Below are 576,716 nucleotides of genomic sequence, written 5' to 3'. Positions count from 1 at the left end.
TCCCTCTGTTAAAAGAATCTGCTTTTTAATTTTTAAAGGATAATGTGCACTCATCTGGTTGTTTTAAACAAGGTCACAGCTTTATTAGCATAAAAGAGTGTTGGCCCAGCATGGGAGAGGGAGCCTGGGAGCCTGGGAGCCTGGAACCCTGAAAACCCTGACCACAGTGGCACCCTGGGAATGACCTGGTTTCACCCCTGGGAACACAGGTCCCCTTGCTGTCCATGGGAGGTGTACCGAACTGGGTTGTCAAAGAGAGGCAGAGACCTATTTTGGACCCATCCCAGGCCACTTGGCCCTGTGAGTCCATTTGCCTTCCCCTGAAAGATTGGCCCTGCTCACAGCCAGTTGCCTCTTATGGAGGCCCCTAAACATGGGGAGTTTGATACCCCTGTCTGAACTTGCCCCCAAAACTGTCTCCCCAAGCTGTAATGGATTCACAGGTGGTTGAGAGGCCAGCAGCAGATCAGCATTTTTGGAGAAAATTTCAGCCCTGGATCCATACCAGTTGGGCTTCCATCCTGGCCACAGGACGGAGACTGCACTGGTTGCCTTGATTGATGATATCTGATGCCAGCTGAACTGGGGCACTTAGGCCATTCTTGTACTTTTAGACCTGTTGGCCACATTTGATGTGGTCGATCATGAGATATTGGCCCATCACTCAACAGGACCAGAATTAAGGAGACTGCACTGAAATGGCTGGTCTCCTTTTTCTGGAATGGGAGTTGCAGTAAGAAAGGAGTTATCTGACTTGTGGTCATATGGAATACCTCAAGGGGCAATACTCTCCCCCTGTCTCTTTAACATTTATATGTACCCTCTAGCCCAGCTGGTTTGTGGTTTTGGGCAGGGTTGTCATCAAGATGCGGATGACGCCCAGCTCTAGATGGCCAGCTAGACTCCCTTCCAGAAACATTTGCCAGTTGTTTGGAAGCAGTGGCTGGATGCCTCAGGCAGAGCCATCTAAAACGCAGGCCCTCCATGATGGAGGGTATCTGTGGCTAGATAGAATGGGGCAGGATCAGGAAGTGTGTCTCCCCTGTCTGGGTGGGGTGCAACTGACAACAGCAGCAACCACCAGGAATTGGGGAGTGATCTTTGATGCCTCCCTTTCAATGGAGGCTCAGATCAATGGTAGACCAAACATTATTTCCATCTTTGCCAAGCATGGCTACTAGCGCCCTACTTGTCCTTGGTTCAACTGGCTACGGTGATCCATGCAATAGTCACTTTCAGACTAGACTTCTGTAACTCACTCTACATGGGCCTACCCTTGTCCTTGACCTAGAAATTGCAACTGGTACAAAATGTAGCTGCTAGGGTCCTCACTAAGACATCTTAGGGGGCCCACATTCAGCCGGTGCTGCAGCTCACTCCATTCTGTCCATAGCATTTTCTATCAACTATAGCTTTCAGGCAGACTTCAAGGGAAGCAGAATATAGATGTTACCAAGGTGTACACCAAAGTGGTAAGAATTTTACATACAGAAAGAAATGCTTCTGAAATTTGTAGGTGATCATCATCATCATCATCATCATCATCATCATCATCATCATCATCATCATCATCATCATCATCATTACTTTGATTTATAGTCCACCACTCCCCTAAGGCTCATGCTTGATAACAACATGTAAAAACCCATAAAACCCCTAATACATAGAAACATCCTACAAAAACAAATACATCGTCCAACCCAACCAACCCGACAGTGGCGGCATTACCAGGGAGGAGACCAGGGAGCACTGCATATATAGCCCTGAGAGGGGAAGGGGGGCCCGATCTTACAAGGAGGCACCGGCCTCAACCATAGGCCTGGTGGAAGAGCTGTTTTGCAAGCCCTGTGGAAAGCTGATAAATCCTGCAGGGCCTGCAGCCCTTCTGGGAGCTCATTCCACCATGTTGGTTCCCTGACATTTTGGTGTCATTTGCTTGAAAAACAACCATTACACCCCCCAAACAGAGAATAATGGATTCAAAACAATCCAGAACTTGGGGAAGGGGGAGCCTGAATCTGAATATCAAAACATTACTGGGACCCAATTATCTCAGAATACCAATATTTATTGGATTCCCCAAATTTATATATTATATATTGTATATATATATAGAAGAAGAGTTGGTTCTTATATGCTGCTTTTCCCTACCCGAAGGAGGCTCAAAGCGGCTTACAGTCGCCTTCCCATTCCTCTTCCCACAACAGACACCCTGTGGGGTGGGTGAGGCTGAGAGAGCCCTGATATCACTGCTCGGTCAGAACAGTTTTATCAGTGCCATGGCGAGCCCAAGGTCACCCAGCTGCTTCCATGTGGGGGAGTGCAGAATCGAACCTGGCATGTCAGATTAGAAGTCCGCAGTCCTAACCACTACACCAAACCACTACACCATATATATCTCTGAAAAGAAAGATATATATATATATATATATATATATATATATATATATATCTTTCTTTTCAGTTTTGAGATACATATTCCTTTAAAGGTTTTTATAAGGATTGAAATGGGATGTGAAAAACTGAAAGGAATTTTTTTCAGTTCAACACAACAATGTTGAGGAATTCAAACATACTCAGCTCTGTGTTTCTCACTAGTTCTGAATACACTCCAGGCACATCATTAGAAAAGAACCCCATATGGACAAAAACACCTGCTTTGCTATTCTTCCTCTTTATTATCAGCCCTTAGTAGACAAGCAGCTTTGTAGATTCCAGTAGTCTATATTTGGAGTGTGTTTCTGGATAACAAGAGTACAGACACAGACTATCGCCCTAAGATAAAATTTCAAATTACAGTAACTATAAAGTGGTAGCCATTTAAAAAATGCCAAACATGTGGAAGAACAGCTTTCAAGTTCATGTCTCTGAAATGTTGTTTGTCCAATAACAGGAAAATTCTTATGAAAGCCTTGGGCAACACTTTACTGGATTTTTTTTTTGACAGATGTATTACTTGTACATCTGTCCTTCAGATATTCTCATGCAGTTAAATGTGTATAAACTGTATTATAAAATATGTCAACAGCTCATTGCTTCTTTAGAAGTCTGGTGTAAGTTCAATTAAAGGTATAATTTAGGAAACACCTTTAGCAAGGAGAAGATAAAACAATTAGACTAAAGATCTTTCTGTGAAAGAAATGGCTGATAGCACACTCATCGTGACATTGTAAGTTAGCAAACAGATATAGCAAGTGGCAGATACAACAATTAGCTGAAAACTCTTTTGTGAGAGTAATAGATACAAAAACAATTCAACTAAAACCAATCTTTTACTTTTCACATGCAAGGTTTAGTTCAATGTATGTACCGTATTTGCCGGAGTATAAGATGACTGGGCGTATAAGATGACCCCCCAACATTTCCACTCAAAATTTAGAGTTTGTTACATTACATTACAGTACCTGTCATTGTCACCATTGTATGGTTGCAGTGCAACCACAGAGCCTCTGGCCCACCCCTACATCTCCTATGACTGGCACTAGTGCGCAAGAGCGCATGTGCGAGCTCTGCGTAGACAAGGGGCGGGCCGGAGCGCCGCGCTGAGCAGAACGGGCCTGTCATGCCAAAAAGGCTGGCACCCCTGTCTCGCTGCTGATGCTCACTGCAGCCACGTTGATGACCCGCCGCGGCCGCACTGGATACCACGCGATACTGGATGGTATGTAGAATGAGGTGGGCAAGCATCGGGAGGCCACTATGGGCAGCTATGTCTATCCCAACTGAAGTGCACCTGGCATATAGGATGACCCCCCCCCCACTTGGAGGCATGTTTTTCAGGGGGGGAAAGTAGTCTTATACACCAGCAAATGCTGTAAGTATGTTAGTCTAGTAGCAACAAGGCCATAGTACTCAGTGTATCTATTGTGCCTGAGCAAGAAAGCTAATACATTTCTGTCTTAAACGAATGCATCATGACCAGCTGGTGGGCACTGTATGTAACCTTTGACAACATTTTGTCTGGTTTCTGTGACTGACTTTATCTAAAAAGATAAAAAATAAAAAAGCACAAAAATTCTAATGTGGTCCGAGTTGTTTCAAATGTAGTCTGAGTTGAGAGTTAGCAAGGTCTAGTAGTTAAGAGCGGTGGACTGTAATCTGGAGAATTGGGTTTGACTCCCCACTCCTACACATGAAGCCAGCTGGGTGACCTTGAGTTAGTCACAGTTCTTTCAGAATTCCCTCAGCCCCACCTACCTGAAAGGGGATCTGTTGTGGGGAGAGGAAAGGAAGGTAATTATAACATGTGTTCAGACTCCTTTGAGTAAAGAAAAAGAAATGTGTGTTAAGGTGGTGTGAACATTACTTACCCCAAACACCTAATTGAGAAGTATATTGTCAGTTTATCTATATACTGTACTTGTTGACTTTAAATCAGCATTTGTTTCCATTTCCAGATCCTGGTTGTGGGCCAAATTGTAATCATCCTCTATTGACAAGGGGCTTATTTTCTTATTTGTGCCCTCCTTCAGAAACAAAGCATGGCCTATAGGAGGGGAAAAAGTAGAACAGGTTGAATGGTTCCAGTACTTGGGGGAGATTGTTTAGTCCTCTGGATCCAGTCGAGAACACTGTAGACAAGTTGCTACCGTAGGGGAGAGGTCCTCACATAATATAGCAAATTTTTTCTGATCAAAGGGAACCTTTTTTGTTCTAACTGCTCTTAGTTTATTCCAGGCAAAAACAATTGCACAGATGTTGTATGGAACATTTCTTGGTTCCCCTGCTTCAGGCATCTCCTTGTTAGAGCTGTGTTACAAGTCCCTAAATGCATCTCTAACTCTATGATTTGCTTAGAAACTGGCACGCAGAAGGTCGACACCAGGACTGGCTTTTCATCTATTATGATTTGGCTCAAGGCCCACTACTCCCCGAATAGCCTGCTACCTTTAATTATTAAAGATAATTTTAAATCTAGATGGCAGCAGCATACGGAAGGAAGAATCTTAAACCTTGGATTCTCTACTCACGCTATATTGGAGCTGGGCAACAACTAAGCAAGGCAAATCATTAAAGAAACAATTAGGACACAGAGGGCCAAGCTAGACCTGTCAATATCACCCAAGTTTATTCCCCACCCCCCAACAGATATATTCGGAAACCAGCAGCTTTCCTGTCCTTTCTGGAGATTAAGAACCACAGGAGGGCATTTACTCTTGTGAGGTGCTCTCCTTTACAATTTGAGTGAGGGAACTGATAAAAAGACTCCAAAAGCAGAGAAAATCTGTATCTGTGGTAGGAGCAATTGGAGACCATCAGGTATGTCATTTTCAGATGCTCACTTTATGTGGGAATTTATAATAAAATAATCTTCCCTTGTCTTGCCCTGGATATCTGGTGACCCTGAGGAAGGCATAATTAAGAACTTTCTCTCCAGGGGAAATACTGAAGTCATCAAACAAATAGCAAAATACACGGCATGCAAAGAATGACAAAACTGTGTTATTGGAAACTTGCCTTAGGTAATCCTGACATGTTTTTATAGTTTTATAATATTTTTAATGTTTGACTTATAAGTGTTGTTGGGCATTTGCTGGATTATGGTTTTGTAAATTGTGTGGGTTTTGTAACTGGCTTGGAGCTGTTATTTCAATAAATCTAATCTAATCTATGGTGATGTGTACAACTGAGCCTCTTTTTTTGCCATTTGCAACAAACACTAGTACCAGTGCAAGCTCTAGTACCAGTGTACATGTTCACATTAGATGCTGCATTATTGTGATTATGATGGTTTTTCACTTAATCTAAGGGAGAGTGTATACACTCGAAAGCTTATATCTTCAATAAATCTTTGTTGGTCATAAAGGTGCTATTGGACTCTATTTTTGTTGTATTTTGGATCATGACTCAGAACTTTCCAGTAATGTATATTTTTAATGAACTTTCAGCAGATTGGTAACTTTAGTCAAAAAACTATTTTCTGAAAGTACCACCCTGAAAAGTGAGAAGCAAATCAGACATCCCACTCCTAGATAGGGATATAAATACCGAAATACCTGAGACGGGGACATACCTTTATTCTAGTTATGCTGTAGCCCAGGGATTCTCAACCAGGGTTCTGAGGTCTGGGTGGCTGTTGGCATCGCTAGGCATCACTGGAGCCCTCTTCTCCTGTTGCTCTACTGGTCTAGTCTCTTTCTCCACAATGGAAAAGTTGTAAATTATCCACTGATTGATTGGCAGGCTCCCACAACTTACTTCTGTGCCCAATTTCTTCAAAACATATGCTACCTCAAAGCCTGAGAAATATTTCAGGGGTTCTTCCACGGTCAAAAGACTGAAAAAGCTGGTAGCCTTTCAGATTCCCTTCCTAGGTTTCCTAGGTTTCTCATGGTGGCATGAGACAAGACAAGAAGCATCATCAACTGCCCTGGTATGATGTATTGGTGTCTTGTTGTTACATGCCACTGAAATGATCAGATTGGTGATCATAGAGACCTTGATAGATGTAGTGAGGAGTGAGAATAAACTCCCATATAAAATGTATCAGTTTACCTTTTGTTAGTGATAACACGGTGATTTATGAACCTTTTTGCTTCTTTCCTTTGTACTGAACACCTACAAACTTAATTTGTATTAGGTATATTGTGAATTATATTCCGTTTACCTACTTGGATTTGTTTAGTCATGTAGAGATGTTGTTGCACTATCTGGGGAAAAACAGTCACTATGACCATTTACACACTGCAGGTTTCATGCCAGGGTGCAGGCTGGAGTTTTAGACATGACAGGTTGCCCCACCTCTTCCTGTACCCACATGGGGGAGTGTTTGGCCTGGTGCACCTCATCCGCCCCCGATTTGTGTTCCTGTATGGGAGCCGAGACAGTGAAGTTCCCAGTAATAAACAGCATAAACAGTCTCTCTTGATCCTATTTTTCGTCTTATCACCAACACCCTTAGGAAAAATTCAGCCCTACCTCTCTCTCTCATGGAATCACAGGGGAATATCTTGTTAAAATGCCAAGTAGCTAAGACAGGTGGGTAAGAAAATGTACAGACTCTCTTAATTAAACAACTTTATTTCTAAGGCACAAATTCATGGTAGTACAAGACATAACTAGGCAAAACAAGCTAAAAACGAAGCAAAACAAATGAAAGGAAAGTTACTAACTGGATACCTACAATCTATAGCATATCTGGGTTTTGTTGCTCCCATTCCCAGGTGCATCTGCGAACACCTTCAATGTCATTCCCTTTTGTCATCCTCTATTGCAAGAGAGACAGCCCCCAAAAGGACCACCCAAAAGCTACTCTGATGACCCCCCCCCCCCCAAAAAAAAAGGAATCTCTCCTTTTCAGACCTCTTTTTCCCATGGCCTAAGACAATTCTGGATCCTGGGGCTCAAACTTGTCTGAACATGGATCCTCTATTCAAGAGGTGTTAATGCATCACAGATAAATCCAGGTTCACAGCACTTTGAGGTTTAAAAGAGGCAATCTTTACTGCATGATTATTTACAAAAATATATTATATTCATCTGCTCCAGTATCCTTACTAAAGCAGAGTACAAGAGCTTAAAAGATAAGTTAAAAGAAAGCACATTTCAGGCCCCTTTGACTGGCTCAAGCAGACTACATACCTACACATCTGCACATGGAGAAAGCAGAGAGCCTAAATGGAAGATGCTCCTTGTTTCAGCAAAAGACACACACACCGATTGGCTCTTTCTCTTCCTGAAGGAACAGGAATTGGGTGGGAGACCACCTTAAACAAAGGAATCTCCAGGACATATAATTGGGGTTTTCCCATTGTAAACTTACTCGTGACCACTTGATGCACTAGTGAGTACACAGGTACAGCTCAGATGCTTTAACAGCTGAAAAACAGCTCTTCAAGGCTGACTTCACCAAATTATGTGCCAATTGCAATTCCAACATATGACAATGCACTAATTTTGATTATGATAAACATTGCGCAGGGGGTTGGACTAGATGACCCTGGATATACCTTCCAACTCTGTGATTCTATGATTTTTGTCCTTTGCCTGTGCCTGTAAATGGGTCTTTACCCATAGACTCTGATGTGCCATTTGTATTAGAATCACTTAGTTCCATGAAACTCAGCAGGATTAAACTGATGATTTCCCCCAACAGCTTTGGGTAAAATATTGAAGATGGGACAAAACCTGTGACATCTCTGGTCACTTTGGCACTACTGATACCTCTCGACATAATTGACAAGAATGCTAAGAGATGGCTTATTTCCTGCTTAAGGATGTCCTGTCAGTGCAGGAATGGCAATATACACAACATTTTCTGAGATAAAAACCAAACAAGACTGTTCTGGGATGACAAATAAAGATGTTGCATCACAAACATAGCCTCTGAGTTGAGATGGAAAGTACATTGTCCTACTAATCAGAGTTCAGAGGTTGGGTCATTATGGGAGTAAGGGTTGGGTTTGAAAAGGGAGGCTTTGATACTTTGCCTGAAGAAAAGCTCTAATTGATAGCAGTGAAAATAGAAGTGGGAAAAGATAAGCAGGAGATATAGACTGGAGAAAGAAAAAATTCCTCCCCTCCATACCCATTAAATGGGTAATAATTGGAAATGAGGCGTAGTTAAGATGAGCCTGAAAAAATTTCACACACCTAATGGTGACAAGAAAAATATATGCAACCGATTTTGATTGCAGCTCTTCCATAGGTGAGTTCCTAAGATCAACAGATGTTTTCTTCATTGTACTGAAATAGTGGAATATTATGAACAGGAGAGGGCAATATAGAAGGTGAACGGGGGGAAAATTTAGTCTAGCTTGTTTTTCGGCTACTTTCTGCACCAAGGAAAAAGGTAAGATCCAATACAGGACAAGAGTTTGATGCCCCAACCTAGTAAATGTGATATAAGAGAAATGAAGACCAGACAGAATGATATTTCTAAATCAAGAGAGAAAATAAATGTATTTTCTATCACATGAAATTCATTGAGACATCTGAATTCTTAAGACGTGAGAAATTTTTCATGCCTACACTTTATCTTTTCTATTGTTTAGCTTTGTTTCTCCCTTTCAAGCTTGATGTATAGGATCTGGGCACACTCTTGAGATATTGGTGAAGTGGAATCTATGAATGTGAAAGCCCAAGGGACAGTGACTCAGTGCTGTAGCACTGAATTACAGTCCCTAGCCGCTGTTATAGAATAATACTAGCTACTAGCTACACCAGATCCCTTTAAACATTCCTTCCTAGCTTAGCAAGGCAGGGAGGGACTGATGGAATGGATTGGAACCCACAGGTGTGCTGCAGCCCATTCCTTTAAGCAGTCCCTCCCAGCCTAGCAGGGCAGGGAAGGACTTCTTTAATGGATTGGGGCCCTGTATAAACACTGCAAGTCCCTTCCTTGCTTGAATGGAGAGGGGTCACCTGAATTAGAGGTAAGGTGACAGCGCAGCTGGGCTGTCATAGTCAGCTGTAAGGTGGCAGCCTATGTCCATTTAAAGGCTCTGCCCCCTGCCTGCCAAGGCAGGACAGAGAGGAAAGTTTTCTAAGGCAGCAGGAGTGCTGACCTTCAAGGTGAGGTGATAGCAAAGCTGCACTGTCAGAGTCAACTGTAAGGTGGGCATCCTTGATCAGTGGTCCCTTACCTTCTCCATCCCTCTTTCCTGATGGGAGTCCTGAATGTTCTAAAGTCTCCTGGCAAGTGGGACTCATTCTTGGAGGGTTTAGAATGTTCAGCCCATCATTTGGGACCACATTCATTATTTTATTGATAACTAGTAATCAAGCCCATTGCAGTTCGAAATGCAATGGGCGCTAGCAGTGAGAGTGGGTGTGTGTGGGCTTTGAAAGGGGAGAAGGGGGAAGGGTAAGGGAGATGCTCCCCCCCCCGAAAAGCGGCGCCGCGGTCACGCTTCTCAGCTGTTTGTCTTCGGCGGGCGCTAGCAGGGGTTTGGAGGGTGAGGGGGGGCTGTCGACGGGCACGGGTCAAGGGGGTGGACTCTCCGTAATGGCAGAGGCGGCGCAGCTTACCCAGAGCTGGCGGTGGGGCTTCCATTGTCTTCGATTCTCGCTGGCGGTTCCCTCGGGCGCGGCTCCCTCGGCGGCGATTCCGGCGGTGGCTCCCTCGGCGTCGGCTCCGTGGGCCGCGTCTCCCTCGGCGGCGATTCCGGCGGCGGCTCCCTCGGCGGCGGGTCCGTGGGCGGCGGTTCCCTCGGCGGCGGTTCCCTCGGCGTCGGCTCCTTGGGCGGCGGCTCCCTCGGCGGCGGTTCCTTCGGCGGTGGCTCGAGTCAGGCGGCGGTGTGACCCAGGCAGCGGCGGCTCCTTCGGCGGCGGCTTCCTCGGGTGGCGGTTCCCTCGGCGGCGGTGTGACTTGGGCGGTGGTTCCCTCGGCGGCGGCGTGATTCGGCCGGCGGCTCCCTCGGGTTGGTGGGACCCTGGCCGGCTCCTGGCTCCGTGGCCGGTTGTTTGTTGACGGCTTGCAGGAGTCCTGGGGTTCCCTGCCCGGCGGCCTGATGCGGCGAGAGGCGCAAAGCGCCTCTCGCCGAGTCAGGCCGCCGGGCAGGGAACCCCCGGCAGCCATGCGCCGCGTCAGGCCAGGAGCAACTGCGAGCCGCGCTGCGAGCCGCGCTGCGTGCGGCTCGCTGTTCCTGGGGCTGGGAATCAGAGGGACCAATCGGCAGCCGCTTCGCGCCTGCCGATTGGTCCCTCCGATTGTCTGTCATGAGGATTGTCTGTCATGATTGGTCCCTCCGATTGTCTGTCATGACATTGTCTGTCATGAGATTGTCTGTCAATCTGGACCCTTCCTCATCCCGGACTCATCCCGCCCCACAACCACTTACTGTTTTATTTAGTCCGTGGCACCCGCGGCGCCACGGGCGGTTTACAGATGATCAGTATGTAAGTTAGGCTGAATGTCTACAGTTGGCACAAAGACATGCAACAAGTTTCCATGGCAGTGTGGGATTCAAGCATCAGTCACCCAGATAGTCATCTTTCTAAGTGCAATACCATACTACCTGTTTTGCTAGCAGTTGCATAGGGCCATGTGATAATGTCTGGCACAAGCCTTGCTCATTTTCCTTCTGTCATACTGCCCGTCCCAGCAGTGCTGCTAGCAAAATTACTTAGCAATCCAGTATTTGGCACACGTGCTAGGCTTGTCTGCATGGGCATGCACAAACTCCCATTAGTTTAGCTCATGTCCTGCTTGTGAGTTGCAAGTAGAAAGCTGATTGATTGGCATGCTGTTCAAATGTGTCCAATTAAATTTGGGTTTGTCTATTTCATGATATTACCGGTTTTTCATAGGATTTAGGGCTTGTCTGCTTTTGTCATAACTCTCCATTTTTATATACCACATTATAAAGTGGGGTTTAACAAAAATATATTCATCTCCTGAATATCAGATGGGAAGTTCTTGGAAGCTACTGAGCAAGAGGAAACAAAATCTCCACTTATGTGTAACAAGTTGTTCCTGCCAGAAAAATTCATATAGAGGCCAAATTTGAAATAAAATAATGTTACTTAAAAAATAAATCCCTAACACACTTGTACACAATATGGGATATAAGACTGATGCTGGGATATAGGAGACCAGCCCTTCAATGGCTGATCTACTTTCTCTGGGATCGCGGATAGAGGGTAGCAATAGGAGAGAGATCATCAAGCCATCAGCAGCTTCCATGCAGAGTCCCTCAGGGAGAAGTCCTCTCTCCAGTCCCATTTAACAGCTTAATGTGCCCTCTTGCTCAACTGGTGCAAAAGTTCAGACTGGGATGCCACCAATATGTTAATGACACCCAGCTCTTCTTCCTAATGGATGGTCACCCTGATTATCCTCCAGAAGTACTGGCCAGCTACATGGAAAGTGTGATCAGATAGCTCAAGCAAAGTCATCTGAAACTCAGTCCTTCAAAAACAGAGGTCCTATGGCTGGGCAGGAAGCGGCCAAGCAAAGAAGCATGCCTACCCAACCTGGATGGGAAGCTGCTATCAGTGGCTCATTCCGCCAAGAACCTGGACATGATCCTCTCTCTCAGAAGCTCATATCATGATAGTAGCATGGCTGGCATTCTATCACCTTCACCAAGCACCCTGCTTGGCACCGGAATACTTAGTCACAGCGATCCATACAACTGTCACCTTTATCCATACAACTGTCACCTTTATCCTCCAGTGTGGACCATTTCCACACTGGAGATTTTGTGCTGGGCTGCAGGCTGGAGTTTAAATTGGAGTAGGTTGCCCCACTTCTTCCTGCTCCTGCACGAGGGAGCATTTGGCCCAGTGTACCTCAACAACTCTGGATTTGTGCTCCCCCATGGGAGCTGGGGCAGCAAAATTCCCAGTGCAGAAACAGTCCTGGACTTCTGCAACTTACTGAATGTAGGCTTGTCCTTAATCTTGATTCAGAAACTGTAATTGGTCAAGAATGCTGTGGCCAGGATCCTCAGAACAACACCATGGAGGTCCCACATTTGGCCCATTCTCCAACAACTAGTCTGGTTAGCGGTTGAATTCCAGATTAGATTTAAGGTTCTGGTAATCACCTTTAAGGCCATACACAGTCTGGGCCCTGTGTACCTCAGGAACTGCCACCCTGCCTACACCCCACAAAGAACTTTACACTCTGCCACCTTCACCTGGCCCAAAGGAAGCTCACTTGACCTCAAGCAGGGCTGGAGCTTTCTCTGTCTTGGCCCCCACCTGGTGGGATGAGCTTCCAGAGGAGATCAGAGCCCTAATGCTCACTCCTTTTTAAAGAAAAGGTAGATTTTTTGAACAAAGGGAGGGGGAGGGAGGGAGGGACAGGGAGGATGGCAACAAGGACTCAAATGATGGATGCAGGGAAAAACCCAATTGCACACATTTCTGCATTGGGCAGCCCCAAATGAGACCTTGTTAGATCCCACTTGAAAAGATGAAATCTGGTTTTCTGAGGATTCCTTTGCTGTGGAGCAATTAAGGGGCAATTCAGGACTGCACCTGAAGAAGCCAATTTTAGTTCAATCCATAGTAAAAGGCAAAATATTTATGTGATCTGAAGAGAAACAAGAGTACAATTTAGTGTGGAAACAGGCAAAAAAATTGAGCCTTAAAAAATTGCAAATCCAAAGGATATTGCTAGTGGAGAAACTATCAAAGGAAAGATCAGTGGAAGAGGCCCCTCGTGGAATCAGTAATGTTGCTTTATATTACTCCAGAGGCCTTCCAGAGAGATGTGGCATCCAACTATAGAATGTATATTATGTTTGCTGCATGGGTGCAAACACGGCTGGATCTGCTTCTGGGTATAAGTACATTTCTGGCCAATTGATGAGTTCCTTAAGAGATGCAGGCAACCTTGTCCAAAGGGTGGTTTGCAAGCAAACTTCCTCTTTTCCCATGGAGTAGTCCAGGCCCTAATGGGTGTGTGTGTATAAGAGAAAGATTATTAATTTAAATACTACTTAAGAGGCTCTGTGTGCTCTCATGGACTCAACTAATCTTGTAATCCATTGTTGCAATAACTTCTCAGTAGAAGTTACTGGCAGAATGGGTCAAAAGGCAGGAAGCTAATATCTAGCTAATATTACTCATTTAAAGGATGCATTGTTACCATTCACTATTAGGTGTGTTAGATGCTTTTGAAGAGAGAATGTTGGTTACAATTTAAAATTAACAAATAAGTAATTGCAGAAAATGTAACAAAATAATATGAAACATATTTCATATTACATGTGAAATATTACATGTGCTTTTTTTCTGACGCACATGAGATACACTATTATATAATAGCGAAGAGTGGTGACCCTAGGAGGTGGTCTCCATAAAGGATAACATTTACATATATTAGTTGGAGCCATAATTTACAGATCTCATTCAACCACTCAGTTACACTTTATAATGAGTTGGTATAGGTGGAGAGACTGTCTGTCAGATACACTGGGCCTTGAAGGTAAGAACCAAAACCTTAAGCCTGATCCAGAATTCAATTCAGAGCCAGCTGAGTTGTTGAAGTATAGCCCAGATGTAAGATCTCCACAGCGTATTGGTGAGAATCCTTGCCGCTGCGTTCTGAACCAACTGCAGTTTCTGGGTAAACGATAAGGGTAGGCTTGCATAGAGTGAGTTGCAGAAGTCCAGTCTAGAGGTGACCATCACATGGATCACTGTGGCTAGGTGTGCTGGTGCCAAGTAGGGTGCTAGTAGCTTGGCTTGGCATAGGTGGTGGAAGGCCTGCCACACTACTCTTGTGACCTGCGCTTCCATGGAGAGGGAAGCATCAAGGATCATGCCCAGTTTTCTGGTGGAGTGGGCTACTGCTGTGAGGGGTCATGCAACAGGGCTGTCATGAGACAATTAGTATACATTCAGGAAATAACAGTTACTCATTCTGAGTCATCAGCCTAACAAAATAATGGTCAATGAGTATCCACATATAATACAGTCAAATAAAATAATTTGTATAAAACAGTCAGCTGTATGTTCTACCTTGTCTCTGCCATGCCACAAAATAAGCTCTTTCACAAAGAAAATACATCCATAAACCTTTGGCAGCTTCTAATGCTCCCTAGCTGCTATTTATATTCCCAGCTGCAACATTTCTCCCATTGCATTTGAACAGCCTTTGTTAGAACAGCGTAAGCACATTTTACAATTCCCATATCACATATTTGCAAGCCAAAAAGGCCTTTGATTTGAAATTCAGATGAAAATTCTGGGATATCAAACAAGTCAGATTCTTCCACAACCATGCCAAAGTCTTGTGTTTAAAATATGTTTGCTTATATCCTGGGGTACTTAGTTGCTTCTTAGCTTTTTCTGGAGGCCATTTGTAATCCCCACTTAACTCTCTCCTACAGTGGATCATTCCTGCAAGAGCAGACAGATTCTTCCCTCAAGCAGCAACATCCTCATCTTTTTCATGCAGACAAGGCAGCTTTATGTTCAGCCCAGAATAAAATATGTAATCCCTTCTCTAATCCATTAACTCAAAGTGGCCAGCAGGACTTGGAAAGCCATCTGGGTTTTTCTCTATGGGGAATGGCTACATTTCTAACTACTTTTAACACAGAAATATCATCTTTCCTTCTGACCAACAGAATATGGTCCTAAATAGTGTAGGATATCAACTATTTCATGACTTATGTCTTGATCTCTGGATACAGTATTAACTTAATCTAATCAGAGATGCCATGCTTTATTCCAACCAAGCCTTTGTGAGTTTGGCAACTAAAGAAACCTTAGGAATCTTTACGATACCATGGATGCATTATAGTATCAGCATGCAAAACAATATTGTCACACTGTGACTGAATATCCCTTTAAGCTGAACTAATGGAACAGCTGCTTCTATCGAAAGAGAGTAATAGAAAACCTGGGTGCAAACCGAGAAATAAGCTATGCTGAATTCCCACTAAAAGGCATGGAGCTTAAATGCACAGTTAAACATTTTTACAACACAATCTTATGCAGAGTTACCATGGTCTAAGCCCTGGAGCTGAATAAAAGTTGTGCCAATTTTTTTCCTGTATTTAATAACTTCAATATTTCATGCTAATATATTTCCCTAAACTTCAACATCTCATTAAATTGCATGTTAGATTAAATCTAGTTACAGTCAACTATTTCTCTTTTAGCCATACTAGATTTGGTTTAGGGTTTCTTTTCAGTTACTTTGACTGAGGATTACAAATCATTGGCCATGCCTTCAGAAGTAAGATTTCAATATATTCATGTCTGAATATTATAAACCATTTTAAAGTGAATTTAAATTCGGAAACCAGAAATGAAATGCGAGCAATTATTCCAGCTACAATGGTGAAAAGCATATTTAGAGAGAATTGTAAAACTGTATAGCAGGGATTCCCAACTGGTGTTCTGTGGAACACTGGGGTTCTGAGAGAGTTCCCCAGGGGTACCACAGCCTTTCCTGGAAGTTAAGACAACTGCTAACATCAGTAGATGTCATTGGAGCCCACTTTGCAGCCATGGGGTTGTGTAGTTGGGCAGGAAGAACCCTTATTCTCCTGCTGTGGCATAGTTGAGTGGAGGCCAGCAGCCTCCTTCATTGCCTGCTCACTAGAGTCTAACTTGTCCCTGGAAGAGGGCTGGTCTAGTACATCACAGAACAAAGATGGCCTTGAGATGGGAGGTGGGAGGAGATGTGGGGAAGCAGCCAAACTTACTCTGTGTGTCACAGTAGAAGAACCGTTTAAAACAAGTGTTGAATCACCATGCCACATGTAGTGGGCCACAAAGTTCAGCATTAGCTGTCAGCTGGGCTGTTTGTTGCAGATCCACTGTATCAACATGCCTGGCAGGCAGCCGTCAAGTATGGGTAATTTGTCCTCTCACACCATTCTTCAAGATCTAAACTATTATTTAGTATTTTATTTATTTAAAGTTGTAGGATGCATTCTCTGCTGAAGACTCATGGTGGTAGGCAACATATGTTTGGCAATACACTTTAAAACATATTTAACAGTTTTAAAATCAATTCTATTTGTCTCCCTGTCTCTCTCTGAAGCCTTTAACATCACAAAAACAGAGGTTAAGCAGGTCAACAAAGATTGAGAGTCAGCTTGGTATAGTGGTTAGGAGTGTGGACTTCTAATCTGGAAAGCTGGGGTTGATTCCGCATTCCCCCTCAGGCAACCAGCTGGTTGACCTTGGTCTTGCCACAGCACTGATAAAACTGTTCTGACAAAGCACAATAAAATCAGAGTCCAGTAGCACCTTTAAGACCAACAAAGATTTATTCAAGGCATGAGCTTTCGAGTGCAAGCACCCTTTGTCAGACTAGGAACTGACCATCATGACAGTGGCTCTCTCAGTCTCACCTACCTCACAGGGTGTCTGTTGTAGGGAGAGGAAAGGGAAGGCCATTGTAAGCTGCTTTGAGACTCCTTCAGGTAGAGAAAAGCGGCATATAAGAACCAACTCTTTTTCTTTTTCTTCTTCACACTGTGTTCAACCAGCTAGACATAAACATCTCAAAAGCTTTTCCCATTTACAGCTACTGTAAAGGCTGCTGTGTAGGAAGCCAAGGTCTGCTATATGCAAAGGAAATAATGGCACCCTTTCCTGTAGATCTCTTTGAGGATGACAATACAGGAACACTCACATAGGAATGCAAAGAATGATACTGAAGACTTAGGCTTAGAAATTCATTAATGGTCATTGAGGCCAGAGGATGCTGTTGTCACAGCTCCATCTAAATAAAATAAATTACATGGCATGGATTGGCTAGGAAAGAGATTGGTTGTCTATAGATTGGGAGCGCTTGATACTTGTAAGTTTGGCTAAATAAAACCAACAATTAGTTTCTTTTCTTGGCGCCAGGGGAGGTATTGACTAAGGTTGCCAGCTCTGGGTTGGGAGATTTGGGAGTGAAACCTGGAGAAGGTAAGTTTTTGGGAGGGAATGAACTTCAGCAGGGTATAATGGCATAGAGCCCACCCTCCAAAGCAGCCATTTTCTCCAGGAGAACTGATTTCTGTAGATTGGAGATCAATTGTAATTCTAGAAGATCTTCAGGCCCCACATGGAATTTGAGTCCCTATGTTGTTCAAAAGATAATAACCACAAGACAGCCTAATACAGAGTGTTCTTATATCAAGGGAATAGACTATGACATAGATCAGCCATCTATGTAATCAGTTCAATATAAGTTTGCTTATCTTGTGTCTTCTTCAGGCAGGGATGCTGCAGGCAAACCACTTTTGACAGTCTCTTATTACAAGCATCTAAAGAAACTTCAATCATTAGTGCACAGAATGAATCCTTTTGTGTACCAATAATGAGTTTTAAAGCATGACAAACTGAATAGGAATAAAAAGGATTTGCTATGAAGATAACTAAACATTCCCCCTCCCCCAAAAGATCCTCATTGTGGCTGGGGTATATTTTGTTTTTCATATGCTAGCAAATAAAAAGGGCCAACCTCCCTCTTTAGATGTCAGCAATTTCTTCCCTCTTCTAATTTCCCCCCTTCTTCTGTTTGCCATCCATTGATTATCACTAATATCCACATAGACTTATGTTGGGAAAGAAGTTTCTAATTCCACTGAGTTCTTCCAGATCAAAATCATAAATAAAATCAACAATAAACACGTATTTTTGTTACACTCTAAGCATTAGGAAAAACAAATATTAAACTATTACAGTTAGAGATAATACATATTCATTTATACCAATAATCTTAGACTAGCAATATAAGGATTAGCTTTAATTAATTAATTAATTAATTAGTTAGTTAATTAATGTGCTGACCTACCCTGAGGCTCAGGGCGGTTTGCATGGAACATAAAAAACAATACATGGAACTTAGGTTTATTTCCATAACATGTAAATAACTACAATAGCAATATTAACATTGATAACTATAACAGAGGTAACAGGCTATAAAATTGCAAACAGGCCCAGGGGAGAATGCATGAATGGATTTATGGGAGGGATGATCCTGTGTGGAGCAGGGGGTTGGACTAGATGGCCTGTATGGCCCCTTCCAACTCTATGATTCTATGATTCTATGATTTCACTTGGTCTCAACTAGGGTTGGGCGCTTCAGCCAAAGTGGCCATTTGATCCCAATGCAGCCAACGGTGTGCCATGGGGGGGAGGGGAGGCACGAGCATTGGCACGCCGGTGGGTGCACACATGCAGGCATGGAGGATGCACCCCCAATGGCTCCCCACAGAAAAAGGGGTTTAGGGGCCTCCATAAGAGATGGCATGTATGTGAGCAGGCATCATTTTGGCTGGGCTGGCAGGTGAGCTCACATTGCCAGGTGGCCTGGGGTGAACCAAATTAGGTCTATGTCATTTGTTTCCCCACACAGGCGACTTCCTGAGGGGGGATCCCAGCTGGCAAGGGGATTAGTGTTCCAGGTATGGGACATGTGTGGAATCTCCAGGACACCTCTGGGGTTTGGGTTCTTTCAGTCAGTAGACTGCAAATCGCTCTCCCATGGGAAAAATAAAAGGTGGCCTTGTTTAAGCACTTGTGTCCTGTCCTCCTTGGACCCAGCATGCCCTCCTGCTAGTCAGTAAATATAAGTGTATCTCTCTTCTAAATTTGCATCCTTCCACAATTATTTTAAAATATTATGATCATTTATCCAGTTATTTTCATTCTTTTAGATTAATGTTCTTATTCTACTCCTCAAAACTCCCATCCTTAGTCTTACCAAATTTTGAGTGGCTTCATAACTATGGCATTTTCCTTCAATGTCCTTTCAAAACCCCTGCAGTCACCCCCTTTCTCCTAAATCGTTCCCTTTGAAATCTCCTTCAAAAGTCCCCAAATTTCACAAAAACAATAGCAGCAAATACTTATTAGGGTTCCTTTATTAGGGAATCCTTGGGGTTCTTTCCCACCAATCTTCCCTCTTAAATAAGATTTAGGGCCTGTTGTTGGGAGAATGTTGTTTTCCATGATGTTTGATGTTAATTCCAGCTGTGAGTTTTGATATAGGATAGTCTTTGCACACTTATTTAATTGTCACAACCTAGCATGGAAGTATCAACATATCCATTTTAGGGGGAAAAAATAAACATCTCCAGGGTTGCCAGGGTTACCCATGATCCCAGTGGCAGGGGAAACCACACAGTTATCTCATGGTTCCCACAAACAGACATGCACACACACACCAGCAGGCAGGCTGGGGTGGGCTGGAATTTATCAACCTGCAGGTGAGTCAGTTGATGCCGGGATCCATTGGCCCAATGTTGTGCCAAGGTTTCAGTGATTGGCTTCACTTTTAAAATGCTTAGAAGTGCTATATAAACAGTGTGAAGAGTATTTGCAGAAAGTGTACTGAAGTGTTTAGAACAAAAAACTCTCAATGTAAAGATTTAAGTCACTGTGAAAAGCTTTAAGGAACTCTCATTAGCCTGAAACATAAGAAGCCCCGGAGACTTACCGAAGGGGCCATTGCTGCCACGGGGAAGAGAGCGGCCAGAAGAACAGGCCGGGGGCGGGAACTACAAGCCCCAACATTCATCGGGGCAGGACTGCGCACAGGCGCAGTTGAAGAGGAGCGGGGCTGAGCAGGCGCCTTTTAAGGAGCCGTTTGTCTCGGCTCAGCCTCTTCCCGCTCAGACAGCCCCAGGAGCGCGTAGCCCACCCTCCCTCCCTGTTGTTGAAGTTTGAAGTTATTTGCATTAATGTATTTAATTGTCACAGCCTGCGGAATTTGAGCAAGGGGAGGGTCAATTGCGGGGCGGCCAAGCTTGCTCGCTGGCCTCCCCTAGTGTTGGGGGTCCCCATAAGGGACAGTGTGCATGTGGAGCCTGATTGAAGGCTCCCATTTCCGAGGGGCCGGATGACCCAACAGAGGCGGATGCCCAATAGGGTTACTCCACAGGCATCCTCCCATTTTCCCATCCTGCCTTTATGTCCGGGTTTATATGGGCTGTACAGCCAGGAGGACCCGTTGAGGGGCAGGATGCGAGCAAGCTAACTGGCGGTCGGCTGACCACCAGTGGGCAGACCCTCTCCCATGCTAGCCATGCTCAATTGTTGATTAAAGGTTGTGGCCAAAATTTATGCCAATCAGTTGTATGTGTTCTTATTAAGCGATATTATTCACCTGCAAAGCAAGGACATTTTTTCACCCTTCTTTGATCCAGTGATCCCGAGCAGCAAATAAAAAAGTCTATTTCAGTAAGGAAAATATGTTGGAAAGATACTTGGCCACTGCTAATGTAATTCTTGGGTATCTAGCCACCAACAATTAGTGGACTATGTTGTCTTTTATTATAGCCAAAGATAGGTCAGTTAAAATAGGGGAAATCCATAAGTTACAATAGGAGTTACAGTGAGGGCATTCCAATATCATATAAACTAGGGAATCAACCTTTTTCAAATTAAATTAAGAAAGCCTATATGATGATTAAAGCAGGTTACAATATTTTTCATATGAGACTACCAAAGGGGCAACGTTTAGGCATGCAAGCATAAATGCTCTACAATAGTGAGGGACTGTCAAATTTCTAACATAAGCTGGGATAATTGGGGATGGAAGCATGCCAAAGAACTGGGTAAAGCATACCTTTTTGAGCTTGTATAATTGAGCTGGTATAATCTATGTCTTTTATGCATTTCTTAATAATTAATAGAGATTCACTTTCCCCAAGTCTTAATAAATCACCCTTTGCTAAGCCAAGCTAAGTAATTTCTTATCTAATTCTTGTATCCAGTGAGAGTAAAGCTAGTCTGAGCTGAGTTCATAAAGCAGGCTGTCCTTCTTTGTTGAAAAGATAACCTTTATCTTAGGTGTGAATGCTTGTAGCCATGCTTTGGCTATGATAGAGCCCTGGTATAGTTCTAACCTGAAAGTTATCCCAGCTATACATCTTGGGGTTACAAAGTGACAAAGAAAAGGCCTAAATTCTCACTGGCTTGGAGGATCCATATAGGAGCTGCAGAAAAAAAGTTCATATTAAACACTTGCAACCACACTATAATATATTTTCCTCTCAAAGAAAAGAAAAAGTGTTCAATCACTGCCCGTTCAAAGCCCATTCCTAAGAACGGGCCTTGAAAGGGCCCCTGGTCCATGGCCAGGCAGCTTAAGGTGGCTTTGGGCCGCATGTCACTGCTGGATCAAGTGGGGTGGGTGGGGGCTGGCCAGCTCGTTAGCAGGCCTGGGACAGAGCTCCTTAGTAGGCAGTCCGCAAGCCGGGAAACCCTTGTAAGCAGGCCCTGCACCACGACCCTTTGCCCAGAGCCCTCTCCCCTTACCTGCTGCTGGCTCCAGGCACTGAGGCATGTCTGAGAGCAAAGAGGCTATAGTCCAGGGATGGAGCTGCAGGGGCAGGGCCAATCAGGGTGCACCAATTTTGCTGGCTTCACCCTAATTGGCCATATTCCAACTTGGACAGCCGGACACCTTCCACCCCCCAGGCTGTTTCACAAATATATAGAGGAACCATGGATAAGGATTTGTGATGGGGCTGCCAGTTAAGATTAGTCAAAGATCACATTCAAGTATTTATACATATACTTGTTCTAGTTCCAGCATTTTTCCATGTCATAGAGGTAGTTTTCTTAGCTATAGAGAAGACCATAAACCTTTGGTTTTGAATTATTCATCTCAAGTTCTTCAAATTTAGTTTATTTTGAAAAGTGGCTTAATAATCTTCTCAGTCTGACCTGAGTACAGGACATAAAAATGCCATCATCTGCATAAAGGATTAATGCCTTTTAGGATAAATATGGAAGAAGAATTTTTGCTGAGGAGAGAGTAGTTGCAAGATCATTAAAAAATGGATTGAAAAGTAAGTATGCCAAGTGACAACCTTGCTTCACTCCTCTATCAAGATGAAAACATTCTGTAAGTTCTCCCTTATCTCCACTGTGCACTTGAGCTACGCAAGAGGAATAAAGGGGTTGTACTAGCCAAAGCAGTTGTTTCTCACTGTACACTTCAATTTTCTCCATGGTCTACTTCTGTGTGATAGCAAAAGCTCTTTTAAGGTCTATAAATGCAACATACAATTTACCTCTAGATGTGAAAGTACTGCAGACAGGGTTGGGTGGAGGGACTTTTGTTCATAAAGTCACTAAAAGGGGAGGTATATTTTTTTACTAAATGGGTTAAGATTAAACAATGATCTTGAAGAGCAAAGCCCTTCCAGAAACCAATATTATTAGAGGTTATCAATTCCTCTAATCTGAGACATAAGTATGAAGTAGATAGCTTTGTCACTGATGAGAAAAGGTTAATGGGTTAGTGGTTTCCTGGATCTGCCTTAAAACCTATCTTGAAAATTGGGATGATCCAAATTTGTAAAATCTTCCCTCAAAAACTTAATCTCAGAAAAGATAGAATCATAGTCCATCATGCTGGATTAGCCTTGAATAAGTTATTAGGCATTAAATTCAGACCTGGAGTTTTCCCTGAGTGTAGATGCTTAATCATTAAAGTAACTTCCTGCCATATGGAGAGATGAGTAGAGCTTGATTCACAAAATGGGCTATTTTATGAAGAAAATATTTTCTTAAATTATGGCACACATTCAGGTGCAGGAATACAGAATGTGTAGAATAGTCTGTTGTTCATATTTATAGAGGTCAATGGTAAGGAAATGCTGGAGTCTTTGATATTAATTGCAGAAATCAGAAGGCTCTGTACAATTCCTCTCTTTTAAAATGTATTTCTATATTGATCTTTGAGGGTCAACAATTCCCTGGGGAATGTCAATATGACATTCTTTGTAAACTGACAATGTTTGCAATACATCACTTTCTATAGGAATTTGTATTTGCTGTCAAATCAACTATCGAGTCTTTTGACTTCCTGGGGACATGGCTTAACATATGAAGTTTGAATATATAGAACAAAGAATATAAGAGGGTAATAAAATTGTTCTTGAAATTACTTGAGAGGAGTCTTCTCTGAGTTAGGCGTCAAACAGTTTAATTACTGCATCTTGAATACCATCATCAGATTTGGTATGTAAATGTTAGGTGAGGCAAATGCTTGTGAACAGGTGACCTTTCATAAAAATGTAAAAGCTAAGGCAGATTAGGAGATGGCCCCCTCCTATTATTCTTTCACCTTAAACTTTCTCAACTAAATGGAGGTAATCGGTTGCTATGATAAAATAATCAATCAAACTGTTCCTCTTAAACCCCCCATCCCTTTTTGTTCATTCAAAATAACCGCCCCTCTTTGCATAGAGAACAAAAAGTTTAAGGCCTACAGCATTGTCTTATCTTTTGAGAATGTGCTATACAAGTAGGGGGAGTTTTGGGCCATGGCTTTTGCTGGCAAAGTCCCTGAAAAAAGATGATCAGAGAAATGGCAACAGAATGCTGAAGATGAGAAGATTACAGTAACCAAATGGAAGATGACCAGAATGATTCAGAATTTTTCCTATGGGGCTGAGAAGGAAAACAGTATTTTTTGCTGTGTTATACAGGGAGAAATAATATGATTTGGAGGAGGGGGAATTTGGACTGGAGCAAAGGGAAGGGAAAATAAATATTGAAGGCAAGGATTCATGGATTATGATCAGACATTAACATCAGACAGGATGGTGTTAGCAGTGGTGTGATATATGGATGGAAGGTTAAATGAGGTGCCATTTCAGTTATACATATGAATGAGCTGAAAGGTTCTTGAAGTACCTGAGAGAAGTAGTGTGGATATATTTCTTTGTAAACCAGGGCTGAAACTGCACTTACTTTGTTTTTTTCGGTGTGGATCCTGATGAATTCAGATCGATTTGAACTCGGGTCTTCCTCTTCCCCCCCCCTCCCCATTGAAACAGAAGAGTGTTCTGCACTTGATTGGGAAACTCAGAAGGGGAGGGGGGAGCCAAGCCCAGAGAGAGCCTATTTCTTTATTTTAATTTCTTGAATGGGGGGGGGGGGATTGAAGACAACAGAGAAGGGAGGAAAAAGAACCACGAGGCTAATCTCTATCCACAGAAGTGAGGGCTTCTGTAGTTTCTACAGAAAGAAAATTAGGGCTTCCTCTTTAAGAAAAGCTACCAGCCTTGGCTGGCTTCGCAGGTTTGGCCAATCAGAACTGCGCTACCATGGAGTCAGCTGGCCAATCAGAACTGCTCTACCATGGAGTGCTTTCTCATGCTTTTTGAACCGCAATATTCCAATATCGAGGATTAAAAGTACTCCTGGATATGGCGAAGAAATGGTAGGGTCACTCTGGATCAATCCTGCTTGGTGCAGAGGGAAAATTAAAATTGCCCAAAATCAAAACAGAAATCGCATTCTGTGTAGACGGTAGGGACTGAATTGTCCTGGGATTAGAATAAAAGCTCCGTGCAGTTTATACCCAGGTGAATTAACAAATATATGGGAAGAGATCCAGGTGAAAAAAATATTCAGAAATCTATGTAATAACAGAGTCATGCCAGATTGACTTATCAACTGTAACACAAGAGAGGTCAAGGAAGATAAGAACAGACTAGAAGGCTTTTGAGTTTTGCTAGACTTCCTTTTAATGTTGATTGAAGGTTGTTTAATAATGTACAAATGTTTCTTAGACCAATTGTAGGGAGTCTGAGGAACAGATCCATTCATATTCTAGTCTCTGTCATTATTTGTTACAAGAATGTCAACATGCAGAATGTGATGTGCTCATGGTTACTAATATAGGGAATGCTGGGGAAAATCAAGCTTGCATGATCTGCAAAGTTCTCATGAGCCAAAGGGAATGTATTAATACCGGGAATAACAGATGGTTCTTTATGAAGTTTCTACCACTATTTACTTACTTTTTAAAGTATTTTACCCTTCTTCTCTTGCCAACTGAGACTTATTGTACACAATTTTTTAAAAGCACAATCATGTGCAGATATTGTGCAGTTACTGCAGATTCTGCAGATATTGTGCAGATATTGTGCAGATACTGCAGATATTGTGCAGATACTCCCCCCCCCCACCTCCAACAATGATAGAAATACAAACCACAAAATGTGAAAATCCCTATTGGACTGCTCAGTGCATACCACACAGATTATGTTTGATGCAAAGCGCATTTCAACCAAGGAAGGACATAGATCTCCTTATGGAATCTGCTCTGGTGGGATTCTACACAAACATTTACACACAGTATGGTGTGTGCACACATACACAGTATGGTGTGCGCACACATACACATACACAGAAGCACACAAAGCACTCTAAAGAGAGCAACAGTGGCCATGTTTTGACCAACTGACTTTCCTCATGCACTCTGCCACCCTACACTGGATAGGAAGCATGTACACATCTTAAATCAAGATAAAGGACATCCCAACTATTGTATTGCTAACTGGCAGATTTCTTAGAAATTCTAGCCCCCCTTTCTGTCTCCACCATCATGCCAGTCTGCCAAGAGTTCAATTACTCGGTTAGATATTAGAATTTCAACCCAAAACCTTTGAGACACTTCCCATTTTCCCCCAAAGATCCCTCTAGTACACTTTGATCCTCACCATCCTAGGATGATCAAATATTTTTGTTATACCAATCAGAGGGCAATCATACTTTTTTGTCGAAAGGCTAGGAAAAGGGTATAAAAACCTTTTACCTGGGTATCCCAAATCACTTCTCTGGTGAACCTGGTTCCCACCAGATACCCAACTCTAATGCCAGCTCATTTGCATTGCTGTGCTCCTTCTTCCAGCACCTTTCTGAAAATTAGCTCTTTTCTTCCTTATTTCTCTTTGCACAAATGTGTTAGTGTAATTGCATACAGACTATTATTTTTCTTGTTTTTTTTTCTTTAATAAAACTGCTGTCTTGATTTTTAATATATTGGTAGTCTGCCTTGGATTCCTAAAAGGGAACAATAACCTTGTAAACGTAGACAAACACCTTCACTAGTAACACCCTTTTGCATAGGCAATTCCCCAACTTTAAGAATATTTTGAGTGAAAACACAAACAGAGAGAGAGAGAGAGAGAGAGAGAGAGAGAGTTGTTCCTCATCCTGACTATGTTTTTTGCAGAACCAAACCTATACAGGAAATGAAAGACATAAGGTGTTTTTGTTTAACATTTTTATTGATATACCTTAGCTGCCCGCTGGAAACTTAATGGCATAATGGCTCACCTGCTTTCTTTCAAAGATTCATAATATTTCAAGTGAGTGCATTCTGATTAATTTGGAAAATTCACTCTTGTCTGTAGATGAGATGATATGAAAAATGTACATATGTTCAAGAATGGCATCAATGACTCTACATAGTTTAGATAAGCTTTTTAAAAATGTGAATAACTCCAGTAACAGTTCAGATTTTATTTCAGGCAGCAGAGTAGTTGCAAATTCATATATTTAGTTCAATGCAATTGGATATGCAACTTGGCATATGTTAAAATGACCTGAAAGACACCAAATGATAGTAATTATAAAAAAAATCCTGCACAGCTACAGCTATAGATACAGCAATAGAAGAAGAAGAAGAAGAAGAAGAGTTGGTTCTTATATGCCGCTTTTCTCTACACGAAGGAGGCTCAAAGCGGCTTACAGTCGCCTTCCCTTTTTTTCTCCCCACAACAGACACCCTGTGGGGTGGGTGAGGCTGAGAGAGCCCTGATATCACTGCTCGGTCAGAACAGTTTTATCAGTGCTGTGGCGAGCCCAAGGTCACCCAGGAGGCTGCATGTAGGAGAGTGCAGAATCGAACCCGGCATGCCAGATTAGAAGTCCGCACTCCTAACCACTACCCAAACTGGCTCTCTTATTTATAAACATATAAATTACATGAACTACACATGAGATTGTAGGTTGTTTGTTAGTTTTAATGAGTGTTTATTAAAATATTAAGTAAAAGCTCCTGGATCAAGTTACTATCACTTGCTATAGGAGACACTAGACACTATCAGCTACTGTTTTTGGTCTATTTCTATATACCATTCTTTAAGAACATGGTGAAATGCAGCTGGGGTGACAGCAGAGGCAGCCAAAGGGCCAGGCTTTCAGGTAAGTAGACTGTGCATGCACAGTCAACATCCTGTATGTCCAGCTGGCTTATTAAGGTGATCAAGTATGTTCACATTGCTCAATCATGAATCTGTCAAATATTTGGCAGTGCTAATCACTCTATTTGTCTTATTAGATCAGAACAGTTAGGGCACCAGGTAATAGAGAATCCTTGTTCCCAATCATCAAATCTGCATGGCTTAGTGTACCAATAGTATGGCACAATGAAAACCCTGAGAAATGTGTCTCTAATTCTTGCTGCAGCACAACTGAAAATAGTGGGAGGCATTCTCAGTACCCTCCCAGTATGAAACCAATGCACAAGACAGGCTGAGGTTAGCAACAATCAGGGAGCTGAAACATGTATTAAATAATATCAGCAGTGAAGTTCTGAATGCAAGTCAGATAAATAGGATTAGTCATGGGAGCTGAGAGACTCTGCCATTCTAAATCTATCCCTTGTAAGGCTGTGATGCTTTTGATGGAAACAGCATGCATGTGGATTTAACTCAACAGCATGTTCATACAAAACCAAGCATTTTAAAAACGTGCATGAACATGCCCAGTGAAAACAATTTATGAGAAAACCAGCTGGAATTCTAACAAAAAACACACACCCCCTCCATGAGACAATACAGTATCTTATTTTACTGATAGTTTCTTCTGCAGTGATCAATCCAATTTCTTGTTCATATTAAACTAGTCAAAATCTCATCACATTATCATCTTCTGATGCCTGTATTGTTACTTCATAGTATTCTTGTAAGAGATTTACTGCATTTTCTCCAATACAAAATATTTTTAGATTCCTCACTAGCTGGGTAGATAGTACGTCATAAAAAATTTAATTAACATAAAATCACATTATTTTGTCTACTGAGAGATATGCAACACTGAAAGGGGAGCTGTAAGCCTCACATATACAAGTAGAAGCCAGTATGCATGTTGAACGAAGGGATTCCAGTCATCATCAGATCACTTTGAAATTATTCTAATTAGCCCTCTCTTTTATATCTATATTTTATACTTGTTCACTTAAGCCTGCTTAGCAGTAATTATGAACAATATTTTTACTGCATATAAAATCAAAACCTAAAAGTTATTTTGAAGTATGGGAATGTTATTGATGGGATAAGATAGTTAGAAAGCATGTAATTTGAAAAGAGCTGTTTGGGAAATGTAAGTTAAAATGCACACATATTAAAATATGCTCATTTTGCTTCTTGTATAAGCTACTGTCCAGTTTGGAACTGAATTTATTATATAATTATCCCATCTTTCAGTTCCGTGTAAGACAAGGCAATTCACAATAAAATCATTTTGGAAAAACAAAACTAATGATAGCAGCAGTAAAATAATAAATAATATTTCTGGTAAGGGCTTGGAGGAGGAACTGGTCTCATGGCTTCAGTGCCACTCAGCACTTAACACCTTCTCAGCGTAGTTGTCCCACCCCTGAGTGCCTCCTCCTCCAACCGGCTTGCCTTTCTGTACAGTGACCGGCCAATCACCTTCCATTCCCCACCCTTGACCCCCCCCTCCTCCAGTTCCCTCCGAGGCTTGGAGGCTGCAGATCCCTACTGCATGAGAGCCTCCCCCTGCTGGTGAATTCCCTTCCTGGAGGCTTCCAACCTGCAACCTTTCCAAGGGGAGAAGGAAAAGGCCATCCACAAAATTATTTTACCCACTCCCTATCTAGCACCCATTGTACTCCTGAATACAACAGGCTTTGCCCCTAGTAATTTATAAATTCTTAATCAACCATCTATAACCCAGCAATATCAACATGCAAGATTCACCCAAGAATCAGGAAACGGCCCAGAAAAAAATTGATACCACATTTATATCCTTGGAGGGGCATTCAGAATGGACTCCCCACAAGAAATAACTGAAATCAAGATTATTCAGAAAAAGACCTCTAATGCTTACGTAACTGTATGGTCAAGCAGTCAGCTGGGTGACCTTGGGCTAGACACAGTCCTGTTAGAGCTGTTATCTCAGAGGAGGAGGAAGAGGAGGAGAGTTGGTACTTGTGTATCACTTTTCTCTACCCGGAGGAGTCTCAAAGTAGCTTACAATCGCCTTCCCTTTCCTCTACCTACAACAGACACTCTGTGAAGTAGGTGAGTGTGAGAGAATCCTGATATTACTGCTCAGTCAGAACAGCTTTATCAGTGCTGTAGTGAACCCAGGTCATTCAGCTGGCTACATGTAGAGGACTGGGGAATCAAACCCAGATTTCCAGATTAGAAGTCAGTGCACCTAACCATTACATGAAGTCCTTTCAGTGCTCTCAGCCCCGCTTACCTCACAGGGTATCTGTTGTAGGGAGAAGCCACTCTGAGACTTCTTCAAGTAGTGAAAAGCAGTATATAAAAACCAACTCTTCTTCTGTGTGCATAGGGGCTTATAGCCCTGGATCTGGAGGGGGGAATCATCATTTTGATAAGGTTACCCATGATGTTCTGATGGATAAATTGAAGGACTGCAATCTGGATTTTCAGATAGCTAAGTGGATAGGGAATTGGTTAGAGAACCACACTCAAGGGGTTGTTGTCAAAGGTGTTTCATCAGACTGGAGGGAGGTGAGTAGCGGGGTACCTCAGGGCTCGGTGCTCGGCCCGGTACTTTTTAACATATTTATTAATGATCTAGATGAGGAAGTGCAGGGACCACTCATCAAGTTTGCAGATGACACCAAATTGGGAGGACTGGCAAATACTCCAGAAGATATAGACAGAGTTCAATGAGATCTGAACACAATGGAAAAATGGGCAAATGAGAACAAGATGCAATTTAATAAAGATAAGTGTAAAGTTCTGCATCTGGGTCAGAAAAATAAAAAGCATGCCTACTGGATGGGGGATATGCTTCTAGGTAACACTGTGTGTGAACGAGACCTTGGGGTACTTGTGGATTGTAAACTAAACATGAGCAGGCAGTGTGATGCAGCAGTAAAAAAGGCAAATGCCATTTTGGGCTGTATCAACAGGGGCATCACATCAACATCACAAGATGTCATAGTCCCATTGTATACGGCACTGGTCAGACCACACCTGGAGTACTGTGTGCAGTTCTGGAGGCCTCACTTCAAGAAGGACGTAGATAAAATTGAAAGGGTACAGAAAAGAGTGACGAGGATGATCTGGGGCCAAGGGACCAAGCCCTATGAAGATAGGTTGAGGGACTTGGGAATGTTCAGCCTGGAGAAAAGGAGGTTGAGAGGGGACATAATAGCTCTCTTTAAGTATTTGAAAGGTTGTCATTTGGAGGAGGGCAGGATGCTGTTCCCATTAGCTGCAGAGGAAAGGACACACAGTAATGGGTTTAAACTACAAGTACAACGATATAGGCTAGATATCAGGAAAAAGATTTCACAGTCAGAGTAGTTCAGCAGTGGAATAGGCTGCCTAAGGAGGTGGTGAGCTCCCCCTCACTGGCAGTCTTCAAGCAAAGGCTGGATACACACTTTTCTTGGATGCTTTAGGATGCTTAGGGCTGATCCTGCGTAGAGCAGGGGGTTGATGGCCTGTATGGCTCCTTCCAACTCTATGATTCTATGATTATATGATCATCAGCAGCATTGTTATTTATAAATATATGTGTGTTAAATATATAAATTCAGACCTTAAATGCTATTTCTGATTTTTAATTTCAAATATGTTCAACTTGTGAGATCAAATGATAGACTGAGATGGGTAGGCAATCAGCTGGACAGCAAGAGGACTTATTCACATTGGGGGAAACCCTAGTCCAGCATGGCAACAACATCACAGATGATGCAGTGATATTAACTCTTGTGGACACTGGAAATTGTGTCATCACATCACCGGGATGCTCTGATATTTAGGCAAAAACTCTATAGTAAAAATAACTTATATAATAGGGTTTTTGCCCCATTAACCAGAGCTTCCCATATTGCCAGAGACACAATGACATCACTTTCATGGCATGTGGGAAGTGATGTCACTGCACTGTTGTTAACATTGCTACACTGCCATGCTAGGTCTCTCCCACACTTATTTCTTGTATGACATGAAAGTCTTGTTTGGATTCTGAGTAAACCTGCCTAGTGTTGCTGTACAATGTAATTAGCATCATGAAGAGTATGAGAAATATTTTCCAGAAATTGTCCAAAAATATTTTCCAAAAATTGTCCACAACACAACTTATTTTGTTAAAAAAAAGTTAGTGTAACCCAACTGAGAAGATAAAGAATAAGTAAAGCATATTGCACACAATATTTAAAATAATTTATGCCACTTATCACTGCATGGCATAAATTATGCAGCCTCCATGAAAAAATTGTGATGCAAATCTAAAATGGTTTTCTTTATTATTCTCTTCAGTCTTAAAGCACCTTTTCTCAAGCACAGAACCATTTGAAATAGGAAGAAAACAATCCTTTGTCCGTTGTGTATTCATAAATCACAACCAATGTAAGCCTCTTTCCAAATATCAGGCAGGTGGGAGAATGTCTTTCCGTTCTAGAAACAATAAATAGTATCCTAGGAAGTTTCTCCAAGCCTAAAGCATCTTCCCCTAAATTAGTCTTGAAGAACTTTGCTTAGTATAGTGGCAGAAAAGAGACCGATGACAGGAAAAACACATTTACAACACTTACCTTTCCCCTTTCCCCAATTAGGATGAAATTCTCATGGATTATTGCTCCCCTATCAAAGGATCTTCCACAGTACTTTTTGGATGTATGAATTAAGAGCATTAAAAATATAAAAAATTCCAGGCTTTTAAATGGATTGATGACAGGCTATAATAAGGGGAATTTCAGTGCTAAATCAGCTCAGCTGCCAAAATTGTCTCTCTGTGTGTATATATAACAATTTGTATTGCCCAATAAGCCAGTTGCGAAAATGAGATCTTGCCTAACAAGAGACAGGATGTGTGAAATGAAAGCAAGATATAATGCCGGCAATATAAGTCGGTCATGTTTTCCTTACAATAATGGATAAACGGTATTTCACAGAATGGAATGCTTTGCACTCGTGATAATTTATCTGGGTGTCAGCTGCAATTCAGTTAGGCTCTGTTTTAATGGCACATCGGACAATGGAATTTAAGCTATATTGTACAAATTGATGATTTTCTGTTTGTCTTGAAAACTTAATATATTGATGGCTTCTGAGAACTGAAACAATAAATAGAGCTATATGAAACAAGGTGGTTTAACTAGCTGACACTTGTGCTGCTTCCTCTGGTGATTTGGAAAGATCTATTATTCTTAGAATGCCAAGACTAGGTTACCTTGACAACCAAAGATGATGCATGACTACACTATAGATCATACTATGCTGATTCTCCAAACGTTTTCGTTGAGACTTAGATCTTCTTTGTTTATCAAACCAGACACTCAAAACATCTGTTTCAGGGGGGAAAGATTTTTGAAAATTACTTCTGAAACTATTTTCGTCATAGGATTAGCTCAAGGCAATTTCACACTAATGGAAAATCCAAAATGCCCCCACCTGTCCTCAGAGTGCGCAAACCACTCACTATAGCTCGGCTAATAATTCAATCTTTTATAATGCATTTGTAGACAAAATCATGGCTGTTTAAAAAGGAGAAGGGTGTGGAATTTGTATCTTTCAGTCCATAGATACAAATGATGTGGATTCTGTTCTTTGATAATGATTGTGCATGAAGAACCATGAGTGCATGAAGGGTTGTTCTAGATAAATACAAATGGATTTGATCCAGCTGCCACTCGACTTCTGTATAATAGTGCCTGATAAAACTGCCATTCCAATTTATCATTTCAAACCTTGGCAAACAGAAGACAATCCTTGGAAAGTGTTTGAAAATCAGATTAAAAATAATAATTTTAAAAATCTATGAAAAGTACTGAACAAAAAAATAATCATCCACAGCATTTTTTGAGTTTCCTTTTTACTGTGGTATCAAAATAACAGAAAAATATAAACTCAAAATGCAGACACAGTTAAGAAAGAAAATTCAGCAACAACTCTGTACTAATTAATTAGACCTCAACTGAGGTATTATTCATACAGTATAATACTTTCATCTAATGTGTATCTAATATCTCAGTATCTCCTCTTTTTTTATACGTATTTAGTCCTTGACCTTATCAATGCAATTCTTTTATTTTTAAGTACAGTATTTGCTGGCTTATAAGACTACTTTCCCCCCCTGAAAAACATGCCTCCAAGTGGGGGGGTCATCCTATATGCCGGGTGCACTTCAGTTGGGATAGACATAGCTGCCCATAGTGGCCAATAGTACTGTATTTTGACTGGAAATGTTGGGGGGTCATCTTATACGTCCAGTTGTCTTATACTCCGGCAAATACGATAATTATTTCCTGTTTATAGACTTTTGTATAAACCATTATACCTGCAGTAAATATATGCAGCACAATTGTTTCCTGGTTGCTTGGGATCAATGCACTACAATTAAATAGAAATAATGAAAATCAGATTGAGCAAGTGGGAACGCACAAGGGCTTGTGGAAGGCAATTCACTTCCCCCTTCTTCACTGTTTTCTTTCTCTTTCCTGAAAGCATGCAGGGGCTCCCTACTTTTCTTGCTTCCTTATCTGCTTTTAAGACTGCCAAACTCCAGATGAGGCCTGGGAATGCCCTGGAACATATCACCTAACAATAGAGATTAATTCCTCCTTAAAGGTATCAGCTCTTGACTGCGAAATTCCTGGATATGTGTGTGTGTGTGTGTGTGTGGAGGGGGGGAGGATGTTTGGATAAGGAAGCAACCTCAGCAGAGTATAAGGCCATTTTCTCCAGGGGATGACATTTTCTCTCTTTCGCCTAGAGAGGAGATTTAATTGGGTGATCTCTAGCTCCCACATGGAGGCTGACAACCCTACTTTACATGGAGGAAATAGTTGCTTTGGAGGCTGGAGTCATTATGTCATTATACCCTACAAAGATGCTTCCCCTCCTCAAACACAGCCCTTTCCAGATATTTCCTAACCTGGAATTGGTAAACTTATCTCCTTCCCACTCAACAACTAGCTTATCTTCCCTCTGTCTTAAGCCCCTCTCAAGGAAAACTCTAACTAGGATAAATATTGTCCAGTTGTATTGGATGAGTGTACATGCAGGGAACCTTCAAGAATTTGTGGAGTGGCACCTTACTTTGCCCTGTATCTCCCTCCCTGCACTATTTCCTCTTTCTGTCTTCCTTGTTGTTGTTAGTTGCAAAGTCATGTCCAACCCATCGCAACCCCATGGACAATGATCCTCCAGGCCTTCCTGTCCTCTACCATTCCCCGGAGTCCATTTAAGTTTGCACCTACTGCTTCAGTGGCTCCATCCAGCCACCTCATTCTCTGTCATTCTCTAGCACAAATCGGGGTTGGATGAAGGGCACCAGACGAAATGCTCCCCCATGTGGGTGCAGGAAGAGGTGGGGCAACCTGCCACAACTAAAACTACAGCCTGCAGCCCGGCATAAAACCTCCAGTGCGTAAATGGTCAATGTCTCTCAGTCTTCAACTAGCCTTTTATCTGCCTCCCATCTTCACCTATATTTGTTCTTGATTTTCTTCATTTATACCCACACCATTCTCCACAATGCAAACTGAAGCTGTTTGCCTTAGTCTCCTCTCCTACATTTCATTGAGACAACAACTCTGTGAGTTAAGTTAGGCACAAAGTAGGTGACTAGTCAAAAATCACAGGAAGATGGAGTCTGGAATCCTGGTCCCACAGGCTCTAATAGGCACGTGCAAAAAATAACAATAATAATTTGGACCATTTCAGATTTGGCCTGAATTGATTATACCCAAATCCAAAGCACTCTTCTCAGTCTCCAATTCAGATTAGATAGAATATGAAGAGGGCTGGGTTTAGGGAGGGGAGAAAGCCAAATATCATGCCATAGACTCCACCCTCCAAGAACAGCCATTTCCTCCAGGTGGACAGATCTGTGACTTCTAGAGCAGGGGTAGTCAACCTGTGGTCCTCCAGATGTCCATGGACTACAATTCCCATGAGCCCCTGCTAGCAATGCAGGGGCCCATGGAAGTCACGCATAGCTATGCTCCAAATTTTGTGTCTCTCAGTCCCCCCCCCTCCCCCAGACAACAGAATAGATGGGAAAGGAAAATGTTCATCTCTTTGAACTGCGTGATCTTGAATGGACGAATTACACCAAAATTGTGGCTTGTTGCTTTGGCCAAGGCCAATTCAGGAAGTTAAACTAAAGGGGAAGTGTGATTCAAACCAGATTTGCCCAAAAAGTCTCTGAATCACTATTGATTCAGGTATTTTTAGGACTATCTGAAATGAATTGCATATGCTTAGACTCTGCTTTTAAGCTCTAACTACACTATCGCTTTGGCTTTTATAGGGTGGCTGCTGTTGAAAAGTAGAAAACAGCCAGGCCTAGTTGAGTCATCCAAGCTGGATGGTATTAAGTCATGCAAAAGCTGCTTCCAGGCCTAGGCTTGCTAACCTTCAGTTGTACCCTGAGATCTTCCAGAAATACTGTATTTTAGAAGACACAGATTTGTCCATCTGGAGGAAATGGCTGCTCTAGAGGGTGGAGTCTGTAACATTATATTTGGCTTCCTATCTTCCCCAAACCCTGCCCTCTTCATATTCTAAAAAATCTGAATTAGAGTCTGGAGAGGATGTACTGGATGCCTCAGATTCAGGTTGCATCAATTCAGGCTGAATCCAAAAAGGTCTAAATTATTGGGGAGAGGATTGCACATGCCTAGAGAACCTGTGAGATCCAGAACCTGTGAGATCCAGCCATCTTCCTGTGATTTTGGATCAAGCCACTTCCTCTTTTCCTGCTGCCTTCAACTTTGTTCAAACATTATTGTCTTTTCCGGTAACTTTATCTTTTCATAATGTGACCAAAGCATAGTTGAAAAATGTTACTAGTATAACATCTTGCAGATGTCTTACCTCAAGGTAAGACAAATTAAAAAGTCGAACCAGTTGTCCTTTTATTTTTGACTAGCAGTAGAGCCAGTTGCATCCACAAATGCAACAGGCACTAGTTGTGGGTTTCGATTGTATGATATGTAGTAATGCAATTGTTATGTGTATAGTTTGTGGAAGCGTTAGCAGGAATCCAAGAGATGTGGACTACCTTCCAAGCTGTGAGCATGGTGTTTGTTGAAAGGTATGGAGAGAGTGTCCAGCACAGAGGTGTTCTATGGTGTTCTATGGTGTATGTCATGGTTGCGAATGCTATATTTGTGAATTTGTAGTGTTGGATTTGTGAGTCTGTGGTGTTCTTGTATAGTAGACTATGTTGTGGCTTGGGGCATTACTTTTAAAAACAGAAATGCAGACATGAATGGAAGTGTCTGTGTGTGCCTGTGAGTTGTTTTTCTGTGATTGTGTTTTTCTGTGTTCCAGTGCTTAGGATTTGTCCCATCTTGGAAGAGTGCCTTCCATACAGGTATATTATGTCCCCCCCCCCCCATAGTGTAAGTGGATATTGTACTGTGACATTCATTGTGGTCATGGAGCACCATGTCTTGAAGCTCAGGTCCTTGAGTAATGCATTGTGTTCATGTTTAGTGAGTGATGTTATATATATCATAGTAATGGGCTGGTATTTGTTTGGTTTGGTCCATGTATTATGTTACCTGAAAGGAAAAGTAGTTTGAGTTCTGTTTTGTGATTGCATGTATAAGTTTGGCTAGGAGAAGTAAATGAGCAGATATGCTGTCACAATGAATGTTGTAATTAGTGAAAGTAGGTGATGTTGACCACATTATATTGTTGAGTGGTTAATGCATTGTCTATCATGTGGTGTTTGTGGATGAATCTGAATATTGTCATTGTGAATGTTGTTATGTGACTGCACTGTCATGTGTGTGATGTTATATGGGCCATTGTTTATGAGTTTGTCTTTCATTGCTGGCTGGTGGATACCAATGCCAGCTTGCAGTGGGATTTCATCTGATGAGGACAGAGAACAATTCCCCATAAGTAAATGGATGCTGTTTTATCAGCGGACTTTGTCCTGTAGGAGTGCAGTGAGGTTGTGTTTTCCATGCATGAGTATAGAATCTTTCTAGATTTGTGAAAATGGATGTAGCATCCTTTCTTCTCCTATTCCATTGCATTTGCCAAATCGGTCTAATTGAAACTATGTATATAAATGGACATTTGTGAGTATGTGTATGTTATTTGGGAGAGGACTGCGATCATTGCTTAGAATGCATGTTTTGATGTAGTCGTCTTTTGAAATAGCTTCATGTGTTCACTCATACCTCCCATCTCCAGCGTTTTCTGACTTTCTGAGGGCGGATGTACTTGAACCCTTTCACCCACCTTTGTGTGTGTGTGTGTGTGTGATGCTGGCATCTTGATGTCCCCTTGTGGGGAAGGCACCTCTTGGCACATGTAATTTATGAAGTTTTAGGTTTTTTAGTATTCTGTTTGTTGGGTTGGTAGTCTGCTCTCTCATCTGTCAGTCAATGGTCCTGTATCCTGTATAGAGTGAGGTGGCATAGTTGAATTTGGTGGGTACTTGCACATTAAGGTTCCATGCAGATAAAAACTGCTGAGATGTTGCAGTCAGCCTTTAATCTCTGGGTTCTCAAAGAAAGCAAAATACTGAAAGATAATTATTCACACCTGTCATCAGAAGTCAATCATCCAATTTTGCAACTTTATTTATTTATTTATTTATTTATTTATTTATTTATTTATTTATTTATTTATTTATTTATTTATTTTGATTTATATACCACCGCTTTTCCTAAGAACCCATGGTGGTTCACAGAATAAAATGTCAAAAACCAGTAAGACCCCGTTAAAACCCCACTTTAATAAATAAATAACTAAATTAAACTAAATAAATAACTAAATAAATAACTAAATAACTAATAAATAAATAAATTTAATAAATAACAAGCGGCGACAGCTTCTAATTGTTTGTTCTGCTGGAGGCAAAGTCTTCTTCCACCGGGGAGTGGGTACAGATCTACTAAACCATGGGAAGGCGTCCTAGTTGGAATGTCGGGGTTCTCCCCTGGCCTCAACCATATGCCTGGCAGAAGAGCTCCATCTTGCAGGCCATGTGGAAAGCTGACAAATCCAGCAGGGCCCTTAGCTCTCCTGGGAGCTCATTCCACCAGGTTGGGACCAGGACCGAAAAGGCCCTGGCCCAGGTTGAGGCCAGGAAAACTTCCTGGGGGCCCGGGACAACAAATTAATACGCACAGAGCAAAGAGCCCTGCGGGGTGGGACATAAGCAACCAAACAGACCCACAGGTAAGTAGGACCCAAGCCACATATGGCTTTAAAGGTTAATACCAAAACCCTGAACTTTATGCAGAAACAGACTGGTAACCAGTGCACACGGTGAAGCACCGTCTTGAATATGGGTTAGGAATTGACAGGGAGGCATCCATTGACAGGATCACTACCAAATCCCTGGCAACTGCTACAGCTGTTAATTGCACCACATTCACGCATGGGAGACATGTTTCCTGATTCTGCCCCCTTTTGCCCAGCCACAGGACCTCTGTCTTGGAGGGGTTAAATTTCAGATGTCTCTGTCTGAGCCATCCAGCCACTGCTTCCAAATGTATCCAAAGGGAACTCTGTCCATCAGGAGGTAGAGCTAGGTGTCATCTTCATTATGGTGACAACCCAGCCCAAAGCCCCAGACCAGCTGGGCTAGAGAATGCATGCAGATGTTAAAGAGTGTAGGGGAGAGTGTTGCCCCTTGAGGTACTCCACTCCATGACCTGGATGGAAACCAGACTGGTATAGATCTAGAGCCAAAGCTTCCTCAAAAAATGCTAGGAGCTGATCTGCCGGGCGATCTGCCGGGTGAAACCGGGCGATAGTTGGGGGGGGGGTCTTGTGGGTCTAGCAATGTTTTGTTTTTTCAGAAGAGGGCATACCAGTGCCTCCTTCAGCCCCTCAGGGAACCGACATCAGGGAGAGATTAACAATCTCCCTTAAAGGGCCTTCTAAGAGGAGCCTCCTGAGTGGTGCTGAGAGGAGAATTTCCTAAGGCAAGCTTGACAAGATTCACATAACTGGAGTCAGAATTCCCACAAAGTTCAGAGAAAAAAAATCACATGAAGTGGGGTGGACTAACTCATTGTTATAAACCAAGAATTTATCAAGCCAAGCTTGACAGGACTCTCACAACTGGATGCACAATTCCTGCAAAGAGAAAGGAAAGAATTAGAGAAATGGGCGGGGTTTAAACAGAGAAGAGCTGAGGGGAGAAATCACCAAGCAAGCTTGAAAGGACTCTCATAACTGGATTCACAATTTCTGCAAAGATAAGGAAAGAATCAGGGGGGGGGGGTATCCATCATTTTAAACAGACAGGAGTTGTGTTAACACAGTATCCGTGACTAGTTTTACAGGACTCACAGAACTGGACTCAAAAGTCCTGCAAAGATAAGAGAAAGGGGCCAGGAATAGATTTGCAGGGAAGCCTCTGAAAAGGGAGGGGAAACGTAGGCACCCAGGCCAGAGTTAGTGATCCCTAGGGGCAGTGTGGCAGGTGAAGCTTTTGAAGAGAAGCACAGTCTGGAATCTATGCTGGGACAGGCTGGCCATGCCATCTCTGAAAGCCCTCTACTGAGGAGGCAATACCATACGAACCAAGCAGAGGACAGGAACAAAGAGCCTCTTCATCAGCAACAATGCTAGGCATGAGTACTGAGTATGTGTCTTAAATGGCTATAACTCAGGAACATGGGAAAAGATGTTGTGCAAATATCAATGGAAGGGGCAGTGCTCCCGGTCTTCCCTTTCTCTTGGCTAACAGCAAAGAGAGGCCCAAACTGCCTTGCTCCCTCCTGGCCCCTCCCAACCACTTGCAGCTCATACCTCAGCTGAGCTTCAAGGAGCCAAGGTGACTGTTCGGGCTTGCCACCAGTTAAATAGAGCAGGATCTTGACAGCCCTGGCTCTCCTGATCTGGTCTAAGGTGCAAAGTGTGGGCTGGGAAGTCTGGGGGTTGAGGAGCACTCCTGGACTTTCCTGTCATAGATCCCCTGGTTCTTGCCCAGCTCCCTATCAGAGCTCCAGGTCTTCCCTCCTTCCCACTTGTAGCTCGTGCCTCAGCTAGACTTTGAGAAGTCAAAGGGATTTTCAGGGCTTGCTATCAGTTAAAGAGGACTGGATCATGATAGCCCTGGCCCTCCTGATATGGTGTAATAGGCTGGAGCTATCCCTTTATCTACCCACCCCTCCTTCCAATGCAAAGTTCTGGCAGGGAAGGTTGAGGTATGTGTGCTCCAGGCTCCTGCTCATCTCCCTCCCAGTGTTCCCGGTCTTTCCCTTCCACTTCCAGCTTGTTTAGAATGTTCAATGTTTTGTTGGGATGTATGAATCCAATTTTATGCAATATTGAGAATATTTCCAAATTGTAGTTGATAGGATGATTCTCTCTTGGAACTGGGAATTTAATTGGCAACTCCAATGTTATCTTAATTGCATTATTAATAAAATCTGAACTAGTGGGGAAGGCAGGATATAATAATACTGGAGGGCTATTTCTTTTGTTAAAGGCTTGAAGATTAACAGCAGAATGGGGAGGATATTGAATAATGGTTAAATCATCTAATTCCGGGTAAGACAAGGCATATATCTGTAACACACATTTTACTGTGATACAAGATATAATACCATTATTTCTGATGTCTGTCTTTTCCTGTAATAGTGGCTAGGACCCAGTTTCTTATCATTATGCTATTTACAAGTCTTTAGTTATGCCCCGTAAGCTATTTTGAGTCATGAAAATAGGTGAGATATAAAGGTCTTAAAATAAAATAAATATTTTTCAAAAATATCATTTCAAAACAAGATCTGGCCAGGATGCAGAATAAGAGAAAAACAAACCAGAATGGTCAATATGTTTTAACAATAAAATAGCTGGAGAGTGGTAAATAAATAAATTAACAAAGAAACAAACAAATAAATGTCTTTGCTCTTCCCAATTGAAATCTGAAATGATACTGCAAGTAACACCATATTTTGTGCTTGAAATGTCCTCAAGAAATACACAGAAACATCAAACAAAAGGGTCATACATAGGAACCCCTGGCATGGACACTGCCATCAAACCAGCTGCTGAACAGTTCCTGACAATGGGCAGTTGATGGCTTGCCTCATCTGAGCTTAGTGGAATCTTACCTCCAGCCAAGATGACCTGGAAGGGCTAAGGTACACACAGGGATCAGAGCTATGTCCTCATGACGATGATGACAATGGCAACAACAATAATGATGATAATGATTGAGCTGGATGTCAAAAAATGAATAGGTGGGGAGACTGGTGACAGGGGCAGGGGACAATGTGAGAACAATTTGCCTGATACTGGGGTGCCATGCCCTCAAACTTCAAGGCTGGGACATTGGCATCCTGGGCTTGGTTCTTCCACAGCCCCTTTTAACAAGAGCTAAACCAAAGACAGTGGGGATTCTGACTGGCAGTGAGGTGGCTACAACCACAGGAGTCAGAGAAAGTGCAATGTGGAGCAACCATCTACATTCTGAGGGCTTGGGAGTTCTGAGGAATTGGGCATCCTGGTAGAAGACCAGAGAAGTTGTCACATGCACTAATTGTAAAAAAAAAGGTTTTAAATAGTTTGAAAAATTGAATTCTTGGTATACAGTATAATCAATAAAGCAAAATGTTCAAAAGACCTCATTTGTATTTAAATATATTTTGCAATGAAATATATTTCCCACTCCCACAAAAAGCAGAGGTAGCGATTGAACTAATGTTTAAACTTTAATTATTTAGAGCATAATTCCATGTTTTATCCCCATGCTCAAAAAAGCATCATATTTCAGTACATTTTGATCTTCCTTGAAAAGGGGTGTAGAGACTGAGTTCACTTTTGATCATGTTATGTAAAACTGTATCTTGAACATGCACATCAATGGTTATTCTGATATCTAAGTCAAAAGTAAATACTGCTTTGCGATTAGAATTCCTGTCATTTATTGTTAATGTAGGATTGCTCTTGAATTCCATTTTACTACCAAAATATCTGGAATTAGTAAAGTTGAAAACAGAGCACACATACACAGAGCAACCTGAAAGATTCCTAGTGTATTAGATACAACTCAGTAATGGGATGAGATAATTTGGAACTCTAAAATCCATTAAGAAATTGGGAGGAAGAGAATTCTGGAAGGCCCCATAATTGTAATTATTTATACTTCCCCTAACCACCTGTTCTGCAGTACAACAGGTATTTAAAACAAGGAACTTATGAATATGTTTAAAAAATATTTGTCATATGCTGATTTTCGTCTATATTCAAGTCACAAAAACATATATTATTGTTCTTAACAAGTATCCATTCAAATATTTCACAGTTCAATTAATTTATGTTTATAAAGGTAAAGGTAAAGGTGTCCTGAGTCATCCTGAGTACCCTTGGGGTGACGCCCTCTAGCGTTTTCTTGGCAGACTTAATACAGGGTGGTTTGCCATTCCCTTCCCCAGTCATTACAATTTTACCCCCCAACAAGCTGGGTACTCATTTTACCGAACCTTGGAAGGATGGAAGGCTGAGTCAACCTTGAGCCGGCTGCTAGGATCGAACTTCCAACCTCATGGTCAGAGCTTTAGACAGCATGTCAGCTGCCTTACCACCCTGCGCCACAAGGGGCTCATTATGTTTATACACACACAAATACCTCCATCTTACAATGTCCCCAAAGATAGGTCAAGCCAAAGGACACACTTTGCTCAGACAACATATTCAGCAAAAAGAAGTATATGCATAATATGGAAAGGTAAAATATCTCTGTTTTTCTTCTACCAGTCATTCTACCTTTAACTATTGTAATTCACAGTGACTGAAAGCAAATCCTGAGCCGTCATGGGAACCAGGATGAAAAGGCCTTTGCAGTTACAATGCTTGCAAAGAGCAGCAAAGCAATCAGCACCAACAAAGTGTGCTAATGAGGATTGGCACTGCAATTAGTAGCATTGCAGAGTGTCCCTCTCATCTTATTGTCCTGATTTGCCACTTGACTTTTTGTTGACCTATTTTAAATAAAGCTGATGTTGGTTTCTTACATAGAAGTAACTGGCCGTTGAAGTGTGATCCTTTTAGCAATGGGGCATAACGTCATTAGAACTGAAGTCAACACAAATAGAATGTGATGTTTCAACTTTACCTGCTGCACACAGACACATGCAAAGCAGGGATCACATACTGTAATGCCTGTAATACATATTGCTAGCAACTCATTCTGCCACCCACGTTCTAAGAAAAATGCCTGCTTTTCCAGAACTACAATGCCACTATTTCTATAATTGCAACTAGTATTGATATTAAAGCCTGAACTCAGTGTACAAATGTGATTAGAATAATGTAATAATTTGTTTGTTGGATTAAAAAAACCTTTATATCCACACTGCTTTGCCCAGAAAACTCTTATACTTTATTTAAATTGTTAAATAGAAATTATTTAAAACAATGTACAGCAACTTTTATTCATTATTTTTTAAATTTAAAACTTGAAAATTTAAAAGAAAATTATTAGAATCCAGTCTTATATAGTAGTTTAAAGGACTTTATATACAGGTATAATCTCTGAGCATATACAAGCTATGTATATGTCCCTGTTCCTTAGAGACAGTGTATAGTAATAATACTATAGGTTGTGATACAGCTATTTATTTATTTTATTCTACACAATTTATATCTCGCCTTTATGACCTCTTAAGGACCATCAAGGCTGCTAATAAATGAAAATATGCACAATAAAACCACATTTCAGAACCATAAGAAAAATGAAACCAAAATGAAAACACATACAAAGACATAAAAACAACAATTTAAAACAGTGTGTAGAAAGGAGGGATCACTAAAGGAACAACAAATGAAACAAGCAAACAAAAAAGCCTTCACTTGGAGGCAAGAAATTACTCTCCCTTACCAAAGAGTTCCAGCACCATAACCAAGAAGTCCCCCTCCTGGGCTACCACCTTTCTAACCTCAGAAGGTGAAGGATATCCAAAGCAGGACCTCCAAAGAGTGGATGGGTAGGGTCAATCTTTTCAATTATGTTAAAATGTTTGTTTGTTTTTTACTTCATGGTACCTTTCTGTTGTTGAGCAGAGTACTATGACAACAGAGAAGTGAGACTATCTTCAATTATTTCTAGAATGCAGGTCAGTTTTACAAAAAAAGCTTCAAAATCAATAGTCTTTAGTTACTGCCCACTTTCTTTATATTTACCTTTTTATTTTCTTTTACTGTTTACTTTTACTTCATACTGACCAATTTGTGTCTTTCTCAGAATCCTTCAAACTACATCAGTTATTCATTTGACTACATGACTTAATTGGGCCCGGCTGCTTGCTACTGTTCAACAGCTACCCCAGGAAAGCTAGTGTGGTATAGTGGTCAGATTTTCAAAGAGATCCAGGTTTTAATTCCCATCTTTCTGTGAAACCTCAGTGGATGATTTGGAGCCAGTCACATACTTTCAGCCTAATCTACTTTACATGGAAGGGCTACTCTCAGCCTAATCTATCTCAACAGGGACAGGCTGTGGCTCAGTGGTTGAGCTTCTGTTCAACTTTTACATCATTATACTATGACTGCACTTCTCTTCTTGTCTAGTTCTACCTGGGTTTTCCTGCAGAGTTTTTATATTTCAAAAATTCTCTCATGTTAAAAATAAAATTAGTATTTAAAAAAAATTGCCCCATCATGAAATGAGAAGATCTGTCTGACTCCCAGAAGCAATTTTTTTGCTGCCTCCATTATTCCTATTAATTTAACCTATGTTTGTCAATACTAGCAGGTACATATTGGAGTCTAGAAAATGAAACTACCATTCAAAAATACTTAACACAAATTTTTAGCTGCTTATGAGCCTTTTATATAGTTGCAATGGCTTAATTAGAAGCTGGTAGCTAGAAGTTCAAAGTACAGACAAGCTGATTTTTCTTTCATTTCTAGACACCTTTGAAATTCTAATCTATAGGCAAGTCTGTGCTCTTGTGGCAATTGGGGTCTAGGCATGCCAGAAATAATTATCAGATTTTCCCCCCAGGAGTGGAGAGAGAACTATTGCTGTTATTCAGCTGCCAGGTGCCTGTTTGTCTACTCAAGTTGGAGAAAGAAGCACTTCATTATTGTTGTGCCTCTCCTGTGCTGCACAGTTGCATTTCCACTCCATCAACCATCAAGTGTAAAATGACTGGAAGGAGGTGAAGGAAGGCAAATAGCCATAACGAAGATACATGACAGTTGTTCTTCAGTGGGCTTCTTTTGTACCTTCTTATCTCCCAAATAGTATTTTTGGAGGGCCACTATGCAACTTTAAATATGCCAGCTACGAGTATCACAAGATTATTTTTGTGCAAGTGTCAACAACACTTCTCCATCAGAGGAGTTTTAAACTCCCTCTCCCCTCCCCCCAAAAAACCCTCTGAAAAGAGGTCAGGTTTCAGTTAATAAAAGCTGGGGCAAGGAAGATAAGGCATAAGACAGGGCTCAAGATTACTTTGGTACTCGTGGATGTTATCCAACTGTACTGTAGTCAGTCTAAGATACTGTGCACTATCTTTGGACCCTTTACCTCATACTTTGCTAACAGTTTCTGTTAAAAGAAATATGTGGAAATATGTAATCAGTCCTCAGTTTCTTCACAGAGAGAACTACCTGAGAAGAGGAGATATATTTCAGTTGGAGGTGATGAGTGGTGATAAAGGAAATGATTATAACCTTCTACTTGATTGTACAGTTATTAGAAATGAACTTTAGTTCCATATTGGAGGCCAAGGTCTGATTTCTCTTTCTGTATTAAGAAAAGTTGTTTGCCATATAACCTTTTACCTGCAATGGAACATAGGGAACATGGTTTGTATAACTACTAAGACATTATGTTTTGGGGGGGAGAGAAATATGGCTTCTTGAGCAGTTCACTATCCATTGAACTCTGGGACCTGACAGGGGTCGATTTGCAGCTGCTATCGGCAGAAATGAAACTGAAAGAGGCAAGGTGCGCAAACCTCCCCAATTTTCTACTCAGGAAGTTCTTGGGAACTCATGGGGCCAATACTGATCCTTAGGGAGATTTATCTCCCTGGATATCAAGCTGTTTGTGTTTCGGGCCACGAAGAAGCCATTCGCCATCTTTGAACTTTTCTATCTTCTTATATTATTTTTTTTTAAAGACTGTTTTTCTTCTCCCTGAGCTGCCTGGAAGAGTCTTCAGAATTTTCATAGAGATTAATCTCTGACTACAAACATCTAAGAGTGAGTAATTCTCCAGTGACTTTAAATTGTTTTCACACACCTCCCCCTGCTCTGTTATCAAGAAGTGGCAGTGAAGTTACCTCTTACAAAGCCTTTCCTGCCAGTTCTTTTTTTCCTCTTTTAACTTCAGGGGGAAGGTGAGATATACTAATAACACTGAAAAACAAGAAAGCATTAAACCAGTCTGTTTATTATTTAATGGAGATTATTTCCTTGATAAGGCATTCATGCAATACCTTTCCTGAAGCTCCATGACTTTCTAAACAACATCGTCAAAACCCTTTGAGGGAGGACCTCTCCTGGCTATTTGCAATATTGTCTGAGCTTGGCTGGTGACTTATAAGTCTAAAACATGTCTATGTTAAAAAGAATGTCCCATCTATTAGAGAAACAAAGCCAAGATTTCAAAGTTTTTACAGAAGATTTGCTTAAGAATATTTTCAAGGAGATCCAAGACAGCAAGGAAGAAGTTTTTAACAGGATTGATGGACCAAAAATAGTGGTTGATGACAGCACTAAACAAGGTTGGAAATCATCAGCAGAAGAAAAATCTGAAATTTTGGAGATGGAAAAGAGGGTGTTGGAGCCCCTCAGAAAACTTGACTCCACAGATAAGGACACCCTTTTTAAAAAGGCATACAGCTATTTCACAGCAACAGTACACAAGAATCAACCAAAAGATAAATGGATGTGTTTTGAAAGTACTCCATTTAAAGGAGCTTCTCAGGAAAAAAATCGTACTGATACATTGTGGATTGGAGTCCAGGAGGTGCAACTGCCTCAAGATTTATCGGTGAATATTCTATGGAAAAGAGTACAACTGCACTTTCTACACCAAAGTCTAATTGGACAGAATATAAGTCTATGGGAACAACAAGGTGCAGCAAGCCTCGATATGAGATCCCCTTAAGAAGATTGGGGAAGGGAAAGGAGAAGCAAAGAGAAGAGGGAACAATGTGTTTGAAATCTTTTCTTTATTCTTTTTCTGTACACTTTTAAGGCAATATAATTGTAAGTGCTGGAAATGTCATGATAAAGTGGGGCGGTTTCCCCCCCCCCTCTCTCTTTTTTTATTAGTGTATACTTATAGGGCCACAGTTCACACTGTTCTACAAGAAATGTTCAAAAGTATTTAATTTAAACCTGGAAATATGGTGTTGAATATCTGTCAGGAAGGCTCTTTGATTGTGTTAAAAACCTAATTTTCTATGCAATCACTGCAACAAGGTTACATTTATAGCCAACAGAAAATTAGCTGAAGAATCTCAAGAACTGTGGAATTCTTATGTGAGAAAATTTATAAATTTTGGGCTAAGGTCAAGACATCATCTTGGAGAAAGAGTAGGCTTTTCCTTTTTTCCTTTAAAAAATAAATACTTCATTTCTTTTTTATAAATACTGGGTTAAAGTTCATTTTGTTTTATAAGCAACATTTAATGTTAAGTACCTAAGAATATGATATTATGAACAAGTGCAGGAGCCAGTTGATTTCCTAGCTTAAGGCTAGGCCTTGGTTCAAGTTGAAGGGTAATTTTTGTAATACCCAAGGTTGATTGTAAGTGTTGGAAATATTATGTAAAAGTGGGCTTCTTTTGTTGTTGCTTTGTTTTTATATTTACAGGCAACAGATATATTTGGAATATTTGGCAAATAAAATGTCAAGCTTGGTACAAGCAGGCACCAGGAGTTTTGTGTTGTTTATAGGATATGCTTTGGTTAGTATAAGCTTGAAATAAATGCTGACCTAGTAACCCCATGCCATGTTAGGAGCTTCCGCGCTTGCCTCGAGACTTTGGGGTGGTCCTGGAGACTCTGAAGGAGTGGCATTATTGCATTGGTCCAGGCATCTGGCATGAGAGAAATGCATAAAACACTCTGTAAACTTCTATTTTTTCACAAGTTTTGATGAACAAAAGTTCCCAGTGACTTTTTCTTTTCACTGCAGCTAATTTTTTTTTTTACAAAAAAAATCGTAATAAAGGTTGTCCAGTCTGAAGTGATTTGGAGTAACTCATACTAGGGAAGGATGCTTGGTCAAAGGCCAACAGGGGGAGCAGAAGCAACCAGGACCTCATCTGCTAGAAATTGTATTGTATAATTTGACCCCGAGTTCATGTGTATATCTCTGACCAATTATGCACGAGGAAGAAGCCCATTTTACCAGCCAACTGGTAACAGGACAAATTCCTGATTATGCATAATGTTTGGTGTTAAGGAACTGCGAATAGTTTCTGCTTTCCTTTTTTTCCCTGCAGGCACCATCAGCACTATCAGCAGTCATTGGGGGAAAGCTTCCCATTCATACATGGAACTGTCAGGGCATGCTGCCCGATGCAAAAAAGCAGTGCTGGACTAGGGTGGCTGCCACCATGCATAAGTCTCTGTCTCTTTTCTCTAGGGTTGGAATTGACCAAGGATACAGTGTATTCCTCACCTTTCAATTGCTGAAACCTTAATGGTTCACCCCTTTCTCACCCAGGAAAAAAAAGTAGAACATCTGTCATTGCAAAAGAAAGGCAGCCCATACCATCTTTGTTATTCTGTAATAAGCAAAGTCACAAAGCAGCAATGGGGAATGGAGTCAGAAACCAGAGGGGAAAGTGAGCTGTGCAAAACATTCTCATGAGGTTCTTGTAGGTTCTCACTTGAAGCAGCATGATGAGGGGCCAGACTTGTAGAACCACAGTATCTTACAAAATCTGGAACAGCTTTGCTGTAAAATATAAAAAGATAAGGCTGAGGTGGGCGGAAAGTGAGCGAGGCCAGTCCGATCTTTCCACCAATCAGAATGTGCTTTGTAGACTTTGAACTATGGGATATTGCCAGCCCTTACTAGCAGCTGTTTATATTCTGGGGTGTAGAAAGACAGACAGACAGACCAGCATCAGTCCTGCAAGTCTGGAAAGTGCAGGAAGATCCTAATGAAGAATATTTACAGCCTGAAAATGTAAATGGTGAACAAGTAAATGGCTAGAGAGACATGGGAAGTGAAGTGATTTTTTTTCAAGCTTGGCCTGGTATATAAAAAACAGTGTTTGCCAGGAAGGTCCTATGAACTCAAATGCATAAGTGGCCCAGAATTTGAAGTGGAGTTAGCTTTACAGGAGAGTAGACAGTGAGACTTTGGAGACACTAGGTGATCCACTTTTATTAGGCAGTGACTTGGCCTTGCAGACAACAACAGGGACTGCAGTTGCCAGCAGTGATCTTCACGCTTCAGAAGGGCAGATATCACCGGCCAAGCAACCAAGGGGATTCTGGGGCCACATGCATTCCTTTTGAACGGATGCATGTGATTCCTGGAGATGAGCTCAGTGCTACACAGTCACCCCTCCAAAGCAGCCATTTTTGCCTGGAGAGCTTATTTTTATAGTCTGGAGAAAAGTAGAAATGCCAGGAGATCTCCAGGCCCTACCTGGAGGTTGGCTGTCCCTGGTCTAAACATATTCCTTGAAGTCTGGAAGTAGGGCCTCAAAAGTGTGTAATGCCACTGCAGCCACCTAGCACCCTCTGACCTATTTCCAGTCAAGAAAATATTGTAGAGAGGAGGCAAGGTAGGTTCATATTCTGGAATTCCATACCACCTAGTTGTAGGCATAAACCTGACTAAGGTCAAGACTGCTGTGTACAGAGAGACCTTCTCTTAGGGTTGCCATCTTCCAAGTGAGGCTCTCTACCCCGCCTCCATAAGGGGAGAGGAAGGGAAGGTGATTGTTAACTCCTTTGAGACATCTGAGGCATGCTGGCCATTCCTATTTCTCTCATCCATCACAGGTTATCTATTGTGAGACAAAGGGAAAAGTTATTTGTAAACCGCTTTGAGACTCATTTGGGTAGTAAACAGCAGGGTAAAAAAATCCTGCTCTTCTTCTTCTAAGGAGCAACTGTGAAAGAAGCATGTGGGCACATAACATTTTACCATAGTAAAATAAATGGATACAGAAGGAGCACAGTGGACACCAGTGTACTGTGACTACCCCATGTTTGTTAGGGCAGGGTGACATTTTGGTCTGTGGCCTAATTCACAATTCCCAACGGTCAGTCCTCTCCCATACTCAACAAACATTCCAATCCACAGGTTCTTGACACCCATCTCTCCACACCCATGCCCTCATTTGTCACCATGTCACCACAACCTCCCACACAACACACACATTCAACTTCATGCCCTTACAGACTGGACAACTCCTACCCTTCCTCTTCTCACTACCAAACTCTTGCTGGCTAATAGATGGTCAACCAGAAAAACAGGGCTGGTAGTTCTGAATTTACAGCAAGTCTTTCTCTCCTGATTTTGTGAGCAGAGTTCGCTTAAAAGGAGACAACATATTTACCCTTCAGAAAACAAAGAAACAAAACAAAAATAGCCAGGGCAGGTATCATAACTCTATTTGAAACAGCAAAAACCTAAGCACATTCAATATACTTTAAGGTTACCTAATTTATTAACTTAAATTGAAATTGATTTTCCATTCTACTTGCCCAAGTGCTCATATAGGTCCGATACTGTAGCATGATTACTGCCTTTTATTTTATTCACAGCATTGTCCAGTGTAGTCTTATCTTACTAAACAATTATTGTGCCTCAAAAACAAAGTCACGATGTCACTAGTGCCAATAACGCTGTTTCATTCAGTTATATGAGAGGTCTCTAAGCAGTTGGAGGAATAATAATGTTAAAGTGAAAATATGTAATCCTCAATTCCTTAACAAAAGAAGCCATTTGAGAAGGTCAGATTTTGGTTAAGGAAAGGTAAGAGGATAAAGAAAGAAATATTAGTATAGTAAACTAGTATGGTACTGGAGAATATTATCCAATTGTATCTCATTTTATGATAAAGTATACTTTCTTTGGAAACATTTGATAACTAGAATTAAAGCCCATTTTATAATGAAATAAAATGGATGCTAGGCCCCCCTCCCTGGGGAAGCCTTCGCAGGGCAAAGGCTTCCTGGGGGCTGGTGCGGCGCGGCCCCCCGCCCGCGACCTGGGGCATTCTCCCGGCCTCTGCGATGCGGTGAGGCTGCTCCCGGGGTGGGAGAAGGGCGCCTCCCTCCCGGCAACGATCCAGAGCCTTCTCCCGGCCCCAGGAGTAGCCATGCCACGTCTGCGATGCAGCGAGGCTGCTCTTGGGGCCGGGAGAAGGCTGCCACCCACCCCCCACCCCCCAGCAGCGACCTGGAGCCTTCTCCCAGCCCCAGGAGAAACCTTGCTTCACAGTTCCTAATTCGCCCCCCCGAGTTTTTATCCCGGACAGGGCCCGCCCTAACTCCTCCCCAGGAGCCCTTAGCCTTTTATTTAATCCGCTCCACAGGAGAGGTTAAAGATTATTTCTATTTTTAAAAGTTTTAAAAGGCTAAAATGTATAGAGATCTATGAATTCATAGAAAGTTTGATCAGAGAAAGTATATGTTAATGTGTTTTTGAAGTATAAGATAAAAATAAAGGCAAAAGGAAAATTACTTAGTTCTTTTGTAAAATAGTAAATAGTGCATGTGTGTATCTATGATTCAGTATGGCCTTTCTCAATGTGTTTTACCAATGTAAAACCCCTGAATCATTCTTCAGGCTTCAAGAAACCCCAGAAGTGGCGTGATCATGCAGAATATGGTTAGAAATCATAGCTATATATGTGCCCACTATGGCCCTTCCAGCCATTTTGGGAGGGCAGCAGATTGACATGACTATATTTGGCCACATCACCCAATACTTGTTAACAAATATTTATGTGTATATATTTAACTCCTGCCCTTTCAGTAAACCCTTTCAGTGCTGTCAAGAAACCCCAGGGTTTCTTGCACTAGCTCTATCTAAACCCATCTTTGCCTTGTTCCTGGGTGGGTCATGGGCTGCTGGATTGTTGTTGTTATTGTTGTTGTTGTTGCCTTGTACCCATCTCATCTTTTGCCGCTGCTTTGCTGAAGTGTACACCATTGGAGCAGTCTGCTTTGGGAGCTGACCTTTTTGGGAGCCGGCTCTGCCTTGTTTCTTCCTCTCCCCCCCGCTGCCACCCCCAAGCATGTCAGACATGGTCATGGATACCAGCTCTGAGATCTCTACCAAGGACTTGAAAGAGAAGAAGGAGATGCTGGAAGTGACAGAAAATGGCAGAGATGCACCAGCCAATGAAATGATGAATGTGGAAAATGGGGAGCAGGAAGTAGACAACGAGGTGCAGGAGGCTTGTCTTGGCAGTAGCATGTGTGTAAAGGATCTAGGAGTTTTAGTAGACCATACATTGAATATGAGTCAGCAGTATGACTTCCGAGGTCGGTAAAATGAGTACCCAGCTGGTCGGTAAAATGAGTACCCAGGGGGTAAACGGTAATGACTGGGGAAGGCACTGGCAAACCACCCCATATTGAGTCTGCCATGAAAACGCTAGAGGGCATCATCCCAAGGGTTAGACATGACCCAGTGCTTGCACCGGGGATACCTTTACCTTTACCTTTATGTAAAGCCAGCTTGGTGGAGTGCTGACTTCTAATTTGGCAAACTGAGTTTGATTCCTTGCTCCTCCACATGCAGCCAGCTGGGTGACTTTGGGCTCACCACAGCACTCATAGGGCTGTTCTGACCAAACAGTAAGATCAGATCTCTCTCAGCCTCACCCACCTCACAGGATGTCTGTTTTGGGAAGAGGAAAGGGAAGGAGATCCTTCAGTTAGAGAAAAGCTGCATATAAGAACCAACTCTTCTTCTTCTTCTTCTTCTTCTTCTTCTTCTTCTTCTTCTTCTTCTTCTTCTTCTTCTTCTTCTTCTTCTTCTTCTTCTTCTTCTTCTTCTTCTTCTTCTTCTTCACACTGTGTTCAACCAAGTAGCCATAAAAATCTCCCAAGCTTTCCCCAATTACAGCCTTTGGACATGAAAGTTCCATTTAAAAGTTAATAGTCAAATACATTTTTTTTGTGAAATTCTCTAATTCAATTTTTAAAGTGACCTATGCTGGTAGTCATGTGTACATTCTGTGACAGTGTGTTCCCCACATTGTGTAGAAAAATATTTTCTTTGTCTGTTCTTAATCTAGTACTTTAGTAGTACAAACCATCAAGGAAGATGAATGGAACAATGGGGAAAATATTCTGTCTTCTTTGTTAGTTCCCAATAGAAAAAAAACCTGATATTTTTGTGCTTCTATTATATCCCCAATCACACATTTTTAAGAATAACTACAGAAGAAAGGGGATTTTTCATATTGTATCAATAGCAACAGCTTCTGGGGGACAAAAACGAAAAACAGCCTCTAAATTCAGTCTGTTTTGAATTCCAAATATATTCAGATGTGTGACTTAATAATTTCTATAGTGGGACTATTTGTGGATTAAAAAATAATTTAGTTTATGGAACTGGGTTTTACACTTCAGGAAATTCATTACCTCAGGGAATATCTTGTTAACTGTGCTAAATTATTTTGCTGTGAAAATGCTGGAAGAAATCCTGATGAAAATATGGGTTTATTTAAATACTTCCCTCATTTTCAGACTTCTATATAGAATAGTGTTGGCAGTTCATCCATCTATAGAAACAGTAGTGGACTATAGGGGGGGATCTTATAAATGGTAAGGAATCATGGCTAAAACTGAGTACTTCTCGTACAACCCATGGTGTGTTAATTGATTATAGAAAATGTCAGTCAGATATATGGAACTGGAGTGGTTTCTCTTTGCTACCAAAACACCTGATAGGGTCAATTAGAGATTATCCTTCTAACATGAATGCACTTGAATAGGATCACATTTACATCATAGTTCCTTAAACAAGATTCCTGAAATGTATGTTTTGGATTCTATCTGCCTAAGCTATGCAGTGATCAGTATCTGACCATCATCCATATTACATTCTTCTTTTATCATTTATTTTAGTGTGAATAAAATATTTTTTTTCTCATGTAAAAAGTAAGTGGTGCTTAAAAAACACAATCCTGCACTGCAACTGAAATTAAGAAGTTGTTATTTATAGTGCAGCTGAACTGGAACAGTTTCCTCATTTCAAAAGTGCAAGTCTTCATAATTAAAACAAAATTGCTGATTACTTTAGTGCTCAATTCAGGAAAAAATGGCTGCAATTGTTTTCAATTAACTAATGGAAATAGTCTGAAGCACTTATCAGAGCTGTTGCAATATTCAAGATTTGTGAAGTGTGTAGCTAGTGAAAGAAGCAGAGACAGTAGGTCTTTTGGAATAATTGTCCAGCTAACCCAAAGGACAGGTTGGGAATAGCAGACTATAAGTTTAATAATAAAGAAAAAAAATAATAAATATACAGAAGTGCCTATTCTTAGGACAAGATAGGGTTTTATAGCACATTATTCCTTAAAGTGTCAGCATTCATATTCCACAGTATTGACATGCAGGTGAGCATGCTAGCTGGAAGGAGACGCGACATGATGAATTCTGGCTTTTAACAGGGCCATATAAACACTGGCTTGTTCCAGGAGGTCATTGTCAAGAGACTGGTTAGTTGCTACCTCCGTAGTTTCTTGGATAGTATGCCACTGTGACTGCTTCCACACTAGCAAAATCATTCAGATTTGCATTTTAAAGGTTTGCATTTTCCCTCCATTTTCACACTAAAATTTCAACGCAGTAACAACCTAAAGCATCTATAATATGCATCTGTCCAGCCACTGCTTGAAGACCATCAGTGAGGGAGAGCTCACTACTTTCTTAGGCAGCCAATTTCTCTGCTGAAGTACTCTGACAGTGATTTTTTTTCTCTCCCTGATATCTAGCCAGTACCATTACTGAGGGTCCGATCCTTTTCTGCCAACTGGAACATGTGAGGAGGTGCAGGTTCAAGGCACTTAAAAGGTGCCATGTGCACAGAGCCTGGCCTCTTCTCCCGCAGCAGTCAAGCCAAGAGCTTCTGGCCAACACAGCCTGTTATAATGATGTTGTTCTGGTTGTTGTTAAAGTTATTGTTAAGTAGAATGGTTAAAATGTGGTTGCTACTAAAAAACTGTCAGAGCTGGCAGGGATGACAAAGGGAGAAGGGGCAATGGATGCCTCAGATTAACGGCCTTTTAAAGAGGCAGCAGCTTTGAGTGGGGTGAACCTGGCTTGGGAGGCAAAAGGACTCACAGTGCCAGATGACCTGGGATGGGCCAATCGAGGTCTATGCCTCCTGAGGCACCCCAGCTATTTACCTCCCTGATTAGAATACCCAGTGGCAAGGAGACCCATGGGCTTGGTAGGGGACCAGGACAGGATCCCCAGGGGCACCACTAGGGTAGGGTGAAAAGGTTCAGACAACCCAAAAAATTGCAGGCTCTCTCTCCTACCAGCCAACACTTTGATGTTGACATGTTTAATAAAAACCATTGCCTTGTTAAGCTAAAACCTGTGTGTGAGCATTGTCCTTCAGCTCAAAATGCCCTTCTGCAAACCAATAGCAGTGATGGCTAATCCAGACTGCAGCAGTAATCATACCGTTAGTCAATTATGGTGACCAGCAATAACCATATTTGCTTCTGTGCCCAGAGGACTGCATGTATACTCTACAAACATAAGTTCATGGCTTATTCTGAGGTTATATAATGTAGGCGTTTGAAGAGTATGGCGATGAAAGGTAGATGGAATGTTATGTGTCGTCCATGGGGTTTGAACACTTATCTTTGCTCTGGGAACAAATGCCTCAGAATTCTTCAAATGCTACTCATAATCATTCCTACCACTTTCCCCCACTTTAGAATTAGTCCTAAGACAGTTGGACAAATTGCAGATCTCTTCACTAGAGATAAAAGGCCACTTTCCATAAAAGGGATACTTGTCTTCACTATCAATTCCCATTCTGTGAGGCGGCAGGGAGAGACAGCCCTTATATATAGGTTATCACCCACAAAGCCTTTCACTTTTACTAAAATATTTAATATAATAAATTTCTAGATTAAAAAAATCTCAAAGGACATTATTAAAAGGAAGACAGGATAAAAGAACATATCTGAGCAATAGGAAACACCATATTTGCTCAACTGAAAACTTCAACTGGGCTTGTTGTGGAGGTAGATACAATGGAAGTCTGCCATTTATTTAATTCACATATACTACAGCTTTTTCTCCAACAGGGACATCATTCTATTCTCCATTTTATTCTCATCACAATCCTGTGAGGTAGATTAGACTGAGAGATTGTGACTGGCCCAATGTCACCTGTGAGTTCCATGGTATGAGTACACTACACCAATCCCCGTGGTCTTTCCCCCAGATTGACTGGGGTTCCTGAGGTACAAGGTGGTTGACCCCTCTGCCACTGCTCATGAGAAAGGCATCAGGCAATGGGGCAGGGCCATCAGGACATGGGCAGGTGTTTTTCTTGCATAGCTATGGGGTTTGGGTTGCCCATCCCCATGTCACCAAGTCCTGCTCTGAGCACAAAATCAGCTAGGTATACTACTGACTACACAGGGCTGGTATGTCAAGCCATATAGCCACTTCTGTTGTTCTTCAAGATAGACTCCTGCCCATTTCCAAAATGAGGTACCATCTCAGATGTAACAACATGTTAGGAGAATTGCAACCCTGAAGAGCATCTTCAGGATATAAGTCCACGTAAATGCAGACATAATAAGTTTTTTTTTTCACTTACATGGAAAAGAGAACAATAACTGCAGTGGAAATTTTAAATAGTTTAATGGTTGTAGGTCTTAATCGGGAGGCTGATATAAAATTTAACAGATTTCATTTTTCAACATGATTTGGGTCACTTGTAGTGGAAATTTAACTGCAGTGGAAATTTAAAATGCTTTCATGATTGCAGGACTGATTGGGATGCTAGTATTTCATTTTCCAACAGGATTTGGGTCATTTTCTGGTATTCTCACATGATAAATCAAGTGTGCCTGATGAAATACATAATATCAAAAAGAGAGAGATGAAATGCTATATTTGTGATCAAGTTTTCCTATATGTGATGAGACTCAAGGTGTGATTTAACTGTATATCCAGAATACATATGCCTTAATTAAACATCATCATATGCATGCAGATTGTTGTTCTTAATAGTATGCTCCTAATAGTATTACGATTATATAAGTACATGCAGAAATATATTCTACATTATTATTAAGAGATTACCTTGTTTTCTACACATTTCTTCCCCTCAGAAATAAGTTACATACATTTTTCTGACAAGATCAAAATATTAGCCTTAGCTTCCCCCCCCCCAAAAAAAACAGAATGATCAATTCAGTTGCATTTTTTGGCATAAAATATTGCTTGGTGCTACTTAGAGGGAAACAATAAATTCACCAAGGTGCCACATTAATCAACACATCCCTGGCAGCTTGTGTATATATCTTTTTAAGTGAAACTCATTGCTTTTACAGGTGCATAATTTGATCCCTCTTTCATCCTTAAAATTCATTCTTAAGGCTCTACAGGAGATGTGGATGTCACAATTGAACTTCATACTAAATATTCATTGAGTTCCTGTAGAAATTTTCAAAAAGTATTCTTGCACAAGGCACTGGTAGGGAAAGATTAACTGGTTTCATAAAAAAAAGCCTTATATAAAAAAGATGTGAATAATCAGAGATTTAATTTGCTACTGACTCAAGGGACAATTAAACACAGTACAGTGCCCTGAACAAATTGGAGATGGTAAAGAAGCATGAAGGGCTAGTTCTTTCCAAATCTAAATATGATTACTTGGGTTTTCTGGAAATTACCTGTGTGCAGAATTTTTCAAGTAACTCCGTTATCATCCCAAAACAGTTGGCATGTGAATAAGAAAATCAGAAAAGGAAAATTCACTTGTATATAATTCTGTCCCATTCGTTCTGGCAACAAATACCCAATACAGCTTTTGTCATATAAGTCACAGAAAAATTAATAGAACATAAAAACATAAGAAGAATCTTGGTAGATCAGATCAATAGTCAATTTAGTCCAGCATCCTGTCTCACACAATGGCCAACCAGGGCATAGAAGTCAAGGCATTCCTCTGATATGGCCTTCTGGCTCTAGGAATAAAGGGGTTCAGTTCCTCTGAATGTGGAGGTTCCTCTCAGTCACAAGTAGTAGCTATTGGTAGACATCCCCCATAAAGATATCTAGTGTTCTTTTACAACTATTTATTACTGTGGTCATCACTACAACCTCTGGCAGTGAATTCCATATTTTAATCATTCCCTGTGTAAAGTAGTATTTCATTTTGTCCATTCTGAGCCTGCTGCCCATCAGCATCATTGAATTCCCTTGAATATTTTGGGAAAGGGAGAAAAAGATCTATTTGTCAATTCTCTCCACCAGAAGCATCATTTTATAAATTTCTATTATGCCCACTGCAGTACTGGGGGGGGGGGGGGGGAGAGAACCTGATGACTCTCTCTGTAGGCCTGGTGGACCATCTATGCACTGGAGATTTCACGCCAGGCTGCAAGCTGGAGTTTTAGTCATGGCAGGTTGCCCCACCTCTTCCTGCACTCACACGGGGGAGCATTTGGCCTGGTGCGCCTCATCTGCCCCTGATTTTTGCTCCTGCACAAGAGCTGAGGCAGTGAAGTTCCCAGTGCATAAATGGTCGTAGTGGGTCGTAGCATGCCTCTGAAGGCTTTTGAGGAATGGGGAGCAAATCAATTGCTTAACACTATGAGAAAGGTCTCGGGAAGAGGAAACAGGCATATCTTGAAAGACAGGAAGGGAGATGGATGAGAGAAAACTATAGCTGAGTTTTCCTTGCAAAAAAAAAAACTAACCCTCTAGAAACCTGGATCTTCTGGCAAAGATCATTTTAAAGCAGTATTCAGGGTAAAGGTAAAGGTATCCCTGTGTAAGCACTGGACCATGTCTTACCCTTGGGGTGATGCCCTCTAGCGTTTTCAGGGCAGACTCAAAATGGGGTGGTTTGCCAGTGCCTTCCCCAGTCATTACTGTTTAACCCCAGCAAGCTGGGTACTCATTTTACTGACCTCAGCAGGATGGAAGGCTGAGTCAAACTTGAGCCGGCTGCTGGGATTGAACTCCCAGCCTCATGGGCAGAGCTTCAGACTGCATGTCTGTTGACTTACCACTCTGTGCCACAGGAGGCTCTTAAAGCAGTATTAGATTGAGGCAAAGGTGGAACACATACCAAAATGTCATCCCCCCCCCCCCCCCACTTCTGGAAGTTTTTTCCAATGCTGTAGGACTGGGTGGCTGGCCTCCAGTAGGTGAAAGTGGTGGGGAGCAGGGAGAATATATCCAATGGAATAATTCTTCTTTGGAAAATCTCTTCTTAATGTCAAATTTATAGAAAAAATGAGCCAACACCACTCTTAAATAAATAGCAAACTGAATGTGTGCTGATCCCTAAATGGTGGGGAAAGAATGCAGAAGGCGGTAGGAGGAGGCAAACATCTGCTCTAAAATAGATAAATACATTTTAAAAACAACTGTGAAACTGCAACTTATCATGGGTACAGAAAATTCCAGGCTTGCTGTTTTGGGCTCGTTAGAGGAAGGGTACTGTGAAGAATGCATTAAACAAATAATAAAAGAATATATTAAACTATCTAGAAATCTTCTCAGAGAAAACTGACACTCTGTGAAGCATCCACATTTTATATAAACTCATATAAGTGTCATTTTATATGATCTATATCTACTGCAGTTTTCTTGTCAGAGTTCAGGACAGTTGAGCACGCTGGAGTGGATAAGTTGTTTTCCTGAAATATTTCTATGGCATCGACTTTCTTCTCATCTCCTTTGTAAATATTGTTCCATCTTCTGGTTCTAAATAATTCTTTTGTATCCAGGCAAGGGCAGAGCTTCAAATGATTAAAATTGATGATTCAAATGTTAATTATTTTAAAAGTAAGCCAAATATAAACCATGTATACATATTTTATTTTGAAAATTATGTTGCAGGAGTCACAATAACTATAATTTTGTTTGTTTATTTTCTTAAGATTTTCATACCATCCTCCCATACAGCCTAGGGCAGTTTACATGGAATGTCATGGAATAAATAGATCATCATATATTAAATAACAGTCATAACCCAACAATCAGTAACAATTCTAACAGTAAATATAAATTTAACAGATTACCATAATTAATTCATTGAACAATTTTATTTCTTTATTTTATTTTATTTCTATACCGCCCTTCCATATGGCTCAGGGCGGTTTACATACAACATCATAGGAATGAGTCAACATACAACATAGTCAATATACAACAATAACAACCCACCTGGTGAGAGTCAGTTTAGTGCAGTGGATAGAAGTGCAGATTTCTAATTTGGTGAACCAGGTTTGATTCTGTGCTCCCCCACATGCCACCAGCTGGGTGACCTTGGGCTCATCACAGCACTGATAAAGCTGTTCTGACAGCGCAGTAATATCAGGGCTCTCTTAATGTAACCTACCTCACAGGGTCTCTGTCCTTGGGAGAGGAAAGGGAAGGTGTATGTAAACCACTTTGAGACTCCTTCAGGTAGAGAAAAGCAGCATATAAGAACCAACTCTTCTTTTTTTCTAGGTTAAGGTGACCAGATTGTCCCACTTTTGGAGGGACATCTGGGGGTACCTGGCAAATTGTACTTATGTTGAAATTTAATATATATATATATTTCAATACTATTTTTGTGTTCTATGAGTTATATGAAACTTTTTGTTGCTCCATATAGGCCAAATTTTTAATCAAGAACCCGCCCTGTCAATGGTATCCCACTTTACAAATGATAAATTCTGGTCACCTTATTCTAGGTGCATTCTGCCAGAGGTAATGACACTGTATTTACATCATATTATTCAAAGGAATTAATGACCTGCTCTTATCATTCTTCATTTTTTTAAATGTAGCTTTTAAATAGCATTTAAAATATACCAAATTTGGGTTCTAAGTAAAGAATACTGTGTACATAACACCTTAGCAACAACTTTACAAGTGAAGAAAGATTTCTTTAAGAAATTGAATCTGTATTCCATGCTGGCAACATCCCTCTATTACATCTCTGTATATTCCATCTTTTATGATAGCTTGGAGTGCTTTGGGAAGCTGAGCAGCATTTGGATAAGTGACTATTACATTCACACTTAAAATATTGATGAAGCAATTGAATATTATAAGAGGATTCTCCACCAAAGCTCTCATGCACAACTATCTTTCTTGTGTCTCTGAGAAATATTTTTGAAGCCTGCACTGCTAATGTGATCCCCCCCCCACAACAGATTATATTTATTTATTATTCACTGAACTCATATGCTTAGATTATTGATTGGAAGTGATTACTGAAAGTGACACTTTTAATTCTGCTTACATGTTCTACCAGGTCTGGTTATGTGTTCTACACATGCGTCTTGCCTTTATGGATGTATAATACAAAGACATAAAATAACTTTGAAATATAGATAAATACCTTAATGCATGTCTAAATTCTGAAATTTGGTTTATTCTTTATTCTCTTTTTCTCTGTGCTCCCTGCAGAATCAGTATATCGTTAATCTACCATTGTTTCAAGGCAAATATATTAAACATATGGATTTCAAGCAAGCTACCTGGAGAAAGACTTAACTCATCATCTATTTTAATCAAGACTCATGACAAGTATTTGTGTCACATGTCACATCAACATCCAGGAAGAGAGATGCAGAGGCAGGCTGGGGATACTGCACAAACCCAACCTATCCACACGTGTGACTGCCAGCAGATGCCCCCAAAGTAGCAACCAACTGAGGTGACAAGCCAGTCAATGGAAGGAGCACCTATGCAGTGCCCAGAGACCACAACCCTGTGCATTGGGACTTTGTAGACAGGACCAAACTCCAGATTCTGGGAACAGCAAAGAAACATTCGTGTTCAAATTTGAGAAGCCCACCCTGCCATTTTTCTGTGGTCCCCCTCTTGCCAGGAATCAACAGACAGAGCTCCCTACCGGATGAGTGGTCACCTAGAAGAAGGGAGCAGTGGCTCTCACTGGGAGATCTGGGATTGTGCCATCAGTTGCCGGGGTGAAGCAAGGGGAGAAGAAGAAGAAGAAGAGGAAGAGTTGGTTCTTATATGCCGCTTTTCCCTACCCAAAGTGGCTTACAGTCGCCTTCCCATTCCTCTCCCCACAACAGACACCCTGTGGGGTGGGTGAGGCTAAGAGAGCCCTGATATCACTGCCCGGTCAGAACAGTTTGATCAGTACCGTGGTGAGCCCAAGGTCACCCAGCTGGCTGCATGTGGGGGAGCGCAGAATCGAACCTGTCTTGCCAGATTAGAAGTCCGCACTCCTAACCACTACACCAAACTGGCTCTCAGTCAGAAGGACTCTCCAGTGATCTCAGAGGAATTTATTGGGAGAAGCTGCAAGTGGAGGCAACAGGGCCATCTAGTGGTGGCTCTCAGAACTGTAGCCACTGAGGGAATTACAGTGGTCCCCAGCCTTTTTCAGGCCAGGGACCGTGGGGGAGGGTTTGCTAGTGGGTGCAAACACGCAGGCGTGGCAGCTCCTGCATTAGAGTAGCAACAAACATGATGAAAACTATGTCATATCTCAATGCAAAGTCCTTTGCATGCAGCAGCAAAGCTGAGCATCTTTGGATGGCAACCTATCTAGCCGTAAATCTAGCCTTCCCCTGATAACTTGCCCAAATAACATTCATGAAATGGTCCTGAAAAGATATAAATATTTCAAATGGAGTAAAGAATTCTGCCTTAAGTATTGGATGGAAGATTCTACAAAAAAGGAGCTATGCATTTAGGAAACAGAAAACTGAATCCATATGTTTACTTTTCAGTAATTTGTCATTCAAAGTTCCCCATCCAAACAGCTAAAGTAAAAAAAAAATGTTCTACCCTAACTTTATGCACTTAATTTTGCTTGATGCATGTCTATAGGGTGTAAGTGAAATTCCTGGCCTTGATGATCTGATGACTCAACTCAGGATACTGTATTGCTACATAAAATAAAATCCCAGTTACAAAATCTCAAGACAGTTTCAGCAATCAGTTTCCTTAACACCAATTTAAGAGTTAAAATAATTAAGCTCTAATCATATGCCAACAATAGAGCCATCCTCTGGCTCCTAATGTGCTAACTGCTCTGGAGCAAAACTTGCATATAAACGCAAAAATACATTGATGTTTTAATTGCTAAGGGAGTAATAGATGAGGAGGTGTGTCCTGTAGTAAGAACAAGTATTATGAATATGTTTTTGAGTACTTAGGCTGTGCAATATGAATGCAAAGAATGATGGTGATAAATTCCTACATTAATACAATTACAGATGTATGTCTTTAGGTGGATAATTTGTTTATTTTTTATTGCACTGAGTCTGGGCAGCACAGTTTTAGTACCATCACAGGACATGTGCACTCCTTTTCATTGTATAGTGTTCTTCAAAATCAATGAAACTACAGAGGAAACAGTGTGCTTCCTTTGGAGTATAATGTGACGGGTCCAAAACCACATCCTAGAGCAGCCACTATTCATGCATCATTCTTGATTAGTGTCAATTTCTTCTAATTTCTAATAAAAATGATTAATAATGACAGATAATCCTTGGAGGTGATAGATGGAATATGTCATGCTACTTCCTAATTCATAATGCATTCTGGCATTTCATTTTCCATTCTTTTTGATGAAAGTTACTTTACCTATCATATAGCAGAAACATGTTAAGAAAAAATATGAATGAAGGTTAAATGGAGCGAGTGTGGCGGAAGACTCGCGACGAAGCTACGAGAACATCTCATCGCACGCTTATGAGGGCGTATGAGATGGGGTGAAAGCGGCAAAACGGGGATTTTTTGCCGCGGAAATCGCGTCCGCAAGCTCTCGCCCGGCCCAACTATTTAGGACAGTTAGATCTCTTACCGCCCTTGAGGGGCGCCAAAATAGTAGAAAATTAGAACTAGGCTGTGAGGCTTTAATGAGCCATTTTGTGGACAAAGTCTCATCACTCCGCCGCGCTCTTCCCGCCACAGTTAATACAGTAAATGAACTGGAGACCCGTTGGCCGCCTTTGGGGGTGACGTTCGATGGCTTCAGGCGGCTCTCTTTACCCAAAGTGGACAAGTTGCTAGGTTCGGTTAAGGCGACCACTTGCCCCCTCTATCCCTGTCCATCATGGCTCCTCAAGGGAGGTGGCCAGAGGATAGGAGGCCAGCTCAGGGATATCATCAACCTCTCCCTGGATTCCGGAGAGTTCCATGGGCAGCTGAAGGGAGCAGTGGTCCACCCTCTCCTGAAAAGACCCACGCTGGACCCGCGGAACCCAGACAGCTACTGCCCGGTATTGCATTTGGCGTTCCTGGGCAAGGTGGTTGAAAGGGCCGCGGCAGACCAGCTCCTGGCATTCTTGGAAGAAACTTCGGCACTCGATCCATATCAGTCTGGCTTCCGACCTGGCCACGGGGTGGAGACGGTGTTGGTCACCCTGTTGGATGACCTCCGCCGCCAGCTGGATAGGAGCGGGTCGGCAGTGCTGGTTCTTCTGGACCTGTCGGCTGCTTTTGACACCGTGGACCACGAATTGTTGGTCCACCGCCTCGCCAAAACGGGGATACGGGGCACAGCTTTACGCTGGATACGCTCCTTTCTCCAGGACAGGACCCAGAGGGTAGCAGTGGGGGATGAGCTCTTGCGCTCCTACAGACTTCCATGTGGAGTCCCACAGGGCGCGGTCCTCTCCCCCACACTGTTTAATGACTTTATGTGCCCTCTGGCCCAGCTGGTACGGAGTTTTGGGCTGGGTTGCCACCAGTACGCTGATGAAACCCAGCTCTATCTCCTCATGGACGACCACCCGGACTCCCCCCCGGAACCATTTGCCAGATGTTTGGAAGCGGTGACAGAATAGTTCGAGCAGAGTCGCCTGAAACTCAACCCCTCCAAGACGGAGGTCCTGTGGCTGGGACGTAGGGGGCGGGAGCAAGAAGTACGCTTACCCACCTTACCATTGCGTCCCAGGCCAGGAATTTGGGTGTGATCATTGATGCCTCCCTGACTTTGGAGGCACAGGTCAAAAGAGTAGCGGGCCAGGCATTTTTCCAGCTTCACCAGGCCCGACTACTAGCGCCCTACCTGTCCCCCAAACACCTAGCCACAGTGATCCATGCAACGGTCACCTCCAGAATAGATTTCTGTAACTCGTTCTACGCGGGCCTTCCCTTGTCCTTGATCCGGAAACTTCAGCTAGTGCAAAGTGCAGCTGCTAGGGTCCTGACTGGTACACCTTGGAGGACCCACATCCAGACAGTGCTGAGGCAGCTGCACTGGTTGCCAATCGCTGCCCGGATCCGGTTCAAGGTTTTGGTTTTAACCTTCAAGGCTTTACGCGAGTTGGGACCCACATACCTGAGGGAACGCCTATTGCCCTATGCCCCCCACAGAGCCTTACGTTCTGCGGGAGAAAATCTGTTGGTCATTCCTGGCCCTAGGGAGGCACGCCTGGCCTCGACCAGGACCAGGGCCTTTTCGGTCCTGGCCCCTGCCTGGTGGAATGAGCTCCTGGGAGAGCTGCGGGCCCTGCGAGATCTTCCATCATTCCGCAGGGCCTGCAAGACGGAGCTTTTCTGCCAGGTTTATGGTTGAGGCCAAGGCTAACATCTATGCCCCCCCCTGGGACCTGGGATTAGGATTGGGGATGGGACCATCGGTATCCCCTCTCCACCTGCTAGTAGGGGGAGGGAGAAGTTGATTAGCCGATCTTGCCATGTTAGCTTGCTAACTAATAATTGGGGGATTGTAGTTATCGTTAATGGATTTTAATGGATTTTATGGGGTTTTAGAATGTTGTAACCCGCCACGAGCCGCAGGGGAGTGGCGGGCAATAAATCGCATAATAATAATAATAATAATAATAATAATAAAATAATAGTATAACATTCTCCAAATATAAAGAATTCAGATTCTATACAGAACTCTTAGGCATAGACAATACAAACTATATTGTTAATAGATCGGGAGCCAAGTGAAGCCGGGGGCAGCATCCAATGCTGCCATTGAGTTCGTGACCGAGACTGGAGTACTGAAATCATTTCAGTGATGGGTTTGGATGGATTCGACACAGATGTCTCAAGCTTGAATGCTCCTACATCAGCTGCACATCCTTCAAGAGGGCAGGAAATGTCAAATTTCAAGAGGGTGTTTGGTTGAGGCTGGGTCAGGTTGATCAGCTCCCTCCCCACACGGGCCCATGGGAAAGCTGTTGGCCTGGATACTCTCGGAAGCTACCACCTGGAGGGAACAACCTTTGTTCGGGGGGGGGGGGGGAATGAAGGAGTATCCTGTAAATAGTGTTTTTTCCACCGTCTGGGATTTTTCAAAATTTGGCTGGGTATTGTTTTATATGGGGTTTTAAATGGATGTAAACTGCCATGAGCTGGCTGTGCCAGGAGTAATATAATATAACTAGGGGAGAAAGCCTCTTGCATGTAAGGATACAACAGGAGCTAGGATCTCCTGATGGAGGAAGGGACAGAGGAAGGGAGCAAGGGAGGGTGGAAAGACAGAAGGAAGAAGGAAGAAGGAAGTGCAGCAGTGCAGGGGCTTTGCGAAGGGGCGGGTTAAAGCTTCTTTTGCCTGGGTCTTTGGAGCAAACAAAGGGCATCCAAAGGAGAAGGGTGGGCTGGAGACCCACTGCGTGTCTGAATAGATGCCAGCCCCAAAATGTGAAACTCCAGCACCTCCACCCTCATCTCCCAGGGCCAGGCAGCAGAACCTGGTCATTGCTTCCACCAAGGTTTTTCCATGTTACCAATGGAAGAGCAAACACTTAAGAACTATGTGTAGGAAGCAGAGGATATGAACATCCTGCGCATGGCCTATAGTGGCTCTTTTAACAGACAGGAGTCTCCAAAGTCAGGTCATGAACCTCCAGGTGGTAGCTAAAGATCTCCTTGCATTACAAGCGATCTACAGGCGATAGAGATCCATTCAGCTCTTTGGCATCCTCCCCCACTGAAGGCCCTTCCTCCACCAAACTCTGACCTCCTCAGGCTCTGGCTCCCAAATCTTCAGGTATTTAGCAACCAGGAGCTGGCAACCGTCTTCCAAACTCTCTGCCACAAAGGAAGTGATCAGGCTGTACAGCAGAAATAGCACCTAAACCTACATAATTGGAATGGGCATGAATCTCGCTCCTAGTCATGCCACGCTCCTCTTCCCTCCCTGGTGTGGTCAATTTTAGACTGTAGCCTCCTCATGAAACACTGGTTTAGAAAGACTGATCAAAATCAGTACTTTTGCCTGGATCCAACAACCTAAATCTTGTGTTATAATATGAGCTTACTTTGAGCTATTTCCTGCCTCAGACCCAAACTTAGAACTGAAAGCCTTGACTAGGAAAATGTCTAGATGTTGCCACTACACCCCATCTTGGACTCTTCTCTCTCTCTCTCTCTCTCTCTCTCTCTCTCTCTCTCTCTCTCTCTCTTTTTGATATTTGAAGAAAAATAAATAACCTCTCTTCCTGTGAGGTTCAGGACAAGTAACATCAGACAATAAATACAACAACAATAACAATCACTACTAGTAGTAGCAGTAGCAGCAGCAGCAGTAGCAGCAGCAGCAGCAGCAGTTGCAGTAATAGTAGTAGTAGTAGTAGTAGTAGTAGTAGTAGTAGTAGTAGTAGTAGTAGTAGTAGTAGTAGTAGTAGTAATATACCACCACTCCCAGCAATGCTGGCTCGTTGTGGTTTACATATAATAGATGAAAACTTCATAACATTCTAAAACAGCATAAAACATTCCAACCAATAAAACCGTAATCCCAGCTAATTAATACTTCTAATCTATAACAATGGCAGTATAATAACATTCCCCATAAAACTTTACTGAGCCTGATTTCCGTAAAACACAGCCTACCAATGCTGCTGATTTCAAAAAAGAGAGGGACAGAGTATTAAAAGGGGGCAGACATAGTCTAATAGAGCGGCCTGCAACCTTTTCCCAGTTGCAGACTGCTAGGAGGGGTGGGGGAGAGAGGGTGGCCTGGAGCGCCACACATATGTGTCAGCCTCGCGCAAATGCCATGCGCGGACCTACCACACATGCGTGTTCACGCCCCCGGTCTAATACATAGTTCTGACCTCAGGGGAAGGGAGCAGCCTGATCTTATCACCCTGGTCATTCTACTTCCCAGGGCTCCAGGACTATCAGCAGATTCATACCTGCTGAGCAAAGTACCCGGCGGGGAACATAAGGAGACAGGTGGTCCCTCAGGTAAGTAGGACCCAAGCTGCAGATCTTGAATTTGATCCAGAAGCAAATTGGCAACCAATGCAGCTGTTTCAGCAATGGCTGGTCCCTCTAAGATGACTTAGCGAGGAAACATGCAGCTGCATTCTGAACCAGCTGCAATTTCGAGGTCAGAGACAAGGGTAAAGGTAAAGGTAAAAGTATCCCCTGTGCAAGCACCGAGTCATGTCTGACCCTTGGGGTGATGCCCTCTAACGTTTTCATGGCAGACTCAATATGGGGTGGCCTTGCCAGTGCCTTCCCCAGTCATTACCGTTTACCCCCCAGCAAGCTGGGTACTCATTTTACCGACCTCGGAAGGATGGAAGGCTGAGTCAACCTTGAGCCGGCTGCTGGGACTGAATTTCCAATCTCATGGGCAGAGCTTTCAGACTGCATTTCTGCTGCCTTATCACTCTGCGCCACAAGAGGCTCAAAAAATAATATTTTGCATTAGAAAAACCACATTAGAAAAACCACATTTCAGTATCCTAGCACATCTGCCGAACTAATCGAGTACTAAGGAGGGTATAATTTTTGATCAAGTGAAATTACCCTTGGTATTTCAGTGGATAATTCCTCAGAAAAATATATTAAATGTGATATTGTTAGCTGCTTGCTATTATTTGAGTGTGTGATATTATTTTTCGGTCAAGATATTTGCATTATTTCTCATTGTCAACTATTTCTCTTAATTCTGTCCAGTTTCTCATTATTGTTTCAAAAAATATAAAAGGGTAGTGAAGGTCAATTAGATTCCCACTGTCATTGTATGGACAGTATTTAAAAGAAAAAAAAATATACATACATACATACATACATACATACATACATACATACATACATACATACATACATACATACATACATACATACATACATACACACACTGCTTATATTTTTCTTTTAAATACTGTCCATACAATGACAGTGGGAATATATAGTTTGTTTTTGATCATATTAATAAATCTGATCTGATTAGATGTTGAATAGTGATGAATCTAATCTATTTGCTATCATACAGAGTGGACTACACAGAAGTTCAAACAATATTACTTGCACTTATCTTAATGAATTTGCTATCTTGCAACAAAGGCAAATACATTAAAAGTTTGAGTCTCAAAACAACATGCAATATAATTGAAACAACTATACAGTCTATGATAACTCCAAGTTCAAAACTCTGGCTGACATTGCCAGACATCCAACAGCCGCAAGCAATTAGACTTGTCAGTATTCCCCTCAGGAAGAACCTTTTGTGTTAGCCCGGATAATTACTAGTAGGCAGCTGTGCCCCTGGAACATAAAGATTTTATTATTACTGTTGCACACTTTTTCAATGATACAATAAGCAAAAGAATAAGCAGGTAAGTTACCCTTCACAATGACAACAGAAAATTATGGATAAAAAAGAACTTAAGGTGATTTTGTAGCATAAAAAACTAGTATGTCAGTGTTAAAACCCAATTAAAATTAACACTGACAAACACAAGCATGGAAGTAAAAACAAGCCTTGTCTCACTAAGGAGTGGCTCCCCTGCTGGGGGGACAGGGCAACATCTGCTGGCCACCACTGAATGAACAAAACATCTTCCTTAGGGGGGCCCATCCTGGACCTGGCCTCACCCATAGACCTGGTAGAAGAGGTCCATCTTGCAGGGTGAGCGGAATGCCAGAAGCTCCTGCAGGGGACCATAGCACTTCTGGCTGCTCATTCCACCAGGTTGGGGCCAGGACTGAAAGGACCCTGGTCCTCATGAAGGCCAGGCATGCTCCCCTGGTGCTGGAAATGACCGATAAGTTGGTACTCACAGAGTGCCCTGTGGGTACATTGGGCAACAGGTGGTCCTGCAGATATGTACATCCCCAACTATGAATGGCCTTAAAGGTCAAAACCAGAACCTGATCTGAGCCACAACTGGCAACCAATGGAGATGCCTCAGCACAGGCTGGATATGGACCCTCCAAGATGTTCCTGTGACAACCCTAGCAGCTACATTTTGCACCAGTAGCAATTTTTGGGTCAAAGACAATGGCAGGCCCATGTACAGCAAGTTACGCAAGATAATTCTGGAGGTGACTGTCACATGGATCACCATGGCTAAGTGCTCAGAAGTGCTCAGAAGACTAGTAGCCTCGCCTGATGAAGATGGAAAAACACCTAGTGGGCTACCTTCTTGACCTGTGCCTCACTGTGACAATGAGGCATCCAAGGTCACCCCAAAATTCCTGGCAGGGGTGCAGTGGTTGGTTGTATCTCTGCCAGGATGAGTAAATGCACTTCCTGTTTTGCCCCCTTCCTACCAATCTTGGAGGTTTCAGGCAACTCTGCTCTAGCCATCCAGCCATGGCTTCCAAACATCTGGCAAATGGTTCCAGAGCTGCTGTCCAGGCAGCTGTCCATGAGGAGATAGAGCTGGGTGTCATTGGCATATTTATGACAACCCAGCCCCAAACTTAAGACCAGCTGAACCAGATGTTGAACAAAGTGGGGGAGAGCACCACTCCCTGAGGAACTCCACAAGGAAGCCAATAGGGAAGTGACAGCTTATTCCCCACTGCCACACTCTGGATCTTTGGAGAAAGGAACATAGCCAACCAGAGGCTGTATCCCATATCCTCATCACAGCAAGGTTGTGGGCAAATAATTCATGGTTGACCATATCAAAGGAGGCCAATTTATATAACATGACAAGAATGTCTGACCTGATCCTGTTGGCACTGGAGATCATCTGTCAGGGCCACCAATGCCATCTCCACCAGAACAGAAGCCTGAATGATATTCAACAAGAGTAGAAGCTTCTTCCAAGAATGCAAGGAGCTGGTCCACAGCAGCCCTTTTGACAACCTTACCAAAAAATGCAAGATGTAAGACCGGGCGATAGCTGGACCTGTGGGTCCAATGATTTTTTTTTTAAGTAGAGGGTGGATCACCACCCCCATCAGTAGCCACTGGCCAATTCCTTGGAGAAGCCAAAATGGGCAGGGATCAAGGGGACAAATAGCAGCCCTCACTGACTCCAGCAACTTGTCCACTTCAGGCAAAGAGAGCTGCCTGAAGCCATCAAATTGATGCCAGGCTGAGTACCCAGGTGAGGCTAGTTCTTGCAGGGCCACTGTTTCATCTTCCTGAATCCAGGGCAGAGTCTGCACTTACTTTGTTTATTCCATTGTCAATCCTGTTGAATTCAGACCGCTTTGAACTTGGGTCTTCTTCTCCCCCCCCCCCATTGAAACAGGAAAGTCTTCTGCACATGGTTAGGGTAGCTCAGAAGGGGGGGGAGGCAAGCCTCTTTCTTTCTTTTCTTGAAGGGTGGGGGGAGAGGAGCCAAGCAGAGAGCCTCTTTCTTTTCTTGGAGGGGTGGGGGAGAGGATCGAAAAAAGCAGAGGAGGGAGGAAGAATCCAGGACCGACAGAAGTTGAGAGAAATTAGGGGCTTCTCCTTTAAGGCAAGCGTGTCACATATCCAGGTGTAGGCTATCAGAGGTTCTCTACCACGGAGCTTTCTTTCCCAAATGGATATTGAGGATTAAAAGCAGTCTGAGATATCGCACAATAAAGGTAGGGTCACTCCGGATCAATCCTTCTCGCTGCAGAAGGAAAATTTAAATCGCCCAAAATCCAAACCGAAATTGCATTCTGTGTAGAGGGCAGGGACTGAATCAATCTGGGGTTGGAATAAAAGCTCCGTGCAGTTTACACCCAGGTCTCAGTCACACAAGCAAGGTCTGCCCTCAACTCTGCACAAAAGCGTTGCAGAGTCGAGGCCTTGCTGTTTATTGACCTTGTATTGCAAAGCACAAAATCTGATCCTCCCTAGCCTCCACCCTTACACATCTGAGGATGGAATGGTTGTTAGAACAGGAGCAAGCATGCCCAGAGCCATGGCTGTGTCTCCACGCCCAGGCCACATGTGGGTTTGCAATGCTCCCAGTTTGTCCAACTCCCATCCCCCACGGTATTGCCCCTGGCCCATTATGATCAGAAACCCAGCCCCAGCAAGGGCCCCCTCACCCAGTCTCAAAGTGGCTTACAAGCCTTCCCTTTCCTCTCCCCACAACAGACACCCTGTGAGGTAGGTGAGGCTGAGAGAGCCCTGATATTACTGCTCAGTCAGAAGAGCTTAATCAGTGCTGCGGCGAGCCCAAGATCAACCAGCTGGTTGCTTGTGGGGGAGTGCAGATTCAAACCCGGCTCACCAGATTAGAATTCTGCACTCCTAACCACCACACCAAACTTATGCCTATTATCCAGTTTCATCCAAGTCTGTGGATCAACAAATCTACTTATTATGATTTCTAGAGAACTTGTAGATGTTTCTGAAAATCTTGGGCATTTGAGAAAAATATAAAAGAGGAGGAATAAGTATTAAACTCCAAAAGTCTAAAAAGCAATGTATATATTCAGCCATTGCAAAACAAAGACATTCAGGGGTGGATAGTGCCCAATCAGAGTTGATTTGTTTGGAAAGTGCCAGGAAAAATACTCTGCAGCATGATTTTCTGAAGGAGTGATGAAGCTACTCGGGCCATTGCTATATTGCAGTGGTGATGTTTGGCTCCTCTAAAGCCCTTCCACATTGCTAGGTGATTGGTGGTAGTTAGAGCATGTGCTTTCAGCTTAAAACCCATTCCCCCATTAGCAGTTTTGGAATAGCTAGGAAACCTGGATGGAAATGGGGAGAGTCTGTGTAGGCTGAATGGAGTAGGGAAGGATTAAAAGATTTGCTAAAGGGGCCAAAAAAGATAGGTGGGCCTCCATAGAATCATAGAACGATAGAGTTGGAAGGGACTTCATGGGTCATCCAGTCCAACCTCCTGCCCTATGCAGGACACTCACAACCCTATTGCTCATCCACTGTAACCTGCTACCCCTTAAGCCTTCACAGAATCAGCCTCTGTGTCAGATGGCTATCCAGCCTCTGTTTAAAAATTTCCAAAGATGGAGAACCCACCACTTCTGAGGAAGCCTGTTCCACTGAGAAACCTCTCTAACTGTCAAGAACTTCTTCTGGATGTTGAGATGGAATTTCTTTTGTATTAATTTCATCCCATTTGTTCTGGTCCATCCCTCCGGGGCAAGAGAGAACAATTCTGCTCCATCCTTTATATGGCAGCCTTTTAAATACTTGAAGATGGTTATCAAATCCCCTCTCAGTTATCTCCTCTCCAGGCTAAACAGACCAAGCTCCCCCAACCTTTCTTCATATCTCTTGGTCTCCAAACCCCTCACCATCTTTGTTGCCCTCCTCTGGACATACTCCAGTTTGTCAACATCCCTCTTCAACTGGGGTGCCCAAAACTGTACTCCAAATGAGGTTGAACCAGAGCAGAGTAAAGTGGTACCATCACCTCCCATGATCTGGACATCATACAGCCCAAAATCCATTTGCCTTTTTAGCCACTGAGTCACAGTGCTGACTCATGTTCAATGTGTGGTCTACTAAGACTCCTAGATCCTTTTTGCACATTCTACTGCCACGATTATCTCCCCCATCCTATATTGGTGTATTCGGTTTTTCCTACCTACCTAAATGAAGAACTTTACATTTATCCCTACTGAACATTTATTCAGTTTAACCCACTTCTCAAGACTATCAAGATCATCCTGTATTCTGTTTTCGGTTGTGTTTGCTACCCTCCCTGTTTAGTATCATCTACAAATTTAATAAGTATCTCCTCTAAACCCTCACCCCAATTATTTATAAATATGTTGAATAACACAGGCCCCAGCACATATCCCTGGGGCAGTCCACTTGTCACTCTTCTTCAAGAGGATGCTGAACCATTAACAAGTGCCCTTTGGTTACGATCTATCAACCAGTTATCGATCCACCTGACAGAATAAGGATCCATACCTCATTTTACCAACTTGTCAACAAGAATACCATGTGGAACCTTATCAAACACTCTACTGAAATCCAGATAAACTATGTCCACAGCATTTCCCTGGTACAGCAAAGCAGTCACTTTCTCAAAAAAAGAGATAATGTTGGTCTCCAGAGGTTGATCAGTGCTTTGGTCTCAGCCAGCTGTACAGCCTGTACCCCAATCCCCAGAGGTCTCCTCAAGACCAAGACTCCCTGTTCCCCCCCCCCTCATCTCCACCCAGACTCCCAGCTCCCTCCCACATCACTTTCTTCTTTCCTTTGTGGCAGCATTGGCCCACCCAGACTCAGTGCTGCCTCACAATGTGTCCAGGCCTTGTGTGGAGCAGCACTGGCCCTCCCAGCCACCACACTGCCCTACTTCCCAGGGCTCCTCAGGCATCACGGCAGTGGCCTGGCCTGGCCTGGCCTCCTTCCGCAATGGCCCATACTGGCCTAGCTAGCCACCTGCTGTGGCACCCTGGGGCAGGGCTATGGATGTCACATCCATACCCATTTCTGTCCCAGGGGCCATACCAGAAGATGTGCTCCACATCAAAAAATGGGGTCTACCAAGGGTGAAAATTCAAAACTCAAAGCAAACACGGATTAGAAAGAAAATCAGTATGGGCAATTAGATTTTCCATTTCTGTGAGTCATCATGGAACTCACACTTGTGTTTCAATGTTGTTTTACTTCCCTTAAATAAACCCTATCATGAAACTGGTGAAGCACTGTCTGAAATGAGAATCTATAGGGTAGATTTTCCCTTTTTACTATTTGGATAAAGTCTGTTAACCACACCACTGCTTTACTAATTTGTTCTGGAATTCATTACCTAAAGAGCACAAGTTTGAGATTAATTCCCCCATGACATCAAAGCTTTTCCTAATAAGGCTAGAACTGTGGCTGCACTTTTACGATCTAAGCAAAAATGATCTACATAACTGTTGTCTTATTTTTGCAAGACAAAATTAAAATATCTAAATCACAGTAAAGTTTATCATTGTTGCCCGCTCAATTAATATCTTCTGCTTGAAGTTATGCAATATTTGCATTTCACTTTGTTGGTATTACATCATTTTAATGCTGAGCACAGCATAAACACAGTGCTATTAACCATGAGAAGAAATATTATTTGGTAGTTGTGGTTTTTAAATTGCTTCAGTGGTATTATTCTACTTAATAATAGCTTTTTCATAGCAATTTAAGAGGCAATTCATCTTGTTGTTATAGTAATAAAATGTAACTGTGTATAATAAAAGAAGGCTTTTGCAAACCAATGATTTAATTATATTGTGTAACTTTGAAGGGAACTAGTTTTCTAATTTTGTATTTTCATTGTGCTTTCATTTTGGTGTGGGACATATATATATGGATATAGCCATGGCATTATAGACGCACATGCATATGTACCACTCTAATGGCACTGCATGGATATTAGCATTTACAACATATTTTATTTCAGATGTTAGAAGCAGTTTAAATGCACTTAGGATTTCCATTTTCCTACCTAATAACTAATGTGAAGGCACTATAATTTCCATGCAAAATGTATATCTTATAAATAGCTTTGGCCTTATAGTGTGAATTATTTTAGAAATTCAGTGGAAAAGATAAGCATACATTCAGCTTTTATAGCACTCTCTACTAACATTCTATTTTGTGTATCAGTCATGGGGATGGGTTGTGCTTTCATACTTGGCATACCTGGTTTCTGATTCATTTCTCAGCTAGTCATATACAGAATTAAATAAGTTTTTGGCTGTTAAAACATTTTGTTTCCAGGTGATTTCAGCCTTTGTTACAATTTCATCAGAAAAAGCTAAGTAGTTTCTTAACCATTTGACACTAAGAACATTATGTTAGAATGTTTAAATATGTCTGGATTGCATCATATATAAGAAATTCCTTGTCTCCTTACTATACCCCTGAGATAGGCGGGATCTCACCCCTACAGTGCTGCCCACCTCTCCAGCTGTTAGATTAGGGTGGGGGAGGGGGGGAGGGTGGTGACAGAGTTAGTGGGGTCGGGAGGGTTAGGGAGGGTTAGTGCAGCTGGGGAGGAGGCGGGACTTAGCATAGGAGTTAGGATTGACGTCCTCTCTCGAGGGGGGCACATGGAGAGGGAGGGTCGCCTGGGAGAGATGGCAGATGCTGGGGCCGGGATCCAAACGATCATGGGCCAGGGGCGCTATGGCTGGGGGAGGAGGTTGGACAAGAGAAGGGGTGGGAGCACTGGTGTCCCGCATAGGACCTGGCGGTGGAGACACGGCCGGCGCCCTGGGTGTGCTCGATCCCCTTCTAACCTCCGTCCCATCCCCAGGGCTGTGAGGGTGGAGGCTAGGGAGGGTCCGATCTTGGTCCTGTGCAATGCAAGGTCGATTAAGAACAAGACCTCCACTCTGCAGCACTTCTTTGCAGAGTCGGGGGCGGACCTTGCTTGCGTGACCGAGACCTGGGTGAGGGAGGGGGAGTCGGTGGCCTTGAAAGAACTGGCCCCCCCAGGATTCTCGGTCCTACACCAATCTCGGACCCATAAGAGGGGAGGGGGGGTGGCAATCCTGGCCCGGGAGACTCTTGCCTGCAGGGCTCTCCCGGTGCCGGAAATCAGTGGAGTGGAGTGTGTCGGTATTGGGTGGGACTCGGTCGAGAGCGCGGCCATCTGGCTGGTATACCGTCCGCCCAACGCGCCACCAGATGCCCTGCCCCGCCTGCTGGAGGCGGCGGCCGCCTGGGCGTTGCAGTTCCCTAGGCTCTTAATCCTGGGTGACTTCAATGTCCATGTGGACTCGCCCACTTCAGGACTTGGTGGGGACCTGGTGTCATCCATGGCGACACTAGGGCTCTCGCAATTTGTTGCCGGTCCCACTCATCACGCCGGCCACACGCTTGACTTGATTTTCGGTGCCGGGATAGAGGTGGTTCTGGAGCCAGCTTTGGCCGTGCCATGGTCAGACCACTATGCCCTGCGGGCCCGGCTTGGGATGCCACCCCCTCCCCAGTTGGGCGGCGGGCGCACTTTTGCCCGCCCGCGGAGACTCATGGATCCAATTGGTTTCCGGAATGCTCTGCGGGGCCCGATGCCTCCTGGCAACTCACTGGCGGCGTTAGTAGAGGACTGGCAGTCCCGTCTGACAGCCGCTATAGATGAGATTGCCCCTAAGCGTCCTCTCTGCCCTCGACTCAAACGGGCCCCCTGGTACACGGGGGTGCTCCGGGAAAAGAAGAGGGAGGTGAGACAACTAGAGCGAGTGTGGCGGAAGACTCGCGATGAAGCTGCAAGAACATCTTATCGCACGCTTATGAGGGCGTATGAGATGGCGGTGAAAGTGGCGAAGCGAGAGTTCTTCGCCACGGAAATCGCGTCCGCAAGCTCTCGCCCGGCCCAATTATTTAGGGTAGTTAGATCCCTTACCGCCCTTCAGGGGCGCCAAAATATTAGTCAATTGGCACTTGGCTGTGAGGCATTAGCGAGCTTTTTTGCGGATAAAGTCTTGTCGCTTCGCCATGACCTTCCTGTCACAATTAATACAGTAAATGAACTGGAGACCTGTTGGCCGTCTTTGGCAGCGAGGTTTGATGGCTTCAGACGGCTCTCTTCTTCCGAAGTGGACAAGTTGCTGGGGTCGGTCAGGGCGACCACCTGCCCCCTTGATCCCTGTCCCTCTTGGCTTCTCAAGGGGAGCGGAGAGGGGATAGGAGGCCAACTCAGGGATATTATCAACCTTTCCCTGAGTTCCGGGGAATTCCCCGAGCGGCTGAAGGAGGCAGTGGTTCGCCCTCTCCTGAAAAAATCAACGCTGGACCCGCAGGACCCTGCCAACTACCGCCCGGTGTCGCACCTAGCGTTCCTGGGCAAGGTGGTGGAAAGGGCTGCGGCGGACCAGCTCCTAGCTTTCTTGGATGAAACTTCGGCACTCGATCCATATCAGTCTGGCTTCCGCCCTGGCCACGGGGTGGAGACGGTGTTGGTCGCTTTGCTGGATGATCTCCGTCGCCAGCTGGATAGAGGCGGGTCAGCCATGCTGGTCCTTCTGGATCTGTCGGCTGCTTTCGACACCGTGGACCATGAGATATTGGGCCACCGCCTCGCCGGTACGGGGATACGGGGTACAGCCTTGCGCTGGATACGCTCCTTCCTCCAGAACCGGACCCAGAGGGTTGCAGTGGGGGATGAGCTCTCGCGCCCTTATGGACTCCCTTGTGGGGTCCCACAGGGCGCGGTTCTCTCCCCCACACTATTTAACATCTTCATGCGCCCTCTGGCCCAGCTGGTACGGAGTTTTGGGTTGGGCTGCCATCAGTACGCTGATGACACCCAGCTCTATCTCCTCATGGACGGCCACCCAGACTCCCCCCCGGAACCATTCGCCAGATGTTTGGAAGCAGTGACAGAATGGTTTGAGCAGAGTCGCCTGAAACTCAACCCCTCCAAGACGGAGGTCCTGTGGCTGGGAAGTAGGGGGCGGGAACAGGAAGCGCATTTACCCACCCTGGCAGGGGCGCATCTTACCATCGCGTCCCAGGCCAGAAACTTGGGTGTGACCATTGATGCCTCCCTGACTATGGAGGCGCAGGTCAGGAAAGTAGCCGGCCAGGCATTTTTCCATCTTCACCAAGCCCGGCTACTAGCGCCCTACCTGTCCCCCGAACACCTGGCCACTGTGATCCATGCAACGGTCACCTCCAGATTAGATTTCTGTAACTCGCTCTACGCGGGCCTATCCCTGTCTCTGATCCGGAAACTCCAGCTGGTACAAAATGCAGCCGCTAGGGTCCTCACCGGCACACCTTGGAGGGCCCACATCCAGCCTGTGCTGAGGCAGCTGCACTGGTTACCAATTGCTGTCCGGATCCGGTTCAAGGTTCTGGTTCTAACCTTTAAGGCTTTACGCGGGCTGGGACCCACATACCTGAGGGACCGCCTAGTGCCCTATGCCCCCCGCAGGGCTCTGCGCTCTGCGAGTGAGAATCTTCTGGTCGTTCCCGGCCCTAGGGAAGCACGCCTAGCCTCGACCAGGGCCAGGGCCTTTTCGGTCCTGGCCCCCACCTGGTGGAATGAGCTCCCGGGTGAGCTGCGGGCCCTGCGGGACCCTTTAACATTCCGCAGGGCCTGCAAGACGGAGCTCTTCCGCCAGGTCTATGGTTGAGGCTGGGGCTGCCGGGGTACATCGACTGCTCTCCCCCGGGCTTCTTGAACATCGTTGACCTCCTTCTCCTCCACCCCCCCTTTTTTAGGAATGGGGGTAAGAAGGGGATCTTATTATTGTGCTGCCATGTTGTGACATTTTAAAGTCTTTTAATGGGAGTTTTAATGGGTTTTTAAGATATTGTAACCCGCCGCGAGCCATTTGGGAGTGGCGGGAAATAAATCGAAATAATAATAATAATAATAATACCTATGTTATTTGCTCAACAAACTTCACACATGATCTTATATGATAAAGGTGTGATTTTTCTACTTTACAACTAGAACCAGCTTCTATCGATCCGGGCCAGGGCCTTTTCGGTCCTGGCCCCAACCTGGTGGAATGAGCTCCCGGAAGAGCTTAGGGCCCTGCCAGAGTTGTCAACTTTCTGCCGGGCCTGTAAGATGGAGCTCTTCCGCCAGGCATATGGTTGAGGCCAGGGTGGATTCCCGTCATACAATCTGGGAAACCCCAATCTCCATCTCCATTGTGTCCAGGTTCCCACTCTAGTCAGTAGGATGGCAAGACTGTGGCCTGGCTGGTCGAGGGGATAAATTGATTTATTAGTGCTGCCATCTTTTAGTTTAATAACTTTAACAATATAATCAGGGTATTTAAGGGGTCTTATTGTATTTTTACTCTTTTATTTAGTAAACTACCATGAGCCAGAACAGGAATGGTGGTATATAAATTCAAGTAATAAATAAATAAATAAGAATTCCAGGCATACATAAGGATTAACAACGTGTGTGTAATCTTGTACTCGGCACAAATCCTGTGAAAATATTCTGTTGAATACTTGAAAATATTAGATGGGCATTTATGTATTCAACTGAAAAAAGCACACATACATTTGTACACAGAGTACCTTAATCCTTCAGTACAAGTTATCTGCCTCCCAATCAATAACTCTTGCATCTTTGAATGGTGGGAAAGCAGTGTGCTATGGGAAATATGTCTTTAAATAGAGGAAGTAATCCAAGTAAGGCCTGTGAATTACTTGTTTCCAATCTTTCCTAATCTGACTTGCTGCTTGGCTTTTTTCTTTTTTTAATTGTAATTTTTTACAGTTTTTTGCATCAAATATGAAAGCTGAGGTGGGGACAGGTTCCAAATCTGCCATCTACCCAGTGAATTCTGAGCATTCCAACAGTAGACGCCATACAATTACTTGTATAATGAGTAAAGTCACCAGACCTCCCCCACCCAGTGGAGGCAGGGGTTGCCTACCACCAGGCACTATTGATCAACTGGGCAGTGGGAAACATACCAGTAGAAAGATGGCCTAGATCACATCACTGGCATCATACAGGAAGTGATGTCATCAAACCAGTGGCTTCTGGGCAATGCACTGGTATTTGGGTAAAAACTATGATAGAAACTGGTTTTATCAGAGTTTTTGCCCGAATACTGGAAGTCACTGGCATGTTGAAATCACTTCCTATGTGATACTGACAAGGGGGCCTAGGCCTTCTCCTTTGTACTGGTCCTTCCCCCATCCCCTGCTGGTTGGGAGGGCCTGTGAATGCCACAGCTTTGTCCATACTGTGGTGAGCCCAAGGTAACCCAGTTGGATGCATGTGGAAGACTAGGGAATCAAACCTGGCTTGCCAGAATAGAAGTCAGTGCTCCTAACCAAAGTTCACTGAACTACAGGCTATCCCACCACTCACGTAAAAGTGGTAAAAGTGGTAAAAGTAAATTCTGTTCAGTTACACCCTTTCCTGTGCATGTTCTTACCACATCGTCTTAAAGACAGGAAAGGCTTAAGCAACATTTTAGCAATTCCTAACTACTCCTGTTAAAACCACCTGCCCCCTTGATCCCTGTCCGTCTTGGCTCCTTAAGGGGAGGGATGGACGGATAGGTGAGCAGCTCAGGGATATTGTTAACTGCTCTCTCCAGTTGGGGGAGTTTCCTGAGGTGCTGAAGGAGGCGATGGTGTGCCCTCTCCTCAAGAAGCCATCCCTGGACCCACATGACCCTGCAAGCTACTGCCCAGTAGCGCATCTAGCATTCCTGGGTAAGGTGGTGGAAAGGGCTGCGGCGGACCAGCTCCTAGCGTTCCTGGAAGATACTTCGGCACTCGATCCATACCAGTCTGGCTTCCGCCCTGGTCATGGGGTGGAGACTGTGTTGGTCTCCTTGTTGGATGACCTCCGTCGCCAGCTTGACCGAGGTGGCTCTGCTGTGCTAGTTCTTTTAGATCTGTCGGCCACGTTTGACGTGGTCGATGATGAGCTGCTAGCGAGCCGCCTTGCCGGTACGGGGATAAGGGGTACAGCGTTACGCTGGATACGCTCCGTCCTCCAAAACCGGACATAGAGGGTAGCCATGGTAGAGGAAGAATCGGGCCCTTACCCTTGTGGTGTCCCACAGAGCTCGGTGCTCTCTCCTACATTATTTAACATCTTTATGCACCCTCTGGCTCAACTGGTACGGAGCTATGGGCTGGGTTGCCACCAGTATGCTGATGACACCCAGCTCTTTCTCCTCATGGATGGCCACCTGGACTCCCCCCCAGGTCCATTTGCCAGATGTTTGGAAGCCGTAACTGGATGGCTCGAGCAGAGTCGCCTGAAACTCAACCCCTCCAAGATGGAGGTTCTGTGGTTGGGCCGTAGGGGGGCAGATCAGGAAGTGCACTTACCCTTTCTGGCCGGGACGCAACTTAATATCGCATCTCAGGCCAGGAATTTAGGGGTGACCATCGATGCCTCACTAACACTCGAGGCACAGGTTAAACAGGTAGCTAGCCGGGCATTTTTCCATCTTCGCCAGGCTCGGCTACTAGCGCCCTATCTGTCCTCTGAACACCTGGCCACAGTGATCCATGCGACGGTCACCTCTAGACTAGATTTCTGTAACTCGCTCTACACCAGCCTGCCTCTGGGCTTGATCCGGAAACTGCAACTCGTCCAAAATGCGGCCGCTAGAGTCCTCACAGCTACACCATGGAGGGCTCACATCCAGCCAGTTCTGAGGCAGCTGCATTGGTTACCGGTCGCCTTCCGGATCAGGTTCAAGGTTTTGGTTTTGACCTTCAAGGCCATCCGTGGTCTAGGCCCAGCATATATGAGGGACCGCCTTTTGCCCTATATCCCCCGCAGGGCTTTACGCTCTGCGGGGGCTAACCTACTGGTCGTTCCCGGCCCCAAGGAAGCCCGCCTGGCCTCGACTAGGGCCAGGGCCAGGGCCTTTTCGGTCCTGGCCCCAACCTGGTGGAATGAGCTCTTGGAAGAGCTGAGGGCCCTGCGGGAATTACCAGCATTCCGCAGGGCCTGTAAGACAGAGCTCTTCCGCCAGGCTTATAACTGAGGCCGGGCAGAAAGAAGATCAGCCCCCCCCTCACAAACTGGCGGTAGAGAGCATCACTCCCCGCCGTAGATGAGGATGCGGTGAGCAAATGAGTAGATTACGCCATCGCTGTTACAATTACTGTAAATCATTGGTTTTTATTGTCATTTTATGGTTTTAGGGGACGGGGTTATGTAAGCCGCCTCGAGCCTTCGGGGGGAGGCGGGGTATAAATATAAATATAATAATAACAACAACAACAACAACAACAACAACAACAACAACAATAATAATAATAATAATAATAATAATAATAAAAAATGGTTACATTCAGTTTTTAACTAAAAGTTATCCATTACTTTCTCTTTTGGTAATAGGGTTGCCAGCCTCCAGATGATGCTTGGTGCTCTCCTAGAATTCCAAGTGATCTCCAGACCATATAAATCACGTCCCCTGGACAAGATGGCTTCTTTAGAGGGTGAAAGATTATATCTGACTGAGGTCTCTTACTACTCCACAGAGGGGGATGAGCCATCATCAGGCTTCATCCTCAAATCCCCAGGTGTTTCTCAACCAGGACTTGCCGACCCTAGCTGGTAGACCTCATTTTTATAGCTACAAATCTTCCATTTTGTTTCTTATTTATTTATTACATTTATATCCCACCACCCATGGTAAGCCGTCTCATGGTGGATCACAGCGTTAAAATCCAAATAACACATAAAAACACTGTATCCCATTAAAACCCCCTAACAATACAACAAAAATTTGGTGGTAAAAAAATCTCATCCCTCTCCACAAATGGAATGACTGTGTTATTGCGCACCAGATGGTATACACTTGCCAGCAGCCACAAGTGCAATGGCCTGCAGATGAGGGGGCAGTATCTTCCAGGAGGGCCCAACAATCTACCATGCTCCAGCCTCAATCATAGACCTGGCAGAAGAGCCCCAATTTACAGGCCCTGCAGAATGCTGGTAATTCCTGCAGGACCCACAGCTCTTCCAGGAGCTCATTCCACCAGGTGGGGGTCAGGACCAAAAAGGCCCTGGCCCTGGTCAAGGCCATGCAAACATCCCAGGGGGCCTGGCGCTACCAACAAATTGGTACTTGCAGAGTGTAAAGTCCTGCAGGGGGCACAGCGTGATAGGCAGTCCTTAAGATATTTGGACCTCAGACCATGAAGGGCCTTTAAGGTCAAAACCCAAACCTTGAACCTCATCTGGGCTGCAACTAGCAACCAATGCAGCTGCCTCAGCACTGGCTGGATATGGGCCCTCCAAGGTGTTTCTGTAAGGATCCTAGCAGCTGCATTTTGTACCAGCTGCAATTTCCGAGTGAGAGACAAGGGCAGACCCACATACAGTGAATTACAGTAATCGATTCTAGAGGTGACTGTCATATAGATCACCATGGCTAGGTGTTCCAAAGAAAGGTAGGGCAGTAGTAGCTACTTCTGGCGAAGGTGGTAAAAGGCCTTGCAGGCTACCTTTGTGACCTGTGCCTCCTCCTGACCATTTTAGTCCGTAAGTTCTGAGAATTCTGGGATAGGAATGGGGTTCTTGAATTCTAAATTCCCAGTACAGTACAGTCAGCATTTGAACCCGGAGTACCTGAATTCTTGTCCAACATCTAACTACTTCACCATATGACTTAATAATGCTCTGACCTAAAGGCAATGGCCTATTTGGTACTATAGCCTTGCTTTTAGGCTTGGTTTTGTTCCTTGCATTTTTTCATAGCATTATTTTTGAAGTCTTAACTTCCAACACACTTCTTTGGTTAGTTCCAATTTGCCAAGGATTTCAGAATCAGGTCTTTTCCCAAACAACCTGATTCTGACATTAAAAAAAAGACTTATCAGAAAATGAAATGTGGATCAGATAGCTTCTTTCTATTACATGAAATTGAGAAATTAGGAAACATTCAGCTTTATGTAATGATGCTTTCATTATTTTCTACTGAGCAAAGGATTGTATGAACATTAGCAAAGCATCTATTTTACAATGCATTAGAGGCTTTTTCATGATACTTGGTAAATAACGAATGCTACTGTTGTAAATAGTGCAGCTTTACTCAAGATGATATCTCACACTTTATTTTGTCAACATACTATAGACTAATCCATGTCATGCTACAATATACAATGAGGAAAAAAGAAACTGTTCTAGAAAGGGTGTTTTTGCTTATGATACAAGTCAAGTGGGTGGAAAACACAGATTTCTTGCATGTGGCAAGAAAATAATGGTTGTTGAAATAAAAGCTTGTATAAAGGAAGATTTGTATAAAGGAAGATTTATTTTCCATCTGGCATGATATCAAACTGAAACTGTTTTAGAACAAAGGATATATATATATACACCCAAAGCAGATGTTTGGGAAGCATTGATGTTATTTACAGCAATAAAGTGAGTAGCCATGTTGGTCTGAAGCAGCAGAACACATTTAGATGCAATTTATCTGAGGAAGCGTGTGCGCACACAAAAGCTCACACCTTGAATAAAACTTTGTTGGTCTTAAAGGTGCCACTGGACTCTAAATCACTAGAAATGGTTTTGATATAAAACACATGATATCCAAACAACTCCAAACTAGAATCTTTTCGCTCTCCTGGTGTGCAGATACTGCTGTGGCTTCTCCTTTTTCAGAAATGCAGAGAGAGCTGTTTGCGGCCACTGTGGTCCAAGGGTTTCCCAACTAGATGCCACTTTTCCTGCTGTTTAGACTTGTCCTTTTTCTCTCACTGAGTGGCAGCAGCAGCTAGTCCTAGACACCATTATGAGTCAGTTAACGGGGGATAAGGAGTAGATGGCCAATAGACGTTCTTGTGCTGTTTTGCTTTCCTCTATACGTTTCTCCACACCCACAGATCTGGGAATCCACTGTATAAAGACCTCCCAGAGAGGACCCAATATAGTTTATACATACACTACACACACACACACACTCAAAATCACTTCACATATTTGTAAATGTATATGAGGATACATGAATAGTGATTCATAGTTCACAAATATGATGAATATGCTTGTGCACAATATAATTCTCTATTAACATTAAAAGAAAGAAATGTGAGGGTGAGATTTACCACAGCTTGTATGTGAATGTTGCCGATCTTCTGACCTCTTGTGAACTTGCTCATCCCATTGGGTATCCATGTGACAATGAAGCCTGCCACTGAATAGAGCAGAGTTGACATTGAGGCATGAGAGTGTTGAGTGAAGTAGCATGTGCACAGTTCCTGTTCTCTAGCCATCCATCATGTCAAGGATCATAAAAACACATCATCAGTAAACAGAAGGGTTTCACTGACAGCATAGTCAGGATTGAGTGGGGAGGTTGTGACCAAATATAAGTTTTGTAGCACAAAGATTTTGGGGGGGGGATTGCCGAGGGGGAAATAGGTATTCCCTAGCAATAAGAATAAAAAGGTAAAGGTATCCCCTGTGCAAGCACCGAGTCATGTCTGACCCTTGGGGTGACGCCCTCTAGCGTTTTCATGGCAGACTCAATACGGGGTGGTTTGCCAGTGCCTTCCCCAGTCATTACCGTTTACCCCCAGCAAGCTGGGTACTCATTTTACCGACCTCGGAAGGATGGAAGGCTGAGTCAACCTTGAGCCGGCTGCTGGGATTGAACTCCCAACCTCATGGGCAGACAGATTCAGACAGCATGTCGCTGCCTTACCACTCTGCGCCACAAGAGGCTCTCAGCAATAAGAATATGCTTTCATTAAACACAGAAACAAACTTGATTGGCAGGAAGGCATATGGGCCAGGAAAGATGCGACTCGGATTGGCAGTAACAAGGCCACGGCGTTTATTAAATAACCACAAGCCTCCAGCTGGAGGGCTGGCCTGCCACAAGGAGATAGAGCCCCCCAAATCTGTCTAGAGTTCAATAAGATCTGAACACAATGGAAAAATTGGCAAATGGGAACAAGATGCAATTTAATAAAGATAAGACTAAAGTTCTGCATCTGGGTCAGAAAAATAAAAAGCATGCCTACTGGATGGGGGATACGCTTCTAGGTAACACTGTGTGTGAACGAGACCTTGGGGTACTTGTGGATTGTACACTAAACATGAGCAGGCAGTGTGATGCAGCGGTAAAAAAGGCAAATGCCATTTTGGGCTGTATCAACAGGGGCATCACATCAAAATCACAAGATGTCATAGTCCCATTGTATACGGCACTGGTCAGACCACACCTGGAGTACTGTGTGCAGTTCTGGAGGCTTCACTTCTAGAAGGACGTGGATAAAATTGAAAGGGTACAGAAGAGAGCGACGAGGATGATCTGGGGCCAAGGAACCAAGCCTTATGAAGATAGGTTGAGGGACTTGGGAATGTTCAGCTTGGAGCAAAGGAGGTTGAGAGGGGACATTATAACCTTCTTTAAGTATTTGAAAGGTTGTCACTTGGAGGAGGGCAGGACACTGTTCCCGTTGGCTGCAAAGGAAAGGACGCGCAGTAATGGGTTTAAACCAGTGGTCCCCAACCTGCGGGCCGCGGCCCGGCGCCGGGCCGCAAAGGCCATGGCGTCGGGCCGCGGCTCCCTCTCACCGCCCCCCCCCGCAGTAAAAAACTTCCCAGGCCGCAAGCTTGCAGCCCGGGAAGCTTCTTACTGCGGGTAGGGCGGGGAGAAGGAATCAGTGCCGGGCCGGGCCGGGCCACGGGTGCGGCCTGCGGGCGCGGCCGGGTGCAGCTCGCGGGCGTGGCCCGCGCGGTCCCTGCCGGCGCGGCCCAATGCCCTGCCGGTCCCCAGCCTAATAAAGGTTGGGGACCACTGGTTTAAACTACAAGTACGATATAGGCTAGATATCAGGAAAACATTTTCACATTCAGAGTAGTTCAGCAGTGGAATAGGCTGCCTAAGGAGGTGGTGAGCTCCCCCTCACTGGCAGTCTTCAAGCAAAGGCTGGATACACACTTTTCTTGGATGCTTTAGGATGCTTAGGGCTGATCCTGCGTTGAGCAGGGGGTTGGACTCGATGGCCTGTATGGCCCCTTCCAACTCTATGATTCTATGAAATCAGCTATCCGCCTGCTCATTGCTGGCTCTTGGGGCACCCTGGTACCACACGCCCTCCCAGCCGGGAGGGCAGGTCTCTTGCCCCCAGAGTCCTGTTCCCAGGAGGCAGCTAGCAGATGGCCAACGGGCACCCACCTCATTCAGCCACCCAACACCTGGCGCAGGGCCCCTAGCCCACCCAGCCAGGTAGACTGTGCTCATACGAGCCGGTCTCTTATGGAGACCTCCCCCCATTTTCATGGCTCCAGTACGCAAACTGGAGCCCTGACACCAGTGCCTCCTTAAATTGCTGTGACGAAGAGGAAAAACACATGGGGAAAAAAAACCCTGAAACATAGGGCGGGTGGGTAGAAAGGTCTCTATGCAGCATCCAATGGCAGAGAGGCAGGGCCCTTACATGTGACACCTTAAATAGGCACCTGCTGACCCCGCCCCTGCCGCTGCATGTGCCTCCCGGCACGTGTCCTGCCACTAGGCTTCTGTGCAGCCGCTTCTGGCTGACCTGCCCTCCACGACATCAACTGGCAGCCAGGGTAAGTTGTGGCCAGGCTTTTCTGTTGAATTAGTATTTGGGTGAAGGAGAACTTTTAGAACCTTTAGAACTTTTGTGCCAAGAAATGATGGAGCCTACCTCTTTTCAAAATTTAAAAATCCTTTCTTTCAGGGCATCCCAATGTACTCAGTTCTCAGTACTCAGTAAATGATGAGTGCCATACACAGGAGTACTCAGAATCCCGCTCAAATATACTCAATGAGTAAGGTGACCAGATTGTCCCACTTTTGGAGGGACATCCCTCCCTTTTTGGAGGGATCTGGCAAATTGTACTTATGTAATATATTTTCTTCTTCTTCTTCTTCTTCTTCTTCTTCTTCTTCTTCTTCTTCTTCTTCTTCTTCTTCTTCAAATATCTATATCTATATCTATATCTATATCTATATCTATCTGTCTGTCTGTCTGTCTGTCTGTCTGTCTATCTATCTATCTATCTATCTGTCTGTCTGTCTGTCTGTCTGTCTGTCTGTCTGTCTATCTGTCTGTCTGTCTGTCTGTCTGTCTGTCTGTCTGTCTGTCTGTCTGTCTGTCTGTCTGTCTGTCTATCTATCTATCTATCTATCTATCTATCTATCTATCTATCTATCTATATCTATATCTATCTATCTATCTATCTATCTATCTATCTATCTATATCTATATCTATATCTATCTATCTATATCTATATCTATATCTATATATATATTACAATACTATTTTTGCATTCTATGAAACTTTTTGTTGCTCCATATAGACCAAAATTTTAATGACCCCCCCCAGTCAATGGTGTCCCCCTTTACCAATGTTAAAATCTGGCCACCTTACTCAATGAGTATACTCCTGGTGACAGTATCCTTAGGACTGTTCCAGTTGCTGCTTACTGTTTTCTCCTCTCTTGTTTCTTTTGTAAAATATTGTCCTTTTAATTATCTGAAAATTGAAAGTGAAGATTTACAAGACAAGACTAGCCGAGAATGAACATATAGCATGATATAGTATGAATATATGATGATGTAAGGGGTCAAAATGAAAGGGGTCCAGGACAGTCAAATTAGTATTCCAGATTGTCTCAGGAAGTGGTTATATATCTGCATAAGGCCTTAGACTTGATAGAAAAAGCTTCACTATGAGGGAAAATGCAGTAATCTACATTTACTCATTGGATATAAAAAGTTTTTCGGTCTAGCATAAAGCTTCTGGAGAATACCCTCCTGTGTTATAAATTAAAGCTTTAATTGCAGTCTCATCATCTTCCCTTATTGTGTGTTGATGGATTTACAGTTCCCTCTGTGCATTTGAAGCAAACCATGCAGACCTAATAATACCAGGTGGAATAACATTCTGGTGCAGGACAAATGAAAGACACCTCAGTTAAGGAGCTTCCCTATGTTTTCTATCAACTAAGCCGAGAAGTACTTTAGCAATGAAAGCATCACTTAAGGCAGTGAAAATCATTCCTTTATATTCCAAAAGAGAGAGTGAGAGAATATGATGATGTAACTCTTATTAATGTCTACTATTGTCACTTAGCCAAAAGTGAAAATATACAGATAGACTCCAATTAACTATTTAGATTGCATTCATTCATTTGTTTATATACAAAATTTACATCTCACCTTTCTGCCCTTACAAAACAATTAAAATTCATACAAAACATTACAACAATTGGTTAGGTAGGAAAGATTGAGGGAATGCCAGACAAAACAAAACAAAACCTTCACTTACTCTCAGAAGACGGTAATAGAAGGGGATAAATTAACTTCCCTGGGGAGAGAGTTCCAGAGTTTAGGTGCCATGATAAAGAAGGCCCTTTCTTGGGTTGCCATCCACCTAATCTCAGAAAGCAGTGATATCCAAATAAGGACATTCAAAGATTACCATAAGGGTCAACTAGTTTCAGAAGCGATTAGACAGTCATTGAGATATGTTGTCCCCAAACAATATAGGGCAGGAGTGGCCAGACTGTGGCTCTTCAGATATAAATTGATTGCAATTTCCATGAGCCCCTGCCAGCATGCTTCTGGCAGGGTCTTATAGGAATTATTATCCATGGATGTTTGGAGAACCACAGTTTGGCCACTGCTGATATAGGACTTTGAATGTCAAGGTTAGCATAGAAACAAACTGGGAGCCAGTGTAGGTAGGTGAAGACTATTTATTTATTTATTTATTATATTTCTATACGGCCCTCCCTGGAGGCTCAGGGCGGTTTACATTAAACTTATAAACAATACATGGAACAGTCTTCATTAATAATCATACAATAATAACAGTGGTTGTAACAGAATAACAGTATAGTAAACAGTATAACAATAATAATAATAATATAACAGTATAACAATGCAACCATGCAAATGGCACAACAGGTCCAGAGCACTCTGGTGGAGTTCTGGGAGGAAGGGGGGGGGAGAGCAGGGGCCCTTCATTCATTGTTGGTTGTGCCTGGTCTCAACCAAATGCCTGGCGAAAGAGCCCCTTTTTGCAGACCCTGCGGAACTGTTTAAGCTCTGTCAGGGCCCTGATCTCTTCTGGGAGCTCATTCCACCAGGTGGGGGCCAGGACGGAGAATGCTCTGACCCTGGTCAAGACCAGGCGGACTTCTTTAGGGCCAGGGACCATTAGTCAGTTGGTGGCGGTGGAGCACAGAGCTCTTTTGGGAGCATAGGCAGGGAGGCGGTCCCTCAGGTACACTGGGCCCTGACCACGAATGGCCTTAAAGGTAATTACCAGAACCTTTAGTCTGATCCGGAATTCAACTGGCAGCCACTGCAGTTGGTGGAGAATGGGCCGTATGTGGGACCTCCACGGTGTTGCTGTGAGGATCCTGGCCGCTGCGTTTTGGACCAGCTGTAGTTTCCGGGTCAAGGCTAAGGGCAGGCCTGCTAGAATGATTACTCTCTGCAACCTACTCAGTCAACATCCTGGCTGCAGTGTTTGGTACCAACTGGAGTTTCTGAATGTTCTTCAACTACTGCAACACATAAAGGGCAATCTGATTGTGAAGTAATCTAATTGTGAAGTAACCAGGGTGGATTCACAGTGGCCAATTCTTTTCTGTTTAGGAAAGACTGTAGCTGGCTATCCAGTCAAAGCTGGTAAAGGCACTTTTAGCCACACCTGTAATCTGTTTATCCAATGGTAGGTCTGGGTCCAGGAGCACCCTTAGACCATCAGCCTGTTCTTCTAAGTGGAGTGCAACCCCATACAGAATGGGTGAAACCTTAAATCACAAGTCAAATCACCAGCCAGTAGCATTTCCATCTTGTTGAGATAAAACTTTTGTTTATTATTTATCTACTTATTTATATATTGCATTCATATACTGCCCTTCCCTGAGGCTCAGGGCAGTTCACAAAGAAATAAGCAAAACAATACATCTTACTCAGTTATTATAATGAGGGGATTAGCTAGACATGCAAAATAAAGTTGAGAGTCTATTACATCCTGGTGACAAGTCAGCCCAAATCTCCTGTTGACCTCATCCAGCTTTGGAATTCTGACACAAAATGATAGGCACAGTCATAAAATGGTCACTGCAGGAGGTGGAAAAATCCAAAAATGGCTGCAAAAAGGAAATATCATCAACCATCTTATCAGAAAGGGAGGTTATGTATAAATCTAATAGTAACTCTTCAGACTGATGATCACAGAGTTGGAAGGGATCTCCAGGGTCATCTAATCCAACCCCCTTCACAATGTAGGGACATGATACCTATTAAAATAGTAAACAGAAAATGGTTTTAATGTTTTACTATTTTAATATTTCTTAAGGTTGTTACCCATCTTGAGTATTGGAATAATGATGATGATGATGATGATGATGATGATGATGATGATGAACATACTGATTTTCAGGCACCAGTTGGATTGAAGGAAGGAAGGAAGGAAGGAAGGAAGGAAGGAAGGAAGGAAGGAAGGAAGGAAGGAAGGAAAGAGGCTGGCTATGGACTCATCAAGGGCCATGCCAGATTCCTGTTCATCCACAATTCACCTGGAGGACCCCGCTGACCTACCTGAAGGGCCACCAGATACAGCCAGTGGAGCTCCTCTGCAGCGCCAGCACAGGTCCCCACTTTGCCAAAGCTTTCAGCTCTGGGCAGGGCAGGGATTATCTTGTGGTAGCCCAATGGCCCCAGTCCCTGTCAGAGACTCACAGAGATTCAGCTGTCAAGCCCAAAGATGCCGTGGAGTAACCACACCCTGGAGGGGGCAACAAAGGAGAGTAGGAAGAAGAGCCTACCCCCTCATAAGAGGGGCATGGGAGAGGCAGGATGGAAGATAAAATGGTGGGAAGTGGAGGGAATAAGAGAAGGCAGCAGCTGGGGCAAAGGAAGATGGATCACTAAAGCTCGCAGTGGCCCACATGTGGCTGGGAAGGTAGGCTTTTGTGCATGAACTACTCCTTCTTCAGTCACTACAGCCTACCCCTGGTGCACCCTACTGAGCCCCGCACTAGCAGGAAAGACAGGTTAAGGATCCCTTGAGACTACCCTCAAACCCCTCCTGAGGATGGAGCTCTGCAGCACCAGCAGCCATTGCACTTCAGGGAAACCACCGAGTGATAGGAACCATCTCACTGAATACTGCCATTACTACCACGTGCCTGCTAATAGACTCGCACCTGCTCTTTTCTGAGACTCCAGAGGCAGTGGAATCGCCAGTGTGTGTGTGTGTGTGTGTGTGTGTGGAGGGGGAGATATAAGTGGTGTTGCCAAGCACAGTATTTCTCCCATGTCTATTGATTACCTCAAATGAAGCAGCAAGAAAGCTCTCTAAATTAAGGGAAGCCGGCAACTCATTTCCACCTCTTTTCTGTTGTTACACCTCCTCCTTGCCTCTTCCTTTCCCCTCATGCTGAGGCAGCGAGCATCCTCAGGTTTGGTGACTCTCCTCTCACTCTGCTGCTCAAGTGGGTAGGGGTGCAGGGAAAGTGCAACGTCACATACGTAGACTTCCCTTGCACTTCTCACAACCCTGGCTAGAGATGCTCCCACTTCAGCTTTGGGACTTTCAAAACTGCAAGTCCCACCACTAGCCTTCATATTTCACTGGTGCTATATTCCAGTCCCCTTCCTACACCCTTTTAAAGGAAATATTATAGGATAGGATGGTTGCTAGGTGGTCTAGCAGTAATTTTTGGAATTTCATCCTGAAATTCATTCTTTGTGGGAGGGGGCAGGGGTTTGCTCTACATTGTTTTATAGGAAAACACTTAACTGGCTTGGTAATTGCTTCTGCTGGTAAGGCAGTGTGGGTTATAGGGCAGAACATATGGTTTATGGATGCACCAGAGGCTCTAAAAGGATATAAAGAAATAACTCAACCACTTAAAACAGATTGGCCAGAGAGGGGATTCTCTTCAGTCAGAGAATCATTGCTGAACATTATGACTGACTGATCAATCAGGAAAGGGCCTTGTTGCTTCCCAGTCTTTTGAACATATCTTAATGTGCAGATAGTGAAAGGTGAAGTGAAGACATGGCTTGTAATTGAGGGAAGTTGAGTTTGTTCAGCATTCAAAACCATTGGAGAGATATTGTACCACCCTAAGCAGAGTTTTCCCTTTTTCTCATTTAATTCAATGCACTTAGAATGATCTACATGGGGTGACTCTGTTAATTTCTTTGGCAGCCATTTTAAGACTACCCACACTGGCATTTTAGAAGAAGGCTATAAAATATATTTTGTTGCTGCAGATCAGCTGTTAATAAGAGTTGTTTCCCTATCTCACCGTGCTCAATGTGCTAAGACATAAATCTTTAATTTGCTTTCTTGTTTCTGTCATTAGAACATGTTTTTAAATTTGCAGAGAAAACTAAGCCATGTTCATGTTTTGGATATCTTTAATGTATCCGTTGTTTAATACAGAAAGCAAGAATATAATCAAGAGGGCTGCTAATGAAAAAGAATTTTCATTCTGTATATTTTATTAGTGTTCTGAAGGGGGAAAGAAATCATTCTTTGTATGGTTTGATAATCATTTTCAGTTTCAGAGTGTTGAATTGTGAGGTTTTGGTTTCTGCTCAGTATATCACTATGGAGCACGGTAAAATATTCTAATGAAATGAATCCCATCTTGAGCAAGTGCAGCTATATAAGTGCAAGTTATCATTTTCTTGTGGCCAAGCAAAAAAGGATTTTGGAAATTACTGTAAATTACATATATATTGTGTTAACAGAACAAGCATGACTGTCTATTCTAAAACCTTTTCTATATTCTAGCATACATATATCTAAAATTATTAATACTATAAACTTTATGACATTTTGAAGTAACAAATGTTTGCTCATTCTTTTATTTTCATTTCAGTTATTAAATTCTATTAAATACATTAAATGTAATTCTGTTTTATTTAATAAGTACATAAAATCTCTTATCAGATCTGTTCTACCAACTATAGTCATTCCTCAAAAACTGTGATCTGGGAATAGTAATCTATGCACTGTTTACATCCAAGTAAGATTACTGTAATGTGCCCTACATGAGGCTGTGTATTCAAACTGCAGTGACCAGGTACTGTATCACCCCTAAGTTGAAAGATCTTCACTGACTACCCAATCTTTTTCTGGGCACAATTCAAAGTGTTGGTTCTTATCTTTCAATTCCTACATGGCTTTGGGACACAGTACCTGGAGGACTATCTCCTATCTTACTATCTAGCCCAACAGTTAAAATTTGCTTCTCAAGCAAAACTCCCTGTGCCCCCACATTATTATTATTATTATTATTATTATTATTATTGTTGTTGTTGTTGTTGTTGTTGTTGTTATTATTATATTGGATTTATATCCTGTCATTCACTGCAAGATGTCTCATGGCGGGTTACATGATAAAAACCCCACATAAAACACACAATATATCCATTAAAATATCCCCATTAAATCCCGACATCAAAACTTTCTCCCATCCCCACAGCCAATAGCAGCTGTGTGTCGGTGTGCCGAGGGGAATACACATGCTGAAAACCACCAGCAGCAATGATGTAGCCTGGTATCTTCCACGGGGCCCCATCTGATCTTCCATGCCCTGGCCTCATCTGTAGACTTGGTGGAAGACCTCTGTCTTGCAAGCTCTGTGGAATGCAGAAAGTTCCTGCCGGGCCCTCAGCTCTTCTGGGAGCCAATTCCACAAGGTTCAGGCCCGGACTGAAAAGGCCCTGGCCCTGGTCAAGGCTAGGCAAACTCCCTTGGGGCTGGGAATGACAAGTAAGTTGGTACCCACAGAGCATAAAGTCCTGGGGGGGTGGTGTAGAGCAACAGGCAGTCCTTCAGATATGTGGTTCCCAGACTGCAAAAGGCCTTAAAGGTAAAAACTAGATATTTGAACATGATACAGGCTGCAACCAGTAACTGATGCAGCTGCCTCAGCACTGGCTGGATATGGGCTCTCCAAGGTGTTTCTATAAGGACCCTAGCAGCTGCATTTTGTACCAGCTGCAATTTCCCAGCCAGAGACAAGGGCAGGCCCAAATACAGCAAGTTACAGAAGTCATTTCTGGAGATGACCATCGCATGGTGTTCTGAAGATAGGTAGGGTGCTTGTCTGACAAAGATGGCTGAAAGATCTAACATGGCTGAACCACTCCAAACTAGCTGGCAGTGGAGATCATCCATCCACCCTGTGGCCACCCTGTGGCCAGGATGGAAGCACAACTGTTATGGGTGAAGTGCTGATGTTTTCTCCAAGAATGCCAGGAGCTGGTCCACGGTAGTCCTTTCAACCACCTTGCCCAGAAACACAAGATGCGAGACCGGGCACTAGCTGGCTAGGTCTCACAGATCCAGCAATGGTTTCTTAAGGAGAGGGTGAACCACTGTCCTCTTCAGCATCTCAGGAAACTCCCCAGTAGACAAGGAGAGATTAATAATATCCCTAAGCTGATCTCCTATCCATTGGCCACCCCCTTTGAGCAGCCAAGACAGACAGAGATCAAGGGGACAAGTGGTTGCCCTCACCAACCCCAGGAACTTGTCTACTTAGAACAATGAGAGCCATCTGAAGCCATCAAACATTACCTCCAAAGGCGGCCAACAGGCCTCCAGTTCCTTATCTGTATCAACTGTGGTGGGAAGGTCCTGGCAGAGTGACAAGACTTTATCCATGTAAAAGTTCACTAATGCCTGACAGCTGAGATCCAATTTGCTAACATTTTGGCACCCTCCTTGAGGGCAGTAAAATATCGAATTACCTTAAACAATTGTGCTGGGCAAGAGCTCACGGATGCCATTTCCATGACAAAGAAATCCCATTTTGCCATTTTCACTGCTATCTCATATGCCCAAATAAGTGTGTGATAGGGTGTTTTTGCCACTTCATCGTGAATCTTCCTCCACACTCACTCTCATTGTCTCACTTCCCTCTTCCTCTCCTGGAGCTCGCTGGTATTCCAAGTAGCCTGTTTATTGCAAGGACAGAAAGGACATCTAGGGGTGATCCCTCTATGGACACCGACATGAGAGGCAACCAGAAACAGGGTATTTTCTTGGTGGCACCTTGCCTTGGGAATGTCCTCATCCTTGAGGCTTTCCCTGCATCTACTTTTCTTTCTTTTGGGTGTCATCTTTTTAGTTCAGGTTTTGAATTAAGGGCTTCATCTTATCAGTTTGTTAAAGCTCTCATCTGTTTTATGGAAAGTTTAGAGACAGTTTTTTATGTCACTTACATCAAATGACTTTTTAAGATACTTTAAAAAATGTTAAGCCACCTTGAGCAAGATTCTGAAGAGGTGACAGAAATATTCTAAATAAACATGTACTATACTGCCTAGCCTCTTGTGGCGCAGAGTGGTAAGGCAGCCGTCTGAAAGCTTTGCCCATGAGGCTGGGAGTTCGATCCCAGCAGCCGGCTCAAGGTTGACTCAGCCTTCCATCCTTCCGAGGTCGGTAAAATGAGTACCCAGCTTGCTGGAGGGTAAACGGTAATGACTGGGGAAGGCACTGGCAAACCACCCCGTATTGAGTCTGCCAAGAAAATGCTGGAGGGCGTCACCCCAAGGGTCAGACATGACTCGGTGCTTGCACAGGGCTCAAAATATTTGTATAAAGATTTAAACATCAACATCCTCAAATATCTCTCCAACCTTCTATTTTCCTAGGCACCCTTCAAAGAACAACACTAAACAACAGGATGGGTTTAACTAGTTGATTGAAATTGCTGATCTGTATGCTATCTGAAGAAAAATCAGATCTGTATGTTATAATTAATGAAATACACAAACATGGCTGCCTATGTTGGGCAGATCAACATGGCTTCAGACCTGACCAGCACTCCTACCGCCTTGTTTATCTTTGGAATATGGAATGTTTTGAAAGATAGCAAGCAACTCCCTCCCAAATGTGACAAAGCTGCTCACACCTAACTAATCCAGCCATAAGGATATGACCCTCTATCATGCCCAATGTCTCAAGGTGCTTGCCAATTAGCACTACCTATTGTGAGCAACCTACCCTGTTGCTGCCAACTAGTTATGGTTTAACCAATCAAATATTAGGCCTAATTAACTCTCCTTTAGTGACAATATGAAACAGGCCAAGAAAGGCACCTACAACATCCAATATAGGGTATCCAAAGATTCATGCTTGGCTTTTTACCAGTGACCAATTAATCCTACATTATTCTACAGGAGAGTGAGTTGATCAAAAGAATGCAGAAAATGCCTGCTTGGGAGAAGCATAATTTGTTTAACTAGCTAACCTGCCAACCCTCCCCTTTGGTTAGAACATTTCCAGCCCTGTCTAATGCTGGCCCATGCCTTGGGACAAAGTAAAATGGCTCAGGGCAAATCAACCCATTACTGCTAATGCCACAAATGCCCCTTCTTTTTCCATCTTCTTTTCACGCTCATAGATATCTGCAACCAGGTGTTGATGCAAGGGTTATCTTATATTCCCATTTCTACAACAGTCCATTTGGGTCTTGGGAAAGTTGGTCCCCTGACAAGTGGTATCGGCTCTTGACCAGTCTGGCTTCCAACCTGGCCATGGGATGGAAACAGCTCTGTTCACCCTCACAGATGATCTAGTGAGTTGGCATTGCTGTTGCAGTTAGGTCTCAGAGCCACCATTGACACAGTAGATCACAGGCCCACTACCTAGCCATTGTGGGAGTCCAGGATGCTGCCCTTATAATGACTGCAAGTAACTGATATTATTCCTTCTTCCTTTTATACATTCGTGAGCTATTTGGTTACTGCCTTTCACTTGTGTTTGCCACCTTATATTTTTCTCTCTCCTGCAGTGGCTTATTGAGGAATTGAGGCATTGGCACTGTCATTCCTTCTTTGGAAAGCTGACTGAAATTTCTGTGAGTCTGAATTAGTTATATTAGATTGATGATGTGATCCTGGGGATTAGCAATGTAGAATCTGACATCTTGTGTCGGCATCATTTCCTTAATTCAATCAATTATTCTTTTTCAGCCTGTTTTTTCCCCCCTTAACTTGAAATCAAAGAATGCTTCTTCAAAATTCCTGAAAGCAGAAAGCACAAGGGCTTTAGGAGGAAATCTGCTCTCAGCATAACAATGTGCTTTATGACAGCATTCTCATCATGGATGCATGACTGGCATCACTGTGAAACTGAACAAGAATCTTACCACTTTCAGGAAAGCATTATTTAACTATACACTTCTTTAAAAATAGCAGTGTGATCTATGCATAGATTCTGCAGTATAATGTGGGGGCTGGAATGTTCTTGTCAGATGTTTGTATCAAGGTGTCAGACATAAGACCTGTGGGTTGGAACTGGCCCATCCAGAGTTCTTATCCATCTGGTGAGCAACCTGTGCAAAGGAAGAAAGGCAGGATGTGTGTGTGGCTGAAGCTGTCAACAAATAGAAAGGAAATAGCTAGAGGATGAGGATAAGAGGTTGAAGTGAAATAGTGGGTGGGTAAAAATAAAGGCAGAGAAAAGGTAGGTGTTTTTTATCTCCCACTTCCTTCACCTGAAGCTCAGTAAAGATTGGCAAAGCCACTGCACAGGGCAGCAGAGCTGAGTGGCAGGCACTGCCATCACTGCACCAATGGGCTTCACTTTTTTTCTTCAAATACTGAATGTGAGGAGGTTGGCAAAAGCCATGAGATGTGGAGAGGTGGTTTGCCAATGAAGGGGGAGACTCAGCAGGGAGGAAAGTGGAGGCAAAGAGCCAGCATGTGGATTGAGAGGCAATTGGGTCGTTTTGTGTGTGCCACTCTAAAGGGAAAGACATCCGGGCTTTGGAAGAGCAACGGCAAAAAGGCAACTGATGTTGCCACCACATGTCTGAACAACCACAAAACTAGAAGGCTGAGTGAAAGGGTGGGGGAACCACAGTGTCCCCCTTCCCCCACCTGTTCCCAGTCTGTGAGGAAAAACAGGCTGCAAAAGGACGAAACAGCCTGTCAGGCCTTCACCTCAACTTTGAGAGGAGATTTGACAAAAGAAAGTCTGTGAGATAATATCCTGAACATTGGGCCAGCCCAGGTAGGGCTCCATCCACCATATAGGAAAGCTCACACCCTTTTTATTTTCTGTCCCATCCCTAGAAATGCTGGAAGAGATGCTAAGGGTTGTTCCCCATTCCCAGCAGTGATGTTATGCAATGCCAGGTCAAATGCCAGCTGACAAATCCTCATCTCTACAAGCTTATTTTGTGGAGCATGAGGGTAACCTGGCTTGCATGACCAAGACCGGGATGAGGGAGGGTGAAATTATCACCCTGAAAGAACTACCCCTCCCCCCAGGTTTCTCTGTCCTCCATCAGTCTCAGATTACAAGCCAGGGAGGAGGGGTGGCTACACTTATCCAGGAGGTTTTCTACTTTAGGGATCACCCTGCACCAGAGTTTTTAGGGATGGGGTATGTGGGCCTGGGCTGGGAAATGACCAAGAGCTTGGCTATTTGGCTGGTGTACTGGTCACTCAATGCACCAGCCTATAGCCTGCCAGGCTTGTTCTAAGTGGCTGCCACTTGGGTGTCACAGTACCCCAAAGCTTATTATATTGAGTGACTTCAACATCCATGTAGATGAGCCAGCATCCAAAATGAACCCAAGTCTATCCTGTCATGTAGTACAACAGATCCTTATCACCCAGGCTCCCATGGGGGAGCACAAATCTAGGGCAAATAAGGTTATATCCCAAATATTGAAATACCCAAAATACATAATTTTTCTGTGCTAGCAAGGGGATGTCATTGCAGGATTAGAAATTAAAATACATTAACGCCAATTCATACCCAGTGCCACTATAAACCTGGCCATTAAGATATCCAGTTACTGGCCAAGCAAGGTTGATGGGGATGTCGATGAAGGGGGTTCAGCTGGGGGCTCCACTAGGTGGTGATGATGATCCCTGGCCTCCACCAAATGCCTGATGGAAGAGTGCCATCTTGCAAGCCCTTTGGAACTTTGAAAGGCTGGAATCAGGACCAAAAAGGCCCTGGCTCTCGTCAAGGCCAAACACACCTCTCTGAGGTCAGGGATCAGAAGCCAGTTGGAATTAGCTGAACAGAGAAGCCCGCTGGGGGGCGTATTAATGGGGGCAGTCCATCAGGTATGCAGGTCCCAGGCCATGTAAGGGCCTTAAAGGTATGAGATAATGACTTCTGTAAAGTAACTCATTCCATATGAATAGTGTGTGCACATTATGTCTTACTGGCAAGTACTGAATTTAAAAGTATAAACATAATACTTGACTAAAAGCATTTTTTTCATCTACATTACTTTAACATACTGTTCAAAGGTCTTCATCTAAGATCTCCAAACCAAATATTTTGAATTTATATTGTTTTTTCCCTGTGAATCTAGAATTCATCCATTAATGCTTATAGTATTTTAAGTGCTTCCTTTCTTGATCATTAATTTCCCAGAAAAATGTTTAAAACCTTTTACTCAACTAGGGAAGGAAGATGGGCTACATTTTACTGTTTCTGATGTAGGAGCAGATCTGCATTCAAATCAATTCAATTTGCCTAGAAGGGATATATTGCTGATATAAAAATAGTCAGTAGAGTTCTCAGTGGATTAGCAGTGTATCATGATGAAGAGATTAGTACTATGTGTTTTGCATTCATAATACAGAAAGGTGAGAGAGACAATCATGACTTGAAAAGCAATGGATTATAAAGAATGCCTGAAGCATCAGTTCTAGAAAGTGTAATAGATAAGGTCAGTTAGTGATGTAAGGTCCAGGAATTATATGACACAAAACGTTTTTGTCTTATGAAACCCAATTAGATTTCCCGATGAGCCCATCAGATATTTCAGCAACGTTTGTCACTCCTTTCTTTCTGAGAGGAAAAAATAACTTAGATTTTTTAAAATTTTAAACTGTGCAAAATGAAATGAAAATTCAATTTTATATTGAACTATTAAGCAGATGCACATCAATTCCTATCCACACTGGATCAATTTGCACACCGAGCAACCAGCAAAATTTATACCACAGAAGGGAATAAAAATAGCCCCTCAGTAAAATAACAACCTCCCCTGCGAAAAGATGAAGAACAAATACAGAAAAGAACAACAACTTGCAGGTCTAGTCTCTGGGATATAATTAGGTGATAGTGAAGAACTTAGATACAGGGTTTTTCCACAGTGGGTTTTTAATGTAGCTTGGCTTCTTAATGGCGTCACCTTTTCCCCTCCTTTCAGAAAACTAACATTTGACTTCTCCCCTGCTTTTTTCTTTTTAAGTTGCCTTATTTTACTTCCAAACCACCACAAATGTAGTTTGAAGAAATAAAGGGAAGAGAGAGCAGCAACTGTCAACTGTATTGTCTGTAAGAAAAAGGAAAAGAACCTGAGCTGTATCAAAAAACCTGGTGGGCAAAAGCTCCATAGAAAAGAGAAAGGAAGTAGTGAGCCAAAAGTAAAATACAAATCTGTTATTAAGTTGCAACCAATCTTTGTGACATTCCTCTGATATTGTGCTTGCCCATGGCCACCAAGTTCCAACTAAATATTATGAGGGGCACAGAGGAACTAAGCCTGCTGAGAGAATATCTACATAGCTTCTGTAAAAAGAAGTTTTGCCTCACCAAATTTTGCAGTTCATCAAGAAAGTGAATAAACATTAAGGTAACAGTAGACTTTAAAAAACTTTTGATAAGGTACCTCCCCAAGACTTCTAAGTAAGAAGAGGAATTGGTTTTTATACCCCAGTTTTCTCTACCCTAAAACATCTCAAAGACCATTTACACACTAGGAACTTCACTTACCCAGCTCCCATGCAGGACCACAAATTGGGGGTGGATGAGGCGCACTGGGCCAAATGCTCCCCCGTGTGGGTGCAGGAAGAGGTGAGGCAACTATGAAGATAGGTTGAGGGACTTGGGAATGTTCAGCCTGGAGAAAAGGAGGTTGAGAGGGGACATGATAGCCCTCTTTAAGTATTTGAAACGTTGTCACTTGGAGGAGGGCAGGATGCTGTTCTGTTGGCTGCAGAGGAGAGGACACGTAGCAATGGGTTTAAACTTCAAGTACAACGATATAGGCTAGATATCAGGAAAAAAATTTTCACAGTCAGAGTAGTTCAGCAGTGGAATAGGCTGCCTAAGGAGGTGGTGAGCTCCCCCTCACTGGCAGTCTTCAAGCAAAGGTTGGATACACACTTTTCTTGGATGCTTTAGGATGCTTAGGGCTAGTCCTGCATTGAGCAGGGGGTTGGACTAGATGGCCTGTATGGCCCCTTCCAACTCTATGATTCTATGATTCTATGATCTATGCACTGGAGGTCTCATGCCGGGCTGCAGGCTGGAGTTTTAGTCGTGGTAGGTTGCCTCACCTCTTCCTGCACCCACACGGGGGAGCATTTGGCCCAGTGCACCTCATCCACCCCAAATTAGTGGTCTGACCAGTGCTGTATACAATGGGACTATGACATCTTGTGATTTTGATGTGATGCCCCTGTTGATACAGCCCAAAAAGACATTTGCCTTTTTTACCGCTGCATCACACTGCCTGCTCATGTTTAGTTTACAATCCACAAGTACCCCAAGATCTTGTTCACACACAGTGTTACCTAGAAGCATATCCCCCATCCAGTAGGCATGGTCAAAGTGGCTCACAATTTCCTTTCCTTTCTCTCCCCAAAACAGGGACCTAGTGAGGTAGGTGAAAGAATTCAAAGACAACTGTGACTGCCCCAATGCCACCCAAAGAAGCTTCATCTGAAGGAGTTGGAAATCAGTTCTCCAGATAGAGTCTGCCACTTTTAACTATTATGCCATGCAGGCTCTTCAGCTTAGCAGTAAGGGGATCCAAGGACACAAATTATTATGTATAAAAATTGGTTAAATGACAGGAAACCGAGAGTAGGAATAAAAAGACAGTTCTTGCAATGGATGGAAGAAAGCAGAGGGGCCACCATCAGCAATGGTATTGAGACCAGAGGGGTTTTTGTTTGTTTGTTTGTTTGTCTGGGTTTTTTTTTGTTTGTTTTTTTTTACAAATCATATGGAACTGGGAATGAGCAGTGTTGTGACCAAGTTTGTAGATAGCAAAACATTATTTGGGATGGTGAAAACCAAGGCTGACTGAAGAGGTTTGGGATGATCTCCACAGACAGGGTAAGTAAGCAACTATGTGAAAAATTAAGATAAGAGTAGATAAGTATGGGGGATTAATCCTAATTTAAGTGTATCCCAGTGGGGCATGTACTTGCTTTGATAGGGTGGAGGTTAAATCTTATGTCCTCCTGTTGGAATTTCAAACAGCAAGTAATTTGGTGAACTCAGCTCTGAAGTATTGTTGCAGTAAAATTGTTATATCACAATAAAATTACAACACGAAAAAAAGAAGGTTCACAATGGAAAATCAACAGAAAAACAAAGAACCTTTCCAAATTCCACATTACTACTTGTGATAATGTATATATTGAATTCCAATACAATTTATTTTACAATTTCTTTTACATATAAGAAGAAACAACCATAACAGTTTCTAGATAATTTCAATTTTCAGTGACTTCTTCAGTGGTTGAGTCCTCCAAATATCAGTTTGTTGTAACAAAAATGGAAAAATCCTACCACCTTTCCTTATATTACTGTTTTAGTATCAAGAGGCCATTGGCTCAAAGGTACCAGGGAATGTTAGTCAAAGAATCTATCTCTAAAAAGGACACCTCAGAGCTGCAACAGGACAGAAGAGGGCAATGAAGCACTTGAAGCACGTTTCCTATGAGAAAGGCTAAAGTGTCTTTATGGAGATTTCATATAGAAAAGAGAATACTCAGGGCCATTCCGCACTGGGATCCATGTTGCAAATTGTTTGTGGAATGAAAAATCGCCATTTTAAATAGTGGAATTCGTCATTATGCATACCTGCCTTTGTAGTGGAATCCAGTTGCGTTTCTATCGTTTCCCACAGGGTTCCGGTCTCGGCAAAAATTGCTAGCCAGGAAGCGCTATTGCTGAGCTGTATCCCACCCCTGGCCATCAAGCAGCCAATGGGCGGCTGTTATCATGCTCCCAAACAGCCCCTATCCCTTTAAGGAAGGTTTAAAAAAAAAACCCGTTGCAACGAATATGCGTTGATTCGTTGCAACGGAGAGACCCATCCAGCTAGCAGGTGGTGTTTGAGCTGCCATTTCATTGTTGCCATGCTCCCCCCAAGTGAAAAAAAAAATCCCCCCCCTCACGGGCACGATTTTCGGCCAAAAACAGTGTGAAAAATAAAGGGAAAATAAACCAGCAAACGGGCCTCTGTGTTGCTTGTGCTTGGTGACTTTAAACAGAGGGACTGCAGCTGGGGAAGCCTCGCTGGGTAAACGAAGGCTTGCCGGTGCATTGATCTCCGCTCGCTCGGAGAAAAAAAATGGCGATCGCTTCGCCGGAAGATCAGAGGAGAGAGCCAGGGGGCAGGACTTTGCAGAAACCGCAACAATGGTAGTGTTAGTGTTGCAGATTCCCGCTAGTGTTGCAGATTGGTTGCAGGAGTGTAGCGCTTTCCGGAGGGTGAATCCACTTTTTGGGATTTCCCTGAAAGCGCTACAACGAAGCGCTTTTTGTGGATCGGTTTCAGGAGTGTTGCAGATTGTCAGCGACGTTGTGCATAACGGCAAAACTGTAGCGATTTCAATTAGCAACCATTGTGCTATTTTGGACGAATGCGGAACGGCCCTCAGGCATGCTAAAGGTTTATATATGGGATACAGAGTGTGGAAAGAAAATGGCACCCAACAAAGTTGATAGGCAGTAGGGATGTGCACCTCAGCTTGGCTTGGCTTGGCTGCCTCGATGATCACCAAAGCCTGAGATGGTGTGTAGGAGGTCAGTGCCACAATGCGGAGAGCAGGGGTGGTGGCATCACACCAGCTGGTGGCCACACTCAGGCACATAGCTCTGAGCCTGCATGTGGCTACTGGCTGGTGTGCCACTGCTGCCCCTCCTCACCGCATCATGGCGCTCACCTCCTGTGTGCCACCTCAGACTTTGGTGATCGCTGAGGCTGCCGGGCCAGTCCGAGCCGAGCCAAGGCGCACATCCCTAATAGGCAGGAGAATCAGTACAGATAGAAGGACTTCTTTACCTGTCAGTGATTTAAATAAATAATTTACTATCAAAAGATGTAGTAATGGCTCACACATGCAGATCTGAAAGAAGATTAGCCATGATGAACAAAAGGGAGGCTCCAAAGGCAGTAAAATTTTTGATTATCAGTGCCAGGAGACAACACTGAGGAAACACCTTAGCCCAGGGGTAGTCAAACTGCGGCCCTCCACATGTCCATGGACTACATTTCCCATGAGCCCCTGCCAGCAAATGCTAGCAGGGGCTCCTGGGAATTGTAGTCCATAGACATCTGGAGGGCTGCAGTTTGACTACCCCTGCCTTAGCCTCAATGCCCTGATGTTGGTCCCCCAGAGTGACTAGTTGTCCACTGTGTGATACAGGATGCTGAATTAGGAAGGCCATTTGTCTGATCCAGCAGGCTGTTCTTATATTCTTATTTATTCCATTTAGGTTCAATAAAATAATTCCCAAGCACTATACAATAATAAGTTATTAATAAAACAATATTCTAAATCTTTCAAGTATTAATATTCCAAACATAAACGTATTCATACTAGCCAGTCATTGTGCACCAAGTAAGCAATATATCATCATAAGTCTATTTCTGCATGATACATTACCTTTTGCCATTACTGTGACAGAAATACATTAAAGGTGTTTCATCTTAAATTGAAAAAAGAAGAAAGGGAAAAATCTCCTTTATACTTGAAAAACAGGAATGAACTGACCTGAACAGACCTGGCAGGCAGGAAGTTTAAGTGGTTTTCATGTACGTTTCTCATGAGCATGTCAGATGATCAATATACTTAAAATCTATGATGATGCAAACCTGTGAAAATTAGACAGCCTGTAAACATGAATAGCTGAAATGTCACATTATATCACCCCAATTAGTATAAACTGAAAGAAAATTCAGTGAGGCTATTCATAAAGTGTGGACATTTTCTCAAAACCACATGCTGCTGAATGTACCCTGAGGTGACTCTGACCAGAAAACTGAAGATCACTGCAGGGTCTTTTAAAATAATCTTTCACTTTCTGTTCTGACAGGTGCCTGAAGATAGCCCTATGAAGATAGGTTGAGGGACTTGGGGATGTTCAGCCTGGAGAAAAGGAGGTTGAGAGGGGACATGATAGCCCTTTTTAAGTATTTGAAAGGTTGTCATCAAGATTTTCCCAGTTCAATGTCCACCTCCAGAAAACCCATCAAGTCATTGTTTTGGGGGCTAATTAATAAGACAGTCCAAATAAGAATTTTGAAAATGTATTATTTAAACTTTCATTCTACCCTTTTTCTGAAGAGTCATTTTGTCCTATAAAATATGGTATCTTGCTCCATGGCAGTATGTGCATACACCTGGATTTGTGTGTAGATTTCAGTACTCATTTTGCTTCTGTTTCTATGAGCCTTTTGTCTTCAAGACTAAGAACTTTAAGCCTTCCCTAAAACTACTATCTTTCTACTTCTCCCCAATTTCCTCTTTTGCCTTGTATGTGCTTTCAGTGTATTTGCATGCATATTTTAGTATTTTTCTTTTAAAGTAAAATCCTTTTCAGTATACCTAGCCTGGTTTATTAGAGAGTTGTCTTAAGTGAACTATCCCAGTAAACAGTGGTGGAGAATCCCAGTTACCCTCTCTTGCTTTGTCTCCTTTAAAGTTAACTTCTCCAACCAATTGAGAGCCAGCTTAGGGTGGTGGTAAGGGCTCACCACAGCACTGATAAAGCTGTTCTGATGGAGCAGTAATATCAGGATTCTCTTAGCCTCACCTACCTCACAGGGTATCTGTTGTGGGGAGAGGGAAGGGAATACAAATATAAACCTCTTTGAGACTCCTTTGGGTAGAGAAAAGCAGCATATAAGAACCAACTCTTCTTCTTCAATAAGGAGACTGCCTCTTTGTGTAACGGCACAGCACTCCACAGTACAGCTATATTTAACCTGAATAATTTCCTATTAGTATTTCATAGAATCATAGAATCATAGAGGTGGAAGGAGCCATGCAGGCCACCTAGTCCAACCCCATGCTCAATGCAGGATCAGCCCAAAGCATCCTAAAGCATCCAAGAAAAGTGTGTATCCAGCCTTTGCTTGAAGACTGCCAGTGAGGTGGAGCTCACCACCTCCTTAGGCAGCCTATTCCACTGCTGAACTACTCTGACTGTGAAATTCCCCCCCCCCCTGATATCTAGCCTATATCGTTGTACTATATCGTTGTACTATAACGTTGTACTTGTCTTTGGTTGTACACACAGTATAATTATGTAATATATTATCAAATGCCATGTCAAACATTTTCTCTTAAAAGGTACTGCTTATGAAACAAATATAGATTCAAAAGAATACCTTATAGATTCCAAATGTTGACTTAGAGAAATATTTGGATAGATTCAAAATTATCTTTGAAATATTATGCACCTTTTCTTCTTGTAAAATCAAAAGGATCCATTTGGGCATTGTAGCAAGTGGGATGTGCTTTCATTTCTTTTAAAATGGAGAAATATCTATGTATATCTTAAAAATTCTTTGATACTGAGATTCTTCTACATTTGAAAACAATATAAAAATAGGTGCTGATTGTGGCTTGAACTTCATGAATTCTCTGTCTTTTTAAAAGTGAGTAGTGTTGATATTTGTTATAGAAAGTAATTGTATTTCTCTTGCTAATAAATTGTTGCATGAGCTGCATTTGTAATTGACTGAAGGGAACTAAGATAAGAGAAGATTGATTTAACCAAGATATATTGATTTTCAGAATAATTCTACAGTTAATATTTGTAGAACAAAGAATTCAGATCTTGAAAGAAATAAGAAAAATAAGAAAAAATGTGTTAAAAATAGGACCTTTCTCCTGTGCATTATTTCATAACTATGCTTTTTGCTGCAGTTACAAAAGATCCCAATTTTAAAAAATGCACATCTTTTTTGAGGATGTCTTTAAAGTAGGTAGAATCATAAAATCATAGAATCATAGAGTTGCAAGTGACCTCCAGGGTCGTAGTCCAACCCCAGCACAATCCAAGAGCTCACAACTACCTGCCCACCCACAATGACCCCAATTTCATGCCCCAGTGATCCCCCACCAAAAATCTCTAGAATCCAGCCTGGCCTAGAGAAAATTCACCTACTATTCCATAGTGGCGATCAGCAATTCCCTGGGTATGTAAGGAAGGGCCACAAGATACAAACACTGACATATTACTTCCTGCCCACCCACTCACAAACTGCTTAAGTTCATAAAATAAACATTTCTGCAAGATGATTATCTAGCCTCTGCTTAAAAACTTCCAAAGAAGGAGAACTCACCACCTCCTGAGGAAGCCTGTTCCACTGAGGAACTGCTCTGTGAAGAACTTCTTCTGGATGTTTTGGTGTTTTTGTTTGTTCAGTATATAGGATCTTTCGCTCTCTGTTTTACATAATGACAAATGAGTATATGTTTATTTATATATATGAATCCTAATTATAATATTAAAAAATCTACATACTTATGGGAAAGAGTTCATTCTGCAGTTCACATAGCTTTAGACCTAGCTGTAGATATTGGGCAAAATGACAACTGGCGGCCTCTTCATAAATGTGTTGTCATACAACTGTTATAATTCCACTTTTGTACAACAGTGTTGTACATGAGTCAAGGCAAGCAGGACGTGGTTAAACAAGAGATGACATTTTAGGAATCAGTGAACTAAAATGGGCAGAAATGGGTGAATTTAATTCAGATAACCATCAGGTATACTACTGTGGACAATAATCTCACCGAAGAAATGGAGTAGCCTTCATAATCAAAAAGAGAGTAGGAAAAGCAATCTTGGGATACAATCCCCAAAATGACAGAATGATCTCAGTTCGAATCCAAGGCAAACCATTCAACATCACAGTTAACTAGGTCTATGCCCCAACCACTGCTGCTGAGGAGGATGAAGTTGACCAGTTCTATGAAGCCCTACAACACCTTCTAGAAGCAATGCCAAAAAATGATGTGCTTATCATCATGGGCGAATGGAATGCTAAAATAGGAAGCCAAAAGATAACCGGGATAACAGGCAAGTTTGGCCTTGGAGTACAAAATGAAGCAGGGCACAGGCTGGTAGGGAAAAGCACTAGGCCACTCAGGTATGAACTAAATCATATCCCCGACGATTATACAGTAGAGGTGACAAATAGATTTAAGGAATTAGAACTGATAGACAGAGTGCCTGAAGAACTATGGACGGAGGTTCGCAACATTGTACAAGAGGTAGCAACTAAAACAATCCCAGAGAAAAAAGAAATGCAAGAAATCAAAATGGCTGTCTGAGGAAGCTTTACAAACAGCTAAGGAGAGAAGGGAAGTGAAAGGCAAGGGAGAAAGAGAAAGATACATCCAATTGAATACAGAATTCCAGAGAAAAGCTAGAAGAGATAAGAATGCTTTCTTAAATGAACAGTGCAAACAAATAGAAGAAAACAATAGAATGGGGAGGACCAGATAACTTTTCAAGAAAATTGGAGATATGAAGAGAACGTTTCATGCAAAAATGGTATGATAAGGGACCAAAATGGTAGGGACCTTACAGAAGCAGAATAGATTTTTAAAAAGGTGGCAAAATTATACAGAAGAACTATACAAGAGTGAGCTTAACATCCCTGATAACCACAATGGCGTAGTTACTAACCTGGAGCCAGACATCCTGGAATGTGAAGTCAAATGGGCCTTAAGAAGTCTGAGCAACAATAAAGCTAGTAGTGGTGACAGCATTCCAGTTGAACTCCAGTTCCAGAAGAGACATTGGGCATGGTAGAGGGTCATATCCTTATGGCTGGATTGGTTAGGTGTGAGCAGCTTTGTCACATTTGGGAGGGAGTTGCTTGTTAGCAAATTGGATCTCAGCTGTCAGGCATTAGTGAACTCTTACATGGATAAAGTCTTGTCACTCTGCCAGGACCTTCCCACCATAGTTGATACAGATAAGGAACTGGAGGCCTGTTGGCCGCCTTTGAACTATTCAAAATCTTAAAGGACGATGCAGTAAAAGTGCTACACTCAATATGTCAGCAAATTTGGAAAACTCAACAATGGCCACAGGATTGGAAAAGGTCAGTTTACATTCCAATCCCAAAGAAGGGCAATACCAAGGAATGTTCAAACTACTGCATCATTGCACTCATTTCTCATGCTAGCAAAGTTATGCTCAATATTTTACAAGCTAGGCTCCAGCAACATGTGGACTGAGAACTTCCAGAAGTACAGGCAGGATTTCGAAGAGGCAGAAGAACTAGAGATCAAATTGCCAACATATGCTGGATCATGGAGAAAGCTAGGGAGTTCCAGAAGAACATCTACTTATGCTTCATTGACTATGCTAAAGCCTTTGATTGTGTGGAACACAACAAATTGAGCAAGTTCTTAAAGAGATGGGGATATCAGAGCATCTTATTTGTCTCTTGAGAAACTTATATGCAGGTCAAGAATCAGCAATGAGAACTGAACATGGAATCACTGATTGGTTCAAAATTGAGAAAGGAGTACGGCAAGGCTGTATACTGTCGCTTTGCCTATTTAACTTGTATGCGGAGCACATCATGAGAAAGGCGGGATTAGAGGAGTCACAAATTGGGATCAAGATTGTAGGGAGAAATATCAACAACCTCAGATATGCAGATGATATCACTCTAATGGCAGAAAGCAAAGAGGAACTAAAGAGCCTTTTGATGCGGATGAAGGAGGAGCGTGCAAAAGTTTGCATGAATCTCAACATCAAGAAAACGAAGATCATGGCATCTGGCCCTCTCAATTCCTTTCAAATAGATGGGGAAGAAATGGAGATAGTGACACATTGGGAGCGATCGAGGGCAAAAGAAGAAGGGGACGAATGAGGTGGCTGGATGGAGTAACTGAAGCAGTAGATGCAAACTATAATGGAATCCGGAGAATGGTAGAGGACAGGAAGGCCTGGAGGATCATTGTCCATGGGGTCACGATGGGTCGGACACAACTTCACACCTAACAACAACAACAACTGTGTACAAACATATACTCTGCCCCTCCTGTAGGAGTAACTTGTCAGTGTCCATTTCATGTTTCTTAAAGCCCTTTTGTGGCACCAAAGCTACAAGCTGAATGAAAAAATAGTAGTCTACTCCTTTCACCACCCACCAGCATGAATGAGATTCTGAAGAGGTCTTGAAGGCAACTTTTCCTTTCATGTGGTATGGATGCCTTGGAAGGCCTTTCAATGCAACTCTGTTATCCTCATTCTACTCTTGTTGCCACCTTTCTTCAGAATCATAGAATCATAGAGTTGGAAGGGGCCATACAGGCCATCTAGTCCAACCCCCTGCTCAACGCAGGATCAGCCCTAACCATCCTAAAGTATCCAAGAAAAGTGTGTATCCAGCCTTTGCTTGAAGACTGCCAGTGAGGGGAAGTTCACCACCTCCTTAGGCAGCCTATTCCACTGCTGAACTACTCCGACTGTGAATTTCCCCCCCCCCCTGATATTTAGCCTATATTGTTGTACTTGAAGTTTAAACCCATTACTGCGTGTCCTCTCCTCTGCAGCCAACAGAAACAGCATCCTGCCCTCCTCCAAGTGACATTCCCAAGTCCCTCAACCTATCTTCATAGGGCTTGGTCCCTTGGCCCCAGATCATCCTCGTTGCTCTCCTCTGTACCCTTTCAATTTTATCTACATCCTTCTTGAAGTGAGTAAGGGTATTTATGGTTTTCTATTTACAAAGTGCCCCACCAATGGATTAACCAAAACAAAGAGGCTTTTACTCACTGCCATTTTATTGCTACTTCCAAAGAGCTCCAACTAAGTCCCTCGCTCCAAGATGGAGAGTAATAGATCTTTGCTGGATGGGGGTGAGGGGAGTGGGTTATATATTTATTATCTGCCATCGTGATATTGTATTTTAATTATGTTTTAATGGTTTTTATAGGATTTTATTGTTCTTATGAATTTCTGTAAATCACCGTGAGACATTTGTGAGTGGCAGTATATAAATAAATAAATAAATAAATAAATAAATAAATACATACATACATACATACATACATACATACATACATACATACATACATACATACATAAATATTCACTATTAAAAAATCTGCCTCTGAAAGAAATCTTCCAGAACAACTTCTGATGCAGTGTAAAGAAGTGCAGAAACCTGACTCGTATTTTGGGAAGTGCTGAAGACCATGTTGATTAACAGTTTAAAGATATTCTAGGAATAAAATATTATTTGATGATATATGTAATAGGAGACAGATACAACATTTACTGTGAATGAACACTAAACGTAATATTAAAAATTATTTTTGAGCAACACACAAGTCTCTTCATATATATTTTAAAATATGCAATATAGATGATAGCATGTTATCCTAAGTAATCTTTGGGGTGTTTCGTATTACATAGATAGTATGTTAATAGTCAATGTACTAGGTTCTTTTTTTTCCACTTCAATAAATTTAATTGCAATATTGCCAGATTTCCAATGTTATTACTAAGCCCATATTTCCCGCACTAACGTTTTATCCTAATAAAAGAAACTGTGTTAAAGATAGATGTTGCAATCTACCTCATATTGGCATATTAAAGCTATCCAAATTAGCCATCAAATTTACTCTACCGGAAATTAAATGTTCCACAAACTCTAAAGAAAAGCAGCTCCTAAGTTATTTATGGTCTAGATTCTTCAATATTTTCAAATGATATAGGAGATTTTTTGTCTCTATAAAACAAGATATGGATGTGGAATGGTATGGTAAAGCCTGGTCTTGACAAATATCAGAAGTTATTTTCAAGTAGTGGTTGGACAAACATTGTCAGGATGTCTTGATTGTCAGGATCCTTGATGAATGTTGACAAGATCCTGGGCGCTGAAGCCACTATTTGTGCACCAGGTATTTGCCAATCTTGACCACTAAAACCATGTAAGGACTTCATTAATGAGTCCTTGATGACTATCAAATGTGAGTCACTAAATCCTTTTTTTCTCCCTCTCACAGAGGCAGTTATCCATCCACTACTTCAAAAACATCCCTATATAAAAATGATGTGGCCAATTATCTTCCAGGCTCTTATCTGTCCTTTCTATGGCCCATTATGCACAGCGGCAGCTACACTGCACTGCTGCCGTGCCATTGCAGTGGGGCTGGATGCCCCGCCGTTCCCTGTGTACGCGTGGAGACGAGGCATACGGGGCTGCCCCAGCATAGCACGTGCACACGCGCTTTATGCCAGGGACAGGAAGCCCAGGATACTGCCAAGCAGGTAAGTGTCTCTTCTGCCCTCCTTGCAACAGGAGGAAAATATACCTGTTATTTGACCCAAAATCTTATTCCTCTTTCTCACCTGATAATCCCTTTACTTTCATCTGTATGATTGTGTTTAAATTAAATTGTATGTTATGTTGCTAGGGATGTATTCTATTTGTTTCAACAACATTTATTTTTATTAATTTTTAGAGCTGCCGCTGTTTAGGATTTTTGACTAGATACTATCTTAATATATATATAGGTGGAGTATCTCGCTTATTGCCCCTCCTGCATTGCTTGTCTCCGAGAATTGCTAATCCCCACATCATAAATTCAGGAGACAGGACTATTTCAGATAACAGCAGAAATAACAAAAAAAATCATCAATAAACCTTATAAAACCCAAACTGAGTGCTCATCCACAATCTGATTGACCCTTATTCAGGAATGGCCCACCCAGGTAGCTCAGCGAGGAAGGGCTTAATAAGGGATCAGGTCTCCATGTCCAACTTCCTGCTGGTTTTAAGCTCTTTCCTCCAGTGGTGGGGATACTGTCCTTTAGGTGAGACCTGGAGATCCTACTTCTGGGGTTTCTCAAAGCCTGAATTATATTTCAGGGGTCTCTCAATGGTAAAAAATGTTGAGAAAAGCTGAGATCCAATGTTATCATGTTTGATTGCAACATACAACTGGTTTTGATTTTCTTTGACAAATGAACTGAACTGACGAACTTACAGACTGAAAGTTTTTTCAGTTCTTCTACCAAATTTTGCTATAAAATTTCATTGAAGGAAGAAGCTGTGATGAGTTTATTAATTATTTTATATTTATTGTTATTAGCAATTACTGCCACCCAGCATTTCTTTGTTTTCCACCTGGAGCCTGGCGTCCGGGCACCTCCATGGGATCCAAAGCCAGGGTTTTCTCCAGGGGAACTGATCTCTGTTGCCTGGAAATTACCTGCAATTACAGCAAATCCCCAGGTCCCAACCTCTCCCATCCTGCAATCTCTCTGTCACAGAGCTCCCCCTCCCAATCAAGCCCTTTCACCTCCAGGAGCCTGGAGATGAGTTGTCATTGTAGAGCCCCCCCCCCCTCCAAAACAGCCATTTTCCCTTTTGGAGCTGATCTCTATAGTCCAATTCCAGGAGATTTCCAGGCTGCAGCTGGAAGTTAGTCACCCCTGGGTCAAAAATGTTCCTTGAGGGTTGGAAGCGGGCCTCAGGAGTCCAAGAGTGGAGAGGAGCTTTTGCCATGTAGCCAGCCTCCAGGAAGGCCACAGTGCAAGTGTGCATCCTAGTGCTCATTGTATTCTGGGGTACAATGGGCTTTGCCTCTAGTTGTTTAGATAAATCAGGATCTCAGGCTTTCTGACTTTATATAACTTATTGGATTTGGCCTTAGTTGATTTCTCTCTTGCTCTGATTTAATTATCATAGGGTAAACTCATTAAAACCACATGGAAGACTTTTTTTTTTGCTGGACATAAAGGGAAAGGTTGGCATGTGCCTCTATTCCCATTACTTAATCTTTAGTGCTGCCTGCCTATATGCAACCAAATGATTTGCTTCTGTCTAGTTTATGATAGGTACTGGTGTTTGTGAGCAGGTGGGGTGACACCTTGCAAAGTCTTTAGAGCTATGAATGAAAGAAAAATGGCATAATGGAATCTGGAATGCACAAAATCCTGATATGCTTCTCACAAACTACTAAATGGCTCACTAACAGCTAAAATTCATCCTCATCCAAAAGAACCATCTGACAATATGCTGGAAATTGCCACAAACCAAGATGAGTAGTCTCTGAGAGTTAGGAATAATTATTGTGGATTACACAATATAAGCAAGCTGTGAACATTAAAGGAAGACATAAAACTGGAGACCATACTTAACAGCTTATGAAAAAAGATAAGTATATTCTTGAGTTGTTACATCTGTAAACTGAGCACAAAATTAATTTAATATCAGAAAATTACTGTTTTTAGCAAGTTATACAAGGCACAGAACCATATAATTGCCCTGGTCTTGAAATATGCTCTCTTTCAAATAGAAGTAATGAAGTTAGTTGAAGGTGCAGTACATGAAAAAAAAGCTCATGTCTTATCTGTTCAATGACTTGTTCTTTACAGGTGGTTGGCTGGAAAATTAGCAGTCATTATTCTCAGCAGCAATAAATCCTAATATTTGAAGAATGCAAGAACAGATGGATTGCGAGATCATTGCTACTTGCCACAGTACAATGAAGATTAATCTTTATGATGAGCAATTCAGTCTTTATGCAACTATTCCAGTGGCAATTTAATATTGTGTCATCATTTTATTTTTATGTGGATTGTATGTAGAGTTGAAATTAACTGCAAATAAAATTCAGAAATATGAACCTAGTAACAAAATTTTACTTTCTATTTTAAAAAGTTCAGTTATTTTATAAGTACACATTTTATTGTCTAAATAACTCACTAGATACTATTGGATTTTATTTTTTATTAATTTTATTGTTTAAAATTCAAGCTTCCATTTTCTTAAAATTTTTCACAAATGTATATTATAGTATGACATATGTTCATTTATATTGTAGTAACAAATATTGAATGTCTACTTAATCAAACAATTGAATAGCCCCATCAAAAATGATTTTGCAAGATTATGTTACTTTAAATGTAATTTTAAAAATGTACAGTATTTGCTGGCGTATAAGACTACTTTTCCTCCCTGAAAAACAAGCCTCCAAGTGGGGGGGTCGTCCTATACGCCGGGTGCACTTCAGTTGGGATAGACATAGCTGCCCATAGTGGCTTCCCGATGCCCGCCCACCTCATTCTACATACCATCCAGTATCGTGCGGTATCCAGTGTGGCCAAGGCGGGTCATCAGCGTGGCTGCGGCAAGCATCAGCAGCGAAACAGGGGTGCCAGCCTTTTCGGCGTGACCGGCCTGTTCTGCTTGGTAGGAAGCAGCGGTGCTCTGGCCTGCTCCTTGTCTACGCAGAGCTCGCACATGCGCTCTTGCGCACTAGTGCCGGTCACAGGGAGATGCAGGGGCGGGCTGGAGGCGCTGCGGTTGCGCTGCAGCCGTACAATGGTGACAATGACAGGTACTGTTCTGTAATGTAACAAACTCTATATTTTGAGTGGAAATGTTGGGGGGTCATCTTATACGCCCAGTCGTCTTATACCCCGGCAAATATGGTATATCCAAATTAAAAAGTAGTAATTATTCTATTATTTTATTAATTTCATTCAGCCTTGAACAGCTGATTACAAAAATCAGTGAAGAAATCAATACATTTGGTATTTTCTTAAACACTAAAAAGAAAGAAAAATACCACTGCAAAAAAACAGACATGTCACAATAGGAATTCATGATGGAGAAATCAAATGCATTCAAGGATTCATTTTTTTTATCCCAAATGAATCAGACTGATGGTTGCAGTGTGGAAATCAAATTTCAAATTGCTCTGGGTCACTCAGCAATGATAAACTTGAACTGAGCATGGAAAAGCAAGGACATAAAACTGATTACCAAATTACCAAATGTAGATTAGTTTGAGCTATCATATTTCCAGTAACCATTTATGACTGTGAAAGCTGGACAATGAAGAAATCAGACAGGAGGAGAGTTGATTCATTTGAACTCTGGTGCTGGAGAAGTCTTTTGTTGGTTCCATGGACAGTAAAAGTCATGAACAAGGAAACACTAAAGCACATAAAGCCTGATATATCCCTGGAAGGCAAAGTCATGAAACTCCAGTTCATTTAGATTGTTTCAGTACTAACAATACTATTTGCATTTGCATTTTTAAAGGGACTTTTTTGTCCATTTCTGCATTAAAATTTTATTCTTCAGGCACAGCCCTTTATTGCCCCCTCACTTGCCCCACAGCAAAGGGCCCCCCAGAAAACCATCTAATTTGGTGTTGCCCAATGTAGAAATGAGCCACTTGTGGCGCAGAGTGGTAGGGCAGCAGACATGCAGTCTGAAAGCTCTGCCCATGAGGCTGGGAGTTCAATCCCAGCAGACGGTCGGTAAAATAAGTACCCAGCTTGCTGGGGGGTAAATGGTAATGACTGGGGAAGGCAAACCACCCCGTATTGAGTCTGCCATGAAAACGCTAGAGGGCGTCACCCCAAGGGTCAGGCATGACCCGGTGCTTGCACAGGGGATACCTTTACCTTTTTAATGTAGAAATGTATGCAATAGGGTTTTCCCCCCACACCTGCCATTCTGAATCATTTGGGGATGCCCTTTCCTCATTACTCTCTTCCATCTTCCCTCCATTCCTCCCACACCCTCCCTCTCTCCCAAAAAATCTGCCTTTAAAAAAAAAGGGTCATCATGTTACAACACTGTTTCTACATTTTTAAAAAAGAAAGTAGCCTTGTACAGCAGTGTTATTCTAGCTGAGGCTTTTTGTAAAAATATTACATTCATGACACTTTGGAGGGAGGGGTAATTAAGGGCACAGAATTGTAGGATTAAGGGGTGTAATAAAAAAAGTGTAAGCAGGCACCATTTTGCAAAAAAAAAAACACCTCTTGAAAAAGGAAAGGGTGTAAAGCATGATGGGAGACTGCCTCCATCAGACTCAGTGTGGAAAGGATGTTGCGAATTTCAGCCCCGGTAATAAGAGAAGGAAAGCCCAAATGTGGAAATGCTGGACTCAACTCACAGCATCCAGAAGAAATCTAAAGCAAGAGTAAAAAGTATGTATCCCAATATGGATATGGTGTTATTTTGGCCATATCATGCAATTCAACTCAATGTAGGTGATTATGCTAGGACTGGTCAATGGTAAAAGGAAGCCAGGCATGGTGGTTATATATATTTTGGGCTACTTAGCATATTACTCTGCTATTCCACACAAAACACTTTCTGAAGCCACTCCTTTTTTTCAGCTGCAAAAATAAATTATTTTAACTATGACTGAATTCAGTTCAACCTTTCTCAACTCAGTTTTTGTGAAACCCATGGTTTCTTGATGGCCCTGGAAAGGTTTCCTGAATGGGTAGGAGTTAATTAAAGTTTTTTTTTTTTTTAAGTATTGGGTGACATGACCGCATATGGTCATATTGATTTGCCCACTTTACCATAATGGCTAATGATGGATCTGGAGGGGCTGGGTTGTTGTTCCAGTTACAGCCTCCAAAATCTCAGGGTAGCTCTAGGCGGCTCTTCCCTAACCCACCTCCAAATTTCACAAAGATTGGACCATGGGGTCAACAACCAGGGGTTTCAAAAGCGGGTGCCCCCATCCGCTCCATTATATCCAATGGGACAGATTGGATAGAATTAAGAGATGGGAGCACCCTCTTTCGGAACCAATTGTTTGATGATTTGGTCTTACATTTTGCCAGCTATAGACATCACACTGATTGGTTGGTAGTTACCCGGATTCTCCTTTTTCTCCTTCTTGAAGATGGAGACAACATTTGCCCACCTCTAATCTTCTGGCACTTCACCTGTACTGATAAGCTGGTGACTGAAAACACAGTTCTTAGGAAAAAACAAAAACTCAACCAAAGTAGAAGAGCTTAGTAATTTTTCCTTTCTTTTAAGCTGAAAGTATCAGAGAAAATATGCCTTTAGAAAAGCATGAGTACATGTCCTGTATTTTCTACCAGTATCTTAAGAGAACCATTTAGCAGCTTATAAATCCAAGAATGAAATGAAAAGTTTCTATTTTGGAATTTTGTTGGTTACCCAACAGAGGAATAAGAAGATGGAATCCTTATACCATGTGCCAAACTTGACTCTTCCAACTCTAAGGTCATCACCAGGCACCCATCTCCAATCACACAAGTAGGGCAAGTATTTTCAGTCCCTAAATGATAGCCATTATAACTCATGCTTTGGAATTCTCAGTCAAATGAGGAAAGGCAAGCCAAGCATTTTTGCCATTGCCTCTTAACTGCTGTTCATACCTGTTAATGCACCCTTGTCATCTCAAGAAATTTACCTAGCGAAACAAGCAGGAAAGCAATGACAAATGAAAGTGAATAAAAGCTTCTGTGAGATTAACCCATGCAATGAGTCACCTTTTGCTTCTCACTTCCCACTGTAATTCACAGTTGTCTTAGCTGAAATTTCTTGACATTCAGTGTGTGATACTAAAAATTGGTTTGTGGTTCTCCTGGGTCCACTCTACCAGTTTTCTAATTTCAGTATGCATGAGAATTCAAATTACTTCAAGAGCAAGATGGATAAAAGAAAAAGCGGAAAATCTAAATTAATCTGAAACACTCATACAAAAGGTATTTAAACAACATATTTCAAAGACCTCACACAAATGTATTAGTCGTGTAAAGATTTTGTCATTTAAAAATCTCAATTCCTTTCTATAGCTTGAATGTTTGACAGGATGACTAAAAATAAATGTGATATAAATGTGTACCCACTAATGGCTACTAGCCCTCTAAATGTATTACTATGGGAACTTCCAGAAACAGAGGCATTAAGGTAGATGCAGAAAGGCTACAGATGCCAGGAGGCAGCATCAGGAAAGGCCTTGCTCTTTATCCCTTGTTTGTTGGCTCTCCAGAGTAATTGGTTGATCACAGTGTGAAATTGGATACTGATCTGGATTGCGAGCAAGGCTCTTCAAATGTTTTTATGGTGGAGTTTGCAGAGGAAAGGAAATTAAAACAAAATGGCTAATGTTCCTTCATCCCAAGATATATAAAGAGCCTCACACCATTCTCTTTTCCTCTGTCGAGTGAAGGTTTTGTGGGTGTGGGGGATATTAAAATACATTGTCCATTTGGTTTTTATTTTCAAGACTCAAGACACCTTTATTCATATAACTCAAGACTCAAGGGTCATATTCAGCTTAAAATAAATAAAATATAAATATAGCTTAACTTTTTATATCATCAAAAAAGACTCGGACACTCCAAGGATCCTTCTACATAATTAGATTGATATACTTGTTCACTGCTTAGAGTTGATTGTTTTCTGTAAAGGATGCATTTCTGTAGCCTTCTTGTAAATCTAAACAGCATATCATTTTCTAAGCATTGAATATGTTACATTTTTTATCTCAAAATAAGGCCCAGATTTGGGAAAGGGCAGGGCATCAGGAGGGGGTAAAATATAGGTGCTTCTAGTCCACAGACTGGTTTCTCCCCAGTTGCTTGCAGCCCAGATACGAGCAGTAGATGGGCCAGTTCTGGCCCCCAGGCCACATGTTTGACATATCTGCTGCAGAACAACTATGAACGAAGAAAATTTTCAGAATATTAAATATTACAGGTTATTTAGATCTACTTTGTTAAGATCATATTTCACACTAAGTTATAGTTCAGACTTAGGCATATTCTGTTTCTTTTCATTTAATCTCATGTTTATGTGCTGTACGATTGGCATACTTTAAGAATGAAGCTACAGTAAGGGTAGTTAATGAGCACAAAATTCTCATTCTGGGAGCATAAAAATATGCTATAGGGTAAGACCCACACGTACACTGTTTGGATGGTTGAGTTGTACTCATGCTTACTTTACTGTACTTAATGCTTCTTACACTGTTACTACTCCGTATGTGTGTTACTTCTGATTTATGACCCTACTAGATTTAAAGCCCATTGTACTTGTAAAGACAACGGGTGCTAGAAAGGGTGGATGGGCCTTCTCCCTGGGCCAGAAGGAGGCCAGGGAGGAATTCACAAGAATTAATAGTTCTGAGATGCTACACTTGAGATGGATCATTGGGTACAGGACTGAGCCCATGGGGATAAATTTTCACCACCAAAAAAGGTCCTTGCAGAGATCCCAAGTGGAGAATGGGGTGGCAAACAACCCCTTTCAAAATGGTAGGTGGGAATCTAGAGGCACTGGGCACCCCAAAGGTACCTCAAGAGCAAATTGTCCAGTTCCACACCCAAGGCATCCATATTGACAGCATTCAAAGCATGCAAAGAATGCAGAGATACCCTTCAGTTCCCACATCTTTTGCAAGGTGATCTGCTATGAATAAGAAAACAGGATGCTCTCCCTGACGTCAGCATTAATTTGGTGTGGCCAAGGATGGTAGGGGAGGGACCCAAACAGAGTGCAATTGGGGGGGGGGGGCAATGCTTTTTTCTTTTTAAGTTCACATGTATTCATTCAGTTATTCTACCATCCCTCCCCAAAACCAGGCTATGGGAGCTTTGCATAACAGCCATTAAATAATATTAAAATGCAATAAACACATTAAAACATGCTAAAGCCATTGGGGTCCCCTTGCATGGTTATGCATATGCCGTCATTGGTGGATCCCCCTGATAAAACTGTGGGAAACAGTGGCACATCATGATTCCCTGGGACCCAATATAATTTACATGACAAAATCAGGTAAAAGGGAGTTTGTAAATATGAGAAATTGGTTTCCCAAGGAATAAAATTTAGGAGAATCCAATGAGACAGAAGCAGAGGGGGACGGGGAGCGAGAGAGAGAGAGAAGGGGAAGAGTTCAAGGAGATTCTCTCCAGGCTAAAATGCATAGCAGCCCATAAAGCAGTCCCAAAGCCCCAACACAGAGGAAAGCCCCATAAAAAATGCAATGGGGTGTGTAGTGAGATGGGGGGGGCAGTACTGTAATCCAGGAAGGGCTGCTCCAAAAAGAAAAAGTTGGAGGAGAGGAACAAGAGGACGCCACTCCTTACTCCAATTAGAAAAGTGGGTTTGTTTGCTTTTTAACAGAATTAAAATCCAGGGAAGAGAAATTGGAGTTGTTTCCCAAGAAAAATTTGAAAGAATGCAAGGGGAGGGGGTCTGTGAGATGGGAGGAGGACCCACTGGGAAGCAGCTGCCCAGCAAAGTGGGGCCACCCCCAAAACCAAAGCTACTGGGGGGGTTGGCCAGAGAGGAAAGCGACTGTATTTTCCAGGAAGAGTTTGCAAGGCAGAGGGAAGGACACGGGAGGGGGGATATATCCCTGCCCCAACCCGCCACCACTCACTTATTCCCACTTGATGAACTTGCTGCCCTTGAGCAGGGCCTCTTCTGCATGATGGTTAAGCTGATGAAAACTCACATTGTTGTTTTTCTGATCTCTGCACAGAAGAGTGAATTTACTCCACACAACTGAGGGGCGAGGCGGGGACTGGTGCAGGGGTGAGTCCTGGCCGGGCAGAGACATTTAAAGGGACAGCCAGACTTCTCCCTGGATGGCAGGCAGAGCCACGCTGGGACAGGCAGGCACAGGCGGAAGTCTTCCAGCAGGTGGCTGCTGTAATTGGGAGTAAGGCCCCATTGGGGTTGCCAGGACTGGTCTTCCGAGTAGGGTGCAGCCGCAGTCTTTCGAGCGGTGGTCAGACTGCTTAGGGAGATTGCAAACAGTGCTCCCAAAGTATGAATGGTATTCTTCCCCCCCTCCCCCCAGCTGTGATGTGGCCTTCTCCCCAGGCCCAGAAGGCCCACACACCATCCCTGCCAGCGAGCCTGCGGCTCTCCCGGGGAGACCCCCGTGGGCCCTGCAGAAGTCATCCCCGGCCCCCTCCGATGGCACTAACCCGACGTGCTCCTCACCGAGCAGGCAAGAGCAAAGTACTTAAAATGTACTTTTATTTTAATATTAAATATTTGTATTTTTGAAGGCAAAGGAGTAAAGTTTTATAAACATTAGAAATGTCTTAGAAGGTTTGCAAGGCTATTTAGTAATGTAAAGTTTCAAAAGCTCTACATGGTGTTCCATCTCATCTGAAAGTCATTTCATATCACAGTATATTTATATGTGAAGTTTCAAAGGTGTTTTCTTATAGCTCACAAAATGCCAGGAGACACTTATCAGCCATTGTATATCTAGCATGAAATATTCAGTTCAAAATGTAGTTTTTAAGATGTTCCAATATATGAAACTTCAAATTGTGTAGCTCAGGTTGCTCCCATGAATATAGTATTAGAAGGGAGAAAAAGCTAAGTTAGAAGTAGAGAGAAAGGATTCTCATATCTCAATACAATTTTTCACTTCCATTTTCAAAGTTCAGTTCTTGTGAGCACTCACTATAAAAAGATGTGACATTTCCCTGCAGATTATTACTTGTACACTTAAGCTTTAGCATTATAATATTTTGGCTCTTGACTAACAATGCAACACTTTCAAATATTTTCAGCAACTTGCCCTATAACTTCACCATTCTAACAAGCTGAAATCCTCCATTGCTCGGTTTTATTATACTGGAGGCAAAGCCCAGTGCATCCATGAAAGCGCCAGGCACTTGGAGGCATGCCTGGATTGTGGCCTTTGTGGGTGCTGGCCACATGTCAAGAGCATAAATCATAGTTTCAACATCCTCTTTCCCCTGCTTTCCACTTGATCATAAGATTCAATGTGGTGTAGTGGTTAAAGACTGATAGACTCTAATCTCATGATCTGAATTAGATGCCGCCTCCATGTGCTGCCAACTGGGTTGCCAATTTCCAGGGGAGCTGAAAAAAACAAATCAATAATTGGCTGTGTAATAAAGTCTATTTTGAATAGACAGGTCTTTGTTTTTGAACCTCATGCGGAGGTCTGGAGATATTAAGGGATTACAACTAGTCTCCAGGCAGCAGTCCCCATGGAGAAAATAGGTGCATTTGAGTGTGAGCCTTCTTTCTCCCTGGTGAAATCATCCAAATCCATGGCTGCTGAGAACCGCTATGGGCTCCCAGACAAAGATACCGTCTGCTTCTCATGTAACCCTAATCTGTACCATGTAATTTATCATAATAAAGAAATTACAAGATTTGCTGTTACAATGAATCTATAACAAGAAGAGGATCTGTCAGTCTGTGGAAAGCATAACATCAGAAATTAAATCTAGGAAACTCAAAAATGCCAGGTTCAGAATGATTGAGGAAACTCCAGAGCTAGAAATTAAGGGAGTCAGAATATCTGTCCTAAATTATCACTAGAACCCCTCTAAGAATTAGTAGTAGTAGTAGTAGTAGTAGTAGTAGTAGTAGTAGTAGTAGAAGTAGTAGTAGAAGAAGAAGAAGAAGAAGAAGAAGAACTTTTGAGTCCAGTATCACCTTTAAGACCAACAAAGTTTTATTCAAGGTATGAGCTTTTATAAATAAAATATTTATCTCTTAATTTGAATAATTGATTTAAACAAGTAGTGTTTGTTTTCCTTTTTATCTATGGAATCTGTTAACCATTTACATTATGCTGTATGTTAATTTACTCTCACACTTTGCTTATAAGTATGAATTGCTTACTTACATTGTATCTGATGAAGTGTGCATGTACACAAAAGCTCATGTCTTGAATAAAAACTTTGGTCTTAAAAATTCTACTGGACTCAAAATTTATTCGGCTTCTTCAGACCAACATGGATACCTGCTTTAATCTATCTTCAGTAGTAGTAGTTGTTTTTTAATATCTTACTTTTCACTACCCTAAGGAATCTCAATTTGGCTTACAATCACCTTCCCTTTCTTTCTCCACAACAGACACCCTATGAGGTAGGTGGGGTTGAGAGAGCTTTGAGAATACTGTGACTGATCTAAAATCACCCAGCTGGCTTCATATGAAGAAATGGGAAATCAAAACCAGCTCTCCAGATTAGAATCTGCTGCTCTTAACCACTATACCAAACTGGCTCTCTAGCAAATCATATACTGAGAAGAATATTGGAACAGAACAAGGGAAATCAATACAATACTACATATCGGATTTATATACTAATATGCTATGTATCTCTATCCAGGATGGAATAACACTACTGATGGAATGGCATTAAAAGCATTTAGTCTTACAGTCTTACTCCACCATCTGAACATTCATATCTTTACCACTAGTAAATATTTGCTTATAGCCCTACCTCATTAGAAAATAATTCAGGATTTTGTACAAAAACCTTCATACCATTATTATAATGCTACACAGGTATTGTATATCATACCAACATGTAGTATTTTCTCTATCTTGTAGAAAGCAACCATATACCCTAGTCTCACTTCTTATTGTGCAGAGCTACTATGAAGCCCATAAATAATCATTAAAACAGAGCCTGGTGGAAGCAAGATATGTGTTGAATAGTTGACAAATTACCAGCATATTGTCCTAAGGGCATTAGTGTCACATGGGAGCATCTGTGTCAGCAGACCCCTGTTTGCATGATTTATGATAGTAAGCAGTTTCAGTGTTGCATCAATATATCTCATGGTGTGAAGCAATATTTTATCACCAATTATTTGGTCTATGTATTGGTTTCATATATTACAATTTACCAAAGAAGACATATTTTCATTTACTTTGAGATCTGAACAGAGACAGTGTTCTAGATCTTGCATATTCTTGCAATGGGTCATTTGTTAGATTAAGGTTTTAACATTTTGTCATCATCATGATACTTGAACTCTAAAGTTGTTCGTGGTTTCTCTTCCTCAGAGACAATATTTCTGTGTCATTTTTATAAAGTATTCAAGGAAGACAGGAGAAAAGGGAGATTTAACTAAATGTAAAGTGTTAATCCATAATATCAGGTGCAAAAAAACCCCACTCATTACACTCGGATGTTTTATAGCAGGATTTACTGCTTGTTTGTACTATTTACCTAGGCAAGGGTCCTCCCTCCAAACTTTCAGGGAGATAAAAGAATGTTTCCAGTTCTAATTGCTTTCCCACCCCCCCCCAAATTTAGAGCACACACCTAACCATGCATTAGTATAGAAGTAAGTTTCTTTCTCCTGTTCTCAAATCCTCAAATGTGTCTCTTTGGATATATTTTGAAACAACAACAGAATACAGAGATGATAGGAGTAAATTCCTGTCATTCCTGCCTTGCTGTACCCACAGCTTTGAGGAGTTTTCCCTTAGCCCAGTTTCAATGACCAACATTAGTTAAGCTGGACAGAAATGCTGAACATACCAGGATAAGGCATGGAATGGAGATTGCCAAACATCCTTGAACTACACACACCACATTAGTTTAATAAGAGTTTCCTTTCACTATGACTGTGCATCTCAGAACTCTTGTACGTTAAATATGCATGAAAAAGGTAGTTTCAGGTTGTTCCCATGATTTCTAGAACAATAAAACACAAATCTGGGCTTCTTGGGCATTACAAAAAAATCCCACTCCCCCCAAATCTGTGTTTATCATGTTCAGGTGCTTATCACTGTCACCACCATTATTATTATTACTAGTAATCAAGCTCGCCTGGAGAGCTGGGAAGGCCTGGGAACTGGAAAGATGCCACAGTTGCCAGTGGAGGGAGAAAAAACTACTGCTGCAACAGGTAATAATGGGTGTGGGGGGTTGTGGATGGGTGTGGGAGGAACCAGGAAGGAGAGGTAGGTGGAAGAAGCAAGGTGTGGGGGGAGGGATTGAGAGAGAGGGACCGGGAAGGACAGGTAGGTAGGATAGGTAAGAGGGGAGGAGGAAGCTGAATAATTTCTGTGTGTGTCAGAGAAGGAGGGGGCCAGGATCATGGAGTCCCACAGCAGGTATGTGTTTCACATACCCTATGATAGTGGTGCTCTCACAACAATTTTTTGAAATTACATAGAAGTTACTGACCATAAAAGCTTGTATTGATAAACATTTCAATAACACTACATTATTGTTAATATTTTGACAAAAAATTCTCATGGAGATCTACCTAGATGATAAAACAATGACCTTTTCACAGACTCACTATGGCCTCTTATGCACGGTGGCAGCTACTGTGCGCTGCCGCCATCCCATTGCGCCGGGCCAGGATGCCCTGCCATTCCCTGTGTATGCACGGGGGTGGAGCATGCTGGGCTGCCCCGGTGTAGCCTGTGCACGCAGGCTAAACGCCCAGGGCCAGAAGGTAAACCAGCGTGGCGGGGGTGGGGGGAGGTTTGGACAGCCCAGGGAGGGAGTGGGGGGGCAGGCCCCCTCTGCAAGCCCAGGTGGGGTAGGGGGTCACCCCTGCCAGCTCCGGGACTCCACGGAGCCCGCAGGGGGACACAATATTCCTACAGGGACACATAGGATCAGGGCTGGGCGGGCTGACAAGCCTGGCATTTGTAATTATGTACAGCACCAGCCCGCCGCAGCCCCAGCTTACCCAGGAAGCTGTGGAAGATCCCGCAGTCGCTTACTGCAGGCCTTCCGTAGCCCTGGGCCAGGAGGCACCCGCACTGGCGGTGGCAGCGAGAGTTATCGGTAATTTTAACTGAAGCTCTCCTGCCGCCAGCTCGGGCATTCTGGCCCATGCATAAGAGGCCTATGACTTAAAGTAGCTGAACAACATCTTTCTTGAAATAGACTAAAATGTCATGTTTAGATTGGTACGTGTAAATTGAGGTGCACAAAGTTTTAATGATTTGACAATCTTAAATCATTAAATTTGTATTCATAACCACCACTAAGATATGAAACAGATAATAGTTTACTTACAGTGTGATACACCAATATTAAACCTACAGTATTATAAAAATAAGAACATTTTATTTATGTGGGTAAACTTAACTGCAACAGGTTTCCTGAAACCTATTTTTGCCCCACAAATCTACTCACAGGTGGATTCTTGCTTTTAACAATCACTATGCCCACCTACAATGTTTTCTATAAGTGCCGGAGAAATCTCATACCGCAGACAATCTCATTCCTTATGAATTTGACATTTCAAATGAGATACATTGCAAGGTTCCTTTGAAGGAAAATCACCTGTGCTCCATGAAAGGGAAGATACACCACTCAGAATAATCTGTCCTGTTATAAACACATGAAAATGTGTGCTGCATTCTCAATTATGCACAGTGTTCCTTTGAGCACTGATATTGGTGCTTCTTCTGCTGTGTGTGAGAAGCTATTAACTATACCAATTACATTGTGTGAATATTATTTCTGCATACTTGATGCTGTTTCTAGATCAGTGAGAAAGCAAGGAAGCACAATAACCTTAAATGCAATTTCTGAGATGCTGCCCTGTGAATCCTAATGGTTGAGCAGAGGGCACTGCATGAAATATTAAGTGCAAAGGAGTCATTGTGTTCTGGCTCACAGTGAAAACTGACAAGACCTGGGGGAAACAAAGACAAAAACTGTTCCAGCCCTTTCCTTCCCACTCACTGATTTCATTCTGCTGAGGAAACAATATTTGTTTGCAGAAAAGGAATTCTGTAGAACCTGAAAACATATGCCTTCCCAGGCATAAACTTGTTCCATTATACTTTGTTTTTAGGCACTATATGGCTCTTACAAGACAGGTCTTGTCACCTGGTCTTTGATCTCATGCACTAGTTAAACACAGCAAAATAAATTAAGAAGCCAAGCAGAAGTTATCAAGTATGGCTGATTTATTTGTTAGATCAGATTTGTCTTATAATGCTTCATATTAAGCCAAGACTTGACAATACACTTCTTTTATCTGGTTGGCCTCTCTCCAGCAACAGCTGCTGCTCAGATCTTAATGAAAGAGATGTTCATGCAGCTGAATTTTGTATAAGCTGTCTCTGAAAGTGAATAACATAATGGGTCATTTGAACATAGGTCAAGAAGTCAAAGTCTTATACATTCTATCAGTGGCAAAACAGCACAGGCAGTTATTTGGGCTGATTTACTTTTTGTTCCAAAAGAACAGGAAACTGTGGATGGTGATGGTAGTAATGCTGATCAGCCAGAAAATATTGTGGAATGGTTTGGCTGTATTATATTGCTTGTGTGTAGAGATAAATCACCAAGTGTTTCTGTAGGCTTAACACTTTCTTCTTCATTGTCTAGCTTCTATATGTAATTTTTTGCACAAATGAATCATCTAATAATTCTAAGGTATATATAATTGTTAATAACTTGCTGGGAGATTTTGTCACTCACTGAAAGATGTGTTTTATTTCAATTTTGTATTTGCAGAAGATGGATTCATCCTTACTCATTCTCCTCAAGTCATGCTCAATTTCACCTGTTGGATGAATTCTCCCTCACCACCACAGGAAACATTGACAGCTGATGGATATGATAGAGATGCACACCTAAGGAGGATATGAACTCTCTGTGTAGTAAGTTTAAGTTGCTCTTTTAATGGGATCTCTCCTAATTCCCATTTCAATCTAATAAAACAGATTCAAACAAATTCAAACAGAACTTCAGCATCATGTATAGTTTGATATCTCCAAGCGGCTAGAAGTTTGGGGATGTAGAAATATGGTTCAGTACCACAGTGCTAAGGTATGGATGTGTAACTCCTCCTTACTATGCTATTGCTTCCTAAAGTGCCTTAAGATAAGGAAGAAATACAGGGACATTTCTCTACCAGGAATTTGACCCAATTTATCGCTTGTCTGGTGGCAGGGCAAATTCCCATTTCTGCTTGATGTCGGTGCCAGCCCAGTGCTGCCCCAGGCCTGGCCTGACTCAGGCCGTCATTTGCCCCATGGCAAGGGAATATGGATATATCCACATTCTCTTTTTTGCCCCAGGTGGCAATGGGGCCTATGTCAGGCCAGGGCTAGGGTTTGGCACTTCAGCACCCCATCCATGCCTGCATGTGTGCACTCGCCGGCACATTGATGCCTGCACCTCCCCTCCACCCCCACAGCTTGGTGCTGGCTGTGGCAGGAGCAAACGGCTACTTCGGGCGCCAAAGCGCCCAACCCTAGACAGGGCCATCTGGAAGAAGAGAATTCGGCTGTCCTGGCCCATTTCCTCTCCACACTTGCCTGGGTATAGACATCCAGGAAGGCACAAGAAATGCCCCAGGCAGCTCTGACACATTGCATGACAGAGCCACCTGGGGCATTTGGTTGTTTTTTTAAGAACACAGTTTAAGAAACAAACAACAAAATAGATCCATGCTGCCCCACAACATGGTGGAACCACACTGCTCCAGCTGCCATGTGGGAATCCAAATCCAGGGCGGATGAGGTGCAATGGACCAAATGCTCCCCTATGCAGAATAGGAAAGAGCCAGGGCAACCTCCCTCAGCTCAAACACCAGGAGGCAGCCGGGGGTGGAAGCTCCCATGCAGTAAAGGTCGGGGAAAATATAGGAAATGTAATGGGGATGGACTTAATCCTTCTGTTACTCGGTGCCAAAGAACTGATTGATAGCATCCACCCATTTTTTCTCTATAGGTTTAAATAACAAATTTAGAATTCCAAGCATAAGTTTCAACATTACATTATAGCCTTTATTAGGAAAGTCACACAAGTGGGGTATAGTCACTGAATTTCATCTACATCAGTGGTCCCCAACCTTTTTATCACCAGGGACCACTCAATGCCGGGGACCACTCACTGGGGACGACTCAATGCCTTTTACTGAGCCCCGGTGGGGGGGAGTAGTTTACTCCTCTACTCTGAACCACTGCCCTAACGCTCTCTGATCGCTATGGTAATGTTTAAACATCCCTTCAAAATAAGATACAGACACGCCACAACAATGAACATAAGGAACATTATTTTCATGGAAACTTTAACTCATGACAATGACAAATCAATGGGTACCCTGAGCTTGTTTCTCTGCAACGAGATAGTCCCATCTGGGAGTGATGGGAGACAATGACACCCGAAGTGTGTTGTAAAGGGCCGGGGGGGATGAAGTAAAGGGCCAGGGGGGGAGAAGGCGTCCTTCAGGGCCCACCTCCAATTAGTCGAAGGACCACATGTGGTCCGTGGCCCACAGGTTGGGGATCGCTAATCTACATCAAAGTTTTCAATTCAAGACAAATAACAGATTTCCCTACTTAGCTAAAACAATACTTGAAATTTCATAGGAAATTAAAATAATTTTGATCTCTACAATTTCAGTCCAGTATGGAGATTCTTACCCTTTGCAAACGGTTAAAATATCATATTAACAACATTATATTAGATAATTACCTTTAATCTGAATTTATTTATTAATGTACCTATAACAGTACATAAAAAGAGCCTCTTGTGGCGCAGTGTGGTAAGGCAGCAGAAATGCAGTCAGAAAGCTCTGCCCATGGGGCTGAGAGTTCAATCCCAGTAGCCGGCTCAAGGTTGTCTCAGCCTTCCATCCTTCTGAGATTGGTAAAATGAGTATGCAACTTGCTGGGGGGTAAACGGTAATGACTGGGGAAGGCACTGGCAAACCACCCCATATTGAGTCTGCCATGAAAACACTAGAGGGCGTCACCCCAAGGGTCAGACATGACCCAGTGCTTGCACAGGTGATACCTTTACCTTTAATAGTACATAAATACGGTTGTCAAAACTTAAATTTCTCACAATATCAAGAGTAAAATGCATAAAACTGGGGAGCAAATCCTCATTGCAAACCTGGGTAGCAAACCACCATCAGTCCGGAGGGCTGCAAGGGGGCCCGCCATTGCACGGGCCATGCTAGCGCTCATTGTATCAAAATATATAATGAGCTTTTAATGAAATAAAACCATATGAAACAACCCAATAACAAAACAATCCCTCTTGGCCTTAATAACAAAAAGTATAGTAATGAAGCAAACTCTCACATACAAGTCTATTAGCGATCATTAATTCTGGCCCAGTTAATACATTATTTCGTGACTTTCATCCAAATCCTAGATTTAGAATTCATGCAAGAGATGTTTTTGAATGTCTCATTCCTTCTGTTTCCACCACAAAATACGTTTCTTTGATTTAGTTACTCCCTTAGACCAGTGGTCCCCAACCTGTGGGCCGCGGCCCGGTGCCGGGCCGCGAAGGCCATGGCGCCGGGCTGCAGCTCCCTCTCCCCGCCCCCCCCACAGTAAAAGCTTGCGGCCCGGGAAGCTTCTTACTGTGGGAGGGCGGGGAGAGGGAATCAGGGCCGGCCGCGCCCGTACGGGCGTGGCCCGCAGGTGCGGCCTGATGCGTGGGCGCGGCCCGCGGGCGCAGCCTGATGCACAGGCGCGGGCAATCCGTGGGCGTGGCCCGCGCGGGCCGCGGGACGCGCCCCGATGCCCTGCCGGTCCCCAACCTCAGAAAGGTTGGGGACCACTGCCTTAGACCGATAATACCCAAGATTCTATATTTTCACATAATTTTCTCTTTCCTCACTTTAACTTTTCCCTATACATGTTAGTTGTACATTAAGAAATCAATACTATAGTTATATGTATAAATAATATATATTGTAATGTTACCAAAGTGAAGCCTCTGAAATATTCTTCAGGCTACAACAGACCACAGAAGTGGAATGAACAGAGATTGTTTGGGGTGTGGTGGGGTAGTTATTAACATTAGTAATGGTTTTATTGATGCTTTTTTGAATTTAGTGGTGTTTTTACTGATGTTTTAATTATATTGTAAACTACCCTACCTGATCTCAGAGAGGGGCAGTATAAAAATCTAATTCTAAATAAATAAATAACAAAATGGATGCCAGTCAGGAACAAAGCTAGACGTAGTCTGAGTAAGAGCAGCTGACTATCTACTGTCCCCTCCATGTCCCAGAAAGATGTCTATTTTGGAACAATGAATCTCTTAGGATCTATTGATTCACACCAATCAACACCCAATATTACTTCACTTGCACACATTTACCTTAAAGAAGCAGCAGGTAATCAATGCTAAATTCTATTCACCTAACCTACTAGTCCTTTCTGCCTGGTATGTAAAGGGTCTTTAAGACCCATTATGCACGGGGGGAATAACACACATTTGGGGTGGAATGGCGGTAACTAAAATCACCGATAACGCACGGAGCCGGCTGCAACCGGCCACAGCTTCGGTGCACGCTGCCGATAAAGCTGCGTCAGTGAAACGCGGAAGAAAGCGCAGCTTCCAGGTGACCGGGGTGCAACCAAAAATGGCGCCCGGATCGCCGTGTGCATAATCGGTTACTCTGGGTTTTGCCGCCGTTGCACCCCGCCCGTGCATAACCGGTGTGTGTTGCGTCTTCCCCCTCCACGTTTTCCATGTGACCCGAAATCGCCGTTTCGGTGGCCGTGCATAATGGGCCTAAATGTCTCCCACATCATTTTCCACCGCAGGAAAGCTCATTAAGTTATTGTTTTGGGGCATCAGATCACTGGAGAGTATATTTCACCCTAAAACTCTGGTAACTTGCCTCCCAGCAGTGAATGTGTTATGCAACCACATTCATCCCCACTATTTGGGTTTATTGATGTGGAACACATCTTCTGATGTGCCCCCTGGAATGGAAATAGGTACTGATGTGATATCCTTAGCCACCGTGGCACCTGGCTGACCAGGCCTGCCCTGCTCTCCGGAGAGTGGTGGAGGCCAGAGAAGCTACACTTCCATGGCTCCTGACCTCCCATGCCTGTCCCAACCTACACAGAGCAGGGCAGATCAGGAAATCTCTGCCACGGTGGCACCAAGCATCCCTGCCTGTCCCACCCTCCAGAAAAGTGGGGCAGCCCAAGAAAGCTCCACCTCAGTGGCACCCATCATCCCCAGCCTTTCCAACATTTACATTACATTTGGCTATAGTGGAGATAGAAGATAAAAATGTGTTGATTTACTATTAGTGTTGCCCCATAAACATTGGCAGCAAAGCTTGTGATAATGACAATTATTACACAAGAAACATGATGAGGAGATTAAAAGCCTCTCTAGCACCAAGGAATTTTCTGACCATGGCTTGAAGGATTGATAGGTATGATGAGCCATTTTAACATGGAAAATGGCTCAAAGCACCAGACATATAAAAATGGTTCAGTGAAATAAAATTCTTCCCAACGGAAATCAAATGTTTCAAACCTATGAATGCTGATGACCCTTAAGAATTTCCCCTATTATTTAAAGTCTTTGGGATTGTTCTTATTTGGTTCCCTACATTAAATGAGATATTGTGAGACTTTGAGTAGATGTTCTCTGTAACAGTACTAAAGTTCTGGAATCAACTTCCATTTGCCTAGTCAGGCCAGCTCTCTCTTGGAGTTCAAGAACAGCATATTAAATTTATATCTACTATTTAAACAGCTGTTTTTAAAACTCCTATGGACATCCAGTAATCTTTTTATGTATTATTTTTCCTTAGAAATTCCTGAGTTCACCAGTACAAAGGTGTAAAACAAGACTACATTCACACATTATTGGCTATTGTCCTAATGTTGCACTATTGCAATTATTCTCCACCCAGATTATCTTGTCCATAGAGGAAAACCTAATTGCAAATGATAATTACAGCAGAGCATGAGTACAACAATGATTGCAACACAAGAGTGCATTGAGGTTTAAAATGTTATATCTTTTGTAATCATGTGAAGAAAATATTTGGCTGGGGAGGGGGCACCATCCACACAACAGCTTTGGAGGGTAGATCAAGATAGAGCATTAATCTTTCAGGAGCAGTGGAAAAGAGTAAGATCGGCATGGTGGGACAAGAGGCAGAACTGAACTGAGAAACCCCGGGGGGGGGGAATACACTCATGAACAATTGATCTTCACACCATCGATCAATTTCAGTTTAATTTCTGTTAAAGAACACGTGCATAATTTTATGGTTGGGGGTCACCACAACATGAGGAACTGTATTAAAGGGTCACGGCATCAGGAAGGGTGAGAACCACTGGTCTTGCTAAAGATAATGGGATAATTCCTCCCCCCCCCCCCTTTCAAGGAGAGAATAGAGACCTATTGGAGTTGAATACTAGAAATTTCAGGAAGGAATTACTGAAGAATCTCCTGGAAAAGATGTGATAAAGGCGTCACTTGTGCTGAGTCCATCAGAGCATACATAACTTTTAACTGGAGAAGGTGGCTACTAGTCATTTGTTGGCCTGGACAGTTGAAGGTCATGGAAACTCTGTAAAAATATATAAATTTCTAAGCAAAGGAGCCTATGCTATATTTTAACAACTAAGTGCATGTAAAGAGACAGGGACAGAGGAACGCTGTTTTACACATATCTTTTGAATCCCTTGATCAAACCAGTACTGTGTTAAAAGTATGCTTATGATCATTTTTTTTAAACTTTGGATGCTGGCAGTGATTCTCTGTACCACATATATCTCCACTGTCTTGGACATGGTGTGATAAGCCAACTTGGTGTAGCTGTTAGGAGTGTTGACTTCTAATCTGGTGAGCCAGGTTTGATTCCCTGCTCCTCCACATGCAGCCAGCTGGGTGATCTTGAGCTTGCCACAGCAGTGATAAAGCTGTTCTGACCGAGCAGGAATTTCAGGGCTCTCTCAGCCTCACCTACCTCACAGCGTATCTGTTTTGGGGAGAGGAAAGGGAAGGGGAATGTAAACCGCTTTGAGACTCCTTCAGGGAGAGAAAAGCAGCATATAACCAGCACTTCTTCTTCTAAAAGGAGCACCAGGGGGGAAGCCAGGAACAGCAAGTGGCTGTTCCTCCAGGAGTAAACAAGGCAGCAAACTGTCCCTGTGGTGACTCAGACATTGGGCAGCAGAAGATACTGAGGCAAGGCCTCAGAACTTGGAAGGGAAGCTGGGAGTCCTGGGTGTAAACTGCACGGAGCTTTTATTCCAACCCCAGGTCGATTCAGTCCCTGCTCTCTACACAGAATGCAATTTCTGTTTTGATTTGGGGTGATTTAAATTTTCCTTCTGCCGCAAGAAGGATTGATCCGGAGTGACCCTACCTTTATTGTGCAATATCTTAGAGTGCTTTCAATGCTCAATATATTTTTTAATCACATTGTTTTGAATCTGGGCTCTCCTCCACGGTAGAAAACCCATGATTGGCCACATGTGGTCATGTGACAAACTTGCCTCAAAGGAGAAGCCCCTAATTTCTCTCAACTTCTGTTGGTCCTGGATTTTTTTCCTGCCTTCTTCGATCCTCCCCCCCCCTTCAAGAAAAGAAAGGATTTTTTCCTCCCTCCTCTGACTTCTTGGATCCTCTCCCCCCTTCAAGAAAACAAAGAAAGAGTCTCCATTTGCCTCCCCCCCCTCTTCTGAGCCTCCCTAACCACGTGCAGAAGACTTTCCTGTTTCAATGGGGAGGAGGGGAGGAAGACTCGAGTTCAAATCGATCTGAATTCAACAGGATTGACAATGGAATAAACAAAGTAAGTGCACACTCTGCCCTGATTATCCTAGTGGGCAATTCCTGCAAAGGTCACATAGTGGTGAATTACTCCAGAGAGAGAGAAAATCTTCTTCAGGTGCTGGGAAAAACGTCGAGTGGAACATGGTAGAACATAACCTGCATGCCATGGCAGGCTTGTTCTGCTATAATTTGGTGATACAGTAGGCTAAGGACCAACAAAGATCTTTATTGACCAGGGATTTTGAATTGGCATACAGAGAGAGAGAGAGAGAGAGAGAGAACAATAAAAGTCCCCTCCCCAGTCAACTGTAGTAGGTTCAGATCACTCTAATTAGGAGGTAGTTAGCTGAGCAAGTGAGGATACTGAAGCTGACAAAGCAAAAATGCAGGGAGAATGCCAGAAGCAGTGGAAAGATTGTGAGAACAAAACTGCCGATGAGATGAAAGCTCTCCTGCTGTGGCAATTCAATTGGGGGGGGGGGGGGCTGCAGATGAGTGCCCAAACCAGCAGGACAAGCTCCGGTTCAAGGAGATAGAGCAGGAGAAATTGCATTTGCAGGCAATGGAGATAGAGATCCAGAAATCAAAGATGTGAGGAGCAGCAGAAGCTTAAGATAAAGGTAAAGGTAAAGGTATCCCCTGTGCAAGCACCGAGTCATGTCTGACCCTTGGGGTGACGCCCTCCAGCGTTTTCATGGCAGACTCAATACGGGGTGGTTTGCCAGTGCCTTCCCCAGTCATTACCGTTTACCCCCCAGCAAGCTGGGTGCTCATTTTACCGACCTCGGAAGGATGGAAGGCTGAGTCAACCTCGAGCCGGCTGCTGGGATTGAACTCCCAACCTCATGGGCAGACAGATTCAGACAGCATATCGCTGCCTTACCACTCTGCGCCACAAGAGGCTCATCTTAAGAAGCTTAAGATAGAGGGAGGAAAATGCATCCAAACTGAGGAACTAGTGGCTCTCTGTACTCTCTGTACCACTTAAACCTCCACCATCTTAGCCAAACTATTGTACAAGGTTCCAGGGGGAAGAGCAGAAGTTGGCAACTGACTATTCCTCCAGGGATGCACAAGGCAATAAATTGTCCCTGTGGTGATCAGGCGCTTGGCAGCAGGAGACACAGAAGCAAGGCCTCATAATTGGGAAAGGGAAGATGAAAGTCTTGACTTCCCAGTGGGCAATTCCTGAAATGGTCAAGTGATGGTGACGGGTTACCAGAGAGAGAGAAAAGCCTTTCCAGGTGTTGGGAAAACCTTGGAGGGCAGGATGGAATAGGACCTGCAGGCCAGAGTAGACACATTCCACCACAAATCACAGTATATGGCACGTATATTTTCTGAATTATTTATTTTGAATTTTTATAGAGGTATGAAAAGCATATTAGTGAATGTGCTATGTCACAAACTATATAGTCTGTAAAGAAGTATTCTTTTGATAAATAATATTATTCAAGTCACATTTCAGACAAGTTATCGAAGAAGACACTTCCAAGCATGAAGTGGAAAGGAAGGTGATGATAACTTTACTTCTACTTCATGAATGACTTAAGTTGTCTAAACTTGATTGATAACATTCTGCTAGCAATTCTCCAGGTGATGCACTGTCTATCTGACATGAGTATGACTATTCATGAATTCCAGTCTCACCAAGCAAGAAGTCTAAATGAAAGCTGATGAGGCAATGAACCTCTAAGAAATCTGAGATGAAATAGAATCTGCAGAAACATCTCTAGTTCATTTTATGCTAATTACTTAAGTGAAAGTTTGCACTATGAGTGATCAAAGGCTGTTCAGACTCTCTCTCTCTCTCTCTCTCTCTCTCTCTATCTATCTATCTAAACTAGAGGCCAAGCCCGTTGTATCTAGGAATACAATGGGTGCTAGTGCTTGGCAGTGGGAAGAGGAAGGGGAGGAGTTGTCCAGTCTGTAAGGGCATGGGGTTGAATGTGTGTGTTGTGTGGGAGGTTGTGGTGGCATGGTGGCAAATGAGGGTATGGGTGTGGAGATATGGGTGTCAAGAACCTGTGGTGTGGAATGTTCATTGAGTATGGGAGAGGACTGACCTTTAGGAATTGCAGCATAGTGGTTACAGATGAGCTTTCCAGAGCCATGTCTTCAGATATGTGAAGGGGAAATCAGACTGGAGACTCTTCTTAGGGGGAAATTACATGGCAGCCAATTCCTCCCATTTCTGCATTCAACATCATTTCCCTTCTTGTGCTCCTGCCCTAATACACATGATGCAGTCACAGTATACAGGTGTGAACCCTGCTTCTTCTGTCTCCATTTTTTTACTGTTGATAAAATGTTATGTGGCTAAATGCTTCTTTCATGGCTGCTTCTTAGAAGAAGAAGAGCTGGATTTTTGTACCCTGCTGTTTACTACCCAAAAGGAGTCTCAAAGAGGTTTACAAACACCTTTTCCCTTCGTCTCCCCACAATAGAAAACCTGTGAGGGATGTGGAGCAGTGAGAGGTCTGAGAGAACTGGGAATGGGCTGCAGTGACCCAGCAAGCTTCAGGTGTCTCAAAGCAGTTTCCAATCACCTTCCCATCCTCTCCCCATAGCAGACTCTCTGTGAGGGTGGTGGGGTTGAGAGTCTCACTTGGAAGACGGCAACCCTAAGAGGAGGTCCCTCTGTGTACAGCAGTCTTGACCTTAGTCAGGTTTATGCACACCTAGGTAGTGTGGAATTCCAGAAGATGAATCTACACCAATCTGGCAACCTTACCTCCTCTCTGCAATGTTTTCTTGACCTAAAATATGTCAGGTAGCTGTGGGGGCATTACACACTTTTGAGCCCCCACTTTCAGACTTCAAGGAATATGTTCAGACCAGGAAAAGCCAACTTCCAGGTGGGGCCTTGAATTGCTGCTCATCTCCAGACTATACAGACCAGCTCTGCAGGCAAAAATGGCTACTTTGGAGGGGTGACTGTGTAGCATTGTATCCCCCTGAGGTTTAGGGAAGCCAGCCTCCAGGTGGGGTCTGAGAATCCCTTGGAAGTACAGCTCATCTCAAGGCAGTTAGACTGAAGGGGAAGCTTTCCTCCCTCTCATGCACCCCTTCAAAAGGAATGCACATGGCCCCAGAATCCCCTTGGTTGCTTGGCTGGTGATGTCTGCCCTTCTGAAGCCTGAGACCTACTGCTGGCAACTTCAGTTCCTGTTGTTGTCTGCAAGGCCAAGTTGTTGCCTAATAAAGGTGGATCACCTAGTTTTCCCCAAAGTCTCATAAAGCTTCCTGTAAAGCTTAACTACACTTGAAATTCTGGGCCACTTATGTGTTTGAGTTCACAGGAGTTTTTATTTACCAGGCCAAGCTTGAAAAAGTCACTTTAGTTCCCATGTCTCTCCAGCCATTTACTTGTTCATTATTTACAGTTTCAGGTTGTAAATATTCTTTATTTAGATCGTCCTGAACTTTCCAGACTCGCAGGATTGATATTGGTCTGTCTGTCTGTCTGTCTGCACCCCAAAATACAAACAGTTGCTGGTAAGGGCTGGCCAAAGTCCATAGCCCAGGAGTGACACACCCGCAACCACTCCACCCCATTAGTGACCCAGCAGGAATTGGGGGGGCGGGGGGTTCTATTCTCTTGGTAGTACAGAATAACTTTTTTTCACCTGCTGTGTGATGTTCAGAAGATGTGGGATACATTAAAATAATTAGGCTTTGCCATAGACTGTTTAGGCCATAACTAGTTTTAGGCAGGGTTAGGTCAGGTTGCTCATGGTAGGTAGGGATGAGCGATGAGCACTCTGAGCCATTGGGCATGATAGAGGGCATATCCTAAAAACACCATCACCTGCTTTACAGTAGGTTTTGGTGTTGAACGACATCTTTCTAAATCTGGTAGTGTCTTTATGGGGTATCAGTCAAGGGGAATAAGGCTTGGCAGCAGTGGAGGATGGGTAGTGGTGGCATGAGTAGAGCTCAGCGCTGGCCCATCCCAGCTGCCACCATGCCCCACTGTCTTCCAGCCATCCCAGTTTCTATGGAAGCTGAGGTCCCCAGTCTTATCCTGGCTTCATGCCAAGCATGGAAGATGGGTGGTGGTGCAAGCAGGGCTGCACCCATTATGTAGACTGTATTTCCACATAATGGGTGAGAATCTGCTTGTTGCTATATTTTTATTCTATTTTAAAGGTCTCAGAAAGTGGTCAGATATCTTACTCAGGGCATTTTTATTACATGTATATACCACAAACTCCCAGCTGGCCAGGGAAGAGGGGATATGTTTAGTAGTGTATGCACATGTATGCAGATAGTCCCATCTATACCAACTGTGGGTGAAGAAAGTATACAGCTTGAATAGTGGTAGCTATGGGGAAAGGGAGTCTCTTGTGGCGCAGAGTGGTAAGGCAGCCGTCTGAAAGCTTTGCCCATGAGGCTGGGAGTTCAATCCCAGCAGCCGGCTCAAGGTTGACTCAGCCTTCCATCCTTCCGAGGTCGGTAAAATGAGTACCCAGCTTGCTGGGGGGTAAACGGTAATGACTGGGGAAGGCACTGGCAAACCACCCCGTATTGAGTCTGCCATGAAAACGCTAGAGGGCGTCACCCCAAGGGTCAGATATGACTCGGTGCTTGCACAGGGGATACCTTTACCTTTATGGGGAAAGGACAATAAGAAGAGATGATGAAGTAGCCCTTTCTCACACATACATCTTTTCCATAGCCTCTTGGGCAAAGGCAGCAGTAAGAAAAAAAGAGTTGTTTTCCAGCTATAATCTCTCCATTTTAAGTAGAAGCCAACTAGAAAACAGAAACTGTCATACAACATATTTATTCATCCTTACATTTTCACATAGCTACATATTAGTTCTGACAACATAAATGTAAAGTGTATATACAATAATATTCTAAGGACACTATTCTAGAAGTTCTTGAAGAAAAATCACATATCATGAGGCTCATATTTAAAGTCTGATGGGTTTTTGAAAGCCTATATTGAGTGGTTGCTAAGTGAAGGAAAGATTTAGCCATGTTGGTCTTAAGCAGCAGAACAATTTGAGTCCAGTGGCACCTTTAAGAATCGTCAGAATTGTCAGCTTTCCTCAAGGCCTGCAAGATGGAGCTCTTTTGCCAGGCTTTTGGTTGAGGCTGGGCTGCAATAAGATTGGGTCTTCCCCCATGCTTATACAATCTAGACCCCTGGGAGGGGGCCTCCTATTGCCCACAGACTTACAACTGATGGACACAGCTGGGAATAGAAGGAACGGAGGAATAGGGGTTTAGGATTATCTGACTGCCATCTTTCTGGATGACTGTTTTTAGTTTTGACTTGGGGGGGGGGGGTTAGTTTGCATTTATGGGGTTATGTTTTTAGTATTGTAAGCCACCACGAGCCAGCTTGTCTGGGATCAGTGGGATAAAAATTTAATTAAAAAAATTAATAAGACCAACAACATTTCATTCACAATATAAGCTTTCATGTGCGTACTTCTAGAATAATACAAAATAATAAAACCTTGAATAATTTTTGTTTTTGTTTTAAAGGTGCCACTGGACTCAAACTGTTCTAAGTGCAGGAAAGTTTGCTCCAATGTGTATACCTGTAAGTGAGCCTTCACCAACTAGTTTTATGTTTTTCCCACTGAGACCTTTATAGGATGAGCCTCAGTTCTGTGTGTGTCAGGTATAGCACCAAGTCTGTGTGAAACAATAAAGAAGCCTGTTACTGAAGCTGCTGGAGTCTCCTGAGTGCTGCTTGTAGACCCCAGAGGACACTCCACTCTGTATGTCAGCGGAGCCCCCATGGGTGTTTTTATATGAGAATCTTTATGCCTGGCTTAGCTGATGGAAACATTTCCCCACATCCCCTTCTGTTAATATGCACTGGATATTAATCCATAGAAGTGGTCAAGAAATTTGTAATAAATCATCATCCTTTATTTTAAAAGAGACCTTAGATTTTGCCTAACTGGTATTTTCTGAATGTAGCAATTTTACAATTCTATTTTTCAGTAGTTTGTGTTGAAAAAATGGATTTTAAAGCATTGTTCTATATATAATAGCAGATTTGATTGCTGCTTGGTTTTACTTTATGCTCTAAGTAAAATGAGCATTTTTCATTTGATTTAATAACTTTTTTCTTCTGCATACCTTCAGGAAAATGATAATAGGTCAATCGGTTTAGCTTTAGGAAAGGGCAAATATTGATTAATGACAACATGCAAAGTCAGAGTAGTTTCCATTTATGAACCACTTTGTGTAGAATAAAGAGAACATTCAGTAGGTGCAAGTTTTATTTTGCTATTTGTAATAGTCTTATATCAGAACTAGTAATCAAGCCCATTTTATTTTTTAATAAAATGGGCGCTAGGGGCGACATTAGAGGGAAGGCCTGAGAGGCGGAAGGCTTCCCTGGGTTCTTGGATGGAGGGGAGAGAGCGGGTGGGAGCTCGGGGAGATGGAGGCTGCAGGCGAATGGTGGCGCGTGCCTCGCTGGGGCGGCTGTCGGCTACCGGTCAGTGGCTGGGCTTGGCGGCAACTTACGGCGGCTTGGGGCGGCGGCGAGAAGAGGATCTCAGGCAGCGAAGCGTCGGCGTGTGTGCGGAGAGGGCCGGTGGCAGCGAGTAGTCATCGGGCGCCATGTTGGGGCCTGGAGCGGCTTGCCAAGGGCGCTCTGCCGGCTGGGAAAAGGCAGGCCGGGCCACCCCCCCAGGCTCTCTGCAGCCTTCTCCCGGCCGGCGGAGCGCCCTCACCGCGTCAGAGACGCGGCGAGGGCGCTCCAGCGGCCGGGAGAAGGCAGGCCGGGCCACCCCCCCACCCGAGGCTCTCTGCAGCCTTCTCCCGGCCAGCGGAGCACCCTCGCCATGTCAGAGATGCGGCGAGGGCGCTCCGGCAGCCGGGAGAAGGCAGGCCGGCCTACCCCCCCACCCGAGGCTCTCTGCAGCCTTCTGCCGGCCAGTGGAGCGCCCTCGCTGCGTCAGAGATGCGGCGAGGCCGCTCCGCTGGCCGGGAGAAGGCGGCGCGGCCTACCACTCACCCGTCACTGTCTGTGCGGGTGAAGCAGGCAATGGGGAGCCGCGCTTTCATAACTCTGCAGTACTTTGTTCTGCTATTGCAATATAAAATAATTATCCACCAAAACACCATAAGGGAAAGCTGAGTACAGTAAAATAATTAGAAATGCCAGAAAAAAATTGCACTAGCCATGAATTGAGGAGCCTCTTCTGGCGCAGAGTGGTAAGGCAGTGACATGCTGTCTGAAGCTGTCTGCCCATGAGGCTGGGAGTTCAATTCCAGCATCCCGCTCAAGGTTGACTCAGCCTTCCATCCTTCCGAGGTCGGTAAAATGAGTACCCAGCTTGCTGGGGGTAAACGGTAATGACTGGGGAAGGCACTGGCAAACTACCCCGTATTGAGTCTGCCATGAAAACGCTGGAGGGCGTCACCCCAAGGGTTAGACATGTCCCAGTGCTTGCACTGGGGGTACCTTTACCATTACCTTAGCCACGAATCATGTATTATCTAGCATTTATTTCTGCTATACAGAGATGCAGTTCACATTTAACTAATTTGTATTAAGAAAACATTATCTATGAACCTCTTGGGTGAACATGCAAAAATGCTTACACTGCCTCCAATCGAGGTCTCTTGGTTTTGTTTCTCTGCAGTCTTCTTTGTGCTTTGTTTTTGCTAGAATCCTAGCAATTCCCTTTGTCACTCAAACACATAAGCGCATACACACATTTCAGCCCACATGGTTGCAAAGGAGCAACTCAAGCTCAATGAAAGTAAAAGAGAACTTAACAGAGAACAGTCAGTCTCGAAGAAAAATTTTCACTATTTTAGTATCATCTTGTGAGGGTAAAAAACAGTTTAATTGTCCATATTTAAATATCTGGATGAAACCACTAGGAAATATGCAGCTGACAATCAACTATTCTTCTTTTCATCTTACCTAGGTGACACAATGATGTCCTTAAATGTATGCCTATGTTGGTTAATGGCTGAAATTAAGATAGATATATTAAAGTAGTAATTCCCAAACTCTTTTTGGCTTTAATAAACACTTAATTACTGAACTGTAACTAGTTCTGCTTTTGTCCATTTGCCCAGTACCAAGAGAGATGGGTGCTTGCCAATCAAATGAAATTAAACCAACAACCACATTAATCTTGACAATTCCTTGTTAAATCTCAAAAAAATTCCCCCCAATTATTTTCCCAACCAAAACTGGCAGCCAATAACTGGATGTTTCCAAAAGGATATCACAGAGTTTCTAACAGGACAAGAGAGAGCAACCAAGATGATTAAGGGGTAAGGCTGAAGAGACTTGGATTATACAGAGTGGGGAGGGGGGGACAGGTTGAAAGGGGGCCATAATAGGCCAGGAGGCGAGAATCTGATTTATTTTCCTTTACCCTTGCTTTGCTTCCTCAGGTTGCTGAAAAGTTCCTTTTTGCAGCATTGGAAGCTTTGTCCTTGCCTTTTTTTCCTGGCTGGAACAATAGAGTGGCTTCTATTCCCTCTTCCCTAACATGCTTGTTTTGAGACAATGAGAGTGAGAATTATGTTATATTTGACAAGGAGATATTTTTTAGGCTTACTTCTTTTATCCAGTCTTTGGAGAGCTAAAAAAAAAAGTGGTTTCAGTGAACCTTATTCTTCTCACATTGATTGAGTCTTCTGGAATAAATGTGGGTCTCCAAGGCTTTTTTCTGGTGTTTATTTTACCTAGTCTTATTTAAAATGTTAGTATGAGGTCCTGAGCTGCTTGATTTCTGTAGAGAGGACCATTCCCCTACCCTGTTGGGAGGTGCTCAATATGTTTTCTCCCCTACTGCTAGCTGTGGCCTGCCCATTAGCCCTTTTTGCAGATTATAACTTCAGGAGGGAGACCACAGAGGCTTCAGGATTCTTGCAAGTGGCAGGGGGCAGTGGGCACAGTATATGGAAAACATTTCAATAAGACTTCAATAAGACTTTACAATTCATCTTAATTTTTTTTTAATTCAGTTGCATTTTTTCAAGAAAGTATGACCTCTGGTCAGTTCTGCACCTCTCTGAGATTTGCGGCCTAGGCATTAATGGTACCAGCAGCCCTGCATATGTTGGAAAGTGTAGAAAGAATGAAAGGTAGAATGAAAACCACTGAATACTGAATATCAAGCTCAACATTTTCAAGTAGCAAAAACCATGAAAATATTAAAATTTACTAAAAAGAGAATAAGATGGATTTCTAACACATTTTTGCTGGCACCAGAAGTAGTTATATGAGCAGTGATTTTGTATAGCAGTGATTTTGTATAATTTATTCAAGGCTAAATTTTGCCAAATCATTTTTCCCTGGATAAAGTGTTCTTTAAAATATACTTCCCATTACATACATTTTTTTCACTTGATTGCTGTCATTTGGAAATTTTTTACAGCAAGAAAGCTTATCAAAATTCTGTGAACAGATGTCCCTTTTTTGGCATTTTCAAACTGATGATACCTCAAAGAAAAAATATTTAGATGCATTTGCAATAAATTGAGCTTCAGGGGTAAAATTTATAGCTACATTAAGAATTTTAATACTTGGAAGAAATGCAAACATTTGTTATTTTGGTACCTTTCTGATAAATATTCTAATGAGATGTCCAGAGGTTCATTCTATAGAAGCAAAAATACATAATTCTCTGACTAGAACTCACCATATTTTCCAGTTTTTTGTTTTCTGTTCTATGGTGAGACTGTTATATGGTGGTAGTAACTGTGATGAAGTTGCAGCCAACTTATGGCAACCCCATAGGATTCTCAAGACAAGCAACATTCAGAGGTGGTTTGCCATTGCCTGCCTATGCATAGTGACCATGGTTTTCCTTGAAGGTCTTCCATCAAAATACTGACCAGGGCTGACTCTACTTACAAGATCATTGCAATCCAGAAATTTCATAAGAACATAAGAGCTGTTGTTTTGAATCAGTGGCTCGATAGCCCTTTCAACAGAATATCCTATTTCACAAAGCAACCAATGAAATGTCCCCCAGAGGCCTGCGGTCGGCATGCAGGCCTCAGCTTCTTGTACCTGTTGCCCCCTAGTAGAGGCATTAAGAGCGGTACTGGCACTAACAGAGGTTCTATTCAGTCATCATAGCCATTTAGAGACCTATGCTCCATGAATTTGTCTAAGCACCCTTTAAAACCAACACCATAATTACAATTGAAGGTAGTGAGTTACAAAAATTATCTTTCAATGAATTACTTCCTGTTGTGTGTGCTGAATCTACTTCCCCTTTGTAGCCTCTATGATTTCCACAAATAGTTGTCTTTTTCCCCCCTTAAATAATTGTAATTAGGACCTGACATCTGTGGTCAAGTTCTAATCTGTTATCATATAGATTATCCAAGACAGTTATCTCCTCAGATTCAAATGAGTAGACGGGTTGGTCTGAAGTAGCACAATGAAATAAGAGTCCAGTAGCACCTTTAAGAGCAACAAAGATTTATTCAAGGCATGAGCTTTGAATAAATCTTTGTTGGTCTTAAATGTGCTACTGGACACTGATTATAAAGCCAGCAGAGTGGCTCCTATATCCTTTCACCAGTTCCACATTATCATGTGGGTGCAATTTTTCTTTCATAAACTTATATATTGGCCATAGTCTAAACAGGGTACTGTTTCATTCCTATTGCCATAAAAATAGTTGTGCTACTAAGAACTAAAGGTATTCAGAATCAAAGGACCTTGAAATATATTTATACATACATTTAATTATATTATCCATTTTCTTCCCTTTTTTATGTGTCATCTGCACTGCAAAGTCTTTGAAAGATAAAGCATTTCCCCTGACATGTTTGTGTAACAACAATGTAAGATTCCATTGAGATTTCTATAGTTATTTATTGCCTTGCATTATTTCTCTCACCTCTATTATTACATCAGAAATCATGCTGTTGCAACAGTTCTCATTTTTCAGGGAGCTTTCCAAACATCAAAACTTGTCATTGATTAGCAGGGTGGCAGTTCTGCCAATGAAGACACAACTCGCTTCTGGCATTAATATGGCCGCAGCAGCTTATTATGCCACCCTCCAAAGAGGTTGCCCAGCACGGTAAGGAGCCTGACCCCTAAGCCATTTAGTTGCTTAACCCAAGGATCCTTGGACACCATGAGACCCACTTCATCCCAGCCGGAAGAGCAGGTCCTCTGCGTCCGGAATCCCTCACCAGAGAAGTTACCATATTGGGGCCCACCACATGTCCATCTCACTTTGGTACCCATTAGGTCACTAGGTTATGAGCCCCTGGCCTCTGAACTGGGTAGGCCATGCTCATATGTCTGCCAGTCTTATTAAGGAGACCCCACCCAACCCCCCAGGGAGTCCAATACGCAAGCACTCTTCTCGAAAGCTCACACCTTGAATAAATCTTTGTTAGTCTTAAAGGTGCTACTGGACTCTGATTTTATTGTGCTACTTCAGACCAACACGGCTACTCATTTGAATCTGCCCTGACAACAGGCTCCTATTGTGTCTAAACTGCAGCTGTGACAGATAAACCATCATCAACAAGAACCAGTACAAACACAAAACCCTAAACACAGGGTGGGAGAGTGGGAAGCGGTTTGGCTGCAGAGCATGAGAGAGGCAGAGCAGTGCACTTGGTGCCTATTATAGGCACACATGCCCTGCCTCTTTAAAAGGTGGTCATACAGCTTGTGTCCTTGCACCTACCACTCCTTGCTTCTTGGCCGCCACCCACATCATCAAGGTGGCTGCTGTAAATCTCAGCCACTACTTAAATGCACAAATGAAATGAATTTATATTATTCTACAATTATCCTTCTCTAAACTTGGTTGAAGCAAAAAAGACTCCATATAGATCAGATCATTTGGCAGCACCCTTATTTAAATGTGGTTTCACTTATCATTAATTTATGGGATACTCTTATCCTGGCGCAAGAGCCTCTTGTGGTCCAAAAGCCTCTTGTGGCGCAAGAGCCTCTTATGGTGCAGAGTGGTAAGGCAGCTGTCTGAAAGCTTTGCCCATGAGGCTGGGAGTTCAATCCCAGCAGCCGGCTCAAGGTTGACTCAGCCTTCCATCCTTCCGAGGTCGATAAAATGAGTACCCAGCTTGCCTGGGGGGTAAACGGTCATGACTGGGGAAGGCACTGGCAAACCACCCCGTATTGAGTCTGCCATGAAAACGCTAGAGGGCGTCACCCCAAGGGTCAGACATGACTCGGTGCTTGCACAGGGGATACCTTTACCTTTTATCCTGGATCAGCTACGCCCAGCAAAGCTTCATGCTACCCCCAAACTTGCCCAATCTAGGGAGGGAGAGGAGATTTTGGCACTGAGTCTACAAAATAGAGAGGAAGAGAGAAATAATAATAATAATTTAAAAAACTAGCCATTAAACAAATCAAGCTAAATCGAATAAAGAACAAAAAGTAAGCACAAGCAAAAGACAAAGAGATATAGGAGAATAAAAGGCCCCAAGGATGAAGTACAGCCTTGTGGTATGCTGTTGTGTAAGAACCAGAATGCCCAGCAGAGCAAAGGGACACTGAAGACTCCATTGAGGAACAGACATGACCCCAACCCATAACCAGTGGCAGAGGTGTTGCAGGAGGAGGTAGTATCTGTGAGGCCAAGCATAGCCCCTCAGCCTCCCAGCCCTGAGTTGGGAACAGAGAGCCAGTTGCCAGTCATTACACCCTCTCTGTCAACAGAGCCTTGGGACCATCATATAAAGCACATAAGGAGAGACCTGCAAGACAGAAGGCATAGTGTTCTCCTGGCAGCATAGCACAGGACCAGCACCAACAGTGCCCAGCACCAAGATGACTGCTTGCCAGATCAGAATGGAGGCAGCTGGCATGTATATGATGCAATATTGAGCTGTATGGTGCTTACAAGCAACACAGAATGGAGTGGCTGCATGAAAGCAATGCCTCTGATAGTTACTGACCTTGGTACCTCTGCTCTGGATTGTGGTCTTACATCCTTGATCCACGGGGCCTGTAGTATATGCTACAAGTGCTATGTGGATAAGCGGGCACTGGCTGAAACTTGTCTAATGTGAAGAGTTGGGGGGAGGCTCTACTTGAAGTGCACTGGCTCAATACTATCCAGACAGTCACATACCCTTTTCAAATGCTTATCCTGGGACCATTCTAGAAATCTATTCATCTCCAGTGAAAATCCCTTCTCACTAGAAGTCATAAAACTTGTAAGCAATTACAAGTTCCTTGTAATTATACTCCAAGGATAGTTTCTTCTCCCACTTGCTAAATATAACTGGCAGAATACCCTTGCTTCTTTATTATCTTCAGGCTGGTTTTCTGAAGGTAAGTGGATAACTTTTTCACTAGAATATATCTAAGCGTCAAATCTGTACTTTTGGTGGATCTCTTTGGGTTATTATATTTCTAAATAGATAGAAGTGCATAAAAAAACACCCACATTCCCCATGTACATTAAAAGTACTTTAAATTATCTTTGAAATAATTTCTAACACCTTAGATCTCACTGACAAGGAAATGCAAAGTAGAACTTCTTCATTTCCAAGTACAATTTTGACAACTATTTGGATTTCTTCTGACTTTTCATAAATTGTTTGTCTGAGCAGAAATCCCTGAGTTCTTCTCAAAAATGTCTCTAGGCACAAACTGTCCACCATTTAAAGATTTATACACCTCTTTCCCTGATAAATCTTGTTACTCTTGTTGGACCTCTTTGACTTAACTTGGAATCAACTATATGTTCCTCTTGTGATGAAATCACAAATAAGAATGGGCACAGACTGGCTCATGAGCCTTCCCTGAACATTTACCTGACTTTTGGCTAGTTTGGTGTGGCTGCTTGGAGCCAGCCATTTAAACCTAACAGCAGACCAATTGGACTGCCAGCCAGCTGCTGAGGGAGGAGGGGCTTTGAACTGGGGGAAGCAAAAACCAAGAGGTTGAATGGATTGTGACCATTTAAACCTAACCACTCAGCCAGGCTGCCACAGCTGGGAGAAATGTGGAAAAGTCCCTTCTAGCGCAGTCTCCACTCTCTTTCTCCCATCTGTGGCAAGCCATGGACAGAAGAAAGGGGAAATTGAATTTGTCAGATTGGTTTGCTTCTGCCCTGAACCGAACTGCCCTTTTTAGTTTCAGGCCCCTCCCTAACCACAAATTTGCTCTACTTTCCTTCTTCAGTGAAATTTAATTTTATGTTCTGGCATTTATTATGAAAATTTCTCATGTAATTAAAAGAAGGTAAAATTCTGGTTAAAGTTTATGTACCCATAAAATCCAGAAACAGATGTCTCAGTCTTTCAGTTAAACATGCCAAAAGGGAGTCTAGGGACCCCCCCCCTAAAAAAATAAAAAACATGGGAGAAGGTGGGCAAATGAGAACAAGATGCAATTTAATAAAGATAAGTGTAAAGTTCTGCATCTGGGTCAGAAAAATGAAAAGCATGCCTACTAGATGGGGGATACGCTTCTAGGTAGCACTGTGTGTGAACGAGACCTTGGGGTACTTGTGGACTGAAAACGAAACATGAGCAGGCAGTGTGATGCAGCGGTAAAAAAGGCAAATGCCATTTTGGGCTGTATCAACAGGGGCATCACATCAAAATCACAAGATGTCATAGTCCCATTGTATACGGCATTGGTCAGACCACACCTGGAGTACTGTGTGCAGTTCTGGAGGCCTCACTTCAAGAAGGATGTCGATAAAATTGAAAGGGTACAGAGGAGAGCAATGGAGATGATCTGGGGCCAAGGGACCAAGCCCTATGAAGATAGGTTGAGGGACTTGGGAATGTTCAGCCTGGAGAAAAGGAGGTTGAGAGGGGACATGATAGCCCTCTTTAAGTATTTGAAAGGTTGTCACTTGGAGGAGGGCAGTATGCTGTTTCTGTTGGCTGCAGAAGAGAGGACACGCAGTAATGGGTTTAAACTTCAAGTACAACAATATAGGCTAGATATCAGGAAAAAAAATTCACAGTCAGAGTAGTTCAGCAGTGGAATAGGCTGCCTAAGGAGGTGGTGAGCTCCCCCTCACTGGAAGTCTTCAAGCAGAGGTTGGATACACACTTTTCTTGGATGCTTTAGGATGCTTTGGGCTGATCCTGTGTTGAGCAGGGGGTTGGACTAGATGGCCTGTATGGCCCCTTCCAACTCTATCGTTCTATGATTCTATGATTCTATGATTCTAAGGTGAGAAACAATTGGTAACACAATAATGTAGGCTTTTGTAGCTTAGGGAAAGTATGACACTGCCAGTGTACATGATTTTCTTACCTCCCCCTTATACTGCAGCCAAAATGCCCCTGGAATTGCTGATTCTTGTCTCCACCTCAACAAATGTATAAGGCAGAAACAGCAATTAACCCGCTTAGGGAGCTCTCATTTATCCAAAGATCTATTTTAATTATTACAATTTATTTTTTATTTATATTTTGACTTCTATACTGCCACTCCTGAATGGCTTGTGGCAGTTCACAAGAGAAAAATCTCCCCACAATAAAATCCCCATAAAACAATCATAAAACCCCAGTCATAACAGTTGTGGTTGATCTCTTTGAAATAAGTTCATTATATGTGTAATCCCATGAAAAATATTATTTAACTTAAAAATTAAGAGCAAACAGCACACACACAAAACCCAACATTACACTGCAGGAACTGCTCACGCAAAACAAAAAACAATACTTGGCATAACTTTAGCACATTTAATGACATGACCCTTCCTTATTTCTGTACAGTCATAGTATGTGTCTTTGAGTAGCCAACCTATTTCCATAACAGCAATTTGCAGTAGCATAAACAGTGAATTACAGCAAAGAATCTTCTTAATGCAAACCCACAGGAAGAGAAGATAGCTAGTGGAGAGAATGTTTAATGAACATTTATCTGCAGTAATTAGCCACTCTGGGAGAAATACAACCATGAACATGGAACAGGCAAATTGGCATTTATTTTAATACCATTAATATACTGAAGATTTTAATCTTTAAAAATTTTTTCTAAAAAATCTTAACTACAAATTGAAATATGAACTAATAAAACTATATTTCTTAACAGTACTATATTCAAAAATATTGCAATGTATCAATATAGATCAGCAATTTTTTGGCAACATAAATCATAGAATCATAGAATCATAGAGTTGGAAGGGGCCATACAGGCCATCTAGTCCAACCCCCTGCTCAACGCAGGATTAGCCCTAAGCATCCTAAAGCATCCAAGAAAAGTGTGTATCCAACCTTTGCTTGAAGACTGCCAGTGAGGGGGCGCTCACCACCTCCTTAGGCAGCCTATTCCACTGCTGAACTACTCTGACTGTGAAAAACTTTTTCCTGATATCTAGCCTATATCATTGTACTTGAAGTTTAAACCCATTACTGCGTGTCCTCTCCTCTGCAGCCAGCAGAAACAGCATCCTGCCCTCCTCCAAGTGACAACCTTTCAAATACTTAAAGAGGGCTATCATGTCCCCTCTCAACCTCCTTTTCTCCAGGCTGAACATTCCCAAGTCCCTCAACCTATCTTCATAGGTCTTGGTCCCTTGGCCCCAGATCATCTTCGTCGCTCTCCTCTGTAAATGTTGAGTTTTAAAAAAAAAACATGGGTTGGATCTTATGGCTACATTCTGCTAACGGAGTTTGATGTAAGATGTTTTTTCAGTGAGAGGTTCTTCCACTAGCAGAATGTATTTGTCTTGTGTAAAGGTGCGAATGGCTGCATCAGATACTGCCTTTGACCAGAAATTAGCCAGAGAGACTATGAGAAATCCTACATTGAAAGTGGCATCCCTGGCACATTATGAAATTTTTCTAGGAAACTGGTTTTGATTCCCTACTCCTCCATATGAAGCCTACCAGGTGATCTTGGACCAGTCACAGTTGTCTCAGTACTAGAAATGGGAACAAACTGATGAACTAAAGTTCATCATGAATTTGGGTTGGTTTATGAAGCGATATTAATGAACTGAAGAATTGTCAGAACTCAGAAACCAAGAATTTCCATGAGCTTGCATGACTTTTGACAAAGTTCATGGTGGTTTGGGAAGAACAGGTTTACCTCATGGCTTTTTAAAACTCAGTGGTTTAAATGGCTCTAAGACATTTACACCAAACAGTTGAACTTTTTTTCATGGAGTCATTTAAACCCTGCTTTCAGGTTCATGCAAAAAGCTGCAGCCAGCAGAAATAAGGGGTTTCCAAACAGCTGAGAGGTTGAGACTGCCACTCAGATATTTAGTTTCAATGAACCAACTGTTCAGTTCAAATAGTTCCAAGCAGAAAGCAGAGTTTAAAGTCCTCAGAGTTATTTAACCCAAACATCTAAGCAATAGTCCCCTCTGCTCAACTATTTGGAAACCTTGGCTTTCTCTTCCCTGTGAAAAGCTGAAGGAAGCAGAGAACAATTTAAATGGTTCACAAACCAACACAAACCAGTTTGGTTCACAAACTGGCATGTGGGTTTGTGGTTCAGCTCATGGTTCAGCCACAAACCATCAACCAAACCACAAAAATGCCCATCCTTACTCAGAACTATTGCAGTTCCACCGACCTCACAAGATATCAGTTGTGGAAAGAGGAAGGGAAGGAGATTGTAAGCAGCTTTGAAACTTCTTGAGGTGGAGAAAAGCAGGATCTAAAAATGAGATCTTCTTCTTAAGGCAGTCTCCTTTCAAATAATCAGTATATTCCTAAATTAATATATGCCACTTCTGTATGGAGATTAGCAACTTGTGCATCAACTGTGACTCATAAACCTGAAATTAAAAAAAACATAAATCTCTTTTAGACAATATAACTGAGGTGAAGAAACTACTCCCTTCCTTTCTAAGTTAATATCAAAGTCAGCTTTGCAATGTAGGGACTTGGAATGTATTTATACTAATACTTTCTGGTTGTTAGATTTATATTACTTCAAGCCAAGATTGCCAGGTCAGCCCTTAAAATCAGTTGGAGACTTACCTTGCTGTGGAGATGCCTTGCTGGCAATGTAATAACATGCTGACATGACTTAGAGCAGTACTGAGAATGACAACAGTGCACTGGGATGCTGCTAATATCCCCTCCAATTTCCCACCATTTTTTCCCTATGCAAGCCAGCTGAGCAGCAGTATGAAGTGCCCACTAGTGGCAGCCAATCCCCACCCACCAGCAGGGGCTTGGTAAGCCTACTTCAAGCACCATTAATTTCCTCTTTATTAGAGGCCTCAGTCCCAAAACACTCAAATTTTAAATGGCAAGGATTCTTTGCAAACTGATTGCAATGTAGGCATGCCATGAATAATATACCTCCCCTCTTTTAAAATATCAATCAACTATGTCAGATAAAGCTCACTAAGGATTTAGCCTTTATTGTTATGAAACTAGGATTCTGTTTGTTTTAAGAGCTTACTTGTTTGGTTCTACTTTTTATACAACTGGTTCCAAGGCTTCTGAAGGAAATAGGTTAGTTCAGACATCATTAGCACACCAGCGATACTGCATTAAACTCACATTTTTTTGAATGTCTTCAAATAAATTATGCTACTGGTGATGGCAGCAGTAGAAGCAAAACCTTCAAGCCTTTGAGGGTCTTTGACACCAGTGATCTCAATAAATTTAGATTTTCAACTAGTAAATTTTCCAATGCTCTCCACCTTTCAGGTAGCCAGCAGCAATTTAACCTTCACACTGCATAACATACATATATTTCTGAAATCAAATTATCGCCCATAGGGCAGGTTGAAGCAGTTAATAGGAACATAAAAATCGTCTTGCTGGATCAGACCAAAGGTCCTTCTAGCATTCTATCATCTCTAGTGCCTCCAGATGCATGAAGGCAATTGCTGTTCGCTGTTATTTGTGCCCAGTATCTGTTTGTTAGAAGTATTTTGCTTGTAAGAATTTTAAGGCTGCATTGCTCATTAAAAATATAAAGGCTGCATATAACTGTTTAAAGCAACAGATAAAACAATTCAGTACAACAGACAAAAAAGGGAAGAAAAACATCATGATACATAGTCATGTCACATTCAGAGTGGTATTAAAGCAGTAGACGAAGACTACAGGATATACATTAACAACTGCAATCAAGATCAAAACATATACCAACTAGAATGACTGACTAAACATCAGAAAAATCAGGCTGTAGGTGAACTGCTAGGCTAAATGCCTGTAAATATCTAGTGCCTTATGGCATCCCAGAAGATATCAGGGGATCATGTAAAAATTTCACACATGCATGTCCGTGCATATACACACACAAATCACTTGCAGCCCTAGAGCACAAATAGCAAAAGGGGAGATCAAGTCAGAGTTTGATAAGGGAATGAAATATCAACCAAAATTGATATAATGCAAAGTACGTTATTTAAGGTGCAAGAATGTGCACCTGAAATACAAACTTCTAAACTAGTTAAAATCATTTCAGATTCTGGCCACATAAGGTATAATTAGTTTTGTTAATGGCAAAAGACAAATATTTAAAGGGATTTTTAAGATAATTGCTAGTATATCAATGAAAGCAACCTAGCTAGCTTCCTGAGTTGATTCGCAGGAGGGCATTTTGGGCTGGAATAAGATGCAACACACCAATGTTGGGATAAACAAGGCTACATCTTTTATTACCTCCCCATGGGAGGGGTGGCACAGCATGGGAAAGGAAACCTGACTTAGCAGTCAGCAAACTGTACAACAACCCATGGAATCCAGAGGTGCCCTAGGGACCCACACCATTCCCATCCAGGAGAGCAGATCACCTTGCCTACTGAAGTCCGCCTTAAGGGAAGTGACCTATTTGGGGGAGCCAATGGGTGCCTCCAGCCAGCCCTCCACAGCATCAATCAACAGCTGTGGTGTATCTTTGCTGTGCACTGTATGTAATAGAAAAATGTATTCCCGGCATTGGAGCTCCAACAGCTGTAAGCAAAGTCCATGCAACAACTTAACTTTAATTTCAAAGTTTGACTAGAGGAAGTCATTATCTTTGATGTTTGAAACTAGGAGGCACAATACATTCAAACAAGAGCATTCATGAGTCTAACCAATGACACCATCACTTCAAAGCAACTTAAAAATGGTGTGGAACATGATAGACTGAATCACTCTTCCCCCATGCCTATTAAAGGGCCAAAATGGTCTCCTCAGAATTCCAAGCCTCCTCATTACATTCTCTTTCATTCTCTCTTTTATCTAATCTTTCCTGAGTTCTTCAGATTTACTCAGGGCTAACAGAATATATGCGACCTTCCTCATGTTATCTCCACAACATCTCAGTAAGACATGTTAGGTTGAATGTTGAGTAGCAAAACCCTTACCCAGTGAGCTTCATTGTGGAGTGGTGAACTGAACCGTGGAGTCCTTAGTCCTACTCCAACATACGAACTGCTATACCACTTTAGTTCAATTACTCAGCAGGAGCACATGGTACTAAGCCAGTGAGCAACACTGGCATTCTGGCATGTGGTGGTGGGTGCTAATATAACATGGCTGCCATAGGAGGTGAAGCCACACACCCAGAAGAAGCCCAAGTGTAGGAGTAAAAGGGGGGTAGTTAAAATTCACTAGAGATAATAAAACCAAATTGTGATGGCAACTACCACTGAAACAATAGTTTTAATTTGCCCAGTCAATTGGACCCCCCAGTGGCCAATCCTGGCGAACAAGTAACTGACCTGACCCCACCCACATTCTAACAACAATTGATGGGAACCAGGAAAGGAATCAGTGGGTGCCGTGGCATGCATAAGCATCATATTGTGGATCTCTAGAGGAGGTGGTCCTATAAAATACAGCTAATATTGACAAAATATTTTTATTTTACACAATTCCTCTTCAGGTAGATTACTTGGTCTCAAAAAGCTTCCTAAATTGACATAGGATTGCATTTAGATTGAAATGTGAAATGAAGTTGGAGGTGTCTCCTGAAGGTAGAATATCTGTAGAATTTCAAGTGAAGCTATAAGAGGTTCAGTAAGAATAGCAGAAATTCCAGAGAGGCCTCTCAGTCTATGGATGTCTTTATTTATAATTTTATTTATATACAATCCTTCAGCAAATTGGCATGGGGCTTTTAAAACAGTATCACATAGAATCTTCTACAATTTATCATAAAACATGCTTAAGGGGTATTGCTTTTGCAATTTTCCTGTCCTGTGACTTGTTTAATTAAAATTTCAAATTATTCCAGAAGATCTGGGAACTTTGGTAGTTCCCTCCCCTGAATAGTCATTTATGCTATTTGCTCATTCACCTTTGCTATTTGCCTTATGCAAAATCTCTTCTCCATAAATGCTGCTAGACTCTCTAGTAAATATTCATAATCCAGAAGAATGATCACGTATTTTATGTCACAAAGATGTGTTTCATTAATAAAGAAAAGACAAAAATGGAAATCAGTTGCAAATCACAACATTTACACTGGGCTGTTTGATGGTCTTCTTTCTTTACATGTTATCACAAGAAAATGAATAACAAGTTTACAGTACAGCAAGTTATGTGATATCACAAAATGCTGAAGTTATTTTAGCAGATGAACCAGACTACAGTTAGCAACAGAAAGCTGCATGTATACTGAGAATTGCGAATGGGGATGGAGAAATAATAGGAAGCTCATGAGAATCTTTCAATAATGTATGATTGGTAATAGCATTGATGAGATTTGTGATTGTGATCAGATTTCTTCATTAACTGCTTAGTTAATTTCAAGAAATGAATTAAAGTTTAAAGCTCACTGTACTGTGTAAGATAAAAGAATGCAACAGTGCTGAATATTTGATGAGAAGGAATGAGAACCTGCCTTTGCCCAGATCTTATTGCTTCAGGTAATAACAGTTAAACAAATGGGAACTGCTCTTATTTGGCATTCATCTTCTCTTTCACTGACAAGCAGCAGCTGCCCGCCCCCCCCCCCTTAGCTATGAAATGCTGGAGCATAAGCTTGATATCAGAACTATAGATCGAAGAAGTTGTTCTTTCATTACCAATCTGAGAAATTGATTTTCATATACAGTTTATGAATACAAAGCAAACATTTAGAAGAAAAAGCTTTGATGTATATAATATCTTAATCTAATTGTTGTCAGCAGTTTAATAGCAAGTTTCCTTGCTATTAAATCAATAGAGCTGGTGGTTTTACAAAACAACAATTAAATATTTTAATCAGAGAATTAACAGCACTGTACATTGGGTCTCAAATGCTTTAAGTGATGACAGTGTAAAAATGCTATTAAATAAAGAGCTACGTTAGAGTTACTAACCTGTGAAATAATAACATGCTGTTTTACAGTTTATTTTAATGAGGTGTTTTTCATTAAGGATAACCACAATGTATAGAATTGTGCACAAAAAGCTACATTTAAAAACTGTAAAGAATTAAGTGCAGCCAAGCACAGACAAGGTTAGAAATTGATAGTATTAAGCCTTTTTATGTAAACTTGATACTCAGAATGAGGACATCAGTTAGGATTAACATTTTCTAATCTGGACAAGGTAGATTTGATTCTCAAAATCTTATACTAAGTGTCCCCAGTGTTTTCAGCCTGAAGGCACCTGTGGAATTCTGACACAGTGTAGTGGCCATAGCTACAAAATGGATGGGAAAGGCAGTAAAGACAGCCACAAATCGGCTGCCACAGCTCATCTTCAATTATGCAATGAAGATTAGCATGCTGTTTAAAAATCATTACATCACATCCAATCTCCAATTCCATATCAGAAGTCTTGATGGTCAACAGCCCCATCTTCAGCTGTGCTAGTTAATGCAACCTGGTGGGGCTGTTGCCTCTTCTCAAGATGTAGTAGGCATAGTCCTTCAAGTTCATCTTCTTCAGTAGAGACTTCTGGGACTTCTTAGAACACCCATCTGCATCCTGCTGCTTTCTTTCCTGGAGGCACGTCTATTAATGTCAATGTTTGCTTCTTAATCTCAAATTCAGTCACCACATTTGCAGTTTCTCTTCCACCCTTCTGCCTGGCTGTTTGGTATTTTCTTTATTTGTTCCCATGTGGAAAGTTCCGGCACTGATTTAGCTAGATAAAGCCTCTGATTTAGCTAGATAAAAGAACCTTCTTGGTGATACTCCCTTATTTGCTCTTGTTGATTTTCTGACCTCAAAAGCACAATCGAAGTGATCCCTTTAGTGAAGGGCTGTTGCCTATGTGATATCCTGTACCTGTAATACTGGTGATATTATATGATGTTATATTAAGACTATAATTGCAATCACTGAAGAAGCACTAGAAAGGGGGATTGAATCCCTGGGACCCCATTCTGGTTGCAAAATTATTCAGGATTGCATTTAATAAATTTCAAGAAGACATAACTTTTTGCCTTTTGGTTTCGTTTGCTTTGGGTGGTTTTCTGACCTCAGCTTCTGCATCTCTTCTGTTTCTTGGGGTTCTAATGGTGCTTCATCTGAAAATTTTATGATGCTCACTTGCAGTACTTCTGGATGCTGTACTTTGTTTTTTTCCCATTGATGTGGATTCTTTGATATATACCTTTTTGGTGTTTATAGATCTTTGATTTTGTCATTGTAAACTTTATTGCATATCTTTATAGTCTCATTTGAAAACTTAAATGGTCTCCGGGTAATGGTAGAGGACAGGAAGGCCTGGAGAATCATTGTCCATGGGGTCGCGATGGGTCGGACACGACTTCGCACCTAACAACAACAACAAATAGTCTCAGTACTTAGATTAAAGATCCTGTATTCTTTACATTCTAAGGAATATCCTAGAAAATGCCTTGCTTGGTTCCCATGTGCATTTTGCTTTGTTTTTCCTTGGGAATGTACACATAGGCTTTTGACCCTTATATACTGATTATGCAGTAGAATGCCTGGGCTGGCAGCAACAGGGCTGCAGGGCTAATCCCTGATTATGCCTGATGTTGCCACCATCCTGGGCACCACTCAGATGGTCTGCAGTAAGGGAATGCGAATCTTCCACATTCCCTGAAATGCTGAGGATGCCATCAGGAGCTACGTTGGGCCAGCGCTGTGCATAATCGGGACACCAAATGACCCTGTCGGCTCCACGTAGCTGCAGAGCTGGCCGAGGTATTCCCCCATCCCCAACTTGTTGGGAGAGCAGCATGCAGCTCCCTGCCATCGTGTGGTGGGGACCCCATGCTGGGCAGCTGGGCATTGTGTGTGCACACACACTATGCTGGGACAGTCCATGTATGCTGGGGGATTCCCTCTCCCATGCATACACAGGAAATAGTGGGGCATTCCGCCCTGGTGTAAGGACCCGGCAGCAACCCGGCATGGCTGCTGCCATGCATAATGGGTCATACTGGGTTTGTGTCCATACCATAGTTCATATTGCATTCTTTTGGCACCTTTTGTAGGCAACCTGTTTTTTAAGTAATAGCAGTATTAATCATTTCTCCCCAGTATTTTTCAGGTAGCTGCACTTCTAGGAGCATGTATCTGCACATCACAGTTAGAAAACAATTCTTTCTTTCCACTATGCCATTGTGTTCTAGAATATGTGGAACAGTGAGATGGTATTTTTTCCCTTTTTTAGCTAAGTAATCCTTCATGTCATGACACATATTTTCCTCCATTGTCTGTGCAAATTGACAGTGGTTTTCTCTGAAACCATTGCAACATATGCCTTGAGTTTCTCCAGCACTTGACTTTACTCATAGTACACATCTTCCATATCTCAACATTTGGGGACTCCAGTTTATATGATGAGAATCTTGTTGGTGTCTAAAGTGCTAGTGGACTGGAATATTGTTCTTGTATTGTAGAGCAACACAGTTACCCTCTGAAACCATCTTCATCATATCTGTGTAACTCTTTTCTTCAGGTATGTCTGTTCTCTGTTGTGCCACTTTATTCTTTGCAGTTGCCCCATTTTGTAGAATGGCTTGTCCGAGGAAGTGCATAGAGTGCCTTCTGGCAAGAATCAGAAATTCTTGCAAGGCAGTATTGCACTTGAGGTCCTTGAGGACACTGCACTTGGTGCTGCTTGACTGCACACTGGATCTGAGGGTTGTGGTTTGATTTTTACTGACCTCCCAAAACATTGGATGTTGGTTTTAGTGCTACATTGGTTAAAGTTGTATTCTGTTAACATTTATTTTTACAAAGTTTTATGTTATAATTTGATGTGTCACAACCCCTCTCCCCACCCAACCCCTTGGTAGTTTTCTGGTTAGCATATACTGATTTTTTAAAGTATTTACAAGGTTCTTGAATCCCAATACCTGTACTGGCTCAGGCAGCAGTTAGGTGATGTCAGGTTTCAGCAGGAATAGCTGGCCAACTATGCAGAACTAGTCAGGGAGTCAGAGAGAGTCCAAAGTAGTCAGGTAAGGTCAGTCCAAAAGTCAAAGTCCAACAAGTCTGGTTGAAGGTCAGAAGTTCCTGGAATCAAGCAATGCTTTGCATGGTTGCACCCACATCTGTCTGCTATCAAAGCAGCTGTTAAGTAGTTTTACATATAAATGCTAGCTCTTATCCTGAGAAAACTCATTGATCTCAAGCAGGTGTTGTGACCCTTTGGTCTGCAGTTTGTTTTTTTTAAGATGCTGCCTGCATTGTTCTGCAGCTGATTCTGGTGAGCTAACACCCCAAATTCCCTCAACTGGTTTCAGGCTGGGAGACTGGGTGGGCTGCCAGGCTGAAGTCCTTCGGTGGACACTTCCAGCTGTTTGTCTTGACCAGCTTGCCCTCCCATCTCACCCTGTTGGGATTCTTCCTGGGCTTAGCACTTCTTCTAAGAAGTCCCTACTGGGATTCAGAAAATATCTGGGAAAGTCGAATTTTTATGATCCAAGGTATTTAAAAGAACCAAAATCCATTTAAGGCCTTGGAGTCACGGGTATCTGAGCAGGGTGGGGAGACATGTCCCATCCCTACTCAGACCTGGCTTCTCGGAGGCTTCTGCTGACAGGCTCTTTGAAGTGCCAAGCAGCAGAACTTGTCCCTGGCATCTGAGTGAGGGGGAGACATGTTCCCTCCCTAGTCAGACCCAGCTCCTCCAAGACTTCTGCACCTAGATGCTTTGAAGATTTGGGCTATAATTATGCCATCATATCACTTACTCATATCAGTGTCCTCATTACCATCTATAACAAGAAATCACCTCCCAAAAACTTGCTGCTTGCCACTGTTTGTGTTTATATGTAAGAAACTGTGCTCCTGTATGGCCCATTATGCACGGCCGCCGAAATGGCGATTTCGGGTCACATGGAAAACGCGGAGGGGGAAGACACGAAGCACACCGGTTAGGCACAGGACGGGGCACAACGGCAGCAAAATCCAGAGTAACTGATTATGCACTTGGCGATCCCGGTGCCGCTTCTAGTTGCGTCCCGGTCACCCGGAAGCTGCGCTTTCTTCCGCGTTTCACTAATGCGGCTTTTTCGGCGGCATGCACCGACGCTGCAGCCGGTTGCAGCCGGCACCGTGCGTTATCGGTGATTTTAGTCACCGCAATTCCACCCTGAATGTGCGTTATTCCCCCCGTGCATAATGGGTCTATAACAGACGAAGTTCCAGGGCTTTGGTGCCATGACTGAGAAGACCCTCCCCCAGGCTGCCACCTAACTAAACTTAGATGATGGAGGCACCAAAAGCCAGGCCTCTGGAGATGACCACAGTAGATGGGCAGGTTCAAAAGGGAGTAGGAGGTCTTTCAGGTATGCTAGGGGGTAGGTAGTCTGAAACTATATTGGGATTTGAAGGTCGGCACTGTGCCTTGAATTGATGCAAACTGGGAGTCAATGAAGGTAGACCAAGACCGAATGATATGCTCCCTATGACACACTTCAATTAATGTTGTGGCTGAAGCATTCTGCACCAATTGAAGCATTCTGTTGTGGTTAGCTTGACTCCTTGACTTATTGCCTTTTAGGCAACAAGACAAATACTTTCTCTTTATCTAGGCTTTTAATTGAAATGCTATATCTTTGAAAACTGTTTTTATGGTCTGATTCTACTTTGAGGGAATAGTTTACGGTCTGTGGCCTTCTTATCCTTGTTCTATTTATAAATGTATTGATTTTTAATTTGCAGAGTGTTTTGAGCAGGACTCATATTCTAGAATAAATGTATTTTTAAAAAACAAAATGAACATCAAACCAACCCTCCTAGAGCAGACTGTACATCCACCCTGCAACTAGGTTCTCACTGCAGCCAAACAGTTCCAGTTGAAGGCTCACAAAGGCCAATTCTGCACCGGTGGCACCAGTCTTAGGGCCTGATTTGCTCCAGGCCCAGGAAGGTGACTGCCTAGTGGGCAATGTCATATGGATGCAGGGATTAGCCCTGCATCCATATGAGCCCTCTTCTGGGCTTTTCCCCTGTGCAGAATCAGCCAGACAGGCACAGGTGCCAAAGCCCTGCCTGTTATTTCTTTCTAGGAACTGGTGTTTTTAGGGATATATGGTCTCTGAGAATGAAAGTTCCATTTTGATATTGTGGCTGATCACTACATATTAAGAGAAGGGGTCACTAATGGGCAGCCATGAATCAGTGCTCCACTTCCCTCAGATTTACCTGGATGGCCAGCCCCAGCCCAGAGGGAAAAGCATCCGTATGCTGGCGAACACGGAGGGGGTGCGGCTAGCAATTGGTCCCTTGTCACCGGACTGACAATCGGAGGGCTCAATCAGCAGGCGCTTTGCGCCTGCCGATTGGGTCCTCTGATTGTCAGTCCGGGGGAAGGGGCCTATCGGCACCCTTCCTCATCCTGGACAGGGCCCGCTGATGGAGCCTGTACTGTTTTATTTTATCCACTCCGGATAAGGAGCGGTTAAAGATGTAAGAGACCTGATTACTGTACTGTGGGTAATTAATCATACTTTCCCCTTAGTGACTTACCACTATTTTCCCCCCTTGTAATCCTGGAATAATGTGTATTTCATTCATAAGGCCACTATAGAATTTTAGGAAAAATTGTAATTAAAAAAAAAAAACCTAATGAGGTCAGTTCTAGTGTTTCCTTAGATTTATGAGATCTACATACAAGCCCTAAATGGCCTGGATGCAGAACACCTGAAGGTTTGGCATTATTAAACCAACTATGTTTTTAGATCTATTCATGGTACCTTTTTTCTGGAACCACAGCCAAGTCTTGCCAATGGTCACTTTGAGATAAAGATCAATGAATTAAATAGGATTTACATATGGGGCAAATACAGCATGTAAGATCATTACCACTTTGAACAATTATCCAGTTCTTAGTTATGAGGGGTTAGGATGGTTGTTGTTGTTTAATGAGTAAAACAGACAGAATTATGCCAATCTTTTCCTAATTTCAGGCTATTTTTATCTGATCTTGTTTCTATTTCATGTATTGCCACAGGAAGCTGAAAATTATCACCACCTTACCCATTCTGGTTTCTAGAATTCTTTCTCATCTTCACAACAGCCCATGCAGAGGTCAGTATAAGATGATCTATATGGATAGGATCCAGGAGGAAACATGATCCAGGAGTTGAATGCAATGATAGAATAGCAATGCATTCAAATATTTAATGTAAAAATCAATAGTAAAAGAATCTGCAGATTCTTTCCTCACTTGCTAAGGCCATCTGTTTGATCATTATGAGATCAGGCACAAACCTATGCTTTTACAAAGTATCACATATTATCCAGTGCTCCTAGATCCCCATGTAGAGGCAGCACATGATGGTGTTCTGAGATGGTGCATCTGTATTGAAAGTTGGGAATAGAATTTCTTGGCTGTGTAGAGCTCTTTCAAGAACATTTTGAGAGCTGTAAATTTATTTTCTTAAAACAAATAATACTCATTAGAACAAACCTGGATCCACAATGTCAGGTATGGATCCTTAACATAACGTGATTATTTCAATTGACAATAGACATGAATTAATACAAACTCATTTGAAATCAGATATGTAGCCATTAGAAGTGTGGACTTCTGGCGAGCCAGGTTAGATTCTGCCCTCCCCCACATGCAGCCAGCTGGGTTACCTTGGGCTCACCACAGCACTGATCAAACTGTTCTGACTGAGCAGGAATATCAGGGCTCTCTCAGCCTCACCCACCTCACAGGGTGTCTGTTGTGGGGAGAGGAAAGGGAAGGGGACTGTAAGCCGCTTTGAGACTCCTTTGGGTAGAGAAAACCAGTATATAAGAACCAACTCTTCTTCTTCTACAGTTGAAAGACAACAAAAATTACAGCAGTTCTGAGTTTGCCGACATCTCTTTAACCATGGCCATTAGTGTTGGTTCAAAACTCTTCAGCTTTATTGCTATACTAAAATATTTCACATTTTATTAAAGAAAGTGGGCGGTCTTTCTTCCTGTGGTGCACATCTACCCGTATATTTAGATTTTTATACCATCACAGTGTAAAAGGCTTTTTCTTGTTACTAACTTACATAATGAGAAATTTTAAGGTTCAGTAGCAAGCATGCTTGATGAAGCAACTAGATTTCTTAAAATTAGCTTTTTTATGGTAGCAAATAGACAGAATGGATTCCAGCAAAAAATTCATAGCAGCAGATAAGAAGGTTTGAGAGTCTCCTACACATAACTCTAGAGGTCATAGCTCTAAAACTGTTAGATTTCATCTGGAACAATATAATATTCTTCAACCATTAATTTAGTGAACTAGCATATTTATGATTTCTCTATTTCAATTTTATATACTTCTGGGAAACTTTTACATATTATTTTTATATCCTTTTTACTTGTGGCACTTTCACACATGCTAAATAATGCAGGTTCAATCCACTTTAGCACCAGTTTGAGAGTGAATTTTGTCATTTCACACAATAAAATCCAAAGTGCATTGAAAAAGTGTCATTTAGTATGTGTGAAAGTGCTCTTGGCTTACATTCTGCAGATAAATATATTTGCAATATCTTTATTTACTCAACATTTCATTACTCAACATTATAATTATTTTATCTTATTCTAAGTTACCAATGCTATTGTACAGCTTTTATCTATTTATCAGTGAATCAAGATGCATGGAAGTGTTAGTGTCATGCCTTAACAATCAGTGCCAACCATTAAACTGGAAGTAACATGATGGCATGCTGGTGATGTCCAAAGTGAATTGCTTGAATCAAAAGTATAAAAAGTCTAAGCGTTAATCAAAGAACAAGAAGCCCAGCTGCTCATTGATGCAGTAGAGAGTGGGCAGAAGGAGAGTGGAAGCTGGTAGCATACATGCAGTGTAGAGTGGGCCCAATGAACAGGCATGCTGTGTCAGCCACAGAAAGGGGCACGTGCTCATGGCACTTAAAAAGCACCACGTGCATCGAGCTCGGCCCCTTCTTCCCATCCACCCTCCCATGATGCTGGTTTATGGTTCCTGTTAATAAGTTAACATTCAGTTGAAATGTAATACAAGATATAGAGTTGTAATTTTGTCACAGCTGGTGGGTTAGGCATAGGATGGAGCCTGTTTTGCAGGGAGAGTTCAGTCAGGGCATTGGACTCCCCTGGCCTCTATAAGAGGCAGCAGGTCTATGCTGGGCAGGTCAGGGAGGCTCGCAGTGCTGGGTGCCTTGGGGTGGGACCAAGGGAGGTATATGACTCCTGTGGCAACCCCATGGGGGTTAGAGCCCAGCAGCAAGGGACTGAGGACTCAGTGGGAGACTGTGATGGGCTCTCCTGGCACTGCAGCAGAATGGGTTTCTGTGGTAGGATTGCCATAAAATGCAGGCTCCCTCTCCCATGCCAGGCCAACACACTTGTTGCTGCTGCTATTAATAAAGCTGTGGCCTTGTTCAAGCCAACCAAGTTGTAAGTGCCCTCATTAAGGCCAAAATGCCCTCCTGTAAGTCAAAAGGGAAGCAGCTGTTTTCAATTACCTTCTGTGGCATACTCTATGTATGTAGAAAGTTAGAATGGTAAGATTCCACTTTTGGTGCAGGATCTGAAGTTAAATTTTTTTAAAGGTACATCAGATTCAGGTGAAGAAGTAGCTCATCTAGACAATACATGTGAATCCCATTTTTTTTTTATTTATTTATTTATTTATTACATTTATGCACCGCCCTCCTCTGATGTTCAAGGTGGTTTACATGAAACATAGGAGAACAGGAACATAGGAACAATACAGTATAATTCAGTAACACTTTCAGTTGAATAACAATTATATGATAACAATTTAGCTTCTACAATCATTTCTGTAAAACAATAAACCAGAATGACTGGGGACTGTGAGGAAAAACAAACCCACCCCAGAGACAGAGTCTCAATAGATAATACAAGTATACTTACTTTTTCTGATTAAATTAATAACAGAAAAATGTCATCTCAAACCCCTCTTCATCCACTCAAAAACATGTAACCAAAAAGCCCATCAAATTCAACTGTATATAGTTTTTGCAGATTTGGGACAAGTCAGTTCAGAAGACTGCCTCCCAAATTATTATTTTTTTTTTTTGGTTATTTATGCCTGGATTTTGGCATCACTCATCTGGCATCGATGCCAAGTTAACTTCCTTTCCCTCTTCCTATTCTCTGTGTCCTCAAACCATTCTGTTTTAATTCATTCTCTCCTTTGTGCAATCAGTATTCCATTTTCCTTTGGTCATAACACCCTCTCTCCTGATACGATTAATGTTCTTCATTAAAGAAGATGATGGTACTGACAAAATTATTTATAATAATCCAATGGATGTCCATCAGAATTAGAGCTTCCTCTAGTTTTAATGATCTTTTCCCATTTACTATTTCAGCCACCTTCACTGGTATCTCTGTTCTTTCTTTAGCAGCTTTCTTTATGATACATATCTCGTTAAAAAAAAAAAAAGATCTTGTATGCCATTTACCAGGGAATCCAAAGTGATAAATTTCTGTATGATAAATTTCAAATTTCTTGTACTATTGTTTTAGGTGCTAAATATGTTCAAAGCCTATTGTATTCAGGAATACAACGGGTACTAGAGCTTGGAGGTGGGAAGTGGAAGGGGAGGGTTGTCCAGTTTGTAAGGGCATGGGGTTGAATGTGTGTGTTATGTGGAAGGTTGTGGTGGCATGGTGACAAATGAGGGCATGGATGTGGAAAGATGGGTGTCAAGAACCTGTGATTGAGAATGTTTGTTGCATGTGGAAGAGGACTGACCTTTGGGAGTTGTGGCATAGTGGTTACAGATGAGCTTTCAAGAGCCATGCCTTCAGATATATGAATGGAAAAACAGATTGGAGACTGTTCTTCGGGGGAGATTACATGGCAACCAGTTCTTCCCAGTTCTGCATTCAACTTCATTTTTCTTCTTGTGTGAATGAAATGTCCACCTGCCCTAATCCACACAGGGTAGTCCACCCTGCTCCTTCTGTCTCCATTTTTTTTTACTGTTGATAAAATGCTATGTGCCCATATGCTTCTTTCACGGTTGCTCCTTAAAAGAAGAGCTGGATTTTTGCATCTTGCTGTTTACTACCCAAAGAAATCTCAAAGCGGTTTACAAACATATTTTCCCTTCATCTCCCCACAATAGACAAGCTGTGAGGGATGTGGGGATGTGAGGCGTTTGAGAGAACTAGGAATGGTGTGCAGTCACCCAACAGGATTATGGTGTCTCAAAACACTTTACAATCTTCCTCTCCCCATAGCAGACTCACCATGAGGTAGGTGGGGTAGAGAGCCTCACTTGGAAGATGGCAACCCAAGCCAACCCTTTGTGCACATCAGTCTTGAACTTAGTCAGGTTTATGCACACCAGGGTAGTGTGGAATTCCAGAACATGAACCTACACCAATCTGGCAACCTTACCTCCCCTCTGCAATGTTTTCTTGACCTGAAATAAGTCAGGGGGTGCTAGGTGGCTGCAGGGGCATTGCACATTTTTGAGGCCCCACTTCCAGACTTCAAGAAATATGTTCAGATCAGGGACAGCCAACCTCCAGGTGGGGCCTGGATATCTCATGAAAATGCTGCTCGTCTCCAGAATATAAATATCAGCTCCCCAGGCAAAAATGACTGCTTTGGAGGGGTGACTATGTATCATTGTATCCCACTAAGGGATGCCAGTCTCTAGGAGGGGTCTGAGAATCCCCTGAAACTACAGCTCATCTCCAGGTAGTTAGGCTGAAGGGAAAGCTCTCTCTTCTCTCATGCATCCCTTCAAAAGGAATGCACATGCCCCAGACACCCCTTGGCTAGACAAAGATATAATGAACATTGATGTGTATTTATAGGGGGATCAAACATGGTAGGGGGGATGAGGAATCGAAATGGCGGGAAAGGTACATTTGCAAAAAGTTACAAAAATTCCCAGCCGAGCCAGATGGCCCAACTTTGATCTAAACTAGCAGTCTGTCGAGACTCCAATGAGACAAGCAAAAGCAGTGGAGATAAGAATGCCTCACTGAGGGCAGCTTTGATATGCAAAGGCCGACAGGAACTAACACAAGGATTTATGAATTTATGACACCTGGCCTGGAGGAGTCTGGGAGAATGTGTAAGGAGGAGGGGGCATGAATCGTGGTTCATGACACAAGGCCATACAGAGCAGTATTTTAAGTGATAAGGGGCTTTTCTGTGTCCTCTTTGTCAGGCAACTGTTTGGTATAAGGGGAAAGCCCCCCCCCAAAGGAAAACACATGTACCCCCACAGGCTCCTCTGTGTTGCTCTCAGAAGTACCTTCCTCCCCTTAGTCAGGGACTGTTAGAGGCTCCTTCACAGCAGGCCTGTAGGGCCCGGGGGGGGGGAATTAGCTGCCTTCTCGCTTTCTCTCTCACACACATATACGCAAACACACACAAACACACAAACACAACAATGCCCACTTTTAAAGTCAGGCAGGCAGGGAAGGTGCAGGAGCCTCAAGGCAGGCAGCAGTGGTTGGTGCTGCCTTCTCTCTCTCTCTCTCTCTCTCTCTCTCTCTCTCTCTCTCTCACACACACACACACACACACACACAAACACACCCAGAGAGAGAGAGCCTGCTGTCCCTGGAAGGCTTTCAGAAGCCCAACTCCATCCCCGGTGATGTCCAACAGCAAAATGAAGATAAATGGCATTGTTGGTTTTGTGGGGGGTGGGCCTGAGTGGGGCTGGCCAATCAGAAGGTACACAGCTTCTGATTGGCCTCCAGGGACAGGAAGTAAAGTCTGGGCAGCCCCGACAGTCTTCACCCAGGAGACTTTTTTCTCAAATATAAGATAAGCAAAGTGTTAAGGATGATTTGTTCTTTCCATCTTTTGTCCCCTGTGGTTTTCAGAACTCACAATAACAACTGTAATACACTGGGGACAGGGAATCAAATCTGCATACATATTTTCATGCTTACAGAAATCTTTTGGAGATTGTATTTTTTGAAATTTGACAATAAGTTATTCCTTGTTATGTCTAAAATTATATTTGTTAATTTGTTGTTTTACAATAAAATTAGTCTATATAATTTTGATTTTAATGTACTAAGTGGACCCTTTTCACATTTTTGTTTTTCTAGGGTTTTGTGTTTATGTGTGTATAATTTACAACAGACACCATGTTTGTTTTAAAGTAAAGGTGATGTGTATTTGAGAATTACTGTGGTTAATTAAACAAAGCTTAAGTCCAGCAGCTTCCTATAAGGCCAATGAAGTTTTATTCATGGTATAGGCTTTCATGCACACTTCCTCAGATACAATGGAATGTTTAGTAGATCTGGACCCACTCCCCAGAGGAAGAAGACTTGGCCCCGGCTGAACAAGGAGGGAGGGGACCAATCAATTAGGAGCTGTTGCCACTTGTTGTTTATTGTAAAATGAGGGTCTTACAGGGCTTTGCTGGTTTTTAACATTTTATTCTGTGAACTGCTGCAGGTTCTTAGGAAAAGTGGTGGCATATAAATTGAAAAATAAATAAATATATATATTAATTTATTATGTTATATCAATTTATTATATTAAGTTATAAACAGAATCTAAACCTCCAATCTATCAATTTAAATCTATAAAAAAGGAAAGAAAGAAAAAGAAACTACTGACAAAAACTGGAACAATATATGATGGGATAGGACTTTATTCTATATAGTAACTATATCTTCCACAAACACTGTGAAGATTTCTATCCATATGTTTTCATCAATTGTATTTACCTACCTCTTAGTATGCAACAAAACTAAGTGGGTGTATGGCGGACGCAACACAACATTTCACTGCCCTGTGCCATTTAGTTTCCATTACATTGTTTTACTTTTGCTTTAACAGGATTTAAGGTTAGTTTTGTATGGTTTTCTTGCTACTGAATATGCAGAAGAACAGTTTAAAAGTGATCCACAGCCTTTCCCCCTCATTGTTGATACATTCCCTGCTGTGTTTAGCAAAGAACTAAAAAAAATTAATTGTGTAACAGGAAAATGTAGAAGCCACTAAGAGCATAAAATCAGCTACATTTTAAGTAGCTCGTAAACATCTGTTCTTTAAAAACATGCATTCTTTTCCAGAAACTGCAAAATCATCAAGGAGCAAATAAATACTATTATAAGCTTGATTTCCCTGCATCTCCTGCAGGGAAATGCTATCTCACATGACTCTGATCCCTTTTCATCTAGGTTTTAAATTGCATACTGGCCTTACTGACAATGTAGTTTCAGGAAACCCAGGCCAAGAAGGAAAATCTTCTAGAAATAATACCAAGGCTTCTAGGAATAATACTAAGGCAGTAATGCTGGCTGCATTATTTTCTGGACACTCAAACACAGGAACTCTATTCCCCTTCTGTTGCATTTCCTTTCCCCATTTAATTGCAGATTTGCTGATGGAAGTGCAACTCTCTCATGTTCCTTTTAGCTTATGAGGCATTGCCCCATGTTCTCCAGTGCCCTTCACAGCAAAAAAAAGAAAAAGAAAAAAGGGGTATGTGAATATTCTCCAATAGGCCATTTTGACATCATAACAACTTCTAGGACAACCTTTCTCAACTTTTTTACCTTTGAGAAACCCCTGAAAAATTCTTTGGGCTTCAAGAAACCGTAGAAGTAGCACAATCATGCAGAATTCTGTTGGGACGCATAGCTGCCCACCCAGAGACCCTCCCCTTCCCATTCCCTTCAGTCCTGTTATTGGCCATTATGGGAGGGAGGTTGGTGGGTCAACATGACCACATATGGTCATATCACCTGATATATTTAACAAAATTTAAAAATATGTAAAATAACAATCAACTCCCACCATTCAAGAGACCCTTCCAAGGCCATCAAGAACCCAGGTTGAGAAAGCCTGCTTTAGGACAATAATTAATTCATCAATGAGAGTAGGTCTCTAGAAAGGGTAGCAGATCATGATTCTTTTGTGGTTTCCTTTCACTGCTGTTAAGGAATTTGATTCCCAGAAATAGAAGATCACATAGATGTCTCTTATCACATTGATCAGCTGGTGCCTGAATTCCCTAGCTTCCAGGGAAAACAGTCTGTACTCCTACATCTTTTAGGACTTCCACAACTGGGAAGCTCCTTCCTTACATGCAAAATGGAGCTCTTCCTCCAGACATTTTTCTGAGGTTGGGAAGTGGTCCCAGGGATTTAGATCGAGCGTCTTTCTCCCCTTAAGACCGGGACTGGTATAAGACTGGCCTTGATCCCATGGGCCCCCTTTGGTATTGTTCCAACTTTTCATCAGCCCTCCTAGGTAGAAACTGCACTGAGCTTTTATTCCAACCCCAGATCAATTCAGTCCCTGCCCTCTACACAGAATGCGATTTCCGTTTGGATTTTGGGCAATTTAAATTTTCCTTCTGCAGCAAGAAGGGTTGATCTGGAGTGACCCTACCTTTATTGTGCAATATCTCAGACTGCTTTTAATCCTCAATATCTGGATTGGGAAAGAAAGCTCCATGGTAGAGAACCTCTGATAGGCTATACCTGGTCATGTGATACGCTTGCCTTAAAGGAGAAGCCCCTGATTTCTCTCAACTTCTGTCGGTCCTGGATTTTTCCTCCCTCCTCTGCCTTTTTCGATCCTCTCCCCCACCCCTCCAAGAAAAGAAAGAGGCTCCCTTCCTGACTCCTCTCCCTCACCTTCAAGAAAAGAAAGAAAGAGGCTTGGCTCCCCTCCCCCTTCTGAACTACCTTAACCACGTGCAGAAGACTTTCCTGTTTCAGTGGGGAGGGGGGGGAAGAGGAAGATCCGAGTTCAAAGCAATCTGAATTCAACAGGATTGACAATGGAATAAAGAAAGTAAGTGCAGAATGTAACCTTTCTAACTACATTATTAAAACAGAAATGAAAGTAATTTCCTGAAAAATGTATTCTGACCATAAAGGGGTTTTATTTTTAAGGAAGCTTGCTTATTTCTGCATATAAACAAACTTAAAAAAGTTATGAACTACCTAAACTTTTCTACTGCCATTTCTGCCATTCACACAAAGCTTCAATATGGTTAATGTTTGCTAAAATGATGGTATTTTCTACCCCAGTTGTTTAGTATTATGATTGATAATTGGATCATGATGTAAGACAGTCATCCAAGGACTTGCTTGTGTGTCTCCTGTTGCCCAGCACCAGTTCACCATCAAGAGACTTTAGTGCCCTGCACACCCCTGGAGGAATAGATGCTTGCAAATTGCTGCCCTTCCTCTTACACTACTTTTTACATTAGTGTGTCCAAGACTGGATGTCCATGTGGTACAAAGAAACAGTACCAGCATCAAAAAGTATAGAGTATTTATTTAAAAGAAAATGCTCACAAACATACTTTTAGCATAGCAGCTGCTTTAGTTGCCAGTTGAATATCAGATCAAGTTCAAGGTGTTGGTTTTGGTTTTGATCTTCAAGGCCATTCATGATCTGGGCCCAGTGTACTTGAGGGTCCATCTAATTCCTTATTTTCTTCAGACATATGAAGGAAGTAAAAATTGTAAGTGTACTAAATAAACAGATATTAACTCTGTCAGGACTCTGAGGTTGAAGTAGAACATACATAATTTTAAACATGGGATCCAAAGAACTATTCAGCTCAATTTATGTGTGTAATATTGAACAGCAAATTATTTTTGCCCTACATGTTGAACAGCAAATTGCCTTTTGACACTGGTAAGTTCGAAAAGCAGATTGTCTTTTAGCATACAAAGCTACTGTTGGGAAGGGCAGAATCAAAAACCTTATAGTAGATGTCATAGTCTTCGACCCTGTTCAAGTTGCTTTTTCAGTCTTGGCCAATGTAGATATTGCATCTAGTAAATTGTCATATTTTATGTAAAGTTAACAGAGTTAGTATGAAAATTATCATAATTACCATATCATTAATGACAAGAGTAATGCATCACAGACCTCATAGTTCTTTCATCTAATCAGCAGATTCAGACATAATTTCCCATAAAAGGATAGATCGGGGGAAATCAGATAGCACTTCTGTTTGCAAAAAGAGAATTTTAGTCCCAGTCATAACCAACAATTTAAAGCATATTTTAACAATAGATAGGCAAAAAATTCCTTCTGATTATACAAGAAAACATTTATTATTGGTTGATTAGAAACAAAGCCAGTTTCTAGTGTATTGTCTGGTCAAAGAGTATTATTATATAAATTATTCTGATCTTCACAGTAGCTTTGACTTAGTTTCTGGGGTTCCCCCCCCCCCATACACACACACACACACACTAGAATAATAGTGATTACTATTATGAAGCAACTTCGCATCATGCAACATTTAAAATAACAAACAGTTAAAGATTAGTTGAAGAAGCTTGATGTCCAATTCAATACAAGAAGATGGCGCTGCAGACCAATCGCTTCCCTGAGGGCTCTAAGTGAAATTTATCTCTTTTCAACGCCTTTATGAAACTGTGACTCAGTAAACTACAAACCAGTACAAATCTAATTGTTGGGTGAAAGTGTTTGCATTCTGTTTTGCTGACTTCTAGAACTATTGGGAATGAAAAGTGATAAGGTTTGGAGCTTGCATATGAGACAGAAAACACAGATGCTCTCCTTTTGAGAAGCCAGAAGCAAATGCTGGGAAACAGCTGAAAATGGACTTTCCCCTGGAAAACAGGGTTCCTGAGGTTTCCCTTAACCCATTTCAAACAGCAAATATATTATGAGCACTACTGTCAGGGCAAGGAAATAAACCAGTCTGTATTGGGCAGGCAACGGAGGGGGAAAGGGTAAGAGAAAGGAGGCAGCTGGCTTCACTAATTACACCACCGGGAGAATTTGAGAGTGTGAACTTATATTGCCAGATTAATTGTATATTCTGACAGTAGTAGGTGCAGTTATAGTAGTGACATTATTACCACTAATTCTCTCTGCTGCACTGGATGCTGAAAATAATGACTTTTCAACTAAGTAATTATGGAGAATTTTGGTTTACAAATTAGCAGAACTGCTCCATTCAAGAAGGCAAAACTAGTTATCCCATTCTCCAGGATGCTTGGGGAATAATATAACTATTTCTGCCTTCCGAAATGGATGCTTGGAGAATGGGTTAACACTAGAGTTCCCAGTAATAATTAACATTAAAGAATTTCTCATCAATTTTGATCAAAAGCCAGAAAATCGGGTTGGATCTTGTCAGGCTTTCTGCTCAATTTTGGCTGATTCATATAAACTCTGTCATGTGTTGCTTTCACCCAACTAGGTCCAATCATTTGCAGTAGCTGTGTACATTAAGAAAATATTCATTAAAATTTTAGATCTGAAATTCATTGGGAAACATATACGGTGATTGTTTGGTTTTAGGGGAGGAAATTACTGGCCTAGATTTCAGACTTGTGGGGTTTTATTGAGGGGTCCAGATTTTTGATGCCATTGTTTTCAATTGGGGAGAAAATTAAGAGTCTGCAACAGCTGTTTTAAAAGATAAACCAGCTCTTCTTGCCTTCCAAATGATGTGCCCCAATACCGCCTAAACAAAACCAAGGATGACTCTGGAATGCAGCCCAATCCCATCCATTTCAATGTTGCAGAAGGATTTGGCCATACCCCATTTATATTATGACAATGAGGAAGCAATCTAGATGTTAAAGACAATGACCAGTCTACAAAATGAAAATAAAATGTCATTCTGAGCATTTCAATTAGGAAAGCCAGTTTAGTTTAGTGGTTAAGAGTGGTGGCTTCTAATCTGGCAAGCCAGGTTTGATTCCTGCTCCTCCACATGCAGCCGGCTGGGTGACCTTGGGCTTGCAACAGCCATGATAAAGCTTTTCTGAGCAAGCAGTATGATCAGGGCTTTCTCAGCCTCACCTACCTCACAGGGTGTCTGCTGTGGGAAGAGGAAAGGGAAATGATTGCCACTTTGAGACTCCTGGTAGAGAAAAGTGACATATAAGAACCAACTCTTCTTCTTTAAAATCATAGAATCATAAAATTGGAAGGTACCACCTGGGACATCTAGTCCAACCTCCTGCGCTATGCAGGTCACTCACAACCCTATTGCTCATCCACTGTAACCTGCCATCAGCTTGACCCTTCACAGAATCAGCCTCTCCATCAGATGGCTATCTAGCCTCTGTTTAAAAAATCCCAAAGATAGAGAACCCACCACCTCCTGAGGAAACCTGTTCCACTGAGAAACCACTCTAACTTTCAGGAAGTTCTTCTTGATGTTTAGATGGAATTTCTTTTGTATTAATTTCATCCCATTAGTTCTGGTCCGTCCCTCCGGGGCAAGAGAGAACAACTCTGCTCCATTGTCTATATGGCACCCTTTTAAATACTTGATGATGGTTATAAGATCCCCTCTCAGTCATCTCCTCTCCAGGCTAAACAAACCAAGTTCCCTCAACTTTTCCTCATACGTCTTGGTCTCCAAACCCTTCACCATCTTTGCTGCCCTCCTCTGGACATGTTCCAGTTTGTCTACATCCCTCTTCAACTGGGGTGCCCAAAACTGAACACAGTACTCCAAGGGAAGCTGAACCAGAGCAGCATAAAGTGGTACCATCACCTCCCATGATCTGGACATGATATTCCATTTGATACAGCCCAAATTCCATTTACCTTTTTAGCCACTGAGTCACAGTGCTGACTCATGTTCAATGTATGGTCTACTAAGACTCCTAGGTCCTTTTTGCACATTCTAGTGCCAAGACAAGTTTCCCCCATCCTATATTGGTGTATTCGTTTTTTCCTACCTAAATGAAGAACTTTACATTTGTCCCTATTGAACTTCGTTTATTCAGTTTAGCCCACTTCTCAAGCCTATCAAGATCATCCTGTAGTCTGATTCTGTCTTCGTTTGCGTTTGCTACCCCTCCCAAATTAGTATCATCTGCAAATATCTATAATTTCTGAACACTGATAATTAGTGGCCAAGACTTACCTCGGCTGCCTTTGAAGCAGCGGGTGGTGGCTATTAAGCCCACCATTCTGCGGCGTGCATGAGAGGCAGGACATGAGTGCCTATATTAGGCCTCCTGGCCCCTCTTACCCATGTTGCCAAACAGCATCCTGCCCTCCTGCCCTGTAGTCGGTGTTTTGTGTTGTTTTGGTTCTGTGTGGTTATGATTTCTGTCATAGCTGTGGTTTAGACATGGTAGGAGACTGTTGGCATGGAGTACAATTTGTACACTGGGCTCCCTAGGGGCTGGGGGTCTCCTTACCAAGACCAGCTGATATGCGAGCATGGCCTACCCAGCTGGGAGGACAGGGGCTCATAACCAAGAGACCAAGTTCCAAAGTGAGGTAGATGCTGGTGGGTCCCGAATTGGTTGCTTCCCTGGTAAGGGATTCCAGATGCAAAGGACCAGGGCTCTCGGCTGGAATGGAGCAGGTCTCATGGCAACCATGGACCATGAGGTAAGCAGCCAAATGGCTGAGGAGTAGGCTTCCTACCGTGCTAGGCCAACCCCCAATTCAGTTGGCACAATAATAAAGCATCTGTGGTCATGTTAATGCAAGAAGCGTCATATCTTCATTAGCATACTGCCACCCTGCTAATCAATAAACATTAAAAAAATATTTTTCTGGTCAGAAGTAATATATTATCTGGAATATGTATATAAGGATTTAGGAAAGAAAAAACTATAATTACTCACTAAATATGTCCCCCGGGGAGTCTGTTCTTATCTTTCCTGCTAATAAAGTAGGGCAATAAAATTAAACCATAAATTTAACCATTTTTGGTTAAAGAATTTTGCCATTTAGAAATAACTTTTAGGAGTTGACAGTTTCACCGTCTCTTGATTTTAATTTATTTAATTTATTTAATTTATTGTTGTCTATTTCTTTTTCTTTATATGTATTTTTTTAAAATAATATCCAGCCACCCTATTCAATCATATTTATTTGGAAGTATTGAAAGTTAGTCTATTAAAGGAATATCATTAATAGAATTATGGGTGCCATCCTGAAAGCACCTTCATTGAAATGAGGCATGAGAAACTATTGGCAGTGTTAGATAGAATCCGGACAACAGTTTGGATGGAGTATCTTAGAATGGGGCTCTTCCTAATAGGGTTGTGCACTTTGGCTGCTGAAGTGGCTGTTTGAGCCCGAAACAGCCCGCACCGCAGTGGCACACCAGTCGGCGCATGCACACCAGCTCTGCACCAGTGTGTGGGCACTGGGTCATGTGCCACTACTGGTGCCACTCCTCTCCCCACGCCGTGGCGCTGGCTGCTTATGCTACTGATCTTTCCTCCCTCCCATTAGATAACACAGGATTAGCTGGTTATCTTTCAGAGCCAACAAGATTTTTTTTAAAAAATCATACAGTTGGATAAGTTAGGGAGATCATTTTTAGCATGATCCATATTGTTCATAGAAGGCCTGGCCTTTGGATTGGTTGTCTATAGGATACAATGGGAAAATGGGATGAGGTTTGGGACTATTACAGAGCAGATTAATAAAAACAAGGCCTGTGAGAATGCTGGCTAAGTTTGAAAACAAAGTCAAGATGCCCAAATTGGTGGTAGCTACTTAGCTGCAGCCCACACCGGAAGTTCAGGAATACATGGCCTACAAAACTAGCAAAAACCCAATTTGGTCTCACACAGTTAGAATGCAGAGCTTGCAAGTAAGAGGTGGAAGGATTACATCTTAAAAGGAACAGCCACACTCAAGGAATTAAATCATTCCATGTATATAAGAGAATCATAGAGTTTGAAGGGTCCTCCTAGGTCAGGGGTAATCAAACTGCGGCCCTCCAGATGTCCATGGACTACAATTCCCATGAGCCCCTGCCAGTGAAATAAAATATAAATAAAATAGGCATAGTATATTTTTTTGATTACAATATTACAATATCATCCCTCCCTCTACTCCCCAAAGTCCCCATTTGCTTGAAGTTTTGCATTGCTGATTACTGTAGATGTCTGTTGCCTGAAAATATAAAAACAAAGCCACAACAAAAAAATCCCACTTTAACATAACATTTCCAGCACTTACAGTCAAACTTGGGTGTTATAAAAATTACCCTTAGAATTGAACCAAGGCATGTCCTTAATCTAGAAAATCATCCGGTTCCTGTACTTATTTACAACAACATATTTTAAGTACTTAACATTAAGCATTTCTTATAAAACAATATGAACTTTAATCTAGTAAAAAGAAGAAAAAAGAAAAAAACGCTTTATCGTGGACATTTACAGCTACTTTAGCCCAGTATTTTTTTAAAAGGGAAAAAAAAGAAGCCCACTTTATCATAACATTTGCAGCTCTTAAATTCTTCAATTCAAATTGTTTTAAAATCTTTGCAGTTACTGTAAGTATTAATGCCATCCATACAGAAACAGAATATAGAAAAAATGTCAGCCCCCCACCCCCTTTGCCTCCTTCCAATCTTCTTAAGGAGGTCTCAATTTGAGGCTTAGGAAATTAAGTTGTGTCCCTTTCCACAGAATATCTGCCAATGATTCTTGAAACATTTGCACCTCCTGATCTCCAATCTGGGATGTATTGGGACCATTTTTTTTTCTGGGAAGCTCTTTTAGAATAGTTACTTTCAGGACAAACCAATGTGTCTTTTGGCCGATTCTTGTGTGCTTCTGCTTTGAGATATGTCTTTTCAATAAAGGTAACCTCATCTGGGGGAACTTGATCAGTGATGATAATAAGTTCTTGTTGCAGGTCTTGCTTTCTGAAGGACTCCATCTCCAATGCTTCAAAATTTTCTTCCGCTGAAGATTTCCAATCCTGTAATTCTTCACTCTTGCTATTTTTTTGTTCCAGTTGGTTAATATTATCATTATCATTTGGTTCATCATTCCTGTTCTTACCATTTCGGATCTCCTTAAAAATATCTTTCAACAAATTTTCTGTGAAGGCATTCAGATCTTCTCTTTGTTTTGCTAACAGACGAACTATCTGAGTCAAAATAGCCATATTAAAAATCAGACTTAGAAGTCAACACCAGCCAGTTTTGTGCAGTGTTTCAAACAGCCAGGAGAGGTCCTCCCGCAGAAGTTCTGATTGCTTAGAAAATCACACAGTGGGAGAGATATTGCGAGAGCCGTTATCAAGGGCTAATTGATATATAGGTTAATTGATATATAGAGATTCTTAAAGAACTCACATTTTACTCTATGTCATTCACTAAGGATACTAATGTTAATTTATTGAACCAAGTTTCAAGATTCCTTACATGTTCACTGGAGCTCTTTCAGAATCTCAGAAGTGGCATATCTAAGCCTTCTTTCTTGCTTGCTTGCTTGCTTGCTTTGCAATGATAATTTCACATTCTTGTTTTTTCCTTTTCTCTGACCCTTTTTCTTTTACTGTAGAATTGCATGAGCCTGTCTTGTGTCTGCCCATTCATACAGTACATTTGTATCTATTTTATACAACTGTGAAATCTGCTGCTTTTTAAAGACAAAGTAGATCTAGGCATTTGCTCTCCTCTGACTTCATGTTGATTTATTTCCAAGGTAAAGTTGTGAGATGCCAACTGAATAGCTTCCACTGAGCAGCCTTCAGAACACTTTTTTTCCTAAGATAACATGAACAAGTTCTTGATGACATGAGGTCATCACATGTGAATGTAAATATTCCAAATGCAAGCAGTTGTTTACTGGTGCCATGAAGGAAATGGATACTTTTGATTGAACCAGTAATTCTCAGGAGGAAAATGAACAAACAACAAAAGATAATGAAACATAGTGCATATAAATATGAACTAAAATCTTAACGACAAGGTTAACACTTTGGGGCATCCTATCTGTCTTTTGAATATGCATTAACAGACAAGCCTGAAACTGTACCAAAATGTGTTTCCTTCATAGTAAATCTCCGTCAGGACTGCCATTATTGATCAGTAAAGTCAGTAACTGAATCTATCAATGGGATGCAATACTATCTGTCTTCATATTTTATGGCCCTTTCCTCCTGCCAGAGCCCATTAAACTGTCACCAGTGGACTTTACATCATTTTTATATGAGGGTCCAACTGAACATTTGCAGTCTTTACTTGTCTTTAAAATAGAGCAGTGCTCTAAAGTATTGCATCCTGAAAACCCTGTTTCATTTCACACTTTGTATTTGTTATCTTCTGTGAAGAAGGGCAAATTTAATAGGTTTAAAATAGCTGGATATCATAAAGACCAAGCAATAGAAATATTTAAATCAGACATTTGGTATGTAATTCCTCAGGCCCCATCAAGTATTTGAGCTTTTGTTGAACATTTCTACTTAGAGGCATTTGTGAGTTATGTTTGTTTTGTGAAGGTGCTCTCTTTGATGTGCAAATAAATGACAAAGTTCAGATAAGAAATTCAATATGTTTGCTGTTTGTGTAAGGTCAGTGAATGTAACAGCTGAAGTTCAGTTTCATGTTTTTTGAGAGTGGGAAATGTCAGCAGAAAATATCAAATAAAAATTAATAATTGCTGGAAAATATACATATGTACAAATATACGGTAAATTATAATAATAAGAGTCTTCATAGGAAGAATTGAGAAAAATTACATTTCCATATTTTTGCTCAGAAACAGCCATCATTGTACAGTGCATAGAATCATAGAATAATAGAGTTGGAAGGGACCTCATGTGTCAACTAGTCCAATCCCCTGCACTATGCAGGACACTCACAACCCGCTCATCCACTGTAACCTGCTACCCCCTTGAACTTTCAAAGCATCAGCCTCTCCATCAGATGACTATCCCACCTCTGTTTAAAAATTTCCAAAGATGGAGAACCCACCACCTCCCCAGGAAGCCTGTTCAACTGAGAAACCGCAATGTCAGGAACCTCTTCCTGATGTTTAGACGGAATTTCTTTTGAATTAACTTCATCCCATTGATTCTGATCCATCCCTCCGGGGCAAGATAGAACAACTCTGCTCCATTGTCTATATGGCACCCTTTTAAATACTTGACAATGGTTATCAGATCCCCTCTCAGTCGTCTCCTCTCCAGACTAAACAGACCCAGTACATGAGGGATTTGTTCATTAACAATGCAATTGGGGGAGGCAGGGCTGAACCAGCTCAGGGAGCCAATTGATCTTTATTACTACTATTCTTATAGTTGTTACCTGCCTCTTCTCTACAGTCTCAGAGTTGGTGCTAGCATAACACTGACTTAGGGCAACATAAGGCCAGATATGCTGGTACAGAAAAGCAGCAGTACTGCATCACTTTGTTGTACTGTGGGTCAGCACAATGCCAGCACAACTCCCTATGCTGGTGTCCATGTGGATGTTTCAGGGTGTGTGGTCACACTAGGTGGCTCCCTAAGTGTTTCCTGCATTGGAACACTCCCTGAAACAGGTACAAATTTGTGCTGCCAAAAATGGCAGCATGGCCCATTGGGTTCCATTATACATGAAAAAAAAAATTCCGTCATTGCTGTGATTCTCCCCAGAAGACCCCAAGCATCTCAAGATGCTAACTAGCTCTCCAACATACCCCCAGTATCCACAGTGGCCTATCCCCTTTCCCAACACCCAATCTTCCCCCCTGCCCTAAAAGTGCTTGTGACAGGTCATCCCATAACACATGAGATAGGGTGCATGACTGCGCCTTGCTGTGGAGAATTAGAAAGAGTGCTGAGGCACCCTGATGGTGGAAAAAGCATAAAGAGAACATTTAGTACCACTGGACAAGCACTTGGCACCAACATTAACCAGGGAGATTTAATGTTGAAGGGCCATAACAACCATAAGAACAAACAACATCCAACAGCATGCACCATAAAGAAGTTATTAAAATATTGAATTTAAAATAAAAGTAGGATTTAAAATTACATTTAAAATTAAAATTAACTATACAGGATAGTACTTAAAGCTCTGTGGCTGACCTTATCCATATTTCAGCAAAAACAGGTACCCCACTTATTCTGCTGGGAGTCAAAGGGGCAGCTGTGCACTGAGAGGTAAGCAAGGCACCCTTCTCCCAATCTCATTTCCTTCCATGGCCTACAACAGGGGCTGTAAGCTGCCATGTCAAAGGCACTACCTGCACCCAGGTAGTACATTAGTCTTTAAGATGTCACTCCACTTTCTTGTTTTAATATAGCTCTTACAATCCGTCAGGAAAGTTCAACACTTCTTTATTAAAGACATCATAATGTCATATACTAGAAGCCAAAAATCTTAAACCCTCAAATACATGTAGAAGTCTATAGATCTCTGCATTTAAGATTTTGAACTTCAGTTGAGTGTCTCTCAGAAGATAATGAAGAGATATTCTATTTCAAGAATCTCTGGTAATTCTTTAACCTGAATTATTATTATCATTTCCCCTGCAATTGAAATAGTTAAAAACAGATTTCCAGGAGCTGCTAGAATATGACCTGCTGGATCTGGGTGAGAAACTACAACTAAGGACACAGCCAGTCATAAAGGCAAGAAACATAAAATAGTTGGTAAAAGAATCCATAAGAGCCTCTTGCGCAGAATGGTAAGGCAGCCGTCTGAAAGCTTTGCCCATGAGGCTGGGAGTTCAATCCCAGCAGCCAGCTCAAGGTTGACTCAGCCTTCCATCCTTCCAAGGTCGCTAAAATGAGTACCCAGCTTGCTGGGGGGTAAACGGTAATGGCTGGGGAAGGCACTGGCAAACCACCCAGTATTGAGTCTGCCATGAAAACGCTAGAGGGCGTCACCCCAAGGGTCAGACATGACTCGGTGCTTGCACAGGAGATACCTTTACCTTTACCTTTAAAAGAATCCATGATAGGCAGAATGTCAGGAAAAAACTAGAAACAGAAAATAGTTGATAAATGAACCCAGGATAGGCAGAATGGTGGATATGTCCGATGTCAGAAAAAACCTAAACTAAGATTTTTTAATGTACTGCTGTTTTTATCTGTTTTTGGGGGGATTGTTTAGTTTTTATTAATTGGGTTATATAGTTTTATATTGTATATTGTTTTTATGACACTGTTGTGAACTGCCACAAACCAGCTTGCTGGGAATGGCGGTATAAAAATTCCACAAACAAACAAATAAATAATGTGAGGGTGGTTCAGGTGTATATGTTTTGCTGTTGGTCAAAGTCAAGGGACTCTGAATAAGAGCCATTCTTCATCCTACCATCAGCAATACCATGCCCTTTTGCTAGTGGCTTAGTGGACTAATGAAACTGTTGGGTGCTTGAATAAGATTTAGCCATTCAGAGATTGGTAGTGTTAGGTTTTATTACAGGAAATCTATTCAGATTTTTTTTTGCTATATATTTCTAATAATCATTTTATCAACTGTCATGGTGAACTATAATACAGATGTCCCTCCACACTCCACACAGAAAACAAACCTGGTATAGATTCTTAATACAGCACGTATTTTTCCCTCTCAAACTAGAGGTGAATACTTTGTTCTTTTACCCCAATCCACAGATGTTGTAGGGGAAAATAATTCAAAACAGCTTGAACTACAAACTACATCTACTGAAAACCGACTGTGCATTTCCATTTTGTAGATTGATGGCTATCATTGAGTAGATAATGTTAATCCTCCTTAGGCTGCTAGCACAGCATCCCTTTGAATGCCATATTCACAACAATCACCCCAAGAAATTCTCAATCCGATTTATTCTCATGTCTCTCAAAATGAAAATAAACGTGAAATTAAGAGAAGCAATAATCTTCAGCCACATGCTGTTGGGTAATTCACAAGGAGGCAAATATCAACACATCAGCTGTTGCTTGTAGAGACAAGGGGAAAAACTGTGTGGAAGACAGCAAGGGCTTTCCCATCATGCCAATTCTACCTGTACTTAACTGACCCAATGCAACAGGGTCAAATACAGTTCCAAATATATCCATAAAAATAGTGTTTAGCCTCAAGAACCAAGTATAATTTTAAAGCAAGTAATCCCTTTTCAAGTAGTAAACTGCCTACTTCTACATGTTGTTTAGCATTCTTAAGCTGAACATGGCATATTTAGGGTTTGATTGAAATCATGCTGCAAATATTTGCAGCCTCAGTGCCTCTTAACAACTGGGGAAATGGGCCCTTTTCAATGTGTTTTTCCATGGCAAATAAAAGTGCATATGGTGCTACTATGCAATCACATTTTTAAGCAATAATTATCCAATCTGTTTTAAATTTGCCTGACTTTGCAAGACATCAAACTAAACTTCCTATCCAATTATAGAAAAGTCTGAAGAGATGTTGAGCAGTCTTGAATATCATGTAGAGGGAAAAGAGAATGTGATGAGGTAACTGACCTCATACATGGCAGCTTCCCTTAGTTTCAAAGGGTTATAAATGTGGATTATAGCAGAAGTACACATGTGATTGGAGAACTAGTAATAGATGAGTTGGTTTCCCCAGCTTTACCTTGTAATCAGATCTAAATAAGCCAAGCTATAAGAGCCTCTTGTGGCGCAGAGTGGTAAGGCAGCAGACATGCAGTTTGAAAGCTCTGCCCATGAGGCTGGGAGTTCAATCCCAGCAGCCAGCCGGCTCAAGGTTGACTCAGCCTTCCATCCTTCCAAGGTTGGTAAAATGAGTACCCAGCTTGCTGGGGGGTAAACGGTAATGACTGGGGAAGGCACTGGCAAACCACCCCGTATTGAGTCTGCCATAAAAATGCTAGAGGGCGTCACACCAAGGGTCAGAGATGACTCGCTGCTTGCACACCTTTATATATGATAAATATCTACAGTATACAAGTTATGATGAGTGAAATGAGGATGGAGTATTGAAGCTCCTTAGCAATTCTGATGATATCATCAGTAGTACCATGGGGTTCTCATGACCATCAAATTAACTGAACAGCTGGTCTTCTGCAATGGTTGGTCCATAACCATCATATCAGACCACCACCAGCAGTTACGCTGGAGAGGTGAGACTAAGTAGAAAGTCGGAGCTACAAGAAATTTCTGGAGATTTAAGAAGTCATTTCCAGGGAGAAGTTGACATAATAAAAACAGCTGAATAAAATAAATTCTCATCACAAATGGGAGTGTGTTATTTGACAGTATCACTTTTGAGCAACATTGAACCCAACTTACCGGAATTAAATTTTGCAGCCTGAGCTTAGAGAAGAACCAGGAATACACTTGTTGGTTGCAGGTAACCACATGACTGTTCCAGCTGGGATGAGCGCTTTTTGCAGCCATAATTTACTTGTCAGACACCTGCATCATTGTTGGCTGGCCAATGTGTCGGAGCAGCCTGGAGAATGGCTGTGATGTTATTGTCATATCAGTTTCTCCCCAGAGCTGTTTGAACAGCTGCTGCGGGGTGCATCATCCTGCTTCCATATTTGGTTCTTACTGCTCCACATGAGAATTGAGGATCTTCCAGTGATCTCTGAGGCTTCACAACTCCGGCTTGCTTTGGTTGGATTTTGAAGGCAATTAAAGGACCAGTTGTTCTGCAATCAGGCTTCTGGCGGCAAAGCCAGCTAACCTTTAAAATCAGAGAGCTACTGCTCTTGCCTGTGCACCAACTGTTGTTGACTTCTTCAGGGCCCTATTAATCCAAACATCAGCTTTTGGATCTTTGCAGCTGTTTGAATAGGATTATAGTATCTGTGAAGAATGGTGTGGTACAACTTTTGGGATTCTTCACAGGTGAAGAGTTTTTGCAGTGTTTTCAGAGAAACATGGCATTGGGGTTCTTCTTAATATCACTCAGGGTAGCAATCGCTAGCATCTAGTGGATTGGCTTAGACTCCAGCATTGCAGAGCAAGCTTTGTGTACTGTTTTTTATTGCTGGCAAGGGGATGGGCTTGGCTGCTAGGGGTGGGGGTAGGTCAATTGCAGTGGCAATCAGATGCTTATACATGCATATCTCTGGCTCAGCTGTGCAGCTTCCAGCTGCCTGTGATTCCACCTCCAGGACACAGACAACAGCAAGCAGTTGACTTCCCCATTCAAGCCAAAGCTCCTGGATAAATGTAAGCTTCTAGTAGGAAGGACATCTGAGAAGTCATAACAGTAACGTTATCATTCATCCTTCTCATAATTTATATCCTTTTTGGATTTGACCTCCAGAGTTGTGGTATCTGGACACTTCTCTAAGAAGTAAAAGTTTAGAACAGCTTCTCCTAATCTTTGTTTAAGGAATTCATCTGGACCATTTTATCTTTGACATAACCCTGTTGAGGTATGTTACATGAAGAGATGGCAACTGGCCCAGTGAGCTCCATGTCTGAACCAGGATTTGAATCCAGATCTTCCTAGATATATTCTGACGTGTTGCTGACCCTTAAACTGCATCAGTTCTCATTGTGCCAGAGGTAACTGGAACACTTCCAGATTAATATTGCATGGTTCTGAGAGTCTATTGAGAAATTAGATTTGGCACTGTACTAGTTAAAGATGGAAATAATATATTATATAGTATACAGTCTTCACATTTGCAGAGAGAGAGAGAGAGAGAGAGAGAGAGAATACTTTGTGGGTTTGAATCCTACATTGAGTTTCTAAGTGAAATCATATTTTTCCAAATAACTTCAGCAAATTAATGTTCTTTCCAACAAAGCTCGTGAGGCAGTTTAGGCTGTCTAATACTGGCCATAACTGCTGACTGTATTGCAGTCTGACAGCAGCATATATCACTGCAATGCCCGATGTAATAATTTGGTTCACTTTGCAAAGCTGTATTGTTTGGGGAGTAGTAGCATATGGGTACAATCCTGATAAATAGTTTAGCACATGCTGTAGTCCTACTGAGGTTAAGTTGTTTCACAAAGGCCATGTGTGGGTGAAAACCAAACAAAGAATTTTCACATAATGAGATATAGATTGATTCTTTAGATTTATTTCCCTAGAAAGGTTTTGCTTCAGCTCATTATATGTCTTGTGGTAGATTTCTCAGGGTCTTAGTGTTAAATGCAAATTCCTGACATTTAACAATAGAGCACTGGGAGAACAGAAGAACCTCTATTTACAAACGAGCATGAGGTATGTTTCTTTCTTCTTTTTTTTGGACTATAGGAACCATGATAAAGAAATAAAAAATCAGCATCAGTCTTGCACAGACTGATGAATTCTACCGTCAATAAATAAATAAAGTTGTCAAGAATGGTTGAAAAATTGTCTTGCGTTTTGGATGAATATAATCAATAATAAACATTTATTTGCTGAAAACTACCGTATTTGCCGGCGTATAAGACGGCTTTTTTCCCTCTCAAAAACATGCCTCCAAGTGGGGGGGCCGTCTTATACGCCGGGTGCACTTCAGTCTGGATGCGGCGGCGGGCGGTGGGCGGCGGGCGGCTCCGCCCCGACACTGAGCTCACGGCGGCGGCGGGCGGCGGCAGCTCTCCCCCACTGGGCTCACAGTGGCAGCGGGCAGCGAGCGGCGGTGAGCGGCGGCGAGCGGCTCCCCCCCACTGGGCTCACAGCGGCGGCTCACAGCGGCGGCGGTAGCTCCCCCCCCACTGGGTGAGCGGCGGCGGTGGCAGCTCTCCCCCACTGGGCTCACAGTGGCGGCGAGCGGCTCCCCCCCACTGGGCTCACGGCAGGCTGTGGGCGGCAGGCAGCAGGCAGCGCCAGCTCCCCCTCACTGGGCTCACAGCGGCGGCGAGCGGCGGCAGCTCCCCTCCCCACTGGGCTCACGGCGGCGGCAAACTCCATATTTTGAGTGAAAATGTTGGGGGGTCGTCTTATACGCCCAGTCGCCTTATACGCCGGCAAATACGGTATATTCTAATGTTTGGGGTACTACAAGTTTAATCCTTGATGATGGTATTAATGGAATACAAAAAGTATTTGTTATTCAGTCTGCATTTGAACAACTTATTCTGAAGTAAATTTTATTGAACTCAATGGAATTTTTTTAGTGTTTGTGATAGAACGTTGGATTTTAAACACTAGTTTTGTGTATGAGTTGCCCTCAAGTGACTTCTGACATCTGCAGACTCTAAATTAATAACTTCCAAAACATCCTATCATGTTAATTATATTCCAACCATTGTATTTTAATTCCTTCTATGTTCAAGAAGAAGAAGAGTTGGTTCTTATATGCCGTAATAAAATTAAAATGTCGTTTTATAAAGAAGCAAAAATGTATATTTAATTAAACAAATAATTATATTATTTGCCTATTTCCAGAGGGTGTGGATCTTTAAATATAATATTAGTGGGCTATCTGTTCCCTCTTAATAAAATAGTCAGAGGTGTTGGGGTGGGCTGTGTCCGTGATCAAAACTCCCGGATTGGCCCCTTGGCCCTGGACTGACAAGCCCTCAACAGAACAGACCACAGTTCCACGGCAATCTGGAGACGTGGCTGCCAGTCTGCTCCTGACCACTGCAGGGAGAGGAGGTCAGAAGGGCTGCCAAGGGGGATGAGAACAGAGGCTTGGACAGGCTATGCCAGCCTTTTTCACCCCAAGGCTGTCCTAACTGTCATGTCGAACTGTAACTTGCCTCAGAACCCTGACAGAGCTGGCAGGAGGCTGCTGAGTGCTCCCCCTCCCCCCCTTCAGGCATGCTGCGAAGGAGCCTCTGACAGGCCCTGACTGAGGGGAGGCCTTTCCAAGAGCAACACAGGGGAACCTGGGGGCCTTCCTTTTGAGGGGGGGGGAAATTTCCCTTCTGCCAAACAGTTGGCTGACAGGGAGGCCACAGAAAAGCCCCTTCTCACTTAAAATACTGCTCTGGCTCGGGGTTGGACACAGCCAAGCCATGTTTCTTTCTTTTTTGCAACTCTTTGCAGATTTGAGGCCACTGCACAGCGTTATTCTGCAGACAAAACTGTTTTTTGTCTCCTGTTTCATCTGCACAACAACCGTTCATTCCAGAATTATTTCTGTTAACAGATTGGCTAGCTTTGTGACTATGAAGAGGAAGTCTGAATACATTAGTTTTACTTATTGCTATTGATCAATTAACAGTGCTAACATTACAGAAAAATCCAGTAGGCCTCAAGTCTTTCAATTCAACAACAACCTGTGTGGGAGGCCTTCAATATTTCTTCTCTTCCACAACCCTGTCCAAAGTAGCCCTTTCTGCCTGGGGAGCTGATCTTTATACTCTGCAGGTGAGCTGTAATTCCAGGAGCTCTCCAGGTCCCACCTGGGGGTTGGCTACTGCTGGGTTGGAAATATTCCTGGAGGTTTGGAGGTGGGACTTCAAAATCGTACAATGCCTCAAAGTCCATCCTTCAAAGGAGCCATTTTTGTCTGCAGTTGGGAAGGAGTGGTGCAGGTGTGTCCCTCCTGGGCTATGGGCTATGGCCAGCCCTTACCAGCAACTGTTTGTATTCTGGGGCACAGGCAGGCGGACCAGCATCAGTCCTGTGAATCTGGAAAGTACAGGAAGATCTAAATAAATATTTATAGCCTGAAACTGTAAATAGTGAACAAGTAAATGGCTGGAGTCACATGGGAACAGACTTGACTTTTCCCAACCTTGGCAGTATAAAAAAACCTTACTAAGGTCAAGACTGCTGTGCACAGAGAGTCTTCCTCTTAGGGTTGCCAGCTTCCCTGTGAGGCTCTCTACCCCACATCCCTCATCGGGAGTCTGCTATCGGGAAAGGAAGGGCAGTCGATTGGAAAATGCTTTGAGACACCTAAGGCCTGCTGGGTCACTGCGGCCCATTTCCAGTTCTCTCAGACCTCTCACAACCCCACATGCCTCACAGGTTGACTATTGTGAGGTGACGAATGGAAAAAGTGTTTGTAAACCGCTTTGAGACTCCTTTGGTAGTAAACAACAGGGTACAAAAATCCATTCTTCTTCTAAGGAGCAACCATGAAAGAAGCATGTGGGCACATAATATTTTATCAACAGTGAAAAAATGGGAAAGAAGGAACAGGGTGGACACCTGTGTACTGTGACTACCCCGTGTGTATTAGGGCAGAGGGGCATTTCGGTGTCTGTGGCCTAATTCACATAAGAAGGGAAATTACGCAGAACTGGGGGGAATTGGTTGCCATGTAATCTTCCCCTAAGAAAAATCTCCAGTCTGATTTTCCCTTCACATATCTGAAGACATGGCTCTGGGAAGCTCATCTGTAACCACTAAGCCACAATTCCCAAAGGTCAGTCCTCTCCCATACTCAATGAACATTCCACACCACAGGTTCTTGATACCCTTATCTCCACACCCATACCCTCATTTGCCACCATGCCACCACAACCTCCCACACAACACACATGATAACCCCATGCCCTTACAGAGTGGACAACTCCTCCCCTTCCTCTTCCCACTGCCAAGCTCTAGCACCCGTTGTATTCTTGGATACAACGGGCTTTGCCCCTAGTTTTAAAATAATTTTCCAGTGCTTTAAAGAAAATAAAGATGCACTGCAAATCAGCTATTACCTAAAAGTAGCAAACGGAACTGGAACTGAAAAATTCTAATTTTGAAATAATATAAAATATGCTTTCACTAATCGACATACATAATCTTAACTTCCTTTTTGAAATATTTATTGTTGCACCATTATTAATACATATCTCAAGAGAGCTATATAAAATAATCATAATATTAACCATGGCTCAGTGTGAAGTTTCACTTGTGAATCTGCCAAAAATCTCAAGAAGTGTGACAGAAATTAATTTAAGTATATCTTGGACATAATTCTCAGCAGAAGTCACCTTTATGAACTTGGCTAAAAAGCAGTTTTAGTACCAAATTATAACTATTATGTGGCCTAAAATACTGGTTATCCACACAGAAATACAATGCTAAGGGTAGGTTTGTATGGCCACACTGCTCAGAAACATGCCTTGTTATAACAGCTGTCTGTTCTTCTTTTCAATTATGAAGAAGCCTAATAATCTTGTTTAAACATTGTCGATATCTAGATTCCTGATCATGCATCATAGCTCATAAGGTCAGTGAAATCAATTCATTTTCCAACACCAAAAAGGATGAAATGTGCAGACCAAGCAATAGACATGAGTGTATCAAAACCAAAAGACATAGTGTTTCCATGTTCTCTGATTCTTCCACGGGTTATTTTCCCTAGATAATACATTAGAGCAGTGGGAACTTATTTTGAGTAAGACACACTCCAAAGCAAGTCTGCTTAAAAGTAATTCCCAAGCCATTCAAGCAAGTCTCTTTAGGATTATAAATGACAAACTTAACTATGGTTAAGTTAAAATATGACAGGCTTTGCACTTGTATCTTGTTCCTCTTTCCTCCCATTCTGCATAGCACACAGTAAAGGAGTCCTATTTAGAAATTAACTCCTGCTCATTGTTATATATAAATACAGAGGCATGAATTAACCACAACTGAAGCTTTTCCTACCCCCACACACCAACTGGGATTTTAAACCTGAATTAATAATGTGACAGTAGTTTATATGCATGATGACTGGTTTAACTCTGTGCTTTGGCTGCAAAGTAAAGCAGTAGGCAAGAATGATGATGAGAGAGCACTATAGCACTGTTTGACAATAGTCATGCGTGAAACCAAATCATGTTGTACTGTACTATCTTGGAAAGGAGTACAACCACCAACCAAACAAGAAACAAACCCATCATTAAACATCAGTTGATCCAAACTTTAATTTTGCACTGTTCTCATCAGGTTGTTAGGTTTTAAGGTGCAAAGTCATGTCTGACCCATCGTGACCCCATGGACAATGATCCTCCAGGCCTTCCTGTCCTCTACCATTCCCCAGAGTCCATTTAAGTTTGTACCGACTGCTTCAGCGACTCCATCCAGCCACCTCCTTCTCTGTCGTGCCCTTCTTCTTTTGGTTCTTAGTCCTCTTCGCTTTTTGCCATTAGACTGATATCACTTGCATATCTGAGGTTGTTGATATTTCTCCCTGCAATCTTGATCCCAATTTGTGACTCATCTAACTCCGCCTTTCTCATGATGTGCTCTGCATACAAGTTAAATAGGCAAGTTGATAGGGCGACATCAGGTAGCCAGTGCAATACATTCTCCATTTGCACTTGTAATGGAGATTCCTCATGGCATAGTGTAATTTTATATTAGTTATATTTTCTCTTTCATTCTAGACATGCATTATCATTATCCCTCCTGTTTGGTGCTCAGGAATAACACAAAACTTGAATATTCTTGTGCTTGTATTTTCCTGCCTATCACTGCACAATTTCCCTTCTCCTGAGTTTGTTAAATTTTAACACTGGGCAGGAGACTATGAGTGATTGCCCCATTCTGAGTTAATTACAGCACTAGGAAACACATGCAAAAATGTAATTATGAATTGCCATAGCTGAGCAATAGCATAATGATGTTACATCGTTACAAGAACTAGATAATGTGCAACTAGTGCTGAAAAAATTAATTTGTATTGCAAGAAAGCAATGATATTTTGCATGCATATCTGCATATAAAAGAACACATATATATTCCAGGCCTTTGCTATAAGATATATCTGCTTGTGCAACAGATTTTTGGGGAGTAAAAACACATTCAGTAGTTTGGAAAATCAAGGCAAAAAATAGGATATGTTCTGGCTTTTTTAGGATCTCTATGACAGAAGTACATACATTTTTAAAGAAATTAAAGACTGACTTTCATATCCCTTCTTATTTTTATTTTATTAAAAAATAAAGGAAATACAGCAATAAGAAATAACTACAAAAAATTGATAAAAATCTTTATAAATATCTCTATTAGGTAACATTTATTTATCAGAAAGATAATGGAGGATTGGATGACAAATATTTATTTGTTTATTTATTTATATTCACATTTATTAACTGCCACTTTTGAACCCTGCCAGCTCATGGCAGTTTACAGTCAAACATTAAAAACACACATACAATATTTAACAATGAAATGCAAATACAAAATTGGCAGCAAAACCCAATCTATAAACCTCCCCTCTCCCGCTCATCTATGCCTTACAATAACAACCACCACTGCCCGGGGGGGGGGGTGTTACCTTCTGGCAATGTCTGGCCTATACAGGGACCTATACAGATGAGAATTTAATATGATTGTTTGGATTGCTAAACTTTAACATACTATCAGTCAATTTAGCCATTACAAAATTATTCCAAAGTTTTTAAAGCCATAATTCTATGGTGGAGGGATTTGGATTTTTCTGTAATGTTAGCACTGTATTGAGCAATAGCAATAAGTAAAACGAATGTTTTCAGACTTCCTCTTCATAGTCACAAAGTTGGCCAATATGTTAACAGAAATAATTCTGGAATGAACAGTAAATCTACTCCTCTAATATATAAAGTGGATGGATAGGTGAACTTGATGCTGAAATAATTGAATTGCTGGACATTCCCACCAACAGTGTAAATACAAACCAAGTGAACTACATCCCTTCCAACAGAATGCTGAGCTAGATTTATAAATATGAGAACCCTTTTTGATGTTAAGATACCATCTAGTATACAATTTAAAACATTGTAAACTAACAGAGTATACTTTGGAGTCATTATTTGGAGTATACCAAACATCAGGCTACTGTCTTTTATCCACCCTACCCTACTATCCAGACTCCAAGCCTTCTGGTAGGAGTGTAAATAAGTTGAATTATATTTGAATTGTATTTGCCCCAAGACTCCTTATAGTTGCTCTAGAGTCGGTAAAATGAGTACCCAGCTTGCTGCTGGGGGGTAAATAGTAATGACTGGGAAATGCACTGGCAAACCACCCCGTTTTGAGTCTGCCATGAAAACGCTAGAGGGCGTCACCCCAAGGGTAGTTTGCACAGGGGATACATTTACCTTTACCTTTAAATATCTCACTGGCCAAAAGAAGCATGAGTTCAAAACCTGCTGAAAAGAATGCCAAACTCACATGTGGGGCTTCAGCAACACAGAAGGAAGATACCAGGCTAAAACCCACAACCCCATAACACCCTGAAGCAGTCTTCAGACCACAAACCCAACTGGTGCACAGCTGTCAGACACAGTTATGTAGGAATCCGATAGAGGTCTTTGCAACAAAATCCAACATATATACCAGGTCAGGGCAGACAATAGTTGAATAAACTTTATTGCACTAGGCTAGCGATCCCCAATCTGTGGGCAGCGGACCACATGTGGTGCTTCGACTAATTGGAGGTGGGCCCCGAAGGACGCCTTCTCCCCCCCCCCCCGGCCTTTTACTTCATCTCCCCCGGCCCTTTACAACACACTTAGGGTGTCATTGTCTCCCATCATTCCCAGATGGGACTATCTCGTTGCAGAGAAACAAGCTCAGGGTTCCCATTGATTTGTCATTGATTTGTCATCATGAGTTAAAATTTCCATGAAAATAAAATGTTCCTCATCTTCATTGTTGTGGCGTGTCTGTATCTTATTTTGAAGGGATGTTTAAACATTACCATAGCGATCAGAGAGCATTAGGGCAGTGGTTGAGAGTAGAGAACTACCCCCCCCACCGGGCCTCAGTAAAAGGCGTTGAGTGGTCCCCGGTGAGTGTTCCCCGGTGATAAAAAGGTTGGGGACCACTGCACTAGGCCATAGGCCATGACATTATTTACAGGTGCCACATCAGGGTTTAAGGCTGTTCCAATTACCGACAATACAGGGAAAAAAGCCAACAAGGATTCTCGCCCCTTATGTGGAACATCTACATAAGGTGTGGAAATCTTTGTTCTCTGCCCCTTCACTCCACCCCCTGCATCCCTCCTTACCTGCTGGCATGTGTTCTGGTGGGGGCAGGGCCATCCCAGTGATGCACAACGCTGTGTCTCACTGGGCTGCCCTGCCCTCTGGAGAGTGGGAGCAGGCTTGGAGGCATCACAGGGGTGGGGCCAGCCCAGCGAGACACCACATTGTGTCTCGCTGGACTAGCCCAGCCGCCAACAGTCTCCTGAGGCTGGCCCCACCATCTGGAGGGCAGGAGTGGCCTTGGAGGCATTGTAGGGGTTGGGCCAGCCCAGCAAGACACAGTGCTGTGTCCTGCTGTGCTGGCCCCGCCCCCACTGGTCTCCCAAATCTTCCCCCACCTTGGCATGGCACATGCCTCAGTGTTATGGTGCCATTGCTGGCACGGTCGCTGGAGGCAGGACTATAGACGTCATATCCGTAGACCTCTGTTGGGGTATCGCACCAGTAGATGTTCCACATAAAAAAAAATGCTAACAATAGACACTGCCATTCAACTGTTTGCAGGAGCCATGATATTTGTCAGGCACTCATTTCAGATCTTTCTTGTGGCCGACAAAAAATTAGCAACCCTTTGTGACACATAAGGATCCGCATCAGAGAGCAAATATATTAGTTGGTCATTTGATGAAGATAGTTCCCTCAGAGTTATTTTGTATAGAAATCTTTCCCTGAGTTCTCCATAAAGCAGTGGTCCCCAACCTTTTTATCACAGGGGACCGGTCAATGCTTGACAATTTTACTGAGGCCCGGGGGGGGGGGTAGTCTTTTGCCGAGGGATGTCACCGCCGCTGCCTGAGCCCCTGATTTACTTGCTTTCCCTGGCTTCCTGCCTCCCACTGGGGAGCAATAGTGTATAGTGGTATATAGACGTATAGTGTATCAGGAATACATTGGTACAGCATGCACTGCTCCTTGGACAAGCACAGATACAAAACACTTGAAGAGCCACGAAGAAGAAGAAGAAGAAGAAGAAGAAGAAGAAGAAGAAGAAGAAGAAGAAGAAGAAGAAGAAGAAGAAGAAGAAGAAGAAGAAGAAGAGTTGGATTTATACCCTGCCGTTCCCTAGAGGCTTTGGGAAATTTACAGAAAAGTTTGAAAATACATAATAAAATTGAATATTAATATGTGTCAAAATTGTAAAACCAGTCTTTGTTGGTCTTAAAGGTGCTACTGGACTCTGATTGTATTGTACTACTTCAGACCAACACGGCTACCCATTTGAATATATCCTCTTTATGAGGAACTTTAAGACAGTTATCAAATTGAGAGTTCTGCTTTGCAAGAATGTGTTGTCTCCCGCTTGCTGTCTTACATGGACAATTTACTGGCCAAGAAAAGCACTCAAGAGTTTGTAACTGGGCTGTGATAGGTCTTCTGTGGAAACCATTGTGCATTTCTTCTTTGGCTATGTAATCATTCAGATCTGAGAAGAAAATGTCTGGATCTTCATCTGTATTAGTGGACCTGGATTTTAATATAACATTGTTGTTAGCTGCGAAGTCATGTCCGACCCATCACGACCCCATGGACAATGATCCTCCAGGACTTACTGTTCTCTGCCATTCCTCGGAGTCCATTTAAGTTTGCACCGACTGCTTCAGTGACTTCATTAAGCCACCTCATTCTCTGTCATCCTCTTCTTTTGCCCTCCATCGCTCCCAGCAATATAACATTAGATGTATGCAAATATATAGCTGCTTCAGTTAAACATAATTTCTTTTTAATGAATACCGAACAGCAATATATATATTGCTTTTTGTGGTTAAACAGCCTATTGGCTTTAAGACCTAGTTGTGAATGAATTTCTTGCTGATAATAAGCCATACTTCTTGCAAAGATTTCAGTTCAACATAGCTGCAATGTTTTTCATAGTCAGTTTGAGTTTTACTGCAGCCACTGTCAATGTGGTTGACTGTTTCATCCTTTGCCTTGCAAAGTCAACATTTGCTGTTGTCACTGGTTTTCTGAATCTTGGCTCTCATTCTATTTGTTTTGAGTTTCTGCTGTTGTGCAGCTAGAATAATTCCCTCCATTTTGTCCTTCAAGTGCCCATTTTGGAGCCACTTCCAGGTTTTTTTTTTATCAAATTTATTCTCTCTGTCTTTCAAATATTTGCCAGGCAAGTACTTTTTGTTCCAGTTGTCAAAGTGAGTTTTAATTCTGATATTTTTGTAATCTCTTTTGGTTTCTGTAACCATTATATAAAGTATAGCCTTGTACACTTCAGCTAGAACTCGTTGCCTTTATTGGGGTAATCATACAGTGCTCATTTTCTTCTTCAGCAGCTTAAATAAATTTAAATAGACCTCTTCCATCTAATTTTCTTTAGTCCAAGTCAGCTTTTGACCATGAAGTTAACTGGATGACCTTGAGGTGATCACTTTTGTCAGCCTAATGAATGCTCCAGGTTGTCAACAGTGTGATAAAATTTGAGGTTGCTGCAAACTTGTTCTCTTCATAAGAGTCTTCCAGCTCTCAGGGACATCTTTTCTAGGGAGTGCAATACAATAATTAAGGTCAGAGATGAATTCCATACAAATATATCCAGCCCAGTGTTTGGAAGAAATAACAACAAGGGGGGGGGCAGTCATACAAATATCCCTACATCCTCTTTCCTTTTACATTCTTCTTGAAATGACTGATAGCATTGAAATACCTAGTGTAATTCATTATTTATTTTTCCATTGTGAATATTTTATCAACTGAGATGTTTCATTAAGTATTCTCTACTATTAAAAACCACATATAGATTTTACAAAAGGTATTTAACAAGGTATTTATATATTGACCATCAGTAAACTTTATTTGCTTATAAAGGCAAAATAAAAACAAAGTCTCAACACATTATCTTCAAAACCAGTCAATCAAGGGAAAATCACTAAATGCCTGCGTCCAGTGGGACCGCAGGGGCCCTATAAAATTTGTATAATAATCCCAAAACCAAGTTAATCAATATTTAAAGGATACCCATGTGTCATCTAGAACTTAGGGTTTTGATAAACAGCACAATTGGGCTGGATTGTTTTTGAGCAACAAAAGAATTAGCAGCTTTCCTTACCCTGATAATTTGGAAAATATTTGTGGCAAAATGTACCTGCCATTCACATCATATAGCTTGAACACAAGACAGAACAATTCATTCTTGAAAGTGAGGAAATCTTTGGAGGGACACATGGCCAACATAGTGCTATACTGATATGCCCTTCAGATATATAGGAACTCACAGAAAAACATATCCTTTTTGAAATTGATAGCTATTTTTCATTCAAACAATTATTACAAATGATGAGAGAAGGAAGGCAGAATAAAAGAACATGAATAAAAATCGAGTGACAATAATTTATGCAGGACTGTGCAACTAGCTTTGAGTTTCATTTGAGGGGACATTGATGTTCTGCTCCCAAAACAGCTACTTTTAAAGCAAAATTCTTTCTGGGCACAACTGTAACCATACTGGTGTCAGCACTGATACCTACATGCCAGTTCAATGACTTATTGGTCCACTATTTTTCTTTATTCTTCTCTGTAATAACTGAGTTGGGCAACTATCAGCATGGGGCCAAATCAATATGGGGAAGGTAGCCTGTATGCCCATTTCCCCCACTTTGGGGGATCCACCTAAGGGATTTGGGGGAAATTACGGGGTTATAAGAACATATCCAGCTCAGGACTTTTCAGGGTATCCTCATCTTCAAGTGGCAAGGAAGTCCACTGTGGTCCACCAGTGGTCCCCAACCCGCGGGCTGCGGCCTGGTGCCGGGCCGCGGCTCCTTCTTCCCTCCCCCCCAAAGCGAGAAGCTCACCAGGCCGTGAGCAAATTGGCCGCCAAAGCAGCTGATTAGCTCACGGCCCGGCAAGCTTCTTGTTTCAGGAGGGGAGGGAAGAGAAGCTTGCCGAGCCACCAGCTAATCGGCCGCTTTAGCGGCCGATTTGCTGGCGGCCCAGAGGGGACAGGAAGGGGAGCCGCGGCGGGAGGGGGAGCCGCGGCAGGAGGGGGAGCCGCATGGCGGTCGCGCAAACGTTGCCTAGGAAGGGTGTCCGGATGGGGATGGAGGGCACCAAAGCGGAGTAGCACCGCGCTATTCATTCGCCGCCTTCCTGCCTGGCCGCCTGCCATCCACCGCGAGAGGGAGTAAAGGGGTGTGGAAGAGGAAGCGGGGCGCTCCGGCTGCACACGAACGGAGCTCCGCCGCCGCCTTGGAGGTGGCCCGGCTGACGTGCGGCGAGGCTGGTGACGTTGCCCGGAGTATGTAGCCCGGAGGCGGGAACGGCGCTCCAGCATGTCTTTGTGTGTGTATGTGTGTGTGTGTAGAGGGAAGTCGGGTCGGGGCACAGGGGAGCGCCTTCGATGCAGGAAGAGACATGTGCGGCTGGAGCAGGACGCCCGGCGGCTCTCCCCGCCTTCTCCCCCGAGGCTGTGTCTTGGCGCGGCGGCGGCGGCTGTTGTGTGCCCTGACAGGAAACCGGCTTCCTCTCCTTCTGCGGGCCAAGGAGAGCCGGGCAGCCGCGCCGGCGGCGAGAGCATCATTATCCCTCTGCCAGGTGCAAACGCGTGTGCATGGCACTCCGCGCACGCGCATTTGCGCTGGGGTTGCCGCGCGTGCGCGGGCCCCCGGGCCGCCCTCTCCCCACACTCCGGAGCAGCGGTCCGCAGCGGAGGAAAGCTTGCAGACCACTGTGGAATCCTACAACCTCTAATGACATTGTTTCCTGCACAACATGCAGGTTGGGTTAGAAGTGGTATATATTGGCCAGCAGGCAGGTCAACCAATGACTAGGTCCATTGTTCCATGCTGTGTCAAGGCTTTGACAACTTATGTAACCTATGAAGCTGTGGTCATTTTCCAGTCTAGAAATTCATCAGCTATCTTTAGATGTTCTTGGATTCCTGTCTCTTCACCTCTTCTGCTCTGGGCTGCAAATGTGTTATCATTAATTTTACATAAGAAAAATAAATATAATAAATAAATAAAAATAAATATAATTAACAGAATCCCAGCCCTTGGTCGCATAATAGATCTTATAAAGTACCCAATAATTCTACATCATAAAAAATATATATGTTGCAGTTTCATGGGGACTCTCAAATAAACAATTCAATACCTACTCATTGTTCTTTCATTAAACCACCACACATGTTGAAATCTGTATTTTAGTTCATTTTATTGCAAAACTGTGTCATGTGGGTCACCTTTCACCTTTAGAGATGATATGTAAAAGTTGTATTATAGGTTTATTGTTATTATTATATCAAAATTAAATGAAAGACTAAAACCCTGGAAGGTGATTGATAAGAAAGAGAACCAAATAGTTTAAATGTGCAAGGGCAGATGTGTAGTTTTCCATACACCTGTAAAATTCTAATACATGATCTTGTGATTGCTCCTTGGAATCTTCAGCATTGCATTCTGAGCACTGCAGAGAAGATCTTTCTCATCCCAGAAGTGACTGTTCTATAACCCATCTCAATTACTTGTGTCTTCAGGTCATAAAAAGCAAGGTGTGTGGAAAATTTGAAGTTTCCAGTTATTATCATACTGCTACTGAGTTTGTGAATAAAGTCTTTCTGCTTTTCTGTTTGAGATATATAGTCCTCCAAATATTTTATGGCACAGTGTATAGCCATCCAACTATTCAGTGGCCTCTAGCCTACTTGCTTCATTTGCGTCCTCTTCCAGACAAGCTTTTCAGTTTGTCCCAAAGTCAGGTAAAGAGAATGGAATTTAGATTTATATCTAAATCTTCTTGGCCCTTCTTGGCTCTCTCCTCTGCTTGGTGGAATATGCTCCTGGAGAACATCAGGGCCCTAACAAAACCAGCACAGTTCCGTAGGGCCAGAAAGATGGAACACATCTACAAGACTTATGGTTGAGGCCTGTTTGGACAATTGAAGGTATCAATATTAAGAGTATCCCCCACTGCAACTCCCTGTCTGCCTCCAATTAAGAAGATTAACAACAGGGATGTCACCAACAGTGGCTTTTAATTGCTTTTAAAATAATTTAAATGCTTTAATGGTTTTAAAATTGTTATATTATTAAATGTGGTACATTGCACTATTAAATGTTGTAAAATGCCCCAAGACAACAGGTCTGATAGAGGTGGGCTATACATTTAATAATTAATAAATAAAATAGATATGCTGTCACACCAGGACAGTTTATAAAGTCATTGAGTTGGACGGGGATATACAGGTCATCTAATTCATCATCTTGTTCAATGCAGGATCAGCCTAATGCATTTATGATAAGTATCTGTCCAGTAACTGCTTGAAGACTGCCAGTGAGGTGGAGTTCACCACCTCCTTAGGCAGCCTCTTTCATCTGCCTGCTACTAAAATATCTAGCCTGTACCATTCTACACATAGATTAAACCCATTATTTTAGGTCCTATCCTCTGTTGCTCACATGAACCACTCTGTGCCCACCTCCAAGTGACAACCTTTCAAATACTTAAAGACACAATTATGTCCCCTCTCAACCTCCTCTTCTCCAGGCTGAACATTTCCCATTCTCTCAGCCTTCACACATAGGGCTTGGTCTTCATAAATCTTGGTTTGCAATCAGAAATCAGTCATAATTGCCCCTGGCCTTGACAGTGGATATTTTGCATCACCTTGCCATAAAACAGACAAATTTTATTGAAGTTTTTGACCCCTTTTCCTGTCAAGGAATTTGGATTCTGAATTTTGATAAAGTTTTGGGTTAGATTTTTTGCTGTTCTGTGACCGTTTATGCACTGAGAACTTCACTGCCCCACCTCTCGTGCAGGAGCACAAATGGGGGTGGATGAGACACAATGGGCCAAATGCTCCCCCATGTGGGTGCAGGAAGTGGTGGGGCAACCTGCCATGACTAAAACTCCAGCCTGCAGCTTGGCATGAAACCTCTAGTGCATAAACAGTGTCAGTCACACTCTCCATTAATGTTCATGAATATTTTTACAACATCACATCTCTGATCCATTAAATCAGACAATTGAAACTTTAATCAGACTCAAACGAAGAGATGCTTTAGCTGTTTCTATGGCTTATAACCTCAAGATGAACACTATATTTCCCGTGAAAAAGAAATAATTATACATGAAACTGTTTTAGAGTACAAATTCTAATTCAAAAAAAGGCTTGCTAAAGTTGGCAGATGTAGGCAAAATTCTGTATGTATAGCATAAAGGACTTTATGGAATCACCATTCTATGTGATATAAATATTTAATGATAAATAAAATTGTTCATTATTAACAGGTTAAATGTGCAATCTTAAGCAGAGTTACATCCTTCTAAACTTATTTAACTCTCTTAAGGATTGAAACATTAGCCTTTTACATTTGTAAAGTGACACCCTTGTCCCAAGGAGAGCTGAAAATAGCATTAACTTCATCAGAAAAATCAAGATATTCCCAGTCCCAGACCTAAAGAAAGGGTGAGGGCAAAAAACGCAATGGTTCATCCTAAGGCAGCTCCCCCTCCCCACCCCCCAATAAACACAGTTACTTTCAGGCTTTTGAGAAAAATGTGCACAACTTTATTAGCTACAGATGTAAGAGGCCTTGGCACAGCATGAGATGAGTAGATCCTAGCATCCACTGATCCACATTCTAGTCAATGTACTCTGTCCCAGCCCAGCCCACACGCTGGGGTGGGGAAGAATCTTAGGATGGCACATTCCACAAGGATGATTGTCACTAAGTGGTCTACCCTACCATCTGATTATAAGGGTAACCTGTTGTCAGCTCCTGAGCTGGGCATACACCCTGAAAGCCCTTAAAACAAGATCCCTTAAGGAGATCCCCACACCCAGGGAAAGCAGGAACACAGACCAGTTTTCTCAAATTGGGTATGGCACCATGCCGATACTGCCACAAGAGCCAGGTATCCCCCAGTCCAGCTCCTGCTAATATTCCTCTAGCTGCAGCCAGGTCCAAAGGCCATGCCAAACCCCATCTAATTAGACATCTATCTCCCATGGTTATGTGAACACTGTCCATCTGAAACAGAACTCCAAGCAATGTAAGATACTAAAATATCAAATTATGTGATTCCCCATAGCCTCCATGAGCTTTCTGAGACTGTTGGTCATCTTCCTCCTTCCCATGTTAACCCTTCAGGACTGTTGGCTCCATGTCAACAGTGCCACTCCAGCCAATCTGACCAGAAGATGATTGTGGGAGGGAGCTCTAATCGAAGAGCATACAAATCTGCCTTGGATTGGTATAAAAAGTCAGTCTCTGTTCTGCTGTCACCTAGATGTATCACTAACACATCCAGTGGGTAGTACTGCTCCCTTCAATGACAGATCATTGGCAGTACTGGCAGTGTGTCCCATCTCTTTCCCCTTGTGCTAATCCAGGCAGTTTTCAGCACATTGGCCCATCCAGACAAATCCATGCAGATTCCCATCCAGTGTATATAACTGTGACTGCAGATCCAGACTACCTTGCACCATGTCCCTGAAAACAAATCAGTGTCTATTAAAATTAGCAGCTAGGTGTGGCCAGATATATATCGTGTATGTCTTAGAGTGCCATCTCCCAATGGTTTGGCTGTATAATGGCCTTAGCCCCAAACTGGCCACTGTAGTTTCTGCACCAATACAAATGAAATGGGCCACAAAGTCACTGGGAGGGAGAACCAGTGGAAGCCTCTATGCCTGACCATAGGATACCAGCAAACTGATATCTCATGTGAGAGCCATCTCTATGAATGAAGAGGAGCCCAGCCTGCAGGGCAATACAGCTAGAAAAGCCTTCATAGCCTGCTCTGTACATAGGCTCCTCCCCACCAATTGACCCAGCCACAGGTGAGCCTCCGACACATATTAGTTCATCTTAGACCATCTGATGTTCAATGAGAACCCTACTGTACGAGTGGGGACTTCCATGACTGCTATTTATTTATTTTATTTATTATATTTATATACCACCCTCCCCGGGAGCTCAGGACATGATAAGTGGAACTATGTGGATAAGTGGAAGAATGAAATACATTAATAATAATGTTTTTTAAATATATATATACATCTTCCCATACAGCTTGTGCCCTCGTATGATTCTAGAAGCAAAGCTCTTGTCCTCCATGTTTGTTAAGCATCAGAGGACCCACTCCTCCAGCACTAGCCAGTCATATGGACCCCAGCACCCAAAGAGAAAGCCAAGAAGGGCACAGTAATGGAATAATAGTAGCAAAATGTGGAAGGGTAAACTGAGTTGAATACTTCCTGCATTATTATATATACTAGGGGCAAAGCCCATTGTATTATAAAATATAATGGGCACTAGCCTGGGTGCTGGTGGGGCAGGGGGGCTCGCAGGGCTGGCTGCAGGACCCCCCGCTGCAGCGTCCCAGGTGGCCCTTCTCCCTCCCGATGTGGCGGCTTCGCTTCCCGGCCGCGCCATCCCCCCGGCTGCTCCTCTCCCAGTGGTGAAGCCTCTTGAAGGCTTGCCACCCCCCCTCCCTGGCCAAGGTGGCTGCCTCGGCAGTGGGAAAGGAGCAGGGTCACCACGTCTTTGACATGATGGCCCTTCTCTTTTCCCGCCACCCCACTCCCCACCCAAGGTCCCCGCTGCGGCGGCAAAGCCTCTTATCCCAGCCGACACATCACACCACAGATTTGAGGATGGGCCAAGTGGCCAATGGGGAGCTGCACTGCACGCGGCTCCCCATTGGCCACTTGGCCCCAGAGTGATCCTCGGAGGGGTTTTTATCACGGACTTGGACCCCTCCGAATTTTTATCACGGACACCTCCAAGTTGTTATCATGGACTCGGCCCACCCCTTTCTGCTCCCACCTTGCCCAAGTGCCCAGAGCTCCCCAGAAAATTGGCCCAGGTAGCAATTGATCTCTGGTACCAAGCTGTGAAATCTTTTCTTCTGAATGTGAAGCAAAGCATTAGTGAGATGCTTGCCATGTGCTGAAAATGTTGTGTTAGTGGACAAACACATGAGGACTAGCTTGTGTTCTAGGCATATAACCCATGCCATGTCATCCCTCACTACATGCCATGTGTTCCGGTAATAGTTAAAACTCAGGTCCTAGAAGCCGTAGGGTTAATCACTTATTTTCCTGCCCCCCCCCCCCCACAAATTCTCCTCGGTGGTCTCTCAGCCTAGAGATATATACCATAGCCTGTTTCCAGGATGTTATCTCTTGTTTGGCATGTTATGGCTCTAGTGAATAGTTCTGGATGCCTTTTGGCCACTAGATGTGGAAAAGTGTAGTTTTTGCTTTGTTCTGACTGTCCTTTGAAGGTAACAGCCTTGCTGCCATGGGAATAGCAAAAAGGGTGGAAATGAAGCATTGATGCATCTTTGGGTGCCCGCAGAATTGGACCTCCAGTCCAATATTTTGAAACTTGTGGGTTCTTTTGAGGAGAGGCTCCAGCAGCTATGCTACAATTTATTTTACTCTACCTCAATCCCCACCAGATATCTGAATAGACAGGGTAGATTTCCTATAGACTTTAATAGCAACATAGGTTATAATGGAGCCAAATCAATTCATAAATCCAGAATCAAAAGTCTAATTGATTTGTGTTTTGTGATTTGGGTACCAAATCCAACCAAAGAATCACAATTCAGCTAGAAACCCAGGGTTTTTTTTTTTTAGCCAATCCATATGTACACCCCTACTTTAAATGAAATGTATAAATTTGATAAATTATCAGCCTGTAAATGTAGAGTGTTACTTATGACCATGGTGATAAAAATATATATTTTAAAAAAATCTCATGTTCATATGCAGGATGTGGTCATTGTCCCAAAGCTGGCCAATATTTAGTGTGCAATCTAGAAAAACTGGAACACCTTAATCTACTTTCTGCCCACACACATCTAATTCCCTTCTCTAAAACTAGTTCCTTCAGCATAAGTATAAATTATATAACAAAACATCAAAAGTAAGAGGGGAAGTTCAGTGAGGTAGAATGATAGAGACAGGTCCCATATATGAAGAAAAGCTCCTTTGTCAAATTTCAAAAATTTCAAAAAAATTATATCGTGGTTATGGTCTAAGCCCTCCATGCATCATCTCTTCAAGATCCAATTAACAGATTTAACAGATTTTTCATATCAAGATGAATCAAAATAATCTGATGATTTATAATTAAATTAGTAGAATAATGCATAAAACATTACGACAAACTGTAAGACATTGTTGAGACAGCAAAAATTATCCATCTGTTGAGAAAATGTAGCCACTCACAACCTAACATTTCTTCAATGTTCTTTGAAAATACCTTCTATGCAGCCTTAAACCACAGTTCTGACGGCTACCTTGTAAAGATCAATTTTTTTTCTCAGCCATTTCAGTGATTTCTGATTTTCTTTGGTAATGTAAAGCAAACTTGTGTTTATCCATAATGTACATCCCATATGGGAAGGGTGCTTAATGTTATATAGGTATACATTGCTTGTCTTTTTAAGAAACATAGATAGAGCCTACAGGAGGGAAGCTGCAGCAATAACTATGTATCTGCAAGACAGATAGCATGATACAATTGTTCAGAAATTTGCTCTTTCACCATCAATTTTTCTGGGTTCAATGGGCATCACAATGAGGGTAAGAGGAACGTGTAGGAAGAGAAGCAAGGCATTTCCCATGTTCTCTGTTTTCTACTTTAATTTGCATTAATTCACTCTGGTTATTAAAAAGAAATGACAGAATAATTTAGTGAGCAAACTGTACTTGACCAATGTGCAGAAGCAGGCTAGCCTTGTCCTCACCTCTTCTAGCCCTTCAAGTCCTCATCATGCTTTATGGAAATTGCTGCTCACTTGCAGAAGCTCAACAGAAACTTGAGACCAGGTGGACTATCCACCCTTTCCATGCTTGAACAATTCTCTGTGAAAGAAAGTCATTAATCAGGATGGTGATGGGAGTTAAGGGGGCACTTTATGTCTGACACCTGCTCAGATGAGCCTTGCATTGAAAATGTTTATATCCAGAGACCTTTGGAAGAGGTTAACAGAAGTAGCAAAAAGCAATTATGTTAATTTCAGTTTCAGTTGGATGGAAAGTTTTACTTGTCAAGTAAAAAGGCAACATCTTCTGCTAAAAAATTCCCTGTTTGTTAAAAGGGAAATCGGATACCCTGGTGGTACTTCATGTGAACTCATCATTGGTTCATTGGAGGGAGATCACTATAAGGCTATATATTCATGTTGGTTTACATTATTTTTAACATCATATTTAACCATATAATTGGAAATAAGGTTACAGGATTTCATTATTTTAGGATATAATTCAGCAAACCTTCAAGAAACCATAGTCCAACTCATACATTTCATTAGGAGACTACAACATGAAAGTGCCAAAAAGGAATATAATAAGCAAATTTGTCATTGAGAAAATTTGTCTCCAAAGCAAGTAGATTGCTCAAGGCAGGAACATCTCCTTTTAAATGTTCATTAACTTGTTATTTATTTAAAGTTTTGAACATTTCTATGCCATCTCTTTAGAGTCCTGCTAGATCTATTCATCACTAGTAGAACACTAAGTATATGAAAAAGAGGGCTAACAATGTCTTTGTATTGACTTGCAGGAGGGCATTTTGGGCTGGAATAAGACACGACACACCGATGTTGGGATAAACAAGGCCACAGCTTTTATTACCTCCCCACGGGAGGGTTGGCGCAGCATGGGAGAGGGAGCCTGACCTAGCAGTCAGCAGACTGCACCACAATTCACGGAGTCCAGAGGCGCCCTGGGGACCTGCACTATTCCCAGCCGGGAGAGCAGATCCCCTTGCCTACTGAAGTCCGCCCTAGGGGAAGCGACCTATGCAGGGGAGCCAATGGGCGTCAACCACATTTGGCTGTCCCCAGGCCGCCTGGCTAAACGAGCCCCTGGCCTCCCAGCCGGGTAAGCCGCGCTCGTTTACATGCCACCTCTTAGGGAGGTCCCGAACCCCAGGGAGTCTGATCGCACACCGGACTCCCTGCCAACAGGCTCCATCCCATGCGAACCCGCAACTGTGACGAAATATCAACAGAGAACATCCACCTCAAACATTGACATAGGGTGGGAGGGAGGGAAGCTGCTCCGAGGCGTCCTGGAGAAGAGGCCGGGACTCGCACACGTGGCGCCTTTATAGGCACCGCGTTCCCGCCTCTCCATTTTACGTGCTGCGCTCGGCAAGCACGCAGCGTGCCAGGACTGCTGGGGAAGTCGTGTCTGCCTCCAGCCAGCCCTCCGCCGCGTCAACAAGCGGCTGCGGTGAGTCTTTGCCGCCCTTTGACTTGCAGGAGGGCATTTTGGGCTGGAATAAGACACGACACACCGATGTTGGGATAAACAAGGCCACAGCTTTTATTACCTCCCCACGGGAGGGTTGGTGCAGCATGGGAGAGGGAGCCTGACCTAGCAGTCAGCAGACTGCACCACAATTCACGGAGTCCAGAGGCGCCCTGGGGACCTGCACTATTCCCAGCCGGGAGAGCAGATCCCCTTGCCTACTGAAGTCCGCCCTAGGGGAAGCGACCTATGCAGGGGAGCCAATGGGCGTCAACCACATTTGGCTGTCCCCAGGCCGCCTGGCTAAACGAGCCCCTGGCCTCCCAGCCGGGTAAGCCGCGCTCGTTTACATGCCACCTCTTAGGGAGGTCCCGAACCCCAGGGAGTCTGATCGCACACCGGACTCCCTGCCAACAGGCTCCATCCCATGCGAACCCGCCACAGAACGAGGCCAAACAGGCCCCGTTCCCGCCAACCCTCCAAAACCACAAACGATTCCAACAGGGAAGTCAAAAACCCTGTGCAACTGCAGATCACACCTGGGTGTAACTAATGGACCCTCTCACTAGGTGAATCAAACCTTCTGCAGGATGCCACCCACAGGCCACCAAGCCAATCAATAATTGGTCCCCGCTGCCATCATTTCCAGGACTTGTGCCCCCAAACTCCCAGTCCCATTGATATTTCCTTAATGATCTGGAAGCTGGGCATCACCAGCAAGTCACTCTCCCCCAGATAAGCTACTGCAACCTCAGGTGCCCCTGCCCAATAGGCATCTTACATGGCCATGCCATGTGCCTGGCCACCTCATGCTGCCTTATCTTGACCTAGGAACATGGATACGGTCCCTGAGACCCAGATGACTGCCCCTTGACTCTCTTGCAGCATGAAAATGTCCGATCCGAAACTGGCACTCCCCCCATATGTAACCTCCAACTGCTTGGACCTTGTACTGAGTCCTGAGGGGGGAGGCCTTGTATTGGAACGGTCAGGGCATCCAAAAGGAGCAACTGCAGCCGAATGCCTTTGGTTATAGATGGGGCACTGACACTGGAAGCTTCCCTCATAATGGTATCCGGAGTGCGAGCTCCCCGATCTCCAGCCAGGTGACGTGAAGGTTGTCTTCCCAACCTGAGCGGACCTCACAGCCAGAACCTGCGGCACACCCTGCTCCTTCGGTGCATGATTCCCTGCCACATCCCAGCATTAACAGTGGCATTGACATCCAACCTAAAACAATCCAAAAGGTAGACTCATAATGTGGAACCATATACATTGACACAGCTGCTGAGCTCCAGCCACTGAACCTCTGGCCCACTGAGGGGAATGCCCTCAAGCTCCCAAGAGGCAGCCACAAAGCAGCAAGCATATGGCTCACTCATTTCCCTGAACTCCATCTTTTGACCATATTGGGGCCCTGGCCAAATGCTCAGTCATCACCTGATCAATCAGTGTTCGCATTACCTATTGTGTCCATGCCAGCAGAGCACAGCAAACCCTTCCAGCTGTCAGCACAAGAACTGTACCCTTTCCCAGTCCTGGCTTGACTGTCCACTCAAGGAAATCGCCCGGAGTGCTGAATCCTGGAGAGGTTAACTCCTGCTAAGCAACCCAACTGCCCGCACTCCCGCAGATATGGAATGGGCTGGCCGTGAACTGAATGCCTCTCTAGGGCCACCGCCACAGTGGAGGGCGTAGCGCAACCCGGCAGTGCCACGAGGTACCTTCCTTGCATGAAATATCCGGAGACCCTGAAACTGTCAGCTCTGCTGCTGGCCACCATAATCACCTGGGATGTGGCACCCTCAGGAAGTAATCAGGGTCACATGAATCAGGGTCATGCTCACAATGACATCTGCAGATCCCTGGCCCTTGCACGCCACAACCTGTGACGCATCATCCACAAGCCCCAGGAATTGAGGAGGGGGGAGTGAAATAATCTCCGGAGGCAATGAGGTCAGAAATCCTCCTATTGGATATTGGGACCATACCTCAGGCAAGTGATGTGAAGCCCACTGCAACCATTCCTGGGCATGTGATAGAATCATAGAATCCTAGAGTTGGAAGGGGTCATCTGGCCATCTAGTCCAACCCCCCGCTCAATGCAGAATCAGCCCTAAGCATCCTAAAGCATCCAAGAAAAGTGTGTATCCAACCTTTGCTTGAAGACTGCCAGTGAGATGCTGCTGCCTGTAAGTTAATTCTGGGCCAACTCATCTTTGGTCTCCAGCACCTCGTCTTGTGGGTGCTGTACACATTATCCCCTACCAGAGGACTCACCTGAAGATGCCACGCCCTGTGCTAATGCACTGTTCCTTATAGCCAGTCATCTGTGGTTGCCTCTTCCCGGCTATTAACCACATTCTTGCCCAGCCGGCGCTGGCGTGACCGAGATCATTCACCCTGCTAGGGTCAAGAAATGCACCCCTGCTGGTGTAGCCTGTCAGCTACATCACAGACTGAGAGCAGCCTTGCAATCAGGGTGCTCTGGATTACCTGATGGCGTAATCCGCTCCCACCGAGGATTTGCTGCCCAAGGTTGTGCTGCTGGCAGTATGGCCATCACTGCCCTGTCCCGGATCATGAACCTGCCAAGAGTGTGGGTGGGATATTGGGCCTACACATGTTTGCCCATCCTCCAACTGCCCCACCCACCTCATCGCCCCTGCCCCAGATCTCTGGTGCATTGGAGTCAGCCTTGTCTATCAAAATAAAAGCTGTCAGCAGCTCTACGGGGCCTCTGCACGGTTCTTTCCCATTGCCCACGGCTGATCCCCAACTGAAATGCAGAGGGCTGAAACCTGCCACCTGCCCCACGAAAAGCAGAGGCTCTGCCGCTGAGCTATGACCCCACTCTCATGCCATTCCCCCCATACCTCCTCAGGAGATGGCCAATATAGGGGAGGCTTTCTTTGGGTTTTGGTTTGAGTCCTGCTGGTAAGGCTCCTGAACAGCAGTGCTGCACTAGTCCGCCTGTGTTGGAAGAAACTTGCCAAGGTCTCCGGATAGGGTCTTCTGCATCCCCCCTCTACTTGGTTCATTGTTCTGGAGAAGCCAAAGTGCCCCAGAGAACCACGATATGACAGGGGAGAATCCCTTCCTGAGCTGCCTCCATATCATGAGACTGTGGGCTCTGTCAATCCTCCCGATTGCACGGAATGCCCTACTGCCCTGAGAAGGCACACAGCCTCAGTCGAGCCTGCTGCAAGCTCAACGTCCCAGTCCTCCGGCCACCCCCTTCCGTCAAAAGGAAAGGCAGGGGGCCCAGGCCAATGCAGCCCATGACAGTGGCATGAGGCTGTAAAAGAGAAGGGCAAAGGGCTGTCATATCTCAGCCACCTTTTTAAAAGAATGGGGATAAAATCATGGAATCATTGAGTTGGAAGAGACCTCCCGGGTCATCTAGCCCAGTCCCCTGCGCATGCAGGAGACTCACAACTGAAGGGGAGGGTCTGCTTCAAATGCAACAGCCAGGTGACCTTAGGCTCACCACGGCATTCTCAAAGCTTCTCTGACTGGGAAGCAACGCCAAGGCTCCCTCAGCCCCCACATACCATGGATCACCTGCCAGGGGAAGAGGAAAGGGACAGGTAGCTGCACTGAAAATACCCATGGCAGAGCAGTATTTAAGAACCAATTCTACTTCTGCTACAGCTACCATGCCCTGATCCAGTTAACACAGGACATTTTCGGACCAAACGCTGGCTGGTCCTCCCCAGCCCAGCCCTTGAGATCATTGAGCTTGGGCTTTTCGTAAAGACCCCTGAAGAGCAAGCGAACCCAGGACCAGCAGCCTGCCCCGTGCTTCGTAGCCTCAAAACATGCTGCCCAATGGCTGTGACTCCTCCCCCCCCCCGGCAAAGGGCTCCACTGTGAGCTAGCATGCCCCACAAGCAAGACAACCTTGCCAGAATTGAAAGGGGGGAGCTTCCGGTCACGTTGAGAAAGAGTAGTAAAACCCCTGATATACAGATGATAGATGCGCGAAAGTCATCTGCCATTCCTGCCTGGCCAGGAAGACTCAGAGATCCTTGGTGGCCTCCCATCCACATGCTGAGCAGGGCTGAAACCTTTGACTCCTTGGACCCATGCAAGATTGCCCTGCCTGGCCCAACGAGAATGCAAACGGTACAATTTGAATTGTGCTGCAGTGAAGAGCCCTGGCATTCACCCCCCCCCTCTGGATAAGCCAGCTGTGAGGGGGACGAGTAGAAAAGGAGGGGGGCATCCCGCCGCCTCTTCATGAAGGGGCGCACGCCCCCAGACATTAGTAATTGCATATCCTAAAGGGGGGGGGACATACAAGAGTCCCACCATCCCATCCAGCCCAGGCAGTAGGAACCGACGTTTGGGAGGGGGACCCAGTGTTCTCCCATGGAGGGATGCTCCCCCCACCCTAAGGACACGGGAAGGCTGCAAAGGGAAGCATCGTGCCCAAACGAGCTCAGGGAACAGATGCACACACAAACCAGTCCCGAGCTGCAGCTGGCGCCTGCCGAATCATTTTGAGGGGATGAGCTCCCAGGAGGAGCGCTCAGAGGGCCTCGAGGCAAGCATTTCCTCCTCTGGTACAGGATGCACGCCACAGAGGCGAGAAGCTGAATCCCCTCCCCAGCTCACAAGCAGCAGCGGCCGCCCGCCCCGTGGAGAACCGACGCTCGACTCCACCCCCTCTGCTTGCCCCGTTCGCTGCCCTGGAGCCGCCAGGATTGGGAAGTGAGCCCGGGGTGCACCGAGTTCGCCCTCCGCTTCCTTCCCTGCAGATGGGGGGGGGAGAGAGAATTAAGGCGCGAGGCAAGCCGATGCGCTCCTTTTTTTTTTGATTGTTTGTTACCGGTGCGTGTCCTCAACGGCTCTGCTCCAAGAGGCCTGCCCGACCTCCACTCACAGGCAGGTATGCGTGGGGGGGAGGTGGGCCTTGCCGTTCTCAGTCACCCCGGAGCACAAGCTGCTCCGAGGCGTCCTGGAGAAGAGGCCGGGACTCGCACACGTGGCGCCTTTATAGGCACCGCGTTCCCGCCTCTCCGTTTTACGTGCTGCGCTCGGCAAGCACGCAGCGTGCCAGGACTGCTGGGGAAGTCGTGTCTGCCTCCAGCCAGCCCTCCGCCGCGTCAACAAGCGGCTGCGGTGAGTCTTTGCCGCCCTTTATTGACTGAACAGCGGTTTATGTCTTCTAAGTATTAGTGCACTGCATTTTATGTGGGGGGAAATCTTCCTTTTTAAAACCCATTTTGGGCTGTATCAACAGGGGCATCACATCAAAATCACAAGATGTCACAGTCCTATTGTATATGGCACTGGTCAGACCACACCTGGAGTACTGTGTGCAGTTCTGGAGGCCTCACTTCAAGAAGGACGTAGATAAAATAAAAAGGGTACAGAGGAGAGCGACGAAGATGATCTGGGACCAAGGGACCAAGCCCTATGAAGATAGGTTGAGGGACTTGGGAATGTTCAGCCTGGAGAAAAGGAGGTTGAGAGGGGACATGATATCCCTCTTTAAGTATTTGAAAGGTTGTCACGTGGAGGAGGGCAGGATGCTGTTTCTGTTGGCTGCAGAGGAGAGGACATGCAGTAATGGGTTTAAACTTCCAGTACAACAATATAGGCTAGATATCAGGAAAAAAAATTTCACAGTCAGAGTAGTTCAGCAGTGGAATAGGCTGCCTAAGGAGGTGGTGAACTCCCCCTCACTGGCAGTCTTCAAGCAAAGGTTGGATTCACACTTTTCTTGGATGCTTTAGGATGCTTAGGGCTGATCCTGCATTGAGCAGGGGTTGGACTAGATGGCCTGTATGGCCCCTTCCAACTCTATGATTCTATGATTCTATACTTGATATCACTGCAAAGTAAAGTGACACCTACTGCTGTAGACCTACTGCAGTAGTGACCTACTGCTATAGACTCTACTAGTAGCCAGTAGGAATCCCTGCTGTTGCTCTGGCTGCTCTGAAGTGCCTTTGTCGGCTGCTTTTAGCAGACCCAGTGGAGTATCTCCTCCTGGTTGTGGCTTCCTAGAATCTGACCTTGTCAGTCCTCCTTGGCTGACCAACTTTTCCTCTTCCTGCTGGTCTCCTTCTGATGAGGTGGCTGGGTGAAGAATAGGTCCCTCGTTGCCACATCAGGTCTGAATGCCTGAGACCTGCCAGTTTCCATAGTCCATCAAGATAATTTCTCACTGTCTTCCTTTCATAAGTGCAGGACTGAGAACAGTGATCTTGGACACAGTGAATGAATATTTGTCTCTTTAACAGAAGTCAATGTACCTATCATTAGAAGGAGGAGGATGAAGTGGAGGAGAATAGCTGGTTTTATACCCGCTTTTCACTGCCCAAAGGAGTTTAAAAGCAGCTTACAATCACCTTCCTTTCCTCTCCCCACAACAAGTTGTCTCTTGTTCTGATCCTGGGAACACAAAATGTAGTTTTCTTATGTCTAACACATGACCCATACTGGACTGATTGTACCCACCAGCTAAGCAGATTGTATATAAGGTAAAGTTTGATTGGAGAATGTAGAACGAATGATGAATTTTTTTCCTTTCCTTGTCCTTCAAGAATACATCAGAACTGTCTAATAGACCATGTCACCTATCTGAAAGCAGATGTACATATGAAGTTGTTTCTCTTACAGCCTGCTGTTTTGAATGAGTTTCTGAGGGATCAGAACTATTACATTTGTTACTGAAACATCTGCTATAATTGGGAACTCTTTCTAACCCTATGAGACATAATTGGCAATAAACATTCTCATAGACAAATAGACTGAATAGTTTAGGAACACATAATATTGTGTAAGAAAGAACTGGAGACTGGTTAGATAAAGCAACACTTTGAAAGCTATGCAAAAGATAAATGGAAGAGAACTTGGGTCTCATCATTAAACAAACTCTAGCTGTATATCAGGTAGACAGTTACAACTATTAATTGGGTACAAGCAAAATTCCTCTGAGTTATCCCATAAAAACTTTTAGCTTGGAAGGCAGAATGCCAGCTGAGTAAATTATTCTATGAGAAGGATGATGTATTGCATAAGAATCTCATTTAATAGTTTTTATTTATTTATTTTAAAAATCACTCTTTTCCTCTTAAAACTGACTTTTCCATCAATCTGTTCATGGATAAGTGGTAAATTTTAATTCCTTTCTAGTAGATGGTGGAACATGCAGGTGTTATTTTGCATACAAATCTCTATTGCCTGCCAGTATAGGATTAGAGAGCACAAATCATGCCTAATATCACCTCACAGGCTCATATCTGAATTCATTTTTACATATCTTTGAAGTGTATGTGTTGAGCTTTGATGTCAATATAACAGCTGCCACTTCACCCACATCCCAATTTTTTCCCTAATTACGTTTTCTGCTGATTTATTTTCCAGGAGAAATTTACAGTACTTCAGAGAGAGAGACCATTTTTTAATGTCTTGAAAAGATCCTATTTACTGGTATGATGTTGAAGGTAACTCCTGGACGTGTATGGCTAAGCAGAACTGAGAGAGTATTATAGCAGGGAAAAAATATGCTTAGAAATATTTTAATAGATTTATTATATGCTATTAATGCATGAGGAGAGACAGTGGGAACCAGCACGATGGCCCCAAGTCACGATGGCCCCAACAGAGCATAATGGTCCCATGTGCTTGCTCATCTATGTACATGATGCCTATGCATGTGCACATTCTTCCTCCATAGGGTTCTTCCCTATGACTAGGCGTACTCAAAGATCAGCATTCTCCAATCACAGGCATGAATCCAATACACATATTTACAAATATGTATATGTGTTATAAGGAGGGAAGGTGGTATAGTATAATCTGGTCTCATTAGATTTTGGGAGCTAAGGAGGGTTGGTACTTGGAAGGGACACCACCAAGGAAAGCTCTGCAGAGGAAGGCAATGGGAAACTACCTCTGCTTCTCACTTGCCTTGAAAACTGCTTCTGAGGTCACCATAAGTGAGGTGCTACTGGCATCACTTTACACACGTGTGTGTACCATACATATATTCGGATTTAAATATTTAGGGCAGGCTTTCTCAATAGGATTCCTGCTCATACCACATTTTAGAACCATTATTTCTAACTTTATAAAAACATGACACTCTGAAGCAATCAATTTTGCATGTGTATAAGATTCTACAAAGTGTAGCAAACACCACCACCAAAACGCCAACTGCTTTTCTCCACTTTGACAGTCACATTGTTTTCCTAACCCTCACCATCTGAAGTTCTTTAAGTAACCCTGGAAGTTAATCATAGTTTCTCTTTATTAAGGTAGTCAACAGCAATCACACCGAGTTTTCCTTTGGGCTGCCAAATACAGTGCCTAATTGTTGTTCCTGTGAATGATTGGCACTAATTATATATCATCACTTCAGGGAGGAGGTATGTCTTTCAACTGCCTCCTATTTGACACACAAAAATTGTCCTTGTTCTTTATTAATCTGATGCCTGCAATTTGGAAAGTAGAAAACAAAGTCAACCCATTAAGTAACAGGTGGTATTTGGTTTTAAATCCCCGTAGCTCTTAAAAATTCCAAAGTACATAGGGTTTTTTTAAAAAAGATAAATAGTTCTCTTGTACTTTTCTATTAGACAGAAAACATACCATGTTACTGATGGTAACATGTTACTGATGGTTACTGATACTCAACAGCCTGTTAGCCAGATAATTTTAAAGTTACATTTTTACTCACACAGGAAGGTGGAAAACGCCCAAGGGCCAATGCACTGTGTACTGTGTAAAAATACATGAAAGATGTAATATTATGCATTTTTTTGGGAAGCAAGTTCCATGGAGTTTAATGAGTTATGAATTTGCACATATGATAAGTAGTACTGAAGGGCTACTTCCCTTGTCTTCATCCTAGAGCTAATTTCAGTGTGGTGAGACATTCCTTATGGCAACAGAAAGATTACTGAGAAGTTACAAGGGACAAGATAATATGTACACAGCTATTTCAACAAGTTTTGCTTAGTACTGTTAGAAGATAACATTACTAATAAATGTGTCTCTTGGCTACACCAACCTCCAGAGCATTAATGCACAATTACAATACCAAACCATAGGCTGGGGTGGCCAAACTGTGGCTCTCCAGATGTCCATGGACTACAATGCCCATGAACCTCTGACAGCCCCATGCCAGCACATCTGGAGAGGCACAGTTTGGTAACCCCTGAGAGGTTCAAGTTTACTTTGCAAGTATAATAAGAGTTACTGGTTTGTGTGGGTTTTTATTTACCGGGCCAAGCTTGAAAAACAGTTCCCATGTCTCTCCAGCCATTTACTTGTTCAGTATTTACAGTTACAGGCTGTAAATATTCTTTATTTAAATCTTCCTGAACTTTCCAGGACTGATATTTGTCTGTCTGTCTATCTGTCTGTCTGTCTGTCTCTCTGCACCCCAAAATTCAAATAGTTGCTGGTAAGGGATGGCCAAAGTCCATAGCCCAGGAGGGACACATCCGCAACCACTCCACCCCAACCACAGTTTGTGAACCTCTACCTTCCTCTCTAGATCTCTGCTCATCTGTAGATTATAATGATCAGCTCTGCAGGCAAAAATTGCTACTTTGGAGTCCGGACTCTGAGGCACTGTATGATTTTAAGGCTCTCCTCCAAATCTCCAGGAATATCTCCAGCCCAGAGGTAGCCAAACTCCAGGTGGGACCAGGAGAGTTCCTGGAATTACAGCTCACCTGCAGAGTATAAAGATCAGCTCCCCAGGCAGAAAGGGCTACTTTGGACAGGGTTGTGGTAGAGAAGAAACGTTTAAGGCCTCCCACACAGGTTGTTGTGGAGTTGAAACACTTGAGGCTTACTGCATAGGCTTGTTGTGCAGATGAAACAGACTGGAAGTGCAACAGCTTCCAGTCTCCCTGCTTCCTGTCATTTAACCAATTTTTAATCATGACAACTAATCCTTACTCAGGATATTTTGAAAGTCAGTAGAGTGCTGGACTAGTAACTGAGAGACCCAGGTTTTAATCCCCTGCTCTACCTTGGGAACTTCCTGTGTGATCTTGGGTCAGTAATGCATTTTAATATTTATTAGAAGATTATAGTGTAGATAAAATGGAGGAAATTAGAATGATGAAGCCACTTGGAGTACCCATTGGAGAGAAAGACAAGGTATAAATGAAGCCACTTGGCTGTCCTGCTATTCTGCTGGTGCCTTTCCTTTTCCAAAATATCTGGAATGACAGGATAGAAATATTTTAATGAATGGATAAGTGGGGTCAAAGTGTTGAGGGGGGTATCAAAAATGTCACTGTTGAATGTTGGAACTGATTGTGATTGTGCTCATCCTTCTAGCATGAAAATTGGACTTACCAAAAAAAAAACAGTTGCATAGAAAAGAAATATACTCCAGTTCTCAGTTTGACCCCAAATCTAAAAATGCAATGCTATAATAAGATTACATATATGGGAAAATATTTAATACAAACACATTGAATGACTTTTTAATGATTACCTATTAAATATTTAAGTATAATCTTGTAGCATTTTGGAGTTTTATTATTCTCAGTGTGATCTTGCAAAACATAATAGAAATTCCCAGGTAAGAAGATGATTATGCATAATAACTAGGAACTATTTCTCCTTACAATGCAGCTGATAATTTTATTATTGCTAGGTACTTCATAAGTAAAATGGAAAGCTTAAGAAATTAATGTTTTCTGGGGGCTCCAGCTCAAGATATAATTTGTTTTTGCTGTTAATTCTTTTGTGCTTCACAGTAAGAATTGCTGCTTACCAAGTTCTATGAAGGAAGATGGATCAACCGGTATAAATGCCAGTGCAGTCATTTTATTTATATTAAAATAATATAATAGCCATCTCTTCCTTGGCACCCATATGTGTGTGTTTGTTTGTTTGGCAGGAAATGTGCTATATGGTGAATCCTCCATCCTTAATAAAGGAATTCTGCTTGTCTCATAGAAATTCTTTTGCTTTACCTTATACATTTATCAGAAACTTATTAAAATAGGAAAATAGAGATTCATTTTATTTCAATTTTTACTAAAGGTAGAATAGTTCTTTAAAACAGTGGTCCCCAACCTTTTTATCACCGGGGACCACTCAATGCTTTACTGAGGCTCACTGCCCTAACGCTGGCTGACTCTGGTCGCTATGGTAATGTTTAAACATCCCTTCAAAATAAGATACAGACACGCCACAACAATTTATTTTCATGGAAATTTTAACTCATGACAATGACAAATCAATGGGAACCCTGAGCTTGTTTCTCTGCAACAAGATAGTCCCGTGTGCACCTGCCAGATCGTGGATGAAGTAAAAGGCTGTGGGGGGAGAAGGCGTCCTTGGCGGCCCACCTCCAGTTAGTCGACGGACCACATGTGGTCCGCAGCCCACAGGTTGGGGATCGCTACTTTAAAATATTTGTATGCCATATTCTCATTCCACTATGAACAAAGTTTATCACATAATTGTTAATGTTTTATTAATTTTGATCATTTTAATTAATTCATTTGTACCCCCATCTTTCTCCCAAATGGGAACCCAAAACAGCGTACATCAGTCTCCTCTGAGGACTTTATCCTCACAACAATGCTGTGGAATAAGTTAGACTGAAACGTGTGACTGGCCCCAGTGCCCCCAGCTAGGTTCCATGGAAAGTGTGGGGATTTGAACCCAGATATTTCAGATAGTAGTTCAACACTTTTAACAAGTACACCACACTGACTTGATAATAATCAGTAATAATAGTATAAACAATAAATGTATAAATACATTACCATAAATGTATTAAAATATGGGTGATTGTGTGTGTGATTAAAAAAAAAACTTCATTAGGAAAAAAACTCTAGATACTTTCAAAGCAAATTGCCAGCTGTCAAGGAGATCCTGACTGAACCCTATATGTGTCCAGGGCAAGAGTGTGCAAATATCCAAGTGTTCTTTATTAGACGTAATTTAGAAATATTATTTACCAAAAATTGATAAAATACAGCATAACACTCTGTACTATTTCACTATTGAAATTAACAACATTCTATGCATATAATACCGGCCTTCAGCTCGCATGTCTGGAAGAGCGTTATCCAGATAGTACTCCCCCACTACAACTTGGAATGGTTGAAATATTGAAAACTTCTTGGATAAATTTCAAAATCACAGGTGGAAACAATCACCGATGAAAGGTCTACTTTGAAAACGGAACAAAATCTAGAGTCCGTTCTGGTTGTTTAATTTAGCATTAAAATAGAGATTATATAAATATATTGTTAACTCTTTTTCTGTTGTGGTGGTTTAGTCAGTCAAGCGGTTCCTCAGTTATGCTAAACCATGTATAGATTGAAGGTCACTACCAACACCTTAAACTGAATCTAGAATTCAATTTGGAGCCATTGCAGTTGCCTCATGGCTGGCCAAATATGAGCCCTCCAAGATGTTCTTGTGAGGACTCTGGCCACTGCATTCTGGACCAATTGCAATTTCCAGATCAAAGTCAAGGATAGGTCCATGTAGAACAAATTAGAAGTTAGCCTGGAGGTAAACATAATGTGGATCACTGTGGCTAGGTTTGCTGGGGTCTGTTTAGCCTGGAGAGGAGACGACTGATAGGGGATCTGATAACCATCTTCAAGTATTTAAAAGGCTGCCATACTGAGGATGGAGCACAGTTGTACTCTCTCTTACCAGAATCAATTGGATGAAATTAATTCAAAAGAAATTCTGTCTAAACATCCGGACGACGTTCCTGATGGTTAGAGCGGTTTCTCAGTGGAACAGGTTTCCTCGGGATTTGGTGGGTTCTCCATCTTGCGAGCCGCAAGGGAGTGGCGGGTAATAAATCAAATCATCATCATCATCATCGTCATCATCGTCATCATCATCATGTTTGGAAATTTTTAAACAGAGGCTAGATAGCCTTTGGGCAGAGAGGCTGATTCTGTGAAGGTTCAAGGGGGTGGCAGGTTAGCAATAGGGTTGTGAGTGTCATGCATAGGACCCATTATGCACGGGGGGGGATAGCGCACATTCGGGGTGGAATGGCGGCGACTAAAATCACCGATAATGCATGGAGCCGGCTGCAACCGGCCGCAGATTCGGTGCATGCCGCCGAAAAAGCCGCGTTAGCGAAATGCGGAAGAAAGCGCAGCTTCCGGGTGACCGGGGCGCAACCAGAAGTGGCACCGGGGTCGCCACATGTATAATCGGTTACTCTGGGTTTTGCCGACGTTGCGTCCTGTCCCATGCATAAGTGGTTTGCTTCGCTTCTTCCCCCTCCACGTTTTCCATGTGACCCGAAATCACCGTTTCGGCGGCCGTGCATAAATGGGCTAATGCAGAGGGTTGGACTAGATGACCCAGGAGGATCCTTCCAACTCTATTATTCTATGATTCTATGATAATCGGATTTGTCAACAAAAATATGTATGGAAAAACCACTTTGAATCTTTGACTGTTAAAATTATCTTGGATAAAGTCCTTTTGCATTTTGGAATGTAAACAAGATAATACTTTGACATTGGCAGTCAGCCATTAAAAAATTAATTTGTGATTCAATCCTGCCATCTAGTGGATAACCAAGTCATTACATCTTGAGGATTATTCATTAATACAATTTGTGGATTACAAAAATTATTCCCTGGTTGTTGAAGATAATGTATAATATTTATAGAAAGAATCGTGGCTCCTAAAAAGGATATTACTGAAAAGCTAAGGAATCCTTTCAGAAATTCTTCATACAAATGGACCAGAAATTGGAAACAAAGGCTATGTATATTAGATTCTAGTCTTCAATCAGTAAACAATAGAAAATAGACTGTCTAGAAGAGTTCTTTAAAACCATGTGGTCTGAAGTGAAAGACAATTTTAAGAAATTCAAGAACTTCATACATTTTCTCTCAGAGGAAGTTCAGTCCATTAAAGAGAAAAATGTAACATTGGAAACAAAGATAGATGTGGTCAATGTACAGCCGATTTCAGGTTTGGCCAATCATGCATCCAAGCCATCAGAAGATGGCACACAAGGGTGTACATGACATATATCCAGCTGGACCTTACAACCAGTTTTAATGCTCACTGATTCCATTTCAAGAAAGCAGCACAAGCTAGTCTGGATCTACATGACTTCATTGGGAAGGGACAAAGACTTTGGCCTGGGGGAGGTGTTGAAAACCACCTGGGCATAAGTGGGATGAGATGGACACACTACTGCCAGTGGTTTGTCATCACAAGTAGAAGTACCACCCTCTGAAATAGCTGGATAAGAATGAACTGGAGAACCACACAGGGATTGATTTGGTATACCAGGTCTAAGTGGATTTGCAGACTCTACTTTAAAGATGCTTACCATGACCATCCTCTGGTCATATTGTCTGGAGTGGCACTGTTGGCATGTTGCCAACTGCCCTGAAAAGGTTGTCATGATGAGGAAGAAGATGATCAACAGACTGTGGAGGCCATTTGGTATCCGGACATCACTCACTGTTTGGAGGCCCTATTTCCAATGGATGATGTCTCCATGTGAAATGAGCATCTGGCTTCATGGTATTCAGCACTGCCTCTGAACCTAGCTACATGTGTTGGAGTATTGGTGGGAGCCAGGCCGGGGGGGGGGGTGCCTGGCTCTTATGTCAGTATTAGCATGGGGCTGGTTCAACTTTAGGGAAACTATAGCCTGCATAGCCATTTTAGTTCTTTGAGGGGATCTTCTTAAGGAAACTTTGAGTGAAAGCTCTCAAAGGGCATGCCCAGCTCAGGAGCTGCCTATAGATTATCCTCATGATTATATGGAAAATGAAAGTACTTAGTGGTGATCATCCTTGTGGAATCCAATGTCCTGCCAACCCACAGGTATCCCTTCAACCGAGCAAGTGGGATGGGTGGGCTGGGGTACATAGAGTCATAGGCAGATCAGTCAATGCCAAGATCTGGTTGTCTCATGCTATACCAAGGCTTCTAACAGCTATAGCCAATATAGTTGTGGCCATTTTACTCCAGAAGAAGAAGAATTGTTATTTTTATACCTCACGTCATTGTCCAAAAGAGTCTCAAAGTGGCTTACAATTGCCTTCCCTTCCTCTCCCTACAACAGACTCCCTGTGAGGTAGGTGAGGCTGAGAGGATTCTGAGAACTGTGACTAGTCCAAGATCACCCAGCTAGCTGCATGTGGAGGAGCAGGGAATTAATATCAGCACGCCAGATTAGAAACTGCTGCCCTTAACCACTATATCAGGTTGGTTCTTGAGCTTGTTGTGGGGAGGGGGGAGAGTTACCATGGGAAGATCCTATAACTTTGCTGCCCACTCCCTTCTCTTGGGTAACAGGACCACAAGTTGGAGACCTGATTCACTGAGGGTCCCATTCACGGCTTTGCACAGCTGGGGGAAGGCAGCAGAGGCAATGGTGGCTGAGCCCAATTAAGTCTGGCAAGAAGGGATGGCGTCCTGGGCAGCTGAGAGGCCAGGCAAATGCAAGGGGACAAAAATCAGCCCCATCTCTTTCCAGGCCAGCCTATGATCAGACTGGAATGGAAGCCATGGGGAAGGCCTACAGAGGCCACCTCACCTGGCCGGCCACCTCACCTGGTGTCATGGGACCATTTGCCCACCTACCCCCCTAATTGTTACTGTTTCAGTGGGAAGTTTACTGTTTACTAAGTTTACTGTTTTGGGTCATCATGTGGATGTGAATGTTGCCATGGGAAGATCCTTTGCCTTTGTAGTCCTCTCCCCTCCCTTGAATGCTAGGACCAGAATAATCCCTCAGAAACCTACAGCAATACTTTGAGTTCCTGGCAGTAAAGATCCACAAGTAGAAATCCATTGAATCTGATGATTAATTTCCATTGAAATATGGTAATGAATGCATCATTTCAGTAGAAAATGCTACTGTATGATAACAGGCTGCATAGGGTGAGTTTCAAGCACATGGGGAACCTTTGATTAAAAATAATTACATCCACATAATTTACCAAAGATATTTGCAGACCAAAAACTTGCATAGTAAATTTCAATTAAACAGCCTAGTTGTATAAGCCCACCCGAAACTAATTTCATAATAGGCACACAGCAGTTCTGCTGTGACTTGCCTTTATAACTGATCTTTGGACATGAAACTATTTCTCTTCTCCAGTTTTAGTTTATGAAATTTCAATGAATATCATACAATTTTTATACACAGTCCTATTATATTGCATTTAGCAAACTGAAATCACAATGTTTGTTTTATTTCCCTTAGGTAGTAGATGATTTTAACACTTGAACCTGCTATATTTCCATTATAGAAAGAACTAAACTTCAAGCATAACTCCATACGATTTTTAATTGAGTTTCTTTATTGAATACGATAGTATACAGATGTTTTATATTGCTTTTTGTGAATTTGCCTTTTGCTACTTTTCAGCAGTTTTCTGTTACACATTAAGACATTGCATTCTATTAAAGAAGGTTTATGATAGTTTACTTTCACCATCTTGACAACAACACAAAGATTAAGTACTGCATTTCATTTTCTCCTCAGAATATTCTGAGGCAGATTAAAATGTGCATTTTTAAGCCCCCACCCTCTCAAAAAAGCGATTCCTTAAATTTTGAGAAAGAAGCACTGGTTTGTAGCTTAATCACTGCACGGAATTATACAGCTAGATTTGCTCTGTGAGCCTAAGAAACCAGGAAATACCTTTTACTCCTATGGGAGATCAAGGAGAAATCCAGCATAGTTGCTATTGGTCTAGGCTGACATCTCGATTCTCTGGAGCAATTGAGAGCTAGCAACACTACTCACCCACAGGATCAAGACTGCCAGTTTTCAGGAAAAACATCTCATTTGCATTAACAAATAAATGAAAACAGATTTCCCCCTCAAAAGTCCACCCCTCCAACTGAGATTGAATCATATCAGGGAATGTACCATTGTCATTGTATGTTTTTTATATTCCTTATAAGAAGACTTTTGGTGAAAGAAATCTCTTTATACAGAAAGAAGCGAAACAGGATTTCTCCACTTTCTTGCTAAAGCATGAATTCAGGTATGAGAACTACAGATAACACCCGTCCTACTCCCTTCTTATGCCTCCTCAAAACAAAATTACCTGTCAGACACAACATTCCTACCTGAACTCAAAGGACACAGAGATAACTCAAGCCCAGGACCCAACAGATTTACTACGTACCCCACCCAATGAAATGGCAGAGGCAGCAAGCACCAGCCTCATACCCCTGACCTACTGAGCCCTAGTTGATCCATCCCAGCTGATCCATCCCAGCTGGCAAACAAGGCAGATACTAAAAGCAAAGAGATATAAAATGGAGATACAAAGGTAGATAGTCTTGAGAGTCATTTTTGTTCATTCCATACAGCTAATCATAGAATTAGGTCAGTCCTAGAGGAGATCAGCCCTGCCTGCTCCTTAGAAGGCCAGATCCTGAAGATGAAACTCAAATACTTTGGCCACCTCATGAGAAGGAAGGACTCCGCGGAGGAGAGCCTAATGCTGGGAGAGATTGAGGGCAAAAGAAGAAGGGGACGACCCAGAATGAGGTGGCTAGATGGAGTCACTGAAGTAGTTGGTGCAAACTTAAGTGGACTTTGAGGAATGGTATAGGGTTGCGATGGGTCGAACATGACTTCACACCTAACAACAACAAAATCATAGAATTAAAGAATTATAGAGCTGGGACCTCCAGGGTCATCTAGTACAACCCTATGCACAATGCAGGAACTCACAGCTATCTGCCCATCCACAGTGACCCCAGTTTCATACCCAATTTTGTACTCCACCAAAAATCTCCGAAATCCAGCCTCTGGAGGAAAATAACCTACCATTCCACAGTGGTGTTCTCCAATTCCTTTGGTATGCAAGGAAGGGCCACAAGAGAGAAACACTGGCACATACCTTCCTGCCCATGCACAAAAAATCTGCCTAAATTCATAAAATCAGCACTTCTGTCAGATTACTATCTATCCTCTGCTTAAAAACGTCCAAATAAGGAGAACCCACCACCTCCTGAGGAAGCCTGTTTCACTGAGGAACTGTTCTAACCTTCAGGAACGTCTTCTGGATGTTTAGCCGGAATTGTTTTTAAATTAATTGTAACCCATTGGTTCTGACATGACCCCTGGGGCAACAGAAAACAACTCTACTCCATCTTCTATATGAAAGCCCTTCAAGTATTTGCAGATGTATACCATATCACCATGAGCCTCTTGTGGCGCAGAGTGGTAAGGCAGCCGTCTGAAAGCTTTGCCCATGAGGCTGGGAGTTCAATCCCAGCAGCCGGCTCAAGGTTGACTCAGCCTTCCATCCTTCCGAGGTCGGTAAAATGAGTACCCAGCTTGCTGGGGGGTAAACGGTAATGACTGGGGAAGGCACTGGCAAACCACCCCGTATTGAGTCTGCCATGAAAACGCTAGAGGGCGTCACCCCAAGGGTCAGACATGACTCGGTGCTTGCACAGGGGATACCTTTACCTTTTACCATATCACCTCTTAATCGTCTTCTCTTAAGGCTAAAACTGTTTAAGTGATCTACATTATAGTTTTGACATAATTTTAAAAGAAAATCCTGGGCAGAATGTTTTGCAGGTCCAGCCTTGAGATTAAAAATTCAAATAGAAAAAAATTAGTATGATTCCTAGGATGGTTCACCCTTTATTTTCTGCCAGTTTCTTCCTTCATGGATTGTTCTTTGGATAGTCAGTGTCTCCAAAATGTACAGTTGACATGGTTCAACTCCTGATTCATGTGCAATAGTCCCCAAATATTCCAAAACAACTACTGAGTTACCTGTTGATCTACTACACCAGATGTAATTTATTGACAACCCTATTGAATCTGTAATTTTAGCAGGTGATGGGCACCACAATAAAATGGATTCCAAGCCAAGCACCTTTCTCTTGGGGAGGCATGTGTCTCATGGCACCCCCAGAAAGTACTTTTGGATCACATTAACTTTGTGTCATGATTGGTACTTCAAAGGATGTCATGTGAACACATCATGCAAGTGATCACATCATGCAACATCGCATGGTACAAGTAATGTAATAGGATACAGTGCAAACAATGGCTTCCCTCATTTCTTTTTCAAATTAAGCAGCAACCACCAGAAAAATATCTTAAGGGTCACTAATTCAGCATTTTTATTGCCATTTGGTCAAGTTACAAATGTGTTTCCTCTGCAGCTCTCCTCCTGTGATGTTTCCTTGTAATTTTAAATTCTTGGCTTTAACCACTGTCCATAGTAGATCTCAGAATTTACATATAAAGTGCAGTGCCCAGAGCTTTTACAGTGAATGTTCTGATCAAAGTCTTTATTTTGTTATTGATTCCAATGTGAAATGACTTGACAACTCAGCTCTCAGTAGGTAGGAGTTTGGTGCTATTTTGAATCATATGTATTCAGTCCCCTCAAGCGATGCTAGACTACTTACAAATTTCATTTGCCCAAGTCCTGATCTTATTGAGTGTGGCAAGGATAGAATATGTGACCAAAGGTGTAACAATTGAGAATGATAAAGGAAATGGTTCTAATGTTTTTTGTCCTGAAATGTTTTTTTTTTATTTTAATGGTGACCCATCCATCACCACTGAGCTCTCTATAGAGTTCTGTAGTATCTTATAGTGGAATGGAGAGATGGATATGAGTAGTTCTCATTCTAATTCTGAAATGCCTTATAAAATTTTAAAAAGTTATAAAAATCTTTAAAGAAGCAGGCCTTGTCAGAAGTACCAGATATAAGTAAAAAAAGAGTTTAATCACATTTTTAGCAGACAAAATTAAAAATAAATTATATTCAGACCATGTATCAAATCCACAAATCATGAAGGATTTTGATGAAGCAAGTTAAAACTCCTAAGAGCATTGTGGTGCCTGAGCCTGTAAGAGCTGCTCACAGTGACCATGAGGAAACTGACTGAGCCTTCCCTAGCAGTGTGTCCCTAGCAAAGTGGATGTCCAGGTAGAAGAGGAGTCTGAGGTAGTTCATTACAAGAGGCAGGCTGGAACTGCAGACTGTGCAGATTAGGGAAGAATGCTCCTGTGTCCAGGTCTCTCTGTTAAAACACCACCTCCACAGGGAGAAAGACACATGATAGCAAACAGCACAGGTGTTGTCCTGCCCTTCATTACACTGATGATGTGGTTCTACTGTGAAGAACACTCATGGGTTGAATAGAACCTTAGCTTGTTTGGTGAATTATAGTGAGAAAGAAGTGCCACTAATCAATTAAATGAAAATTGTCTTTAGCAGATTGCCTTTAGCTGGAAAAGGTTAGAGCAGGTGAAGCCTTTCAAATACCTGAGGGTAATTTTTCAGACTTACAGATCAAGCTTTGAGCACTGTAGACACCTATCAAATTTAGGTAAATGATCAGAGCACAATATAGTAAAATTTCACTGCTCCAGTGGAGCTTATTTCATACCAGCTGTGCTTACATTCTTTAAAGTCAAGGTGACTACACAGATGCTATATGGGACCTTTTTAGGTTTTATATCCTCCTGTTTTGCTCCACTTGAGCACGTACAATTGAAATTTCTCAGGGCTATACTGCAGGTACCAAACTTTGTCTCTAACTCATGGATTTGACAAGAGACAGGCCTCCCGAAATTAAAAGCCAAAATTCCTTTTACATTCATCTCTTGTAGGGCTTTCACCATCCATCCTGTTTGATGATTTCAAATCTAAGGGGTTGTTGGCCACTAAGAGGGAAATCAAAAGAGTTTACTTTTCCTTTCTAACATTATTTGGCATGGAAAACGATCAGGCAAAAGCAGCAATCAAGCAAAGGAATGATGACTTGGAGTGCCAGTGAATGATGATGCTCCCATGAGAATTTTGCAATACTTGAAGCCTCAGCTGAATATCTTTTTTTTTCTTTTCTGGAAATCTAACATCTTAGGCATGCCTTTATGTTAGCAAGGTGTTCAGCCTTACCCTCCTTCATTCTTGAGGGCTGCTTTAAGACAGTCCCAAGAGTCAAAAGACTTTGCTCCTGTAATGGAATTGCAAGAGGGAAGTTCTTTGGGCGGAAAGAGACACAACACAAAAAGGATGGCTTTTAATATGGCCACAACCTTTATTAACGAACAGTATAAGGGTTGGCATGGCACAAAAGGGAGACCTATCTAGCAGTCCACTGACTGCTTGACCCTATAGCTCCAGTGGTGACCATGGTCTGTCTCGGTTCCCTGCTGGGAACACAGGCCCCTCATTTCCTGCTGGAGTTGGCCTACTGCGGGAAGTTGCCTATATAAGGGGGGAGGGAAGGGCACGAACCTCTCTGGCTAAACCAGGAATCTCGGTCAAAACTAGAACATGCGCCTTCCCCACTGGGTTGGCTTTTGCTCACTTTGAGCCACCTCTTAGGGAGGCACCATATCCCTGATCACATACTGCCTCCCCTCAAATGGGCACCTCATGCAAAAAACCCATGGTGGGTGGGTGGGAAACTGCTCCAGCGGTGGTCCAGGTGGAAGGCTGAGTTCCTGCATGTGGCACCTTTTACAGGTAACTCAGGGACCGCCCCACTGAGTGTGCATGCCTCTGGCATGTGGCATGTATAATTGAGAGTCAATGGGATGGAACATGTCCCTTTCTCCCCCGGCCCTCCACATCTTCAAAGGTGGCCATGGTTAGTCATGGCCACACATTCTGGGGAGGTTGAGTCTCTTGATTGTGTGTTCCTAAAGGTGTCCCTTTTGTATATCAGCTAGGACCAGGCTCATCCTTCTATTTAGGGATGCCCCCAGCAGTATGGAAGAAGTAAAAATTAAATTCCTCCTATAGGCCAATTATGCACGGCCGCCGAAACAGTGATTTCGGGTCACATGGAAAATGCTGAGGGGGAAGACTCGACGCACACCGGTTATGCACGGGGCGGGGCGCGATGGCGGCAAAACCCAGAGTAACCGATTATGCACACGGCGATCCTGGTGCCACTTCTGGTTGCGCCCCGGTCACCTGGAAGCTGCACTTTCTTCCACGTTTCGCGAACGCGGCTTTTTTGGCGGTATGCACCGAAACTGCGGCCGGTTGCAGCCGGCACCGTGGGTTATCGGTGATTTTAGTCGCCGCCATTCCACCCCGAATGTGCGTTATTCCCCCCGTGCATAATGGGTCATAGAGAAGAAAGGCATCCTTTGCCACACGGATTCTCAAATACTGTGCTTATATATATATTACATGTGACAGACAGTTAAAGCTATGCAAAAAGTAATATGGAGAGTCGAACTATTAAATTTTCAGTTTTTAACTTTCAGCTTTTCATTTTAAGGAGATTGCCTGTATTTTTCTTTTTTATGTTTCAAATATCCTTTATTTCAGTATATTTCATAATACAATAAATTCTATATGAGACAAACCTACAAGAAACAATATAAATCATAGAATCATAGAATTATAGAATCATATAGTTGGAAGGGGCCATACAGGCCATCTATTCCAACCTCCTGCTCAATGCAGGATCAGCCCGAAGCATCCTAAAGCATCCAAGAAAAGTGTGTATCCAACCTTTGCTTGAAGACTGCCAGTGAGGGGGAGCTCACCACCTCCTTAGGCAGCCTATTCCACTGCTGAACTACTCTGACTGTGAAAACTTTTTTCCTGATATCTAGCCTAGCCCCTCTCTGGACGTTCTGCAGCTGCCGGCTCCTGAGCACTGCCGCAGTGCCTCTTCTTCAGTTCTTCCTCGCCTCTTAGGTGTTGCTGGCAGAGGGTTGCAGAGGTGATGGCAGTGGCAGCCAAGTGCATCAGCAGGGAGAGCAATGAGCAGCCGGACACGGAGTTGTAGGGGCCAGCCCAATCAGTGTTGGGCCAGATTTGAGCCTGGACAGTCACCTGGGGCCAGACACGCTCCACTCCCCAGCCAGTTTCATAAATATTAAGAGGGGCCCAATGGATAAGATATGAATACAGAATTTTTAAAAGGAAATTTTATATATCAAAAACCTAGTCGTGAATTCCCCCCTCATGTAAGTCTTCAGAGTTGGAGCATCATGAAACATTGTTAGTGCTTCGATCTTGAAGAAGGAATAACAAGTTATTAGATCTATGTAAAACATGGACGGAGGAGGAAGAATAGAACACAGTATTCTTTCAAATCTTTGCCATCTCATAACTTATAGCCCAATGTTTGAGATGTTATTAGGATGATCTTGTCTTCTTCCCTTCCTCATAAGCAGGATTTTCCCATCTGTCTTCTCTCTTGCTGAGCAGCCCTTTTATCTATTTTCTTCTTAGTTGTTTGGCTATGGATAGCCTATCCAGTTTTGTTTATTATTCATGTCTACTTTGACACTGGCCCAGCCCAGAGAACTGATGGAAGCGACAAAATCAACTTCTTATACTCTGCTTTTGAAATGGCACATGAAAGGCTTTTGAAAGTTCAAAATAAACAAAACATGGAGAAGAAAAGATCAGGTGGAATCAGATGTAGGATGTGTCAAGTGAACAAATAATTAAACTGAGTTAACTTTGTATTTACACACCAGACAATTTGCTGCCAACAGGTAAGTGCTTCTACTATTGAACACGATCTTTAAAACTTCGAGAGAGGCTCCCCCCCCGGTTCCTGTTTATACTTAAGTGAGTTTCACCAACAACTAAAGTTCAGAAAGCAGGCATATACCATCAAGTTCTCAACAATTCTACTTTATACACAAACTAGGGATCACTCCTGTTTTCTATAAGCTAATTAATTGGGCAAGAATCATGTCTCTTTACTGAAAATTATTCCCCTTTTTCAGCTTGAATGATGATCCTCTTTGATCCAGTCTTTTAACCCCTTTCCCAATCCTCAGTCAGTGTAACTGACTCAGTAACTGTCTCTTCTTAACCTGCCAGTTCCCAGCTGTCATCACTTAACAGACTCTCTCACCATAGTTCCATTTGAACAGTCTGTTACTCAATGGTTCTCATACTCTGTTAAGGGAGTAACCCTTGATGTTCCACCACAGTTGGCCATGTGTCATTATTTCATTTAAAATTGATTCTAGTATTACCATATTATATTTCTGTTATTAGCAATTAACCTGAGAATCAAAAATTTGCTTGTCAAACTTTATTGAATTGTTCTTCCTGTAAAATTAATCAAGTAGGGTTCACTTGTAATGTTCTTGATCCAATCACCCAGAATTATAAAATGCAGAAAGTAAAATTTGGAGATTAATGGATTTGAGTTCAGTATTGTGGGTTGCATTGATTCTTTTAATCTGTGGAATGAAATCACAGCAGGCAATCTATTTTATCAAGAGATTACTTCTTTTCATTAAAATTGATAACAATATTGATACATGTTATGCCAGGTTGGAGAGTTCAACTAGCTTTTTAAAAACATGAACGCTTAATTGTTCTTTTTATGCTTAAGACTCAGAATTCTCTTGTAGATTTTCCTGGGTATTAATTGACAGGCAGGAGGGCATACTCGGCTCCAAGAAAGACACTTCACACCCACCTTATTGGCATAACCGGCCACAGCTTTATTGACCTGGAGTGTTGGTAAGGCATAGGGGAAGAAAACCTGTTTTGTGGTCAGCCGACCACATACCATCCTTGTTTACCTAATGGCCTCCAGGGAATCCTCCCCTTCTCCCAGCCGGGAGTCCGGATTCCTGGCCATTAGGGTCCTAAACTGGGAAGTGTCCCCACCCAAGGTACCACTGGGGGCACACACCTCCATTGGTCCAACCTCGGGCCACCCGGCTGCGTGAATCCCAAGCCTTTTCCCCAAGGTTCAGGTGTTCACGCCCAGCCGCCTCTTAAGAGGCCCCACCTGGGAGACGGGCACACTCCGTACTCCCCCAAAACTCAGGTTCCCCCTATGCCGTCCCGCCAGCTGTGACATTTGAACATAACAAGCCCAGCACCAACCATTTCACAACATCTAACCGACACTCTCAGAAAAGAATTTCCTAACAAAACAAGGCAACGACTTACCGGAGCCGCCTATTGACGGGCGGAGGAGCAGGCGCAGAAGAAAACGGCGCCAGGAGGTGACGTGCGGACACACGTCGAGGATGGCGTGCTGCAGGACGTGCAGCGCGCTGATAATGAGGCGGGCTATAAATAGCGCCACGTACGCCAGCCCGCCTCATTAACCCCTGGGAGCTGCTGGTGACAGAAGGTCTCCCACCCTCCCTTCCCTGTGTACCAAAAAAAAATTTTTTATTGTATGGTTAGGTTGTGAAATTGTTCTTTTTATGCTTAAGACTCAGAATTCTCTTGTAGATTTTCCTGGGTATTAATTGACAGGCAGGAGGGCATACTCGGCTCCAAGAAAGACGCTTCACACCCACCTTATTGGCATAACCGGCCACAGCTTTATTGACCTGGAGTGTTGGTAAGGCATAGGGGAAGAAAACCTGTTTTGTGGTCAGCCGACCACATACCATCCTTGTTTACCTAATGGCCTCCAGGGAATCCTCCCCTTCTCCCAGCCGGGAGTCCGGATTCCTGGCCATTAGGGTCCTAAACTGGGAAGTGTCCCCACCCAAGGTACCACTGGGGGCACACACCTCCATTGGTCCAACCTCGGGCCACCCGGCTGCGTGAATCCCAAGCCTTTTCCCCAAGGTTCAGGTGTTCACGCCCAGCCGCCTCTTAAGAGGCCCCACCTGGGAGACGGGCACACTCCGTACTACCCCAAAACTCAGGTTCCCCCTATGCCGTCCCGCCTGCTGTGACATTTGAACATAACAAGCCCAGCACCAACCATTTCACAACATCTAACCGACACTCTCAGAAAAGAATTTCCTAACAAAACAAGGCAACGACTTACCGGAGCCGCCTATTGACGGGCGGAGGAGCAGGCGCGGAAGAAAACGGCGCCAGGAGGTGATGTGCGGACACACGTCGAGGATGGCGTGCTGCAGGACGTGCAGCGCGCCGATAATGAGGTGGGCTATAAATAGCGCCACGTACGCCAGCCCGCCTCATTAACCCCTGGGAGCTGCTGGTGACAGAAGGTCTCCCACCCTCCCTTCCCTGTGTACCAAAAAAAAAACTTTTTATTGTATGGTTAGGTTGTGAAATTGTTCTTTTTATGCTTAAGACTCAGAATTCTCTTGTAGATTTTCCTGGGTATTAATTGACAGGCAGGAGGGCATACTCGGCTCCAAGAAAGACGCTTCACACCCACCTTATTGGCATAACCGGCCACAGCTTTATTGACCTGGAGTGTTGGTAAGGCATAGGGGAAGAAAACCTGTTTTGTGGTCAGCCGACCACATACCATCCTTGTTTACCTAATGGCCTCCAGGGAATCCTCCCCTTCTCCCAGCCGGGAGTCCGGATTCCTGGCCATTAGGGTCCTAAACTGGGAAGTGTCCCCACCCAAGGTACCACTGGGGGCACACACCTCCATTGGTCCAACCTCGGGCCACCCGGCTGCGTGAATCCCATACAATAAAACTTTTTTTTTTTTTGGTACACAGGGAATGGAGGGTGGGAGACCTTCTGTCGCCAGCAGCTCCCAGGGGTTAATGAGGCGGGCTGGCGCACGTGGCGCTATTTATAGCCCACCTCATTATCGGCGCGCTGCACATCCTGCAATACGCCATCCTTGACGTGCGTCCGCACGTCACCTCCTGGAGCCGTTTTCTTCTGCGCCTGCTCCTCCGCCCGTCAATAGGCGGCTCCGGTAAGTCGTTGCCTTGTTTTGTTAGGAAATTCTTTTCTGAGAGTGTCGGTTAGATGTTGCAGAGGTGACCTCTTCCAGCAGAGCCAAAAGAGCAGGATTTGTTTGGAATACAGAGAAAGAGGTAGATGGAAACTGATGTAAGTTAAACTTTGTGCATTTCTGCAAGGCTTTTTAAAAATGATTTTATATTGCACATGAGAACCATATTGCTTATCCTGAAAACCTTAAAAATAAAATATGCTGATTAAATCAGGAACAGGTTTTTTTAAATCAACTATTCTACTAATAGTTGAGGTAACTCAGAGGTTTGACAGTAGCAGAAAAAGGGTAAATTACACATCATTAGTCATTGAGATGTTATTTGTCATGAAGAAGTTAAATAGACATAAAAGAGATCAAAGTTTGAGTCCAGTGGTACCTTTAATACCAACAAAGATTAATTCTGGATATAAGCTTTTGTGTTCATGCATATTTCTTCAGATATCTCTGTTTATCCAAATTATGCCAGCATACCTCCAAATTATGCCATTATAGGCCTTCATTTGCACCCTAAATATATTGCTCACAGGACTATACCCTCTATCATCCCCAGAAAGCAAAACTATGGATTCAGTAATAATTTTGAGTAAAAAGATGATCTACTAATGCGGTTTATTTTCAATAACACTTTGGAAAAGCAGATTCCTAAAGTACAGAATTGTTAAAACATGACTACTGCATGGCATGCACTATGCACTTTCATTTAAAAAAAAAACTCCTCAATATGAAAGGATCTGGGGGGGGGAGAGACTAAAGAGGGGAAGCAATTTTTAAAATCTGTTCCTTAAAAATGTGGATGAAAGGTCTTTGGAATGCATCTGTCAGAGTAAAGAGAGTCTTATTGTAACTGGGATAGAACTGGCAAAATCTTATCATTTTTAATAGTGACCTGAAAATTACTGTGGGTATCCAGCTAACTAGTGAAATGTGTTTTCACCTATTTTAGACATGTGCAAATTTGCTAGGCCCAAGAAAACCCACATTTTTGGTAGATTCATGGCATGTTTTCTGATGCACAAAAATTATTACCTACTATAAAATCAATACTGTGAGTTTTGTGCAAAACAAATACTAAAACACAGATTTGTCACCAAAGTTTTGTAAACAAACTATGGACTAAGAATTATTTTGAGAAGTAATTTGCTACAGGTTTTTGAATTATAAAAGCTCAATCATAAAACGGAGTGAACATCCACCAAATGAATAATTCATTTTTGTTTAGTCACCCCAAATCACTCTAAGAACAGATGGCATTTCACTGCATTTTCATGTTTCCGCTTTGATGTGTCCATGCAAGACTTTAAGAATTTCTGAAGGCCTTTTTAATTTTCTATGAAAGTTCATTTTGCTATGTAATTTTCATACTTGTAATTTTCACACTAATGTATTAGTATCTGCATAATTAAAATGGTCTATATTACATATATATTACATTATATTACATGTATATGTGTGTGTGTGTGTGTGTGTGTATACACACACACACACACAGCTTTATGGATTAGATACAAGCCTTGATCTAATTCTACTCATGCACTTTGAGTAGCCTGGGGGCCCACAACTCCTGTGCAACAAAGCTAGTGTTTGGGAGAACATTGGGATGTGAATGTAAATTTGGATATGCATTTCCATTGAGACCTTCCACTCAAGGACAGATAACTGTATCAAAGGTCCTGGCTACACTAGGGATTTTTAAACTCCTGCTTAATTTTCATGACATCACAAATAATCATGAGAAGTGTAGTTTGATACTAGCAATTCATAGAAAGAGACCACAGACAGCAGCAACTATGCAGAAGGGAAAGGAGGGCATTTGAGGGGAAGTCTTGGTTTGATCAGAAGAGCAGCTTTGGCTAAATTGTTTAGCCAAAATGAGATCAGCTTGAGGTGAGAAAACCTTTCAATGATAAATGTTGATGAAGGGAAATTTCTTTCCATGATGAAAACCAATGAACATGTGTTTCATGTAGCTAAAGGCACACTGATTAATATCTGAGAGTCTTTGAATAATGATCTAATGATCCGATAATAGGCAAAGTAGACTTCTTCCAGAGAGACCTTTATTCTACTCACTACATGGTGGGGTTGGGTGCTGTCCTTCTTACCTGGGTTTTTGTTAGAAAGATTTTTAACATCTTTCCAAAACACTGGTTGAGGTCATCCAAATATTTGGATTGAATTACTAATACATAGATGACATTCGTATCTAACTCACATTTCTAGCTGATCCAAGAGAGATTGTAAAAACACTAGACTGGTGACTGGAGGCTGTTTTGGAACAGATGGGGGCTAATTAATCAAAGTGTCATCCTGACAGTATGGAAGTACTATTGGTGAACAGAAGGTCTGACTCTAGATTGAAGGTGTCAGATGTGTGCCTTAAGAAAAGTTGATCTTAGTATCGTCAATGTAGTCTGAAACTGATATCAATAGAAATGATGAAGAGGGGGTGAACTGCTCAATTTCTACTTCTCAGTCTTCTCTTGCAAAGGAAATCATGCTCAATGTGGCAAAATCATATCATGTTATTAGGGATGGGAGTTGCAGCCTAGGATCACTGTAGCAGTAGTTCATAAACTACCTGTGTTGAGCAGGAGGTTGGACTAGATGGCCTGTATGCCCCCTTACAACTCTATGATTCTATGATTCTATGATTCTAAACACCTAGTTTCTTTAAATGAAACTAAATCCTTTTGGCAAGATGAATTGCATCCAAGGGTACTAAAAAAGCTTGCAGATATAATTTCTGAACCCCTGTCCATTATTTTTGACAATTCTTGGAGAACAAGTGAAGAACCAAAAGATTAGAAGAGGGCAAATGTTATTCCCATCTTCAAGAAGGGGAAAAAAGAAGATCTGGGAAACTACTGATCTGTAAGCGTGACATCTATAGTGGGCAAAATTTTAGGACAAATGAAACAGTCGGTCCTTGAGCAGCTAGAACTGATGGCTGTGATTACTAAGGGCCAGAATGGCTTTCTCAAGAACAAGTCATGTCTTTTTTTTTTTTAAGAAAGTTACTATAATGCTGATCAGGGAAATGCTGTAGATATAGTTTATCTCAATTTCAGTAGAGCTTTTGATAAGGTACCACATGATATTCCTGTTGATATGTTCATAAATTGTGATATGGATCCTATTAATATTAGACGGATCAATAACTGTTTGAGAGATCATACATAAAGGGTGCTTGTAAATGGTTCATCATATTCTTGGAGAGAAGTGACAAGTAGAATGCCTCAAGGATCTGTCCTGGGCCCTGTGTTGTTCAATATATTCATAAATGATTTGGACTAAGAGCCATCTTCAAGTACTTGAAGGGCTGTCAGAGGATGGAGCAGAGTTGTTTTCCATTGCCTCAAAGGGTGGGATAAGAATCAATGGGATGAAATTAATTCAAAAGAATTTTTGGCTAAACATCCATAAGAAGTTTCTGACAGTTAGATTGATTCTTCAGTGGAACATACTTCCTTGGGAGGTGGTAGATTCTCCTTCCTTGGAAATATTTAAGCAGAGGCTAGATATCCACGTCACAGAATTGCTGTTTTAGGTACATTGTAAGTGGTGGGGCAGAAGGGATTCTATCCATGCTTGGCTCTTACAGCCCTTCCTTGCATGCCCTTTGAAATGCCATCGCCTCTGGGGTTGTGAGGTTAATTTCTTCCAGGCCAGATTGACCATGGATTCTCTTTTGGGGGGGCATCATCTGGGCATAGAATTGGGGTCACTGTGGTGGGCAGGTAGTTGTGAATTTCCTGCATTCTGCAGGGTGTTGGACTGGATGACCCTGGAGGTCTCTTCCATGTCTATGATTCTATGAAATAATTTTGCCCTTCTTTAAATTACATAGTATTGCATCAATCCACAGGAAAAAGTCTTAAAAAATAAATAAGATACAGATAGACAAGCAAATTTACAAGCATCCTGTTCTTTTCTCCTCACAAATTTCCATAAACCAACGTCTAAACTATGAATAATTATTTCTGGATGAGATTTAAATAAATATATTAACAAATTTAAGACTTCATCGCTCACATTTCCACTATCCAGAAACCAGTTCTTATTCCTTTCCACTAATGACAAAAAAGAGCTCTCTTTGAAACCACACAGCTATGTATTAAGTTCATTTGGCAAAGATCTTCCAGTGAGTATAATTTTCTGATGAACATTTGCTTCTAGGATATTATTATTTTCTAATTATGGCACATCTGTGTTTATTCAAATGGAAGTGCAGATTTTCTGGCTGGAGAAACAAAATAAAAATGCATTTTTATGACTTATATTGCAATATTCAGAAAAATACATTTCACGCCTTTCTGTAGCATACATACTATTAAATCTTATATCTCATATTAACACAGCACTATACTACCTAAGTAGATATTAACACTGAACCGATATGCATAAATATGAGAAATGTATTCATTGCTACATCTATGGGGCCAAAGCCATGCTTTAATTATTCTGTCATGTTCATTTCAAACTAACCAGAATTCATAATTGAAATTCAGACACGGTGGCATGCATTCACATACAAAGAATAGCAATCAAAATTAAGTCTTTATTGAAACTAAATTTACTTCTTCAATTTGGTCTAACAGCAAGTGATTTCTTCAATCCTTTTTACTCCTGCATTTTGAAATTAGGAGTTTGTCACAGTTTGATAAAGTCATGGTAGGAATATTTTTTTCTAGATGTCTAAATATATTTGCTTCCATAGCAATTCATTTTGCTTCAGATATTTTAACAGAACTTCCAAATTTATTTTACAGTTCGCTTGAAACAAAATCCATGGCAACTCAACATTGTCCGTCTACCTTAGAATGAAGGTGCAAGCAAGAGTGTTAAATGAGAGATTTATTCATAGCTGATTTGCAATGCTAATTTATTTACAGCTTCATTCCTTACTTTTCTGTGAGGGTATCCTACTAGTGAAAAAAATATTTAAATTAACAACATTTGGGTAAATTGCCCTGGCTGAAACTAGACTAAAACGACTAAACTGTGGCTTTTTTACTTTGGCCATGTTATGAGAAGACAGTGATGCTTGGAAAAGTAGAAGGCATCAGGAAAAGAAGACACAACAAGCTGAATTGACTCAATAAAGGAAGTCATGGTCCTCAGTTTGCAGCACCTGAACAAGACTGTTAACAATAGGACTTTGTGAGGTCATTAATCCATAGTGTTGTCATAAGCTGGGAGTGACTTGATGGCACATTATAAACCAACAAAATATTGTATTGAAATTGAAAGGACCATTGGAGCTGACACTAGGACTTAATCATGGTGTTAGCTCTCAAGGAGTTCCCTCCTCCATTCCCTCTTAAGATAATCACCAATTTACCTGATACTTTTCAGTTCATCCAAAAATTACTGTTTCAGGCCATAGCTAACAAATTATATGACAAGGATTATATTTTATACTTCATCCACACCAATCTCAAAGAAAGTGAAGTGGTTTTAAAAGTTCCATAATCATCAGCTGATCGGGTAAATGTTCTCCCAAATCTGTTTGGCTTTGAAGTGATCACCTTGTCTCATATTGGCCAATTAAAAGTAAGCATGGATATGGTCTGGGTGATCCTCATTCAGTCCTCCACCTAGACTTGAACAAGTCATTGCCTCTCAGACTAGCCTACCACCCAGGCAGACTCATGTACTCTGACCTTCATGAAGGAAGAGTGTGTTCCCACAGGAAACACATTGGCAACAGACCATGTCCATGCCCAAAAATTTTCCCCCAAGGAATTAAGTCACAGCAGAAAGGGTTCACTGTGCAGGAGGGCAGCAGGGGATCGTGTCATAGAATCATAGAATCATAGAGTTGGAAGGGGTCATACAGGCCATCTAGTCCAACCCCCTGCTCAATGCAGGATCAGCCCGAAGCATCCTACAGAAAAGAGTGTATCCAACCTTTGCTTGAAGACTGCCAGTGACGGGGAGTTTAAACCCATTACTGTGTGTCCTCTCCTCTGCAGCCAACGGAAACAGCATCCTGCCCACCTCCAAGTGACAACCTTTCAAATACTTAAAGAGGGCTATCATATCCCCTCTCAACCTCCTTTTCTCCAGGCTGAACATTCCTAAGTCCCTCAACCTATCTTCATAGGGCTTGGTCCCTTGGAGGTTTGGAGGTGAGACTTCAAAATCGTACAATGCCTCAGAGTCCACCCTTCAAAGGAGCCATTTTTGCCTGCAGTTGGGAGGGAGTGGTGCAGGTGTGTTCCTCCTGGGCTATGGGCTTTGGCCAGCCATTACCAGAAACTGTATTTTGGGGCACAAACAGACAGACTAGAATCTGTCCTGCGAGTCTGGAAAGTGCAGGAAGATCTAAATAAATAAAGAATATTTACAGCATTAAACTGTAAATAGTGAACAAGAACATGGCTGAAGAGACATGGGAACTAAAGTGATATTTTTCAAGCTTTGCCTGGTAAATAAAAAAAAAACAGTCTTTGCCAGGAATGTCCTATGAACTCAAAGGCATAAGTGGCCCAGATTTTCAAATGGAGTTAGCTTTACAGGAAAAGTAGCCAGTTGGGGAAAACTAGGTGATCCAATTTTATTAGGCAATGACTTGGCATTGCAGACAACAAAAGGGACTGCAGTTGCCAGCAGTAGGCCTCAGGCTTCAGAAGGGCAGATATCACCAGCCAAGTAAACAAGGGGAGCCTGGGACAACATGCAATGCTTTTGAAGGGATGCATCTGAGGGGAGAGAGCTTTCCCTTCAACCTAACTTCCTGGAGACTAGCTGTACTTCCAAGGCATTCTCAGACCCCACCTGGAGGCTGGCATTCCTAAACCTCAGTGGGATACAGTGCTATACAGTTACCGCTCCAAAGTAGTCATTTTTGCCTGGAGAGCTGTTCTTTATAGTCTGGAGATAAGCAGCAATTTCAGGAGATCTCCAGGCCCTGCCTGGAGGTTGGCTGTCCCTAGTCTGAACATATTTCTTGAAGTCTGGAAGTGGGGCCTCAAAAACGTGTAATACCCCTGCAGCCACCTAGCACCCCCTGACCTATTTCAGCTCAAGAAAACATTGCAGAGAGGAGGTGACATTGCCAGATTGGTGTAGTTCATGTTCTGGAATTCCACACTACCTAGGAGTGCATAAACCTGACTAAGGTCAAGACAGAGAGAACTCCTAGGGTTGCAATCTTTCAAGTGAGGCTCTTTACCCCAACTCCCATTGTATACATCTCGCTCACAAAAACTGTAATGGAGATATACAAGCTTAAAGCACGTTGGGCACCTGAGTTCTGTATGACAGGTGTTGCTTCCCAAGTACAAATTGTGACATATGAATGATCACTAATTTCCACAGGAATCTGTTTCAGTTTGCAAGTGAGATTTTGACCATTTTCCTGTGGGTTAAATTGGCCTAGCTGCTTACTTTCCCCGTGTGTTTCCTGGGTTAATGTTGCCACCTAGTTAGTGGTATTTTCAGCTTAAACAGGTTAACATATTGGAGGATGCTATTTATTGAAGGATGGTGCTGAGCACAAGTGGACAAGAAGTTTTGTTTGTTTTTGTTCATCCTCTAATGTTTCTTGACATGAATCATTCATAGCCCTTGCATTTGACATCAGGGTTCCAGAAACTGCTGGTGGTGATACAAAAGTCACTTTCCATTCTTTTCCTTGAAGCCCCACCCAGGGTATATGGCAGCACCACATTGAGAGGAAGGCTGCCAAACCCTTCACCATCTTTGCTGCCCTCCTATGGACATGTTCCAGTTTGTCTAAATCCCTCTTCAACTGGGGTGGCCAAAATTGAACACAGTACTCCAAGTGAGGCCGAACCAGAGCAGAGTAAAGTGGTACCATCACCTCCCATGATCTGGACATGATACTCCATTTGATACAGTCCTAAATCCCATTTGCCTTTTTAGCCACTGAGTCACGCTACTGACTCATGTTCAATGTATGGTCTACTAAGATTCCTAGATCCTTTTCACACATACTACTGCCAAGACAAGTCTCCTCTATCCTATATTGGTGTAGATGTTTTTTCCTACCTACCTACATAACTTTATATTTGTCCCTACTGATCTTCATTTTATTTAATTTAGCCCAGTTCTCGAGCCTATCGAGATCATCCGGTATCCTGATTCTGTCTTCTTTTGTGCTCGCTACCCCTCCCAGTTTAGTATCCTCTGCAAATTTAATAAGTATGCACTCTAATCTATCATTCCAATATTTTATCAATATGTTTAACAACACAGGCCCCAGGACAGATCCCTGGGGCACTCCAGTTGTCACTCTTCTCCTAGATGATGCTGAACCATTAACAAGTGCCTTTTGGGTATGATCTGTCAACCAGTTATCAATCCACCTGACAGAATTAGGATCCATACCACATTTTACCAACTTGTCAACAAGAATATCACGTGGAAACTTATCAAAAGCTTTACTGAAATCCAGATAAACTATGTCCATGGCATTCCCCTGATACAGCAAGGTAGTCACTTTCTCGAAAAAAGAGATAAGGTTGGTCTAACATTCTTGCGAAACCCCTGCTGTGTCTTAGAAATCACAGCTCTCTGTTCCTGCTGCTCAAGGACCGACTGTTTAGTGATATGTTCCAAAACCTTTCCAGCTACAGATGTCAAGCTGATGGGTTGGTAGTTACCCACATCCTCCTTTTTTTCTTTCTTGTAGATGGGGTAAACCTAAAACAGAGAAATCTAACACCGATAGCATAAGAGAGGTGTGGTAAGTTAGGAAGTGAAAGGAGGACAAGGATGGAAATTTTAAAAGAAAGGAAGACATTTATTGTTCATGAGAAAAAGATCTATTTCATGGTATAGCAGAAGTTATTCCAGATGCAGAACCAATAACAAATTGAAAAGTCATGGCATAACCTTTTAATTATTATAATTATGCACATTGTATTTGGCTTCTAAGTTCATTTCCTATCATCCTAGGACTGGTTGTACAAGATTTTGTGTTAGTAAGGAGGCAATAGATTTGACAGAATGCATTGTTTTTCTTGCTTTTCTGTTTTCTCAAGAATTTCAATGCAAGTGGGAATTTTACACTTGATCCAATCCATTCATGGCTAATATTCTCTGGCACTCCCTGAGTACCTTTTTAAATAGCAACTGATATAGGCAGTCTTCTAGTTACTCTGACAGATATAGAGATTGATGAGGCCTGCAAGGATATGTAAGAGTGACTTCAGTTTATAATTTAGCAATGCAGATTTTACATCACCACAACAAAGAACTGTTACATGCTGTTCTATTCAGTTACATGTTTTTTTTTTCAGTTCCAGTCTTAGATTTTCTTGCTTTTTCTTGAACTGAAAATAAGATAAAGGGGTGGAGGAGAAGCAAATTGATTTAAAAATTAGAATGATTTTTTTAAAAAAATTTAAACATATAAGCAGATACAAATTTCAACTACATTTAAAAAGATCGGATGACGAAAACAGTGCATAAATACTTATCAGTTTAGAAGCTTATTTTTTCACATCCATTATAAACGTATGCCAAGGTTTTTACCAATTACCAATGTTACTCTTGACCAATCAAATTCAAACTAATAAATGTTTTGGTAGGCCATTCTTTTCATCAAAGTATATAATTCTTGAGCTTTAATTAACTGGTCTTGAATTTTCAGGACAACCTTTTGTTTCCCATATATGGAGTGAACAAGACTGGCAGTTGTTAACATATGTAGGGCAAGAATTAATTTTCACTAGAAATCATGGGTAAAAAAATTAATAACAAGGTGTCAGGTTCACAAGGAATTTCTACTTCCAACTCTATTGACATTATTTGTACTACCTAGTCCCAAAAGGTGGCCCAATCATATTGCCACCACATATGGAAAAATTGGCTTTTTCTTTGCTACAATACAATTGTGTTTTATTGTGTTAAATTTTGGGAATCTTAAAGGAGTTACATGCCAACTCTGAATCATTTTAAATATTTTCCCTTATTCCTAAACTCACAATGAAAGAAGTACCTTGATTAAATATGATTATCCAATCTGCATCTTCTAGGTTTTTAACAAATTATTTCCCCCACTTATCAGAAAAGTTCTTTCTCGGTTTAAGGAATGTTTTTAACAATAAAGCATATAGATGGGATATAAACATTTTACTCTCTAAATTCAAAAGCTTATCAAATTCTGTTGGCTTTCCTAACATCTCTTTCCCTTTACTTGCATATAATAATTAAATAACTTTTAATCTATAAACATTCAAATTCTGAAATATATGGTTTCCCATAACTCTCCAACTTGTTGTAAGAGATTACCTGATTCTCAATTATCCAGCTTTGGTAAACACTGGAGAAAATCTGTTCATAATGCCTTAAAGGGATAGCATTGTTACTTTTCTCATCAATCATGTCATTAATTACTGAAGCTAAGGGATAAAAACCTGGTGATAGTTTAAATGTAACTTGATCCTATACATTAAATATTCAATTTATTATTGTATTATCATACAAAGCCCATTACTAAGAATTGGCCTTGAAAGGGTCCACTCCCCTGGCCCCTGGCCAGGCAGCTTAAGGTGGCTTTGCGCTGCAGATTGCAGCCAGATCAAGTGGGGTGGGTGGAGGCTGGCCAGCTCATTAGCAGGGACAGAGCTGGGACAGAGCTCCTTATCAGGCAGTCAGCAGGCTGGGAGGACTTTATTAGCAGGCCCTGCTTAGCAAGCCAGGAAGTCCTTGTTAGCAGGCCCTCTGCCAGCACCCTTTGCCCAGGGCCCTCTCCCCTTACCTGCTGCTGGCTCCAGGCACTGAGGCATCTGAGAGCAAAGAGTCCAGGGATGGAGGACAGGAGATGGAGGGGCAGGGCCAATCAGAGTGCAGCCAGCTCTGCTGGTTGCACCCTAATTAGCCCTATTCCAACTTGGAAAGCCGAACATGTTCCACCCCCCAGGCTGTTTCACAAATATATAGAGGAACCATGGATAACGGTAATTCTTTTTAGACACCGGCATTTAATTAAAGATCTACCAGGATGTGAACAGGACTATTGTTAGCATGGAGAAGGAATAAGAATCTGGGTGAGCTTGTTTCCAAAAAGAGATCACTTACTACGGCTCCTTCAAACAGCCTCCTGAAAGGGAATTATAGGTGTGGTGCTTTTGTTGTTTGTAAATACTTATTACCTATCAAAGAATTTACAGAACCTAACAACAGATTTCATGTCAAGATGAACTGCTATATAAACTGTCTAAGTAAAAATCTACTGCATATGCTTTGAAGTATTATTAGTTGCAAGCAATCTTTATGTCTGGTTTCTGAATTCTAACATTTCACTTTAAAGAGGGAATATAAAAGTTGGTTATTTTCTGTTCAAATGAAAGATGTTAATTTGCACCTCATTTTCAAACAAATATGTATGGATTTCTTATTTATTTAAAACATTTCTACATCACACTTCTCATTCAACTAAAGTCCCCAAGGCAGTGAACATCAAAATATTAATTTTTTAAAATAAAATGGGGTATATATGTTCAAGCCAAGAGCCAGTTTGGTGTAGTGGTTAGGAGTGCAGACTTCTAATATGGCGAGCCGGCTTTGATTCCGTGCTCCCCCACATGCAGCTAGCTGGGTGATCTTGGGCTCACCACAGTACTGATAAAGCTGTTATGACTGAGCAGTGATATCAGGGCTCTCTTAGCCTCACCTATCTCACAGGGTGTCTGTCCTGGGGAGAGGAAAGGGAAGGCTACTGTAATCCATGTTGAAACTCCTTTGTGGAGAGAAAAGTAGCATATAAGAACCAACTCTTCTTCTTCTTAAATGTGTCTAAAGTTTTCTCCTACCGGCTGACCGGATAATTTTTCTGTTGTCCTAAGTTGACTAAGCACACTTCCCATTCAGTACTTTGAACTGTTACTCAGGAGTAAGTGTTAAGTAATGCATTTGAATTAACTTAAGAATAAATATACACAGGTCAAACAACCTGCATTGCAGCAAAATTGCATTTATCCTTAAGAAAGATAAGCACAAGGAGCAGTGAGCCGTCTTAATTTTGTTATTCAATGAAGTAGACTTCATCTTTATTTTCAGGATGGTGTCTGCAATTTTTTCATAAATTAATCCAACTCTGAATAAATGAAAGAAATGTGAGCCTGTCAGACAGTTAAGATTGTCATTGGGGGCTTTGGTCTTTGGGCCCCCACTTTCAGAGATGAGGGGAATGGTCTTGATAGGTAGGATTTTCTCTGTGGTGGTTTCTCAGCTACGTTAGTAACTCGTTTAGCCTCTCCACAGTTGTTTGCCTAGCTTAAGTGTTGGGAACCAGATTAAAAAAAAGATTGATGCATCATGGATTTTGGTTGAGGTGTACATTTTGAAAATAAGTGCCTTTTCTTTGCACACAAGTTCAAGAGCACAGGATTTTGTGTGACTGAGTTTATGAATACATTCCTGATAATTATTTGAGAATTTAAATGTTTGGATTGTTGGTTTCACCACCCAAAATATCTTGGTAGTGTATATGAAGGCTTGTCAGAACAAGGTTCATGGACATACTACAAAAAGGTTGTTCTGCAGCAGAATATTAGTTCTAAAATACTGTTCATATCGATGGTGACCATAAAACAATATTCTTTTGAAACCATCTTATTTCTGATGTTTAATAAAGCAGAAATGTAAAAACAAAACAAAACACAAATGAATTAAAGTAAAAGTCTCTTTACTATTAATATACAAATGGTGGAGAGTGACAAATAATTGATACAATCCTTACTTTTAATGTCTTTCATAAATACAAAACTTCAGCATTTGCATTATATTTTAAACAGTTTATATATACAGCATTTCATTGGGACATAAAATTTTGAAAAGACATATAAACTTGTCTCAGTGGTACCTAACTCAGATGGCAGATACCATATGCAGACTGCTGAAACAACAAGTTATGGATCTTTTTTGATCTTTATGCTGCACACAGAATCTAAAACACATACCAAATAAATGGCCATTGTAGCAGGAAAACTAATCTTGTCTAAATAGGCTATATATCTGGCATGAGGGGTTAATTTTTTTAATGCATTTAGTAGCCAATAGATATACATTCAGAAGTTCTTTTGATTGTAACCTAATTAACTGGCATGCTATAAAGATCAGATTCATTGAATGATTCCTTCGTTTTTTCTTTAAAGCATATGTACTCTTCTATTTCTTTATTTACTCATAGTTCCCCTTGTGTTATTTGCTCTGCAACTATTTTTCTCTGTCTGTTACCTCCATGGCACCTGCTGGCTCCCTCTTTGGCTTACAGCTCAGTCTTCCACTCACGCTGTCAATCTCCTTATTGGTAGCTTTTATTTCTACATATATAGCAAGCATTACTACAATACTCTCAGTTCCACTATTAAAAAAAAAACTCTGCCAATACAAATTTGGCAAGGTACATTGAGTCAAATCCAGTCCTCGTGGATCGCACAGAATTAAGTGACAAAGTAAAGTACATTCTTAAGCTTCTCCAACAGAAATTAATGGGAGTTCCAACTCCCATTAATTTTGGCTAGATTATGATAATTCTATTTCATTTATTTAATGTAGAAAAAGCCTATATATCCATCTTGAAAATTAAAATAGAATAGGACCAGAGTCCCAGCTGCATCAGTAAGTGTATAATCCGAAACAGGTATACTGAGAAATAATCCCAGTTTTATTGTGGGATATATGGAAATGTTCTTAAAGTTAAGTTGCTGCAAGTTCAGTAAGTTTGTTCAATGTCAGAAGATAGTTTAGTTATGGTTCTTTGCCATTTCAGTTGTTTGAAAACAGTTCATGTTGTATAAAGAAGCATTTTCCTTAAGGGTAGTTTAGAGAATATATTGAATTGGATCCTACCAATTTAACTAAAGGCAAAAAGGGAGATGCCCCATTTGACTACTAAAATGTATGTCGGGAATCATAAAATTCACATGGTCAAGAGCCACATGGAATGTGGCTGCAGTAAGAACTGTAATCAGATGAGATTGAGTTAATCAGAGAGGATCTAAACAATAAGATTGAGGTAAACTGCAGATGTTTTCTATACTGTCATCACCTGAAAATATCTGAACTTAACAAGTAGCAAAAACACACATACTATATACATCTTATATACTATTACCATGGGTTAGACAAACACATATCTCCAGTTTAACTTTCAAAAGACAATAAGATTTAGGTTTCAGTGCGATGACTGTGATACAGCTTGGCAATAAGATCCTCTCATAAAACATGTGGTCCTAGACTCTGCTTCTAAGACATCTCAGATTTCCAAATAACTGCAGAGTTCCTTTGATGATCAGTTGTTATACAAAACGTGCTACATTTTCTTCCATAGTGTTTTTGTATGATTTGTTTTACCCTGTTGTTTTAATTCATACACAGGTCTTGTGTATTCTCTGTGCCCAGACAAAATAATTGAATTGAGTGCTTCAATAAGAACTCTGGGTAAGTACTTCCTTGTGAAAATTAAAGCAAAGGCAGAGAATTCAATATTAGCTTTGCCGCCGACATCTGAGTGCTGTTATTTTTCATGAATCATGTTGGGAAAATACACTAGTAGTGATTGTTCTCTTTAAAAAAAAACTTGGCAACAAGATTCATTGAATTTTTGTAGATGGCAGCACCTAGTCGCAGTCCTTATTTTTGATACTCTCTCTTCAGCAGAAGTTTCATTTACATACTATGTCTACTGACTGAATGTTGATCACAGAATTCTACATACATATAAGAATACCAACATACTAAACAAATGAGAACAAAATGGCTTTTTCACCTTATTTTAGCTTCTTATGATTTAATGTGTCTTGATGATACAACCACATATATTTTGCATTTCTGAGAAGGTACGCAAGACTGAGGCTAGGAACAGACAACTTTAGAAGAGTCTTCTTTTTTGCTCCACTAAAGCAGAGTGGCATGCTACCCAAAGGCACAAATACATCTTAATTATCTAAATAAAAGGAAAATAATTGATTCACTGCTTGGCACTTAACTTATTTCACCACTAAGAATAAAATAACAGGCTTCTGACACACTCAGCTCAAAACCTGAACATATTTAATGGCATCTTCATTTAAGCATTATATTGTGTGCTTAAGCTGTATGAACTTATGGAAAGATAGGGACTAGAGTGCACTTTATAAACTGCTTATGCCAGACTACTATATACTTGTGTGGATCTACTTTTATTTTGTTATTCAGAACTTGGACTACTAAAAATTCCTTAGATTCAGAGTAGCTTAATAATACAAGAAATATGTCACTCTTTGGGCCTGGCTTGCAGACAGTTAAACAGCTGTGATAATGTGTTTCTTACTCGTATTCTAAAATGTTGTGATATTCTGGACTAAGAACAATTATCTTTTCATCAGGTACATCAGGAATATCAGGTAATTGCAAAGCCAGAAGGGAAAATTAAGGCCTATAGAAATTAATGATGTGGCTTCTGGAATGAGCATCAAGAGGTCAGTTCATGTTTCTGTTACCTAAATTATTCTCAGTTATATAATTTAAATTCCATGAAAGTGGTCAAGGTTTCAAGAAAATAATGCCATCAGTCCATAGTGAGTACACTATATGTTTTCAAGGTGTAGAACCTGCAGTGTGTATACCACACAGTCTAAACATTCTCTGCCTCTGCACGCAAGTATACTTTCCATTATAATCTAGGCTCGCCAGCTTTAATTTGGGAAATACCTGGAGAATTTGAGGGTGGAACCTGGTAGGGAGGGGGTTAGGGATAGAAGGACCTCAGCAGGGTAGAATATCATAGAGTCTATCCTCCAAGCAGCCATTTTCTCCAGGTTAATCAATTTCTATAGTCTTGAGATCAGTTGTGATAGTACGAGATCACCAGGCCCCACGCAGAGGTTGGCAACACTAATTATCATCCCATCCTTGTCTTTGTTGCCATTCAGCAATATTTGGTGGTGCATTCAACCTTCCCTTTGCAGTATCAGTATTCTTTTATTTGCATCATGTCAAGAAATATCAAATAAGAAAAGGACTCTAACATTCAGAACAACTGATACTACTGAGTTTTGTACTTGCATACTTTTTCTGGCTATTTATACTAATAAAATTACTGTCAGACATTGAAAGGTCATGTTTAAAATTTGAGAGAAATTGGATATACTTGATCTATCCAAGGATAATATGATTCAAGTTCCACATACAGCTTATAAATAGCTGCTTAGTGGCCTCGTGTGTGAAATCACTGATACTTCGTTATGTACAATTTTCTTCTGTATTTGGTTTTCTGATCTTTAACTCCATTCCAAGAGCAGACATTTCTAACAAGTCAACTAAAATAGCAGTACATGATTCATAAATTGTTCTTCTTCTTTTCCCTTCCATTGAAATTGCAGGTGTCTGAACTCTAGAAAGCCAAACATGTTTGGGAAGTATAAGTTGGGAGATAACTATTTATGTTTCCATCTTTACTTGGGAACATAGGACTTGGAAAGCAGGAAACAAAAAATGATGATTTAAAAAAACCCAGCATTTTATATAAAACAGTGAAACAATAAGCTGGTTCTTTTGGTCTTCCTGCCCACTGTTATTTAAAAAAGGATTTCGTGGAACTCCCATGTCTCTTATAACCTTTCTATTTCTATTTCCTCTCTATTATGTTATAGTGAAAGAACCACAAGCAGAGCTCTAATCACTGAACAGAACTTTTCCATCACCTCTTGTCCAATGCTGCCTTCTATGTGCCCTTAAAAAGCCACCTGAGAGTCAGTGAAGAACAGAATGGGAAACACCATTGGTATTTGCAGTGGGTAGGCTTCCCTCCTGTGTGACCATTTATGCACTGGAGGTTTCATTCCGGGCTGCAGGCTGGAGTTTTAATTATGGCAGGTTGCCCCACCTCTTCCTGCACCTACATGGGGGAGCATTTGGCCTGGTGCTGCCTAAGGAGGTGGTGAACTCCCCCTCACTGGCAGTCTTCAAGCAAAGGTTGAATATACACTTTTCTTGGATGCTTTAGGATGCTTAGGTCTGATCCTGCATTGAGCAGGGGGTTGGACTAGATGGACTGTATGGCCCCTTCCAACTCTATGATTCTATGATTCTATTATTCTATGGTGCACCTCATCCGCCCCTGATTTGTGCTCCTATACGGGAACTGGGGCAGTGAAGTTCCCAGTGAATAAACGGTCTATATGAGCGGAAGTCCCTTTATGTTTGGGGATGGGGACATTTAGATTGAACTAGTTTTTAATATATTGATAAAATTACAAATATTTGAAGTTGTCATGCGTATAGCTCAATAAAGTATACAGTATATTCCAAATAAATAGTGAGGAAGAAATGAATAAGGGAATGATCTTATGAAGGGCATGCTAATTGTTCTAATCTGTGCACTATAACAAATGTTGACCATTCTGTCAGAATGCCATTTTGTTTTCCTGATCAACAATAATGTTTTAATTCATTATTTTTAATTTAATAGCTTTTGTAAGTCTATGAAGAGGCCTCTAATATAGTCACACCTCTTGATTTACATTTTAAAAAGCCTGAGCAGTCTTAACTTGTCTTGTCAAGTCAAGCTAACAGCCTGAGTTTAAAATACAAAAGGAAAACAGCACATATAGTAGGCATTTATTTTAACAAATCAATGTTCATATCCATGGAGCTTGACAGCCATAAATTAACATTAACCTTATCCATCTGTGACTGACAAAAACTTGTCAAAATGACTAAGAAATTATTAACATCTTGTAGCCTAGTCATGCAAAAGCCATATACTTTATCTCCTACAATGTGAGTAATTCTACCCAAGGTTAGCATGGTGCTATGTAGAAGAATGAATCTCTCACGTCAATTGAAAACCTGTGGATAAGATGGGATTTATATACTATATTACTCATTCCTATACCAAAAAATGAATTCAACTGGAACTAGTCTTTCTGGCAAGCCAAATTTGAACTTCTTTTCACAAGAAGTGGTAAATACTTGTTAGACTTGGTTTGTTATTATTTACTTTAATAAGAATTTGAAATTAGTGATGGAGCTACAAACATGGAAAATTTTAACTTTACAAAAATAAAAGATAGTTCCAGACATAAGCAGAGAATGTTAATGTTTAATTTTGTTGATGGCTGTTTCCGGTATAAATTATTATTATTTTACTTACTAAAAACAGAAGTGATTGTAGAAATTCAATCAAATGATTCACATATATATTATACAGTAAATATTTGAGCATGGATCCAAACACTTATCTGACTAGTTCCACATATCTGAAGAAGTTTTGGACATTGAAAAAAATATTCCCACCCCTGTTACATGGCAAATTCATTTGTAAAGCAAGATAATTTCCAAAACAGTTTGTGATAAGATGGAACAGCTTTTCAAAGGAAAATGTGAGCAAAGGCATTGGCTGTTCTATTGGTAGCCTTCTGAATTCTGGCATTTGAATAAAGACTTGAGATTCTCTTTTATATTGATCAGATGAGATGAAAGTAAGAGAAGTACAATATTGTGTTTCATGAATATACTGAGACAACTCATTTGAGCCTGCATTTATTGTTGCAAGACTTCCTTTGAAGTTAAATTTTGAGGTCATATTTCAGATTTCATTTTCACACAAAAATGTTTTGACATTTGTAGCTTACACACAATCTTCCAAACATAAATACAAAATATCTGAAAGCACTAAAATTTCGTGGATTTTGATAATTAAGTTGTGATCCACATCTTCATCAAAATAGTTCACCACTTTGTTAAAATCTGTACATCAAACCTATGAACTCTTCATTATATTTGAAAACCAGTGTGAAAGTGCAGGGCTGTCACCATGCAGAAGGTCAGTCTATTCTTGTGTTAACTGCAGTTTATTCCTGCCTCAACTGCAATCAGGGTAATTAGTTAGCCTTTGCAAGCCACATATTCTAATTTCTAATGGAGACTGATATATTATATATAATATATATATTTATATATATTTATATATTTTTTTCTTTTAAAGGCAACCAAAATCTTTCAAAATTGCAAATACAAACAAATATAAATGTGTATGGCACTTTCTTTCATGGGTTTAACTTCCTTTATAAGAGGTGCAGCTGTCTCATGTAAAGTCTGTGGCTAAGGGGGGATCTTGATGTTTTATAAACAGATCTCTTCATCAGTAAAATAAATTACACTATTTATATTGACCAGTTTGCCAAACTGAGTCCATGGGATTGATGTCAGCCAGGACTATAGACTAAAACTACAGAAACAAAAATAAATGGACAGTTGGCAGGAGTAGCATGATCTACTTCTTTGCATTCTTCCATTTTAAGTTGCCCAAGAAACAAAAGTCAGCTGTAAAGTTTTGGTCACAGATTTCATTAAATCCATTCTTTTCCCCTTTAGACAGCTGTAGTTTGTTGTATTATGCTTTGCTATCATCTTCTTTTGACTGGATGATGTCACTAGAAACTTTTATTTCTATAGTATCTGAACTTAAAACTTCTTTTCCATTTTCTTCCTTTAATGGTAGTTTCCTGTGAAAAAAATGGAAAGAGTCAAAATATTATTTATTTATTATTTAATAAATATTATTTATTAAAACCCATACATTTCAAATAGATTAGATGATTTTTGAGCTATAAATAATTATTACACATTTGTGACATTTTAGGAAGACACTGTTCTTTGCAGTTATTCTCCCCTGACTCCAAACAGCTATTATGCCTGCTGAGACTGTAAATATTGTCTGCAATATAGTTCTTCAATATTGTAGATTCCTATCAAGTAGTTTCTATGCATCACTAGTTACAAATGACACACATGTTAGCAGGCTGGCAGTTATTCTAGAAGCCATCAGCATGGTCTTGCTCCAGTGCTAGTTGATGTGCTTAGCATGATCTGTTAGGCAAGATTGCTTCAGTTTTGGAGAAAAGCAAGTCTAGCCTTTTATTATGCATATGCTTCCATTGGGCTTCTTGTGGTGGCAGCTGGAACGGCATTTAAAAATAAATTGAAAGACATTCAGCTGGATGCATCTTGACACTTGGCCCTCCCGCTTGGGTCCCCTGAATTTCGCTCCCCCAGCCCCCACATTAGCAGCCTTGCAGATGTGCTAGTGGAAGATGAAGTGGGAACCATAGGATTGATGAAGTGAGTATTGTACAAGAAGAAAGCTTCTGGAGTGGTCAGAGAGAAGCATGGCTGAGATTCAACTCTTGATGGGGCTTGAAGACTAAGAGAACGGTGGGTGGAGAAGAGGTGGGTCCTGATTTCATGACACTCTAATGCAGAAGTGGGATAGGAGCCAGCTGATATCCTTCCAGCCTGCCTCACCGGGTGCAACATCATCAGTGGATGTTGTTATACATCATCTGGCTATTTAAGAACCATGAGCTACCCCCTTGGCCTCTTTGTCGGTCATTCTGATTAGCACCCCCATTGGACACAGTTTGGGGTAAGTTAAGAGTTTATTATGCTGCCTACTGTTAGTGATGGACAGTGTGAACATTGAGATGTACTGTTTTTGTGGGGAGGTAGTTATGCCTGAATAACTGCCTCCCCTAATTTTGGGCTCCCATAACAGGCCTTGAGGATATGGAGCCACATAGCTGCATGCCCAAGTGGAAGCAACTAGCTGACTTATCCCTCCGGGCGATGATGGGTCCATGGAGAGGCCTACATCTGTCCCAATAACTTTTCATTCTACAGTTATTCACCGGCAGGCAGGTTGGCTAGAGAAGGGGTTCATCAGGTGACAGGCAGGTTGCCTGATGCTGCAGATATGTCTCCATGCTGTGCTACTTAATAATGCTGTCTACTTAATAAATAACCTGTGGCCTTTCTGTAACCATGCTAATGGTTGCATGTGTGCTTATTCCTTCATCATCCCTCCCTTGACACCAAAAGTATCAGGGTAGGATCCAAAACTTTGTCACATTGTTCCAGATTATAAAAACATACAAAACCATTCCATATAAAATGTATGGTAGTTTAAAAAATAAAATTCGTTATAAAATACCTTTATTTTTCCAAGCTGACTTCCTATTAGGAAAACATAAATTAATCTATTGTTCTGTATCACTAAGATCCATATGGAAATGGATCTTAAGTACAATTAAATGTACTTAGATTTCTGTGGAAACCTTTCCCCGCAACAATTTTTGCGGCAATTAATACCTCTTCCTTAAAACCAGAGGCTCTCAATTCTTTAGAGTGACTTAATTATTGTAGAACACACTGTCCATTTCCTTAATAATAATTTTTCAAGAAAAATAAATATCTTTTGCAATGTTCCTGTCATTTGTAATTCAGTGCAATAATTTTAAATGCTGTTGATGAAAACATGAATAGATAAAATCTTCTGTAACTGGTGGTGAATTTCTGTGAAGCCAAGAGCCAACCAAGAAGCCAAGAGTCAACCAAGAATTTTTGTGAAGCCAAGAGCCAACCAATAATGAAGTCATTATTATTATTAAGTCTGATACAGTCTGTTCCAGCCAGCAAGTTCAGGCTATGAGGCACTCTTGAACATAAATAGCAGGAATTCTTCTGTAGATATGAAAATGTTTTACAAAAAAACCCCTAACTGTTGAAACTGTACTTCGAGTGGTATCACACAGGATGTCTGATATGCTTCTCAAAATTAATATAAGAGCCTTCATACTGTGAAATATGACTGCTGGTTTGCATGCCCAAAGGACATTTTGACTTGGTTTTCTCAAACATGCTATATGGAAAATCCATAAGCATTCAGCAATAAACCATTGGAGTCTGCAGCTCAAAGTACAAGAATAAAGATTTTAACCAGGAATTCCAGTAGTTTGGGGGTATGTAAAACAGCTCTTTGGTTCTTGGCTATGGCTATCACATTGATTAATGTATTATGTAATGTATAACACCATTTCACTGTTGTTATTTTTTCATCGCAAAGAAAATATGCTAATTAGAAGTAATAGTAACTTCAGATTCGTCAGAAACATCAGAGTACATATTCCAGTTCAGTGGTGGTTTTGGCCCAGGTAGAATCCTTTTGAGCATTTGGTTACTGTGAACCAGATGCTTCAGTGGGGGGGGGGGGCTCCGTAAGAGGCTAAATTAATGCTGAGCCACCGGTGGCTCACTGGCTGGGGGGGGCAAGCTCATATCACTGGGCAACTGAGGGGAACCAAATTGAGGCTCATGCCCATTGGGTCTTCCAATATATACGGTCGCCTTCCCCCTATTCTGATCCCAGTGCCTATGGGCTCGGCATGTCCCATCATGCCAGTAGGGTATAGCTTTCTCACAGTCCACTGATCGTGAGGTGGCACCATTTTCTCCCCGAGCTATGCAAACACCCTGGCTGGGGTAAATAAAGCTGTGGCCAATTCAATGCCAAGCAAGATTTTGTGTGTGTGCATCATCCTTGCCAGTCTGTAACTGCCCTCCTGTTAGGCAATAGTAACTACAGATTTATGAGAAACATCAGAGTACATACTCTGGTTCTGTTAATGGTGTTGTTTCATTAGGTTCATTTACAGGGCTTCCATCTTCATGATTGGTAATTCTTTCATCCTCCGTTCTCATCTCAACTATTGGTTCTTTTGATCCATCTTTCCTAAAAAAGAATTCAACGTTTTCTAGCCTCAGTTACTATTATCAAAATAAATTACATTATATTAATTGCTAGGATTCTGTTTTTAAAATAACTAAAGAAAAAAGTAAATTATAATTAATAGTGATTAAATACTTTTTCAACAGAATTTTCATCTTCATTTTCAACCTTCCTGAGAGTGCACTGGAATTAGACAGGCTGGAATGATTGTTGTTGAGTTACCGTTCATCTTAGCACACAACTAACATTTCAAACTAAATTTCAATATAAGCTTCAAAGTAATGAACTGAGAACTCCAAACAGAAATGTATTTTTACAGACAGTAAGGCTAACAACCTTCAGATCTGATCCATTCAGCATGGAAATTATATGAATTCATAATTAACATTATATAAACTTGTGGTAAGCAAACCCATTTTGCAATACTGTTTTGTTTCTGTATTGTAGAGGAGAGCAGTTGCACTGTAACTTGCAAATTATCAAACGAACTGGAACTTCTTTAAGAAAAAATACTAGTGCAGCGCTCTGAAAATGGGTGGGGGGGGGACAAGAATGTTTGATTTTTTTTCTCAACCAGGGTTTTAGGAAACCCTGGGATTTCTTGACAGCCCTGGAAGGATTTCACAAATGGGTCTGAGTTAATTAATTTTCATATTTGTTTTGTTTGTTAAACAGTTATCAGGTAGTATGATTATATATGGTCATGCTGACTCACCCACCCTTTCCAAAATGGCCAAAGATGGGCCTGAAGGGGTTGAGAAGGGGAGGGGCACAGGGTGGGTGTGTACATAGCTATACTTCCCAACCATATTCTGCATATCTTCTGGGGTTTCTTGAAGCCTGAAGAATGTTTCAGGGGTTTCTCAATGATTTTTTTTTAACTTGAGAAATACTGACATGAAGTGCTGGCCTCTGAATTATTTTTATTAGTGTCTTTTATGTTGCAACACCTGGGTATACTTTATCTGAGATTCCAGATTTAGGGGTCACAGAAATATTACTTAGCATTTTTTTTTCTTGATCTCTTCTGACACCAGAGAAATGTGGACTCTCTCTCTCTCTCTTCTCTGTATTCATTGGATCATCAGTTCTCCAAAATTCCTCAAAATTCAACAGAAAACCAATGAAACCAGGACCAGCAACATGAAGATGAGAAAGCCCTGACCACCTAGAAGACCATGGAGTGGAAAAGTCATGACCTTTATTTTCATTTTGTTTTGGTTGGATTGGAGAGGAAAAGATGGAGCCTTATTTGTGAGTTTGTGGTGGCTCTTAGAAGTCTTGACAAGAATAAAAGAGATTAAGATACAAAATTGGATTCCGTAGAGGTGTTTCTGTGGGTGAAAGTACTTCTGTCCACAGAGCATGACTTTTTTGTCTCCTGCTGTTTCTGGTGATGTGGAGAGCATTTGGGGCTGCAGTGGGAGAGGGAAGTGAGAAAACTGCACTTCATATCTACCTTCCACCGACTTCATCCATTTACTTCAAATCAAAATAGATATATTTGGGGATGAGCATAAAGAGTAACAAAGTCCTCAGGGATTTATATGGATTTGTCAAGCTCTTGCATAAATACTTTAAAAAATAAATGCTTAAAAATAATCTCAAACAGTTGAATCAGAACATGCAGTACAAATATTTTGAATAAAAGTTTAAATTTTCTTTCAATAGCAATATTGACATTATATTTGGCACCCTGCATTCTTCTAGTTAAAGATGATATTTGAAGTATTTCCAGTTTAATGCTTGCCCAGCCTTTTTTGTTTTGTTTTTAATATCCCCCTCCTTTATGTATTCTGACTCATACTCACAAATATGCAGCCTTCCCTTCTTCTAGCTCTTTACTCTTTCCACTGGAGCCACTTTTCTTCCCACAGATCCTCCTGGTAATGCACATTAGTAATCCACATTGCCGTATGAAGAAGCAGCTGACATCAGTCACAACCAGGATTAGTAGAAGAGCAGCTACACCCAGGCCAATGACTGCACCAAGTCCAAGGCCATTAAAAAGTGTGTCTTGAAAACAAACAAAATAGACATTGGGGATGTATATTTAACTGATTGTAACTGACAGTCAACAAGTTTAAATATTTTACTAGCTGCTTTCTACCTTATGAATTTCAAGGCAATTTTGACAATATAGGCAAAATGCATAACATAGAATACATAAAATATGTTTAAAAAAATATGTGGCTAATGACAAATATCTGTGAAGCTAATGAAAAGATCTGTATAACATAACAAAGACATTTCTAGTGAAGAATTGTTCTTTCAGAGTAACAAATGTATAGTCTTGTAGCACCTTTAAGACCGAAAAACATGCCTACCCATTTTAATCTATCTTTCAGAATACACATTCTTAACAGTGGCTTCAAGAATCAATGGATATGCTACAAATAAGAAAGATTCTAGTCCCATGACAATGACTGTTAGAAAATTATTTCAGTTACTGCTAACATTATAGCTTAAAAGTTATATTATTTTCAGAAATATTTGTTTGATTGTCACAGTACAGTATTAGTACTTTTAAAAGTTAACTGTGCTGCAATTAAATGGCTTTTTCTTCACTTCCAATTAATAAATTTTGGTTTGAAGTAAAAATACAATAAAATTAGCTATGAAGAGAAACTTTAGTGCAGGTTACACATCTATATAACTAATTTTCTATATACAGTCATAGAATTAGCTAGCGTAGATGAAAAAATAAAGCTGGGCCCTGTTTGTCAGGAGAATATATAACTTTTAAAAGTTATAGTATACAGATCCTTTTAATCTAATCTATATATTGCCTGGCAGGATTGCAGTGTAGGCAGCAAGGAAGACGCGACACAAATTTCTTTGGAATAATAAAAGGCCACAGCTTTTATTAACACAACTCCAGCAGGAGTGTTGGCCTGGCATGAGGAGGAAACCACAAAACACAGGGTCAGCAGACCGTGCTTTGTGAACGATCCCAGATGGCGCCCTGGAGTCCCTGCCATGGCATCAGCCCGAAGCAGAGGTACCCCTTGCCAACTGGGAAGACTGTGGGAAGATGGTTTTAGAGGGGCCCATCGGGCATAAGCCTCTGTCTGAGTCCCCAAACCATCCAGCAATGTGAACATGCCATCCCAGCCGGGTTGGCACACCCGCTCACATACGCGCCATCTATTATGGAGACCCCAATGACGAGAGAGAACTGGTACACAGACCTGTCTCCCCCAAAAGGAATCCTCCCATGCCAACCGCCAGCTGTGACGATAACAATAAAACTTGAACAGCTTAACCCAGCAAAACTAGGGAGGGAGGGAGGGAAGCTTCCCGCTGCGCCGCCAGGGAGGAAAGAGGCAGAGCGTGCCTGCTCTGCCCCTTAAGAAGGCGTGGACACGCCCTCCTCCCCCGCCTCCCCGAGCGCGACGCACTCAAGCGAGCCTAATCAAGAGGCTCGCTGAGCGGCACCCGGGGAAGCATGTGGATCGGCTCTGAGCCGCGGCACGTCTCCCTGCAGCTGCCCCACCCTCTGTGACAGCAACGCGGAGCCGGGGTAAGTCCCCCACTTCAATTTCTATTATTGCACTCAAGGATACCTCTGTAATACCCAGGCTAAATTTCTATAAATTGTTCTATGTTTGGTTGCCTTTGAAGAAATTTGTAAAATTACAACTAGAATGTGGTACAAAAGGTCATAACAGAGACAAGTGGATGAACATGCAACTCAGCAGTGTATTAGTCACAAAATAGTTACCAGTTTGTTTCTGTGCCGAACTGGAACTACAGAAAAAAAATCATGAATGAAATCCTGAGAACAGGGGATCTGCAGGTCCATCTCTAAAAATATGACTTGACAGCTTCTGCTGGACTCCGCTGTGAATGAGAGCCAGTTTGGCCTAGTAGCTAACAGTGGTGTCCTCTAATCTATAGAACTGGGTTTGATTCCCCACTGTTCCACATGTAGCCAACTGGGTGACCTTGAGCCAGTGACAGTTCTCTCAGATCTCTCTTATACCTCACAGGTTGTCTGATGTGGTGAGAGGAAGAGTACACAACTGGAAGATGCTTTGAGACTCCTTTGGGTAGTAAAATGCAGTGTACAAAATTCTTTCTCTCTTTATTCTAATGTCTGCACTGATAGAGGTAAGACATGTGAAACAGAGGTTTTAAAATCTGTTACACCCAGTTTATTTTATAGTATATAAAAAGTTTCAAGAGTAGAATGGATTATGATTTTCCCTCTATGCCAAGCCAATCCACTAGTGCCCTACTTGACCCCAGAACACCTAGCCACAGTCATCCATGTAACATCTTTAGACTGGATTTCTGGATTTCACTCTACGTGAGTCTGCCCTTATCCTTCCTTGAAAACTACAACTGGTCCAGAATGCAGCAGCCAGAGTCTTCAAAGACACACCCAGAGAGCACATATTCAACCTATGCTCCAACAGCTGCACTGGTTCCCAGTTGAATTCCAGATTAAGTTTATTGATACTTGTCCACAGGGCAAGTCTAGGTCCTGCATATCTGAGAAACTGCCCCCTCAAGAATGCTCAGTTGTTTGAATACCAATGAGTTGGTGGTCCCTGGCCTCAAGGAGGTACATCTGGCCTCAACCAGGGCCAGGATGGAAAATGTCCTGGCCCCTCCCTGGTGGAATGAGCTCCCGTAGTACATCAGGGCCCTGTTGGAGTTAGCATGATTCCACAGTACTATATAAAACAAAGCTCTTCTGCCAAGCTTTTGATTATGGTCAAAATTACCATCTATCTGCCTATCTATTTATAGTCCCCCACATCCATCTGTCCATCATCTTTCACATTGATTCACTCCCAGACCAGTTATTTATTTTAATTAATTTACAATTTAAATCTTATCTATTTTAATTTTGCATTTTATATAATTGTTTACACCATCCTGAGCCAGCTTTCCAAAAGGGCGGTCTAAAAAGCTAATAAACAAACAAATATCTGCTGTCTGAAGAGGTTCATTTGATTCTTGTTCTTCTTACCTTTGAATATTAAAATCAATTCAATTCATTCATCCAAACATACATATGAAGGGCCCATAAGGTGCCTGTAAGAAGGGAGCATCTCATTTCCACTGCCTTTACTTCCTTCCTTACCTTAATCCCTTTCCAGTTACTCTTGTTCTCTCTCTCTCTCCACACACCTGATCTGTTGTTCTTGCTCTTTTTATTTCTACCATACCCTGCATCCTTCTCTGAGACCGTTTATGCACTGGAGGTTTCATGCTGGGCTGCAGGCTGGAGTTTTAGTCATGGTAGGTTGACCCACCTCTTCCTGTACCCACATGGGGGAGCATTTGACTCAGTGCACCTCATCTGCCCCCGATCTGTGCTCCTGCATGGGATCTGGGGCAGTGAAGTTCCCAGTGCATAAACGGTCTGTGACTCTTCTTTGTCTTTCTTCCTCAAACTCTTCTTCATCACTGTTCCTTTTCTCTCTGTGTGCACAAGGGACCCACAAGATTTGCAGACTGGGGGAAATTCCACCCAATCCTTTTTCTTAATTCTTTCTCCCCCAGAAGCTCCTTCTCTTCCTTTTAGTTCCTGGTTTTCTTATTCCTTCCCTTTTAACCCCCAGCTGACCCTTTCCATCATTTTTGAAATGCCTCATTTTTTCTCTTTATACATACATACATACATACATACATACATACATACATACATACATACATACATGATGATGCTAGCCAATCAAGTCCAACTCATGCCGATCCTATGGCTCAACTGCTGCCACAATTTCTGATCTTATACTGCTTCTTTTAGTTGTGTAACATTCTAGCTGGTGTCCTTTTTGATTGTATCTCACCACCATGTTGTCGGCCTGGTGTAATGAGCTCTCGTAGTACGTCAGGGCCCTATTGTAGTTAGCATGATTCCACAGGATCTTACTAGCATGAGAAATGAGGGCTATTGTACTGAGATTGGAACAGTTTTTTGAGTCACCCTTTTTTGGTAATGGGATGAACACAGATTGTTTCCACTGATCTGGCAAGATATTAGTTTCCCAGATCTTCTGGCATAAAATTGTAATGATTTTGATTTGTACACATCTCAGCAATTCCATATCAATGACTAGGGCCTTGTTGTTTGACAACTTCATCCTCAATAATGGCTAGTTCAAGTTCTATTTCTTTTTCATTTTGAAGAGAGCAAACGTCCGTTATGCATGCATACATTTAGTCTGTGTATTCCTGCCACCTGTTTTTGATGCTCTGTTGGTCAGCCAGTTCCTTCCCTTGTTTATCTTTAATAATGCTTTTGTAAGTAGCAAATGGTATTCAGAATTTGGAAGCATTATTCGTATGTCCTTTTTTCTAACCTTCTGCTTGTGTTTCTAATTCCAGTAAGCATCACTGTCTGCCCTTTGAAAATCCACATTTAATTTTCTTACTTCCTCTCTTTTGCTTGCAGCTTTTGCTGTTCTTCTGCATTCAGCTATTCTTCTAGTTTCATCTGAGAACCATTGTGATATTTTTTCTTGCTTCTTGTGCAGTATATGTTTAATTGCTTTTTCAACAACAATTGATTGAATTTCCTGCCACAATTCATCAGGCATCTTCTCTGTTGCCTCCAATAGCTGAAATCAATATTTCACCTCCACTGCATATGTGAGCAGAATTTTATTTACATTGAACTTCTTTAACCCTGATGTTCTCATGATGTGGCAGAGTTTTGTTTTGGTTTTTTCCCTTTAAATTTGGACCTTCTAGCCAATGGCTTCTCAGAGCAATCCAAGGAAGGAGATGCCAAGGCATTTCCTATATGGAGAGTTGAATGTGTGGTAAATACCTTTTGGAATTTGAGAAGCAATGAATGCTTTTTTCTTCTGTGTTCTCTCTGTTTGTGTTTGTCTCTCTGTGTGTGGGTAGAAGAGAGTGTTACACAGCCCTCCATCCATGTGCCAAGCAGCTCTTTTCTCCAGGGGAAGTGATCTTTGCAGTATGGACAGGAGTTACCATTCCAAGGGATCCCCATGTCCCACCTAAAGGCTGCAACTTTGATCCTCACTGGGGCACAGTACAACAGAGACCTCCTCTCCCAAACAGTTCTTTCCTCCATTGGAACTGATCTCTGCATCCTGAAGAAAAGCTTTGAATCTGGGGTTTCTCCAGGTCCCACCTGGAGGCTGGCATTCCTGAGCATTGGCACAGTGCCACAGAGACTCCCTTCCCAAGCTGACCTTTCTTCCAGAGGAATTAATCTCTGCAGTCTGGAGAGGAGCTTTCATTCTGTCGGTTCTCCAGGTCCCACTTGGAGTATGGCATCACTGAACAGTGGCAGGAATGCTACCCTCCAGCTGGGATCTGGAGATCCCACTTCTGGGGTTTCTTGAATCCTGGATAATGTTTACGGGGTTTCTCAAAGATAAAACAAGTTGAGATCTCTGACAAAGGCAGTAATTGAGAAACCCTCTGTAAGTTCTTTGCCAACCAATGTTTTTAAATTTGATTGTAACATAAAACTGTTTTTGATTTGCTTTCATATTGAACTGAACTGCAGAACATACAGACAGAAAGGTTTTCAGTTCTTCCAGCTAATTTTGCTATCAATTAAACATTTTCATTGAAGGAACTTGACAAGTTTATAAATGATTTGATGTTTATTGTTACTAACAATTACTGCCTCACAGCATTTCTCTTTGTTTCCCACCTGGAGCCTGGCATCTCTGCACCTCCGTGGGATCCAAAGCCACATAATCCCACTCTCCCAAGTAGTCCTTTTCTCCAGGGAGAATGCTCTCTGTTGCCTGGAAATTACCTGCAATTCCAGCAAGTCCCCAGGTCCCCAATGGATATTGACATCTGAAATGAGCTCCCAGAGTAGCTGCAGGCCCTCAGAGAGCTCACCGCTCTCTATAGAGCCTGAAAAATGGAGCTCTTCCACCAGGTCAGGGCCAGTGTTAGAGCAGGTAGTATGGGCCCTCCTCAGCATTGGCACCTGATATCTTTGGTACCAAACATCTATTTCACTCCCATGCTGCCCTCATAGTGGCCTTCTTGTTTTAAGGAGGGCCATGTTATTTATTTATTTATTTTATTTATTTATTTATTTATTTTTATTTTTTATTTATTTTTTATTTATTTATTTGCCATCAGTTAGATTTTGCTAACTTGTTGTAGAAATTAAATTTTAATGGGGTTTAAATGGGATTTTATAGTAAGGATTTTCTTTTGCTGTAACCTGCCGCAAGCTGATTTTCAGAATGATGGGCTATAAATCCAATAAACAAACAAACAAACAAACAAACAAACAAACAAATAATCTGGAGAATTTAAATGAAATTGGTATTTTATTTGTTATCAAATTATATATAACTAGGGGCAAAGCCCGTTGTATCCAAGAATACAACGGGGTGCTAGAGCTTAGCAGTAGGAAGAGGAAGGGGAGGAGTTGTCCAGTATATAAGGACATGGGGTTGAATGTGTGTGTTGTGTGGGAGGTTGTGGTGGTGTGGTGGCAACTGAGGGCATGGGTGTGGAGAGATGGGTGTCAAGAACCTGTGGTTTGGAATGCTCGTTGAGTGTAGGAGAGGACTGACCTTTGGGAATTGTGGCATAGTGGTTACAGATGAAATTTCCAGAGCCATGCTTTCAGATATGTGAAGGGAAAATCAGACTGGAGACTCTTCTGTTGATAAAATGTTATTTGCCCACATGCTTCTTTCATGATTGCTCCTTAGAAGAAGAATGGATTTTTGTACCCTGTTGTTTACTACCCAAAGGAGTCTCAAAGATGTTTACAAACATCTTTTCCCTTCATCTCCCCACAATAGTCAACCTGTGAGAGATGTGGGGCTGTGGGAAGTCGGAGAGAACTGGGAATGGGCCGCAGTGACCCAGCAGGTTTCAGATGTCTCAAAGCATTTTCCAATCATCTTCCCTTCCTCTCCCCATAGACTCCCCATGAGGGAGGTGTGGTAGAGAGCCTCACATTGAAGCTGGCAACCCTAAGACTGCGCACAGCAGTCTTGACCTTAGTAAGGTTTTTTATACTGTTTTTTTTTTATTTGCCAGGCCAAGGTTGGAAAAAGTCGTCAGTTCCCATGTGTCTCCAGCCATTTACTTTCAGGCTGTAAATATTTATTTAGATCTTCCTGCACTTTCCAGATTCACAGGACTGATGCTGGTCTGCCTGTCTGTGCCCCAGAATACAAACAGTTGCTGGTAAGGGCTGCCCATATCCCATAGCCCAGGAGGGACACACCTGCACCACTCCCTCCCAACTGCAGGCAAAAATGGTTCCTTTGAAAGCTGGACTCTGAGGCATTGTATGATTTTGAAGTCCCACCTCCAAACCTCCAGGAATATTTCCAACCCAGAGTTAGCCAACCGCCAGGTAGGGCCTGGAGAGCTCCTGGAATTACAGCTCACCTGCAGAGTATAAAGATCAGCTCCCCGGGCAGAAAGGGCTACTATTGACAGGTCTGTGGTAGAGCAGAAACATTTAAGGCCTCCCACACAGGTTGTTGTTTAATTTAAAGACTTGAGGCGTACTGCACAGGGTTGTTGTGCAGATGAAACAGGATAAAAAAGAAACTCTGCAACAGCATCCAGTTTCGTCTGCAGAATAACGCTGTGCAGTAGGCCAGCGGTCCGCAAGCTTTCGCTTGCTGCGGACCGCTGCGCCGTAGTGGGGGGAGAGGGCGGCCCAGGGGCCCGCGCACGCGTGGCAGCCCCAGCACAAATGCGCATGCGTGGACTGCCGCGAATGCGCGTTTGCGCCCAGCAGGGGCACAAACGCGCGTGCGCGGCCGTCTGTGCACATGCGTTTGCGCCGCCGCCATGCCGGCGGCCGTGGCTCCCCCTCCCGGCCCCTCCGGGCTGCAAGCAAATCGGCCACTAAAGCTAAAGTGGCCGATTAGCTTGCAGCTCGGCAAGCTTCTCTTCCCTCCCCTCCCGAAGCGAGAAGCTTGCCGGGCCGCTAGCTAATTGGCCACTTTGGCGGGGAGGGAAGAAGGAGCTGCGGCCCGGCGCCGAGGCCTTCTCGGCCCGGCACCAGGCCACGGCTCGCGGGTTGGGGACCACTGCAGTATGCCACAAATCTGCAGAGAGTTGCAAAGAAGAAAGTCACATGGCTTGGCTGTGTCTAACCCCTGGCCAGAGCAATATTTAAGTGAAAAGGGGCTTTTCTGTGGCCTCCCTGTCAGCCAAATGTTTGGCAGAAGGGGAAAGTTCCTCACCCTCAAAAGGAATGCCCTCAGACTCCCCTGTGTTGCTCTTGGAAACACCTCCCTCTTCTCAGTCAGGGCCAGTCAGAGGCTCCTTCACAGCAGGCCTGAAGGGATGGGAAGGGAGTTCACTCATGAGCCTCCTGCCAGCTCTGTCAGGGTTCTGAGGCAATTTACAGTTGGACATGTCTGTTAGGACAGCCTTGGGGTGAAAAGGGCTGGTGCAGCCTGTCCAAGCCTCTGTTCTTATCCCCCTTGGCAGCCCTGCTGACCTCCTCTCCCTGCGGTGGTCAGGAGCAGACTGGCAGCAATGTCTCTGATTGCCCTGGAACTCTGGTCTGTCCTGGTGAGGGCCCAATTGGAAGGCACTTCATGCCTTCTGATTGGCCCCTCTGCTTGACAGTCTGGGGCAGAGGGGCCAATCCAGGAGTTTTGATCCTGGACTCAGCCCACCCCACCCCTTCTTACTGTTTTATTAAGAGGGACAGATATGGATACAATGATGGTGCCATTGCATCTAGATTTGTACATACATTTGCATCTAACTATACAGCTTATCTGATTTAATAACTCTGTCTAGCTACCTAAATAATTAAGAGGTTATTTGTAAAATATGTGATTTTTAATTTGGATAGCCCAACATAAATATGACTTGGTCCCTTCAGTTTTCCATATTTCATGAGGACATATTTAGATTATGCTTTTTAAAATTAATAAAAGCCAACACTTTGTCACAGTTGGTGTCAGTTTTCATAATTAAGTAACATGAAACCACAAGTTAAGCTTATATATAAAATTTTTAAATGGGTTGAAAAGGGAATTTTCCAAAGAAAACATTTCTTCTTGTGTAGCTCCCTCCTCATATTATATGCTATTCTTGAAGATCCTGTAAACTTCAGGAGCAGTCAGAGAATTATACTAGGCAGGAGAAGGTAGTAACAATCCTTTTTATGATTCATTTACAGTAATATTGGATCCTATCCTCTGACTTTATTTCTTTAAAGGAAGACAATAGATTTTACCTTGCAAACCTGTGAAGATACAGTTTGAGTAAGTCTCATTGAACCCAGTGGAGACTGACTTTTCAGAAAACATGAATGAACTATTCCAATTTTATTGCCAAGTGGTTTAGAATTCACAGCATAAGCCCTCAGAAACCACAGGGACTTGCAGGTCCATTGTAAATTGTTATGAAACTTCATTGATAGGATTCTAATAGGCATCAATGATCTTATCAAGGGACAAAATAAAAGAACAGGGCAAGATGATGAGGAAAAGAAGGAGCTGCAACAAGCCAATAAAGAGAGAGCCAGTGGGACTGCATAGGAGCGTATCATGATGCAAGATAAAAACAGAAAACTTTCTTTGAATCTGAGAGAGATAAAATTGGCTCTAATTGTTTTAAATAAATACAATCCTAACTTACTTAATCTGTGAAGCAGTGACTGGCCTAAACCACATTTTGCAGTTCAGGTTGTGGTAGAACCACAAACTAAATCACAAATTTGTATGTCAATTCACAAACCAAATTGGTTTGTATTGATTTGTGAGCCTGGTTTCTAATCCCCTCGGCTATAGAATCATAGAGTTGGAAGGTACCTCCGGAGTCATCTAGTCCAACCCCTTGTAAAATGCAAGAACTCATAACTACCTGCCTATCCACAATGACGACCCCCAATTTTATGCCCAAATGATCATCACCACCACCACCACAAAAAATCTCCAGAATCCATTCTGGCCTAGAGGAAATTCATCTACCATCCCACAGTGGCAATTAGTAATTCCCTGGGTATGCAAGGAAGGTCCACAAGATACAAACACTGACACATCCCTTATTGCCCACCCACAATCTGACTAAATTCATAAAATCAGCATTTCTGTCAGATGACTACATAGCCTCTGCTTCCAAAAACTTCCAAAGAAGGAAAACTCACCACCTCCTGAGGAAGCCTGTTCCACTAACTCTGTCAGAAACTTCTGGATGTTTAGCCAGAAATTCATTTGAATTAATTTAAACCCATTGGTTCTGGTCCGATCATCTGGGGCAACATAAAACAACTCTGCTCCATCTTCTATATGAAAGCCCCTCAAGTATTTGAAGCTGGTTATTATATCACCTCTTAGTCGCCTTCTCTCCAGGTAGACCAAGCTCCCTAAACCTTTCCTCATATAGCTTGGTCTCCAAATTCCTCACCATCTCTGTAGCCCTCTTCTGGACATGCTCCAGTTTTTCTACATCTTTTTCAGTTGTGGTGCCCAAATTGAATACAGTACTCCAAGTGAGGTCTAACTAGAGCAAAGTAACGTGGTAACATCACCTTGCGTGATCTAAACACTATACTTTTAATACAGCCCCAAATCCCTTTTGACTTTTTAGCTACTGAGTCACACTGCTGACTCATGTTCAGTGTATGGTCAACTAAGACACCCAGATCCTTTTCACACATACTACTGCCAAGACAAGTCTTACCCATCCTATAGTGATGTATTTTATTTTTCCTACCTAAATGCAGAACTTTAAATTTTTTTTCACCATTAAAATCATTTTTATCCTTTTAGCTCAGTTTTCCAGCTTGTCAAGATCATCCTGTATCCTGATTCTGTCTTCTGGTGTGTTTGCTACCACTCCCGTCTGCAAATTTAATAAGCACCTCCTCTATTCCTTCATCCAACTCATTTATGAATATATTGAACAACACAGGACCCAGGACAGATCCCTGAGACACTCCACTTGTCACTCCTCTCCAAGATGACAAACCATTTATAAGCACCCTTTGCATATGATCTCTCAACCGGTTCTCAATTCACCTAACAGTAATAGGATCCATATCTCATTTTACCAAAATGCCAATAAGAATATCATGAAAAATGTTATCAAAAGCCTTAATCAAATCAAGGTAAACAATGTCCACAGTATTCCCCTGGTCTAGCAAGTTAGTAACTTTCTCAAAAAAAAAAAAACAAGATAAGGTTAGACTGACATGACTTGTTCTTAAGAAAACTTTGCTGACTCTTCATAATTACAGCCATCTGCTCTAGCTGCTCAAGGACCGACTGCTTGCTGATGTGTTATAAAATTTTGCCAGCTACAGGCAACAACCTAAGAGCCTCTTGTGGCGCAGAGTGGTAAGGCAGCAGAAATGTTGTCTGAAAGCTCTGCCCATGAGGCTGGGAGTTCGATCCCAGCAGATGGCTCAAGGTTGACTCAGCCTTCCATCCTTTCGAGGTCGGTAAAATGAGTACCCAGCTTGCTGGGGGGTAAACGGTAATGACTGGGGAAGGCATTGGCAAACCACCCCGTATTGAGTCTGCCATGAAAATGCTAGAGGGCGTCACCCCAAGGGTCAGACATGACTCGATGCTTGCACAGGGGATACCTTTACCTTTACCTTTAGACATCAACCTGATGGGTTGGTAGTTATCCAGATCCTCCTTTTCGCCCTTCTTGAAGATGGGGACAACATTTGCCCATCTCCAATCTTCTGGCATTTCACCTATTCTCCAAGAATTGTAAAAAATAATGGACAGATGCTCACAAATTACATCTACAAGTTCGGTTAGAACCCTTGGATGCAATTCATATGGCAAGGAAGATCTGGTTTCAAAACTAGTTGTTTATGGACTAACCCTGCAGTGATCCTAGGCCACAACTCCCATCCCTCAGCACATGAAATGATTTTGCCATGTCATGCATGAATCCCCTTGCAAGAGGAGAGAAGTAGGAATTGAGCAATTCAGTCCTCTCTTCATCACCTGTCACTTTCTGGTCCCTGCAATGGTCCTAACATGCCCCTATTCTTTTACGTACTTTGAATATAACTAAAGCACCCTTTCTTGTTTTTTTGCATTTGTTGTTATCCTAAGCCCATATTAAGCTTTAGCTTTTCTAGCACTCTTTCCACAAGCATTGATTATTTGTTAACATTCCTCTTTGGTTATAAGGTTAACATTCCTCCTTGGTTATAAGGTCCTCCTTCCCTTTCCTAAATGAGTCTTTTTTATTATTCCATTCTTTTGAAAGCTGTTTATAGAGCCATCCTGGGTGTAAACTGCACAGAGCTTTTATTACATTCCCAGGTCGATTCCAATCCCAGGTCGATTCAGTCCCTGCCGTCTACACAGAATGCTATTTCCGTTTTGATTTTGGGCGATTTAAATTTTCCTTTTGCAGCAAGAAGGATTGATTTGGAGTGACCCTATCTTTATTGTGTGATATCTTAGGGTTCTTTTAATGCTCAATATTGCAAGATTCGGATTGAGAAAGCAGGCTGTTTTGAATCATGGCTGTCTTCCACGGTAGAGAACCTCTGATTGGCCAAAACTGCTTGTGACAAGCTTGCCTTAAAGGAGAAGCCCCTAATTTTTCTCAACTTCTGTCGGTCTTGGATTTTTTTCCCTCCTCTGCCTTCTTCGATTCTCCCCCCCCCCCAAGAAAAGAAAGAGGCTCCCTGCTTGGCTCCTCTCCCCCCCCTTCAAGAAAAGAAAGAAAGAGGCTTGGCTCCCCCCCCTTCTGAACTACCCTAACCACATGCAGAACAATTTCCTGTTTCAATGGCGAGGGGGGAGGAAGAGGAAGCCCCGAGGTCAAATCGATCTGAATTCAACAGGAGTGACAATGGAATAAACAAAGTAAGTGCAGACTCTGCCCCGGTTTCTTTAGGTTCCACCCAATTTTCTTTCTCAAGGGAATTGTTGGAGACTATGCCTTCAGTATTTCACTTTTGAGAAGCTCCCAACATTCTTAGACTTCCATCTCCTTACGTTTTTCTGACAACGGAATTCTACCCATCATAACTTTAAGTATTTTAAAATTTGCTCTCCTGACTGTACAGCTTTTCTCTTCCCCAAGATCATAAAGCTCAAAATCATATGGTCACTACTACCAAGCACACCCACAAGTTTAACTTCATCAACCATTTCTTCCCTATTTTCCCCTATGTTTGCACAGAGCAGGAAGCAGACAGGAAGCAAACAGCTGAACAGTGGAGTTTAAATTCCATGCGGCCATTTAAATCCCTAATTTCTGCTCTTCACAAACCACCAAAAATAGCATGAACTTCCTTAAAATTCATGGAAGTTTGTGGTGGCTCTTCAGTTTGCAAGCGTTGCTTTGAAATCATAAAGAGCCAAAATTCATGATGAACTTTAGTTCACTAGTTAGTTTGTACCCGATGGATGATCTGCACCAGGAGATGGATGCAGAAGCTCAGCCATATTAACTCTCCTGGTCATGTTGGTTGTTTTTGATACCATGTTTTTGATACCTTCTAGATTGCCTTTTCTAATTGGATTTGTTTTGTTGTTATTTTGGTTCTGCCTCAAAGGTAAATTTCAGAGTCTGGGGTTAGGAAACTGCTGATTCACCCCTTTGCCTATGATCATAGAATTATAGAGTTGGAAGGGGCCATACAGGCTATCGAGTCCAACCTCTTGCTCAGAGCAGGATCAGCCTAATGCATTCATGATAAGTGATCTGTCCAACAACTGCTTAAAGAATGTCAGTGAGGAAGAGCTCACCATCTGCTGAACTACTCTGTGATCCCTGCCCCCCGATATTTAGTTGATACTGTTCCATATGTAGTTTGAACCCATTACTAGAGGCCCTATCCTCTGTTGTCAACAGAAACCATTTCCAGTCCTCCTCCAAGTGACAACCTTTCAATTAGTTGAAGAGAGCAATCATTTCTCCTCTCAGCCTTGTCTTTTCCAGGATGAACATTCCGAAGACCCTCAGCCTTTCCTCATAGGGCTTAGTCCCCGGTCCCCAGATCATCCTCATCCCTCTAATCTGCACCTTCTCAATTTTGCCCAGGTCCTTTTTGAAGTGAAGCCTTCAGAACAGTACTCCAGGTGCTGTCTGACCAATGCGGTATACAATGGAACTATGGCATCATGTGATTTCGATGTGATGCCTCTGTTGATACAGTCCAAGAGTATTAACCATTTTTACTGCCGCATCACACTGTCTTCACATCACAAACCTCTAGCCTACAAGGTCCCACAAGGTTCTACCTTGTCTTCCATCCCTTTCAACATCAACATAAAGCCACTGGGAGAAGTCGTAGAGAGATTTGGGCTGTGTCCACCACTATGTTGATGACACTCAGCTCTATCAGATCCATATAGAAATTGCAGACAAGAGCCTGCAGGCAGTTTTGAAATGGATGAAAGTAACTCCCTTTTTATTATGTATTTTTATTAAAGATTTTAATTAGTAAAAGATAGTAGAGTGAAACAAAGTCCTGGAATAAAAAAGAAGCAAAAAAAAATTAAACAAAATAATAATGAAACAGTACAGTTTTCTGCAAGAGCATTATACCATCATTATTTTCCATTTTTCCTCTCTTCTAGTAATACAATACTTTAATGCATTTATATTCTCTTATTAATCTGATCAAACATAATTTTGAAAGCCTTCAGTTAGTAAGACATGTTTTCTCTCTGCTGGTAAAAAGCCAATAGGGCCTTCTGTCTCATATGAAAAGAGCTGCTGAGTTTTCTTTCAGTAAGGCAATTTTGCCATCTCAGCAAGTTCTCTTAATTTAAATTGGTATTTGTGGATTGTTCTATTTCTTAGCAAAGACAATCCTTGCTGCTGTTAACATATATTGGAACAGGGTTCTATATTGCTTATCCATTTCTTCATCTATTAATCCTAGTAAGAAAACCTCTGGTTTAAACTGGAATTTTACATTTAAAATAGCCTTTTTAAAAAAATAGCCAAAGATGAAAAAAGTGACTTTACACTTCCAGCAAGAATTTGCCATTCCCTTATGGATTTTACTTAAAGTCACAGGTGTTAAATACACCTGTTGTTAAATATATCTGTACATCATCACGTAAAAGTTTTCTTTCATAGTTATACTAAGTGTAAATTTAATCTTTTCCACATATTTTCCTATTTCTCTTATTGAATATTATAACCCAAGTTTTGATGCCATTTAACCATACATTTTTAACCTGTTCAGTTTCCATGTACACATTCAAAAGTAAGTTGTGCATTTTTTATGATACTTGGATGTATGAAAATAAATCCTGATGAAATGGAGGTGCTACTAGTGAGGGAAAGTTTGACATAGAAAACTGAATGTCTCTTGTTCTGGACAGGGCTGCTTTCTGCTACCAGGGCCTTTTTGGTCTTGGCCCCCACCTGGTGGAATGAGCTCCCGGGAGAGCTGCAGGCCTTGTGGGAGCTTTCAGAATTCCACAGGGCCTGCAAGATAGAGCTTTTCCACCAGGTTTATGGTTGAGGCCATGGTGTGAGAGGAAGATCTGGTCCCCCTCCCCAGTGTGAAAGGCAGCAGTACACTAGGGGCATCTATTAGCATGGGAGTATGGCTCCCTCCCGTCACTTCCCCCTTTTCGGATGTTCGTGGGGGGATGGATAGTTGGTCATACCACCATGTTTCTCCTTATGTTGTAATTTTTATGTCCTATGATTAATTTTAATGGGGTTTTATTGGGGTTTTTAATGCACTGTTATAACCCGCCATGAGTTGGCTCCAGGAGTGGCAAAGAACAAAAAATATTTAATAATAATAATAATAATAATAATAATAATAATAATAATAATAATAATAATAATAATAATAATATAAAAGAGCAAGTTCATAGCTTGGGGATGGTCCTGAACCCAAATCTCTTGTTGGTCATGGTGTACAATATGGCTGAGGTGTTATTCTCCATCACTGGCTGGTGAGCCATCTCTGGTCCTTCCCAGGAAGGAAAGAGCTTGCTGCGGTGGTACGTTCCTGGTAACATGTAGGGTAGATTACTGTAATGAGTTCTACATTAGGCTGCCCTTGAGGGCTGATGAGACACCTGGTATAGAATGGTGCAGCCAGAATATTGATGGGAGGGAGTCATATACACTAAATTACTCTAGTCTTGTGACATCTGCATGGCTCCCAGGATCCATTCAAGGTACCAGCACTGACCTTCAAAATCCTATAGCTGGCACAATTTAAGGATTGCCTCCATGCTTTGAGTGCCTCTACCATCTGAGGAAAGATGGCTGGAAAACCAAGAAAGCAGCCTTCTCAGTTGTTAAATAAAAACTTTGGAACTCCTTCCTCAGGGAGATTTGTTTGTCTCCCTCTATTATTGTTTACTGCCAGTGGTGAAAACATTTTTGTTGTATACACACACACACACAAACATTTTAAAATGGAACCCTATTTTGGTGGGAAAGTAGAATACAAAGGATTCAAATAACAAATAACATATGCAGAGAGATCATGTGCTACATGTCTACATGTATGTATAAGACTATTGTGTCCAGCCATAGGCCATTACAATGCAATCAATATCATATCAGTTGATATAAAAACAGTAAAAGAATTAGAACAATACATGTGGTAGTCCATAGATAATAAAAGACAATAAGAATTCAGGTTTCTAGCTCTCTGGTGGCGTAAATTTGGCTCGAATTTTCCTTGCTGCTAATGCAAATAGTGAAACATTATAACTAATTAGGGGGTTGGTATCCGATAATAAAAAGACGACATCACTCAAGGCTAGCTTTATCACATAATGGGCTGAGGACCACCAATAACTGAGTAGCAAATTCATGAATTACCAGGGTACTCTCTAAAGTAACCATCCACACTAAACATTGTACTAGTGATCTGTACTACTGATCTTTGCTATCATGCCTGTGTCCACCCCAGCAAATATTCTATAAATGGTTACTGCTGCTGTTTCTACTACAGACTGTTTTTCATTAACCATTATCTATATTGGATATTCACATATCTGGCCGCATGAATCACTTAGCAGTATGAATTGATAGTCAGGCGGGCATCAACCAGCCCCAAGGAAGATGCTCACACCACCAATTATGTTGGCTTAACCAGGCCACAGTTTTATTTACCAAACAGGAGTGTTCGCATTGCATAGGAGGGAACCTGCCACCATGGTCAGCTGGCCACGCCCACCTACGTCTGACCCAGTGCACACAAAGGATTCCTGTCCATCTCCCAGCTGGGAAAATGTGCTCCTTACCCACTGTGGTCCCTTACACAAGGGGGAAGTGTCTCACCTGAGGGACCATTGGGGGTGCACACCTCTGTAATTCCATGCACAAAATTTAGTTGGGAGGGGCCATACAGTAGTTCTCTGTACTTCCCCTATGCCATCCCTCAAATTGTGACAATTTAAAACAAAACTTTTATAAATAAATAACAAAATTCAACCATAAACCTGAAAATAGGGTGGGTGGGAAGAACAACTGTCTGGAACAGCAGATTGGGCGAAACAAACCAAGCTGGCACACAAGACATCTTTCATAGGCTTGCTTCTCTGCCCCTTTGCCTGACACACATACGTCAGGCCACCCCAACACGCAATCCCACGCATGACTCTGGGGTGTCTTCTTCTGGGTGTCTGTGCCATCACCCATCAATCTTCAGCCTCAGTAAGTTGGGGCTTCCTTTTATCACCACTGTTTATAAGAGTTAAATAATTATGAAGACAAATCAGTTAAAAATGAGGGAGGTCAGAAAAAGAAAGGGAAACTGGCCTTATGAAGCATGGAATAATTCACAGCTGGTAGAACAGACACTAAGCCTTGGGTTGATCTTTCAAACATCTATTTTACTCATCCATCCATCCATTCATTCATTCATTTTCTTTCTGTCTTTCTGTCTTTTTGCTATCATGTCTCTATCCTTTTACAACATTGTAAAAACAGGACCTTTTTTTGCCTACTAGAGGTATTGCTGGGATTTACTAGGGATAGGATGATATTTCCACCATATCTTATTGTACAGTTTTGATATTTTGATATTGTTGTATTTTATAGTTTTATGTCAGGGCTTTTAATGGGGATTTTTCTGGGTTTTTATCTGACACTGTAAACCACCACGAGCCTTTGGGGAGTGGTGGGAAATAAATCATAGTGGTAGTAGTAGTAGTAGTAGTAGTAGTAGTAGTAGTAGTAGTAGTAGTAGTAGTAGTAGTAGTAGTAATAGGTTAAAATTCTGGTCATTTCTTACCTTGAATTTTTATTCCCCCCCTCTCTAGTCTTCCATCACTGTGATTCATTTTTATTCACTGTATTAATATACAATTTTTTATTTTCTTCATATACTTCTATGTAAGGCTTTCTTGCAAAGCGATGTGAAGATTAGTATTGACCCTTGACATACCCAGAACCACTTTTGGAGACTTGAGGGAGGCTGTTTCTGCAGCTCCTCTTAGCAAATCCTGCTGCAGCCCAGGCTGACCAATCAGCTCTAGTGTGGGCCAGCCAGTGTGTGAGTGTGTGTGTGTGTGTGCGTATGCATGTATACTTTTGTGGCTTTGACTTCAGTCATTCATCAGGTTCTTCCTCTCACCTTTCCTTGCAATACATTTGTTCTAGTTTTACACTCATTTTGGTTGGTTGGTTCTTTCTTTGAATTTCCATCACAGCTTTAGGTAATTTGGCCATTTGGATGGGGTGGGGATACTGTGATTGTGTGCCCCCTCCCCTATTTGGGGAATACTTTAAGGGATCTTGGGGGGTAGAGCCACACCCTAACATATCCAGCTAGAGGCTGTCAGCTGTACTTCACCACTTGGTGGCAACAAAACCACATGACAGCTTGTGCCAAAGTGGTATCTTGGGTTTGCTATTCTGATATTCCTCTGAGGAGGTGGATTGGGGGGCTAGGGTAATATTAGATGTTCTCTAATGCTAGATATATCCCCATGCTGTTCCTATACTACTCTTGCTATACTCAATAAATGTTGTAGCCTATTTTTACCTAGTTTCATCTGTACAATTTTTTCCTCATCACTTTCATGCTTTCCCTTCCCTCCTGGTACTATAATAACATGCCCAGAGATTCTAGGAGAAAAAAGAATTTATGTCCAATAGGGACCCAAAGCAGCTTACACCATTCTCTACATTTTATCCTAAAAAACAGTATAAAGTGGATTAGGGTATGAGAGATTGACTGGACTAATGTCACCCATAGTATGTCACTCATGTGCATTTTATAGTGGACACTGCTGAGCATAGACAAGTCATATAAGTTGCACAGAGGCTGACACTGTGCCTCGCCAATCTGTGGAACATCAAGCTAGCTATTAGTCACTGCTACAGCTTGGTGAATAACAAAAATTAGCATGGTAGCATGTTGTCTGATGGCTGCTATTGGTCCTGGCCTGATGCATTTTCCCTTGGTGCAGGAGAGACAAAAGGGGTGAAATAGGAGGCAAAAAAGGCCTGGAAAGGACCTCCCTCCTGTCTTTTATTGAAAGAACCCACAGTCTGAAAATTGACAATATTATCAAAACCCCTCCCCCAATAGTCCCTGATATCGCAGAAGGCACTGATTTCTTAAAGGAGCTACATCTGTTATCTAAGGGGCATTTCAACCTCCTCCCCTCAAAAAAAAAACCTTTAATTACAAGCAAAACATTATCTCATGCAGTGGAAAGTTTTTTGAAAATCAATGATCGAATCATGACAATTCGAACTTGTGCGAAGCCAATTAATATCACAGATGTCTATGTACACACTCTGACAACAGATGCAACAGAGATAGAAATTGAAGACTTCTGTACTGCCATTCAAGACATTTAAAACAAGTACCCACAACACACACATTCAACCCCATGCTCTTACAGACTGGACAACTCCTCCCCTTCCTCTTCTTACCACCAAGCCCTAGCGCCTGTTGTATTCCTGGATACAACAAGCTTTGCCCCTAGTAAAAGAAAATAATAATCAGTGATGATGAAATTGAGGGAAATTAACCAATGACAGTGACAACATACAAAATAAAAATAAATTGAATTGACCATATTGGTTCATCCCTTTTTATAATCCAACTCTAACTGAATATAACAATTTGAGACTAAAAATAATCTTTCTCATATGCAATCAATGACTTCTTGGTTGGTTATACACAACTGGAAAACTCATAAAAAGTCTGCAAAAAAGTTGTTTCCTTTTTTTATTCTGCATGTGGTAGTGGTTTCACCATGGAAAGCCCATCAGAATATTTTTGATTATGCATGATACTCACCTATCATGGCATTATCGGTGTTTTTTCCTTGCAGTACTGTAAGCTTGCTTTGCTACAATTTTTTCTTGTAAGCCAGTTTCAGGGACACTTATTATGGCAGGCATAAATGTTATTGTGTTTTCTGTCTCCTCCCTTGAACTGTCTTACACCAATGGCTGAATGGAAAGCCCATGAACTACGATTCCCAAGAGGCTCTGCCAGCAGCATGTGTCAGTCTGATGACAATGCTGGTGACCACAGCCTACCAATGAGCTCCTAGTACAATGGATGAAGTACTCTCCCACTTGAGGACAGCTCTCTCAAGTGCATAATCATTTGTTCTGTTATGTTATGCAAAGAACAATTTTAAAAGGGGGTGATTTAACAACATCAGTGATCTGACTTTGATGAAATACTGTGAGCACGTAACTGCCCCTTGTTGTATATAACAAAATTGGTATGGATGTGCAGCAACTATTATATCTGTAGAATATTGCTTCCTCATGAGAATAACTTTGCTGGATTGAGGCATATATGGAAATGTATTTAATTATATGTAATGCATTTCAATAATGTTATTTATGCTGAAACAGCAAGAAAAGTGTAGAGATGGCAAAGCCTTCTCTGGAAACACAAACAAATGTCAAAAGACAGGGAGACTGTTACATAGGCAGCTGACCTAGTAAAATATGAGCACTTAATCTGTTATTGTGTTTTATGTTTTTTATTTATATGTCATGATTTCACCAGTTCTCCCCCTCTCTACCACCGCCAGCCATTTCACCGAGGGGTAATGTCAGAAATAAATGTAAAAGTTGTCAGGGGAAAACTTTTAAGGGAAGGGCAGCAACATATTATAAAAAAGCAGAGCTGTTTCTACTTTTTGTTGGCCACAATCTACTTGTATGTTGTGTTTTCCCTTGCTGACCAGATAGAGTTAGTAGCAAAATGGAAATCTGCAATAGCATGAAATGAATTGTATCATGAGACAGAGTACATGAACAGCTCACCATATGGTGATCCAAAGAACTTTAAGATAACTATAACATATAAACTGGACCTTAGCTAAACTTAGATAGTCTTGAATGATGATTGTCAGGTTTTTCACCTCCTGCCAGCAATTTATTCTTCATGCTGCCACTTCTTTAGGTAATGGGAAAATTGTAAAACCCTCAAAACATCACCAGTGTTATGTGTGACATTACGTCACTCCCTGGGGGGGGGGGGAAGCCAATTTTACTACAGTTTCCAGTTTCTAGAGCAACATGACATCCTGAGAACAGGCATTATGTAGTATCCCATATAAGGAGCACCATGTCCTTGCTCTCCATCTCCCAACTGGACAATCAATTGCAATCCTATCTTGAACAGTTGTACAGTCTATATTAATGTTAGACAATGGTATGGCAACAGACCAGGAAAATGTTTTCAAGGTCTTTCTTCTAGTTCTACATTTGTCATATGGTGGAAAATCCACTGACTCATGAAAAAAGCAATAGGTGTTTTCCGAGAGTAAAATATATAGTTGAAGAAGAGGCAGGTATATCATATGGGCTACACATTACTTGGTTTATGAAGAATTCTGTATGGGTTGCTGTATTAGATTGTTCTGACCAAAACAACAGTCTTACGGTGTAATAATAATAATAATTAAAAAATAACATACATATGACAGCATCAGCTTTTGTGAGCCAGTGATTTCTTGGTAAGATGCATAAAAAATTCAGTGGATGCTCCATTTTTGTTTAGTTAGTCTTAAAGTCAATGAGACCTTTTGTCATAATATGAATAAATGTTCCTAGTATCTGGTTCACACAATAATGACAGCCCTGAAATTTTATACAGGAACTCTGGCATAATGTCACCACTATTAGGTGTACAGTGTACAGTGAAGTCTGAGACTGAGCATCTGAACTGGAATTGATTATTGTATTTGTGAATGGAATCATACATTATTTCACATGCATTGTGTGGGTTCCAATGTCTTTCCCACATTCAGCATCCTTTTGTTGGCAATTGTGTGAATCAGTATCGATGTACTTCATTTACATGCTAAGTTGCATGAGAACTTAACCACTGCCTGCAAGGTGTTCTTATTTTTAAATGAAAACATCCTGCAGTTCAAATCAAAAATAGCTGCTCACTAGTCCTTCTACATGCCTCTGAAAAATTCAGTGCTTACTAATTAATATAAAATTGATTTTGGTCCTGATGAACAAACATACAGTTATGGAATGTGTTGTATGCATGTAGTGGATCTTTTACTGTCTGTCTCATATTACATCAATCCCGGAACTACATTATGATCTGCTATCACTTAAGTATTAAAAAGTCTCTTTTAATATAATACAATGGAGCCTACAGACTGGAAATGGAGTGGGACCATGATTACATAGTAGAATAGTAGATTATATGCTTTTAATTCAGAAGGTTCTTGCTTCAATCCCTGTTAAAAGGACATACAGAAAGCCATTCCTCTGTCTTATATCTGGAGAGATACTGCCCATCGAAGTACACAATACTGTTCTCGACTGACCTATAGTATGGCAAGCTATAAGGCTTCTTATGTCCAATGGCAGTTGTAAACCTTGATTTCTGTATAAATATATTCTATAGATTGGATCCACTGTGTATTATTGCCATAGTGAAGGCAAAGTGCATCAAAGTTGAAGTGAAGGTTGAAGTGAAGGTATTTATGAATTGCAATGTCTGCAAATCAATCAATAAGATCAATCCACTGAAATATTTAAATAAAAGAAGTATGAAAAGTTGATATGACCAGTGCAATCAAATGTATGTTAGATCAAAAAGATATTTCTTAAGAGTGTTTAAATTAAGCTAAATACAATTAGTTTATACATTAATGTTCTTAATTTGGCTAGTACTGGAAGGACAAATCAATGTAAAGAATACTATAAATAATAGTTTTTTTTGATGGGGCAGTGTTGGACTTTGCCATTTTCCCATCTTAACAATTTTGTACCTTAACTGTGATATAAAACAGTGCAGAGCAAGAGTAGCTTTTGAAATTAAAAATCCTGCTAAAGGAGGTTAAATCATTTTTCTTTATTATGAAAATGGAGCAAACATTACAGAAAACAAAATGGACACTAAACATGTAATGAAAGACGTGCATAAAGTTACATATGTTTTTGACATTACAGTTGGGGAGATTCTGTGGGACATTAAATTACAATGCATACACTTTTTGAAGAAAGGATCTGACACATGACAGAGCATCAGTATGGAGTAACAGCCATTGAAACAGAATGCCAATGGGACAAGAATGGAATGAGTATACTCTTACATAATGTTGTAAATTATTAAAAACTCTCTAATATATATATGTATATATCTACATTATATGAGGTTATATTCTGAACTATCATTTCAAAGAAAATTCCTAGTATTTCCATTTTTTACTTTACACATACAAATGATCAAAAAGTATACTTTTGTTTGTTAACAGTTTAAATAAGATTACCATTACACGAAAAACCAGTATGCCTGTCCCAGGATTTGATTAGTAAAACAAATATTAAATCAGACACACATTTATGATCCTGACTTTTGTTAAAGGGTTTTGTTAAAATGCTAAACAAACATGCTGACTGTTCTTATAAGTATGACTAACCAAAAGAGTAAGAAAAATGTTTACTGTAATTACATATTCTAAAGCAATACCATTAGTTTGGTGAATAATTAATTTTATACTTTGTGAATTAGTGGATGTTATCAAGAATTGTTAGGCATTGTAGTCTGACACTTAATTCACTCATTAAGGAACAGATATAATTAAACAATGCACATTACTGCAGTAGTGAAAACTGTGGACATCTGAGTGTAGTCACCCCTTTTCTACTTTTGACCTACATATATATTTAATAAATACAGAGCATAAAGATATTGTTCGCCTGTAGAGGACCAGACTGTAATTCAATCTACTATGACATTCTAGTGTAAATTGTGACATTTGTGTAGTAAACTTTGCTGCTTCCCTTTCTGCTGCAGCTTTCTGTCATTCCTGAAATCATCCGCCAAGGCACAATGGACCTGTGAGAACATTATGTAAGGCAAATTGGGATTCTACATTGGGGGGGGGAGCGGTGGGAGTGAGGTGGCTAAAGTTATCCATTACTTTTCTGTTTATGGAAGTGACCTCCTCCAGTGGAAAACATGGCTACTCACCCATTGTATTAAATACTTAAATTTTATATTTAATTTTATATTTAATAGGATTAATAAAAGGATTAATAAAAATTAATATTTAATTTTATATTTAATAGGAAGAACTGGGGAGTAGTTTAGTATAACATCCCTTTAATTGCACTTCTTTTGGTCATCTCTTTTTTACCTTTCTTTTACCCTCTTATCACCCTAATTGCAGTGTCTTCTCTTTTCAACTCTCATTCAGGTTTCCCTCATCCCATATCCCACAACTTGATTCTCTAGCCTCTCTAAGTCTGCTTTAAATTAGTACCCAAGATACATTCAATGAAGAATGATAATAATAAACAGTGAAAATACACACGTCTTAAAAGCTTTCAGAATATTTGTCTAGTTCTTTTTTTGCAACAATATTTTCATTCTTAAAGTTTTTTGGAAAGAGCTGAATGTTTACAAAGTTACTATTATGATGTGTCTCCAACAAATTCTAATTGAGCTAGTGGATATTTAATCTGACATATGCATCTTAATTTATATCTCAAGTCACACTTATACAAAAGAAAATAAAGAAAATAAAATAAGACTAATTTATCTTGCTAAATAAAAATTACAAGCTAAAATTGAGAGAGTTTAGTCTTACATTGTGTATTTTTAACACAGATTCAGTGACAAGAATACTAGAATTACATGTATTTACTATGCCACGATTACGATAATATATCTTTCTTTGCATATTTAGAAAAAAAGTAGCCCCATGTATGTAGAAAACCCTATTATTACCTCTATCTACATTCAAGAAACATTCTTAATTACAATACATACTTTTCATTAGTTTTTTACAACTTTCCAAAAGAGTCTAATGAAAATGGACTGCCAATGTAAAGCTGACCACCTGAACAGTACAATATATAAAGTGGCAAATTTTGAAAAATCACTTGACTTCATAATGGACTCTTGTAGATTTTGAAATTATGAGACTGCCAAATTCATTTGAACGTTTTCATGATGATACTCTAGTTTGCATATTAGGCCATTAGTTTGAATATAAAAATTAAAAGAATAAATTTTATGTGACTAGATCACACAACTCAGTGTTATTCCTTTCCGAATTTGAAACATCAATATCAGTGGTTGGTTAGAGAGGTGAAAAATTAAGAGAAATTGCCATTGTTATTCTCACTGTAAATCACAAGAGACTAAATTGAAATTTCAATTTGTATGGGTTACAACAAATAGAGTTCTTTAAGAAGAAGAAATGAAGGACATTATCCTGTCTGCATGGATATAAACTCCTCTTTAGAAAAAAATAATGTATTAAAATAAGATGTGGATTATATTGTAGAATATCAGTTCTCAAAATGGCAAACATTCTGGAGTTATTCAGTTACACACAGTTCATAAACTTGGCTTATGTTTATCAGTATTAGAAAAATACTTCGTATTTTAAGGGGCTTTGCTGTGGTCTCCCTGTCAGCCAACCATTAGGCAGAAAGGGAAAGCTTAACAACAGAGCTAGGGTAGACACACAGTCACATTAAGAAGAATAAATTTACAGCATGAGATCTTGCTTACATTTTTTTTACCAGTTTGGATGGAATTGTCACATCAGTAAATGGAAACAATCTGCATATCAGATTTTTATAATGGCATTCACTGTCTTGGGAAAGAGCCATGGATTAATGGTATAGCCATGGATTAATGCTTCATTTTGCATAAAGAAGGTCCCAATTTCCATCCCTAGGATCTCTAATTAAAACAGGCAGATGGTGATTCACTTTGATAGACCACTGTTCTAACTATGATAAGGCAGCTTCATATGCATGTACATTGCAAATAATTATCTAATTTCAGTAACATGGAAATGTAAGGCATTGTAATGCTCCCAACTACTTTACTCATTACTTTTATTATCCATCCATTATTTCATCTGAAGTTCATAATAGATTATTTCAGTGGGTGGAGTTCAATACAATTATTATTTTAAACAATGGAGTTAAAATATGAATTGAATGCGATACCAAGAAATTTCCTGTGTACAACACTCACGATCACACAATTGTATCTGAATTTCACCCATATTTAATAAAATTAAAAGACTATATATATATATATATATATATATATATATATATATATATATATATATATATATATATATATATATATATATATATATATATAAAATTTTGCTTTGATGCAAGTTTTGACTCCATATGTAGTGGCTATGCCCCCAAATCCAATATTCTGGAAGATGGTGTGAAACTAAAATTGCAAAAGTTAAACAAATTTCCTATAGTCCATTTTCTATCCCTTAAAATATTAATTCCATTTAAAACCCATTATGGAAATATGATGAACATAAGCTAACCTCTTTATGGCAACAAAGGCATTGACAGTTCAATGTTAGGAAAAAAATCAAAACTGACTAAGCATAAGCAGTTTTCAAAATTATGGGACATTATTTACATGAAAAATAATATAATAATGCAAAAAATGGAATGCCGATGCAACTATACTTGACTGTTTATTTCGTTGTAGATGATATATGCAATACAGAGGAGGACTAATATATGTGTTGATTTAATATTAGGATACATAAGTTGTGTAATATAAATAATATATGAAAGGGATTTAAATGGGATCTATAATTATAATATTATGGAATAATTTGATATTTTAATATTTAACACAATTTATTCTAATGTAGATTATTTTCATTTATTTTTTACATGGAGTATCATATCAAAGTTGAAAATAAAATATAGAAAACCCTATCATTTTCCCACTAAGACCCATTAGGCACGAGGGGAATAACGCACATTCGGGGTGGAATGGCGGCGACTAAAATCACCGATAACACACGGTGCCGGCTGCAACCGGCCGCAGCTTCGGTGCATGCTGCCGAACAAAGCCGCTTTAGTGAAACGCGGAAGAAAGAGCAGCTTCCAGGTGACTGGGGCGCAACCAGAAGCGGCGCCGGGATCGCCGCGTGCATAATCGGTTACTCTGGGTTTTGACGCCCTTTGTGCCCCGTCCTGTGCATAACCGGTGTGCTTCGCGTCTTCCCCCTCCGCGTTTTCCATGTGACCCAAAATCGGTGGCCGTGCATAATGGGCCTAAGAGAACACATTTGTGACAGAAATCTATGCTGTGTTTCTTTTCCCAATGAAATTCACCCTGAAGCTGATTCTGAGGTTTGGAAAAAACCCATAAACTGTGTGTAATGTATTATATACAACTTTAGCAAGAATTCAGAATCAGCAAAAAAGTTTCTGATGATTCTTCCTTCTTACTATAACTGCCCATCCTCAACCTTCAAGAATGACTTGAGGAGAAACACAGGGATGTTCACAGGGAAAGAGAAATCAGTGAAACCCATTCCCACAAACTTGCTCTATTTATATAGTGTCTGGATCCAAACCAAAGTATTTCCTTTCTTCAGCATTTATATCAGTTAGCTCTTTATTTTTTTGTTCTTTTGCAATTGATGTCAAGAAATTATATAAAGAAAGCCATGATTGTATAAGGAGCTGTCTTATTCAGAGTCATTTTTCACTGCACAGTATCCTACTGAAATTGCTCTAAGGATTTTTGTTAGAGGCCTTTCTGCAGTTCTTTTAAGAGTTGCCAAAAACGGGGCTTCACTGCCTTTTTCTTATTGCTTTGTGTCCCTGCACATTTCAAAAATTCTCTTTCTAGAGTCAGAGGATCCTTCAGAACAGTCTTTAATTTTACATGTTATGGGGCAGGGGTGATTCACAAAAATCTGATATTTTCTTTTGCAATGTATTCAGATAATAGTTCTAAATGGCTTGAGCATGATAGTTGTATAATTCAGTGTTCTTCCATTTTGCTTTGCTTCAGAAGTACAACTATATCTCCAGCAAAATAAAAATTAAGCTAGATCTTTGATTTTTAAAGAATGAACTCTCTTAATTATAAAGGAATCCATCTGCTGTAGAGGAATATTAGAGTACAGCAAATCAGGAAAACTAGATTTGTGTTGAATTGTTTCAAACCTAAGAATACATGACAGAAAAGCTACAACATAATAAAACTTCATAATATATGGATCATTGGAAACCACATGGAAGCTTAAACAGATTATTAAAATAAGCAACTACAAACTGCTATTTTGGTAAAGTCAAAGTACCTATATACTCATGTATAAGCCTAGTTTTTTAGCACCTTTTTCACACTGATAAAGCCCTCCTTGGCTTATATGCGGGTATATACGGTAACTGAAATAAAAACCTGCTCCAGCCGGCCAACCGTTGTATTGCCTTTTGCAAATGTGTACTGCAAGCTGAGCTTGCTCTGGCAGCTTGTAAGACATCAACAGTTTGACTGAGGGACTCTGATCTTTTTTCTCCTTTTGCCTTCACGTATTCCTCTTCTTAGTCACTTCTTCCAAACTATTCTTTTGGTTTCTGTGGGTGAGGTGGGTTTTGGGGGTGGCTTTGGGATTTACTGTTTCTTTCCCCTAGTGTTTCTTCTTTTATCTGAGGGGCAGCATTGTTTGCCTTTTCTTCTTGGGGTTGTGTTTCTTTTAAAAGCTGATTTTTACAGTTCTTTCTTTCAGTGTTCAGTTTTTCAGTTCCTTATTTCAATGTTTTGTTATGGGGGGCACCGCAGTTGTAGTTAGAGTTGTCCATTCTCCCACTTTGGTAGCTGTTGTACTTGTTGTAGTAGGTTGCCAACTTTGAGTACTGTTGTTCTTCTCTGGTTTGCTGGCCTGGGGGCAGCACTTTTTGGTTCTCCTGCCAGAGCTGTTCTCACAGAGCAGTTATGTTAGAGCTCTCTCAGGTTGTCTGCCATCAAGAGAGGAAGAGAAGCTAATTGTAAGCCGCTTTGAGACTCCTTTGGTTAGTGAAAAGTGGGATACAAAAACCAGCAGCTATTCATCCTCTTGACTTTTCTGTACTTGTTGGGGGGGGAGGCTGGATGGACGAGCCTGTGATGACGGAGCATTTCCCAACCTTGGCTTATATTCAAGTCAATAAGTTGGCCCAGATTTTGTGGTAAAATTAGGTGTCTCGGCTTATATGTGGGTCGGCTTATATGTGAGTATATACGGTAGATATATTTCAACTCCTGCCCTGAATTTTAATAAGGACAGAATGCAGAAAGAAAAGAACCTCTCCAGTTAGATGTGGAGCTGTGCAAGCTATTAAGATCAGTGACAGTAATAAGTACAATAACTACAAAATTTCTTTGTGGGATTTAGCTTATATGCAACTATTAAGTTCAAATAGCTTTAAGAAGTAACATGGATCGGGAGGTTTGCTGCATGTGGTTTGGGGTTTCAAATGTATGATGAGAAGTCTACTTCTCTGTGACAATTGTTTGTTCTGCCAGCTACTATACTGCAATTACATATCAAATATGTGAGTGTAATATATTAACTGGCTGTAATATCTGTTGCAATTTCAGTTACATATATCAGTGGTCCCCAACCTTTCTGTGGTTGGGGACCGGCAGGGCATCGGGGCGCGGCCCGCGGTCCGCGCGGGCCACGGCCACGCATCGGCCGCGCCCGCGGGCCATGCCCGCGCATCGGGCCACACCCGTGGGCCGCGCCCGCGCTTCGGGCCGCACCCGCACATCAGGCCGCGCCCGCGCTTCGGGCCGCGCCCGCGCATCAGGCCGCGCCCGTGCATCGGGCTGCGCTCGTGGGCCGCACCTGCGGGCTGCGCCCGAGCATCGGGCCGCGCCCACACGGGCGCGGCCAGCCCTGATTCCCTCTCCCCGCCCTCCTGCAGTAAGAAGCTTCCCGGGCCGCAAGTTTGCGGCCTGGGAAGTTTTTTACTGCGGGGGGGCGGGGGGCGGGGAGAGGGAGCCGCGGCCCGGCGCCATGGCCTTTGCGGCCCGGCTCCGGGCCGCGGCCCGCAGGTTGGGGACCACTGACATATATGAAATAACACATTTTCATATTAATGAATGAAGGGTAAGGCACTAACTACATGTTGCCCTTTGCTACTTATTCTTCCCATTTATCCCAAACTTTAAATTATAAGGTCAATAATATGAACCAGTACCTTTTAACTGCACTAATGGAATTTCAAATTATTTTTTCTATAACTACTTTTGGTGCTTTTAAAATGCAACATTTGGGGGTAAAACTGAAAAATGATAAGAGTTTCATAGGGGGCATGATGGAGAATTATTATTTAAGGCATGAATTGCATTTCACTGGCAAGAAATATATTTGCTGTTAGCTTTGGGACATTATTCTGGGTGAGATTTCAAATATGGTAGGAAGGAAAAAACAGGGAGAATTCACCAAAGTTTATTACAAAATTTACAGAGGTACGAAATGTTTGTTTGATTTTAAAATATATATATTAGTTATTGTAAAAGATACATTATGCAAAATGCTACAATCCAAAGGCCCTTGTACACACTGTTACGCACACATGGACAGGCTTCTCTATTAACTTTACTATCAGAGATATTCATATTTGTAGCATGAATAATACAGAAGGTCTTGATAAAAGTGAATGAAGAAGCTGTTGTGAGCACACAACATTTCCCATATGTTTTTAGACTCTGACATGTAATAAATGGCCCTTCAGTAGGGCTGAACTGTCAGCTTTTAATAAATTGGGGAGGGGGTGAACCAAAGAACATATAAGTATATTTCAGTAAAGGCACAGCAATATGCATAGTGGTATATTAAAAAAAAAATCTAATTGAGGACTCCAGTAAGAAGCTAAAAATGATCTATGAGTGAACCATAGCTCCTACGCAATTATTTGCAAAGAAACATAATTCAGACAGCATGGGAATATTGCACTCCAAATCAAGCTGAAGCAGCCAATCAAAACCTGCATGATAATTTTCAGATTGAATCCATTTCCAAAGTGAGTCTATTTTTTTTAGTTTGAAAGGTATCACATTTGTATTTTAAATTAAATTCACATTCTGGGCAAGGATGCTTTTATATTTAAATTACTAATGCAGGAAAGGAAAGAAATTATTGAAGTATCACTTGTGAAAATTGTCTTATGTTTCCTTGATAAAAAAGCCACTTGCAAGAAATATTCATGCATAGTTTCTTCCATTTCTTTCATGATAATGTAACATAACCAATATTAAAAAGAGTGCCAGAAAAGTTCAATATTTATGCAGGTTTGTGAAATAAAAAGTCCACATAAAAAAGAAAAGGAAAATCATTGGTTTGGCTGTCCACTAATATTAAAACACACACAGTAGAGTTATGGCTATAAAGAAAACAAAACCAGCAGCTCTCAAATGCCATGACTGGCTTCCATTTCCACCTGTACGAACGTCACAGCAGGTATCTGCTTTGATGAAGATTGAGATAAAAATCCAAAGAAAAATTGAGAAAAAAAGGAAAATATTATAAAGTATGTGGGAAAAGAAAAGTAAAAGGAAACAGTGACAGTGAGAAAGAAAAGAGAGAAAAATAATTAATGCAATATTTACAAAATGCCAAAGTCAATTTCTTAAACCAATCATTTTAAAATATCAAATGCCAAAAATGTATTGTATGAAACTAAGTGCTTCTAAAGTAGCAGGAATGGACAAGATAGACTGAAGTTATTTCCTGCCAAAATCAACATAATTTCATGAGACTCTAGGACAACATAAAGGTAAAGGTATCCCCTGTGCAAGCACCGGGTCATGTCTGACCCTTGGGGTGACGCCCCCTCGTGTTTTCATGGCAGACTCAATACAGGGTGGTTTGCCAGTGCCTTCCCCAGTCATTACCGTACAACATAGCGGAGGGCAATTAAAGGATTCAATATTTTTTGGTTTATAGCCTGCTTTTTTCAGGATCCTACATGTCCTTCTGTCCTCCATTTTGTCATTACAATAACCCTGAAAGGAAGAGCTAGATTCAAGTCCAGACATGAGCTTTCAAGAGTCAAAGTTCCCTTCATTAGAAACCAATGTGGAAGGTCAGGCTGAAAAAGAATAATTGGCCCATTGGTCACACACTGAACGTCTATGACAGAGAGAGATTCCAACCCTGGATATCCCAAATCCTAGTCTCTCAAATCAATAGGCTGCGTTGGCTTCTTTATTTTTGGAAGACTTGAACCATATTCCACTTTGTCAAGACACCTGACTGCAGACAACTGTACAAACTAGAATTTGTTTTCTAAACCACATTTCAGTATCCTAGTTTGTGGAGGAAGAAATTCCAGTTTGCATTTAGACATCAGAATAAAAGAGAGTTGAGTAAACACAGATTGCCTTCAAGTGAATTCCATTTTCAGAGAAGAGAGATGAAGTGCATATTACTGGAATAAACTGAGCCTGTGAAATCTTAATACAGTCATTTGTTCCTTAACTGACCTGCCCTACAACATCAATTAGTTGGAAACCTTTCCGTTCACATATTCCAAGTATTGCAGGTCTATGAAGAATTTGCTTCATGAAGAATGACTAAATATACTCAGCATTTACTAATCTTGGTGTTCGTTTTTAGCTTGTTGTGTTTTATGACCACAAAGTAGATTATAAATTCTTCAATTAATAAAAATAATAGGTATAACAAAACTACAGAAATATTGACTAGCTTTCAAAACACAGGTATTCATGCCTCAAAACTAGACCCATGTTTGGCATTCTGGGTTAATTCTGGAATATAAATCCATTTGGCTTTTCTGGCTATATATATACAAGTAGTAAAGCCTGCTGCATTCTATAATGCAATGGGTGTTAGCTCATGATTTGGTGTGAGTTTAGTGCCTCACTTGGAAGATAGAAACCCTAAAAGGAGGTTTCTCTGTGCATAGCAGTCTTGACCAAAGTCAGGTTTATGCACATCTAGAAAATGGCTACTTTGGATGGTGGACTCTAAGGCATTGTACTATTTTGATGCCCCGCCTCTAAATCTCAAGGAATATTTCCAACCTAGGGGTAGCCAATCTCCAGGTGGAGTCTGGAGAGCTCCTGGAATTACAGTTCATCTCCATAGTATAACAATAAGGTCCCCAGGCAGAAACAGCTGCTTTTGGAAGGTGGACTGGACTGTTGTACAAAGGAAACATTTGAGGCCTCCCACATAGGTTGTTGTGGAGATGAAACACTTGAGGCCTACTGCATAGATGAAACAGGGAGCAAAAGAACTTCCACAACAGTTCCATCTGCACAACTCTATGCGGCAGACCTCATATGTTTCATCTCCAAAGCAACCTTGCATGGTAGGCCTCAGATGTTGAGACAGTGGGGGAGAAGAGAGATACATGGCTTGGCTGCATCTTCCTTCCAGCAGTGAGGCCAGCCACAGCAGTATTTTAAGTGAGAAGGGACTTTCCTCAAAAAGAAAGCACACCCATGCCCACAGACTCCCCTGCGTTGCTCTTGGAAACACCTCCCTCCCCTCAGTCAGAGGCTGTAAGAGGCTCCCTTCACAGCAGGCTTGGATGGAAGGGGGGCGGGGATACGGAATCCTGAGCAATAAAAAACTTTGGCCCTGAGGGGGGGGGAGATTCCACCAATAGGAGGCTTCAGAACCTTAAGCTTGTTTTCAGAAGTACATGACACATTTTATATATATATAAATATATATCTTCTTACATGTAATTTGATGTATGACCAAATATGCATGTAAACACATATGTTGCCTGCACCATGTATATAATTAGTAGGATAGTAAACATCCAGTGCTATGAATCCTAACTCAAAATGTGAGGACAATTCCATTCAAAAGAGTTTACTGTTAAAGAAATAACTTGAGCTATAGAATTACTTGGATGTTTAGCTTGGGGCTAGATTAAATTTAACTAACACAACACAGTGTTTTGTCAGCTAGTTAACTTGGCTTATGTACATAAAAGACAGAATTCTGCATCACATTTTATTCCTTTGTGCTAGCTGAATACCAATAATCTACTTGGCAAAAACATATTGAAGAACAAAATAAATCTATAGGAATCTCTTTAGACTCAGAATTCATTATCTGAAAAGTTTGAATTTGATTTAATTAAATGCAGGCTACTAGACAGCTGCAAGAACTTAGCAGTAAAGCTAGAATTACATGCTCACCAATGAGCTTGGAAATCTTACCAAGCTCCCAGTCCCTAGCTGCAACAATATAGAACATTTATGCTAGTTCAAACTAATGTTCTATCTTCTGCTGTTTTATATGGGAGAATTCAACAAATCCCACATTCAGCTAGACTCTGCCCTCAAGGACAATGTTGCATACAATCAATCACATTTTTTTCCCTGTTGTCCATTTTATTTTACCATCCGAGCTAAATTTCTTAACCTGCTGCTTTGTAAAAGAGAACAGCATCCTGATGAATTTAAGATCCAGTTTATTTTGACTTCCTAGAACCCTGTTATAATTGAATTAGTTGCAAAGTTTTAACATCTTGCTGGGAGAGATCGTGAATGTATTCTGTCTTGCTCTAAAGCATTATATTCGCTTTTGTTTATTCTGTATTGCAGTAAGTCTTTCTGTATCCCCTCCCTTATATTTACTTCTTTTAATATGCCAATAAAGGCCTTGATGTTTCTCTAAAAAACCTTCCACATAGAAATGATAAAGAGCTAATCTACAAGGAGATGTGGAAGTGGTAAATTTTTAATTAACAGATTTATTAGAGATTTGTTTGAGCAATTTGCAAACAGTTGTCAACTATGAAATACAAGCAGGGGACCCACGAGGACTTGTGAGAACAACTTATTTTCCATAAACCAATATTTCCTTTTATCCTCTTCCAGGCAGCACCTGCATATCCTCTTTCTTTCCCTGCTTCCTTCTCTTCTTTCCACGCAACAATAAGGTGACCAGATTGTCCCATTTTTGGAGGGACATCTGGGGGTACCTGGCAAATTGTACTCACCAGGTTACCATGGCTGGGCTGTCCTTTTTCAGTAAGGCCATGGGGTCATGGGACCCTGGTTCGTCTTTTTTAGCCAGACGGGCGATGAAGAGTTGAGGGTGACAAGGCAGCACCCAACCTCAGATGGCCCATCACATTATCACTGCTGGGGTGATTATTCAGCCAGCTGAGACAAGTATGCTTTAACCTATTTGAGGTGGCATTAATGCACATTGGCTTACCATGGGACCAAGAGGGAGCTCGTGACACCCTCTCAAGTTGCCAGGGATTCTGCCACTCTACAAGTGGAGCATGTGGAATTCTTGCCTAAGGGGCTGCTGATAAGAATGGGTTTGCGCAGCACATGCCCCATCCAGAGCCTATGGATGTATTTGGGCATTCGCCTTGTGGCCTCAGAGGACTTGTTCATTCATCATAATGTAACATGTTTATCAAGTTTTCAGTTTGCCATCGTGCTGAAGCTGTGCCTCAGTTGCTTGGGACCCCACTCTAATTGGTATGGTACTAATTCCTTTAGAAGTGGAGCAGCAATGCAGGAGTTTCAAGACGGGTCATATGGGCAAGAAATCATGAGGCTGGGTCATTGACGGTCATGAGCTTATAGAGTGTATATGTGCCCCTCAATGATTTGCTAACCTATTGCTTGTTTCAGGCATGTTTCCTATATTCGGATGGTCCTCATCATGGGTCATGATACTGCCTTTTGGGTAGGATGGTATGCAGAATGGTCCGGTTGGGGAGTCCATCTGGGCCTTGGTGAGCATCTGTAGATCAAGTGGTCAGGACACTGTGGGATGACATGGCCATATCTGCTGGACGTAGTTTCTCATGAGGTGCATAGTGAGCGTGCCCCATCTGTGATTATCATGTAGCTTGGGGAGAATGACCTGCCTGGGATCTCAGTAATCCACCTGTTTTTAATGATGTCAGAGGATCTGGTGGTGCTGCAACAGAGGATGCCAGGAGAACACCTGCTGTGGTTGGAGCTCCTGGACAGAAGAGTGTGGAAAAATGTGGTCAGTGTGGAGCAGGTCCATTGGGCAAAGCAAAAAGTTAACAAGGAAATTCGAAAGTTGGTGTTGGGGATGGGGGCTAAAGTTATACACCAATCCGACATCACCCATTGTTTGGCTCCACTGTTAATGAGGGAAGGAGTGCATGCTTCTGACTGGGGGTGCAACTTATGGTTGCAGGGTTTATGGGCAGCCCTGTTAGGGTGGTTGCAAGGCCATCATGGGTTGATGGGAACATGGCCGGCTTGCTCTCATTCAGTGTCGGTTTAAAGGGACACGAGAAAGAGCATTTGTTCCAGGGTATCACACTGGTTAGCACACTGGAACCCTGAGGTTGGGGGGTTTCATTAAGAGACTGGCTCACAAAAAAGCATGGCTTTTTTGGTGGATGGGGTGATTAAATAAGGTGGGCGCTTGTTGACCATTGCACAGACCATTTCCCTGAGGGATGGACCCCAGGGGCAAAGGATCTTCCTCCCAGGCTGGAAAGGAGATGGTCCCAGCCTGCTGGTTAGCTCTTTCTTCATGCCAGGCCAAGCCTCCGGCTGGAAGGTGTTCACAACAAATAAAGGTGCAGCCTTGTTATTGTCAAAAAACAGAGTCTCATCCTGATTGACCCTGTGTAATCCTGTCAGTCAATTCTGTACAAGCTTATTGGTGAGCGGAAATATAATTAATTGACGGCTGATTGTCACTGAGCCAAACTAAAGAATGAATAGAAGAATACTATGGCAACCAGGCTTGCTATTAAGTCATTTTGGAAAAATGGAAAACAAAGTCCTCTTCATTCTCTACTTGCTTATTTGGAATAACTTTCTGGTAAAGTATACTGCTGATGAAGGTTCTTAATAGTATTGTAAAACTTATATGATAATTCTGTTCTGAGCCATCAAATTTGTTGGTGTGTCTGACATTTTAATGTTGCTTTGTGACCATTTTCTATGTGGTTAGAGTTCTTTACAGTGGTGGGAAGAGTTGAGATTCTATGCTAGAAATTTGCAGGTTTAGATCCTAGGGTTGATGATTGATCCAGCTTTATTGTTGAGGAAGCAAGTCAATGCAGATGTTTTTAAAAAAGCGATTTACTAAGTCCACTTAGCTTGGAAGATGTCCATACTGGACTCTACATGGGTTTACTCTTAAAGACAACTCAAAAACTACAAAATGGTACAGAAAACAGCAACTGATTACTATCAGGTGCCAAATGGAATCTAAATATCATTCCCTTTCTACAAATAATCCATTAGTAATCCATGGGCCATGTTGAATCTCTGGCTTCTTCAGAATCTGGTAGTACATGATGTAAAAAACAAACAAACAAACAAACAAGCAAACAAAACCTCTTCCTGAGACCCTAGAGAGCTCCTGCCAGATTTAGTAGAAAACACTGACTGTGATGATGGACCACTTGCCCTATTCAATACAGGACAGCTTGATATGTTCATAAGGAGCTGCTATAACCTATACAATTTTTGAAGCCATTGAATCCACATGCTGCCTTCTTGTTATATTTTGCATTGACTGCTCCACTCATCTGAGCAAAGGCTTTTGAAATTGCCCTCCTCCCCACACAATCAGGTGGCTCCTACATTGTGGAATGGTCTATGGGAGACACTTAGGATGGCCATCACATTTCCATCATTTTGCAAAATCTGTAAAACAGAATTGTTCAGAAGGGGATGCATAGATGGACCAAAGCTGTTATATAAAGTTTCAGCTCAGGAGGTGGCTTGTATTAGCAACTTACCGTTGGGCTCTGGGTTGCCGTCTGCAGAGGAGTGAGACCAGTGGCCAAAAGTTGTGCCTCTGTTTAGAGGCTCAAAGTAGGTGTGTGATGCCTCTGTTAGGTGGGTAGAAAAGTGGGCATCACCCTTAAAAAGGGCCAGGCATGCATGCGAGGCCTCTTTTCTACCTGGTATCGCAGCAGGAAGTTTACCACCCTCCCTCCCCTTTTTGTTAAATACACCATTGTATAATTGTGTTCAGGGTTCAAGTTAAGGTTTTTACTGTTTATTGTCACAGTTGCAGGTTCAAAAATAATGAACTGGGAGGGGCAGGTCCCAGTGAATAAACAAATATAGAAAAATACAGACGCACTGGGAAACCAATATGGCAATAAATTATCCAAATTGGACTTATATAGAGTCTCTTCAGTGATTCTTTTATTCTTATTTCACACAAGTCCCAACATGTTTCGCCTTACAGCTTTTTCAAGGGACGGTTTTTATATTTAAGGACCAACTTCAACTTATTAAGGAATCTCTTGATAGAGTATAAGGTCATACAATAGCTAAACTTAGCTTGTTGTGCTTTTGACAGTGGCAGGTTGGCATGGGGAGAATCATTTTGGGGGGAAACAGGTCTGCACATCAGTTTCCCAAAGTCTTTGGGGGGTCTCCTTAAGAGATTGATGCATATGCAAGCTGAGTGGCAAACCTACTGGGTAGGCAGGCTCACATTGCCAGGTGGTTTGGGGAGACAGACAGAGGCTTATGCCCATTGGATTCCCATTAAGCCTTCTTTCCAGGGTGGGTTTCAGATGGCAAGGAGTTCCACGTTGCAGGCTGATGCCTTGGCTGATCCTCCAGGGCACAATCTGAGACCTTAGGTTATTTATGGTCTGCTGACCAGTTCATGGTTGGATTCTTCCTCATGCCACACCAACACTCCATGTTTGGAGTGTAATAAAGCTGTGGCCATATTTATTCCAAAAACATTCTGACATGCTGCCTTTTTCTGCGGGCTATACTTCTGTCCTCCTGCTAGGCAAAGTCTTGCATACCCTAATCATAATCTGCTTATTGAGTGACTGAATGTTTTATTTTTAATTATACTTGTAACCTGCCTTTGGTGCCAGTGTGGAAAGTAGATTATAAAGAAAAATGAAAATATGTTATTTTAAATAAATATATTTTAATAATCACAATGAAAAATGTAATATGTTAAACCTTCTTACAATGGCAAAATGGAGGAGAGTAATTAGACTAACAAGGTAAAAGAAACACACACATGATTCAGGGGTATTATATTAGCATTATATACAAGAAAAGAAACACTCATAAATGGGCAGCAATTCAAAGCACAGAAAGGTCGCAAGGAGCAATGACAAATATAAATGGATATTCTTAGCACAATTTGGTTTTAATATTTAGGTGTTTAATACATTCAAATAGACTGATCATCATTTTTATAAAACAAAAATGTAGCAAGTCCAGAGCTTTTAACCATATGACAGTAATGATTCTAGATGGCCTACAACTAATGAGGAAAATACAATTCTTTCTTGATACTGGACAAATTTAAACTTCCAAAGGGGGCTTTATTCCTAGTGTATTTCAGGAAAAAAATCCTGGCATTAGCTCTACATAAACAAATTATTTAGAATAAAGTTTTGTTTTCATACAAAGTTATGCATATTACTCTGAATGATTCTAAATATAGAATCTTCTATTTTCTTTAGAAAATAGAATAGTTGGCAAAATGTTTTAAATTTGGTGCACTGAATTTTATTTGTTGATTCATAATATGCCCAGTATGTAAATTTCCAATCTATGGCTATATAGTCTTCACAGGTGTATGAAAACGAGATAACTTTGCACTTACTTGAAACTGTATTTTAGAGATGGGTATAAAATGGGAAAATGTAGTTTGGTCGGGTTTGTGAAATGCTTGTTACATGAACCACAAACTGTCATGAACTTTTAGGGGCTAAATAAACCAGTTCAATTTATTTGTTCCTCCCTCCTAGGAAAGTGCTTTCAGGGGAAATGACCACTGGGGGCACCTTCTTTGAGGGACTGTAGCTCTGACCCTGTAAATCCATTCCTATCCAAACTTGGAGTACAGTAGAGGATAGTAATCCAGAGATTTCCTTTGAGTCTGGTGTCTCTAGCTTGCACAGGTCCAGTTTATATACTCTTGAACCATCTGAACCTACAACTGTCAAAATAACAAGCGGTAACTTAGACAGGTGCTGGTTCAGTTGGTTGAGGTTTAGAACAGATCCTGTGCAAGCAAGATACACTAAACTTGGAGAGCAGGTAGAAGAAAGCCAGCCAAAGATTCTCTGCAAGCTAGAGACATCAAAGTAGCAGGAGATCCTCTATATTAGCAGTCCCCAACCTTTCTTTGGTCAGGGACCACTTCCAGAGCGAGAGGAGAGTCGATGGCCCGGGTGCCGCAAGGCAGCTGCGTGGAAACGCGCACGTGCAGTTGCCGCGCACGCACGTTTTCACCACCAGGGGGCGCGAACGTGCATGTGCGGCAACTGCGCGTGCATGTTTTCGCCACCAGGGGGTGCAATGCGCATTCGCGGCAACTGCGCATGCATGTTTGCATTGCCGGCGTGCTGGGCCTACCTCTTCCCCGAGCTTCTCGCTGTGAGGGGGAGAAAGGTGCGGCTGCTGGCAGCCTGGTACCATGGCCTTCGTGGACCGGTACCAGGCCGCAGACTGGGGGATGATGACCCCGCTCTATATGACTACCTGGTTCTGTCTCCCCTGTTACCTTGAAGTTCAGTAAATATTTAGATTGGGTGGAGACAGTCTGTCAGGAAATGCATCCATTTCAAAGAGTCTGAAGATTTATGAAAAAGCTTGTGCTGGTTGACCTGCCACAAACTTCACTTCACAAACCTCCCAAAATTTGTCATCGACTTTAGTTTGTGAGCAAATTTATGCCCATCCCTATTGTCCTTTGGCTAGGTTCTCTGTGTATACATATATTTGTGGATGGAACATAAGTTATCCAACATTTTTAGAACTACTCTCAGGACTGAGTGAACTTATATGTTATCCTTTAACTAAGAGTTTTCTGTTCTAATCACTATGTTCTGGAAAGCAGCATGAATGCCATTCCTAAGTCCAAAAAGTATGTTTGTTAGAACTCCTGTGGTATAAAAAAGTATGTGTCCAACTGCAGATGACCATTGAAGTAACTAAAGTTTAAGATAACTGCAACCCTACTTTCTATTTTTCTCTATGTCCATTTGAGAAGCTAGTAAAAGTTTCTACTAAGTCAGAGGCATTTACATGGTCATGAAGAAGAAGAGTTGGTTCTTATATGCCGCTTTTCTCTACCCGAAGGAGTCTCAAAGAAGCTTATGTTCGCCTTCCCTTTCCTTTCCCCACAACAGACACCCTGTGAGGTGGGTGAGACTGAGAGAGACCTGATATTACTGCTCAGTCAGAACAGCTTTATCAGTGCTGAGGCAAGCCCAAGGTCACTCAGCTGGTTGCATGTGGGAGAACACAGAATCGAACCTGGTTCACCAGATTAGAAGTCTGCACTCCTAACCACTACACCAAGCTGCTGGTGCCGTTGCTGCTGCTGATGAAGAAAAAGAAGAGGTTCTTATATGCTGCTTTTCTCTATCTGAAGAAGTCTCAAAGTGGCTTACAGCCGGCTTCCCTTTCCCCTCCCCACAACAGACACCCTATGAGGTAGGTGAGAGAGCCCTGATATTACTGGCGAGCTAGGCTGCGTGTGGGGGAGTGCAAAATCGAACCCAGCTCGCCAGATTACAAGTACACATTCTTAACCACTACACCAAGGTGACCATGTAAATCAGATTTTTGTAAGTATGCATCTGTCATTGCTATTATGAGAAGAAAATGTGGAAGCAACTGTCATTACTATTATGAGAAGAAAAATGTGAAAGGCACAGATGACATGGATGGTCTGCAGATTTCAAATATTAAAACAGCCTTGGCCTTTGATTGCAAAGGGCAGAGCTATAGCATAATAAGATGGCATCAATAAGGCATTGGATAGCATCTCCATGAAGACCACATGGAATGTTCCCACAAAGTACTAGAGAACTGCAAATATCAAGAGCCACTTTTGTCATAGGACTGGGATGAAGATTAGAAGGATAGTGTTGTGGAATGAATGCAAGTCATTTACCAACTTTGCTTGTGTCTGATTAGACAATATCTTAAATTGCATTTAACATGTGACTCACCTCCAAAACAATATGTATATGTGAGAGTGCAAACTCCCTCCCAAGTGTGCATGGAGGTCAAAAGAGCTTCAGTATTCCCTACTTTCTACCCTGCATGTTTTCACTAGCAGAAAAAGGACCTGGGGGTAGGCTATTGTCTTACTGCTAGTTCCATGTCACTCAAGCAGAAATGTTGCCTCAAACCCCATTTGTCCTTAATGTATTACATAATCTCACCCCATATCTGGCTGAAAACTGACGTGAAAGATCCCAACAAAACAGTTTGTTACAAACATTCTTTGATTCATGTGATTAATCTTTGCTCAAAGGAACCATGAAGTAACAGAAAGAATTAGATGATTAGAGGTTGGGGTTCATTTGAAATATTAGAGAGTTCAAGAATTTATTAATTTATATTTGCATTTATCCTCTACCCGCTCACCAGATATTTGGTCTGATATTTCTAAAATGAGCTCCTGCTTTAGCATAAGTTTATTTGTCAGGAGTTTACTAGGATTTGACAATGCATGCTTCCCAGCTTCCTGAGATGGAATCAAACAAAGGAATGAATTACTTCTTTTTTGTTTGGAGTTCAAATATTCATCAGAGGTTGATTTCCTTCCATTTAGAACTGTCATTCTTTTCTTCAGATGTACAAACTACACTATCACCACCTGTGAGCAAGTTGGCCTTTGTCTTCCAATGTATTCAACTAAGATTCAGAACCCATGAAGATACTAATCATAATGGTTGAGCTTAGTGAGTTTAGATAATAAATAAATTTTAAAGAAGAAGATTTTTAATTAAAGTTCTACCATTTCACTTTGTTCATCTTCTTTGAGGTTCTAGTGAAGTCATGTTTGCCTAGCATCAAATTCTTTAAGTCAGTGGTCCCCAACCTGCGGTCAGCGGCCCAGTGCCGGGCCGCGAAGGCAAGCTTGCGGCCCGGGAAGCTTCTTACTGTGGGAGGGGGGGAGAGGGAATCAGGGCCGCGCCACGCATTGTGCATGCGTGGCCTGGCTGCGCATGTGCAAATGCGCGCTGCGCGGCTGAAATCGTGCATGCGCGGCACTTTCTCGCACGCGCGAAAGTGCAGCACATGCGCGATTTCGACCGTGCATGCGCGCTGTGCAGGCGCGACCACGAATGCGCACTGCGCGGGTGGGGCAGTTGCCCTGCTGGTCCCCAGCCGAAAAAAGGTTGGGGACCACTGCTTTAAGTCATTATCTATCTATTATAATACAATCCCTCTTAAAAATTATTATCTACCATCTCTCTATAGAGGAAAGATCATTAGTACATCACACTGAAGTGAGTCTACTACAAATTTCCCTAAATCTATTTTTTCCCCCACTCTTTTGCAAAACACTTGTACGAGGTTTCAGTTTTTTTGTAGAACAAGCTACCATTTCTTCAGTGGAATCTGTATAGTTCTGTGATAGATGGTCCATCTGTTTTCAGTCTTTTTTCTAGCATGCAAAAAGTTATGTCAGAATAGTGTAATTCAGCTTTTCTCTTGCTGAAATATGAGATTACTAGGGGCAAAACCTGTTGTCTCCAAGAATACAATGGGCGCTAGAGCTTGGCAGTGGGAAGAGGAAGGGGAGGAGTTGTCAAGTCTATAAGGGCATGGGGTTGAATGTGTGTGTTGTGTGGGAAGTTGTGGTGGCATAGTGGCAAATGAGGGCATGGGTGTGGAGATATGGGTGTCAAGAACCTGTGATTTGGAATGTTGGTTGAGTGTGGGAGAAGACTGATCTTTGGGAATTGTGGCATAGTGGTTACTGATGAGCCATATGTGAAGGGAAATCAGACTGGAGACTCTTCTTAGGAGAAGATTACATGGCAACCAATTCCCCCCAGTTCTGCATCATTTCCCTTCTTGTGGGAATTAGGCCACATTCACCGAAATGCCCCTCTGCCCTAATACACATGGGGTAGTCACAGTACACAGGTGTCCACCCTATTCCTTCTTTTCCATTTTTTCATTGTTGATAAAATGTTATGTGCCCACATTCTTCTTTCATGGTTGCTCCTGAGAAGAACGGATTTTTGTACCCTATTGCTTGCTACCCAAAGAAGTCTCAAAGCGGTTTACAAACATTTATTTCCATTCGTCTCCTGACAATAGTCAACCTGTGAGGGATGTGGGGTTGTGAGAGGTCTGAGATAACTGGGAGTAGGCCGCAGTGACCCAACAGGCCTCAGGTGTCTCAAAGCATTTTTCAATTATCCTCCCTTCCTCTCCCTCTCACTATTTACACTTTCAGGCTGTAAGTATTTATTTAGATCTTCCTGCACATTCCAGACTCACAGGAATGGTGCTGGTCTGCCTGTCTGCGCCCCAGAATACAAACAGTTGCTGGTAAGGGGTGGCCATAGCCCATAGCTCAGGAGGGACACACCTGCACCACTCCCTCCCAACTGCAGGCAAAAATGGCTCCTTTGAAGGCTGGACTCTGAGGCATTGTACAATTTTGAAGTCCCACCTACAAACCTCCAGGAATATTTCTAACCCAGGGGTAGCCAACCTCCAGGTGGAGCCTGGAGAGCTCCTGGAATTACAGCTCACCTGCAGAGTATAAAGATCAGCTCCCCAGGCAGAAAGGGCTACTTTAGAGAGGGCTGTGGTAGAGAAGAAACATTTAAGGCCTCCCACACAGGTTGTTGTTGAATTGAAAGACTTGAGGCCTATTGCACAGGGTTGTTGTGCAGATGAAACAGGAGACCAAAAAACCAGTTTCATCTGCAGAATAAAGCTGTGCAGTGGCCTCAAACCTGCAGAGAGTTGCAAAAAAGAAAGACACATGGCTTGGCTGTGTCTAACCCCTGGACAGAGTAGTATTTTAAGTGAGAAGGAGCTTTTCTGTGGCCTCCCTGACAGCCAACTGTTTGGCAGAAGGGGAAAGTTCCCCCCCCTCAAAAAGAAGGCCCTCAGGCTCCCCTCAGGCCTACCTCCCCTCAGTCAGGGGCTGTCAGAGGCTCCTTCGCAGCAGGCCTGAAGGGAGGGGGGGAGCGTACTCTCCAGCCTCCTGTCAGCTCTGTCAGGGTTCTGAGGCAATTTGCAGTTGGACATGACAGTCAGGACAGCCTTGGGGTGAAAAAGGCTGGCACAGCCTGTCCAAGCCTCTGTTCTCACCCCCTTGGCAGCCCTACTGACCTCCTCTCCCTTTGGTGGTCAGGAGCAGACTGGCAGCCATTTCTCCAGATTGCCCCTGGATGGATGGAATTTTGGTCTGTCCTGGTAAGGGGCCAATCAAGGCTTCGTGCCTTCCGATTGGCCCATCCGCTTGTCAGTCTAGGGCCATGGGACCAATTGTTGCCCTTCCTCATCACGGAATGAGCCCACCCCAACACCCCTTACTGTTTTATTAAGAGGAAAAAGATTTTAGGACTATCTGTAATTCCAGTTGTGTTCATATTCCAGTCAGTCTAGTCCTTCAAACCAGGGGTAGTCAACCTATGGTCCTCCAGCAAACGCTGGCAGGGGCTCATGGGAATTGTAGTCCATGGACACCTGAAGGACCACAGGTTGACTACCCTTGCTTCAAACAAATCCTGATATTGTAAAGTCAGTGTCTTTTATCCTAAATCTTTCTGGTTTCAAGAACTACATTGACTTGAACAAGATTTTATTAAGCATTTAGGTCCATTTATTAATTGGGGAAGAATGTGTTTGGCATGAACCTGGGGAGATTCATCAGGAGAGCTTTAAACTGAAGCCACAAGGGGAAGGAGACGTTCAGCATAGGGAGGGTAAGAAGAAGAAGAGTTGGTTCTTATATGCCGCTTTTCCCTACCCGAAGGAGGCTCAAAGCGGCTTACAGTCGCCTTCCCATTCTTCTCCCCACAACAAACACCCTGTGGGGTGGGTGAGGCTGAGAGAACGCTGATATCACTGCTCGGTCAGAACAGTTTTATCAGTGCCGTGGCGAGCCTAAGGTTACCCAGCTGGCTGCATGTGGGGGAGTGCAGAATCGAACCCAGCATGCCAGATTAGAAGTCCGCACTCCTAACCACTACACCAAACTGGCTCTCAGGAAGGAAGGAGACCGATCAAGGACAGCCCAATCAGGAAGGCCAGCTCATACGGAACCAAAAGTAAAAGGATTCAGATGCCTTTATACTAACGCCCGAAGCATGGGCAATAAGAAGGAAGAGCTGGAACTTCTCATGCTGATGGAAAGGTATGATCTAGTGGACATCACAGAAACTTGGTGGAATGATTCTCATGACTGGAATGTAATAGTGGGTGGATATGAACCCGATGCATGGGCGCGGCCCGCGGCCGCGGCCGGTCCGTGCGGGCGCGGCCCGATGCCCTGCCGGTCCCCAGCCTCGGAAAGGTTGGGGACCACTGCTTTAGGCACATCTAGAGATGGCAGTAGCCAAGAGATAGCATCTGGGTGGCAGTTTGACATGGACAGAGAGGTTGTTGAGAGGCATTTAGCTGCACTGGATGAGTTCAGATCCCCTGGGCCAGATGAAATGCACCCCAGAGTGCTCAAAGAACTTTCCGGAGAACTTGCAGAACCCTTGTCCATCATCTTCGGGACCTCTTTAAGGACTGGAGATGTCCTGGAGGACTGGAAGAGAGCAAACGTTGTTCCGATCTTCAAGAAAGGGAGGAAGGATGACCCGGGAAACTATAGACCAGTGAGTCTGACCTCTGTTGTGGGTAAGATAATGGAGCAGATATTAAAGGGAGGGATCTGCAAACATCTGGAGGACAATATGGTGATCCAAGGAAGTCAGCATGGATTTGTCCCCAACAGGTCCTGTCAGACCAATCTGGTTTCCTTTTTTGACCAAGTGACAGGTTTGCTGGATTGTGGAAATATGGCTGATGTTGTTTACTTGGATTTTAGTAAAGCTTTTGATAAGGTTCCCCATAATATTCTGATGGATAAATTGAAGGACTGCAATCTGGATTTTCAGATAGTTAGGTGGATAGGAAATTGGTTAGAGAACCGCACTCAAAGAGTTGTTGTCAATGGTGTTTCATCAGACTGGAGGGAGGTGAATAGAGGGGTACCTCAGGGCTCGGTGCTCGGTCCGGTACTTTTTAACATATTTATTAATGATCTAGATGAGGGGGTGGAAGGACTACTCATCAAGTTCGCAGACAACACCAAATTGGGAGGACTGGCAAATACTCCAGAAGATAGAGACAGAGTTCAACGAGATCTGAACACAATGGAAAAATGGGCAAATGAGAACAAGATGCAATTTAATAAAGATAAGTGTAAAGTTCTGCATCTGGGTCAGAAAAATGAAAAGCATGCCTACTGGATGGGGGATACATTTCTAGGTAACACTGTGTGAGAACGAGACCTTGGGGTACTTGTGGATTATAAACTAAACATGAGCAGGCAGTGTGATGCAGCGGTAAAAAAGGCAAATGCCATTTTGGGCTGTATCAACAGAGGCATCGCATCAAAATCACAAGATGTCATAGTCCCATTGTATACAGCACTGGTCAGACCACACCTGGAGTACTGTGTGCAGTTCTGGAGGCCTCACTTCAAGAAGGACGTAGATAAAATTGAAGGGGTACAGAGGAGAGCAACGAGGATAATCTGGGGCCAAGGGACCAAGCCCTATGAAGATAGGTTGAGGGACTTGGGAATGTTCAACCTGGAGAAAAGGAGGTTGAGAGGGGACATGATAGCTGTCTTTACGTATTTGAAAGGTTGTCATTTGGAGGAGGATGCTGTTCCTGTTGGCTGCAGAGGAAAGGACGCACAGTAATGGATTTAAACTACAAGTACAATGATATAGGCTAGATATCAGGAAAAAAATATTCACAGTCAGAGTAGTTCAGCAGTGGAATAGGCTGCCTAAGGAGGTGGTGAGCTCCCTCTCACTGGCAGTCTTCAAGCAAAGGTTGGATACACACTTTTCTTGGATGCTTTAGAATGCTTAGGGCTGATCCTGCGTTGAGCGGGGGGTTGGACTAGATGGCCTGTGTGGCCCCTTCCAACTCTATGATTCTATGATTCTATTAAGTACTACTAAGCATTTATTAAGTACTACTAAGAATTGTAGATGGTGTGGACAAAACCACATTAGCTGCCCAAATGTGTCCAAAACTGCATATCTCCCAATTCTATCTGGCAATTGAACTGACACATTCCTCCCAATTTAAAGCAGCATCAGGAACTGGATTGGAATAACAAACACAAATGCAAAACATTGACCTTCAGAAAGTTTGAAAGTATTACTAGCATCAGAAGCTTCTTGCCCCCATTGCATACAATAACGTTGATAACATAATTTCAGATTTTTATTAACTCACTCCGTTGTACCCTACTTTTTAACCAGTGTAGTCACAATCTCTATTTTATCTCTATTTTATCCTCTTTCCTGTGAGATAGACTGACATTGTGTAACTGGCCCAGGATCACAGAGTTTCCATGATAGATTGAGGATTTGAATGTAGGTCTCCAGATCTTTCATTACTACAAAACACTGGCTCTCTCTTTTCTCTCTGATGAAGCTATAATTATTTGTATGGATTTTTGCCTATTTTATGCAACAGTGGTGGTATCTCTCATTTGGCATGCTATCTTGTCCATCTGGTGCTTACCTTATTTTCCTTTGGTATAAGCTAAAACATTCATTTTTATTCAAGCTTTAAACTAAGGGGTTTTAGCTCTTAAGTGTTTTATTTTCTTCTTCATTTTATCTGATTCTTAAAACAATGTAAGGTGTGATTTGTTGGTATGTCCTTAATTCCACATATTATCCAACGGGAAACTGAAAGCCCTCAGTCACAGAGACAAGGCAATGCTTATTTACTTGTTTCATTTGAGTCTGTGGCTTTAAATAGTATTTTCACTCATAGTATATATGGAATAGCATAACAAATGCCTGGTGCAATCCATCCTAAGTGGGATTGCATACTTATATGTTCATTAAAGTCTGTAGGTTTAAAAGGGTGTAACTCTATTTAGGTTTGCACCATCAGTTTTCTATGTTATATCTAACACAGTAAATAATGAGGTAGCATTACATTTTTAGAGTCTGAACATTATCACAACACACCAAGCACTTCTTGTAAGTTAGACAGGGCACCACTGATAAGAAACATATCTATATAGATTAAAAATGTATGGTACTTCTGATGACGTGTACTTTTGATTGGCTCTCATCATGGAGTATTCCCCCAATAGGTTGAGACTCAGGCATCAGAAGAACCAACTGCAGCCTCTTCACATCCCTGTCTTCCTCCTCCTCTCAGCACTTCCCAGGAGGGTGAAGAACTGGCAAGAGGCAAGTTGTGGCAGGAGGTAAGCTGTGGGGCTCTGAGTGCCTGTCCAGGAGCCCACTGCCCCCTCCGCTACAGCCCTGCTGTGATCTGCACCCTTCTAGCCAATGGTAAATGTGTGCTGTTCTCCAACTTCCTGGCTGCTGCAAAGGCAAGGGAAGCCAGCTTAATACACACTGCAAGAAGGTGAGGGAAGCTGGCTGGGCATACCCCACTGCACCGTGCCTTGCCACACTGCATGCCTTTCCTCACCTTTCTGGCTGCTGGGAAGGTGAAGGAAGCCATCTGAATGTGCTCTACCATAGCGTGCAACATTCCCTGCCTCCCTGGCTGCTGGGAGGGCAAGGGAGGCTGTGTGGGCATGGTCTGCTGTGCTGCCCTGAACGACTTGACTTGCCTTGCTAGATAACCTCCCTTCCTTTCTTCAGCCCATTTTTAAAATGGGCTTTGCCTCTAGTATAAAATAAACTAGGGATGGATAGGCCACACAAATAAAACTGCTCTGGCCTTTGTTTTTAGAGCTGGTATGAACCGGTTTACATTACCTTGCATTTTACCAAAAGAAACAAACATCTCCATTGGCTCGAACTTTATGAATACCTTCCAAGTAAGAAACCTTGCTCTGTCAGTCCATAGTTATATAGCACGGACCTCTAGGGGCATTACACTGCCCTTCGTATTCCCCTCTTTTCCCATTTTCATCTCATCCTACAAGCCACTATCCATACCTTTATCTGCTCCATATCTTTATCTTTCCCTATTCCCCCTTTCCCTGTCAACTTCTCCCTGGAAAAAGTCTGAGTTATGTGGTGCCTGCTGCTGTGAGGCTAGGCTGGGATCAATTATACACGGCTATTCACCCTCAGCAGGCTGAGCCTAAGTGTATGGTTTTGACCACTACTGGGCTGAGCCCAGTTGCATGGTGTCAGTTGCTGCCTTGCACAGCAGCAGGTGTTAAGCTTTGGAAGTCTCGGCAATATTGTGTGGTTACTTAAAGGTTAAGGTATCCCCTGTGCAAGCACCGAGTCATGTCTGACCCTTGGGGTGACGCCCTCTAGCATTTTCATGGCAGACTCAATACGGGGTGGTTTGCCAGTGCCTTCCCCAGTCATTACTGTTTACCCCCCAGCAAGCTGGGTACTCATTTTACCGACCCTGGAAGGATGGAAGGCTGAGTCAACCTTTGGCCGGCTGCTGGGATTGAACTCCCAGCCCCATGGGCAGAGATTCAGAGTGCATGTCTGAAGTTAGAGGGTACTTAGCAACCTCTAAAATACCTACTGGGAGATCAATGGGCATTCTTTCTTAAAGATGCAGATGTTTTTTTCTCTTAATTTTTGTTTATATTTTGATTTTTTTCTACAAATCTTCCATCAGATTTGCAGAGAAATCCCCACTCCTCCATTCCCAGTACTGTTTTGCAGATCTGTTGATCCACACATGATGGAGGTATTCAGAATTAGATATATGACAGGTTCCTCCTCCTGTTGCAATCAGCTTGGTACTTTTAGAAAACATTTTAAAACCCTCCAGCATACAACAGTGCCAACATCAATTAGTTAATGAGCCTGTTGTTGTCTCTCAGTCAACTGTAAGTCACACTCTAGTTGTAAGGAGAAAAAGGCAAGTGGCCCCTGAGCTTCTTGAAGAAAAGTGGGATAAATATTTAATAAATGAAAATAATAATTTGAATCAGAGTATACTCCAGCAAAGTTTCAGCCACAGCAAATTATGAGACAAGAACAGTCTAAAAATGAATTGAAAAGGAGTTCACAACTATGTGCAATATTCATCCATACCAGAGCTGTTTTCCACATGCAAACATAAAAATATGAATATATTACTGTAATTACATGAAAATGATTGCAGTATACTATTTTCATAAATGTTCTATTTTTATTTTTTTTATTTATATTTCAACTTTTATAACGCTACTCACAAAATGGCAGTTCACAGAGAAGTTTCTCCACAATAAAATCCAATAATAATAATAATAATAATAATAATAATAATAATAATAATAATAATCCCCCATTTAAAATGATAAAAACCCAGTAACAACCCTCTCCTAGTGGCCACCCCCCCAGCTCAATAGATCTCCTAGAATAAATAACTTAGGGGAACTATCTCAGGGGAAGCCAAGATCTAATGTACCTATAGGGGGTCCAGATCTTCCTTGCCCTGGAACTGTGAAAGCGCTGACAGTGTCCACAGCTCTCCCAGGAGCTCATTCCACAAGGTAAGAGCCAGGATCAAAAAGGCCATGACCCTGGTTGAGGCCAGGCAAACCTCTCTTGGGCTGGGAACCTCCAACAGATTCATACCCACAGAGCGCAAGTCCCTGTGGGGGACATAAGGAGATAGGTGGTCCTGCAGATATGAGGGCCCAGACTACAGATGGTTAATACTAAAACTTTGAAATTGATCTGGGTCACAACCAGTAACGAATGCAGCTGCTTCAGCACAGGCTGGATATGGGTGCTCCAAGATGATCTCATGATGACCCTAGCAGCTGCATTTAGCACCAGCTGAAATTTCCAGGTCAAGGACAAGGGTAGGCTGTGTAGAGTGAGTGCGCACTACTCCCATGACCTGGGCCTCCACAGAAAGGGAGTATTCCAAGATCACCCACAAGCTCCTGGCAGAGGGCATGATGTTAAGCTGCACCCTGGCCAAGGTGGGTAGGCACACTTCCTGATCTACCACCTTCCTGCCCAGCCACAGGACCTCTGTCTTGGAGGGACTGAGTTTCAGGTGACTCTGCCAGCTAGGGCTTCCAAACATCTAAATATATCTGGGGGGGGGGGGAGTCCAGGCAGGCATCCATTAGTCATCCATTAGGAGATATTGCTATGTGTCATCTGCATATTGATGACAACCCAGCCCATAACTCTGGACCAGTTGGGCCAGAGGGTGCATTTTGTGTCCATAATGGAATATGTGTGTGTATATATAAGATATCACAATAAATAAATTATCCTTCATATTTGCTTATGATTAAATACATAATCATATTCAGGACAAATCACACAATTTAGTTCAAAACTGTATGCAAGATGGAAGAGGCAGTTTCTAGACCCCACTTTTCTCTACCTTGAGGAATCTCAAAGAGGCTTGCAATCACATTCCGATCCTCTCTCCACAATAGGCACCTTGTAAGGTAGGTGAGGCTGACAGAGTTCTGAGAGAACTTTCACTGGCTCAAGTTCATCCAGCAGGCTTATGTGGAAGAATAGGAAATGAAACCTGGTTCACCAGCTTAGAGTCATTTCCTCTTAACCACTACATCATGCTGGATCCATGTGTGTATGTGCAAGTATATGGCAATATTGATGTAGAGATCCAGCAATATTTTTGGAGTAGGGAGCATGGAATGCACTAAGATTTGTGGATTGAGGGATTTCCCTTCTCCCCTCATACTCTATTATTCTTTTAAAGTTACACTTAATTTATTTTATCAGGCTATGACAAAAGTATTCCTTAAACTAATAAAGCTATAAAACAAACCATCACACTATGACTGAAAGCATTTTTTGACAAAAATTCACAGTAAATTTGAAAGGCCAATGGTTCTTTTTCAAATACAGTTGATAACTAAGAATGAGAATAATGACCTGTTCTGGAGAAATATGCTGAGAATCTAGCTAGCCCAGATTCCATACTAATATTACATAGGAGCAAAGATCAAAGCAAGATAATATATTAGAAATAGCTTACCTGTAATAATATTAGGCTTTGGTGGCATGGTGAATTCGTATATTGTTGGTTCTGAATATCCCAGCCTGTTGGCAGCAGTAATTTGCACTTCATAACCCACTGTCCACTGCAAAGGTTCTAGAATAATATGGTCTTTATTACCATGAACCCTATTTTCTTGCCACTGATCTTCCTTGTCTTTCTGTAAAAAACACAAATAACAGTATAAATAGTGATGAACTGCTCTTTCAAGGTCAGTATTACATAAATTACATTCCAATAGTTCTAAATTTTACTTGATATTTGCCTGTACTATCCTGTGGAGCATACAAGATCCTATTGAGCTGAAATTCTCAGTGAGAACAAACATATGATAGCATTCTCTTGCTTCAATGTGAAATGACCAGAAAAATGCTAATCCAACATCGTCAGTTCTATGACAAGAAAGGAGGGATATTAAATAAATATTTTCCTATTAGGATATGCATTTAAAAGCATAATGTGGTTATGATAACATAGTGGATAAATATGTGCACAGTGAGCTAGATAATCTCTGATTCAAATATCACCTCTGCCTCAAATGCACTTTGACAAGCCACAGGTAAGAAAACGATAGAATAGGGAAGACTAGAGATCTCTTCAAAAAATTGGAGATATGAAGCGAACATTTCATGCAAAAATAGGTATGATAAAGGACCAAAATGGTAAGTACCTAACAGAAGCAGAAGAGATAAAAAGGTGGCAAAATTATACAGAAGAACTATACAAAAGTGAGCTTAACATCCCTGATAACCACGAGGGGGTAGTCACTGACCTGGAGACAGACATCCTGGAATGTGAAACCAAATGGGCATTAGGACATCTGAGCCCATAAAGCTAGTGGAGGTGTCAGCATTCCAGTAGAACTATTCAAAATCTTAAAAGATGATGCAGTAAAAGTGCTACACTCAATATGCCAGCAAATTGGGAAAACTCAACAGTGGCCACAGGACTGGAAAAGGTCAGTTTACATTCCGATCCCAAAGAAGGGCAATGCCAAAGAATGTTCAATGTTCATTTCTCATGCTAGCAAAGTTATGCTCAGAATCCTACAAGCTAGGTTCCAGCAATATGTGGACCAGAAGTAAAGGCAGGATTTCGAAGAGGCAGAGGAACTAGAGATCAAATTGCCAACATACGTTGGATCATGGAGAAAGCTAGGGAGTTCCAGAAGAACATCTACTTCTGCTTCATTGACTATGCTAAAGCCTTTGATTGTGTGGAGCAAATCAAATTGTGGCAAGTTCTTGAAGAGATGGGAATACCAGAGCATCTTATTTGTCTCTTGAGAAAACTATATGCAGGTCAAGAAGCAACAGTGAGAACTGAACATGGAATCACTGATTGGTTCAAAATTGAGAAAGGAGTTCGGCAAGGCTGTATACTGTCGCCTTGCTTATTTAACTTGTATGTGGAGCACATCATGAGAAAGGTGGGGTTAGAGGAGTCACAAATTGGGATCAAGATTGCAGGGAGAAATATCAACAACCTCAGATATGCACATGATACCACTCTAATGGCAGAAAGCGAAGAGGAACTAAAGAGCCTTTTGATGCGGGTGAAGGAGGAGAGTGCAAAAGTTGGCTTGAAACTCAACATCAAGAAAATGAAGATTATGGCATCCGGCCCTCTCAATTCCTGGCAAATAGATGGGGAAGAAATGAAGGTAGTGACAGATTTTATTTTCCTGGGCTCCAAGATCACTGCAGATGGGGACTGCAGCAAAGAAATGAAAAGATGCTTGCTCCTGGGGAGGAAAGCTATGGCAAATTTAGACAGCATCCTAAAAAGCAGAGACATCACCCTGCCAACCAAAGTGCATCTAGTCAAGGCTATGGTCTTCCCAGTTGGCTGTGAAAGTTGGACCATAAGGAAGGCCAAGCATCAAAGAATTGAGGCTTTTGAACTCTGGTGCTGGAGAAGACTCTTGCAAGTCCCTTGGACTGCAAGGCAAACAAACCTGTCAGTTCTAGAGATCTGCCAGGACTGCTCCTTAGAAGGCCAAATCATGAAGCTGAAACTCAAATACTTTGGCCATCTCATGTGAAGGAAGGACTCCCTGGAGAAGAGCCTAATGCTGGGAGCGATCGAGGGCAAAAGAAGAAGGGGACGACAGAGAATGAGGTGGCTGGATGGAGTCACTGAAGCAGTGGTGCAAACTTAAATGGACTCCAAGGAATGGTAGAGGACAGGAAGGCCTGGAGGATCATTGTCCATGGGGTTGTGATGGGTCGGACACGACTTCGCACCTAACAACAACAAGGTAACATGAGGATAATTGACATCACGCCTCACCCTGACAATAGTCTAGGACCTCCTGCCACCCCTGAACACAAAAAAGGCATCTGTAGGCACCCCCACTGGATTTTACATCCAGAATACAGATGCCAAAATAGAAAGAAGAAACATGTACTCTCACAAAGAAATCAATGCTTTAAAAAGTAAAATGAGGCATCCTTCTGTAAGAAAGTTCACCTTAAAAACAACACCATGAGCAGTTGACATCATTTCAGACTCTAGCCACAAAAATAGTAAATGTTTGTGACCTCAGAAGACAAATCTTATAAATACATTGAATATTATAGAATATCTTTAACTGCGCCTGTGGAGCAGATAAAATAAAGGAGTAAGGGCTAAAGGGGAGGAGATACTGCAGGCTCTGTCCAGGATAAAAACTTGGAGGGCCCAATCAGGAGCCACAAAGCGGCTCCTGATTGGGCCCTCCGAGTGTCACTCAAGGGCCAAGCAGACAATGGGGAGCCGCACAAACACGGTTCACCATTGCCTGGTTGCCCGGCCTCGCCTAGGCCGGCCGGGGAGTTGCCGCTCAGAGGAAGAAGCCTTCCCCAGTGGTAAGTCCTCCGGCCGGCTTCCCCTCGCCCATGGAGGCTTCTGCCAGGCCCTGGCCCAGGCTCGACTGCCCCTGGGCCTGGCAGAAGGCCACAAAGCCCACTGTCCCCGTCCAGAGCCTTCTGCTGGGCCCTGGGGCAGCCAAGCCTAACACAAATATTCAGCTATTGTGCTTGTGTGAATTATGTAACAATTAGCTTTTGCCACAAACATTAAGCAAAAATAATTTTACTAGCATATGTATATAAGTGCAATAAATAAATAAATAGTTTAATTTGAATTATCACATGACTTCTCTAAAGGAAAGGGAATTTTAGATTTATGAAGGTTGGGATTTTAGATTCAAAATATGTACATCTTCTCCAGATTGACTTCTACCATCACTGAAACACCAAGGTCAACAGAATCAGGCAAAATATGTTTTAATATCACTTCCGCTCTCTTTCCTTATGTACCCTACTATCTCGTCCTCTCTTCTTTGCTACTAGATCCAGCCCTCTGCAAGTACCATTCCACAGCATCATCCTTCTCCATTCTCACTCTCCTTCTGTGTCACCACCAGAGTCAAACATTTCTCTCCTTCTCCAGGTCCTTCTGCAACCCAGCAACTTTACCTTATTACCATCCCCTGCAACATCTTCAAGCATAGCCCCGGTTAATTTGACCTCCATTATTATTAAGTCTGTGGGTTTGGGATTGTTTCTTCAAACAATCAGCTCTTTATTAACTCCACCAACCTTTCCTACCATCTGTATTTTGCAACTATGCCAATAAAGGTATTCTGATCATGCATATGTGGGTCAAGGGAATTAGAGACCCTTGGGCATGTTTTCTTTAGGTGCCCACTATGTGGCACACTGTAATAATATCATTGCTCCATTTTTGCTTCAGTCTCCTGGAACATCAGAGGAAGGAAAAATCAAAATGCTCTGCACAGGGAGAAACAATGACATCTCTTAACAGGTAGCTAAATATTATTCTGTAGGTTACAAGTTATGTTAAACATATATGTTACCACTGGAAACTTGTTATGAATTTTGGTCATTTAATTTTCTTTTAAATATGCCTGTTTAATATTATTTTAAATTCCCTATATTTATGAATATTAACTGGTTTACAACATTCTGTAAGAATTCTGTAAAAATTGCTGTATTTTTCTGAAGTTTTAAGTGTTTTTGTACCTGACTTGGAGCCGTACATCAATAAACCCAAATGAACTCCAATAACCAACAAAAATACTGAACAACAAACACTAGAAAACATCCACCTATATACACTTCAGGAAGTCCACCAACTAATCTGTTTGGTTCTTAGAGTCCAACATACAAGTCTTTTGGTGAACAGCAACTGGCTGCTTTATAATCCTTAATTTGTATATCACTTTAGAAAGTGTCAATGCCTGCATGTACAACACCCCTTCTCCTTAAGATAGGCACCCATCATGCTGCAAAGAAAGTCCTTTAGGAGAAGTATGAATATATCCAGAGTGCCTCAGTTCATCTGGCAATGTCAAGGGTGGTGTAGGCAGGTCTGGCGACAGTGTCAGTGGGGTCAGAGTAGGTACTGGCGGTGATGCAAGAGCTGAGGTTCCCGGTGAAGGCATCACAGAACCAAGTGGCTGCTCCATGCAGTCTGAGTCTGAAAGCAGAACGGAGTCAGGATAGTCTGTGACAAAAGCAAAGGGAGGATCTGGCATGCTGGAGATCAATGGTGCTCTGTTGGCAGAAATGTGCTGCTGTATCTGATCCATATGTTGACATAACATATTCCTGCTTGGAAGTTGGATCACGTAGGAAAAAGAGCCAGTATTCTGGCGTATGAATGCCAGGACCCAACAAAGCTCCTGTCATAGTCTCTTATGTAGGTAGGGACTACTATGTCAAATGAGCATGTTGTCACAGTTGTCTCCCACCAAGGAGGAGGGAAGAATTTCAAGTCCAGGTTAATATGGTCCAGTTAAGAGCCTCTTGTGGCGCAGAGTGGTAAGGCAGCCGTCTGAAAGCTTTGCCCATGAGGCTGGGAGTTCAATCCCAGCAGCCGGCTCAAGGTTGACTCAGCCTTCCATCCTTCCGAGGTCGGTAAAATGAGTACCCAGCTTGCTGGGGGGTAAACGGTAATGACTGGGGAAGGCACTGGCAAACCACCCCGTATTGAGTCTGCCATGAAAACGCTAGAGGGCGTCACCCCAAGGGTCAGACATGACTCGGTGCTTGCACAGGGGAAACCTTTAGTGTGGTGAGGTGGTAGCCCATTAGTAGCTCCACTGGGCTATGGCTGGTGGTGGCTGATGGGGTGATTCCAGCCTGGTAAGGAATTCCATGTCTTGCTTTTGCCAGTCCCCATGAGCAAGCCATTTGAGGGAGTCCTTTGCTGTACAGACCATTTGTTGGCTTATGCATTAGGGGCTGGGTGGAATGGTACTGAAGTGTCTGGCCAAGGGGCTGGCCATGAACACCCCAAATTCCTCTGACATGAACTGTGCACGTTTGTCCAAGACCAGAGTATCTAGCAGGCTGTGAGTAGATGACACCAGGACCACCTGCAGCCATTTAGACTATGAGCCCACCACAAACAGGAAAGTTTGCCCCTGGATGGGACTGGTGAGTCTCAAACTAGGGTCTTGTAGACTCAGGTCATCAGTCTGCCTAGGAAGCTCATTTGTGACTTTGAGTCAGTTATATATTGTCAGCCTAATTCACCTCACAGATTGTTGTGAAAAAAAAATAGAGGAGAGAAGAATATTGTTAGCTGTTTTAGGTCCCCAAAGATAAAAACAGAATACAAGTCACTAAATATTATAAAGTTGAAGTTGCATGTAGACAATTCACTCTGTACTTGAATGGCACTCCCTGGGTGTGTGCCACCAATAGACAGAAAAAGAGAACTCTGCCAATGAGGGCCAATCAGTTCAAATATGGTCCAGATGACTCAGGCCCTACCTAATTGGTCCTCCATGGGAGTGTGCTCCTAATAGAGAGAGAGCACTTTGCCAATGAGAGCAAATCAGTTCAAATTGCATGCAGACAACTCACTCCCTACCTGATTGGCCCTCCAATAGGGAGAGAGGACTCTCCCAAAAAGGACCAATTGTGGGGCTTATCTGTCCTCTTCTTACTCTTTCTGATGCTTGCCAGGTGGAAGTGGTGCTGACCTCTCTGAAAGTTCCTGCTGCTGGTAAGTTGCCCCATCCTCATTCTCTTCCAACCCTTCATCTCCCCCAGGCAAGGGAAGGAAGATAGCTGCTTCCTTCGCCTCCTGTGATGGTCTCAGGTTCCAGCTCTCTGCTGGAAGGAAGCACAGATGAGCTGCCAGCAAGGCAGAGACAATCAGCATTTCAAAAACAGAATGCCAAGGGGCAGACAGAATGTAATGAATGTCTTAACTCAATCCAGTGAGTAAAGAGTTTGTTCAGGCAGTCTAAGAGTATCAGCAGAAGGAACAGTTCCATAACCCAGGCCACCCAGCCTTAAACTAATATATGCTGTTGGCAGCCTCTCAATTCTCACTCTGTGATGATTCACAGTCTTCTACTGTTAGCAACTGTCTTGCTAACATGTTATGGTACCTTTTAGACTGGAGTTCTATTTCAGTACATAGCTGGCATTGCTAAATTGGCTCAGGTGAGCCAGATGGGCTGACAAGGCAGGGAATTTCAGCTGGAGCCTGGGCAGAGGAATGAGGAGCACCTGCAACAACTTTGGAATCTAAGCCATGGTTTGTCTGCAGCACCATTCCCTCTTGGTGGTCACGGCTCTTTGCCTGTTGAACATCTAGTTGTCAAAGCTCTCATACAGCATTGGTTTGGGTGAATCTGGCAGTTCCTGGCAAGGCTTTTCATCTGAGGAGTCCTCATTAACAGGACCTGGGCTCACAACAGGTTCCCATGGCCCTGCAGCTGCCCATCAGAGTGCTCTTTGTTCTCCACCACCCTAACTCTCCTCAGAAAGGCTGGGGGATCCAGCTGCCTTCCCCACCCAGCCTGCCCTTGGGAGATGTGGGGGAATGGGAAGTAGGCAGTCCCCCACAGTCTCACCTGCCCAGCCTGTCCTTTGGGTGATCTTGGGCTATGAGAATGAGGCAGCCCCCAAAGAACCTTACCTGCATGACCTGGCCTTTGGGAGATGTGGGGAGGGGGCAGGAAGGAGTCAGCCTCCCCCAGGGCATTTCCAACCTGTTGCAGTCTTTGGAAGATGAGGGGTGGGTGGGAAGGAGGCAGCCTCCTCAAGTCTTCCCTGCCCATCCTGCCCTTTAGGAGATGCAGATGAGGTGGGAAAGAGACAGACCATCCCCTATGGTAATCTCAAAGCAGCCTGGCCTTTGGGAGATGTGTGGGTGGGAAAGAGGCAGCCCCCCTGTGGCCTTCCCTGCTAGGCCCAGTCTTTGAAAAATATGGAAAGGCAAGAAGGTGGAAGCCCACCCCCCCTGCATCCTTCCTGGCTTGGCCTTTGGGGGATGGGAAGTTGGCAGCCCACACCTCCATGGCCTGCCCGGCCTGGCCTTTGGAAGGTGTGGTTTTGATTAGAAGGTGGGGACAGTGTTGATCTGTGTAGACAGTGTTGTATGGGTGTAAGAGGGCCAGTGCTCCTCCAAAGCATCTGTTTTCTCCAGGAGAAATTGTCTTCTTTCCCTCCTCCTCTTTCTTTCTCTGCCTTTTTGTCTCTTTCATCCTGTGTTTCTCTTTCATCTTCCTAAAGTCCCCCCACCCTGGAAATTGGCATCCCTGCTGGCTGCATATGGAGGAGGAGTCAGGAATCAAACACCACTCTTGAGATTACAGTTTGATCCTGTTTAACAACTTCACCACACTGACAGTTAGAGCAGTTTCTCAGTGGAACAGGCTTCCTCGGGAGGTGGTGGGTTCTCCATTTTTGGAAATTTTTAAACAGATGCTGAACAGCTATCTGATAGAGAGGCTGATTCTGTGAAGATTCAAGGGGATGGCAGGTTATAGTGTATGAGCAATAGGATTGTGTCCTGCATAGTGCAGGGGGTTGGACTAGATGACCAGGATATCCCTTCCAGCTCTGTGATTTTATGAATGTATAGAAATGATTTCAGAGCATCTATGTGCAATATCTTGCTTAAGACCAGTGGGTTTCCAATATTTTGTTATCAGCTACAAAAGCAATGTGACATGCAAACCCAAAATGCCACAATATATCATTATTAAAAAAAATACAAATCACCAACTGAAGTACAACTTTATATATGAGATCACTGGCATTGAATAAAAGGGAGAAAAGTTTCTAGTCAGTATCACTGCTGTGTTATAAAAGGAGGCATAATTAAGATGCTTGCATTCTCTTGATGCTTTGGGCAAATTACTCAAAATCATAAAACACAATGGAACAAATGTTAATTTGTTTATTGATTTAAATGTATAGAATGCATTTTATATCCTGTCTTACTGCCATACCTGGTGTGACAGATAATTGGGATAATTGGGAGATTTATTTTGAAAACCCATTTGTTTGTTTTTACAATCTCATTGCTTGAGAATTGCCTGTCATTTTTGTTATCACATCTCCTGTGAACTGGCAAAAAACCTTTTCCTTTGGTATGAAAGACACATCCTCCAACAAAATAAATAGCAGCACCAATCCTTCTGCTGCTATATGGCTACTACTCGTGCCCTCTTTCCCAAAATAAGGTTGTATTCCTAGACAGGGATTATCATGCCTCTGCTAATGGTGCCTATGGACTTGCTGGTAGGGGACATGCCAGGACCTGTGCCTGCCTCAGAGGGTGGTCCTAGGCCTGAGTCACCTGCAGTGGGGCCACAAGAGGTAGGAGCAGAATCAGCCACTGAGGGTCCAGAAGAGGATCAGGGCTAGATGACTAACAGCAGAGCCCCAGTCAAGAGCTGACTCAGCACTTCATGCCAGGGTCCACGTCACCAGTTATGTCCAGCTTGCTGGAATGCCAGAGGCAGCAAAGGTGAGCCAGTTTGATAGCTTAGCAGAGAATTTCAAGACTGTCAGAGCACTGTCAAAATAGATGGCTCATAGCTGAAGGCCTGCCCTCTGATGAAGATTGAGCCCAGCTGTAAGCACTTTGAACCTAGAGCTGAATGGTTCCAGGATGGGATTTAAGAAAAAGCCTCAGCCAGGCCCCTGTGTGTGTTTCCTGCCTGTCTGCCTGGTTCCTATGCTTTATGGTGAAGCTTTTGAAGTCTGATCTTCTGTTTCTGACTTCAGTCCAACTTTTAATCACTCTCCCTCACAGCTTTGGACTGCTTCCTGGTTCCTGACCTGAGCTTGGCTTTGAATCTCTCTCTGGTTCCTGATCTTTGCTTGATTTAGGATCACGCTCCGGTGCTCAGCTGGTAACCTCAGCCCATCCCCACTCCCACTCCACTTCCCACATGACCTGAAGCCTCAGACTGGACTCTTTTGCCTGACTCTTGAACTTTGCTTTCACCTGGTGACTCAGTCTCAGTTTCCTGGTCAAGACAGAATTTACTCGGACCTAGTGTGTGGCCCAGCAAGGCAGCACAGGAACAGTCATTGTAATTCAGGAGCCCAAGGCAAATGGTTCTCCTATACCTCCAGCAATTTATGTAACTATAAAATATTTCCAACTAAATTCTTAATTATTCAATAAGAATATGATATGCTGCATGTGGAACAGATATTTATACTCCATCTTTCTCACATTGACTTAAGGTAGATTATGAGTCAGTACAGTCAATGAAATGGGACATGGGACAAATACATTAGGACATTAGAAGTTTGGAAGACACAGAAGCATAGTATAAGTATTAACATGAAGCACTGAGCAGTTCAGAAATTACATAATAGTATCACACGATATGCTATATACAGCAGTAAAGACCACAAGTTCCAATAACTTACCCAAGTAAGTTTGTGAAACTATTTTGTACTGTGCAGCCTTATTACCTGTGCAGAAAAGCCCTCTTGAATAGTCCAGTTTTTGCATACTTCATGGAAGACCAGGAGAGTAGGAGTTTTTCTGGCCTTCCCAAGCAGGTCATTCCACAAGAATGGAACCATAACATAGAAAATGTACAATAGTTTTTGATTTCACCCATTTGAAGGTTGGCGCTTGCCGAAACCTTTGTTGACATCAATGGAGTTGACATTGCAGAGCATAAGGAAAGTGACAGTCCCATGAATATGACGGGCCACATCAATGAAGGGCTTTATACATGACTAGTAATATAGCCCACTGTATGAGGAATACAGCGGGCGCTAGGAACGAACCTTTGTGTGTGTCCCCCGGCGGCTGTCCTCTGGGGCGGTGGCGGCTCTTTGAGGGGGCAGCCTGATGCGGCGAGAGGCCGGGAGCAACTGTGAGCCGCGCTGCGCATGGCTCGCAGTTGCTGGGGCTGGGAATCAGAGGGACCAATCGGCAGGCGTCCCTCCGATTGTCTGTCCAGAGGAAGGGTCCAATCCGGACCCTTCCTCATCACGGACAGATCCCGCCCCAGAACCCCTTAGCGAATTATTTAGTCCACGGCGCCCGCGGCGCCGCGGGCGGTGTTTAGATTGCTAATACATAAAACTGAGCTCAGTAATAAATAGATAACCAGTAGAGGGTCTGCAGAATGGGAGTGATAGGTATATCAAGGTATGGGGGCTATTTTGTGGGCTAGGCTGAGTTGGAGGAAAGTCTTCTTGCAGCTGCATTAATTTGCTCCTCCAGTAACAAAGCTGGATCTAGCATAACTCTAAGACTTTTATCTGAGTTAGCAGGGGTCAATAGAAGTCCATTAAAAGTGGGCTTAAAGGTGCCACTGGACTCAAACATTTTTTGATTCAAACCAAAACAACTACCTACCTGAAATCTATCTGGAGAGTACCATGTCCTTCAAGGCCTCGACCTTCCCAACCAGCATTACTTCTGTCTTTTCAGAGTTTAATTTGTTCACTTTTAACTAGTTAACCTCTGTGATCCAAGACTGCATCACCAGGAGATGTGGATAATGTTATATAGAGCTGAGTATTGTCAGCATATTGATGATAATATGCTGACAATTATGAATTATTTGTCTTAAAAGATTAGAGATTTAAAATCATGGGGGATAGAACTGCACCCCATAGAACCCTACAAGATATGTTTTGCACCAATGACAACTGGTTGCCAATAGCCACCCTTTGAATTTGATCCATGAGGAATGGGTTGAACCAGTTGAACACACATGTCCTGATAGCTAATTCTGTCTCCAGGCAGAATTCAAGAATAATTTGTTGTTCATTTGGGAGAAAACTTGTGGTGGAAAATGCATGGAAACTCCATCACTCTTTTTCCTTTGCCTTTCCAAAGTTTTGTTCACTTCAGGTTCTTTGATTCTCTTATTTTGTTGACTAGTCAGGAAACCTGAGATCACAATACTGTTCCTTTCTTCAACTCCATGTGCATGCTGATGCACATGTTGGCTACTGCCTTTTGTTAACTTACTACTTTTCTGCTTCTTCTTGGATAATCATTATAGTATGATTATCTTTGTAGACTTGAATTTATAATTGTTTGCTGCTTTGGGGACTGACATGGAATATTAGTATGTAGGTTTTTTTTTTTTAGTGCAGGGTAGTAAGGCAGCTGACATGCTGTCTGAAGTTCTGACTATGAGGCTGGGAGTTTGATCCCAGCAGCCGGCTCAAGGTTTACTCAGCCTTCCATCCTTCCGAGGTCAGTAAAATGAGTACCCAGCTTGCTGCTGGGGGGTAAAATGGTAATGACTGGTGAATGGAATGAGTCTGCCAAGAAAACACTAGAGGGCATCACCCCAAGGGTCAGGCATGACTCGGTGCTTGCACAGGGGATACCTTTACCTTTATTTTTTGTATCCGTCTAATAACTTTGCAATATTTGTTTAAATTCTCTATTTTTATCAAAATTTAACAAAAGAGTCTCTACAAATCAACTTTAATCTCATGTGGAGATGTCTACTCTCCCCTCTCTCATGTCTTCCCCATAAACAGACTCTCAATTACTCTTCACCATTCTGAATCTCATAGAACGTATTCAGTCATCACAGAGGGGTGGACCTTCTGTACCATTTTTGTGATTACCACAGGGACCAGCCAAGTTACTATACAGAATGACTGGCGTGGGAGGGGGAGGTATGGTAGTCTATTGTGGAGGAAAATAAGCTTTATGATATGCTAAAGCAGAATGAATTTATTGTGGAATTGATTCCCAATGCATGGTGCAGCATGTGAAAGCACTAGTCTTGCTATAGCTATACAGGTCTGGGTATGGTCAGTGACTGTACACCAGATTACCTGGAAATACTGTCTTTAGCTTCATAATGGAAGAAAAGTGAAATATAAATGCAAAAACAGAACAAGATCCCATGGGTTTTCTAATAAATCTTTTTTGGGTGTGGTAAATTCAAAAAAGCCATGGCCATCTTCTTTTTTGAGTTATAAAATACTTACACTTCTGTATTTTACAATATATTCCAAAATAGGAGCTCCTCCATCATCTTGTTTGGTTATGATAAGTTTATAGCTCTTCCCAATGCCCACTTGTCCATGAATGGTTGGGGGGCTGGGTTCACCTAAAAGGGAAGAGGAGGGGAAGATTATTTATAGTATGCCTTTCTTGTTGAGCCATGTGCCAATGCCATGATTTCTGACAGTTATATGCGTAGACAGGAGTTCAAACTCAGCTAATTGATCAGCCATACAAAAGTATCTCACTTAGGCCAAGTATCCTTACTTGAGAATAAATGTTGAAAATAATAAGACTACAACATAAGGAAATAATTATAATTTAGGATGCAAATTATGTACTTCCTTTACAATATCTCTAAGTTTTGGAAAATTGCCCCTATATTCATATATGCTACACTTATTCATATATGGTATATGGAGGTATATTTGTTAGAGTCACAATGAAAAATGACATAACTAGAGAACTGTGCCCATGATATCAGCAATTCCAATAAGTTTTTTTTTTAATTCTTTGAAGGCCATACAACAAACTCAAATTCCTTTAGTTGTTAAAAGAGCTTATTATGCAGCATGAGAGATCATGCTTATGAAATCCAAGATGGTGGCCAGGGCAGTCAGTTGTATTGACTAATCCATGTCAAAACAAAACACTGGCAAAGCTTAAATTTGACTTGTGAACCTGCCACCTAACAGCTACTGAATTGCTGCTAAAGAAAGAAGAGAAAAAGGAAAAGTGTGAGGAGGCTTGATGGCTATGCATCTAGACTCCTATCAATCTGCTGCTTTGGCCTTTGGCCCTTGACACAGCTTAGCTCAGCTGACTCCTGTGGTATAGTGCGAGCTGAAAGTAGAATCAACAACAGCTGTCCAACAAAGATATTTATTCAAAAGCAAACTGAATATTCTCAAAGTCTCTTTATGTGGTGTAATATAAAATTTTTGGAAAGTTCTCTGGGAGACCACTTTAACGAGATACCTGGGCCTCTTCTGCATGATTGATAAGCTGATGAAAACTCACTAAATACATCATTGTTTTTCTGATCTCTGCACTGAAGAGTTAATTTACTCCCCAAAATTGATTTTGCTCTGCATGGTGAACAGCCTCTTTGGTGCTTTAAGCGTCTTTTAAGTGTTGTTTCTGAAAGATGCTTTTCACCCATTCATTTTTCTCCTGCCTGCCTGCGACGTGCTATTAGCCATGCAGAGAAGTTAGAATAATAGAATCATAGAGTTGGAAGGGGCCATACAGGCCATCTAGTCCAACCTCCTGCTCTACGCAGGATCAGCCCTAAGCATCCTAAAGCATCCAAGAAAAGTGTGTATCCAACCTTTGCTTGAAGACTGCCAGTGAGGGGGAGCTCACCACCTCCTTAGGCAGCCTATTCCACTGCTGAACTACTCTGACTGTGATTTCCCCCCCCTGATATCTAGCCTATATTGTGGTACTTGTAGTTTAAACCCATTACTGCGCGTCCTTTCCTCTGCAGCCAATGGGAACAGCATCCTGCCCTCCTCCAAATGACAACCTTTCAAATACTTAAAGAGAGCTATCATGTCGCCTCTCAACCTCCTTTTCTCCAGGCTGAACATTCCCAAGTCCCTCAACCTATCTTCATAGGGCTTGGTCCCTTGACCCCAGATCATCCTCGTCGCTCTCCTCTGTACCCTTTCAATTTTATCGACATCCTTCTTGAAGTGAGGCCTCCAGAACTGCACACAGTACTCCAGGTATGGTCTGACCAGTGCCGTATATAATGGGACTATGACATCTTGTGATTTTGATGCGATGCCCCTGTTGATACAGCCCAAAATGGCATTTGCCTTTTTTACCGCTGCATCACACTGCCTGCTCATGTTTAGTTTTCAATCCACAAGTATCCCAAGGTCCCGTTCTCACACACTGTGTTACATAGAAGCGTATCCCCCATTCAGTAGGCATGCTTTTCATTTTTTTGACCCAGATGCAGAACTTTACACTTATCTTTATTAAATTGCATCTTGTTCTCATTTGCCCATTTTTCCATTGTGTTCAGATCTCGTTGAACTCTGTCTCTATCTTCTGGAGTATTTGCCAGTCCTCCCAATTTGGTGTTGTCTGCGAACTTGATGAGTAGTCCTTCCACCCCCTCATCTAGATCATTAATAAATATGTTAAAAAGTACCGGACCGAACACCGAGCCCTGAGGTACCCCGCTACTCACCTCCCTCCAGTCTGATGAAACACCATGGACAACAACTCTTTGAGTGCGGTTCTCTAACCAATTTCCTATCCACCTAACTATCTGAAAATCCAGATTGCAGTCCTTCAAGTTCTTTAGTTATGCAGATTAGTGACTGCATTAGAGAACAAAGCGGAGTTCGCAAAACTACAAGGGGCAGGGCTTTGAATTGTTTCATGCATAGAGCATTGCAATGTAGTTTTTCAACAGACAATATTCAATGCAGAACAATGATTATATTATAAATAAAGCGGTCTAAACTGGTTGTTTTTTAAACTGTTTTATTTGGCTCAATGCAGAATACCTCCTGGAACTCTGCATTACTTTAAGAGCTTGAAGCTCATGCCAAACTTTAAGGTAGGTTGTTTTACTACTGGAAATCCTTAAGTTTCATATTAAATGCTGGTAATATCATACATTTGTATATTTGTTTGGTCACAGGAAAAAGATTGTGTTTTGCAGGCGAGCTATAAACCAATTATTTTATCAACTGGAATTAGGGTTATAATCCTTTTGTAAAATATTTGTTGGATGATGGAAGTACAATATTGTAACAATATTTTATTATTAATAAACAGGCATTAGCCATTGAGGAAGGGTTTCTTTCAAAACATAGGCAGAAACCTAGGTACCTGTTTTGGCATTCTTCATTGTTGTTTGGAAAGTGTATAATGCACCACATAAAGACACTTTGAGAATTTTAATTTTGGCTTTGAATAAAGATCTTTATTTGGCAGCCATTGTCGATTCTACTTTCAACTTGCATCTTCATTGGATCAACAGTCTTTCTCCAGTTTCACTCCTGTGGTATGATGGCAGGTCCTGACTTTAGGCTTGGACTCCCGGACCTCAGCTTGATACCAAGCCATGGCTAATAGCCATGGCCTCCATACAGCCCACAGTCATTTCCAGCTCACCACAGTGGCCTCCAGCACCTTGGCTTGATGAAGCTGCTTCCAGTTAGCCCCCAGCTTTAAGCCTGCTAGAACCCAGCTCACTGGTTTGAGCTTCTGGGTGGCTGTTGTGGTGTCTGCTTCCTACTTGCTGTTGCCATCTCCAGCTTTCACCTTACCATAGGTGCCATTTTCATCTTGTCCCTAACTTCAGGATCTGCAAAACATAGCTGTTCCACCCAGTTTACAACATAATAGCTTCCAAAATAAAAATCCAAAAATATTGTTTAATTAATAAATATAAATAAATCTAATAAGTTGGTTCTGTACTGAAATGTTTTTGACATGACATGACATGGATGTCATCTCAGAACTCAGCACAGTTCTTATATCAACTGAAAAAAAATTATTTGTATCAGAATATGATCTTTCTCTGGTGGAAGAGCAACCTGGACGTGGTCAAACAAGAGATGACAAGGCTGAACACCGACATTTTAGGAATCAGTGAACTCAAATGGACAGGAATGGGTGAATTTAATTCAGGTGACCATCAGGTATACTACTGTGGGCAAGAATCTCGCAGACGAAATGGAGTAGCCTTCATAATCAATAAGAGAATAGGAAAAGCAGTCTTGGGATACAATCCCCAAAATGACAGAATGATCTCAGTTCGAATCCAAGGCAAACCTTTCAACATCACAGTAATCCAGGTCTATGCCCCAACTACAGCTGCTGAAGAGGATGAAGTTGACCAGTTCTATGAAGCCCTACAACACCTTCTAGAAGCAACGCCAAAAAATGATGCGCTTATCATCATGGGGGATTGGAATGCTAAACTAGGAAGCCAAAAGATAACCGGGATAACAGGCAAGTTTGGTCTTGGAGTACAAAATGAAGCAGGGCACAGGCTGGTAGAATTTTTGTCAAGAGAATACAATGGTCATAGCAAACACTCTTTTCCAACAACCCAAGAGACGACTCTACACATGGACATCACCAGACGGTCAACACAGAAATCAGATTGACTATGTGCTCTGCAGCCAAAGATGGAGAAGTTCTATACAGTCAGTAAAAACAAGACCAGGAGCTGATTGTGGTTCAGATCATCAGCTTCTTGTTGCAAAATTTAGACTTAAATTGAAGAAAGTAGGGAAAAGTACTAGGCCACTCAGGTATGAACTAAATCATATCCCTGATGAATATATAGTAGAGGTGTTAAATAGATTTAAGGAATTAGATCTGATAGACAGAGTGCCTGAAGAACTATGGGCAGAGGTTCACAACATTGTACAAGAGTTAGCAACTAAAACCATTCCAAAGAAAAAGAAATGCAAGAAAGCAAAATGGCTGTCTGAGGAAGCTTTACAAATAGCTGAGGAGAGAAGGGAAGTGAAAGGCAAGGGAGAAAGAGAAAGATACACCCAACTGAATGCTGAATTCCAGAGACTAGCTAGAAGAGATAAGAATGCCTTTTTATATGAATAGTGCAAACAAATAGAAGAAAACAATAGAATGGGGAGGACCAGAGATCTTTTCAAGAAAATTGGAGATATGAAGAGAACATTTCATGTAAAGATGGGTATGATAGACCAAAATGGTAGGGACCTCACAGAAACAGAAAAAAAGGTGGCAAAATTATACAGAGGAACTATACAAGAGCGAGCTTAACATCCCTGATAACCACAATGGGGTAGTTACTGACCTGGAGCCAGACATCCTGGAATGTGAAGTCAAATGGGCCTTAGGAAGTCTGAGCAACAATAAAGCTAGTGGTGGTGACAGCATTCCAGTAGAACTATTCAAAATCTTAGAAAAGGATGCAGTAAAACTCAATGTGCCAGCAAATTTGGAAAACTCAACAATGGCCACAGGATTGGAAAAGTTCAGTTTACAATCCAATCCTAAAGAAGGGCAATGCCAAAGAATATTCAAACTACCGCTCCTTGCACTCATTTCTCATGCTGGCAAAGTTATGCTCAAAATCCTCCAAGCTAAGCTCCAGCAATATGTGGATCGAGAACTTCCAGAATGTTTCCTCTTATTGCTAAAATATTTCCCAATGTCTTTTCCACCCATTTAAAAGAAATGATGTTACTTACGAACGGGTAAAGTCTGAAATGTCTCAGTTTTGCTATATTCTCCTTGCCCTTTTCCATTTACAGCAGCGACCTTGATTTCATATGTTGTATTTGGTTCCAAGCTGCTGAGAACGACCGTGGCTAAAAGAAGGGAAAGAAAAGAACACCTTGATAAATATATGCATATACAATGGTGGGGAGGGGGTTGTGTGTGCAAGGATTTGCGAGAGGGAGATCTCATTTTCCCTCTCCCACTATATCCTCTTTCTTTTCCTTAAATCTCCATGGCCTTTTCCCTTTTCCTTCTCTCTTTTTCAGCTACCAACTGACCAACATCTGACCCTTGCCTTGAGGTTTCCTTGCTTCCATCCTCCTGGTAGGCTCTCCCTAAGGAAACTATGACCTAGTTGCATGGTACAACTGAGCTGGGCACATTTGCACTGGGAGGAACCTCCTAGACTCACCTCAGTTTCTCACTTTCTCCTGCATCCCTCTCCACACTATTTCCTCTTTTTCTCATCCCAACAACTCCCAAATACTCACATTTCTCTACTTTTTATCTCCTGCGTATTCACTAATCAATCTACCATTTATCTGCCACACACATCTTATTTATTTACTTCATTTATATCTTGCCTTTATCCACAATGAGGACCCAATATGACACCATTCCTCACTCTGTTTTATTCTCACAACAACCCTGTGAGGCAGGTTAGGTTAAGAATGTGTAATTGGTCCAATGTCACCCAGTGAGTTTCTACACCAGAATGTGGATTCAAATTTCACGTTTGAAACTCTAATGAGTAGTATACACCAGCTTTCATGGGGTGCTGCCATTAAACAACATAAAGCATTCTGAATTAGCAATGAAAGCTGGGTAGTATCAAGTGACCCAGTTATTGCTGCCTGGCCTGGCCCAATAAGTATTCCCTCAAAGTCCAAAACAATTGTATAATGGGCTCTGTTTCCTTGCCTTGCTTTTTACTAACAGAAATTAGTATTTAAGCAGGGACCAAGTCCGGAATGCTGGCCAAATAGTAGTCATGATTACTACAACCACTAAGGGCAATTGTTTATTAAAGGTGTAGGTGTTCCTTGTGTTTTTTAAAATGTGAAACATCTGTTTCACATTAAAACTGCTGTACAAGGATAGCAAAATGAAACAGAAATAGGCTATGAAAGGGGTGGGGCTAAACAAGCTCGGCGGAAGCTATTGCAGCATGCACCCTCTGCCGCCAAGCCATGGCTGCTGTCTCCTCTGTTCTACTTAATCTCCACAACCCCTCCCTTGGTACCTGAGCAAAAGAGAGAGGAGGGAGGAGGATGAGGAGGCTGCTGGAAATGGTGGTGTGAGGTGAAACATGAGAGGGGTCCTGGCCACATCCACTGGAAGAGGCAAGCAGGAGAATGAAGGAAGCGCTGTCAAGCTGCCCACCAGGCCCAGCACATAGGCCATTGATAGCAGTGCCTGGGAGGCAGGCCCAAGCACTGTTTTATAAGCAGGGGAGGGTCCGGTGAGTGCCACGCTGCGTGGAGGGAGGCGCGGGCACTACCATGCCCAGCAGGTGCAAACATGCATGCGTGACCACTTGCATGCACATTTGCGCAGAACTGTCGCACATGCGCATCTGTGCCCCTGGCGCATGCAAACACACATGCACGTTTGCATGGAGCTGCCGCACATGTGCAGCGCTGCCAGGCCACCCTCTCCCTTCCACCCCTGCTAGCGGTCCCCAGCCTTAAGAAGGTTGGGGGCTGCTGAAATAAAATACAGAATATAAAGGTAAAGGTAAAGGTATCCCCTGTGCAAGCACCGAGTCATGTCTCTGACCCTTGGGGTGACGCCCTCCAGCGTTTTCATGGCAGACTCAATACGGGGTGGTTTGCCAGTGCCTTCCCCAGTCATTACCGTTTACCCCCCAGCAAGCTGGGTACTCATTTTACCGACCTCGGAAGGATGGAAGGCTGAGTCAACCTTGTGCCGGCTGCTGGGATTGAACTCCCAGCCTCATGGGCAAAGCTTTCAGACGGCTGCCTTACCACTCTGCGCCACAAGAGGCTCAACAGAATATATGTAACCCCTTTTTTTAACTGGCAAAAGATCTGAAAACAAGTAAGGAGCTTTAACATAAAGCTTTCATAATATTTGACATTTTGATAATATTTGATGCTCATGTGGTAATTTTTCAATACTATAAATCTAAGACATAAAGGCTACTATAATTAAAACACTGAATACCTCTTTACTATGCATCAACTTCAAAGTTCTTATACAATTCAAATAAAAGACCGAATATATGTAACTTTCCCCCTCTTTTTTTAACTGGCAAAAGATCCAAAAACAAGCTTTAAAATAATTATGAAGATAATAATTATGTTTAAATTTTGACATGGAACAAAAACAGCAGCCTACTATGGTGATCTCATCTATAAAACATTACATTCCCACATCACAGCCCCACCACACTCCTTTTGTATGGACCAAGTGCAGTTCTTCTGACTCTGCAACTCTCCTTCACAACTTCTAATAGATTTAACATCAAAATGAACTGGTGTTTATAGATAGAAAATAAGGTTTTAGAAAAGGAGACATGGGAACAGATCTAGGAAGGAAGGAATGCAGTAGAGATGGGGAACAGTTAAGGGATTTCATGTTGCATACTGAAGTTTAGTGATATAACTACATTGTCTTGCAACTGATGTCCAACAGGTTTTTGTTTTGTTTTTTGTAATAGCAGTATTCATCTGTTGTTGTATGACCTGATTTTATTGAGTTTTTAAAATGATAATTGCACTTTTAAAAATGTGTGGCTTTAAATAATATTCTGTTACTACTTTTATTTTTCTCTGCAGTTTGTTAAAAAGGTAATTATCATGTGACGGATAGTAAGAAAAAGGACTAGACACTGCAGTTGTATTTAAATGCAACCTATATAAATAGATGTGCAACCTGCTATAAAGTTTAAATTTTACATCTGTTCTTCGAAAGTTAGCCTTTGGGCATAAAAAATGAGGTTATTCATTACAATGAATTAGAGAATACTGGTGCCACATAACCACTAGAAATCTCATTAATTTCTTCATTTTTCTAGTGCTTTTAGGAATCTAGATTTCATTGCTGATACTACTAACATAGATTCCATTTAATGCTTTCCTACTGTAATATAGTAATAAATCAGCTCAAGATTTATCCTAATTATGAAGCAATATAAAAATATAATCTAAACTATTTCAGGGACAGATTAAACTGAAATACTGATAAATAACATAACAGGGGTAGCTGTGTTAATCTGTGGCACCTGAAAGGCAATTTAAGTAAAATCAGATGAATGTAGAAGAATGTATGCTTGTTCCTTTGTAGAAAAATACCCTTGTTCTTTGGCAATAAATCCTTACTGGCATGGTGGCAATCAAAAAATGATTCACCATGGAATGATGGAGTGGCCATTGAAGGAAGCACAGAATTTATTTCCTTTTTTTGTTCGTTTTGGCTGCCACTCCTGGCCTGTTAGTAGCTTGTGGCTACTAACAACAATAAAAGATACAATAAAAACAGTAAAAAGCATAGAACCCCACAATCCCATCACTAACGCTCACAACGAATCTCCCTGTCATCTTCTCCCAATCTACAATTCATCTCCAGAGATGGTATTTTTAATTGGGGGAGGGGCGGTTCCCTGAGGTGGGGCAAGATCTTCTACCAGCCTGGGCCTCAACCAAAAGCCTGTGGAAAAGCTCTATCTTGCAGGTCCTGCAGAACTCTAACAGCTCTGACAAGGCCCTTGGTTCTTCCAGGAGCTCATTTCACCAGGTGGGGGCCAGGGCCTAAAACGCTCTGGCTCTAGTCAAGGCTAGGTGAACTTCCCTTGAGCTCAGGACCACCAACTTATTCAAACCCACAGAGCAGACAGCCCTGCGGGGGGCATAGGGAGAAAGACAGTCCCGCAGATACACTGGACTCAGACCACTGGACCCAGGTTAACAGTGACTATTGCTTGGTCTCATATTTAAAAGAAGATTTTGAGCAATGCAAACCTATGAAATAGTGGAGTGTAATAAAGCTGGCCAAGTTTCAGATGGAGTAAGATTTTATTTTTTCAGATACATACAGGGAAGATTATATCAAGTAATATCAGTTTTCCATCAAAACTGAGGATGACTGAATAAAAATGATATATACAGAAAATGAAATAAATCAACCATGATAACTCCCTACAATAATAAAACACTAAAATTAACTATAGGTTCACCCACCCTCCCTCACAATCTCTTTGTGATAACCCTGTAACAAGCCATAATCACAGGAGGGGATACCCAGATCTTTCTCACAGAAGAATTTCTCAGGGCTTCAGCTCCTATGGCAATTCATCATGAATAGTGAGTACCATCAAGGATTCCTTTCCTTAAGGGAAGATTTCTCAAAGTCAATAGGACTTCAGATGGAAGATCTTTAAACAGAAAAAGTAATTCTTTGGATTGACAGATCTTACAAGGGAAGTTTTTTTGCAAGATTACTTGCAGTAGCATTGGGTGGCCACCAGATGGAGGCAACCACTGCGGTGGAAAGTTGCAGATGGACAAAGTTCAGCCGTCCTTTTGATCATCATTGCTGCAGCTTTTGCCACAGCTTGCACTTGAGAGGTTCCAATTAGCCCTTTCCTGATGTACTGGGCCACACACCAAGTACCAATTAACCCTCAGCCAAGAAGCCAAGACCAAGTCTCTAGCAAGCTGAGAGTCCAAAGTCTAGTCGAAAGGGCCAAAAGCCGAGGAAGTCCAACAAGGGAGGCAGGCAGGGGTACAGAGACGAGAACTGGGCTGGGGTCAACACCAAAGGGAGTTCTCAAGGTGTACCATGGTTAAGTAGACAGGGAGCAGAGTCAGAAGCCAAGAACAGAGTCAAGGAGCCAAGCCAAAGTTAGGAATCAGGAATGGAATCAAAGATCATAGAATCATAGAGTTGGAAGGGGCCATACAGGCCATCTAGTCCAACCCCCTGCTCAACGCAGGATTAGCCCTAAGCATCCTAAAGCATCCAAGAAAAGTGTGTATCCAACCTTTGCTTGAAGACTGCCAGTGAGGGGGCGCTCACCACCTCCTTAGGCAGCCTATTCCACAGCTGAACGACTCTGACTGAGAAAAACTTTTTCCTGATATCTAGCCTATATCGTTGTACTTGAAGTTTAAACCCATTACTGCGTGTCCTCTCCTCTGCAGCCAGCAGAAACAGCATCCTGCCCTCCTCCAAGTGACAACCTTTCAAATACTTAAAGAGGGCTATCATGTCCCCTCTCAACCTCCTTTTCTCCAGGCTGAACATTCCCAAGTCCATCAACCTATCTTCATAGGGCTTGGTCCCTTGGCCCCAGATCGTCTTCGTCGCTCTCCTCTGTACCCTTTCAATTTTATCGATGTCCTTCTTGAAGTGAGGCCTCCAGAACTGCACACAGTACTCCAGGTGTGGTCTGACCAGTGCCGTATACAATGGGACTATGACATCTTGTGATTTTGATGTGATGCCTCTGTTGATACAGCCCAAAATGGCATTTGCCTTTTTTACCGCTGCATCACACTGCCTGCTCATGTTTAGTTTACAATCCACAAGTACCCCAAGGTCTCGTTCACACACAGTGCTACCTAGAAGCGTATCCCCCATCCAGTAGGCATGCTTTTCATTTTTCTGACCCAGATGCAGAACTTTACACTTATCTTTATTAAATTGCATCTTGTTCTCATTTGCCCATTTTTCCATTGTGTTCAGATCTCGTTGAACTCTGTCTCTATCTTCCGGAGTATTTGCCAGTCCTCCCAATCTGCAAACTTGATGAGTAGTCCCTCCACCCCCTCATCTAGATCATTAATAAATATGTTAAAAAGTACCGGGCCGAGCACCGAACCCTGAGGTACCCCGCTACTCACCTCTCTCCAGTCTGATGAAACATCATTGACAACAACTCTTTGAGTGCGGTTCTCTAACCAATTCCCTATCCACCTAACGATCTGAAAAACCAGATTGCAGTCCTTCAACTTATCCATCAGAACATCATGGGGAACCTTATCAAATCTTTACTAAAATCCAAGTAAATGACATCAACCAAATTTCCCCGATCCAGCAAACCTGTTACTTGGTCAAAAAAGGAAACTAGGTTGGTCTGGCAGGACCTGTTGGAGACAAATCCATGCTGACTTCCTTGGATCACCAAATTGTCCTCCAGATGTTTGCAGATCGCTCCCTTTAATATCTGCTCCATTATCTTCCCCACAACAGAGGTCAGACTCACTGGTCTGTAGTTTCCCGGGTCATCCTTCCTCCCTTTTTTGAAGATCGGAATAACGTTTGCTCTTTTCCAGTCCTCCGGGACATCTCCAGTCCTTAAAGAGGTTCCGAAGATGATGGACAAGGGCTGTGCAAGTTCTCTGGAAAGTTCTTTGAGTACTCTCGGGTGCATTTCATCTGGACCAGGGGATTTGAACTCATCCAGTGCAGCTAAATGCCTCTCGACCACCTCTCTATCCATGTTAACCTGCCACCCAGACACTATCCTTTGGCTACAGCCATCTCTAGATGTGCCTAAACACTTTGACCTGTGGGAAAAAACAGATGTAAAATAGGCACTAAGCCTTTCTGCTTTCTCTGCATCTTTCGTTAGAGTTTGTCCATCCGCACCCAACAGCGGGCCTATTGCCTCCTTTACTTTACGTTTGCTCCTCACGTAACTGAAAAATCTTTTCTTGTTACAATGGGCTTCCCTGGCCAATCTTAGCTCACTCTCAGCTTTGGCCTTTCTGATGATTGATCTACAGTGCCTAGTAACCTGTAGGTACTCTTCTTTAGAGCTCTGTCCTTCCCTCCATTTCCTGAACATTTTCCTTTTCTTTCTTAGTTCCTCTTGAAGTTCTCTGTTCATCCAAATAGGCTTCTTAGAGCTCCTGCAGTGTTTTCGTATTTCTGGAGTAGTCATTGATTGAGCATGCAATAGCTCTTGTTTGAGTAGCGCCCACCCTTCACAAAGATAAGCCGAAGTCAAGAACCAGGAAAGAAGTCAAGAACCAAGCCAAAGTCAGTAACCAAGAACAAATTCAAGAGCCAAGCTGAAGTCAGGAATGAGGATCAAACAGGTAGAGCTTTGCCTCAGCGACCAGGAACACTGGATATCTAGGCAGATGGGCAGAAAACACATGCACTGCACCCATGGAGAGCTAGCTTAGTGTGGTGGTTAAGAGTATGGACTGCTAAATGGTGAGCCGGGTTTGATTCCCCACTCTTCCTCCACATGCAGCCAGCTGGGTGACCTCGGGCTTGCCACAGCACTGATAAAAGTGTTTTGACCAAGTAGTAATATCAGGGCTCTCACAGCTTCACCTACCTCACAGGATGTCTGTTGTGGGGAGAGGAAAAGGAAGTGATTGTAAGCTTCTTTGAGACCCCTTCTGGAAGAGAAAAGCAGCATATAAGAGCTAACTCTTCTTCTTAAGTACACCTTGGCTGGATGGGGAAGCCAGTCACCGAAGAACTTACAACTGGGCCTAGTCCTTCAGTTAAAGAATAAGCCTCAGCTGGGCCCATTGGAATTGACAGCATCCTGACAGCTATTAGGTCAGCTTGCTTCCAGTGATCCTTCAGTAGCTAGAAGGACCTTCTTCATTCCCAGTGATGCAGGCATGAAGAGATGAGTTGACTCCTGGATGGGAACAAGCTCCTCTTCATTCTGAGGTTCTGGCTGGTTCCAATCCCTAGCCAGATCTGTGGCATCAGATTCCAGTGACCCAGGGGGTGTGAACTCGGCCCAGGCTCAGCATTTATGACTGCCAGTCTCTGGCACATCCCCAAGTAATTTGTTGTATGGTGTGGGAGGTGGGGGCTACCTTCTAGAGAGGAGTGATATTCTAATCTCCTAGGTGTGAGCTCAATGATCACAGAGACCTCAGGAGTCAGGCAATGGAAGCTCCCAAGCACATTCCCAGCTGTATCCAGAGTGTCTCCCATTAGGGCTCCTCAGCTGTCCGTCTACCAGGACAACACTTGAAGGCCCTGGCAGGCAGTCTGCCTCCAAGGATCAGCTATGGTGCTTATTTTCCATTGGCCTGGGTAAATCAAGTTGTTGTAGAAGGGGGGAAGGGTTTCCTGAAGTAAGTATCTCCCATTTTTCTCAATGCTAAAAGATAGCAGTGAGAAACAAATCCAAATAATAAATAAATGTCAGCCAGTGGGAGCAGCCCCTGGTTCTCTTCTATGGTGGGGGGAGGTTTCAGAATTCTCAGGTTCCACAGACTGGAGCTGATGTTTGCTTCCACTTTCTCCGGGTCCCAGCAGGGAAGGCAGTAATCCACAAGTGAGGCTGGAGATCTGGTGCAGCCTCATCTCAACTCACAACCTTGAATAAAATAACAACTAAAGTGGTAAGGCAGAGGGGAAACTACCTCTTCTACATGCTGTATTTTCCATCCCAAAAAGTTTCCATTAGGTTTTCAGTAGGGTTTATTTAGGAGCACAGGTACAGTTACTTTGCTCAATTATAGAATTATGGTACAGTTACACTGCTAATGGAAGAATTATAGTTAATAACCAACAACCGAATGCCAACAGCACTCTCTACCTTCTTGGTAGGGTTAATACAAACCCAGAGATCAGTGTCCTGTCCTTTAGATTAACAGACATTTAATGCATGGAAATAGGCAATTAAGCTCTTCATGGCAGGGAGGTAAATAAGGATCAGAACAACTTTTCTCTAAGTTGTTGACAACACTACCCATTGGAGGTGAGGTGTTACAAAAAGATAAAAACAACATAATCAAATATTAAATATAAGATGTAATACAGATTGTTATTAATCAACTTCCCGTTTCATGAATACGGGGCGGGGGGTGCCAAAAATTCGTCCAGTATTTTTGTTGTAAGCATTTGGAAATCCTGTTAGTTAATAGATGACATTTTATCTTTGATGTATAGCTAGCAGTATTAATTTTAAAATTACAGTTGCATGACTTTATAAACAGAAGCTGATATGTTAGAAATATGAATACATTGCATACTGGAAGACAATTACTGTATTTGAACAACATTAAAATAAGGGGAGATTTGATAATTGATGCCTAACTTTTTTGCACAAGAGATTATGATTTAAAAAAAAAAACATTTGAATGAATACATCATACAGAGTGCTTCAGCTATTATGTGAAAATGCTCTGAAATTGTTACTAATCAAGTCTGGTGCTTGAAAACCATATTTAACAAAATTACAAGATGCTTGTCAAAATGTAGATGACTTGGACTTTTATCGTATGCAAAGAGACTTGTGATTAACTCTGCTGAAATCAGTGGGTCTTTGTGTCTAAAATCATTCCTGTTGAAAAGACTATACATCAGATTTAGTGACCAATAATTTATATTCTTTGAAATAATTTTTCTTCAAAAGGAAATTGTGCAAGACAAATAACTCCAATTCAGTACCTGTGCCAATTTTAATAAAGATTAACAATACAAAAATCATTGAATAAATTGTTGAACATTAATTAATTGGATAAACATTAATACAAAAATTATTGAACTGTTGAATAAATCATAAATCCATTAAAATATAGACCACATATTAAAACTGAAACGTGTACATGTTTCTCCCCTCTAAAAATTGCTTTGAACTATAAAAAGGACTATTTATCTATCAATGAACCAGTCCATCTATCCATCCATTCAAGAAGACGCTAACAGGCTACCTCTGTTCAAATTATAAAGATGTGTATCAGACTATTGGAGCAAATTGTTAGAAATCATTACAGGTTTAGCTGTATTTTTTCTCAGTAAACCTTATTCAAACATTCCATGATTACAACTTGCAGTGAAGAATTATGACCATGCTCAGGATCTCCTTCCCAAGGGAACTCTGGGAACTGTACTGTTCCTTCCTGGTCACAACATGGTAAGTCTGACAGTGGAATGCAGAAGCAGAGCGATTGCAAATCAGCAACAGAGGATACAGGATGTCAAAAAAGTCAAAAAAAGCATAGTCTTTCTAAGCTCTCAAGAAAATAAAAGAAAGTTTTCTATGACCGTTGCCTGAGAAAAATCAAGACCAATTTGATCATAAATAAGGAAAGGAGATTATTACACATGGATGCTGATGTTGCATGTTTCTAAATATCAAATGTTTCCAAAGTCTATAATGAGAGCAGTTTCACATTCATAAGTCCATTTGAAACTACTGGCAAACATTGGGCTGAAAATTTGTATATAACTGCACCTGCACAATGGAATACTGCATTTTTCTTCCTATGACCGGCTTTATATAACATTTACACAATTTTCTGATTTGAAGAAACAGTTGGCTTAAAGCAGAAAAGCTTTGGATTTCACTGCTAGCCTCTCTGTAGTTGTTTCAAGTTAAAACAGGAATAAGAAAGAAGCAGTACTTTTTGTAATGGCTCAGCAGAATGTAATATCCAACAGTCCAGTTAATCTTCATGATCTAGACTTGGCTATAAGTATCTTGGCGATAGTTCCTCGTCTTCACAAAAGTGAACTTCTAGCTATTCTCCTTGGCCACTATTAGCTAAATGACCTCTCTGCCAACTTTATTTATTTTGTAATATTCATATCATACCTGTTTGTTATTAAAGAGAGGTCATTTAGACTCAAGATGGCTAATAAAATCAGAAACAATGAAAATAAAACAAATGAACAAAAACAAAACACATGCCAACAACCTAAATAAAAATACAACTGCAAATTCCAAAATAATTCATTTAAAATACAGAATAGCAACATCACAAATTAGATAACAAGATTATCCGACATAAGTTTTCCTAAGAGACCATCCATCACTGACAATAGATGCTAACCATATTATTCCTGGGAGTCGAACATCCAGTAATCAGGAGTCTAAAGCCAAGGGCCTATTTTCAGCTAGATATTTTTTTTTCTCCTTACCCAGGCCAAACCATCCCCCCCAGCAGATGAGTAATAGCTATATTGTTATTATATATAATACAGAGAAAATAATTTTATCAAAACAGACAATAATGTAATCAGTCTAAGTTTAACTTTTTTAACGTTCTTTCATCTTCCATTATTTTTTCTGCTTAGTCTCCTGGGAAATATTATTATTATTATTATTATTATTATTATTATTATTATTATTATTATTATTAGTTAGATTTATTTCCCGCCACTGCCCGTAGGCTCGTGGCGGGTCACAATAGTATCCCCATTAAAATACCCATTAAAAGACTTTAAAACAATCCCAACATGGTGGAAGCTCTCATTATTCCCACGACTGCTATCAGAGCGGCAAGGAGGGTGGGGAGGAGATCTAACTTACTATATAAATAGTAAGTAACTTACTAGATAAATAGTATGTTAACCTATATATTTGTCTGGCACAGTGGCATTAAAACCAATGAGACATGACTCGTAATGGCAGTACATAAGGCCACAGCTTTATTGAATGCCCTCCCAGAGAGGGTTAGACCAGCACAAATTGGGAGCCCCATACTGTCAGCCATACAGCTGCTCATTCTTGGAATCCAGGGACACCCTGGAGTCTGCTGCTTTCCCAGCCAGGAGAGCAGACCCCTTGCCTCTGGACTCTCTTCCAGGGTAAGTGATCCTACTGGAGGGGCCACGAGGTGCCCACCTCATTTGGCCACCCCCAGGGTCACTAGGCATTGAGTCCCTGTCTCACAGCTGGGTTAGCCACACTTGAATACCTGTCTCTTAATGATCGTTTATGCACTGGGAACTTCACTGCCCCAGTTCCCATGCAGGAGCACAAATCGGGGGCAGATGAGGTGCACCAGGCCAAATGTTCCCCCATGTGGGTGCAGGAAGAGGTGAGGCAACCTGTCATGACTAAAACTCCAGCCTGCAGCCCGGCATGAAACCTCCAGTGCGTAAATGGTCAATGAGATGCCCCTACACCTCAGGGAGGCCAGTATGCAAACTGGTCTCCCTGCCAATGGCTCCCTCTCACGCCTCATACTGCAGCTGCAACATGAATTATATTATGTATAAGAAGCAAACAATGAACACTGAACATTAACAATAATTTCATAAACCTAATAACAAAGGGTGGGTGGGAGGGAAGCTACTCTGGTGTGAGTTTGGGCAGAGAGGGTGAGCTTGGCATATGTGGCACCCCCTATAGGCACACACCTCTCCCTCCTGCCACCACGTGTGTGCTGCTCCACGCAGCATGCATGTTCTCCTAGGCTGCCTCTCACCGCATTTCCCTGGCAGCCCCCACCCACTGCGCCAAGTGGCAGCCCCGTTTAAGTCGTGGCCGCCCAATATACAGGTATGTTAAACTATATATCAATATTTGCAAATATCTTTCTAAAATACAGATAATTTATACTCCAGTACTGGTGGCTTCCTTTCACTAGCAAACATATTATCTACAATCTGAAGCTGTTATAATCAAGGTATACTTTTTATATATTTGTGAAACACAGAAATACCTTTTACTGTATCCTAATGTTTAATTTATATCTGTGTAGATTATCATTAATTTGAAATTTGAATGAATATGTTTATTTAAAAGTCTCTTCTCTTTAGCTGTTTTGCAGTTACTGATATAAAAACCTTTATTTAAAAAAGAAAAGCTCATAGGGATTCATACCCAATGGATATTTCTCAATTTCACAGTAAATAATATTTTCAGATTTGTTTATTTGCTTTGCAAAAGCCTTTGCACATGTGCATCATGGAGTCTAGGATGTTCTTAAATCATTACCTTGCACAATCTCCCCTGAAGTAATGCAGTAGCATAAAGGAGGATGAACTTCAGTTTCACAATACTTCCCACTGATAACCAGCATCTTAACTAGACAGGATAGCATTTAAACTCATTTTGATTATATTTTTTTAAAACAGCCCACAGCTAAAGAGGATAGCACACCGTTCCCTAACAACATCAGTTTTCTTCTTCATAGATGAGATTGTAAGAAACTTCACTGGATCATAATGTTTCTTGCTTAACATTTTCTTAGGCTGTGATGTGCTATATACATTGATGCTTTCATGCTACAAATATGAATCACCATAATTTTGGAAGGAGTACTTGAGGTTACTGAAGATATCTCATGGGTTGCCCATGACACTCATAGTTCTTATAATACTTTAGAACTTGCACAGGCATAAAACGAAGTTATTCTATATTATATATTAGTAAATAAAATAGTTTAGTTCACTTTAGGGAATATGCTTCCAAAAATAATATTATAAGGTAGCAATAGCAAATAAATACTAAGACACTCAATACTCCTTTCCTGTTCACCCCACCCCATTAATCATCCGTATTTTCCCTTTGCAGACTCACTTTGATCTCCACGGGAAAGCACAACTTTCCACATTTCTGAAGAAACTTCTTTCACATCTACTTGGTAATGATGAATGGGAACACCTCCATGTGAATCTGGTCTGTTGAAAGAGACTTCAGCAGATGTCTGTGATACTTCTATAATTGTCACTCCATGTGGACTAGATGGTACATCTATAGAAGAGCCAACATAATTATAAATTAATAACTAAACAATACACTGGTTTACAATACATCAATAATGCTATGGTTAGAAAAAATAATGGGGGGAGTAGAGTTCTGAAAAATACATACATGTAGCAGATGTCCAATATCTTAAGTTTAGGCCAAATTATATCTCAGGAACAAAAAATTATATTATGTTGAAAATGTAAAAGCGATAAGAGATTTAAATAGCTTCACTTAATTCACATCAGTTAGCAAACTTTATAGTGGACTGTCCTCTACCGTCTTCTTGGGTCAAGCCATATTATGTGGCAGGGGAACATGTTCCCTTTCCTAAATGGGGACGATCCAATTATATTGGTTATAATTAGCACAAACTGGCCACAGATTTTATTAATAGACTGTAGGTGCAACATGGGTGGATCCTACCCTCTTATAGTTGGCCCTTTATGCCAGCAGGCCATGGCCAAAGGGATACAGTGATGCACCTACCTGGATTCCCGGGCCCTTACTGCCTGCTGGACAGGCAGTTTGGGAACCCATCAGACATTGGCCTCTACTGGGTTTCCTTTCCAGCCAGAAATGTTAGCCAGCTGGCTTACCTGTCATGGAGGTGGCCACATGGCTCCAAATCTACATAGCCTCTTATGGAGGCCCCTATAATGGGGAACCTGGGACATAGGCTTGGCCTTCCCCAAATGGATCTGTCCCCATGGTCAATAACTGTAAGCTGTGACAATATAACAAAATGATAATAAAACAATGGGATAGCAATAACAAAAATTGAATGGTGAGCTAGGTGGGAAGCTTGAGCCAACTAATAGAGACCAAGTGAGGAGGTATCCATCTTTGCATTGGAATATTATGACAGTTTTTATCTGAATCTTGCAATTTTTCTACTAATTTGGTGCATATTTTTCAAGTTGCATAATGATGAACCTCAAGTCACTTTGTTGTGAAGGTGGCCAAACATTTTGAGAAATGCAACATAGCTCAGAATGAATTTTCTAAGAAAGGTATAGGAATCAACACTAAAATAGTGTGAATTCACACAGGTCAGTAAGCATTTTGGGAAACTAGGGCTAGAGAAGAATTATATCATTCATCTCAAATTCAACTGTTCAGTAACTTGATTTATTCTAAATTAAAACTGCAGTTACTAGCAGGAAATAACATCTACTACATGTTTAGTATTTTGATCAGCAGATATAACGGGTGGACTGCAAGTCTTCCAGGCATATATCTTTATATATTTTCTAATACCTGATGCCAGAACGTACTGTATGCCTGGTTGAAAAATGATTAGTATATTTTTAACACTAATTGTAGCATCATATTGTATAAGCCATCAATATATATTTATGATGGTGAAGAATTTGTTTACTTTTTGCTTGATAAACACCCTGTGTCTAAGTTAAGGAAAGTTATTGTCTCTTTCCTTTTATTTCTCATTAAAAATGCCAGACAACAAAGAAAATGTTCCAATTCTTCTATTTTTGCTGCTGTTTTACAGTATGTATTAAGGGTCATTCTCATAAAACTGATAAAGAAAAAGTTAATTGCTTATGAGGGAGACACAGTGACATTTAGCCAGCATACTCAACCTTTAAGAACTGAAGAATAATTAGAGCAAATGAAGCCAGACAGAAAGCTACATAATCATCACCTCACCACACCCTGGCTTTGTGGTGAAATCTCTTCCTTTGATTCATATCCTTTGCTGGAATAAAACAATGCTGTTCCAATTGTTCCCATTTGAGAAATGTACAAATGAACTATAGAAAAACTGTAATGAAGAGTGTTCTGATCTTCTGTGTGGCTTATCAGCATTCCAAGTTCATGTAGTTTTGTAAATGACATACTAATCACTGTGTCTTATTGTGGTTTGTGCATACAAGTTCTTATTACCATTCTGCATCTTCTGATACAATTCTTCTTTGGCTCTAAAAATGCCAATTAAATCCAAAGTTATGGAGTAAAAACAAGAAATTCTGTTCCAGCCATGAAGACTAAGATTTATTGTAGTGTAAACTTGTAGTATATACCCGCATCATTAGATGCATGAAATGAAACCCTAGTACAGATAGATAGACGGTGACAGATATATATATAGATATAGATAGATACATATAGATATGGCTTGAAAAAAATATTAGCCTTGCAGTTAAAAGGATATAACATACTAGAGGTTACTTTGAGAAATATTGATGCAAAAGGCAAGTATAATTATCAGATCATGTCCCTTCTGACTTTTTAACACTACAAATCACATTAACTTTCTTTGCCTCTGTATATATTACTTTCCTTCCTTCCTTCCTTCCTTCCTTCCTTCCTTCCTTCCATCCTTGAGCTCTTCTGATCAATAGATCTTGAGCAATGACTAACAGAGTAATAAATTAGTTACTAAAGAAAAATATGATTGTCAGGAATTTAGCCATCAATTCTTAATAACAGTAAGAACAGTCCAATATTTTATGAGATATAGAAGTTACCCAGACCACAATGATAAAAATGATCTGAATATGGAATACAACCAAACCTTTCACACAATACTTCAAAAGGTAGATTCAACGGGTAGCAAGTAATCTGAAGCAGCAGAACAAATGTTTGAGTCCAGTAAAAAACTGTGTTCTAATACTTCGGAATGGTTAGTGTTAAGGAATTCCGGGTTGAACCCAAAAGTTCCTCACAGGAAGAGTGTGCAAATGAACTAGATGTTCTTTAAAAAAATATGTGTAAATTTATTAGAAGGAATTTAGAAATATTAATTTAGCAAATTTTATTACATGAAGCACAACACTCTAAAACAAGCAATGTATTGACTGCTGCTCTTGGATAGTACAACTGGTCCTTGATGTTCCAGGCATTATGAGGAGGGACCCAAGATCTTCCAGAACCTGGTGGAATATCTTTGTTTTGCAGGTCCTGCAGAACTGTGATAGCTCCATCATCACCCTCAGCAATTCTGGGAGCTCATTCCATCAGGTGGGGACTAATTTTCTTACATTCTTGCAGATGCAGGCCACAATTAAAGCATTATTCTACACCACTACAGCAAATTCATAGATATGGGCCTTGGAAAATCCAAGCTAGCGTAATTGTCCTCAATCTCCAGGTAAGATATAAATCAGGTGATGACTCTGAACCAACTAGAACCCATCTTTGTTGGAATCTTCTAGAAAATTATCTCGTCCCTCTAATGTTTCCCCTCCTATCCTGAGATACTCTGCTTCTCATGTAGCCCAGGCAAGGCTCTGTCCTTCTGGATGATAATGGAACTTGACAGAACCAGTCTCCAGTTAAGAACAACTGCAATATGGAACCAACTTGACATAACACATATTAAACCTTGGGAGGAGTATTGAGGTTACTTTGCCTGACAGCATTAAGACAAGCTAGAGCAAATGGCTTAGCATAACAAGGAACCATCAAATATCTTGTATAGGAAAGAAAGGAACAAGATGGTAAAACACCAAATAATTTGGTCAAACAAACTCTATCAGCACAAATTACATATATCATTTCCTACATACAAAAGGTTCAGCTTAATTCAGCTAATGCTGTACTCTAGCCAATGAAAGTTTGCAACGGTAAACCTGTTAGTCTTTAGGATGATATTAGACTCTGGTTTGTTTTTTGGTGCAACAGACTACTAAGATTATCTCATTGAAATTTTTTAAATGTATAGTAACATGCAACGCTTATTACTAGAGAAAAGGCATACATTTATTTCTCCTGATATTTTCAACTTAAAACACAGTATAGCTAATAATTTTTTGTTGTTGAGCCTGTGATTTTGAGGTACTAATTTGCTTTATATACATAATCTGCTTTATTTTTTACTATACTTCCATTATTTGTAAGTTAACTTGAACATTAATTTTATACCTAATGGCAAGGCATAATTGTTAAAATAAAAATATGTACACTTACCAGCTAAGTCAAGTATATATTCTTGATATCGTGTTCCTATTCGGTTTGTGGCTGTGCAGTTGTAGCGCCCAAAATCACTGTCAGATGTGGGAGCAATCTTAAGAAAAGAGATAATACACATTAACAATTAGATATCTCAAGATCACCAGACTTTAGCAGCTCCTCAAATAAGAGATATATTACTGTGCCAGCAATTTGCCTGTATTTTCTTTAATCTTGCTCTTGGCTCCTTACAGAGTATTCTGGTTTAATCCAGACCCCAAGAGTCCTTTGGGTTTTGTTTGTATTGCAAGCAATACAAGCAAGGGCCTTTTATAGAGCCTGGCAAGCAAGAGTCATTTATAGCACAAAGGCCTACTCAGCAGAGGGCAGAGCTAGCAGTCGGCTCCCGAGATAATGCTCTCCTTCTCCCAGCTCCTCCAAGCACTGCCTTCATCTGGCAAGCAAGAGCCTTTTATAGCACAAAGGCCTACTCAGCAGAGGGTGAAGCTAGCAGTCAGCTCCTGAGTCAGCTCCTGAGATAATGCTCTCCTTCTCCCAGCTCCTCCAAGCACTAAATGGAGCAAATCATATAATCATGGAAAATGAAAATATGGGAAATGTCCAGGGTCTGCACCTTTGTATATTTAATTATTTAAATTAATTTTGAATAGTTCAGAAAAGAAGCAAAATGGCTGATAATGACACAGTAGCAAAATTTATAAAGGTCTTGAATATTTTTCAGCACTAATTCTAGCTAGATTGATATGGTGGTAAAAGAGGTACAACTTCAACGAAGTAGGTTGTATGTTATTTACCTACATTCAAACTCTTACCTCTAACACCAGCTTATTTCCAGCATTGTGAATCCTTAAATGAGTTGAGTCTCGTCCAGGTAAAACAAGTTTTCCCCGTCTCCACTGAATAGAAGCTGATGGGTTAGATAGAACATCACAGCTTATATTGATGGGATTTCCTTCCCATGAATAATACGTTGTTTGATTTGATACAAAGACTGGAGCATCTGCAAAATATGATTATATAAGTATTTTTATTTCTTTGTCATTCAGTCATGTTACTCAAGTCATCATGACAACTTCAATGTTAACTGTTGCACAATATTTGATTTAAGATCTACATATTCCACATATCCATTATAATTTCTTCTCTGAAACCACTTTAAAAGTTGTATACCAATAGTAGTAATTCTTCTCATGAAGAAAGCAATAAGACTTTCTACCCTACTTTTAACTATCTTTCATGAAAGTTGCCCTGATTACAAACAGAAACTAAAAAAAGCAACAAAAAGTCTCACACATTAATTCATATGGCAACACAATGGTAGTAAGAGCATTTAATTCCACACTGGACTGAAGCCAGTTAATTTAATTCAGGAATTGTATGAGTAGCTTTGCAAACTTACTTTATCTGAAAAACAAAACAAGTAAATAAAAAACCTACCATATGATCTCACTTCAAAGCAAACTGGAAAACCATATGCAATGGTGAAAGTTTGAATTCCAGTATAGAAATCTACTTGTTATTTATCACTAACTAAACAGAATAAAACTCACTATGTAAACCTTTGTGGTTATCAATATTTCTAGAGGAAGTCTCTATTCTGTGGACAATTATCCCAAATATTGTACAATTATGCAGTGTTGCTAGGCAGTGTTGTAATATTTTTTCAAGATTATAACCACTTTGTTAGACACAAATTAGATGTTTATTCATAGGCTGCATTAAGATGCCACGAAACTGGGAATCAGAGGCTTTTTACTATGGCTGGGCTGTTCAGCGTCCATAGTAGCCACTTGCGCTCGAAGCAGCCAATGCCGTTTCACATGGCGAGGGGAGGTGTGGGCGCTACACACCGGTCAGCACACACATGCAGGCACAGAGCTCTGTGATATGGTGCTGGCTGCTTTGGGCGCAAGCGGCTGCTCCGGACGCCGAAGTGCCCAACCCTACTTGCTACCTCTGAATATGGAGGTTCCCTTTAGTCACCATGGCTAGTAGCCAATGGTAGACCTATCCTCCACAAATCTCTCTAATCTTGTTTTAAAACTTTCCAAGCCTGTGGTCCTCACGACATCCTCTGATAGTGAATTCCACATTGTAATTAGTTGGATGTAAAGAAGTATTTCCTTTTGTCTGTCCTGAATCTACTGCCCAATCAGATTGCTACCTAAACATATGATCACTAGTGACACATGGTAGCAATTGGAAATTAGTTTTCAGTTAAAAAAATCCAAGGTTCAATTAAAATAAAAGAAGAACATGAATCACAAATTTAAATAAAAGTATCATTTGTATTCATCACAACTTCCAAAGTTAGAGGATTACCTACTAGAAGGCAAGCACATTATACATACTCATAACACTCTTTGGAAGTTGTGATGAATACAAACAAAGTTTTAAAAGGACTCAAAATATTTTAAAGCTTCAAAGGAATGATTTGGAGACAATAAAATAAGCTATAAAGTCTGAATCCCGTTCATTCCTTTAAGAATTATCAAAAGCAAATCACTGACTTGAGTTAAAATGAATGCAGCTCACTGGAAAACTCAAGAATAGCAGTAAATTTAATTATTGTGATTCTTGACATCTAAAGCACTATTATGACAGTGAAATTGCAATGCTGTCAACAGCACCTAGTATGACAGGTAATTTAAAAATTGAGGCAATAAACAAGAAAAACACCAAAATGAAATGTGCCTGATTAAAACAAAATAGGGGGATACATTGGTAGCCTTTGCTGTATCATTTGGCATTTAATAGTTGGTGCTTTCCAAGGAGTAATAATTCCCATTAATTTCTATAGAGTTTGAGTTGTACAACATCAGCCTGAAAATCACTGAAAGAACACAGACTCTTGCTATATCGAGCAGGTAAGAAAAGCCCCTGTTATTTTGATATAGGTAACTTTGCTGAACTAAGACACTTAGGTGGAGACAGCTCTGAAAGTATATTTAGGTATACTATACAATAGCGATCCCCAACCTGTGGGCCGCGGACCACATGTGGTACTTCGACTAATTGGAGGTGGGCCCCAAAGGACGCCTTCTCCCCCCCCCCCGGCCCTTTACAACACACTTTGGGTGTCATTGTCTCCTATCACTCCCAGATGGGACTATCTCGTTGCAGAGAAACATGCTCAGGGTTCCCATTGATTTGTCATTGTCATGAGTTAAAATTTCCATGAAAATAAAATTTCCTTATGTTCATTGTTGTGGCGTGTCTGTATCTTATTTTGAAGGGATGTTTAAACATTACCATAGCGATCAGAGAGCGTTAGGGCAGTGGTTGAGAGTAGAGGAGTAAACTACCCCCCCCCCACCGGGCCTCAGTAAAAGGCGTTGAGTGGTCCCCGGCGATAAAAAGGTTGGGGACTACTGCTATACAACATATACCGGGTTCTAGGTGCGATCAGACTCACATTCAGAGATATATTGGGATAACTCATTTTTACTTGCAGGAGGGCATTTTGGGCTGGCATAAGATGCAGCACACCAATGTGGGGGTATAACAAGGCCATAAATTTATTACCTCCCCACAGGAAGGTTGGCACCGCATGGGAGAGGGAGTCTGACCTAGCAGTCAGCAGACTACACCAAAGCCCGCAGAGTCCAGAGGTGGCCTAGGGATCCACACAATTCCAAGATCCAAAAAGCACAAACCTCAGTTGGCTGCCGCCAAGCCCCCTGGAAAAATGAGCCTCTGGCTCCCAGCCAGGATAACCGTGCTTGTTTACATGCCACCTCTTACCAGACTCCCTGCCAACAGACTCCATCCCATGCAAACCCAGAGCTGCAACAAAATATTTACAGAGAAACTTCCAACCAAACATTGTAACAAGGCTGTTTCCACAGCAATGGGTGGGTGGGAGGGAAGCTGCTCCCATGGTGTTGAGGGCAAAGAGGTCGGGACCTGCACAGGTGGCACCTTTTGTAGGTGCTGGTCCCACCTGTTTTAAGCTATTAAATTGCTAAGGTGCGCCTATGTGCTCACTAGTAACACCAAATGGTGATTGGTTGTCTACTTATTGTCTACTTATTGCTCCAGTCTCAGGATACAACTGTCCACAGAAATTGCCATGTTGAGAGAGAGAGAGGGAGAGAGAGAATAAAGTAAGTTCCCAAGTAATTGCTAAGAAGGAACATTAACAGCTTTACTAATTTGGGTCTCTTTGACCCTTTCTGACCTTTTCTTTCAAACAGGGAATGGGGCAACATTAGTTAGGAGGATACCCATAGGGAGATATGGTAAGGAGTTATATAAACAAACAATTCCTTCTATAGATGTATTTTTCTATGTCTGCTGATCCATTCACATGTCTTTGGAATTTTAGCTGAGTGCTAGTGTGTGTTCCTACCTGAAGCAGCTGCCTTGGTGCCAGAACAGGCCCACTCTGGTGACAGATCAGTTTGGGGCAGTCCAAGCTAACCGCCCCCCCCCCCCACAGGAAAAGCCAGAGCCAGGGCAGACTGCTTTGATGCCTTGGTAGCTGCTTCGGAGTGGCAGTCATGGTAGGACTTACCAGCATTAGGCTCAGCTGCCCCACAACAGCTGTCCCACTCCACCCCACCCCGCCATAGTGTGCCGCTGATGCACCATGCCAGCACAGATGTCTTGCCCCGCCCATCCCGCCGTGCTGCCTTTCTCTATTGGTGCCTTGGGCAAAACACCTTGGCCATTTTGGCAGAGGTGAAGCACTCCAAGGCGAATTCGCACTTGGCCGACACAGTGTGAGGCAGCCTTGGGTGGAGCATTCTGGATCAAGGCTGCTGTGCAAAACCCTACTAGTTTCTAGAACTAAGCAGGAATTTTTCAAATGCCCTGACTAATGGGGTGCCTTTCTCAACTTGGACTGTTGTTATAGAGGGGGTGTTCAGTTTAAATTGGCCTGGTCTTTAACAATATTGGCCATAAATAACTGGATAGACAGGAAAGGAATAGGGTGGATTGTTCATTATAGGACTGCATGATTAGCAAGCACTCCAAAGCATTGACCATGATGGAGGGCATGTCCAGAACTTCCCATCAGAGGTCTTAGAAAAGTTCGGGTATGGGAAAGAACACCACTGGTTCTTAGCAGTGTCTTTCAAAACATTACTGTGCTTGAAGCACATTCCATGTGCAGGTGAAGATTTTTAAAGCCCAGAGTAATCTGTTGGCCATGTTTGGAGCCAGTGTGGATCTGCACATGAAATGCAGCCATTGGCAGGTCACCAAGCACAGCCCCCTTTAAACATAACATATTTGTTAGTTCCCTAGCAGCATTTAGATAAGTAGCTAAAGAAAAATTAAAGGAATCAATGGGCAAATGCTTTTGTAGGAATTTCCAAAAACTCCATGATTCTAGTATAGAGGTTTTGGGAATTCCCACAGTACACTGACATCATTTCAAAGTTTTATCCAGAAGAAACATCACATCATTGCTAATGACCATTCCCCAGTATCATTACTTCCCCCCCCCCCCGTCAACTGTTGATTGGCCAACTGATTATGACATCGATTTAAATAAAGCTAGTTAAAGCCACAGTGTTGCATATTATGCCAATACTCCCAAATTAAGGCATGAGACAACAGCATGGCTTTAACTAAAGCTAGCTTAAAAGATACTGTCAATACTATAAGTGTTCATTTGGGTCTACCTGAGCTGAAAATATACACAAAAATACCTTATAGGTATTTTTTATTATATTTTGGCAACCCAAAGATATTGGGGACTTTTCTGAAAAACATCCCCCCAAAATAACAGTGGTTCATGCCTCTTCGTTGCTTGTTGTACTTTCTACTAAAGTCCCCTTAAATTTTAAAGTACTGCAGAAGCCAGCTAAGCCAGCAGAAAGCAGACTGATCTCTGCCAGCTCAGTTTGAGAATAGCTGGTTTCTTGTGCAGCTTTGCTTAAACAAGGCTGTATAGGAAGCCAGCTCAAAATGTAGCTGAACCACTGGGAAGCAGAGTGCTCCCACCTGGGTCTGCTATGGTATGGCTTCTTGTACAACCTCAATTAAATGGAGCTACAGGAGAAATAAAACATCCTGAAGATTGGCTGAGCCTACAGGAAGACTGCTCCCTGACGCTCAGCTGTTTTTTTGGGCTGTCTTCTGCAGTCCCTTTAAACATTCCCTGTATAAGAGAATACAGCAGGCAGTCCAGAAAACAACTGATAGAAGAGTAATATACTCTGCCTGTCAGATGTGTTTTGTGTTGTTGCTACTCCTCCCTTTTTTTCTTCTCGGTTCTATTGGACCTGAAAAAAATTGGGATTGTAAGAAAACACACACACACACACAATCAAAATAAAATACTAGTATTGGGATGTGGGACTTTTTGGAATTTTCAATCCCCCCCTCCCCCGGTCTAATAGGCCCAGACAAAAAAAAAATACCAGTACAAAAAAATTGCACACCTTTTCTTGAGACAACTGAATGAGAAGTATCTGTTTCAAGAATTCTGGCAAGCAGATGGAAGAAGACCTACAAAAACATAATAACTGCTATACTTTTAACAAAAGATACTGATTATATTTAGCTCCTTTAGAAAATACAAATTTGGAAAGCCAAGTTCAGAAACTGAATAGAAAGTATATTATTGTCCCAGTGCTTTTCAAAGACAGTGGTATCACTCTCAGATCATCATTATAAATACAGAACATGGGATGTGCAAAAACTCAATAAAGGAAATATGAAGAACATCAAAAATGAATCAGAATAACTTTATTAGCATACATGACAACATAGTAAAACAAAAATTTAGACATTTAAATGGTTACAGAGTTCATGAATCTATGAGTATAATTTAGAATGGCGAACAATATCTTGCTGCCATCACAATAAATACAGGGCCTTTGCTATTTCATGTTAATATTATTATTGTAGTTATGAAAAACTAATGTACTGTTTTCTACATTCCATATAAATCCCCCTGAGCCTCAGGGGAGGCAAATAAATAAATAAATAAATAAATAAATAAATAAATAAATAAATAAATAAATAAATAAATAAAACATTGATCAAATGCTTCTCATCCGCACAGAATCTTTAACCGCTCCTGCGGTTAAATAAAGCCCCAAGGGCTATTGGGGAGGAGTTAGGGCGGGCTCTGTCCATGATAAAAACTCGGAGGGGCGAATCAGAAGCCGCGAAGTGGCTTCTACAAGTGCCACCCAAGGGCCAAGCGGGCAATGAGGAGGCGTGTGAAGCCCCTTCCCATTGGCCCCTCACCAGAACAGACCAAAATTCCATTCACCCAGCCCAGTCTGGCTGCCAGTCTGTTTCTGACCACTGCAGGGAGAGGTCAGTAGGGCAAGGGGGATGAGAACAGAGGCTGGGCCAGCCCTTTTTGCCCCAAGGCTGTCCTAACTGTCATGTCCAACTGCAAATGGCCTCAGAACCCTGACAGTGCTCCCCCTCCCCCCCTTCAGGCCTGCCTTTAACAGCCCCTGACTGAGGGGAGGGAGGCCTTTCCAAGAGCAATGCAGGGGAGCCTCAGGGCATGGGGGTTGGCATTCCTTGGGGGGGGGATTTCTCCTTCTGCCAAACGGCTGACAGGGAGGCCACAGAAAAGCCCCTTCTCACTTAAAATACTGTTCTGGCTGGGAGTTGGACACAGCCAAGCCTTTCTTCTTCGCAACTCTCTGCAGATTTGAGGTCACTGCACAGCATTATTCTGCAGAGGAAATTGGCTCTTTTGTCTCCTGCTTCATCTGCACAACAACCCTGTGCAGTAAGCCTCAAGTCTTTCAATTCAACAACAACCTGTGTGGGAAGCCTTAAATGTTTCTTCTCTACCACAACCCTGTCCAAAGTAGCCCTTTCTGCCTGGGGAACTGATCTTTATACTCTGCAGGTGAGCTGTGATTCCAGGAGCTCGCCAGGCCCCACCTGGAGGTTGGCTACCCCTGGGATGGAAATATTCCTGGAGGTTTGGAGGTGGAACTTCAAAATCATACAATGCCTCAGAGTCCAGCCTTCAAAGGAACCATTTTTGCCTACAGTTGGGAGGGAGTGGTGCAGGTGTGTCCCTCCTGGGCTATGGGCTATGGCCAGCCCTTCCCAGCAACTGTTTGTATTCTTGGGCACAGACAGGCAGACCAGCATCAGTACTGTGAGTCTGGAAAGTGCAGGAAGATCTAAATAAATATTTACAGCCTGAAAATGTAAATAGAGAACAAATAACCTTGCCTGGCAAATAAAAAAACAGTATAAAAAACCTTACTAAGGTCAAGACTGCTGGGCACAGAGAGTCTTCCTCTTAGGGTTGCAAACTTCCCTGTGAGGCTCGCTACCCCACCTCCCTCATGGGGAGTCTGCTATGGGGAGAGAAAGGGAAGACAATTGGAAAATGCTTTGAGACACCTGAGGCCTGCTGGGTCTCTGTGGCCCATTTCCAGTTCTCTCAGATCTCTCACAACCCCACATACCTCACAGGTTGACTATTGTGGAGAGACGAATGGAAAAGGTGTTTGTAAACCGCTTTGAGACTCCTTTGGGTAGTAAGCAATAGAGTACAAAAATCTGTTCTTCTAAGGAGCAACCATGAAGGAAGCATGTGGGCACATAACATTTTATCAACAGCAAAAACATGGAAAAGAAGGAACAGGGTGGACACCTGTGTACTGTGACTACCCCATGTGTATTAGGGCAGAGGGGCATTTCGGTGAATGTGGCCTAATTCATACAAGAAGGGAAATGACGCAGAACTGGGAGGAATTGGTTGCCATGTAATCTTCTCCTAAGAAATCTGAAGAAGTCACATATCTAAAGACATGGCTCTGGAAAGTATAAATTGCAGAATGAAATTCAGAATTCAAACACTAGAGAATCTTCTCAATTTTTTCACTTATCCCCCCCCCCCTTGTAGGATAGAGAATACTATAACCCAAAACAACTCATTTAGAAAGTAGTTCCACTAATAAATGGTAAAGCATTATGGTCATAGTACAGTAACTTTTTGTGTTTTTTATCCCACACATGCTTATATTGTTGCTGATTACTCTTCGCAGAATTCCATTTTATACATAAAGCTGCCTAAAATTGAATCAGACCCATGGTCCATCAAGGTCAGTATTGTCTACAAAAACTGGCAGTAGCTCTCTAGAGTCTGAAGCAGAGATCTTTCACATCACCTCTTATCTGGTTCTTTTAACCAGAAATGTTCGGTATTGAACTTTCTACATGTCAAGAAGATACTCTAGTACTTAGCCATGGCCCCTGCCTTCATAAAGAAGATGTTCCTATAGTACAAACGTGCAGCTTATAAACTCTTAAGAATCCACTTTGAAGTTGAATTCAGTCTCTCCCTGTCTCCCACTGAGTCACACGAGAAAAAAAGGTATGATAAAGCAAATATGAGTGGTGGTGCTTCCCCCCCCCCCCTAAATATTTACTTTTCTAAAGAGAAGATCCAGATCCCAACTCAATAATAATCCCTTTATCTATTCTCATACATGTGATGAATTGCACATAGGTACACTATTATGCTAAAAATGCTATCACATTTCACAAGTTCGTTGGTTCACTTTGAATATCCTCAATCCTCAAATGAGTGATCCTTCCCTTTCAATCAAATCAAGCCTGCAAGTTCTTTTTTACAACCCATATGGCACAATTTTTCCTTTACAAATATATTAATTTTAATATTATTTATGTGCCAGTAAATCAGGATTATATCTTTTACCTATAGATAGATTCAAGTGGGTAGCCATGTTGGTCTGAAGCAGCACAACAAAATACAAGTCCAACAGCACCTTTAAGAGCAACAAAGATTTATTCAAATCATGAGATTTCGAGTAGATATATTCTTCTTCAGTCAAGATGGAACAGGGGTCATGAAAATACAGATATAAGGAGAAAGTAAATGAGTAGCAAAGCACTACCTACATTTGCCAAGGGGGCTCTGCGGTTTTTAATAATGGATTTATGTCTGAATAACATTAATCAAATCATGGTATGTCAACTCTAATAGTTCTTGGATGGAACATATTATTAACCTAGGTAGATGACCTATATCTAGGTCCTTCTAGTGCAGAGATGTGAGATTTCCAGAAATTTTGAAGCCACAAAGGAGAACAAATTTTCTTCCACCAGCCCCTCAGAAATGTTGTGAAAAAATTGAATATTTATTCTTGTATCATACCTAAACATCTTGTACTGATATAACAACATAAATACACCATTTAAAACTCAATAGATAAAACTGTGTTTGTGGACATCAAAAGTTTTCTATAAGCATAACCCAGTGGTTATGCTTTCTCACAAAAACTATTTGTGAGAAAGGGGGGTTGACCCTCCCAAATATTGTTGTTGTTGTTTTCTGTGTCTTCGCAACTCCATTCCTGTATGTACCAAAACAATTATGTTGTATCATATAATACATTGTGTTATAGTATGTGATCACATCCTCCTGAGCATTTGCAAAGGATACAGTTAGTTGTGTTGGTCTGAAGTAGCAGAACAGAATTTGAGTCCAATGGAACCTTTAAGTCCAACCTAGAATAAAATTTTGTTGGCCTTAAAGGTGCCAAAAGGTCAAGGAGAGATATTTGCTTAGCTCCTGTTTTGAGATGATCTCTTATAGGTGACTTGTGCTGCTTGTCAAGCTTTGAAGGGCCACTATTGGTGTTTTCAGGGTCATAGCAGTAGATCTCCCCCCATTGCTTTGACAATCAATTGATCAGTGCTAACATGTTTGCTATGGATATAAAGACACCTCACCACAAACTGTCAAACCATGTGAAAAACCATGCAGGGTTGGGGGAGGCTCATGCAGGTGAGATCACATGAACCTCAGCACGTGAACTACAACCCGGGTGATTTTTGTGACTTTTTAAGCCCTGCATGGTCATGCCCATCCCTAGCTCTGTATATTTTATATTCATGCTGATTAGCTCATATTATTCAGGTTATAGTGTGACGTCAGTTGTAAAGAGGGACAACTTTTGCATTTAAGATAATTACATTAGAAAAACTCCAAAGACATTATGCAATAATTATGAGGGCAGGACCTAAGAATACTTCTGAAATTGCTTCATATCGTTTGCAAAGAGGAAATAATGTATTAGGAATCCTCTATTATGTTTCTGAGCCCTGGGTCATGTCCATCCCTAGTCAGGATCTTTTATATTCATGCTGATTAGCTCGTATTCTTCAGGTTATAGTGTGACTTCGATTGTAAAGATGGCTAACTTTTGCATTACAGATAAGTACATTTAGAAAAACTCCAAAGACAGTATGCAATAATTATGGGGGCAGAACCTAAGAATACTTCTGAAATTGCTTCCTCTATTATGTTTTTGAGCCCTGGGTCATGCCCATCCCTAATCAGGATCTTTTATATTCATGCTGATTAACTCATATTATTCAGGTTATAGTGTGACTTTGATTGTAAAGAGGGACAACTTTTGCATTTCAGATAAGTACATTTAGAAAAGACAGTATGCAATAATTATGGGGGCAGGGCCTAAGAATAATTCTGAAATTGCTCATATTGTCTGCAAAGAGGAAATAATGTATTAGGAATCCTCTATTAGGTTTTTGATTGCCCCATTTATGCAGAGTGTGATGTATGTACACTTTACAACAACCTTCTATTCATTTGCATTTTCCTTTCTCTGCATTACTGATGAGTTTCTTCATTAGAAAAATGTTGATAAGAAATGTTGATGTGACCATGTAAAATCACACCAAATTAGAGCCTCTTTTTGGCAATGTTTTACCGGTGCACATATATATGTCACAAATTTCAGCCTGGGAAATAAAGGGAAGGAAGCCCTAGAAATGCTAGAATCGACTCACAGCACTCAAAGGAATCCAAAGCAAGGCTAAAGGTATGTCTCCTTATGTGGAAGTGGTCAAAGTATAAAATGAACAAGAAAGGTCCACAGTTTAAGTGGTTCTCGAGGCTGAAAGAAATCAGGAAGGGAGCAGTAATGTCTTGCATTCACAACTAGTTTTAAATCTGAGGGAGAAGGGCAAAACTATGTATTATATGCTGAAGCATGTGACATTGTCTCTGTGATTAATGTGATCTATATTGGCCATTATATCTTAGATGCCATTTTATAGTGCTTAAATTCCGTTTTAGGAGACAGCCAGAAAGCAGTCAGTTCTGTAGAAATATATCTTTGTGTCTGTCACCTAGGCAACAACTGGAGGGAATTGGTCAGAATTCCTCAAGAGATGTTATATCAAAATTCAGTCCTTCATGATCTGCCTAATGGTTAATTATTTATATTTAAATTACTTTGTACTAGCATGTGGGAAGAAAACTCTTATTAATGCAAATTTTGATGACTGGCTTTTAACAAGCACAGCATCTTACATCTCAAAGGATTTTGCAGCTATTTATTGGATCGTGTCAGGACTGGTATCCTGGGACACTGCAGCTGCTCAGCTCCAACCCAGGAGGGCCCACTTTTAAACTACGGTATGTCTTGATACTTCCATTTCTCCTTATCTTTGCTGACAGTAGAGCAACAAGGGGCAGCAGGAAGTGCTGCCAGCATCTCACCCATAGCATCTTTCCTATTCCATGCCCAGAAGCAGAGTGTAGGCAGGCTGAGTAAACCTCTATTGGTTTACTCCCTGTAAGAATGGGGGAAGGAAGTGCTCCTTGCCACCATCATTACAATAGCAATACTTGGCTGCCTGTCCTCTGATTTCAGGAGACATGTAACTGCTGGGGATGAAGAAGAAGAAATCATGTTTGCTGAACATTTACATGCATAGTCTTAAATTTATATATATTCAAATTGTACTTTTTAAAATATTAATCTTATTTCATTCATATAACATCTCAAAGAAAGAATCATATCACATGATATACCATATTAAAAAATTGCCAACAGACTATTACTGTGAGTATCCACTTGTCTGGGGAAAGTCTTCAAAGAAGATTTTTTGCCACCTGCTCTGACCTTCCCTTCTAACACCTGGGCCTATAAATATTCTGCCTTCTGAAAAGAGGGAAGGAAGTACTATCAGCCTGGGTAGAAACTGTTTATTCAAGAGCAGAGTTGTTGCTTCCTTCAGATTTATTGATTTATTTTATTTTTCAATTTATATACCACTGCTCCCCAACTGGTCTTGCGGCGGTTCACATAATAAAACATTAAAATACAATAAAACCCAATAAAACTTCCCAATTAATCAACAAAAGCAGCAGTAGTCGCATGCTCTTTACTCAAACCTACCCCCCCCCTCATTCAGCCAGAGGCCACATCCTCTTCCAGTGAGAGTGGGAGCCGGTCTGATAGACCTTGGGGAACCCTTAGTTGGAATGCCGGGACTCTGCCCTGGCCTCAACTGTACGCCTGGCAGAAGAGCTCTGTCTTGCAGGCCCTGAGGAAAGCTGACAAATCTGGCAGGGCCCTCAGCTCTTCCAGAAGCTCATTCCACCAGGTTGGGGCCCGGAGGTCCGGGCCTGGGTCGAGGCCAGGCAAACGTCCCGGAGCCCCAGGACAACCAGTAAATTCATACCCACAGAGCGAAGAGCCCCCAAGGTGTCCTAGTGAGGACCCTAGCAGTAGATGTGGTTTATCCTAGGAGTACATGCAGTGCATGCTTTGGGCCCCATTGCTCCAGGGAGCCTGTGATGCTGTAGGGCTAGGGGGCCTTCACACTGTGATTGTTAGGGGTCTTCATACTTATGCAGACTGCAAGAATGAAAAATAAGAAGCTGTCATTTTCTTTGAATATTCCAACTATCTTTAGTAAGGGTGCCTCGCTGGTATCACACAAGTAACAATCTCAGTTGTGCTCATGAATCCTTAAATCAGGGCTGGCCTCCTGCTCTCCTTTATGAAGTAGTTTGTTTGTTAATGACAAATAGCGATTGTGAAATTGGATTGACTTTTGTGCGTTTTGTTTATTCTAAGCACTTTTGGTTTATATTAGATAGAAAAAAGAGGGTTAAAGTATCCCAAAAATAAGCAGTACAATTTAAGGCACATCTGCCAATACAAAAGTCTCTCTGATTTCTGCTGATCACTCCTTCCTGCTGCAGTCCTTTACAATGTATCAAGCACTTATCTAGAGGGTCCCTCAACCTTCAAAATATTTTTAGAAAAAGCACTGGAGGAGAAGGAAGCTAGAACAGGACTCTTACTGGTGGAAGCTACATTTTTTTTACATTTTTTTAACCTGAGGCAGTTAAATTCAAAATAGTACTTCGCATAATGATCGCTTTGCCATTCATAATTACTCTTTTTCTTTGAAGTAATTTGTAAGAAAAGACCAAAAAAATGGAACTTACATTCAATATCAAGGTACATGCTCTTTTGATGCCCACCAATTCTACTTGCAGCTTCACAGTCATATCTCCCTGAATCTGACAACTTCACATCTTTAATGTGCAGTGACGACCTTCCATGTTGCCCTTTGACTTCTATACGGCCATCTGGGCTCTGTTTGCAGTGATTCAGGAAAAAGAAAGTATTTTATTTGCTTTGTCTTATATGTTAAACATTTACTGTTAATTACATCCCAACATAATATCCTGGTAGTAAATGTTTTTTTTTTCCTTTTCTTTTTGGCAACATGTGTATTCCATATTTTGAATGCAAAATAGATTGTTTGTAGGGTCACCAACTCATTTCTGGAATTTATGGAGATTTGGGGGTGGAGGCTAGGGAAGGTAAGGCTTGGGGAGTAGAAAGAGCACACTGGGGATGTGATTCCATAGAGTCCACACTCTGAAATTACCGTTTCCCCCAAGAGAATTGATATCTGAAGTTAGAAATCACTTGTAATTCTGGGAGACCTCAAAGGCCCATCTTGAGAATGGTAATGTTAACTGGTTGTGTAAAAATAATATGAAGACCACTGAACCTATTTTGAATTTTCACAATGTCTTAGAGAGGATTTTATAAAACTAAGCAACGGTATTCCATAGATCGATATGGTATGAAATGTCAGTTTTTAAATAATTCAGTTTTCATCTCACACAATTATCCAAAATCCTGATAGTTATAGTTAACATGTAATGACACTCTGGTGCATATTCTGGGCATATGGAGCTCACAAGAACTCCATAGCACAGTAAGACCATTACATGTATTGAAAGGTCCATTTGCACATGTCTGCACCCACATAAGGTCTTCTTACAGCAGCTTTAGCAAGAACAAATTGTGTGGTTTAGGCCTAGGGTGGCCCCTGGAGATCTCCTGCTATTACAACTGATCTTCATATGATCAAATAGCTTCTTTGGAGGGTGGACTCTATGGCATTATGTCGTGGTGAGGTCCATCCTGCATCCCAAACCCCACCCTCTCCAGGCTTTACCACTTAAATGCAATTGTATAGAATTAGGCAAACCAAAATTTCATTAATAATACTTAGGGTGCTATGTTAAAGTGGGAATAAACTCCACTGAATGCCATGGCACTTCTGAATAGATCTGTTCAGAAATACCCGAGTTTGACACATTATAATGTACACTATATACATCTAACTTTTTCTTAGTTTTTATCTTTGTAGGACAATGTATATACACCACCACAAGGTTTGTTATAAGACCTCCTAAAGTTTATGTCATCAGATTACTTAAAAGGTAAAAGTAAAGGTATCCCCTGTGCAAGCACCGAGTCATGTCTGACCCTTGGGGTGACGCCCTCTAGCGTTTTCATGGCAGACTCAATACGGGGTGGTTTGCCAGTGCCTTCCCCAGTCATTACCGTTTTACCCCCCAGCAGCAAGCTGGGTACTCATTTTACCGACCTCGGAAGGATGGAAGGCTGAGTCAACCTTGAGCCGGCTGCTGGGATCGAACTCCCAGCCTCATGGGCAAAACTTTCAGACGGCTGCCTTACCACTCTGCGCCACAAGAGGCTCATTCAGATTACTTACATGACCCTAATTTTAACAGTCAATTTCCCTCTAATAGTCATTTTTACACTGTGAAAAATACAGACAGGAGACCCCTGGGTATTGCTGGAAATTCTTTAACTTGCAATAAATAATCATTGCCTTATTTTGAACTCTTGCTACTAGCAATCCTGCATACTGTCTTGTTCAAACATGAGTCTGAATAAAATCTAATAAAATCTAATACAATTTTCATTATACTATACAGCATAGAACACAGCCTATCTATACCCATGTGTCAAGCATCCATTTAAAATCCCTACACTGGTTTGGATTGTACATACAGTTTGTTTTCATGAAAGGTAATTTTACTAGTGAAGAAAGAAAAAAAATTGATTCCCCACTTCAGACTTCAACATTAGCCACCCAAGCTACTTCTAGGATTCTAGTGATCTACTTTTTAAAAAACTCCAGAATGCACAATAGGATCCAGCTACTTTTTAATCTAAAATTAAAGAAAATACCTCTTCGATTCAGCAAAAAATGATTTTGATTAATTATCATGTTGGTTTACAGAAAATAATGTATATACTAAAGATAGCAGCATATATTTTTTGTCTTTTTTGAGGAAGGGGGAGGCAAAATTCTTTTCTCCTAAAGTTTCCATCCTAAAATCTAAGACTGTAAGTTCCACCAAATTTCACCTGATCATTTTGAGCTTGTAATTATTAGTGTTTAGTTTTTTTTCCCCTCTGCTACTTCACCCAGTTTGCTATTTGTGTATAGTCACTAAAAATAATGATTAAATTAATTGAAAAATGCATGTGAAAGCTGTAAACTGACTGCTAAAGAAATATTTTTCTCCCCTTTCTGTGGCCTTAAATTCTTTCCTTCTAATGTATCGAAATTATGGTCAGCCAGCAAACATGCAGGTTAGAAAAAGTGCTACCTTTTATTTATATGTTTTCTTAGAATTCTGGAGAGGGAAGGAACACATAATTTAATAAATAAAATGGGGGGGAAGTAAAGCAAACTCCCCTTATAAAAGCACATAAGAAAACTTTGTAATAGAAGATAAAGTTTTGGTGAAACAGTGAGAAAGAAAACTTTACAGATGAAAACAACTAGTTTAGAAGATGTAAACGGCCCAACTGTCTGGATCTTTTTTATTATTTATAAAATGGAAATGCTGCTTCTTCAGAGAATGAATCCCCTCTTTTCCTGTAGCCTTGAGCTTTTCTTAACTCATTAAATAATTAGCATAACAAAATAATGATCAAATATTAGAGCTGTGTTTGGGTGGAGAACAAACCAAAATAAAAACTACTTCATCCAAAACTCCTGAATAGGCATCCATACTGCCTTCTGTTTTTCTATCAAAGTTTGTATTTAAATTGATCAAGATTAGTGGAGATTTTGTCCTTCAGATTTTTATAAATCCCACATTCAGCCACTCAATGACAAGCTCAAACAAATTCTTCTGCATCCTTAGCAATTTTGACAGATATTTATACCAAAAAAATCCTAAAACCAAATAACAATCCATACATCCAAATGCAACAGAACAACTAGAATTGCCTTGCTTTCTACTCATTGTTTGGGGAGATGCTCTGTCTATCACTCACCACCACAAGATACCCCACGAGTTTCAGCAGTAGCAACCTAGGTGAAAATCACTTTAGGAAGGTGGAAGGGCATAGCTTCCTTTCAACCAGCCACTACAGTCACCCCTTGGTGGTGGTGGTGGGGCTGTGTGGCTAGAAGGGCTACAACTACCCTACCAATTGCCAACCTAGCCCCTGCTTCAGCCTCCTACCGTACCACCACAGTTCTCTCAATTTACAGCAGCAGTGGCTTGGCTTGCCATTAGCTCTCTACCATGCCACACACAAGGCCAGATGCAGGCCTGAACTTGCTTAAAAACCACAATATTAAACAAGTTTAAAAATTATCCAGAAAACAGAATTGGAGGAGGAGGAGGAGGAGGAGGAGGAGGAGGAGAGTTGGTTCTTATATGCTGCTTTTCTCTACCCGGAGGAGTCTCATAGTGGCTTACAGTCACCTTCCCTTTCCTCTCCCCACAACAGGACACAATATGAGGTAGGTGAGGCTAGGGCCCATTATGCACGGAGTGGAAAGTCTGCATTCGGGGTGGAATGGCGGTGGCTAAAATCACCAATTATGCACGCTGCAGGCGGCAACCGGGTGCAGAGTCAACGTATGCCGCCAAAAAAGCCACATTAGCGAGATGCGGAAGAAAGTGGAGCTTCCAGGGACCAGGGCGAAACCAGAAGCGACTCCGGAGTATCTGCGTGCATAATTGGATACTCTGGGTTTTGCCGCCGTTGTGTTCCGTCCCGTGCATAATCAGTTTGCTTCGCTTCTTCCTCCTCCTCGTTCTCCATGTCACCGTTTCAGCGGCCGTGCATAATAGGCCTAAGAGAGCCTTGATATCACTGCTTGGTGAGGACAGGTTTATCAGTGCCATGGCGAGCCCAAGGTCACTCAGCTGGTTGTATGTGGGGGAATACATAATCAAACCCAGCTCACCAGATTAGAAGTCTGCACTCCTAACCACTACACCAAACTGGCTCTCTCAGAAATCATATAAAGCTAATAAGATTTCTTAAAAATAAAAATTAAACACCAGGGCAAAAAGATGTATAAAAGAAGCAAAGTAGGTGCCAGACAAGCCTCAATGGGAAAGTCCCTCTACAGAAAATATCTTGTCTCTAGTTGATACCCAACAGACCTCTGAAGGCAAGGGAACAAAGAGAAGGGATTGGGAGGCAAATCTTACATGAAGAGTTGATTCATTTAAGAAATGAATGGCCTCTGTGGCCAATGCTAGGCAACCATATAGTATTGTAATCTTCAAATCTTGGTTTCTGTCAGCAAAAGGTGGGCAACATGACCTTTCAGGGATGCTTAGGTCTTTAAAGGACATATCAGGTCCAGGACTGCTAGAAATCACCGAATAATTCTACCATGCAATTTGCATGATTCTCCCAGGACTGGCTGCTCCTCAGTAGCAGCCAGCCTTTGAGAGTCAGTATTATATAGTGGTTAGAGTTTCGGACTAGGATCTGGGAGACTCAAATTTGAATCGCATTTAAAATGTTTTATTTTGTGCCTCCTGAACTTACTGCTCACTGACTTCTTTGGGTGTCTCCAAATATTAAGATTTATCTATGTTACATGGGTATAAAACAGTTTGCTGGTAGTAGAATCTGTAACTATAAAGTATTATATTCCTGCCTACATACCTGCATATAATAAATGGACATGGACATATATATGTGCATCTACTTATCTGTAAACAGCTGGAAGCGGTATTAATAATTGGTTAAGGCCTAAGTGGGAGGAGAAAGCGCGGGGCCAGTCCAGGATAGCGGAAGGCGCTGATTGGCCCCTCGCCAGGACTGACAAGAATTCCAGCCAAACAGGTGAGGGGCCAATTGGAAGATGCAAAGCACCTTCCAATTGGACCCTCACCAGGACAGACCAGAGTTTCATCCAGCTCCATCCAAAGCGCCTCCCAAGCCACCCACCCAGCCCAGCCAGGGGCAATCTGGAGACATGGCTGCCAGTCTGCTCCTGACCACCGCTGGGAGAGGATGTCAGTAGGGCTGCCAAGGGGGATGAGAACAGAGGCTTGGACAAGATGCACCAGCCCTTTTCACCCCAAAGCTGTCCTAACTGCCATGTCCAATGTAAATTGCCTCAGAATACTGACAGAGCTGGCAGGAGGCTGATGAGTGCTCTCCCCCCCCCTTAAGGCCTGCTGCAAAGGAGCCTCTGACAGCCCCTGACGGAGGGGAGGGAGCCGTTTCCGAGAGCAACGCAGGGAGTCTGTGGACATGGAAATGGGCATCCCTTTTGAGGGGGGAATTTCTCCTTCTGCCAAATGGCTGACAGGGATGCCACAGAAAAGCCCCTTCTCACTTAAAATACTGCTCTGCCCAGGGGTTAGACACAGCCAAGCCATGTGTATTTCTTCTTCGCAACTCTCTGCAGATTTGAGGCCACTGCACAGTATTATTCTGCAGATGAAACTGGATGCTGTCTCGGAGGTTCTTTTGTCTCCTGTTTTATCTGCAAAACAACCCTGTGCAGTAGGCCTCAAGTCTTTCAATTCAACAACAACCTGTGTGGGAGGTTTCTTCTCTACCATAACCCTGTCCAAAGTAGCCCTTTCTGCCTGGGGAGCTGATCTTTATACTATGCAGATGAGCTGTAATTCCAGGAGCTCTCCAGGCCCAACTTGGAGGTTGGCCACCACTGGGTTGGAAATATTCCTAGAGCTTTGGAGGTGGGACTTCAAGATCGTACAATGCCTCAGAGTCCAGTCCTCAAAGGAGCCATTTTTGACTGCAGTTGGGAGGGAGTGGTGTAGGTGCGCCCCTCCAGGGCTTTGGGCTATGGCCAGCCCTTATAAGAAAAAAGTGATTTTTCAATCTTGGCCTGGCAAATAAAAAAACAGTTTAAAAAAACCTTACTAAGGTCAAGACTGCTGTGCACAGAGAGACTTCCTCTTCAGGTTGCTAGCTTCCATGTGAGACTCCCACATGGGGAGTCTGCTATGGGGAGAGGAAGGGAAGACGACTGGAAAATGCTTTGAGACACCTGAGGCCTGCTGTGTCACTGCGGCCCATTCCCAGTTCTCTCAGACCTCTCACAGCCCCACATCGCTCACAGGTTGTGTATTGTGGGGAGACAAAGGGAAAAGGTGTTTGTAAACTGCTTTGAGACGGCTTTGGCTAGTAAAGAATAGAGTACAAAAATCCAGTTCTTCTTCTTCTAAGGAGCAACCATGAAAGAAGCATGTAGGCAGAACTGGGAGGAATTGGTTGCCATGTAATCTCCCCCTAAAGAAGAGTCTCCAGTCTGATTTTCCCTTCACATATCTGAAGACATGTCTCTGGAAAGCTCATCTGTAACCACTATGCCACAATTCCCAAAGGTCAGTCCTCTCCCACAGTCCCTGGTGGGGAGGGGTGGAAGGAGGCCTTCCACAAGGGCCCAAAAGCACACCTAACGCCCCTTGTATTTACAAATACAATGGGCTTTAAATATAGTATAACACATAATAATTATCTTTAAACCGCTAAGGGCTAAAGGGGAGGAGAAAGGGGCAGGCCGATTCCAGGATAAAAACTTGGAGGGGATTGGCCCCTCCAAGTGTCACTCCAGGGCCAAGTGGCCAATTACGCATGGTTCCCCATTGGCTACTTGGCCTGTCCTAGGCTCGGCTGTCTGAGGAGTTGCCGTGGGAAGAAGAGCCTTCTCCACAGGTGAGTTGCTCGAGGGAGGTCACGGGAAAGGAGCAGGGCCGCCGCATCAAAGACATGGCAGCCCTGCTCCTTTCTCGCCCACGAGGCAGGGCCTATGGCCCCGGGATTTAGCCACGGCCTCGCCCGAGGGGGCAGGAAAGGCTTTGTTCCGGGGCAAGGAGGAGGCCTGCCACCTCGCGGACGCAGCGCACTTACTCCTTTCCCCGGGATGAAGCCACGGCTTCGGGGGGGAAGGCTTCCCGGGAGGAAGCCAGGCCCTTGTGGGGGTGGGAGCAGGGGGCGGGGGGCCCTCCCACCCCCAGCCATCCGCCAGCTAGCGCCTGTTTTGGGCCTACAGCGGGCTTTAAATCTAGTGCACTGTATAATTGGGAGTTTTACTTGCTAACCACAAATCTTCAAAGTAATTTCAAATCTCATTATTAATAAATATGTGACACCCAAATGGATTTCTAAACGTTTGGCTCCATAATTTTGCTATTTTCAACAATAAAAGCAACATAACTTGTTTTAATAGAAGTCATAAATTATATACAAATAGTTATCATGGTCAATATCGTTGTTGGAAGTCAGATGTGCCCTCAAATCCCACTAGAGGTAGAATTAAGCCATTGGGGAGCAGCTAGCCATACAACTAAGTAGCAGTATTTCTGTCATGTGTGTACCTGTTGCTCCTCTGGCTGAGCTCCTAGAGGGTTCCCTGGAGGTCATTGTTGACTCAGGTGCACTGACCGGACGAAGCACTTTCCTGGTGCTGCTTGATGACCCTGCCAGTGAAGATCATGTTGAGGATCACAGCCAGCCCAATCCTCCAGGTAATGAGCAGCCTTGTCCCAGCCAGGCTGCTACCTAGCCCAACATGTCATCTTATGTGAAGACATGGGACAAGACCCCATTCAGCCCAGAGGACTCTCTGGAGTGGCAGAGAAGGCAACAGCGTGCAAATCTGACAGCTATCAGAATATCAGCATGGCTGTCAGCCTGCTATCAGTCTAAATGGGGTCAAAGTTCAGCTCCTTCCTCAGATGAGGTTTAGGCCCAGTGCTAGTCTGCTGCCTAAAGATCACTCCACCCAATTTTGGAGTACTTAAGAAGAGGGCTGAGGTAAGCCTATTCATGGGTGCAACACATGCATTTCCCTGCTCATCTTCCCAGATGCCTCCATGTTCTGGCTCATTACTGTGAAGCTGTGCTCAGCTGTTCCCGGTTTCTTGACTTCGGCTTTGATTTCTGATTCCAGCTCTGATTTCTAACTTCAGCTTTGGCTCCTGACTTTGACTTGTCATGACTTTGGCCTTGATTCCTGACCTTGGTTTGTTCCTTGATTCTGCTCCTGGCTCTTGACTCCAGTCTGGCTTTCAACTCTGCTCATGATTAATTGACAGCTTTGGCACTCCCTCTCGCAAATGACCCTGGCTCAGCTCTGACTATGCTCCCCGCCCCACTCTCCATGGTGAACTGTCTCCCCAGGCTTAGACTCTTTGAATTGGACTCTGATTTCATGCATGCCTTCTGATTTGGTCTCAGCTTCCCAGATGAGGTTGTAATTAACTGGTACCTGGTGTGCAGAACCTGGTGTGCAGAACAACATCAGGGCAGAACAATTTCTGCCATGGTGGGAACCCTATCAGATACTTGGCCAGAGGCCAACATCACAAACATGTACCAACAGTAGGACAGTGATCAAGAGGGTAGTTATGGGATAAAAAGTAAGGGTTGATTAGGGAAATATGAGACTAGAGATATGAGCCTATCAGCTCTCCAAATCTTGCTGAAAGGCCCATTCTCCCAGGAATGCCAGGAAAGCTGGTTCTCATAGACTGGCTTTTGACAGGCAGGGAGAGGCCAATGAGGACAGACCAGGCTGGGTTTGGGGGGGGGGGGAGAATATGATAGAGATGAATCTTTATCCCTCTATCCTTTCCACAGATGAAAAGAGTAAGTAAATAGCTATGCTATATAGGGCATTGTACTAGTAGAATGGAGCCTGAATGCAGAATGTGACAATGGTTCAGTCTCTTTTAAGGCCTTGAAAATTAAAAAAAATATCTAAACAACACTATGAATTCAAAAGTTTCAACTAGACTGTAAGGTTGGTGTACCCCCCCCCCCCGAACATATGAGGCCTAATATTGAGGGGTTGGTGGGAATTTATAGGGCTAGGAACAATGAGGCTCCTTTTCAGGCGATGTGGTAACAATACCCCACCTAGGGATGGATGGATGCAGGAAATGGCAGCGGGGGGTTACGCTGCCAGTCTTGGTTCAAACTGCTTATTTTTAACGTTCTGTTGGCATTGTAATGGGAATAAATGGTCTTTTATATGTGTTATGGGGATTTTATATTGTAACCCACCATGAGTCTCTAGAGAGTGGAGGGCTAAAAATCTAATGAAGAAATTAAATAAATAAATATTTTTAAAAATTCTACATAGCTAGCTTTAAATGAATAGTTATTTCGTAATCCAAAATGCACGACAGAACACTGGTTTAGAACTTGCCAATTCAGCATTCCTAAATATACTTCCAAAATCTTGTATATCCACATGCACATATCAAATCACATGAATGACAAAGACCACCAGTATTTACAACAGACTCTTTGGGACATACACAACCTTTATGGAGTTTTTAACAAGAACTCCTAGCATAAGAGTAAGGCTTGTTGTTTCAGTTCTTGTTGACCGTCTGTATGCAATTTAGTCCTAGGCTGGCATTACCATTTTCTGTCTATAACCAATTACAGTATACTATGGTTTGCGCAATTATAAAACTCAGTTTAATTTATCAGAGCCTTCCTTGATACTTTTGCAGTGCTTTGCTTGGGATGGGGAATGTTATACAAATAAGGTGAAGTTTCACAGTTGCCAGATTGTCTGTTTTGTTTTGACTAGGATGTGCAGTGCAAGAACAACAAAAAGCAGTAAAACTGTTTTGTGTTTGAATTATACTTTGTGAAACATTTATTTCATTTCTACTTATCTGAGCTTGCGAGTTGAATTATGCAAACAATTATACAGTCCAAGGGAAAGAACAAAAATGTTTTATAAAGTTAATATTTTGTTTTTAAAAATCCCAAATTGAGAGTTGAATGAGTTTTCAGATTTCCATATAGAAATTATGCTGTCCTTCTATGATTTTGTTTTTTTTCTAACATAGGTTGATTTTGTTTGTCGCTGTTCATATCCCTCAAAGACCATAACTTCTGTTATCAAGTTCATTTGGTTTATATCTAAAGAATGCCATGTGTCACCACCCATAATGACTAAATAAAGCTCTAGTATGAATAACACTGCCATTTCTCAAATGTTTGATATATACAGCAATACTTTTTCTTTGATAGTTCTTATAATATCATACCTCTCAAAAGGCAATATTTATTGCCCATCCTCAGATAATTAAATAGGTACATAAATGCCAGATGTTTAGATGGTAGGAGAGCCAAAGCAAGATGATACCTCAACTTTTTACTTAGGTTGCTACTGTATTACTCAGTTCAGCTTCTGTTTTGTTCAGCAAGCAAAAGTAGCTAGTTGTGAAAGTCAAGTTTTATCTCTGTTTTCAGGACAGATGGCACTGAATTTCAAAAGGCTCCAGATTCTTTGATGTCCATGAAATATATCCATTTGCCAAAAATTCGTATGGTTGATGAACTATCATCCACAAGAGAAGTAAAGAAATCTGTAGACACTTGCAAGTCAGTCAGGCTTCGGTGTTAAATGCAAGGCAGATCAGCTTTGCACAGTAAGCCAGCTCCTCAAGGAGTGAAAAAGCAATGTAGTCAAAAAATTCTACCTGAACTGACCATATTGTAAAACTTCCAGAAGTTGAAACAGAAGGCCAAGATTTCCTAGGCTGAATGCTACCTTTGATGAGCAAGGGCTGTTATTCACAACAGCCACCAATGTGCAGAAGCTGATGGAAGCTCCCTTCTGGATTATAGATGCAACATTCACAACAATCCCCACATTCTTCAGGAAAATGTATTTTATCCATGCACCTGTTGGAAACAGCAGAAAATTCCAGAGTATTGCCAAGTGTATATGCCTTATTTCTCTCTGATTCAGAATCATATTATACCTGAGTTTTCCACCTCTACAAAGGTCAGAAGACCTTGGCAGGATATAACAAATGCAGTTTATTTCTCAGTTTCACACAGGAACTAATTAAGGCAACATGCTACTTGTTAATGGGTGGATTTTTCCCCTACATGGGAAGAAATCTGCAGTAGCTCACTTAACAGATGATCAGTGTTTAAGCCATCACACACAAATAATCCTAACACTAAAGGTATTTTGTTGCTTTGGCTTTCTGTCCATTTTAGCATCTAATTTTTAAAAATTCAAAGTGGAAGAGATATTTTGTATATATTAAGAATTATTTGATAATTATAGTCACATAGAGATACTAAAAAAAATTCCTGAGAACTTTTAAGAAATGGTAGTAGTATGGGACATGATTAATAATTGCATTATGCTGGTGTTCTCATGCAACATTTTGGTTGGTTATATAAAGAGGTGACACAGGGCATTGTACATACCAAAACCAACACTATTTCTTCATTTCTTGAAAGAGCCGGCATTGGTTCGCCTGTAATTATAGGAAGGCAAAAAAAAAAAAAAAAGGAAAATAATGAAAGTAAAGAATACTTTGTTTGTTGTAAATCACCTCAAATTAATCTAAGAACACTGATTTTCCTTCCCAGTTTTCTAGTCACAATGAAGTAGCACTAGGAATCAGACCAAAAATGGGAGAAATCAGGCAATTTTTCACACGACTGACTGGCTGATGTTGTTTAACTAAAGCTTTCTACTAAATATTCTAGCTCTGGGAGGGTATATGGTTCATTATAAAGCAGGAAGACAAAGACAACATCACAGGTTGCCAGCAGCAAGAGTGATTACAGATACTGTCCTACTTATTTATAGGTCAGGTCTTCCACTGTATAATATGTGATGGCATTTCCACACCAGCGGCACCACTCCAGGGAACTTCTGCTTCTTGTGACCCCATGTGGGACACATTTCAGTAGCAGACACTATCCATCCTGAATTTCTGTGCCCCCATGGATGCAGAGATGGAAGAAAGATTCTGCCATGTAGCGGAGCAGCAGGCTTGGGAAGGGGGATTTTTGCAGAAAGGTGGGATTGCATGGGAATGCAATCCCACATTCCTGCCAAAAAAAACAAAAACAAAAATGCCCCCCACATTGCTATAAAGCACTATGGAGCTGTGTGGGACATTTTTTTTTGTCCCATATAGGCCTCCGTGGGACAGGGAGGAGCTGGGCATTCCATGTCCACATGGACCTCCGCCAGGCTAGGCCCTGTTGGCACTCGGAGTGTTCCCTTAAAGTGGGGCAATGGCAAGCTAACGCACACCGGGCCCAGGAAAGGCTTGCCCCACCAGCAACATCATGTGAAAACAAGGATTAGCTCCACTTCCATATGACTACCCTCCCGGCCTTATCTGCCCATGTGGAATTGGCCTGAAAGGGACAGGGGAAGGAGAGGATTGTTTAGTTCAGGATTATAATTATGTTTTCAACTTGTTTCTTTTTTTCTCCTCATGTCCTCCTTGGGGGTTCAATTTTTATGGCTTTCATTTTAAAAGTGTAATGCTACTAATACAATAAATGAAAAATTTATCAATACTGAGAGTCATATTATTAGTGATTATAAAACAGAAGCATGCAAGTGAATTAATTATACTGCAGTCTTCTGAATAGCTGCAGTCTTCTGAATATAACCATGGAACGTAATTGTTCCAATATATTTGTTTATCTCAGGCCAATTCTGTATCAGTGGCGCCACTCCAGGCCATCACCAGTGCATTGCTGCAGAACTACATGCTTAATGACATGCTATGTCCCCATAGGGTAGTGGTCCCCAACCTTTTTCAGGCTGGGGACCAGCGGCAGCAGGGAAGGCGATCGCGCGGCCGTGCATGCACAATGTGCACGTGCAATGCGTGACCGAAAACACGCATGCACGGCACTTGTGCGCATGCGTGCATGCACAAAAGTGCCGTGCATGTGCGTTTTTGGCCGCACATGGCGTATACGTGGCCCAGCAATGCATGTGCATTTCGCGTGCGCGGCCCTGCTTCCCTCTCCTCCCCCTCCCACAGTAAGAAGCTTGCCAGGCCGCAAGCTTGCAGCCTGGGAAGTTTCTTACTGCGGGGGGGGGGGGGGGGCGGGGAGAGTGAGCCACAGCCCAGTGCCAGGGTCTCCACGGCCCGGCAACGGGCCACAGCCCAGTAGTTGGGGACCACCGCTATAGGGGACACAGACCAGCACTGGATCGTCTCCAGCACTGAAATGTGTCTTACATGGGGCACATTTCAGTGGGTTAATTAGTTTTCTGCTGAAATGTGTCCCCCTGGAAAACACAGTGGTGGCAGGAAGGTTCTGCCGCATGGGGGGGGGGTGTTTTTTTTTGTTTGTTTGTTTGTTTTTGCTGGGAGATGGGATTGCGTTCCACACAATCACATCTTCCTGCAAAATAATTTTTTTTAAGCCCTGGTCCAACCTGTTGTGCCATAAAGTGCCGTGAAGCTCTCCAGGGCATTTTTGCACCCTGCAGGCCTCTGCAGGGTGGGGAGGAACCAGGCCTCAAAACCAGGCCTCTTCCCATCCTGATGGGCCTACTACGGGACAGGCCCTGTTGGCTCCCACAACATTGAAAGGGAACATGGAAGAATCTGTGTTCCCTTAGCATGGGCTTCTGGAGCCCCATCTGCGCCAGTCTTGGAAGTGCAGCAGCCTAGTGATGACATCGTGTGGACACGGGGATTAGCCCCTAGTCCATACCGATGCTGCCCTGGCCTTTTCCTCCCATGCAGCATTGGGCACTCTCTTTCTCTCTCATCATGTTGGAAGTTTTTGTTTCAGGAACATATTGAGGAAATAAGCCTATTGAATTGGAATCAGAATTAGGGATGCTGAATTAGGAGTCTTGCAGTCTCATTTCCCTTTCTACTCATAGTACTTTTGTTCTCAAAAGTAGGGGAAGGGCAATTTTGCTGCTTCCCTCTTCTTACTGTTGCTGCTCTCTACTTTTGTCCCCAAGATGTATTTTGTTAGCACTTCTGTTATAATAGGTTTCTTTTTAACTGTTAATTATATCATTTTTTTTTACATGTAATTTGTATAGGGCTACCAAGCCTTGTGAAAACCCAGTTGTCAGCTATTTGTGCCAAAGGCATACACACAACCTTTGCATCTTGTCACATGGTGCTACATTGTGGACTTCTGGGAATGTTCAAAACAAAGAAAAGCCTAACACAAATATTTTGGCCTGGAGTGGGGGGGGGGGGGACATTGCTATTTTCTCTTGTTCCCATTCCACTTGCCAAAAATTGGGGAAACTGCAGGACTGGGCACACATTCCTCTTCAGGATTTGACTGTGATCAACACTGGTTTTGAGCACACAACTGTACACGTCCTGAGCTCCATTCACAAATCCACTCAGTGAGGGAATGAATATGTCTTCATTATGGTGGACTTTGAGAGAAGAAGCTGGGGTTTTATATTCCACATTTCACTACCAATAGGAATCCTAAAGCAGCTTCCAATCACCTTGCCTTCCTCTTCCCAGAACAGACATCTTGTGAGGTACGGAGGCCTGAGAGAGATCTGATCTGTTTTATGGGAACATCTATAAGAGAACTTTGACCAGTTCCAACTTTGGAAGAGTGGGGGATTAAACCTGGTTCTTCAGATTAAGGTCTGCCTCTTGTAACTGCTACACTGGGACAAGATATCCAGAAGGCAATCCATTATCCAAAATTGATTTAAATTCTGTGGCCAATTGTATCTCCCCCCCCCCCCCCAGGCAAGCTCTGAATAACAAAAAAATCATGTTGGAATAAATGCTGTTAATTATTGAAGTGGCCCTGGATATCTGGATATCTATTTTATTTTGCTACAACAGACTACCACAGCTATCTCTTTGGAACTGCAATTCTTTGCCTTTGACCATCTGAACACCGCCCGCGGCGCTGCGGGCGCCACGGACTAAATAAAAGAGTAAGGGCTTTAGGGGCGGGATGTGTCCGGGATGAGGAAGGATCCGGATTGGACCCTTCCTCCAGACAGACCATCGGAGGGACCAATTGGCAAGTGCAAAGCGCCTGCCAATTGGTCCCTCCGAATTCCACCACGGAGCAAATGCGAGCCGCGCACAGCGCGGCTCACAGTTGCTCCTTCGCCGGCGGCCTGATGCGTCCTCTCGCCGCATCAGGCCGCAGCCCAACGAGCCCCCGCCAGCTGCCCTGCGCCCACCCAAGGACCCAGCAGCAGCGGCGACGGAGGTGAAGGCACCAGCAACAGCGCCGCCAGCAGAGGCGCCACCAGCACTGACGGAGCCGGCACTCATGCCGGAGCTGGCAGCAGCGGCACATGCCATGTCAGAAGAGCTGCCATCACGGCCACGATCAGCGCTGGCAGCGGCCCAAGCCAGCAGAGCCACGATCTGCCGCGGTAGCGGCACAGCGATCGCCGGTGGGGGCCGTGATTGGCGGCGGCGGAAGAGCCGCGATCAGCGGAGGAAGCGGGCCTGTTCTCGGTCGCGGCAGCGCCAGAGCCTCCAGCGCCCTCCGCCCCGCCCGCACACAGACCCGCTCCCACTGTGCGGTGTCAGGTAGGCCGCGCCGACTGGGGGGGCCGAGCTAACGGCTAGCACCCGCTGTATTAACACTACAGCGGGCTTATTTTCTAGTCTTACATATTACAACATATTACAACATTGACCATATTACAGAATTTTGCTGTCAAAGAAATATTTCACCGGTGATTTCTGCACAGTGGCAGGCTTATGTGGTTTCCCCGCTGATGGTGCGCTTGGTGATATACAGTACTACAGGGGAGCTATTCTAGCACCTGCAAACAACAACAAATACCCTGGGGGCTTTTCTCATGTTCTTAAAAAAATCACCAGTCTAATATCATTACACTGATATAACATTTATTAATATGTGTAACAAGATATCTGCATCCTCAGATTTTATTTTTAAAAAGGAAATCTGTGATCCCTTCTGTTGTGGAGGCAGAAGGGGCCAGAGAGTTGCAAGCAAGCAAGCAAGCAGGGTAGGATAATTTAGCGTAAGAAATCTGAACCACTGAGCTTGAAGTCTTGGCTTGCCTAGAGTGGGCCTGTGTAGAGTGATGTTTCTCCCACCAGGCTTTTAGCAAAGGATAGAGGAAGGACACAAAAATCCCCCCATGGTTTCAGAGGAAGACTTTCCAGACAGTATTTCTAGCAGCTACAGTCTATACAGACTTAGAACTCAGCCCTCAGGCATGAACTGAATTGAGCAGCGAATACTGGTCATTTTGAACCCAGTTAAAAGCTTCTGGGCATTTTTTCTAGTAATATACATGTAAAGTCACAGCTATAAAGGTGCATAAGAAATAACTATACTATACTGTAAGGGGTTAAAGGAAAAATAGATTGCTAAGACAATGAATGGCTTAGATAAGGCAGAATAAGATAGAGAGAAATGAATATTAATAGCAAATGTTAGATGCTAGTACCATCTATATAGTAGCTAATACAGAAATACTACGTTTGTGTATTACCTGAGGAGCCCTAATCAGAGTGCCATATTTTTACTTAGAAAGAAAAAGATACTGTAAATATACCGTATTTGCCGGCGTATAAGACGACTGAGCGTATAACATGACCCCCCAACATTTCCACTCAAAATATAGAGTTTGTTACATTATTTTACAGTACTATGGGCCACTATGGACAGCTATGTCTATCCCAATTGAAGTGCACCCAGCGTATAGGATGACTCCCCCCCCCTTGGAGGCATGTTTTTCAGGGGGGGAAAGTAGTCTTATACGCCAGCAAATACTGTACTTATCTTTTTGGGGGAATGACTCTCCTAATAAGCAGATAGATTTCTCTGAAAATATAAGATTTCCTATCAAGTGAATTTAAGGCCTTTGAAAAGAATATATTTTCAAAAAGATTATTCTATAGCACAAGCTGGGGAAAATGTAGAACTGGATAGGAGGGAAGTTGCAGAATAATGAATGGAAGATTGAGTAAATTTTACAAGGTTTTGTGAAACCCTGGGGTTTCTTGGTAGCCATGGAAGAATTTCTCAAATGAGTGGTAGTTAATTAAATTTAATTAAGTTGATAAATTTCTTAAACATTGTTGGGTGATATGACCATATATAGTCATGTTGATCTGCCCCCCCCCAAAGGCCAATGATGGGCCTTGAGGGGTGGGAATGGTAGGGCCCCTGGGTAGCTGGTACACAACTATGTTTCCCAACTGTATTCTGCATGATTGCACCACCACTTGTGTTTATTAAAGCTTGAGGACAGTTTCAGGAGGTTCTCAATGGTTAAAAAGTTGAGAAAGGCTAGCCTAAACAAATCAAAGGGACAGAAAGCAGAGGGTGGCTTAAAAATGAAAACAGAAACTTAAATGTACAATAGATTAAGCTATCTTTAACCTGCTTCGGTGATTAAATAATTTGCTAAGGGCCCCCAGGGTGGGCCCTGTCTGTGATGAGGAAGGGTGCCCATAGGCCCCTTCCCCTGGACTGACAATCGGAGGGCCCTCTGATTGTCAGTCTGGCGGCAAGGAACCAATTGCAAGCCGCGCACAGTGCGGCTTGCAATTGGTCCGTTGCTGCTGGACTGACTACTCGGGAGGCGCTGGGTGCGACTACCCAGTCGCTGCCTCGCAGAGCGCCTTGCGACACCCAGCTGCCACGCCGCTGCTGCCGCCTCACCCACGCCTGGAGCCGGCCCACACGGCCGAGAGTGCCCTGCGTTGCCACCCAACGTTGCCCCGCCCGGCTGCAGCCGCACTCGCTGCTGCGCTGCCGTGCCGCCAGCCTCTGCCCTGCATGCCTACAAGCGCGCTGTGCCACCCCACGCCAACTTGCCCGCTCGCCTACTCCCGCGGCCCGGCTGAGCTGCGCCGCGCCATGGCACCTGGGATCTCGCCTTCTCGCCGTGCTGCCGCCGCCGTCCCCAGACAACACAGTCTGCGGCTCCAGGTAGCCAGCGCTGCGGGGGGCCCCGACTCCTGTGCCCCTGCCCAGTTGCGCGGCCCCGTGCACCTCGCCGCTCGCCCGCTCACCCCCTCCCACAGCCGTGCCATCCCGCCGGCTCCGAATCCCCACTAGCACCCGCTGCATTCAAGCTGCAGCGGGCTTATTTGCTAGTTCACTATAAAAACAATGATGACCTGAATTCAGGCTCTGTCCACTGAGAACATCTGCAGGATAAAATTCTGCAGGTCCCTGCCTGGCACAGCTGGAAAACCCAATATCTAAAGACTTTCCAGCTACTTATTTTCCCCAGTTAAGGGGAAAATGAAGAATATTTCTTCCTTTTACTTTGCAAGAAAAGTCTTTGAAGTCTGAGCCTTCGGGGAGGGCGGTATATAAATCTAAATAAAAAATAAATAAAGTTCCTGTTGCCAGAAAGTCAACAGGAACAAATGGAGGCATTCTCTGAACCAGGAATGGTGTGCTTTGTGCTGAGACACACATAATTGCAGCTATTTTCCTAATTTCTTCAAAGAAAAGACACTCAAAAGGAATTTGAAATTACCTTCCACTTTCAGTTGGACTTATACACAAGAATGGAAAGTTAACACATCAATCTCTCAATAAAAAAACAACAAAAGTTTAAAGCAGACAATGTTTTCCTCTTCTGGCATACAATACAAAAAAGAGTTGTTTCATGTTAAAAGAATTAAAATAACCTTTTAAATTAAGCCTATATATAGTAAAGAATTTTTAAATCAGTGATTGTGAAAATTACCCTGGGTAAAGCCATCATGGAATGTAAATAAAGATAAAACTTTTAGCCATTGGCAGACTGCCATAGAGCTTAATTCATTTGTGATACAATACGACCATATAATGGCAATTGAAAATATAACAGGTGGGGGAAGGAAAATGGCCCCTAAGAAGTCTTCCAAAATTGACCAAACTAAGTATGGATTACTTTCAGAATGTCATGATACAAATGGAGAAGAAACTGGATAAGAGTTTATGTAAATAGGATACCAGTCTTCAATTAATAAACAAACATCTTTAATGTTTAGAAGAATCCTTCAAAACCATGCAACCTACAGTGAAGGTATTAAGAATTTTGAGAATTCTATTAATTATTTTTAAGAAAAGGTAAAATTAGTTAAAGAGAAAAACTTAATAGTAGAAGCTGTTTTAAATGAATCTGGACAGCTGTGTCTATCTACCTTTTGTATTTTCTACCTTTTGTATTCTCTATATTTTAAGATGTTTTAATTCCTGGTTTTAATGGATGTTTCTTATGCTGGTCTATGACCGTAATAAAATTGTATGTATGTAATAGTAGAAGCAAAAATGGATGAGTTTGACATACAAATTGAATGAAGTCTGGGTAACTTAGCCCTTTTGGAATTTAAACAGAAGAAATGTTTCTTAAGACTGAAAAATATTGTTGAAATAAAGGGAGAACACAAGGAGTGGTTAATGTGCTTGCAGAACTTCTTAAACTTCCAGAAGAAGATATGCAAATGGAAGTACATTCTGTCTATGAACTCCAGAAATGCAATATTTTAGTTCACTTAGTGAAGAAAGTTACTAGAGATAGGATCCTACAACAGTATTGCAAAATGAAGCTTAAAATTGATGATAATGAAGTGATCATTTTAAAGGAAATCCCACAAAGAATTTTATGGAAAAGAAAAGTTAAACTCTAATATAAACAGATTACATTTTGATAGAATGAATTAGGAGTCATCTTTACATTTCAAGATTCAGACTGAAAGTCACCAAAGTGAGTGAATTTATTGAAAGATATAAATTAGAATAGGAAGTTTTACAAATTCTGCAACCGTCATATTATAATTGTCAGCAACCAACTTGTAAGAAAGACCAATGATACAGATAGAAAAAGGAACTTTGTCTCTACTATTATCTGAATATGGATTACAAATTTTCGAATGTGGATTGTAAATAGATTTAAAGTCCCTCTGAAAGAAGAAAATAAAGAACATTTGGTCGACTTTGACAGACAACTGGGGACGAGGGGGACCTGGCTGGTTGTTCAGAAATGTGAGAGTGGTTGTAAGTCTTATATATGTCTAATACAAATTAAATAGATAATTAGATTGTTAAATTTTTAGAACTGGCTGAAATGTTTAACTTTACAATTTTGGTCAGAGAAAATGTAATATCTGCTTCTGTGTTATAGTATTTTTTAAATTTTTTAGGGAAAAGGGGAAATGATTGGTATGTAAACTTGAAGATTAAAGACTATAGAATTTCGAGTATGTATAATGAAAAGGTCCTAATCACTGGAGAGTGGTGAGATTTAAACTAGTTAGAAATGAAAGTAAAATAATGTAACATTATTTACTAAGTAATGTAATAGGAAGTTAAAAGATATATGATGTCTGTACTTTGTTCTCTTTCTTATATGTTCTATTAGATAATTTAAAATAAAAAATGGTGGGGAAAAAGAAACAATGATGACCTGATAGAACTTGAGTTTACTTTTGAACCATTCAATAATAAAAGTAGAGGAATGTGCCCAATAATAAGTGGACTAAGAAAGAAAGAAAAGGGGGGAAACTACTTAGAGATGCTGGGTTGGATGTGGGAGCTGGTGACGTTCTGGTTACATAGGGCAGCCATCATCTCATTTGGTCTGCATAATGTCAAAACATGGGCCCATCCAGTGATTGGACCTTGTATGAGACAGGCCCTATTGCCCTGGTAACCACTGCCGAAATCCAGTCTGAGTTGCTACTGTAATTCCTTATGTAGACAGGATCATCTGGTATGAAGGATCTTGGGGTCATGGACACATCCTGCATTGGAGGCCGTTCCAATGTTAGGTTGTGGTTGAGTCTGTCTAGGAAGATTGCAAGCCTCCTGTCCATGAGGAGCTCAGCTGGACTCCTCCTGGTGGATCATGTTGGTGTTATGGCTAATGCATCAGGAATTGAGCCAGCCACTGTCTCCAGTCCCCCAGATGATCCTGGTGAGTGCCTTTTTTTGGTTCTCACCATTTGCTCATCTTGGCCACTGGTGGATGGATGGAATGGCACTGATGTGATGTGACAAATCATGTTTGTGGCCCTGAACTCTTAAAACTCAGCCACCATGAACTGAGCCCTGTTATTGAAGGTGATGGTGTCTGAGAGACTGTGGGTGGTAAAGATTCAATTCAGGGCCCTTGATATCATGGATGAGACAAGCATGACTTCCAGCCACTGAATAGGAGTTCATTATGATCAGGAGTGTTTAATCATGTTATGGGCTGGAAAAGTCTATATGGTGTCATGACCATGGAACTTATGTTGTTTCTCAATGCTGGTTTGGGGTTTGTGGCATTTTTATGCAGCTTGAACAATGCCTTGACTTTCATGCAGGGCCTCCAGCACCCAGAGACACAGTTTGGTTGGGATGAACACACAATGTCCCTACAGCAAACAACATTTGTGGAAGGAAATTTCATGCTGCCAGGAGATAATGAGTGAAATTACAGAGTCCTGACACCCCTCAGGCCATCGTCTCCATACCCAGTTGAGGATGTGGGAGAGGTCCTGTTACTTAACTGAATGGATGGTGATGTCTGAAGTGTGAAGAGATATTTCTGGAAGAGGAAGAGTCTCTATGAGCAGGACTCCATGGGCCACCAATGGAACTGTGTCAATGCTTGGCAGTGGCAGGCAGTTGAGGTCATCATCATTACCCATGGATTTTCTAAGGTGGTGCATGTTGTAGGTGGTGCATGCTGGAACATGTTGTAGCCATGGAGGAAAATGGATCAATGAGAATCTGAGGTGATTGATAATCTGGTGCGAAGAGGCCCAATAGTCATGGAATTTCTTGACACTCACAATGATTGTTAGTATTTCCTTGTCAATTTGAGTGTAATTCCATTCGGTAAAAGATAGGGTGTGGGAGTAGTAGGCTTTGCACCCATCAGGCAACTGGTGGTTGAGGACTGCACTAAGACAGTATGGAGCAGCATTCCAAGTGTGGACAAATTGCTAGGATTCACTGAAATGGACAAAAATCCTGACAGAGGACAGGAGATTCTTGAAGTATTGAAAGCAATTTGATGAGCTCGGCCCCAGACGCATGAGGCTTTCTTAGGCAAAAGATGATGCAGCATCTTGGCAAGAGTTGGCTTTTTTGGGAGGAATGAGTGGTAGAAATTGAGCAAGGCCAGGAAGGATTGCAGGTCATGTTTTGACTGTGGCAGGAAGGCTTACTGGATGGCATTTATCTTGAATGTTGTGGGATGTGCAATGTCAGCATCAATCAGGATGTACACAAAAAGTAGACTTAATCTTTTCCAAGTAGTATTCCCAACATTAAAGATGAAGAGCAGTTTGCCTTGGCTTACTCAGAAATAAAAAAGGCATGAGGACTTATTGGGTGATTAAAAGAGTAGCAGTCAATAGGGAGGTATGGATATCCATGCCTCATTCCAGACATGCCTAATCCAAGCAGGTGTTTTTTTGCTGGCTGCTGACCTATTCACCTTCCCTTTGTCATCACAGGATTAGCTGATTGCTAATGGGGTCAAGCAGTGATTGTTAGGGTTGCATTTTTTCATCTTCACTGTGATGGAGTTTGGTTAAATGAACCTGGTTGATGACTATGTAGGCCATAACTAGCTTGGCAGAGATTGTATGGGGTGATATGGCAAGGATGATCAGCAAGCATCCTGAGACATTCAGTGTGGTGGTGAATGTGTCTGAAACAGCACATCACTGCTGGTGTGACAGGGTAAACCTCATAAAGAAAGACCCTTGGTCCTGAGCAAAATCTCTCTAAATCTGGTACTGGCTTTGTGGTCATCAAGTCATTGGGCTGAGGCTGGGAATGTCACAGCATATTGCATGCAGGAGATGATAAACAAAGAAGAAGCAAGCTGTATTTGGAGTCAGTATGTCAGCTACTGGCAGGCTGCTTAGCACAGTTGCTATTTAAATAGATCACAGTATTACAGATTACACTTCTATAAACCTCACAGTAGAACATACTTATATTATTAATATAAATTATACATTAATAATAATATAAATTATTATGGCATATCTTCCCATTTGTTACTTCTAAGGGGTGATAATAAACTTCCATAAATTATTAAAGAACTAGCAAAACAGCCCATTGTGGAAAAAGTCCAAAAGGCGCAAGCCCACTCGCCTGATTGAGGTGGTTGCTGTCCAGACTGGATGAGGTTGTGCGGGGCAGTGGGCCTGTTTGGGTCTGTAGGCCTTCCTGCTTCCCCCCCCACACACACCACCAATATGTGTTACCACTGCCTGGCCAGGCTGAACACCTGGCCTGGAGCCTAGCTTCTACCACATGCCAGGCCAGTCACCCTGCACAGCCAGCTCACCTAACTGCTGGCTCATCACATGGGTGGAAGGGGGAAGCAGTCAGGAACAGGGGATACCCTTCCTGATTGGTCCTCAGGAGGGCGAATGACCTCCCTGAGGACCAATCAGGGAGATGGAGGCAGTTTGGAGTGGGGTGTTCCCTGCCTGATTGTTTCTATGGGGGGCGACTGAAGTCCCTGAAGGCCAATCAGTGACTGTATCAGGCACACAGATACCAGGCATCATTATGTGGAAAGATAAACTAACCTAGTATGTGAAACACCAATATTACAGCCTAATAGCATCACTCCATGGAGCAAGTAATAACAATTATGAGGGGGGTAGGGAAAAAAGAACAACAATGGAATGAAAAAGAACAGTAAAAGAACATTCTCAGATATTTATTACTCTTAAAGGAACGGACTAGTCCTCAGTTCACAGTTCTCATCCAACATTGTCTATAGATTCCTTAATTAAGGCAATGTTACTTGTAAATCATTAAACCATAATTCTCCTATAGTAAAACAGAAGCTGCTAGCTGCTCCTTGAAATGTTGGAATATTTTTTTCATAAGAGGGAGTCCAACTGGGTTCCTTAGATTAACATTTTTGTGCCTAGCTCAGACAGGAGCAAACATTTATGTATGTATGTGCAATAGAATTCTATAAATGCATCTGTTTCAACTCTTCATTAGACACATCAGGTACATATTTCCAATAGAGTTTTCAAAACAGAATAGTTGGCAAATGATAAATATATCATAGCAAAGCATAAAAACTATGCTGACTTACCCTTTAGTAATATAAACATTACTATGGAGCCAATATGCTTTTTCATAGCTGACCATAGTTCTGCTGTATAGCAAGATGGCTCTTGGTTAGGAAACATACAAACATGTATTTGAAGGTTCAAAGTGTAGTCCTTAACAGAATCCTGTAATTATTTACTATATTGCTATTTATTTATTTATTTTTACTTCCAAATAAAACAAAGTTCAAGCCTTATGTAGGGAAGGATATGCTCTTTCTCAGTATCAGAAGACATTGGGCAGATTTCACAACCCTTAGCACTGATTGGCAAGACATGACAAATATAAGAATGTACTATAATTAAAACTAGAATATTAATGGTCTTCTGAATATTAAGTATTGTTATAAGAGAAAATCGTAGCCTGATGACTCCCCCCTGGAGTCTGCAGTGAGATAGCTTGATAAACTGGAAGCTTTCAAATGTAATGCAATAGCAACATTGAAATTCCATGCTATTCATACATATCTGACATTAAGCAAAAGGAGTACTACTTTGGACTTGCAGGAAATTAGTCAATTATGAAATGGCAATATAAAATAACTTCTTGCCGCTTAAAAACTTATTGTATATGCAGATCCTTACAAATAAGAAAACTACAAAATCCTAACAAGTTATATTCCAAAAATAAGAGTGACTACTCTAAAATCTGTGAAATTTCCAATAAAGAGGTTAGCAATTAAAACAATCATTTCAGTGATGAAATGACTATCACAACCAGGTACAGTGTCAAGGGAAATGACAGTGGGTAGAAAAATTCAACACTTCAATTCAAAAAAATTCAAAATGATCCAGGATTTATTGCAGCCTTTTTCAAAACTTTGCAATGCAGCAAATTTTACCTTCTTACTCTTTTCTTCTTATTAACCTATTTCCACAAATAATTTGTTAATGATTTATACTAGTTATAACATACCCATTGTAAACGAAATACAATGGGCGCTAGAATGTGGGGGAGAGGGAGGGACAGGGCAGCGCGTGGAAAGGAAAGGCACCTTAGTGAGGAGGCGTCGTCGAGGGAGGGCGGCGGCGGCAGGGTGTCCTCGGCTCCTCGGCATGTCCGCGGCGGCCATGTTGAGTTGCGGGCGGGTCTTTTAGAGCTCCGACTGGCGGGGGCTCGCTCAGGCGGCAGGCTGATGCGGCGAGAGGTGCTTTGCGCGCGCGGCTCGCAGTTGCTGGGGCTGGGAATCAGAGGGACCAATCGGCAGGCGCTGTGCGCCTGCCGATTGGTCCCTCCGATTGTCCGTCCGGAGGAAGGGTCCAATCCGGACCCTTCCTCATCACGGACACATCCCGCCTTAGAACCCCTTAGCCATTTATTTAGTCCGTGGCGCCCGTGGCGCCACGGGCGGTTTAAAGATGTGTTGAATATGCAAAGACAATGCCATCTGCAGCTGAGGGCAGAACCACAGGGAATTTTCGCAGAAGATATTAATCATAGGTTTTGGTCTTATTATTGAAGTGGAAATGGGATGATTAACTTGTAATATGTCAAAGTTTTCTACATTGTAGAAAGATACCATTTTGTAACTCACATATTAATATATGGTTATTCAAATTATAATATTGATACATATTATTGGGAAAGAGCCATTTCATAGCCATTTTCAATTTTAACATTATTAAAAACAGTATCTAGGATTCTTTCTTGTGACTTGGTCTCCCACACTTAACGATAGCAGGAAGCATATATAAGTTAATATTTAATATTTAAGACAGTGTGTAAAGATGAAAATACAATTATGTTTTTAAAAAATCTGAGGGAAGAAACATTCATTGAAAGTGTGGAATTAGATTTGAAAAAACATTTGCTGAATTTAAATTTGTTTTCTGTGTGAGTGAATACTGAGTGAGAGTAAATGTTGAAAGACTTTCACTATGTTCTCCACACAAAGCACCACTTGTGGAAGTGTTCTTGGCACTATTCTCCAGATGTCTTTAAAATAAAGGTCTTTCAAATAAGAGACTCTTTGAAAATGGAAAAGAGTGGGTGCTCTTTTCTTCATCCGTACCATCTCTCAACCTGTTTGCAATGCATTTATGTCTCTTTGATGAATGCATAACTGCCAACAGAGTAAGCAAACTGAAAGGTAATGCACAACAATGTCATGCAGTAAATAACCATAACTTTAGGGTTATAATAAAAGCTAGCTTACTCACTTGATTACTAAGTTGCCTATAGTTGTGTGCATTACAAAATTCATGGACTGAATATACGGATTGCTTTTAATGCTGCTGGGATGTATTTCATAGTGCCAGGTTATTTTTATGGTTTTTAATGTTGGGTTCTAATATTTATTTTATTTGTATTTATTTATAGTTTAATTTATATCCTGCCTCTTTTGACTAAGTCGTCTCAAGGCAGCTTACAACAATAAAAACATACCCCATAAAAATCCATAAAAACATTTAACATATAATTCCCTACAATAAAATTATGAAAACCACAGATGGCGGCAAAAACCTACAATTATCATTTAAATCAATGAATCAGCGGTTATAATCTGCTGATGCACCTATTAGCTTACCTCCTCCAGGCTCAGAATTATTGCACCAGATGTACTGCCACGTATTGTATAATAATATTAAACTGCTGTAAGCCACCAGGAGCTGACATTGCCAGGAGTGGTGAGTTAGAAATCGAAAGAATAAATAAATACATGAAAATGTCTTTTTCCCCATTGAAAATAAGTTCCAAATCCTGGAACCTGAAAGACCACATGGATTTGAATCTCAAACCAGTAACGTCCTACCCCAGCTATCACAGTAGAACCCTCCCCCATCCCAAATCCTGATGGGGTGCCAGCGACTGCATCTTCCAGCGACTGCATCTTCCCTTCCCCCTGCTCCACGGTGCTGGCTGCTTCACACACAAACAGCTGCTTTGGATGCCGGAGCGCCCAACCCTAACTGGAACACTTTTCTTATCTGGAAAGACTGATAGTACTTTTCAAATGATAGAGGCTTATAAAATTATACATGGGATGGAGAGAGTTGACAAAAGAGAAACTGTTTCCTCTCTCCCAAAGTACTATACATTGAAAACATCAAATGAAGCTGAAGGGCAGGAGACTATGGGTGGACAAGATTATCACACTGCAATGGATTAAAATGCAGAATTACTGCCAGAAGGTGCTTCATGGTGCTATGGGATGGACTGAGACATTTTTGGGATTCAATTCTCATGCAATCTCACCTTCCTTAAAAAAAACAAAAATGCCCCCCCCCCAAGTGGAACCTTTCCACTGCGGCTGTATCCCCCCATGGGGACACATTTCAATAGCAGATCCAGTGCACTGTGAGGACACAAAAAATTGCAGGGCACGCTGGTCCACTTTAATGCACTGGCAGTGGGGTGGAGCAGTGCCACTGATGAGGAATCAGCCTAGGAGGAGCTGAGTCCAGAGCCTGATTGGTTAGACTTCAGCAGGACTGTCCTCAGTAATGACCTATGCAGATCAATGGGGATACTCTTGGGTAATTTGGCATAGCTCCTTCATCACCTGCAGGGTACAGACTTTTCTCAGTACCCTGCCCAGGTGGGGAAGTGTGGAGTTAAAGCAGCAGCAAATGAGAGACACTGAGAGACACTCTATCATGAGAGACACTGAGCTGGCTCCTATGCTGGGAAGGTGGGGGAGGAGAGAGTCTTGAAAAATCTAAAGCAGCCTTTCTCAACTTTTCTACCATTCAGAAAACCCTGAAATATTCTTCAGGTTTCTAGAAACCCCAGAAGTGATGTGATCATGCAGAATGTGGTTCAGAAGCTTTGGATGCCGGTACACAACCACCCAGCTCCCCTCCCCATCCCAGAACATTCAGCATATCGTCAGGGTGCATGGTCATGATTTTATAGGTTATGACAATCCCAGGAAACCTGGTTTATGTATCTGGATATTCATATTTGAACAATGGAATGTTAGCATTTGTGTACATAAAAGTTGTATCCTTAATTATCACATGTTAATTAACATGCTAATTAAAAGACGCTTGCTCTTGGGGAGGAAAGCTATGGCAAATCTAGACAGCATCCTAAAAAGCAGAAGCATCACCCTGCCAACAAAAGTGCGTCTAGTCAAGGCTATAGTCTTCCCAGTTGCAATGTATGGCTATGATAGTTGGACCATAAGGAAGGCTGAGCGTCAAAGAATTGGACTGCAAGGTGAACAAACCGGTCAGTCTTATAGGAGATCAGCCCTGACTGCTTCTTAGAAGGCCAGATCCTGAAGATGAAACTCAAATACTTTGGCCACCTCATGTGAAGGAAGGACTTCCTGGAAAAGAGCCTAATGCTGGGAGCGATTGAGGGCAAAATAAGAAGGGGACAACAGAGAATGAGGTGGCTGGATGGAGTCACTGAAGCAGTCAGTGCGGGCTTAAATGGACTCCAGGGAATGGTAGAGGACAGGAAAGCCCATGGGGTCCATGGGGTCGCGATGGGTTGGAACCGACTTCGCACCTAACAACAACAACAATTAACATGTAATCCGTTACATAAATAGTGGGGCTGGGTTTTGCATTTTTGTACTAATATTGGAATAAATTATTATTGTTGTTGTTGTTGTTATTGTTATTATTTGGTTTTTTTCCCGCCACTCCTTGGGTAGGCTCATGGCGAATAACAGTTGTCTTCAAAACCCCAATTAAAACCCCATTAAAAGACATTAAAAATCATAACATAACATGGCGGCAGCCAATCACAATCTACTCCCACCTACCAAGACGATAGAGAATGGGGGGAGATGATGTATACTTCAGACCCTCCGGAGGGGCAACGCTCTACCTTGCAGACCCCAGCCTCAACCATAAATCTGGCGGAAGAGCTCCGTTTTACAGGCCCTGTGGAAAGCTGACAAATCCCGCAGAGCCCGCAACTCACCCGGGAGCTCATTCCACCAGGTGGGGGCCAGGATCGAAAAAGCCCTGGCCCTCCATAGTCAGGGAGGCATCGATAAAGGTAAAGGTAAAGGTATCCCCTGTGCAAGCACCGAGTCATGTCTGACCCTTGGGGTGACGTCCTCCAGCGTTTTCATGGCAGACTCAATACGGGGTGGTTTGCCAGTGCCTTCCCCAGTCATTACCGTTTATCCCCCAGCAAGCTGGGTACTCATTTTACCGACCTCAGAAGGATGGAAGGCTGAGTCAACCTTGAGCCGGCTGCTGGGATTGAACTCCCAGCCTCATGGGCAAAGCTTTCAGATGGCTGCCTCACCGCTCTGCGCCACAAGATGCTCTTAGGAGGCATCGATGCTCACACCCAAATTCCTGGCCTGGGATGCAATGTTAAGTTGCACCCCTGCCAAGGTGGGCAAACGTGCTTCCTGGGAAGAACCCCCCTTTAATAACATAAGAGCAAATTTCTTATGACTAGACCTGCAAATACTTCTTTCAGGCAGATGAACACAATCTTTGTGTTTGTGTGAGAGAGATATTCTTGTATATCAATTGTTTTTGCTCTTCCTATCATTATCAAAACTCCCCAAATCTTTGAAATCAAATCATAGGACAATATAAGGGTAGGAGTAGCACTATGGTTTTAGGTTACGTTACTATTTATATTCATAAATGTGTGGAAAATATAGATTGTGGCCTGACGGGTAAGGAAGGGAGCATGGGTTAGAGAAAAATAAACAACAAATAGATCTGGAGGAGAAATGGCCACAGCTTTTATTGTGTATACTCGTAGGAGCACTAGTGCAACACAGCACATCTGGTAGCCTGCCTATCTGACAATGACCACCTCTCTCTCCAGCCTGCCTGTGGGATGGCAGGGAACTCACATGGATGTCAGCCACTGTGTGCTACCTGAAGTTTAGAACTGGGCACCAACCCCTGAGCTAGGCATAACACAGATAGCCCAAGCCTTAAGACTCATTACTGGGGTTCCCAGACCCAAAGAGGCAAGTATGCAAGCTCAGCCTTCCTAAAATTGGATCCAGGCCAATGCCTAAACTAGCTGAGAAAGCTATGCCAAGCATTCAGCATAAATTGTCACATCAGAAACTGTGAAGCCCAAGAACCAAAGAAGAGTGGATGGGGAAAGCAGAGCTATGCAGCCAGCCTGGGCTGTAAAACCAGATCAAAGAGAAAATTCAGGCTTCCAGGTCAATTCCTGGAAGTCCCTCGCTTCCCTCAGCAGGTCTGGAACCTGAATGGCTACGCATGCATGGTTGAACTTGGTTGTCCCAGCCTACCGTGCTACACAGATGAAAGGGAAATCTTACCCTTTGCTTGCTTTCCAATCCTGTGGCTGCAAAAACAGTCCTGAGGAAACTCTGGGGGCCATCACCCATCTGTATAACACAATGCAGTATGCTGCAATCAAACCATCTATGATATTCTATTAATTTCCTCATTTTTGATATGTTAATCAGGACCTTACAATTCAGTGCACGGAAACAAAGCCTTAATTAAATGCTTTCATGGTCATTCTCTTAATAATTCATAGTTTTATTCCTATTTAAATAAATCACAAAAGTAGCTCGCCATGCATTCTTCCATCTACCTTGGAGATAGAATAAATTCACATATTGATTAATAATCATCAGCTTGGTCGCATTTGTTCCTGGTATTTTGGCTGATGGTTCCTTCTTGTCAATTCTTCCACCTATACCAGGCGACGCTTATAGTGCCCTATCTTGCCCCAGAAAATCTAGCTACAGTATGATGACCTCTAGGCTGGACTACTGTAACTCAGCCTTCCCTTATTCCTTGACTCAGAAATTACAATGGCACAAAATGCAGCTGCCCAGGTCCTTTCCTTACCCCATGGAGTACCTATATTTGACCTGTTCTCCAGCAGATGCACTGGTTGCTGATAGAGTTCTGGATCAGGTTTAACGTATTGGTTTTAATCTTCAAGGCCTTATGTGGTCTGGAACCTGCATACCTGAGAGACTGCCTCTCTGTTACATGCCACCCCCGAAGAGCTCTGCGGTCAGCAAATTCCATCTCGCTAATGGTGCCCAGGCCTAAAGAGCTGTGCCCAGTCTCAACCTGAGCCAGGGAGGGCCCTGGCTTCAGCCTGGTGGAAACATGTACCCTTATGGAGCTCCCAAAGTTCCATAGATCCTGCAAAATAACACTCTTCCACCAGACATTTAGTTGAAGTCAGGCTGAATCTCAGCTATCCATCTGGGCCTCAAGTTTACCCCCACTTGAAAGGGCTATTGTTTAGCCCCACTTGAAAGGGTTATCACCCCCTTATCAGGCCAGGCATCTCTGATATTTATTTCAACCTCTTACCTGGCCTGCTGGTATGTCTTGTTCAAAAAGTGAGTTAGCAGGAGCTAGAGAAAATAGGGTTTAGAATTATATTGTAGTTTAGATTAGATGTAATGTTATTGTAAGTTGTATTTTTATTGATGTTACCTGACCTGAGACCAATTTTGGAGACTGGCAGCCTAGAAATCACAAAAATAAATAAATAATTCATATAATGTCCAATAGAGATGCACTGTCCAATGTACTATATTGTTGAAAATATACAGTGATGGACATTATTGGAATTATTGTTTTATGTACAGACTTGCATTTTATAACTGCTCTCACCTGGTTAAAATCTTTCTTATGTAAATTTAAAACTGTCAATGGCCCATTATGCACAGCCGCCGAAACGGCGATTTCGGGTCACATGAAAAACGCGGAAGTGGAAGAAGCGAAGCAAACCGCTTACGCATGGGACGGGACACAACGGCGGCAAAACCCAGAGCAGCCGATTATGCACGCGCCGACTCCAGCGCCGCTTCTGGTTGCGCCCTGGTTGCCCGGAAGCTCTGCTTCCGCATTTCGCTAACGTGGCTTTTTCGGCAGCCTGCACCGAATCTGCGGCCAGTTGCAGCCGGCGCCGTGCGTTATCAGTGATTTTAGGCGACGCCATTCCACCCCGAATGCGGACCTTCCCCTCCATGCATAATGGGCCAATATTATACATGTTACTCTTTTTCTAGATTAAATAATTGTTTTTTTCTCCCCAGCATTTTCTTATACGATGATGTTTTACAGTGCAGACAAACTATGGTCTTTAGAAAATATATTAAGCAGGAAAGGAAGGACAAGAAAGAATAGCTGACACAGAGAAGGCATACAACAAAATCAAATCAGAGTCCAGTGGAACCTTTAAGACCAACAAAGATTTATTTAAGGCATGAGCTTTCGAGTGCAAGCACACTTCCTCAGACTCAGAGAAGGCCGAGTACAACAATATCTATAGAGATCAGATGGACTATCTTGTTCTGATGGTCTTCAACAATCAGAATAACAATATAATTTGCAAAAGTTGTACAGTAAACTTAAACAACACAGTCAACCATAGCTACAAAGCTATTCCATCTGTACACAGCCCGTGGCGCCACGGGTGCCACGGACTGAATAAAAGAGTAAGGGGTAGTGGGGAGGAGTTAGGGCGGGACCGGTCCGAGATAAAAACTCGGAGGGGCCAATCAGGAGCCGCAAAGCGGCTCCTGATTGGCCCCTCCGAGTGTCAATCCCGCCCCAAGCAGCCAATGGCGGCTCCCCATTGGCTGCTTCACCCGCCCAGGGAATATGGCGGAGCGTCTCGGTGAGTGGCCCGGGAAGCCTTCTCTCGGCCGGCGGAGCGGCCAAGAGAAGGCTCCAGAGAGCCTCGGGTGGGGGGTGGGCCGGGAAGCCTTCTCTCGCCCGGCGGAGCGGCCTCGCAGCGTCGTAGACGCTGCGAGGCCGCTCCGCCGGCTGAGAGAAGGCTCCAGAGAGCCTCGGGTGGGGGGTGGGCGCTTGGGAGAGCCTTGGGGTGGCGGGTGGGCCTGGCCGCCTCCTCCCGGCCAGCGGAGCAGCCTCGCGGCGTCTTACACGCCGCGAGGCCGCTCCGCCGGCCGGGAGGACGCTGGGGAGAGCCTCGGGGTGGCGGGTGGCCCTGGCCGCCTCCTCCCGGCCGACGGAGCGGCCTCGCGGCGTCTTACACAGGGAGCCCCTGCCAGCCGCACGACAGACCCGGCAAGAATCGAAGATGGCCGCCGAGGCCTTCCCGAGGAGCCGACGATGCCCCGCCGCCGCCGCCGCCCGACCTCGACGACGCCTCCGCTACTCCCAAGGAGTCCCCGCCAGCGCCAAGACCCCGCCAGAATTGAAGATCGCCGCTGCTGCCCGCCCTCTCTAAGGTCAGCTTCCTTGCGCTGCCCTGTCCCTCCCTATCCCCCACATTCTAGCGCCCATTGTATTTTGCTTACAATGGGCTCTTTTACTAGTATTGTAAATAATTTCCAATGATTACTGGGAGGTTCATTTTTACATGTAGTGGCTAATGTGAAGCACTTACCCACATGAATGACACAGTACAATACCAAATCATGTCAGCACGAAAATCACACCCTGCAATTCTTCTGGTTCACAGAACAGAATGAAGTTGCAACTACCATTTTACCTATCTCACAAAAGTAGATTACCAGGTCTTATAGGAGCCTGACTATGAAACAGAGAACAGTCTCAGAAATCAAAAACATTACATACAACTATATTATTTCATTATTCTAACACAAAAGGGCTTCAAGGATAGTCAACAATTACTCAAAATTACCAATGCCCACAAACAATCCTGCTTCAGAAAGTATAATCTCAGTGATAATCTCTAACTATATCACAAAACAGAAGACAAAAGATCAAGGCATAAAGAACATTCCACATATGGACTTGTGTCCAGTCCAAACAGCAGTCAACATGATACAATCCTATGTTCCATAATGCTAACATATATACAGGCTTGTCAGGACTCTACCTATCAGCTTGTTAGTAGGTGGACTTACTGGCAGAAGGGGTGGCCTAGGCTGGTGTTTCAGTGATGTCACCAGCATTGTGTGTTACCCAAATTGCTTGGACACGTGTCCTAAAAACATGTATCTTTGAGCTTGTGGGGAATATTAGCTCAAATGCTGCGAGAGGGGGGTAACTTAGCGTTATCGGATCGTTACCTTTGTATACGAGAGTTATTACACCTGTAGGAACTCAAGGCAAACACAGATTTAAATGGTAAAATATTAATATAAGCTTTTATTGAAAGGAAAATAACAAAAGTACACACAAATAGCTAACACACATACAAGCAGACATATAGAGAAGGGGGAGGAAGAGTGGAAGGCTTGATAGTTACCTGTCCGAGGAGTGGTGGGTCAGAGGAAGAAGCACGAACCAGCGTGGGAGGTCCAGGGTTGGAAGACACTCAGAGTGGCTGTGTGAAGCCACAGTTTTTATAGGATTTTGGGAAGGGGGCTATGTGACAAGGCTCAGGTAAGCATGTGCTGGAAGTTTCCAGGGTCCCCAGAGATTAGGACAATACCTGGCCAAGTGGGGGGTGATGGCCGTAAATGGATTTGGATAAAGGTATTAATGGCTCTGAGGAAGAGAGCCATCAGGTCTAGCTGGCAGGGTGTGGGGAGGAAATATCCCCTGGCAGAGGGGCCAAGTGTGAAAAATGTTGCAAGACAAAGGATTTTCCTAGGAGCCCTTAGGCAAACAGGAGGAAGCCAGTCCACTCACTTAGAAATACAATGGGGGGGGGGGTCGAGAGTAGGGCATGGAGGCACCTGGATTTCCAAACCAGTAGCTGAGAACAAGCCTGGGCTTGTCCTGTTTCCTAAGATGGAGTCTGCTCTGACATTGCCCTGCCAGAGTGACTTGGTCTGTCCTGTGTCTAGCTTGCTCCCAAGTCTAGACTGTCGCGCTGCGCTATTGGTTAAGGAGTACAGTGTGCCAAGGCATAAGGCAGGGATCCTGCCATGCGTAACATTCCCCCCCTTCTGTAGTGAATTATATGTCCAATTTATTCACTACAGACCAATGTATAATGCGTTAGTGGCGGCAAAGATTGAAATTCAGACTAGAAATTCAGAGAGAAAAGTGGGGCCATCTTCTGCCACTACAAAAACTACAAAAACTTAAGCCAAATTAAAAACAAAACACATTTAGGAGGGGTTTGGGTGACTTAAGGAAAGCTGTGAAGTTGCTGTTCCTCTTTACCACAACCACTCAAAACTAAATGTAACATACATGAACTATGAACTAGCTAAGCGTGAGGTCTCCACCATATGAATAAAGCAATGAACCAATGCAAACTAATACATTGAGCAAGGCAATCTAGCAAACAATAGACAAAAAGCAAATGCAGTGAAAACCAAATTCTATGCAGGGAGGAAACTGTGGGCAGTACCTGAGCAATATTTTATAATGCGAGCACTAGGCAATCCTAAAGATGCTGGCAATGAATATCAAGCAATTACTATGAAGCAGGCAGAAAGTGGTAGAAACTAAAAAGTTAAACAATGAACTAAGCAATGGCTTCTAATAAGCAATGCAATAAGAACAAGGTAAAGCTAAGCAATTTAGCAAAACTTATATACATAAACTAGCAAACTATTTAAAACTGATACAGGCACAATGCAATAGGCAGTGAGTTGAAATACAGGGCACAATACAATTTGGAATACAGACAATACAGTTTGAAAAACTTCCTCCCCCCTTGTCCAATTGGTAAAGGTGGGAGTGAAGCTGGAGATTTCTTGAATAGTTGAACATGAGGATTGATGAAGATGAGCAACTGGTTCAGCAGCTGAAGATGTTGATATATATATGCATATATATGTATAAGACATTGCTGGGTGATGTTTGCAAACATATAGAATGGTAAAGGAGGTTCCTCCATGGGGGTAAAAAAAAGTGGTTGTAGAAACAAGCCAATAGCTGGAGATGTGTTCAGCATACCAGTTGATCTTTCTTCCCCCCCTTGTGACTGAAATGGCAGGGGAAGAGGCGGTGAAAGCACTAATCCAGGGCATCAGAGGTAGCATATAGAAGAAGCAGCAGGCCGGCTGGGCAGTGAGGCTTCATAGAGCAGGAGCTGGGGTAAACAGCAAGCACCAGAAGTTCACCAGCAGGTAGGCTGGGGCAGAAAGCGCAGAGCAGCAGGTCATGACCACAGGACGCATCCATAGCAAATGCAGGCAGAGGATCGCTGTCATATTGACCAGGTCAGGTCTGGAGGTTGGCGAGCAGGATACAGGTGAAGAGCACACAGGCAGGACCATCAGGAACTGGCCTGGCGATCTGAGGTTTGTGATGCACAAGCCTGGAGCCTCACTAGGGCAGGCTTGGCAGACACGGGTTGCAAGAATGTTTGAGTGGCCCAGGGCATCAACAGCACAGTGGAGCTGAAGAGCTCAAGGGGGAGACACCCAATTGAGAGCTTTGAAGACAATGAACTCAAATGAAAGATTGAGGCAGAGGGGTGCCCCCATAAGTGACTGTCAAAAAGATCTACTGTGGTGGGTGCCCACCATGACCTTATAGAGACTGAAAATAGAATTTAAGAGGAGCTAGATGCCATCTCCAGGGAGGGAGAGGGAGATTAGAGTGCAATCATAAAACAAGAGAAGGAGGTTGCCAAACTCCTGGTGAGTTTGGGAATTTGAGAGAAAACTGATAGATTACTATGGGTGATTGAAGCAAGATGCTTTGTAGAAATACACAAGAGGAGAGAAAATCCTTCAAGTCCTGTAAGCAGATAGCTTTTGGAGGCTAGGTCTACTGGCCTTCTGCACTGTTGTGTAAAAAGAATTATTCAGAAAAAGAATCAAAGAGCCAAAGTTAAAGGTTCCTGCAAACATATTGCAAATGGTCTATGAATGAATAGATTAGCAGCTCAAATACAAATATATATATGAGGGGAAGAAAAGAAGAATTGCTAGATAGAATCTGGTCAATTGCTTCCCAAGTTAATAAGCACAAAAAGAAATAGAAGCTCTGATATGCAATAGGTTAAAAGCATAAGCAGAAAACATACTACAGATTTTTCTCTATAAGGAACATAAGATAAATCAAAACACAAAAAGAAAGCTTCAAAAACAAAACTTTGATTGTGATCTATAAAGATCTTGCTATAAAGAGCACAAGAGAGGACTCCTAATTAAAAGAGGACTCAAAAACATGGCAAAAGAATTTGCAAAATATTGTGGATTGACATAAACAATCTAAAAAGTTAGAGCACATAAGCACAAATCTAAAAGCAAAGGTTTTCTTATAAAAATAAAACAAATAACCTTAAAGAAAATTTAAAGGTTGAGGTATAGAAACTTGTTTTTCAGATTGAGATCTGCCTGCTTGTAGGCCAGGCTGATTGGATGCCAATTGCTTCTTTAAAAAGATACATCTATTGGAGTACTGCTGTGGATATGAGTGGGAAAGAATGAATGAGGAGAACATGAAGAGTCCCATTACACAATAGTGTGTGTTCTTAAGGAGGAAAGACTGTTCCTCTGTACATACACAGAGTGCCTTTTCATAGGAGTCAGGCTGAGTGGAAGCCTGAGTACCCAAATGAAAGGTCTGTATGAAGCTTTCTAAACATATTCAAAACAAAAACAAAATTGCAAAAACAGATTTTTAAACAAAATTGTCTTATGCAAAGAGGAAAAAAATGTTAACTGCCAATTAAAATTTGAAATAGGAAGTAAAAATGTCAGAGGGAAAAGCTATGGAGGGAATGCTTTTTCTCAAAGAGAAAATATTTCAAATATTAAAAGCAGCCAAAATTGTCTTAAAATAAAAACTAAAACTAAACATATTTTAGAACAGAACAATTTTACTGTACTCTCCCCCCCTTAGATTCTCTCTGAGGTAGGGGTCAGTCTTTAAAGAAACAAAACTTCTTCCCTTGGGAAGAAAGAATACTTTCAGTCCTTTGTTATGTGGATTAATTGCCTGGATGGGGGAGAGCAAGGCATGAGTCATGGGGCTGAGTGCCTAGAAAGGCAGTTAGACAAAGAGAGTCTGTTTTAAGATTGCAAAATAGTGGCTGTTTCAGTGTGACTGCAACTATAGCTGGAGGCTCTACCAATTGTAGCCAAATTTAACATTTGAAAATTTAAAAAGTAAAAATGGAAGCACACATGTTAAATTAACTCAGTGGCACTGGAACCATTTGTGGAAGTTGCGAAAATAATTGGAAATCTGTTAACTTTAGGGAAGCTAAGAGCCTTGCAACAAATTCTTCCCTGTTAAAATAATGGTTGTCACCTTGGATTTTGGAACTCTGTACAGGTTCAGAGGCAGGGTTTCCTTCCTGACTCTGTGATGGGGGAACTGAGAATATTTCCTCTTCTTTAAAGACAAGAGGTGAAGCTGGGTTACTGGATCTGCTGTATTTTCTTTTCAATTTATTATCTGTGTGGCTTTGGAAATCCAGGACATTTTGCAAATGGGTTTTTACTTTAAAAAGTTCACCCTGGAATTCCTTGTTTTTCTCATTAAGATCCTTAATTTCTAAATCTTGTTTCTGGGTAAGAGTTTTAAATTTCTCTATTTCCTTCTGCCAGTCCTTAGGGGATTGAGAAGAAATTTCTATGGGGCTAGTTTTCTGTAGCTCACATCTAAGTATGTCTCTGTTCCTTTTCTTTCTAATGGCCTTTACAAAACCAAACATGAGTACAGATGTTGGTTGGTCATGATACTGGGACATGTCTGCTCCAGTATTTCTAAGTTCCCGCCATAGAAAAGTCCTGTTACTGATTCTTTTATTGCGCTGCTGATGGGCAGAATTTCTATTCTGGAAGTATTTAGGTTTGAGAGTATTTGGGGGAAAATTATTTGAAGGGAAACCATTTAGTGGCTTACTCCTTTCTCCTGGCTTTTGTTTGCTCCAGCCATTAGGTGGCTGCAGGGAGCGATTGTCTCTATTCCTATTAGAATTGGGGTGATTCTGATTTAAGCGGTTCTCCCTCTTGATCCTGTACTGAGAGTGGAGACCACTGTTTGCCTGAATGTTTAAATTTTTGGAGTCCTGGTTAGTGGGAAATTCAAGAGAACCTGATTCTCTAAGCTGGCCTGCAATGGGGAGCAGTTTCTGGATTTCCTGCCTCTCAGTTCTATCCACAGGGGCTGTAACTAGAACTGGATGGAAGGGAGCTGAATTTTCCCCTCGGGGTTCTATGAACATTTTGGGGGTTATTTCTTCTGGCAGAGGCTCAGAAGGTAGAAGGGGAAGAGTCTCTGTATGAATTGTGGCAACTAGAGCCCTTTGGAGCTCTAACTGCTTTTCAAGTTGCTGCATTTTTCTATGGCATGCCTCATGGCTTACTTGAGCATGCTTGGCCACATTGTTCTCCACTCGGAACTGTGCAGCTCCCTTGATCTTAACTTGCTCTGTTTCTAGCTCGATAATGTGAGCCTCTGCTATCTCAGCTCTCTGCCTTGTGGCTTGGAGCTGAGTTTCTAGTTCCTGGATGGTCTGAAGCTGATGAGCCTTCTCCACCCGTGTACTCAAGCGCTCAGTTCTCATGTCCTCCATCTCAGAGAGGTGGATGATATGAGCCTCATGCTGTTCCAGGAGATCAGCTAACTGGGCCTCCCGTTGTTCGAGACGGTCAGTCAGCTGAGCTACCTGCTCCTTCACTAGGGCATCCTTCTCCTCTAGGGCATGTTGCAGCTCAGCAATCTGGGCTACACTGTCCTGAAGGGCAACAAACATACCCCAAGTGGCATAGGAGTCCTTATTGCCACCCCCGAGCTTTCTGGTGTTACACCATTCTTGGAAAGCCTCGGTAAGGGTTTCCAGGGGGTTAGAGCTTTTAAAAGCTCCCGGGCGCCAGGGGTTCCGGCCGCCCTTCTTGGTCACCCAGAGTGTCAATCTGTCTGCCGGTTCCTTATGGGCAATCAGGCTAGTCAAATTGAATCTGGATGCCATTTCTTCCTATTAATTTCCAAGATCTTAAAGGGGACGGGGCTTGGTTTTCTGGCTTCTTGTCGCTGGGCAAGCAAGCACAGAGGGAATGAGTTTAGGGGCAGCCGCTGCTCGTCTCTTGAACAGCAGGGGAGAGAGGGAAAAGGATCCCGTGGAGTTTAACCTCTTACGGGTGTGGCTAGTTTGTTTTTGGCTGAGAATGGCCGGGGCTCTTCTCAGTTCAGGGCAAAAACTACCGAAAAACCAAGCAGATGGATGATTTTTCCAATCAAGGTTGCCGGAGCGCACTTGATCCTCGGGAAAACCACCGAAAACCTGAAGGTATTTTTAGGGAAGAGATCACTGGGGGATTTTCTTGCGGCTTCTATATCCTTCAAAGCGGCAAGGGGAAAAAGGGGAAGGGCTCCCGTCAAGGCACGTCCTTACGGGGTTTGGCTAGTTTTCTTATTTTATACCGAGATGGCCGGGGCTCTCTCGATTCAGGGACAAAACTACCAAGAAAACCTGAGGGTACCAGCTAATTTATTCGGTTAGGATCGCCCTGGCTTTCCTGAACACGGGGAAAATTACCAAAACCTGCATCATCTGAGCTTCGCAAAGCCCGCTTGAGTTCTCGTGCCACTCCCGACACTCGAAACTCCAACTCCTGCAGCTGCAGGGCAGTTTGGTGCTACAGAGAGCGACTCTGCTTGCATAGATTTTAGCAGTAGGGGGATTTTCCTGATCCTTCCTACAGCTAAGAGGAATTTTGCCTAACGCCTTCCTACGCTTGGCTAATCCCTAGTTGTTGGGTGCGTTTCGTCCACCCGCCCGTCTAAGCCTAAGAAAACCTTGCTTCGGTGTTCCTAGCCTTAAAGGAAACTAATCTCCAGCAGGAGCAAAACTGTAGCAAAAGGGTAGAAAAGAGAGAGAGAGGCCAACCCTTTTAGAAAGCACACTTCCAAGAGCACATTCACACACTTATGCCAAGAGTTCAAACGGGCTTTTCCCCTTACGTCCGGGTTACTGGAGAGTGCCGTGCGTCCACTTTACTCCCGAGTAAGCCTGGGGCAACTGCCCGCGAGATCCACCATAATCTGTTACCCAAATTGCTTGGACACGTGTCCTAAAAACATGTATCTTTGAGCTTGTGGGGAATATTAGCTCAAATGCTGCGAGAGGGGGGTAACTTAGCGTTATCGGATCGTTACCTTTGTATACGAGAGTTATTACACCTGTAGGAACTCAAGGCAAACACAGATTTAAATGGTAAAATATTAATATAAGCTTTTATTGAAAGGAAAATAACAAAAGTACACACAAATAGCTAACACACATACAAGCAGACATATAGAGAAGGGGGAGGAAGAGTGGAAGGCTTGATAGTTACCTGTCCGAGGAGTGGTGGGTCAGAGGAAGAAGCACGAACCAGCGTGGGAGGTCCAGGGTTGGAAGACACTCAGAGTGGCTGTGTGAAGCCACAGTTTTTATAGGATTTTGGGAAGGGGGCTATGTGACAAGGCTCAGGTAAGCATGTGCTGGAAGTTTCCAGGGTCCCCAGAGATTAGGACAATACCTGGCCAAGTGGGGGGTGATGGCCGTAAATGGATTTGGATAAAGGTATTAATGGCTCTGAGGAAGAGAGCCATCAGGTCTAGCTGGCAGGGTGTGGGGAGGAAATATCCCCTGGCAGAGGGGCCAAGTGTGAAAAATGTTGCAAGACAAAGGATTTTCCTAGGAGCCCTTAGGCAAACAGGAGGAAGCCAGTCCACTCACTTAGAAATACAATGGGGGGGGGGTCGAGAGTAGGGCATGGAGGCACCTGGATTTCCAAACCAGTAGCTGAGAACAAGCCTGGGCTTGTCCTGTTTCCTAAGATGGAGTCTGCTCTGACATTGCCCTGCCAGAGTGACTTGGTCTGTCCTGTGTCTAGCTTGCTCCCAAGTCTAGACTGTCGCGCTGCGCTATTGGTTAAGGAGTACAGTGTGCCAAGGCATAAGGCAGGGATCCTGCCATGCGTAACATGTGCTGACATCGCTCCCAGCATGCACTGGAAGTGATGTCATTGTGTTGCTGGTGATGTGGAATGCCCTGGTATTTGGGCAAATCTTCACTGGGAAAAATGGCATCTACTATAGAGTTTTTGCCCAAATAACAGATGATCCCTCTGTTACCAACCACACAACAATGTCACTTCCAGTGTTAGCCAGAAGTTATGTTGCTACAACTATTGGTAAGTCTTCCCACTCTGTTCCATTTGTCTGGAGGGACTTGAAAACCCTATGGCACTTGAGTTCCTCCCAGAGATAAAATGGAGGTAAAACGTCAGTCTTTTAATCCTTCTCTATCAAATAATTGTTTTAATTTCTTAAGGTCCCTTGGTCCTGGATCCTGAAAACAAAATGTACAGCAAAGGACAACTGCCTCTTAGGAAGATAGATATAAATATAGATACATATACATATATACATACATATTTCCTTTTCTATAAGGCTTAGGGTGCCTAACAACAAAGATTAAAAGCAAGACGGATATACCACAACACTGTTGGAAGCACAAGCCAGGGGGATATACTTCACAAAAACATCCAACCGAGTGAAAATTACCAATATAGAAATGGTCTGGGTTATGACAATTTCAGACTATCACTAGAGTGACTTTTGCGTTTACATTCCACTGAAGTAGTTTAACAGTAGGCTCTCAAAGTGACTTATAGTCTCAAACAAGCAATCAAATACAATAAAATTCATACAATCAAATTTAACAAAGCAAACATTAGGAAATTCTGTAATACACTGTTTTGAAAGCTCTAAAAATTTTAAATTCTAATATAGAGGGTTAACCTGATTTTAATCCTTTGCATAAATTTCTTTTGTTTTTGTATTTATTCGTCAATGACTATGAATAAACAATTGATGGATTAAAAATACAAAGGAAACACAAAAATGTTAAACATTATCTGCTGAACATAGAACAAAATAAAAGACTGGGAACCATGGGATATAAGCTAATAGCAGTCAAAGAAGGTAGGTTCAGGTAGGTAGCCATGTTAATAGAATGTTAGTCTGAAGCGGCAGAACAAAGTTTGAGTTCAGCGGTACTTGTAAGACCAACAAAGTTTTTTCAAGGTATAAGCTTACAAAGTGTATCTGAAGAAGTGTGCATGCACATGAAACTTATACCTTGAAAAAAAAACTGTATTGGTCTTAAAGGTGCTTCTGGACTCACACATGGTTCAGTAGTCAAAGAACGAAGACCTGTGACTAGGAAATCTACCCACCCTTTTTCCTCTTCTCTTGTGCCAGACTTCAGTCAAAACTTGATCAGTCCTTGCAATATTTTATTGTAACTGAATATGTTACTACCCTGCTCCTTCTTAAACTGAAAGTCTGGACTCTCTAGTAATGCCATACAAACCAATATTTCAAATACTTTCATATCTGAAGACAATAATAATTAATTGTACTTTAAGCTAAGATACTGTATCTCAACCTCCCCCCCCCCAACAAACACAACTTTTTGCTGGAAACTTTCTATATACATTAAGAAAAAAACAAACAAACCTCCTTGCAGTTCATTTTCTGAATTGCAACCAAAGGATCCAGAATAAGAAACAATTTTGAACAGTGTACTTTTTTCATCTAAACATCTATCTATCTATCTTTTATAATTTGGCAGTACAACTCTTTTAATTTTTCACTGCACCTGGATTTTCATGCTACAGTAAATTATCTTGTAAACAGAATATAACCTCCAATTCAAAGTAAAACATTTCTCAGTTCAGTTTTTAATGAGCAAGAGGCATATGTTCGGATTTTATTCAATATAATTTTGTTTCCTACAAAAATCAAGAATGATTTACCTTATCACCTTCAGAGAATGTTATTCCATCAATGGCTCTTTTCCAAGTAATTTCCGGGGCAGGTTCTCCTTCTGCCTCACAGACAAGAGTTGCTTGACCATTTTCGAATGCTGTTTCATTTCTGAGTTGTATTATTTGAGGCTGTACTGTTAGAAGTATAAATTATATAACTTAGTTTTGCTTTAAAAAGGTAAATAACATTATGTAATATTTTGGAGAATATTTTTGGTTTTCAGTAAACTCTTTATTGTGGTGGAGCCAAATTTTTAAAATCTATGGACAAGTTCAGAGTTTTGAAAAGGTAAAAACACCCCTGGAAAAAATCAAAAATATGATTGTATCTGGTTCATGTTCATAATAGTGTACGGTTGATTTATGAATTGAATACCCTTGCCCCCATCAATTTTTATTTAGTTCTAAGTGCAAAACAAAATTCTGCCTCTGCAGATCCATGATACAGCAGGTTTTCATACGTATTTGCAGCAATGCTTTAAGCTTTACAGTAGAAATAAGGAGTTGTCATTAGACTATATTGAATTTTTGAGATGGCAAATAATTTACAAAATAACATGAGCATACATCGGGCAACTAGATATATTCAGAACCAGTGTTCATGCACCCAAGTGTCCATAAATGGACCATTCCTAAATATCAGTTGAGGGTATAAAGCATCCAACCTTGAACACATTTTATGTGGTTGTTTTCTTTCATGGTGTTTTCGTTGGGAATCAGGGTTAACATTTTAAATGGTTTGCCGCTATGGATAGTGCTCTAGTGCCAGCACTTGAATATTTGATGGACATTACAAGGAGCTTAAAGAAACCTTGGTTGGATCCAGTGTAAAATTTCTGCTCACATGAAGAGTCCTTGTGCAAATGGAAATGCAAGGTAAAGAGCAAGGCAACTGCTTGTACTACTTATTTTACCCTAAGTTCTTATATGTGCGTATAGTACTCACTGGTATGGAGTACAGTAATGTTTGATGGGGGCTCTCCCAGGTCCTGAGGAGAAAATGGAGTAAACTGGTACACCGTTAAATATGAGTACCGTCACCTCTTTTTAAAGCACTGTATATCCTCGCCTGTATTTCTGCTTGAAAGAACTTGTGTAACCAATTTCTGGGCACTATAATGTACAGTGATGGAAGTTGTAGGTGTTGCTCAAGACTTTGAACAAGCAAAACAGCATGAAATCTATGTTTGTATTTGCAAATTGTTGGATGCAAGCCCATATTTACAGTGCACAAGAAAGGCCATCGCTAATAAATGTGAGCCATAGGACTGTCATACTGATTTTGCCTATTATATTATTACTAGCTTCAAAGCCCGTTCATAAGAATGGGCTTTGAAAAGGTCCTCCCTGTCAGCTTCCTGGTAGCTTTCCAGGCCACCAGGAAGTGCTGAGGGCACGGGGGGTTGAGGGGGGAGAGGAAGCGCTTCCCAGGGGCCTGGCAAGGACACCCGGAGTCTCTGCGAGGCCCTGGGTGTGCTTGCCAGGCCCCCAGGAAGTACTCTCTCTCCTCCCCCATGGCCGGATGACTTTCCAGGGGCCTGGCAAGCACACTCACAGAGGACCCGGGTGTGCTTTAGAAGCGGCGGAGTTACAGATGTGCCTGGCTCTAACAGCCAGGCACGTCTGTAAGGCAAGGAGTGAGGGCTTGGTGAGAGAGGGTGGGAGCTATGGGGGCAGGGCCAATCAGGGTGCTGCTGGCTGCACCCTGATTGGCCCTATTCCAACTCAGACAGGGAGGGCATGAGCTGTAGGAGCAGGGCCAATCAGGGTGTAGCTGGCTGCACCCTGATTGGTGCTGGAGTAGCCGGACTGTTCGTCCCCCAAGGCTGTTTCACAATTATTAAGAGGCACCAAATGGATAAGCCATGTCTGTCTATTTTTTCTTTTTCTGGGGGACAAAAGGTTTAATGAAAAGGGAATCTACATTTTTGTTCATCATAATATGTTAGGAGAATCAGTTCTGTTGTTTTAAAATCTTGTTAAAACTAATGTCACAGAATTAAAAGCAATATACTTATTACTTTCTTATCATCGTCCAATATGAAATTACTGAAAAAGCCCCACACTTTGATAGACAGGAGATATAGGAAGATCTTTGTATTGCAGGGTTCATACTTATTCAAATGAACATCCTTTCCCCATCCAGTTTTTTAGTCAACAATACAAGACTGTGATATATTGAAGCCATAGAAAATAAATAAATAAGCCTAGGTATCATCAATCAGTAGTTGTGGTCTGAGTGATCCCATTCTGGAATCTTATCATGAAAACCCTCAGTTTGGAATGGAGAATTCGGATGACATGCCAATAACAATAACAGTCTTTAGAGTTTATTCGTATGATTAAATATTGAAATGTTACTTCATGTATTGAAGCTTACAACATCTCAGAAAAAAGTGTCATTATGCTATAAGAATTTGCCATGTAACTCTGGCTGGCATAAATAGGGATGGGCACAAGCATAAAAAAAGGTAAAGGTATCCCCTGTGCAAGCACCGAGTCATGTCTGACCCTTGGGGTGACGCCCTCTAGCGTTTTCATGGCAGACTCAATACGGGGTGGTTTGCCAGTGCCTTCCCCAGTCATTACCGTTTACCCCCCAGCAAGCTGGGTACTCATTTTACCGACCTCGGAAGGATGGAAGGCTGAGTCAACCTTGAGCCGGCTGCTGGGATTGAACTCCCAACCTCATGGGCAAAGCTTTCAGGCAGCTGCCTTACCACTCTGCGCCACAAGAGGCTCATGGGCACAAGCATAGTTTGTGACAAATTTTGGATGGTTCATACTTCATGAACTGAAATTTGTGAACTGAGACCAGATATGAACCTCCACAAATATTAAGGGAGTTCATAGGTTCACTGGACATGAAAGCTGTCAAAACAGCTAAGTGATGGAAGCAGGCTGCCCCTGGCCACTCAGGTATTTTGATTAAGAGCTGAGCTGAAGAGGCAGCCCGCTCATGTGAATCAGCTGCTTTGAGCTCTAAACAGGTGAGCCTGCTCCCACAACACAGCTATTTAAAGGAGTTTTCTTGGGCAGTGCTCTTGATCTCAGCTGTTTAAAGGGGGCGTTCTGGGATTCAGCCCTTAGCCATTTAAACCAAACAGCTCAAAACCTCCTAGTTCATATAGGCTTGTGGCCATTAACCAAATCACAAAAATGCAGTATATCCATAAGCATGAGCTATCTTCCACACCCCCTTTGTTAAGCTTAATATTCTTCTACTGTAGAAAATGTAGACATATCTCATTTATCTCTTGTTAATTAAAAAATGTGGTGTGTGCTTTTAATTGTATCACCTTGTTGGAGTCAGCTTCAGATGCTTTGCTGCTACTAGCCTATTGGAACCAAATGGCAGAAACAGGTTATGAAACCTGAACAGACTGTTGATTAAACAGCTCCCTGATTAGTAAACAGGTTGGAATCTAAATTGGCATGTGCCCTCACTCTCCCTAGATCTCACCTGGCTCATAAAGCCAGGAAGAAATGTACTATTTGTAAGTCATTTCATATACATGCGAAAAGCTCCCATATTGCTGTGACAAAAACTGTCATGCTGGAAGTACTTGGTAAATTAATGGGTTTTCCCTTTCAAATATCAGCTAATCTTGCCTTATTGGAAAAAAAAATAAGTTAGATTCTTTGAAATCCCTCAGACATTGTACTCAGAACTCAAGTTTACCATTAATTTTAGTTTAGGCAAAAAAAGACAGGCATATGAATTGTTGTTGTTATGTGCGAAGTCGTGTCCGACCCATCGCGACCCCATGGACAATGATCCTCCAGGCCTTCCTGTCCTCTACCATTCCCCGGAGTCCATTTAAGTTTGCACCTACTGCTTCAGTGACTCCATCCATCCACCTCATTCTCTGTCGTCCCCTTCTTCTTTTGCCCTCGATCTCTCCCAGCATTAGGCTCTTCTCCAGGGAGTCCTTCCTTCTCATGAGGTGGCCAAAATATTTGAGTTTCATCTTCAGGATCTGGCCTTCTAAAGAGCAGTCAGGGCTGATCTCCTCTAGGACTGACTGGTTTGTTCGCCTTGCAGTCCAAGGGACTCGCAAGAGTCTTCTCCAGCACCAGAGTTCAAAAGCCTCAATTCTTTGACGCTCGGTCTTCCTTATGGTCCAACTTTCGCAGCCATACATTGCAACTGGGAAGACCATAGCCTTGACTAAACGCACTTTTGTTGGCAGGGTGATGTCTCTGCTTTTTAGGATGCTGTCTAGATTTGCCATAGCTTTCCTCCCCAGGAGCAAGCGTCTTTTAATTTCTTTGCTGCAGTCCCCATCTGCAGTGATCTTGGAGCCCAGGAAAATAAAATCTGTCACTATCTCCATTTCTTCCCCTTCTATTTGCCAGGAATTGAGAGGGCCGGATGCCATGATCTTTGTTTTCTTGATGTTGAGTTTCAAGCCAACTTTGGCACTCTCCTCCTTCACCCGCATCAACAGGCTCTTTAGTTCCTCTTCACTTTCTGCCATTAGAGTGGTATCATCTGCATATCTGAGGTTGTTGATATTTCTCCCTGCAATCTTGATCCCAATTTGTGACTCCTCTAATCCCGCATTTCTCATGATGTGCTCTGCATACAAGTTAAATAGGCAAGGCGACAGTATACAGCCTTGCCGAACTCCTTTCTCAATTTTGAACCAGTCAGTGATTCCATGTTCAGTTCTCACTGTTGCTTCTTGACCTGCATATAAATTTCTCAAGAGACAAATAAGATGCTCTGGTATTCCCATCTCTTTAAGCACTTGCCACAATTTGTTGTGCTCCACACAATCAAAGGCTTTAGCATAGTCAATGAAGCAGAAGTAGATGTTCTTCTGGTACTCCCTAGCTTTCTCCATGATCCAGCGTATGTTGGCAATTTGATCTCTAGTTCCTCTGCCTCTTCGAAATCCTGCCTGTACTTCTGGAAGTTCTCGGTCCACATATTGCTGGAGCCTAGCTTGTAGGATTTTGAGCATAACTTTGCTAGCATGAGAAATTAGTGCGATGGTGCGGTAGTTTGAACATTCTTTGGCATTGCCCTTCTTTGGGATTGGAATGTAAACTGACCTTTTCCAATCCTGTGGCCATTGTTGAGTTTTCCAAATTTGCTGGCATATTGAGTGTAGCACTTTTACTGCATCGTCCTTTAAGATTTTGAATAGTTCAACTGGAATGCTGTCACTACCACTAGCTTTATTGTTGCTCAGACTTCCTAAGGCCCATTTGACTTCACATTCCAGGATGTCTGGCTCCAGGTCAGTAACTACCCCATTGTGGTCATCAGGGATGTTAAGCTCGCTCTTGTATAGTTCTTCTGTATAATTTTGCCACCTTTGTTTGATCTCTTCTGCTTCTGTGAGGTCCCTACCATTTTGGTCCCTTATCATACCCATCTTTGCATGAAACGTTCTCTTCATATCTCCAATTTTCTTGAAAAGATCTCTGGTCCTCCCCATTCTATTGTTTTCTTCTATTTGTTTGCACTGTTCATTTAAGAAGGCATTCTTATCTCTTCTAGCTTTTCTCTGGAATTCTGCATTCAATTGGGTGTATCTTTCTCTTTCTCCCTTGCCTTTCACTTCCCTTCTCTCCTTAGCTATTTGTAAAGCTTCCTCAGACAGCCATTTTGATTTCTTGCATTTCTTTTTCTTTGGGATGGTTTTAGTTGCTACCTCTTGTACAATGTTGCGAACCTCCGTCCATAGTTCTTCAGGCACTCTGTCTATCAGATCTAATTCCTTAAATCTATTTGTCACCTCCACTGTGTATTCGTCGGGGATATGATTTAGTTCATACCTGAGTGGCCTAGTGCTTTTCCCTACTTTCTTCAATTTAAGCCTAAATTTTGCAACAAGAAGCTCATGATCTGAACCACAATCAGCTCCTGGTCTTGTTTTTATTGACTGGATAGAACTTTTCCATCTTTGGCTGCAGAGCACATAGTCAATCTGATTTCTGTGTTGACCGTCTGGTGATGTCCATGTATAGAGTCGTCTCTTGGGTTGCTGGAAAAGAGTGTTTGCTATGACCATTGTATTCTCTTGACAAAATTCTACCAGCCTGTGCCCTGCTTCATTTTGTACTCCAAGGCCAAACTTGCCTGTTATTCCGGTTATCTTTTGGCTTCCTACTTTAGCATTCCAATCCCCCATGATGATACGCACATCATTTTTGGGCGTTGCTTCTAGAAGGTGTTGTAGGGCTTCATAGAACTGATCAACTTCATCCTCTTCAGCAGCAGTGGTTGGGGCGTAGACCTGGATCACTGTGATGTTGAATGGTTTGCCTTGGATTCGAACTGAGATCATTCTGTCATTTTGGGGATTGTATCCCAAGACTGCTTTTCCTACTCTCTTATTGATTATGAAGGCTACTCCATTTCTTCTGCGAGATTCTTGTCCACAGTAGTATACCTGATGGTCATCTGAATTAAATTCACCCATTCCTGTCCATTTTAGTTCACTGATTCCTAAAATGTCGATGTTCAGTCTTCTCATTTCTTGTTTAACCACGTCCAGCTTGCCTTGATTCATGGATCTGACGTTCCAGGTTCCTATGGAATAAAAATCTTTACAGCATCGGACTGTCTTTTCGCCACCAGTTACTTCCACAACTGAGCGTCCTTTCGGCTTTGGCCCAGCCGCTTCATTCATTCTGGCGCTACTCGTACTAGCCGTCTGCTCATCCCCAGTAGCATATTGGACACCTTCCGACCTGAGGGGCTCATCTTCCAGCGTCATATCGTTATGCCTATTGGAACTGTCCATAGAGTTTTCATGGCAAAGATACTGGAGTGGTTTGCCATTTCCTTCTCCAGTGGATCACCTTTTGTCAGAGCTCTCAGCTATGACCTGTCCGTCTTGGGTGACCCTGCACGGCATAGCTCATAGCTTCACTGAACTACGCAAGCCCCCTTGCCACAACAAGGCAGCGATCCTTGAAGGGGGGGCATATGAATGCCCATCCCAATTATCCAAGAAGAATAAAACTCCAGGAGTTTCTCAAATTAACTGAAAGTCAGTAGCAACAAATAATATACACATTAAGACCATCATCATGTGTCAAGAAGAAGACTTACCAAAAACTTGAAGAAATGTTTGATTCATCACTTTTCCTGCTTTATTCTTTGCTTCACAGTTATAAGGACCGGCATCAGTGTTCTTGATATCTCTGATAGTTAGTTCTGTGCTGCTTCCTCTCAATATATATTTTTCATTTTCTTCAGTAAGTTTTCCTTTTCTAAATAATAAAACAGATTTGTATATCACAAAACATTTCTTAGAACCTGAACAATTATATTCCTGACCTGGACTCTTCCATTTTTAATGATACATCTACAGAAATATGTGATAGTTGTAGTTCATTCTAAACAATGCAATTATCATTAAATTGTTGCAGGACAGTTCTTTGTTTTGCATAGGGTGCATTCTATAATCAGGATAAGAATCACTTGATGACTAATTCAGTAAGTTAGTTCAATAGATCAGTTTTTAAAACTGTGCAATTACTATGCAACCTGACCTGTCCACTGGATGTGCTGATCCAATGTTGAGAGATCAGATATAGTTTCCTGGTAACATTGAACTACTACAGCAATATTTCTTCCATCCATGATTCATGACTACCACAATATGCATCAAAGGTGTACTTTATACAAGGAAACATTTTAAAATAAAATCATATTTCCACAATACTCTCTTCCACATACTAGCTGACAAAGTTCAGGGATGCAGCACAAAATGAGATTCTGCAGAATCTGATCCAAGGGAACAGAAACTTTATATGTTTTAAATGATTATATCATTTAATTGGGGGAGGGATGGGATTTTAACCGTCATGTTAGTAGATTGATGTTTTAATGGGAATTTTAATGGGGTTAGTTGTTGTGACCCGCCTCGAGCCTGTCGGGAGAGGCGGGAAATAAATCTAAAAATAATAATAAAATAATAATAATAATAATGTTTATACAGTATAGTTTCCATATGGAATTTGTCCTCTCTATTGAACAATATTTTGGGGAAGTAAAAAGTACATTTGACACAACCTGTTTCACTCTTATGTAAGCTCTGTCTTTTTCATCTGTACAAAACCAAGGGCCTTTTCGCACAGGGATCTTTGTTGCAAATTGTTTGCGGAATGAAAAATCGCCATTTAAAATAGTGGAATTCGTCGTTATGCATACCTGCCTTTGTAGTGGAATCAGTTGGGTTTTTTAGCGTTTCCCACAGGCTTCCGGTCTCGGCAGAAATCGCTAGAAAGGAAGCGCTATTGCCAAGCTCGTCCCGCCCCTGGCCGTCAAGCAGCCAATGGGCAGCCGTTAGCATGCTCCCAAACAGCCCCTTTCCCTTTAAGAAAGGTTTAAAAAAAAAAAAGCGACCCATAGCAACGAATCTAGGTAGATTGGTTGCTATGGAGAGACCCATCCAGCTGCCTAATGTGAGCTGTCGTTTGATTGTATGATCGTTTGCACGCTGCCTCGAGTGATAAAAAAAAATCCCCCCCCCTCTCACGGGCCCGATTTTCGGCTGAATTTATTTGTAAAAAATAAAGGGACTTTATTTCAGCAAACGGGCTTTTCAGTGGTTTGTGCTTAGTGACTAAAGGTGAAGGACTGAAGCCAGGGAAGCCTCTAAACAGAAAGAGGCTCGCCGGTGCGTTTATCCCCGCTCGCTCGGAGAAAAAAAAATGGCGATCGCTTCGCCGGAAGTTTGGAGGAGAGAGCCAGGGGGAGGGACTTTGAAGAACCAGCAACAATGGTAACGCACAGGTCTTTAGCGCTACTGTTGCAGATTGGTTGCAGGAGTGTATCGCTATCCGGAGGGTGAATCCACTTTTCTGGATTCCCCTGAAAGCGCCACAACGAAGCGCTTTTTGCTGATTGGTTTCAGGATTGTTGCAGATTGTCTACGACGTCGTGGGTTATGGCAAATTAGTAGCGTTTCCAAATAGCAACCATTCTGCTACTTTGAAGCCGTGCGAAATGGCCCCAAATTTATACTTAAAATAACACAGAATATACAGTCTGTACAAAAGGGTGGGGGGAAAAATATTCCTGAGGCAATAGACGATTTTGCTTATAACTGGTTTCAAGGATATGAACACTCACAGCTGAGAATTCTTTGACATATGAATAATTTCACAGTATGAGCAAAAAACACTATATTTTTTGGGGGGGGAAACTTCCTCAAAATATATATATATATGTATGAGCCTCTTGTGGCGCAGAGTGGTAAGGCAGCCATCTGAAAGCTTTGCCCATGAGGCTGGGAGTTCAATCCCTGCAGCCGGCTCAAGGTTGACTCAGCCTTCCATCCTGCCGAGGTCGGTAAAATGAGTACCCAGCTTGCTGGGGGGTAAACGGTAATGACTGGGGAAGGCACTGGCAAACTAACAATATATATGTATGTATGTATGTATGTATGTATGTATGTATGTATGTGTGTATATATATATATATATATATATATATATATATATATATATATATATATATATATATATATATATATATATATATATATACATATATATATATACATATATATATATACATATATATATACACACACATACATACACATACACCAGTAGTCATTTCCATTGAAGAGTCCAGTTCAGCCTGTTTTATGAAATGTACAATGCATCTGATCAGTAAATTGAATGCAAGATTGTGAGAGTGACACTATATATCCATGAAAGGGAGTTTGTCATTTGGATTGTGCCACAGGAACTAGATTTTCTACTACAAAAATTCATGTAGAATGGTTCCTTCTAAAACAAAGGATTGGAAATATTTATTTCATTTGTGAAATTAAGGTGTTGATAGATGAACTATACTGTACTCCAAATGCTATATAACTATGAAGACTATTTGAGAAAATAGGTTTCCTGAGATTGACCATGTTGTTTTTTCAATAATTTATCAGGATACTATGCAACATAATAAGCATCCAGAATTTATTTATAGTATACAAAAAAAGTATACTTTGGGACTGAGTGTATTGTATAGAGAAATCAGAATTACTTGTACTACGGTTGCCATCTAACAGGTGGGTCCTGGAGATCTCATGGGATTACAAATATTTTCTAGATTACATGGATCAGTTACTCTAGAAAAATGGCTGTTTTGTAGAGCATATAGCATCACGTTGCTGCTGCGTTCTATCCCCTATGAAGCCCCATGCTCCCCTGCTCCTTTTACAAATCTTCAGGAATTTTTAACCTAATGCTGGTAACCCTAATTGATACTGGATTGTCCAGATTTCAATCAAATAGTCTTTATCATTGTCATGTATCATTGCTAGTTGTATCTCCTGATGGACATTTGCCAGTTGTTTGGAAGTGGTGTCTGGATGGTTCAGGCAGAGTCACCTGAAACTCAACTCCTCCAAGATGGAGGTCCTATGGCTGGGTAGAAGGGAGTAGGATCAGGAAGTGCATCTTCCCTCCCTGGATGGGGTGCAGTTTATGGCCACGCCTACTGGTAGGAATGTGGGGGTGATCTTTGATGTCTCCCTTTCTATGAAGGTTCAGATCAGGAGAGTAGCCCAATTGGTATTTTACTACCTTCACCAGGTGAGGCTATTACCTGTCTCCAGAACACTTGGCCAAAATGATCACTTCCAGATTAGACTTCTGTAACTTACTCTATGAAGGTTCAGATCAGGAGAGTAGCCCAATTGGTATTTTACTACCTTCACCAGGTGAGGCTATTACCTGTCTCCAGAACACTTGGCCAAAATGATCACTTCCAGATTAGACTTCTGTAACTTACTCTATGCGGGCCTACCCTTATCTCTGACCTGGGTATTGCAAGTAGTTCAAATGTGACTACTAGGGTCCTTATGAGGTCATCCTGAGGACCCACAACCAGCCTATGCTGAAGCAACTGCACTGGTTGCTGCTTAGCTTCTGGGTCAGGTTTAAGGTTTTGTTATTACCATTAAGGCCACCTGTGGTCTGGGCCCCACTAATATCCTTGTGCCCCCACAGGGCTCTTCGCTCTGCAGGTTTGAATCAATTGATTGCTCCTGGTCTTTGGGAGGCACACCTGGTCTCGACCTGGGCCTTTTCCTGGACCCAAACTGGTAGAATGAGAAGAAGAGCTGAGGGACCTGATGGAGCTATCACAGTTCTGCATGGCCTGTAAGATGGAGCTCTTCCACCAGACATTCGGTTGAGTCCAGGCTAGGAAGATTGGGTTCCTCCCATAGACCGGTCACCAGAAGATGCCCCCCGCTGGGTTTGGGTGTGGTGGTAGCTGTTACTATAGGGTGTGGATGGGTGGGAGGAGAGAGGTCCACAATTTTTGTGGGGTTTTTGCCTCTAGAAAGGTTTTATGGTTACATATTTAATGTGGGTTTTAAATTTTATTGTAAATTGCCATGAGCCAGCAGGGTCCAGGAGTGGTGGTTAATAAATATAAATATTAAAATAAGTATACCTCAGAAATAACTAGTGAGATTTCTCTTTTTTAAAGCTGCAGTTAACTGAGAGGTGCATATGAAAGGTAGATAGAGAAGTCAAATCAAATAACTGGCAGCATTGGTTGCTGACCATAGCAAAATTACCAATATTTTTATTTCCTGTCCCCTGTGGGAATATAACTGGTCCTGTTCTAATTAGTATTTGGAAGGTCTGATCAAGGTCACAGGTTCATTGTATCTATTCAAGAAATATAATAAAAGAAACAACCAAGCATAGAAAAGGTCTCAATTGGGAGGGTTGTAAATATTTGAACTTTTATACTTGCAATGCTAAAATTAGTTTAAAGTATTAGATTTCTGAAGAACTGGAGGAGTCATGCATATTATAACAAAAGAAAACCTAATCAAAACATTCCCTTGAAAATAAATGAAACTGATGACTTCAAAAATTGTCTTGTGTAAACTAAAATTTTGTCTATGGCTTTTGGAGTCACTGTGTAATTCATAAAAATACTATCAGATTTTGTATTTTTCATGAAGCACATAACATTCCAGTACATGATCAGCAAGAGGAAACCATGTAGCTTTTTTAGGGCTAGGTGGAAAGAAATGCAAAAAGGAAACCAGTGAGGAACACACTAAGTGCAATCCTATGAACCAACTATCTAGTATGCATGTACAAATTTTAAATTTTCAGACTGGAGTAACTCCACACAGGATTATGCCACTAAGCATTTACGTTCTGAAATATGAATGGAGAGTTACACAGTACAGATATATATATTGTGATGTTTATATCATCAGAGAAGAGGAACGGAGAAAGAGAAGGTGGATATTGTCAGAAAAGGGGAGGTGAAAGATTGTCAGAGAAGTGAGGAGGGAGAAATAAAAGGGGGAGAGGAGAGAAAATGTGGTAGAAGACTGTCTGATGAGAGAGGGAGGGAAGTAAAGGTGAGGAATGGAATGTAACTTTCTTGCAAGTTTCTTGCAGATCCCCACATGTATTCCAAAATATTTACATTTCTCAGATGTTAAATTCCACAGCTACGGATAATTGAACTTACCGATACCAACTGATTTCAGGTTCAGGTGAGCCACTGGCTCTACAAAATAAAGTAACTGCTTCTCCTCGATCTGCTGTAGCATTGAATGACTTCTGGAGCAATGTAATAGCTGGAGGAACTGGGCAAAATGTGAAATATAGATATATATGAACTCAGATAATTTAAAACAACTTTTTCAGATATTCTAAAATAATTCATCTTTAGAAATATTAGTTGAAACGTATCACAATGTTATAGCACAAGGCTGAGATGAAGGGAAATTTTAATTCAAATATTTTTCTTTAAATGTTCTCTGATAAGACTTCTGAGGAAATGAAGACTTAAAGGGCACACTTTTTAAAGGCTCCAGATTTATCTTGCTGTTGGATGTAACACAGCAGAGTAGGAGTATTTATTTTTCTATCTTTACCTCCTCCCTATGGGGGGAGACCCAACTGACAGGTGAACCATTGGGGGGGAGGGGTGATTTATCTAGCTCAAGTTCTGATTCCAGGAAGTGCATGGAGATAATAATAATTATTATGTATTTAATTTATATGGGCCTCTTGTTGCGCAGAGTGGTAAGGCAGCAGTCATGCAATCTGAAAGCTCTGCCCATGACGCTGGGAGTTCAATCCCAAAAGCCGGCTCAAGGTTGACTCAGCCTTCCATCCTTCTGAGGTCGGTAAAATAAGTGCCCAGCTTGCTGGGGGGTAAATGGTAATGACTGGGGGAGGCACTGGCAAACCACCCTGTATTGAGTCTGCCATGAAAACGCTAGAGGGCGTTACCCCAAAGGTCAGACATGACCCGGTGCTGGCACAGGGGATACCTTTACCTTTACCTTTATTTAATTTATATGCCACCCTCCCTTGCAGTTTAAGGTGGCATACAGCACTCATCCACAAACATAAATCTTATTAATACAAGTCACAAAATGATAAATAGAAGATATTAAAAGTTTCAACATATCAGGACAGCTATACAGTTTCCTCAGTTATAGCCTATCATTAGACATTCTACATAGAGGGAGGAACATTTGATAAAGTGGCTTCTGCCCTCAAATTCAACCTCCTCAACTTTTGAGTCCAGTGGCACTTTTAAGACCAAGAAAGTGTTATTCAAGGGATGAGCTTTCATGTGTAAACACACTTCTTCAGATTCTGAAAACTGTGCATGTACATGAAAGCTCATCACTTGAATAAAACTTAATTGGTTTTAAATGTGCTACTCAGTGGTCCCCAACCTTTTTATCACCGGGGACCACTCAACGCCGGGGACCACTCACCGGGAACCACTCAACGCCTTTTACTGATGCCCGCTGGGCGGGGTAGTTTACTCCTCTACTCTCAACCACTGCCCTAGCGCTCTCTGATTGCTATGGTAATGTTTAAACATCCCTTCAAAATAAGATAAGACATGCCACAACAATGAAGTGTGTTGTAAGGGGCTGGGGGGATGAAGTAAAAGGCCGGGGGTGGGGGAGAAGGCGTCCTTTGGGGCCCACCTCCAATTAGTCGAAGGACCACATGTGGTCCACGGCCCACAGGTTGGGGATCGCTATGCTACTGGACTCAAAAATTTTCCTGCTGCTTCAGGCCAACAGGGCTCCCTGCTTGAATCTATCACCTCAATTTTTGTTATTTTTTTTTCTTTCTCCACCAGTCTTTTTTTTTAAAGCATTTTTGGTTCTGTTTTTTACATTTTACTAGAATACAGCTTCAACACAAGAGATAAGCAGACTGCCAGCAGTGCCTGATTGTAGTAGTAAGAGGAGACATCTTGAAAATGCATAGATTTGGGATATAACATGCCAGGAAAAGGGAGAATTTCTGTATTTTCAGCTTTTACATTACAGATATCTAACAAAAGATTTCTGTGAACTGTATAAAAACTAATGATAGAACAGCTTTTGCAAAATAGAGTGGAAATATTAATTGAACCAGATAAAGTTTACTAAGTATTACAGCCCGTTTTCTTTATACTGTTGATAATCCTCTCCACAGTCTATATAACTGGCCACATTTCTTTCTTTTTTTTCTTGATGAAGAATGTATAATTAAAATGTTCAGTGCCTTGGCTGTGGTATAACACATTAAACTATAAAGATAGCACAACACATAAATTGACTGATTCACCAAAGAACTGCTCAATGGAAAGTCAAGATTTTTTTGTTATTATTTACCTAAGCACATTTTTCAATACCCTCTAGAAAAAAATGCAACAAAAAGATTCTGTTGTAATGTTCATAATGTTTCTTCTTTCTTTTTCTACAGGAAAACAAAACCTACAGCAGGAAACAAAACCAAAGATGCCAGGTTGACTCTCAACTCCTCCCCCCTTTTATTTTATTTTTGCATATTTTTGCATATTTTTATAACACGTACTTAGAATCATCATTTACTACTTTTTTAATTTTAAAATTTTAAAATTCTCTCCACTTATTTAGAATATCCATTATTTTTTACAAATACTTTTTATATAAATAAAACAGTAAGGCTAAGGGGGGTGGGCTAAGAAAAGCTATGTTTCTGACATACATGAGATATACTCTCAGCACAGAATTAAATAATAGTGAAGAGTGGTGATACTAGGCACATATCATAGGAGGTGGTCTCCATAAAGGATAACATTTACATATATTGGTTGAAGCCATAATTTACAGATCCCATCCAACCACTCAGCTACACTTTATAAAGAGTTTAATATAGATATGTTATATAGAGTGTATTATCACAGTTCTGACCACTGAGGAAGACCCAGTAGGGTCAACATGCATTTGGTCTTATGTGCTGTTAGTTCTGTATAGTTTTTATGAAGTTTTTATTCTGTTTTACATTATTTTATTGTACAGCTCAACTTTTGAGTTCCTACCTGTTAAGGTTGGGTTGTGTTCCTTTTTTGGTTTGGGTTTTGCATCAACTGTAAATTGCCTCAGAACACTGATAGAGCTGGCAGGAGGCTGGTGAGTGCGCTCCCACCCCCTCCCCTCAGGACTGCTGCAAAGGAGCCTTTAACAGCCCCTAACTGAGACATTTCTCAGAGCAACGCAGGGGAGCCTCAGGGCATGGGGGAGCATTCATTTGGGGGGGATTTCTCCTTCTGCCAAACAGCTGACAGGGAGGCCACAGAAAAGCCCCTTTTCACTTAAAATACTGCTCTGGGGGGTTAGACACAACCAAGCAATGTATATTTCTTCTTTGCAATTCTCTGCAGATTTGAGGCCATTGCACAGCATTATTCTGCAGATGAACTGGATGCTGTTGCGGAGGTTCACTTGTCTCCTGTTTCATCTGCAGAACAACCCTGTGCAGTAGGCCTCAAGTCTTTCAATTCAACAACAACCTGTGTGGGAGGCTTTAAATGTTTCTTCTCTACCACAACCCTGACCAAAGTAGCCCTTTCTGCCTGGGGGGATGATCTTTATACTATGAAGATGAGCTGTAATTCCAGGAGCTCTCCAGGCCCCACCTGGAGGTTGGCTACTCCTGGGTTGGAAATATTCCTCGAGTTTTGGAGATGGGACTTCAAAATCGTACAATGAGTCCAGCCTTCGAGGAGGCCGCAGGTGCGCTTCTGGGCCCGGAGGGGGAAGGAAGCCTTCCCCCCACCCCAAAAGCATACCTAGCGCCCACTGTATTTACAAGTACAATGGGTATGGTCCCTAGTATTATATAAACCCTCTTTCCCTTTTTGCATACCTTCTATACTATTAATTTGTTTTCTAAATTTAAAAATAAATCTTTTCTGACAATATTGGCATCAGGGCTAAAAAAGGGCAGGTTCTGATCTCAATGTTACTTAATGCATAATTCCTGCTGGTTGAAAACAATTACCAAGTAGGAAGCCACATTAAGTGATTAATTCAATTTTGTACCACATTAATTTCAGTTTACTGGTGACTGTATTCTTTTTCTGTACCTATGTCTTATGCTGATTTCATAAGTGATGGTTTATCACATTGAAACTTATGATTTCTTACGTTGTGTTTATATTATACTAATTGCTGAACCAATATAATTTGGATTAATGCAGATGAGCTGACTGTAGTTTGAGATAGTATAAGATATGAGTAACTCTGCTTGTTCTTCATAATTTTCTAAATGACAGGATTTTATTCATCTTCTTGATGCCAGTCCAAACCCTACATAGCTGCACACCATTTGAAGAGGACAGTCAGCCATCTGAACATTAAAATTCACTCCGAATTCAACCTTGCCTTAAAAAAAATGTCATGGCAATGTGGCTGAAGTTTCCACCCCAAAAAAAAAAGAAAGAAAAAAAGGAGAAAAAATTGAATGCTACAATCTATACTAAGGATCTGTTTCTGAAGTAAAGATTTGTTGTTCTCAAGAGTTATGCAGTTTAAATACTACCACCTGATAGCAGTAAACACACTATCGAGGTACCATCAAGGCAGAAATATCACTTAGGGAGTTCCAAGAAAATGTCAGATATGAAACCCATACAGCTGGATAACTGTGCCTACTGGAAACAGGGAATAATGTATACATCCTTAAAACACATACATACAAAACACAGAAAGATGCAAGTAACCAAATTCTAATAATTTTGTTTCTACTCAAGATTCTACATCGGAATCCCAGAAACATATATCCCAAACCTCCTCAAAGAAGATCACATCAAACACCCTTAAAATTGAATGGTCAATAAAACTCATGAAATCCAGGCATCAGTGCACTTGAATTAATAAGGTTTAAAACAAATTCAGAACTAAAACTTAGTTGTGTATGTCAATGCAATGATTCTGAGTAATGTGAATATGCCTAGTTTAAATGAAACTGTACCCTAGCACACAATCCCTGACACAACTATATAGTTGAACTTCAGCTGTGCATTGATGTGAAACAGTAGTTTTAAATTGACTGTCACCACCATTCTTTTTCATTAAACAATCTTAGTTCCTCTAAACAAATGACAGTTCACTTTTGGCACTTAAATTGCATCAGTTTTAACTTGCATATACTGGGGGGAAATTCAATTGTATACTACATTTGAAACTTTTCATTTAAAAAACATTCTAAGCAACATTTATTAGTAACAGTTCCAAAGGTGCAACTATTTAGTTTGTGGCAGAAAAAAAGAAACAGGAACTTTATATTCTGGAAAACTCATATACCCTTCAAATTAAATTTGATATAAATGGGCTTAGAAGGGTTTATTTTATTTTATTTTTGTGCATTGAATGTTTTTGTAGATACTAACCATAGTCTTAGGGTTGCCAATTCTAGGTTGTGAAATTGCTTTGTGGGGGGATATTAACCATGCCTCAATAAGGATATGGGCAACCATTTCCATGGATAAAAACTAGCCACAACTTTGTTCAACAACAGAGCATTGCATAGCTTGGGGTAAAGGATCTGGCCCTCTTGTGATCAGCTGACTGAAACACAGCCCACATGTCAGCAGATCACTGCCACTGGTCCATCCAGCAAGCCTGGAACTCCCAGGCATCCTGGCCTACTGGGCCTCATTGGAGGTAGATAGTGATTGGGAACTCGATAGGCATCACCATCAGCTGGGATTCCCCACAACCTAGAAATGTCCCCCCCCCCCCCCGGCCAGGAGTGAAGGCTGCCAAGCTCCACACGCATGCAGCATCTTATGGAGGCCTCTTCAAATGGGTAGTCCAGCTGACAGGCTTGGCCTACTCCACGAACAAATCTGTGTCATGCTCCAGACCTGCAAGCTGTGACAATACAAGCAACTTTATTTAAATATTCTATAACACAATACAGAAAAATAGTGAAACAAGGGAGGGTAGGGTGGGAAACCTGGTTGGGCAGGAGAGGGAACTTTTCCCAACTTTCCCAATGTTAATGGCACTGTAAGAGTTATGTGTGTGTGTGCCGAGTTACGCACCCGCACCTCATCTCTCCCCAGCTGGCTACGTTGGCCTGGAATGGCTGATTCGGACGCTGCCGCACACAACCCTACTATTAAATCCCAATATCAGCAGGAAATTTGGATTTAGAAAATGTATTTGGGAAAGCCCAATATTTTTGGCTCTGAAGCATATACAGGGATGCTCTTTTAAATGCTTCAGGGGCAGAGTTCATGCCAAGCCAGTTTGTAATAAAGACTAAGGGCATTTCCGCATGGAGGGGTAAAGCACGAGTGGCTTCCTGCTGGCAAATGCAGGATGGTAAATCTTGCATTTGCAACCCTCTTCATGGGGAGACCCCTCCCATGTTTTCCCTCTCCTCCATTGAGGCTTTTCGCCTCCTGACAAGGCTGCAAGGAAAAACAATCCGAACTTCTCCCTGCTCCCTGGTTTGTTAATCACAGCAAGCCACCAATCACACCACAGCAGTTCTCTCATGGACTGAAACTTTCTTCCCCTCCCCTGAGACTCAAAATTTTATTTAAAAAATAAAATTAAAAAACACTTCGGTGTTGCTATGCGATAATGCCATAACACAGATGCATTTTAACTAAAATCCACACTGCCCCATTTTTATGGAGAAACTCCAGAATGATACAGAACCCCCCCCCCTCTTTTTGAGATTTGTTTGTTTGTTTTTTTGCACTTCTTATCTGGCAAGCAAGGTTTGAATCTGCGCTCCCCCACATGCAACCAGCTGGATGACCTTGGGCTTGCCACAGCACTGAGAAAACTGCTCTAACCGAGTGCGGGAATATCAGGGCTCTCTCAGACTCACCCAAATGGAGTAGGCAAAAACAGTCCCATTTACATCTTCTGGAGGTGAGAAATTAGCTGGAAGTGGGGGGAGAATGGGTGATCTGATTGCTGAAATGGCTTCTGGCCATTTAGAAGAAGAATTGGTTCTTATATGCCACTTTTCTCTACCTGAAGGAGTCTCAAAGCACCTTACAATTGCCTTCCCTTTCCGTCTGCTGATCCTACAGGGGTGAGCAGCTTGTTTTAAAGCCTACAATCAGTATATAATGTCTTTTTGGGCTCCAGGAACAATGTGCAGCATCTCAGAAATCCACCCCAAAAGGCTTTTCTTAACTCATTCCTATGCCTATGAGCCAGTATGTTTTAGTAGATAAACTCTTAGGACCATTCCACACAAAGGACATGTGTTTATGTTTCCCTTTAAGAACTCTTTTTTTAAAAAACCTGAAAACACCTGTAGCAACGCATATTCGTTCCTTCAATGTATCAGAACGTCCTTTTCTGTAGGCATAGGAGCTGGCGCTTAATCGTTTATAGGCTCCTCAAGTTAAAAAAAAAATCCCCCCCCCCAATGGGCAAGATTTGTGGCCAAAATGATGGGCAGTGTCGAACAAGGGGCTGTATTGTGCTTGGGAAATTTAAAGACTCTTGCAGTAGGGAGCTTTGTTTAACTTTTAATCACTTCTGTGGAGGGACTTTAGCCGGAGAAGCCTCTGAGAAGCCTCACTCGTTTGTTGCTTTCCCTGTCTAAGGAAAAAAAATGGCGATCACTTCACCGGACGTTCGGCAGTGAGAGCGGGGGAGGGACTTTCTTTCTACCGTTACATTGAGAACGCACATGCTGATGTGTTGCAGCTTGTGCGCAGTAGTGTAGCAGTTTTCTCAGGGGGAATCCACTTTACTCGATTTCCCAAAAAGTGCTACAACGAAGTGCTTTTTGCGGAAGTGTTGCAGGAGTATTGCAGATTGTGTGCGACGTCATGCGGAACCTTAAATTAGTAACGTCTACCAAAGGTAAGACTTCTGCTACATTTAAGTCATGCGGAATGGGCCTTAGGATAGGCTCTCTGAGACCCATGTTTGAATACTTAATACTGACCAACAGGCAAGAGTTGGTGAAGGAGGTGGGGACCCTAGGGGGAAGTGACCATGTCCTCATAGAATTCCTTTTGAGATGGGGAGGCAAGGAAGCTTGTAGCCAGATGCGGATGTTGGATTTCCGTATGGCAAACTTTAATAAACTCAGAGACATGATGAGTGTCATACCATGGACGAGATGCTGGAAGGGAAGGGAGCATGTGAAGGGTGGGCGCTACTCAAACAAGAGCTATTGCATGCTCAATCAAATACTATCCCAGAAAGAAGAAAACACTGCAGGAGCTCTAAGAAACCTATTTGGATGAACAGAGAACTTCAAGAGAAGAAAGAAAAGGAAAATGTTCAGGAAATGGAGGGAAGTACAGAGCTCTAAAGAATAGTACAGGTTACTAGGCACTGTAGATCAATCATCAGAAAGGCCAAAGCTGAGAGTGAGCTAAGATTGGCCAGGGAAGCCCATTGTAACAAGAAAAGATTTTTCAGTTATGTGAGAAGCAAACGTAAAGTAAAGGAGGCAATAGGCCCACTGTTGGGTGCGGATGGACAAACTCTAACAGAAGATGCAGAGAAAACAGAAAGGCTTAGCGCCTTTTTTACATCTGTTTATTCCCACAGGCCAAAGGGTTTAGGCACATCTAGAGATAGCAGTAGCCAAAGGATAGCGTCTGGGTGGCAGGTTGACATGGATAGAGAGGTTGTTGAGAGGCATTCAGCTGCACTGGATGAGTTCAAACCCCCTAGGCCGGATGAAATGCACCCGAGAGTGCTCAAAGAACTTTCCGGAGAACTTGCAGAACCCTTGTCCGTCATCTTCGGGACCTCTTTAAGGAATGGAGATGTCCCGGAGGACTGGAAGAGAGCAAATGTTATTCCGATCTTCAAAAAAGGGAGGAAGGATGACCCGGGAAACTACAGAACAGTGAGTCTGACCTCTGTTGTGGGTAAGATAATGGAGCAGATATTAAAGGGAGCGATCTGCAAACATCTGGAGGACAATTTGGTGATCCAAAGAAGTCAGCATGGATTTGTCTCCAACAGGTCCTGTCAGACAAACCTGGTTTCCTTTTTTGACCAAGTGACAGGTTTGCTGGATCGTGGGAATTCGGTTGATGTGGTTTACTTGGATTTTAATAAATCTTTTGATAAGGTTCCCCATGATGTTCTGATGGATAAATTGAAGGACTGCAATCTGTATTTTCAGATAGTTAGGTGGATAGGGAATTGGTTAGAGAACCGCACTCAAAGAGTTGTTGTCAATGGTGTTTCATCAGACTGGAGGGAGGTGAGTAGCGGGGTACCTCAGGGCTCGGTGCTTGGCCCGGTACTTTTTAACATATTTATTAATGATCTAGATGAGGGGGTGGAGGGACTACTCATCAAGTTTGCAGATGACACCAAATTGGGAGGACTGGCAAATACTCCGGAAGATAGAGACAGAGTTCAACGAGATCTGAAGACAATGGGAAAATGGGCAAATGAGAACAAGATGCAATTTAATAAAGATAAGTGTAAAGTTCTGCATCTGGGTCAGAAAAATGAAAAGCATGCCTACTGGATGGGGGATACACTTCTAGGTAACCTTGGGGTACTTGTGGATTGTAAACTAAACATGAGCAGGCAGTGTGATAGAGCGGTAAAAAAGGCAAATGCCATTTTGGGCTGTATCAACAGGGACATCACATCAAAGGCACAAGATGCCATAGTCCCATTGTATACGGCACTGGTCAGACCACACTTGGAGTACTATGTGCAGTTCTGGAGGCCTCATTTCAAGAAGGATGTAGATAAAATTGAAAGGGTACAGAGGAGAGCGACAAAGATGATCTGGGGCCAAGGGACCAAGCCCTATGAAGATAGGTTGAGGGAATTGGGAATGTTCAGCCTAGAGAAAAGGAGGTTGAGAGGGGACATGATAGCCCTCTTTAGGTATTTGAAAGGTTGTCACTTGGAGGAGGGCAGGATGCTGTTTCCGTTGGCTGCAGAGGATAGGACACGCAGTAATAGGTTTAAACTACAAGTACAACGATATAGGCTAGATATCAAGAAAAACAATTTCACAGTCAGAGTAGTTCAGCAGTGGAATAGGCTGCCTAAGGAGGTGGTGAGCTCCCCCTCACTGGCAGTCTTGAAGCAAAGGTTGGATACACACTTTTCTTGGATATTTTAGGATGCTTAGGGCTGATCCTGCATAGAGCAGGAGGTTGGACTAGATGGCCTGTATGGCCCCTTCCAACTCTATGATTCTATGAATACCTACTTTGCCATGGAGGCTTGCTGCGTGCCCTTCAGTCAGTCACACACCCTCAGCCTAACCTACCTAGCCATGTGGGGTTTTTGTGAGAATAAAACAGAGTGGAGATTGATATAAACTGTTTAGGGTTCTCTTTGGAAATAAATAAATATATAAATTAATAAATAAATCATTGGAACAGAAAAAGTGCTTTGTTTCAGCTGAATTTTGCCATTATATGGACCATGTATATTAGTTTTATTGCCCCATTATCCCAAATGAAAACACAAGAAGTTAACTAGTTTATTTAAATCAGATGATCTACCTCATCAATTAATTATGCAAATATTTAATTGAGAGAAAAAACCCTGTATGGCTCAATAAATCTTAACAGAGTAATTCCTACCAGAGATAATTGTTAAGCATGAACAGAAATTCTTTTCTTCAGAATCTTTTATATCATCAGACAAGATTCCCCGGTAATCCCTACTTTCATTGTGAAACTTCTTCAGCTTTGTAATAACTGTATGTGATCAAAAAATTCAGCGCATAAGATCTCTTGAAAACAGAATAGACCTCTGCTTGAATTTTTTGGGTCACAGACAATTATTACAAGGCTGAAGAAGTTTCACAAAAGTAGAGATTATCTGGGAATTTTCTGTGACAATATTAATGATTCTGAAAACAAGAAGTTCTCTAGAAGGAACATAGGAATTCTTCTGTTAAGATTTACTGAGCCACACAGGGTTTTTAATCTTCCTTCCTGCTTGTAAGTATTCTCCCATGTGTATTTCCACCTTGGTAGCTTAATATTTAATTGCCTTTCTGGTAAATACACCCTGGATCTGAACTCAGCCAGTAACAATAGTTATCTTTCTTTGTTCTTGCCTGCACTTAATGTACTGAGGGGTGCCAAGCCTCAGCCCCTTTGATTGATGCACCATTAAGCCATTATCAGCTTTGGATAAATGTTGCTCAGCACCAAAGGCACTCTTTTACAAGCTCCATCCCTCCATGAAGTCTGTAGTTCACTGCTCCTATCATGAGCAACTTATCCATACTGTGACCAGCAATATTCAGCAATATTCAATGGAAGGTGGGTAGGCTGGCAGCAAACAGCAAAAAGGTGGATCATGAAGCAGAGACAATAATATATAGCCTCTGCCAACTGCCTTTCCATTGTATGCCTGCAAACATTTTGCAGCCTATGTGGTCTCAAGCTTCATTTGAAAAGGGACTAGGTCAAATCAATTCCCAGCTCAACAGCTGTGAATGTCTCTTTTTCTCTGAAAGAACAGTAATTGGAAAATGTCCTTTAATTTGTGTATTTCTGACCCCCCCCCCAAAAAAAACCCCTTAAAAATGTGTGCATATCTCAAATATTGAATGTAGAAACTGAATACTACAAATCTGAAGATGTTTCACAATGAAACTGCTCTGGAAACTACAATTAGTCCCAAATGAAGCTCCTCACATTCTCTCCCAAACACCAGGGAGAGCCCACATTAACCCCATCCTCCAGTAGCTGCACTGGCTACCAAATGAATAATGGATCAATTTTAAGGTACTGGTACTCTCCTTCAAGGTCATGTGCAGTTAGGGTCCTGCGTACCTTAAGGATCATATACTTGCCTATATTCTCTGAACAGTGACTAGCTCCATCCACACCAACAATCTGGTGATTCCTGACCCGAAATAAAACACCTGACCTCAACCAGAACCAGCTTTCTCACCTATGAAGCCAAACAGGTGGAATGAACTCCCCAATGAGATCAAGGCCCTATTGGAACTCAAACTGTTATGTTGGGCCTGCAAAATGGAGCTCTTCTACCAGGCTTTTGGATAAGACCAGTGACAAGGATACTCATAATCAACCCTATTCCCAGGAAACTACACCAACACTCAATACATCTGTTATATGTTGATTTTCTTAAAAGAAAGCCTTAACAAGGATACAAAAGTGGCTGAGTTTGCATCTTTTTTTCCTTGTGTTGTCTGGAACAATGCCAAGGATTAACATGATTCAAAAAATAAACAGTGCAACCTTCAGCAGAGTTGCACTCTCCTGAGTCCATTAAAGTCAATAGGCCTAGTAGGCCTATTAGTAGGATTATACTAGCTTGGTGTAGTGGTTAGGAGTGTGGACTTTTACTCTGGAAAGCTGAGTTTGATTCCATGCTCCCCCAACATGCAGCCAGTTGCTTAATCTTGGGCTTGCCGCAGCACTGATAAAGCTGTTCTGACTGAGCAGTAATATCAGGGCTATCTCAGCCTCACCTATCTCACAGGGTGGCTGTTGTGGGGAGAGGAAAGGGAAGGCTACTGTAAGCCATTTTGAGACTCCTAGCCCAAGCAAGATGCTCAGCTCTACCTACAGCTGTGCTGAAGGGGCGTTACAAAACAAAAACAAAAACAAAAAAAACCTTGCTCAGCGACTCTGTCCTTGTGCCAGCGGATGGATAATGTCAGACGAACATGTGTTTCTGTTCTGCCCCATTTATGATGCCATCAGATGTAACTTCATTCAGCCAGTTTTGAACACCTACCCAAGATCTTCCCCGAAGGAAAAAGTCAAGGTGCTGCTTCAAGACAGGCAAATAACTCTCTGCACAGCTAAATTTTGCACTGTCGCCATGAAATTGCATACTATGTATGTGGATCAGAAAATTTCTCTCTGATTTCCAAAGTACAAAGAGCCAATTGTCACTGGCAACTTAAACTATGTTTTAGATCAGGGGTAGTCAAACTGTGGCCCTCCAGATGTCCATGGATTACAATTCCCAGGAGCCCCTGCCAGCGAATGCTGGGAATTGTAGTCCATGGACATCTGGAGGGCCGCAGTTTGACTACCCCTGTTTTAGATATTGAATCTAACATATTAAAGTTTTTATGTTTTCAGATCTTTTAAAATTTTAAAATACATAAAATTTTTAAAAAATTGTATTTTAAAATACAATTATTACTGTTTTTTCTATTTTTAAATTGTCTTAGTTTTTAATTGCATGTATTTGAATTTTGCAAACTTAAATGGACTCCGGGGAATGGTAGAGGACAGGAAGGCCTGGAGGATCATTGTCCATGGGGTCGCGATGGGTCGGACACGACTTTGCACCTAACAAAAACAACATTTGAATTTTGGTCTGAATGACTGTAAATAAATATTGATTTGATTTGACTCCTAGTAGAGAAAAGAGGTATATAAGAACCAACTCTTCCTCCTCTTCTTCATTATATAAAAATAATAAAAAAATCTGTGGTATCTATGTGACTAAAAATATTTACTCCAGTTTAAACTTTTGTGATTCTGAATTTGTTTTATCAAATCAGCATGGATCTCATGAAATGAGCTTTAACTTTCAAAAGCTTATGCTGGAGTAAATTTTGATGGTCTCTAATAGAAATATCAGCTATCATTGTGTCACAATATGATCTGAAAGTCCCTGGTTTGAATCCCTACTTGGCTATGAAAACTTAATGGATGGTCTTAGGACAGATACACATCCAACTTTACCCTGCAGGAGAATAGGAGAACAATAAAGACCACTTTGGAACAAAATCGGAGAGAAAGGTAGAATCAAAATAATGGAAATAGGGTATCACTGGACTCCTATTTTATTCCCCTGTTATTAAAAAATTATATAATTACCCATCTGGAATAAAATTAAATAAGTAATTTAGGGAAAGCAAACAACAAAAAACCTTCCAAGCAGCAAATCTTCCTGGATCATATATTTATTTAACAATATGTTATGCCTGTTTTGATTGGTTTACTAAAAATAGTTCTATGTATGTTTCTGAACTATATTGATTCCATTACACTGCCCTGAGATGACATAGTGAGGGGCGGTTTATAAATTAAATGAATGCCCTTCTCTGACAACCTTTCAATTACTTAAAGATAGCTATAATGTCGCTTTTCAACCTCCTCTTCTCCAGGCTGAACATTTCCAAGTTCTTCAGCCTTTCCTGACAGGGCTTGGTCTCCACGCCCCGGATCACTCTCAATGCTCTCCTCTTGCACCCTCTCAATTTTGTTCACATCCTTTTTGAAGTGAGGTCTCAAGAATTGCACACAATACTCCAGGCAGGGTCTGACCAACACAATATACAGTTGGACTATGACATCTGCATTGTGCAGGAAGTTGGACTAGATGACCATGGAGGTCCCTTCCAACTCTATGATTCTATGATCTTGTGACTTTGATGAGATGCCTCTGTTGATGCAGCCTGACGACTGAATTTGCCTTCTTTACCACATCACACTGTCTGCTCATATTTAGTTTATAGTCCACAAGAGCACATTCACACATACTGTTACCCAGAAATGTATCTCCCTCAGTACTACTCCCATCCAGCTTCTCCTTTTTGTGAACTCTATACTTCTCCTGATTGAATGACATCTTGTTTTTATTTGTCCTCTTTTCCAGCAAGTTTAGATCTTGTTGAACTCTATCTTCTGGGGTGTTCACTATTCCTCCCAATATGATGTCATCTGCAAATTTAATGAGCAGTCCCTCCACGCTCTCATCCAGATCATTGATAAAATGTTGACAAGTACCAAACCCAGTACCGAGCCCTATGGCACTCTGCTACTCACATTCCTCCAGTATGGTAAAATACCATTGAGAACCACTCTTTTGGTGAGGTTTTCTAGCCAGTTCCCTCTCCACCTAACCATCCAAAAATCCAGTCTACACTCTTCCAATTTAACCATCAAAACATCATGGGGAAACCTTACTGAAATCCAGGTAACCGACATCCACTGAGTTTCCACAATCTAATAAGCCCATCACTCAGTCAAAGAAGGAAGCCAGGCTGGTCTGGCAGGACCTGATGTTGACTTTCCCAGATCAACAAATAGTCCTTCAGATGACTGCAGATCACCCTCTTTAAATTCATTCTGCTTTAATGAATTGGTGTTGATTTAAAAATATAAAGTCAACAAGTGCAACTGTGATGAACTGAAGTTTTTTAAGTTTCTATTTCTGTTTCTGCATGTTTCTCTGTGTGAAATTCTCTTGGCAAGACCTACACCAGGCCACAGATTAGCAACTGGTGGTCCAGTGAGGGGAAGGAGGCTCACACTCAAATGCACCTATTTTCTCCATGGGTAATGCTACCTGAAGACCAGTTGTAATTCCTGAAGATCCTCAGGCCTCCCCATCAGGTTCAAAAACAAAAGTCTGTCAATCCCATGAGGTAGAAGCTGAGAAACTAATTGATAATTAGCTGTCTAATAAAGTCTATTTATTCAAAATAGACTTATTTGCATGGCCAATTATTCTTTCTCGGCTCCCACGGAGGTTGGCAACCCAGCTGGCTGCACACAGAGGAGGCATCAAATCCAGCTCTTGAGATTTGAGTCTGCCAACCACTACACCATACTGAATTTGACGATCAAGTGGGAAGTAGGGGGAAGAGGATGTTGAAACTATGATTTATGCTTTTGCCATGGGACAGCACCCACAAAGGCCACAATACAGGTGTATCTCCTAACGCCCTGTTCTATCCTGGGGCACCAGATTTTGCCTCTAGTCTGATATAATGCACAGCTACCATAACTCTTAAACCATTGCACATAAATTTAGTTTCAACCACAATACATTCAATGTCACCAAGTCTTAGAAGAAACATTGTAAAGGAATGACAGACAACTCTGAAGGCCACAACTTCAGGGCTCAAATACTGGATTTGAGTGAGTGAATACCTTGTTTGGTAGTGAAGAAGTATATTCGTCTCTGGGTTTTTTTTACAGCTATTTAAATATATCCCAAAATAATGATCTGTATTATTTCAATAAAGCAGCACAAATATTAGACGTATAATTCAGTTTCATTGCTTACCATTCACAATGACAATGATATCCCGGAAATCAATTTCTCCTCTGGCTTCAACTCTTCCTTCGCATCTGTAAACTCCTTCATGACTTTTGTTGATCTTAAAAATCTGAAGATTATTGTTTGGTAACACAGCAAATCTATCTGGAAAGGCATGTAATAGATAAAGTAGCATTAGCAATTATAAGCACTGCCATAAACACTTTTATGAACTTCTAAGACTGAAGCAAATGTGAAGATAGATTTGATAGCCATGTTGGTCTGAAACAGCAGAACAAATTTAGAGTCCAGTGGCACCTTTTGAGTGCAACAAAGTTTTATTCAAGATATGAGCTTTTGTATGCATGTATACCTCTTCATCAGATACGATATCATGGAACGAAAGTACAAGTCAAGAGAAAATCAACAATGGCTCTTTAAAATATCAATCACTGTCATTAATGTGTCTAAAATTGTACAATGGGTAAACTATCTTTAAGATATCTGAAATAAAATGCGCTTTAATGAAGGAGTATATTTCTATCAGTCGGGTTGCAATAGGATGAAATCACAAGATTCCCTTCATCCCCAATGTGAATCATGGTGTCTAAGAAAGCAATCTTAGTTGAATCAAATTGTATTTCATATTTCATGGTGGGATGTTGCCTAATCACCCATGTACAAAAATCAAACAACCTGTTTTTGTCGGAAAAAATCAAAAATATTATCCAGAAATCTGGCAAAAAGAGAAATAATAGATTGGGGGGGGGGGGAGGGTTCACAGAGGCATTGCATAACCAGGCTTGCTCAGTTTCAAGCATGAACATGTGTATTACTGCGGGTGCAATGACAGCTCCCATTGCTAACCCATTGGTCTGTAAGTACAATTCTCCCTGATACACAAAACAATTATATTCTAACACTGTGGGGCTTTTTGCATGGCTTCAAAATAGCACAATGGTTGCTAATTGAAAACGCTACTGATTTGGAATAACGCACGACGTCGTAGACAATCTGCAACACTCCTGAAACCGATCAGCAAAAAGCGCTTCGTTGTAGCGCTTTCAGGGGAATCCCAAAAAGTGGATTCACCCTCCGGAAAGCGCTACACTCTTGCAAACAATCTGCAACACTAGCGATAAAGACCTGTGCATTAACATTGTTGCGGTTTCTTCAAAGTCCCTCCTCCTGAGCCTGTCCTCCAAACTTCCGGCGAAGCGATCGCCATTTTTTTTTCTCCGAGCGAGTGGGGATAAACGCACCAGCGAGCCTCTTTCTGTTTAGAGGCTTCCCTGGCTTCAGTCCTTCACCTTTAGTCACTAAGCACAAACCACATAAAAGCCCGTTTGCTGAAATAAAGTCCCTTTATTTTTTACACATTAATTCAGCCGAAAATCGGGCCCGTGAGCGGGGGGGGGGATTTTTTTTTTATCACTCGAGGCAGCGTGGCAACGATCATACGATCAAACGACAGCTCACATTAGGCAGCTGGATGGGTCTCTCCATTGTAACGAATCTACACAGATTCGTTGCAATGGGTCTGTTTTTTTTAAAAAAAACCTTTCTTAAAGGGAAAGGGGCTGTTTGGGAGCATGCTAACGGCTGCCCATTGGCTGCTTGACGGCCAGGGGCGGGACGAGCTTGGCAATAGCGCTTCCTTTCTAGCGATTTCTGCCGAGACCGGAAGCCTGTGGGAAACGCTAAAAAACGCAACTGATTCCACTACAAAGGCAGGTATGCATAACGACGAATTCCACTATTTTAAATGGCGATTTTTCATTCCGCAAACAATTTGCAACAAAGATCCCCGTGCGTAAAGGCCCTGTGTCTAATAAATCTAATAAAAATGAGCATTTAAGTCTTTACTAGAATTAATAAAATGGATATCCCTTAGGAGTGAGTTAGAAGTAGGCAATGTTTTTAGTAAAATGAAATAAGAACTTGGACAGGTTTTAGAAAGGACCTCCTTTGGGCCACAACTTGTCTTCCTGGCACTGGACATGGCTTTTTTTAAAATGTATTTTTTAGGAAAATGTACAAATACAGAATTTTGTGCATTTTGTTTTCCAAGTATTGAGCCACTGGTTTGGAAATGTAGCTTCATCTGAGACCCTCATGGACAATAACATGGATAATCATGTCCTGAATTTTATTGAAACCAATTTTACACTAATGCAATTGGTTAGAGCAGTGGTCCCCAACCTTTCTGAGGCTGGGGACCGGCAGGGCATCGGGCCGCGGCTGCGCGGACCATGCCCGCGCAGTGGGCCACGCCCGCGCATCGGGCTGTGCCCATGCATCGGGCCACGCTCGCGGGCCGCGCCTGCACGGGCCACACATGCGCGATGCGCGGCCCGGCCCTGATTCCCTCTCCCCGCCCTTCCGCAGTAATACCTTTCTTAAGTTACAGTACAATCTATTTGTTCAAATCAATTATTCCAAATAAGAGATAAATTAAAATATGGAGGCCTTTCCATGACATTGTATCTGAAGAAGTATGCATGCATGTGAAAGCTCATACCATGAATAAATCATTGTTGATCTTAAAGGCTCTACTGGACTCCAAATTTGTTCTGAAGCAAATGTGCTCATCAATAAGAAATTATCTATGATCAATGGTTTTCATTCCCATCTCTGTCTCCCCCCTGCCATGGGTATGTGTATGTTCAACACAGGAAAGTCTTCTTTCCCATAAAATGCATTCAGCCCAGAAGGTATCATATTTAGAACATAAAGGTAAAGGTATCCCCTGTGCAAGCACTGGGTCATGTCTGACCCTTGGGGTGACGCCCTCTAGCGTTTTCATGGCAGACTCAATACGGGGTGGTTTGCCAGTGCCTTCCCCAGTAATTACCGTTTACCCCCCAGCAAGCTGGGTACTCATTTTACCGACTCTTATTTAGAACATACCCGTAAGTAATTAAAACAAATCTCAACTAAAATTATTAAAGGAAAATAAACACGATTACAAAGTAAGATTTTGTTCTATCATACCAAAGATAAACAAACTTATACTAGTTCCAGTATATATTTCTAGGTGTGTGAACATTCAGTCAAACTTTACTTTTTTGTAGTTTGAATAATGTTCATACAATCTTGTTTCTTGATGGAAAGAAAGTAGAGTACAGCTTAAAGCAATGTAAGAGGAAAATATGGTGTTGGCATTCTAACAAAAATAATAGGAATTAATGTGACCATTCTTAAAGCCATGGCCATCCATATTTAATTTTGTTACTAAAGATGAATACATTAAAAAGTCCATTAATTTTTTCCTATTGCTGAATATATTTGCAATAGGTTATATCCTTGAAATGAAAGAAGATGCCAGTTCTAAACAATATGTTGCAAAATAGGTTATTTTGTTTTACTAAACAAACATTTAAAAGGAAGCAATGGTAATCATGAAAATAATTTTATGTGCATTCTTTGGTTTTGTTTTTTAGAATTCTAATCATAGTAAGACACACAGGCTATTAATAAATCATCTATCTATACAGCACATAAAACATAAATGATTTTTAAAAGCCTGAGACCTTTATTCTCTCTAGGATCCAAACTTTTCTTCTATTTAGATTATTAAAATGGAGCAGAAGTTGAAATTACATGTTACAATTTTATAAGTTGATCCATTATCATTCTACCTTCTCAGTCTACCTTCAGATTCTTGGCTATCGTTTAGGGGAGTTGAGACTAAAGTGAATTCCACATGGGAGCCACAAAGAAGTAGTGCCTTACTGCTGGAGAATCAAGTTTCTGGAACTTGAATGAACAAAGGATGAGCTTACTGGACAATTGTAATAGAAGCAGAGGCCTGGGCTACAAAGATGTATCTGTTGATAGCTGTAAAGCTAGCTGTTCATTACCATAGAAAAATGGTTCCAAAGGACTGGAATTAAGTAGCAGTTATGCAAATATGGGTGCCTATAGCTTCATTTTTGTTTCAAGTGTTCTGTATGCTGGAAATAATTTGGCAACTATTACACTAAGGCTTGGGGAGTTTTCTGATGGCCAGTTTCTCTTAAGGAGAAACTAGAGCCATTTGACTTTTCAGCTTCTGGCTCTGAGGAAGAGAGGGAGGAGATAGGTAACAGAAGTAACCTGGCAATATATATGGGATTAGTATCAGGGAAAGATAATATGGCTAGCATAACATATCAGGAGCCATGGATAAGTACTGGAAATGGTCAGTCAACAAGTCCAATGGTCATAACACAACACTGTGCAAATCTATGTTTAAGAAAATTGCAAATTGACAATGCCCATATATCTATTAGTATCTTGGGGCTTCAACATAAGTGATTATTTTATATTATTTATATCAGAACATCAAAATATAATCTTAAAATCAGTTGAATTTTAAATAAAAACATATAATTTAAAGAGTTACCAAAATACTAACTGTCAGCAATATTTGAGACTTCCTCATTTTGATACAACCAGCTGACAATGGGTGCAGGTGAACTAGTAACTCGACAAATGACTTGTGCATCTTCCCCCTGAACAAATTCTTGTGGAGATGAGATATCTTGGAATGTAAGCTTTTCTAAGAAAGAATAAGACATCATTAATAGTTTCTTCAACATTCTGTTGAGAACACAATTATATATAAATAAAAGATATCTTAATTATTATTGCTGTTTTTGTAAAGCATTCTTAATATCTGCTACTCATTACTGCAAAACCCATAAAGCACAATTAGCTCTGTTATTCCCATAGAGTGATAGTGATATTCCCAATGCTGAAAGAGAATGCTTTAGGACCACAAAGTGTTGTATTTTTTAAAAAATATATCTTCTTTTTTTGATCAGCCACATGGCCAGTATTATCACTAAACATAATAAAGATCAAGTTGACACCTCACTACCAACTTGATTTGCTCTTCTTTTTGGGGGGGGGTCACCAATAGAGAGAGAACACTGCCAATAAGGCCCAGTCAGTTCAAATTGCTGCAATCTTTCCATGACCATAACAACATAGCAAATTTGAAACCAACGGAATACACAGATGCACCATGAGATCATGAGGGCATGTGTAGAGGGGAAACACTATTTCCTAGTAGTACATTCCCATGAGAAGGAAAGTTTTGTACTCTGCTTTTCACTGCCATAGGAGTCCCAAAGTGTTCCTTACGGTTTGGAGGTGGGATCTCAAGAGTCCATGGTTGGGCAGGAGCTTTTGCCAAGTTGCCGGCCCCCAGAAAGGCCATAGTACTGGGTGCAACACGCTTTGCCTATAATATATTATATACCTGCTTAATACATTTATATTTCTATAATTTATCACCAGTTAATGCCCTGCTGACAGGAAGTTGCCCTGGCCTCCTGGCTTCTTTCAATTCAGATGACATTGGGGGCGAGGGCAAACTGACTCCTGGGGGTACCAAGATGGAGGTCCTGTGGCTGGGTAGGATGGATCCATGTGAAGAAGCATGTCTGCCTACCCTGGATGGGGGTGCAAGTCTCAATGGTTCACTCCGCCAGGAACCTGGGCATCATCCTGGATGCTTCCCTCACATTTGGCCCCTTTCTCCATCAACTACAGTAGTTACCAGTTGAATTCCGGATCAGGCTAAAGGTTCTGGTAATTAATTTTAAGGCCATATGTTGTCAGGGCCCAGTTTACATGAGGGACCGCCTCACTGCTTGTGCCCCTCAACTGGCTAATGATCCCTGGAGCTAAAGAAGCCCGCCTAGCCTCAACCAGGGCCACAGCCTTCTCTGTCCTGGCCCCCACTTGGTAGAATGAGCTCCTGGAGGAGGTCAGAGCCCTGACGGAGCTAAAATAGCTCCGCAAGTCCTGCAAAAGGGAGCTTTTCCACCAGACATTTGGTTGAGACCGAGTGAACCAGCAACACCTACAGGGCTCCAGATTTCTCCCTCACAGAAATCCATTCACACATCTAGAACTGTTTGCATTGTTATAGTCCACTACCTCTGTTATTGTTTTACTGTTATTATTGCTGTTGTTATGAAAAGCTAAGTTTCATGTACTTTCTAAATTTTATGTAAACCATCCTGAGCCTCTGGGGAGGGTAGTAGATAAATACAAAATAAATAAATAAATGTAAGGCACTCTCTTCACTAAAAAAAGTACTATAAAATTATATTTCCTATATCATAATAACAAAGTCAGCACAAAACGATTAGTTCTTAAAGTCACATAATTTATTAATCACAATATAATATGCATTGAATTTTTTCTAAAGTGTATTTTTAAGATCTTTCTTGAGCTTCTTTGCAGCATTCTTAGTGAAAACATCTGGTAAATAAGAAATTACTGAGCTGACATCATCAAGAAATAACTTGCTGTATAAAAGTTGGATTTCTTCTACTTCTAGAAGATTTCATTATACCATGGGAGGTCATAGTGTCAGGGAACAAATTCATAGGATCCAACCAAGCTGGTGTTCCAATCTTCTTTCAGTGGATTTATATACTTTTACTTCTAATTTTTCCCTTTTTTCCCCTGTATCCAGCTATAGAAAATTAAACTAATATATATTCTGATTTGTTTTTACAGTTGTCTCTGCATGTAACTAATGAAGCCTGCAGGAAATTCATCCTTCCAAGAAGATCATGTCAGATAAACTTAAGAGTAGGTAAGATATAGCAAACCCAAGAGAATTTAAGCAAGTTTCCACCTGAGATAAGTTCCAGAATAGCAGTTGTGACAACATGTTGCTGCATGAATAATTATAAGATCAGCCTCATGAAATTTAATGACTAACATATTTATTATGTCCTGAGATTTCATGAAAACGATAAAATTAATTGAAGAATTAGGATTTCATCTACATAAGATCATGCCACAATAAATGCATTATTTATTGTGCTCAGCATTTCTACATTAGTCATAATTCAGAGTCCCAATCATAAATTTCAGCAGCATCCTGTTATAGGTCTGACAAAATCACCTTATGACTGTAAATAAAGGTGTAATGTGAAACTTTATTCTAGTCCAAGGTGCTGGCAAAGTTTAAATATGCAAAGAAAAAGTACAAGCTGATTAATGGAATAAAAAATAGTTGTATTAAGAATAAAAACCAACTTTGTATAGAAAGGGAGAGTGACCTAACTTTCTAACTGTTGTTCTGCATTCATTCAGTCAGATCTGGGGGCAAACTGGGAGGAAGTGTGCTCAAAGGAGAAAAAGTTTCCAAATAAGCCAACTGGAACATAGCAGAATATTTGAAAAAAATATAATGAAGTTCTTAATCTATGATAAATATACACCAGTATTGTAAACCAACCTGAGCCTTAAGGGAAGGGCAGAATATAAACTGGATTATCTTTAAACCGCTCCACGGCGCGGGGCACCACGGAATAAATAATCGAGTAAGGGCTGTCTGGGAGGAGTTAGGGCGGGCCCTGTCCGGGATAAAAACTTGGAGGGCCCAATCAGGAGCCGCGAGTGTCCATCCCAGGCCAAGCAGCCATTCTCCAGCGGCCGGGAGAAGCCCCAGCCATGCTCTGGGGTAGGGTGGGGGCCTCTCCGGCTTCTCCCGGCCCCAGGAGCGGCCTCGCCATGCCGTAGACACGGCGAGGCCACTCCAGCAGCCGGGAGAACTCCCACCCATGCCCACTCTTGCCTAGCACCCATTTTATCTCGGCATAAAATGGGCTTTAATTCTAGTATTCTGTATATAATAAGATGTGATGGGTATTTCTGACAACAATTCTGGAGGCCTAACATCAAGAAGGACGTAGATAAAATTGAAAGGGTACAGAGGAGAGCGACGAGGATGATCTGGGGCCAAGGGACCAAGCCCTATGAAGATAGGTTGAGGGAATTGGGAATGTTCAGCCTAGAGAAAAGGAGGTTGAGTGGGGACATGATAGCCCTCTTTAAGTATTTGAAAGGGTGTCATTTGGAGGAGGGCAGGATGCTGTTCCCATTGGCTGCAGAGGAAAAGACATGCAGTAATGGGTTTAAACTACAAGTACAACGATATAGGCTAGATATCAGGAAAAAAGATTTCACAGTCAGAGTAGTTCAGCAGTGGAATAGGCTGCCTAAGGAGGTGGTGAGCTCCCCCTCACTGGCAGTCTTCAAGCAAAGGTTGGATACATACTTTTCTTGGATGTTTTAGGATGCTTTGGGCTGATCCTGCATTGAGCAGGCGGTTGGACTAGATGGCCTGTATGGCCCCTTCCAACTCTATGATTCTAACATGTAAACCCTCTAATTGGCCCTCCAGGGAAGGGCCTTCCTCCCAGTGCCATCAGGGAGCACTGTAGGGCCTCTGATTGGGAAGGGACCTTCCTTTACTGAAAACCAGTCACAGACTGCCCCCATCACCACTTGCACTCCTCTCCGGCGTCCCAGCCTGCGTTTGCAGCCAGGAGTGCCACCACCCTCTGTCGCTGGGTCTCTCACTCCTCTTAGGCCTTTCAGACCCTGTACTGGGCCAGGAGTGCCGTGGGGCCTTGTGTTCCTTCCTGTGCTCCCAGCTTCCATGCAAGGCCACAAGCCCACAGTTCTGTGTTCTGCAGCAGCTGGTGAGAATCTAGTTGCATGCTCTGTACTCACCCTGCCTGCTACCCTCCTGGCTTCTGGGGTTGGGGGTATAGCTGGCCGCTAGCTCACCTTTAAAGTAGGCTTTGCTCTCTTGAAAATAAATAAATCACGTTGTTCCCTGTAGGATATTCTTCATATGCTTTTGAACCATGAACACTACAGTTCCTGCCAATTCCATCATAAGAAGAAAAGTGTATATGATTGAACTGATTAATTAAACAACTATAATCCCTCAAACTATTTTGAACAAACAGAACTGCTTTGTAGTGAATTGATCAATGGACCGTACATCCCAATATTTCCAAGTCTAATAATCCTTAATTCTTTGTGAATTCAGATAGAAGTATTTCCTAACCTTTTTACTTAGCAATATGAAGTACTGGACTGTGAAGATCTAGTATTAAGGGCACCCCAGTTAATCGCCTGTGCCTTTTGTTGTTTAAGTGTTGGTCTGTTACTTTCTTTCTTTCTGCTGGACATCTTCTGCATGACTGATTTGATTGTGATCACCACTTGTTTACGTGCAGTTCTAAACCCGCTTTCACATGGAATCGGGCCTAGTCCAGGGAGGTCTCAAGCCTGGCTGTTTCATGCCCTTTGTTGGCCCACCGAAAGGGAAGGCAGAGGTCCCTTTTTTGCCATGGGACACAACAAGGTGTAATTCAGCACTGGAATATGCGTAAGCAAAAACTAAGGCCATCCTGTTCTCCACCCTGGCAACCACCCTACCACTCCTGGCATCAGTTCTGCTGGCTGCCTTTTTCCCTTCACTCAGTAGCTGTGAAAACAAGCACCCTGCCTGCTCAGGAATCCTATTCCTCTCAGTTCTCAGAGCATGGAATTGCTCTGCACCCTCCCCTTATTTCTAGTAGCAGCAGGATTTGCACTGGTATTCTTTCCCCTGGTTCATCATTTCTGGGAGGCTACAGGATACTGTGTGGGAGTTTATTCAGTCACTAAAATTCTCTTCTCAGTACTCTATTTCCCATATTAGCAATAAACATTCATTTTATTTATTTACTAGAAATTAAGCCCGCTGCACCCCAAATACAGCGGGCGCTAGTGGTGTGTTTTGTTGGAGGGGCAGATGGAAGGGAGGAAAAGAGCCAGAGAGAGAGATAGAAAGGAAGAAAGGGAGGAAGAGAGAAAGAGATGAAGGGAGTGGGAATGAAAGTCAATTAGAGAGGGAGAAAGGAGGAAGGAAGGAATGGTGGAAGAAAGGTCCGGTGGGAGGCAGGAAGCAGCATGGAGGTGGAGAACGTGGGGCATGGAAGTGGCGGCAGAGGCAAGCAGGGATGGGTGGGGGTGTGGGAGAGGCGGCATAGGGTGTAGAAAGCTGGGCAGAGAAGTGTTAGCGGAGGTCAGTGCAGGGGGGGCTTGGGAGCTGGGGGGGAGAATGCAAAGGTGAGCGGGGATGGGGAGGGCTTGGGAGTGTTGTGGGGGAAATGATTGGCGGGAAGTGGCTGCGGAGGTGCGGGCAGCTCAGGAGGGCTTGGCAGGGGGTGAGAATGTGGAGGTGATCGGGTATGGGGAGGCCTTTGGAGGGGGGAGGAAGCGGTGGCGGAGGCACGTGTAGATGGGGAGGGGTGTGAAGTGGGGGGAGAACAGGGAGATGAGCGGGGATGGGGAGGGCTTGTCAGGGGGGAGAGCGGGTTGCGGAAAGCGGCGGTGGAGCTGAGTGGGTGGCTGGGTACTTGCCTGGTCGGGTCCCAGGCGAATTGGGGCAGCGGTGGGGCGTTCCCAGGCCGCACTGGAGGGTAGGGCGGGCGGGAGACGACGTGGCTGGGCGTCCATCAGGTGGCTCGCAATGGTGGGCTGGAAGTGAAGGTGGGCTGTAGTGGAGGGTGGGCGGATCGGGAGGTGGGCGGGTGGCGAAGCACTTCGACAGTCTGGGCGCAGCGGGGCTGGCGTTCTCGGCAGTGCATGGGAGAGCAGGGCAGGAGGGTGGCGATGTGTGTTGGCGGCATACAGGCATGGAAGAGCGGCGGGCAGGCGAAGGCAGGCTGTGGTGGGTGGTTGGGGAGGCGGGCGAGCAAGCAGCTTGTCGACTTCCAGGCGAAGTCGGGGCGCGGAGAGGCCACATGGGAGGGTAGGGTGGTTGGGCGGCGACGTGCCTCTCTAGTCGCGAGGCTTGATATGGCGGCCGGCAGGCGAAGGCAGGCTCCGGTGGAGGGTGGGCAGTCCGGGTGGCAGGCTGTCAAGCGGAGGGCCCAATCGGCTGGCGCTTTGCGCCAGCCGATTGAGCTCTCCGCTTGTCAGTTCGGTGGCAAGACCCCAATCGGTGGGTTTCCTCATCATGGACCAACTCCTTCTTCACAGGGCTTACTCCTTTATTTTTTTACCGGGGAGCAGTTACAGATGAGATTTTTAGGTCATACCTGTCCTAAAAAGTCTCAGGGTGGCTTACATCAAGATATAGAACAAGCTAATATCAAAACATCTATACACTAGACAACTATATACTAAAACAACTATATACTAAAAACATTTTAACTTTACTGTGGTCTCTCCATCCTGAACACCACCTAACACCACGTACTGCACCAGGAATACCATTTATGACGTCGCATTGTATAGCCTGGCTCAGGATGGGGACTTACAATCCAGCTGAAACTCCTGATGCAGGGCAGGCAGGGGAGCCAATACAGATGTTAGAGATATGATCCTGGTGGAAGAGCTCCATTTTGCAGGCCCTCTGGAACTTTTTTGTTTAAAAATTGCTTAATACTTCACAGCTTTATGAGACAGAATATTATAGTTATCATCTAAATACAAGCATGAAACATTGTATCAAGCCAAAAGTAAACTACATTGCATGCTTCATGTAACAATTTTGAATGAAATTTGGTTATCGAAAAAGTTTACAGTAAAATACTTCTGGATAAATTGGTTTCCCTTATTCATCTCTTCTCAATGAAACCTTTCCGAAAGGTTCTGTATTTAAAACTCCTCTCCCCAGGCTTATATTTTATCATGCTTTACAGTTAGCATAAAAAAATATATCAGTTTCTTACATAAGTTCATACAGTATTGTGAATATTTCATTTTCTACATAACAGAAAAAAAGAAAAAAAATAGTTGCCTGGTTTATTTTATTATTTATATTTTACTTACGAAAGATTTCCAAAACAACAGTGGCTTCTAGTGTTCGTCCTCTAGAATCTGTAGCTTGACACCTGTATATTCCAGCATCTTCCACATTTGCATTGTAAATGGTTAGCCGTGATCTAACACCTTCTTTCTGAACCAGTATTCTTTGACTGGAAATGATCTTTTCTCCTTGAGGATTATACCAATCTATACTCTCAGCCTCACCAATCACTAAAAGGAATGATACAAACACATACATGTAATAATGGTTATAATATAATAATGATTATAATATAAATTTTCATCCAATGGCTAACTTGTCCTAGCTATAAATAAGTTTCAGAATAATTTAATATTTTGAGGCAATATGGCATTTTAGCTCTAAGTTCAATAACAGAGTTCCTTCATCTATAACAGGGCTTTTATGAGGCTCAAACATATGATACCAACAGTACAGCCTGAAACAGAATTACCGTATTTGCCGGCGTATAAGATGACCCCCCAACATTTCTACTCAAAATACAGTACTATGGGCCACTATGGGCAGCTATGTCTATCCCAACTGAAGTGCACCCGGCGTGTAAGACGACCCCCCCACTTGGAGCCATGTTTTTCAGGGGGGAAAAGTAGTCTTATACGCCAGCAAATACTGTACATCCTTCTAAACCCATTGAATGTTTAGGATTGTACTGCAAATTGATTAACAGAGTTACTAAAAGTACACATACTGCAAAACAATGGTGGTAGAAAAATCTGCTGCTGTCCCTATGATACTATTCTATATGGAGATTCTGGAATCATCATCATAAAGGAAACAGCTGTTTGGAAGCCTTGCATGTAATTCAGGAAAAAAACATATCTATAAAATGTATTTATTTTTATTGAAATTTCACCTTGCTAGTTTTATTGTTGATTCTCCCATGCAAATGAGAATTGATGTGTTCTTAGGCTAGGTAAAAGGATACACTCTAAGTGGCTAGGAGTCAGGACTCATGAATCCAGTTGAATATTGCTTCTGCTTACTGACATTCGGTAAATGGAAGATTTGGGAGGGTAAATGTTTTCTCCATGCAGAGTATCAGCACTCATCATGTACAGGAAGGTAAACCTATGGAATATCCTGACTCATAAAACAAAAGAACAACTCTACATTCTTTTGAAGAATATAAATGGTTTTATTTAATGAATGTTGATACATGAATCTAAATACAGAAGCATGAGGAAGAAAGAAATCAATCTTTTCCAATACATTCATAAAATTTAATAAAGGGAATTTGCTCTGGCTCTATGAACATATAAGGCCATTTTCAAACATGACAGAAACAATCCAGGAAGAGAAAACAAAGCCCTCTACTTTTTTCTCTTTGTCCCTTCCAAATATAGAAGACTTGAGAAATGGTTCCTGGACATACTCCCTGACAATTGGCTTATATATAATACAATAATGTCAATTAAGTAAATGCTTTCACGTTTTTATTTCAAAGAAAAGAAACATATATAGACTAGAAAATAAGCCCGCTGTAATCCAAATACAGCGGGCTCTAGGGAGGCTGTGGAGGTGGAGGTGCCAGCGGGGCCAGAGCACCGAGGCCAGGTGTTGGCCATCTGGGGAGGTGGCAGCGAGTAATCCTGGCCCGCCCCCCGGCCCGTGGCTTACCGGAGTGCGTGTGCAAGGCAGGAAGTGGAGGCAGCCGGGCTGGAGGGCAGGAGAGAGCTGGTTACTGGAGTCTGGAGCCGCTCAGGGCAGCCCGTTGTTGGTGGCGGCCGCGGCCGCGCATCGAGCCGCACCCGGCTCGGATCGGGCCGCGCCCGGAAGCCACACCCGCGGATCGGGCCGCACCCGGAAGCCACGCCCGCGGATCGGGCCGCGGCCGGAAGCCACGCCCGCGGCCGGAAGCCACGCCCGCGGATCGGGCCACGCCCGCGAGCCACGCCTGCGGATCGGGCCGCGCGGGCGCAGCCCGGCCCTGATTCCCTCTCCCCGCCCTCTCGCAGTAAGTAGCTTCCCGGGCCGCAAGCTTGCGGCCTGGGAAGTTTTTTACTGCGGGGGGGGGCGGGGAGAGGGAGCTGCGGTCCGGCGCCACGGCCTTCGCGACCCGGCGCCGGGCCGCAGCCCGCAAGTTGGGGACCACTGCTATAGACGGCGAGCCAGGTAATGTTGCTTTTCGGTTTTTTTTTTTTTTTTTTTTTATGTCGGTGTCTCCCCGGAGGTTTCCATTGCGGCCATGCTGCTTAATGCGAGGCGCGCTAAGGAATGGGGCTTTTCGTCTGTTTTTTTTTTTTTTTAAGTCGGTGTCTCCCCGGAGGTTTCCTTAGCAGCCATACGGGCTGGGAGCCCCCAGGCCGGCGGCTTAATGCGAGGCGCGCTAAGGAATGGGGCTTTTCGTCTGTTGTTTTTTTTTTTATGTTGGTGTTTCCCCGAAGGTTTCTGTTGGGGCCATGCGGGCTGGCCTCTCGGGGCGTCAGGCCGGGCGCTCCCTAGCGGCTGGCCTTTTTTTTTTTTTTATGTTGGTGTTTCCCCGGAGGTCTCCTTAGCGGCCATGTGGGCTGGGAGCCCCCAGGCCGGCTGCTTAATGCAAGGCGCGCCAGGGAATGGCGCTTTTCGTCTGTTTATTTTTCTTTTTATGTTGGTGTTTACCCGGAGGTTTCTGTTGTGGCCATGTGGGCTGGCCTCTTGGGGCGTCAGGCCGGCGGCAAAGAAGCAACTGCGAGCCGCGCTGCGCGCGGCTCGCAATTGCTCGGGGCTGGGAATCGGAGGGACCAATCGGCAGGCGCTTCGCGCCTGCCGATTGATCCCTCCAATTGTCTGTCCGGAGGAAGGGTCCAATCCGGACCCTTCCTCATCCCGGACACATCCCGCCTCAGAACGCCTTACCGTTTTATTTAGTCCGTGGCGCCCGTGGCGCCACGGGCGGTGTTAAGATTGAATTCATCTTTCAAGTTAAAATATGAAACAACCTTACAAATCAAAAACCTGAATCAAACGGACTAAATATTTTTCAGCACCAAATTTGTCCAGGATCATTTATAATTTTCTTAGTACTTTTAAAATGTATTTTTGGTAATCATTTTTAATAATATATTATACATTAAAATAGAATTAGCTGGAATAAATATTAATTAAATTATTATATGTAATGAAGTCAGCACTATTTTGATCCTGTGCATTCTAGACTTCATAATGTATCAAAGAATTCTGTAAGGAATACTTCCATGTCTTCTAGATGTGCTACAGCAACAAAACAAAATTTGAGTCATACAAGAGCGCACTCAGGAAAGCTGGAGCATAACTAGGCAATTAGTATCACATTGGAATTTTATGCACTGGTGTTTCCCTCCACTTTCACCATGTATACCCATTGCTGCTGTTGTTTTTACTCCATTCTGCATGTCACTTTGCTTACACTGTGGATGTATGTCAGACTGATTATATACAGGGAGAAAAGGCTGGACAGGTGCTTGCATGGCAGCAGAGCTAATCCCCACTTATGAACAATGTCACTGATGGACCATAAGGGACAGAAAACACCCTGTTTGGCTTTTTGGTTCTGCAGAGCTGAATGAGAGACTTTTTAAAACTTCCACAAAGGTGGAATTTCATGACACCCTTGTGGAAATAACTTCCTGCCCCTCCCCAACATCACAGCAAAGTGTGGTGGAACCTTTCAACCCAGGAATCATGTGTGTGTGCACACAACTCCAAGGCAGACCATGTGTGCCGGGGAAAATCTTCCCCCATTGGCATCCAAAGACGTAGAGGGACATGCTGCCCCAATGCAATAAACTGGCAACTGCCCATTAAGGCTGCTGCCATGCATAAAATGTCTCAGGTTTTCTTTCTTCTTCTTTCATAGATTTTGCTCCCTCCAGCTCTCAGTTTGTTTTCTGTTTGCTGCTAATCTGTATGGGTTTTTTTGAGGGTGTTATTGTGCCTCCCCCCCCCCCCCCTTATTTCACTCCCAGGGAGAAGGCTACTCCCCCACCAGTCATACTGTGCAGCTTAGCAGGCCTTTCCTTATTGGGCAGTTTGGGGTACAGTAAAAAATAAAAAAATAATATTATTCCAGCTTCATTCACAGTCATGTACCCATCTTGCTGAATGTTTAGTGTTTCTCCAGCCAAATGGTGGTGGTGCCAGCCTGATGCCTCACTCCTGGCTCAGTCACTCACCTAGGTGTAACAGATGAAAAGAAAGTTGATGAAACAGCTATATACAAACAGAATCTTCTGTATTCTTAAAGAAGTAAATCAAAGCCAAAACAAGATCTAGTAATCCAATAAAGTTAATTATTGGATCTCATTTTGGCTTTGACTTTGTTCTTTAAGAATAAAGAAGATTCTCTGTTTGTTTACAAATGTTTCATCAGCTTTCATTTATGACTCTTGTTGGCTGGTTGGCTAGTCTTTGTTTTTTGTTTTGTTTTTTTTACTACTGCTAATATGAGTGCAGAAGGCTGCCACTGTGGAGCTCTGCCTTGCTTCTGAAGTAAAGCACCTGGAACCACTTCTTTCTGAGTGTCTGTATGGGCATGTGTTGTCGTAGGGGTGGTAGGCAGGCAGGTGAGAGTTGGCAAGCCCTGCTTGCTAGAGAAATCGAGGTGCTCAGCTATGGCCAGTCCCACCACTGCAGGGGCAAAAATATGTTCCCCAAAGCATTCCTTGGCCATGCCAGTTTCAGAACTTCTGTAATCCCACTGGTCCAATTCATATCACTGACACAGCCATCAGGTACAGTCTCATTTGTGTCTCTTCCTCCAGGTGTTGGCACAGGTGTTACTTTTTTAATATAACTTATTTTATATAAAGATAAACAGTATCCAACAACACCTGATGAGGAGCTCCCTCCTGCACTATTTGTGTGTGTATGTGTATGTGTGTGTGTGGATTACATTAGTAATGTGTTGAAATCTTTAAATGCTTAGCTGTACTGAAAGTAAGAGAAACACTAAACATTCAGCAAGGTGGCTATGCAGCAATCAATGTATCTAAAATAATCTCTGTTTACAATTTCAAATAGCACACCCTTTCCAAAACTGACCAACAAGGGAAGACCCACCATATGGCACAAAGGGGGTGAACAGTGCTGCAACAATATCCACGTTTTCTCATTGGGGTAAAGAACACATACTCTGCAATTCCCAAAAGAAAATTAGATTTTTTTAAAGGTGCAGAATGCAGACACAGTCTTCAAATTAAAAGAACAGCAACTTTTCCAATAATTGAAAATGAGTTCTGAATACAGAAAGGGTCATGCTTGAAGAAGAAACTCCATATTAACCAACTTGCCTAAACCAATCATACTTAATCTGTGGTTTATAGAGGGCTTCATTCTCAATTGGGATTTGTCAAAAGAGCCACATGAGAGGCATGTGCCCTTTGCACCATCTGTAAACCGCCCGTGGCGCCGCGGGCGCCACGGACTAAATAAGACAGTAAGAGGTTCTGGGGCGGGATGTGTCCGGGATGAGGAAGGGTCCAGATTGGACCCTTCCTCATGACAGACAATCAGAGGGACCAATCGGCAGGCGCGAAGCGCCTGCCGATTGGTCCCTCTGATTCCCGCTGCCAGCAACTGCGAGCCACGCGAAGCGCGGCTCGCAGTTGCTCCTTTGCTGCTGGCCTGAAGCAGCGTCAGGCCAGGGAAAGGCTCCAGAGAGCCTCGGGTGGGGGGGTGGCCGGGCCCGCCTTTCCCTGGACGCAGGAGCGGCTTCGCAGCGTCGTAGACGCTGCAAAGCCGTTCCTGCGGCCGGGGAAAGGCTCCAGAGAGCCTCGGCTGGGGGGGTGGCCGGGCCCGCCTTTCCCCGGACGCAGGAGCGGCTTCGCAGCGTCGTAGACGCTGCAAAGCCGTTCCTGCGGCCGGGGAAAGGCTCCAGAGAGCCTTGGTGGGGGGGTGGCCGGGCCCGCCTTTCCCCGGACGCAGGAGCGGCTTCGCAGCGTCGTAGATGCTGCGAAGCCGTTCCTGCGGCCGGGGAAAGGCTCCAGAGAGCCTCGGGTGGGGGGGTGGCTGGGCCCGCCTTCGGCTTCCGGTGGGGGGGTGGCCCGGCCGGCCTTCTCCTGGGAACTGCGATGGCCGAAGACCAGCAGACAGCAACCAGGACCAGCGCAAGGTTGGTAAGTGGACCTGGGGTTCTGACTGGCCTTGGGAGGGAGGACCGCGGCGCTGCTTCTCGGGGGGGGGGGTTCTGAGAGAGGGGGTGGGTGGGTGGCTGAGAGTGTGTCCCTTACCCTGCCCCCTTCTCCCCTTTCAAACCCCCTCCAAAGACTGCAGGTATTCCCCCCCCCAAACCCACACTCACTGCTAGTGCCCATTGCATTTAGAACTGCAATGGGCTTGATTACTAGTCCCAACATAAACCTAATAGCAAATTTAACTATTCTTATTGAATACATGACTATAAATATACCTAAATAAATTTTCAATGCAAAACAAATACATTCCACAACTCTTGTATGCAAACTAAATTAGAAGAGCTGGAAGTGGCATGTGAAAAAGCTCTGGAGCCACAGGAATCAATAGAGCAGTTATGGATGTACATTGTTCAAGTGTTTTCTAAAACTGACTTTCCAACACTTCATAAAGCATTCATAGAACAAGTGTAGAGGATTATAAATATAAATATAAATATAAATATAAATATAAATATAAATATAAATATAAATATAAATATAAATATAAATATAAATATAAATATAAATATAAATATAAATATAAATATAAATATAAATATAAATATGTATGTGTGTGTGTGTGTGTGTGTGTGTGTGTGTGTGTGTGTGTATATATATATATATATATATATAATTATTATATTTATATACCGCCCTCCCCGAAGGCTCAGGGCTGTTTACATAAAACGTCTAAACAATACATGAAACAATCCATAGCATATAAATAACTATAACAATAGTATTAATAACTGATAATTATAACATTGCAACAGTGCAAACAGGTCCAGAGTGCATTAATGGAGTTCTGGGAGGGAGGTAGCAGGGGCCCTTCAGACGTTGTTGGTTATGCCTGGTGGAAGAGCGACTTTTTGCAGGCCCTGCAAAACTGTTTTAGCTCTGTCAGGGCCCTGATCTCCTCCAGGAGCTCATTCCGCCAGGTGGGAGCCAGGATAGAGAATGCTCTGGCCCTGGTTGGGGCCAGGCGGGCATCTTTAGGGCCAGGGGCCATTAGCTGGTTGGTGGTGGCGGAGCGAAGAGCTCTTTGAGGGGCATAGGCCCCTTACAAAGAAATCACAATGGACATTTATTTAGTTTTTTAATTTAATATATGTTACGTGTGTAATATAGCCAGGAGATTTGAAGATCATCTGATTGCCAGGCTTTGCCCTGGTATTCCTTGGACGTCTCCCTTCCAAGCGGGAGCCAAAGCTGACCCTGCTCAGCTTCCAAGATCTGATGCAATTAGGCTGGGCTGTTCAGTTTGAGTCCATCACAATGGACTGGAATCACCGCAAGCAAACCTGAACTGCAAAAAGCAAGTTACTGCCACCTCTGCTCTTCCTATTGTAATTGTATCACACACATGTCTAAAGCTGTCAAGCCGCACCACTGGATGAAATTATCATGAACATGTCTCCAACAAATGAACCCTTCATTTGGGACCTGGACCTGTCCTTGGCCTATCAGCCTGATTCTACTTTCATCAACATAGATCTATAAGAAGTAGCCATGAGGTCTACTGAAAACTCAGTTCCGTGGGCCTCTGCAGTATGATCTGGCTAGTCCAGGAGTGCTGGGTAATCAAATGATCAGTCATCAAATAAATAAATAATGGCCCACACACTCAGCATTCTTTAACAACCATGTTAGCTTCACTCCAAATTTTCCAAATTCAACAGCACTTCTAAGAACAACATTTTCAGCAGACAATTTTTTTTTTTAGTAAATCTGACTCTGTCAGATACACCCGACCAAGCAAGCTGTAGCTGTGACTTACATCATGGAAATCTTGTTGGTTGGACTAAACTTCTATCCTACCACTACAGACTGACACGGCTACTGACCTGAAGCAAGCCTTTTAATAGATGCAAAGATGGGAATTTTGACTAGGTTTTTTCCACTCTATCATAGTGATATATATATATATATATATATATATATATATATATATATATATATATATATATATATATATATAATTTAGAAGAAAATGTAAATGTACATTTCTCTATGACAAGTTGCTATTAAACCCTCATGAGTGGTACAATGGAATAGGTAGCAACCATGCTACAGTCACCATTTCTCTTCATCTGAATCCTTAATTGCCATGTTGGAACTGAAAGAACAAAAGACCAGGGCCATTACTCAGAAGACCTACCTATAACTGACAAATATTAGCTTCCACTCTCCCCACACCATTTACAGGAGGGCTAATTCAATTCAGTGTGAACAATTCCCTCCCCTCCCCTTTCGTACTGGGCGTTTCGACTCCTTAAATATGCTGATTTCATTACCTGCGATGACATTTTTACTTTTAATAGATGCAAAGATGGGAATTTTGACTAGGTGTTTTCCCCTATATCATAGTGATTAATGACAAAAAATGTTCATATATGATTTTAAATTCAATTTTAGGTTGTTCTTAAAAATGTATGTAGTGAAAATACAGCAATCAATGAAGAACATTTGTCTTCTCTGCCCCCTTTATCCAAGTAGCCTGCATCTTGGATTTTTTTTCTTTGCTTCCATACAACTTCCCCCACAGAATGCCCTAGTCACAATCCCACAAAGCTTTATAATCCTCATTGTACATATATTGACCTAGAGCTCTTTTGTCTGCATGTGCACAGATCTTGCTGAGAAAAACAAATCCCTTCAGGAGATCTCTGAGGCTGTTATACAACTCCAAATTACACTTGATAATAAAAATAGATAAGAAAAAGTCAGAAAGCAAAAATACTGAGGGGAAAAAATTAATAGCATGGGTAGACAGAAAAAATAATGAGAAGAAAATGTGAATGGAGCTGTTTGTGTAACAGGATTCAGAGGGATGGAAGGTTATTGGGAAAAAAATCAAAGTGGAGAAAGGATGGAGGGAGAGGGCTTAGGGAAGGCTTAAACTCATGCTGATCATGTGATCAACAATGACTTGCATGCTTTCAGCTCCAAGCCTCTGACAATAATATTGGTTATCAGTGATGGTTTGTGGCACATAATATATTTGCAACCCCAAGCTACCAGTAGCAATCAGCTGTCATTCCGTGCCATGCAGTATGGGGCTAGAGGCTTGTAAGGGAAAGTAAAAAAAGATATATCCATACCTTCATATATATTATGAAGGTATATTATGCACAACTAAGCAAGGCATTTTCAACAAATGTATTTAAACACATTGAAATTAAATATATATACCTGTACACGTGAAGAATTTGGATACACCCACACTGACTTCTGCTTTACTGAGGGAAATTGATACTTGTAGTAGTGCTGTAAAATATAAGGGAGATAAATTGTAAAGCCCATTATATATTAGTTAAAATTAAGAAGCTTCCTACATGCTCAACCACCATATAACCTTCTTTCTAGAAACTGGACTCCCAATAGGGAAATAATAGGCTGTCCTCAGTCTTGGTTTTGTGGATTAATTCAAAGTAGAGGAATTATAGGTGACAGTTTAGAAACCTTGGTAAGGGATCAGAGGTTCACACATTAATAAAAATAAGACATAGACATCCTGTTTGCTCTGCTCTTCTTCATATCTGTTTTTATGAATTCCATAACTAAAGACAATAAACCCAGTATCTGTCTAATCTCACAGAGTTACTAAACAAAATGCACAATGATCTTCAGTTTTTATTGTTCATAAAACATGACAATGGATCTTTCCATGTAGACAATGCATGGTAGATGAAATAATTAGAAAGCTTTTATCTCTAGCCAGCCATAGATTTAGTATTACACTTTTCAAAATTTCAAAGCACCTTTGAAAGAAAGAGAGTATTTGAAGGACACCATGTGTTAAAATAGAAGAGTGTTATGTCCCATGTCAGTCTGTCCCAAGAACTCCCATCCTAGAAGTGCAGTATTCCTGGCCACCCCTCCCTCTGGTGATTCTTTGTGTTTGGCCTGTACTTCCAACAAAGGCAGGGTTTTTAATAGGCAGAGCCCCTTATCTCAGTGTTCCGCTCAAACAGTCCTTTTCTGGGAGCGTTTTTTTCCTGCACAGTATTGGGGCCGGGGGGCCAAGCTTGTATACATCCTAGTTCACCTTTGTACCATGCCTTCTACAATCCCTGGTTAGCTACATTCCATTTGCCTGGGATATTGCTCTGTTGGTTCCGAGGGGGAACTCTGGACTACATGCCATGGGTCGTGACAGCTTGTCAACCAATGTCACCCATTCTCCTGATCAAAGACTTGTTGGAGAAGTTGGAGGGGAGGGACAAGGTGTATACCAAGCTTGACCTGCAGGATGCATACTTCAAGGTTGCTGGACACTTTGGTTTCAGGAAAACTTTGTTTGGTCCAGAAGCAGTTCTGGTGGCCCCACCTTCATAGGGATGTGAGGGGATGCCTGGTCTGCGTCATGACTAAAGCCCATTATGCACGGAGTGGAAGGTCCATATTCAGGGTGGAATGGCGGTGGCTAAAATCACCAATTATGCACGCTGCAGGCGGCAACCGGGTGCAGAGTCAACGTATGCCGCCAAAAAAGCCGTTTAGCGAGATGTGGAAGAAAGTGGAGCTTCCCGGGACCAGGGCGCGGCTCCGGAGTATCCGCGTGCATAATCAGATATTCTGGGTTTTGCCGCCATTGTGTTCCATCCCATGCATAAGTGGTTTGCTTCGCTTCTTCCTCCTCCGCGTTCTCCATGCCGCCATTTCAGCGGCCGTGCATAATAGGCCTAAGTGGGGGGCAGGAAAGCCTCCTGATCTCCTGAAACCTCTGGAGACTCCTCAGCATATCCACAGACTTTATCACAGAACTCCCACCCAGCAATGGAAAATCAGCAATCCAGGTAGTGGTAGACCTCTTTTGAAATAGGCTGACAATGTGCCATAAACCTCTCTTCCCACTGCCTAACACCATGCAGAGTTTTTTGTGCAGCACATCTTCCATCTTCACTCTTTCCCTGATAAAACAATCGGTAACACAGGACCCAATTTGCTGCTAAATTTTGGCAGGACCTTTTCAAACTGGCAGGGTTGATAAAGAGCTCAGCTCCGCATATGGGCTGCTGAGCCATGGGCAGACTGAAAAGAACAACCAGATCCTGGAGCAGTATCTTTGCTGTTTTATTAACTAATAGCAGGATAATTAGATATTGGTGCTCCCTCTGACTGAGTATGTGCACAATGCCCCCCACCAGGGCACCCTTTGGGATCATCTCCCTCTTTGGGATCATCTATGGGTATGCTCTGTGACCCTTCCACAAGTTTGGGTGGGCAGCTAATGTGCATGAATCAAGGGATGGGGTAGTGGAATCTTTAGAGGGAGCTAACGAGATATGGTCTGATCTGATGTGGTCCCCGGTACTGGGTTCAAGACAGGAAACATGGTATTCATCTCCTTGGCCATTTACACACTGGAGGTTTCATGCCAGGCTGTAGGCTGGAGTTTTAGTCATGGCAGGTTGCCCCACCTCTTCCTGCGGGGAGACCATTTGGCCCGGTGCACCTCATCTGCCCCTGATTTGTGCTCCTGCATGGGAGCTGGGGCAATGAAGTTCCCAGTGCGTAAACGGTCACCTCAAGAACCATTATTCCATGAAAAAGCTGAACTACCATTTTTTTAGGCCCTTCAAAATTTTGGACATGATCAATAAGGTCGCTGCACTGGTAGAATTACTTTCCTCCTTCCTGAAAGTCCACCTCATGTTTTATATTATCCTGACAAATGGCATCCTGACTCTCCCCCTCTGGTCATGGTGGGGAAGGGATAAGCATTATGAACTCTCTAACATGCTGGGCTCGAGGTACATCAGGGGGAGTCTACAGTAGTTGATTGCATGGAAGGGTCTTCCTGGGTGGACTGGTGGATGTGGAGGACATCTTTACTCCAAAACTGGTCAGCAGATTCTATGAGGCTTATCCTGACAAACCTTATCCCCAACCACCCTGAATTTGGGAACCCCGTGGGGTTCCCTTAAAAGTGGACAAGTGTCATGTCCCATGTCAATTTTGTCCCGTGGACTCCTGGTCTGATGGTACGATCCTCTGGTGATTCTTTGTTCTTTTGCTTACATTTCCCAGCTCACCATGCAGAGAGACATTACATTACACACTGCAATGTATATATAAATAATTTTTGTAGTGTGCAATGTAATGCCTAAGCTCTGCAGGATGAGCACTGTCAGGGCTGTGCCTAGCCCAAGATCACACAGCTGGATGCATGTGGAAGAGCAGGGAATCAAACCTGGCTTGCCAGATGAGAAACCATCATTATATGCCAGCTTGATGCAGTGACTAAGTGTGGTGGCTTCTCATCTGGTAAGCCAGGTTTGATTTCCTGCGCCTCCACCTGCCACCACCTGGGTGATCTTGGACTAGGCACAGCCTAATAATGCTGTTCTCACAGAACCATCCTGTCAGAGCTCTCTGTGTGTCATACTCACACATGTGCATATATTTACACACACACATGCAATTGAATTCTGCATTTTCACCCAAGAAAAAGAATGATGCAGAAACAATATTTCATACGGTTGGGCTCTTTCAAAGAAGCAAAACAGTTACTTTTGAAATATGATTCTTTATATCTGCATGTATCACATGTATCACACGTAGAATTTTGTTTCCTCTCCCTCCACTTTCTTTCTTGATTTGGGCTTGCATGAATATCAGAAAATATTAAGTCCATCTAGTTGCTAGAACTCCAGTGAACCAAAATAGATACTAATCTTAAATACTGCTTTGCATCTGTGGTGTTGGGACTAGAATATATATTAACACATCTAATTCTCAGTGTTGCCAAATCTATTGATATGTAAATCCAGCAATTGAGGAAATGATTCTTCAAGCAGCTGCTACATGAATACTTATCATGGATGCTTTAGGCTGATCCTGCATTTAGTAGGGGGTTGGACCAGATGGCCTGTATGGCCCCTTCCATTTCTATGATTCTATAGCAGATCTTTCTATAAATTTGAAAAAAAAAGTTCCATGTTTGCAGAAAAAAATGAAAACTTAAACGAATAGATTGTGGGTTAGAATAATAACATCACCAATAACTTTCAGAAACAAACGCCTCAGTCACCATTGCTAGGCATCCACAAGAATATTTCCAGCCTTTAAGCCTTGGTTTCTGTCAGGGGTAGCAGGTCTGTCCGGCCTGTTTTGGCTTTTGTATGAGGACTTATTTAGGACAGGCATGAGAGCAACTGTCAGGCAACTGATTAGCACATCACATGACTCACTAGGCTATCCTCCATCTTTGCTGTGTATTTGTAAAGTGTCAAGTTGCAGCCAACTTATGGTGACTTTTGCAAGGGGTTTCCAAGGCATGTGAGAAACAATGGTGGTCTGCCATTGCCTTTCTCTGCCTTTCTCTGCATTGCCTTTATTTGGATTTGCCATCCAAATACCAATCTGCTTTGCTTCTGAGAGCTGATGATATTTGGTTATCCCATGCCATCTTCCCTCCCATTGTTTTCTATGATGGGAGAAATCCATACTTTTTCCAAAGCAAAGAACAGCCACACACTAAATAGCAAGTAACTTCTCTTCAATCTTGCCTGTCAAGGGAAGAGGAATGCATCGGGAGAGGAAGATAATGGAGGTGAATCACTGGCTGCGTAGTTGGTGCCGGCAGGAGAGATTTGGTTTCTGGGACCATGGGATAGGCTTTCTTGAGGAAGGCCTACTAGCACCTGATGGACTGCACTTATCGAAACTGGGGAAGAATGTGTTTGGCAGGAACCTGGGGAGATTCATCAGGAGACCTTTAAACTAAAGCCACTAGGGGAAGGAGACGATCAACATAGGGAGTGTATGGAAGGAAAACGATCGGAGGCAGCCCAACCGGCAAGGCCAGCTCATAGGGAACCAAAAGTAAAAGGATTCAGTTGTCTTTATACTAACGCCCGAAGCATGGGCAATAAAAAGGAAGAGCTGGAACTTCTCATGCTGATGGAAATGTATGATCTAGTAGGCATCACAGAAACTTGGTGGAATGATTCTCATGACTGGAATGTAATGGTGGATGGATATGAACTGTTCAGAAAAAACAGAATAGATCGAAGAGGTGGAGGAGTGGCACTGTATGTGAGGAAAGGGCTTACCTGTCAGGAAATGCTAGTGAAGGAGAGCATATCTGCAGTGGAAAGCATCTGGGTGAAAATAAGCGAGGGGAAAACAAACAGTGTGGTGGTTGGTGTCTGCTACCGACCGCCTGACCAACGAGAGGATGTGGATGCTGCACTTTGTGAGCAGCTTGAGAAAATATCCAAACGGCAGGACCTTGTCATCATGGGTGACTTCAATTTCCCAGATGTGTGCTGGGAAACAAACTCTGCGAAGCGTCCTCAGTCATGCAAGTTTCTGACCTGCCTGGCTGACAATTTCATTTATCAAATGGTAGATGAACCCACAAGAGGTTCAGCCATACTGGACTTAATACTGACCAACAGGCAAGAGTTGGTGGATGAGGTGAAGGAGGTGGGGACCCTAGGGGGAAGTGACCATGTCCTCACAGAATTCCTTTTGAGATGGGGAGCCAAGGAAGCTTGTAGCCAGACGCGGATGTTGGATTTTCGTAGGGCAAACTTTAATAAACTCAGAGACATGATGAGTGTCATACCATGGACGAGAATGCTGGAAGGGAAGGGAGCATGTGAATTGTGGGCGCTACTCAAACAGGAGCTATTGCATGCTCAATCAATGACTATCCCAGAAAGACGAAAACACTGCAGGAGCTCTAAGAAGCCTATTTGGATGAACAGAGAACTTCAAGAGGAACTAAGAAAGAAAAGGAAAATGTTCAGGAAATGGAAGGAAGGACAGAGCTCTAAAGAAGAGTACATACAGGTTACTAGGCACTGTAGATCAATCATCAGAAAGGCCAAAGCTGAGAGTGAGCTAAGATTGGCCAGGGAAGCCCATTGTAACAAGAAAAGATTTTTCAGTTATGTGAGGAGCAAACGTAAAGTCAAGGAGGCAATAGGCCCACTGTTGGGTGCAGATGGACAAACTCTAACGAAAGATGCAGAGAAAGCAGAAAGGCTTAGTGCCTATTTTACATCAGTTTTTTCCCACAGGTCAAAGTGTTTAGGCACATCTAGAGATGGCTGTAGCCAAAGGATAGTGTCTGGGTGGCAGGTTAACATGGATAGAGAGGTTGTCGAGAGGCATTTAGCTGCACTGGATGAGTTCAAATCCCCTGGTCCAGATGAAATGCACCCGAGAGTACTCAAAGAACTTTCCAGAGAACTTGCACAGCCCTTGTCCATCATCTTTGGAACCTCTTTAAGGACTGGAGATGTCCCGGAGGACTGGAAAAGAGCAAACGTTATTCCGATCTACAAAAAAGGGAGGAAGGATGACCCAGGAAACTACAGACCAGTGAGTCTGACCTCTGTTGTGGGGAAGATAATGGAGCAGATATTAAAGGGAGCGATCTGCAAACATCTGGAGGACAATTTGGTGATCCAAGGAAGTCAGCATGGATTTGTCTCCAACAGGTCCTGCCAGACCAACCTAGTTTCTTTTTTTGACCAAGTAACAGGTTTGCTGGATCGGGGAAATTCGGTTGATGTCATTTACTTGGATTTTAGTAAAGCTTTTGACAAGGTTCCCCATGATGTTCTGATGGATAAGTTGAAGGACTGCAATCTGGATTTTCAGATAGTTAGGTGGATAGGGAATTGGTTAGAGAACCGCACTCAAAGAGTTGTTGTCAATGGTGTTTCATCAGACTGGAGAGAGGTGAGTAGCGAGGTACCTCAGGGCTCGGTGCTCGGCCCGGTACTTTTTAACATATTTATTAATGATCTAGATGAGGGGGTGGAGGGACTACTCATCAAGTTTGCAGATGACACCAAATTGGGAGGACTGGCAAATACTCCGGAAGATAGAGACAGAGTTCAACGAGATCTGAACACAATGGAAAAATGGGCAAATGAGAACAAGATACAATTCAATAAAGATAAGTGTAAAGTTCTGCATCTGGGTCAGAAAAATGAAAAGCATGCCTACTGGATGGGGGATACGCTTCTAGGTAGCACTGTGTGTGAACGAGACCTTGGGGTACTTGTGGATTGTAAACTAAACATGAGCAGGCAGTGTGATGCAGCGGTAAAAAAGGCAAATGCCATTTTGGGCTGTATCAACAGAGGCATCACATCAAAATCACAAGATGTCATAGTCCCATTGTATACGGCACTGGTCAGACCACACTTGGAGTACTGTGTGCAGTTCTGGAGGCCTCACTTCAAGAAGGACGTAGATAAAATTGAAAGGGTACAGAGGAGAGCGACGAAGATGATCTGGGGCCAAGGGACCAAGCCCTATGAAGATAGGTTGAGGGACTTGGGAATGTTCAGCCTGGAGAAAAGGAGGTTGAGAGGGGACATGATAGCCCTCTTTAAGTATTTGAAAGGTTGTCACTTGGAGGAGGGCAGGATGCTGTTTCTGCTGGCTGCAGAGGAGAGGACACGCAGTAATGGGTTTAAACTTCAAGTACAACGATATAGGCTAGATATCAGGAAAAAGTTTTTCACAGTCAGAGTAGTTCAGCAGTGGAATAGGCTGCCTAAGGAGGTGGTGAGCTCCCCCTCACTGGAAGTCTTCAAGCAAAGGTTGGATACACACTTTTCTTGGATGCTTTAGGATGCTTAGGGCTAATCCTGCATTGAGCAGGGGGTTGGACTAGATGGCCTGTATGGCCCCTTCCAACTCTATGATTCTATGATTCTATGATTCTAACTTCAGGCCAAGAGCATTCTTATAAGAGCAGAACCAATTATCCCATCAAAACCAAACAGAGAATCTCAGCAATACATTTGACAAGTCTAATACATGCAGTATTGAACCAGAGAATGCAAGATGAACTCATAAAAAAAATAACCATAGCACTTGAAAATCAGGTTGATTCAATGAAAGAAGCATTCATAGCTGGTAAACAGGGAATTAGTTTGCCCTTGTCCCACTTTAAATGGAACATGAGGGTGGATATACTGTGAACTGAATGCTGCCATCCAATGAGCAGGCAGGACAGAGAGGCTATATATTAATGGCTCTCCCTCATGATGCAACTTTTTGCTGCCAAGTGCTAATCCACCCTAAAATATCTTACATTTTTATTTGTGAAACTATTGTTTCAACAAAATGCAATTTATAGTGGGTGACCTCTTTAATGCCTATCCACAACAAAAATATATTTTCTGTACATGTATTGCAAGGAGAATTATAAAATTCATGTCTCCATGTGACAGTAAATAACAATACCCCTAGAAGCTTGTGTAATAATAAAGAGTTTCCAGTTTTGTTTAGATTGTGCAAATGGCCACATATGAAAAGTGTATCTACTGATTACAACAAACAATACTGTTGAGGTCATTATGTTTTTTTTCCATCTCACATATCTGGTGATCTGGTTCACCAATTAATATCCTAGTTTGTTAGCATGAACAGACACTGTATGTAACAGACACGTTTGAATTTTCCTCGACATCATTTAAGTAAGCTTAGTTTTTCCCCATCTGAGACTTGTTAGAAGTCATACAAAGTTCATACAAGCCCATGGGACCCTAGAGATGGATGCAGTATGAAAATGGTGATGCAATTATCTTATAATTGCATTTGAAGTAAAAATCCAAAAGCTGCCAATTATGTTGAGGTGTGCTTAAATTCCACTGAAATCAGTGATCATAAACACTCTGGACAAAGTCCAGACAAAAATTTTAAAATCCTATTAATTCCAGTGTGAAAATTGTACACATTATCTAGTTTCAATGATATCCAGTTGGTAATATGGTGAAATAAAGCTTCATCTCAAATATTTTCATTAAAAATTACAACTTTTCAATATAAATGTTGAATTTGCAATATGGGACTCAGAAGGCAAACTAAAGCTACATGCACTTTATTTTAATTGTAGTTGAAAGGTTGCCATACACGGTCAGGGCCCAGTGTACCTGAGGGACCACCTCCCTGCCTATGCCCCTCAAAGAGCTTTATGCTGGCTAATGATCCCTGGTCGTAAAGAAGCTCGCCTGGCCTCAACCAGGGCCAAGCCTTCTCTATTCTGGCCCCTCCCCAGTGGAATGAGCACCTGGAGGAAATCAGGGCCCTGATGGAGCTAAAACAGTTCCGCAGGGCCTGCAGAAGGGAGCTCTTTCACCAGGCATTTGGTTGAGACCGAGTTCATTATGTTTTTTTCCATCTCACATATCTGGTGATCTGGTTATTTATTATTTTTGCTGTTGTTGCAGTTATTTACATGTTTAAAAAACTAAGTATCATGTGTTGATTTTTATGTTCCATGTAAACCGCCCTGAGCCTCAGGGGAGGGCAGTAAATAAATAAAATAAATAAACAGTATCAGTAAAAATATGAATACCAGTGAAATGATGCAACAGTAGAGGAAGTCTCCTATACCCTATCTTTAGACTTCAGGGGAACTAGTTGGCTACTGTGTGAGACAGGATGCTGGATTACATAGAACACTGCCCTGATCCAGTAGGACTCCTTATATTCTTATATCTTGATTAGTCATACTGAGCCCTAGGCCAAAATAATCCCGTATATACATAAAGTATAAGAGAACAATTACATAACATGTTGTCCATTTTTGTCATAATATATAACCAACTTCACATCCATTATTTAGAGGAGCTAACCAGATTTCAGAAGTAGAGAATGCTTAAATCTGCCCATTAATTTTAATTGGAAAAAATTGGAAGCTCTGTGAAATTAAACTTAAATCCACAATTATAATGCAAGGGTCTTAAGTAATTCTAAAGACTTCTCTTTGAATTTAGAGTTGCCTAATTTTAAAATATAAGCCAGACTTAAAGAAAGCTATTTTAATAATAAAAATTGAATAGTATCAGGAAGACTGGCTATAGAAGTATTTTCCCCTCTTAGAAGCTTCTACACTCCTGAACTTTCTGCAGTCAAATACATAGCTAACTCCATTTTTAACCAATCAACAGAATCATGACAGCAATCAAGTGAAATTAAATTAAGTCTCACAATGATCTAAGTACCCATAAAAATCTGCCACCTATCTAGGGCTTGTTTTGAGAATCCTTGGGGTCTCCCAACATCCTCAGAAAAATTAAAAGTTATGCTTGTGGAACAAAACTAAATCCCATTCTACTAAGGGAGCATTCCAATAAAACAACCTGTCCAGAAAGCTAATTACATTATCAGTCAGCAGGACTGTCATATTACATATTACATATTTGGAAGATTTAGTCAAATAATGAGGAAACCTTGTTCCCAATACTGGTGGACAAGGATGTGAATTTTATTTTGTGGGGGAAGGACCCATTTCTAGCATTTTTGAAGACTACTCATCTGTATATCTCAAGGTCATGCTTCCATATCTAACAAGTAAAACTCTGCATGAAATATTAAAACCAAACTATGATCTTGTATCTTTATTTGAGGTGTTGAGGAATTGCTGATTTTAAAAAAATGGAAATTTCCTCAACTGAAGTTAACAGAAAGGATCACAAGTCCTGCAAAACAAATGTAAGTTTGCAACAAGATGAGAAAAAGGACAATTTGAGAAGCTGAAAACACTAAAATGAAAAAAATATACATTTCTTTAAAAATACCAGGAACAGGGAACTGATTATGGAGGCATTGGAGAATGAAATGAAAGAGGTTAATAAACCTATGCATGGGATGGAGAATATGGATAGAGGAAGCTTTTTCTCCTACTCCAATAATAGTAGAACTTAAAAAACATAATTAAATTATGGGAAATAGATTTCAAAAAGATAAAATAAATAAACCAGTGGCCAATCAGGATTGCAATCTGGGTTGCAGGCCCTGCTCTACCCTGCCGTCCTGTTTTCCCAACACTTGGAGGGGATTTTCTGTTTCTCTCGGGTAACTACTGACATCACCTGAATTTAGCAAGACATTTCCAACTGGGAGGGTGAGAATTCACAGCTTCCCTACCAAATTCTGAGGCCCTGTCTATGTATCTCCTGCTGCTCAACTCCTGGGCTGATTCTGCACATACGTTGTTTATTCCCTTGTGGATCTTGCTGAATCCAGATCGATTTGAACTCGGTCTTCATCTCCCCCCCCCATTGAAACAGAAACGTGTTAGGGAGGCTCAGAAGGGGAGGGGGGAGCCAGCAGGAGCCTCTTTCTTTCTTTCCTTGAAGCGGGGGGGGGGGGGGGGAGAGGAGAGAGAGAAAAAAACATGAGGCAAATCTCAACCCACAGAAGTTAAGGCTTCTAGAGCTTTTTGAGAGAAAATTAGGGATTCCCCTTTAAAAGAAGCTTACAGCCTTGGCTAATCAGGGCTTCTCTACCATGGAGTCAGTCCTGGCCAAGCAAGGTCTCTCTACCACGGAGCTTTGGCAACAAATGCGAAGCAGCTGGAGATACACATGGTTTCTCATGCTTTCTCAATACAATTCTGAAAATATTGAGGGTTATTTCCACTCCTAAATATTGCAGGATAAAGGTAGGGTCACTCCAGACCAATCATGCTTGTTGCAGAGGGAAAATTTAAATCAGACAAAATCAAAATGGAAATCGCATTCAGTGGAGATGGCAGGGACTGAATCGAACTGGGATTGGAATAAAAGCACCATGCAGACTACACGCTGGTCACCATGGGGACAGTTTATTGCTTTGTGTGCCTCTAGAGGAATAGCTGGTTGTCAACTGCCTGCTTTCCCCCTGTTGTTCCTTTTCAAGTTGCGTGTTCAAAATTGAGAAGTTCTATGTGGTAAAGAGAACCGCTACCAGCATACAAAGCTATAACATATTTTTTATGAAGAAAATATTCACAAGCATACTTTTAGAACAATACCAGACTCATCAAGGAATTCAAAATAAATGAGTAAAATTCAATTCCTCTGTCCCTCTTTCTATGTGTGTCCTTGTTGTTGTTGTTATGTGCGAAGTCGTGTCCGACCCATCGCGACCCCATGGACAATGATCCTCCAGGCCTTCCTGTCCTCTACCATTCCCCGGAGTCCATTTAAGTTTGCACCTACTGCTTCAGTGACTCCATCCAGCCACCTCATTCTCTGTCGTCCCCTTCTTCTTTTGCCCTCGATCTCTCCCAGCATTAGGCTCTTCTCCAGGGAGTCCTTCCTTCTCATGAGGTGGCCAAAATATTTGAGTTTCATCTTCAGGATCTGGCCTTCTAAAGAGCAGTCAGGGCTGATCTCCTCTAGGACTGACCGGTTTGTTCGCCTTGCAGTCCAAGGGACTCGCAAGAGTCTTCTCCAGCACCAGAGTTCAAAAGCCTCAATTCTTTGACGCTCGGCCTTCCTTATGGTCCAACTTTCGCAGCCATACATTGCAACTGGGAAGACCATAGCCTTGACTAAACGCACTTTTGTTGGCAGGGTGATGTCTCTGCTTTTTAGGATGCTGTCTAGATTTGCCATAGCTTTCCTCCCCAGGAGCAAGCGTCTTTTAATTTCTTTGCTGCAGTCCCCATCTGCAGTGATCTTGGAGCCCAGGAAAATAAAATCTGTCACTATCTCCATTTCTTCCCCTTCTATTTGCCAGGAATTGAGAGGGCCGGATGCCATGATCTTTGTTTTCTTGATGTTGAGTTTCAAGCCAACTTTGGCACTCTCCTCCTTCACCCGCATCAACAGGCTCTTTAGTTCCTCTTCACTTTCTGCCATTAGAGTGGTATCATCTGCATATCTGAGGTTGTTGATATTTCTCCCTGCAATCTTGATCCCGATTTGTGACTCCTCTAAACCCGCATTTCTCATGATGTGCTCTGCATACAAGTTAAATAGGCAAGGTGACAGTATACAGCCTTGCCGAACTCCTTTCTCAATTTTGAACCAGTCAGTGATTCCATGTTCAGTTCTCACTGTTGCTTCTTGACCTGCATATAAATTTCTCAAGAGACAAATAAGATGCTCTGGTATTCCCATCTCTTTAAGAACTTGCCACAATTTGTTGTGCTCCACACAATCAAAGGCTTTAGCATAGTCAATGAAGCAGAAGTAGACGTTCTTCTGGTACTCCCTAGCTTTCTCCATGATCCAGCGTATGTTGGCAATTTGATCTCTAGTTCCTCTGCCTCTTCGAAATCCTGCCTGTACTTCTGGAAGTTCTCGGTCCACATATTGCTGGAGCCTAGCTTGTAGGATTTTGAGCATAACTTTGCTAGCATGAGAAATTAGTGCGATGGTGCGGTAGTTTGAACATTCTTTGGCATTGCCCTTCTTTGGGATTGGAATGTAAACTGACCTTTTCCAATCCTGTGGCCATTGTTGAGTTTTCCAAATTTGCTGGCATATTGAGTGTAGCACTTTTACTGCATCGTCCTTTAAGATTTTGAATAGTTCAACTGGAATGCTGCCACTAGCACTAGCTTTATTGTTGCTCAGACTTCCTAAGGCCCATTTGACTTCACATTCCAGGATGTCTGGCTCCAGGTCAGTAACTACCCCATTGTGGTCATCAGGGATGTTAAGCTCGCTCTTGTATAGTTCTTCTGTATAATTTTGCCACCTTTGTTTGATCTCTTCTGCTTCTGTGAGGTCCCTACCATTTTGGTCCCTTATCATACCCATCTTTGCATGAAACGTTCTCTTCATATCTCCAATTTTCTTGAAAAGATCTCTGGTCCTCCCCATTCTATTGTTTTCTTCTATTTGTTTGCACTGTTCATTTAAGAAGGCATTCTTATCTCTTCTAGCTTTTCTCTGGAATTCTGCATTCAATTGGGTGTATCTTTCTCTTTCTCCCTTGCCTTTCACTTCCCTTCTCTCCTTAGCTATTTGTAAAGCTTCCTCAGACAGCCATTTTGATTTCTTGCATTTCTTTTTCTTTGGGATGGTTTTAGTTGCTACCTCTTGTACAATGTTGCGAACCTCCATCCATAATTCTTCAGGCACACTGTCTATCAGATCTAATTCCTTAAATCTATTTGTCACCTCCACTGTGTATTCGTCAGGGATATGATTTAGTTCATACCTGAGTGGCCTAGTGCTTTTCCCTACTTTCTTCAATTTAAGCCTAAATTTTGCAACAAGAAGCTCATGATCTGAACCACAATCAGCTCCTGGTCTTGTTTTTATTGACTGGATAGAACTTTTCCATCTTTGGCTGCAGAGCACATAGTCAATCTGATTTCTGTGTTGACCGTCTGGTGATGTCCATGTGTAGAGTCGTCTCTTGGGTTGCTGGAAAAGAGTGTTTGCTATGACCATTGTATTCTCTTGACAAAATTCTACCAGCCTGTGCCCTGCTTCATTTTGTACTCCAAGGCCAAACTTGCCTGTTATCCCGGTTATCTTTTGGCTTCCTACTTTAGCATTCCAATCCCCCATGATGATAAGCACATCATTTTTGGGCGTTGCTTCTAGAAGGTGTTGTAGGGCTTCATAGAACTGATCAACTTCATCCTCTTCAGCAGCAGTGGTTGGGGCGTAGACCTGGATCACTGTGATGTTGAATGGTTTGCCTTGGATTCGAACTGAGATCATTCTGTCATTTTGGGGATTGTATCCCAAGACTGCTTTTCCTACTCTCTTATTGATTATGAATGCTACTCCATTTCTTCTGCGAGATTCTTGTCCACAGTAGTATACCTGATGGTCATCTGAATTAAATTCACCCATTCCTGTCCATTTTAGTTCACTGATTCCTAAAATGTCGATGTTCAGTCTTCTCATTTCTTGTTTAACCACGTCCAGCTTGCCTTGATTCATGGATCTGACGTTCCAGGTTCCTATGGAATAAAAATCTTTACAGCATCGGACTGTCTTTTCGCCACCAGTTACTTCCACAACTGAGCGTCCTTTCGGCTTTGGCCCAGCCGCTTCATTCATTCTGGCGCTACTCGTACTAGCCGTCTGCTCATCCCCAGTAGCATATTGGACACCTTCCGACCTGAGGGGCTCATCTTCCAGCGTCATATCGTTATGCCTATTGGAACTGTCCATAGAGTTTTCATGGCAAAGATACTGGAGTGGTTTGCCATTGCCTTCTCCAGTGGATCACCTTTTGTCAGAGCTCTCAGCTATGACCTGTCCGTCTTGGGTGGCCCTGCACGGCATAGCTCATAGCTTCACTGAACTACGCAAGCCCCCTTGCCACAACAAGGCAGCGATCCTTGAAGGGGGAGTGTGTCCTAACAGATGTTAAAATATAGGACAAACTCCTTAGCTGATAATATTACAGATCTCTAAAGGGTTTCCATTACCTTGCAACTTTTTATGGCTGTTTAGGACCAGCATATGGTAATGGCTGCCTTCTCCAGAACTCAGTTAAAAGTTCCATGTACTCTGATACAGCACCCAATGAGAACTTCCTTCTTGCTCCCAGGAGTTTTATCAATTCCCCAGCATAAGAAGTATCATCAGGGATTAGCCCAGCTGGACTACTGCTCACTCAAGCACAAAACTCACCACTGTTCCATATGAGTTCTCTGCAGAGTTTAGTTGCAGTGCAGTTTAGTTCATGCAGTGCTGGCACCTTCCAGAGACACATTTTTAGGACTATGATTCATGAAATCATTATGTTATGTGAATAGGGAATGTGTGGGTTTTCCATGCTGATTCATTTTTATTCAAATAAACCAAAACTATAATCCCTCTTCCTAAAAATAACATGGTAGAAGTAGAGTTTATAGTCAAACAAAGCAGGAGCAAGTTTGTCAGTTTCCCAGTGAAGTCAGGTGATACCGTAGTCCCAATTTCCTGTTGCTTCTTCAAGGAGTGGCAGATTTTTAAAAAATGGCTGTTCAGCTCACAATGCAATGACACTTCCAAGGGAAACACAGAAATGGCATCAGTCCTTTTTGGGTAATTGCCATAAACTCCAGAAGAAAACCTAACAAAATTTGAGTACAATGGCATCTTTAAGACAAACAAAAATTTATTCAAGACATGAGCTTTCATGTGCATGAACTGATCCTCAGGCCTTGGAACAGGGATCATAAGAGTGCAGATATAAGGAGAAAGTAAATTAGTAGCAAATTAATGAACAATGTTTTAAAAAGAAAATGATCTCACTCTGTCACCAACAGCAGCCCTCCATGTCTCTGCCTCCTTTCACTGATCCTCTGATCAGAGCCAGACCATGCCAGGCAACCATAAGCAAAAATAGTATTTAATATTCTACAAATTTAATAGTATTTCTCTTTACGATCTCTTTCTATATGCAAGTGTAACACATATCATTTTTGTTTTAATAATTTCCAGTTTAGGATTTAGGTGTAGGGAGCCAAAGGTTACTGAACTTGGACAATAAGTTAAGTTGCTCACATATTAGTTGCAAAAGCCCCACCCCTCAGTCAGTCTGGCCCTGTAGCAAGAGAGAGAAGGCCCAGAGCTTGACTGAGGGAACTGCTAATTCTTTTGCAGGTACTTGGTGGGCCTTACAGCCAGGTGGAGGTTGCACCTTAGAGTTTTCCCTTTTCAATTGTGTGGTGTTTGAGGGTAAGGCTCTTTCTTCCTCAGTCAGTCTTGCCTGCAGCAGGAGAGAGAAGGCCCAGAGCTTGACTGAGGGGAAACTGCTATTTCCTTTGCAGGCCCAAGGCAGGAAGTGAACTCCTGAGCAGCAGCAAGTCAGTTCCTGAAGTAGCAGATAAGAAGAACAGTTGGTTCTTATAAGCCGCTCTTCTCTACCCAAAGGACGCTCAAAGCAGCTTACAATGGCCTTCCCTTTCCTCTCCCCACAACAGACACCCTGTGGGGTGGGTGAGGCTGAGAGAGCCCTGATATCACTGCTCGGTCAGAACAGTTTGATCAGTGCTGTGGCAAGCCCAAGGTCACCCAGCTGGCTGCATGTGGGGGAGTGCAGAATTGAACACGGCATGCCAGATTAGCTATTGTGATTTTGTTATATATATAGTTTTGAAGTTCTGAAGTTGATGATGAATATTGTTATATTGAAAAATAATGTCTGAAATGATTTTTTAAAACTTTTGAACCAATTTTCCATCTTGTCAAACCATAAAGGTGCTGTCATTTATTGATTTGAACCCCTCCCTCCCCATTAGAAAGGGTTACACAAGGGTTTTCATGTTTTATAGGCAAGAAAAGATATGGCATGCTTCTACATTTTCAGAGCAAATTTGATTTTTTCCCCCATAGATTTAGCCATCATTATTACAAACAAAACTGGTGATTTTCACAGAAAAGTGTATGAAAATCCACAGGGACTCACTACAATTCAAAATTATAGACCGTAAAAAGGTTGACTAATGAAGAGGATTAAAGAATTAGGTAGTCATGGTTATTAGGAGTTATATTATTTTAGATAACTCCTCTGCAGAATAAAGCACACATGCCTGAAGAAAAATTGGATTATATATCAAGCATGAACTAATACACCAAAAGGAAATTGTACTGTGATAGAGATATTGTACATCTGCCAGAATATTATTGGCTTTCATAACCCCCTTTTCCACTGACAACAATAACGTTGAAATAAAGTTAGCACTGGACTATGGCCTGGGATATCCAGCTATGAATTCATACTCTGCCATGAAAGCTTGCTGGCTGACCAAATGTGGGTCAGTTACATATTCTTTGGGTCCATATTTGAAAGAAAGGCAGGGAATATATGAATTAAATAAAGGCTTTTGAGGGGGGGGGAAGAAACCCTGCAGTCTGGAATTCTTCTAATGGAGATGCCACAGATATAACCTGGAATGTCCATGCAAAGCATTACCTCTGTAATGGACAGAACCAGGGGTAGTCAACCTGTGGTCCTCCAGATGTCCATGGACTATAATTCCCATGAGCCCTTGACAGCGTTTGCTGGCAGGTTGACTACTCCTGGACAGAACAATCCATCAGGGTATGCAGAAGAAGGTGTAATGTAAAAGGCCCATTATGCACAGGCCAGAATGCCCGCGTTGACAGCAGCAGCGCTTTGGGAAAAATCACTGATAACGCTCGTTGCTGCCGCCAGCATGGGTGTCTCTGGGCCCAGATCTATGGAAGGCCCGCGTTAAGCGAATGCGGGATCTTCCGTAGCTTCCTGGGTAAGCCGGAGCTGCGGCTGCCCGGCGCTGTAAATAATTACCAGCACCAGGCCTGTTGGCCCGCCCAGCCCGGACCCTATAGTGTCCCTGTATGGACACCGCATGCCCCTGTGGACTCTGCAGAGCCCCGGAGTTGGCAGGGGTAACCCCCTGCCCCCACCTGGGCATGCGGAGGGGGCCTGGGCCCCCCCACTCCCCCTGGGACATCCAAATTTCTCCCTGGCCCTCTGGCTTACTTCCTGGCCTCGGCGTTCAGCGCGCATGCATGCACTATGCTGGGGCAGCCCAGCATGCCCTGCCTTGTGCATACAAAGGGAACGGCAGGGCATCCTGCCCCACCGCAAAGGCATGGTGGCAGCGCGCAGTAGCTGCCGCCGTGCATATAAGGCCAAAAAAAGTATTATGGATTAATGATATAAATCTCTCTTGTGCCATAAATTCACTGGTAGGCTTTATTCCTAAACAACAACAACAAGCAGACTTATAAGAAATATAAGAATAAATGAAGATTACGCCAAAATAATACATAACTGAAAAACATTATTAATGGGTTCTCTGGCAGAAATGTTTTTTAGTTGTTTGGAAGCAGTAGTGATATGGCTCAGGCTGAAACTCAATCTGTCCAAGATCGAGGTGCTAGGTTTTAGTAGGAAGAGCATTTGCCCATTCTGGACAGAGTGCAATTGAAGACCTCACACTCAGTCAGGAATATGGGTGTGGTCCTGGATGCCTCCCTTACAATGAGGCACAAGTCACCAGAGTAGCCCAGCTGGTATTTATCCATCTAAGCCAGGCAAGGCTACTAGTACCCTACCTGTCACCTGAACACCTGGCCACAGTGATCCACATACTGCTTACTTCCAGACTAGATTTCTGTAACTCACTCTGTACAGGACTTCCCATGGCCTTGATCCAGAAATTACAGCTGGTACAAAATACAGCTGCTAGAACACTAAGCTGAACCCATATCCAACCTGTGCTGAGGCAAGTGCACTGGTTGCCAGTTGAATTCTGGATCAAATTTAAGGTTTTGTTTTTTATCTTTAAATCCATTTGCACTCTGGACCCAGTGTACTTGAGGAACCGTCTTTCTCCATATACTCCCTGCAGGGCTCTCCACTCTTTTGTTGCAAATAGATTGGTAATTCCTAACCCACAGGAAGTTTGCCTGACCTCAACCAGGGCCAAGGCCTTTTTAGCCCTGGCCCCTGCCTGGTGGAATGAGCTCCTGGAAGAGCTGCCCTGCCAGAGGTGACTCAGTTGTGCAAGGCCTATAAGATGAAGCTCTTCCAACAGGCTTTTGATTGAAGTCAGGCAGACAGGAGATCTTGCCCTCCTCTGCAGTTGAAGTTGGACTCTCATCTGGAACATTATCCCAAAGACTTGGCGAATTGAGATGACTGGGGGGTAGGGGTCAGGGGGGTTGTAATTATTTTGTATGGTTTTCATTTACGGTATGTTTTATTACTGTTGTTGTTAGCTGCCGCAAGATGGCAGGTCCAGGAGTGGCAGCATATAAATATATAATAAATAAATTACTAATATACAGTTATAAGTAGGGGAGCCACAGTTCAGAGCATGGTTTCATTGATATTTTGTCACAGCTTACCACCTCTTCTCCTTGCTGTAAGAATAACTACTCTCCCCTTGTCACTTACATTTTTGTTACCCATTATTGTAGCCAAATTCTAGACAGATTTTTTTTAATTCAGATTTTTTGTAAGTCTGGATTTACACAACACTCCAAGTTCTTTTGTGATTACTGCTGATTTACAGATTATAGAGAACAATTTTACTGGAAGAAATGGCAGCTTTGAGCATTATATCATATTCCAACAACCGCCCCCCCCCCCCGATGCAAGTATTTCCCAAACTGGAGTTGGCAAATTTATAAGGTGTTGTTGGTTGTACTGTGTGGATTTTTGGAGGAAAGGATTAGGGGATTAGAAGACGGTATTATTACTCTGACCCAAAGTAAGAAAGGGGAGGAGTTCATAGACCAGAGCTGTGCAATTCGGAATAAAGAAGATACAATCAGTCCGGAAGAGGATAAGGGGATTGACCTCATTATGGAGCCTCTGCAGACAGTTCGGAAAAAGACTCAACGGTGTAGAGTGAGATGGTTCTCAGGGCCTTTGGAGCTCCAGAATAGATTTCAGGCCCTTGCAGAGGAGGTGCAAGTGTCAACGAGGGAAGAGGTCCCAAAACAAAGTCTAAGACAAAGTGAAGAGGCTATGGGGACACAAGGAAATGGAGTTGATAAGAAAAAAAAAAGGAGAGTACTGGTAACTGGAGACTCCCTGCTAAGAGGAATGGATCGCCATGTGGCTGGGCCCGACCCCCTAACCTGGGAGATGTGTTCCTTGCCAGGGGCGAAAATTAAAGACGTTTCAGAACGGCTGCCCAAACTCCTCAAATCTACGGATCGCTACCCATTTGTGGTGGTCCATATGGGAACGAATGACATGTCCATGAATACCATCGCTCCTATTTAAAAAGATTATCAAGATCGGGGGAGGAAGCTCAAGCAAATGGAGGCACAAGTGATATTCTCTTCAATCTTGCCTGTCAAGGGAAGAGGAATGCATCAGGAGAAGAAGGTAATGGAGGTGAATCAGTGGCTGCGTAGTTGGTGCCGGCAGGAGAGATTTGGTTTCTGGGACCATGGGATAGGCTTTCTTGAGGAAGGCCTACTAGCACCTGATGGACTGCACTTATCGAAGCTGGGGAAGAATGTGTTTGGCAGGAACCTGGGGAGATTCATCAGGAGACCTTTAAACTGAAGCCACAAGGGGAAGGAGATGATCAACGTAAGGAGTGTAAGGAAGGAGACCGATCGGGGCAGCCCAACCAGCAAGGCCAGCTCATAGGGAACCAAAAGTAAACGGATTCAAATGCCTTTATACTAACGCCCGAAGCATGGGCAATAAGAAGGAAGAGCTGGAACTTCTCATGTAGATGGAAAGGTGTGATCTAGTAGGCATCACAGAAAATTGGTGGAATGATTCTCATGACTGGAATGTAATAGTGGATGGAAAAAACAGATTAGATCGAAGAGGTGGAGGAGTGGACGTGTATGTGAGGAAAGGATTTACCTGTCAGGAAATTCTAGTGAAGAAGAGTATATCTACAAAGCATCTGGGTGAAAATGAGCGAGGGGAAAACAAACAGTGTGGTGGTTGGTGTCTGCTACCAACTGCTTGACCAACGAGAGGATGTGGATGCTGCACTTTATGAGCAGCTTGAGAAAATATCCAAGCGGCAGGAACTTGTAATCATGGGTGACTTCAATTTCCCAGATGTGTGCTGGGAAACAAACTCTGCAAAGCGTCCTCAGTCATGCAACTTTCTGACCTGCCTGACTGACAATTTCATTTATCAAATGGTAGATGAACCCACAAGAGGTTCAGCCATACTGGACTTAATACTGACCAACAGGCAAGAGTTGGTGGATGAGGTGAAGGAGATGGGGACCCTAGGGGGAAGTGACCATGTCCTCATAGAATTCCTTTTGAGATGGGGAGCCAAGGAAACTTGTAGCCAGACGCGGATGTTGGATTTTTGTAGGGCAAACTTAAATAAACTCAGAGACATGATGAGTGTCATACCATGGACGAGAATGCTGGAAGGGAAGGGAACGTGTGAAGGGTGGGCGCTACTCAAACAAGAGCTATTGCATGCTCAATCAATGACTATCCCAGAAAGAAGAAAACACTGCAGGAGCTCTAAGAAACCTATTTGGATGAACAGAGAACTTCAAGAGGAACTAAGAAAGAACATGAAAATGTTCAGGAAATGGAGGGAAGGACAGAGCTATAAAGAAGAGTACCCACAGGTAACTAGGCCCTGTAGACCAATCATCAGAAAGGCCAAAGCTGAGAGTGAGCTAAGATTGGCTAGGGAAGCCCATTGTAACAAGAAAAGATTTTTCAGTTATCTGAGGAGCAAACGTAAAGTAAAGGAGGCAATAGGCCCACTGTTGGGTGCGGATGGACAAACTCTAACGGAAGATGCAGAGAAAGCAGAAATGCTAAGCGCCTATTTTACATCTGGTTTTTCCCACAGGTCAAAGGGTTTAGGCACATCTAGAGATGGCAGTAGCCAAAGGATAGTGTCTGGGTGTCAGGTTGACATGGATAGAGAGGTTGTTGAGAGGCATTTAGCTGCACTGGATGAGTTCAAATCCCCTGGGCCAGATGAAATGCACCCGAGAGTGCTCAAAGAACTTTCCGGAGAACTTGCAGAACCCTTGTCCATCATCTTCGGGACCTCTTTAAGGACTGGAGATGTACCGGAGGCCTGGAATAGAGCAATTGTTATTCCAATCTTCAAAAAAGGGAGGAAGGATGACCCGGGAAACTACAGACCAGTGAGTCTGACCTCTGTTGTGGGGAAGATAATGGAGCAGATATTAAAGGGAGTTATCTGCAAACATCTGGAGGACAAATTGGTGATCCAAGGAAGTCAGCATGAATTTGTCTCCAACAGGTCCTGTCAGACAAACCTGGTTTCCTTTTTTGACCAAGTAACAGGTTTGCTGGATCGTAGAAATTTGGTTGATATGGTTTACTTGGATTTTAATAAGGCTTTTGATAAGGTTCCCCATGATGTTCTGATGGATAAGTTGAAGGACTGCAATCTGGATTTTCAGATAGTTAGGTGGATAGGGAATTGGTTAGAGAACCACACTCAAAGAGTTGTTGTCAATGGTATTTCGTCAGACTGGAGGGAGGTGAGTAGCGGGGTACCTCAGGGCTCGGTGCGCGGCCCGGTACTTTTTAACATATCTATTAATGATCTAGATGAGGGGGTGGAGGGACTACTCATCAAGTTTGCAGATGACACCAAATTGGGAGAACTGGCAAATACTCCGGAAGATAGAGACAGAGTTCAACGAGATCTGAACACAATGGAAAAATGGGCAAATGAGAACAAGATGCAATTTAATAAAGATAAGTGTAAAGTTCTGCATCTGGGTCAGAAAAATGAAAAGCATGCCTGCTGGATGGGGGATACGCTTCTAAGTAACACTGTGTGAACGAGACCTTGGGGTACTTGTGGATTGTAAACTAAACATGAGCAGGCAGTGTGATGCAGTGTTAAAAAAGGCAAATGCCATTTTGGGCTGTATCAACAGGGGCATCACATCAAAATCACAAGATGTCATAGTCCCATTGTATATGGCACTGGTCAGACCACACCTGGGTGTAAACTGCACGGAGCTTTTATTCCAACCCTATGTCGATTCAGTCCCTGCCCTCTACACAGAATGTGATTTCCATTTGGATTTTGGGTGATTTAAATTTTCCTTCTGCAGCAAGAAGGATTGATCCGGAGTGACCCTACCTTTATTGTGCGATATCTCAGAGTTCTTTTAATCCTGAATATATTATAAAATCACATTGTTTTGAATCTGGGCTCTCCTCCGTGGTAGAGCACCCGTGATTGGCTACAGGAGGTCATGTGACAAGCCTGCCTTAAGGGAGAAGCCCCTAATTTCTCTCAACTTCTGTCGGCCTTGGGGTTTTTTTTGTGCCTTCTTCATCCCCCCCCCCCACACACACACCTTCAAGAAAAGAAAGGATTTTTTCCTACCTCCTCTGACTTCCTTGAACCTCTCCCCCCTTCAAGAAAACAAAGAGTCTCCATTTGCCCCCCCCAATCTTCTGACTCTCCCTAACCACGTGCAGAACCACGTTCAATGGGGAGGGCGGGAAGAGAAAGACCAAAGTTCAAAGCGATCTGAATTCAACAGGATTGACAATGGAATAAACAAAGTACAGACTCTGCCCTGGAGTACTGTGTGCAGTTCTTGAGGCCTCACTTCAAGAAGGGCGTAAATAAAATTGAAAGGGTACAGAGGAGAGCGACAAAGATGATCTGGGGCCAAGGGACCAAGCCCTATGAAAATAGGTTGAGGGACTTGGGAATGTTCAGCCTAGAGAAAAGGAGGTTGAGAGGGGACATGATAGCCCTCTTTAAGTATTTGAAAGGTTGTCACTTGGAGGAGGGCAGGATGCTGTTTCTGTTGGCTGCAGAAGAGAGGACATGCAGTAATGGGTTTAAACTACAAATACAATGATATAGGCTAGATATAAGGAAAAAAAATTCGCAATCAGAGTAGTTCAGCAGTGAATAGGCTGCCTAAGGAGGTGGTGAGCTCCCCCTCACTGGCAGTATTCAAGCAAAGGTTGGATACACTTCTTGGATGCTTTAGGATGCTTTGGGCTGATCCTGCATTGAGCAGGGGGTTGGACTAGATGGCCTGTATGGCCCCTTCCAACTCTCTGATTCTAACATGTAAACCCTCTAATTGGCCCATCATCTGGATCTAACCCTTGATTTATTAGAAACTAGAATTTCAGCCCGCTGTTGCTGAAATACAGCGGGTGCTAGAAAGCAGTGGCTGGGTGCAGGAGGGCCCGCTGTATTTCAGCAGGAGCTCTATCCTTGGCATGTGGCGGATTGCAGTGGCGAAGCTTCCCGGCGGCTCTCTGCATCCATCATAGATGCCTGGCCGTCGCCCAACCAAAAGGAGCGCCCACGCTACCGTCCCCTGTGTGTACTCACCGCCACTGACACCAGTGCTGCAATCACGTTCCCCACGGGGTCCCCACGGGCCTGGAAGGCTTCTCCAAGTGGGTGGGGAAGACTCCCGTGGCTGGCCCCCTCCCCAGTGAGCAGGTGGCAGGGGGCATGCCTGGGAGCAGGGCCGCTGTGTCCCCGTCGCAGAGGCTGTGCTGGCAGGGGTGCGGGAAGCATCAACTGGCCGCCGGCCCCCTCAGCGAGCAGCCGGGCTTGCATGGCCCTGGGAGCAGGTGTGGCACATCCCTGATGCATCGGGCATGGCCGCAGGGCCATGGGAAGGCTCAGGCGGGTGGCCCATCCTACGACGATCGGCCAGGCTCCTGCGGCAGCCGACTGACTCATAACATCTACAGATGTCCCCCACAGACTGAGAGATCGAATCTGCTGAGGGAGTGTCAAAGTTATTGTTGAAGTGCTGTTCTAATTTTTCCAGTTGGTGTGTTGTTATTTTTATACTGTTATATTGATTTTGATAGTGTTCTATGTAAATTTTCCAAAATGTTTTATGTAAACCATCCAGAGCCGTAGGGAAGGGCGGTATAAAAATATTAATTAATTAATGAAATACTGAAACTTTATTTCACCAATTGAAGCTTACATGGAAACTGCCATGTAAAATTGGCGAAGTTCTACACATAGCTAGCCTGAACTGCTTTTTACTGAATTTTGAGTATATTTGTAAAATGTTGAAAATTTAGAGAGATCTGAGTTTTTCCTTTTTCCACTTTAAAAGAAGGTTGAGTATGTCAGAATGGGGGCTTGGAACCCTATAAATGATTCTGTAGAATCTCTTCATGATCCTAACTAGGCATTTTATATTCTAGGAAATGAAAAAGGCATTCTTCATCTTATCTCCATAATTACATAACGTTTATTGTACATTTCAAGATTTTAAAAAATAGAACAGGTTGCACACGTGTTCTTCCCCCCCCCCCCTAATTTATGAAATGACCTGCCTGATGCCTCTTTTTGTATAATTCTTTGGCATATTCTTCTAATCGTTTCTCTATTTTGCCCTTTACAGTTAATAATGTATTTCTGTACTATTTTTTTCAGCATGTCTAGCCATGCCTTAAATTTCCCTTCGAGTTGTTCGATGTTTTGGAAAAGATATTTCAACCAGGGCCAGGGCTTCTTCAGCCTGTTCATGGCCTGGTGGAATCCTCTATCTAAGGAGATCAAGAGTCTGCAGGATTTAACACAGTAATGCAGGGCCTGTAAGACTGAGCTGATCCACCAGGTCTACGGTTGATGCCAGGAAAATATCATCCAAAATGCTAGCCTCCTTACCTGAAAATTCCACCCAATCCATTAAACCATCTCAAAACCATTTTCCCCCATCTCTGTAAAGGTATATATTGATAAGAAGTGATGGCTTTTGAGAGACTACTGAAGATGGCGCCGTGCTAGCCCATTCCGTAACAAGCTCCTGAGCCAAGCAAAGGGCCAGGAGCAGAAGCACCTGGCAGACCTGAGCGGGATACGTGAATCTCGCTCGCTGGTCGCCCCAGAAACCGGGAATGGCATCCTGAGGATCCTACTGTTATGTGGGCTGCCACCCCTCCATCAAAGGCTGGCACACCCGTGTTAACCCTTCCTGACACTCCTGCGCAGACCCTGGCACCAGAGAGAGAAAAGCCAGGTCAAGCCTTGCAAAGCATAATGGGAGAGCAACTAAAACCCACTTCTGGCTCAGAAGCAGGACTTGGAGTTAGGCTTCCCCCAACTTGCTTGCAAACAAAAGAGGAGTTTGTCAGCACACCTGGCAAGTACAAAGGCACCCCACCCAAGACTCCCCTCCAGCCAGCCAAGCACATTGTCTTGTAAGGGGAACTGGCCACTCTCTTTCAACACCAAATCTAATCCAAGATTTGGTCTTTGTCTTTTCCCTTACCACTATCCCCAGGCACAAGCAATCATCCAGGATTTGCCAGAAATGGGCCATCAGCCCTTCTAGACAGGAAATATTTCTTCATATTCCCAGCAGCTAGTTTCTTTGTCTCAGCAACCCGTTTCTTTGTTGGGACCCGGCTCCAGCCATCAAACTCTTTGTCCAAGCCCTGGACAAGGTAGGATCAGCCCCCTATCACCTCAGGTCACAAATTTCCTTTAAATATTGGGCTCCCACAGCCACAAAGGGCAGTCAGTTTCCAGGCTACAGAAACTCTGTCCGACGTTCGTCTTGGTCCCTCGTCCGTCGCCCCAAATTGCTTCCCTGGACCTCCGGAACTCCGCTCCACCCAGAAGACAGGTATATATCACTTCCAATCAACCCTTAGTATAGGTTCTTCCCCTATAAGCCTTTTCCTTGTGTGCTAGTGGCTAGGAATGTACATTTCTTTGCTAGAGTACGCATGTGTTGTCTTTTGTCTAATTAGTGTGTGTTAATAAAATCCTTTCATGTTTAGATCATTGTCTGCCTTGGTTCTATCTCAGTGACATAATTACCCAGTAAACTGTGCAATACAAGGTCCCACGTTACGCCATGCTGCCTCTTGCTGGCTCTACTAGCTGATTCCCCACAACTAAATTTAGACACGTGTCCTTACAGACACGCATTTGGCGTAACACTACAGATCCGCGGAGACTAAGTTCTCCGGATCATCGCTGCCTGTGCTTGGGGCCATAATGGCATCCTTGTCGTAAACAATTTTCTAAGCTTGAAACGACCAGCCACATAAAATCCTGCATTTTTCCCAGATTATCTCTTTCCAGCCGAAGTCTGATGAATCGACAATGTAAAGACTGTGAGTTCTCTGTTTGCTTTCCTCTTCTTTAAAGCCAGGCACTAGCCCTCCTTCTTCCCCCCTAACCAATTTACAAGAGAATTCTTTCTTCAGATGGGAGGCAAGCCAGCTAAGCCAGCTAAATACACTCGTTAAAACAAACAAACAAACAAACGAAAGAAAGAAAGAGCTTAAGAATTTGTTCAGCGGGAGATGCTGACAGAATACGGAGATTGACAAACTGATAATTCCTGATCGCCCGAACTCTCGCGAGACGCCCTTTCTGTGATCTGTGACTGCTTACAGGAATAGAAAACCTAACTAATGCACAGATCTTTCGTTTGTTATGCAAAGGCTATTCAGAGATACTGAAAGTAGTCAAAAAGGTTGAAAAGGAAATTTAAGATGCCAAGAAAGCTGTCAGACAGAATCGACGGTTTGAAAAAAATAGCTGATGAAAACACAACTCAGCTGGCAACACACCAAACGAGAGTCCAATGTCTGGAAGTTAATCAACAGGAGCGGGAGAGAGTGGCAGAAGATAGACCCGAAGCCCTGGAAGTAGAATCTAAAGCTAGGAATGTAAAAATCAAAGACGTCTCAGAAGAATTTGGGAAAACAGACCTAAGGAAGGAAATCTCTGAAAGCCTGGAAGATTACTTAGAGGAGGAAGAGATTCGGATTGACAAAGTATACAGAGTCTATTCAAAGGTGACCGCATGCAAGAAGCAACCAAGAGACATCTTTGTGGGCTCTGACAGTAAGGCTGCAAGAAATACTCCACCCAAAAAGCATCAGGCGACGCTCAAGAAGCACAAATATTTCAAGACCTGCCAGCAGATACATCATGGAAAAGAGCACAATTCCATCTTTTGCGACCACCTGAAGAATGTGATGAACAGTGGAGCAATTACCTGGTCTTTCTTAGGAAAGACAACAGCAACTTTTAGGTTAGGGCCAACATACGATGGCAACTGACTATAGATAGTAGTAAGATAATAACAGATTATATTCTCATATGTATCAACAATTACTTTGCTAGCTGGTTGAAAACAGGGCTGAAAACAGAAGACAGATGCATTATTGCTTATTCCCCACTATCAATACTAAATTATAATAAATTATAATAAATAAAAAAATGCAGCTCTTCCCTGTAGATCAAAGTACCCATTAGACATATACACTTTTCTCCTTACTTTTTTCACTTGGCCAAACAAAATCAACATTAAGTCACAAGGCATTCCATTCACTGATTATTTTGCACTGAACTTTCCAACCAAACATGGATTAAAAACATGGAGCTCTTCCGCCAGGTCTATGGTTGAGTCCGGAGCTTGGATGGTAGATTGGGTACCCCCCCTCTCAAGGGTTACTCTGGTGGTCGCTATTCCTTCCCCTTGCTTGGGTCAAGTTGTATATTTTTGCTGCCACTTGGACCGGGTGGGTTGCTTGATTGGGCTTGTTTTTATGAGGATTTTATTGTATTAGGGGTTTTATGCGTTTTTACTATATGCGGGAAAGGCAGGCTACAAGTCCGAGAGAGAGAGAGAGAGAGAGAGAGAGAGAGAGAGAGAATGCCTATACTTTTAGAACATAGGCAGCAAGAACCGGAGCTTAAACAAACACACACACACACACACACATTTTGAAATACTGTAGCTGGTGTATAGTATCATCTGTTCATGGTATTTTGACCATTTACTCCAAAATGTATTCATGCCATAGATATCATTGTGCATTTTAAGCAAGTCTTTTGAGATTTCATGTAACAGATCTGATAATAAATGCATTCATGAGCATGATGGGGTTTTTCCCTATATATTGTTTAATATATCTTGAAGTATATGATTTACTAGTAACTTGATGGTATGATCTAAAGCCTAATGTTATTTCTTCTTAGAAGAGCAACCTGGACTCACCCGGATGGCTTTTGCTGGTGTGGGGAATCACGGTGCAAGGTGGATTCCTACTCGCAAGCTGGAGCTGCAGCCACAGTTTCCCCCTATCTCAGCTGGTGGGACGTGCGCTGGAGCTCATGTTGTGGAATTGCTTCCCTTTATAAGGGAGTCCCCATTAATGGTCTGCCTCTTCCCCCTTTGGTTGCCTGGCTGTTGAGAACCCCTTCTGTCGACCCAAAACTGTTGATGTATAGTTATTGACCTGCTGTCTGACTGCGATAAGCAGCCAGCTGGCTGCTAGTTGGCAGATGACCTTCCCATGCAACGCCATGCTCTGGGTTGAATAAAGCTGTGGCCACGTTATGCCAATTTGGGTGTCAGTCCTTATTGCAAATGTGAATTATATCCCCCTGCCTAAGCAAAGGGCAGAATCAAAAAAAGAAGTCAAACCATAAATATGATTAATTCAAAATCAGTAGTAATAATAATAAATAGAAGAAGAAGAAGAGTTGGTTCTTATATGCCGCTTTTCCCTACCCGAAGGAGACTCAAAGCGGCTTACATTCGCCCTCCCATTCCTCCCCCATAGCAAAAGCAAAAGAGCAAAAGAGAAAGCACATCCAACCGTATTCTGCCTTTTCCAAGTAATTCACGTTCAGATTTTTTAAAGCATATCAATAGTATTCTGTTGTGTGACTTGTTAGTTTCTATTTCAGGATATGACATTTTGGGCAGAATTAATGTTGAAGTGCTTGTACAATAAAGGGATCTGTCTAAGCAGGTCTACTCAAAAGTAACTCCCATTGTGTTCAATACAGCTGCTGCTCCCTGCTGCAAGGATTCTTTTGTATTTCAAGGCTCATTCAAACATTACATTTTATAAAATGTATTAAAATGTCTCTCTTTAAGAAAGGTATTAAAAGTCATTGTGTTAACTGTTTCTGGAGGACATCATTTTTAAAGGATTTTTTAAATGTATCAACACCCCTCCCCCTGATTATATAAAGGCAACAAAAAAGTAGTTGTTAGGCAATGTAGAAATGTACAATGCTACTTCTTGGAGTGTCACCTTTCTCAGCAGCTATTACAGACAAGGCAAAGGGTATTGAATATAAACGCTACGGAACTAGCGATTCAGACTCAGCAATTACCTGCCTATACACATATTTCTGAGCTTCTAAAGAGTTGCATTGTAGCATACAAGGGAACATGTTGTTTCTTTAGTTTATTTCATAAAAAACACATAGGTATAGAATTCATGCTAGTTTTCAAGACAATAGACTCGAACTAAAACAAAAGATGCCCATTAGGAATCTTCCAGGTTACTACAATATATATGGAAGGTTTTATTTTTTTAAACTGGTGTAAGAATATCAAGAATAAGGAAAAACAAGACTTGTGGTTAGGTAATATGCATAAGTTCTGTTGAATTCAGTACAGTTTACTCAAAAGTAGAGTCATCCTGCTCCTTCTTAATGTTCTCCACCACAGGTTGGACTGGTGGTGGGATTTTTTTGCTTAAAGTTAGTTATTTTTAGGAATCTACAGAAAGTGTATTGTGATTTCCAGAAAGGTGTGACATCATTTCGGGGGTTTCAAGCTAGCCATCACCCAAAAATATCACCAGCAGTCATTGCCTTATATTGCTAGCCTCCTAGTCCCCAACTGATTGTTCTATTGCAAAGTAAGTATGTAGAAGATTGCAGCATAAAGATATATGATATAGGATGGAATGATGTATGATTTTAATTTAGAAGCATGATGTTCATTTTTATGCTATTGTTCTCCATTGCTGAATTCTTGCTACTTCTCGGGACTTGCTTTTTAAATAGCCTTAACCAAGCAGGATTTTTGGCTTGGGGCGGTTCTCATTACTTCTTCTAGGTAAATTGCAGCACTCTTCACTGGGACTGTGAAGGGAGACATACCCTGTTTTAGCCTTGCTTTGGGTTTCTTTTGAATTCTGCAAATTGAATCAGTTGGATTTTCCTTCCCACAGTTCCCACGCTGAAATCTGTGGTATACTTTCCGCATCTGAGTCAGATGGAGATAGCCTCCCATTATGCTTTGCTCCCTTCCCTTTTTCAGGTCCCCCCTGCAAAATGGTGCGTGTTTGCAACTTTATTTTCATTGAGCCCTTTAATTCCATTATTTTATGCCCTTGTTCACCTCCCCTCTTGCCCCCAAAAAGTGTACTGAATGTAATTTTTTTAAAACTCTAATTTACAGTGCTGCTGTGCAAGACTGTTTTTTTAATACTTTGAAACAGTGTTGTAATGAGATCAACCCTCCCTTTTTTTAAAGGCAGATTTTTCAGAACAGGGAGGGAGGGAGAATGGTGTTACGGGAAGGGGTGTGCATAAATGACACAAAATAGCAGGCACAAGGGGGGAAACATGTTTCCCCATTGGGCAGCCCCAAATTAGATTCTGCCTTGACCAATGAAATTGCTATAACTGGGAATTTCCAAAATGTGTGGTAAGTCAGAGAGCAATTTTGGACTGCAATAGGAAGGCATATTTTAACGTGGAAACATATGGAAAAATCAGCTCTTTAAAAATGCAAATCTAATGATATTGACTTCCAGGAAGACCTTAAAGGTGGGAAGAAGGACACTGACACTTGTATGGCTTCAACATGGCCACAGCTTTATTATCAACACAACATTGTTGGCCCAAAACTTGGCATGGAATTAGAGAGCCTGCACCTTCAGTGTTCCCACCATTAATTGGCCACACCAGTACCAGGGAGCCACCTGCCTCCACCCTTGGGAGCTCAGGTTCCCCTTGCTACTGGGTCACCCTATCAGAGGGTGTTCCAATCTTCTGTGCCACAGAGAGAGGCACAAACCTCCTCTGGACACACAGGCCATCTGGCTTCGCAAGCTTCCAGGCTTCCCATCTGGGTTAGCCTAACTCGCTCCAAGCCACCCCTTTTATGGGGTCCCAAATAAGTTAAGCTCTATACTCCTGATCAAACTTCTCCCAGCAGGCTCTCTGTCTGTGCCAAAGCCACCCCTTAAGGCTGTGTCATTTAACAATATGTAATTCCATAACAAATCCAGAAACAAATTAACAATATTCCAACTGTATATTCCAACTGTATATGTTTTAATGTAACAGCCTTCGGGGAGGGCGGTATATAAATCTAAATAAATAAATATTCAAACAGGGTTGGTAAGATCAGCTAACTCACTGGCAAGCGAAGGGGAAAGCGGGCAGTGTGACACTGACCATGCTTTAAATAGGGGTCCTGGGCATGTGTCTGCTATCCTCAGCCCCATACACACCTCCCCTTTTTCCCCTCCCTGCAGAGTGAGGACGCCACACGTCCGCCTTCCTGCCTACCCTGCCACTTCTTCAATAGTGGCTTGGGGTAGGCAAGTCCCCAGCCACATTTGCTAGTGCAGAAACAGTCTCTTTCTGTTTGTCCACTTGGTTTTCCCCAAAAAGAAAACAAATTGTGAGCAAGAGTGTGCGATAGTAAACAAAATGTGTGAAGAGCCCTGAAATATTCTCTTCTTCAGAAATGATGATCTTTTAAGTACAGTAATTTCATAAAGGGAAAATTTGTTTTATTGTGGTATTCTAGTAATGATAATGTTCTTATGATACACAGCCAAAGGCCTTAATACTCACTTCGTTATCTCATCCCTGTACTGGACAGCATTCTAAATGTCTACTTTAAAAATACTTTATTAGGACTAATCTAATTTACAGAAACCATTGAGCAAGTTTTCAAGCTCACCAAAATATTTCCTCTAGCTGGATGTTACATATTTTTAAGAGATTGGAGAAAAGCAGATTTTTTAGATCATGACCGTCCTCTGTGAAGGGAATACAAATGATTGTGAGTCAGGAGGATATATTCTGGGGACAGACAATATGCAACACCAGATCTCATTTTGATAATAAAACCTGGCCACAGCATTTATTGATGAACACCTCTGGCAAGAAACATTAGTGCAGCATGGGCAGATCCTGCCATCTTGCAGCCATCCAACCACAAGGAAGCCTTTTTTCCAGTGACTCCTGCTGGAACAATTGAATTTCTCAGCTTTGCTTGATGTTTGGCCTGCTGGAACCCAGGGGGTGGCATATTGTTGGGACACCTCACAAGTCCTGGCCTCTAATTGGCTCCCTCTGCCACCCAGACATGTGACCCAGCTAGGCTTCACCCTGAGGATGCCCCCATCAAACTAGTCTCTAATGGAGGCCCTCATGTGGAAGGTGGAGCCCAGCATGCAGGCTCAGTCTCCCTCCCAATATGGAACTGCACGGTCAGAACAGCTTGATCAGTGCTGTGGCGAACACAAGGTCACCCAGCTGGCTGCATGTGGGGGAGCATGGAATCAAACCCGGCTCACCATATTAGAAGTCCGCACTCCAAACCACTACACCAAGCTGGCTCTCAAATCCTCTTAAGTATCTACATGTTTGCTATCCATTACATATTGAAGTGATCCTGCTTCAGACTCATTAATAGGATGGGATGGGTGGATACTTCTATGGTTGGCACAGGAAAAGAGGCCTGGGGCTGGTGTGCAGGCAATATAAGTGCATTGCCATGTAGCCCCCAGTTGTTTCCCTGTGAATATGTACTGTGCATTGGCCACACTTTAAACCTTGCAAATACATTAATCCAAGTAGGAATATCAGATTTAGTGCAATTGTGTGCTAAAGGAATGTAATTATAGTTCTTTCTTTTACAAAAAGAGAGATAAAATAAGTGACAATTCACTATAATGACACTTCTTTTCATCATGGGTTATAGCAAATGTAATAAATATTTAGAAGTATCATTGTCAGCATTCCCCAGGGCAGTACACTTACAGGAATTGGGAACATTGCCTTAAAAGCAAGCAAGTAATAAAGGATTTAGTTGAACAATTTTGCCTACACACGCAATCCATTATTGTCAAAAACACAGAAGAAAATAACAAAAGAGCTTTCTGCCCATCCCCTTTTAAAAACTTTTCTGGAACCACTAAAAGAAAGTGAGATGCAGCCTGAAGCAAAACAGTGCAAATCATTACCATTTTAACTGTGTGTGTGTGTGTATGTGTGTGCATATGTTTGTTTCTGTGTGACTAAAGGACTTTTTTACAGAAAATAAAAATTTTATTTAGCATAATAGTGAAAGATTTAAATACAAAAAAGAAAATGAATATGTATACTTTATATATGTTTTCTATTCATCTTCCTCCTATAGCAGTTTACTGATTTAATATGAAATGATTGACTGAATGATCATTCATTATTCTTCACACGCCTTGCATTTGTTCAGTGATAATGCAATAAGACTTGTATGGCTGTCTTGACCCTCCCCCTCAACCCACACATGCCCCTAGTTAAAAGTTATCATCTCTTCCAATTATCGGGAACTTCTAGTGCAAGGAACTTAGAATCATAGAGTTGGAAGGGGCCTTACAGGCCATCTAGTCCAACCCCCTGCTCAATGCAGGATCAGCCCTAAACATCCTAAAGCAACTTCTAGTGCAAGGATTCCTATACATGGTTCCCTGGGACCCTGAGGTTCCTTCAGCATTCCCTGAGGGGTTCTGATATTTTTCCCCTTCTTTTCCTAATCACTTCTTAATTTACCATTGATTGCTTTAAAATGAATTTCTAAAACTCAAACCTTAATTTTTAAAAAATATTTTATGAACATTAGAATTGCTTATATTTACAGATGGGCTTCATAAATCCTGAAAGATTTAAAAGTTTGTCCAGTATTATGTACAGCAGTGGTCCCCAACCTTTCTGAGGTTGGGGACCGGCAGGGCATTGGGGCGCGGCCCGCGGCCTGTGGCCGCGCGGGCCACGCCCATGCATCGGCCGCGCCCGCGGGCCGCGCCCCCGCATCGGGGCGCACCGCGCGAGCCGCGCCCGCACATTGGGCCGGGCCCCGCGAGTCGCGCCCGCACATCGGGCCGCGCCCCCCGCGAGCCGCGCCCGCAAATCGGGCCGCGCCCACATGGGCGCGGCCCGGCCCCGATTCCCTTTCCCCGCCCTACCGCAGTAAGAAGCTTCCTGGGCCGCAAGCTTGAGGCCAGGGAAGTTTTTTACTGCGGGCGGGGGCGGGGAGAGGGAGCCGCGGCCCGGCGCCATGGCCTTTGCGGCCCGGCACCGGGCCGCAGCCCGCAGGTTGGGGACCACTGATGTACAGTACTTTCACTTCCTTGCATTTGATGTATTTGAAGCACACCTTAGAATATTCCATGTATCCCCCCCCCCATGCCGTTATGTAAACCGCCCTGATTCGTATGGAAGAGCAGTATAAAAATATAAATAAAGTAAAAGATTTAATTAACTGCAAGAGTTCTTCTTGTAGTCTTAGTGGGACAGGTTAATAGTGGAAAGTATCTAATAAATGTTGAAAGTATCTAATAAGTATTGTATAACTGTCATGTTCCCAACTTCCACACAGTGGTCCCCCCCCCTTTCCAAATCAAAGTTTTACTTCTAAGGAACTAGATGAAAAATGCTCTTAAGCACTACACCAAGCTGTACAAATTGTCGTTGCCCTAAAGTGATATAGCTAGAGCTTTCTCATTGACTGTTATGGCAGTGGTCCCCATTTTTGTTCAGCTGGGGACCGGCAGGGCGATGGCCACGCCCTCGCAGCGCACATGTGTGGCTGCGCATCATGCTTGCACGGCCAGGCCATGCATGCGCACATGCGTGGCTGGGCCGCGCATGCGCGATGCACAGCACGGCCCTTATTCCCTCTCCCCCCTCCCGCAGTAAGAAGCTTCCCGGGCCGCAAGCTTGCGGCCTGGGAAGTTTTTTACTGCAGTGGGGGGGGAGAGGGAACCGCGGCCCGCCGCCCTGGCCTTCGCGGCCCGGCACCGGGCCGCGGATTGCAGGTTGGGGACCACTATGTTATGGGATACTTTTAAATTTGCCCCATGGCTTCTCAGAGTAATCCAAGAAGGTAGACACTTAGATATTTCCTACATGGAGAAGTGATTATGTGATTAATATGGTTTGCAATTGAGAAGTGAGGAATGCTTTTGTGTTTTGTTTTGTTTTGTATTGTGTTGTTTGTAGAGGGAAATGCTACACAGCACCCCTGTCCCTGTCCCAAGCAGCTCTTTCCTCCTGGGGAATTGATGTCTTCAGTCTGGAGGGGAGCTTTCATTCTGGGGTTCTTCAGGTCCCAGCTGGAGGCCAGCATCCCTGAACACTCATACAGTACCATAAGAAACCCCCCTCCCACTCAGCCCTTTTCTCCAGGGGAACTGATCTCTGCAGGCCAGAGAGGAGCTTTCATGCTGGGGGTTCTCCAGGTCCTACCTGGAGGGTGGCATCTAGGAGAAGTGTCAGGGATGCTAATTTCCAGCTGGAACCTGGAGATTCCACTTGCATTGTTTCTTAAAGCCTGAAGAATATTTCAAGGGTTTCTTAATGGAAACTGAGAAGTTTATGAATTGATGTTTATTGTTATTAGCAGTTACTGCCACACATCATTTCTCTTTGTTTCCAATCTGGAACCTGGCATCCCTGCACCACCATGGGATCCAAAGCCAGAGAGTCCCACCTCCCAAGTATTTTTATTTATTTATTTATAATTGGATTTATATACTGCCGTTCGCCAAAAGTAGTCCTTTTCTCCAGGGCAACTAATCTCTGTTGCCTAGAAATGTCCTGCAATTCCAGCAAATCCTCAGACTTCAACTAGAGATTGGAATCCTGCAACCTCTCTGGAGCACAGTGCCACAGAATTTCCCCCAATATGGAAGGGCAGCATAGAAATAAAATAAAATAAAATAATAAACCCCTCACCATCTTTGTTGCCCTCCTATGGACATGTTCCAGTTTGTCATTCCTCTTCAACTGGAGTGCCCAAAATTGAACACAGTACTACAAGTGAGGCCAATCCTTCAAATTATGTAAGATATGAAGAGAGTCAAATGGGTAGCCATGTTGGTCTGAAGTAACGCAATAAAATCAGAGTCCAGTAGCACCTTTAAGACCAACAAAGACGCTGATGCCTACTGCAACTCAAACATCACAGGAGTCTGAGGAAGAGTGCTTGCACTCGAAACTCATGCCTTGGATAAATCTTTGTTGGTCTTAAAGGTGCTACTGGACTCTGATTTTAAGATATGAAGAAGTAACTCATATTTCTTACCAACTGAACATTATAGAAGATTATCTTGGTTAAAGATGGTATATTTAAAATATGAGAGGCTTTCAACTGGATTGTAGGGGGAGTATTACAACCTAGCAAATAGGTTTTGTTACATTTACCCTGAAGTCAGAAAATAAATGTTCTTCCTTTAATGGTTGTATAGCCTCTGTCCAATTTCTAAGGGATAAAAGCAATCATCTGCATACATCATTAACAGATATTCTTTTTCTTCACATTTAATTCCTCTAATATCCTTATTAAATCTTAATTTATAAGCCAAAAGCTCATAAACGAAGATGAAGAGGGGGAACTGAGCATCCTTGTCTGGTACCAGAATTGATTTTTAGTAAGATGTAAACACAATTACTTACTGTTACGTTAGGAATGTATGGTGAATAAACAGAAATAATTGCATTATTAAATTTATTTTCAAATTCATCAAAAATTAAAACTTTAAAAAAAGAATCCCAATTAGCCAGATCAAATGTTTTATAAAGATTCAGAGATATTATTTTTTCCCCTTTGGGGAGTACAAAAGAAGACCTTTTAACTGTGTTCACAATAAAATATTTAGGAATCAAATCATATAAATGTGTACATATTAATGTTGAAAAACAAGGTCCCCCCACCAGTGTGCAGAGCGAACTAGTGTTCTCTCATATGGGAGCTATTATCAGACCATGCTGTTCATACCTGGTCCCATTCCGCACACATAGGATAATGCACTTTCAATGTGCTTTGGCAGCTGGATTTTCCTGTGCGGAATAGGAAAATCTACTTCTAAAGTGTGTTGAAAGTGCATTATCCTATGGATGCGGGATAGGCCCTGGACCGGTGACATGGGGAGATGGGTGGGTGACCACTTCCCAGGGGCAAAGGGGAGAATTGTGGCCCATACCTGGAAACTATGTCCATGACTAGAGGCAAAGCCCATTGCACCTAGGACACTAGGATGCGGACCTGCACTGTGCCCTTCTTGGGTGCTGGCTACATGGCAAAAGGTCCTGCCCACCCCTGGACTCCTGAAGCCCTGCCTCCAAACCTCAGGGAACATTCCTGATCCAGGGTTCACCAACTTCCAGGTGCGACCTGGAAATCTCCTGGTATTGGAGGTCATCTGCAGACTATAGAGATCAGCTCCTCAGGAGAAAATGGCTGTTTTGGAGGTGGCTGCAATGACAATTTCATCTCCAGGTGAAAGGGCTTGCTTGGGAGGGGGAACTCTGGCACTGTGCTCCAGAGAGGTTGCAGGATTCCAATCTCCAGTTGGAACCTAGGGATTTGCTGGAATTGCAGGACATTTCTGGGCAACAGAGATTAGTTTCCCTGGAGAAAAGGACTATTTGAGAGGTGGGACTCTCTGGCTTTGGATCCCATGGAACTGTAGGAATGCCAGTTTCCTGGTTGCAAACAAAGGGGGGCAGTATACAGCAATAAATTTATCAAAAACAAAATCAATGATAAACCCCATCCTCCCTTTATCTCTGACATAGAACCTCCTATTTGTGCATGCAGTTAGCTTCTGTATGTATTTTACATTAAAATTTTAAGTTTTGATTTTTCTTTTTAAATTGTCTTGGCTTTATTGATCATAACCATTCTGATCACTGGTCATGAAACATGACAGTATAGGATATTTCTTTTTTTTCTTTTTCTTTTCTTTTTCTTTTTTGGCATTAATATTATTCTTACATGTTTCTTATACATGTTCCAATGCACTTAGTAGCACCAATGACAGAATCATTAGCAAAGTTCTTATTTTTAATCTGAATTTGGTCTACCCAAATGTTTCATAATATAAAAGATCCGAAGTTGTTTCAGCCAATATTTTGTATGTGCCTCCACTTTCATCAGTCCACATGCAAATCAATCTATCTTTGTCCACTTTGTCCAGTTCTTAAACAGAATCCATATCACATGTCCTTCCTACTGACATTTACCGTTGTTAACTCTGTCACATTATACTCCTTTGTTTCTTCCTTTACTTATACATTCCCTTTATTGTGATGCTAGGCATAACTCTTTCCTTGGCATGCTGGCCGATTATCAGCTCCTGGCTCGTGTTTCTTGTCAAAAACTGTTAGAGAATCATCAGTCATGGCTGGTAGGGTTCATAAACTGAATAATTCAATCTTCAGGCAATAGCCATAGGTGTTGTTCATTACAAGGTTTAGCTTTGCAAATGCATGCCCTAATCTGATTCCTCGTTTTTTTTAATTTGTGGAAGAAAGGTTTGCACTGTTCGTCAGCTACATTGATATGCTTTATTATTGTATTTTCTAACCTCAATAGTTCTTGCATAGAATGAATTTGACCTTTTATGAATAAAGTAGGAACACCCCTTCTATATACAGCATTTTTAAAATAGCAAGATTAAGAAAAGATGGATTCATATTTCCTAAGAGATGGTTGCCCATATTCTTGCTATAAATACACAATTCATCCAGCTGCTCTGCCTATTGAGGTTAATCCTAGAAATCAGAACTGCAAGCACTAGTTAATTTTTATAATGAGGCAAAACAAAAAAACTAGCACTGCTATTGAACAGAGATTTTTCATAATGCTTTTAGCACAAAGATATAACAGAAATATATACAGGTAAATCCTACTGTAGTTACTTTGATTACATAAATCAGCAAGAATCATCTCCAATACATTTCAAAGCCCCTTTAAAGTTAGTTTCCTTTGCATTTTGTATACTTTTTTATAGAATAACAACAACAAAAAACTTAAAATAGTAGTCCAGATCAGATTTCATCCTGTTCATCTGGCACTTGAATCCATTGACTGCAATTATTGCTACATTAATAGCACACCACTAAATTCACCACTAAATGTTATCTACATGGTACCCCAGGATGCTTGGGTCTTGCACTCAAACAAACATTTCATGATGCACTGAAAACAACTCTTAAAATTATCTCAAAGGACATAATGGCTGTGTCAAAAAGTCTCACAATTTAAGTAATTTGCAGTGTCTCTTAGTCTTTTTGGCCAGGTTTACAACTTTGCCAACATCTTTGGGCAAAATTACATTATATCACAACATTTTTATCACAAGTGTACTGTATCCCCAGGTTGATTTTTTCTTATTTTTTAAATTGTTGAATAAGAGCATTTATCAGAATTAGAGAGAAGCAGTAATAATTAAAAAAAAATTGGGCCAGCAACCAAGTTTTCCATATCTGCAACTGTGGTCACTGAAGTACAAGTTAAATCCATGCTTATAGGTTGGATACCATGAACAACTATGCTTTTCTCGATGCAAGATCACATATTTATTGTAATGGGTAAATGTTCCAAATTGACAGTAGTTTTAGAAAATTACAAGCAGGGAACCCACAAAGACTTACTTCATTTATATCCCAGTATTCTCCTCACTATGGTCCCAAAGCAGTTTACAATATTCTTCTCTTCTCCATTTTATCCTCACAACAACCCTGTAAATTAAGTTGAGCTTATATTATGTGCAGAATTGGAATTTGAACCTGGATCTGGGCCCCCAGATCCTAGTAAGACATTTGAATCACTACACCACACTGTCTCCTGGCTTACTCTCCCCTTGGCAGCCTCACCTTGGGAAAAATCTGGCCAAATTGCAGAAAGTCTTCCAGTAGCATGTTGTCATGTGTGATGATCACTAGATACTGTGGGTTTGTGTCTAATATTGGGGAGCACAGTGGGCATACCAGATATTTCATCTTTTATGCACATTTATCTGAAGCATGAATCCACAATATTACTAAATTATCAGATCAGCCCCCATAATGTTTTAGATATGACAAGAATTGAGGCATAAGGATCTATTCAATACAAGCCGTTCTATCCAGCATCGAAAGCTAAATATGCACAGATGCATAACTGGGTTGACATAAAGTTAAATGCCAGTTTAGTGAGAAGGACTTTTTTTCCTTTTCTTGGTTTTCTTTTTTTATTCTGCCTGCTTTCTGAACTATCAAACTGAACTGGTATACATGATATGGTGTGAATGATCCTGGATATTTTAAAACCACTAGGACCTGTTAAGTATGAGATCATGATTAAGAGGATGAGTGATCCCTCTGTGACCCTAGAATAGCTGAAAAAAACAAAGCATGTACATATACTCACACAAAAGTGATGGGTAATGGTATCAAACACCAGTTTTAGTATTCCTTTAAATTCACTCTCTTCCAGGTATAAAAGATGACATTTGGAGTAGAAGATTAACACATCAGGGTCCTTGTCACTTACTTTATTCAGTCCTACTGAACTTTGTAAGGTGGCTTGTGATAACATTGCAGCTTGTTTTTATCTCAGCTCTCTGTGCAATTCTGTTTTCATTCCTATTTCTAATGTGAACACTATAGACACTTTCCCCTCTGGTGATGTTTTCATATAAGAATAACAATTGTCTCTGATACTTCAACAAAAGCTACCTAATTCCAACAGTTTCTTTATTAATGTTTCAGATTATACCAGAATTATCAGTCAACAGCAGACAAGAAACAAAAGTCATTTTCATCATGAAATATTTATCTTTTTTTAATAAAAAATGTACAAATGCCATATTAGGATTTATAAATATGAATTCCTCCCCTGCTGTTCTAGGTAGAATAATGATGACTGATACCAGCATATTATAGCTTCACATGCCTTTTTAATTAGCTAACAATTATACTTCTCCTTGATAGCAATTTATTGAAGATCACAGACATATACAATGTACACTCACAAAATAGCATATTTGACTATCATAGAATCATAGAGTTGGAAGGGGCCATACAGGCCATCTAGTCCAACCCCCTGCTCAATGCAGAATCAGCCCAAAGCATCCTAAAGCATCCAAGAAAAGTGTGTATCCAACCTTTGCTTGAAGACTGCCAGTGAGGGGGAGCTCACCACCTCCTTAGGCAGCCTATTCCACTACTGAACTACTCTGACTGTGAAATTTTTTTTCCTGATATCTAGCCTATATCGTTGTACTTGTAGTTTAAACATATTACTGTGTGTCCTTTCCTCTGCAGCCAATGGGAACAGCATCCTGCCCTCCTCCAAATGACAACCTTTCAAATACTTAAAGAGGGCTATCATGTCCCCTCTCAACCTCCTTTTCTCCAGGCCGAACATTCCCAAGTTCCTCAATCTATCTTCATGGGGGGGGGGGTGCCTCTCCGCTTGTCAGTCTGGGGCCAAGGGGCCAATCCAGAGGCATGCACAGAGAGGGGCCAAGGTGCCAAGGGGCCGATTGGGCCTTCACCAGGACAGACCAGAGTTCCATCTAGTCAGAAGGCACAAAGCACCTCCCAACCCACCTACCCAGCCAGCCCAGCCAGGGGCAATCTTGAGACATGGCTGCCAGTCTGCTCCTGACCATCACAAGGAGAGGAGATCAGTAGGGCTGCCAAGGGGAATGAGAACAGAGGCTTGGACAGGCTGCACCAGCCCTCTTAGCCCCAAGGCTGTCCTAACTGTCATGTCCAACTACAAATTGTCTCAGAACACTGACAGAGCTGGCAGGAGGCTGGTGAATGCGTTCCCTCCCCCTCCCTTTTGGCCTGCTGCGAAGGAGCCTCTGACAGGCCCTGACTGAGGGGAGGAAGGCGTTTCCAAGAGCAATGCAAGGGAGTCTGAGGGCATGTGGGTGGGCATTCCTTTTGAGGGGAGGGGAACTTGCCCGTCTTGCTAAACAGTTGGCTGATAGGGAGGCCACAAAAAAGCCCCTTATCACTTAAAATGCTGTGGCCGGCCATGCTGCTGGAGGGAAGAAACAGCCAAGCAACTCTCTGCAGATTTGAGACCCACTACACAGGGTTGTTGTGCAGGTGAAACTGGAAGCTGTTGCAGAGGTCCTTTTGCCTCCTGTTTCATCTGCACAATAACCCTGTGCAGTAGGCCTTAATTGATTCAACTCCACAGCAACCTGCGTGGGAGACCTTAATTGTTGCTCCTCCTCAACCATGTCCAAACTCCACAGGAGCCCTTTCTGCCTGGGCAGCTGATCTTTATACTCTGCAAATGAGCTGTAATTCCAGGAGCTCTCCAGGCCCCACCTGGAGGTTGGCTACCCTTGGGTTGGAGATATGCCTGGTGGTTTGGAGGAGGTCCTTAAAATCATACAATGCCTCAGAGTCCGGCATGCAAAGTAGCCATTTTTGCCTGTAGAGCTGATCATTATAATCTAGAGATGAGTAGCAATCTAGAGAGGATGGTAGAGGCTCACAGACTGTGGTTGGGGAGGAGTGGTTGTGCGTGTGTCCCTCCTGGGCTATAGGCTTTGGCCAGCCCTTACCATCAACTGTTTGTATTTTGGGGTGCAGAGAGACAGACAGACAGACAGACCAATATCAATCCTGCGAGTCTGGAAAGTTCAGGAAGATCTAATTAAAGAATATTTACAGGCTGAAACTGTAAATAGTGAACAAGTAAATGGCTGGAGATACATGGGAACTAAAGTGATTTTTTTCAAGCTTGGCCTGGTACATAAAAACTCCTATGAACTCTAAGACGTAAGTGGCCCAGAAATTCAATTGTAGTTAGCTTTACAGGAAAGTAGACAATGAGACTTTGGGGGAAACTAGGTGATCCACCTTTATTAGGCAACGACTTGGCCTTGCAGACAACAACAGGGACTGCAGTTGCCAGCAGTAGGCCTCAGGCTTCAAAAGGACAGACCAGCCATGCAATCAAGTGGATTCTGGGGCCATGTGCATACCTCTTGAAGGGGTGCATGAGAGGGGGGAGAACTGCCTAGAGATTAGCTGTACTTCCAGGGGATTCTCAGACCCCACCTGGATGCTGGCTTCCGTAAACCTCAGGGGGATACAATGCTACACAGTCACCCCTCCAATGTAGCCATTTTTGCCTGCAGAGCCGGTCTGTGGAGATGAGCAGCAATTCCAGGCCCAACCTGAAGGTTGGCTATCCCAGGTCTAAACATATTCCTTGAAGTCTGAAAGTGGGGCCTCAAAAGTGTGTAATGCCCCCACAGCTACCTAGCACCCCCTGACATATTTTGGTCAAGGAAACATTGCAGAGAGGAGGTGAGGTTGCCAGATTGGTGTAGATTTATCTTCTGGAATTCCACACTACCTAGGTGTGCATAAACCTGACTACGGTCAAGACTGCTGTGCACAGAGGGACCTCCTCTTAGGGATGCCATCTTCCAACTGGGGCTCTCTACCCCACCACCCTCACAGAGAGTCTGCTATGGGGAGAGGAAGGAAAGGTGATTTGAAACTGCTTTGAGACACCCTGAAGCCTGCTGGGTCACTGCGACCCATTCCTAGTTCTCTCAGACCTCTCACAGCCCCACAGCCCTCACAGGTTGTCTATTCTGGAGAGACAAAGATAAAAAGTGTTTTCTCAAACCACTTTGAGACTCCTTTGGGTAGTAAACAGCAGGGTACAAAAATCCATCTCTTCTTCGTCTAAGGAACAGCTGTGAAAGAATGTGGCATTTGGCCACATAACATTTTATCAACAGTAAAAAAAAAAAGCAGAAAGAAGAAGCAGGGTAGAGACCTGTGTACTGTGACTACCCCATGTGTATTAGGTCAGGGGGACAAGAAGGGAAATGATGTTGAATGCAGAATTAGGAGGAATTGGTTGCCATGTAATTTCCCCCTAAGAAGTGTCTCCAGTCTGATTTCCCCTTCACATATCTAAAGACATGGCTCTGGAAAGCTCATCTGTAACCACTATGCCGCAATTCCCAAAGATCAGTCCTCTCCCATACTCAATGAACATTCCACATCACAGGTTCTTGACACGCATATCTCCACACCCATTCCATCATTTGTCACCACGCCACCACAACCTCCCACACAACACACATTCTACCCCATGCCCTTACATACTGGACAATTCCTCCGCTTCCTCTTCCCACTGCCAAGTTCTAGTGCCCGTTGTATTCCTGGATACAATGAGCTGTGCCTCTAGTCATGCATAATTGGTCCCAGTGCCCCGTTGCCACCAGCTTGGCCTTTCCACCCCATGTATAATTGGTCTAAGGGAGTAATATACAAAAACAAAGAGAGGTAAACTGCTTGCTGATTTTATTGATTTAAAATCAGTTTTTGACTTAATTCCTAGAGAAAAACTCTGGACCAAGTTAACCTGTTTAAATATTGATCAGTGCTTACTCTTCCTACTGAAGTAGTTCACCCTAACAACTTCTGTCAAATAAAATATTCTGCAGAAGGAAACTTAACACATAAAATACCTATTACTATTTGTGTAAAGCAAGGCTGTAACTTAGCCCCACATTTAATTAATTAATTAATTAATTAATTAATTGAATTTCAATTCAACCTCTTCCTTAATGACTTGCCTGCCAGTTTGGAATGAGTCAATGGTCTCCCACCCCAACTTGGCAAAAGCCCAATTTCAATCTTATTATATGCAGACGATACTATAATTCTATCAAGAACACGGGTGGGCCTTATATTAACTTTTATTAACTACTGTAGCGAAAATCAGTTAAAAATTAATTTTGAAAAGACTAAGATAATGATTTTTGCTAAAACCCAGTATAAATACCGCTGGCAGGTAAAAGGTAACCGAACAGAGCAGGTAAACCGTTTTAAGTATTTAGGAATCAACTTCAGTTTCAACAACAAATAGGCAAGATATAGAGCCTCAACACATAAAGCAGCAAAAGGTCAACTCACTCTCTTGGCCAGGTTTTATCACTACCAAGGCAATAAAAATCTGCTAGCCATTCTAAAAATGTACAAAGCTAATATGATACTGCAGATCCTTTATGGAGTTCCAATCTGGGTGGAAGCGTTCAATAGTGATCTGGAAATTATCCAGTCCTCTTTCTTTAGACACCTGTTAGAAGTTCCAAACTGTTTAGCAAATATCCTAATTGCAGAACTTGGTCAGCAGAGATTAGAAAATAGAGCCTGCTTGATGACATTCAGATACTGTCTAACGATCCATTATTATGCTCAGCCAAACAGTTTGTTATTCAAACTTCTGAGTGATTCTTAATTATTACTTCAGAAACTTCAGACTATCAACCTTGACATCTCAACACTCTTAGCTTACGAGGAAGTAGCATTGCAGAAACTAATAACCCAGAGACTGGAAGATATAGGTGTTCAGTTACTGGGCTCTTCAGTTGTTGTTGATGTTGTTGTTAGTTGCAAAGTCGTGTCCAACTCATCACGAGACCATGGACAATGATCCTCCAGGCCTTCCTGTTCTCTACCATTCCCCGGAGTCCATTTAAGCTCACACTGACTGCTTCAGTGACTCCATCCAGACACCTCATTCTCTGTCGTCCCCTTTTTCTTTCCCTTCTTCTCCAGGGAGTCTTTCCTTCTCATGAGGTGGCCAAAGTATTTGAGTTTCATCTTCAGGATCTGGCCTTCTAAAGAGCAGTCAGGGCTGATCTCCTCTAGGATTGACCGGTTTGTTTGCCTTGCAGTCCAAGGGACTTGCAAGAGTCTTCTCCAGCACCAGAGTTCAAAAGCCTCAATTCTTTGACGCTCGGCCTTCCTTATGGTCCAAATTTCACAGCCATACATTGCAACTGGGAAGACTATAGCCTTGATTAGACACATTTTTGTTGGCAGGGTGATGTTTCTGCTTTTTAGGATGCTGTCTAGATTTATCATAGCTTTCCTTTCCAAGAGCAAGCGTCTTTTAATTTCTTTGCCGCAGTCCCCATCTGCAGTGATCTTGGAGACTAGGAAAATAAAATCTGTCACTACCTCCATTTCTTCCCCATCTATTTGCCAGGAATTGGGGCTCTTCAGTAAACTATGCATTTTCTCCTAAGTTCTGGGAAATTCCATTATTACACAAAATCTTCCTGATGTATCTCTATATTTTGGATGCAGCTTACTAAAAAGAGCTTATTGGTTGGACCATCTAAATATTTTCCCATCATACTCATCCCGGGGCAGGTTCCAACAAATTCTTCCCTCTAAGACAGTGGTCCCCAACCCCCGGTCCGGGGACCGGTACTGGTCTGTGGATGAGTTGGTACCGGGCCGCAGCTCCTCCTCGTCCTCCTCCCCAGCTGCTGCCTCGGGGGCTGCCCTGCCACTCTGCCGCCAGCTCACCTTTGATGATCTCCAGCGGCCACCATGGCTGGGGCTCCCCTCTGGCGTGGCACTGCACAGCTGCTGCTGGCAGCACCCCCCAGCAGGTGGTGGGAAGTCAGGGGCACTACCAGGAGAGCAAGTGGAGCAGGGGCTCAGACAGCGGTGGTGTCCCTTGGCAAAAGACTACCCCCCCAGGCCTCAGTAAAATGGTCAAGCGCTGACCGGTCCCCAGTGACAAAAAGGTTGGGGGACCACTGCTCTAAGAGTCTATGCCTCCATGGATGCAAAGTTCTAGACACACTAATTCATATACTGTTAGAATGTCTAAAATTTGCTCATCACCAATCCTTGGTAGCCAACCATCGGAAGAAATCAAGTCTCCTTTGTATAGACAAGAAACACTGGATAAAGCTTAAGTTAAGTGAGACAGATCCTGCATCTGTTATGACAATTCCTTCGGTCTTGCTGGCCATTCTAAGACAGCCGTTTGTTTTTAGCCCTGTAACTGCATAAAATGTTAAGGTCAATGTAAATGTTATGGTTTTGTCGATTCTTAATGGTATTCTGTTCTATGTGCCTTCTATGATCTAATAAGGACCCTGGCAGTTGTGCTTTGGAACAACTATAATTTCTGGAGCAAGCATAAGTATAAGCCTGCAGAGAATGAGTTACAGAGGTCCAGTCTACAGGTAATCATCATGTGGCTAGTAGATCTATCAAAAAGGCACATGGAATGTTAAATATGTTTCAATAGGGTTGAAGATATTGGCAGGTTAAAAAAAAACATTAGAAAAGCATCCTTCAAAGGCATAGATCCTCAGGAAATTGAGGTGTGATGGGGGCAGTATGGGTTTCAGAGAGGGGCAAGTGATGGAATCTGCTGACCAAACCTAGACCTAAGCAAACCTTACACTGCAAAAGAATGTGTTACCATTTTGTTACCTTCATAAATCTTTCCACCCACACACATGAACCCATTTTATGATTTAAGGCTCTACATATATAACTTAATGATTGTTTTATTATTGAGATGGTTTATACCTCACTGAAACAACTTAGAATGTATTGTTGACCTCATCCTCCCATGCAAATTTTTTTCAAAGCTCTCTGAAGTTCTGGGACATAACAATTTTACCAATATAGTCTACCAATATCCTTGTGATAAAGGTAAATACAAACAGCTATCATTTAGATGCAGTCAATAAATTCTTGTTTTTTTCTGCTGAAAGGACAAATCATATCCTACTTGATCCTATTCTTGATCTTAAATATGAGAGCTTTGACATCTGACAGGAAAAGTATGCAAAGTGTTATTTACTAATACAACTAAGCCTTGATTAAGAAACTGTGTTAATATGTTAAAAGGGGTGTTTTTGATTTCCTGGACTGCTCCTTCTGAATTCAGGTTTGAAATCTGGTTGAAGGAGCCAAACCTATTACTAAAATGTTCCTTGAAGCCTTCAGCATATGCAGACTTCATTTCATGACAGAAAGGGAGGTTAACTGCTTCTGTAGTGGAGCTTGACCTTTGAATTCATAATATAATGAAACTTTTCATTGTGAATAGTGTGTTCAGTTGCTTTTGTGTATGTGAGAAAAAATAAAATTTTGCTGCTTAAAACATGTACCTTAAAAAAAAGATATAACAGTTAATCTGAAACAGAAAATTGGCTCATTTTGCCTGGCTGAAGCCTTTGACAACTTAAAGCTCAGGCAAGTCTTACTAATTACAATGGACTATTGTTTGTATAACTTTTTAAATGCATAATAATATACTGCTCCACTACAATCCTTCTTGTAATAGAGCAATAGACTCGTTTTTACAGGGGATGTTTATCAAGCCTTAAATCATATCTGAAAAGTCATCTTGTTGGTAACTAAAAATTAAAAAAAAATGATTAGGACATGTTGAGGCTCTAAACTATGTAAAGATGCCCCACAGCACCTTGAGCCAGTTTGGTGTAGTGGTTAGGAGTGCGGACTTCTAATCTGGCATGCCGGGTTCGATTCTGCGCTCCCCCACATGCAACCAGCTGGTGACCTTGGGCTCGCCACGGCACTGATAAAACTGTTCTGACCGGGCAGTGATATCAGGGCTCTCTCAGCCTCACCCACCCCACAGGGTGTCTGTTGTGGGGAGAGGAATGGGAAGGCGACTGTAAGCCGCTTTGAGCCTCCTTCGGGTAGGGAAAAGCAGCATATAAGAACCAACTCTTCTTCTTCTTCTTCTTCTTCTTGAAACAAAACAAAAGGTAAAACTTGGTATGTTTACTCCTACCTAGATTGCACAAGGAGAGGTATTTTTGCCAGTTCATTCCTACAACAGCACCACAAAAGGTTGTTTCTGAGTGATAGAGAAGCCCTGGGAGCTGATCTAATGGGTAAATGTCATGAATCCCCTAATTCATGCCATCTTGATCTATCCCGACCCTGCATATTCTCACATTTCTATGTCTTCCCCGGCCGGTTCTGGCCAAGGCCATAAAGCAATAAACCTGTCTTCTGAGAAATTCACTCCCTTCCTTTCCCAGCGGGTGAGGAGCTTCACCAAATGTATCAATCTTACTGTAAGTGTCCTTGCGGAGACAGCAAAGTCTCAACAATGTGCCAACCTCCCGATAAGGCTCCTGGCCATCTGGCAGCCTGGGAACAAGCTCTCTTTTGTCACCTCTCTTCACTCTCCCGCCGAAACCTTCTGGGTCCCCCTCCCCTATCTGGTGAGCCCTATAACTACCCCACCTGTTCCCTCTGTACTTTGTTATTAACAAGATCTTTGCTTAGGAAGATCTTGGCCTGCTTTAGCATTCTGTGGACTTTGCCTAATAAAGCTCTTGGAAATTTGCAACTGGCTGTTGGATTTCGGATGTGCTTTCACTTGGGACTCCACGGGCTGGGCTCAGCCTGATTCCTGACAGTAAATCAGCAAAAAAAAACACCCTCTCTTTGTTCCCTGCAGAAATTTTAGGTGGGGATACAAGACAATGTTTAATAATTTATTTTTTTATTTCATCATTTGTAGTCCTAAACATATGTATAACTTAACATATGTATTAAGCAGCTCCAAGCAGCTCTGTTTCTTTGGTCGTGGCAATAGATATTGCTTCACTACAATCATCATCATCATACCACATAAAATGTACAGGGTACTTCTGACAACATGCCAGCCCTCTGATTGGCTCTCGGGGGAAGGAACTGAACTCTATAGCCCGGATATCAGTTGTAATTTGAGAAGAATGCAAAGCTTTGCCTTAAAACTGGATATGCTTCCTGGCATTTCAAGAATGGATACTAACATGAAAATCATATAGGTTTAGTTGGGAAAATGTGTTGGCTTGAAGTAGCAAAACAGTAAGAAGAAGAACAATGTTTAATTCAAGGTATAAGCTTTTGTGTGCACAAAGGTATTTGAAGAAATATGCATGCACACAAAAGCTTGAACTTTGTTATGGAAGTAGTGTGTTTGCAGTTAACACTATCATTTCACGTTTGCTTTCCACAAATAAATTTTTGTTGGGGGGCATGATATAAATTCAGATTTATATTTGATTCTTGTACCATGTCCCAGATTTACTAAACAGATTAGCTATGAGGTTTTTTTTTTAATCAAAAAGGATTCAAGACATAAAAAGTGTATTCTTCTCTCTATGTTCCATCGTCTGGACCCTCCAATGGATTCCTCATTAAGGTTGGGCGCTTCAGCGTCCAAAGCGGCTGTTCGCTCCCAAAGCAGCCAATGCCATGGTACGGGGGGAGGGGAGACACATGGGGGGAGGGGAGACTCGGGCATCAGCACGCTGGTGGGTGCCCGCCGGCATACCAACACCAATGCCATCCCTCCCACCCTGCGCCGTGGCGCTGGCTTCTTCGGGTGCGAATTACTGCTTTGGACACCAAAGCGCCTAACCCTAATCCCCATTGACATTACTGGTCCTGAAACACCATAGCCTGGAAAAACTACAGTTTTGAATCCCAAAGAGGCAATGTCCTACATGGACTTAAGCAATTATGGGAGTAAAGCCATCCCCCAAATCCCAAATACAAAAATATAACTTTTTTTTCTTTGTGCATGTTCCTTATTCAAATACTTTTCATTTCAGGTTCTCTCCTCAAACATTTGTGTTGTCTATTGCATTAGACTTTAGCATATTGTTTTATATTGGTGATACTACTTTATTTTTGTAGCATTTTTCAGTTTCTCATTCATTGTAATATCTTCTGTAAACAAACTAGTACTGTTGTAATCCATTGAAAAAATTGCATGAAAATACCTGAAGCAAAGTATTAAATTTTAAAACCAGCATTTCCATACTATGATTTAGATCCCTCTCTTCCTCTAGCCTAAATGAACAATAGGGTTGTGAGTGTCCTGCATTGTGCAGGGTGTTGGACTAGATGACCTAGAAGTTGCCATCCAATTCTGTTATTCTATTATGCTATGCCCTAATTCACAATAACTGAGAAAACATCACTGATTTTGTTAGGGTGATGTTAGGGTGATGACTCCAAATCATATTAGTCTATTTTTTCTCTTGTTTATTCATTCATAAGTGAACCATGTACAGCAGATGCAATTCTATCCTATTTCAGAAGAGTCCAGATGATCTTGCAGAATTATACCACTAATTCTGATATGAGATTTACAAATTAGTAGCAGTCATAATAGGTATCAAAGTGTAAATGATCAGAGACCTGATTCGAAAATCCACTCAGACATCTGAATTACATGGATTGCAAGGATATTATGAAGAAACGATCATCTATTACTGCCACAATATAAGCAACAAATGGTATTCTCATTTCTCATCAGTCTTTTGGTTCAGGTTTCAATCTTTTGTTCTGAAGACATCAACCATTTCACTTCACTGTCTAAGCCTCACTAATCAAAAACTAATATGGATGATGTCAGATGGAAGAGGATATCTATAATTGTGTTCATGTTCACTGGACAAAATGGCCTTTGATAAAAAGGACAATAGCATTGAAATCAGAATTCTTCTTGAGGGTTCTTCGTTAAACACCAACAGTCTTTTATGGTTCCTAAGGTGCTGGGTCAAGACATTCTTTCTTGTCCTTCACACCTACTCATGTAGTTGCTCTACAGCAGGGGTAGTCAACCTGTGGTCCTCCAGATGTTCATGGACTACAATTTCCATGAGCCCCTGCCAGCAAATAGTGGCAGGGGTTCATGGGAATTGTAGTCCATGAACATCTGGAGGACCACAGGTTGACTACCCCTGCTCTACAGCACACCAGGAGGCATCTTGTTGCTGCTGTGGGTGTGGGAGGTCCATAATTGCTGTTGTGGGTGTGGGAGGTACACCGGGGTACATAATTTTAATGGGATAATAGTTATGTGTTTTATGTGGGGTTTTTATTGTATAACATGTTGCGAGACAGCTTGCTGATAGCGACAGGAAATAATAATAATAGTTCATGGTTTCAAAAAGTCCAAAACTCATCAGATAATGGGATTGAGAAATTTCCCCCATTACCAAGTAACAGAGAGCATGTGGTAACTCATATTTCTAGAATTTTCCATGATTATCCATGATGTTCATGAACTAGGGTTTCCATCCCTGGGTTCAAAAATACCAAGAACTTGGAGTGGTGGTGGAACTTGGAGACAGTGGCTTACCTACAATATTTGGTGCTCAGGACAGGTGGGTGGGCAGGCCTTGGTGACAAGGGGGGTGGGAGCAGGCAGGGCTTGGTGACATGAGGGCATGTCCAAGTGAGCACCGCGGCTGGTGTAGCATGTGCTGGCTGCCTCCCCCTACACCACCAGATCCCTGCAAGCCTTGTGCCACTGCCCTCCTGCCCAGATGACCCACCTAAGCCTCGCCTCACACCCACCTCTTTGTTGCCCCCTCCCTCTGCCAAGTTAACCTGGCACTATCCCTTATTGTTTTCCTGCCTTACTACACATGTATTTTAGGGTTTTTTCCTTCTCTCTCTCTCTCTCTCTCTCTCTCACACACACACACACACACACACACACACACAGACACTAGTTAGGATGAGCAAGAATTACTTTTTGAGTGGCAGTTCAACAGACTCTTCCTGACAAGACACCCCCACAGAGACATCCAGACATCCAGCTTGGAAAAGATCTACGGTAATGACCCATCTCTGGCTAGCACGCAACAAATTGAAGCTGCAGGGGGCATATTTGGCCCCACAAATATGTCGGGTCCAGACCGTGGATTGCTTTAAAGGTTAATACCAAAACCCTGAACTTGATCTGGGCCACAACTGGCAACCAATGCAGCTGTCTCAGAACTGGCTGGATATGGAACTTCCAAAATGTACCTATGAGGACCATAGCAGCTGCATTCTGCACCAGCTGCAATTTCTGGGTTAAGGACAAGAGTAGGCCCACATACAGCAGGTTACAGAAATCCAGTCTGGAGGTGACCACTGCAAGAATTATTATAGCCAAGCAATCAGAGGATAAGTAGAACACTATTAGCCTCACCTGATGAAGATGGTAAAAAGCTGTGTGAGCTACTCCTGTGACCTGGGCCTCCATTGATAAGGAGGCATCCAGGATCACCCACAAACAAATGGCCATGGGTAAGATGTCAATTCACCCCAACCAAGATGGGTAGGCATATTTCCTGACCTGTCCACCTATGCCCTCTCCACTTCATATTATTATTTGTATGTAATGTAATACATATGGGATATCATATGATGCTGGGAGAGAGTTTATGATAGATTATTTCTACCTCCCTTTTTCCCCCCCAATCCATATATGAGTTAAGGTTGTTCTATAATACAAGGTTAACATTTTGTTTGTTATCATTATAAGCAATTTAGGAAAGGATATTTCCTTTTCATAACACTTCCACCCTGTATGAGTGAACCAATCAGCTATCAGGTGAAGGTTATATATAAAGAACCACACATTAATAAGACCAATAGATCCTAGGAACATATAAGCAATTTGGCATTAAGGAAACAGAAATCCAATAACACAATATTCTCATTTTTACTATACTGTAAGAGATTTTTACCGCCACTCTAGTTTAACCTATAAAGTGTCACAATCTAATTTAAAATGGAACACAAACAAAATCCTTTATGAAAATGCCAAATCACATCAATGACACCTGATTTCATTCTGCTTGCTGAAGTAGTTGATGACAGACAACTATTAATGTGCCACTAAATCCCATGAGGACTGAAGCAACAGAAATGTAATCATGTTTCTGCAGCACAATGCCTTTTACATGGATAAATAGAGTAGGAAATTGCCTTTAAAAACTTTTCTTTTGAAGTCATTATTGGAGAAAAGCACTAAAATATTGTTACTTATTCTACATAATCTATATACAGTAGAAATGCTCTTTTCTAGACCCATTATTTAACTTAAAAACAAACAAAAATATAACTATCTCCCAGGGCATTTCTGCACATCTCTAAAAATACTGTTACACTAGCTGAGTGGCGTAGCACTAAAGATTATTGCACTTCCGGCCATTTCTCACATTTTTGCTTTCTCGCTGAAGTCTGCCGCCTTTTTGTGCTTCTTACATTCTGCATGCCTGATTGGAATGGTGGAAGAGAGTGACACACTTTACAAACGACTCTCTTCTGCCTGTCAATCAAACCAGGCAGCGAATCCACTTCCTCCATTGACTAAAATGCAATTTTTTTGCTTTTCCACCTTTCCATGGATCTGGAGGAGTGGGGAATTGAGGTACATTCTCCAAAATTTCAGGGTAGCTCTGGGAGGCGCTTCCCTGACTCCGTGTCGAATTTCAAGAGGATTGGTTCACGGGATTGGTTTCCAGGGGCTCCCAAAGTGGGTACACCATCCCTCCATTTTATCCTATGGAGGGATGGGGAACCCAGCTAGAAGCTGACCCCTTGGACAAATCCTTCTGACGTTTGGAATGGAGTCAGGAAAGAGCCTCCCAGAGCTAACCTGAAAGGAGAGTGCAAAAGTTGGCTTGAAACTCAACATGAAGTAAAAGAAGATCATGGCATCCGGCCCTCTCAATTCCTGGCAAATAGATGGGGAAGAAATGGAGATAGTGACAGATTTTATTTTCCTGGGCTCCAAGATCACTGCAGATGGGGACTGCAGCAAAAAAATTAAAAGACGCTTGCTCCTGGGGAAGAAAGCTATGGCAAATCTAGACAGCATCCTAAAAAGCAGAGACATCACTTTGCCAACAAAAGTGCGTTTAGTCAAGGCAATGGTATTCCCAGTTACAATGTATGGCTGTGAAAGTTGGACCATAAGGAAGTCCAAGTGTCAAAGAATTGAGGCTTTTGAACTCTGGTGTTGGAGAAGACTCTAGCGAGTGCCTTGGACTGCAAGGCGAACAAACTGGTCAGTCCTAGAGGAGATCAGCCCTGACTGTTCCTTAGAAGGCCAGATCCTGAAGATGAAACTCAAATACTTTGGCCACCTCATGAAAAGGAAGGACTCCCTGGAGAAGAGACTAATGCTGGGAGCAGTTGAGGGCAAAAGAAGAAGGGGACGACAGAGAATGAGGTGGCTGGATGGAGTAACTGAAGCAGTAGGTGCAAACTTAAATGGACTCTGGGGAATGGTAGAGGACAGGAAGGCCTGGAGGATCATTGCCCATGGGCTCGCGATGGGTCGGACACGACTTCGCACCTAACAACAACAACAAATTCTTTAATGAGGTCCCATTAAATGGCCTGCAAATCATAGCATGACTGTAAGAATTTTTTAAAAATTGTTAGAAGAACCAAAATGATAATATCTTTGTGGTTTTATGCATAAATACATTAGTAATAACGGAAATCACATATCTGAATTCCACCAGAGAATAACAATGTTCAAAATACAGACATGGAAATTGTAGAAAAACTAGATTATATGCAACAGTGATTTTCAAAGCTTAAAGCTTTTATTCTCTCTTGTTCACCTTGCACTAGTTCTATGAAAAATTATACTGATACTCCAAATTTAGAATTTACCTCTTGCATGAAACTACTGTGCAAACATGCCAAAAAAAAGAACTTTCTTTGGAATCTGAACAGATTCCGTATTTCATGAATTGTATTGTATTGTTGAGTTCATTCTGTCTCTACCGGACATTGTAGAAGAAGCATACCCATGGTAGCCTCAGCACCCCCAACTTGCCAGAGAGCCAGTTGTAAAAACATGCCTGGAAATGGCCTACATATACTGAAGGTGAAGGGGAGAAGCCCAGCTGGAGAGAAGGCCATTCTTCATATGATAGATTCAAATGGGTAGCCACATTGGTCTGAAGTAGCACAATAAATTAGAGTCCAGTCGCACCTTTAAGACCAACAAAGATTTATTTAAGGTGTGAGCTTTCAAGTACAAGCACTCTTCTTCAGACTATGAACTTCCATCACCACAGTGGCAATATAAAGCAAAATTTAATTCTGTTAAATTAATAAACTGTGTCACACATCCAAATATAGTCATAGTTCATAGTCTGAGGAAGAGTGCTTACACTCGAAAACTCATGCCTTAAATAAATCTTTGTTGGTCTTAAAGGTGCTACTGGACTCTGATTTTATTCTTCATATGATGTTTAAGTTTGCCATGCTCAGCAGGTGGATTGGGGGTGGGGAGGCCTCAGTGTTAGTAACACTGATATACTTCTGGGTAAAGCCTGTAACTAACATCAGATAGTTCTAGGAAGCACCAGAAACTCAGTGGATTTACCAGGTTTTACCAGTGATATAGGAGCACAGAAGATACTCATGGCTTCCCTCCACATACCAGTGCTAAGAGAGGCAGGCAGAACAGTGGTGGGAGGTCTCTGTCAGCCCTAGTGATAGGTCTGTGAAAGCTAGTCCTGCCCAAAAGGCCAGTGGCATCTCTAACTCAGCATGTCAAGGCATCAGAGAAACAGCTGCCACAAGGGACAGACAGTACCAGCATTAGCTGGCTAAGAAGAGGAGGGACAGTCATTAAGGGTGGAGCCCAGCCAAGACATACCCAATTAGCAATAGCTCCTGAGAGCCAATTTTGTGTAGTGGTTAGGAGTGTGGACTTCTAATCTGGCATGCCGGGTTTGATTCTGCACTCCCCGACATGCAGCCAGCTGGGTGACCTTGGGCTCGCATGACACTGATAAAACAGTTCTGACCAAGCAGTAATATCAGGGTTCTCTCAGCCTTACCCACCTCACAGGGTGTCTGTTATGGGGAGAGGAAAAGGCGACTGTAAGCCGCTTTGTGCCTCCTTCGGGTAGAGAAAAGCAGCATATAAGGACCAACTCTTCTTCTTCTTCTTCTTCTTCTTCTTCTTCTTCTTCTTCTTGGGTACATCAACCCAGGAGATGGGGCAACCCTCAAGAATTTAGGGAGACAGCTGGGTGTGGCTAAAGATGTCGTCCTAAGGGGATTGCAGTACAATCACTGGAGCCTGATAGGGGCCAATTGTGGAAGCAATTGGCAGAAAAGAGGAGGGGTACACAAACCCCACCTCACTTTTTCTACCCAGGTAGTCCTAGTGAACTCTTGGGGTCGTCTCCAATCCTTTAGTTTATCTCCCCGGATTACAGGCTGTCAGCGCTTCAGGTCAAGAGGACGACCACCACATTCTATCTTGGACTATTTTTCTTTCTTTCACTTTTTATTTTTGTAATTCTTTTTTTATTTTCATAAAGATAGAAATATAGGATGCAATACAAGTTATTAATACAAAAAACAGTAAATAAAATATAATAATCGTTTGAAAATATACGACCCCACATTAACCCCACAGTGATATAAACTTTTGCCCAAGACTAAGTCTAAGAGCCATCCACATTTCCACTACATTAAAAAAGGCCTATTTAGATATACAAAAGAAAAGTTGTTATTAATCAACTTACTTGAGAGACCGTAGACCTCACGTTAACTGCTTGATACAATCTAAGAGCTGTCCTGGCAGATATTTCTAGGTTTAAGTTAGATGCTTAACATTAAACATTTCTTGTAGAACAGTATGAGTTTTGGCCCTGTATCAATACCCTAATGAAGGGAAAGGAAAGTAGGGCTTTGCCTTAAAGATGTACAAAGAAAAAAAATTACAAGAGGATTTCATAACTTCTCCTTATCCTTAATACAGATATATCTACAAAACAATTTATACTTGACCCATTCTAAGAGCCATCCTGACAGGTATAAATTGAGAGTTTTGCATTTTCTACAGATCAGTGTGAGCTTTGGCCCTATAACAATACACCAATAAAGAAAAAATAAGGGGGGAGAACCCCATTTTATATTTCCAACACTAACGATTATATTACCTATATGCCTACAAAGGAAAAGAAACAAGAGAGAGAAAAAAACACTGCTTCCCCTTTTTCATAAAAATAGCAATGTAGGATACAGTATATGTTGTTAATACAGAGAATAGTAAAGTTTCCAGGTTTAGATTAAATGCTTAACATTAAACATAGAACAATATAAGCTTTCAGTCTTCTATAGCTTCTCCTTATCCTTAATTCAGATACATCTACAAAACAATTTATACTTGACCCATTCTAAGAGCCATCCTGACAGGTATATTTTCAGATTTAAGTTGAAAGCTTAACATTAAACGTTTTCTACAGGTCAGTGTGGGCTTTGGCCCTAGAACAATACACTAATAGAAAAAGAAAAAATAAGGGGGGAGAACCCCATTTTATATTTCCAACACTATTGATTATATTACCTATATGCCTACAAAGGAAAAAAAAACAAGAGAGAAAGAGACACTGCTTCCCCTTTTTCATAAAAATAGAAATATTGAATACAGTATAACATTAAACATAAAACAATATGAGCTTTCAGTCTTCTTAAGGGGGTCTCATCTCGAGGCTTGCTACATCTTGTCGTTCCCGTAGACTTATATTCTGTCCCATTGGCCTTTGGCATAGAAAGTGCAGTTGTACTCTTTCCCGCAGAATATGCATCAATAAATCTTGAGGCCATTGCACCTCCTGGACTCCAGTATCAATACAATTTCCCCCCAAAAAAGCTCCTTTAAATTGGTTACTTTCACTACAGATCCATATTTCTTTTGATTGATTTTTGTACACTGTTGCTTTGAGATGGCTGTATGTCTTTTTAAAAAGGGTGTCCTTATCTGGGCTGCAGAACTCCGGCATCCCCTTTTCCGTCTCCAGAATTTCAGATTTCTCTTCTACTGTTGGTTTTCCACCTTGTTTAGAGCTGTCATCAGCCACTGTTATTGATCCATCATTCCTGTTAAAGACTTCTTCCTTGGCATCTTGGATCTCTTTGAAGATATGAATTTCAGATTTCTCTTCTACTGTTGGTTTTCCACCTTGTTTAAAGCTGTCATCAGCCACTGTTATTAATCCATCATTCCTGTTGGAGACTTCTTCCTTGCCATCTTGGATCTCCTTGAAGATATTTTTGACCAATCCTTCTGTAAATACTTTGAAATCTTGGGTTTGTTTCTCTATTAGATGAGCCAATCTTTTAAACATAGACATGTTTTTGACTTAAAACAAAACAGCCGGCCTCTAACAATTTTACAAGTGGCCAGTAGAGGTCCTCTGTTTTATCCTCTGGCATGTGACGTACTGAAGTCAGTTAAGGCAGATATTCTCATGCTGGAACAGAGTTCTCGTGAGATCTTCCCATTCACATCTCTTATCTCTTATCTCCGAAAACCAAAACAATTACAATAAGAGCTTTTGCCAATTAATTTGAGTTGATTTGAGTCCTTCTTCTGCTTAGTTAGGAGAATTAGCCTGCCTCATAACGAGGTGGCTTCGGGCAAAGCAGAGTAAGAGGAGGGGGGAAACAAAGGACTTTGATGCAGGAAGAGAGACGAAGAAGAAAAAAACGAGAGATACTTGCAGTAAATGATGTTTTGGAACTCAGCCGATGTCCTCCCCTCAGTTCACAACGTTCATTTGCAGTAAATCATCGTGTAGGGTTGAAGCAGATACTTTAAGATTAAAGAAAGAAAAGAAAGTCCGAGATAGAAAATGGCAGTCGTCCTCTGGACCTGGAACGCTGACAGCCTATAATCCAGGGAGATATACTCCCTAAAGGATTGGAGACGGCCCCAAGAACTTCCTGGGTAGAAAGGTGAGGTGGGGTTTGTGTACCCCTCCTCTTTTCTGCCAATTGCTTGCGCAATTGACCCCTGTCAGGCTTCAGAGATAGCAGAGCAAATGCCCTGCCACCCTCTTAGAACGACTTCTTTAGCCACCTTCTCTTTCTTTCACTCTTAAAAGAAACTGCTTTAACCCTCCTCTACGATTTACTGCAAGTGAATGCCTTGGACTGAGGGGAGGACAGCATCTGGTAGCCTCAACGAAAGTCATTAATCAACGCTTCAATAGATAACTGCAAGTATCTCTCGTCTTTTTGCCTCTTTCTTTCACTCCCCCTTGTTCTGCCTAGGTGGCCACCTTGATTCGAGACAGCCTAATTTTCTTAAGCAGAAGAAAGAGGACTTAGATCAGGGGTAGTCAAACTGCGGCCCTCCAGATGTCCATGGACTACAATTCCCAGGAGCCCCTGCCAGCGAATGCTGGCAGGGGCTCCTGGGAATTGTAGTCCATGGACATCTGGAGGGCCGCAGTTTGACTACTCCTGACTTAGATTAACTAACAACAGCTTTTACTGCAATTGTTTTGGTTCCCGGAGATAAGAGATAAGAGCCGTGAATGGGAAGATCCCACGAGAACTCTGCTCCAGAACGAGACTATTGGCTTCACTGACTTCAAAACATCATCTACTAGTGCCAGGAACGTCGAAGGACAAAACAGACTTTCGCTTTTGCCTAGGAATGTATAAGACCTCTACTGGTTATTTGCAAAATTGTCTGAGATTGGTTGCTGACTTATAAGCCTAAAACATGTCTATGGTAAAAAGAATGGCTCATCTAATAGAGAAACAAACCCAAGATTTGAAAGTATTTACAGAAGGATTGCTTAAGAATATTTTAAAGGAGATCCAAGACGGCAAGGAACTGGTGGCACAGCGGGCCTCGGGGACTCTACCGCAGCGGTACTAACCTGGGCCAGGGCAGCGGCGGCGTGAAGAAGGTGAGGGGAGATTTTCAGCAATATTGCAGCGGATGGGTGGCGAGGCCTGGGCGCGACGCGGGGGCGGTGCGGCGGACTGGCTCAGCATGCATCAAAGTAGAGGCCGGGCAGTGATGTGTGGAGGCGCCACTTACTGCGGAGCGGTTCGGCGGCGGCCTTGTTGTTCCAGCGGCCATCTTTGAGGGCGTAGCGTGGGCGTGGTGGCGTTGCCGAAATCCTCTTGGTTTCGGGGGCCATGTGCGAGGTTGCTGGCTGGCCACGGCGGTGTTTTCGAAGCTCGGAGGGCGGCATCGGTGGTGGGTGTCATCGTCAGCGTGCGGTTTATGGCGGAGCAGCTCGGTGGCGGCCTTGTCATCTTGAGGGCCATGTGCGAGGTTCCGTGCTGGACGCGGTGGCAGTCGCGAGTTGCGGAGGCCAGAGATCGTGTTGGGTGGTGGCTGCGGCGTGGAAGTGGGCCGTTGGGGAAGGGCAGTCACTGGGCAGAGGGGAAGAAATCTTCCCCGAGGCCCACGGTGTGGGGCGAGGCTCCTCCCTGCAGCCATCCGGCCAGGATGGCGGCTCGGGAGGACTGAAGAGTTCTCGGTGCGGCGTTTGGGAGACAGTCCAAGTGGCCAATAGGGAGGCGCGCAAAGCTTGGCCCTGGAGTGCCCTGGAGTGCCACTTTGAGGAACAAATCAGGAGCAGCTTCGTGGCTCCTGATTCGCTCCTCAGAGTTTTTATCCCGGACAGGGCCCGCCCTAACTCCTCCCCAACAGCCCTTACTCCTTTTAATCCACTCGACAGGAGCAGATTAAAGATACCTCCACAGTGCCTCCCAGCCTAAACTCAAAGCATAACTAAAAGGAGGTACTTAATGGAGTTTAAGTGTAACAAATGAAGACTATATTTTACTGTTCTTTGTATTATCAACTTATACTGTCTTGTTTCGATCTAGATCTAGATCTAGATCGATAGATCGATAGATCGATAGATCGATAGATCGATAGATCGATAGATCGATAGATAGATAGATAGATAGATAGATAGATAGATAGATTGATTGATTGATTGATTGATTGATTGATTGATTGCTGGAGAAGACTCTTGCGAGTCCCTTGGACTGCAAGGCGAACAAACCGGTCAGTCCTAGAGGAGATCAACCCTGACTGCTCTTTAGAAGGCCAGATCCTGAAGATGAAACTCAAATACTTTGGCCACCTCATGAGAAGGAAGGACTCCCTGGAGAAGAGCCTAATGCTGGGAGTGATTGAGGGCAAAAGAAGAAGGGGACGACAGAGAATGAGGTGTCTGGATGGAGTCACTGAAGCAGTAGGTGCAAACTTAAATGGACTCCGGGGAATGGTAGAGGACAGGAAGGCCTGGAGGATCATTGTCCATGGGGTCGCGATGGGTCGGACACGACTTCGCACATAACAACAACAACACACACACACACACACACACACACACATATATATATATAAAGAATTTAGGGAGACATAGCCAGAAAGTTTCCTTTAAAAGGTCATTTTACCCCCCCCCCCTATTACTGCCTACATGGGAGGGCAATACAGAGAGAGAAGGAACACTTACAGTGCTAACCATTCCTGATACTGACAGTGTGGTAGGTATACACAAGGCTATATGTATTTATTTAATATTTAATTTTTGGATTGCCAATGGCAATCCAAATTGGTTTACAATAGCATTCACTCCATTTTATCATAACAAAAACGTTTTCTTTATTAAATGTTCTATCTCCCCTTTGAAATATTGTCAGGCTTTGCCATTTATTTCCAATAATTTATTAATACTAGCATAAACTACTTGTAAAAATGAAATACTAAATATAATTTGTATAACCTTTTAGTAATTAGGTCATCATTAAAATATCTATGCCCTTTTCATAAATCATATACTTTCACGGAAAAATAAAAATATCTAACAAAAAAGTTTCATACTCATGATCTTTCTATTTATTACCTTAGGGTATGGGACAGGACATATAAAGGCAAATATTTATTATCCAAGTGGAGGAATAGTGACCTTTCCTTTCAGCATGCCAGCACTGCTACCACTTATCAAGTATAAGAGAATTCAAGAATATAAATTTCGCTGGGACCTATGATATATAGATATAAACAATACAAGGTTGGTTTCTGAAAATCTGAGCCAGTGATATTGTACACTAAAATGTATCTGAGATACTGATAATATATGCTCAAAATGTCATCACTTTAGGCATGATTTAATAAAGTATGGTTTCGTGTATGGTTTTATCTGAGGTTCCTCAAGTGGTCACCTGTACAGTCCCAGGGCTGTCACAAAAAAAAATTTTGTGCAGCTCCCAGAACACATTGCCATGATGATAAATTGTAGAATTAAAATGTATTAGCTTTGCTTAAAATAATATTTTGTACCTCTTTAAGTCAATATTGTTAAAAACTAAACAGTAATGGATTAAATCCTCACTTTTCCATTCTGTAAGGTATGCTTGAACAGAAGGATACCAGCAGGAAAAGAGGTTGTTGCTGTCAAAATCATCTTTTGCCCAGCATTTCTTTTACTTCCTTTCATCTGCCACAAATGGGATGGAATTCACAGGGCAAACTATTCAGTTTGAGCTTCTTCCATCCAAAACCAGGTAACCACCACTGGAGCTGCTGCTTTGGGGAAAGGAGCCTCAAAAACTGAGATAAGAGATTTAATTCTAGGACTGCTAAGTAAACTGCAAACTTGTCAAGTTTGCAAATCCATCTGGAATATACCAGAGAATTCTTAAAGAACACACATGTGAAATTGTTTCTCAATTAACAAGTATAAGTAATTTGCTGCTAAAACACATTCCATGACAGATGTCTGGAAAGTAGCAAATGTCACTCCAGGTTTTTTTTTTTTTTAAAAGGAGGCCAGGGAGAATACAGGGAATTGCAGGTAAGTAAGCATCACATCTGTTTACGGAAAACTTGTAGATTAGTGTAAATTATTGTTTATACAGTGCTGGAAAAGGAGCAAGGCCCAGCCCAAGCAGCTGTGGGCTGTCAAATCTCACCTCCCAGCATGATCCTAGGTTTCTTCTCCAACTATTTGCCAGGAATTGTAAGGGCTGGATGCCATGATCTTAGTTTTCTTGATGTTGAGTTTCAAGCCAACTTTTGCACTCTCCTCCTTCATCCACATCAACAGGCTCTTTAGTTCCTCTTTGCTTTCTGCCATTAGAGTGGTATCATCTGCATATCTGAGGTTGTTGATATTTCTCCCTACAATCTTAATCTCAATTTGTGACTCCTCTAATCCCGCCTTTCTCATGATGTGCTCCGCATACAAGTTAAACAGGCAAAGTGACAGCTTACAGCCTTGCCAAACTCCTTTCTCAATTTTGAACCAATCAGTGATTCCATGCCCGGTTCTCACTGTTGCTTCTTGCCCTGCATATAGGTTTCTCAAGAGACAGATAAGATGCTCTGGTATTCCTATCTCTTTAAGAACTTGCCACAATTTGTTGTGCTCCACACAATCAAAGGCTTTAGTATAGTCAATGAAGCAGAAGTAGATGTTTTTCTGGAACTCTCTAGCTTTCTCCATGTTTTTCTGGAACTCCCTAGCTTTCTCTATGACAACAGGTATATACATAGCAAAATAATGAATAATAATAGACTGCTTTTTATATAGAGTGGTAGTTACAAAAAAAACTCTATATGAGGCTACTTTATGTACATAGGCCCTATAGGAAATACTAGCCATACTTTAAAAGAGAAATATTAACGTCAGTATGGAAGCTTGGTTTGAAATTTCATTTAGTGATATAGTAAGTTGCACTAAAAGTGTAGTTTGATTAATGACAACCTCATGAATTCAAGCAGAAGAGGTCATGCTTCACTAACCTGCTAGAGTTTTTTTTTAAAGCTTACTCCCATGATAAATAAGGAAAATTCAGTATCTATAGTTCATTTAGGTTTCTGGAAAGAGATTTGACATCAGAGATTAACGACCAAGTTAAGCAGCCATAGCACAGAAAGTATGATAGGATGGGATTATCAATATAAAGCTTTTTTATGAAGAAAGCAGAAGAGTGAGAGAAATCACAACAATGGCCAATTCCACACGGGCAGAAAAGGCTGGGAGGGCAGTCATCTATGGAAGCAGGGCTAATTCCTGCTTCTATATGATGAAGCCTGCTTCTATATGATGAAGCCACCTGGGCCTGCTGTGGATCAGGCTGTTAGTTGGCCGGGCTAAGGGAACATGGATTCTTCTGTGTTCCCTTAGCCCGCTGCAGGAGCCAACAGGGCCTGCCCTACAGCAGTCCTGTGTGGACAAGGAAGGCCCAGCTCCTCCCTGTCCTACAGTGGGCCAGAAGGGGCAAGAAATGCCCCAGCCAGCTTTGTGGTGCTTAGCTGCACTGCAGGGAGGACCAGAACACTTGTTTTTATTTTGCAGGAAGGTGGGATTGAATTCTCCTAATTCAGCTTTACTCAGTTGGTCCATGAATGTACATGTTATGTCTGAAAGCGATCGCCATTTTTTTTTCTCCGAGCAAGCGGAGATCATATCACCGGCAAGCCTTCGTTTACCCAGTGAGGCTTCCCCGGCTGCAGTCCCTCCCCAGAGCTCTTTACAGTCACTAAGCACAAAGAACAGAGAAGCCCGTTTGCTGATGTATTTTCCCTTTATTTTTTACACTGTTTTCGGTCAAAAATCGGGCCCGTGAGGGGGGGGATTTTTTTTTTCACTCGGGGGGAGCGTGGCAACGATGAAACGACAGCTCAAACACACCTGCCAGCTGGATGGGTCTCTCCGTTGCAACGAATCAACGCATATTCGTTGCAACGTGTGTGTGTTTTTTTTAAACCCTTTCTTAAAGGGAAAGGGGCTGTTTGGGAGCATGCTAACGGCCGCCCATTGGCTGCTTGACGGCCAGGGGCGGGACGAGCTCGGCAATAGCGCTTCCTTTCTAGCGATTTTTGCTGAGACCGGAAGCTTGTGGGAAACGATGGAAATGCAACTGGATTCCACTACAAAGTCAGGTATGCATAACGACGAATTCCACTATTTTAAATGGCGATTTTTTGTTCAGCAAACAATTTGCTACAAGGATCCCGGTGCGGAAAGCCCCTTCGTTTCTATGTCAGCAGTTTATATGATGAAAAATACATGCCTCAAGGAAGAAAATGTTCCATCAAGTTTTTTTTTTTTTTTAATGATAGAGAAACAGAAAGAACAAAAGCTAACAGATAAGAAGTGCAGAGGACGACAAAACATTTTCATTCTGGACCATTAACAGTTCTGACAGATCTTATCTGCTGAAGGCATTACTAGGCATCTGTTTAAATACTTCTTTAAAAAAAAACACTCTTCCATTCCAGATATTATATACTGCCACAGACCTTACTAAAGACAGTTTCTGAACATAATGAAAAGAAGATTAGAGGTATGGAGGATAATATTTGCACATTGCTTTCTTTTTGCAGATGTTCACTCACATGTGAATATTGCCATTTTTTTTTTGCAACACCAGAAATGTGCATGGTATTTCAGTTCAAAACAAAAGTCCAGGAAGCTTACAATTCATAGATGACAAAGGGGACATGAAAGAGACTGAGTAGAGATAAGCAGTGGAATAATGTGCTTGTTGCAACTATATGTGCTTGTTGCAACTTAAATGAAGATAGGCTAGCACCCATAGGACACATACCTGTTTCTATTACAAGAATCCTCTATTTCATCTGTACTGCTTTTATTCTGATTACTATAATCTATGGTACAAATGATTATGAATACAATACAGAACAATAGAATACAAAGACTAAGTTTTGTATTTTTTCCTCGATTTCAAAAATGAGAATAAAAGAAGGTCACAAATTGTTGTGTGCTAATATAGTATCCAATCTTAAACACTTTAGTCACAACGGTAAGAATTCCTGCTGAAATAATAAAAGATTACAGGAAGGCTAGTGGAAGTACTCACTAAAAGTGAAGGCTATTTAATGGGTCTTACAGTGTCCAGAAAATAACAGGAATTGAGCAAAGTGATTTATAAAAATAGCATTACAGCTCACTCTTCCTCATGAAGACCACTATTTCATTGTAATTTAGTGTACATTTGAGTTTTAAAATGCACTTTCAGTGTTATGATATGGTACAGGTTTATATATCAAATTTTTATTATTATAAGCCACTCAACCAAAGAAAGTTTAGTATCTTAGAACCTATGTTCTCCCACACAAATACACTCATTTCAATTATTTCAGAAATGAAAGTCCAAAACTGAGAACTGAGTAATTCTATTTCATATAGCTGCTGGCATAAAGAAGGATAGTGCTGAACAGATATTGTAATTTAAAGTAAAAACTACAATCAGATTCCTAAAGCTGTAGTTCAACTTTGTCTAATGTAAAAGAAAAATATTTTGTGATTTGTCACTATAATGCAATAAAGAAAAAATTCAGAGTTACTGCTATGATCTCTTCTTTCTTATATAAAAGTCATTTATACTGTGATTTTTTATTATTTCCCTCACAAACAGACCATCCAACCTCACCCACATACTGATATTTGGTCCACTGGCCTTCGAGGTGGGAAGGTTGCAGGGTACAGCAGGAGGGAGAAGCTAGGAAAGTTCACCTACAACTAGTACATCTCCACTTGAGCTAGACTATAGTCTTGTAGCACCTTACAGATTAAGGATCTTAAAATGACATAACCTTTTGTGAGACTGTCCATTTTCCAGATGTGTCTGATGAAGACTGTACAGGTTTATTAAACTTCATGCTACATTCTAGTAATATAATCAGCCACCTAGCACCCCCTGACCTATTTCAGATCAAAAACACATTGCGGAGAGGAGGTAAGCTTGCAGATTGGTGTCGGTTCATGTTCTGGAATTCCACACTACCTAGGTGTGCATAAACCTGACTAAGGTCAAGACTGCTGTGCACAGAGAAACCTCTTAGGGTTGCCTGCTTCCAAGTAAGGCTCTTTACCTCACCTCCCTCATGGGGAATCACTTTGAGAATGGAAAATTAATTTAAAAGATAGAGACATCTACACTTATATACAGTCAATATGTTCAACTTCAAATAAGCAAAAACTTTGTGAAAAAAGGCACGTTTATCTATAAATTTGTTTGTATTTAAAGCTTGGGAGATCATCAAATGTCTTCCAAACACTAAAGGCTAGGACATAAGCGATTCAAGCCATAGAGTTACACTGCTATATACTGAGGAATTTTGGAATCATATTACTTTGGCAGCACCTCATATTTCTTTCCACTTACGTGACAATTAAACCCCAAAGAACTAAGCCTTTGAGACAGGTCTCTCTAATGCTGAGAACCAAAAGTCAGAGCCATTCTGCACCCAATTAAAGAAGTGGGAGTCTTACCCTTTACAAACACCGTATTTTTGGCGTTTTGCATGACGTCTTAAAACATCCAGCAGTACATCTGCAAAATGGCTGCTACATCCTCCATTTTAAAGTGCTTGCAGGGGAATCCACAAAACTGGATTAGTCCTGCCATGTAGCACTAGCAGGATGAAAGCAGCCAGCAAAACACTCACACAAGACACGTGTGTTACCAAAGTAGCTGAAGTAGCAAGATTTCTAGCTCCAGTGCCTGCCCTCGAGTCCGCCTACCTCTCTCTTGACCCCTAACAAGGCTTTCTTTTTAAAAAACTGCCTGGAACAACGAATAGACACACAATCGCCCAGGCAGAGCACAAAATAAACTTTCCCCCACCAGTTTGCCCATAAAGCATGCCTATTCCCCATCTGCAAAAAAAAAAAAAATCACACACACAACCAATTTTTTTAAAGCTTCAAGGCTCCAGATTGCAGTAAAAGGAGTCCTATGCATCTATGAATAGATGCATATGCATTTAAACACAAAGGTCTTTTAAAAAATTAGATTGCAGTCCCTTTAAAAGAGGGAGAAAGGTGATTGGCTGCCTGTCTTGATTGATAGGGGGAAGAGAGGAGTGTGTATAGCATGTTCCCCTCTTCCACCATTTCAAGCAGCCGTGCAAAATGGCAGGAAGTGCTAGACGGCAGTAGAGGAGCCAGCAAGTGAGGAATTCTGGGAGGTGTGTGTTTTTTTAGCATTATGCTATTGCACTGGACTAATGCTTTTTTTTTTTTTTCCTGTGTGGAATGGCCCTCAGGGATCCCTAACAGGTATACAGAGGGAATGGGATTTTCTGTGCAATAAAAAGTGGTGAAGACTTAGATGCAGCTGCCACTGATGCAATGGAGGAGCGGGCGACAGGAAGGCATGCTGGACGGAATGTCCTATGGTGGCAGGAAGGGTGGGAACTGCGTGAGCATGTTGTACCTGCACCACTGGTGCCTGGCCGTGGGCTCAGGGTGTCTTAAAAGTTGCCATATGGAGGAGCCCTGCCTCACCACCTGAGGTCATTTAGGCTCAGTAAAATGGTATCGGGGAAACTGTAAGCTCCTCCTTCCAAACATGCTGTTCTGAGTTAAATAGGTTCCTGCAGGTGATGTTCCCTGCAATTACTATGTGACTGAGGTGAATGTGGACTAGATCCAAGGAACCCAGAGCCAACTAGTAGAATACTTTAATACTGGATTTCTTTGCATTTCAGTGGACTGATTATACCCACGCTTGTGCATGCATGTGCACACACACACACACACACACACACACACACTTCCTTGTAAGTAAGTGAGGACATAGCATCTGAGAACAAAGTTAGATTCTTTCTTAGGTTTGCCATATTCATGTTCTGTAAATGTGAGTAGTGTGGGGAATCAAACCCAACTCTCGAGATCACAGGTCACTGCTTTTAACCATTACACCACACACACACACAACTCTAGTATATAGATGTCACCCTCCAGGCAGGAGATGATGGGAATCAACAGGAATTATAGCTCATCTTCACACAGAACAGTTTCCATCTCTTTCCCTGGATAAAAGGGATACATGGCCAAGGGAGCTGTAACTTCACAACCCGGCATTACAATGCTGTGGTCCCGGCCCCCAGGTATCACCAAGACTTATATTATAGCCTACTGCCCTCGCCATGGCCTAATTTGCAGTCAGGATGGAGCAAGCTACTTAAAAAAAATTCAAGTGGCCAAGTGATGGTGTGGGCACCAGCGGCACAATTATTTTCTTTAAAAAAAACAAAACAACCTAAACAATTAGTACAGCAAGGGGGAGAAAGGATGGTGCCGTGGAACTGCAATACCACCAGGGAACAGCCAGCAAAGGCTGTAGGTTGTGGGGGAAGAGACAGCCAGCAGCCAACAGAAGATCCACTAGTCACGGGCAGGCCCGGAGAGCAAGTAAATGGCCTCTGACCTGTGGGGGAAGGACAGGATTGCCTGGGGTGAGGTTAGCAGTGGCAGAGGGCTTAGGCCAAGCACTGCAACATCCCACTTATGGGACTAGGACAACGGGCTGTCTAGATGCATTGGCCCCAATGGAGGATGCAGTTTTACAGTACTTGGTTAATTTGAGGGTTCTAAGAACCACCCTAAGAATAAAAGAATATATGGTGGTCTTGTCATTACTTTGCAAGACCCAGCAGTGGTGGAACCCCACTACGTCTTTTTTGGTACACAAGGCTATTGAGGGTTGGAAAAGGCTGAGTCTGGCATGAGTGGACACTAGGTGGCCTATTTAAAAGGGGTGAGGTTTGTTGGGAATACTCCCAGGGTTTTGTGATAATGCTTATGAGGCAGTTAGGACTACCATCTGAGCAATACAGCACACATTCTTTTAGGATAAGGGTGGCGAACAAAGCTTCGGCTGCAGGGCTAACACCAGATGGGATCAAGGCAGTGGGGCGATGGTGATCTCAAGCATACAGGAAGTGTATATGCCTGGCTGTTTTACTTTGAAGTGTTCCATATTGTAGGTTATAGTCCAGATGTGCCGAAGGTTCTTGTTATTGGTCACAAAATAGTTAATTGGGCAGCATGTTATCCTGTGAGGTCTGGATGGACCAATAATTTTGAGCTGGAAGGCCATTATCATGTCAGTTGGGCCGGATGCCGAGGAATGTGCTGGAATTCATTATTTAATTACTTAGGACAAGGAGAACGACTGAAGATGGCGTTGTGCTAGTCTGGTCTGTGCCGAGCTCTTGAGCCAAGCAGAGGGTCAGGAGCAAATGCACCTGGCAGACCTGAGCAGATACGCAAATCTCGCTCGTTGGTAGCCCCAAGAACTGGGAACAGCATCCTGAGGGTCCTACAGATCCGCGGAGACTGAGTTCTCCGGATCGTTGCTGCCTGTGGTCAAGGTCATGATGGTGTCCTTGTCATAAATAACCTTCTAAGCCTGAAACGACCAGCTGATCCTGCATTCTTCCCAGATTATCTTTTACCAGACTGACAGGAGCCGGAGTCTGCGAAGGTTGGCGGTGCAAAGACTGTGAGTTTTCTGTTTGTTTTCTCGTTCTTTGGAGCCAGCCCTCCTCCCCCCCCCTTAACCAATTTACAAGGGAATCCTTTCTTCTGACAGGAGGCAAGCCAGCATACACTCGTTAAACAAACAAACAAACAAACAAAGAGCTTAAAGAAAAGAGAGAGTTTAAAGATTTGTTGGAGAGAGTTCAGTGGGGGACGCTGACTTGATACGGAGACACTAAGACACTAAGAAAGAGCTCTCAGACAGAATCGACGGTCTGAAAAAACAGCTGATGAAAACACAACTCAGCCAACAATACATCGAACGAGAATTCAATGTCTGGAAGTTAATCAACAGGAGTGGGAGAGAGCTAGGAACGTAAAAATCAAAAGCACCTTGGAAGAATTTGGGAAAACAGATTTAAGGAATGAAAGCACCGAAAGCCTGGAAGACTATTCAGAGCAGGAAGTGATTCAGATCGACAAAATAAACAGAGTCTACTCAAAGGCGACTGCACGCAGGAAGCAATCAAGAGATATCTCTGTGCAACCTGACAACAAGAAAGAAACACAAATACTTCAAGACCTGCCAGCAGATACATCATGGAAAAGAGCACAATTTCACCTTTTGCGACCACCTGAAGAATGTGATGAACAGTGGAGCAATTACTTGGTCTCTCTTAGGAAAGGCAACAGTAACCTTTAGGTTAAGGCCGATATACGATGGGAACTGACTATATATTATTTGGGATAATAATAAGTATTAATTACTTGGCTATTTTTTATTTTCTTTTTTTCTTCTTTAAGATAATAACAGATTATACCTTTATATGTATCAATAATTACTTGCTCAGCTGGTTGTTTCTTTTTCTCTTTCTTTTTCTCTTTTGTAAGCGCTTATATATAACAAAAATAAAAATAATATTAAAAACATTACTTAGGATGATGAGGTACTGGAGTTCCAGATATTCTGATTATCCAGCTGGGAGAAAACGAGCTCACCAAAGTAACAACAGTCAGCCTCTTGGATGTTATTAAATGGGGGTGCTGCTGCACCACTTCCCAGGAGTTCAACTAAGGTGGTCAGAGCTATTGCCAGCTATGCTGGTAATGAGCATTGTCCCTGTGGGAAGCTGACCTTTCAAGACAATAAATAAACAAAAGGGTAGCAAGGTTCCTGAAGGGTAGAGGTGGCAGGAATGTGCCACATCCTGGTATTAGCCTTAGATTGTGGCCTTTATATCAGAAGGATGGAGTTCATCTCTCCGAATGGAAAATGGACTTGAGTCTGCATGACCTGAGGTATGCCCTATGTGAGGTGTGCAAGGGAATAAGCAACTCAGTGGCAGGTATGTGACATTGGGAGGATCCTTTGGGGAGCAGACCAGGACTGCATGCCGGACTATTATTAGAAGGGGCCTCCATAAGAGATTGTGGGTAAGTGACACGGGACAGCTCTGTTCTCATGCAGAGGGGGGACCCCTGGAGAGGAAAGCCACATTTCCAGGTAGCGGGGGGACCAACAAAGGTTCATGCCTCAATGGGGCCCCAAGGGCTACCATCTCCCTATCGACCAGCAGGTCATTGGGGGGCATGGGAAGACTGGCAGGGTGCCAGGTGGACCCAGCAAGTCTGCCGAGGTAAATGCCAAGGGGCCACAAGATGGCAGGATCTCCTCCCAATGCCAACCAGCGTTTGTTGAGTTAATAAAGTTGTGGCCTATTTTGTATCAAAGTTAAGAATTGAGTCTCTGTCCTCTTTGGTGTGGAAGGTGCTCCCCTGCAAGGCAAAACAAAATCCAAATGGAAAACAACAAAACACACAAAATAGAATCACAACCCCACACGCAGCAAGCCCCCCACAGAAACCTAGAGAAATGGAAAGTGAGTTTTTAAAAAAAGAAGAGGAAAAAACGTGTTAAGGACAGTCCCTCAAGCCAAACCAGTTGATGAACCTCCAGAAGTAGCAGCAGCAGAAGCCAGCAGTCAGCCAGTGAGCTCTGGGAGTCAGATATTATCTCCTTTCTACCAGAGCACCTCAGGCAAGTGAGCCAGCAGCAATGGAACAGGTAAGACTCCCTATGGCTTCTTGTAGCCATCCTCCTTTCCCCCTTGCTTTGCTGCTTCTGCAATCACTCTGCTCACTGCAATCATGGATGGGCTGGGCCGAGGCCCTCCCCATCGGCTGCCGGCACGGCCAGGTGTCCCCCCGGCGTGGGCCCTACCTGATTCGTGGCAGGACAGGGAGGAGACGTTGTTGGCGGTGTTGGCCGGCGGGACAGAGTCGAGGTCTTCATTGTTGTGGCGGCAGCTGATCTGTGCCCAAATCAAGTCTGATTTGGGTTCTTTTTGGCTACAACGGTCCAAAATGCACATATAGTAAACAGAGATGTTTGCAGGGAAACAATATTTCCTTGTTTAGTAAGAGACCTCTTGCCTTCTGCCTGCCACTATTCACTTGGGTGGCAGGAAAAGAATTTGGGTTCAAGGGTGGGACAATCAGTGTTGCCCAGTGCCATGGCATCACTTTTATGTAATGCTGAAAAGAAAGTCACAATGTTGCCAACAAGGGCTATCCCTGATTAGTCTCCTGCCAGTTGCCAGGTGCAACCCTAGGGACAGTTCTCTTCCCATCTTGAATGTGCCTTGCCCCTCTTTGCCCTTCCCATTCCGCCTTCTGAAACCATCTGTGATAGATAATACTTTTTTGTTCAAGTTCTAAAGCTAAAGTCTCCCTGCTATGCAGTTGCTCTTAGATAATCTGAAGCAGATGATCAGCCCAGTAGGAATAAGTTTGCTTTTGTCATACTCTGTGGGAACTTGGGAAATAAGCCAGTATTATCAAGATAACACAGATAATCAGAGTTTCTACTCCTTATAAGAAAAGAGCTCTCTTAAATTTCCCATTTCTTTAAAACAGAAACTGAAGCAAAAACTGATTTTTATATTCGAACACAAATCCAAAACATTATTACAGTGATTCTGAAATCATTTGTGAAGACCTGATATGTTGATACTACTGAGTACTCCTTTGAAGCCTCTAGTTTAAAAGAAAATCTTTACATTTAATGAGACAGAAAAATATCTTAAAACAAAATGAGAGCTCCAAAGACTCTGACATTTATGTGATGGCATAACAGTGATGGCATATTTTCTGTTTTATTTAATCGTGTTTGCAAAATTCTCACCAGCCCAACAGATGGATCTTATTTGCAGTCGGGTATTAAAGATGGAAAATTGGGAAGTCTAATATTTAAAAAAATGGTGATATGCTAAAACAGTTGAGAAGGAGAATTCCTTTGCCTTTTTGTGAAAATCTGAGGTGTATGTATAAAATAAAAATGAGAGAGACAGACTATCAAGTCAACATCAAGTCCTATGAAGCCCTACAATACGTTCTAGAAGCAACACCAAAAATGATGTGCTTATCATCATGGGGGATTGGAATGCTAAAGTAGGAAGCCAAAAGATAACCAGGATACCAGGCAAGTTTGGCCTTGGAGTACAAAATGAAGCAGGGCATAGGCTGGTAGAATTTTTGTCAAGAGAATACAATGGTCATAGCAAGCACTCTTTTCCAGCAACCCAAGAGATGACTCTACACATGGTCATCACCAGACGGTCAAGACAGAAATCAGATTGACTTTGTGCTCTGCAGCCAAAGATGGAGAAGTTCTATACAGTTAGTAAAAACAAGACCAGGAGCCGATTGTGGTTCAGATCATCAACTTCTTGTTGCAAAATTTACGCTTAAATTAAAGAAAGTAGGGAAAAGCACTAAGAATGAACTAAATCATATCCCTGACGAATATACAGTAGAGGTGACAAACAGATTTAAGGAATTACATCTGAGACAGAGTGCCTGAAGAACTATGGATGGAGGTTCACTCTGAGACAGAGTGCCTGAAGAACTATGGATGGAGGTTCACAACATTGTACAAGGGGTAGCAACTAAAACCATCCCAAAGAAAAAGAAATGCAAGAAAGCAAAATGGCTGTCTGAGGAAGCTTTACAAATAGCTGAGGAGAGAAGGGAAGTGAAAGGCAAGGGAGAAAGAGAAAAATACACCAGATTGAATGCAGAATTCCAGAGAATAGCTAAAAGAGATAAGAATGCCTTCTTAAATGAACAGTGCAAACAAATAGAAGAAAACAATAGAATAGGGAGGACCAGAGATATCTGCAAGAAAATTGGAGATATGAAGAGAACATTTCATGCAAAAATAGGTATGATAAAGGACCAAAATGGTAGGGACCTAACAGAAGCAGAAGAGATTTAAAAATGAAGAACTATACAAGAGTGAGCTTAACTTCCCTGATAACCATGATGGGGTAGTCACTCACCTGGAACTAGACATCCTGGAATGTGAAGTCAAATGGGCCTTAGGGAGCCTGAGCAACAATAAAGCTAGTGGAGGTGACAGCATTCCAGCTGAACTTTTCAAAATCTTAAAAGTCAAAATCTTTACTAGATGCAGTAAAAGTGCTACACTCATTATGCCAATTGCACTGGGAAACCAATATGGCATTAAAATATCCAAATTGGACTTATATAGAGTCTTCTCTCTTCAGTAATTATTTATTCTTATTCTTTCTTATTATTTCAAACAAGTCCCGACGCATTTCGACTTACAGTTTTTTCAAGGGACAATGGTTCTTGGAAAATACAAAGGTAAAATTAGTGGTTGTTCAACATTAATAATTACGTATATATTAACAAATTAACAAGTATTGGTCATGTATACATACTTTATATTTAACTTCAACTTATTAAGGAATCTCTTGATAGAGTATCTAAAACAGAAATAAAATATTCAAATTATTCTGAAAACAGGAGTAAGTATATTCTTCAATGATTATAAAAATATAACAAGCTATATTCTATAGCATTAAACTTGTAGCGAAAAGAAAACAAAACAGAGACTTACAAAGTCATGCTAACAAAAGCTAAACCTAGCTTGTGGCGCTCCAGACGCACCTGAATCAGGGAGAAGAGAATGTTAAATACCCTCTCTAATTATCAACGGCTGGGATAGTACAGAATATTGAGACAAATAATTGCAGTGATTATAGAAAGCAACGAAAGTCTAACAAGTTATTCAATCCTTTAGGTTCTAATCTTCCAATTTTAAAGATGGCACGAGTTTCCTCTTGTTCTAATAATTTATTATCTAGTCTCTTAAAGCATTCTTTTTCAAGTGGCTCAACAGATATGAAAATGAACATTGACCATAAGGAGAGAACAATGTTATCAGACTACAGGAGAAGTGGAATTATTCCATGAATCAATTCTTAGCCTAACTGCAACTCACTCTAAGGAGAATTACCATAACCTCTGTTTAGACACCCTGAGGTGTAGTTGAATAAGCTCACCCATGCTCTAGCAATCTTCTAATTCACAGAACTGCTGTGTCAGTAGCTCTGCTTTGATATCAAATAACGCTCCAATTTATCCTGCTCCATCAGATATATGTCTCCTTTATCTTTAAAAGCAGCAGAGATCACCCAATCACTTCCATTCTTCCAGCCTAATATCAACGGTTATGTCTATCTATAATCTGATGATGCTATCAACTATACATTTGATGATGATGATGATGAAGAAGAAGAAGAAGAAGAAGAAAAGTTGGTTCTTATATGCCACTTTTCTCTACCCGAAGAAGGCTCAAAGTGGCTTACAGTCGCCTTTCCTTTCCTCTCCCTGTCACAGACACCAGTGCCATAGCGAGCCTAAGGTGGTTGCATGTGGGGGAGTGTAGAATCGAATCCGGCTCACCAGATTAGAACTCCACACTCCTAACCACTGCACCTAACTGACTACCACATCGGAATGCATGGCAAAGAATGAGCACTTGACGTGGAAGATGGTGGGCTGGGGGTGGATGCGATTGGCCAAGTGGCCCGCAGCACAGTGTTTTAGGAGGCAGGTAGGACACAGGGTACCTATAAAGGAACCACACATGTGGGTCCCAGTCTCTTTTTCCAACATGCTCAGAGCAGGTTGTCCCCATGGCGACTGGGACTGGTTGATGTCTATCTTTTCCCTGCCCACAGCAGAGGGCGGTGGCTTACATGAAACAAATTCTCATGCTATTTCCACTGATTTTATTAATTATTCCACTGATTTTATTATCTGGATTGGTGGTCAGAACTGTCAGGTCCATGAAGCTCCAGTTGGATGACTGAATGTAGGCAGTCAAATGCAAAGGCACAAGGAAGGGCTCTATAGACTTTCTCAAAATCATTTTTTTTAAAGAAATAGACTTAAAAATTACTATAAGATATATATTCTACAAGTAATTATGACCCTACTTCTAAATAACAGTACAACATAAGATCAAAGATCAAGGTGTATGTAATAGAAATGCAGATGTCCTTGTACAATAATGTATGAATATTCAGATATTATAAAGCTGACACAACATAGCCACTTCTAATCTTTAACCTCCATGGCCTTTTACTCCTAATTTTAGAGAAGAGTTTTCAATCTAGTTGGCTGCTCACTATAAGATCAAACACCTTGGTTTCTCTCCCCACACTTTACTTTCTCTAGGCTTAAAAAGGTAACGGTAAAGGTATCCCCTGTGCAAGCACTGAGTCATGTCTGACCCTTGGGGTGACGCCCTCTAGAGTTTTCATGGCAGACTCAATACAGGGTGGTTTGCTAGTGCCTTCCCCAGTCATTACCGTTTAGATTCAGCCAAAACATTATTAAACAACAAATCCAAGATGCTGAATGGCAAGCAGTCCTTGTCAGTTCTCTGACTTTCAGGTTATCACCTAGAAAAGATACATTCTTTCTCCTGCCTCATATCTCTTCACCCTGGAAGGTAACAGCCAAAGTATATGCTTTACTTTGGCAAGGCATATGGTGTTACCCTTTGCCGTACTGGCTGGGAAGTATAAATAGATACCCTTTTATGAAAGACTATGTCCTTGCCCCTTCTATGTTAAGGCCCATGCCAAGTTTATCCTTCCTTTTGTGATAGTAATGCCAGGGCCAACAACACAGCCATAATTAACAAACTACTGTCAGACAAATTACCAGGAATTACTAAATCAGTGGTCAGTTTATGTCTTATTCTTAGAGTATGTGGAACTAGCAGGGTGTGCCTTGTGAACTAAGAATCTTTATCTATCTTAAGACCTATTAATTCGATCAAGATCAATTTTTAGGTATTTTCCAGATAAATTTAGATTTTAACTCACTGTCTCAAATTTCTATTGTTATACCATTAATAAAATTTAAAACTTTTTTCCCCTTTGTATTATATGGTAACTTATACAAACATTTGTTGTATTTTACTTATCCTGTATTACTTTGGTGTAAATAGGTATATTTTGTATTTTCTTCTTATTGCTCTGGTGTAATTCAGTAATAAACTTACTACTACTACAATTCTTGGCTTTTTAAATATTCCCTGACTCTCTTGTCTGACATGCACAGCTGACTCTGCACTGCCTAGGAGGGAGCTGGGAGAGGGAAAATTTTTTCCTGCAAACACATTCAAAACCCTTACATAACACCTGTTGCATTCCCCCACCCAATGGGCTTTACTGCTAGTCTAAGATAAATTACTATCTTGCCCCCTCCTGACAGGTGGCCAAATGGTCAACTCATATTCCTTTATCTCCATAAAGGAAACGCATCTCCTAGATGGCACACTGAGAAGTTTTATTTTTCTGTTCCCCAAAAACAAATGTTTTATCTGAGATTTAAGCCTCCCTGAGTATTAAATAAGGTATTTTGCATCTCTTCATTAAGTGTGTGCCTCACCCGCAAGAAAGGCCCCTGAGAATAGAGGGCCCAAACAGTCTACTGACTGCAAGAGGAAAGATCCCCCCTGTGCCGTGCCTTGCTCCTGTAAATAATAGAGCTGTGTCCTTATTTTACCCCAGTGACTGTCTGAGTGCTCTTTTGGCCCAAATTTGCCACCTGCTATGCGACAGACAGCTTTGTATCAAGGGTTGGTTGGTGAGAATTTTACAGTGAACTTGTTTTTCAGCCAAACTTACTTTATTCGTCAGTCACAATTACATTGTGAGCTGAACACAGATTTTTCTTCAGCTCAATAGGAACAATGCTAATAGCTTACAAACTTGATTTTTCACAAGCCAATTTCCAAACGAGAAGCTGACTCCATGTTAATCAGGGAATGAAGCAAGAGTCAGCTTTTGATCCACCCTTCCTCCTCCAAATACTGCTGTTTTTTAGAAATGTGAAAACACTACAAAGCCCAAAATCAGTGATTTTTTTTAGTGGGGTGGATCAGAAATCTATTCTCAGATGAGCTGGAAGAGGATTTCTAACCTACCCATTCCCCGTCCAAGTTATAGATCAGAGCATTCAGATGAAATGGGAATAGGTTTTCTATTTGTCCTCAAAAGTTTTTCTGTGTCCCTCTAACTCTGGCAGGGGCAAAGTTTCCAGAGTGATGATATCAGAAGCATTCTCTCAGATCACACTTGCAATCAGCTGTGAGTTAGTTGCCAATTCCCCACCAAATTACCATGGACACAGTAACACTGGGACCCAAAGAAATTTCCTCAACAGAAGACCAGAAACTATCTCTAGGAACGGACACAAAACAGGAAAATGTGGTTTGGTTCTGGATTTGTGGCATGCCCAGTTCATGAACTGTTACAAACTTTTAGCCACCAAACAAACCAGATAGGTCTAAAACCCATGCATCCTAATCAAACTAGCAAAGAGATCGGCAGCTGTCTCCTCTACCTCTCTGAGTTTTTTGTGGATTGGATTTATGGAGTTCAAATTAAGCTTTCCCCCAAAGAATGTGCCCCCAGGAGGATACTTTCTAGGGAAATGGCAGCCATAGGTTCAGAAATGTACTGAATAGGCCCTGTGCAAGCTAGAGACATCCATCTCACAGTGGGCCTCCTAGGCCTATTATTCACGGCCGCCATAACAGCGGTTCGCAGTCGCATGGAAAACGTGGAGGAGGAAGAAGTGAGGCAAACCGCAAACGCACGGGACAGAATGCAACGGCGGCAAAACCCAGAACAGCCACCAGCTGCAGCCGACAAGGCAGTGATGTGCAGCAAACAGGAAGGGAGGTGAACGCGGTGCTGACCGAGGATGGGCCGCCAAGCAGGGCAGCCATGGCACACTCAGGCACACGCCCTGCTGGCGGAACTAAAGGGCATGGAAGGGGAGACAGCAAGCACACCCAGAAGCCCTGTACACCACGGACCTCCCCGATTAAGCATGCGGCCACTCCGGCGCCGCTTCTGGTTGCGTCCTGGTCACCCTGGAAGCTCCACTTTCGCTAATACAGCTTTTTTGGCAGCCTACGTCAACTCTGCGCCTGGCTGCCACCGGTGGTGTGCATTATAGGTGATTTTCTCCACCGCCATTCCACTCCGAATGTGGACCTTCCCCTTCATGCATAAGAGGCCTTACTGATGTTCCTCTGTATGCTCTCAAAATCCTGTACAATTAGACTTAGGAAGTCTGATTTATAGCCTCCCAAAGAAGATGCCTCCAGGAAGGTGCTTTTGGGAGAAATATCAGGTTCAAAAGTGATGTTCCCAGGGCTAGAGAAATCTGCCCCCCGATTCATTTGAAGTAGTTGTGTTGTATTTAAGTTTGGCAAACATTTTAAGTGGAGACAGTCTGTCTAGAAATTTATCAATTCAAAAACTAGCACAAATCACCACAAACTTCAGTTCAAGAACCATGAACCAGCCAAAATTTGTTGTGAACTTTGTGAGCCAGTCCACACTCATCCCTAGCTGTCTCCCTATCAAGGCTTGTCCTGGCCCCACCTGCAGCAAAGAGTTCTCAGACTCTTCTCTGAAGAGGAATTTCCCATGTTTTCCACTATGCCCAAGGCCTTGTGTGCCGGAAACTCCCAGAGAAGACTCCATGCCTCTTCTCCAACAGAAGGCTAAATTTCATTAGAATTAGAAAATGAGGAAAACCTTGAGTGGACTTGTCTGTCTCCTGCACTTCCAGAGTCTCCCTCCAGGACCCATGAAGCAGAGTGGCAGAGAGCCAGAGCCAAAGCATGGGCCAAGCAGAAAAGTACACACATGACAACTCAGGTTCTCCACACTTTAGTATCTCCCTAGGAGAAGAGGGTATATATATATATATAACAGGAGTGCTCTGCGCGGCTCGCGATTGGTCCCTTGCCGCCGGACTGACAATCGGAAGGCCCAATCGGCAGGCGCTTCGCACCTGCCGATTGGTCCCTCCGATTCTCAGTCCTGGGGAAGGGGCCAATCGGCACCCTTCCTCATCCCGGACAGGGCCTGCCCTCGGGGCCCTTACTGTTTTATTTTACCCGCTCCACAGGAGTGGTTAAAGATTATACTACTACACATAATCTGCTTCAAATTGGGGCAAGGAAGATCCATTTCAAAATACCAAAGAAAGTGCCATATTTAACACACTATTTCCACTAGAATTCAAATTAAAAAACCCAAAGAAATTAGAATTCAAATTATGTGGTGACCTAATTCTGTCCACACTTGTGTCTAGATTCAAGTTGGTAGCCATGTTGGCCTGGAGCAGCAGAACAAATTTAGAGTCCAATGGCATCTTTAAGACCAACAAAGTTTCATTCAAGGTATGAGTTCATATACCTTGAATAAAACTTTGTTGGTCTATATTTATAGTGGAAAGTCACACAAATATTTTCAGTGGGGACATTAGTATATTTTTGTCAACTGTTTATTGGTAGTCTGATGATGTGCTACAGGTTAAGAGGTCATACTTTATCAGACCTATTATGATTTTAATATGTCCATTACATAGTACTTTCCTTCTTCTCATGCTCTCAGATAACATTATCGTAATCACTCTAGCTAAAGGTTTTACCCTTCTTACAGGAATGAAAGGGAAAGGTTTAAATCAAAAAAGCTTGGAATAATCATGTAGTGCACTTTCAGTAAAGAGTACCTGAAAATTACCACAATTTTGTAGTTTATCTTTAGCAGCCAATGATCCAAGTACTGTAATTTCAAGAATTAATCAAAATCATTCTTAAGATATACTCCAGATTGACCTCATCAAAATGGAGTTGCCATTTCTTGAATGTTTTTAACAGTATGAACATCCTTGTGAGCCCCAAAATATATAACAGCCTTGTTTTATGAAAAAATCCTTTTCCTAGCTATTAATTGGCCACATTTTTATAGCTAAAATCTTTCAAAGATAATGGCTGGCATATATTTGGCAGCTAACCTCATACAGATAAAAAGGATATATGCATTCAGACTACTTGACATTCTGGTCAGCAGTGCACAGCAGCAACATGACAACAAAGATTTTTCTAATTAGAAAGGGCCTTTTTCAGTGGCTTCCATGAAGTGCTGAAAAAAGCCCACTTGCCAAAAAGACCGATTTGTTCTAAGAAAAAAACAGCAATGTGATGAGAAGAAACAAAATACAATCTTATGTGGCAAGTTACAAACTTCAGTTTATGTCATATGTCTTTAAAGGTATATTGATAAGTAATAATTCATTTATTGTATATTTTACATATGCTGGTTTTATTTGATGCCTGACCATTGATAAAAGCAGTCACAGCAAAACGCATCTGGTCAGTGGAGGCATTAGTATGCATGTATGTATTCATTTTATTTAGGCTATGCTAAAACCCTTGGGATTTTAACATGATTAATAATTCATGGTTCATCCCTATGTGATTTTACTGTTAACTGATGCCCATTTACAAGAGAAACTCACTGTCTATGAGTGTCTGATTGTTACAGTTGCCCCCTCCCAGCACTATGGCTAGATCATTTGGATAATAGAGCTCCCCAAATATTTTGCAATCCTTTTAGCAAATGATTACTTCTGCACTATCCCCTCATGTCTTCCATTATAATAAGAGAACCAGCTTGGTATAGGGAGAGCCAGCTTTGTGTAGTAGTTAAAAGCAACAACTTCTAATCTGGCAAGCCGGGTTTGATTCCCCACTTCCCCACATGCAACCAGCTGGGTGACCTTGGGCTCATCACAGCACTGATAGAGCTGTTCTGACCGAGCAGTAATATCAGGGCTCTCTCAGCCTCACCTACTCCCCATACCTTGTGGGGAGAGGAAAGAGAAGGTGACTGTAAGCTGCTTTGAGACTCCTGATAGAGAAAAGTGGTATATAAAAAAAACCCCTCTTCTAATAATAATAAATACAATAATTGTTATAGCCAGTTGCTTCCTTTATAGAAAAAAGATATATTCAGGACACTGTGGACCTATAGTCAGTTCTGTGGATCAGAAGGCCAGTTAAAACGATTTTTTGGCCTCTAATATTTAAAATAAACAGGTCCTGGTCAAGGCAAGCACTTTTAGTGTCCAGTAAGTGTTTTGGAATTAGGAGCCAGCTATCATCATACCTACAGCATACTTTGGATGGAAGAAACTGCTGGTAGTGCATATGAATACATAACAAGAATGACACACCTCCTGGCTCTCTTTCCACATATGCTGAGAGAAGCAGTACTATTGTGAAACAAGGTCACTCAGTGGAGGAGAGAAGTTTGACATGATTCTGACCTGTCGCTTATTCCCTGTGATGATATATACTGATGGTGGGTCTGTACTTCCTGTCTCCAACTCTCCTGGTCTCTGCCTGTTGTCTGACATCATTCTGAATCCCTGTTATCTAAATGTCTCAATTAAAGGAGTATCCCGCCTTAACATGTCAAAAGCTCACACAAACATGCACCCATCCCTCAACATTCTATACCCCCAAAATCTTGTTGATCTGTAAAATGCTACTGGATTTGAATCTATCTGCTCTACTGACGGCCAATATGGCTATCCTCTTAAAGGATCTAACTAATGGATCAAGAGAATTATGGTTTGCCTACAAATATAGGGTACAAATATTTGTATTATTATTGTGGCTTAGTGGCCCTGTCTTGGAGAAAGTAATGGTCCCATCTTCATTTTATCTTTAGCTGTGGGTGTGAAGATCCTTTTCCCAACTAGATGTGTGCTGTCTGCCCTGAATCCATCCTGGCTAGATTTGCTTTGACAGCCTGGTTAAGAGCTAACAATGCCTTTCTCTGGAGAAGGTAAGGTCAAGCTTCTCCTCAGGACATACTAATATGTTTACCATAGCAACAGACCCCATCAGTTGACTGGAATGGTACCCTTGTGCCCCTACAATCAAGTCACTTTGGACACTTGATTTGACCTAGGCAAGAGCAAAGTCAGGCTAATAGCACAAAGTACTCTAAAGAGAGCAACACATCATAATCAACTAACCTTGCTCATGAACTCTGCATCCCTGTACTAGCTAGGAAGCACATATGCATCTTCAATCAAGACAAATAACATCTTCCTTCCTGACATTCCTCCCCATTCCAGCCACTATACTGCTAAAGTGGCAACCAGCAAACCCTGAGAAATGTTTTGGTCAGCCCTGGAATCCCCTTCCTTTCCCCACCATCATGCCAGCCAGCCAAGAATTTAATTACTGTCATAACTAGGTATTAGAATTTCAACCCAGGTCCAGAGCTTCCTAAAGTGTCCCATTGTTTCCCAAATGCCCCTTGTTGTTAACTTTGATCTTTGCCATCCTAGAGCAATTAAATCTTTTTGTCTAAAGCCCACCTCACCCTACCTGAGTGGCTAGGAAAAGGGTATAAAATCCCTTCATCTAGGCTCCCCAGATGGCCTCTCTGGTGACCAGCCTCTCTGGTACAGATCCCAACTAGAAGCCTAACTCAACTGCTAGCTCATTGGCTCCTTCTATCTTACACTTGCCACATCCAGACTGGAAAATATCTATACCCTTGCTGCCCCTTTCCCAGAAACTTAGCCATTTCCTCTCTTATTTCTGTCTGCATATGTGGGTTAGTGTAATTACATTCAGTTTATTATTTGTCTTATGTGTTATTCTTTCATAAAAACACATTCTTTATTTTTAAATATGTTGTCTGCCTTGGATTCCTAGAAGGGCTCAATCACCTTGTAAACATGGGCAAAATGGTTTTCCTGGATCTTGTATCTTTGAAATTATTTTGCATTGACTCCTATAAATATTGCTGCTTTGCTAACCCAAACTGTGCAGTCTCATCTTCTCCACTTGCACAGGGGCTGCTAACTCCACTTTTATTTCTCCGAAACTTTGGGACATTTACTTTTCACAATGCAGCACTCTACTGACTTACCTTATTTTTTCCTTTGGGATTTTTGGAAGTTATGCCTAAAGCACCTACTATCAACCTCTGGACTATTGAAACAGAGAACATACTAGAGGTGAATATAATTTTGATATCCTGGAACTTGCTGCTTTAGAGAAGATGGAGGAAATATTTCTGGGTTTAGTGATATTTGGTGGAGGGTCAGAAGCCTAGGGTTCATATAATGGAAGTTAACATGATTTCGGTACACTGGGACTTGTACCCTTAGAAAAAAGCACAGGAGGAGATGGGGATGTTTTTGTATTTTGCCATTTTTTTGTCTCTATACATGGGGTGGGGTGAGATAAAGCTGGTTCACCAAATATGAAAATGAAGATGATTCTGCTGTCATAGACCCTACTTAAATCAAACAAATGTTCCCATATTTTCAGGCCAATGTATGTGAGAAGTGAGTATTTATTGTGGATTCTGAGATGAATTTGGAGATTTGTACTGAGTATCCAGTGTGTCAGTTATATTGGTGTAAGATTGTGGAAACCAGAGTTCAAATCTACACTTAGCTATGAAACACACAATGTAACCTTGAACCAATTACACACTCAGTTTACAATGTGAGGGAGAGGAAGAAGTATCTTTACCTTTGTTTTGTTTCATATAAAATTAAATATTTATTCAAATTGTCTAATGAAGTTCATAACATTTTTCTCTTTGTACAGAATATTACAAGTAAAAAATATTTTAAACCACAAGAGTAATTGTTAATGGCATAGGATTTTTGAAAATATAAATAATTTCATACTGAAACAATTTAATATATAGATGACTAAATATGGGTCTGCACTTAGTTCGGTCCGATGCCCCTTCCCAGGAAATTCAGAAGTATATGCCCCTGATTTTCACTGCACACTCCCACAAAAAGCTGGAGCCAATTGCTAGAGACCAGATGAGACATAAACTGGAAAAACATGCTGGGGTTCTCACAACTATCTTTATACCTCCCAGAAGTGTTAAGATAGCAGGGGAAATAAAAAGGGCCTTAAAACAGATTAGGTTGAAGCAAAAAAAAAAATAAATCAAATCTTATTGGTAGATAGGGCAGAAATGATTTATCTTAGTAACATGTGTGATGGGCCCCATGGTTCTGTATAGTTATTTTGTTTATGTGAAGGAAGTTTATGTTCTGGATAATACTAATAAATATTTTCAGCAAAGTGGAACTGTCAATTGTTTCCAAAGTTCCAATTATTCCTGGAGAGGGGTAGAGTGCTCCCCTGTTACTTGTGCAGCACAAGTAACAGCATCAGTTGTATTCTGCCAGGGCCCTGCAAATTCTTAAATTGGCTCTGGTGCTGTGGTCCCCACAAATCCCTAACCTGGACCTTAGACAGGGTGAAACAATGGCTAAGTGAGAACATATCTTTCAAGGAGACAGAAGTTGGGGTGATATATATATATATATATATATATATATATATATATATATATATATATATATATATATATATATATATATATATATATATATATATATATATATATATATATATATATATATATATATATATATATATATATATATATATATATATATATATATATATATATATATATATATATATATATATATTTGGTTTACAGCCAAAATAAGATAACAAACTTAGTTATATGGCTGCCCTTTAACCATTTAGCTAGATCTAATTTTGGAGAAAACATAGTGCAAGAAAATTAAAAAGATCAGGCTTGCATGAGGCCTCTAAATATCAGGTAGGTTGTATGTTGCATGTTGATGTAATGCAAAATCATTTAAGTGAGGCACTGCTATTATGCCAGAAGGATATAAAGGTGAGGGAATGCAAGTGAATGTGTCCTTTCCCCATCAAATTGTCAAATTGTTCTTCCTCACTTTGACATAGAGAATAGACTTCAATGCACTTCTGAGTCCCAGGCCTATTCTTCACACAATGGATTCTATTCTGCACACTTTCAATGCACTTTAAGTGGATTTTCCTGTTTCACACAGGAAAATCCGGCTGCCAAGGCACATTGAAAGTGCATTATCCTGTGTGTGCAGAATGGGCCCCAGATTAAGGAGATGGGTATAGATTGAGACAACTGGGAGACAGCAGCTGTATGTCTCTAATTTTTTATTTATTTAGGGATTTTTATACTACCCCTCTTGGGCTCTGCCATCACAGGGTGATACACAACCAATTAATAAAACAATGAACAAGTAAAATGAACAATGAACAATAAAACAGGTAAAATATATAAAACTATTAACAAGAAAACCACAGCTAAGCTATGATATGTTAGCACCAGCATAAGGTGCTGCAGTGAATAAATGACTTCCAGGAGGAGATTGGAGGAAAGAAAAAAGAGAGGGGCAAAGAGAGGGAGGCTTGGTATTTTAGTACTGATGTTATCTTATTGTCCTGGCTGGCATCAACTGTAAGCCTGGCAGAAGAGCTCTGTCTTAGAGGCCCTACAGAACTCAGCAAGTTCTGGCAGGTTCTGTTACACATAATAGAGGGATCCAATGTTGTATAAATGTACCTTGTAGCACCAACAATTTGATCTTATTGTTCTGCTTCATTCATTTAAAACTTGCTTATAGATCACTAGGGCCAAAATAAAGGACATGAAGACAAAGGTAACTTAAATAAATGCAGCTTGCACTTTGCCAGTGAATGGAACTGTCTCCAAGAGAGAAATTATATTGGGGGGGGGGGGGAGCGCAGAATCAATTCAATTAATATCTTTAAAAAGTAACAATTATTTCTCTGCATACATATTTTCTTCTCTTTTTAAAATTATATCCTAAGAGGAATGCAACAAGAGACATATTCAGATCTGATTATCTGAATAATAATTAGAATACCATTACTTGCAGGAGGGCACTTTGGGCTCAAGGAAGATGCTCACACATTTTTAAAACATTTTTTAACTGTGGCTTAAACAAGGCCACAGTTTATTAACTCCGCAGGACTGTTGGCACAGTATGGGAGAGGGTGTCTGACTTGCAACCAGCGGACTACAAGAACCCAGAACCCAGTGATTACCTGGGGCCCACTAGGTTCCCCTGCTGGGAACATGGGCACCCTTGCCACTGAGATCCCACCCAATGGAAGTGTCCTGGGGCCCACCTGGTTACCTCACTGAGAATGCAGGTCCCCTTGCCACTGGATTCACATCATAGAGAAATGTCTACCTGAGATGCTAAGAGGAAGCACATACTTCCCTTGGCCCAAGCCACATGGCACTGGAAACCCTGAGGTGCCAAGGGGGTGCCCACCTCCCTTGGTCCCACCCTGGGCTACCTGGCACTGCAAGGCCCATGTTTTCCCAACTCGGTTGGCCCTGCTCGCAGACCTGCCAACCCATAAGGAGGTCCCTAACCTGGCGAGTCCGATGCGCAGTCTGAATTCCCCCCAAACAGGCTCCATCCCATGCCAAAACCGCCAGTTGTGATGAAATACAATTCAAAAACATTTGACAGTAGCCATTTAAATACACGCAGTACTAGCCAACATGACTCAGTCGGTGAGAGGGAAGCTGTTCCAGTGGCAATTAGAGGCTGGGCCCATTGCACATGGCACCTTTTAAAGCGCCCCTAGGCCCATGCCTCCCAGCCTACGTTGCGGGCATGGCCCACAATTGCTGTGCCCACCCTGTCTGCCACTGGGCTCATTACCCCAGTGCGTCCTCCTAACCACCCAGCTCCTCCACTATGACAATGGCGGATCCAACATATTTCTTTGTCTTAGTAAAGGGTTTCTGTTTCTGTTAATTTTAGGGTATTTCTTCCAATGGAACAATGTGGATGCTTGCACCCTTGGGAAATTTGGGAATTTTCAACCTTTTAAATAAAACAATTTAGAAACTGTTTCTAAGACAAAGTCAATATTCCTTGTGTTTCATCCAAAGTTGTGTCTATATTCGATGCCAGTTATATTCAGTTAATCACAGAAGTCTCTAAGTAATGTCTCTAAGATGTCATTGCCCCAATTTATAAATATTCTTATATAAAAAGATGTTAAAGGACAACTAAAAAGCATTGTACCCAAAGCCCCATAGTAGTACAGAATATAAAAGCAAAACCAGAGAAATACAATGCAAAATATGGTAATATCCATTAAAGCACACAGAATTGGTTGGACTCAGAACCTGGGACTTTGATAAATGGCATAAAGTAATTAACAACAGATCACAATGCTCAAATCCTTCAGTGATTAACATGAACTGAATACTGAGTATCATGAGTATGCAACAATGTTCATTTATAGAATCATAGAATCATAGAGTTGGAAGGAGCTATACAGGCCATCTAGTCTAACCCCCTGCTCAACACAGGATCAGCCCAAAGCATCCTAAAGCATCCAAGAAAAGTGTGTATCCAACCTTTGCTTGAGACATAACCATAATCCACATCACAATGTTCTGCTGATATGAAGCAGCAAGGATTTTTTGAGCAGAAATGTAAGTCCCTCTACAAATGTGCTCTGTTTACTATAACATTGTAACTTCGGCATCAGCAGTCCTAACGATGACTAACTGAGTGTGAAGAGCTATAATGAATCATTAGTTCCTACTAGCAATGCAGCATGCCTCCTTTTAGTATTTTAAACCCAGTCTTGGGTTTATAAAGAAAAAATATATTTCATGCAATCAACAATGATAGCAAGTTAAGGATTTGGTGGTGTGGTCAAATAAATATGTGGCTTCGAGCACATCACAATTTTCTGTTCTTACCTCGATTTCATTGCATTGTCACATAATAGGTCTCAGTGGATCAAAGTACCGTATCTGGGTCTAAACTAAATGTTCCAACCCTTTGCTGCCATGGCTCTCGTTCTGCACTCTGTGTCACTGTAGCTCTTGTCTCTACAAGTTTTGCCCCACTCTCATATTTAATTGGTTTCAATTTAAGGCATATTTCAGCCATAGTCTAGAATAGCCCCATTAAGTAGGGATTACACATGTCAAACAGATTTCTATCATTATTCCCATAATATTCCTATTTAAAGGATTGCACCATTTCCACAAAACTATGACATTATACAAAAGCAAAGCAAAACACAATGCAAGGCTGCATAAAATTAATGGAATTATAACACACATGTTACATGTTCTATGTAAACCGCCCAGAGCCGTAGGGAAGGGCGGTATAAAAATCTAAATTAAAAAATCTAAATAAATAACATAATTCTATACAGATACACTAATAACATCCACCTATGTTTCCATTTTACAGTTTTGGGGGGTGAATTAAAGTCCTCTTGTAAATGTAACAAGTGTCCTTGAAAAAGCCATGGAATCTAAATTCACCCAAGCAGGCTTTTGGATTCCCCCCCCCCCCCGTTTTGCCAAAGGCTTCCTCATATATAGTGCAGCAGTTGATGCTTCATATTTACATTCAATCTGCAAAAATACAATATATCATCAAACAACACCTACCCAAATTAAAGATCAATTGTAAAAGTAATAAAAAAATAAGACACTAATATTGTTCCCATTCTCATTCAACATACAGCCTTAATCTCCTATCAGATTGATCTGGCAGCATGGCTCCTTTTCTCAATGGAAGAGACATGCCTTCTAAGCAGTCCTATGACTTACATATTGAAGCTTCCTTACTGAGTGAACAAAACTCACAATTGCTTATACAAGACACAGGTGTAAATTAACAAGAGTTGTACTGAAGCTGATATAGAGCTTTTGATAGGTCTTATTGTACTCAAAATTAATATATTTTATTTATTTATCATTGGATTTGTATGACTGCTGCTCCCAAGGCTGGCTCACATCAGTTTACAATTTCAATATACAATCCATACAATAACAATAAAATCCCCAATAAAATCCCATTAAAATAACATTCTAAAACTCGACAATTTATGGCAATACAAAATTTAAATTTATATCCCACACGAGCCTGGTGGGTGGACTAAAGACAGCCAATGGAAAATTGGGATGATGTCATGGGGACCTGTGGAGTCAGGCCAGTCCTCGACCCTAAGGGGATAGGGGAGCCCGATCTTAATCCCCAGAACCACCTCCCGGCCTCAGACAAACACGTGGCGGAAGAGCTCCATTTTGCAGGCCCTGTGGAACTCAGAGAGCTCTGACAGGGCCCACAGCTCTTCAGGGAGCTCATTCCACCAGGTAGGGGCCAGGATTGAAAAGGCTGAGGCCTTTGTCAAGGCCAGGCGTGCTTCCTGGGGTCCTGGGATCATCAGCAGATTCACACCCGCAGAGCCAGCACATGATTTTAAAGCTTCTACTGTCTATGAAACTTACAGGAAGCAGGTATAATCCAAAGTCTGACTTAGTCCAAATGAGCTATAAATTCTTACCTTAAAAATATAATAAGATTTTAGTTGCATGAGAGCTCTTTCTACATTTGTCTACTTGAACTTATTCAATCTACATTTCTTAAGGACTGAAAACCTAATATCATCTGGTGTATATTTTTTCTCTAAAAAATGTTCCACAAATGGGGCTTCAAGGATTCTATTTTTATTTCTCAGTCTATCACCCAAGATCCTTATTTTATAGCCCTTACTCTATGTCCAACATAGAATTTTAGATAGGGACACTGGATTATTTAGAAAACATTGTTAAGACTTACTGAAAATAATGAATCTGTTAACTAACCCTGATCAGGAGGGTGTCTGCATTCAGGTAATGACACCAAAGCTATAGCTAACTAATTTTGCAGGTGAGGCAAGAATAAAGAATTCAATTTCCCTATATTGTCACCTTAGTTATTTTGGTTTAAAAGATACATATGTAAATGGCAAAAAAGAAGAATGATATAAAGTTATTAATTTTAGTCATGAGTTCTTCATACACAGAAACCACTTCAAGCATGACCTTTTTACAGTTTGCTTGTTTGTACTTTCACGGACATTAACATTGAACAAAATGAATAAGTTTTTATTTTTAAAGTCCACTTACTGCCAGACAACCAAGCCATCTACCATTGATCACTTGAACAATCATTAACTATTTCTATTTAACACTGTTTCTGGTGCCATAAAGAAACCAATCACTATTCTCAAAAAGAGTGGAGAGAATGAGGAAGTAAGCAGCATAGAATCACGTGCATACACCATACCATACACCATACCATGTGAAGTTCACAATGTTTAGTTAAAGTGGAAATGATTAAGGCAGGGATCAGCAAATGGTGGGCAACTAGTGGGCAGAACGAGAGCCATAAGCATATCGAAGATATTTGGGCATATTCCCCGGGCACTGATTTGTGGGTTATACGAGGAATCTGGCAGGTAAGACAGCTAGTGGCTTTCTGTCAGGTCCCTCAGAAGCAGCCGAGTCAGTGAAGGACATGTGCAGGATGAACCTTTCTGTCTGGGAGGCTGATCTTTATACTATGAAGATGAGCTGTAATTCCAGGAGCTCTCTAGGCTCCACCTGGAAGTTGGCTACCCCTGGGTTGGAAATATTCCTTGAGTTTTGGAGGTGGGACTTCATAATCGTACAATGCCTCAGAGTCCAGCCTTCAAGGAGGCAGCGGGTGTGCTTCTGGGCACGATGGTGCCTGCGCCTCCCCCCATAGCGCGGTGCTCACTGTGCCAGGAGGTGGCCAATCTCTCCTGGCACAGTGAGTGCACGCTCCGGGGGGGGGGTAGGGAGGTATGCCTGCTGGCGCACTAGCGCCAGTGCCTCCCTCCCACCACCACAGCCCATACCGAAGCCTTCATGGCCTGGTACCGGGTCACGGCCCGGTGGTTGGGGAGCACTGCTCACTAGGACACCATGGAGGACCCATCTAAGACTAATACTGCAGAAGCTACTTTGGCTCCCAGTCAAGTTCTGGGTTCGATTCAAGGTTCTGGTGCTAACCTTCAAGGCCATACATGATCTGAGACTTTTGTATCTAAGGGACTGCCTGTCTCAATATGTAACCCGGAGAACACTCTGGTCAGCTACAGCCAAACGTTTGGCAGTCCCCACCCACAAAGAAGAAGAAGAAGAAGAAGAAGAAGAAGAAGAAGAAGAAGAAGAAGAAGAAGAAGAAGAAGAACAGTTGGTTCTTATATACTGGTTTTTCTACCCGAAGGAGTCTCGAAGCGGTTTACGTATGCCTTCCCTTTTCTCTCAGTGCTAAACCAAAAAAGGAACAAAACCCAACCTTAACAGGTAGGAACTCAAAAGTTGAGCTGAACAATAAAAATAATGTAAAACTTGTTAATTATTTATTATAGTGCACAATTAAAAACAGAATAAAAATTTCTTAAAAACTATACCGAACTAACAGCAACCTTTTCTCTCCCCACAACAGACATCTTGGTGAGGGAGGTGAGGCTGAGAGATCCCTGATATTACTGCTTGGTCAGAACAGCTTCATCAGTGCTGTGGTGAGCCCAAGGCCACCCAGCTGGTTGTGGGGGAGCGTGGAATCAAACCTGACTCACCAGAAGTCCGTACTCCTGATCACTACACCAAGAAGTATGACTGGCCTCATACAGGGCCATGGCATTTTCAGCCTTCGGTAGAATGAGCTCCCAGAGAACATTAGGGCTTTGACAGAGATGACACAGTTCTGCAAAGCGTGCAAGATGGAGCTCTTCTGCTAGTCATATGGTAGTGCCTGGGAGACTGATAGCATCATATCCCCTCCTCCCCGCAGCACCGCCAATTTTAAACGTCTCCTCCTTAGTTTGGTGATGAATTATACCAATTCTTTTCTTACACTAATTTAAATAATAACTGTTCAAAGGTATTGCTAACATCTATTGATTTTATTATATTTTACTGATCTTATTCTTTTAATTATAGATGTATTTAAAGTATGGTTTTAATATATATTGTATGTGCATATTGTTGGGAGTTGCCCTGAGAAGAATATAAACATAAATTAATACTCTTTTGCTATACTTAACAGGTTTATGCGCCCCAGGAATGTGAGGATTCTCTTGCCTTATCCTTGTTGCAGTTCTGAATGACACTAGCCATAGATAGTTTAATTAGACCATTATTCCATGAGATAGCTTAACTGATTTTTAAATATTCATGATAATACTAATTGAACATATGAACAATACGTGAAACAATCTATAACATATGAACCGTGAATAGTATTAATAACTGATAGTTGTAACTATATAAACAGTGTAAACAAAGCAACAGTGCAACAGGTCCAGAACACTCTGATGGAATTCTGAGAGGGAGGGGCGCAGGGGCCCTTCAGTCGCTGTTGGTTATGCCTGGTCTCAACCAAACGCCTAGCGGAAGAGCTCCTTTTTGCAGGCCCTGCGGAACTGTTTAAACAGGACTGTTTCTCTTTTATGGACTGTTTTCTTTACGTGAAATCTGAATGCCTTTGTTCACGAACAAAGATGTTAAAAGATTGTTTTGGGTTTTTTTTTGCCAGACCAAATTATTAACAATGATGACGTAGATATAATTAGAGGCAAAATGTGTTATCTACTACTAAGCAACAAAGAAGAAGGCAATGGAAAACAATTCTAATTTATTCATCAGAAGATTACCAGGCAGAACTATTACAACTGATATAACTTTTCACAGTTATTGCATTAAACTTAGTAGAGTTTCAGAGGACAGCTAACACAAAGAACATTTGGAACATTGTAATGCTAATGACTGCATGTGACCAATCTCACAAAAAAGCAAATAAAGAAAGAAAAAAAACAGAATAATAAACTGAGCCAGGCTTCACCTGGACTCTATTCCAAAAATTGTGTTCAGCGGTAGTGCAAAGACCTTGTATAAGCATAGAAATAAAACAAAGAAATTTATCTGAATGACTTTCACTCCCACTCATTTTGCTTAATAAGGAAATGACTAAATGTTGCTTATGAAAGTCCCTTCTGCAGAAAAGGAAAAGTGGCAAGACAAAAAGAAGGATTTTTTCCCCATTCTCAGTTTCTCAGCTATACTTTCTGGCTCCTTAGAACTGGTTCTGGGGAAACTACTGAAGCTCATTTATTTGATCAAGAATGCTTCACAGCATGTCTTCACAGAACCACACTGAAACATCTTCATTCCTGTAGTGCCTGAGAATGGAAGATATGTCACCAGATCTCCTGGATTTCACTTAATGGAGCTGAATCCAAGAGCAGCCACCACTACTGCAGCTCCTATGCTCAAGGTAAGATCAGAGACACCAGTTGTGTGTGCGGCCAGCTCCATGCAGCCTAGTCACAGGAAATCTGCAGAATATAAATAAACTAAATCATAATACATTTTCACCCCTAAAAATCCATGGTGGAAGCTTGTCTTCGATTCAGGGAATTAATATCTTATGTTCATGTTCTGAGTTTCTACCTTTCAGTTTTGGTCCCAGTTATCACAGGGCTTACATAAAAATAAGGGAATGACTGGACTACAAAAGGGTGGTTATTTCTTCAATATCTTCCTGATGGGATCCACCACTTCCTTATTCCTTATTCATGCTTATCCATTTTCCCCCACATTTTATATCTCCTTTTTCTAATGTAGAGAACAATTGTTTACAAATAATATGGCTTCTCTATCTGATATCTGGATGGTGTTTTATTGTTTTACTGTGAGATGCCTCGGGCCGCCAGTAACCGGGAGAGGCAGAATACAAATATAAAATTAATTAATTAATTAATTAATTAATTAATTAAGGATAGTTCAGACTTTCAGGAACTTTCTTTGCTGGGTTTGACCCATCTTCTCATGGCTATGAACTACTTCTATAAGCAGCCATATGAAGCTTAAGTCCTTTGAGTAAAGCAATTTTCAGTATTTCAAATGTATAATTTAATAATCTGTGGAAATTATCCTTTAGAATCTGAGTTGACAATTTACTTACAGCCCACTACCATCTGTTCCACATAATATATTTCTGGTAAGGGCTTGGAGGAGGAGTGTGTCTCATGGCTCAAGTGCCACTCAGCACTTAATACCCACTCAGGGCAGCTATCCTACCCCTGAGTGCCGCTTCCTCCAACCAGATTGCCTGTCTGTACAGTGCCCAGCCAATCACCTTCCGTTCCCCCCCCCCGACCATCCCCTCCTTCCACTTCCCTCTGAGGCTCAGAGGCTGCAGATCCCTGCTGCATGAGAACTACCCCTGCTGGTGAATTCCCTAACAGCTGCCTGCAGCATTTACAGGTCCTGGGGGGAGTGGGAGGCCGTCCACAGAGTTCTTCCACCCCCTGAAATCTAGTGCCCATTGTATTCATGAATGCAACAGGCTTGGGCCCTAGTGTATATATACAGCTGTATATATAGTACTATACAGTACTATAAGAACTCTCTCTTAATTACAGTTGGAATTATAATGCATGCCAGCTGCTTGTCCCCCAAAAGTTTTTTTTTTCTGTAGTTTGGAGAAGGACCCCATTCTATTTATTCTACTTCCCTCCCTAGTGCTTGCTATAATAATGGAAGATGAGTATCCTAAGAACCCTGGGGAATCTATTCCTACCAAAACATATCACTGTTTTAGATATATGGCGGAGTCATACACAGTGGTCCTTCTGCCAAAAGTTTAGGGACATGCACTTTCTAGGACTCTTGACATCCATACTAAGAGGACTCAGAAGTCCTTGGAAAATTAAAGTCCTGAGGTCTTTGGCATGTTGTTATAACTTGATAACTAACAATCTATTGAGTTGTAACTCACATCAACTAGTCCAATCCCTTTTATTCCTCTGCTCTTACACTCTGTCAAAGAACTGCATAACACTTGCAACAGTGAGAATGTTAAGGAGTGAAATGCTATTATTTTATTCTGCTTCTGGAAATACATTTTTGTTGTGGTCAAACAATGTTCTGTTCAGTGAAGGACCTTCACTGACTTATATTTGTGTATATGCGAGAGAAAAGAAACGAGAGATAGCAGAATACTCTTGATGCTGTGTTGAGTGAAATATTGAGGTTTAAATTTACGTATTCTATATCTACTATACTTGAGCACTGCAACTACTGTCATTCAACTAGCATAGCTGCTGCTAAAAGTCAGCATATATCATCTAAGCCATTGTAATATAATGTGGCAATGGTGGTCAGAAATCATTGGATAGCTTTGCATTGGGAATCTGAAGTGTCCATTTTCTTATATTCTCCTTTGTGAATAAACCCAAGGATTCAAATATGACAGTTATTTTCAAGTTCCTTGAAGACCATTTCTCATAATAACTATTACTTCATATCATTTGTCCTGATGAGGGACAAGTACAATTCCATGCAGTCTATATCCTCAGTTATTGTAGATACAATCTGTTTCAGCTCTTAAAAATGTGAGTATCAGGGGTGGGGGGTTGTTATTTTAAGTATTGGACTGCCAGTTATACTGTATATGCAAGGTTACAAACATAAATATTGAAAAGTGATCATATAGATAAAATAAGGATTTGTATCTCTTGGCTCTACATTGTGCATGAATATGAGTGTATAATCCTTAGCTGAGTTTAAAATTTTCCTTTGGCCTTTGTGCATGTAGGGAGCCATTCTGAAAACTTGGTACAGAGCATCATTAACATGTTATTAATTAATTATTTAAATAAATAAAATCATGATTCAATGGGTAATTTGTCATGAATTCACTAGAATAGGCATTTTTGTTTGGTGTAGGTTTTCCATTGATTCAATGAAAAACATCCTACCAACTACATGAAGAATGGAGCCAGGAATGCAACAGCACAATTAACAACACTGCAAACTTCTGAGGCTTTATAAACTAGCCCACTAAACCAATGTAGATGGATGAAAGTACATGTAATCTGGAGAAGGAAAATGCTGTTTTTAGAAGTTGTTGAAAATCCTTTCACAATTGATTGAGAAAGAAGGGTGAATGCCAGAACAATTATTTATTTATTAAAAAATAACTTTCTTATTTCATATGTGAACTTCCTTTACTTCCTTTGGCCACATGGTAAACACTTCCTTGGTTTCAATTAAAAGTTACTGCATTCTTATTTCTAGCTAAAGCAGCACTCTTGATTCAGAACAGTAGCATTTTCTGTAATCACCTTGCCAAAGTAGTCTAGTTTCCTTTTCAGGTAACTGGACAGAGAACTATTTGGTTGTCCAGGGCTGTTATTTTAGATGATTATAGCAAGGATGAATAAACAGTGTTATGAGATATCAAAATGTATGTTTGTCCCCCCCCCTAATTAGTTATTTATTGCAAAACCAACTAGAAAATATGCTTTCTTTTAACTTTGGGGAAAGATGCCTATATAAAACCCTGTATTTAATCTCCTGATTTTAGCAACAATGGATAGGATCCTTGTATTCAGAAAGAAATCCTTAGAAGGCAGAATGACACTTAAGACCCTATGCACAGATCATTAATCTATAATTAAAATTCGTAGGGGGTGTATAGTTTAAAAACTGCCTACTGCTGAATTCTAATGTCCAGGGAACAAATTTTGAATGGGGAGATGGGGAAGTGTCAGGGAAGAATTTTGTATTGATAGCTGTGTAGGAAACTTAATAATTAAGGAACCTTAGTTTACTTGTCACATTGGGCACAAAAGTAAAACCCAAACTTGCTACACAACTTCATCTTCCTACAGAAATCATACTCCTATTTCCTCACAAGCAAATAAAAACATCCAAGCAAAATGTGAAACCTCAAAGAATTGCTTGACATAATTGAAGATAAGACATTAATAATATATTTCATAGCAGAGGTCAGTGAGCTAAGAAAGATACAACTCTGTATAAGAATGCACAGCAAAAGGTCTTATATTCAACCTTACCATTCGACATAAACGATTTAAGCCTTGTCTGTACTGGATTTGAATCCTGTACAATTTACTGTGGGTTTTTCTACAACTATTTTGATTATCCCAACCAACAATACTGCCTATAATAGTAGCCTGTCAGTTATGTAATTAGAACTGTAGAACAATACCACAGTCTACAATTTGTGTCGTTTTGTTCATTTTTAGATAATATTCCCGAACCCCATCATACATGTTTCCATATGCAATTTAGAACAGAACTGCCTGTACAACAGAATTTGTTGATTTTTGATAAAACTCATATTGGGCCTTCATATCATATTATAAGATCGATCAGTACTTAGTTCTGCCAATGTTGTGTTCTTGTCATTTTAAGCATTTGGTTCAAAGGTGCATTGTAAGGTTTTGCTTTGAACATAATACACTATCCTCTTTCTGCCAGTTTAACAATGCAACACTTCCTAAAGGAATAAGCTTCAATCATGCCTCATAAACTCTGCAGCAACTATATTGCTAACATAAACCCTGAACCTTGGGGGTTTGTATATCTAAAGCAAATGACCCCAGTGATTACTGCCTACTTTATTTGTGCTTCCCATGTGCTCCCACTCCTTTCAAATATCAAGAGACCAAGAAAGGCATTTAACAATGCTAAAGGTGAATACAGAACAGCCTGTCCCTGTGGTGGTTAGCAGCATTACACCCCCCCCCCAAAAAAAAGCCCTTACATTTTTCTTCACAGTTTTCCCAAAATTGTTCCTTCATAATTCCCTTTCTCAGACCTACTTTGTCTCCATATTTGGCTTCAGGTTATTAAATATCCCTCCTCCTTCTTGCCATTTGATTTAGCCAAGGAAGGCCATAGGAAAGATACAGACATTTCTGATGCTCCCTCCCTGCCCTCTTTTAATTACACCACTGTTTGGAAAGCTAGATAGCCTGACACTGCCACCAAAACCATTAGAAAATTATAAGGCAAAAATTCATTTTGCATGTGTGGTTAAGAGAGAGCATGCTGAACAGAAGATGCCCAAACATTCACCCTTAAAGGGGCTAGTGTGGTGCTAGAATAAAAGCAGCAGGTTGCATTTGAACCTAGATGGACAAGGTGTAAATATTTTGAAATGACTTGAGCCTTTTGTCTGAGAGGGGGAATAGAAACGTTTAAATAAAAATATGGGTCAATAAATTTAAAAAATGTAACAATAAAAAATATGGAACATAGTAATTGTAAATAGGCTTATATAAATGAATGACATGTAGCTTCTCTTGGAAGTTGTTAATTCATGGCAAATTTCATTCCCAGTATTCTTTGGCCCAGATGACTGGTATAGAAGGCATATAATACAGTAGAGGCAAATCAGATCCATTTCTGGATGTCAGATCTGCTGGACTCATATGCAAGCTTTTCTGAACTCTCCAGAGTATAGCAAGGCATCAGTGTGATAGATAGATAGATAGATAGATAGATAGATAGATAGATAGATAGATAGATAGATAGATAGATAGATAGATAGATAGATAGATAGATAGATAGATAGATAGATAGATAGATAGATAGATAGATAGATAGATAGATAGATAGATAGATAGATAGATAGATAGATAGATAGATAGATAGATAGATAACACAATGCTTGCTGTTTATAGGATACTGCAATATTCCCTGGGCATCAAAAGAACAATAACACTCTGCACTGTTGATCTCTAATTCTTAATGGTTATCACCACTTTCCATACAAGCTAGCTTATTAAATAGATGTGAACTGATAGCTACCCTGATATGAAGCTCCTTTGCATAGCTATGCCTATAGCTCTGCTGAAAATCCTCAAGGCTGTGGCTGAATTACTAATTGCAGTTGCTCCAGAGCCCACCCAGAGATGGCAAAAGCATACAGCTGCATTTCAGCACAAGATAATAGTACCCAGTGACTTGTGTTCCAAGGAACTGAGAAAAATAATTCCACAGTGTTCCAGTCCTGAAGGCGTCTTATCACTAGCTTATAATCAGGCACAAGTAGGTATTTTTAAGACCATATTTTATTTTCAATAGTCCATATGCAGTTCTGATATCATAATTTCTTTTTTTTCTTTTTTGAGGGGAATGAAAGAATTCACAGGAATGGCCCATCCACTTAATCTGCATCTTCTTGTGTGGGCTTAGTTCCTTTAGTGGGTATGGGGGGGGGGGGCTGAGATGAGAACAGAGCATAGGAGTCACATCCAAAATGTCAAGCTGTGCTTAAAGAATGACAGAAGACAGACTCTCTTTTTCTAGCTATGTAAAAACCTTGCTTTGATATGGTGCAAAATTAACAAATTTAGCTATTCAATAGAACTCTATCGCCCCCTGCTGGATAGAATAACTCAGGAAAAAAGCAACTCGGCAAAATGATGGATTTTCTTTTTTCTTTTTAATTATTATATGTTTGTGTATATGTTGTGTGAGAGAGACAGAGGCAGAAATGGCCTTCTCTGAAACATCTCATTTACTTTAAAAAAAACCCAAAACCAAACATAATGAGTTATGATGAAAACTCTAAACTCTCCAACTGAAAGAGCAAGACAAGAACCTCTGCTCTACCCATTTAATTCATTCCTTACTTCATGCCAAAAACTTGTCTGAACGCTTTGAAATGCTGCAATTAATCTGCACAAAGAGGCACTGTTGTATCACATCCACAGAGTGCAGAGCTACCTCCCCTTCCGCAAAATCCTGTAATCCTGAAGTAACCTAGGAGCAAAGAGCACATAAAAGCCAAGTCCAGTTTGTGTTTTGACCAAAGTGCTATTTGAATATATGTTTAAGAACACACCCATGACACAGGTGACCAGAGGCACACAGGGGTAGCCTTTGCCTGTCATTATTTCTTGCTCTTACAATTGCCGTTCACTTTTCGCTAAGAACCGCCTTGCATCCAAGCGGCTGTATGCATGCCTCTAGAACTACAGACCTGTCATACCAAAGAGAACCAACCGAATGTCTGATTAAAGCAATTTGGGGAGCAAACAGAAAGAAGCTCTCCACACAGAAACACAGACCGAAGAAGAGAAATTTTCCCGTCTTGGCAGGGATGAATCTCCCCCCTCCACACCCCACCCCAAAAAAGAATTTCTCGCTGAGAAAGTCTGTTCCCCCAATTTCCCCCCAGACACCTTCATTTTAATGACCATCAAGCACAATTATATCAAGTATAATAATTCTACTTTACAACGCTTTCCATTTCACCCCTTTCTTTTTCCATTTCACTGCACAGGAAAAAGAAACCCAGATGCCAAGAAACAAGGACAACCATTGTTCCGTACCAGAGGACGGAAAGAGAGAAGCTCCAAGAGAACTGCAATTAAGCATCCTTCTGGCTGTTCTTCGTCCTTTTAGAATAAATCAATCACGTCCAGGCTGCTTCTCCACGGACAGCTCTCAGAGGGAGCCTCAAATGCAAAGGCTTCGGAATGGAGACTGGAAATGTGACCCCCCACCCCACCCCGACCCCTTTTCGTATCTCTCTTTTCTAAAACATAAAGAAATAAACCTTCCCCGTTCATTTGCATCCTGCTTAGGAGCGGCAGACCTGTCGGGACCAACGCGATGGAAGCCGGGCTCCTACCTTGCCCGCTAGCGAGGAACAATCCGAGCAGGTAGAGAGTCGGCAGGTTCATTTTCAGGAGCTCGCCTCGGTGGACAGTTCCCAAGTTGGAGGTGCTGAGAGGGGAGCGCGGAGAAAGCGCCCGCGCCGGCCGCTACTTTGCCTCCGCGCCGGCCGCTGCGGCTGCCGCTCCGCCGTCCCTTCCCTTCCTGGCTCAGGTCGGGGCCCCCTCCCTCAGTCGCACGCGCCGCCCCAGCCCCGCAGCCCGAGCAGCGCCGCTCGCCGAGTGACGGCAAGTGCCTCTTCGCGCTGGGCTATATCGAGGAGGAGGCAGCGGTGGCGGCGGCGGCAGAGAAGGAGGAGCCGCTACACACATGCAGCGAGGGGAAGTATCCCTCCGCCAGCACAAATGCACCGGGGTTGGATGGGTTTTTCCTCCCCTTAAACAGGAGCGGCTTCAGCGTTACCGCGGTAAGACTCAAGAACGATGGAGACGGCGGCGGGGAAGGGCGCAGGGGGGATTCTTCCGCCGCTGTAGCTGTCAGAGCCTGCTGCTGCTGCTGCTGTCAAGAACGTTCTGCCGCCGTTTCCTGACCCCAAAAGCCAAAAGGGGGAGGGGGGCTCCGCCTCGCCTACCACGCCTCTAGTCTAGTGCCAAGGGGAGAGAGGGAGGGAAAGAACGGGGGAGGGGGGGTCTGCTGCAGCTCCCGCTCTTGGTGCGAGGCCGCGGGAAAGCGACTGCTCTCCAGCGGGACCAAAATGCAAGTGCTGAGGCGAAGAGAAGGAAGTTTGTAGGGGCTGCCTTGTCCCGGGGGGCGGGGGGATCGTGGGCAGATGCTGAAAGGGTGCGCACATCGTATGCACTTGCAGTGCGACAGGTTGCAGGCAGGGGACACGGAGACTGAAGAAACTGCATGCACGGGCTGGATTGCGCCAGGAGATATGCTTATAATTTTTAAAAATGCCAGCAGATGCCTCAAAGGTTTTCAGGAAGGTGCTTGAATGCAGGCTCTTTGCAAGTGCAGAGTGTGGGAAGAGTGCTTTGGAGAACTGCCTATATTCTGGAGGGGGGCAAACTGAAAACCAGAAAGCAAAATGGCTAGGGAGAGGAATATGCGTATCTGGAATGACACCGAGATCAAGGTGCCTGGAAATGAAAGACAATGGGATGATAGCGTGAAAGGAGGTGGGGGATTCTAACGGAGAATACAGGGGACAGGGCTGAAAGATTGTGAAGGATAGCTCCAGCCAAGGACTCTGTCAATATTCAAGACTGCATCCCACCCCCGTGAGTTTACAACTATTAAAAAACTGTTAACTGTTTTAATTATGTCTTCAATAAACTCAATATACTGGCCATATGGCAAAAATATATGTAAGCTTGGGTTCCAAAGGTTGCCCCCCCCCATGGGAAACAAAAGATGAGGGTTCTGACTGAGGGTTCTAGCATCATGTTCTGCACAGCACTGGGACTCTCACTGAAAGGGCCAGTGGATTCTAGGAGAGTCCAAGCTAACATTCACCTAAAATATTCTCAGCTGGTTTCAATCTTTCTGGGAGGATATGTAGAAGATATTTCCCTAAAGAGGAGCTGAAACATATGGCAGGCAGTATAACCTTTAAGGATAAACTAGCATGATCCCATTGGTTTCCACCTTTTGGGAAGTTGCTGGACCAACTGATGCCATCAAACTATCTTGAAGGAGGGGCACCACACAGAACTCATTAGACTAGTATAATCTGGAAGTCATAAAAGCACATGGGGGTGGTGGGAATATCATTTGTCACAACATCAAATGACAAAATAAGGTGTTGCGGACAAATGACAAGTGGGAGAAGAACTTCTGAATAGTTGAACATGAACATGTGGGTCTAAAAAAAGAGCAGTGTGTGAAGAAGCTTTGAGGGAGGAAAAAGCCCTGTCCCTGGAGTGGTGCCTTAATAGGATGCTCTTTCAGCTTCCCACTTATACACATTAAGCATCTAATAAAGAAACAGGAATTTTGCCACATAATACAGAAGAATGTTCATTTCAGTCCAGCAAGGAATGTGTGCAGGCAGGGCATGCTCCTATGTATGGAGATGGGTGTAAATTAACACTAGGGCAAACCTAGCTGCGGCTGTAGAAGGAACATTAATGGATGTCCCATGCCATGATTTTTAAAGTCTTTTTAATGAGTGCTAAAAGCATGGTAGAGAACTTTAACACTCTGTGACACCAGTTTGTTGATGCAGATAGGTCTAGAACAGCTCTTCAGGAATGGGCATTGTAAGTGATCTGGATGAATATGCACATATGCACATACAGGTATTATATGGGTACTTGTATGTTTGCCCTTATAGAAAAGCTTACACACCCACCCATCACAACTGACTTATGGCAAGTCTCCTGGGGTTTTCAAGACAAGACATTCAGAAGTGTCTTTCCATTGCTTGCCTCTGCATAGTGACTTTAGTATTCCTTGGTGGTTTCCCATCCAAATACTAAAGGTAAAGTAAAGGTAAAGGTATCCCCTGTGCAAGCACCGAGTCATGTCTGACCCTTGGGGTGATGCCCTCTAGCGTTTTCATGGCAGACTCAATATGGGGTGGTTTGCCAGTGCCTTCCCCAGTCATTACCGTTTACCCCCCAGCAAGCAAGCTGGGTACTCATTTTACCGACCTCGGAAGGATGGAAGGCTGAGTCAACCTTGAGCCGGCTGCTGGGATTGAACTCCCAGCCTTATGGGCAAAGCTTTCAGACGGCTGCCTTACCACTCTGCGCCCCAAGAGGCTCTATAATCCAAATACTAACCAGGGCCAATTTTTCTGATTACACTTCGGTATTTGCATATTTTCCCTTATGGGGTCAATAAACACTAGTAGAAATGGCTTACCTGCAGCACAGCATTGATCTACCAGGGTCAGTATTGTCTACTTCAAATGCAGGACCTGCATTTTTCTTCTGCCAGGCATATGGTTGAAGCCAGGGCGGGGTCTCAGCATTACCATCAGAGGATCTCCCGGATAGGTTAGATTTGGTTCCCCGTTCCCATCAGAAGAGAACTTGGCCTTTGGGCTGAACGGGAGATGGGGGTGGGGTGTTTAAAATCCTTTATGGAAGTGATTGCCATCTGTTGGATTGTGATAAAGGGTATTTTAATGTGTTTTATGGAAACTATTGTTTTATAATTGTAAACCACTGTGAGACCTTTAGAGAGTGGTGGTATAAAAATCAAAAAATAAATAAAATAAATAAATAATGACTTTTCCAATATCATGCTAGAGACTTTTCACATCATGCATCTAATGCTTTTAACTGAAGTTGCCAAAAATTCTGCAGATGCTGTTCCACTCAGTTCTTTCCTGTCATATTGGAACTGGTAAAGCAATAAAATATTCTTCCACCCCCCATAGATCCTAATTACAGAGCTTAGGTATTCTATATAGTTTGACCCTGAACGTGGATCTGCACCACAGTATTTATCCAGGTATCATTGCATTTATTGTATGATTGTATGAATGATTTATTATGCATGGAGTACACATCCCTAGTGAGACCACCAATTGTCTAATAACTAGGTTGGAACAAGAGCTGGATTGGACCTCAGAAGTGTTCCAGCTCCTGTGTAAAGATCTAATTTAACAAAAAATAGAAATCTGGAATTTGATATGAACATTATTAAAATGCTTTGAAACGTAACACTTTACTGTTTCCTGTTAAAACCCCCAAAATGGTTACTTCTAATTGACTTCTAGAAACCTGCTATTTCAGAACTTTGCATATAAATATGAAACTTACATGAAAAATAAGAACAATAAGATACATATTCAAAACAGGTAGCATACTTCCACACAGTTAAAATTTCATGCCAGTGTACCACAAGACATCCTGATTCCTAGAAACATCTAAGCATGGAACAATTATTCCTCTTTCCCCCCAATGAAAATGAAGATAATAATCAGAAAGATGAAATTGTGTACATAATGACCCTCTGGTTACTAGAAAATTCTGAACAAATACAACACATGATACAAGAATGGAAAAGGTCAAATGGAACACATGATATAAGGTGTAAACTGCACGGAACTTTTATTCCAACCCCAGATCGATTCAGTCCCCCCACAGAATGCGATTTCCGTTTGGATTTTGGGCGATTTAAATTTTCCTTCTGCAGCAAGAAGGATTGATTCGGAGTGACCCTACCTTTATTGTACAATAACTCAAACTGCTGTTAATCCTGAATAAAGAAAGCTTCGTGGCAGAGAACCTCTGATAGGCTACACCTGGTCATGTGACACGCTAGCCTTAAAGGAGAAGCCCCTACCTTCTCTCAACTTCTGTCGGTCCTGGATTTTTCCTCCCTCCTCTGTCTTTTTCTATCCTCTCCCCCTCCCCTCCAAGAAAAGAAAGAGGCTCCCTGCTTGGCTTCCCCCCCCCCTTCAAGAAAAGAATGAAAGAGCCCCCCCCCCACCTTCTGAGCCTCCCTAACCACGTGCAGAAGACTTTCCTGTTTTAATGGGGAGGAGGGGGGAGAGGAAGACCCAAGTTCAAAGCGATCTGAATTCAACAGGATTGACAATTGAATAAAAAAAGTAAGTGCAGATTCTGCCTAAGACCTAGCAGATAACAGTCTTTATTCACACATACTGAAATTGGCTTTAAGAGACTTTTCAGAAAGAATTTAATGCATAAAATCTGTGCTTTACAGAATGCAGTCCAAATCAGGGACAGATTAGGAAGACAAAACTCCAGGGGCCCTGATTTGGGAGCCCATGGAGCTGGCAATGTCTTGCAACATGTTTCCATATGGTGTTTGGGCTGATAGGAGGAGGGACTGTGGGATTGTGGTGGCTTTAGGAATCCCTAATCTGGATTTACAGAATAGAGGATGCAACCATATTCAAGATGGACTGCTTGTACCTGTCATCAAGAATCCCTTGTTGGTTTGCTGACAGTTAAGGCTTCATGTATGGATTATTAAAAGAACAATTATTAAAAGAATAATATAACAAATACAGCATCATGACTTCTGAGCTCGATATTACATTGTGTCCATTTCTGATGTAGTTGCTTATCTATCGATCCTAGGCAGAATGTAACAAACCATGTGGAATTATATGAGCCAGTTTGGTGTAGTGGTTAAGAGTGGTGAGCCAGGTTTGATTCCCCACTCCTCCTCAAAATGACAAGAGATACACCTTTGTGGGTTGTCATACCACTACGAGAAACAGGATAATGTTGTGGTATATTTACCATGAGTTTTCTAACAATTTTGTCATTGATTCATGATTTGTGGCAAATCTCTGCACTACCAATCTGATTTGCCTATTTCCATCAATATTTTATACTGTGATTTCTCTGTCAATACTCTGTGACTTTATTGCTCAATTTATTATTTTCTATTCTTCTTCCGCTAATTGTCTCAATGATGTTTGATGGCATGCTTTATTAGCAGGTTCCTCTAAATCCATCAAGTGCTACACATATTTCAGAAATTCTAGTAAAAGGGACTAACACTTCTATTTATTATTTTAAAACCCTTAAACTTTTTGTGCAGGTCCACTGATTCCTATTATTTGTTTTTTCCCCCTCTTTCCCCCAATATATTTTTGAGTTGTTTTTGCAATTGACTACTTGGATTTTAGTCAACATTTCTTTCAGTGTCATTAGAGTCCCTGAGCTGGAGATGTGTTTGGAGAGTTCATGCTCCCTGTTCCCCAACTGGTATTTGGTATTCAATTTGTTGGCTACTACCAGCCCTCAGGAGAGTTAACATTCACTGAGGAGTTCACATTTCTTAGCTGTTGGACTCTAGCCAGATTTTATCCGAATTGTACATTTTTTGAAGGAATGATATGATTGCAAAGCTTTAAATATATATTTTTTAAATTCCTGACATTCTTTTACACAACATTGTGTTTATTTCTTTTCCCTTGTCTGTCTTTTCATGTGATAAAATATTTTAACAATATTAGGAAAGAGGACATTTGGGAGCTTTATGTTTTGAAAATGTCACTAATTCTTATACCTATTCATTTACCTGTCTAGGAAATTGCTGCTTCCGCCTTCTTTATTAGCACAAAGAGAAAAACCCTTTTCCTTTGCTATGAATATAGCTAGTCTTTGTGTAGCTACAGTCAAAGCAATTTTATGAAGGACCTTTGCTTCAGAAAAAATAGCACCTGTAAGATACATGCTTTTGTAATAAGTGTAACAAGAAAAAAGTTTGCGTCATTTCTTTTCCTCTTCAAACAAGCTCAGAAAATGTTGCTCATTAAATATTTTGCCATGTACCTATAATCAAACGATCTCCACTAGCCAATAGTCCCAAATAGCTACAAAGAGGTCCTGCAAAGGAATGCACATGCAAGTCTAGCTTTTCATTTATTGGAATGGGGAATCCCTTTCAGATAGATGTTGAGTAGATCCAGAACAACATTTCCATTAGCAAAGCACATGACTTTCTCAGCTCTCTAGTCCTGTAGCAGCCCAGAGACAGGATTTAGGGGGCAACTGAGAAAGTCAGGCTATATGTCTAGATGTCCTTGCCCCCATGGAAACACTGCATTGTGTATATACTGAAAGAATGTAACTTATAAAGAATTGGACTACTCATGTCATATGGCTGTGTCCTTGTGGAACATTTTAGTGATTAAATCAACAATATGCTGTACATTGAATGCATGGTGCTCCAGACTTCACCAAATTACTTGCAGGTTGCAATTCCAACAACTAGCAGCATGAAGGTAGAAGGCATGGAGGGAAACTTCAGCCCAAGTGGGAAAACCAAGTATCCTCACCCCACCTACTTTCCCACAGCAAATCCTTCCATGCCTTTGAATTCATATAATTGCATGTGATACACTGGCAGTGCGAAGGTAGAAGCAGCAAGAGTCCAGCTGGGTGGGGAAAAGTAACTTGTGGAAAGGATAGCCTATGATTCCAGACAATCCACCACAAGCAGTATCTTATTTGGAGAATAGGCTGAGCAAGGTAGAAGCCTGCATTTTGCAAACTCAAGGGAATGTGGGAGGTGGGCAACTTTGGGAGAGGTAGTCGCAGATCCTGCATTGGTTCTCTCTGGGACTTTGTTTATGTGTGTTGGTAGAATGGGTTGCAAAAGTTGGAGAGCAGAGTTGCATTTCCAGTCATCCTGCTATCTCCTATGGGACACATCTCCCAACAGACTAATAGGATTGTCATCTTGATTGGTCTCCTGAGGCAACTGCAGGAACACTGGTGGCAAATCAATATATGAATACTCATAAAAGCTTTCCAAATGGCTAAAAAAGTCCATATGCAAATGTTGTCTATATGCCATACATTCCAACGTAAGGCCCTCAGTCCATTGACTTAAGGGTGATGTCCATGATATCCCTCCAGTGCTGAAATATAAGACTTCTTTGCAACAGAAGACTTTTTTAAAAATTTTGCCCTTGTTAAGAACCCATTCAATGAAATTCTCTTTTGCAAGACAACCTGCCATCTCAGGCAAGGGGACAATATACTGACAGCATGATTGTAAGCGTACATTTTGAATACTCTAAAAGTTCTGCCCAAATTCTGCCTGGGGCAGGTGCTTTTTACAGTGTTGCTAGTTTTAATGAGTATTGCCATTCACCATGTTTCTAGAAGTGAAATTTTAGAAAGATTGGGGTAGAGAATTGATCCAATTTGTCCAAACTGTTTGCCAGGCACTCCATAGTTGCAGTGGCACACTTTCCCTGTGAATTAGAAGCATACCTCTTCATATAACTCACAAACTCAGACTGTGTAAGAGATCACCCTCCTTTGCTTCTGAAAGGTCCCCCCCCCTTTTCCAAATGGATCAATGTTTGGGTGTGCCTCTTGACTGAGAATCCAGAGCAGTGATCCATACAGAGATGCCACAGTAGTGTCCTCTGACTGTTTCTGTGTATTTGGAGTGATAACATGAGCCAGTTCCACAGACTGTAAAGACACAGCTGACTTACCCACTTTCAGAGGCAGCAGAGCCGAGAGCAGTAAATAAGGCAGATGCACTGCATTAAGAGATCACAGTAACAGGCAGCTCTGTCTTCTGGCCCTGGTTTGATTCAGTTGGAGTGTCATTCTATCCTCAAGAGAATACCTCAAAGGCTATCTTCTATTGAAAGCTGCCTTGACACGGCCATCCCAAGCAGAGTTGCAGTTTCCTAAGCAGTAGAAAAGAGCAAGAAACAAACCATCAGGGCTACCCATCTTGATCAGTCTCCTAAGGCAGCTGACTTAACTCTGTGTGGGATAGCACTGTTAGTTGTTGTAGCTTCCTGGTGTCAATCTTGGGATAGTACAGCCTCTCTGATACAATTATTGGATTATTAAGTGGAAAGAGAAGCCTGGCATGAAGGACACTGAGACTGTTTCCACATTAGTGATATCATTCGGATTTGCATTTTAAAAGGGTCGACTTTTCCATCCATTTGTGCACTAAAATTTGCTTCTTCAGGCACAGTCCCATATTGCCACTTGCCCCACAGAAAAGGAATCCTCAGTAAACCAGATTTCATCTTTCCAAGCGGAGTCTAAGTCAGGGCTGCCCAATGTGGTAATGAGTGCAGTCGGGTTTTCCCCCATGCCCACCATTTTGAGTCATTTGGAAATGCCCTTTTCATCAATGCCATCCTCTCTTCGCCCACCAGTCCCTCCCCATAGTCAATTGATATCATACTAATCAGGCCAGACCTCAGGGATTCTCCCATTCCAAATGCAGATCTTGTATACTATATGGATGGATCAAACAATGTTGTGGTACGATCCCAAAAAACACAACAGGTGGTGGTGACCTAATACAATAGTGGAAACCAATGCTCTACCTCCAGCTATGTCAGCATAAGTTAAATAATTGATCTCAGTAAGGCCCTTCATTTGGCTGAAGGAAAGACTGTAAGCATTTTCACGGATTCCAAATATGCATTTGCAGTTGTGCATGCACATTGACTCCTATGGTATGAATCAGGCTTCATGACCACTACTGGAAAGAAGATTGTCAATAGCCCTCAAGGTCATCAGGTTGCTTGAAGCACTTATGAATCCCAAACAAGATGCTGTAATCCATATCAGAGTGCATCAAGAAGGATACCTAAAAGAAATGAAAGGAAATTGAAGAACTTATTTAGCTTCCAAGGAAGCAGCAATACATACTTCTCCATTGCAGATGCAACTGCTGCTAAACTTCAAATGGTCAAAAGACCCATACACCACAGAAGTTGATGCTGCAAAAGAATATGGGGACACATAGAACCAAGAAAGATGGTGGATTCATCCAGATGGGAGAATTGTGGATTTTCACACCTGCCTTCAGAAGATCTTGCATGACTTTCATCAGAATACCCATGTAGGCAGCAGAACAATGACTGACACAATAGACAGTTGTAATGTCTCAGGACTCTACTTGGAAACTGAAAGGGAAGTATTTCATTCAGCAAATCAATGCACAACAGGATAGGAAAGCCCCACCAGGAGAAAGAAACTGGGTGTGTTGACCCTTCCAAAGTATTCATAAAGTTGTCCAAGAAAAATGCTCTCGGGAACTGAACTGAACGGACCTTTGTGGTCTCTTCCAGCTCTGTGTGATTCTGATACTGAAATTCAGGAAGGTAGAGAACTGTGTATAATCAACCTTTGTGCAGACATTATTTCTTGACTGAGAGGGAGGAGACAGAATATGCAAAATTCATAGAAGTCTGGAATTATTATATATTCTACCCTAAATGGAGTTTGGAAAGAGGAAGGGAAACAATTTATTCCTTGAGATCAATCTTTTTCAAATTATATTTTCCAAGCAAAATATCCCTATGCCATTTGTTGCAAATGTGTTAAGAGTATAGTGGAGTTACAAAGGGAGCCTCAGGAGAGTACTGAAGCTACAAAGGAAATCTCAGGGATAAGATTGTGAGATGGAAATATATTCCTATTGCCCTCTATGAATAGAGAAATGCTACCCTTATCTGCTTGGTACACTGTCTCTGGCAAAAGGCAAGAGGCAGGTTTGCAAACTTACATTTTCTTCATTTTACCTTCACTGCTGGTTTTTGGATATGATAGTGGTTGGGTTTCTAATACTTCTATTTTATTTGGAGTTTTTATCTTTTGATTGTAACCCACCATGAGAAGATTCCCCAATAGAAGTAGGTAATAGATCAAACAATAAATAAAGAAAACATTAATGTGAATATTAATATGTAGAAGGATCTCTGAATCACACAAACAATAGTGGTTTCCTCAGTATTAATCTTGCATTCCAAAGTGTTTTGTGGAACCAGGGTCAATATGCAGGTTACAACCAGCTTTTCCTCATGATGGACAGCTACCCTGACTCACTCCCAGACTCATTAGCTAGAGGTCTGGAAGCAGTGTCAGGCTGGCTCAAGCAGAGCCATCTGAAGTTACATCCTTCAAGACAGAGGTTTTGTGGTATGGTAGGAAAGGTCCAGGTGAGGAAGTGTCACTGCCCTACCTCTATGGGGTACAACTATCAGTTGCATACTCAGCTAGAAATCTGGGCATGATCTTCAATACCACCCTTTCCATGAAGGTGCAGGTCACCAGAGTAGCAAGGCTAGCATTCTGCCACCTATGTCAAGCCATGTTACCAGTACCCTACCTGGCCCCAGAACATGTTGCCACAGTTTTCCTGGTGGTGGTTACCTCTAGGCTGGATTTCTGCAGTTCACTTTATGTGGGCCTACCCTTATCCCTGATCTGGAAACTACAACTGGTGCAGAATGCAGCAGCCAGGTTTCTCAGAGGAACACCTTGGAGGGCCCACATCAGGTTGATGCTGCAGCAGTTGTATTGCCTACCAGTTGAATACCAGATCAGACTTAAGGTTCTGATAACTACCTTCAAGGCCATATGCAGTCTAGATCCTGAGTACTAGAGGGACCGACTATCTATCTGTACACACCAGAGAGCACTATGCTGTTTAAACACCAACAAGCTGGTAATCTCTGGCCTCAGGGAAGTTCCTCTGGACTCATCCAGGGCCAGGGCTTTCTCCATCCTGGCTCCCACTTTGTGGAATGAGCTCCCAGAAGAAATCAGGGTCCTGCTGGAACTAAAAAAATCTACTGACAGTCTGACTCTCAGAAGGTATGTGCGACACATACCTGCTCTGGGGCTACATGGTCAGAGGCCCCCCTCCCTTGCAAAAAAACACATACACTTACACACACACACAGACTCCCTTTCCCCTTCCCCCTGGCCTGTTGGTTTCCCAACTTCCTTGGTTCCTCCCCCCTCTCTCACTTGTACATACACAGAGACTCCCTTTCCCCCTTCCATTACCTCCTTTACCTGTTGGTTTCCCTTCCTCTCTCCCATGCAAACACATACACACACACACATTCCCTTTACCCTCACACTTCCTGATTTTCTCCAGCCTCCACTGCTGCCACAGTCCCAGATACTTGCACAGTGGCTGCCTAGGCCCCAGGGGCCAGCACAGCCACTGCGTAGGTCTTGGGGGTTGGGCAGCTGCTATCAAGGCTCCCACTAGTTGTGTAGCAGCTGGCTAGGCTCCTGAGGCTGGTGCAGCCACTGGCTAGGCCTTCTACATCTTCTGGTGCACTCCATGGGTGGGACTACGGACATCAAGTCTATATTCATATCCCTTTGAGGAGGCATACCAGAAGATGTGCCCCACATCAACAATTCCATAGGACCTGCAAACTAGAGCTCTTCCACCAAGACTTTGATCAAAGCCAATGAACCAACTCCACCAAATTAGAGCCCCTAGAGTCACCTACCTCCACAAACTGTACCATGTAGATGAAGAATTGATCCACAGTATGGTGTTAATCATTAAAAATATTTAATATTCTACTGTTTAATATTATGCCATTAGTAATGTTACACATTAACAATTATGGTATTTTTCCTTTGTATTGCATCACAAATAATGTTTCCTGTATTGTGTCACAATTCAAATGTAAACCACCCTGAGCCACAAGGGAGGGATGGAGAGGTGATTGGAAGTCAAAAGCTACCATTATTTCATTGTACATAGAATCTAGAGCCCCATTCAGTGGTACTGGTTTCACTTCCTAAAGTGGGAGAGTTGTTGTGGCCTCCATATACTCCATGTACAGAGTGGTGGCTGTAATATAGTCTTTCCTACAGAAAACAGCTCAGTTGATCGGTACCAAAAAAAAAAAAAACCCACCACAAAGAAGATGGCACATTTCATGATTCTGTGAAGGCTCAAGGGGGTGCAGGTTTCAGTGGATGAGCGACAGGGATATGAGTGCCCTGCATAGTGGGGTTGGACTAGATGACCCATTAGATCCCTTCCAACTCTATTATTCTATGATTCTATGATGCTATACATCATATCAATAGTAGAAAACAGCATTCACAACATGCCAGCACACCCATTTAACGGAGCCATTCAACAACTTGTCTGAAGGCTCTTCAGCCAAGTATCACATGTTATTGAAATCTGGGGAATTCCTTGCACATTTCTTTGCTTGGATTCAAAGACAAGGTCTTCAAGAATCCACCAAATGATGATTAACCTGTAATTATTTTAGAAGTAAGAGAAATTGCTATCTACCAGGTAAAGATGGAGAAACAGGACCATGGTTAGGACAAACACTCATGGAATTTTGACACTACCATAAATTATAATGGTGGGACCTATTGGAGAGGGAGCAAATTGAGTTCAAATCCCCTGGGCTGGATTAAATGCACCCGAGAGTGCTCAAAGAACTTTCCGGAGAACTTGCAGAACCCTTGTCCATCATCTTCGGGAACTCTTTAAGGACTGGAGATGTCCCGGAGGACTGGAAGAGAGCAAATGTTATTCCGATCTTCAAAAAAGGGAGGGAGGATGACCCGGGAACCTACAGACCAGTGAGTCTGACCTCTGTTGTGGGTAAGATAATGGAGCACATATTAAAGGGAGCGATCTGCAAACATCCGGAGGACAATTTGGTGATCCAAGGAAGTGAGCATGGATTTGTCTCCAACAGGTCCTGCCAGACCAACCTGGTTTCCTTTTTTGACTAAGTAACAGGTTTGCTGGATCGTGGACATTCGGTTGATGTCGTTTACTTAGATTATAGTAAAGCTTTTGATAAGGTTCCCCATGATGTTCTGATGGATAAATTGAAGGACTGCAATCTGGATTTTCAGATAGGTGGATAGGGAATTGGTTAGAGAACCGCACTCAAAGAGTTGTTATCAATGGTTTTTCATCAGACTGGAGAGAGGTGAGTAGCGGGGTACCTCAGGGCTCGATGCTCGGCCCGGTACTTTTTAACATATTTATTAATGATCTAGATGAGGGGGTAGAAGGACTACTCATCAAGTTTGCAGATGACACCAAATTGGGAGGACTGGCAAATACTCCAGAAGATAGGGACAGAGTTCAACGAGATCTGAACACAATGGTAAAATGGGCAAATGAGAACAATATGCAATTTAATAAAGATAAGTGTAAAGTTCTGCATCTGGTCAGAAGAATGAAAAGCATGCCTACTGGATGGGGGATACACTTCTAGGTAACACTGTGTGTGAACGAGAACTTGGGGTACTTGTGGATTGTAAACTAAACATGAGCAGGCAGTGTGATGCAGTGGTAAAAAAGGCAAATGCCATTTTGGGCTGTATCAACAGGGGCATCACATCAAAATCACAAGATGTCATAGTCATATTGTATACGGCACTGGTCAGACCACACCTGGAGTACTGTGTGCAGTTCTGGAGGCCTCAGTTCAAGAAGGACGTAGATAAAATTGAAAGCGTACAGAGGAGAGCGACGAAGATGATCTGGGGCCAAGGGACCAAGCCCTATGAAGATAGGTTGAGGGACTTGGGAATGTCCAGCCTGGAGAAAAGGAGGTTGAGAGGGGACATGATAACCCTGTTTAAGTATTTGAAAGGTTGTCACTTGGAGGAGGGCAGGATGCTGTTCCCGTTGGCTGCAGAGGAGAGGACACGCAGTAATGGGTTTAAACTACAAGTACAACGCTATAGGCTAGATATCAGGAAAAAAATTCACAGTCAGAGTAGTTCAGCAGTGGAATAGGCTGCCTAAGGAGGTGGTGAGTTCCCCCTCACTGACAGTCTTCAAGCAAAGGTTGGATACACACTTTTCTTGGATGCTTTAGGATGCTTTGGGCTGATCCTGCGTTGAGCAGGGGGTTGCACTAGATGGCCTGTATGGCCCCTTCCAACTCTATGATTCTATGAAGCAATGTGGCCTTGGTGCCTTTAATTTCACATCCCATTCTAATGGAACTATCCTGAGCTTGTATTTTAAAGAACAAGATAATGTGTTTGAATACCTCAGAAATGGCACCCTAGTGCGAACCCAGAGGCATATGGGGTTAGTCAGGGAGAGAAAGAAACTACAGCTGGGGAAAATCTGAGGCAGGAAGTAGAAATTATGACAATGAAAACTGAATTAGCCAAGAGAAAACTTTAAAAGGCCAGGATTGAGGAAAAAGAGAACATTTAGTGGTACATTAGGAGCAGGAAGCCGAGAGAGTACATGATTAAGAAATGTATACTAGGGAGATGAAGAAAATACAGTTAAGAGTGGAGTTACCACCCACAGAAGTGAAGACAGTCCCATAGTAAAACAAGCATACCCTCCTTGTTATCAAAAAAGGGATAATGTGGAAGCATTTTTTAAAGCTTTGAAGAAACTCATAGAAACTTCGGGGTCCCAGATGAGGAAAGAATGATTTATTTGTGCTCACAGATCTATGGAGAACTGAGTGGAGGCTGGAATGATACAGGGGCAGAAATTACTTCAATGAATCCAAAATTTGTAAAGAAAGAACAGTGATGATGATGATGTGATCATCATCACTGTTCTTTCTTCACCAATAAAAAAACATACTGACTCAAGGGACTCGGTATCCCAGAATTTCCTGTAAACTTTGCAGAAATCTCATACATCAGATCCTTGGGGTCACAGCTCAGGGTGGCCTTTTATCCCATTGGACACCCCCAAAGACTCCAGATAGATGTCCTTGAAATCTTTTCACCTCCAGTACAATGAACTTAGATGTCAAGATGTCTAACTTCCTTCCAGCCAACCTTTTATCCTCCTCTCCTTTCTCTGTTCCTCCCATCCAGGAGCTTAAAGGTCTTAATCAACTGGTTTTCTTCTTGCAGCTAGAAGAGGCTTGCTTGGCCTCTTCCCACCATCAAAATGGCCATAATGCCTTCTCCAGAGCAGGAAGGAGGCTGGGTGTTGTTGTTCCTCTTCATTGCTAGTCTGTCTGATCCTTCAGCCTGGTTGTATTTTTGTCTCCATCCTTCTCTGTGCATCCTGTTGGTACATTTTCACTCTCTCCCCATGGAGAGAGATGTAGTTTGTGTCTGAAGGCTCTGTATGCAAAGGGAACCTTGACACCCATTAAATTAAAGGATTCCAGGGCAGATGAATAATAAGAGTGTGGGGGAATGGGAAGTTCCAATAATAATAGGAAATGACACCGTTAATATAGTGACCTTGAATAGGCCTCAAATGCAGGTTTCATAAATGTGTACTAGGCCTGAAACTCAAAGGGTGGCTACAGAAACCAAATGTAGTCTCTCTACAGAATAGGCCCAGGCCCAGGCCAGTGTTAGAGAATCAGAAACTTTGTTGCAGCACCATTTCTGTACCATTTCTGATGGAGCAAAGGCAAGATGAGTCTTTACAGGACTTGTGGCAAAAAGCAGAGACATATTCATGAAAAGTGATGATAGAATATACTTGTTTATTCAAGATCCTTGAGACTGTATAGAGTGTTCTGGAGGCATAAATGTGCAGTTATGTGCAAGGAACATAACCAATTGGTAATTCCAAAAAAATATAGATTGCAACTTCTACATCTAACCCATGAAACACCTATGTGTGGACATTTAGGCCTCAAAACGATGGACAGTTTGGAAGCAGGAATGTATGGGTCCAATATGGGAAAAGATAACAGATCATTTTGCAAGTCTTGCAAAGCATTTCAGCTAGTGGGCAACACACATGACAAAAGGGCCTTACAACTTATCCCTTATGTGTCAAAAGTGTTCTCAAAGATCATTATGGATACTGTAGGACCAGTCAGGAGAGTAACACAACATGAGAATAAATACATATTGACAATTGTGGATTATGCCATCGAGAAGAAGAAGAAGAAGAAGAAGAAGAAGAAGAAGAAGAAGAAGAAGAAGAAGAAGAAGAAGAAGAAGAAGAAGAAGAAGAAGAAGAAGAAGAAGAAGAGTTAGTTCTTATATGCCGCTTTTCTCCACCCGAAGTAAGCTCGAAGCGGCTTACAGTTGCCTTCCCTTTCCTCTACCCACAACAGACACCCTGTGAGGTGGGTGAGGCTGAGAGAGCCCTGATATCACTGCTCGGTCAGAACAGTTTTATCAGTGCTGTGGCGATCCAAGGTCACCCAGTGGCTGCATGTGGGGGAGTGATAGAGGGGACATGATAGCCCTCTTTAAGTATTTGAAAGGTTGTCATTTGGAGGAGGGCAGGATGCTGTTCCCATTGGCTGCAGAGGAAAGGACGTGCAGTAATGGGTTTAAACTACAAGTACAACGATATAGGCTAGATATCAGGAAAAAATTTTTCACAGTCAGAGTAGTTCAGCAGTGGAATAGGCTGCCTAAGGAGGTGGTGAGCTCCCCCTCACTGGCAGTCTTCAAGCAAAGGTTGGATACACACTTTTCTTGGATGCTTTAGGATGCTTTGGGCTGATCCTGCGTTGTGCAGGGGGTTGGACTAGATGGCCTGTATGGCCCCTTCCAACTCTAGGATTCTATGATTCTATGAGTGCAGAATTGAACCTGGCATGCCAGATTAGAAATCTGCACTTCTAACCATTACACCAAACCACTACACCAAATTCCCAGAAGCCTTCCCTTTAGGGGACATTGAAGGAAGAACAGTAGCAGAAGCCTTGTTGACTGTTCCTCAAGGTAGTTTTCTGCAAGAAATAGTCCCAGATTTGGTACCTTCATGTCCAAGGTGATGAAGGAATTGTTGCAAGCTTGTAGTATTAAGCATCTCCCTACTAGTGTTTATAACTGGACTTAATTTTCTAGAGATGATTCCAAAGACTCCCAGGGCAGCCTACACTCCCTGCATCATACCTCAGGATGAAACAACAAGTATTAATTTGTGCACAAGAAGTAAAAAGTTGCTAAACTATCATCTTCAAATATTTGAAACAATATTAATGAGTCAAAATGAGTAATCATCCCAGATGAGATAGTTTCTTAAAAACAGTTAAAATACAATGAAGTAAACACCAACAAGAATTAGCAAAAACATTACAACAAAGATTCAAAGTATGAGATTAAACTACCTTTGTTCTGTCTCATAGCATCTTAAAGATTTAAATTACTCACATGTACTATAAATGTCACAGAAAACAAATTTC

General features: G+C 42.2%; 1 protein-coding gene and 1 long non-coding RNA gene across 9 annotated transcripts; both read right to left on the bottom strand.

Moving 5' to 3' along the window:
• Nucleotides 1–199,030: 199,030 nt before the first annotated feature.
• Nucleotides 199,031–215,561, bottom strand: LOC143839847 (uncharacterized). The gene is made up of 3 exons (XR_013231906.1): nt 215,038–215,561; nt 208,694–208,811; nt 199,031–199,465 (listed from the first exon to the last, which is right to left on the bottom strand). It is a non-coding gene; the product is annotated as an uncharacterized LOC143839847 (long non-coding RNA).
• A 39,333-nt stretch (nt 215,562–254,894) lies between these two features.
• NCAM2 (neural cell adhesion molecule 2) lies at nt 254,895–560,065 on the bottom strand. 8 transcript variants are annotated; one of them, XM_077342439.1, is made up of 19 exons: nt 559,353–560,050; nt 456,411–456,485; nt 447,075–447,281; nt 439,843–439,986; nt 435,471–435,608; nt 419,657–419,774; nt 414,245–414,405; nt 407,161–407,306; nt 393,844–393,912; nt 363,608–363,758; nt 350,181–350,368; nt 349,366–349,462; nt 345,268–345,441; nt 331,976–332,095; nt 326,747–326,868; nt 314,475–314,655; nt 261,190–261,394; nt 259,262–259,381; nt 254,895–256,319 (listed from the first exon to the last, which is right to left on the bottom strand). In XM_077342439.1, exons 1-19 carry the CDS (start codon nt 559,402–559,404, stop codon nt 256,208–256,210), a joined length of 2,580 nt encoding a protein of 859 aa, XP_077198554.1. In that variant the 5' UTR covers nt 559,405–560,050; the 3' UTR covers nt 254,895–256,207. The 8 variants fall into 8 exon arrangements, with proteins under 8 accessions (XP_077198554.1, XP_077198556.1, XP_077198555.1 ...); XM_077342441.1 differs by lacking the exon at nt 259,262–259,381 and having other exon boundaries at nt 559,353–560,060; XM_077342440.1 differs by lacking the exon at nt 393,844–393,912 and having other exon boundaries at nt 559,353–560,047.
• Nucleotides 560,066–576,716: the final 16,651 nt, after the last annotated feature.

Source organism: Paroedura picta, chromosome 6 (genome assembly GCF_049243985.1).
Source record: "Paroedura picta isolate Pp20150507F chromosome 6, Ppicta_v3.0, whole genome shotgun sequence".
NCBI classification, from domain to species: Eukaryota; Metazoa; Chordata; class Lepidosauria; order Squamata; family Gekkonidae; genus Paroedura; species Paroedura picta.
The sequence above is the reverse complement of the archived record's forward strand: the minus strand, read 5'-3'. Positions and strand labels throughout refer to the sequence as shown.

Bases quoted from the DNA above. Each gene is read 5' to 3' on its own strand.
- NCAM2 (XM_077342439.1), bottom strand. From the start codon at position 559,404: ATGAACCTGCCGACTCTCTACCTGCTCGGATTGTTCCTCGCTAGCGGG. The intron at 345,442-349,365 runs GTAAGTGTACAT...GCTCTTCTATAG, and splicing joins ATATATACTTGACTTAGCTG to ATGTACCATCTAGTCCACAT. The intron at 261,395-314,474 runs GTAAGCTATTTC...TTTGTTTTCAAG, and splicing joins AAAGCCTAATATTATTACAG to ACACACTTTTTAATGGCCTT.